The sequence below is a fragment of the Castor canadensis genome, chromosome 12, assembly GCF_047511655.1.
Source record: "Castor canadensis chromosome 12, mCasCan1.hap1v2, whole genome shotgun sequence".
Classification (NCBI taxonomy): Eukaryota; Metazoa; Chordata; class Mammalia; order Rodentia; family Castoridae; genus Castor; species Castor canadensis.
In genome coordinates this window covers 95819639-96291011 of record NC_133397.1, presented here as the reverse complement: position 1 = coordinate 96291011, position 471373 = coordinate 95819639, and the positions used below count along the sequence as shown (strand labels likewise).

The following is a 471373-nucleotide window of genomic DNA, read 5'->3' as shown; positions in this document are numbered from 1 at the left end:
AAGAATGGAAACTGACTCCCTCTTGGGTAGTGTACCTGAGAATTAACATAGGTGTATACAGGAGTCCACCCAGCTCCTCCCCCCTGGCTCAAAGGTCAAAGGGGCCAGGTAATGACATGCCCAGCTCCTCCTCCTGGCTCTAAGGTTATTGGAGACAAGTAATGACATGGCCTTACCTGGCTCAGGAACAGCGCATGCCCCTCCCCACTCATTGATTATTGGATAGGAATCTCCTTGTTCTCTCCTTTCCATAGGTTATCATAGATTTTAAAAGGGCCTGAGGGCAGAAACATGCTCTCTTGGCCAGCAAGCCTCCACCTGTGACCCACCATGCACCTGATTGTATTTTCCTTTCCTAACTTTTAATAAACTCCATGTTATACCCATGTGTCCTGCAATGGATTCTTCCCTTTTGGACACAAAGAATTTGGAAGTCTTCTGATCATAGACTGCACCAGTGCCATTAACAGTAGCTATTATTAACTTTGGAAAATTCTCAGTCATTATTGCTTCAAATGTTTCTTCTGTTTCTCTCTCTCTCTCTCTCTCTCTCTCTCCCCGCCCCCCTCTCTTATTGTTCTGGTATTTCCAAGATATGTACATTGTATCTTTTGTAATTGTCCCATGGTCCTTCTTTCCTTCCTTTGTTGTTCCTCACTTTGTTGTTCAAGCTAGCCTCAAACTTACAATCTTCTTGCCTTAGCCTCCTGAGTTCCTGGAATTGCAGATATGTACTGCCATGCCTTGCTTTGTTCTTTCTTTTTCAACCTTTTTTCAACTAGCATTTCAGTTTTTGTACTTTTGGTTGAGATCCTATTACCAGAAAGTCAACTAAAAGTGTTACCAGAAAGCCAGCACAGCTATTTACCTCAATCCTTGTGTCCAGTGAGAGAATTCAGGCAAGACACACAAATGTTGTAAAAGTGATAGTAAAGTTTATTAGGAAAGAAATATTCTTTCAATAGCCTGAAAGTGGGTTGTCTCTAGGATGAGAATAATAATGACAATAATTTTTATCCTTGCACCATTTTTTACTGATGTAGAAGGAGCTTGGAGTATTAAGTTCCTCCCTAGAACAAGCCCACATGCTGAAGTCACAAGGCCAGAATAGGTCTATAGGATTACAATGTACCAACTATTATTGAGTCCACCTCACCCCTAGGATATGGTTTACAGGCCTAGGTCTTGTTTTGTTAAGTAAAGATCTATTTTTCAGGAACTGATGTCCACCCACCTTATGGTGGGTGACTCAAAAGTGTCTGGTGATATCCCATGACCTTGGTGGGTTATTTTGATCTTAACAGAGGCTGTTATGAATTGGAAATGTTCTCTGTTTTTAGCAGTACTGGGATTTGAACTCGGGGCTTCACTCTTGCTAGGCAGGCACTGTACTACTTGGGCCACTTCACCAGCCCTGTTTTGTGTTGGGTATTTTCGAGATGGGGTCTTGGGAACTATTTCCCTGGGTTGGCTTCAAATTGTGATCTTCCTAATCTTTGCCTCTAGAGTAGCTAGGTTTACAAGCATGAGCCACTGGCACTAGGCATGAGTTGGGAATTTTAATTACAATGTTTTTCTCTCAAGAGACCTTGAAGAATCATGCATTTTAGGTTTCCTTTGCATATCCCCATCATTCATGGCTAACTGCTACCTAACAATTTCTTAAAGCTCACTGATTCTTTGTGTTCATTCTTCTTCTGGGCCCAACAATGGCACTCTTCATTTCTATTGTGGTATTTTTTATTTCTAGCATTTCATTTGATTCTTTCTTAGAATTTTCTTCTCTCTGCTTACATTATCCATCTGTTCTTGCATATTTTCCTCTTTTTTATTAGAGTCCTTAGCATAGAACAGTTCTTTTAGTTCTGATGTTTTCTCTGCCTCTTCAAGCTGTGGTATCTTTCAGTCTACCTTGTAATTTTTTTGTTTGAAGTTCATGATGTAGTGGGTAAAAGGACCTGAGGCAAATAGGTCTTTAGTATGTGGTTTTGGCTAGGGGTTAGGCTGTGTTTGCTATTTGCTGTAGCCATGGAGGTCACAAGCAGAATTTTCCTCTACTGTCTTTGTTTTTGTATTCTGTTTGCTTTGGGTTTCCTATGAGGCTTCTCCATAAACTGGCACAGAGTCTTACAATTCTTTCAGCTGTAATCACTTTTTATTATTCAGGAGTTTTATTGATGTGTTGATGAAGTGTAGGGGAACTCAGTCTTTTAGTGAGCCAGTGCCCTGGGACTGTGACCTTTACATATGCTTCTCAGTTCCCCTCCTTGTCCTTAGATGCTATAGGAAGACCTGAGGTGGCTAGGGGCTGAATATTTCCTTTCTTCCACACTTTTTAGGCTCTGAAAAAACAAATTCCATTGAGCTTATTAGAAGAACAGGATGTTCTGGAGTATTTCAAAATGGCAACATTTTGTAATGTACCCTGCCTGCAACATGAGGGCATTTTTCTTCAATCTTCATGGTGTGAGCCCCATCAGTCTGCTAAAGGTAAAACCTGAAAGTGTAGGCTTCCTGAACTGAGGGGTTTTAATTCTCAAGGTAGTTCACTCTGAGCTTCTGGCATGTTATCAACTACATGGGTCCTCTGGGTCCTAGCTCCTACAGCACACCCCTATGCCCTGCAAGCTGTGATCCTCTGTGTCTACTTCTCACTCAAGGCTTCTGGGCAGTGACTTGCTCTGTGACCTCAATTTTCTGAGCCATCTAAGAGTTCTTGATTTTCGTTTTGTTCAGCTTTTTTTTTTTCTTATTGTAAGACTGGGAATGATGACATATAAGCTCTTTTCATATTGGGTTGAAAACTAGAGGTCCAAAACACTAACATTTAAAACAATTTGCCTTGTAGTACAATAAAGACCACTAACTTGATACCAAATAAACACTATTCTATATTTGATGCTAATAATAACTTTTTCTTTTTCTTCTTCATGGTATCTCAGGCTGGGATTATTTTATTTATTTATTTATTTATTGGTAGTACTGGGGTTTGAGCTCATGCTTGCTAGGTGGGGGCTCTACCACTTGAGTCACTCCACCAGGCCTTTTTTTGGGATATTTTCAAGTTAGTGCCTTGCAAACTATTTGCCTGGGCTGGCCTTGAAACGTGATCCTCCTTATCTCTGCCCCCTGAGTCACTAGAATTATAGGTGTGAGTCACTGGCACCCAGCCCAGGCTGGCTATGAACTATCCTGAGTTTGAGCTATCCTCCTGCCTCAACATCATGAGTAGCTCAAATTACAGGTATGTGCCTCTGTACTTGGGTCTAGTGAAAACTTACCATCCATGGTTGCTCTGTCTTCATTGTCTGGCTTAAGGTCGTATGAAAGTCATATGTACAAATGATTCATTTACCTATGGGGCAGAAAAATTTACAAAATTGGTAATTCGATACCTCATGCTCTATTTCCTGTAGCAATCACTAGTACTTTATGCAAGGCATCTATTCAGAGTTCATCTCCTCCAGGAGAGGAGAGATTACAGTCCATAAGCCTTCCCTTTGAAATCATGGCATCTTCTCTGCCAGTTAAATATCATGTAGATCTTTTATCTTTTTATTTTCCAATCATTTTAGACCTACAGAACAATTGCAAAGAGAATGCCCACATACTCCTCATGCAGCTCCTCTACCATGTTAAAATTCCCTATCACTTTTATCAAATTATCAATTATCAACAATTGTTACAATTATCAAACTAAGAAATTAGTCTTTGAGCTGGACAGTGGTGGCTCACATCTGTAATCCTTATCTACTCAGTAGTCAGAGATTAGGAGGATAGTGGTTCAAGGCCAGCCTGGGCAAATAGTTTGCCCCAAGACCCTATCTCGGGGCAGGGGGAATATAAGGAAAGAGTGTAGGAAGGTGAATATGGTGGAAATATTATGTATTCATGCATGTAAATGGAAAAATGAGACCTTCTGAAACTATTCCAGGATTGGAGGATGGGAAATGATGGAGGAGGTAAATTCAACTACAATTATTGTAAGAACTTTGGTAAATGTCAGAATGTGCCCCAAGTACAATAATTAAAAAAAAAAAAAAGAATATACCCAACACAAAAAAAAGTGTCTCAAGTGGCAGAGCACCTGCCTAGCAATCCTGAGGCCCTGAGTTCAAACTGCAGTACTTCCACACACATCCAAAAATGAAGAAATTAGACTTGGTACAATCCAGTACCTAAACTGCAGACCTTAGGCCAGTTTCACCAGGCTTTCCTTCAGTGTTGTTCCTCTGTTTCAGAATTCCATCCCCGATCTTGACACACAGTTCTTTGTCAAGTGTCACTTGTTGGAGTTTGTCTGATGTTTTGCCAGGGTTAGATAGAAGCCATGGAGATGGGGAAGAACATTATAGGTAGATTGCCCTTGTGAGTATGTCATATCAGGGGCTGCACAGCATGGAAGTGTTCCATAACTGGTAATACTCACCTTGATCCCTGAGTTAAGGTGGCATCTGCCGGCTTCTCCAGTGTAGTTAGCAAATATTTTGGAGGAGACACAGCTTTGCAATCTCCTATTTCTCCTTGTGAGAAATACGCCTACCCGTCCAAACTCAAAGAATGGACTCAGAGACATGTGGAGTACAGTGAGAGTTTAATGATGACCGTGCAAGATGGGTACCTTGACAAGCAGAGACCCCAGAAGCTGTTACAATAAGCATTATATTGTCCAGTGCTTAAGTTCCTCCCCCGGTTCATCATTGGCTGAGTACTATGGGGTTTACATTCTTTTTCCTGATGTCACCTAATTCCTGTTGGGTTATTTAAAATATGCCTCTTGGGATCAATCAAATTTTAGAGGTGAGCTTTAGGTGGTTATCTGACTTGTGGAAGGAAGGTATCCATGTGATATATGGTTTCTGGCATGTAACCCATTCTCTCATTCCCTACTCAGTTTAAGTTCCTTATCAGTTGCCCCTCCCCCAACATCCACAAGCTGATATGAAAGTAAGTGGCTAGGGTTAAATGCTTTGAAAATGGACCAGCACTGACTTTATTTCTAACATCCTTAACCTTTTTTTCCCACTAATTTTAGCATCCATTTTTTGGTATTACCTACAGCAGTTATTAATTTTGTTATTTTAATAGTGATTTTTTAAATTTCCCTCACTCCTAACAAATATATTCATTGCAATTCTTCTCTATGAAAGAATTGTCCCTTCTCCCCAACTTTTTTAAATTCAGGAATAGGATTCATGGATATTTATTTTTTCTTTGGGCTATAATCCTATACTATTATTTATTTTGTTGCTCAAATCGATCCAGGTTTGGCTGCTGAGAGCTCTTCTAGGTTGGTCCCAAGTCCCTTTGACATGGCACATTCTCCAGTTTTTGGAGCATCTCCTTTCTTTCTAAGCACCACAAGATGCTCTAGGCTAATTTTGTCTTTCCCTGCCCCACAGCTGGCATCAGCTACTTTTCCAAGGAGCCCTGGTTCCTTTTATTGTGGAATTAAATGAAGAGCTAGATACTAGATATGTTCATCTCAACCTTTTCTGTTGACTGAGCTAAGAAATACAGCAGCTTCTTAATTTATAGTGGGGTTGTGTCCTGATAAACTCCTAATCAGTTGAAAGTATTATAAAGTGAAAATGTATTTAGTAAGCTTAACCTACCACACACCCTTGCTCAACAGCACAGCACTCTGAAGAGTGTCCCTTGTTTCTACTCCTGATTGCAGAGCTTGCTGCCTCTCCACAGCATTGCAACAAAGGACCAGACCTCATATTGCTAGCCCAGGAAAAGATCCAAATTCGAAATTCAACATATGGTTGATACTGAATGGATAGCATTCACACACCACTATAAAGTTGAGAAATCCTAAGTAGAACCATCATCAGTCAGGGCCATCTGTACATGTATATACTGATCCATGTATATAAATACATGTCTATAGTTCTATACCTGTCTTTCTGTATAGGTATATATGTGTATGTGTGTGTGTGTGTGTGTATATATATATATATATATATATATATAGAGAGAGAGAGAGAGAGAGAGAGAGACGTGAATCATAGACACATTTTTAATTATATAATATGAATTAAAATATACATTTATGTCTTATAAACATACATTTACTTGAAAAACATGACTTGTACCGTTATGTCCGGTCCTGTCTGGCGCCTCAGGATTCATCCTGGAATTCCCCCTTAGCACATTTATAATTTCTTTCTCTGACAGTGAGAAACCTGGCTTTCTTATGCAGAGTTTTCAAAGCCAGTTTAAAGTTTTGTTTTATAAAATGCAATGATTTTATAACCTATACTTATATCAAGGTTTATGAATTTTTTAACAACTCTAAGGGCTAGCATAAAACTTTCACATATTTCCTGATCTTTAAGAGAAAGGTTTTAATTCATTCTGCAGTATATGAGTCACATTGCAAGAGTGGTCTTGTGGCTCTCTGAGAACTAATTTTTCTTGGTGAGGTTTTAGGAAAACAGCAATTTAATCATCTGATGATGTAACTGGTACTGATGTAGGGATGATTCAGGCCTAATTTCTTCCATTTACAATTTAAAATATGTTCATAAGAACCCCTAAATAATATGTAATTGGTATAATGTAATTGGACTGTAAACATTTTTCAGAGGAGGAAATGTTTCTCATTCAAAAGTCAAAGTTCAAGAAAGCCTGTAGCTTCACACCTTGTACACTAAACTGTTTACTGTGTAACAAAAATATCATATAAACAAACCACAAGTATGATCACAAGTCACTCTTAAATTTTCTAGTAGCCATATTATAAAAAGTTAACAGAAACAAATGAAATTATATATGTTATTTAAACCAGTATATTCTCAATATTAAGATTTCAGCATGTAATTACTATAAAATATTGATTCATTTTATACTATTTATCATATGTCTTTGAAATCTGTTGTGTATTTTTTACCACAGTACATCTCAAATTGGAATAACCACATGTGACTAGTGGTACTGTGTTAGACAGTTCCAGAACAAAGGCATTCTTTTAAAAATATTTCAAAGCTATAATATATAAGATAATTTGACAGCTGGGCTGAAAAATTTGTCCTTTTCCAGGAAAGAAGCTTGAACAAAATTAAGTTAGCTGTGTATTTTATGGATCCCAGGAGAAATAAACATGATGTAAGAGAAAGATCTCAGCAGAAACTCAGAATGAATCATATCAATTAAATGCTGGACAATGTCCAGTGCTCAACATGAGTTTTTAGTTTTACAGTAAGATCATGTTAGGCCACCAAATATAGAGATTTTCCTAAATATGCTTAGTGTAGAAGGTATATTATTACAAAGTTCTATAGACAACCATAGCTCCATACTCTGGTAAAAATTATATTTCATTCTTTGGAAATTGTACCTTATTATAATCTAAATCATACTAAAATAAATAATATAAAGCACCCATGGAATTCTGCAGAGCAGGTCTGAATCCTATTTTTGGTTATAAGGTGAGGAACCAGCTAGACATCTGAAGCAATTGACATGAAACTTGCTGAATTAGCAAGCATGCTCTCACCAAAGGACAAGCTTTCTAGAGCCTGGCATACCATTTAATGCTAGTATGAGCATCAGATTAGTTCAGTCACCATTTTTCAAGCTTTCTTTAGTTTTATTGTTGTGGGAATCTCAAGCTGAGATATGGGACACTGAGGCAGTTTAGCAGGAAGCAGCATTTTATTATGCCAGCACAGACTCAGTGGACTTGTGTCCAAAGGCTGAGCCCCTAGAACAACGGGGTCTCACCTTATATATCCTTGCAAGCAGGTTATAGAAGCAAAAATCAGGGTCTAATCCATATATAGTTACATACAATTCTATAGGCTACTTCACTCTAGTGCTATGTGACTTCCCCCTCCCCAGTGCTACGTGACCCTCTCCACATTTAGATTCCTCAGGTTTTAGCTCTCTGCTATGCCATCACTACCTCCCCACTACTTTATCAGGACTCAGGCCTAGTCTGTTCTCTTCTGATCCTCCTCCATGCTACATTATTCCCCACTTTGATGCTCAGACCCACCTAGAGTCAAAGAGCATCATTTTGATCTAGGGGTTTGTATTTCCATAGAATAATTACATGTGCAGCCATTTTTCTTTCTGTAATGGCATCCATAATAGTCCTGGTAGACCACAATACCAGGGGAACCAGGCAGAGTAGTACTAAGCATGCTCTCATTGTCCCTATCAGTGTTTTGAATCTGCCCAAGGCAGAGACCCATCCTCCAAGCAGGTCATCAGGATCCCATCCTCTCCAAGTCTGGACAGGGACATGGGCAAGCTTTCTCATTCTGTCCGTGATTTCTTCTATGACCTTCCCTTCATCATCAATCTGTAAGCAGCAGTTGCTCAGGTTAAATTTTCTACAAACTCCTCCCTCAGAAGCCAGCTAATAGTCTAAAGCCAAGTGGTTTTGATAGATGGCATTGCACAATTTAGTGCTTTGTTTTGCCAGCAAACTGAGCTCTGGCAGTTTCATTATTTATAATTTCAACTGCAGCTTGCAGCCTGATGATGCAGTTTAGCATATGTATAGGGGTGTGGTAGCCCCAGGACCGGTCTTCTGCCCAAGTGCCAGGACCATAGTACTGGATGATTCGGGAGGCCATTTGTTAACCTTTCCAATTGCCAATTTGTAAGGCACCCCGTTTTTGTCTACTTAATCTTTCTTCATATATGGGGACTCCCAGTTTTTCACCTTGTCTGTGGGGAAGCAAGAAGAAGGTTGGTCTGATCGAGCCTGCTAGGTAGCTGCTAGGTAGCACCGTATAAGCTTGCTTCCCACAGATCCAATACAGCCCCCTGAGCACCCTATGTTTGCGGTATGATTGTTCGAAACTTTCCAGAGATAGAAAAGTTGGCCAGTGGGTGGGGCTGGAGTTCTGTGTGGTTTGGAGCTCCCCACCATTGGGTCTGTTGGGGAGTGTCATTGTAAAACTTGCCCTAAACATTATCCTAAACAAGTTAGATCCCACCAAGGTGAAGAATTGGCCTTCTGGATGAGAGATACAATAATTTCCAATGATGGAAGTTTTTAGGAGCCAGACACCTTTCCTGTGTTTTGGGAAAGCAATCTCATTAAAAGGCTCCTGTGGGTCCAGCTCCCTTGCTTCCCAAGGCCAACAGTCCTCCATGGTCCACCCACAAACATAGCATGAAGTGACATTCAGTGTCTGGGCTATAGGCTCAGCCACTGAGAGGAACAAGTTTTTGACCTTGGTAGAGATAGAAAATTCATCCTCATTTTCTCATAAAAGGAGTGAAAAACTTGGTATGAGGAACTCTCATGCCAAGTTACTAATTTGAGGTGCATCAGAGTCCCAGGGTCAAGGCACTTTCCATCTATCCTTATAATAATTATATGTCCCTGTTTCTACTTGGATGGCTCAAGCATAGTGAAATTTACAGGGTTACAGGTGCCAGGGATGCAGTCAAGGGCAACTATCCCATTGTGAAGGAGGACTGTGTGTTTTGCCCTTTACCATGTGGCCCATGAAACACAACCCCAATAAGGGCAATAATAAGAACCCACATCATCACGTGGCCAAGAGTTGTCTCCCCAGCACATATACTTATCATTTGACGTATAGGCTCTCTCCTAAGATAGGCCCCACAGCCATACCATATACCTCCACACCCACCTTTGTCTATGGCCACACATGCATCAAAGAGCATTGACATTGGTTTATCAGGGCTAATTACCTGGGTTCTGCTGATGAGGTTCCCAGGGTTGTGGATGCTCTGGATCTAACCATTGCTCCCCAGGGTGGTAAGTGGGGTTGAAGCAGATATGCTGATTACCATGGGAGCACACTAAATAGGTGGTATGGTTGTGAGTGCATGACCCAAAGACAGAGCCTGCACAGGAATAGTAAGAATGGAAAAGCAAAGTCTTGGTGACAACACTTCCTGCCTGAGTAGTAGGCATACATAGGTCACAGGATGAGGGTTCTGGGACCATGAAGGGAACCCAGATCAGTAACAATATACAGTAATTATGCACCCTGCCCAAAAGAGGTAGAAGAGAGCTAATAAAAACCTTTTGCCATAAGTTCAGTTGGTGGGGGTGGTTTCCACCAAACCTATGGTGAAGACTTGGGTGAGAACTACCGCAACAGATACAGACAAGGGATGACAATGCATTACACTAAAATAACTGGCATAGAAAACACTCCATTTACCCCACTGAATAGTTGACTCCTCAAGCTTCTGCTGTGTGTAGTCTAGTCAGCTTCCGGGATGACTACAGGAGGGATGTTGTCTCCATCATCTGTGGTCCCCTGTTGTTTCCTGGGCAGCAGAGTCCTGCTGAGGAAGGCTGCTAACATTGTGGAGGGTGATCTTACACAGCAAAGCTGAATCAGGGATGCACTCCTACTCGAGAGAAGCTGGCTTGACTTAACTGTGGTGGATCCAAGGAGCAATCTCAGTGAAAGCCGAGGTGTTTGACAGTGTTTTGGCAAATCTGGGCCTTTTTCCTAGAGACTTTGTATCCTGCTTCCCATAAAAGAGAGAGGAGAAGGCATGTCCCTTTCATGCCGTCCTCCAGAGTTGGTCCCACCAGCATTAGATCATCTATGTACTGGATTAGTGTGCAGCCATGCTGGTCAGCTGAGAAGACTTTTATTTTTTTTTTTTTATTTTTATTTTTTTGGTGGTGCTGGGGTTTGAACTCAGAGCCTCTAGCTTGCTAAGCAGGTGCTCTACCACTTGAGCCACGCCCCTGGCCCTGAGAAGACTTTTAGGTCAGATGCCAAGACAGTTCCAAAAATAGTTGGTGAATTTTTGAAAACTTGCGGCAACTGAGACCAGGTTAGTTGCCCCTTTTCCCCAGTGTTGGGATTTTCCCATTGGAAGGCAAAAGTAGGCTGGCTCTGTGGGGCCAGGAAAATGCGGAAGAATGTGTTCTTAAGACCTAGGCAGGTAAAAAACTTTGCCTCAGCCGGGACAAGGCCTAAAAGCATGTATGGATTTGAGACTATGGGGTGCAAAGTGACAGTTGCTGAATTTACTGCCTGGAAGTCCTGAACTGGCCTGAAATCCTCAGTCCCTGGTTTCTGGACTGGTAATAAGGGGGTGTTCCAGGATATCTGTCCATTGGTGCCTGGTGGGATCTTCTTTTGGTGTTTGGGAGATGCACCCTGGCCACAAGAGAGGTGAAAAAAATCACAGTCTCTGCAATCCCAGCAAACAAGCCCCAAGAAATGTTGCAGGAATCCCAAACTGAGATACGGGACACTGAGGCAGTTTAGTAGGAGGCAATGTTTTATTGTGCCAGCACAGACTTAGCAGATTCATGTCCAAAGGCTGAGCCCTGAGAACAAAGGGGTCTCACCTTATATATCCTTGCAAGCAGGTTATAGAAGCAAAAATCAGGGTCTAATCCATATATGGTTACATACAATTCTATAGGCTACTTCACTCTAGTGCTATGTGACTTCCCCCTCCCCAGTGCTACGTGACCCTCTCCACACTTAGATTCCTCAGGTTTTAGCTCTCTGTGATACCATCACTACCTCCCCACTACTTTATCAGGACTCAGGCCTAGTCTGTTCTCTTCTGATCCTCCTCCATGCAACATTATAAGCAGTTAAAAAAATCTCTTTCAGTGAAATACAATACTTGGTTGGACTTCAAGTTCTCTTCAATCTTTATTCTGTTAAGCTAACGTTACTGCTATAGCTATACAATGGGAAGCATTGACACTACGCTTAGACAAAGCAACCAGAAAAATACCTCACTGAGTAATATAGATATTAAATCAGGCAATTCAGACTTCACTCACATTCACTTCCTTAGGAAAGTTTGATGAAAGTAAAGACTGAAGTTGAAACAAAAGGACTTCTCAAGGGAGAGTGACCTTCTGGTAACCTATTAGATGAGAAAAAGAGCAAAAAGGGATAGCCAGTCCTCTGAAAATGCTCTATAAGGAAAGTATCCCCTGTACCTAGACAAATGACGTTAAGGAGCAGTGGGAAGCTGGGCTCAGTGGTAGGGCCTTATCTTGTGTGCTTGAAGTTCTGGTTCTATCCTTAACACTATAAAAAAAAAGTAAATTATGCCAGACATTGGTGGCTAACGCCTATAATCCTAGCAACTCAGGAGGCAGAGATCAGGAGGATCACGGCTCAAAACTAGCCAAGGAAAATAGTTCAAGAGACCCTATCTCAAAAACACCCATCACAAAAAAAGGGCTGGTAGAGTGGCTCAAGGTGTAGTCCCTATGTTCAAACCCCAGTACTATAAAATAAATAAATTATGAGAAGCAGTGAGTATAGCAACATTTAGAAAAGTGGATACAAAATGAACAGAGTCAGGCATGTTGTAATCCCAGACACTTGGAAGGTGGAGGTAAGAGGATCATGGTTCCATTCAAAACAGGTCTGGCAAAGTTAGTATGAAACCATATCTGAAAAACAAACTAAAAGCAAAAGGGCTGGGGGTGTGGCTCAAGTGGTAGAGCACTTGCTTTGAAGTCCTGATTTCAAAAGATAAGAAACCAAGCACTTACTTTCTCCTAGGGTACCAAGAATAAATAAATAAATAAATTCAAGTAGCACTACTAATAGAAATTGCAATATTCTGGAAAAACTACATTTTCAATTGCTTTTACCAATTAAGAAAGCAGTAACAGGATGATCTCAAATGTCATTTCTATTAGTTTAAAAATATTTACATTTCTATTTAGATTTTAGTACATCCTTTGGGAAAAAATTTTAGCAGTGCTGAGAATTGAACCCAGGACCTTTCACATGCTAGGCAAAAACTATACCACTGAGCTACTCTCATCCCCCACACCACAAGCAAATATTTGATTAAATAATATTAGAGTTCATCTTCTGGGTAGTGACAGCATGCTTTGAAATGAGTTTGCAATTACATATTTGAAGTGGACAATAAAATATCTAAAATTATGGTATGTATTCTAAGTACCAGGCACTGCACTGAGTCAGTACTTTACCTACACTATTTCATTTAATCCTATAAAGCTATTATTTTTTCTTGAAAATAGGTATCATTCAATGACATGTAACAGGAATTACACAAATTAGGGATTTTTTTTCTCATATAAGAATTCTGGAGGATTCCAAGATGGTGGCTGGAGGTAGGAAGCAGAAAGCAAGCCTCCTATAGTGAAATCTTGGAGAGACGCTGGAGACACACTTTGCAGGAATAATCAGTGAGAAAAGGCATAACTTTGACCCCTCCACACCTCCAGCTGGCACAGAGAATCTCCACTTCATGTTAAATGGAGAAACGAGGAGGGCCCCCGGGTCGCCAGTGGCTGGCACCCACTGGGAAGACGCAGACCAGGTGAGCTTCGTGGTACCGCGGTTCTCCCACAGACAAGCCTGGGCCAGAGCAGCATAGCCCCCTGGACAGACTGACCTCCACCCAGGGAAAAAAAGAGAAACTGAGTAATAAGCAATAAGAACAATTAAGACACGCTGGAAAGAGGGTGGGGCGCCCTGAGCGCTGAGGACTGGGGGAAGGGAATCCTTCCCAGGACTGTAAATAAACAAGCTGGGCAGGCCGGAGAGGCTCTGGCAGGAGCAGGGTGCGCGCCCAGCAACCAGGAGCGGGGAAGCTTGTGAGAGTGGTGGAGGGAGAAAAATTCCACAGGAGAGGAGGGAAGACCCACTTCCCACGTGAACTGTAAATAAACATGCAGGCCTGACAACGCAGGGGCAGTGTCACCTTTCCCAGTGCTTGGAAAGGGGAAAGCTTGTAGCAGAGGCTCCCGCACAGGAGAACTCTGAACAAACAAAGCCTGTGGGACCAAATGAGTGCTAAGTTCACCCCAGAGATCTGCATAAATAACACTGCCAGCTACAGAAGGCTGACAGCAGCAGGCAGGCAAGCCACAGTTGCAGATACCACTCTCAGAACGGTCTCCAGACTCTTTTTTTTTTCTTTTTCTCCCTACCTTTGATGAGAGAACAACCGAATTACACCTGCAAGCCGAAAAACTTACTGAAACTGTATTGCATTTGAACTTGGGACACTTGGTGGGGCTTTTGTGTGTGTGTGTGTGTGTGTGTGTGTGTGTGTGTGAGTGTGTAGTTTTGTTCTACTTTATGCATCCCCTTTGATGAGACAACTACAGAAAAACATCTGAGGTAACAACTCCAGGACTGCAGATTGAGACGGACACCCAAATTATTAAGACTGAAACTGCATTGCATATAAACTTGGAAGTTTTTTGTTCTTTGTTTTTTTTTTATTTTCTGTTTTCCATTTTATTTTAATTCATTTTTATATATAGATATTTTTCATTTACTTATTTTTTATTTTTTTATCTTTGATTTTCAATCCTCTCTCTGTCTCTCTAATGTCTGTTCAGCTTACTGTCAATTAGTACACTAACACTCCCTGTTTATACCTTTGAAACTCTCTTGTCTGATACCTTGTTCTGCTTTCTCCCTCTTGTCTGTATATTTGTTTTCCCCTTTTCTTTAACTTCTTGGTTTCCATCTCAGCTCACCCTTCCATTCTAAATATTACCATTGTTATTATTACAAGCTGGAAAATACTTAATTGCACACAGTACAGGGACAGTAACAACACCAAGGACAATGACGGGAAGACAGAAAAAACAGGGAAACCAGTTTCCCCACAGCAAAAAATGAGTACAGGAACCAGAGGGGAATGAAGAGAACAGAAACTCAGATCCAGACTCCAACAAAATGAAGATAAACTATGCCAAAGGACCCAATGAAGCCCACAAGAATAATTTAAAAGAAGACATACTACAAGTACTCAATGAGAATTTTATAGAGATGATACTGGATAGGGTCAACCAAAATGTACAGGAGACACTCAAGAAATTCCAAGACAACAAAAATAGAGAATTTGAGAAAGCAAAAGAAGAAATAAAGGAAACCATAGAAGCACTGTATAAACACCAAAGTGAAAGAGAGAACACAATGAATAAATGGATAAATGAACTCAGGACAAAAATAGACAACATTAAAGAGGAAAACTGCCAAGATATGGAAAACCTCAGAAAAAAGAACAAAACAGAACTGCAAAACAAAACGGAAGGCCAATCCAGCAGAATAGAACAAACAGAAGACAGAATCTCAGAACTTGAAGATGAAATGGTAATTAAAGGAAAAACCGAAGAACTATTAATTAAACAACTCAAGACCTGTGAAAAGAAAATGCAAGAACTCACTGACTCCATCAAAAGACCAAACTTGAGAATCATGGGCATCGAAGAAGAAGAGGTGCAAGCGAAGGGAATGCGTAATATATTCAACAAAATAATAACGGAAAATTTCCCAAATCTAGAGAAAGATATTCCCATACAGATGCAAGAGGCCTCCAGGACACCAAACAGACCAGATCAAAATAGAACTACTCCACGACATATCATCATTAAAACAACAAGTTCAGAAACTAAGGAAAGAATATTGAAGGCTGTAAGAGAGAAAAAACAAGTAACATACAAAGGTAAACCCATCAAAATCACAGCAGACTTCTCAACAGAAACATTAAAAGCAAGAAGAGCGTGGGGTGAGATCTTCCGGGCACTGAGTGAAAATAACTTCAACCCCAGGATACTCTACCCAGCAAAGCTATCATTCAAAATAGATGGAACAATAAAAGTCTTCCATGATAAGCAGAAACTAAAACAATATGTGACCACAAAGCCACCATTACAAAAGATTCTTCAAGGGATTCTGCACACAGAAAGAGACACCCAACTTAACCATGAAAAGGCAGGCAGCACCAAACCACAGGAAAAGAAAAAGCAAGACAGTAGAGAGTAACATCAAGTTAGGTACACACAATCAAACCTTCAAACAACTAAGACAACTAAATGGCAGGAATCACCACATACCTATCAGTACTAATGCTTAATGTTAATGGACTTAATTCACCCATCAAAAGACACCATTTGACAAAATGGATTAAAAAAGAAGATCCAACAATTTGTTGCTTACAGGAGACTCATCTCACAGACAGCAATAAGCATATGCTTAGGATGAAAGGCTGGAAGAAGATTTACCAAGCCAATGGCCCCCGAAAACAGGCAGGAGTAGCAACACTTATCTCTGACAAAGTAGACTTCAAACCTACATTGATCAAATGAGATAAAGAAGGACATTCCATACTAATAAAAGGGGAAATAGACCAAAATGAAATAATAATCATCAATCTGTATGCACCCAATGTCAACGCACCCAATTTCATCAAACATACCCTGAAAGACCTAAAAGCATATATAAACGCCAACACAGTGGTTGTGGGAGACTTTAACACCCCATTATCATCAATAGATAGGTCATCCAAACAAAAAATCAATAAAGAAATCCAAGATCTAAAATATGCAATAGATCAAATGGACCTAGTAGATGTCTACAAAACATTTCATCCAACCTCTACACAATATACATTCTTCTCAGCAGCCCATGGAACCTTCTCCAAAATAGATCATATCCTAGGGCACAAAGCAAGCCTCAGCAAATATAAGAAAATAGAAATAATGCCATGCATACTATCTGACCACAATGCAGTAAAAGTAGAACTCAACAACAAAAGTAAAGACAAAAAACATGCAAACAGCTGGAAACTAAATAACTCATTACTTAATGAACAATGGATCATCGATGAAATAAAAGAGGAAATTAAAAAGTTCCTGGAAGTCAATGAAAATGAAAACACAACCTACCGGAACCTATGGGACACAGCTAAGGCAGTCTTGAGAGGAAAGTTTATAGCCATGAGTGCATATATTAAAAAGACTGAAAGATCCCAAATCAATGACCTAATGATACATCTCAAACTCCTAGAAAAACAAGAACAAGCAAATCCCAGAACAAATAGAAGGAGAGAAATAATAAAAATAAGAGCTGAAATCAATGAAATAGAAACCAAAAAAACCATACAAAGAATTAATGAAACAAAAAGTTGGTTCTTTGAAAAAATAAACAAGATCGATAGACCCCTGGCAAACCTGACTAAAATGAGGAGAGAAAAAACCCAAATTAGTAGAATTAGGAATGCAAAAAGGGAGAAAACAACAAACACCATGGAAGTGCAGGAAATCATCAGAGACTACTTTGAGAACCTATATTCAAATAAATTTGAAAATCTAAAAGAAAAGGACAGATTTCCAGATACATATGATCATCAAAAACTGAACCAAGAGGAAATTAATCACCTGAATAGACCTATAACACAAAATGAAATTGAAGCAGCAATCAAGAGTCTCCCCAAAAAGAAAAGTCCAGGATCTGATGGATTCTCTGCTGAATTCTATCAGACCTTTAAAGAAGAACTGATACCAACCCTCCTTAAACTGTTCCACGAAATAGAAAGGGAAGGAAAACTGCCAAACACATTTTACGAAGCCAGTATTACACTTATCCCAAAACCATGCAAAGACACCTCCAAAAAGGAGAGCTTTAGGCCAATCTCCTTAATGAACATTGTCGTAAAAATCCTCAACAAAATAATGGCAAACCGAATTCAACAACACATCAAAAAGATTATTCACCACGACCAAGTAGGCTTAATCCCAGGGATGCAGGGGTGGTTCAACATACGAAAATCAATAAACATATTAAACCACATTAACAGAAGCAAAGACAAAAACCACTTGATCATCTCAATAGATGCAGAAAAAGCCTTTGATAAGATCCAACACCATTTCATGATAAAAGCTCTAAGAAAACTAGGAATACAAAGAAAGTTCCTCAACATTATAAAAGCTATATATGAGAAACCTGCAGCCAGCATTATACTTAACGGAGAAAAACTGAAACCATTCCCTCTAAAATCAGGAACCAGACAAGGATGCCCACTATCTCCACTCCTATTCAACATAGTACTGGAATTCCTAGCCAGAGCAATTAGGCAAGAAGAAGGAATAAAAGGAATACAAATAGGTAAAGAAACTGTCAAAATATCCCTATTTGCAGACGACATGATCCTATACCTTAAAGACCCAAAAAACTCTACTCAGAAGCCTCTAGACATCATCAATAGCTATAGCAAGGTAGCAGGATATAAAATCAACATAGAAAAATCATTAGCATTTCTATACACTAACAATGAGCAAACGGAAAAAGAATATATGAAAACAATTCCATTTACAATAGCCTCAAAAAAAATCAAATACCTAGGTGTAAACCTAACAAAAGATGTGAAAGACCTCTACAAGGAAAACTATGCACTTCTGAAGAAAGAGATTGAGGAAGACTATAGAAAGTGGAGAGATTGCCCATGTTCATGGAGTGGTAGAATCAACATAGTAAAAATGTCAATACTCCCAAAAGTAATCTACATGTTTAATGCAATTCCCATCAAAATTCCAATGACATTCATTAAAGAGATTGAAAAATCTACTGTTAAATTTATATGGAAACACAAGAGGCCACGAATAGCCCAGGCAATACTCAGTCAAAAGAACAATGCAGGAGGTATCACAATAGCTGACTTCAAACTATATTACAAAGCAATAACAATAAAAACAGCATGGTACTGGCACAAAAACAGACATGAAGACCAGTGGAACAGAATAGAGGACCTAGATATGAAGACACACAACTATAACCAACTTATCTTTGACAAAGGAGCTAAAAATATTCGATGGAGAAATAGCAGCCTCTTCAACAAAAACTGCTGGGAAAACTGGTTAGCAGTCTGCAAAAAACTGAAACTAGATCCATGTATATCACCCTACACCAAGATTAACTCAAAATGGATCAAGGATCTTAATATCAGACCCCAAACTCTTAAGTTGATACAGGAAAGAGTAGGAAATACTCTGGAATTAGTAGGTATAGGTAAGAACTTTCTCAATGAAACCCCAGCAGCACAGCAACTAAGAGATAGCATAGATAAATGGGACCTCATAAAGCTAAAAAGCTTCTGTTCATCAAAAGAAATGGTCTCTAAACTGAAGAGAACACCCACAGAGTGGGAGAAAATATTTGCCAATTATACATCGGACAAAGGACTGATAACCAGAATATATAGGGAACTTAAAAAACTAAATTCTCACAAAACTAATGAACCAATAAAGAAATGGGCAAGTGAGCTATACAGAACTTTCTCAAAAGAAGAAATTCAAATGGCCAGAAAACACATGAAAAAATGCTCACCATCTCTAGCAATAAAGGAAATGCAAATTAAAACTACGCTAAGATTCTACCTCACCCCTGTTAGAATAGCCATCATCAGCAACACCACCAACAGGTGTTGGCAAGGATGCGGGGAAAAAGGAACCCTCTTACACTGTTGGTGGGAATGTAGACTAGTACAACCACTCTGGAAAAAAATTTGGAGGCTACTTAAAAAGCTGGACGTCGATCTACCATTTGATCCAGCAATACCACTCTTGGGGATATACCCAAAAGACTGTTATTCCAGAGGCACCTGCACACCCATGTTTATTGCGGCACTATTCACAATAGCCAAGTTATGGAAACAGCCAAGATGCCCCTCTGCTGACGAATGGATCAAGAAAATGTGGTATCTATACACAATGGAATTTTATGCAGCCATGAAGAAGAACGAAATGTTATCATTCGTAAATGGATGGAACTGGAGAACATCATTCTGAGTGAGGTTAGCCTGGCCCAAAAGACCAAAAATCATATGTTCTCCCTCATATGTGGACATTAGATCAAGGGTAAACACAACAAGGGGATTGGACTATGAGCACATGATAAAAGCGAGAGCACACAAGGGAGCGGTGAGGATAGGTAAGACACCTAAAAAATTAGCTAGCATTTGTTGCCCTCAACGCAGAGAAACTAAAGCAGATACCTTAAAAGCAACTGAGGCCAATAAGAAAAGGGGAACAGGTACTAGAGAAAAGATTAGTTCAAGAAGAATTAACCTAGAAGGTAACTCCCACGCACAGGAAATCAATGTGAGCCAATGCCCTGTATAGCTATCCTTATCTCAACCAGCAAAAACCCTTGTTCCTTCCTATTATTGCTTATACTCTCTCCACAACAAAATAGAAATAAGGGCAAAATAGTTTCTGCTGGGTATTGAGTGGGGGGAGAGGGAGGGGGCGGACTGGGTGGTAAGGGAGGTGGTGGGGGCAGGGGGGAGAAATGAACCAAGCCTTGTATGCACACATGAATAATAAAAGAGAAAAAAAACCCCACAAAGATCTTATGGAAGGTGTGAAGTGATAGAGAAAAAAAAAATAAATGAAGAAACAGCAAAAAAAAAGAATTCTGAAATTGGTATGGATATCTCATTAACAAGAATTAACCCAAAGTCTACTTCCAAATCCATTGTCCTTAACATATATATTGCCTCATGGTGACAATATGGTTGTGGTAGATCCAGGAAGAACATTTACTTTCAAGGTAAGAAGAAGGAGGAAAAGTGCTAACAAGAAACTCTCTTCCTTTTCTTAACAATCAAAAGCCTGCCAGTCACCAGTGGCTCACATCTGTAATTCTTTGGAGGCAGAGATCAGCAAGATTGTGGTTCGAAGCCAGCCTGGGCAAATAGTGCAGGAGATCCTAACTTGAAAATACCCAACAGAAAACAGGGCAGGTAGAGTGTCTCAAGTTGTGGAGTAACTGCCTAGCAAGTGTGAGGCCCTGAGTTCAAACTTCAGTACTGCCAAAAAAAAAGTCAAAAGCTTTCTCAGGTACCTTCCTGCAGATTTCTTTATGCTCTATTAGCCAGACATAGGTTACCTGGCTACTTCTAGCTGTAGGGAGGTTGATGAAGTATCTGGCTTTCTGATAACTAAAGTGAGAAAAGCAAGCAAGAAAGAATACCTGATGGGTTGGCCAATTTATAGTGTTCCTCCAACCCCCACCCTTTGTAAGATGTGGAAACTGAGGCACAGCAAGACTAACTTACTGAGAATTGCTTGCAAGCAGGCAAGCAGTATGCAAACCCTTAAAAGCTGACACTTTGGCTCTAAACTCCGCTCTCTTATGGACCACACACATTGCCTTCTCAGGCACAAATGATAGCTGTAGAAATGTAAAGTTTGCATATAATAATGTTTTGATTACAGAACTTATTACCTTGAGTTAGTGAACCTTATTTTCACAAAATATGTTGTATTAGCATGGTTATAACCAACAGATACCAGTGAAATTAAGTTTAATGTTAGAAAAATGAATGTATTGAAAATCTATTTCTAGCTGGGAACCAGTGGTTCATGCCTGTAATTCTGGTTACTTGGGAGGCTGAAAATGGGCGGATTGAAGTTCAAGTCCAGCCCAGGCAAATAGTTTGTGAAACCCCATCTCCAAAATAACCATAGCAAAATGATGTGGCTCAAATTGTAGAGCACCTGCTTTGCAAGTGCAAAGTCCTGAGTTCAAACTCCAGTGCCATTAAATAAAAAAAAGAATGCTTCTAATGTGGAAGGAATAGTATGAATTAAAACACATGGTATAAACAGTAAGGCAGACTGGGAAAGGAAGAAAAACTGAGGAGAAATGTTAAATTACTTGCTTTCAGTTTATTCAGAATTGTCCACAAAATACAGGATTTGAAATTGACTTTCTTGACTGAACCTACAAGTTAGCAGGAATTTTCTTTTGCTTTTTCTTTCCCTTCTTTCTTTTTTTCCTTCCTTCCTTCCTCCTTTTTCTCTTTCTTCCTTTTCTTCCTTCCTTCCTTCTTTCCTTCTTTTCTTTGTTTCTTTCTTTGTTTCTTTCTTCTCTTCCTTCCTTCCTTCTTCCTTCCTTCCTTTTCTTTCTTTCTTTCTTTCTTTCTTTCTTTCTTTCTTTCTTTCTTTCTTTCTTTCTTTCTTTCTTTCTTTCTTTCTTTCTTTCTTTCTTTCTTTCTTTCTTTCTTTTCTTTCTTTCTCAGTACTGGGGATCAACCCCAGGGCATCATACAAGTTAGGGAAATGCTCTGCCACTAAGCTATAGCTCTAGCACTTACAGGAATGCTTTCACATACAGTTCCTGGGGTTACTAATTTTATATGTCAACTTGACCTCACAGGGTGCTGGGATATTTGGTTAAACATTATTCTGGATGAAGCTGCGATCTGTTTTTGAATGGGATTGATATTTGAATCAAATGGTCTTCTCCCCCTAAGTGAGTGGGTATCCTTGAATTCCTTAGAAACTTACACAGAACAAAAAGGAGAGCTCTCTCAGCCTGACTGCTTAAGGGGGACACTGGTCTCATGCACTTGAATTATAACTCACATCATTGGCTCTTCTAGTTCTCAGACTTTCAGACTTTGAACTGGAGCTATGCCAGCAATCTTCTGGGTCTCTAAAGGGCAGTTTGAGGGCCTGCTCAGTCCCTAGAATCATAACAGCCAATTCCTTATAATAACTCTCCCTTTCATCTATATATCTCTCTATAAAGATATCCTATATATCTCTCTCCATAGATGTATCAGATAGCATATATAATATATATATGTATGTGCATATATACACACACACATATGATCTATTAGGTATACGCATGTTGTATCCAGTATATCCTATTGATGCAGGTTCTCTAGAGAATGCTAATATTGTACTGTATACTAAATTAGGAAGAATGGGGGCTGGGCATGGTGGTACATATCTATAATCCCAACTACTTCCAAGGTAGAGGTAGGAGGATTGTGCTCCAAGTCTGGCCAGAGCAAAAGCCCAAGACCCTATCTAAAAAACAAACAAACAGGATTGGAGGTATGGCTCAAGTGGTAGAGCACCTGCTTTGCAAGTATGGAGCCCTGAGTTCAAACCCCAGTCCCACCAAAAAAATAAAAATAAAAAGAGTATAAAAAACAAACAAACAAAAACTAAAGCAAAAAGGTCTGGGGGCATGGCTCAAGTAGTAGAGTGCTTGCCTAGCTAGCATAAGGCTCTGACTTCAAACCCCAGTACTGCCAAAAAAAAAAAAAGGAATATGTTCATACAAATCTCTTTATTTACTATAATGAGTCTTAGTATGCCACTAAATATTAATGTTTTCTACTGATATTTGATACCTATATTTTTATCCAACATTGGTAGACTTGAAAAATACAACAAGAAGTAGAGAATTGCTATAATACAGATCCTAAAAATATAACTTTTACACATGTACTGCCAGACAGCTTGGGATGAATACTAGGCACTAGAAAATAAACAGAAATTTATTTCTCATAGTTTTGGAGACTTGAACAGCACATTCAAGGTTTCCATCATTTGGTGTCTGGTGAAGGCTCTTTCTTTGACTGACTGCCTTCTGTCTTCTTACCGAGTTCTCATGTGGGCTTTCCATCATGTGTGTGTGTGTGTGTAGAGAGAGAGTGAGAGAGAGAGAGAGAAAGAGAGAGAGGAGGGAGAGAAAGACAGACAAATGGAGATAAAGAGTGAATGCTCAAGCCCCTCCAATACTTTTGGATTAGAACCCCACTTTTATGAGCTCATATAATCTGAATTACTCCTTATAGGTCTGTTCCAGAATAACCTGGTATCAGGGTATGAGAATTGGCCCTAAGGTGCCTTGAGACTGAAGAGAGGCAAACAGATCCAGGATTTCCCAGAATGTCATTTATTGCAGTGACAGAAACGTGGTCCTGGGGAGTGGTAGGACCAGTTGGAATCCTGCAATTTGAGCCAGAAAAAGGGGTTTCTAAATTGGTTAGGACAAAAATGAGTCCATTCCAGCTGGAATGTTCCTGTTTCATCCTAAGTTAATATCAAAGCATCAGGCACATTCTGGGTTTATTGTAAAGCTCCACACACTATTCTCAGTTTTGCATCTGTATAGTTAGCTGGGAAACTGCAGGCTACTCTGGGTCAGTCAGGATGGTCAGGACTCAGGATGGCTGCAGTTATGTCAGGATGAAGCCATACATTCCAGCCCTGTAACCGACTCCTCCCTCTTCCATGTTGTGCCCTGAGCCTGTAAGGATTCAGCACTGTGTAGACAGCGTCGTGTAAAGCCATTTTTCCAGCCTGAAAGCAGAGTCACCAGCAGCAGTAGAGACACATGTTGGAAAAGAGAAGGAGAATAGTTACGCAAATGATAGCAGCAACCAATTTTTCCCACCAAGGAACCTCAGGAACTAAACCAACAACTTAGCATGTCTCCTATAGGCGGGTTGGAATCAGATAAGGCATCGATTTGGGCTTCATGTGAGGTATGAGGTATGTGACATCAGGAACACATATACAACATTTTATCTTGATAACAGCACACGCTCCAGGGAAAACCGCAAAAGACCACAGCTGTTAACAGAAAAACAAAAGTTTCCTAGGGACTTGTAAAATTAAATGGCACCAATCCTGGTGCCACCATCTCTTTTGGACTACACAGTGGCAATAGTTGGGGGCTGGTGTTCTGGAGTGGACTACACAAGTTGACCAACTAATCAAGTCCTATGGGTGATTCCTAAGAATCCATGGTGAAGTGCATGCCACACCAGGAGGCCAACTGTGCCCACTCAGAGCACAGGCTATTGATGCAAAGATGACACGTGCAGGAATTTTCAGGTTCTTGAGCCCACTCTGAGAATGAAAGCACAGGTGGACTCCAGCAGCAGAGGTCAGAAAGATTTTATTTGTAGAGAAGAGAAGAGAAAGACTGCAAGGTGTGGCATGCAGGGGGACCCAAAACAGGTGATCCCGTGGATCAGGGTGGTGATTGGATTTTATAACCTTTTTTTGTGTATTGCCTGATGGTGAAGATGGGTTTCAAAGGCAGACAGGTGTTTCCTGGAAAGGAGAAGTGTCTCCTTGACCTCCTATTGTCTGTCCTTCAAGTCCCCCACTCAGTGACCGCCCTGACTGCTGTTAGCAATAGGGGCAATGAAGTCTGTTCAGTAACAGCTTCCTGCTGACAGGGGGCAATGGAGGGGCCCACAGCATCAGGGCCCCTCAGGGTTATTGAGGAGACCACGATAGTAGGTCACTTTCATCTCCATCAGAGGCATCTGTAGTTTGATGGATTCTAGGCGAGAAGAAACAAACTTGACAAGTAAGTTTAAAATGCAAGGCCCAAACACAAGCAAGAGAATAATGGAAACTATAGGCCCCAGAAAGGGAAGGAACCAATCCTGGAGGGGAGCCAGGATTTTATTTGGTCTCAAATCTGTGTAGAAACCCGAGTTTCAAGAGATTGCTCCCGGAGCCACTTAGCCTGTTAGAGAATGTAGTCTGCATATTCCTCTACAATGCCTGAAGTCTTTATATATGTGCAACAGGACGTATTGGCCATGGCACATACCACTCCTTGGTTAGCCAAAAGAAAATCTAGGGCCAGGTGGTGGTCCATGACCATTCAGGCAAGGGATGACAAAGACCTTTGTATGTCTTTAATGGCAAGGCCTACCAAGTCTGAGGAGTCCTATACTACTTTGGTTAGGTTTTTTGTAGTTACATGATTGGCAATCACCCCATAGCTGATTCCAGCTAGGGCTGTAACTAATGCTGTTATCTCTAAAACTATTAAATGAACCTCTCTTATTTCTATGGGAAGCTGCTCCTATTGTAGGTGGCATTTCCCTTTTCTTCCAAATGGCTGCATGAGCATGCAGGATAAGGAAGGCATACTTAGAATCTGTAAACATGTTGACTCTCTGTTCTTTTGACAGTCTTAGGGCTTCTGTTAGGGCCACTAATTCTGCAAATTGAGCACTTGTATTAAAGGAAGAGGACATGATTTGAGGGTGCCAAATTTTGTCACAACTGCAAACCCTGCATGTCTGACACCATTCTTGACAAAAGAACTGTCATCAGTGTATAATTCTAGATCTGGGCTTTTAAAGGGCTGATCAGTTAAGTCAGGACGGGCAGCATAATTTTCCATAAGTACCTCCTCACATGAATGTTCAGGATTTCCCTCTGCCTCTGGTAGAAGGGATGCAGGATTTAGGCTCTGTCAGGTCCTTAAATTTATCTCTGTCCCTTCCAGAAGCTGGGCCTGGTATTTAAGAAGATGACTGTCAGATAGCCAAAGTTCTCCTTTTGAGTTTAAAATTTCCCCTAGGTTGTGTGGGGTATAAACTGATAGAGGGTGGTTTAGGATAAGTTTTTGAGCTTCAGGCACTAGAAGGCTTACTGCAGCCACTGCTCTAAGGCATCCTGACCATCCCTTGACTACCTGATCTAACTCTTTGCTTAAGTAACCTACTGGCTGGGGAGTGGTGCCCTGGAGCTCAGTCACCATGCCCAAGGCCAGTCCTCTCTTTTTGTAGACATATAATTGAAACTTGTCTTGTATGGGGAGACCCAGGGCGGGAGCTGTCATAAGGGATTTTTTTGACCAGTGGAATGCATTTTCTGACTTGTCATCCCATTCAATAAAGGGCTGGGGATCCTCTATGCTTCCTTAAGGATTTGCTATAAGGACCTGGCTGGGTCTGCATATCCCAGGATCCAAATTCTACAGTATCCTGTGACCCCTAAAAAGGCCCTCAATTGTTTTAGAGTTTTAGGTAAAGGAAACATCAGGATTGGATGGATTCTATCTTCCCTCATTTGTTTCTCTAGGACAAGACCTAAATATGTAACTCTAGACTGACATAATTGGGATTTTTCTTTAGAGATTTTATATCCTCTATCTGCTAAGAAGTTTAGTAAGAATTCAGTGGTTCATGAAATGACAGGCTTAGTCAGTCCATAGAGCAGGAGGTCATCTACATATTGTAGCAGAGTAGCTTGTAGATATTGCTGCTCTGCCAAGTCTTGAGTTAGAGTTAACCCAAAGAGGTGGGGGCTGTCTCTGAATCCCTGGGGGAGGACAGTCCATGTGACCTGTCCAGACTTCCTTGTGGGGTCCTCAAAGTCAAAGATAGGTTGACTTTCAGGATGAAAAGGAATGCAAAAGAAGGGATCCTTTAAGTACAGGACAGAGTAGTAAGCATTACCTGGAGGTATTTGGGCTAAAAGTGTATAGGGATTTGGAACTGCAGGGTGGAGAGGCATTACTGCTTCATTGATCAGGTAGAGATCCTGGACTAGCCTCCATTTGTTAGGTCCCTTCCTGACACTGAGAATAGGAGTAGTATATGTGCTGGAACATTCTGTTAGCAGTCCCTGTCTCTTTAAGTCTTTGATTATGGAAATTAGCCCCTTCTTAACTTCTGGCTTTAAAGGATATTGTTTTTGATGGGGAAACCAGGAGGTTCTTGAGATGAGTTAGGACTGAGCCTGCTGTTCATACATATTCCACAGTGTGTCCATCCATCCACACTGTGGGGTCTACTTGTTCCTCTATTAGGGGCAAGCAAAAGTATTCTCCTGGGGGTAAAAGGAGCTGGACCCCCAATTTAGATAGAAGGTCTCACCCTAGCAGAGGAGTAGGTGTTTCTGGGACAATTAAAAAGGAGTGACAGAAATGGAAATCTCCCCAAGAGCAGGCTAAAGGCTGAGTGAAATAACGTTCTAGAGGCTGGGCTGATATGTCCCGAACAGTAATTTTTTTGGAGGGCCTGGGTCTGGGAGAAAAAGGAATAGCTGAAATGTTGGCTCCAGTATTGATAAGGAGGCTTATGCTTTTTACCTCTGCCTTTATGGTGGTTACAGGAGCCTAGATGGGAGGCCCTGGGACCCATCATTGGGTGAGAGGCTCTGGCCTCGGTTCCCCTGGGAATGGAGGACAGTGTGCCTTCCAATGTTTTCCCCTACAAATGGGGCAGGGTCCTGGGGGTGGCTTCTTCTGGGGCACTCCCTCCTAAAATGGCCTGCCCGTCCACATTGAAAGCATGTCCTTGGGTTTGGACTTTGCCCCAGTGAAGCCTCTCTGAGTGCTGTGATCAGAATCTCCTGCCATTTATCTTTTCTCTTCTCCTTTTCCAGGTCCCTCTTTTCTTTTTCTAAGTCCCTATTACAGTATATGGATGTGGCTACATGGGCCAATTGGTCTAGATCTCTGCTCCCTTCAGCCACCAGTTTTTGACGCTTTTTACAGATATCTGGGGCTGTGTTAGAAATTTATATTTTAGGATGATTTCCTCTTTCTGTGACTCTGGTATAATGTTGGTATGCTTTTGTAAAGCATCCTTAAATCTCTGTAGGAAGGTTACTGGGGTTTCTAAGGGTCCTTGCAGTACAGCCATGACTTGGGAGTAATTAAGAGGTTTTACCTTGGCTCTCCTTAGACCCTCAAGAATGCAGTGGATGAAATGGTTACAGCTCCATTCATTCTTGTCACTTTCAGCATCTCACTTCAGGTCATACATAGATACTGCCTGATCTCCCATTGGAATTGGGAATCAAGGTTCCCCTCCCCATCCTCCTCCTGTGAGGGCCCAGCCTGAGATAGGCTTGTAGGGCCACATTTATCTAAGTGATAATCATCTCCAACTTTGGCTGCCTGAGCTAGTATCCACTGTTTCTCCAGAGCAGTAAGGGTCTGAGACAGCAATAGCATTACATCTCACCAGCTCAGTTCAAAGTTTTGGCTGACTTCTCTAAATGCCTGGATGTACCGATCTGGGTTTTCTGTGTAATTTCTTAAATCCTTTTTTATTTCTTTAAGTTCACTCATGCTAAAAGGAATGTGAGCCCTATCTCCTCCAAGAATTGACTGGAGGGGGTAGAGTCCTGTGGGATGCTGTCTGGTGTGTAAGGTAGCTGGGTAACTAGGAAGAGGGGAGCTGATGAAGCATCAGATGGGTTCTTTGGTTCCTCAGGGGAGTTTGGGGTTTTTTTTGCAAAGGGTTACCATGGTCTGGGTATCTGGCCTGCATTTGTTCAGCCATTCTGGGTGGTCTCTTAGGAAAAAGAACAGTTGAACATATGGAACTTTGGTCTGCTTTCCCTCCTTTTTAAAGAACATATCTAATTCAAGAATGGCATTATAATTAATGCTCCCTCCTTCTGGAAATCTTTCCTCATCTCCCAGAGGATACTGTGGCCAAGCCTAAATGCAGTAAAACTTGAGTCACTTTTGCTGAAGACTATCTGGATCAAGATTTTTCCAATGTTTTAATAAGCAAGCAAGGGGAGAGCCTTCCTGGATCCTTGAGGCTTGATTCCCCATCTAAAAAGGGAAATGAGAAAATTGGTCACCTTAACAGAGGTTTCTCCTCTTACCTAGACATCCCCAGATGAGGAGAAACTCTTATGTGTGAGAGAGCATCCCTCTCTCCCTTGCTCTCTTGCCACTGCCACCTGTGACTAAGGTCATGGAGGACTTTTAGGTTTTCTGTGTGCAGCTACCCCCCAAAAAATCCCTGACCAATTTCTTTTTTATTTATTTTGATTTGCCTGATTGCCCTGTGACCCAGGCACCTGGTTCTCCTCTACCAGCTGAAGGCTAGTAATTTCAAAATAATCCTATCAAAGTAACCAAGAGGGCTTGCATGGCCAGAGGGAGGACCCCTGCAGACTCCTGATGAAGTAGATTTTTGTCCTCCTACATATCCTGTGAGGCATATATGCTTTTTCTGAAAAGAGAGAGAGAGAGAGAGAGAGAGAGAGAGCATCTGATGGCTTTGTTGTGGTAAGGAGCAAAAAATGGAGAAAACGGTGAGGTTTCTGCCTTTTAATTTTTTTTTCTTTTCCTGAGGGCAAGCTGTAGAACCTGTTTAACTAGTTTATCCAAATGCTTGACAAAGACAGTTAAGCCTAAGTTAGAGACTAGCAATTTCTGGTGCCTGCAGGGATTTTTCCCAAACTCACCGAAGAAGGAAACCCACTGCTGTTTAGAGCAAAAGGAGGGGAGGGAGACACTCATCCTGAACTGACTGGGAAAGGGGAAGGAGAGGCTGAGGACTGGGGGAAAAAGAGTTTCCAGGCTCAATGCATGAGGGATTATTGGTCACACTGTTGTCCAGGTTGATCCTGCCCGAGGGCAGTACTGTAGCACTGGAAGCAAGGGGTGACCTCCGCTCTCGGGCCACGGAAACCATGAAGGAAGTGTGAGAGATCTGATTGTCTCTTTGCTTCAGACATGGCTGGAGGGGTCTGAGACTTAGCCACCTTTGGAACCTCAGGACAGGTCAGGAAGTTGCATCTCCAGCCTTTGGGTGACACCGGGGAGTGCCCTGGCCAGAGCACCCTTGTAGCTTGAAAACAAATTTTCCTTTCCACTGGCTGTTTTTGGTCCTCCTCCTAAGTGGGTCAGATCTTGAAAGAGAGAGGGTTTAAGGAGGGAGGGAGCTGAGAGTTGAGAGAAAAAAAATCCTTGGTGAACTGAAGTTTGGCTCTGCCCACGTAGAATTGGCAGTCTGGTATAAGCTCCCGGCCTGCCCCCAAGTTCTCTCGGGTTGCCTGCCTTACAGCTGTAATGGGCTTGGAGCTTTCCTTCAGATTCCTAAGAGAGAAACCCTCCTTAATGAGAGAGAGAGAGAGAGAGAGAGAAAGAGAGAGAGAGAGAGAAAGAGAGAGAGAGAGAGAGATCGGCCTGAGTGGTCCACCATAGCTAAGCCATAGTGGGCGGGGGGGATCTCCTGGAGAACAGACTCCATCAGAGTGCTGGACGGTCATGGTCACATTCCTAAGCAGTCTCTCCCAGTTTGGTACAACCTATACCAACCTCAGGTGAAGGCTTGTCCCTGCGTGGTTGCCAAATATGATGCACAGATTACACTCGCAGGAATTTTTGGATGCTCAGGGTTCTTGAGCCTGCTCTGAGAATGAAAGCACAGGTGGACTCCAGCAGCAGAGGTTGGAAAGATTTTATTTGTAGAGAAGAGAAGGGAAAGACTGCAAGGTGTGGCATGCAGGGGAACCCAGAAACCAGTGATCCATGAGTCAGGGTGGGGATTTGGTTTTACAGCCTTTTTGTGTGTATTGTCTGAGAGCAGAGATCTCTTTCAAATGCAGATGGGCATTTCCTGGGAAGGAGAAGTGTCTCCTTGATCTCCTGTGGTCTGTCCTTCACTATGACCACAGATGCAGAGTCCAACAGGATGAACAGGGACTGCGTTTGGAGAGCCTGAGGCCTCACACTGTAAGAAAGGGCCAATGCATCCAGCTGGAACAAGCTGATTAAGTTGCTTGGGCTGCACTGAAGTGTCCTCTCCCCTGGATTAAATGCTTGTGGTGTGAGAACACAGTGCCTCCATTCATGTGTCTGCTCTGGATGCACGTCTTGGACACACATGGTCTTTGGGGCAGGTGCTGGAGCCCTGGGTGCTCATAAGGACCAGGTGTGCCAGGTGTATGGGTACTTAAATTTACAACACTTCTCCAAGGACTTTGGTCAAGATGGCCAAGGTAGGCTTGCCTTTCAGAATCATCTGTTGCTTCCACAAACTCCTCTTTCTCTCAACCCGCCCTGCTGCCTGAGGGCTCCATGACAGATGAAAGTACCAGGGTACATCATGTGTATGGACATGATCCTGAACCACATGTCCTGTAGGAACACATATTCCATATTTAGCTTCTCAAAGCCTTGATAGTGATGGTTTGATTAGCTCTCTAGCTTTCTTGCTAGGGAGAGCTAGAAAAAGGCCAGTAGCTGTGCCTACAGAGATTAGGACACTTATGCCTCATTTATGCCCCTTACTGTTTGGCAAAGGGCCAATATAATCATGTGGGTTAGATAGCTCAGTGTACTTGTCCATGTATTTGGATCAAACAATGCAGCTGTAGGTAGGAGCATACTTGACACTGCATGTGGCCAGTCACTATGTTCTAAGGGCAGTCCTGTTCCTTTAGTAATATATCATCCCTGCTTTTGCACTTTCATGTCCATTCTTGCTCTGTGCCCACCATGTCAGTACCTGTTCCTTAGCTGAAGCATCTGCCTTCATCTTTTCAGGGTTAGAAGTCTTAGCATGGTATGTAACAAACATCAATTATACCCTGGGCTAATGTAGCTGGTCTCACATTTGTTGCCCCACTGTGGTTCCCCAAAGAGGCTTTTCTGGTCTAGCCACCATCCCACTTGCCATTGTGAGGTCTTGATAGTGCATAATGGTCAGTACAAATAACCAATTGCCCTAGCTGATGAGCTACTACCAGACACAGAGCCCACAACACTGCCCACTAGCGGCTCTGATTTTCCTGTCTCAAATCACATAGTACAGGTGGAGGGTTGTACTGTAACAGAAGCCCAGACACTCAGTCTCCCCCTGCTGGACCCATCTGTAGTATCCCCAGCATGCTCTGGTATGGTGTTCCCCCTCCCCAGTTGTGGTGCCCACATGGGGTGGCAAGGTGGTTTCATAAGTAACCAGGTCCAACACTGTCCACAGCTCAGGAGTCAATATGCTGCTAGAGAGGACTCTGCATTGTAAACACTCCTGCCACTTAGAGTGGGGTCTGTACGCAGCTCTTGAGGCTGGTGAAACTAGCCTCGCCTTTACAGATAGGCCAGCTGGCTCTGTGAACTGGGAAGTCATGGTCAGTGGCGCCACCTGTAGTAGCCATTGCATACTGCCAGAAACTGCTGTTCTCAATGGGCATATCTAGTTTCAACTTCTTTCCAGAGCTGTGACCAAAGTCCTGCAGGTACTTTTTTGCCCTTGTTTTTGCCAGAGATCCCAGCTCATACATATCTGCTGTCCAGGTGAATCTAACTGCATTAGCACACCTGGTAAAGGAGTGCCCAGAGCCTGTGCTTGGGCTATCAAAGTTTTTACTTTTTAAAATGCTTCTTTCTCGGGAATATCCTGGTCCCAGCCCAGGGGGCTCCCTTCTTAGTGAGTGCAGACAGTGGGTGTAGACCAGCCAATACCCAGGAGCCCTACAGAAGTGTGTATATATTTTACCATAACGGGGAGGGGCTGTCCTTTATCTTACAGCACTTGGAATCCAACAGGTCCTATTCACCCAGACCTCCCCAAGGGACTTCACAGATGGTCCAAGGCTCTGTGTCTTGGGGCTGATAGCTTGTCCCTTCATGTGTAGATAAGTGCATAGCTGTTCTGTGTCCTGTCACAGAGCGTAATCTTTACCAACTAGCATGACTATCATGGATTTGATGGAACCAGATAGTATCTGTAGGAAATGAAAATAGATTGAGGTCCGAAGCCACTGTGCAGTGACAGACAGTAGAACTGTGCAGACAACCCTGAGGCAGTACTTGGAATGTTAACTGCTGTCCCTCCCAAGTGAAGATGAACAGGTCTTACCAGTCTGGTAGCAAAGGAATGCTGAAAAAAAGCAGTAGCTGAGTCCAGGCCAGCATGCACAGAGCCCAGGGAAGATGCAATTTTCTTACCTGAGTAAGATTAGGAACTGAAGCACCGATATGAGGCATCACCATATTTAGCTCCCTATAGTGTACGGTCATTCTCCTAGTCCCATCTGGTTTGTTTATTGGCCAGAAGGAGCTATTGAAGCACTGCTGCTCATAAAATCCCAACCCACACTAATTCTTTTATGGTTTCTCTAATCTCAGTATGTCCAGTTGGCAACTTGTATTTTCTGGTATTTACTACCGACTTAGTGCAAGAAGGCAAATAGGGTCCCTCAGTGCCACCTTTACTTCTTGAACCTCAAGTCTGAATCTCCCACAGAAGTTTGCAATGTCTTTCCCAACAGAACATACATCCCCAGATCTTTCTCAGGGAATGGGCAGATTGCTACCAAATATGGAGTTGGGGGCAGGGAGAGGGACGCACTCCCAATTCCTAGGTACAGCAACACTTGTTTCACTAGAGCAAGTATTTACCCAATATTACTTGTTTTACCCAATATTCATCAATAACTGCCCAGGGATGTGGAAAACATTCTGGGTTGCCATGGACCAGTGTACATTCAGCAGTCATATCTACCAGAGATATGGCCCTTTCCTTGTTCTTGAAGGACCAGTAAATGGTTCCACATGAACTGGTTTCTCCCTGTACTCCTCCCTCTGGGGCGAACTTGGGTTCATTCTGCATAGCTGGTGAAGCCAGAATTTGGGAATTCTAGACCTTTTTTATGGGTGGGACAGAAGTAGAGACTAGAACTGTTGTTTGGGCTCTGGTTCCTTCCACAGGCCACCAGAATTGCATTAGGGTGTTTTTTTCTCTGGGCTGCCTGCATGAAGAAAGTCATTCCCCATCTGCTTTCTTCTTATCTTAGTTGGTTCCTATTTCATTTCTCTTCCATTCTTATTTGTCCCTTTTTCTTATCAGACTTTGTGATTGAAACTGGAGTTTTGGACCCAAAGCCCAAACTCCTGAGATTCCATATGCCAGGTCCGACCACCCACCCCTAAAGGCCAAATAAAGAGGCATGATGAAGGCAGAAAAAGGAGGTTTATTACACAGCTTCGGACATGCCATGGGAAGAGGCTGAGTACGCACTCTGTTCATTTTAGCCATCTTCAGGGTTAGACATGAGCTATAGGTTTAAATAATAAAAGAACCGTGGGCAAGGGTCAAAGGTATGCATAGTTAAACAGTCCCAGTCACAGGTGTGGTTTGGTTGGTCTCATGACTGGTGGGGCCGGCAATCTTGGTCAGGCAGATGGTCTTGTCCAGTTTTGGAAGTTGTCACCTGGAGGGAGTAATCTGGTTCCTGTTTGAGAGAATTCTTGGAATAATTTTCCTCTCTGGGAGGGTGGCAGCTCCAGGTGTTTCCAGTTCATTGTCATAAAGATATTATTAGTTTTGTCCTTTTTGGAATACAAAGTGATTGTAAAGCAAGTGTAAAGAGAATGACTTAGAGCAAAGACAGATACAAAATGGAAACAAAGATGCCAAGCTTTTCCTGTTTTTAGTTAATTTGTGGGCTCAAGTAAGGAGTCAGTGCTTTTCGGCAAAAGCAACATGAGTGCCTCTTACAATAGTACTACTCATTTTCTCAGCTTCATTTTTCACCAAGGAAACTCCATCCCCTCCTGGGTCCTAGAGCCTCATCATATAGGCAGTCAGATTCTCCAGGCAATTGTTTAAAAAGATTTGGCAATATTGTGCAATTCTGCACCAGTATAATCCTGAACAGTAACAAGTCCTTGAGTGGAAAGTCCTCATCCTGCATGCAACGCTTTTGCTTTGCATTGCAATAGTGGTAAAACAAAAGGCAAGGCTCACAGGTGGCTGGGGACGGTGTCTGTCTTCTATCACTTCAATCTCAGGTTCTTCTTTGCTCCCCTCTTCCCAGGGATTCCTACTCTTGGCTTCCCATTCTGATGGCAAGACAGTAGCTCTGACCTGTTTCTTCAAGTTCTTTTCCTCCGGCCGGCAAAGCAGCAAGCTACAGTTTCTACCTCAGCACTTGGACTTCCTCTTTCTCATCTAGGTCAGAGGCTTAAGAGGGAGGTAGGGAGACACATCTCATTCAAGTTGTAACTCTTCTTGGAATTTCTCTGCTCTCAGTGGTCAACTGAACTGCCCACAGCAACAAGACTTGGCCCCTCCTTATGCAGTGGGATGAGTGGCGTTTGCCAAGCAGATGCTACATACATGTCCCTGTAGTCATGCAGCAAGCATTAAAGACACAATCCAGCCTCCCCACATAGAGGAAGGTGATCAACCAGGGTTTTCCTCATAGATTCTTCCTTACCCTGACCCATTTCTTCAGTCTCCTGGCTGTCTCACCACAGGGTCTGGGACAATCTGGGTCTCTTGACCCAAGTTGCTATGAGGTCAAAAAAAGAGAGGCAGACAGATTCAGGGTTGCCCAGAATGTCATTTATTGGGGGACTTACTGACAGAAGTATGTTCCTGGGTAACAGCAAGACCAGTTGAATACCTGCAATTGGAGTCAGAAGTAGAGGCTTCTATATTGGTTAGGATAAAAGTGACTTCATCTGGTTGGCTGTACCTGGTTCATCCTAAGCTAATATCATAGTGTCAGGCACATTCTTGACACCTGGATTTGGTTGTAAAGCTCCACATACCATTCTCATGGCTTTGCATCTTTATAGTAACTATGGTTACTCTGGGGAAGTCATGGTGGCTACAACTCAGATGGCTGTAATCATGCCAAAATGAATCCATGTGAGATCCTATCTTCAAATACAGCCACATTGGGGGTTAGGGCTTCAATATATAAATTTGGGTGGGGAGGTAATTCAGATAATTCAAATGTCAATTTGTGTTAGAGCAGTGTCTTTAGGTTACTATTTATTATATAAGTGAATCATTTATTTTATTCTAAAAGATTGTCATAGAAAATCAATAATACCTTATTCTATTTCTTTGACCCTAGGTTTTCTCTACAGAAGCAACAATTTTCAACTCTTTTAGATTTTTCTTTGATATTTACCTTTACTTTTCTATATAACTTGCTCATACATTTGTTAAATCCATCTTATTTTTTTTGAATCTTTTCAATATAAAAAGAAACTTTCATATGAGGTGAGAACTTAGGTCCTATGCCTCATTCCTTCCTCTATAATTACATCCTAATATTTTGTTTTGACCTCATGGTCCTACCCAGTAAGCCACCTCTCTTTTCCTGCTCATCTTTTTGTTTTTCCTAATATTAACTCCCCAACTTTCTTAGGCTGCTGCTTATATTTCACTTTTTCTGTTCTTAATTTCATTTTTTAACAACCTTAATTATGGAGAATCTCAAACACATACCAAAGAAATGAGAATGGTATAATGAACTGACTAGTCTTCACTATTCAGCTTCAAATATCAATATAAAATTGACTGAACATCTAAAAAACTAATTAATGCAATAATATATACTATATTGATAGAATAAACAACAAAAACCTCGTGATCATCTTAACAGATGTAGAAAAGCATTTTATAGTAGAATAATTTTCATAGAAAATACTCAACAAACTAAAAGTAAACTTCTTCAACTTTATGAAGGGCATGTATCAGAATCCCATGGGTAACATCATCCTTAATGTTGAAAGGTTCAAAGCATCCCCCTAAGGTCAGAAACAAGACAAAGACATCCTCTCTCACTAGTTCTATTCAGGATCGTACTAGACTGTCTAGCCAGGGCAATGAGGCAAGAAAAATAAACAGAAGACATCAAGGTTGAAAGGAAGACTATATTTTGTACATAGAATATCTGACATGATCTTGTGTACACAAAATCTTATGGGGACTAGAGGTGTGGCTCAAATATAGAGCTCCTGCCTAGCAAGTTCAAAGTCCTGAGTTCAAACCCCAGTACCACAAGAAAGAAAAGAAAATCCTATGGAATTGAATCCACACATACAAATGACTATTAGTACTAATAAAGGGATCTACATGGTTGCAGTATACAAGATGAATATTTAGAAAATTAGTTTTATGGCCAGGTTTGGTGGCTAATCCCAGCTATCTGGGAGGCAGAGATTGGGAGGATTGCAGTTCAATGCCAGCCCAGGCAAAAAATTAGCAAAAACCCATCTCAACAAGCAAGGTGGGTGTGGTGGAGCAAGTCTGTGATTCCAGTTATGAAGGAGGTATAGGTAAGAGGATTGCCATCTAAAGTCAGCCCTGGACAAAAAAGCACAATATCTAATCTGAAAAAAGTAACCTTGCCGGGCACCAGTAGCTCACACCTGTAATCCTAGCTGTAATCACAGCTGTAATCAGGAGGCAGAAATCATGAGGATTGTGGTTTGAAGCCAGCCTGGGCAAATCGTTCATAAAACCCAATCTTGAAAAAACACTTTACAAAAATAGGGCTGGTGGAATGGCTCAGGGTGAAGGCCCTGAGCTTAAGCCCCAGTACCACACACACACACACACAAAAACAACCCCCCCCCCAAAAAAAATGCCAGAAGTGTGGGTCAAGTGGTAGAGCTTTTGCCTAGCACAAGGTCTCAAATCGCAGTGCCCTTAAAGAAATGGACATGAACAACGCTCAACAGGTTTAGTCATTAGGGAAAAACAAATCAAGTGCACAATGACCACCACTCTTTGGTAAGAATGTATCTGTTGGCAGGATTGCTAAATGGATCTATCATTTCAAGAGCAGTTTAGCCAGCCAAGTATGATGGAATATGCCTGTAATCCCAGCACTACAAGAGGCTGAAGTAGGAGAATCATGAGTTTGAGGTTAGCCTGGTCTAGAGTGAGTTCAATGCCAGCCTTTCCGAATCCTGGGTATTTATCTAAGAGATCTGAAAACATAAAAATGTGTATGCAAATTTTTGTAGCAAAATTTTCACAATAGCCACAAGTTAGAAACATACAAATGGCCATAAACTAATGAATAGATAAAATATGGCATTTTATTGGAAAAGAAAAAGAATGAAGTACTAAAACATGCTGACACACAGATGATCTTGAAATCATTATGCTAAGTGAAAGAAGACAGTCACAAAGGAGTTCTATTAGATGACTCCATTTGTATGAAAAGCCCAGAGTAAGCAAATCTACAGAGATTAGATTGGTGGTTGTCAATAAGTAGAGTATCTTTTTGGGATGATTAAAATTTCTGAACTTGGGTTGTGGGGATGATTTCTCAAAACTCTGAATATACTAAGACCAACGAATTTATATTAAACTGATGAATTTTGTTTTGTATTCTTGAGACAGGGTCTCACTATGTAACCTAGGTTGGTCTTGAATTTGTGATCTTCCTGTCTTAACCTCCCAAGTGCTGGGATTACAGACTTGTACCATCACATCCAGCTAAACCAGTGAACTTTAACGGGGTGTAAATTATATCTCAATAGATTTAAAAAACAAAACACAATGTATAAATTATGTAAAAAAAAAAAAAAAAGACTGGAGATGTAGCTCATTGGTAAAGTGCTTCCCTAGCATGATTGAGACCCTACCTGGTTTTGATGCATTGAAAAGAAAAAAAAAACAGATGCATATTGAAGGTGTTGAAGGTGGGAAAAGAATGCATAAAATGAAAATGTTTATGTCAGAGTAAAAAGCAAAATCAACTCCTTGTCATTGATACTCCCATCTACTTTTCCTTTACCACATTAATTTGGATCACATATAATTTCAGTGATAAATATTTCAGCATGTTCTCAAAAGAATTATTTCAAAACACAGACATAATAGTATCAAAACTGAAAATTAAAGCATTTCCCTAATGTCTAGTATTGTGACAATTTCATGTTTTCAGTTCCCTTTCTCCCTTCTGGGGAGTTACTTCCTCTCCAGCGGGCTCTGGCTGCTCTCCAGAGGTGCAGCTCAGCCCACGTTGCATCCTGGGACATTCCTCACCACTCTTCTGTATTGAATCTCTTTGTCTTTTATTAGCCTGAAAAAATTCTTTATTTTATTTTTTTGAGCAAATTCTCCTAATAAATTCTTTTTTAAAAAAGGTGCACAGGAAGTAATTTTTTTTCCAGCTTTTAGGGAGCTGAAAACACTTCTCTTCCCACCTTATTAAGAGTCTGTTTATAGTGTTGCAGGTTCCAAATGATTTTCCCTCAGATTTTTTTTTTTTTTTAGCAATACTGGGGTTTGAACTCAGGGCCTCATGCTTGCTAGGCAAGCACTCTGCCACTTGAGCCACTCCACCAGCCTCTCCCTCAGAATTTCTCCAATGTTTTCTGGTAAACAGTGTTGTTATTGAGAGATCTGATGCTTTTTTTCTTTTTGGAGACAGGGTCTCACAATGATGCCCATGCTGGTCTGCTGGGTTCAAGAGATCCTCCTGCCTCAGTCTCCCATGGAGCTGGGCCCATAGACTCCTGCCATCATGCTGGCTTGATGCAGTTTTTCTTTTCCTTCTATATGCTTTTGGCTCTTTGGAAACTTTTTGGGACCTCTTTTTGTCTAAAAACTTGTGTTGATCTGCTTTGAGTATGTCCTTTTACATTCCTTATACTAGTTCTTCTGTAAAACTTTTTCTTTTGAACTGATGTCATAGTTTTATTTCTCAAAAAGTATTTTCCTATTCTCTTTAATTTTAGGACCTCTTATTACATTCTGAGCATCCTAGATTGGAATATTTTTCTGTTACTATGTTTTTAATAGTCTACTTTTTGGCTACCTCTTCAAAATCTTCGTATTTATTTATTTGTTTATTGGCAGTAACCTAGAACCACTTAGTTTGAACTCAGGGTTTTGCATGTGAACCACACCTCTAGCCTTTTTGCAGTGGCTATTTTGGAGATAGTGTCTTGTTTTTTGCCTAGGCTGGCCTGGACCCCAGTCTTCCTATTTTGAATTTCCTGCCATTGCTGGGATGACAGGCATTTACTACTGTGCCCAGACATTGGTTGAGATGGGGTTGTGTGAGCTTTTTGTTCAGGCTGGTCTCTGAACCATGATCCCCCCAATCTCAGCTTCCCAAGTAGGTAGGATTACAGGAGTGAGCCAGTGGCACCCAGCTTTATCTTTTATTTTTAGTTTTTGCTAAAAATTTTTACAAGTTTATTTATTTATAAATAAGTAAATTGGCAGTATTGGAGTTTGAACATTGGGCCTGGCACTTGCTAGGCAGGCACTCTATGACTTGAGCCTTGCCCCCGGTCCTTTCTGCTCTGGTTTGTTTTCAAACAACAGTTCAAGGCCAGCCTAGGCATTATAGTGAGAGACCCTGCCTCAAAAAAAAGCAAAGAAAGAAAGAAAGAAAAATTGCATCAGATTTCTCAATAGCACCACTGTCTACCAGAAAACATTGGAGAAATTCCCAGGGAAAGTGATTTGCAACCTGCAGTTCTATAAACAACAATAAAGGGGGAGGAGAAAAGTGTTTCAGCTCTCTAAGAACTGAAAAAAAAATTACTCCCATTGCACTTTTTGTTAGGATCTTGTTAAGAGAATAAAAGGCAGTGTCTGGCCAGTCTGGACTGAACAGTAGCTGGGATTATTATTGTATTTTTTAATTGCTCATTTTCATTAGCAAGCTAATCTTGTTTTATGGATGAAGCATGCTCTAATCTGTCTGAGAATTTTTTTAAAGTTTTCTTTTGTATCTTGAGAGCTTCTGTGTTTTGAAGGCTTACCTTAAATATATGATTATCCTCAGCTATCCCTTCCTGTTTAAAGATTGGGCATTAGAGAAATGCGGATTTTGTGTTGGTCAGCAGGGTTTCTTGAGATGTGTTCTAATATAATAAGTATGCCTGCGAATATTGCCAATCATTGGTGTTTTCTCTAGGATGAAGTTTCTGAAGAATGACATCCTGTGGTCAGAGCAATAGGGCCAGTGGGGGGTTCTGGGAAGAACAGGAGTAGGGTGATGGGGGAAAGGTGGCTTGGAGATGGGGAGTGGATTCAGGGTGCACACCTCTTACTCTCCTTGTTTTGAAAAGTTTCTTCTCCCTCTCTGATGTAGCTGGCATTCTAATCAGGGTCAATGTTTAAAACAGTTACTCTGTCTCCTTGCCGGTAAGGATCATTGGTTTGTCTGTTCTGGGTGGGAGTAGATTCTCTTTATTCTCTTTATTTTAACCAGCTTTCCCACTACTTGCCCCCAACTCCCACAATACCTGATGCCTCCAGGCTGGGCCATCATCACCTACTGTGTTCCTAAGTGCTTTCTCTTGGTGATCTTTTATTTCCTAGTGCTGCCACATTAATTATTTGCCCCTCCCTTCAGACACCTTATTCTGAAGCTGTCTTATCTCTTATTCTTTTCTCCTTATGGGTTTATGGCTTTAAATTTTTCATTTTATCAGGCCTTTAGGAGGAAGTACATTAAATCCTCCATATCGAGACCTATTACACAGTTTATGTTAACCATGTTAGGTAAGTTATTTTCAAATTTATTTATTTAATTATTTTAATTCTGGGTTGATCCAGAGCTGGTGAATTTCAATACTACATGATCAAGGGGTGTAATTCTTACTACCTTTTACGGCAGTCCTAGTCAATTTAAAAATATCATATGAAAAATAAATAATGCGTTGGGTGCTGGTGGCTTGTGCCTGTAATCCCAGCTACTCAGGAGGATCGTGGTTCAAAGCCAGCCTAAGCAAATAGTTTGAGAGATCCTATCTTGAAAATACCCAACACAAAACAGGGCTCGGGAAGTGGCTCAAGTGGCAGAGAACCTATTTAGCAAGCTTGAGGCTCTGAGTTCAAACCCCAGTGCCACCAAAAAAAAAAAAGAAAAAGAAAAAAATAATGTTAATTAAGAATGTCTGTTAACCAAAAATTTAAAAAGATTGGAAAAATAAAGCAGAAATGGGAGAAATTATGTGCATGTCACCTAACAAGGGATTTCTGTTAGAATATATAAAGCAGCTCCATGAATCAATTAAGAAAACAACCAACCAAGCCAGGCATCAGTGGCTCATGCCTGTAATCCTAGCTGTTTGGGAGGCTAAGATCAGAAGAACTGAGGTCTAAGGCCAGCCCAGACAAATACTTTGTGAGACCCCCATCTTCAAAATAGCGAGAGCAGAATGGACTGGACATGTGGTTCAAGTGGTAGAGCACCTGCTTTGTAAGTATGAGACCCTGAGTTCAAAACAAAACAAAAACAACCAACCAATATAAAAATAGTCAGCAAGTATGAACAGGCACTTCACAGAATAAAAAAAATGAAAGCAGTTAACAACATAGGAAAAGGTGTTTAACTTCCTTAGTCGTTAAGAGGAATGTCATTTAAAACCCTAATAAAATTATAAAAACATAGTTACAATTCCACCCACCAGATTGGCAAAAATTAAGAATCTGATAAAGTCAATTCATGAGAATGTGGAGGAACAGGAACTCTCAAATACTCTTTTCTTTTTATTGTTGTATGGGTGGGAGTACACCGTGGCATTTACAAAAGTTCTTACAATATATCAAATGTATCATACTTGAATTCACCCCCTCCACCATTCTCCTTTATCACACCCTCCCCTCATTCCTGGAATAGCTTCAACAGGGTCTCATTTTTCTGTTTACATACAAATGTGCACAATATTTGCACCATATTCACTCTCCTACCGCCTTTCCCTATTCCCTCCTACTTCCCTTTCCCTGCCTCCTCCCCCCCTCCTGCTGGTTGCAACCATCCCCAGGCAGGACCTGTTTTGCCCTCCTGTTCTTTGATTTTGTAAAAGAAAAAAAAATGATATTTTTGCTTGTTTAAGATAGCTACACAAGGAGTTTCCTTGTGGCACTTCTCAAATACTCTAACTTAAACACTTAAAAAACGACATTGATATAGCCAATCCATTTGGCCTCATCTAGTGGAGTTCCACACTAGAGGACTCTATTATCCAGCATTTCCAGTCCTGTGGATCCTAAACTCTTATACACAAGTATTGTGAAATAGGTAGAATAAGTTCATGGCACTATCACTTCTAAGAATAAAAAAGAGGAAGCAACCCAAACAACCACTAATAAATGGAATAAATTGTGGACTATTCATAAAATGAAATACTATGTAGCAATGAAAACAAATGAGCTACATGCATAATGTGAATGAGTTAAATATTTTGCTAGAAAGCAAGTCAGAAGAAAGTTTAGAGAATTCAAATCTGATAAAGCTCAAAACCAAGGAAATTCAGCAACCCACAGGATTGCACAGGAAGATTAGTGTTAAATTCAAGAAGCTAGTTACATATGGCTTGTGGGAATTGGGCACATAGAGAGTTTCAAAGGTATTGGTATTTTTTATTTTTTTAGGGTGAGTTTATTACCATTCTTCTGTGGGTGTGCTATATTCACTCTTTTGTATGTATGATTGCTCACAACAAAAGATGAATGAAAAAGAATCACCACAATCACTGGGAGCAGTGGCTCACTTCTGTAATCCCAGATACTTGGGAGGCAGAGAATAGGTGGACCATAGTTTGAGGCCAGGTTGGGGAAAAAAAGCTCACAAGCCCCTCTCAGCTAATAAAAGCTGGATATTGGTTCCTGCACCTGTCACCCCAGCTAAGAGGGAGGCAGTCCAGAGGAGAACTTATCTCAAAAATGACAAAGCAAAAAGGACTTGGAGCGTGGCTCAAGTGGTACAGCACCTGCCTGCCAAGCGGTAGGCCCTGAGTTCAAATCCCACTTCTGCCACCACCAAAAAAGAAAGACTTGCCACAATGTCTTTTCCTGGCAAAAGTAACCTGTAGATGAATTCAGTTGGGGTAGCTGGGCTGTATGGTGGAGACACATAGCCAAATCCACAGTCTCTGCGCTTCCTGTCCAGCAAGGGGCGCTGCAACTCTCCTCCAAGCTGGGCTGCTTCTGACTGAAAGAGATGCTGTGAACGTCCATGTGAGAACCAGCGGTGCAAGCCGCTGCCTTGGGCAGAGCAGGACAATGGTCACTTAAACGTTCCTTTTAAAAAATGCGTTCTAATGATATAAATTTATTTTAGTCAGTAGTTTTTGGGAGTAAAAAAAAGGGGTGTGTGTGTGTGTTTTAATACTGGACAGAAATACCACTTTTTGAAATACCACTTTTTTTTTTTAGCTCCAAAGAATTCTGTTTTAAAAGATTACATTTAAAAAAAATTTAGGATACATTAATAGTACAAGGGGTTCATATGAAAATTCCATATATGCATACAGTGTGTTTTGAGCAAGTTCACCCTCTCTATTCTCTTAACTCCTCTGTCCTCCCTTCCTTTTAAAAACAGTAATTTGGTGAGTTTCTTCATGCTATCTCTATACCTGTATAACAACATATTTTGATCCTCTTCACCCTCATATCTTTTCATTCCCCTCCCCCTCCTGTTGAACCCCCTTTGCACTCAAGTCCCATTATTACAATGCTTTTACCACAGAAAAAAGTTATTTAATCACTCCTCTTCCTTCTCTCTGTCCTTTCCTTTTCTATTTTACTTTTAAAATTATGTTTATTACCATATATTAATTGTACAAAGTATGGGGTTTTATTGTGATATTTCTGCATCCACATATAATGTAGTTTGGTCACATTCACCCTGTCTATAATTCAGTAAGTCCCATTTAAAAAACTTTCTTACAAAACTTTAAATGGGTTTCATTATGTCCTTTCATACATGCATACAATGTACTTCAGGGGCACTGGGGTTTGAACTCAGGGCTTTGTGTTTGCTGGGCAGGTGCTCTGCTGTTGAACCAGCCTTCAGCAATGCAATGTACTTCTATCATATTCTTTTGCCACCCTCATTTCCTCTGCCCTCTCCAAATAGCAAATAATTTCCATTTTATTTGTTTTTTAAAATGTATTTATTTTACAATGTAGATTCTTCAGATATATGCCCAGGAGTGGTATAGTGGAATTATAAGATAGGTCTATTTTTTAGTTTTTTGAGAAACCTCCATACTGATTTCCATACTGGCTGGACTAGTTGAGTTCATTCCTGCCATTTAGATCCTCTCCAACATTTGTTGTTTGTTTTCTGAGTTTGTGGGGGTGGGTGAGATGGAATCTCAGTGTAGTTTTGATATTAAAGCTACTGATGTTGAACACTTTTTCATATAATTATTAGCCATTTGTACTTCTTTTGGAAACTGTCTCTTCAATTTATTTGCATATTTACTAATTGGATTGTTTGTTCTTTTGGTGTTTAATGTTTGAAGCTCTGTATATATTTTGGATAGTAATCTTTCACTGATGAATAGTCAGCAAAGATTTTTTGTGGGTTATCTCTTGATTCTGGAAACAATTTTCCTTTGCCATGCAGAAGCTTTTTAACTTTTTTTATGTGTGTGTGGAGGACTGGGGTTTGAACTCAGGGCTTCATGCTTGTAAAGCAGGCACTCTTCTGCTTGAGCCACACCTTCAGTTCACAGGAGCTTTTAATCTGATGCATCCCACTTGTCAATTCTTGTTTTTTGTTCCTGAGCAATTGGAGACCTATTCAGAAAGATGGTACCTAAGCCTATATCTTAAAGGATTTTCCCTAATGATCTTCTTCTGAATTTCACTGGTATTTCTTCTGATGTCCCCTTTCTCATCTCTAATTTTATTAACTTGGGTCGTTCTCCCTTTCTTCTAGTAAGGTTGATTAAGGATTTGTTAATACTGTTTATATCTTTAAAGAATCAACTTACTGTTTTATTGATTCTTTGAATTGTTCTTTTAGTCTCCATGTCATTAATTTCTGCCTTGATCTTTATTATTTCTTTCCGTCTACTGCTTTTGAATTTGGTTTGTCTTGTTTTTCAAAGAGATTGAGGTACATCATTAGGTTTTTCAGTGAAGGTATTTATGACTAGAACCTTTCCTCTTATCACTGCCATTGCTGTGTCCCAAAGGTTCTTGTAAGTTGCATTTTCATTTTTGTTTGATTCTAGGAATTTTTACTATTTCTCCATTTATTTCTGCAATGACCCACTGATTATTCAAGAGTGACTTTTTCAGTCTCTATGTGTTTGGATATTTTTTATAGTTCCTCTTGTTACTGACTACTAGTTTTGTTCCATTGTGGGCAGATAAAATACAGGGAATTATTTCAGTTTTCTTGTATTTGTTAAGACTTACTTTATGTTCTGAGATACGATCTATTTTGGAGAAATTTCCATGGACTGCTTAGAAGAATTAGTATTCTGAATTTCTTGCAGGCAAGAAATGGTTAAGTCTTGCTTTTTAATCCAATCTACAAGTCTGTGTCTTTTGATTAGAGATTTGTTATTGAAAGGAGTTGTTATTGAAAGGAGTATAATTATTACTGCCACTTAATTGGTTTTTAGTATTTGATTCTTACTTACTCCTCATTTGCTTGTCTACTCTTCTAGTGAAATTAATTTTTTCCTGTATTTTCAGGGTTGTGTTTATCTTACTTGGCTGTGTGTAGGATTCCTTTAAGTATCTTCTGCAGCGCTGGTTTAGTGGTCATGAGTTGCTTTAGTTTTTTTTTTTTTATGGAAGGTGTTTATTTCTCCTTCAATTATGAAGGATCGCTCTATTGAGTACAGTAATTTATGTTGGCAGTTGTTTCCTTTCAGGGCTCGAATTACTTCATTCCATGCCCTCCTTGCTTTTAAAGTTTCTGTTGAGATATCTTCTGTTACTCTGTTGGGTTTGTGTTTATAAGTGACTTAGTGCTTTTCTCTTGCAGCTTTTAAAATTCTTCCCTTGTTCTGTATGCCTAATGTTTTAACTATAATATGACATGGAGAGGTTCTTTTCTGGTCTTGTCTGTTTGGAATCCTAAAAGCCTCCTGCACGTGGAAGACCATTTCTTTCTCAAGACATAGGAAGTTTTCTGCTATTATTTTATTGAAAATATTTTCTATGTCTTTAGCTTGCTTCTCTACTCCTTCTTTTCTGTCCATGGTTCATAGGTTTGGTCTTTTAATGGTGTTGCAGAGGTCTTGCATGTTCCATTCATACTTTAGTTTTTTTCTCTATCTTCATTTGCATGTTCTAACACATCTCCCTTGTCTTCAAGCCCTGATATTCTGTTTTCAATTTGATCCAGTCTATTGCAGAGAGTTTCAATAGAGTGTTTTATTTGACTTAATGAACTTTTCACTTCCAGGGTTTTAATTTGATTTTTTTTCCAGAATTTGTATATATTTATTGAATTCCTCTTTTATGTCCTGCAAGGTCTTGTATATTTCATTTAGCTTTTTGAGAATTTTTTGTTTTGTTTTGTTTTTTAGAATTCATTCCTGTCTTCTTTAATTTCATTGATCATTCTTGTAATTATTTAAAAAAATTCTTTAGATTTCATCCACTTCACTATTATGTTTTTTACTGTGGAATCATTGGGTTTTGAATGAGTCATATAGCTTTGTGTTTTATATGTCTTGTGTTTCTGTGTTGAAATTTGCACATCTGAGGTCAAGTCATTGGTTAAAAGTTTTAATCACCTGTAGTCTTTCAATTCAAATACTCTCAACATTCAGGCAGGGTAGTATAATGACTGGGTTGAGGTGGTATTTGTCAACTGTACTCAGAGTATGGCTCAGTAGTTAAGCATTCACCTATGAACTCAGGGTACTGTGCGTGATCCAGCACTGCCCAGATCAAGAAAAACTAGTTGGAATCTCTTATAGAAGGATCAGTTTTCTGTTTATGGGCTGCTTTCACTATAGAAGCTTCCCTTCTTTGTGTAGTGGGAACTGTGCTGGCCTTAGGGAGCTTTACAGCTTGTAGGGTAGGCAGGGTCCTACTTGCTCCACAAGCCCCCCAGTTTGTATTCCCCGGGGGGCAGCAAGCATCCAAATCTAGGGGTAATCCCCAAATGTGTCACAGAGTTGGGGGAGTAGAGTATTGAGTTCTGCATCAGCTGGGGGAAGAACTGAGGGACCTTTGCTTGGTTGTCTCAATGCTTATAGACCCCATCCAGCAGTCACCTCCCTATGGAAAAGGCTATGGATGTCACATGATGCAGAGGGCCTGATCTTGGGTTCTCAGACCTGCCAGGCAGTAAACACACATCAGAAGGCAGTTCCTGGATGTGGGCCTCAGTGCCTTTGGAACCTGCCCAATGGTTCACCTTTCTGTGTGAGGGAGGGTGCTGTGGATATCATGCAATTTGGAGATCTAGGCTCAGGGCCTTCAGACCTACCTAACAGCCAACACATGTAGCCAGGAGGCAGGCCCTGGAGGCAAATACTATATCAGCCACAGGCAAGGTGCTTTGTCTCCTCCACGACTCTCAGGCTATGGGACTTCCTCTTTGCCAGGGATTGTGAGGTTTCAGACCACCATGCTCTTCTCTGCTGGAGTTTTCTGCTGCTTGAACTTATCTACGGAACCATGTCAGACCGTCTTCCACTTCACAACCATCTCTCTTGACTGTCTCCCACTCAGAGACTGTGGCAGGGTGTTGCAAGACTCCATGAGCCATAATTATTTTCAAGCCCTCAGACAATAGTCTTTCTCTCAGGATAGCATCTTGTTATAGCTCTCAGACATGATGGGAGTGACAGGTGTCTCTCTTTACCAGGCTAATAGTGTTTCACTGCCTCACGAAATTCCTGCACTGGATTTAAGACTTTTGGCAGGTATGGGATTCTCTTGAAGACAGTCTGTCACCAGGGGCACCTAGTTTATCTTGTGATTGTCTTCAGTTGTCCCTCCCATCCCAAGGAGCTAGCACTCTTTGCTCCTTTTCTACTGCCTGTTTCTCCATGCTTTTCTACTGTCCTGCTGTCTGTTTGGTGATTGCCCATGTTCTTCCTCTCTTTCTCTGTTGAGAATATAGTTTGTATAGTTTCTCTTGCTATTGATGTCCAATATAAGACACAAGAAACTATTTCAACTTTCTTATAGTCTTTCTTAAAGAGTCTTTACTTAAGACTTGTTTTAATGGTTTAAAATGTAATCTGTTCTGGAGAAAGTTCCATGAGCTGACGAGAAGCATGTGTATTCTGCAGCTGTTGGATGGGATATTCTGTAGATGTCTGCTAAATCCATTTGCTCTATGCCGCAGTTTAACTCTAAGGCATCTATTGATTTTTTGGTCTGTATCATCTATTTGTTAAGGAGAGTGGGTTATTAAAGTCACACACTATTGTTATATCAGGACCTATCTGTCTCTTTATTGTCCATTAATGTGTTTTATGAAATTGGGTGCACCAATATTTGGTGCATATAAATTTATAATCACTCTATCTTTTTGATGGATGTTTTCCATTTAATAATATATAGTGACCTTTATCTCTTTTGACTAATTGTAGCTTTCAGTGTACTTTGTTAGATATTAGAATAGATTCCTGCTTGCTTTTGGTTTCTACTTTTTTGGCATATCATTTTCCATCCTTCTACTTTCAGCTTGTGTATGTCATTGGCAGTGAAGTATGTTTCTCAAAGACAACAAATATTGGATCTTGTTTTGTTTTGTTTTTTTCAAAAGTCAATCTGCATCTTTTAAGTAGAGAGTTGATCATTTACATTTAGGGTTATTATTTAGAGGTGTTTGGTGATTCTTACAATTTTGTTGATTCTTTTCCTGGTTGATTCGTGCACTGTTTGGTCCTCTTGGGAGTTTTCTGCTTCACTGAGTATGATTGATTTATTTCTTATTTATTTATTCTCATCCTGAAACTTATTCTTTCCTGTTTCTCGTATTTGTGACTTTTTCTGTCTTGTATGTAGGATTCATTTAAGCATTTTTTTGCAATGCTGGCTCAGTGGTTATGAATTGCTTTAGTTTGTGCTTATCTGGAAGATCTTTATTTCTCTGATTTAAAAGGATAACTGCTGAATATGCTAATCTTGGTTGTTAGTTATATGCTTTCAGAACCTGTAATGTATCATTCCACACTTTCCTGGCTTTTAGGGTTGGTTTCTGGAGAGCAGTCCGATGTAATTTTGATTGATTTGCCTTTGTAAGTAATTTGGCATTTTTCTTTTACAACTTTCCACATTCTTGTTTTGTAGCCTTAGTATTTTTATTATAGTGTGACATGAAGAGGTTCTTTTCTGGTTATGTTTATTTGGGGCTCTATATGCTGCCTGTTTTTGGATATTCACATTTTTCCCTAGATTTGGGAAATTTTTCTGCTATAATTTCATTAAGTTTTCTATGCCTTTAGTTTGTATCTTAGGTCCTTCTTCTGTCCTGTGGATTCCTGTTTGTGTTCTTGATTATGTCCCAGCATTCTTGAAAGTTGTTGTCAAGCTTATTTATTTCTGTGGTACTGGGGTTTGAACTCAGGGCCTCATGCTTACTAAGTAGGTATTCTACCATGTGAGCCACTCTGACTTTATTGAGTATTTTCTAGATAGGGTCTCAAGAACTATTTGCCTGGGCTGGCTTCAAACCATGATCTTCCTGATCTCTGCCTCCAAGTAGCTAGGATAACAGGCATGAATCACTGGTGGCTGGCTATTTATTCTTCATTGTTGTTTAAATGTAATATTTCCTTGACTTTGTCTTTAATCCTTAATGTTCTTTTCCTGCTTGGTCTAAGCTTTCCAGTTTCCCTCCCCCCTCCCCAGTACTGGTGTTTGAACTCAGGGCCTACACCTTGACCACTCCACCAGCCCTTTTTTGTGATGGGTTTTCCTTTTTTTTTTTTGAGATAGGGTCTTGTGAACTATTTGCTTGGACTGGCTTCAAATCATGATCCTCCTGATCTCTGCCTCCTGTGTAGCTAGGATTACAGGCGTGAGTCACTGGTGCCTGGCAAGTTTTTAATTTTAAATATTTTCCCCTGTAGAATCTCACTATTCTTTCTGAACTATTCATATACATGTTGCTTACTTGTACAGGTTTTGAATTGACTTCCTTACTTTATTCAGCTGTTTGAATCCTCTTTGAGGTCTTTTTTTTTTTTGGTGAGACCATGGTTTGAACTCAGGGCTTCACACTCTACTGCTTCAGACATGCCTCCAGTCCATTTTTCTCTGGTTATTTTTAGAGATGGGCTCTTGAGGAATACTTTTCTTGGCTGGCCTGGAGTGGTGATCCTCCTATCTCAGCCTCCCAACTAGTGATGATTATACGTGTTATCCACTGGTGCCTGACTCTTCATTGTTCATTTTTAAAAGTATACTTTTAAATTCTTTGTTATTGCAGACATTTCAATATTTTGGATTTAGTTATTGAGGAATTATGAGCTTTTGAAGGCATCACATTGCTCGTCTTTTCATATTTCTTATTTCTAGGTTGCCATTTGCATTATCTATTGTGATAGATATCTCTTCCAATTTTATTCAGTTGGCTTCTTAGTGAGCAATCTCCTCTTGAGGACTCAATCCCCAGTACCACTTAGAGAGAAGAAAACAAAACACCATAACAGCAACAACTGTATTCACTTTAGAAGCTTCCTTTGTGTACTTGGAGTTGCTGCTGGCCTCAGGGATCTGAGCCTGTGGGCTGGGTAGGTTCCCATTTACTCCAGCCCTCCCCTCCTGTTTGTGTCCCCTGAGGCAAGTGTCCAAGCCTAAGGGTGTCCCCTGAATGTGCTGGAGAGTGGAGGAAGCAAAAAGAGCATTGACTTCTGCTCAATGCAGATGGAAAAATGGGAGACTCAGACACTCCTCCTGCCAATCTCAGTGCTTTCAGACCATGTCCAGCTGCTGACCACGTTGTGTTAAGGAGGCTGGGGAAATTGAGTAATCCTTAGGACTTGGGCTCAGAGCATTCTATTCTGCCTAGTAACAAACCCCATGCAAACAGGAGGTAGCTCCTGGAGGCTGAGCAACTCACTGGCCACAGGCTCAGAGCTCTTTTCCAGTGATCCTCAGGTGATGGGGGGAGGGGCACTGACTGCCACACCTTTCACTGTGAGCTCCACATTGTTTAAACTTCTCAGCAGGTTCACATCAGACCCTACCCCTGTCCATGCCCCTCTTGCATTGTCATCCCCTACCCAGACACAGTGGCCGAGTGTTCCCAGGCTTCCTGTGTTGTGCTTGCTCCTTGCTTTCAGGTTTCCAGAGTAGCTCAGTCTCAAACAATAGGTACCCTCTCAAGATGGCACCTGGCTATAGATACCCCAATATATGGGGAAAGACAAAATGTCTTTCTTCTCCAGTGCTAGCCTACTAGGAGGAGTCACTGTTACACCAAATTCCTCTACGGGGTGTAAGTCTTGTGAGAACTGGGAGCTTACCTTGTGGTTAGGTCTGCCAATATGATGTCAGGAGGTTTTTCTAGCATACCGTTTGGTTATGGTTTTAGCTTTCCCTGCCAACTGGGGAGATGGGGTTGGTGCTGTGGACTGTTGCCTACATTTCTGTATTGTCTAGTTCTCCATGCTTTTCAGCTGTCCTGTCACCTCTTTTGTGATTCCTGATTCTCCCTTTGGAATAGTCTACCCTTCATTACCCTGACTCTTCTCATTCATGGAGTCACATGAAGTAAGTGTTTAATCCACCATCTCGCCACTTCAATCCTATTGTTTTTTATCCTCATTTTTACTTTTAAAAAATTTATTCATTTGTGCATACATTGTTTGGGCCATTTCTCCCCCTGCCCCCTCCTTTTAATTTTTTTTAAGTGTTAGCCTCCCAGATTCTTAAGACTTTTTATTCTGGCAACCAGTTGCACATAGTGCAGTGAGTGGCAGCTGCCTCAGTTGTACCATGTATCTTGCTTCTTGTTATTAGGGCTTCTAAAATGTTTATAAAGACATTTCAATGTGAGCTTAAGATCCAGTACAGCATCAATTACAACCCTAGACTGAGTCTGATTCTAGTCCCAGGTCTGGGCAGGTAGAAAATTTTATTACTAACAGCACAGCGTACATAATCATTATATTAACTTACTGGTAAATCCAATGCCTCATTCATGAACTGTTTCTCCTGACTTCCAGGTCCACTCCTTCCCAGGGCCACCTTGTCTCTTTCTGGTGGTACCTATGCTTTTTTGATTTGTGCCTTTCCATTTCCTAGTTGAAATTCCCAATGGAGTTAGTGACTTCTGACCCACCCTGAGCAAATTCCTTCATTTGAGGGCACCTTAGACTGCAACCTTCACCAGGTACCTGTCTGCTTGAATCCATGCATACCTTGCTCAAAGAAAGGCTATCTGCTGCTTGCAGCTGAAGCTGGAAGGAGTGGCTCAGATCTAGCAGACACCATGGTCAACTTGGCACATGCCAGAGAAGGTATACTTTTTTTTTTTAACGAGCAGGTAAGGGTGGGTGGTCTTATTAGGCTGGCTTCAAACTCCCTGGGTTCAAGGATCCTCCTACCTCAGCCTTCCAGGTAGCTGGGACTATTGGCACATGCCAGTGCACGTGGCTCAGTCTACATTTATTTTTTGGGTGGGACTAGGGTTTGAACTCAGGGTTTTGTGCTGTGCAAAGCAAGTGCTTTACTGCTTGAGCTAACCCTCTAGTCCATTTTGCTTTGGTTACTTTGGAGACTGGGCTTGCAAACTATTTGCCCAGGCTGGCCTCAAATTACCATCCTCCCAATCAGCTAGGATAACACGTATGAGCCACTGAAGCCCAGCTGAGTCTACATTTCTTGAGCACCCAATAGGCCCCAACTATGAAAGGACAGTGGTAAAGGAGTTTGCAACTCCAATTCAGAAGCCAATTAAAAACTCAAGAGACAGTGTTTAACAGAAAAAGAGTAGCCAAAAATTTAATATACATATTTAATAGAGATACTAAAATAAATATTCCATTTCTTCATTGCTGAAGCCATGAAAGAATATGCCTTTTGTAATCCAAGTAATTTTTATCATGCAAAAAGGTATTATTGTTACTATATCCATAAGTACAGACTATATTTTTAAATAAGTGTGTATAGAATTCAAAAGACCTAGGTTCAAAGAGAAAGTATTTAAATATAATTACAACTGGATTGTATGCCACTGGCACACTCATATTCACAGTTTATAAAGTAAAAAAAACTAAACTTTTAAAGTGAGCTCTGAAATAGATGCATTTTCATTAACACATTCACTAGTTAGGTCTGTTCTTCTAAGTCCAGAAGACAGAAATAAAGGAATAGTTTTTAAAGAACAAACTCAACATGTCAGCAGCAAATTTCAGTTAAACCAAAATTGGAAACTAATGTTCCTAGTAACTGAAGTACAAAGTCAGGTATCCACTTGATACTGAAAATTAGAGTACAAATTAAGAACTTCCGAGAGCATACTGTGTGGTGATTAAATATTAAAAATAGAATTCTCAAATTTAAGAACACATTTTTTTTTTATCTAGTCAATAAAATACTCAGAGGTGTCAAAGGCAAGGAACACCACCAGCTAGCTAGGATTATTCACCAGAACTGTGAAAACAGAGCCCTGATCTATGACGTGTCTTTAAATTCCTTTAGAGGGCAAGCTGAGGGAATGACATCATCATCCAACACTGGAAGCACCGGTTTCACATGTAGATTCAATGCCAAGTAACACAGTCACTGTTCTGAGTTGTTTTTTTTTTAATCTGGAGAGATGGAGAGAATTCTCAAAACAGACTTATGATTTTTAAGTAGTGGCACCATAGTATGAGCCTGTAGAGACACCAGGAAACTACCTGCCGAAGTAGGTGGGTCACACCAGTCAGTACCAGGTTTTCTGACAACATAGTGAGTTTTGAGAAAATACACTTTAGAGAAAAAAAGAGCAGTTTATTTTAAAGCAAGTAACTAAATCGCAATTTAATTCAGCTTCATAATTAACTGCAGCACAGCATATTTACTTGAAAATCTAATAAACATAAGCCAACTTTACCAAGAAAGCATTTTCCTTCAGATGCTAATTACAAAATTTTCTCAGCAATTAATAATTATTACCTGCAAGTCTGATCTTGCACCAATAATCTTGAAACATTATTGGAAAGCTTAAATTCCAGTTGGTATGATACCAAATCTAATTTAACTTCAAAATTCACAGAAATGAGTAAGTCCTGAGGTTCTAGAGATGGGGAGTGAATTCTTTCCTTGCACTCTCACCTGAGATTATGTCTGGGAGATCACTCTGTGGTGTTTGTGGTGCTGAGTTAGAGGGTTGTGGACAGACTGGTACCAATACTTCAAGCTGTTGTACTTTTACTTCAAGCTGAGACTTTAAATACATCTGTCATACGTACGTACAGTAGAGGAGGATGTGAACAGATATACATACTTTTTAACAGAAGAACAACAGTAATATATGGGAACCATTTTTTTCAAATGGATTCTATTTGGTTAATAAGGATTTTCTTTCCATCAATCTATCGAAGTCCAGACCAACTATGCAGATAGGATGCCCATCCAGAAGTACGGGAAGCATTTTCTTCTTCACCTTTGGAAGATTAAAAAAAAAAGTATTAAATTTTCTCAAGGTGAAATCTATATTCTAGAATCACTTTACAATATTAGCAAGTAGTGCTAATATCTCATTGATTATATTCCATCTAAAAGACATTAATTACTATTCTAAATTTCTTTGTTAAGAATTCAGTATTAGATTTCCTTAGTTGAGGCAACTTAATGCTACTTTTATGTTTTATATTGGAACTTTAAAACAATGATATGCAAAACAAAGACAATTATGAAAAATGATTTGTTACAAATAAACAATATTACCAATCTGTAAGCGATGCCTCAGTTACTCTGAAATACCATCTTTTCATAATATACTTTGATATTACCAATCAATGTCTGCTCTTGAGTATTCAGTATTTGTCTTTATCAGAAAATCCCAAAATAGAGTTTGCAGCACAACTATGTATTTTTGACAAGGGATACCTTATGTACATTTTTTTTTTGCAGTTCGGGGACTTGAACTCAGGGCTTACACCTTGAGCCATTCCACCAGCCGTTTTTTTTGTGATGGGTTTTTTCAAGACAGGGTTTCTTGAACTATTTACATAGGCTGCCAGGCTGGCAGCGATCCTTCTGATCTATGCCTACTGAGTAACTAGGATTTATAGGCATGAGCCATTGGCACATGGCTGTACATTTTTTTAAATAGAAACCTTATGCAAATTAAATTGGAGTTTAAAACCAATAGTTATGGTAACCCTTAAAACTAAACCAAAACAAACCCCACACAGTGTTAGTAATTTAAACACCGATGTATTGAGGTACACTTTACTTACTTTGAAATTTGCCCTTCTTAGTATACAGTACCAAGTCCAGAGAAACACATGGAATTGTGTGCGGTCTTCAGCTATCACCTCAAGGTGTGTGGCAAGTTTCACCTCAAGGATCTCCTGGGCCTTCATAGTCAGTCCCACTCCCACTCCTTGGCAACCAATGGTCTGCTTTTTTGTACAAGTTTATTTATACAGAGTACACAAAGTATACATTGAACTAGGCAAAAAATGCCAAACTTTCCTAATGTGGTTGTGTCATTTTGCATTATATGAATGTTTCAGTGGCTCTTATAATTTTTATGTTGAACATAAATCCCAGCTTAAAGCTCAGAAAAATTCTGAGCGTCTAAGACAATTTCAGAACAGGTTTTTCTTATTTTTTTTAACATGATTTATATAGAAATATATACAATCTGACATTTTTATGACCTTAAAAGAAGTGACTCTTGGTTGAACAGTAAAACTGAGGCTCAAATTTTGCACAGGAGGTACTACAGTAGGGCTAACTTATTTGGGGGAACAAAGGTGCTTGCCAGAAGTTCTATCTCAAATACAAAAGCAACACTCAACTTCTGAACTGTGGTGAGATCTAACAGGCAGGACAGGGTGAGTTCACACTGGTGGTGCAAGGAGACTGGCAGCCTACACTTCTCAGCGGTGTGGACAAGACAATACTTGTACTCCTGCACTCTAAGTTGATTTACCTTACACAGAAATTTAACCTGCTGCCCTGAGCAGTCCATAACACCTTCTTGGGGTTAAGTTGGGCCCCAAAAAGGTGATTTTTTTTTCCCCCAACCCTAGTGATTGAACCTGGGACCTCATACATACGAGGTGAGTGCTCTACCACTGAACCACATGTCCAAGGCCCTTAACACGTGTTTATCATAGGGAGTTTGATGACGCTTTTCAGATAGTTGGGTAACCTACGTTCTCCCTAAGCTAAAGTTGTATAAACCTTTTAGACCCTAGTCCACAGTGAAAAAACTAAATTTTATATCAGGAGCTAATATAGTCATATAGACACCAACCCTCATGTGTATACTAAGTTTTAAGGAGCAATTCTTACCCTTACTAAAATCAATGTATCTTGATATTTATGTTATTTCTTTTATTTTAAAAAGATATTCCAGATATGACCCATCAAATTGATTTCACCATCCACTAATGGGTAACAACTTGAATGAAAAATAATGCTATAACTTTCCAGAAAATCAGATGCCATAAACACTGCTTCCAAGAAGATGAATGGAGGCAAAGGGGTACTTGTGATTTGGTCTGACGGTCCAGTGCCCTTTAGTGCCAGAAGAGTAGCTTTCCTAGCCCAAAAGACCAAAAATCTTATGTTCTCCCTCATATGTGGACATTAGATCAAGGGCAAACACAACAAGGGCATTGGACTTTGATCACATGGTAAAGCGAGAGCACACAAGGAAGGTATGAGGATAGGTAAGACACCTAAAAAACTAGATAGCATTTGTTGCCCTCAATGCAAAGAAACTAAAGCAGATACTTTAAAGCAACTGAGGCCAATAGGAGAAGGGGACCAGGAACTAGAGAAAAGGTCAGTTTGAGAAGAATTAACTTAGAAGGTAACACACATGCACAGGAAATCAATGCGAGTCAACTCCCTGTATAGCTATCCCTATCTCAACTAGCAAAAACCCTTGTTCCTTCCTATTATTGCTTATACTCTCTCTTCAACAAAATTAGAGATAAGGGCAGAATAGTTTCTGCCTGGTAGCGAGGGGGAAGGGGGGGTAAGGGAGGGACTGGGGGGGCTAAATGAGGGGGTGGGGGGAGAAATGACCCAAACATTGTATGCACATATGAATAAAATAAAAATTAAAAAAAATAATTTTTCACTATTAGCAATATATATTAAAAAAAAAAAGAAGAATAGCTTTCACTCTTTTTTGGCATCCCACACATGTGCCAAGTTGGTTACTACCTTCAGGTCCTTCATAATGAAATGCTGCTGTTGTGAGCAGTCAGGTTGAAGGCCCCAGTCTGTAATATGGTACCAAGTTTGCTCAGAATGTCCTTCCTTCTTGCACCTCAGACCGTCTACCTAGAAGTTTTCCTTTCACTTAAAGTACATAGTTAAGAATTTCCCATGGAGGAAAATTTCTGTTTTCAGAGAAGATCCTGAAGAATGTTTTACAAGGTCAGTAGCTGATTAATGTAATGCTGTGTTCAGTATTATATTAACGATGCTCAGAAGTCCATTGAGAGCTTCTCATTCTTAGGAGGTGGGGCAATTGTATCTGCTTTTGAAATTTATATTTTCTACTTTTTTTGGTGGGGGGGCAGTTTTACTTTTATGTGAATAGTGGTAGCCGTTTTAAAAACTTCTATTTTAATGAAATAATTAATTAATTATAGTAGTACTGGAGATTGAACCCAGCGTCTCGTGCATGCTAAGCAAGTGCTCTACTATTTAAGCCACACTCACAGCTCTTCACTGGGTTTTGTGATCCTTTGGCTTGGTATTCAGCTATACTCTTCACATATTATCTCTGTCCTATTCTCTCTCTCCTGTCCTTTTGGAACTTTATTATTATTGTTAAACAATGATGCTGGTAATTTAAAATGTTTACTGCAAGATACACACATACAAAGATAATTGTAGCACTCACCCAACCCAGGCATGTTGGACCAGTCACAGACTACTCTTCAATTCCCTTCACCCTAAGCTGCTTCTCTCAGATTCTCTTTCTTCATCTGAAAGACTGTCAGAAGCCTGCAGGGTCAGTGCAAAGCACATTTCCAGCACAGTTCACTCCATATCTTCTCTAGGAGTCCAAGATACCCTCCCTACAAACTAACTCCTTGTTCTAAAGGATTTTCACCATGAGGAAGTTCCTTTCATTTTATAATTCTAGCCAAAAAGAGTGGGAATGGAGGAAACACAGAAGGTTCCTTTCCTGCCCAGTCCAATGGCTTCATTCCACCATCCAATGGCTTCATTCTACCTTCTTTTACCCACATTTCTGTTTTCATTTTCTCTATATTCGAGTTTACTCCCTTTCTCTTAAGCCGTATCTATATCTGCTATTAAAGCATCAGTTTTTAATTTTTATGTTTTCTTTAATTCATATATAGAGGAGAAACAATTTTTGTTCTGGGGTCTAAGGAACTCCTACATATCTTCTCTATGAAGGAGAACTATTTACAAACAGCTATGCTATGGAGACTCTTGGGTTAGTCTCTTAGACCAGTGGACCCTAAATGGACTCTAAATTTATATACAGGAGCCCCTTGGGTGGGAAGGAGTTTGAACTCACATTGGTGGGAAAAATTGAAGAAGACTGTAAACACATATAACTTCTTTGCTGTTGTTGGTTTTTTTTGAGACAGTCTCACTATATACCCCAGGCTGGTCTGCAGTCACAATTCTCCTATCTTAGCCTTTTGAGTCTTGGGATTATAAGCATGAGCCACTATGGCTGGCTTTCACACAAAATTCTTAAGTACAAGGCCAATGGTAAATTTAAATTACAAAACAGAAGTGGTGGGAGTTCTTTTTCATACCTTGAGCAACTGTGGCAAGTTTTCCCTTTTCTTCAGGGCTAAGCTGCAACATTGTGTCTATAACAGGAAGGAGCCTTTCTCTTTCACTACCTGGTTTCAGGAAAATGAACTGTAGCAAGACATTCTTCAAGTATTCCAGGTTAGCTACAGACTTCTCCCGCTCTTGATTTCTTTCCAATCTTCTTATTTCATTTTTGAGAAGCTGGTGTTAGAGAAATTATTTAAAATGGGTTTTAGAACTTCTAGTTAAACATGGTAGACTGAACACATTGCACTTTTCTTTTTCTTCTCCTGAACATAAAGGAGGGGCTAAGAAAGAATAAATAAGAGGTATCAAGAAATCTCAAAAGAGATGGGAAGGAGATAATGAAGTGGTAGCATCCTGTGCAAATACTGAGAAATGCCTGCCTCAGAAGCACAGGGTATCATAGAAATGGGGGTTGAAAGCTGGGGACTGAGGGAAATTCTACTAAATGAACAACTGGGGCCATAAGCTGGTACCATGATGCTCCTTCCATCTTTTACTTTCTGTACAACATGTGCTGAGGGGGGGTGAGTGAGTCTGAAAGTAGGTGCTGGGGTAAATGTCCAGTCTCCATGAAACTCCTGCCCCTCCCATGCTTATAGAGCCCAAACAGTTCCCATGTTTGCCACGAACAGCTCTTTTCCAAAACAGAAGTAGAGTTCAGGACATAGTGAATGTTAAGGAGCATAAGGAAATATAAAATACTATCAGAAAAACGGGGGAAAAGATGGCATGAAAAAGGTAGTAGGAAGTTGAAATTGTTGGGGATGATTTCCAGTTTTAAACAAAATTAGTCAACTCTGTCCTAAAATTCATGATCATTTAAAATAGTGACACTGAGAAATCTTGTGATTATAAAATCTGTGGAAATATAACATTTAAATAAGTCACTTAGGTTTAAAGTACTTAGTGGTGGGATACCATCATATACATATATGTATGTGTGTGTATGAATAAATACATAAATATATATACACACACAAATCTACTTAGCGGTGGGGTGCCATTACATATGCATGTACGTATATACATCTATATGTATATACACTACCCATAGATACATACATAATTTACTATAAATAAGTAAGTAATTCAATCTAAAAAAATCTCAAAAGGATAATAGCTAGTGGTTCTGCATGAGACAGCACAGAGCAAAGTGCAGATACGGAAGCATGTGAATTTCAGACAGACATGAGTCTGAATTTTGCCCTACCATTTACCAGCTTCATATTTTCTCTCCTCCAGTGATTATAAGGATTAAATAATATTAATATATATGTAAAGTCAGGGACCTAAGTCATTAAAATTGCTCAGTAAGTTTTATTCTTAGGGGTAATTTATCACTGAGCCAGGATGGAAATAAAATATCTCACATGAGTAACTTTCAACTATTCTACACCATTCCTAGATGTTTCCCGTGTTGACTTTAAAAAGGAAAATCTTCCTAAGCCACTTCACCATCTCCACTTACAAATTCAGCTAAATAGGTCAGTGCCATAAACATCATCCCAGTGATCTGAATTAGAAGTACTCCACTGTTTATCTTTAGAATTTGAGAACCCATACGTAGGTGGAATAATAATACTTTCCTACACAATACTTGTAAACATCACTCCAGTTTCCTAATTTACTATGGCTTCTTAGAAAAAAATAGGAATTAAGACTGCATACAATAGATATAAAAGCAGTATTTCTTATCATGAGGAATTTAATATAAAGAATCAAGATATTATGAATACATCTGAAATGTGGATGTTAAAATTTGGGGATGCATGTGCAAAGGGTCAGAAAAACCAAACTGGCACAGGGTATTTTCATGGTGGCCACTCTGTTGATCTCACCTTAATTTGCTCCATAAGGATGGCATTGGTTGCTTCTGTTTCCCGAAGCAGGCTGTTTAAGTGATCTGCACTTTTTGTGGTAGAACTGAGCTTCTGAGCTAATTCTTCTTTGGTAAATTCAGCATGCCACAAAGGAGGTTCTGCAAGATGTTCTAAGATTTAATTTTCAAAATCAGAGATTATAGTTCTAAATAAGAGAAACACTGAATATCTTACATTGTAATACTATATTTTACTGATCACTCAATATAAGGGATTCTATCGACTGTCATAAAAATCTCTCATGAGGTAAGATAGGTATCATTATTCAAGTTTTTACAGAGCCAACAAGCAATTTTGGCAAAAATCACAGTCAAGTCTCATTGTGGAGTCTGCTGCCACTCTACCTTGATGTCCGGATGATCCTAAAACTTCAGAAAAATGAGATTTCCCCCTAAATTTATGAACAGTAATATTAATTGCAACTAAGAACAAAATATACCAAAACTTTACTATATTTATTATAGCAAATTTAGCATTACTTCATCTAAGGAATAAACTAAAATAGTTTCTTGGAAGAATGAGAGAATAGTTTATCTAGTTTCTAACACTACTACAGGACTTCCAATTATCCATTTCTGACTCAAGCCTAGGGTAGTGCTAGAATTTTATTTTAAAACAGATTTGTTTCACATTGAAGAAAAGTTTTCTATTTGAACAGGTGGTAGAATACTGAAAATGGTTAAAAAATAGTTATTAAAAATAATACTAATTACTCTATTAATTAGAGTAATATTAATTAAACAAGACAGCCAAATTAATTAAGAAAAACATTTACACATAGTAATGTACCAAGTTTGGTCTCCGGAGAATTAAGAAGCTGCTCTAAAGATTGAGTGTATGTGCCGGTGGAAGATACAGATTCTGTGTCAGTTGTCTCCATCCCTTCTCCCTCTTCCCGAGTTGCAGTGTGCACGTCTAAAAGGGGGAGGTCTGTGTTTCTCCTTTCTCGAAGGTTCTTCAGAGGTTGGTGGGACGAAGCTGGACCTATTCAACATTTTTTTAAAGAGTATATGTGAAGTTGTTCAAAATTGATGGATTCATCCTTAACAGAAATACTCAATGTAATTAAAATGAACCTGGGGATGTCAAATTATAAGGAAATTACATAACCAAGAGAAAAGTGAATGGTATAAGGAAGAATTGTTAAACAGCTCAAAACATTCAGTCACTGAAATTTTAACCACTCTAGATATTTCAATAGAAGTTATACATTAATTCTTACTAGCTAGTTAAAATAGATAGCTGGGTAACACAAAGCTAATAATTGTACCATTTAAAAAACTAAATCTATTGTAGAGGGCTATACTGTTACTAAGTACTGGTAGAAATTCTAAAGCTAGATTCTAGCTAATTCTGTGGAGTAGGTATTTCCTGCTGCTGCATACTTTCTGACACAATACAGGTGCTACAGTCTGCTTGGCAGACTGTCTTGATCACTGCCCTCATACCTTCCCCTCTGCTGGTTCCTAAAACTGCCCACAGACATCTACAGTGTTCAGGTAACAGAGTACTGAGTTCATTGCAGGGAACCAAATGATTACAGTTACTGGGCAAGACTTTCTTCTACTGATAATGAACACTTGAACAGAACTGTAAAATTTATAAGACACTTCCAAATATATTACTTTACTGATTCCACAAAATCTGAAGCTCAGAGAAACTTAATGACTCTGTCTAAGGTCTCATAGCTGAGTTAGGGACCAGAATTCTAATAGTTCTTTTAAACTTGAAATTTCATTTACTTTCCATCCCATAAGGTTGCCTCTACTTCTTCCTCAGTTAGCCTGCCCTTTCTGTACCATTTTCCTGGGTTTCAGATATTTTATGAACTGCTTACTCCACTGCTGATTCCTAGATTATAATGTCTTGTGCAACCTGCTTTTTCCTGGCTGGTTGCTTCCTTTTTTGACACTTGGTATATGTTAAATTCTCCTGAAGTTGCCTTCTGACTCTGACAGTGACTTGTAGCTGCCAATGTTCCACTGACAACATTTTACATGGGAAACCAAGCAGCATCAACTTAGGACTAAAATACAGCATCATTATAGCTGACACTTTCCCATCTCTTCCTGGAAGCAGAATGGAAGATATTGTTGTGTGGTTAAACTAAAACTTCAAATAGTTAGAATTTGAAAGGGTAGAAGGTATATAGACTAAGCAATTCTTCTAGTTTAGTGCTTCTTGAGTGTTTTTAAGCCTTTGCTCTGATGATTCTAATTAAAGAATAGTTGTATGTGAAGACCCATACCAAGTGTGAAATGGTAAATATCAGAATTAGGATACAAGTCAGAAGACTGACAAGAGTAGGTTTAAGACAGAGAAAAAGAAATACTCCTTTACTTGGAGGATGATAAATTCATGAAAATCAGTATTTTAAGAGGTTAAACAAGTTAAATGAGTACAAGTAAAATCAAGTATAATAATCAAGATAGGTTCAAAAAGGTTCACATATCTTCCCAATAAATACAAAATTCATTAATCACAGACCTGGCACTGGTTGCCACTTATAAACTATACTTTTTACAATTATAAATAAATAAATGCATAATTTGTAAATTCATAAACAAATTTATAAATAAATTATAAATCAAATATCTTCTCAGCAAACCCAGAACTTATTAGTTATAGAACTGACACTGGCTGCCACTTAATAAATGTACTCAAGGGAAAACACAACCAACCAATACTTCCACGGGTACATACATACTTCTTGTAGCTGGTTCACTCCTGAGCTGGAAGAGCTGAGCTTCCACCTTGGAGAGCTGCTGCTGTAAAGTCTCCATTGTCTTCCTGTGCTCTTCCTGCAGATGTCGCACTTGATCTCGGAAGCTGTTGCGGAGGACTTCATTCTGGGATGTTAGTTGACTCACTGTCTGGGCATGTTCTGACTTCATTATCATGTTCTCCGATTGTACCGAACACAACCTGAAGGTAAGCGGAGCTTAATTCATGTAAGAACTTCCAGCTTTATATGCTGACTCAGCTTTTCTCAACTGAGTTCTGCAATAGCAGCCCTAAACCTACTGAGCATAACAAAAAATCTCTCTTCTCTGCACCTGTGAATGTACTGGTGGTGTTACAATTTAGATGACCAGCTGTCATCTAGTTTGAACTGTTTTCTGTGTTCAGATGAGGAACCTGGATTGAGAGACTGTGCTGTATCGTTCAGACAAGGAACCATGGTTCATCAGAAAACAGAAAAGTATATTGAGAGCATAAAATAATTACATTTTAATTAGTACACTTCTTCTGGTCATCTTATGTGGGCTGCTCCCATAAATCTAAGATTAATTTGTCTTTTCTGTATTACCTTTTTTTTTTTTTTTCATTTTTCTTTTATGATTCATATGTGCATACAAGGCTTGGTTCATTTCTCCCCCCTGCCCCCACCCCCTCCCTTACCACCCACTCCACCCCCTCCCGCTCCCCCCCCAATACCCAGCAGAAACTATTTTGCCCTTATCTCTAATTTTGTTGTAGAGAGAGTATAAGCAATAATAGGAAGGAACAAGGGGTTTTGCTGGTTGAGATAAGGATAGCTATACAGGGCATTGACTCACATTGATTTCCTGTGCGTGGGTGTTACCTTCTAGGTTAATTCTTTTTGATCTAACCTTTTTTCTAGTTCCTGGTCCCCTTTTCCTATTGGCCTCAGTTGCTTTAAGGTATCTGCTTTAGTTTCTCTGCGTTAAGGGCAACAAATGCTAGCTAGTTTTTTAGGTGTCTTACCTATCCTCACCCCTCCCTTGTGTGCTCTCGCTTTTATCATGTGCTCATAGTCCAATCCCCTTGTTGTGTTTGCCCTTGATCTAATGTCCACATATGAGGGAGAACATACGATTTTTGGTCTTTTGAGCCAGGCTAACCTCACTCAGAATGATGTTCTCCAATTCCATCCATTTACCAGCGAATGATAACATTTCGTTCTTCTTCATGGCTGCATAAAATTCCATGTGTATAGATACCACATTTTCTTAATCCATTCGTCAGTGGTGGGGCATCTTGGCTGTTTCCATAACTTGGCTATTGTGAATAGTGCCGCAATAAACATGGATGTGCAGGTGCCTCTGGAGTAACAGTCTTTTGGGTATATCCCCAAGAGTGGTATTGCTGGATCAAATGGTAGATCGATGTCCAGCTTTTTAAGTAGCCTCCAAATTTTTTTCCAGAGTGGTTGTACTAGTCTACATTCCCACCAACAGTGTAAGAGGGTTCCTTTTTCCCCGCATCCTCGCCAACACCTGTTGTTGGTGGTGTTGCTGATGATGGCTATTCTAACAGGGGTGAGGTGGAATCTTAGTGTGGTTTTAATTTGCATTTCCTTTATTGCTAGAGATGGTGAGCATTTTTTCATGTGTTTTCTGGCCATTTGAATTTCTTCTTTTGAGAAAGTTCTGTTTAGTTCATGTGCCCATTTCTTTATTGGTTCATTAGTTTTGGGAGAATTTAGTTTTTTAAGTTCCCTGTATATTCTGGTTATCAGTCCTTTGTCTGATGTATAATTGGCAAATATTTTCTCCCACTCTGTGGGTGTTCTCTTCAGTTTAGAGACCATTTCTTTTGATGAACAGAAGCTTTTTAGTTTTATGAGGTCCCATTTATCTATGCTATCTCTTAGTTGCTGTGCTGCTGGGGTTTCATTGAGAAAGTTCTTACCTATACCTACTAACTCCAGAGTATTTCCTATTCTTTCTTGTATCAACTTAAGAGTTTGGGTTCTGATATTAAGATCCTTGATCCATTTTGAGTTAATCTTGGTATAGGGTGATATATATAAAAACATGAAATAGACCACTTTTCATAAAGAAAGTCTTCATTTTTGAGTAACTTATCATGAAACACTTCAACATCAAGACTAGTTTACTACATTTGCTTTTAAATCTCACTGTACATTAGAACTGCTAGAGTACCCTGTTAAAAACACAGACATCTAGTTTTCATACTACAGCCACTGAATCAGAATCTTCAGTAGTCCTACTTTTAGCAGCTTTCCATGTGATTTTTTTATAGTCAGCCTGACACTAGCTATAGATCTACAATGTGGGAAATGCTACTTTTAATGGTTTACTTGTACTTTTGATGTTTTATGTTTGGTTAAAAAAACTTCCTTTTGAAATGCAAATTAAAACCACGCTAAGATTCCACCTCACCCCTGTTAGAATAGCCATCATCAGCAACACCACCAACAACAGGTGTTGGCGAGGATGTGGGGAAAAAGGAACCCTCTTACACTGTTGGTGGGAATGTAAACTAGTACAACCACTCTGGAAAAAAATTTGGAGGCTACTTAAAAAGCTAGACATTGATCTATCATTTGATCCAGAATTACCACTCTTGGGGATATAACCAAAAGACTGTGACAAAGGTTACTCCAGAGGCACCTGCACACCCATGTTTATTGCGACACTATTCACAATGGCCAAGTTATGGAAACAGCCAAGATGCCCCACCACTGACGAATGGATTAAGAAAATGTGGTATCTATACACAATGGAATTTTATGCAGCCATGAAGAAGAACGAAATGTTATCATTCGCTGGTAAATGGATGGAACTGGAGAACATCATTCTGAGTGAGGTTAGCCTGGCCCAAAAGACCAAAAATCATATGTTCTCCCTCATATGTGGACATTAGATCAAGGGCAAACACAACAATGGCACTGGACTTTGAGCACATGATAAAAGCGAGAGCGCACTAGGGAGGGGTGAGGATAGGTAAGACACCTAAAAAACTAGCTAGCATTTGTTGCCCTTAATGCAGAGAAACTAAAGCAGATACCTTAAAAGCAACTGAGGGTAATAGGAAAAGGGGACCAGGAACTAGAGAAAAGGTTAGATCAAAAAGAATTAACCTCTAGGTTACCTTCTAAGGTAACACACACGCACAGGAAATTAATGTGAGTCAACTCCCTGTATAGCTATCCTTATCTCAACCAGCAAAACCCCTTGTTCCTTCCTATTATTGCTTATACTCTCTCAACAACAAAATTAGAAATAAGGACAAAATAGTTTCTGCTGGGTATTGAGGGGGTGGGGGGGAGAGGGAGGGGGCGGAGTGGGTTGTAAGGGAGGGGGTGGGGGCAGGGGGGAGAAATGACCCAAGCCTTGTATGCACATATGAATAATAAAAGAAAAAAAAATTTCCTTTTGACATGAGGGATCCACAATTATTCACTCCCACTATACATTATACATATGCACCTCACGTGAAGTTTATAACAAGATTTAGTGGTTGAAGAAAGAAAAGCAAAAACAGCATTTTTTAGAAAAGGTATCTTAATGGCCAAGTTCATATTGACTAATAAGTCTAGAGAATGCCAGTGTATGTAGTTTTCTACAAGCATTTTGTTCAAACAATATCTACCAAGAAAGTAAAAGAACTACTGTCAGACATAGTACTCTAAGGAGACTGAGGATGTAGCTCACTGGTAGAGAGCTTGCCTAGCATGTGCAAGGCCCTTGTGTTCCACCCCAACCATGGGGGGGAGGGGGGAAGAAAGAAAGTACATTCAAGAGTATAAAAGTGACATTTTAGAACTATTTCTTCATACTATGGCACAGACAGTAACAATACCACTAGTTTTTAGTACGTCACAAGAAGGAAGATCACTGAAGATATCTCAAAATGCTGTGAAAAGTTTTTAGAAGAGTGATCAATACATAGTAAAGTATTTACTGAACGACTGAATCACTTTAGAATCATCATTTGTATTTTCTGTTAGTAGTATAGTTTGCAATGTTTCTAGAAGATTGAGTTTCGGAAATTTCTGATGTAAACATCAAGTAAGTATCGTTATTTACAAACTAATTGTAAATCCTGGTGACAGGTAGGTAGAAAATTGGTAGATATTTCCTGAAACTATAGGTTTTCATGATTAACATACAAATTACAATATTAAAATAAAGTAAGTCCAAGAAACCTAGATGCATTTGCTTTTTAGGTTAACATAAAATTAGACATGCATCAGAAGCACATGTGAATGTAAAGTTTCTTAACACCCTTCAAAGAAGATGTTCAAAGAACAACTCTTTTTTGTCAGTATCCTATAATGATATCACCCAATTTCCTTATTATAGGAGTCCAAAGTATATTGTTTACAGTAATCTATTTTGCCAATATTCTTAATGTTTATTTATACTACTGTAAAGATTAGTGAGGTAAGATAAGTTGAACAGAGTCGCAAGATAAGTTGCAAATTCTTTTTCAGTTAGTATTTGAATGTTTTCCTTTGAAAATGAAGAAAAAAATATGTAATCTCACACCTGGACTGAATTTTTTTTTTTTTTTTTAGTTTCTGATCATGAAAGTTAGAGGAGAGGCAGAATTATGAATGAGCAGATAAAAATTGTTCTTAGAAATGTTAAATATAAAAGCTATCCAAAGAGGAACTTTAACATAGATAAAGTGAAGTTTAGAATTACTTTCAAATATGTACTTATCCCAAGAAGCAACATCTTAGAAGTGCAGGTACAAAAGGCATCAGTGCTGCTGGCAGCCTTACTTTTCCCGCAGCTCTGCCTCTTTTGTCACAGTTTCCTGCAGCATCCTGTTGTGCCTCTCTAGCAGAGTATCATGCTCAGACTGCAATGTGTGTAGTTCAGATATGCTGATCTGTAAGCTAGTTTGGCTATCTTGTAATTTGATTTTCAGTTGGTCAATCATCATTTCCAGCTGTTCCCTAAAACAGAAATGAACAGTTGTAATATACTCTTTAAAAAAGAGGTAAGCCTCGTTTTGTGCTTTCAAATATATTTCAATCATTTAATCTTTTAATGTCATACTCTGGTTATTATGGATAACTCTAAAGAAAATACAACAATTTTAAGAATTTAGAGACTAGGATTCAATATAAAAAGATGTTACAGTCAGATTTTTAAATCTCAGGCAGTATACATTTATAAAAGGTCTGAATTTAAAAATTTCATATTATAGTGAAATAGACCATTATATGGCAACGAAATAGTCTATTTTGTGTTATGGAACTCTGTCATTAGGGGAAAAAAACCTCACATACTGTTGTAAATTAATCAAAATGGGATTGGGATTTTAGGCCTAGCTATAGTGAAAGATAATCCCTGAAGAAAAGCAGTTAAGTCCTTTTAGACTCAGAATAAAAGGTAGAAACAATAAAAATTCACAATTCTATTGCAATTCATATAATACACTATTAGTTTCTTTCTTAAAAAAATGTACTTAATGTACAAGAAAGTAGAAGGAACTTAAATATTTACAATTTAAATACTTTGAACCCAAAATTCAGGCATGCTTAAAAATGTCTCTTGCAAATGACAACTTTATCTTTTGATTGATACAGTTTTCTAAGTGTACCAATATCTAACTTCAGCTTTATGATGAGCTGTTAGTAGAGAAAATACCTCATCATGCTATGGTATACAGTCCCATATTTAACAGACTCCTAAACAAAAGTATACACATAAACCTACAAACACCAGAAGATCAATAGTCCTGCTTAGAACTGTAAAAGCCAGATATAAAACAGATATAAAAAGCTTTGAATATTGAACCTGTTATAAAATGAAATACACATGCCATAGAATGCTCGGTCTCTTGTTCCCAGTATATTTCTGAGTAATTTACAAAAGGGATCTGGATGGCAGTTTTAAAGCAGCATTAAGCACTATTCAAATAGAATATGAGATGGTCATAAATTTAAGAAAAATTCATTTTAAACTTTTTGAAATAAGTAAGATATTTTAAAGCAACTTCTGTTTAACCTAATTGGTGGTAAATAAGTACCTTGAAAGAGCAATTTTTTTTTCCTAAATTTCAAAAGTGGAAAAATCATAATGAGATTTTAATGTCTACATTTCTACTATGAACAGATCATATTAAGACAAGATTGAGCTTTTAGTCTACATCTCAGAGACCACATTAAGGCTTCACTATTCACTTTACATCCTTCTGGGTTTGCAATAATGCCCTTGGTGTTAAAGTTTCCAGAGACAGTGAAGCCAAGAAACTCTGTGCTCACTATAATTACACCTAAAATTGCCCAGTCAAAAGAAATCAAAATAGGATTTTGAATCTACTTGGTGAATCTGCATTGCATGGGGAAAACCCTGTATATTTTTTTTTACTTAGACTTTACCTTTCTTGTTTAGCTCCCTCAGTTTCAGCCTGGGACACAGATTTATTTTTCTGTTGTTTCAGAACGTTATGAACTCGGACTTTGTAGCTCTCAAATTCAGAGGTTATAGCAGCTTGTTCTGCCTATAACATTTAAAAGAGAGAGAAACATTTTCTATTGTAACATCATCCTCCTATTTTCTTTTAGAGGTTAACAAACTGAGGTAAAAACTCTGTTTTTGAAAATGAAGAAAATAGCTGACATTCATTTTAGTCCCAACTTACTTCACTAAAAAGTACAATTCTGTTGGTCTTATACTTATTAAAAAATGACTTTGATATAATTTTGTCTGACAAAATGTTTCTACCATGCTTTCTTTCCTGGTAGACTAATTTACTACTCATTAAGTTTTTTTGTTGTTGGTACTGGAATTTGAACTCAGGGCTTCTCACTTCCTATGCAGGCATTCTACCACTTGAGCCACTCCACCAGCCCTTTTTTATGTTGGGTACTTCCGAGACAGGGTCTTGAGAACTATTTGCCTGGGCTGGCCTCGAACCACGATTCTCCTGATTTCTGCCTCCCAAGTGACTAGGATTACAAGCTTGAGTCACTGGCACCCAGTACTACTCAATAATTTTACAAAGGCACTATTGCTTCTGGAACTTTATGAAGATTTTTCACTTTCATATCCCCTCTTTTTCTAAATAGAAATGGAAACACATGTTCATGGTTTCCTTTCAGCAAAAAATGTTATTACTTTTGATGACAGGGTGGGCATGTGGCTAGGATTAGAGTAGAATGAGATAAACCAGGTGTTTATTTACAAGTGCCATTAACTGCAAAGCACTGCTAAGGGAGAGCACAACTCTGGAGAAAACCACCGACTGGCTTGTAATAAACCCCATGGAGAACAGCTTCATCTTGAAGGACATAATAAACCCCATGGAGAACAGCTTCATCTTGAAGGACACACCTTGGCAGCTCGGCTTTCTTCCTGCAGTGCTGTTACCTTCTGCTGGTACATGTTCAGTGTGCGCTGGTGCTGCTCTGCAGAGGTCTTCAGCTGCTCATGGATTTTGTGTTTCTCAGATGTTATTTCAGCCAGTTGAATCTGGGGGCAAAACTTTTCAGTTTAGCTCTAGATACCAGACCTTCACTGGCTAAAGAGATTTTTCTTAAAACCCAAACTTGAGGTTATGAGACCTAAGTATATATGTAAGTGGCAGAACTGAGTGGTGGAATATTTTTAGGTAAAATTATTATTAAAAAAGTACAGACAATATGAGTAGGACACTTGCTCACTATGAGATGCTTTTTTTTAAAGTAACATAAAAGAAAATTGATTGTAAAAAAATTCCAGATTACATATTTACTTGTTTTAACACCTCAAGACATTATATATATACAAAAATACATCAAATACATACAACTATTTTATAAACTGCCTCTTGTGACTATAATTTCACTCAGAGGATTTAGTTGAGGTTTTATTGTGTACTATTCTATAGCATATTATAGATCTTCAAATACATGAAAACAATTGAGCCTGAGCTAAAAGGTATACTCCAGTGATATGCTACACTTTGCTCCCACCTCCTCCAAATGTTGAGGAATTCTTATTATTTTTTTGCTTTAGTTACTTTTTGGATAGGGTCTTGTGTTTTTGCCAGGGACCAGCTTGGGACCACAATCCTTCTACTTACGGACTCCCACGTAGCTGGAATTATAGATGCATGCCACCATGCCTGGCTTATTTGTTGAGATGGAGGTCTTACCAACTTTTTGCCCAGGCTGGCCTTGAATTTCGATCTTTTAAAATAGACTTAGAGGGTAACTTCTTATAAGACAATTGGAAAAATTCCTTAGTTCTACATAGAAAAAACTTTTAAAAAAATCTTAAAAAGTATAAAGAACCTTACTTTATAGGCTTCTACTTGCTGCTGGCTTGCCTCCAGCTCACCCTTTAAAGATGCTTGTAGTATTAAGTGATCAGTTTCCTATAGAATGAGAATCTCGGTTAAATTAAAAAAAATGAAGTTGTTCATAAACTATGAATAAGTACAAAAATAGGAAACTGAGAAATTAACATACTGCTTGCTTTGAATCTGCCAGTTCCTTTTTGGTTTTCACAAGCAGCTGTTTGATTTTGGTGTTTTTTTCTTCATACTGCTGCACTGAAGACTGTAGTGAAGCTAGTACAAGAAGTAATTTCAACAGGAAGAGATGAGATAGTTTTTATGGGTGAATATAAATACACAAATGACATATCATTTCTTCCTATTAACTTACCTTTAAAATAAACCTGCTTTCTTTTTTTATTATGTAACATATTTGATATAGTGGCAAAAGTACAATAAACTCCATTGTACCCAGCCTGAACAATTACCAACACATAGCCAATCTTACTGCACCCAGACTAGGAGTCAGTGAAGGGCATCACAAAGGCTATTTTTACGAATTCAGTTTTAACAGAACACAATCAGGCTCATTCACTCACACTGGTCCATGGCAGCCACAATGGTGATCTGAGTAATCACAACAGAGACTATATGGCTCATAAAGCCAAAAAGATTTATTATCTGGCCCTTTACAGAAAATCTTTGTCAATATATATCACCTATGCTGAGCCCCAATCGATTATTTTAAAGTAAGTCCATTCATCTGTAGTATTTCAATATATACCTCTAACATAAAGATATGGCTGTATTTATGAAAGGCCTCTACTTTTAAAAAGTACCTCAAAAGGTGCTGTGTATTTGCAATTGTAGCATAAAAGCACAGTTAGAAGCACATACTTGGCTATTCCTTTTTGCAATAGTAACTCTGATGTAATAATTTTTTTGTGTGGGAACGATTATCAGTGAAAGAGAACTCATTAAGGAACAAATCAAAACATAATAAAATAAGGCCAAATATCCCTATTTGACCTCTGTCAAAAAATTTCTTTTTAACAGAGGTCAAATAGGGATAAATAGATTCATTGTGTAGAGTCCAGAGTCACCAGCAGCCAGCAGGCTAAATATGGCTGCAGCCTGTTGTGAAACAAACCAAGGATACATGACAGAGACTTTGTGGTCTCTGAGCCACAGAGGTCCACTATTTGGCCCTTCAATTAGTGTGTCTGACCCCTGATCTAGACCAGTTATGTGGAGACTGCAACTCTGCTGCTGAGAGATCTTATAAGCAATGATTAACTTTATGAAGTTAAATTCATACACATTATATTATTTGGTAAATAGGGACAGGAGTGTCTTAACTATGCATTTTATAGTAAGCCTAATTCAGTTAGTTCTTGGCAACTATTTGGACAGTTGTAAAGTTATTTCATAAAGCACAAATTAGATATAAAGCCTTGAAAAGTGTTCCAGAAGTTATGATAAGCAAGATATAATGAATTCCTGAGATCAAAGAACACAGAGTAAAATTAGGGTAACAATTCCCAATATAAAGTAATATTTAAATGTTAGAAAAGAAACACAAAAGGCTGGGTGTGGCTCAAGTGCACACTTCTTATGCAGCCATGAAGAAGAACGAAATGTTATCATTCGCTGGTAAATGGATGGAATTGGAGAACATCATTCTGAGTGAGGTTAGCCTGGCTCAAAAGACCAAAAATCGTATGTTCTCCCTCATATGTGGACATTAGATCAAGGGCAAACACAACAAGGGGATTGGACTATGAGCACATGATAAAAGCGAGAGCACACAAGGGAGGGGTGAGGATAGGTAAGACACCTAAAAAACTAGCTAGCATTTGTTGCCCTTAATGCAGAGAAACTAAAGCAGATACCTTAAAGCAACTGAGGCCAATAGGAAAAGGGGACCAGGAACTAGAGAAAAGGTTAGATCAAAAAGAATTAACCTAGAAGGTAACACCCACACACAGGAAATCAATGTGAGTCAATGCCCTGTATAGCTATCCTTATCTCAACCAGCAAAACCCCTTGTTCCTTCCTATTATTGCTTATACTCTCTCTACAACAAAATTAGAGATAAGGGCAAAATAGTTTCTGCTGGGTATTGAGGGGGGGAGCGGGAGGGGGTGGAGTGGGTGGTAAGGGAGGGGGTGGGGGCAGGGGGGAGAAATGAACCAAGCCTTGTATGCACATATGAATAATAAAAGAAAAATGAAAAAAAAAAATAAATAAATAAAAAAATAAAGTAATATTTAAATGTTAGAAAAGAAACACAAAAGGCTGGGTGTGGCTCAAGTGGTAGGGTGCCTGGCTAGCAAGTGTGAGGCTGAGATCAAACCCCAGTACTGCCAGAATATAAAAAGCTATATGGAGCTTTATGTCTATTGGTCATATATACTTTACAAGGAACAATGATGGAAATTTCACAGAACAGGAAACATTTAGGATTAAAAGGATTCAAAAGGTGAGTATAGGGGATGGAGGACAGGGGCACAAAAGGAAGAAACACAAGAGTTCATCTCCTGTATACACTTGTGGAAAGACATCACACCTCAAAAATAAATTTATAGCCCTGTTTACCTATGGGAGAGTTATGAAAAAGTCAACCACATGGAACACTGTTCTGAGATTTCCTTCTCTACCACAATTCCTTAGCCTTTAAAGGCCTTCACTGCCATGAGGCTGGTTATTTTCCAGATTCTACAACTTTCTAATTACTGAGACACCACACGGTAATCTTCTCCCATCTTTAAAAATGTATTCAGAACCTTTATGAACTGGATCAAAATATCTTTCTAGTTACACTTCATTTCTCCCAAACAAGGGAGAAGCCTTTCACTCCAATTAGTTAAGCCTTTCGCTCCAACTAGTCCAGACTTTTAAAATTACCTTACTTTTAGTTTTTGCTCATATCATGGCTACAGAAAGAACTGTCCTTTGCATATCTTTATCCCTCTCAACTTTACCTTAAAGACACAACTTAACCTCCAAGTTAGATTACTCCAGTCTATAAAAACCTCTCTTCTGAACTCAGCACTCACTGCTGGTACCACTAATTTATCACTTAGTGAGAAGTGAGAGATGTTCTGGAATAAGCATTTCTTTTCAGTTTTCCTAAGGAATTTAACCTACCTTTTGGCGTGACTGTCAAAAATAAATGGATTCACTAATTCACATACACAAAAAAATGTTTTCACTGTGGAAAAATAATCTTCAGCTTTGCTATACAATTTACACCAAGAACTTAATTGGAAGATGTGGTATACAGATAGGGAAATGTCTGGAAACTATACAATCTGTTACATTATCCAAATATTTAAAACTTTATCCCTGGATACAGGAGGAGTTCTGATTGGAACTCTGCACACTTAAGACTTTAATGCTTTGTTCACTCATGAAATTGCCTTTCTTGAGCTGTAATTTGGCCACTGGTTGATAATAAAGTGTGCATTACGAAACAGTCGTGAAAGATTTGCTACTTTATTAATTGTGAGACATTGCTGAGAATATCAGCCCAATTTATCAGGGCTCCTAAACCACCAGAAGCTTTTGAAAATGCAAATTCCAAATTGAGGCCCCACATTTTCAGGTTATGATTCATTATACCTATGACCAGTTTTTCTAAAAAGCCCTCCGGGTGCTGTGTGATGGAGAAATCAAGTCCGAGTCCCACATTACACAGTGCTCCCTTTATAAAAATGTCTGAAAAGTTCTCTCATGGATTTTAGTACCAGGAAAAGCTGTTTCTCAAAAACATCACACTTGCTCTATTACTGTGGATACTATAAACCCTGTAACTGATATTTCTGTCTTTGCTGATTTCTGGCAAGGTCAAAGCTAAATTTATAGGAGACCTCTGGCAAAAGCACACAGGATGTATACTTTATGTCTTGATGTCTTATCTGACTTTATTGCATAATTCTACCTCAATATTTCTTTTTATATTACTTCTTTCTCCTTGTTGTATCTTTATAGTTAGCTCAAATTATTTAATGGCAATTCTGCTTCTGACCATGAGGGAATAATAGGGTCTAGACTTACCTTCATAAACAAATAAGCAACTGAACATAATACATAAAACCTTTTCTTCCGACACTGGACAATAACCAGTGTAGGACTGTGATTCCTGAGAGACAATAAACAAACAAGATGAGCCCTTTTACTGTTCTGGCATTCTGGATGGAAGTAATTTCTAGACTGTGGCACAGGGAGAAGAATCTGAAACAGAGCTGTTGTTTTTCCTAACATGCAAAGAACAACTGCCACAGAAAGAACAATGAATAAAGAATTGTAATCTGAACAATTTCTGGAGCTCACATAGTGCTGTACATCATTCGAATTCCCACCAGCCAAAGTAAAGAGATCTTTTTAAGTATGCAGGCATTCAGAACTCTGAAGAGCATCATCTTAGTAGTAAGGCTGAACTAGATCTATAGTAAAGGCTACTCTAGTGTTGTCCAAGAAGGGATGAAAACAAACAACAATTCATGAAAGGACAAAACTGATCTACAACTAGGTTGACTGTCAAAGCTGAACTTTTTAAATGAATACAAAAAAAACCCTAGCATTCAACAAGAAGAACTCTGTATCTAATTAAAAATTATTTTTCCATACAAAGAAGAAGAATATGATGTATAACTAGGAGAAAAATAGCCATCAAGAGAAACAGATCCATACATTACAGAAATGATGCAATTAGCAATTGGTGTATCATAATAGCTATTAAATATGCTCAAGGATTTAAAGAAAATATGAACATAATGAAGAGATAAATGGAAAATTTAAAAGACCCAAATGGAACTTCTAGAAATGAAAAATGCAGTATCTAAAGTGAAAAATTCACTGGATGCGATTGGCATATCAGTTACCATAGACAGTGAATTTAAAAACACAGTAATAAAAACTATCAAAATTCAAAGACATGATAAAAATAGCACAAAGCACAAAAGGGGAGGGAGATAAAGTATACTATTACATTATTCTCATAGTATATATGAAGGGGTGTGACCTTAAAGGTAATCAATCAGGATAAATTCAAGATGTACACTAAAACACTAAATCAACTACTAAAAACTAATGAAGTATACCTAATACTCAAAGGAGACAGGAAAACAGGAAAAAGCAAAAGACAAGATAAACAGCAACCAGCAAGGTATAATTTTAAACCTAACTATATAAATGATTATGTTAAAAATAAATGATTTAAGCACTTCAATTAAACAGCAGAGACTCTTAGCTTGAAGAGAAAAAGCAAAACCTAAGTGTATGCTGCCTTAAAGAACATTTCCTAGAATTAGACAGGTTAAAAGCCAAATGTAAATAATAATCAAAAGAAAGCTGGAGTTGTTATTAAGTATCAACTAATATTAATATCAAAGAAGACTTCAGAAAAAGTTTTATAGTACCAGGGATAGAAAAGGGCATGTCACAGTAACAAGAGGGATCAAGTCATTAAGAGCACATAATAATTCTAACTATGCATGTAGCTAACACCAGACTTTCTAGACACATGAAACAAAGCATCCACAAAACTGAAGACTGAAAGTGACCCATAAAGGAGGTTTGAGATTTCCACATACCTGCTTCAGTAGTTGGTAGAAAAAGTACAAAGAAAATTGTTAAAGCTACAGAGGACTTAAACCTTCCTACTAGAAGACATAACTGACATGAGAGGAACATTCCAACAACAAATTGTAACACACTGTTTTCAAGTGCACAAAGAGCAGTCACCAAAAGAAAACATACGCTGGGCCATAAAACAAAGCTCCATAGATTTAAAAGAACTGAAGTCATAGACTATATACTCTAACTGCAAAGGATTTAAATTAGAAGTCATTAACAGAAAGATATCTGATAAATTCCTTTACATGTTTAGAAACCCATGGGTCAAAGAAGAAATCACAAAGGAAATGAAGAAATGTACTGAACTGAATTAAACTAAGAATAGCACATACTGATAGTGATATTCAGCTAATGGATAGCCTCCAGGGAAATTTATAGCTTTTAATGCTAACATTAGAAAATATTTTTTGGACAAAAGGAATAGAATCACCTTAAAAAGAAATGTTTCACTGCTATGTAAATTATCTCAATCTGCTGACAATCAGCAAATTGTGGACAATGACTAATTTTATCTTTGTATTGCTTATATAACAGGTACTTACATGTTCAAATGAAAGAGTGCATTAAGCACCAATGTGGACTATTAACATCTTAATGGCAAATGGTTTTATACCTTTTCTAGTCCTCAATGTTTGGCACTGTGTTAGAAACACCTGGCTATCAATAAGAGACTGGTGAATGAACAGCTAATGCAGCCCCCTCAACCTATTCTGATGAAATAATTAGAAGGTAAAGTGGATTTTGTTTTACTCACTCATTTCTTCTTGTAGGGTTTCTTGTTTTTGTTTTTGAATTTTTATTTCTTGCTCCAAATCTTCTATCTTGCTGTTTTTATTAGTTAACTTTTGATTTAGTTCTTTCATCAACCGTTCATAATCTGCTATTTCCATATTCATCAGTGTAGTTTGTTGGGCATCCTGCACATTTTATAAAGATTCACATATTATTAGGTCAGTGAATTTCACTGGTAAAGTTGCTAAAATGATGTTTCAGGAATAAACAAGGTTCTATTATGTTCTTCTATAACACAGAAGTAGTAAAATAGTAAATTTGACACATTCTACTTTTTAATTTCACAAAACAGTTCCTTTTCTAATAGTTCAACTCAACTTTCTTAGTTTCATTGTATTTGATAACTTTCATTAACCACATCTAGTAGTTCTAATCTTATTTATGAAATGTTAGTATTTTAAGCAGCTCTTAAGGCATATTTTTTTAGCCTAATCTTTGAAAAAGCAGAAAAGTATCAGTTAAAGTATAATATAAATTTTAAGCTTTGACATTACCTAAATCTTCATATGTCATACAACAATTATGTACAAAAAACGAACTATCAAGTCAAAGTTTTGATATGAGCCTAGATTCTTCTAAAAGAGGTACTTTAGAGAAGGAAGTTAAAATTTTAATTTATTAAGGTTAACAATTTAGTATCATAAATATTTTAAAATAGTCCTTTTTGATGCACAGAATAGCTTAATACTACGAATACTGCCATAAGTTTTGACGCTGGTCAAAACTTTTTTACTTATTTTACCTTTTTAACCAACTCTAATTCTTGCATAGTTTTCTGAAGGTGTTTCTTTTCCTTTTGAAATTGTAGCTGAAGTTCTTCAAGCTCATGTATGGTATTGGCATGTTCCTAAAATTAAAAATAAAAATCACCATCATGATACCAATTACGAACAACATTAAAAAAAGGTATGTTGGGGCTATAAAATAAATCTGACGCATGAAAATACACAGTTTTGGTAATATTACAATATTTAAAAAATATATACCCCAAAAGTCACAGCCTGGATTCTAAAATTTAGAGGAATAAATAAGGAATGAATGAACTCTGCTGTATTCATAAACGCTACTCCTTTAGTAAGTCTTTTCTTCATTTGAATAATATTTTGATAATATTATGTTGATAATATTTTTATGTGAATCAATCTCCCAGGATTATTTTTACCTTTATCTTCCGCTCCTTCTGAAGTTTTTCAGCTTCCAATTCTTTGTCTACCATTACCTTGGCTCTCTGGACTTCTAAAATCTGTACTTCTAATAACTTGGCATTAGACTGTAGTGTCTCAATACGAGCCAGGAGATCTTCATTGTCTGAACTGAATTTTTCACACTAGAATGAAAAATGATTCACTATTGTGAACATGCACAAAATACATGCAGGAGAAGAAATGTTTAATGAGAATACTATCATAGTGTGAAAAAAATGAAGATTTTTTTACAATCAATTCCACAGAGTGACGTTAAAACTACCACTATTGATAGCAGTATGGCAAACTTTACAAAAAACCAGATAGATGCTCCCCAGTAGAACAAAAGGCAGAAATGAAAATGTAAAAGTAAAAACACAATCCTGAAACCCCTTGCTTATTAGGTTTAATAAGCAAGACCTGACAGCTGTTAGTGTTTCTGTCAACTTCTAATGAGGAGAAAAAAAAGAAAAAAAAAACCTGTTTCTGACTATATTTTAATTTTCTTATGCCAAATATATTGAGATTAAACTATATTGAAATTTTCATATCTGAACTTACTCAATTTAAAATTACCTGGAAAACTGAATTTCTTAATTGCTTGGTAAGGTCTTCTATGTGATGCTCAAAATTATTAGCACGATCTTTTTCCACATCCAACTGCTCTGACTGCTTATCATATTCTAATAAAAGATTCTAATAGACAAAAAGACTTAAGATTAGGTTATGCATTCAAAAGGTCAGATTGTACAATTAAGTTACCTTGATGCCAGATTTATGAATCCATTTGAGATAAAATATTCAATATGAAAATGTAAATTTAAGTTCACACACGAAACTATTACAAAGTATTAGTATACTTTAATAGATAAAGTGGTCTTATGAATCCATTTAAAAAAAAAACTCCCTAATTTAAAATTTATATATGCACATCTTCCATGAGCCAGTTACATTAGGGCTTGTGTCTTTTTAAGGGACCCTGTAGCCTAATTTATTAATTTCTTACAGAGGTAGACCAAGTATATTAATTTTATAAGTTTAACCTATCAATCTTTTCCTTTGTAATTTTTAAATTGCAAAAAAAATCTTAAGTTCAGAAAAAATCTTTTGTATGCAGAAGCCAGTAAGGGAAGAAGAATTTTATTCTAGATTAAAAAAAAAAGTTTCTTCCAAAATTCTTTAATCCATACGGCATTTATTTTGGCGTATGCAGTGAAATAAAAATCTGACAACATTTTTCTCATATAATTTTTTAATTCTGTCCTCCTTCATTGATTTGTGTTTTCAAATTCTCCTGGATAGTATAGCTTGGTTGGTAAAAGAACAGGCCTCGTATACTTGGTAAAATCCTGGCTCTGTTAATGTCACTTGTTCTGTAATCTTGGGTGTCTATGCCTTGAATTCCTCACTTGTAAATTTTTGATGCCCATAATGCTTTCTGGTTGTTTGAGAATTATATGTATGAAGACACGTAAAGTACTTAGAAAACAGTCTGGCATAAGAGCTGCCTTTAAGTAGAAGTCTTTACTTTTTCTATCATATGTAATTGTCGGTTTGTTGTATAATTCTACCATGTTACTGTAGCTCTGTAATAAATTTTAGTGGTAGGGCAAGATGTTACTTTGCCATTTTCATTTCTAAAAATTTAGCTATTCTTGCTAGATTATTTTCTATTTAAAACTTAGAATAATTGTCAAGATCCCACCAAAAGAATTTATAAATTAATCTGAGAACTAATATTTCAAGTAATATTTAGTTATCCTATGCAGTGCCCAAACTGCTTATTAAAGTTCTTACCAAAATTTTACCTTTCGATTACTATGAGATTTCTTTTTTATCAAGTCCCATTTTGTTTACTGCTCCATCTCTTCTCCCTACTCACCCTACTTTGGTTTGTAGTGTCTATCTTGTCCTTTTCAGTGTTTGCCTGTTAATGCCACTGTAATTTAAGTCCTAAGAAGATAGGAACTTGAATTCCAAGATGGCAGCTAGAGGTAGGAAGCAGAAAGCGAGCCTCCTACAGTGAAATCTTGGAGAGACGCTGGAGACACACTTTGCAGGCATAATCACTGAGAAAAGGCATAACTTTGACCCCTCCACATCTCCAGCTGGTGCAGAGAATCTCCACTTCACATTAAACGGAGAAACGAGGAGGGCCCCCGGGGCCGCCAGTGGCCGGCGCCCATACGGCTTGGGAAGACGTGGACCAGGTGAGCTTCGCGGTACCGCGGTAGCCCCACAGACAAGCCTGGACCAGAGCAGCATAGCCCCCTGGACAGACTGACCTCCACCCAGGAAAAAAAGAGAAACTGAGTACTAAGCAATAAGAACAGTTAAGACACACTGGAAAGAGGGTGGGGCGCCCTGAGCGCTGAAGATTGGGGGAAGGGAATCCTTCCCGGGACTGTAAATAAACAAGCTGGGCGGGCCGGAAAGGCTCTGGCGGGAGCGGGGCGCGCCCAGCAACCAGGAGCAGGGAAAGCTTGTGAGAGGAGGGAAGACCCACCTCCCACGTGAACTGTAAATAAACACGCAGGCCTGACAACGCAGGGCAGTGTCACCTTTCCCAGTGCTTGGAAAGGGGAAAGCCTGTAGCAGAGGCTCCCGCACAGGAGAACTCTGAGCAAACAAAGCCTGTGGGACCAGGTGAGTGCTAAGCTCACCCCAGAGATCTGCATAAATAACGCCGCCAGCTACAGGCTGAGAGCAGCAGGCAGGCAAGCCACAGTTGCAGATACCACTCTCAGAACTGCCTCCAGACGCTTTTTTTTCATTTTCTCCCTACCTTTGATGAGAGAACAACCGAATTACACCTGCAAGCCGAAAAACTTACTGAAACTGTATTGCATTTGAACTGGGGACACTTGGTGGGGCTTTTTTTCTTTTTTTTTATCTTCTGTGTGTGTGTGAGTGTAGTTTTGTTCTACTTTATGCATCCCCTTTGATGAGACAACTACAGAACAACATCTGAGGCACCAACTCCAGGACTGGAGATTGAGACGGACATCCAAATTATTAAGACTGAAATTGCATTGCATATAAACTTGGAAGTTTTTTGGTTTTTTCTTTTTTTTAATTTTCTATTTTCCATTTTATTTTAATTCATTTTTATATAGAGATATTACTTTCATATACTTATTTTTTATTTTTTTTATCTTTGATTTTCAATCCTCTGTCTACTGTCTGTTCAGCTTACTGTCGATTAGCACACTAACACTCCCTGTTTATACCTTTGAAACTCTCTTGTCTGATACCTTGTTCTGCTTTCTCCCTCTTGTCTATATATTTGTTTTCCCCTTTTCTTTAACTTCTTGCTTTCCATCTCAGCTCACTCTTCCATTCTCAATATTACCATTGTTATTATTACAAGCTAGAAAATATTTAATTACACACAGTACAGGGACAGTAACAACACCAAGGACAATGACAGGAAGACAGAAAAAACAGGGAAACCAGTTTCCCCACAGCAAAAAATTAGTACAGGAACCAGAGGGGAATGAAGAGAACAGAAACTCAGATCCAGACTCCAACAAAATGAAGATAAACTATGCCAAAGGACCCAATGAAGCCCACAAGAATAATTTAAAAGAAGACATACTACAAGTACTCAATGAGAATTTTATAGAGATGATACTGGATAGGGTCAACCAAAATGTACAGGAGACACTCAAGAAATTCCAAGACAATAAAAATAGAGAATTTGAAAAAGCAAAAGAAGAAATAAAGGAAACCATAGAAGCACTGTATAAACACCAAAGTGAAAGAGAGAACACAATGAATAAATGGATAAATGAACTCAGGACAAAAATAGACAACAATAAAGAAGAAAACAGCCAGGATATGGAAAACCTCAGAAAAAAGAACGAAACAGAACTGCAAAACAAAACGGAAGGCCAATCCAGCAGAATAGAACAAACAGAAGACAGAATCTCAGAACTTGAAGATGAAATGGTAATTAAAGGAAAAACCGAAGAACTATTAATTAAACAACTCAAGACCTGTGAAAAGAAAATGCAAGAACTCACTGACTCCATCAAAAGACCAAACTTGAGAATTATGGGCATCGAAGAAGGAGAAGAGGTGCAAGCGAAGGGAATGTGTAATATATTCAACAAAATAATAACGGAAAATTTCCCAAATCTAGACAAAGATATTCCCATACAGATGCAAGGGGCCTCCAGGACACCAAACAGACCAGATCAAAATAGAACTACTCCACGACATATCATCATTAAAACAACAAGTTCAGAAACTAAGGAAAGAATATTGAAGGCTGTAAGAGAGAAAAAACAAGTAACATACAAAGGTAAACCCATCAAAATCACAGCAGACTTCTCAACAGAAACATTAAAAGCAAGAAGAGCGTGGGGTGAGATCTTCCGGACACTGAATGAAAATAACTTCAACCCCAGGATACTCTACCCAGCAAAGCTATCATTCAAAATAGATGGAGCAATAAAAGTCTTCCATGAGAAGCAGAAACTAAAACAATATGTGACCACAAAGCCACCATTACAAAAGATTCTGCAAGGGATCCTGCACACAGAAAGAGACACCCAACTTAACCATGAAAAGGCAGGCAGCACCAAACCACAGGATAAGAAAAAGCAAGACAGTAGAGAGTAACATCAAGTTAGGTATACACAATCAAACCTTCAAACAACTAAGATAACTAAATGGCAGGAATCACCACATACCTATCAGTACTAACACTTAATGTTAATGGACTTAATTCACCCATCAAAAGACACCGTTTGACAAAATGGATTAAAAAAGAAGATCCAACAATTTGTTGCTTACAGGAGACTCATCTCACCGACAGAAATAAGCATATGCTTAGGATGAAAGGCTGGAAGAAGATTTACCAAGCCGATGGCCCCCGACAACAAGCAGGAGTAGCAATACTTATCTCTGACAAAGTAGACTTCAAACCTACATTGATCAAACGAGATAAAGAAGGACATTCCATACTAATAAAAGGGGAAATAGACCAAAAGGAAATAATAATCATCAATCTGTATACACCCAATGTCAATGCACCCAATTTCATCAAACATACCCTGAAAGACCTAAAAGCATATATAAACGCCAACACAGTGGTTGTGGGAGACTTTAACACTCCATTATCATCAATAGATAGGTCATCCAAACAAAAACTCAATAAAGAAATCCAAGATCTAAAATATGCAATAGATCAAGTGGACCTAGTACATGTCTACAGAACATTTCATCCAACCTCTACACAATATACATTCTTCTCAGCAGCCCATGGAACCTTCTCCAAAATAGATCATATCCTAGGGCACAAAGCAAGCCTCAGCAAATATAAGAAAATAGAAATAATACCATGCATACTATCTGACCACAATGCAGTAAAAGTAGAACTCAACAACAAAAGTAAAGACAAAAAACATGCAAACAGCTGGAAACTAAATAACTCATTACTTAATGAAGAATGGATCATCGATGCAATAAAAGAGGAAATTAAAATGTTCCTGGAAGTCAATGAAAATGAAAACACAACCTACCGGAATTATGGGACACAGCTAAGGCAGTCTTGAGAGGAAAGTTTATAGACATGAGTGCATATATTAAAAAGATTGAAAGATCCCAAATCAATGACCTAATGATACATCTCAAACTCCTAGAAAAACAAGAACAAGCAAATCCCAAAACAAATAGGAGAGAAATAATAAAAATAAGAGCTGAAATCAACGAAATAGAAACCAAAAAAACCATACAAAGACTTAATGAAACAAAAAGTTGGTTCTTTGAAAAAATAAACAAGATCGATAGACCCCTGGCAAACCTGACTAAAATGAGGAGAGAAAAAACCCAAATTAGTAGAATTAGGAATGCAAAAGGGGAGATAACAACAAACACCATGGAAGTCCAGGAAATCATCAGAGATACTTTGAGAACCTATATTCAAATAAATTTGAAAATCTAAAAGAAATGGACAGATTTCTAGATACATATGATCATCCAAAACTGAACCAAGAGGAAATTAATCACCTGAATAGACCTATAACACAAAATGAAATTGAAGCAGCCATCAAGAGTCTCCCCAAAATGAAAAGTCCAGGACCTGATGGATTCTCTGCTGAATTCTATCAGACCTTTAAAGAAGAACTGATACCAACCCTCCTTTAAACTGTTGCATGAAATAGAAAGGGAAGGAAAACTGCCAAACACATTTTATGAAGCCAGTATTACACTTATCCCAAAACCAGGCAAAGACACCTCCAAAAAGGAGAACTATAGGCCAATCTCCTTAATGAACATTGATGCAAAAATCCTCAACAAAATAATGGCAAATCGAATTCAGCAACACATCAAAAAGATTATTCACCACGACCAGGTAGGCTTCATCCCAGGGATGCAGGGGTGGTTCAACATACGAAAATCAATAAACGTAATAAACCACATTAACAGAAGCAAAGACAAAAACCACTTGATCATCTCAATAGATGCAGAAAAAGCCTTTGATAAGATCCAACATCATTTCATGATAAAAGCTCTAAGAAAACTAGGAATAGAAGGAAAGTTCCTCAACATTATAAAAGCTATATATGACAAACCTACAGCCAGCATTATACTTAACGGAGAAAAATTAAAACCATTCCCTCTAAAATCAGGAACCAGACAAGGATGCCCACTATCTCCACTCCTATTCAACATAGTACTGGAATTCCTAGCCAGAGCAATTAGGCAAGAAGAAGGAATAAAAGGAATACAAATAGGTAAAGAAACTGTCAAAATATCCCTATTTGCAGACGACATGATCCTATACCTTAAAGACCAAAAAACTCCATTCAGAAGCTTCTAGACATCATCAATAGCTATAGCAAGGTAGCAGGATATAAAATCAACATAGAAAAATCATTAGCATTTCTATACACTAACAATGAGCAAACGGAAAAAGAATGTATGAAAACAATTCCATTTACAATAGCCTCAAAAAAAATCAAATACCTAGCAAAAGATGTGAAAGACCTCTACAAGGAAAACTATACACTTCTGAAGAAAGAGATTGAGGAAGACTATAGAAAGTGGAGAGATCTCCCATGCTCATGGATTGGTAGAATCAACATAGTAAAAATGTCGATACTCCCTAAAGTAATCTACATGTTTAATGCAATTCCCATCAAAATTCCAATGATATTCATTAAAGAGATTGAAAAATCTACTGTTAAATTTATATGGAAACACAAGAGGCCACGAATAGCCAAGGCAATACTCAGTCAAAAGAACAATGCAGGAGGTATCACAATACCTGACTTCAAACTATATTACAAAGCAATAACAATAAAAACAGCATGGTACTGGCACAAAAACAGATATGAAGACCAGTGGAACAGAATAGAGGATCCAGATATGAAGCCACACAACTATAAGCAACTTATCTTTGACAAAGGAGCTAAAAATATACGATGGAGAAATAGCAGCCTCTTCAACAAAAACTGCTGGGAAAACTGGTTAGCAGTCTGCAAAAAACTGAAACTAGATCCATGTATATCACCCTATACCAAGATTAACTCAAAATGGATCAAGGATCTTAATATCAGACCCCAAACTCTTAAGTTGATACAAGAAAGAATAGAAAATACTCTGGAGTTAGTAGGTATAGGTAAGAACTTTCTCAATGAAACCCCAGCAGCACAGCAACTAAGAGATAGCATAAATAAATGGGACCTCATAAAGCTAAAAAGCTTCTGTTCATCAAAAGAAATGGTCTCTAAACTGAAGAGAACACCCACAGAGTGGGAGAAAATATTTGCCAATTATACATCAGACAAAGGACTGATAACCAGAACATACAGGGAACTTAAAAAACTAAATTCTCCCAAAACTAATGAACCAATAAAGAAATGGGCATGTGAACTAAACAGAACTTTCTCAAAAGAAGAAATTCAAATGGCCAGAAAACATATGAAAAAATGCTCACCATCTTTAGCAATAAAGGAAATGCAAATTAAAACCACACTAAGATTCCACCTCACCCCTGTTAGAATAGCCATCATCAGCAACACCACCAACAACAGGTGTTGGCGAGGATGCGGGGAAAAAGGAACCCTCTTACACTGTTGGTGGGAATGTAGACTGGTACAACCACTCTGGAAAAAAATTTGGAGGCTACTTAAAAAGCTGGACATCGATCTACCATTTGATCCAGCAATACCACTCTTGGGGATATACCCAAAAGACTGTTACTCCAGAGGCACCTGCACATCCATGTTTATTGCGGCACTATTCACAATAGTCAAGTTATGGAAACAGCCAAGATGCAACAGCACTGACTAATGGATTAAGAAAATGTGGTATCTATACACAATGGAATTCTATGCAGCCATGAAGAAGAACGAAATGTTATCATTCGCTGGTAAATGGATGGAACTGGAGAACATCATTCTGAGTGAGGTTAGCCTGGCCCAAAAGACCAAAAATCGTATGTTCTCCCTCATATGTGGACATTAGATCAAGGGCAAACACAACAAGGGGATTGGACTATGAGCACATGATAAAAGCGAGAGCACACAAGGGAGGGGTGAGGATAGGTAAGACACCTAAAAAACTAGCTAGCATTTGTTGCCCTTAATGCAGAGAAACTAAAGCAGATACCTTAAAGCAACTGAGGCCAATAGGAAAAGGGGACCAGGAACTAGAGAAAAGGTTAGATCAAAAAGAATTAACCTAGAAGGTAACACCCACGCACAGGAAATCAATGTGAGTCAATGCCCTGTATAGCTATCCTTATCTCAACCAGCAAAACCCGTTGTTCCTTCCTATTATTGCTTATACTCTCTCTACAACAAAATTAGAGATAAGGGCAAAATAGTTTCTGCTGGGTATTGAGGGGGGGAGCGGGAGGGGATGGAGTGGGTGGTAAGGGAGGGGGTGGGGGCAGGGGGGAGAAATGAACCAAGCCTTGTATGCACATATGAATAATAAAAGAAAAATGAAAAAAAAACAAAAACAAATGCGAAAGGTAAACAGAAACAGAAACAGCTCACTTTTTATCCAACTCTGATGTTTTGCCTCCAAAAGCTTGGCATCATTTACAGGAGAAATGAATAGATTTTACTACCTTCCTTTTTTTTATTTATTTTTTTTTTATTATTCATATGTGCATACAATGCTTGGGCATTTCTCCCCCCTGCCCCCACCATCTCCCCAAAAAAAAAAAAAACACAGAAAAAAAAAAATAGAAGATAGGAACTTAAGACTATGTGGTTGGTGGTAGTCTGTTTGGCTGACCACCATTTGCCCCAGAACTCATAATTTACTCCAGTTGTGTAAAAATATGCTGAATAAATAAATACGTGGAGAAATGCAATGACATTTATCTTGCTTTTGGTGATTCTGTTGGGCTTTATTTTTAAATTTTTAGAATAAGAGACTTAAGTACCGGGCACTGGTGGCTCACACCTGTAATCCTAGCAACTCAGGAGGCAGAGATTATGAGGACTGTGGTTCGAGGCCAGCCCGGGCAAATAGTTTGTGAAACCCTATCTTGAAAACACCCATCACGAGAAAAAAAAAAGGGTTGGTGAGTGGCTCAGGGTATAGGCCCTGAGCTCAAGCCCCAGTACTGCGAAAAAAAGAAAAAAAAGTATTAAGCTACTAAAGTAGACAAGCACATGACATCCAGACAACAATGCTTCCACCTGCCTGTTAAACCTCTTTTACGCTTCAGATGTATTCACTCAGCCAGAAAAGTATTAAATAGTAACATTAATCATAGCCAATTTTTTTTGTTCCTGATTTTTATTAGGAAATCCTAAAATAGATTTTTACTTTGAAAAAGCAGTATTTTAAGGCACTATTTAAAGGCTAACCACTTTAAAATCTTGGTATTAGGACTTGACTATATTGTACCAAAAATCAGGGACAAAGAGATTTGCTAACAAAAACAAGGTGTAAAATAAAATAATGATTATTGTGTGATAGAAGTTACATTGGGGCAAGGATATATATAAATATAATGAAAATCACATGTGAATACATAATGAAAATCTAAAATTCCCTTTGAAGTTTGTAATAAAAAATGTAAAACTAGGGCTGGGATGTAGCTCGGTGGTACAGCGCTTGCCTAGCATGCGCGAGGCCCTGGGTTTGATCCCAGCACCAAAAAAGAAAAGACAAAAAAAAAAAAAATCTAAAACTAAAAACAAAAACAAGGTGACTGTTTTATGAATTGTTGTATTTATTAGTTATGAACATAACATTATTAAAGTAACCTTTACCTTATAGCTTTCTGCTCCATGAATGAGATCTCTCATAGAAGCAGACAGCTGATCCTTTTCTGACCGAACACATTCAAGTTCTTCCCTTAGTGTCTGGGCCTATTTTAAAAATGAGTAAAGTTAAGAGGTTTTCATGGATAGAAAAAGTCTTGACTTTCCAAAACATAAGATTCCTGATTCATGAGTTTCTAAGTCAGCTTACCTCTTTTCTACTGGAATCTAGTTCTTTCTTTGCTTTCACAGCAACTAGTTTTATCTTACTTATTTTCTCCTCCTTCTCTTTGGACTCTTTTTCCAGATTTCCTAAAAACAGAAAATGACAGAATTGCATATGATATCAAAGGGAAAAATATTCAAATTACTTATTTTAAACCTAAAAACTGAGTTTTTATTCTGGAGCACAAAATTTGCAGCTTGAAATTAAGTAACAAAAACATTAAGAGCTTCTTTCTTAAGTAAAAGTTTAACTATTCATTACCTAAGTGAGACAAATAATGTTCTTCAATTCTCTAAAACAGTCCACTTAAAAAATATCATTTCATAAATGTCTAAGAACTGGAGAAGTGGTAATACTTTTTTTTTTAATGCTGGTTCTCCTGGAAACTGAAGGTATGTTAGGATTGTAGGACCAAGGAGAAATGCCATTAGGACTTTACTTCTTAATACTTTTTTTTTTTTTTTTTGAGGAACTAGGGATTGAACCCAGGGCCTCATGCATGCTAGGCAGTGCCCTACCATTTACACCAACCCCCAAATCCTTAGTATCTTGAGTTATGATGTGAATTTCTGTCCTTGCTATTAGTGTGTGTGTGCACCGTTTTCCCTCTGCTGCCAAAGTGAACTGGCCATGGGTGTAGCAAAGGCCAACTGTCCAACTTCTTGGACTTCCTCGCATGCCTTCCCATCTACTTAAGCACCAGAGTAGCAATTTCCTCCTCTTTAGATTTTTTCCTCAACAGTTTATAAACATGCAACAAGAAAAATAGCATCAAGAAAGTAAAGTCAGGAACAAATAGTGGAAGCAGTTATACTGGGAAGGGGAGAGATTGCAATAGGATAGGCAGAACACCTCAAACATACTCTCAGTTTTCCTATAAAAAATAAATCACATCGCCCTTCTCTTAGACCAACATCTTTCAAAGAGTTGCCTGTACATGCTCTCAAATTTCTCTTCCCCCATTTTTTTCTAGAACCCACTACAAATTCAGGTGTGGCTCTAGTGCACCAGGGAAACTGTGCTCTATGATGCCGAACTTAACGGATAGCTCTCCATACTCATTTTACTTGACCCATCTGCACTTGCCCTGGCTAAACATTGCTCAACTTCTTACACTTGCACTTCATTTGTCTTAACTTTCAATACAGTTTATGTTCCAGGTTTTTGTATCTTGTTGGTTGCTCTTTATCTCCTTTGTTGTTTCCATCAATTAAAGATGGGGAACTGTCTCAGGCCCTCATTTTTTTCTATACTGCCTTGATTTCCACCTGATAGTTTTAGTGCCCACATTAACTACATTTTTACCTGTAGCCTAGTTATCTCCTGAATTCCAGATTTATTCAGCATTCTTTTTGACATCTCCACTTGAATTGGTATTTAGAATTAGTCTAAGTTGAAGAACTATGGGTACACTGCATACTTCTAAGTTCATTTCTTCATCTTTAAAGGGCAATAAAAGAGCTACCCCATAGTTACTACAAGGAATAAACATTTAAGTATAGTCTCAATTTTCTGCCTATCACACTAGTATGTTTATGATCTGCTGCCTCTTCAGGAACTTCCTTGTATGTACCTTGATGTTACAAATGCTAGTAAGAGGCATCCATTGTTCTTTCTTGCTTTAATATTTGTCTTCTTGTGTACTATTTCTCACTATCAAGACCCAACTGAAGATCCTGTTCTGTGATGTTTTTCTTTATTCAAAACAGGCAACTTCCTATGCTATTAGCACAGTACCTTGTTCATACCTCAAACTATTGCACTTATAGCCCCTCTTAGCAATGAGCTTCTATACCTTTCTTGTCTATTACCAGTGTCTAGAACAGTTGGGCACTCAAATAATGTCTGCTAAACAAATGAAAATCCAAAATAATCATGGAGTAATTTATAAATGGAATCACACCAGTGTTTTTATTGAATTAATTGAGAGAAAGTGACTCTTGAAAGCAAAGGCCAACAGATGACAGAAGGGCAGTGGGGTCAGAGGAAAAGCTATTTACTGTGTCTTTAACAATTCACTAATTGATTACTATAGTCCTCAATCTATTCTAACACTAACAAGAATTTGTCTGATTAATGGTGACGACACATGCAAAACCATAGTTACCTAGCTTTTCTTCCAGCTCTTTTACTAAAGAGAGTTGATCATTTTCTACAGCAGGTGATTGCTCTAAGGAATCCTAGATTTTACAGGAGGAAACAAAACAAAAACAAATATTTCATTCCCAAGAATGAACTGGCCACCATTTAAAGCATGAGACCAATCATTACCAAATCATAAAAATCATATAAAAAGCAGTTTATCTTTTACTTCTGTTGACAGACAAGGTAATACTAATCTTATCATGCATATGGCATTTATTATAAAAAAAACCAAATACAATCGTACCAAAGGGCAAGATGAAAAACTTGACATATATCAAATACAGGTGTTATATAAAATGATTAAATGATTATAGTTTCATAATTTTAAAGAACACCTTAGAATTGTAGCCAAAGTAAAATGCCACTAAAGCCCATTTTCTTGCTCAAGTGTATTTTAATAAAGGTACTGTGAGGCTGGGTACAGTGGTTCATGCTTATAATCTCCCAACTACTTGGGAGGCAGAGACTGGCAAGACTGTGATTTGAGGTCAGCCCAGACAAAAAGTCAAGTCAGACTCCCGTCTCAACAAATAATCCAGGCATAGTAGTACATGTCTGCAATTTCAGCTATGCATGAGGCATAGGTAGAAGGAATTTCAGTCTGAGGCTGCTCCTGGGCAAAAAAGCAAGACTCTATTCAAAAAATAACTTAAGCAAAAACAGGGTGTGTGTGTGTATGGGGTGTGGCTTAAGTGGCAGAATTTGTCTAGTAAGTACAAAGTCCTGATTTCAAACCCCAGTACTGATAGAAAAAAAAAAAAAAGATACAGAAGAATGAAACTCAAATTTTTCATTATAGTTTTTTTTACAGCTAATGATTAAACACCTTTTTTTCTTTGTTGTTATGACTTTTTTTTTTGTGTTCTGGGGTTTGAACTCAGGGCCACATGCTTCCTAGGCAGAAACTCTACCACTTGAGCCATTCTGCCAGCCCCGATTAAGTATTTTTGACCAAGACATTTAAGCCTCTAGTCATTTAATCTTAAAGATTTTAAAATAAACGATCTATACCTCCCAAAATAATGAATGTAGTAAACAGGATATATACATGGAAATGTTTATCATGTACTTTTCAGAAATTTGCCACTTAAGCTTAATGCTAAAAATTTATTTTTGATTTCAAAGTGTAAAAATGTTATAGTACCTTTAATAATATCAACTCTGCTCTCACACCTTGTAGTTCAGATTCTTTTTGTTCTAGTAATAGCCTTAGCTTTTCACATTCTGTTAAAAAAGATTTTTCATCAGGTATTTCACTTTTGCTATGTAATGTTTGAGATATTTCTTCAACTTGAATTAAAAGATTCTGATTTTCAAGTCTTGTTTTTTCATTAGCATTCTTCATTTCTAGATCAAGTTGCAGGGCCTCTTTTTCTGACAGGGTTTCTTCTAACTTTTTCCTTAAGAGAACTTTCTCTTGTTCATGATCTCTTAGTAAAGATCTAAGTTCTTCACACTGAATTACATTCTCTTCTTGTAGGCACTTAATCTTTTTTTCCAACTGTAATACCCTTTCATCATATTGAGAAACCAAGTTCTGTTTTTCTTCATTCCTTTTTGTTAAAGTTTCACCTACAACTTGTAGGATATTTCCAACATCATCTTCATTTTCTTCTGAAATCAATGACCCCATCTGTTGAAGAAACCTATATAACTGAGACTTGACAAATGACTTCTGAACTTGCTCACTTTCAAACAGCTTATTTAAATTATCTCGCTCTTCAACCATTAACTGAAGTGTCTTTTCCAATTCAGTAATATGTTCTTTAAGCACAGACTCGCTTTCATTTTGAGAAAGAGCTTCCAAATCCCTACTCAACTGGTTCTTTTCAGAATTTAGTCTACTATTTTCCTCATAAAGAGATTTTATTTTAGATGACAATGCTTCCTGGTCTTCAGAGACAGCTTTCATATGAACTGTAAGTTTCTCTAATTTCTGGTCATTTTGGCCCTTTTCTTTTAAAGTCTCATCTAGCCTTACTGTTAACTCATTTATCCTTTGTTCTAGTTCACTGTTGTACTGGGCAGTTTGCTCCACTTTCTTCCTAAGTTCCATAGCCAAACTTTGTTCTCTTTCACATTTTTTATACAGATTATCTATCTCTTCACGGGAATGTTTAATTTTACTTATGAAATCATCTTTTTCTTCATGAAGAGAATTTATCTTTGCTTCTAATTCTTGTAAGATGGTATCTCTTTGACTGAGACTAGTCAAGTATACTTCGTTCTTTTCTTGAAGGCTCTTTACGGTATTTTTGAGTTCTGGTACTAATTCTTGTTGAGATAATAACTTTTCATTTTCTCTCTGGAGATGATTCACAGTTTCAAGAAGAGCATCTTTTTCATTAAAAGCAGTTCTCAGCTTCTGCTGAAGCTCATGAACATCAGATGCTTGCTGCTGCTTCATTGTTTCAAACTCTTGACTTATTTTTCCAGCAGATTCTCCCAGTTCTGTTTGTAAAATTTCCATAATCTCTCGCAAACTCTCATAATTTAAGATTGCTTCTTGCTTTTCTTGTTGTAGGTTTTCACACTGTTCCTTAAGTCCCTGTATTTCAAACATTAATGTTAATTTTTCTTTTTCTGAACCAGACAAAAATGTTTCACTAAGTTCTGATATTTCTTTTTGATGGTGTTCCTTAAGACTCTGTACTTCTTTGTTATGTTGTTCTACAGCACAACAAAGCTGTTTATTTAAATCTTCTAATTCGTATTTTAATTTTTCTATTACACAGCTTTGCTCTTCTTTAGCTAATAACAGTTCATTAATTTTAAACTCCAAGTCTTCTCGCTCATGAAAAAACTCATCCTTTATATGTTGTGCATCCATTTCAAGTTTCAATTTAAGATTATTCATATAGGTCACCTCATCTTTTAAAATACTATGCTGAGATTCTAGTTCTTTTAAGGAATCTTCTAAGTGTTTGACTTTTTCATTTGCTACTTGTTCTACAAAAGCATCTTCTTTTAAGACCATAGAACAAATCTGATTTTCTTGGTTTGCATTTGAAATGTCTTTCCTTAAGTTTTCTAATTCATATTCATATTTCTCCTGAATGTTCTTACTTGCCTCACATTGTTTCACTAGGTTTTCTTTTAGCTGGTTTAGCTTATTTATCTCTGATTCATGCTCTTTAGCTGATGCTTCAAGTTGACACATCAATTCTTTCACTTCTTCTTGATGGGTAGCTTTCAATTGTAAAAGTTCATCTTGCAAGACACTAATATCTTCTTGGTAATGGTGAGAGTTTGCCTCAATGACTTTGTGGAGATGAGTAATCTCTTGCATCTTTTCATCAGTGGCAACTTCCAACTGCTTTTGGAGACATGCAATTTGATCCTCAAAGGCTGGCCTAAGTTTCTGAATCTCTTCTTGTAGTTTTTTAACATTCTCTTCAGAGTAACTCTGAAATTTAAGCTGTTCTGAAAGCTCTAACTGTTTATTCATTGCCTCTTCCAGTTCTTTTTGTAAGCTAGCTCTATCTTCACTATGTTTGGCATGTAATGTCATCAATTCATTTTTCAAATTTTCAATTTCTTTCACATAGTTTTTTTGTGATTGTTCAAACTGTCTGTGCACACCTTCCATCTTAGTTACAGAATCCTGTTACAAAAAGAGGCACAAATAAATTATTTAAGTAAGACAAAAGAAACCTCTGATCTCAAGAAAGATCAGAGAAAAGGAAATGGACAGAAATGCACCTAGAGAAATATGATACTGATATTGTGAGAATTTTGTTTAGGTTTTTTCCTACCTTAAGTAGAAATACAATATTAAGCCTGTTAAAGTTATAACTAACTAGAAAATTTCTGCATTTGATTTTCTCTATAAGGCAATAAATTATATAACTTATACATAATTATTATAGAATGATATAATATAAATTATAAAGGATCAACTTGTAACTCCTGAATAGATTAACAGACGTTCTGAAGAAAATTATCCCAGACCTAATAGATAAGAAAGAACTTAACTAACTTACCTTTTTGAAGAATATTACAGCTATAAGGAAGATTAAATAATGTAATAAGTTAATGTTAGCTCTATCATCTGTGTAACTGGGTAATTTCAGTTACTCTCCTTTTTAAATCTTAATCTTTGCTTTTTTTTTTTCATAAAATGATAAAACTAGAGTAGACTCTGTCTCCTTCTTCTTCTTACTATTTAAGATAGTGTCTTGCTTTGTAGTCTAGGCTGGCTCTGAACTCCTGACCCTCTTGCCTAAGCTTCCTAAGTGTTGGGATTACAGGTGTGCTCCACTGTGCCTTGCTGATACATACTTAGGTCTTACTTAGCTCTGAAATTTATAACTTCACTATGTAAATTAATAAAAAGAGAACATTAAATGTTGTCTTACCTCAACCTCTTGCTTCATTTTAATATTTTCCTTCTTTAGAGAAAGACATTGTTGCTCAGTCTCTGCTTTTTCCAGAAGAATAGCATCCAGACGTTCAGTCAATGCCTGTTTTGGAATAGGATGTGTTTGCCTAAGGTTAAAGAAAATGGTGGCTTGACCACATGCATAATTATCTCCTCACAGTTTTCAAATAAAATGAGACTAAAAAAAATGAAAAATTATAAACATAGGAACAAAGAGAAAAGGAGAAAAGATGTGAGGACTTTTGGAAAGGTGAAAATGAAGGAGATGAACTAAATAAGGAAGAAAAATAAAGGTATAAATAACATAAGGGCCTACAGAGGGAAGTACATATAAGCTGGCAAACATTCTTCTGATATGAGATGCTTGGGAATTGGAGATACCAGGGACTGGGGAGTAAAGCTCAACAGTAGAGTGCTTGCCTAGCATATGTGAGGTCCTGGTTTTGATTTCTAGCATTGAAAACCAAACAAAAACAAAACAAAACCCAACAAATCAGAGAGAACAGGTATTGTTTAGGGAGACGCAATGTGTGGGGATTGGTCAACAATCTGAATAGGCAGTAGCAGAAATAACCTATGTTTCCCTTCTCTCAGAGACAGGTTTATTCTCTGTACAAATCAAGTATAAGAGGAAGTTAAGAAAACAGAAAAAAGATCAAGTCAATTGTTTAAAAAAAAAAAAAAAGCTATCAAAATAGACACCCTCTAGCAAGGATGATCAAGAGTAGACAGAAGTGACAAACAATGTAACTGAAAAGAAGACATATCTATAAATAAATCAGAGCCTCAAAGGTTAAAGAGAATATTATGAACACTTATTTCTCAGTAATATTGAAAGTTCCAGTAGAATGGATAAACTTTCTTATGAAAAATATAGTTTACCTATTCAAGGAAAAAACATTAAAAAGTATAACAGAGTACTTACAAATCAAATGAGCAGTTAAAAATTATCTGGCAAAGGACTGGTGGAGTGGATTATGTGGTAGAGTGTCTGCCTAGCAAGCATGAGGCCCAGAGTTCAAGCCCCAGTACTGCCCCAAAGCAAAGAAGAACAACAACAATAATAAAAAGTATCTGCCAAAGAAAAAAAGAGGAAAAAATGGTTTTACAGATGACTTCTATGAAACCCTTCAAGGAATAGATCGATTACCTGAAGTTCACATGGACTTGTGCAGGCAAAATAAAAAGCAAAAATAATTTCGAAGATATTCTACAAAATCAATGTAAATTGAAACAAATATTCAAGTACCTTACAGAAAGGAAAAAAAATCAAAGACCCATTTACCACAAATCTAGAAGCAAAAACCTAAACAAAACTCGAGTTCTCTATTATCATATCTATTCATGATTATATCTGCTCAGAGGTTGAGGGAGGAGGATTGCTTGAGCCTAGAAATTCAAAGGTGGCCTGGGCAATGCAGTGAGAACCTCATTATAATGAAAAGAAAAAAAAAATTACATCAAAGATCCTCACAAGCTAAACAAAACTCATGAATGACATAAGGATTAAAAAACAAAACTGACCACTAATACAAAAACCTAGAAAAGTCTGTAAATAATTAAAAACTGCAGCTTTCACAAAAGCAGGTGAGATAAAAGATTAATCTACAAAGTTAGTGCCATTTTGGATACTAGTAGCAAGTGGGAGTATGCCAAGAGTTCAAATCCCAATATTGCCCAAACAAACAAACAAAAAACCCCAAAAAACACCCCAAAGCAAAACAAAGGGTATCATTTACAACGGTATCAAAAGTCTAGGAATAATTTTGCCAGAAGATGTACGAAGAATTGCCACTGGGAAAATTATAAAACTTTACAGATTCCATGCAATTCTAATTATTTAAAATAGAGTTTTTCATGAAGTCTAGCAATAAGATTCTAAAAGTATGTGGAAAAGTAAAAGACCAAGAAAGGTCAGGATACTCTGAAGAGAATAAAAAAAGGGCTTACTCTACTAGATATCAGAATTTACTATAAAGCTATATGAAAATAATGAAAATATTGGCAAAGGGGTAAACAAAATAACCAATGGAATAAAAAAAATAAGTCCAGAAAAAGACCCAAGAATGTTGATACTACTGTATCAGATCAGTAAAGACTATTCAATAATTAAGGTTAGAAAATAATAATTTTTCTTACATTTTTAAATTATTGTATTATTGTACTGGGGTTACATTACAACATTCACAATTAGGATAATAATAGTTCTTGATATTAAAGAAGACTTCACATCATAAGCAGCGCCATCTGAAGCTGATTGTTAAACATTAAAAACACAGCTTTAAAACCCTTAGAAAATGTCTTTCAAACATTAGTCTAGAGAAATGGATCATATATATATACACATACATATATATACATGCATATATATATACTTCATATCTTTTACAAATATTTCTTATATATATGTTTCATATATATGTAATATATGTTTCATATGTACATAAAAGCATATATATATGTTTAAAAGCACTTTTAAAAAAGAATGATATATCTGACTATATGAAAAGGACCATCTGTTCATTAAAACATCAGAAGTAAAAAGTTAAACTGGGAGAAGATATTCAACACACAAATAGCCAACTAAGAGCATCTCTATATAAAATATTTTTAGAAAAAAATCTGTAAATCATTAAGAAGAGGTCCACTGGTCCATTACGAAAATGGGTACTGGAGACAAAAGCAGTAACTTTAATGAAGACCACCATGACCTATCATTTTAAATTTACTCATAACTGGCAAAAATTAAAATGTATGACAATACTTAGTGCTAGAGAGGATATGTGTCTGCAGGATCCCTGGTATATTGCTGATGGAAATGTAAATAATTTCAAATACTTTATAAAGCAGTTTGGCATTATCTCCCAAAGCTGAACCTTCATCTAACTTTTGATGCAGCAATTCTACCCATCTGCCTATAAGAATCCTTTGTGTATTTATCAAGGAGATGCATACCATATAGTTTATAGCGCTGTATTCCACTGTATGAAACTAAGCATAATCTGATGCCCACCAACAGTGTAGTCTGCAAATGAATTCAGTTATAGTAATACAATGGAATATTTACAGCAGTCATGGTGATGTGTAATGATACAGATGAGCTTTAGGAAAACATTAAGTAAAAAACAGCCCTAATACATTACAAACAACATGACATTCTTTTAATGAAGTTAAAAACTAAAATGGACAAATAATATTGTAACTGTTGTAAATGATACTTACAGATGCACTAAAATTTCATATAAGAAAAGGAAAATGATGAACATGGGATTTATGATGATGTGCAAATCTATGGAGGGGTAGGGACTTCAAAAGGAAGATGCATATTGTTTTTCAAGACCCTAAGTTTTTCTCTTGGATTCACAAGTTATTACACTAAAAATTAAATTCGAAGTAAACAGAATGCAAAACAAGTAAACTTTAAGACAGCATGATTTCCTCAGAAAGGCAGGTGTTGAATCTTTAAGTAAGATATATGAAAAAGGATATTCAGATATCAAGAGTCTTTTGAAATTAAAGATAAACAAATTTTAATATAGTGGTAGAAAAAAAACCAAAGACATTTCTTTGACAAAATGGAAAACTGGAACAAAAACTGAATGTTAGAAGAGTACAAGGACTGTGGCATATTCTGTAGACTGTTTCCTTCAACATCTGCAATCAGCCAATTTTTTCCTCACCTGCTTCTTCTACACAAAAGAAACTATATCCTAAACCTTATCTTCCAAGTTGACAGAATAAGGATGCAGGAGCATAAAAATGAAGACAGTCATCTAGATAACATCCACTGGGAAACAAAAGCAGCCTGAGGACTGCCTACCTTTGAACTTATGTGAAATAATACTAATAGAAAAAACTCTGCCGTTTAAGAAAACACAAACAGAACAGTCTTGGCAAAATTTATAGTTCTATTTGGAGTTATAGCTATCAATAAAGTCATTAGAAAATATAAAACAAAAAAATTTATCTCCCATGCATTCATTCTCAGGAAGCTACAGAAGGATGTGCTCTACCAAAATGATTTAGTTAACCCAGAAAGTAAGTGGCAAGTGACTTAGCAAACAGGGGTCCAATACAGTGCAGAAGTTCACAGGATCATTGCCAAAGACCAGTTTCAGGAGGACTGTGGCAGATTTAAAGAACACTCAGACCAAATTAGTGCAGGAAAACAGAAGGCTTTAAAAGGCAGGAGAGTCATGCAAATGGGGGAAAAAAAAAAAAGGCACACTAGAGTGACATCCTGAAACAACAACAGATCTGTGGTGACTGATAAAGGCGGAGGATAAAGGAAATAGCAAAGAAAGCATCTCTAAAGTCAAAAGGTGGGATAAGCAGTGGGGCTGCTGACCCAACCAGAGGAGGAGATTTGGTCATGTTCAGTTTTAAATGACAAATGAAATGTGTGAAGACTCCCAGGCAGCTAGGGCTGTAACTATCAGATGTGGAGCAGTAGTCATGATCAGGGACATATATCTGCCTGCAGGCCACTTAAGTTCTAAGCTAGGTTTTCTAATGAGGACAGAAGAGATTGAGGTAATAACCATAATTAGAAAGTATGGGGGAAGAGGAGAGAATTCTTATGTATGTATGTATGCATGCATTTATTTAAACAGTGAACCAGAGAGGTACGAAGCTTAACCAAGGTCAGAGAAGGAAGTAGTAGAACAAGGATAGAACCCCAGATACCCTCTAGCAAGCTGATAACCCTCAAGGAAATTCTATTTATCATTAGACATTTTCTCTAAGTAAATAAATAAAAATTAAAGCAATATTCACAACTGTTTCGTCACCTTAATAATATCATCAGTTCCTCTGTCAGCAGGTTTTGATCTGAGTTCTTCAATTTCTTTGTCTAATTCTAAATAATCAAAAAAATTTCAGTTCAGAAATGAAATAATTACTAGTTAAATTGGTAAGTACATTCTATAAAAACCCCAAATCTATAAATTGGAATGTTTCAGAAGCAGATACTTTGAGAAATGTTAACTTCACCCACATATTATTACCTTTTCTTTTCTTTATTATGGAAGACTTCAAACAAAAGTATATAAAATAGTATGATTAATCTCTATGTACCCATCACCCTGATTAACAATTGTTACTGTACTCACTTCCTCCTCCTCTTTTTTGATCCAGCCACACACATATACATGTGTGTGTGCGTGTGTATATATATATATTAATATATATATATTAACTTTACAGGTTTTTTTTTTTTTTATTACTCCTCCTGACTTTAACTACTCAAACGTAACTACAGTACTGGTTGTGGTGGCGTCCATCTGCAATCCCATAACTCAAGGCCAGCTTGGGCTACATAGCAAGATTCTGTCACAAAACAAAACAAAGCAAAAAACAAAACCATATAAGAAACTTGAGCTGGGCACTGGTGTTTCATGCCTGTAATCCTAACTGCTCAGGAGGCAGAGATTAGATAGTGGTTTAAAGTAAACCCTGGGCAAACAGTTCACAAGACACTATCTTGAAAAAACCCATCACATAAAAGGGCTGGTAGAGTGGCTCAAGGTGTATTAGGCCCTGAATTCAAACCCCAGTAAGACACCCACACCCCCACCCACAAAGGAAACTCTGCAATTTATGTGTGTGAAATAATAAAAAAATCAGAGGCAGATGGTTAGAATGTTAAGCAGTGAAGATTTCACTACAATGACTAAGATGTATTTGGAATCAATGGAAAATAAAAGCAGACCAATATACTACTTAAAAAAAAAAACACTACAACTTTTTAATGAAGATGAATTACTTTCAGCCCAATACCTGTACACCTCGATTTAGCTTTCTGTAATAGCATCATTTGCTTCTTGGCAAACTTGATAAGATCTTCCTTGGGTAAGGTTTCCAGCTGAAAGATATAGTCACGTTACCAACTTGTTACAACTCACATTTCTAGTATACCACATGAAAAGAAACATGCCTGCCTAAAGTTCTACTAAATATTTAAGACAAGCAAGCACTATTATTTCATATTTAAAAAAATTAGCACATGTAATTTCATCTCCACAATTATTAGTTATCAGGCAAAACAAAACAACACATAACTTGTTACAGATACTGTTGATTTCTTTAACTGTACAATTAGTAATTGGAACTAATAATAAAATTCTTTGGAGCTGTAAAATTCTATTCCAAACTAAAAGCCATCTCTGATCCCATGAAAATTTAAGCATAAGTACAGGAACGAGATGAATAAGGTAATAACTGAGCTGTAAGTAAAAAAATTAGACTTTACTAATTTTGAAAATTACTAACCCTGTGGGCTCAGTTTTGCCATCTGTAAAATGAGAATGACAGCAGTACCTGTCTCATGATTAGCATGAAGCTTAATGAAGGAACCCAGTGCTTAGGCAAGAGCCTGAAACTTAGCATGCAAACAACAAACCATAACAGTAAGCCATCACCTTTCAGAGTCACTGGATGTTAAACATTGTACAGGGTCATAAAAATGACCTTGTTCACCTGTTTTTTTCACACTGGAGGACCTGGAGCCCACAGAATGGAGTCCTTCGATTCCTACCCTAAGTCACTTCTCTCTTCACTGCGCCACTAGTAAACCTTCATAAATTAAACTTGTTTAATGTTTGAAAAAGAGCAGAACCTCTAAGCCGTGCTAACAAGGAGCAGGAAGTTAAAAAAAAAAAAAAGTATTTCCCTAATCAGGAAATAAATAAAATAATAACAGAGACTAGATGGGTGATTCTAAGTTCAAATTAAAACCCCTTGAGACAGGTTATTTATTTTAAATGAGCCATCTCTGTCCCATGCCAGAGTTTTCCAGTCAGCACCCTTCTCCCTTCGGGGAGCCTGCTAGTCAAGCACTCCCCTCACCTTAGATTTCCCGGCTCCAGGTGTAGCTGGCGAAGGCACCCCATCTTGTACAGCGTCCTGCAAAACAAAATAATAATAAAAAACCCCTATTTTCCTAACTCTAGACACAACGCATGGACCTTTCACAGGTAAACACCGTTTAATGGGGAAAGGGCCCTTCAGGTAAGAAAGGAGCAAAAGGTGTGTGTGTGGGGGGAGGGGGCTGTCGCTGTGGTATAGACATCAAACGGGCTCCAAGGGGACAGGTAACCGCGAAAGACGGAGTTTGGGAACCTGCTCGGCGTGCCGGGGGTTGGTGGCTGTGCCCTCTCACGGGTCCCCCCACAAGTCCCCAGTCGCGGCGAGGAAGGCTTGTCGCCGAGGTGGTGGTCCGACTCCTGCCCAGCCGCCAGGGTCGCGTTACCTCCATCGCCCAGCTTCCGCCACCGACCCGCAGCCCACCGTCCAGCCGTCACCACCGCAGATCTTCCGTCTGCGGCCGCCTCTGACGTAGCCGCGAGTTCGGGTTAAAGGTCACGCTCTTTGGTTACGACTCCGCCCCCCACGTCTCCTTGGCTACGGCCCTGCGGCACTTCCGCTTCCGCCTCTGCATCCGTGAGGCGGTGCCTGGTGCGCGTCCTGCCTGGCTTGCCGCCAGCTCCTCAGACTACGGGGGAGGAGGAGGGCGGGGTAGATGTCCGTGTCCCACACCGTACTGCCCTGGGGCTGCGGGTTCGACTCCCGGTAGTTTTGAGTACTGCTGCTGCCGTGTCTTGGCCCTGGGAACGTGGGAGTGATTACGCCTCGAGGCGTCGGTTTGCCTATCTGAAACGGCGTGGGGATGAGAACGTTGTCTGTGTTCCGAAAAGTGTCTGCTAGATGCCAGTCGTGTTGCCACGTGAACTCGCCCCAACACAGCGTATAACTCAGGGATGGGATTTCCATGAAGAAGGCACTTCTCCCTCGAGAGAGTTCTGAGACTCACCTTCCCATCTGTGTTTTCTACACACTTCTATTAATTAAGGTAACCTGAATATATAACTTAGTTCCCTGTGGTTTGCAATGGCCCATGATGTGAAGGTTCAGAGAACAGTCTTACCAAGTAAACAGGAGCTGATATTACTAGGTAAAGGTAGTGTCTTCCCATGTAACTAATAAAGAACTACAACTGTAGGCAGTGTGTTGCCTTCCTTAACATCTACTCTTGTACTTCTACCATGTGTAGCACCCACAGTGTTTGGCTGGATTTGTTCAAGAATGATACCTGATCTGAGTTACACAGCCAGAGGTTTGGGGCTTCTGGTTAATATTTTGGGTTAGTGATCCAAAGCGTGTTTTCTCTTTGGATATGATTGAAGGAACAGATGCTGCTGGCAGACATTTGCTACTACAATAGAAGGTGGCCTCAGGATAAAATTGCTAAGAGGGAAATGGCACAGCTGGAACTCTGATTAAGCTATGATCAGTGAATCAATATATTCCTTTTATTAAGTTAGTTAGCATTGGGATTTGCTGTTACTTGCAACAGAGTATGAAATATTTGGGAAGAGTTTCCAACAACAACAAAAATTCTGTCTCAATAACAAGATGGCTTGAGAAGATGTTCATAAAGCTGGACATTGCTCAGTGTGTAAAATGAGTAACTTTCCTGTGGAACTAGAAAATAAGAGTCTTGAGTTGAATCACCCAACAATGGGAATATTAGGTTAGAGATTCACAAAGCCTACATGAATTAGTTTAGTTTTGAAAAGTGCAAGCTAAAAGATGCTTTTCAAAAGCATACACCTGGTAGCCATAAAGGGAGGCAATGAGTCTGAAATCCAACAGTCACTTCCAGGTGGAGGCTACTTTCCTTCACCAGAAGCTCTCATCAAGAAAATCATCTGGTGCTCACTTCTGCAGCACATATACTAAAATTGGAAGAATACAGAGAAGATTAGCATGGCCGCTGAGCAAGGGTGACACGAAAATTCGTGAAGCATTCCATATTTAAAAAAAAAAAAAGAAAATCATCTGTCCCAGAGACTGGGTTCAAAGTGGTAGTAAGGGGTGTGGAGCCTCCAAAGAACTAAGAATGCCACAGCCGGATAGCTTCCAGTGAAGTCTATTGGATTGTACTGCACTCAAATGCTACCAGTTTATGGAATAGCCACTATAAATGACCAAGTAGAATGCCCAAATGGTGCAGGTAGTGTTTGCAGTACAGCTGAAATAAATGATGTTAGCAATGGGGATGATAGAAATTGTGGGCCACAAACATTAGAAGTTCATCTGCAACTAGAAAAATTCTGTTGTATTTCCACTATGGGTTTTTTTTTTTTTTTGTGAGACTGGGGTTTGAATTTAGGACTTTGTGCTTGCAAAGCAGGTGCTGTACTGCTTGAACCACAACTCTAGTCACGCCACTATGTTATGTTTTTATTATGAAATAAATGTCTAGTGAAATAAAAATACGATTTTTCTTACTGTACTACACTTCTGAAAATGCTCCTATATTTGTCATTTCCCCTTTAGCTCATTAAGTGACCCACTCTTTCATTTTAGTGTTTGTAGTCTTACATGACTCCCTCAATATTTCAGTCTTTTAAGTGTGACTCCAAAAGTTCTGGTCTTGTTTATTTAGGGCCTCTCTTCTGCTGTGGCAATGTGACCAAGGATATAGCTACATCTTTCATTAATCCCTCTCTCTCTCTCTCTTGCTCTATTTCTTTCTCTCTCCATTTCTCTGTCAATCCCAAACATATGCATGCCCATGAATATTCATCATCTTCAAACATTGACAACTTGTGGCCAATCTTACTTCACCTCTGCTTATATTTACTATCCCCTCAATTTTCCGTATTATTTTGAAATGAGTCAAAGACATCATATAATTTCATTTATAAATATTTCTGGATCTCTAAAGGACAGAGACATGTTTTGAAAAGTAGAACACCATGATCATACAAATAAAGTGAAGTCTTAATATTAGCACATAGCCAATCAATGTTCACTCTTGCCAGATTTTCTTAATAAAATACTCTTAGAGTTTGGTGGTTTATTTAGACTTTAAGTAAGGCTTATACATCACAATTGGATTCACATGTCTCTAACAACTCTCTCTCTCTCTCTCTCTCTCTCTCTAGTTCCATTTTTTTCTTAAAATTATTACAGAAACTGTCACTTATTCTGAGGAGTTTCTTGGGATTGGGTTTTGCTGGTTATATCCCCATAGTCTCAATTATCCTCCTCTTCTGACTGTGTTTCCTGTAACTTACTAGTTAAATTTAGGTGCTTGATCAGACTCTGGTTTTGTTTGCATGAACATGTGTATGTGTGCATGTGAAGAATAGTTCATAGATGATACAATTCTATTAGGAGATTTGCAAAATCTGTCATCTTGTGATGTGAGCAGTAATTGAAGGTCATTGTTTGGATCCATCAGTTCATCAGGAGTTGCAAAATGGTTATATTCTGATTCTGTAATTCTTTATTAATTTATTAGCTGTGTTAATTCTCTAAGAGAAACCCCTTCATTTACAATTTTGTTCCTGAGGATCAATGTTTGACTCTCACTATGGCTAGTTTTCAAAGCAATCCTCCAAATGATTTTTTTCAAAATCATTTAACATTCTTGTATTTAAAAATATTTGATGAATTTCTATCCATTTTAGTTTTTATGCTTCCCAATATGAAATTTGTTCCACTCTTGGTTTCTGGAAGTGAGCCTTAAGTTGGCTTTGGAGTTGACGATATCCTTTTACATAGACTTTTAACTGTCAAGGTTGAATGGAAGTTTAGAGGTTGGCTGCTTTAATCTTCCTTCTTTTCTACTGAACTTTATTTCTGCTTACCATTCAAAGAGACCTCCTGAGACCCCCTAATTATCTATTTATAGCTAACTTCCTTGTTAATTGAGATGATCCATGCATATTGCCCCTAGTTTTGGAGGTTTTTTTCTTTTTTCTTTTTGCTTTAACCTGAGAATTCAAATATAACAATGAAATTACACATATACAGAATGGGCTGAACCAGAAAGTATTATCCCATTCCTTTTTAACTCTTTTAATCTCATAATTCAAAGTAAACAGCATCATCTCGAAGAATAAGTAAACAATCCAAAGTTGTTTTATTCTTCCTCCCCTGAACCAGTCTCCCTCGCATTGGGTTGACTGACACTGTCCATGAGTAGCAGAGGCAGGTGGAACAGCATCTTCCAGGAGTCCCCAGGAGATGGGGGTCCGTACACATCTCTGGTTGTCATTGTACAGGGATTTTATTCTGTGAGATAAAGGAGGCAAGCATAATATTCTTGACCATCTGATAGTCTCTGTTGTTTGTTCCTCTTAAGGAAAAAAAATATTGTTATTTCTTACCTCACTAGTTAAAGTGAATGCGAAATCTCTTAGATGTATTTATCATCTTTTATACTTTAAGTATACTAAAGAATATTTACGAATTGATTGTGACCACTTTCATTTCTTTTGACATTCTTAACCCTGTTGCAAAAACATTATTTAGATTAGTTTTTGTTTTTAAGACATATGTTAGCTTAGTGAGCCTAACTATGACTTGTTTAGTGAGTAAGTTTCCTTTTTAGTGTGAAAGTAACACAGGATCATTGAAGCATATCTGGAAAATACAGAAAAATATAAAAAAGAGAATAAAAATCACCCTGAACATGTTTTGGAGGAGGAAAATAGGGACAATGTGTTTATCAATAATATGTGCTGTGTTCCTGGATACTTTGTATAGCAGATGGTGACTGCTTTATGCTAACCAGCACTCCTCCCATAAAATAATTGAAGGATGTTGCCGGGCTCTGCCTAAGTAAAAAAAAAAAAAAAAAAAAAAAAAAAAAATATATATATATATATATATATATATATATATATTTACTAGCTTGGCATGATGCCACCATTCCATTACCTCCCCAAAAGTCTCATTAAAATTAAAAGTCTCAATAAAATTAAAATTAGGAAGGGTCTAGAGAGACACCTGATCTTTTCTTGTTTACACTGGTGAATTTTATGAAGAAAACTCATATTTGACTCTTTAGAACTTTAGTTGTAACTCAGTGTGAGCATGGGAAAAGTATATTTTACCTTGATATTTTCTCATCCATGGAAAAATAGATCAAGAGAAAGCATTCTTGTCTTTTTGTTCATGGTTACATCTCCAGTGTCTAGGACAGTGCTTGGTACAAAGTAGAACTCAGTAAGTATTTGTTGAATGACTTGAATAATAGGCTAGATTGGAAGGAAAATGTTCTAGGTGTCCAGTGAGTTTAGTAATATGATCATGTCCTTAAATGGGGAAGGGGATCAGGAATCTTGATAGAAGTGGAGCTGGGAACTGAGAGAAGCTGGCAATGGTGTTGCTACGTCAGGTAGTGTGGGGATTGGGCCGGGACATGGAATCTTCAGAGTGAATTAATTGTGTCTGTACAAGCTGACCCATCCTGTATGCTTCATGTGTGTTTCCCTTGGTTATTAATTTTAGAGATTTTCCCTTATCTTTCCTAGTCTTTTTAAAAGCAGAAGCTTTTGGCAGGCTGTTGAACCAGTGCAGTGAAGGGAAGGAGCACATCTTTGGGGGCACTGTACTTATGGCAGTGGGAAGCAGAGTTTTGGATCCTTATGGGAAAAGGGGGCTCAGGCAGAGGGAGTTGGGGCTCTTGGTCAGTTTCTTTTTTGAGTTTTGGAGATCCTTATCCTAGGACTAAAACCTGTGAAGTGACATTCATTTATATTATAACTATTTCTCGTGTGACATTTTCCTGAGCCTTCACCATTCAGGCCCTCTTGTAGTTTTAAAATGGGATATCCAGCTAAACACAGCACTCTAGATTTGGCCTGAGAAGCAAGGAAAACAGACATTTTTTTTGTTGTTGTTGTAGACTGCATTCACATGTACTTTAAGCAGATATATTTTGAGGTCCTACAGGGTGCCTGCTACTGTCTAACATGCTGGGACACAGCACAGATCTGGTCCTTCCTTTCCCAGAGTTTATTGTCCAGATCATTATTTTCAAGGAGTCTTTTCTGAGGTGTGTGTCTGTGTGTGTGTTTGTGTCTGTCTGTATATAGAGTATCATTTACAATTTTTTAATTCAATTTATAGTTAACTAATTATTGTTGGAAGATTCAAAGGTGAATAAAATACAATTTCTGCCTCCAGGGAATAAGAGGGAGCTAGGGTACATACTCAAATATTAGTAATTTTATAGGTTACTTCCTATACACCTTGGGCCACAGTTCTCCATGGTCTCTGATGGTTCACCCATCTTGCTTTTGTTCTGGACTGTTTTTTAAAACGATATATAATTAACAACTCTGAGAAAAGTAATGTCTCCTTCTGATGAAAATAGTAGGTGCACTTACTGCCCATTATAAAAAAAAAACATGAAGGCTTGTTAAACTCAGATTCCTCTTTTATTAATTAAGTAGTTTTTTTAGACAGGGTCTCACTATGTAGCCCATGCTGGCTTTGAACTCATGATTCTTCTGCCTTAGCCTCCCAATTACTGTGATAACAAGGTGTATGCCACTGTGTCTGACTCGGAGTCCTCTCTTACAATACAGCCCTCTGCCAAAGAATTGATCTTTGTATTGCCTGTGAGAATTAGATTTTAGGAAAATGGTGTAACTCTGGTTAATGCTATTGTTATGAGTGAAAAAGTCCGTTGTCTTCTGCCAACCCCCATGAAACCATGGCAGGCTTCATAACTTAGAAGTAGAGTGAAATCTCAAACTTCAGTTCTTTTTATTTTCTATTTTTATTACTGTACATTAATTGTACAGGGGAGATTCATTGTGACATTTCTGAGTAGCCTTACATTGAACACTGGTTAGGTTTGCCTCTGCCATCTCTCTTTCTCATCCCCCTCCCTGCCCCACCTAAAACAATTACGAAAGTTTCATTGTTTTATATATGTGTACAAAGCACATTGAACATATTTACCCTTCTTCATTTCCTCTATTCACCTCCCCACTACCACAAGCACCCTGATGTAGGACCTATTTTACAGACCTATCCTTCATTTTTAATTTCAGAGTCAGTATTCAAAGGGGTTTTTAGATGTATCTTAGCTGTGAATGTACTGTACTTTGGACAGTTCAGCCCCCTCTGTTACTCTCCCTTACTCTTCCCTCCTACCCACTATGATCCAACAGCTTTCATTACATATCGTTATATCATCTACCTGCACAGATGCAATGTATTTCAATATTGCTGACTATATCATTCTCTTTTTCCTTTCCCTTCTACCCTGACTTCCACGGAATAGTTCCACTGTTACAAACATGTTCTCTATATAAATGTGTATATAATCATGTTTGTTTTTAGTGTATATGCCAGACCCTTAATTCTTGAAATATGCCATTCAAATCCCATCTACCTCACCCTTACTCAGCTCCTCATGTTGCCACCAGTTTCTTTTTTCTTTTTAATTTTTATTTTATTCATATGTGCATACAATGTTTGGGTCATTTCTCCCCCATTCCCCCATCCCCTCCCTTACCCCCCTGCCCCCTCCCTCTCACCCATACCCTCTCGCTACCCAGCAGAAACTATTTTGCCCTTATCTCTAATTTTGTTGAAGAGAGAGTATAAGCAATAATAGGAAGGACCAAGGGTTTTTGCTAGTTGAGATAGGGATAGATATACAGGGAGATGACTCATATTGATTTCCTGTGCATATGTGTTACCTTCTAAGTTGATTCTTCTTGATCTAACCTTTTCTCTAGTTCCTGGTCGCCTTCTCCTATTGGCCTCAGTTGCTTTAAAGTATCTGCTTTAGTTTCTCTGTGTTGAGGGCAACAAATACTATGTAGTTTTTTAGGTGTCTTACCTATCCTTATACCTCCCTGTGTGCTCTTGCTTTATCATGTGATCAAAGTCCAATCCCCTTGTTGTGTTTGCCCTTGATCTAATGTCCACATATGAGGGAGAACATAGGATTTTTGGTCTTTTGGACCAGGCTAACCTCACTCAGAATGATGTTCTCCAATTCCATCCATTTACCAGCAAATGATAACATTTCGTTCTTCTTCATGGCTGCATAAAATTCCATTGTGTATAAATACCACATTTTCTTAATCCATTCATCAGTGGTGGGGCATCTTGGCTGTTTCCATAACTTGGCTATTGTGAATAGTGCTGCAATAAACATAGGTGTGCAGGTGCCTCTGGAGTAACCTGTGTCACATTCTTTTGGGTATATCCCCAAGAGTGGTATTGCTGGATCATATGGTAGATCAATGTTTAGCTTTTTAAGTAGCCTCCAAATTTTTTTCCAGAGTGGTTGTACTAGTTTACATTCCCACCAACAGTGTAAGAGGGTTCCTTCTTCCCCACATCCTCTCCAACACCTGTTAGTGGTGTTGCTAATGATGGCTATTCTGTTTTTTTTTAATGATGGCTATTCTAACACGGGTGAGGTAGAATGTTAGTGTGGTTTTAATTTGCATTACCTTTATTGCAAGGGATGGTGAGCATTTTTTCATATGTTCCTTGGCCATTTGAATTTCTTCTATTGAGAAAGTTCTGTTTAGTTCACTTGCGCATTTCTTTATTGGTTTTTTAATTTTGGAAGAATTTAGTTTTTTAAGTTCCCTATATATTCTGGTTATCAGTCCTTTCATGTGTAGTTGGCAAATATTTTCTCCCACTCTGCAGTTGGTCTCTTCAGTTTAGAGACCATTTCTTTTGCTGAGCAGAAGCTTTTTAGTTTTATGAAGTCCCATTTATCTGTGCTATCTCTTAGTTGCTCTGCTGCTGGGGTTCCATTGAGAAAGTTCTTGCCTATATCTATTAATTCCAGAGTATTTCCTACTCTTTCCTGTACCAACTTTAGAGTTTGGGGTCTGAGATTAAGATCCTTGATCCATTTTGAGTTAATATTAGTATAGAGTGATATACATGGATCTAGTTTCAGTTTTTGCAGACTGCTAACCAGTTTTCCCAGCAGTTTTTGTTGAAGAGGCTGTCTTTTCTCCATCGTATATTTTTAGCTCCTTTGTCAAAGACAAGTTGGTTATAGTTGTGTGGCTTCATATCTGGGTCCTCTATTCTGTTCCACTGGTCTTCATGTCTGTTTTGTGCCAGTACCATGCTGTTTTTATTGTTATTACTTTGTAATATAGTTTGAAGTCAGGTATTGTGATACCTCCTGCATTGTTCTTTTGACTGAGTATTGCCTTGGCTATTCGTGGCCTCTTGTGCTTCCATATAAATTTAACGGTAGATTTTTCAGTCTCTTTAATGAATGTCATTGGAATTTTGATGGGAATTGCATTAAACATGTAGATTACTTTTGGGAGTATTGACATTTTTATTATGTTGATTCTACCAATCCATGAGCATGGGAGATCTCTCCACTTTCTATAGTCTTCCTCAATCTCTTTCTTCAGAAGTTTATAGTTTTCCTTGTAGAGGTCGTTCACATCTTTTGTTAGGTTTACACCTAGGTATTTGATTTTTTTTGAGGCTATTGTTAATGGAATTGTTTTTATGTATTCTTTCTCAGTTGTTCATTATTAGTGTATAGAAATGCCAATGATTTTTCTATGTTGATTTTATATCCTGCTACCTTGCTATAGCTATTGATGGTATCTAGGAGCTTTTGAGTAGAGTTTTTTGGGTATTGAAGGTATAGGATCATATCGTCTGCAAATGGGGATATTTTGAAAGTTTCTTTACCTATTTGTATTCCTTTTATTCCTTCTTCTTGCCTAATTGCTCTGGCTAGGAATTCTAGTACTATGTTGAATAGGAGTGGAGATAGTGGACATCCTTGTCTAGTTCCTGATTTTAGAGGGAATGGTTTCAGTTTTTCTCCATTAAGTATAATGCTGGCTGTAGGTTTGTCATATATAGCTTTTATAATGTTGAGGTACTTTTCTTCTATTCCTAGTTTTCTTAGAGCTTTTATCATGAAATGGTTTTGCATCTTATCAAAGGCTTTTTCTGCATCTATTGAGATGATCAAGTGGTTTTTGTCTTTGCTTCTGTTAATGTGGTTTATTATGTTTATTGATTTTCATATGTTGAACCACTCCTGCATTCCTGGGATGAAGCCTACTTGGTCGTGATGAATGATCTTTTTGATATGTTGTTGAATTCGGTTTGCCATTTATTGAGGATTTTTGCATCAATGTTCATTAAGGAGATTGGCCTATTGTTCTCCTTTTTGGAGGTGTCTTTGCCTGGTTTTGGGATAAGTGTAATACTGGCTTCATAAAATGTGTTAGGCAGTTTTCCTTCCCTTATTATTTAGTGGAACAGTTTCAGGAGGGTTGGTATCAGTTCTTCTTTAAAGGTCTGATAGAATTCAGCAGAGAATCCATCAGGTCCTGGACTTTTCTTATTGGGGAGACTCTTGATTGCTGCTTCAATTTCATTTTGTGTTATAGATCTATTCAGGTGATTAATAATCCTCTTGGTTTAGTTTTGGGTGATCATATGTATGTAGAAATCTGTCCATTTCTTTAAGATTTTCAAATTTATTTGAATATAGGTTCTCGAAGTAGTCTCTGATGATTTCCTGGACTTTCATGGTGTTTGTTGTTATCTCCCCTTTTGCATTCCTGATTCTACTAATTTGGGTTTTTTCTCCCCTCATTTCAGTCAGTTTTGCCAGGGGTTGTTGATCTTGTTTATTTTTTCAAAGAACCAACTTTTTGTTTCATTTTTTTGTATGGTTTTTTTGGTTTCTATTTCATTAATTTCAGCTTGTATTTTTATTATTTCTCTCCTTCTATTTGTTTTGGGATTTGTTTTTTCTTGTTTTTCTAGGAGTTTGAGATGTATCATTAGGTCATTGATTTGGGATCTTTCAGTCTTTTTAATATATGCACTCATGTCTATAAACTTTCCTCTCAAGACTGCCTTAGCTGTGTCCCATAGGTTCCGGTAGTTTGTGTTTTCATTTTCATTGTTTCCAGGAACTTCTGAATTTCCTCTTTTGTTTCATCAATGACCCAGTGTTCATTAAGCAATGAATTATTCAGTTTCCAGCTGTTTACATGTGTTTTGTCTTTACTTTTTTGTTGAGTTCTAGTTTTATTGCATTGTGATCAGATAGAATGCTTGGTAGAATTTCTATTTTCTTATATTTGCTGAGGCTTGCTTTGTGCTCTAGGATATGATATAGTTTGGACAAGGTTCCATGTGCTGCTGAGAAGAATGTATATTGTGTAGAAGTTGGATGAAATGTTCTGTAGACATCAATTAGGTCCATTTGATCTATTGCATATTTTAGATCTAGGATTTCTTTATTGACTTTTTGTTGGATGACCTATCTATTGATGGTATGACTTTTTGTTGGATGACCTATCTATTGATGGTTTCATCAGGGTATGTTTGATGAAATTTGGGTGCGTTGACATTGGGTGCATATAGGTTGATAATTGTTATTTCCTGTTGGTCTATTTCCCCTTTTATTAGTATGGAATGTCCTTCTTTATCTCGTTTGATCAATGTAGGTTTGAAGTCTACTTTGTCAGAGATAAGTATTGCTACTCCTGCCTGTTTTTGGGGGCCATTGGCTTGGTAAATGTTCTTCCAGCCTTTTATCCTAAGCCTTTGCTTATTTCTGTTGGTGAGATGGGTCTCCTGTAAGCAACAAATTGTTGGATCTTCCTTTTTAATCCAGTTCGTCAAACAGTGCCTTTTGATGGGGGAGTTAAGTCCATTAACATTAAGTGTTAGTACTGATAGGTATGTGGTGATTCCTGTCATTTAGTTGTCTTAGTTGTTTGGAGATTTGATTGTGAGTACCTAAGTTGAGGTTACTCTCTACTTTCTTGCTTTTTCTCTTCCTGTCGTTTGGTGCTGCCTGACCTTTCATGGTTATGTTGGGTTTCACTTTCTGTGTGCAGAATCCCTTGAAGAATCTTTTGTAGTGGTAGCTTTGTGGTCACATATTGTTTTAGTTTCTGCTTCTCATGGAAGACTTTTATTGCTCCGTCTATTTTGAATGATAGTTTTGCTGAGTAGAGTATCCTAGAGGTGAAGTTATTTTCATTCAGTGCCCAGATCTCACCCCAAGCTCTTCTTGCTTTTAATGTTTCTGTTGAGAAGTCTGCTGTGATTTTGATGGGTTTACCTTGTATGTTATTTGTTTTTTCTCTCTTACAGCCTACAGTATTCTTTCTCGGGTCTCTGTATTTGTTGTTTTAATGGTAATATGCCATGGAGTAGATCTATTTTTGTCTGGTCTGCTTGGTGTCCAGCACCCAGACCACTTGGGAAGACACAGACCACAAGGTGAGCTAAGCGGTACGCAGTATTCCCACAGACAACCCTGGGCCAGATCAGCATAGCCCTCTGGACAGACTGACCCCCACCCAGGGAAAAAAAGTAAAAAAAACTGAATAATAAGCAGTAACAACAAAAAAGACACATAGCAAAGAGGGCGGGGCGCCCTGAGCACGGAAGAGGGGGGAGAGGCAATCCCTCACGGAACTGTAAGTAAATGAGCGAGCCTTAGAAGGCAGGAGCGGTGGCACGTGCCCAGCAACCAGGAGCAGGAAAGCTTGTAAAAGTGGTGGTTGGAGGAAAACTCCATGGGAGACGGGGGAAGGCCCACTTCCCATGTGAACTATAAATAAACATGCTGGCCTGAGAAAGCAGGTGCAGTGTCACCTCCCCCAGTGTGCTTGGAAATGGGAAAGCTTGTAGCAGTTGTGGTCCCACCCAGGAGAACTCTAAGTAAACAAAGCCTGAGGAGCGCTAAGCTCACTCCTGACATCTGCAATCAATAAAGCGTCCAGCAACAGCTGGCTGACAGTAGTGGGCAGGTGAGCTGCAGCCCCAGATAGCCATTCACAGAACTGTATCCAGACTCTTTTTTCTCTCTCTTCCTTTGATGAGACAACAACCAAACTACACCTGCAGCTGAAAAACCTACTGAAACTGTATTTTATTTGAATTTGGAACACTTTATGGTGTTTTTTTTTGGTTTGTTTTTCTTGGTTTATTTCCCCTTTGATAAGAAAATGACAGAACTACTTCTGAGACACCATCTCCAGGATTGGAGGCTGAGGGACAAACAACAAAATAATTAAGACTGAAACTTTATTGCATTTGAACTTGGAGATTTTTTTATTTTTTTATTTTTATTTTAATTTTTTTCTCAATCCTCTCTCTATCTCTCTAATGCCTGTTCAGCTTACTGTTGATTAGTACACTATCTCTTCCTGTTTATATCTTTGAAACTTTTGTTTGTTTGTTTTGCTTTTTTTTCCTTGTTTATTTCTTTAACCCTCTTTCTTTAACTTCTTTGCTTTCCCTCACCTCTCACCCTTCCATTCTAAATATCACCATTGTAATTATTACAAGCTAGAAAATACTTAATTGCATACAGTACAGGGACAGTAACAACACCAAGGGCAATGACGGAAAGACAGAAAAAACAGGGAAACCAGTTTTCCCACAGCAAAAAATTAGTACAGGAACCAGAAGGAAATGAAGAAAACAGATACTCGGATCCAGACTCCAACAAAATGAAGATACACTATGCCAAAGAACCCAATGAAGCCCACAAGAATAATCTAAAAGAAGAAATACTACAGGTACTCAATGAGAATTTTATAGAGATGATACTGGATATGGTCAATCAAAACGTACAGGAGACACTCAAATTCCAAGACAACAAAAATAGAGAATTTGAAAAAGCACAAGAAGAAATAAAGGAAACCATAGAAGCACTGTATAAACACCAAAGTGAAACAAAGAACACAATTAACAGATAAATGAACTCAAGACAAAAATAGACAATATTAAAGAGGAAAAGACTCAGGATATGGAAAACCTCAGAAGAACGAACGAAACAGAATTACAAAACAAAATGGAAGGCCAATCCAGCAGAATAGAACAAACAGAAGACAGAATCTCAGAACTCAAAGATGAAATGGTAATTAAAGGAAAAACTGAAGAACTATTAGTTAAACAACTCAAGACCTGTGAAAAGAAAATACAAGAACTCACTGACTCCATCAAAAGACCAAACCTGGGCATCGAAGAAGGAGAAGAGGTGCAAGCAAAGGGAATGCGTAATATATTCAAAAAAATAATAACAGAAAATTTCCCAAATCTGGCAGCGCAGGAGCCCTCCTGGTTTCTCCGTTTAACGTGGAGTGGGAATGGTATGCACAAGCTGGGGTGTGGAGGAGTCAAAGTTTTGCCTCTTCTCAGTGTTTTTCCTGTAATGTGTATCTCCAGCGTCTCTCCAAGATTTTACTTTAGGAAGCACACTTTTTGCTTTCTCCCTCTATCTGCCATCTTGGAATCTCTCCTAGCCACCAGTTTCATGTAGACTTCAACTTTTTACAGGGGGGCAACCTGACAACATGTTGTCAGCCTTCTGTTGCTATATTTCTCACTTTCTGCCCTTGGGCTTTTCCAAAACCCCCTCGTAGCAAGAACCTGCTCTGCATGTATGCACACTTAGCTGGGAAGTGTTGGAAAGTTAACACACATGCTGAAAGATGGTGTTTTCATCTATTGAACTAGTGAAAACTTGGGAAAGAATAGGACTTAGGGGGAAGAACAGGGATTTCACTTGATAGGTAGCTAATTATTGTGCTAGGTACTGAAGAGTCAAACATGAGTACAATATAAAAAGGAACAGAAGGGGAAATGGGACTAATCTAAAACTATTATTGATTATATATTTTATTTGTGCCCTCCAAATTCAAGTGTAGAGCCCCAAAAGGCAGTTGGATATGTGAGTCTCAAGTTTAGGGGATATCTAGACCCCTTCTGGAGAGTAGGTTGGGGATATTTGTAGTGCTTTGATTTCAATACAGCAGGAGTGAGATCATCTGTTTGAGTATGTTTGAGCCTTAAAGTGAATGAAAAATGTTTGAAACAATTGTGAAAAATGTTTGAAATAAATGTTTGAAAAATAGTTTGATGAAAAGTTAAGTAGGAATTGAAGGGGTTACAAAGAGGCAGCAAGTTTCCAAGTGCAGATAGATTGTAGAAAGTCATGGGCCCAATAGCACAATTTTTTTTTCTTTTATTATTCATATGTGCATACAAGGCTTGGTTCATTTCTCCCCCCTGCCCCCACCCCCTCTCTTACCACCCACTCCGCCCCCTCCCTCTCCCCTCCCTCAATACCCAGCAGAAACTATTTTGCCCTTATTTCTAATTTTGTTGTAGAGAGAGTATAAGCAATAATAGGAAGGAACAAGGGGTTTTGCTGGTTGAGATAAGGATAGCTATACAGGGCATTGACTCACATTGATTTCCTGTGTGTGGGTGTTACCTTCTAGGTTAATTCTTTTTGATCTAACCTTTTCTCTAGTACCTGTTCCCCTTTTCCTGTTGGCCTCAGTTTCTTTAAGGTATCTGCTTTAGTTTCTCTGCGTTAAGGGCAACAAATGCTAGCTAGTTTTTTAGGTGACTTACCTATCCTCACCCCTCCCTTGTGTGCTCTCGCTTTTATCATGTGCTCATAGTCCAATCCCATTGTTGTGTTTGCCCTTGATCTAATGTCCACATATGAGGGAGAACATACGATTTTTGGTCTTTTGGGCCAGGCTAACCTCACTCAGAATGATGTTCTCCAATTCCATCCATTTACCAGCGAATGATAACATTTCGTTCTTCTTCATGGCTGCATAAAATTCCATTATGTATAGATACCACATTTTCTTAATCCATTCATCAGTGGTGGGGCATCTTGGCTGTTTCCATAACTTGGCTCCAATAGCACAATTTTTAACAAGTCTTAATAACTCAAAGGCAGAAGGGACTGGGGCTGGTGGAGTGGCACAGGCAGTAGAATATCTGCCTCATAAGCACAAAGCCCTGAGTTCAATCTCCGGCACTGCTTTAAAAGAAAAAGAGGCAGACGGGGCTACTGTGCAGCTGCATAGCTTTACAAAGTGGACCCAGCAGACAGTAAAGGTATGAGATTCTGACATGGTGAGTAAGGCACCTTTGGAAGGACAAATCACAGAGCCCAGATTAGTTAAAAGAAACTAAATGGAGATGAGGGTAGAGAAGGAAGGAGGGATCAATAAAACAGACCATAAGAAGTCAAAGAGACAGTGTGGGAATAATACATATTGAAAACAGAACATTATGATCTCAGAAGAAAAAATTCAGGATTCCTGTGTGAGCTATTTCTTTCTTTTTTTTTTTTTTAGCTTGGCACAACATAAAACCATCACTTTATTTTTGATGGTATTTTTGCTACCATCAGTATTAAAAAAAACCACAACTAATGGCATTCATTCATATAACTTAGCTATGTCAGCTAACTTGAGATGATAAAGATGCATTTCTTGGTAGATAAATGATTGCCAACTGTGTGAGGTATTGCTGAGTGATTAGGAGTCTAGGGTTGCTGAATTTGAAGGCTGATGAAGGTCACTGCATTTTAGGAGGCTGCAGATTTGTGAAGTCAGGTGTGAGATGAGTCATTGGTGTTTGTCCTGGTAGCAATGGGTGCAGTACAGAGGAAAATGGTGAGCTGAAAGAAAAGCATGGACAGCTGCCACAGATTACAAGGCAGGCTGCAGTCTTTGTTAGCTGCCTGCTTGTCTTTCATTGGATGAATTTTTCTTGCTATAGAACTGTAACCTTGTTCAGGATTTGGGTGCCTACGTGCTCAGGTCTAAGCCTTAAAACTGAGATTGACTAGTTTTTCATGGTGAGATGGAACAAGAGGTTTTGGAGGAGGATTTTGTGGAAAATATTGTGCCTTCCTGTTTGTTATAGTTCAAATGGTGCCAAAGTTCACTGTTTTATAAATGGTGCTGAAGTTCACTGTTTTATCTGGAACTATGGCAGCTTACTCTCTCTCTGTTTCCCTCTGTCCCACCCTCCCTCTCTCTTTGGTGGTACTGGAGTTTGAATTCAGAGCCTCTCATTTACTTGGCAGGTGCTCTACCACTTGAGCCACTCTGCCAGTCCTTTTTGTATTAGGTATTTTCAAGACAGTCTCTCATGAACTGTTTGCCTGGGATGGCCTCAAACTTTGATCCTCCTGATTTCTTGTCTACCAAGTAGCTAGGATTACAGGCATAAGCATCTAACACCCAGCAGCAGCTATCTCTTGACCACAAGGGAAAGGCCAAGAAAAATATGGGGTCTATAGCTGTGGGTTCATATTGTTTCTCCTTCTAGTTAGGAAGAAAAATAATCTTTTTTTTTTTTAGCTATTGTTAGTCAGATGTCATTATTAGTTTTAGTCTGCTAGGGTTGCCATAACTAAGTATCACAGATTGGGTGGCTTAGACAAGTCTGAGATCAAGGTGCTAGCAGTGTTAGTTTCTTGAGGCTTCTCTCTTTGGTTTGTAGATCTTTATCTTCTCTCTGTATCTTCACATGGTCACTGTACATGTCTGTGTCCAGTTTTCCTCTTATGAGGATGCAGTCATATTGGATCAGGGCCCACCCTAATGATCTCATTTTAACTCAGTTACCTCTGTAAAAACCCTTTCTCCAAGTATAGTCACATTCTGAGGTGTACTGGATTAGGATTTCAGTGTATAAATTTTTAACTGATGCATGTCAGCTCATGACTGACAACTACTACTAACAGTTAGTGATTTAATTCATTGCTAGACAAATGCAACAAAGGACCTTTATGAGGTGATTGTTTTTGTCACTGTTTCTACTAATTCACAAAAGCAATCTACATGTTCAATGCACTCCCTATCAAAATTCTAATTACATTCCTCACAGAGATTGGAAAATCAACCCTAAGATTATATGGAAGCACAAAAGATCAGGAGTAGTCCAAGCAATACTGAGCAAAAAGAATAATGCTGCTGGTATCACAACACCAAGTTTCAAACTATATTACAGAGCTGTAGCAATAAAAACAGCATAGCACAACAACAGACACAAAGACCAGTGGAACAGAATAGAAGACCTAGACATAAATCTATACAGCTACAGCCATCTGATTTTTGACAAAGGCATCTAAAACATATGATAGAGAAAAGACAGTCTCTTTAACAAATATTGCTGGGAAAACTGGATATCTGCATGTAGAAGACTGAAATTAGACCCATGTCTTTCATCTTTTACAAATATCAATTCAAAGTGGATCAAAGACCTCAAGATAAGGCCTGAAACTTTGAAACTACTGCAGGAAAGAATAGGGAATACACTGAAACATATAAGCATAGACAATAACTTCCTAAATAGAACTTCAGTGGCTCAGCAATTAAAAGAAAGGGACTACATGAAACTAAAAAGCTTTTGCACAGCAAAGGAAACGGTCACCAGACTGAAGAGGCAGCCCACAGAATGGAAGAAAATCTTTGCCAGCTATACATCTGACAAGGAATTAATAACCAGAAAATACAGGGAGCTCAAAAAGTTAAACTCCCAAAGAATTAATGATCAAATGAAGAAATGGGCAAATGAACAGAAATTTTTTTGAAAGGAAGAAGTTCAAATGGCCAAAAAACACAATATCCATGGCCCAAAAGGAAATGTGAATTGAAACTATGGTAAGATCCCACCTCACTTAGCCTGGCCCAAAAGACCAAAAATTGTATGTTCTCCCTCATATGTGGACATTAGATCAAGGGCAAACACAACAATGGGATTGGACTTTGAGCACATGATAAAAGCGAGAGCACACAAGGGAGGGGTGAGGATAGGTAGGACACCTAAAAAACTAGCTAGCATTTGTTGCCCTTAATGCAGAGAAAGTAAAGCAGATACCTTAAAGCAACTGAGGCCAATAGGAAAAGGGGACCAGGAACTAGAGAAAAGGTGAGATCAAAAAGAATTAACCTAGAAGGTAACACACACGCACAGGAAATCAATGTGAGTCAATGCCCTGTATAGCTATCCTTATCTCAACCAGCAAAAACCCTTGTTCCTTCCTGTTATTGCTTTTACTTTCTCTACAATAAAATTAGAAATAAGGGCAAAATAGTTTCTGCTGGGTATTGAGAGGGTGGGGGGGAGAGGGAGGGGGCGGAGTGGGTGGTAAGGGAGGGGGTAGGGGCAGGGGGGAGAAATGACCCAAGCCTTGTATGTATATATGAATAATAAAATTAAAAAAAATACAATATATACCTAAATAAAAGAGCAAGAGCTACAAAACTCCTTAAAAAAAAAATCCCACCTCATTTTTATTAGAATGGCTTTCATCAAGAGCATGTGAAACAGCAAATATTGGTGAGAATGTGGTGGAACACTTATAGTATTGTGAAATTACTATAGTCACCACTTTGTAAACAGTATGGAGGCTCCTCAAAAAACTAAAAATAGAATTACCATATGATCCAGCAATACCACTCCTAGGCATGTATCTGAAGGAATGTAAGTCAAGATACAATAAAAACACTCGCACACCGATGTTCATTGCAGCATTATTAACAATAGCTAAGCTATGGAAACAGCCCAGATGCCCTACAATTAAGGAATGATTTAAGAAAATGTGTGTGTGTGTGTGTGTGTGTGTGTGTATGAATATTATTCAGTTACAAAGAAAAACGAAATTTTGTCATTCACAGATAAATGGATAGAACTGGAGAACATTATGTTAAGTAAACCAGGTTTCAAAAGGCAAAGTTCACATGTTTTCCCTCATATGTGGAAGATAGATCCAAATACAAATACAAACCTTATCATACACACACACACACACACACACATGCACATATGACATGTTTGCAAAAGTGGGATGGTTAGAGGAGATGAAGGAGAAAAAGAAGAAATGAATGATAAGAGAGTGAATAATATTGAAATATAGCACATCTGTGTAGGAACCAGACACAGTGAAACATACTGGAAATTATTGAACAATACAGGGTAAGTAGAAAAGGGTAAGGAAGAGGAATAGAGAGGTTAGATTGATAAAGCACAGTATATTTATAAGTAAAATACCAAGGTAAAAGCCCACCAAACAATGAACAGACTTAAGTACTGAAGGACAGGAATACAATACAGGTCAGGTGAAAGGGAAGGTAGTAGGGGAGAGTAAATAAAGAGGGTAAAGGAAGATGAATATGTTTGATGTGCTTTCGATACATGTATAATATAGAACACTGAAACCTGTTGAAGTCATTTTAAGAAGGGGAGTTAGAAAAGAGGAAGAATAATGGAGGGAATGAACCAAAATGGGGTATAATATATGTGTATATGGAAATGTTACAATGAACCCTCTGTATAACTATCAGATACTAATAAAAACATTTTAAAAATTTAATTTTTTGGATACAGGGTCTTGCCTATGTAGCCTAGGCTGGCCTTGAATTCTCAATTCTCTTGCCTCAGCCTCATAAGTACTGGAATTACAGGTGTGTACGACCATGCACAGCCCAAAGGTTGAAGCACACCTGTTCTTTTTTTTAATTCATATGTGCATATAGTGTTTGGGTCATTTCTTCCCCCTGCCCCCACCCCCTCCCTTTACCCCCTCCGTCCCCTCCCTCTCTCCCCTACCCTCTCGCTACCTGGCAGAAACTATTTTGCCCTTATCTCTAATTTTGTTGAAGAGAGAATATAAGCAATAATAGGAAGAACCAAGGGTTTTTGCTAGTTGACATAAGGATAGCTATACAGGGAGTTGACTTGCAATGATTTCCTGTGCATGTGTGTTACCTTCTAGGTTAATTATTCTTGATCTAACCTTTTCTGTAGTTCCTGGTCCCCTTCTCCTATTGGCCTCAGTTGCTTTTAAGGTATCTGCTTTAGTTTCTCTGTGTTGAGGGCAACAAATACCATCTAGTTTTTTAGGTGTCTTACCTATCCTCATACCTCCCTTGTGTGCTCTCACTTTATCATGTGATCAAAGTCCAAACCCCTTGTTGTGTTTGCCCTTGATCTAATGTCTGCATATGAGGGAGAACATAGGATTTTTGGTCTTTTGGGCCAGGCTAACCTCACTCAGAATGATGTTCTCCAATTCCATCCATTTACCAGCGAATGATAACATTTCGTTCTTCTTCATGGCTGCATAAAATTCCATTGTGTATAAATACCACATTTTCTTAATCCATTCGTCAGTAGTGGGGCATCTTGGCTGTTTCCATAACTTGGCTATTGTGAATAGTGCTGCAATAAACATGGGTGTGCAGGTGCCTCTGGAGTAACCTGTGTCACATTCTTTTGGGTATATCCCCAAGAGGCACACCTGCTCTTTTCCCAGAGGGAGATATTGTGATTATTTTATGGTTGGTAAGCAAAGCTACTTTTTACTCCAGAGGGAGATTCTTTTCCAATATTATTTTCTGTAAAATATCCTTGAAAGACTAATGAGAGAGACCAATTGAGAATCATCTCTCAACAGTAAACTGAGGCACAGAGAAGTTGAGTGACTTTTCTCAGGCCTTAGAACTGTAGTCATTGTCATCTTTTTTTTTTTTTTGGCAGTACTGGGGTTTGAACTCAGTCAGGGCCTCATGCTTGCTAGGCAGACCCTCTGCCACTTGAGCAACTCCAACAGCCATAGTCTTAACCAGGGATTGGCAAACTATGCTGTTTTGGTCAAATCTGGGCCTGTTTTTCCAAGGTCAGTGAACTAGGAGTCTTCCTGGATTCCTTTCTTTTTCACATTTGTAGAGGCTTATAAAAAAAAACAATATGTATTAGAAAGTGTACAAATTTTATAAACACTAAGATATTTACATTAAAAGTTTGCCAGCACATGCACCTGACTGTACTGCAGACTACTGAGTGGGGTATATGTGGGTTTTATCTAGTTTGAGAGAATGGTGGAAGGGAAAATGGTGGAAAGGAAAAAACTCATTCAAATGATGTCATTCTCCTGTTTCCATCCTTTGAGGCTTCTCAAAACATGTAAAATAAAATTCAAACTCCTTCTCTTGGGGTCTTCAGCTTCATTTCTTATCCTTTGTATCCTTGCTGGCTTTGGTCTCTCAAGTTCATCTCTTTGTAGATACTTTCTCTGATTAACTTCATTAAAATTATCCTCACCCTTGCAATTCTATAGCCCTGGACCTTGCCTTATTTTCTCCATGACATTTATTGCTTTTTAATTATTATTATTATTTTTTTAGGATTATAGGCATGAGCCTCCCATACCTGGCTCTAGGTGACTCTTTTTTTTTTAAATTTTATTCATATGTGCATACAATGTTTAAAATTTTTATTTATTTACTGGGTGTGGTGATGCATGCCAGTAATCCCTATACTTATGAGATGCATCCAGGAGGATTGCAAGTTCCAGGCCAGTTTAGGATATATAGCAAGATACTGGGTCAAAAAACTCAGCCAGCCAAACAAATAGAGTTCTATTTATTGGTTTAATTTTTTAAAACATCTTTCTAAAGCCCTCTCTAGAATGAAGGATTTCTGAAGCCAAAGACTTAGTCTTGGTTATCATTGTACTCCCTGTGCCTGGGGAAGGGTCTGCTACGTAATAGAGTGTTGAAACACATTTGTTGAAAGAATAAGTACGTTAATTTATGAGCCTCATGTGAAAGGAAACCGAGTGTTCCTTTGGTTGAATATCATCTTAGCAGTGAGATACAAGCTGATCCTATTGGTGACAGAAGTTGGCAAGAACTGCCTGGCTTTTCTGGTTTTAACACTAAGGTCCATGAAAGAACTAGAAATGGAGGAAGGGATGTGTAGCTGTATGGGCCAGGGGTATGGGTAACACTGATGGGCTCCAACCTTGTTTTCCTACATGACACTTGTAATTGTCATGCAGTATAGGTTGCTTTCAGTCCCAGCCACTATATAATTCCCTTTGATGGTCTGCTATCTGGTGGAATGGCCCTCACAGGACCTCTGGGAACCTGGTAACAGTAGCCAATTGGTTTTTGTAGCCAGATTTTGTATCAGTATTCCTAGGTCTCTAAATAACTACAAAAATAGCCAGCAGAGGGCTCCCAAGATGTAATGTTAATTAAGCTTAGATTTTAGATTAAGAAGTTGATATAGCCAAGAGATGGCCTAAGAATATGGACTATAGTAGACTTCTCAGTAGGACCTTGGGGTTATTATTGCTCAAGCATTTGGCATAAGATGTGTACCTGTGTCCATACTCTTAGTATGAGAGTAGGAATCCTTGGCCCAAGTTCATAAATTATTCCTTTTGTTCCAACTAAAACTAACCAATCTGCAGTATAATCAACAGTGCCAGTTTCTTTTGGTAGTCACTAAAAATTCTATTTTAGAATAAAGTATATTGGTTTATTCACATGTGAGGCAAATTACAGAATGTGTTTATGATCTGAGCAGCACAGAAGGGAATAGGGAATTGGGCATTAGCTCTGAGAAGGTAAAGGATAGTGGGTATGAGCATGGAACTCCTTCAAGGATGTTATGAAGTTCTAGGAACTGAAGGAATTGCATGTCTCCAGCTGAAGCATCTCTCTGGGGATGTCACCCTGGAAACATCTGCCTTCAAACTCTGCTTTTCTCTCTCCCCAGTCTGAGCATTAGGAATGTAATACTTTTCTGTTTTAGAAAGCTAAGCTGTATCTGTAAAGGGCTAGAAGGCAAATATTTTAGACTTTCTGGGCCATTAATCTTTGTTGTAGTGCAAAAGCAGCCAGAGACAATATGTAAAAGAATGAGCATGACTTGCTTCATTAAAACTATTTACGAAAAGGCCATTGAAGGTTGTGCTAAAAGTTAGGACTGCCAGTCTTTGTTCTAATCTACACTCCACTGGGAATGAGCTACCACCTATTTATTTAATTTGGTACATCGTTTAATAAACTCAAAGAAACAGCACGCAGGATGCTGAGGCAGAGTACTACAAGATCAAGGGCAGCATGGGCTCTGTAGTGAGACCCTATCTCAAAATAGGCAACAAAAGAAAACACGAGATTTTCCATTACCTACAGACAAAACTAATACACTGATAAACTCCTTCAATTACATACAATGGGAACTTTGGTTATTTTCTTTTACATTATTCCAAATTTAGAGCTTATATAAAAAGCATTATTATCTTAAAATGGGGTTAATAACTTCCCAAATGTAAAGTAACCCTTATAATGTACGAGCTTGTTTTAAGCTCGGGTCTCTCAGCTCTACACCTAAAATTTCTCAGAACATTAGAGTGTCTCTGATGAATAAAATGCCTAAGACAACAACATCAGTTAAGCCAATATTATATGCAAGGAACTTTACACACATTAATTTATTTAATGTCTACAACAATCCAGTGGGAAGTAAGGTAGCAACTTCTAGATGTTATGGATAGTCTGTGGGGAAAGGTAACTAGCTAAAGATACCCCCTAGTGGTCAAAGAGCAATGGACTCAAACCTGTACCTCTGCTGTTGGTGCCATTCAGTTTCTTCTGCCAGCCTCAGCCCAGCTACAGACCCACAAGATGACCTTGCTACTTCTCATTCTTTATTTCTGTCTGCTGAACCTTCTGCTGAGCCTGTCTAGAAGACAGGGAAGTTCTTGGTCCTGGGTTTTGCATTCTTTTTTTCCAAGGAGACACTCTGGTTTCTTTTTTTTTTTTTTTTTATTTATTTATTTATTTATTTATTTTTTCATTTTTCTTTTATTATTCATATGTGCATACAAGGCTTGGTTCATTTCTCCCCCCTGCCCCCACCCCCTCCCTTACCACCCACTCCACCCCCTCCCGCTCCCCCCCTCAATACCCAGCAGAAACTATTTTGCCCTTATCTCTAATTTTGTTGTAGAGAGAGTATAAGCAATAATAGGAAGGAACAAGGGGTTTTGCTGGTTGAGATAAGGATAGCTATACAGGGCATTGACTCACATTGATTTCCTGTGTGTGGGTGTTACCTTCTAGGTTAATTCTTTTTGATCTAACCTTTTCTCTAGTTCCTGGTCCCCTTTTCCTATTGGCCTCAGTTGCTTTAAGGTATCTGCTTTAGTTTCTCTGCGTTAAGGGCAACAAATGCTAGCTAGTTTTTTAGGTGTCTTACCTATCCTCACCCCTCCCTTGTGTGCTCTCGCTTTTATCATGTGCTCATAGTTCAATCCCCTTGTTGTGTTTGGTTTCTTTTTGATGTACAATAAATGGTATGAATGCTCTGATGTCTTGTATATTTTGCCTCAAGCAAATATCCTAAAATACAGTATTGCTAAGATTACTGATGCTATTCATTTCTTTTTTGCTTCTCTTGCCATGATTTTCTTTTCTCCCAAAACCAAAATATCACCAGATCCAAAGACTTAATTCTGACAAGTCTGACTTATTTGTGAGTTTCAGTGAGATCATTTGAGTGACTCAAATATTGTTGCTTCTTGGCCCTACCTTCCCTCTGTCTGTAGCACTACCTTCTACAGGGTTCTCTTAAAAGTCCAGCTGGGGGCTTGCTGTGATACCCTTCTGAGTATAAGATACCACAAGGTCTGTAGAATTACTCTGCTGCTCCTATGACAAAGGCAGTGACCAGATAATGTTTGTCCATATATGCATCAGTTTCTCATGCATATAAGCTTTTGGTGTCCTGTCCCATTAATTTACCTACTAATTCACCATTTATCCATCCACCCATAAATCCATACACTCACCTGCCCATTCATCCATTCATCCATCCATCCAGTGCATACTGAGCCCCTACTGCAACACCCCATCTTGATGATCTAACAAGTGTCATTAAATAATATTTTCTTTAATAAAACCAACCAACCAAACAGCCAGTTAGTCAGCCAGAGTGCAGTTTGTGAGTTGGGACTATATCTGACCCTGAAGTGAAATGTTTTTACCACCCACGTTTTCTGAATAAAAAAATCAGTTTCAGTATTGATCATAAAACAAATTAAAATAATTGCTAGTAAAGAAATGTAGACAGTGAAACTTTTATTCCATTTTGTGTACAGACTCATGCCAGTAAAAATCACAATGAGTTAGTTCTAACAAAATGTCTATAAAAAGTACAAATAAGATAATTAGTCATGTTAACAGCACTGGTGCAGTCTGTGATCAGAAAACTTCCAAATTCTTGATATCCCACTGGGAAGAATTCATGACAGGACACGTGGGTATAAAGGGAGTTTATTAAAAGTTAGGGAAGAGAAATACAAAGGCACACATGGAAGCCAGAAGCCGAGAGTGTTTCTGCTCTTCAGGTGCTTTTAAAATCTACGAAAACCTATGGGAAGGGGAGAACAAGGTGATTCCAGCCAATAATCAATGACTGGGGAGGGGCATGGGTGGTTCCCAGCCAGTTGAGGGTGGTTCCTGAGCCAAAGCATGGTTAATCTAAGATGTAATTTTTTTTCTATGAGTTCCAAGCTTTCCCTGCTTTAGCCTGCCTCAGTCATATTGCTATTATAATATTTGATTTTCTTGATCCATTCTTGAGTTTTAAAACAAATGATTAACAATTAGAAAAGATTAAAACTTCAGTTTTAATGCTGTTACTCAAAACTAGTATACTATTTCCTAAATGAACACAACTTTGCACTTACTAAACTAATATAACATGCCTTACAACTCACTCTTTCCAATTTGGCTATTTTAAATTTTGAATACAAATGAAAACTCTTTAAGTAGTCACAGAGAAGGACAGAACTAAAGAAACTCAGGGTTGTACTTTTGCCTTTATAATCACTGTGCTACCACTGTTTAATCCTGTATCTACTGTTAAATGCAGGGATATTCAAAGCTACATGGTTGGAGAGACAGCCTTGAAAGAAAGCAGATGTACCTTCCTCTGTCTGGATTGGAGTTAGAGGGATGGAACCCATGCCTGGAGAATCTTTAAATCATCTTTCATAAAAAGGTGAATAAGACACAGAACCAAACAACACAAATTTACAACCGAGTGGGGAGATAGACAACTGCTTTACATAATAAAAAGGTGTTAGTTTGAATGTACATATAGATGGTTAAACTCAGCAGCAGCTAAAGAACTGTTTAGAAGTTAGGTCAATAGAAGGATTTTTATTTCCCCCTTTTTTAAGGGATGAGTTTCTTATTTTGACCTTGTTTAGAAATTGCCAGTGCAAGGTGATTGTGTTAAGTCAGCTTTTAACCACATAACAAATAGCTGAGTACTGGGGGTGCGGCTCACGTGGTAGAGTGCCATCCTAGCAAGCATGAGGCCTGAGGTCAAACTCTAGTACTACAAACAACCCCAAAGCCCAAATACCTGAGATAACCATCCTATAAAGAGAAAAGTTTTATTTTGGCTAAGTTTTGGCTCTTTACTTCATGATCTGTGGACACATTGCTTTGAGACTTCTGGTGAGGGGCAGCACATTATGATTGTGGTGGAGCAAAATTGCTTACTTCTTGGCTGAGAAGAGGAAGGAAGAGGAAGGAGGGATCCTATTCCCCAAAGGACATGTGCCCAGTGGCCTAGTGACCTCCCACTAGTCCCACCTCCTAAAGTCTCCACCATCACCCTATATCACCATGGTAGGGACCAAGCCTTTACCACGTGGACTATTGGGAAACATGCTGTTAGAAATGAAAGAAAGCGCAGAATGGATAGGCGCCAGCACAGGATTTATCGTGGAGAAGTGTTCCTGTGGCGGGCGGGGGGGGGGGGGGGGTAGTCACCAGCAAGAAAGCTGGAGCCGCCAGCCGTTTACAGATTGGGGGAATTTATGAGGTGGGTGGAAAAGCCCTAGGAAGGTCACTGGGTGGGATAATCCTCAATGGCCCTCTGACCCTCATGACTTAAGGGTGGGTCATTCTCTCTAGGCCAGGTGGGGAGTTTCTAGTAAATGGCTAAAGGTGGATATCTATTTTCCTTTAGGGTCAGATGGAGAGTTTTCAATAGGTTACCTTCAAGGGAGAGGGGGTCCAGTTCTAACATGGCTTCCTTTTGTTCACCCTAACACATGCCAGGTCCAAACTGTATCAGTGATAAAAAGCAGTCAGAATTCTAGCTAGTGTAATGGACCCTCTGATTCCTGTCCTAGGGCAAACTACTTCTACTGCTCTCAGCTTCAGGATGGCACTATTTGGGGCTAAAGGAAAAGGGTCAAATTTGGGAATTTGTGCCCTGAAATGTGCCTGTCTTTCTGTATTCCATGCCTTCATTCACTTGTACAACAAGTTTTTAGTTCACATGCTGCCTGTAAGGCACTGCATCATGCACTGAGAATAAGATGGTGAATAAGATATGAACTGGACTCAAGGAACTTACAATTTAGAGGGGATATTAGTAAATTGCCAAGTACATACAGAGCAATAGGGCTACAAGTGGGAAAATATGGGAATTGTGAAAATGACACCAGGATTGATTAAGAGTCTCTCCCCAGAAGGCATGGCAGTAGATTCAAAGGCCTAGTTGCCTCCAAGCCAAGCATCACACTTGAGCTTGCAGGACACCAGTCCTGCATCCTGTTTTCTGCCATGATACAAATTGGGTTCCCAAAAGTCTCCCTTCATGCTTTCTGTTCCTGTATGACCAGCACCAGAATCCCTTAATTAGAGTTTGGACTTCTGATACTTCCTCTGTGCTCTTGCCTTTTATTCTCTGCCAGGGTTGCCCTCAAAGTATGTCTTCCTATAGTGACCAGACAGAACCTGGATCAAGTCAGCATTTCCTGAGTAGCTAGAATAGACATCATAAATTTCATGTTATTAATATACTTTAATATTAGTGTACTTGTACTCAAGGTATCATCTTACCGTAGACTAGTACATTAGTATACACTTTCTAGAAAAATGGAGATTAAAAATCCTTGAAGTGTCAAGTCATAGATTTTAGTTAGTTTGTCAAGCTGTCTTATTTCTTATATTGCAAATGATAATGGAGAGAACAGGTATTAGACATGACCCCTTTTTACAAAGCTGTGACATACCATTAATCACAGAGACAGTGTGTACCACAATCACATACATTTGCAATGTGTTTGCAGAAATTCTTTCTGCTAAACCTGAGGACTAAAGACAGCATCTGTGTTCTTGTCTTACAGTTCCACACAGAAGTTTATGGAGGTTCCTTCCATCTTTCTCCTATAAATTTCATCAAACCTCTGGTTCTGGGCAACAGTGAAGTAGTTTTTCCAATTACCCACTGTTCCTAGAAGATGAAAACCCCCACAGAAACATCATTTCCCTCCCTTCCCATCCCTTCCTTTTTCTTTCCTTTTTTTTTTTTGTCGTACTGGGGGTTGAACTCGGGGCCTTGTGCAGATATTCTATTTCACTTTATGCTCAGGCCAGCCTGGACCAGAACTGCAATCCTCCTGATCTCTACTGAATAGTTAGAATTATAGGTGTGAGCCATCTTACCAGGCCCAGGAACATCACTCTGTGATTGACAGGCCTGGAGGCACTAAGTAGTATGTGGAATATCTACACCCCCACTGACTTGTCAGTAGCCTTCCTTACCCAGCTCCCTTTCAACAGATCCAGCTCTCTTCTCTGAGAAGCAGCCTTAGAGGACTCTGTACAGGGGTGTACACTTCTAAGTAGGGAGCACAACTGACACAAGGGCGTTAATAACCTGCTATGACCTTGTCCCATCTTCAGTACATTCACACACTGTATACTCACAGAGTTAAAAACAAATGATCTGTGTGCATACAACCACATGGAAGAATTTTAAGATGATAACACTGACCAAAGACACTAGGCATAAGAAAATACCTACTGGGTGATCCCATGCATGTGATAACTAAGAACAAGCAAAACTGATCTGTGGTGAGAGATAAGAACAGTGATTGCCTGGGCAGGAAAAGATTGCCTAGAAGGGTGCACAAGAGGGAGTTTTCTGGGGTGCTAAAATGTTTGCTATATTGATTGGGGTTCTGGTTGTGTATGGCTACATATGTTTATTAACATTTGTTGAACTGTACACTTCAGATCTGTGCATTTTTTTAATGTATATTTATCTCAATAGAAAAAATTGGAAACAATTAGAATAATAAACTGTTTTTCACCAAGCAGTAATTAAAATAATTTTACATAGGAAAATACTATTTGTCCCATCAGTGCCTCTTCTGGGAAATTATAACATCATCAGCAGATAAGAACTTATGCACAAAATTTTCTTTGTAGCATTATATACACATAGACAAAAATTGAAAACAATAACAACTATAGTTTCTATAATTAAAGAAATACTTGGAAAAAAAAAAAGAAATACTTGGGTAAATCATGATGCATCCACACTTTGGTATAACATGGGCTCTGTAAAAACAGTCAGATGCATGGATCCACATGCCTTGCCCTGGAGGGGTGGCTCACATTCTGGTAAACAAAAGTGTATAATGTAACCCTCTTTTATGTTTTAGGGAGTAAGTTTCCATTGTGTTATATATATCTATATATGTATGTGTGCATGTTTATGTGTTTGTGTATCCTATGTTTGTATGAGCAAAGACAAAGAAACAGTGGTACAGAAAGGTAGGCATGTGTGGGCCCGAAGAAAGGCCAAGTCCTCACCATTGATTATTTGAAAAGAGGTAGAATTGTTTAATTTGTTTCAGGAAGGTGGGATGATGTTGTAGATTGGAAAGTGCAAAGAAATAAATCGTGCAAAAAAAAAAAAGGAAGAAAAGATATTACAAAGCAATATACAGCCCATAGTTCCACTGTTGTGAACATAAAGCACGTGTTTATGAAGCAGAAAGGGAGGACAGTCTATGCTGTTGGCAGTTACTTCTTTGGAGTAGAGTTTTGGTGGAGATTTTACTGGGTTTGAACGCAGGGCCTCACACTTGTTAGGCAGCCACTCTATCACTTGAGCCACTGTACCAGCCCTGTTTTGTCTTGCATTTTTTTTTTTTCCAAGATAAAGTCCTATGAACTATTTGTTCAGGCTGGCCTTGAACCACGGTCCTCCTGATCTCTGCCTCGTAAGCAGCTAGGATTACTGGTGTGAACCACCGGTGTCCAACTGGTGTAGATATATTTTAAACAGGGATTTGATTTAACTTTAACCGTTAATGTATTACTTTTTAAATAAAAATGTGAAGATTTTTTTCATTTCAGAAATATTAGTTGAGCCAATTAGAATTCCTCTTCTGGGAACTGGAACTAAGAGAAGAAGGTGGTTATCAGCAGTAGTTATTGTTGAGAATCTTGATATAGTGCAGGTTTGGGCCAAGATCAAGACCAAGTTAAGAGCAGGAACTGATGGCAGCAGAAGGTAGACAGTAGGAAAAAGTTACAACAGGAAGCTGGTCAATGGAGGAAGCCAGGGATAGATGTGGATATTTACTGGGGCTTGTAAGTGATTGAGCCTTAAAACAAAGAGCTGTAGTCTCCAGCTGTTGAGGCCCTAGATCCTTAGGTCCAAGGTTCCCAGTGAAGTCTGGACCAATAGTTTCTCTGTCTTTACTTCTCTACAATATCACATTTCCTTTGTTGTTTATAGTGCTCTCATCTACAACAGGATCAAGTCCCCAAACTTGTTAGAAATAGATATTATAAACAGTTGAGCTGTATTGTCTTAGAATTAATGAGACCAAACATTATCTTGACAAGCTGAATATTTGATAAAGAGGCCTCATGAACCTTTTTCCCATGAAGGGGGAAATGGACTGGTTCAGGGTAGGATTGGGAACTGTAGAACGGTTTGTCATGGATTTTCTTTCATTTTCTCAAAAGGTGTCTCCTAGACAATTTTATCCAGCACCATTTCATCCAAATTCTTTCCCATGAACTTAATCACCTTCAGAATTTCATGCTTTGGTGGGGATAACATTGGATTGGAATGGAAGAGAGTTTCAGGAAGACGTGATTCAATTCTTTTAGACCTCCTTCCCTCCAAGAAGTAAACCCTGCAATAGCCTCAGGTTTCTCTGCCTGAGTCTGACATGGTTTTTTACTCACCCTCTTTATGTCCTCATAGAAGAGAAAGAGAATCTGGTACCTGTCTCTCATCTCCCACCATCCTTTCACATGCCCCAACCAGGATCCCCAACCCACTGAAACAGACAGGAAAGAACAGTTTGCCTATATAGGGATTGCACAAAACCTGAGAGTTGGGGGTTTTATTGACCCCCAATAAAAGTGTGAAGTGAAGTGTGTTGGAGAGAGAAAAGGACAAATTCTGGGTTGGATATATCCTAAGGGTCCTGAGGTGTTAAATTTTGAGGGTCATATGGATTGGGATGACTTTGGAGTAATTTGCCTTAGCATACTATCTAAGTGACTTTGTTTTGATTATATGCAGTCACATACCTTCATATTGGGACAGGGATACCCTCTGGAATGAGGGCGGCTTGAAAGACAGATGATCGCCAGTCAAGGCTTTCAAATCAGGTGGGAGATGTTTGCTGAGGGTTGTGGGTCTCCACTATGAAAGCAGCCAATCTGTTGTACGTGGTCCCAGCCAGTTCATAACTGAGTGAAATATTAGGCAGTGGAGCCTGGATGGAAGGTCACTGCAGGCATGCCTTTGAAGGTATGCTCCTGTCCCTTCTCTCTGTTTTATGTCTGGCATGAGATTAGCAGCTCTGTTCCACCCCACTCCTAACCACCTGATGTTTTGCTTTACTGCAGGCTCCAAGCAATGGAGCTAGCCCACTATGGGCTGAAACTTCTGAAATCAAGAGCCAGAATAAATCCTTCCTCCTCTAAATTGTTTCTCTTAAGTATTTGTCACAGTGACAAAAAACTAACACATGAAACATTTTCTTTACCTTTTCCATTGATGTAGGTTTCAAAATACTCTTCCTAGGTACCAGGATCAGGGAGCTCTTGATTCATCCTTTGGAAATGGTAGTAGAAAACCATACAGTCTTTGGCATTTCAAGCTACATAAAGGAACTTTGGGATTAGAAGAGAGGTGGGTGAGGATGATATTAAAAGTGAATTTTCACAGAGCTCTCTAGGGTTAATCCTCCTGAGGGTAGCTGTAGCACTCACTCAGCTCACCTCTTCTGGTGATACCACTTGGCCTTCTGCTCACCAATTCTGCTCTGTTTCTAATCTCGTCTTATTAGTTTGTTAATCAGTTAGCTTGATTCCTGTTTTCCTCTTTGGTATCCAGAGCAAAATCTTTGCAACTATGGCCTGACTGAGAAACTGCCCCGTGAGTGTGAGTGAGACTTCTAGCAACCTTATTTTGGATTCCCTGAGAAGCAGGATAGCTTCATGGTTAAGAGTCTGGGTCATGGAACAAGAAAATAGCTGCTGTTTTTCTCCTGCCCTCCCCAACTCAGTTATTTCCATCTCTAGTCACTTCAGCTTTGCTCCAACAAAGCATTCCTTTATGTTTCACTTTGACCACAATTTCATGTCTCTCCTCTTTGCAACTTTTCATTTTAACCAAGTTTGACCTTTCATTTCATTGTGATGAAACAAGATAATTACTCAGTTTTCATTTACAGCATCAGTTCCAAAGTGGCTTTTTAAATAGCTATCCTGGATCTACCACCAACCATTTTAATGCTGTGCTGATCTTCACTTTACAACATTGCTTTTCTGTTAGGGATGATTTTTCCCACTAGGGGGTATTGGGTAATGTGTGGAGACTTTTGGCCTCCACACTAGAGATGGTGGTGCTCCTGGCATCTAATGAGTGGAAGGTCAGAGATGCTGTAGCATTCCACAATGCACAGATAAGCCCCCTGCTCACACCCACAAGAAAGAATTATCTGGCTTAAAATATCAGCTGTGCTATATAAATCATGTTTTTCATCTTTTTTATTCTTATACTTTGACATCTTGGGGCCTTGAGAATGCTAGTGGGTCTGCCCCTCCCAGGAGTAGCTCATTCTTAGAGACAGCAAAGATAAAAATGAACCAATCCAGAGCTCACAGCCCAATCACTTCCTTTTTTTTTTTCTGACTTAGACATTTATTTATTTATTTTATTTAACCATTTCCCAGTCATACTTCCTTTAACAGGCATACATAGAGTATTTCATCCTATGGTAGCAAATTACACATTTTTTTCCGCAGCCCACAGGACTTTTTCCAAAATAGAACACTTCAACAAATACAAAAAAATTGAAGTAATCCCCTATATCCTAACAGACCATAATGGAATAAAATTGCAAATCAATAGCAAGAAAACCACAAAAACCATTCAAACTCATGGAGACTGCATAATGCATTTTTTTTTTTTTTTTGGTGGTGATGGTACTGGGGCTTGATCTCAGGCCTATAGCTTGAGTCACTCCACTAGTCCTTTTTTGTAATGCGTTTTTTGACACAGGGTCTTGTGAATTATTTGCCCAAGCTGGCTTTGAACCATCATCCTTTTGAGCTCTGCCTCCTGAGTAGTTAGGATTACAGGTGTAGCCACCAGCACCCAGCAATTTTTTTTTTGGGAGGTTCTTTTTTTTTTTTTTAAATTTTATTCATATGTGCATACAATGATTGGGTTATTTCTCCTCCTGCGCCCTCCCTTACCCCCCCACCCCTTTAATTACCCCCCCAACCCCTCGCTACCAGGCAGAAACTATTTTGCCCTTATCTCTAACTTTGTTGAAGAGAGAGTATAAGCAATAATAGGAAGGACCAAGGGTTTTTGCTAGTTGACATAAGGATAGCTATACAGGGAGTTGACTCACATTGCTTTCCTGTACATGTGTGTTACCTTCTAAGTTAATTCTTCTTGAACTAATCTTTTCTCTAGTTCCTGGTCCCCTTCTCCTATTAGCCTCAGTCACTTTAAAGTATCTGCATTAGTTTCTCTGTGTTGAGGGCAACAAATGCTATCTAGTTTTTTGGGTGTCTTACCTATCCTCATACCTCCCTTGTGTGCTCTCGCTTTATCATGTGCTCAAAGTCCAATCTCCTTATTGTGTTTGCCCTTGATCTAATGTCCACATATGAGGGAGAACATAGGATTTTTGGTCTTTTGGGCCAGGCTAACCTCACTCTGAATAATGTTCTCCAGTTCCATCCATTTACCTGCGAATGATAACATTTCATTCTTCTTCATGGCTGCATAAAATTCCATTGTGTATAAATACTTCATTTTCTTTATCCATTTGTTGGTAGTGGGGCATCTTGGCTGTTTCCATAACTTGGCTATTGTGAATAGTGCTGCAATAAACATAGGTGTGCAGGTGCCTCTGGAGTAATGTGTGTCACATTCTTTTGGGTATAACCCCAAGAGTGGTATTGCTGGATCATATGGTAGATCAATGTTTAGCTTTTTAAGTAGCTTCCAAATTTTTTTCCAGAGTGGTTGTACTAGTTTACATTCTCACCAGCAGTGTAAGAGGGTTCCTTTTTCCCTGCATCCTCGCCAGCACCTGTTGTTAGTGGTGTTGCTAATGATGGCTATTCTAACAGGGGTGAGGTGGAATCTTAGTGTGGTTTTAATTTGCATTTCCTTTATTGCTAGAGATGGTGAGCATTTTTTCATGTGTTTTTTGGCCATTTGAATTTCTTCTTTTGAGAAAGTTCTGTTTAGTTCATTTGCCCATTTCTTTATTGGTTCATTAATTTTGGGAGAATTTAGTTTTTTGAGTTCTCTATATATTCTGGTTATCAGTCCTTTGTCTGATGTGTAGCTGGCAAATATTTTCTCCCACTTTGTTGGGTGTTCTCTTCAGTTTAGAGACCATTTCTTTTGTTGAGCAGATTTAGTTTATGAAGTTCCATTTATCTATGCTATCTCTTAGTTGCTGAGCTGCTGGGGTTCCATTGAGAAAGTTCTTGCCTATACCTATTAGTTCCAAAGTATTTCCTACTCTTTCCTGTACCGACTTTAGAGTTTGTGGTCTGATATTAAGATCCTTGATCCATTTTGAGTTAATATTTGTATAGGGTGATAAATATGGATCTAGTTTCAGTTTTTTGCAGACTGTTAACCAGTTTTCCCAGCAGTTTTTGTTGAAGAGGCTGTCTTTTCTCCATCGTATATTTTTAGTTCCTTTGTCAAAGATAAGTTGGTTATAGTTGTGTGGCTTCATATCCGGGTCCTCTATTCTGTTCCACTGGTCTTCATGTCCTTTTTTTGTGCCAGTACCATGCTGTTTTTATTGCTATTGCTTTGTAATATAATTTGAAGTCAGCATCCAGCACTTTTGATTGATCAGTGAATCATTGAAGAAACTAGGAAAGAAATTAAGAAATTCCTAGATTCAAATGAAAATGAGGACACAATTTACCAGAACCTGTGGGACACAACAGAGGCAGTCTTAGCAGGGAATTTATAGTCATAAGTTCCCATATCAGAAAATTAGATTTCAGATAAATAATCTGATGATACATATCAAGCTGTTAGAAAAACAAGAGCAAGGCAACCCCAAAATTAATAGATCGAAAGAGATTATAAAAATCAGTGTAGAAATCAATGAATTAGAGACAAAAAAACCAAAAACTCGATACAATAAATCAATGAAACAAAAAGTTGGTTCTTTGATAATATAAGCAAGATTGACAAACCTCTTGGCAAATTAACTAAAAGAAGACAGGAGAAGACCCGAATTAATAAAATCAGAGATGAAAAAGGGAATATTAGAACAGACACCAATGAAATTCAGATGGTCGTACAGGGATACTTTAAAAACCTATACTCCAGCAAACTGGAAAATGAGGAAGAGATAGATAAATTTCTTAACACATATGACTCACTAAAATTGGATCAAGAGGTTTGTTTAAAAACTTAAGCAGATTTATAAGAAGCAATGAGATTGAGAGTTATAAATAACTTCCGAATAAAGAAAAGCCCACATCACTGCTGAATAGTACTAGACCTTTAAAGAAGAACCAACATGAATGCTCCTCAACTTATTCCATAAAGTACAAAAGGAAGGAATACTACTAAACACGTTCTACGAAGCCAGTATTACCCTAACACCAAAGGTAAGTAAAAACTCATCAAAAAAAGAAAGTTAGCCAGGCACTAGTCGCTCATATCTGTAATCCTAGCTACTTAGGGGGCAGAGACCAGGAGGATCACAGTTCAAAGCCAGCCCAGGCAAATAGTTCATGAGACCCTATCTTGAAAGACCCTATCACAAAAAATTGGGCTGATGGAGTAGCACAAAATGAAGGCCCCAAATTCAAGCCCCAGTACTGCGAAGAAAAGAAAAAAAAAAGTTATAGGCCAAAATCCCTGATGAACATAGATGGAAAACTTCTCAGTAAAATTCTTGCTAACAGAATCCAACAACACATTATAAAGATCATATTCTATAAATGAGTATCATTCCAGGGTTGCAAGGATGGTACAACATATGCAAATCAATATACGTAATACAACACATAAACAGAATCAAAGGCAAAAATCACATCATATCAGTAGATGCAGAAAAAGCCTTTGACAAAATTTAAGTATCCTTTCATGATAAAAGCTCTGAAGAAACTAGGAATGGAAGGCATATTCCTCAACATCATAAAGGCTATATATGACATACCGATAGCCAATATCATACTAAATGGGGAAAAGCTGAAACCATTTCCTCTAAAATCGGGAAAGAGGCAGGGGTGTTCATTTTCCCTACTCTTTTTCAACACAGTGCTGGAATTCCTAGCCAGAGCAATAAGACAAAAGAAAGAAATACAAGGGGAAGGAAGAAGTCAGATTTGCAGATGCATTCTTAAACTTTTTAACCTCAGGTGGTCTTTCCCTTCATTGTTGCTTGACATTTTGAAAGTCTTTTCCTTGTTCATTCTGCAGCCACAAGACTCTCTTCTCAAACCTTCATCCCTTCGGCTTTCTAAATTCACCTTGATTCTCTATCCAGCTGTATCTTGTCTACATGTAGTCTATTCTTTACTTTTAATTTTCAATGACTATATATTTTCAGTTACAGAAATCCTATTAAAAGATCTGTTTCTAATAGTTATGTCCTTATTTTATTTTTGATTCAGTCTTTCATTTTTTACACAGATTTGACATTCTTCTCTTTTCACTGTATCTAATGAATTTGTTATTTGAATTTCTTGAGTTCTAATATTGTTTGTTCTTTCTTAAGACTCTCATAGTAGCATGTTCCTTTATGTATTTTGTAACATGGGATGGTGGCCTCAAGTGGGAATTCTGGGGGAGCCGGGGCTGAAGCTCTGTCCCTCCAGAGAGGATCTGTGTGTGTTTCCGCCAGGCATCCTGAGAACACTGCCATGGGGGCCATCTTATAGTGATTTGTCAGCTGTAGTTTCTTGGACAATGCAGGGAGTGCCAGTTTGAATCTCAAAACTTTGAGAGAATAGGCCTGTGGCTACACCTTCTCAGGGAACTGAGAACTAGCTCAGAGTCTGTTTGGGGTCTCCTTTGTCCCCTTCACCTTCCCATCAAGGATGTAGCCTTTTACCACCTCAGCTATTGCTCCCCACTCTTCTGGTTCCTTGTGCCCTAGACTCTGACCCTGTCCTTGTGCAGCCATCAAAACTCAAGTTACTGGATTACCCAGGTCATCCAATTTCCCCAGCACAGCTCCAGGCCCAATTTGATTCTCTTGAGTTTTACTCCCCTCATCATTTTTGGAACTTAGGGATTTTCCTTAATTTTGATCTCAGTTGTGCAATTACAAGAACATTGGTGCTATGTCTCAGTGTTGCATACAAAGTGGTTTCAGGATATCTGGTCTTCCATAATCCTGGAAATGGAAGTTCTCATCCCCTTAGCCAGCTTTATAAAAGGAAGTCCTTTGATTATGTGAGTCCCTGCAACTGCACTCCTGTCCTCCAGAAATGTATACTTCTTAGTCCTTTTTTTCCCCTTCATTCGTACCTCTGAGGAAACAGCAAGGCTGGCATTTCTCTCTGGGTCATTTGACTCTGTGCTCTGAAGGCTTCCCTTCCCTTGTACATTCAGCACCATGTTCCAGTGCCCTCTGTATGACAGGAAGTTACTAGGCAATGGGGTGCATGCTGAATAAAATCTCAGGATAAATAAAATGAGGAGCCCAGAGTTTGTAGTTAAGTACCTGCTCCAAAATGTGGCTCCATCTGGTCCACTATTTATCTTTAAACAATCTCTCTGCTCTAGCCATGAACCTTTCCATGGCTTGCTGCCTGTGAGCCCTCCCTGCTCCCTTTCATAGCCAGTCTCACTGAGGAGAAGGAATTCTCACCCCCTTCCCCCACCCCCCCACCCCAGCCCTGCCATTTATCTTGCTCTCTCCAAAAGCTCAGTCTGGCTTCTGCCTTCATTCTTGTTTAAAACTGGCTAAGTGAGCCCTCTGCTGAGTGTGGAACTTTGCATTTTCCCTTATTGCTGATAAGCTGCCAACACTCCAGAGGTGGTGGAGAGGTAAACATAAAGAGGGCATTCTGAGCTGGGGTTTGGAGACCTCACTCTTGGAGGGCTAACTCATTTAGGCCCCTAGGGGAGCTGCTGTTGTCCTACCTTGCAATTGTTTTCCCAGAAAGATGGTGACAGCAACTGAGTGGGAAGGTGAGTCCTAGTATCTGTGGAGCAAGCATTGCATTGGCTTTGTCCACACCTTTAAATAATTCAAGAGGAAACATCTGTGTGATACAAGCACTGATAAGGGAATTAAGCTCCAGGTTCTGTTTAGAATCTCCCACCACCTGCCTATCTTTCTTCTTGACTCTTGACTTTGTTTTGAGAATCCACAGTGAAATTATTGATACTGTTTTCCAGCTTGAGGGCTAGAAGGGAACTTCAAATTAATTTCAAAGATGAGGAGCTGGAAGTTGAGAACAAACAAGTGCTTCTTATTGAGGCACAACCAGGCAGGGCCAGAGAGCAGGACTCTCGCCGCACCCACATGTTTCATCTCTGAAAACATAGACATTTCCTAACACAGTTAAGATTTCTGCTCTCTCTTTAATACCATTATTGGGCACTTGCTCTGTGCAGTCATTGTTTTAATCTGAGGTTAGGGAAAAGAGAACACAGAGACCTCTCTAAGGATTTTCCAGTCTAGTGTAGGAATCAAGAGGTTTGTGCAAATAATGGAGGGAGCCAAGTGGAGTTACTGCTGAGAACTAAAATTGCTCCAAGGATTTGAAGTAAATTGATGCTGTTAGATGGCACACTTGAATTTGGGCCCTGACACCTAGCTGATAGGTAAGATCTTCCTGCATTCTCACGAGCCTGAGCACATGGAGGAGACACGTCTAAAAAGTGGAAATAACTGATAATAAAATAGCATTTTATTTTCAACATGCCACAGGAAGTTATGAAGTCACTTTCCACATGACCTTCTACCATGCTGGTGTGGTGTGAGGTCTGGTGGGTGACCAGGTCTTCTGTTCAAAGACAATAATCCAAGGACCCCTGAGCCAACTAAAGAGCCAGGCCCTCTCCTGTCAGTGACTGTTTTTCTAAGGATAGGGCAGTTCAAAAGGAACCTGTGGAGAAAATGCCTCTTTGCACCACGTTCATTCTGGATGCACCTGTAGCCATCTTTTGCCTTTTACAAAGTTTGATGCCAGGAATGTTACTCTGAGTGCAAATTCCCCTCCCTTGTTGTAAATTTGATTCTTGGCCAATCTTTTAGCATTGTGGGGTTGAATGTTCTCCCAGACCTAAGTAATAGGGAGTCTCTCTGCAGGTCCTAGGAGAGAGACTGAGGACCAATCCTTCAGCTGGGAGGGACAAGATCTGTAGGTGACACTCTTTTGACCAGTACCTTGAAGTCTGTGGCTCTTGTGCCTTCAAATCATGGCTACTTTTGAGCAATTCTGATTGAGAGACTCTTCTGCTTGGGAATTTTGGGTGGTCTTTAATACCCTTAGCTTTTCACCCTTGAGCTCCGAGCTTTGTATGTCTGTGTTATACATTATTATGATCATCTTGATTTTATTTATTTTATATGTTGGGAATCCCTAATAATTTTTAAAGAAGTTGTTTTAAAATACATATAACAATGTTTACCATCTTAATCTTTTTTTTGGTGCTGGGGATTGAACCCAGGGTCTTGAGCATGCTAAACACATGTTTTGTTACTGAGCTGCACCCTTAGCCCCATCTTAACCATTTTAAGTGTACAGTTGAGTTGCATTAAGTGTATTCTTGTTGTTTATCCATCACCACCATCCATCTCCAAACCTTTTTCTTCTTCCCATACTGAAACTCTGTGTTCATTAAACACTGACTACCCAAATACTTCTAGTCCTCAGCACCACCATTCTACTTCTGTCTCTATGCATTAGACTGCCTTACTTATTCGTATAAGTGGAATCATAATATTTATCCTTTCTGGCTTATTTTATTTAGTTTGTTATAGCATGTTCAGAATCTCCTTCCTTTTTAGGACTGAATAACATTCTAATGTGTGTATATATATATATATAATATATAATATTGTGTTTATTCATTCATCTGTTGATGGACACTCAGGTCACTTCTGTCTCTTGTCTCTTGTGGATAGTGTTGCTCTAAACATGGTCTCGTGGGAGCAATAAAGTTAGCTAGCATAAGGTTTTAGCCTTTAGGGGGCTTGTGGTCCAGCAGGAGAGAGAGGCAGACACTCAACAACAACAGTAACAGCTGATCATTCTGGGTATCCCCTCTAGCAGTGTTCTCTGGCCATGTGTCCCTCATTATGTAGTCTGCATTTGTCCCTTCATGTGACCATATTTATTGAGGGCCAGTGGAAGTACAAGGTCTTATAAGCGCCTGGGGCCCATAGTATTTTGAGGAAGCATGGTGACTAATTGCCCCGCTTGGCATGTGTACAGAGGCCAAGGCTGCTCTTTTTGAAATGAGGTTTTTGTGCCTCAGGCAGGTTTTGGGTCTTCTCAGGCACAGACAGATGGACACGATTATTTGTAATACATATATAAACATGGTAAAAATGTTTAAACATTGAATGGGTCATTCTGAAATGACTTATATGTAGTTCCCTCCCCAAAAGAACACACATTTTTCAAAGTCTTTCCAAATCTGTGCCTGCTGGGTCATAGACCCTATACCCTGGGGTGCAATGACTCTGTAGTAGAGTTGGATGGAAGTGGAAGGGAGCATGGGAGGTAGACTGTTAAGGTCATCCATCAAGCCTAGGGCCCACCCACTCAAGAGCCCTCTAAGGCTGGTTTTGAGCTTTGACTCACATACACAAATCTGTCAGAGTAGCTCCTCCTCTTAGAGGTCCTTGCCTCTCTAGCAGGGACTCTGTGCCTGCACAGCCAGTTTCTACTCAGCGTCTGTCTTCCTGCAGCTGGGAAGAACCCAAATCCTGAGACTGTTTGTTACTCTTTAGAAACAGTCACCTTGTTTCATAAAGAGCCACCAGGTGCCTCTGCGTGACATGCAAAGCAGGATAATCAGTCACCAATCTCTCGCAAAATTTTACAGCTGCTGGAGTTTGCCCTCAGGGAGGCTCTATGCAAGAACACCTCATTAGAAATCTTGCTTAGACCGCCATACTCCTCTCTTTGAGATAGGTCTAAACATGTAGCCTTTGCACCCTCTTTGTGTTCTATAGTTGCACTTGACTAGAGGGTGGGCTTAAGAAGAAATGAAGGCAGAATAGGACTCTTATACATATTTCTTAATTGGTGATTCACTTTGGTGGACGTGGGGAGTGAAAAGAGATGGAGAAACAGGAGAGATAGGAGGAAGACAGAGATAAGAGAGACAGATAGAAGGGAGACCACACAAGGGAGAGAGAGGTCCTTACCAGAGGGCTGAGGTGGCTGTGCCCACTCCATGAAAGGAAGGCAGTGTTGAATGATGGTTCACTGGCACTTCTCCATGTCCCCATTCTGTTCAATCATGTCCACAATTTCCTGAATCCATGTTGTACCTAAGGGTCAGAAGGGAAGGATGAGAAGCAAAAGTTTGTTAGATAATCTTCCCTGGAGTGTCCTGAGTAAACAAAGGGAATGGCGACTGGAAGCTTCACCATCCCCTCAGGTCAGGACAGATGTAGGAGTCTTTGGAGCTCTGCGTGGAGTAGAGCCACAGGGAAATCTTGCAGCTGTCCAAGAGCAGTGTGCGGCAGAGGACAGCAGATGTGGCCCCCAGCACTGCTATGTTGGTCCCTGGAAAACCCAGGGATACCAGGCATCTGAGCCTGGGACAGCAGGAGCAGGCTTCCCATCTGGCCATGGAGCCCAGGGAGCTCAGGGTGGGCTCAGCAAGGGGAGATCTGTGCTGTTGCCCTGCCCACAGTCACCTGATTTAGGGTAGGTACAGATGAGATCTGAAGCTTTGGCTTGGCCTCAAAGCTCTGGATCTGCCTTCAGTTGTCCACAGTTGCAAACAACAGGGTGATCCCTGCCACCTCTCTCAGGTGGGTCTCTGCTCAACTCTGGAGTTAGGGCCATAGTGTCTCAGGTGAAGTGTCCCTATGGTAAGAGAACAGACTGGTAAGATTCACATAATGTGAAATTGACTATTTTAATTATTTTTATGTGTACAAATCAGTGGTGTTAATTATATTTACATTGTTGTGTGCTCATTATTGCTTTTCATCTCCAGAATCTTTCCAACTTCCCAAATGTAAACTCTGTACCAATTAGCACTAACTCCCCATCCTGTCCCCTAGGCTGTTTAAACTACCATTCAACTTTTAGAATCTATGAACTCTAGATACTCTTACTTTTATATGAGTAAATCATACAATATTTGACCTTCTGTGCATAACTTGTTTTACTTTGCTTAATGTCTTCAAGGTTCATCCATGTTATAGGATTTCTTAATCTTCCCACCTCCCTTTTCTCACTTCTTCCTCCTCCTCTTTTACAGGGTCTCACTATGTAGCCAGGACTGGCCTTGAACTTGCAATCTCCTTGCATTAGCCTCCCAAGGCTTGCAATATAGGTGTGTATCACTATGCCCAGCTGTTTTCCTTCCTTTTTAAAGGTGAATAATATTCCATGCCCATATGTACTATATTTTGTTTATGCATTCATTCATCCATGTGTCCTTGGGTTGTCTCCAACTTTTGGTTATTGGTAATCATGATGCTGCTTTCTTCTTTGGAGAAATGTTTATTCAAATACTTCCCCTGTTTTTGCATCAGTTTTTTTAATTGAGACTTTTAAATGTGAAAAAGAGAAAGGGAGGAAGAATGGGCCATTATTGCTCAGGAATAATTGGCTGTTGTAATTCCAAAGAGATTTACTACTGCTGCTAATAATGAAATGGTAATAGTGACAAGCTGACATTTAGTGAACACTGTCATGTGCCAGACTGAGCATCTTCTGTAGGTTAACTCATTTTGACTTTTGCCTAATTTGAGTCACAGGATTTTAGAGCTGAAAGTCCTGAATGTAACACTGAATGATTGCTGGACATTGAAGAAGCTGCCCAGCCATTCCAAGGAATGGATGAGAGAACAGGGAGCCCAGCTCAGCCAGACCAGTTTTTTGTTCCTAGAGAGGGTAAACCACTTCACAATGAGACCTAGGTTTTCAAGAAATGAAAGACAAATTATTTCTGAAAAATTTCACATATAAGCAGCAGCTGTAATAGAATGTCAGAGTTTGGAGGATATTTGAGGCTATGGTGGAGCTGACTTCAGGAGAGGAGGCAGCACGCACATTTCATACAGGCCTCTGTGTCTGTTCTTTCACAAGCTTTCCCTGTAATCCACACCACAATTTTACCAGGAAGAAGTAATTATCACCCTTATGGATGTGACGAGGCTGAGAGTCACATGATCAATAAATTGTCCAGGATTTGTAGTTGGCATCTATCTACAAATTCCATGTTTTTTGCTTTATAAGTTGCCTCATTTTTGTGAGTATAAATGTGTGTATTGTATGAAAAGATGGAATAACCCAAATGTATAAAGAAAAATCAACCACACAGGAATTATTATTTTAATGTATTTCTGTGTTTTTCAAATGCATATTACGGTAGGCAGAGTAATGGTTCCTAAAGCTGTCATGTCCTAATTTCTAACTGTACAGTAAAGGGACTTTGCAGATGGAATTAAGGTTAAGAACCAACAGCAATGAGATGTTGATGATTGTCCAGGTGGACCTAAGGCAAGCATAAGATAGTTAGGAGTAGAGGAGGGAGAAGAAAAGCCAGTCAGCACTGGCAGAAGAGGCCAGAGAGATTCCAAGCATAAAAATGACTTACTTGCCACTGCTGGCTTGGAGATAAAGGAGAACAGGAACCAAGATGTGGCCTCTGGAAGTTGAGAAAGGGACCTCAGTCCTTCATCTGCACCACTTTAGCAGTGTGAATAAACTCATGTTGTTTTAAGTTGCTAAACTTGTGATAATTTGTTATGGCAGCCATACATATTATTAATACTATTCATACCTATATTACAAAAGCCTCATTAGACACTATGATGGACTGAACTGTGGGCTCCATATTCATTAGTTGAAGCTGTAATCCACAGCAACTCAGCATGTGACTGTATTTGGAGATGGGGCATAAAGAGGGGATCAAGTTAAAATAGGCCTTTAGGGTTGGCCATAACCCAATCATATTGGTGTGGTTATTAGAAGAGGAAACTAGATACACAGAGGATAAGGGATGCATATACACAGAGAAAAGACCACGTGAAGATGTAGTTGAAGACAGAGTCTGTAAGCCAAGGAGAGAGGCCTCAGGAGAAACCAAGCCTGCTGACAACTTGGTCTAAGATTGCCAGCCCAAAGAACCATGAGGAAAGAGGGTCTGTTGTTAAAGTTATCCAGTCTGTGGTACTTTGTTATTCTGGCCTGAGCTAATACAGAAACCTTGGTTGAAGCTCATAAACTGTTTATTTTGAAAATTGGCAAGTAAGGGGAAATAATTAATCCCTTTTCTTGGCTTTACTATATTACTTGTACTAATGCATAACCAAATAGTATAGGAAGAGACATTTCTTTCTATAAAATCATTCCAGCACATAAAAGAACAATGAATTATGGAGTCCTAATGGAATTGAAAAAATCTAGTCACTTAGCATTCATGGCTTCTAACATCATGAAAAGAAAGACATTGTATGCGTTTTGATGGAGAACACATTACCTATGAAGTGGTCCTGTCAAAAACATTGAGCTGGAATCTGGATCCAAATACCAAGTTAACAGGAAACAGAAAGAACAGGAGCACATTAAATTATACCGCTGCAAGGTATATAGCCTGTGGTAGTCTATAGGACAACAATGTAGTTCTTGAAAATAATTTGCAAGGGAATTAAAAAGAAAAAGATGGATGGGAGTTTATAGTTTGAAGAAAAATCCTAAAAGAGCATATTTAAAAACTCAGCCACAGGCCAATGTAAACTATTATGCTCAGGTATGTTCTAGGGGATTAAAATATAAAGAAAGTAAAGAGCGGGGAGTGTAGCTTAGTGGTAGAGTAGTTGCTTAGCATGCTCAAGGCCTTGGGTTCCAATGGGCTCCATCTCCAGCACTGGGGAAAGAAGAGGTAAGGACATGGCCATCCTAAATGTTAGGACAGTGGCTACTTCTAAAGAGAGTGAGGGGCAGGAACCACATCTGGAAGAAGTGAGCATGTGGGGTTCTTTTTAATTTGGTGAGTTTTTGCTATATCCTAGCCTAGGTATAGGCTACAAAGTGTTTGCCTTATGATCTCGTATTAAGGTGTGCATTTGCTTTGTGCTATATTTAGCAATAAAAGGTGAATTTAAAATATGAAATTTAGAGGATTTTGTGTGAATGTTTGGTACATTCACACATAGAGAAACGTGAGTTCTAAGACATCTGCCCTGTGTTACTGTTATGAATTACCAAAGACGAACTGCTTTATAAATAAAAGATGTTTATTTAACTCACAGTTTTGGAGGCTAGAAGTCCACAACATTATGCAGGCACTGGAAAGTCCTCCCTACCCCCACAGGCTATATCATACTACAATGGGAGTGTAAGTATGTCTTTTTTTCTGTATGGTCTCTCAACATCTCCTTATAAAGCCATTGGGGTTCAATCATTGGAGATCCACTCCAAGGACCCAATCCAAACACAACAGTGGGATTAAATTTCTACTCTTTTAATATCATTCACACAAGACTGTGGGGATCAAACTCCTGTCTCTGTGTGTGTGTGTGTGTGTGTGTGTGTGTGTGTGTGTGTGTGTGGTGGGGGAGCTGTCAAATCATATTCAAACCATATCCTGGGTCCAGCAGCACAAGGGAGCAAAGCGTATTCTTGTTAAATGGGTTTCTTACAGCTTTGAGCTGTAAGAGAGTGTGTGTGTAGAAATGGGCAAGGAGAAATCAGTAGGAAAGGGTTGTAAATGCAACAGCTTGAGACATCTAATATTACTTATTTGCAAGTTAGAAACATCTCTGTGGATACAGTGAGGATGGGTTGGGTGGCGTGCAATGGGAGAGTGTTGCAGTAACTCAGATGTGGGGTGGTAGCCATGTCTTTGGTTAGGGTTGTGGAAGTGGAGACCAGAGAAGACCCCTTGGTGGTAACATCTATAAACAGTGGGAGTTGGGGAGGTTAACATTTGTTAGGCTAGCTATAGAGATTTGGGGAATTGGTTAGGGTGGCACTAAAAGGGGAGGGGGGAAGTGGGTGAGTGAGTAGGGGAAGTGGTGTGGGGGCTGCTGGGTTTTGTGGCCCTTGTGTGTGTATTTCTGTTGTTGTAGGGTGTTTGTGTCAGGGATTGCAGGGTGTTGGGGTTGTGTAAGGATGTTATAGTAGGTTAGTCAGCAGGTGTTGAGTGTGTAGGAGGGAAGGGTAGTCTGGTAACTGGTTGGGGGAGAATGGGAGGGGAAGGTGAGGGCAGGGAGAGAGAGTGGATGAGAAGGGGCAGAAAGAATAGTTGGGAAGGAGAACAATGAATTTTATCATAGGAGAAGGAGGGAAAGTGAAGGGGGTGAGAATACGGATGAGAAAACAGTGATGGTAAAGTTGATAGTACAGAAAGAAAATAGGAATAAAAATAAAAAACCCACAATAATATAACAAAAAAAAAAACAAAAACAATTTTAAAAAACACCAGGTTCAAGAACAATAGAATTTCAGTCTTAGTTTAAGTTTTGGAGTTACTCCTCTAGCATCCAGTCCTGGTACTGGCATATAAGCAGAAGCTCTGACATCATCTCACCAGGTGGTTGGCTTGTGAGTAGTATTTTGTTCTTCTGTCTACCTGTTTAATTGAAATTGTGAGATGTAGTAGGTTTGCCAGATCATGCAGGGTGGTCGGAGTTATGGTTTTCCCCAGCTGATAGCTGTATTACCCTTCAGCCTCAGCTGTTTGGTCAGTTCCTCCCCCAGTGAGATAGGGCAGTTCAATCTTGAATGCTGCCCTCTGGTTCAGGAGATCAGTTCTGTGATCTACTACCTGCCCTGCTTTGGAGGTGGCTTATTGCTGTGTTTGTTTAGTTCTTTGCCCAACCCCCTTTCTCTAGTGCAGGTTCGGCATGCCACCCGCCCTCTCCGCTGTCTGTGCTAGATTACAGTTCACTGTTTTTCAGTTTTGGGGCAGTTCATCTCTCTGGCTCAGGAGATCATCTCTGTGATCGACTCCCTGCCCTGCTTTGGGGAGGGGTTTATCACATGCCTGCTGTCAGCCTTCTCTGCCTTTCCTGTGTTCATTTACTCAGAGTTGGGCATTAAGTTTAGCTCCTTGCTCTGCCCCCTTTCTCTGGTGCAGGTTCAGTGTTCCACCTGCCTCCTTCACTGTCCCTGTTTGATTACAGTTTGCTGATTATCTTCCAGTTTTGTTTGGGGGGTGGTCAGTCTGCCCAGGGGTTATGCTGGTTTATGTTCCTGGGAGTGGTTAGGGGATTCCTGCATGGTGCCTGGTGTTCATCTGTTTGTTATGTCAATTGATATGCAGGCAGATTTGGAGCTGGCAGTGGTGGAGAGAAATGGGAGCAAATTTTCTCAGTACAGTGTGGTTTGGGGAGGTTTTCCATGGGCTAGGGGTTCAGGATGTTGAAAATTTGATTCTGGTTGATGCTTTATTTTTGCTTAATGGAGGAAGGAGAAGAGAGCCAGAGAACAGTATCCAAAACTGAACTGCCCCGCAAAACTGAAAAATACACACAAGGGCCACAAAACCCAGCAGTCCACACACCACTTCTCCTACTCACCCTTCCCTCTTCCCACTTCCCCTTTTGATGCCACCCTAACCAATTCTCCAAATCTCTATAGCTAGCCTAACAAATGTTAACCTCCCCAACTTCCACTGTTTATAGATGTTACCACCAAGGGGTCTTCTATATAATATATAAACAACTGGTCAGGTTTTTTTTTCTTTTTTTTTAAGTACTCTCTCATGCTTTATTTTTTTTTTCATTTTTCTTTTATTATTCATATGTGCATACAAGGCTTGGTTCATTTCTCCCCCCTGCCCCCACCCCCTCCCTTACCACCCACTCCACCCCCTCCCGCTCCCCCCCCTCAATACCAGCAGAAACTATTTTGCCCTTATCTCTAATTTTGTTGTAGAGAGAGTATAAGCAATAATAGGAAGGAACAAGGGTTTTTGCTGGTTGAGATAAGGATAGCTATACAGGGCATTGACTCACATTGATTTCCTGTGCATGGGTGTTACCTTCTAGGTTAATTCTTTTTGATCTAACCTTTTCTGTAGTTCCTGGTCCCCTTCTCCTATTGGCCTCAGTTGCTTTAAGGTATCTGCTTTAGTTTCTCTGCATTAAGGGCAACAAATGCTAGCTAGTTTTTTAGGTGTCTTACCTATTCTCACCCCTCCCTTGTGTGCTCTCGCTTTTATCATGTGCTCATAGTCCAATCCCCTTGTTGTGTTTGCCCTTGATCTAATGTCCACATATGAGGGAGACCATACGATTTTTGGTCTTTTGGACCAGGCTAACCTCACTCAGAATGATGTTCTCCAGTTCCATCCATTTACCAGCGAATGATAACATTTCGTTCTTCTTCATGGCTTCATAGAATTCCATTGTGTATAGATACCACATTTTCTTAATCCATTCATCTGTGCTGGGGCATCTTGGCTGTTTCCATAACTTGGCTATTGTGAGTAGTGCCGCAATAAACATGGATGTGCAGGTGCCTCTGGAGTAACAGTCTTTTGGGTATATCCCCAAGAGTGGTATTGCTGGATCAAATGGTAGATCGATGTCCAGCTTTTTAAGTAGCCTCCAAATTTTTTTCCAGAGTGGTTGTACTAGTCTACATTCCCACCAACAGTGTAAGAGGGTTCGTTTTTCCCCGCATCCTCGCCAACACCTGTTGTTGGTGGTGTTGCTGATGATGGCTATTCTAACAGGGGTGAGGTGGAATCTTAGTGTGGTTTTAATTTGCATTTCCTTTATTGCTAGAGATGGTGAGCATTTTTTCATGTGTTTTCTGGCCATTTGAATTTCTTCTTTTGAGAAAGTTCTGTTTAGTTCACTTGCCCATTTCTTTATTGGTTCATTAGTTTTGGGAGAATTTAGTTTTTTACGTTCCCTGTATATTCTGGTTATCAGTCCTTTGTCTGATGTATAATTGGCAAATATTTTCTCCCACTCTGTGAGTTTTCTCTTCAGTTTAGAGACCATTTCTTTTGATGAACAGAAGCTTTTTAGTTTTATGAGGTCCCATTTATCTATGCTATCTCTTAGTTGCTGTGCTGCTGGGGTTTCATTGAGAAAGTTCTTACCTATACCTACTAACTCCAGAGTATTTCCTATTCTTTCTTGTATCAACTTAAGAGTTTGGGTTCTGATATTAAGATCCTTGATCCTTTTGAGTTAATCTTGGTATAGGGTGATATACATGGATCTAGTTTCAGTTTTTTGCAGACTGCTAACCAGTTTTCCCAGCAGTTTTTGTTGTAGAGGCTGCTATTTCTCCATCGTATATTTTTAGCTCCTTTGTCAAAGATAAGTTGCTCATAGTTGTGTGGCTTCATATCTGGATCCTCTGTTCTGTTCCACTGGTCTTCATGTCTGTTTTTGTGCCAGTACCATGCTGTTTTTATTGTTATTGCTTTGTAATATAGTTTGAAGTCAGGTATTGTGATTCCTCCTGCATTGTTCTTTTGACTGAGTATTGCCTTGGCTATTCGTGGCCTCTTGTGTTTCCATATAAATTTCACAGTAGATTTTTCAATCTCTTTAATGAATGTCATTGGAATTTTGATGGGAATTGCATTAAACATGTAGATTACTTTGGGGAGTATCGACATTTTTACTATGTTGATTCTACCAATCCATGAGCGTGGGAGATCTCTCCACTTTCTATAGTCTTCCTCAATCTCTTTCTTCAGAAGTGTATAATTTTCATTGTAGAGGTCTTTCACATCTTTTGTTAGGTTTACACCTAGGTATTTGATTTTGTTTGAGGCTATTGTAAATAGAATTGTTTTCATACATTCTTTTTCCGTTTGCTCATTGTTGGTGTATAGAAATGCTAATGATTTTTCTATGTTGATTTTATATCCTGCTACCTTGCTATAGCTATTGATGATGTCTAGAACCTTCTGAGTAGAGTTTTTTGGGTCTTTAAGTAATAGGATCATGTCGTCTGCAAATAGGGATATTTTGACAGTTTCTTTACCTATTTGTATTCCTTTTATTCCTTCTTCTTGCCTAATTGCTCTGGCTAGGAATTCCAGTACTATGTTGAATAGGAGTGGAGATAGTGGGCATCCTTGTCTGGTTCCTGATTTTAGAGGAAATGGTTTTAATTTTTCTCCGTTAAGTATAATGCTGGCTGTAGGTTTGTCATATATAGGTTTTATAATGTTGAGGAACTTTCCTTCTATTCCTAGTTTTCTTAGAGCTTTTATCATGAAATGATGTTGGATCTTATCAAAGGCTTTTTCTGCATCTATTGAGATATCAAGTGGTTTTTGTCTTTGCTTCTGTTAATGTGGTTTATTACGTTTATTGATTTTCATATGTTGAACCACCCCTGCATCCCTGGGATGAAGCCTACCTGGTCGTGGTGAATAATCTTTTTGATGTGTTGCTGAATTCGATTTGCCATTATTTTGTTGAGGATTTTTGCATCAATGTTCATTAAGGAGATTGGCCTATAGTTCTCCTTTTTGGAGGTGTCTTTGCCTGGTTTTGGGATAAGTGTAATACTGGCTTCATAAAATGTGTTTGGCAGTTTTCCTTCCCTTTCTATTTCGTGGAACAGTTTAAGGAGGGTTGGTATCAGTTCTTCTTTAAAGGTCCGATAGAATTCAGCAGAGAATCCATCAGGTCCTGGACTTTTCTTTTTGGGGAGACTCTTGATTGCTGCTTCAATTTCATTTTGTATTATAGGTCTATTCAGGTGATTAATTTCCTCTTGGTTCAGTTTTGGATGATCATATGTATCTAGAAATCTGTCCATTTCTTTTAGATTTTCAAATTTATTTGAATATAGGTTCTCAAAGTAGTCTCTGATGATTTCCTGGACTTCCATGGTGTTTGTTGTTATCTCCCCTTTTGCATTCCTAATTCTACTAATTTGGGTTTTTTCTCTCCTCATTTTAGTCAGGTTTGCCAGGGGTCTATCGATCTTGTTTATTTTGTTAAAGAACCAACTTTTTGTTTCATTAATTCTTTGTATGGTTTTTTTGGTTTCTATTTTGTTGATTTCAGCTCTTATTTTTATTATTTCTCTCCTTCTGTTTGTTTTGGGATTTGCTTGTTCTTGTTTTTCTAGGAGTTTGAGATGTATCATTAGGTCATTGATTTGGGATCTTTCAATCTTTTTAATATATGCACTCATGGCTATAAACTTTCCTGTCAAGACTGCCTTAGCTGTGTCCCATAGGTTCCAGTAGGTTGTGTTTTCATTTTCATTGACTTCCAGGAACATTTTAATTTCCTCTTTTATTGCATCGATGATCCATTCTTCATTAAGTAATGAGTTATTTAGTTTCCAGCTGTTTGCATGTGTTTTGTCTTTATTTTTGTTTTGAGTTCTACTTTTACTGCATTGTGGTCAGATAGTATGCACGGTATTATTTCTATTTTCTTATATTTGCTGAGGCTTGTTTTGTGCCCTAGGATATGATCTGTTTTGGAGAAGGTTCCATGGGCTGCTGAGAAGAATGTATATTGTGTAGAGGTTGTATGAAATGTTCTGTAGACATGTACTAGGTCCACTTGATCTATTGCATATTTTAGATCTTGGATTTCTTTATTGATTTTTTGTTTGGATGACCTATCTATTGATGATAATGGAGTGTTAAAGTCTCCCACAACCACTGTGTTGGCGTTTATATATGCTTTTAGGTCTTTCAGGGTATGTTTGATGAAATTGGGTGCGTTGACATTGGGGGCATACAGATTGATGATTATTATTTCCTTTTGGTCTATTTCCCCTTTTATTAGTATGGAATGTCCTTCTTTATCTCGTTTGATCAATGTAGGTTTGAAGTCTACTTTGTCAGTGATAAGTATTGCTACTCCTGCTTGTTTTCGGGGGCCATTGGCTTGGTAAATCTTCTTCCAGCCTTTCATCCTAAGCATATGCTTATTTCTGTTGGTGAGATGAGTCTCCTATAAGCAACAAATTGTTGGATCTTCTTTTTTGATCCATTTTGTCAAACGGTGTCTTTTGATGGGTGAATTAAGTCCATTAACATTAAGCATTAGTACTGATAGGTATGTGGTGATTCCTGCCATTTAGTTGTCTTAGTTGTTTGAAGGTTTGATTGTGTGTACCTAGCTTGATGTTACTCTCTACTGTCTTGCTTTTTCTTATCCTGTGGTTTGGTGCTGCCTGCCTTTTCATGGTTAAGTTGGGTGTCACTTTCTGTGTGCAGGATCCCTTGAAGAATCTTTTGTAATGGTGGCTTTGTGGTCACATATTGTTTTAGTTTCTGCTTATCATGGAAGACTTTTATTGTTCCATCTATTTTGAATGATAGCTTTTCTGGGTAGAATATCCTGGGGTTGAAGTTATTTTCATTCAGACCCGGAAGATCTCACCCCACGCTCTTCTTGCTTTTAATGTTTCTGTTGAGAAGTCTGCTGTGATTTTGATGGGTTTACCTTTGTATGTTACTTGTTTTTTCTCTCTTACAGCCTTCAATATTCTTTCCTTAGTTTCTGAACTTGTTGTTTTAATGATGATTTGTCATGGAGTAGTTCTATTTTGATCTGGTCTGTTTGGTGTCCTGGAGGCCTCTTGCATTTGTATGGGAATATCTTTCTCTGGATTTGGGAAATTTTCCGTTATTATTTTGTTGAATATATTACGCATTCCCTTCGCTTGCACCTCTTCTCCTTCTTCGATGCCCATGATTCTCAAGTTTGGTCTTTTGATGGAGTGAGTTCTTGCATTTTCTTTTCCCAGGTCTTGAGTTGTTTAATTAATAGTTCTTCGGTTTTTCCTGTAATTACCATTTCATCTTCAAGTTCTGAGATTCTGTCTTCTGTTTGTTCTATTCTGCTGGATTGGCCTTCCGTTTTGTTTTGCAGTTCTGTTTCGTTCTTTTTTCTGAGGTTTTCCATTTCCTGGCAGTTTTCTTCTTTATTGTTGTCTATTTTTGTCCTGAGTTCATTTATCCATTTATTCATTGTGTTCTCTGTTTCACTTTGGTGTTTATACAGTGCTTCTATGGTTTCCTTTATTTCTTCTTTTGCCTTTTCAAATTCTCTATTTTTATTGTCTTGGAATTTCTTGAGTGTCTCCTGTACATTTTGGTTGACCCTATCCAGTATCATCTCTATAAAATTCTCATTGAGTACTTGTAGTATGTCTTCTTTTAAATTATTCTTGTGGACTTCATTGGGTCCTTTGGCATAGTTTATCTTCCTTTTGTTGGAGTCTGGATCTGAGTTTCTGTTCTCTTCATTCCCCTCTGGTTCCTGTACTAATTTTTTGCTGTGGGGAAACTGGTTTCCCTGTTTTTTCTGTCTTCCCATCATTGTCCTTGGTGTTGTTACTGTCCCTGTACTGTGTGTAATTAAGTATTTTCTAGCTTGTAATAATAACAATGGTAATATTGAGAATGGAAGAGTGAGCTGAGATGGAAAGCAAGAAGTTAAAGAAAAGGGGAAAACAAATATACAGACAAGAGGGAGAAAGCAGAACAAGGTATCAGACAAGAGAGTTTCAAAGGTATAAACAGGGAGTGTTAGTGTACTAATCGACAGTAAGCTGAAAAGACAATAGAGAGACAGAGAGAGGATTGAAAATCAAAGATAAAAAAATAAAAAATAAGTGAATGAAAGTAATATCTATATATAAAAATGAATTAAAATAAAATGGAAAATAGAAAATTAAAAAAAAAAAAAACCCAAAAAACTTCCAAGTTTATATGCAATGCAGTTTCAGTCTTAATAATTTGGATGTCCGTCTCAAATCTCCAGTCCTGGAGTTGGTGCCTCAGATGTTGTTCTGGAGTTTTCTCATCAAAGTGGATGCATAAAGTAGAAAAAAACTACACACACACACACACACACACACACACACACAAAAGAAAAAAAAAAAAAAAGAAAAAAAGGCCCACCATGTGTCCCCAGTTCAAATGCAATACAGTTTCAGTAAGTTTTTCGGCTTGCAGGTGTAATTCAGTTGTTCTCTCATCAAAGGTAGGGAGAAAAAGAAAAAAAAGCGTCTGGAGGCAGTTCTGAGAGTGGTATCTGCAACTGTGGCTTGCCTGCCTGCTGCTCTCAGCCTGTAGCTGGTGGCGTTATTTATGCAGATCTCTGGGGTGAGCTAGCACTCACCTGGTCCCACAGGCTTTGTTTGCTCAGAGTTCTCCTGTGCAGCGGCCTCTGCCACAGGCTTTCCCCTTTCCAAGCACTGGGAAAGGTGACACGGCCCCCGCGTTGTCAGGCCTGCATGTTTATTTACAGTTCATGTGGGAGGTGGGTCTTCCCCCCTCTCCTCTGAAGTTTTCCTCCCACTGCCACTTTCACAAGCTATCCTGCTCCTGCTTACTGGGCAGTGCTGCTGCTCCTGCTGGCCGCCATGTTTGTTTACAGTTCACGTGGGAAGTGGGTCTTCCCTCCTCTCACAAGCTTCCCCGCTCCTGGTTGCTGGGCGCGCGCCCTGCTCCCACCAGAGGCTCTCCGGCCCGCCCGGCTTGTTTATTTACAGTCCCAGGAAGGATTCCCTTCCCCCAATCTTCAGCGCTCAGGGCGCCCCACCCTCTTTCCAGCGTGTCTTAACTGTTCTTACTGCTTATTACTCAGTTTCTCTTTTTATTTTTTTCCCGGGTGGAGGTCAGTCTGTCCAGGGGGCTATGCTGCTCTGGCCCAGGCTTGTCTGTGGGGCTACCGTGGTACCGCGAAGCTCACCTGGTCCGCGTCTTCCCACGCCGTATGGGCACCGGCCACTGGCGGCCCCGGGGGCCCTCCTCGTTTCTCCGTTTAACGTGAAGTGGAGATTCTCTGCACCAGCTGGAGATGTGGAGGGGTCAAAGTTATGCCTTTTCTCAGTGATTATGCCTGCAAAGTGTGTCTCCAGCGTCTCTCCAAGCTTTCACTATAGGAGGGTCGCTTTCTGCTTCCTACCTCTAGCCGCCATCTTTGAATGTGATTTTATTTCTTTTGTGTGTATGCTCAACAGAGGGATTGTTGGTAGTTGTAGTTTTAATCTTTTGAGGATCCTCCACACTATTTTCCATAACAATTATGCCAATTTACATTCCCCCCAAAGAGGGTAAGGATGTAAGGATTCCCTTCTCTCTACACCCTTACAAACATTTGTTATCACTCTCACTTTTTTTCCTTTTTGATACTAGCCATTCTTACAGGTAGGAGGTGATGTGTCATTGTGGTTTGGACTTTTTATTTTTGACACAGGGTCTTGCTCTTTAGCTAGGCTAGCCTTGAACTTACTACTTAGGCCAGACTGACCTTGAACTCATGATACTCCTGAATGCAGGGATTACAGGTGTGAACCACCACACCTAGCTATATTTTTATTTTTGATTGACACATAGTAGCTGTATATATCTATGAGGTACAGTGTGAAATTGTAACACATGCCTACAAGGTGTATCAAATACATTGTAACTGGCATTGTATCACCTTAGACATTACACTTATCATTTCTTTGTGTTGGGCATACTGAAAATCCTCTCTACAAACTATTTTGAAATACTCAATTTTCTCTTGTCAACTATAGTTATCCTACTGTGCAATAGAACATTAGAAGTTATTCTTTTTTTGTTTTATTGTTTTTACTTTTATTCACACGTGTATGCATCGTTTGGGCCACTTACCTCTTCTTTGCATTTTTTTTTTTTGGTCTCTATTTCATTAATTTTGGCCCTTATTTTTATTATTTATCCCCTTCTGCTTGATTTGGGTTTTGCTTGTTCTTGTTTTTCTATGAGTTTGAGATATAGCATTAGGTCATTTATTTGAGAACTTTGTCCTTTTACTATATGCACTCATGGCTATAAACTTTCCTCTTAGGACTGTCTTTGCTATGTCCCATAGGTTCCGGTAGGTCATGTTTTCATTTTCATTAATTTCCAGGAACCTTTTAATTTCCTCTTTTATTTCTCTATGACCCACTGATCATTGAGCAATGTGTTATTCAGCCTCCAATTGTTTGTGTGTTTTCTGCTGTTGTTTTTGTTGTTGATTTCTAGTTTTAATGCATTGTGATTGAATAGAGTGCAGGGGATTATTTCTGTTTTCTTATATGTGTTGAGGCTTACTTTGTGCCCTAAGATATGATCAATTTTGGAGAAAGTTCCATGGGCTGCTGAGAAGAATGTATATTGTGCAGATGTTGGATGAAATATTCTGTAGACATCAATTAGGTCCATTTGATCTATGGTGTGATTTCATTCTAGAATTTCTTTATTGATTTTTTGTTTGGATGACTTATCAGTTGGTGATGGGGGGTATTAAAGTCTCCCACTACTTCTGTGTTGGAATCTATATATGCTTTTAAGTCCTTTAGAGTATGTTGATGAAATTGGGTGCACTGACATTGGTGCATATAGGTTGACAATTGTTATTTTGTTTTGGTGTATTTTCCCTTTTATTAGTATGAAATGTCCTTCTTTATCTCATTTGATCGATGTAAGTTTGAAGTCTACTTTGACATAAGTATTGCTACTCCTGCCTGTTTTCAGGGGCTACTGGCTTTGTAAATATGCCTTAAGCCAGTGTTTGTTTCTGTCAAGGAGATGGGTCTCTTGTAAACACAGATTATGGGTCTTCCTTTTTAATCCAGTTTGGCAAATGGTGTCTTTTGATGGGGAATGAGTCTGTTGACATTCAGTGTTAATATTGATAGGTATGTGGTGATTCCTGCCATTTAGTTGTTTTTGTTGTTTAAGGGCTTGAATGTGTGCAGCTGAATCAATGTTACTCTCTGATTCCTTGTCTTTTCTTCTCCTGTGGTTTGATACTACCTGTCCTCTTGCAATTTTGTTTGCTTTCATCTTCTGTGTGCAGAATATCTTGGAGAATCTTTTTATAGTGTTGGCTTGGTGGTCATATATTGTTTTAGTTTCTGCTTATCATGGAAGATTTTTATCACTCCATCTATTTGATAGTTTTGCTCGGTAGAGTATCCAGGGGTTAAAGTTATTTTCATTCAGTGCCCAAAAAACCTCACGACATGCCCTTCTTGCTTTTAAGTTTTCTGTTGAAAAATCTGCTGTGATTTGATTGGTTTACCTTTATATATTATTTGTTTTTACTCTCTTATAGCCATCAGTATTCTTTCTCTATTCTCTGTGCTTGTTGTTTTAATGATAATATGCTATGGGTAGGTTCTATTTTGGTCAAGTCTGTTTGGTGTCCTGGAGGCTTCCTGTACCTGAATGGGTGAAACTTTCTTGAGTTTTGGGAAATTTTCTGTTATTATTTTATTGAATATTTTATATATCCCTTTGGCTTTCACCTCTTCTCCTTCTTCAATGTACATGATTTTCAGGTTTGATCTTTTGATGGAGTCACTGAGTTCTTGCATATTGCTTTCACAAGTCTTGAGTTGTTTGACTAACATTTCTTCTGTTTTTTGTTTAATTTCTGTTTTATCTTTGAGCTCTGAGATTCCGTGTTCCACTTGTTTGAGTCTGCTGGAGTGGACCTGTACAGTGTTTTTTGTTTGACTAAAGGGACTTTATTTCCAGGATTTCTGTTTGATTCTTTTTTCTGGCGTTTTCCATATCTTTGTTCAAGTCTTCTTTTATATTTTGTGTTGTCATCTTTAATTCATATTTCTCTCTTTTTATAGTGTCCTTTGTTTCACTTTGGTGTTTGTTGAAGTCCTCTCTGAATTCATTTATTTGTTTCTGTATCTTGTCATGTTCTTTATGTTTGGTTTCTTGAAATTTCTTGAGTACATCTTGTACATTCTGGTTAACTGTGTCTGGTATCTTCTCCATGAGTTTCTCAGTAATTTCTTCCAAGATTTCCTCTTTGAGGTCTTTGTGTGTGTGTGTGTGTGTGTGTGTGTGTGTGTGTGTGTGTGTGTCACTGGGCTCCTTAGTGACATTTATCGTTGTTTTGTTGAGGTTAGGAACTGGGTATCTGTTTTCTTCATTTTCCACTGAATCCTCTATTGAATTATTTTTTTGAGGAGTGTAGTTTCCATTCCTTCTTCCAGTTGCTCCACCTGGTGCTATGCATCTATGTTCTTGATAGGCTAGTTGGTGGTTTTAATTGCCTCTTTTCTTTCCCTTGATTTAATTTTTGTGGTGACTGACTTGGTTGTTAGCCAGGTTGATGTGCTCTTTCTGTCACTGGCCTGGAAGTGTAATTTAGGAATAACAAACTCACAGGTTGAATGCCAGACCAGTTGTTTACATAGTATATAGAAAACCCCTTGGTGATAATATCTATAAACAGTGGGATTTGTGGGGGGTAATGGTTATTAGGCTAGATATAGAAACTTGGGTAATTGGTATTGGTGGCACTAAAAGGGCAGGTGGAAAAGGGGTGGGTGGGGGAAGTGGTATGGGGGCTGCTGGGTTTTGTGGCCATTGATTGTGTTTGGGTGTATTTCTGTTGTAGTGGAGGGTGCTTGTGTCAGGGATTGCAGGGGCCTGGAGGTGTGTACAGTTGGTACAGTAGGCTAGTCAGTGGGTGGTGAGTGTGTAAGATGGAGAGGTAGGGTGGTGACAGGTTGGGGAAGGCTAGAAGTAGGAGGTGAAGACAGGGTAAGTTGCAATTGGGAGCTGAGGTAACTCTGCCAGTTCATGCAGGGTGGTCAGAGCTGTTGCCAATGTGGAGCAGTTCAGTTTTGGATACTGCCCTCTGTCCTATGAGAGCAGCTCCAGGATCCACCACCTGCCCCAGTTTGAGAGATTGGCTTGGTGCCCCACTCCTGCTCTCAGCCTTTGTCCCTCTCCTGGCCTGTGCTAGGTGGTGGCTTATTGCCCCACCTCTCAGCCTTTGTTGCTTTCCCCACATTTATTCACTGAGAGTTCAGCACAAAGAGTTTGGCTCCTTACTCCACCTTTGTTCTCCAGGGCAGGTTCAGTGTTCCACCCCCACCTCCACTGTCAGTGTTAGATTACAGTTTGCTGGGGTGCATTCAATTATGTTCCTGGGGGGTGGATAGGGGAGTTGTGTGTGGTGCTCACCTGTTTGTTTTGCAGATTCACACAGGCAGCTTTGGAACTGGCTGGTGGGGAGAAATGACATCACTTTTCTCAGAGCAGTGTAGTGTAGGGAGGCTTTCCATGGGTTAGGGGTCCAGGATATTGTAGAGTTTGATTCTGATTGATGCTTTGTCTTCTACTTGTTGGAAGAAAAAGAAAAAAGAAAAGAAAAAGAAATGGCCAGAGAGCTTTTTTCTCCAGGGTGAGATGTGCCTTGCTGGCTGCACCATGTGGGATTTTCATGGCTGTAAGGTGCAATTAAAAGCTGTTTTAAGGGTCAGTCCTTGAATTTTGTGTGTACCTTATGTGTTGGTGGGTTAGTATTTTAGCTAGAAGCAATCAGAATTGCTCAGGTGTAGCTCTGATGTCTCAAGGTGGTTTCTGGAGTCACAGAACTTAGGATTTCTGATTCCCTATCCTAACCACTGTCTTGGATCCTTTAGAAGTTCTTCTTCCTGTCCAACTGCCTCCCTGTACCTGTTAACAATCTTCTCACTACTCACCCTCCTCCAATCCTTCCCGTGGTCTGGTAACCACTATTCTCTATTTCTTTGGGGTCAATTTGTTAGCTTTCACATATGTGAAAACATGTGGCATTTTTCTTTCTGTGCCTGGCTTATTTCCTATAGTGATTTGTTAAAAAAAATTGTGATAAAAATCACATAATATACAATTTTCCATCTTAACCATTTTACGTATATTCACATTGTCCTGAAGTTGATCTCCAGAACTTTTTCATCTTGAAAAACTCAAACTCCTTATCCATTAAATAATAACTCCTCATTTTCCATCCTCTCACCTCTGGCAGCTATCATTCTACTTTCTGTTTTTGTGAACTTGACAACTTTGATTGTTATTATCTTTCAAAGGACTGGCTTTGAATTTTTTCTCTACTAATTTCTTGTTTTCAGTTTAATTGATTTCTTTTTTTAAATGTCTTTATTGTGATTTTTTTTTTGTGGTACTGGAGCTTGAACTCTGGGCCCCACACTTGCTAGGCAGGCACTCTACCACTTGAGCAACTCTGCCAGCTCTGCTATGATTTCTACTATTTCTTTTATTCTACTTATGTTGAAGTTAATATTTTCTCTTTTTCTAGTTCTTCAAGGAAAAAGCTTAGACTATTTTAAAAGTCTTAGTCTTCTTTTCTAAAAAATGCATTATATGCTTTGAACTTCCCTAAAAGCATAGCTTTTGATGCCCACAAATTTTGATACATTATATTTTCATTTTCACTTAGTTCAAAATATTTGTTTTTCTTCTTTGATATGTTATTTAGAAGTGTGTTGTTTAACCATCAAGTACTTTCACATTTCGCAGCTTTCTTTCTGTTATTGATTTATACTTAATTCCATTGGATCTGAGAGTATGTAATAAATTATTTGTGTTCTTTTAAATTTTTTAAGGTATGTTTTTATAACTCAGAATGTCCTCTGTCCTGGTGAATGCTCCATGTGAGTTTAAGAAGTTTCCCAACTTCCAGACCATGAACCAAATAAACTTCTTTTGCTTATAATTTATCTAGTATTCTATTATAGCCGCAGAAAATTGATTAAGATACAAAATTGTTATAACAAATACCTGAAAATGTAGAGTGGTTTTGGAATTGGTAATGGGTGGAGGCTAGATATATTTGGAAGAGATAGCTATAAAAATCCTGGATTGCTGGAACATTAAAGATGATTTTTCTGAAGGCTCAGAAGAGATTTAGGGAAAGTCTGAACCTTTTTAGAGATTACTTGAGTGGTTGTGATCAGAATGTTGATAGAATTATGGACAGGAAAGATCATTCTAAAGAGTTCTGAGATAGAGAACTGGAAGACGGCTACTACACATACTTCTTGTATAAAAATATGAATGCTAAAATGTTTTGAATGTTTTTTTAATAAATCGTGTAACCACATTTAAAGGGTTTAAAACCCATAGCATTGTAGTCATGGCAACCTAACTAAACTTTCTCATGCAACTAAAAATTACGGGGAAGGTGAGGGGGTTGGTCATACGTGTCCTATTGTAAAATAAGTGTTTTAAATATCCTGTACTGCTAATGAATGGCTCTATATGTCCAAGAGTTTTCCCGTGGAATAACTATGCACTACTTTACATTTCATGGGGATGCACAAAAAAGTATTACATTTTTAGTTGCTGTTTGTACCAACCTTGAATTACATATGTTTAACAACAACAAATCAAAAATCCGATTTCTACTGAGCTTTTAATACTGAGTAGCAATTCTGAAGTCTTAACTCCTTTTTTGTTATGATTTATTTGTGAGTTTACATTTTTAAATTGTTTAACTTTCTTAATTTAGTAATTAAAAAGAAAAAAAAAAAAAGAGTTCTGAGATAGAACTGAGGAAAAATGTACGGAAACTTGAGTAAAGACTGTCCCTATTATAGAATCACAAAGAACTTGGTAGAATTATGTCTGTATCCTATGACTTTATGGAATGCAAAGCTTTAAAGGGATTAACTAGGATATCTCGTGGAAGAAATGTCTAAGCAACAAAGCATTTTGGGTTTGTGTGGCTACTTTTCTTTTTTTTATTCATCTTTCACACGTGCATACATTGTTTGGGTCATTTCTCCCTCCTGACCCGCCCCCATCCTCTCCCCTCTTCCCCACTCCCTTCCAGGCAGAACCTGTTCTGCGCTTTTCTCCAGTCCCGTTGAAGAGTAGAAATAAGCAATAAGAAGAAAGACATAGCATTTTTGCTAGTTGAGATAAGGACAGTTATACAGAGAGATTCCTAGCATTGCTTTCATGTACAAGTGTGTTACAACCCAGGTTGATTCATCTCTAACTGATCTTTACACTGGTTCTTGATCCCCTTCTTGTGTTGACCTCTGTCACTTTAAGGTTTGTGTATTAATTCCTCTGGAGTGGGGACATCAAATGTTTCCATGTTTTGGGTTTTCTATTTAACCCTCTACCTCCCGTATATGTTCTCCCCTTGTCATGTAACCCAAGTCCTACAACATTGCTGTATTTGTCCTAGATCTAAAGTCTGCATATGAGGGAGAACATACTATTTTTGGTCTTCTGAGTCTGGCTAACCTCGCTCAGAATGATGGTCTCCAGTTCCATCCATTTACTTGCATTTTTCTTCATGGCTGAGTAAAATTCCATTGTGTATAAATACCACATTTTCTTGATGAATTCATCAATAGTGGGGCATTTTGGTTGTTTCTATAACTTGGCTATTGTGAGTAATGCTGCAATAAACATGGGTGGGCAGGTGCCTTTTGAGTAACCTGTGTCTCATTCCTTTGGATATATCCCCAGTAGTGGGATTGCTGGAACACATGGCAGATCTGTGTTTAGAATTTTAACAAGCGTCCAAATTTTTTTCCAGAGTGGTTGTACCAGCTTGCATTCCCATCATCAGTGTACAAGGGTTCCTTTTTCCCCGCATCCTTGTTGTGTGGCTACTTTTAACTGAATTCAGTAAGATGTGAGAGGAAAAATGACTTAAGGACAGAATTTATAGTTAAAAGAATGGAAAGATTTGGAAAATTCACAGCCTGGTCACATAAAGAAGGCATGTTTCAGAGAGCAAGTCCAGGGACAATGACCTTGAAGGCATGCCAGAGTAGTATGTTTTCTGGATTCAGGGTGCCCTCCATGCGCTCAGTGCCCAGAGCTGCCTTAGGTCTCTGGTCCTGCATTCCAGTATAGTGCTCATTGGCTACTCTTGCCCTGGTTCAAGCAGGCCCAGGTGCATCTTGTACTCCAGAAGGTACAAACCATAAACCTTGGCAGTGTCTATGTGGAGTTAATTCTGTAGGCTTGCAGAATGCAAGAGCTGTGTGGGGGATGACTAACCCAACCTAGATTTCAAAGGATGTCTTGAGCAGGCTGGGAGCCCAGGCAGAGACATAACATAGAAGCAAAATTACTGCAGAGGGTGTATACTAGAGCAATGCTGAGCAGAAATGCCCGATCAGAGCCACCACAGCCTCCATGAGGGCAATGCTTAGTAGAGCCATGGGAGCGGGTCCACTCCTGAGACCCTGCAATGAGCTACCAATGTGAACAGTAGCCTGAAGAGCTACAGGCACAAGATTCCAACCTGAGATAGCTGCTGGGTGGACTGAGCCCAGAAAAGATGTATGGTTTTGAGGGCCCAATCCCTTCTCCTGTGTGCCCAGGATATAGTACATGAGATCAAAGGAGATGATTCTCTGTTTTTAAGATTTAATGATATTTTTCCTGAATTTTAGATTTACTTAGGCCAGTTACCCCTCTTTTCTTTCCTACTCTTGCCTACTGCTCCTGTTTGGGAGGGGAATGTCTGTCTGTCCTATGCCTGTCCCATCTTTGTATTTGGAAATAGATAACTTGTTTTGATTTCACAGGCTCCTAGATGTCTCAACTTTGACTCAGAATAAGTCATGCTTCTGAGTCTTACCCATATGTCATTTGCATAAGTCTCTTTGGGCTTTTGAGTTGGTGTTAAACAAGTTAAGACCTTTGGGGGCTATTGGAATGTAATGAATGTATCTGCCATGTGAAGGACATGACTTGGGGTCCAGGGTTGGGATGCTATACTTTGGATGTTTGTTCCTCCAAAACTCAGTGTTGAGATTTCATTATCATTGTAGAAATCTAATACTCATACCAAATGATACTGAATTCAGGTTTTCAGTCTAGTGCTTTATGTTCATGCTTGTTCACTCTACTTAAAAGAAATAAGACATGCAATAGAGATAGCAGATGTTAGAGGCAAAGTGGAGAGTGAGAGCAGTGGGCAATGTAGAAGTGGGCAGTGAGGTTTACAATTTACTCATATTGTGGTATTCTAGGATAGCAGTAGAAAATGGACTAAGGTTACAATGCATTTGAAAATTAGCTTGTACCAAACAAAACCTAATATGAAAATTTTATTGTATTCTCATGTGAGGACTGAAATATTTAAATCTGGTAACAAGCACATGACCTGTGGAAAACTTACATATGATTATTAGCAATGAAATAAGGATCATAATTAGTAATTTATTGAACTTCTATCCTTATTTTTTATACCATCATCTACCATATTATGTATTCTTCTGGTTTATTTTGCTCATCACTGGAATATAATTTCCAGTGTTTTGTTCACTTCCCCAAATAGCACTAGAACAGTGCTGGATATATAGTCACCCCATAAAGTTTTTTTTAAATAGTGAAATTGATAGTAAAGTTTATTAGGAAAGGAATACACTTTCAATAAATCGAAAGTGTGTACTCTCTAGAGTGAGAATGAGAATGACATTATTTTTACCCTGGCACCAGTTTTCATTGCAGTGGAAGAGGCTTAGAGCATTAAGTCTCTCCCTACTAAGACCAGCCCATGATGCTGAAGTGGTAAGGTCATGAGTCTAGGGCAGGTCTACAGATTACAAAATACTAACCAGATCATTATGGTCTAGCTTATAGGCCTGGTTCTTTGTTTTATTAAATAAAGATCTATTGTTTCAGGCACTGATGTTGACTCACCTTAAGGTGGATGACTCAAAAATGTTTTGTGAATCCCATGAATTTTGATCTTAGTAGAGGCTGTTAAGAGGTAAAAATTTTAATTACAATGTTTTTCTCTCTGATACCTTGAAGAATCATGAATTTTAGGTTTCCTTTTATATCCCTCCCACTCATGGTTAACATTCCCCACTCAAGTATTAGAAACCCTGAAATCATTTAGAAAATGGGAAGTCAAAATCAGTCCAGCTACTTCCTGCTGGTATGGGGTATAGGCCTAGGTCAGGAGATTTTTGTCCTGGCAGTAATTATGTTCAAGGAGGAGAAATCCTGTTTAGAGTTTAGAAGAGTTAGCCCTTGAGCTATATTATTTGTAATTTTACAGCCCAGAGATGAGAGGAAATGAACTTGTTTAGAACATTAATATAAAGTTTAATAAGGAGCATCTGGATTTATCCTGGAGCTATTGAAATAGCAGAGGATAGAAAGGCAAGGGTGTAAGTTTTTCTCTATTTAGTTGAAAGGTATATAGACATGGGCACCAGATAATCACACTTATGGATCATTTCTTTTTAACCTCTCAGATTCAATTACTTTTGGATGGGTGGGGCACAAGTGACTTCATTTGGAATCTGACAATTTTCCTTCTTGCCTGAAAGTTTTCTTTTAAAGTGTCTCAGAAAGGTCCCTCATTGCCAGGTGATATCCTGATACATGTAATAAGATGTAGTTAGTCTGATGTGATCCCATATTGGAGGGGAGTGATAGGTAGGTCAGGTGGGAGTCAGTGCTAAGAAGACCCTTTTGGCCAGACTTAAGCAACAAAGAGGTTTAGAAGGAGTGGCTCCTAGGCTAGGCTTACATGGAATCCATTAAGTAAGTTTTCCTTGTTGCAATTAAGAATGCTTGGACACAAACCTGCAAAGAGCCTTATTACCAATTAAATTTTTTAATTTAGAGGACACCAGCCTGGTAAAATGTTTCCCTAAGCTTTGTACTTTAGAAGGCTTATATATGTGGGGAACAGAAATGTATTCAGCATACATGGGATCTAGCAACAATTAGCATCACAGCTATACAGATTACTTATACATGTATTAATTTAGCTTTTTCCTCTGGAATGTAAAATAAAAATCTGTCCTTGAAGCCAGTTTATTGAAAATGTTACTAAAAGCAGAACAGCATTCTTAAGATAGCCTCATTGCTATAGACAGAGAATTGGGTGTTAGTTCTACATCAGTGTATTAAATGGATTTTTTTTTTTTTTTGTGGTGCTGGGGCCTTGCAGATGCTAGGCAAGTGCATTACCACTGACCTACACACATCGCCCTTAAATCTTTTTCTATTAGCATATAATAGTTGTACAGGGGGGATAAATGTGATATTTACATGTGTCTTGATTTTAGAAAATCCTTACATAATTCTTAAATTATAGCCAACTTAATTATATACATACACCTTTTATCCAAACAACTGCATTTTAAGATCTTCTTTGCCACTTTGAGTTTTAAAATGGCCTCTTATTTCCTTTATAGTTTGCACCTGACAGTTAATTCCTGCGTACTTGCATTTTAGTTAGACCTGATCGAGATTACCAATCTTTTGGAGTTACAACAGTTTTACACATTAGTTTTATAATAGTAATTTAAGAACTATTCTACAGATGTTTATGCACACAGAAAAGTTTTAAATTAGGCAAGCAAAGACTGAAGTGCATATAAAAGTGAAAAAAAAAACCCCAAAACCAAAACACCCTTGGCAATCAGCTGAATTTGCCCGTTATTTTCTGGAATTCCAGTGCAAAAGAAGTTTTTGCCTATTGCTTGATAAACTAATGCACACATACAATTACATTATTTCAGAGCACTATTTTAGCTTTAGCCATAGGTTAATTACAATTCTCCCTGTATATGTGTGGGGTGTAACAAGATGGCACAGAACTTGGGTCTGCCACCCCAGCATCATCATGGCAGAGATGGTAGCTATGAAGTTGGATTATTGGAGGAGACACAACAACTCCATCATGGCAGCAGCATTTCCCACAACCAAAAGGTTTTTCCAAAACACTTTTAGGTGAAACATAAAGTCATGCTACATACAACATCTAAGCACAAAACAAACACCAAAGATAGAACAAATAAATGGGAAATTTTCCTTTTTCTTTTGTTTGGTTTCCCAGAGACCAAAACAGGTGGAACAAATTTAAAAGGCTCTCCCAAACTACAGGATAGCCTGGAGAGTGAGATAAGACAAAATAGGCTAGTGAATTAGCTTGGACTTTAGACAGTCACACAAAAAAAGTCTGAGGAGAGCAAAAAAGACGTTCTTTTGGGGCAGAGGGCAGGCCAGCAAAATCTTTCCAGGAGGTTAGGCAGTAAAGGCACAGAGTGGGAGGTTTAATTCTTCAAAAAACCTATCATAGAGTCAGGAGAGAATCCATTGGATCTTTGTGGAGTTTTAAACCTGGAGAAGGTCCCCACAGAAACAGATCATGAGTCACTTTTTTGACTAGTGACAGATGAACTAGTCCTATTAGGTGGATGGGAGAAATTATGTCACCTGGACAGTGCTAGAAGGAGGGGAAGAAAGACTAGGAGACTGTATAGGGTGGCAGAGTAGAACAGAAGAGAGCTAGGGATCGAGCATGTCTTAGAGAGGCCAGACTCTTCTGGCATCCTTCTTGAAGGTCCAGATCCTGTGAGAGGAACCTGAAGGCCCGGACATGGGGAACCTTGGGCCACTTAGAGGAATTAAGGCAGGAAGGACCAAGTCAAAGCACTGTCTTAAGGCCAGACTTTTATATCTGGCATTCTGTAAGTTGTGCATGCCACATTACAAAGAATGCAAACCAGGAGGGAGGCCTCAGGAATGGAAGACATGTTCCCCCTCTTTTTCCTCCCCCAACACTGGAAGAAGGAAGAGAGCCACTTGTCATTGTTCAGGTAGGGTTTCCCCTCTGGAGATTACAAAACCTTTAACCTAGGTCAAAGCCTTGAGTCTAGGTTGAAACCTTGAGCTTAGGTCAAGGGAGGAGTATCCTTCTGGCCCACCAACTAGGTCAACCTTGTCACTTTCATAGCACCCTTCTAGTGACCGGGAAATTAGTGTAGTGCTTTCTTTCTAATTTTCTCCCTCTGGTGCCTCTTCTTCCAGCTCTGTTTCCCTGTGATCTGTCTCAATAAACAGTCCTGCTTTACTTATAAGGGTGTCTTATGGCATGGAGAATTTTATCTAATTGAGTCTGAGATATCAAAAAGGGAAGCCCTTGGAAAGATTGAGCAGTAGTCCCACCATAAAGAAAATGTCTTAATAGTGAGGGAAGGCCATACTTGGAATAAGCTTTTCTCTGAGGTGCTGGTTTAAAAGGGAGAAACCCAGTTCCATCCAAAAGTTTGGAGCAATAGAGGCAGAGAGAGGAAAGGGACCATAATCGGAAAATAAAGTATTAAAATCAGGAAAAGCAGACTAGTGATGTGAATAAGCACCTGGTAAGAAAAGGAAGAAGCTGACACTTATTAATCTGGCAGGAATGGCAGGGGCAGCACCTGGAAGAAACCTTTAAGCTGCCGGAAGATAGCACTGGGTAAAGAAGAGAAAGCAGTCAGAATACAAACAGTAGAAAAGAAATTGCAGAGCTGAGCAAACAGGCATGTCCTCAACCCAGACAGAAGTGGAAAGGATCATTCTTACCTTGTGCAGAAAAAGTGATCTGAGTCAAGATGTATGAGATCTGAGATCTGAGTCATGGCACCAAAAATGTTACTGGGAAGTCAGCACTGGTATCTACCTAGGTCCTTGTGTCAGATGAGAAAATTCAGACAAGAAGTGAAAATATGGTAAAAGTGATAGTAAAGTTTATTAGGAAAGGAATACACTTTCAATAGACTGGAAGTGGTGGCCTCTAGAGTGAGAAGAATTTTTTGAATGGATGAATCTGATAGCATTAGAGCCTTCTGTAAAATGGTTCTTTATCCCATCTGATTTAATTCCATGTATTTTTATCTTATTAGGTAGAACTCTGGCAGGAAATTGGGGATAGTGGTTGGATTCAGACACTAAATTTCACTCTCCTGTAGTGGCTAAACATCATTTTCATCTCACCAGTGGTTTCCTAAATATTTCTTTTTCTCAGAATCGTTAATTAGAGATATTATTTTTCCTAACTATTGAAAAGAAAACTCCCCAAAAGCACTGTAATAGTTGTACAATCTTTTAAAGATTTTGACTAAAATAAAATATAAACACATTTTCTTATGATTGGAGAAGTGCAGTGAGTAGTTCATGATTTCAAGAGGAACTGACAATTAGTTTGCCATTGGATTCTCCTCCACAAAATCAATGAAGTGTGATGGGTAATTTTATCTAGAATTTTTCACCTTGTTTTTTTCTAGCAAATTCTCCCAACTTCTGAATTTCATGGTTTGTGCTCTGTGATCAGAGTGAAAAGAAAAGTGAAGATTTGATATAAAACAGCCTAAAAGAATATTGAAATGGATTAATGACAGTAACCAGTCATGAGTTAAAAAGAAACCCTAATTTTACAAGTGTTCAACTTTATGTAAGTGACTCATTTTTAACATGGTTTCCTATATTGTCTTCTTTTTGCTAGTTAGAAATTATTAAGCACTTTTTTCACTTAGTAAGTGAGCATCAACTGGGCAGGGTCAGTGGAACTTCACCAGATAATCATACCCATTGCCTGATGAATGTTTCACTTTGGGAATGTGTGAAGGGCTCCGTCCAGAAGACAAGGGGTCTTGGTCAGCTAGATGTCTCACAGGGATGTTCCATAGTCTAATGTTGCAGAGAATTTAAGACCTAACCCAGAGGAGGTTATATCCTGTTTTTGAGATTGACAGAATTGTTCCCTGACTATGGCAGAAAGTGGAAGGGCTTACCTAGACCACTGTGTGACTTCTGCTCGAAAAAACTTGGTGTTAAAAATACTAAATGGGCCCCTGGCGGAGGAAGTGATATCACAGACCCCATGTGAGCGGATTGCTACAAATGCAGCTGCCTGGAGAGAGGGAGCCGGTGTCCCACGTCAGAGCCGCCGCTGGGGAGGAGCAGCCGCTGCCGCCCAGGACTGGGCCCTTAGGGAGGAGGAGCCAAGAAGATGGCAGACGACCCCAGTGCTGCCGACAGGAACGTGGAAATCTGGAAGATCAAAAAGCTCATTAAGAGCTTGGGGGCGGCCCGCGGCAATGGCACCAGCATGATATCATTGATCATTCCTCCCAAAGACCAGATTTCACGAGTGGCAAAAATGTTAGCAGATGGATTTGGAACTGCATCGAACATTAAGTAATAGTAAACCGCCTTTCATTTCTGGCAGCCATTACATCTGTACAGCAGAGACTCAAACTTTATAACAAAGTATCTCCAAATGGTCTGGTTGTTTACTGTGGAACAATTGTAACAAGAAGGAAAGGAAAAGAAAGTCAACATTGACTTAGAACCTTTCAAACCAATTAATACGTCATTGTATTTGTGCGACAACAAATTCCATACAGAGGCTCTTACAGTAATACTTTCAGATGACAGCAAGTTCGGCTTCATTGTAATAGATGGCAGTGGTGCTCTTTTTGGCACAGTTCAAGGAAACACAAGAGAAGTCCTACACAGATTCACTGTGGATCTCCCAAAGAAACATGGTAGAGGAGGAGGTCAGTCAGCCTTGCGTTTTGCCCGTTTAAGAATGGAAAAGCGACATAACTATGTTCGGAAAGTAGCAGAGACTACTGTGCAGCTGTTTATTTCTGGGGACAAAGTGAATGTGGCTGGTCTCGTTTTAGCTGGATCTGCTGACTTTAAAACTGAACTAAGTCAATCTGATATGTTTGATTAGAGGTTACAATCAAAAGTTTTAAAATTAGTTGATATATCCTATGGTGGTGAAAATGGATTCAACCAAGCTATTGAGTTATCTACTGAAGTCCTTTCCAATGTGAAATTCATTCAAGAGAAGAAATTAATAGGACGATACTTTGATGAAATTAGCCAGGATACAGGCAAGTACTGTTTTGGAGTTGAAGATACACTAAAGGCATTGGAAATGGGAGCTGTAGAGATTCTAATAGTCTATGAAAATCTGGATATAATGAGATACGTTCTTCATTGCCAAGGCACAGAAGAGGAGAAAATTCTGTATTTAACTCCAGAACAAGAGAAGGATAAATCTCATTTCACAGACAAAGAGACAGGACAGGAACATGAGCTGATTGAGAGCATGCCCCTCTTGGAATGGTTTGCTAACAATTATAAAAAATTTGGAGCCACATTAGAAATTGTCACAGATAAGTCACAAGAAGGATCCCAATTTGTGAAAGGATTTGGTGGAATTGGAGGTATCTTATGGTACCGAGTACATTTCCAGGGAATGGAATACCAAGGAGGAGACGATGAATTTTTTGACCTTGATGACTACTAGGTAGTCGCGGCAAAACGTGCCTCACCCTCCAGCATCCAACCCAAGGAGCATACCCGTGGTGGAATCCAAACAGATCCCTGCCTTATAATTGGAACACTTCCAGAACGTAATCTATGAGTATTGGATACTGAAAAGAAAACCGAAACAAAACCAGACCCAACCCTACACTTTGGTTTGTCATGGTGTCAGCGCAGCAGCCTACAACTAAGTTCCTAAATGCCACTTTGGACTAATTTAAAAAAAGAATCCCAGTTTTTACTTTTACTCGATGGTGAAATTGGTTGCTCTTGTATTTTATGAAAAAAATGATTTTTTTAACCTTCATACATAGAAGCAAAAATACTTTAACTGCTGTAAACCTTCAAAAATTAATAGAAGTGAGATCATAAAAAAAATACTAAGTGTAACTGGCCTCACATAGACTAGGAAGCAGAAAGGGTGCTGAGAATTCTGATCTTTATGCAAACTCAAGTCCAGGAATGCTTCAGGATGTGATCACAGAAATATTTAGAGAGGTTTTAGGGACTCTGTTTTAATAAAGTTTTAGATAACTTGTTTTAATAAAGTTTCTTCTTGACATTCATAATATAGCAGGATCTACCACAACAAAAAGGCTCCATTGCCACGGTCATATCCTTTTGAGACAGTTCTGTCACATGTGCAGGTGAACATCTTCAGTTGGGAGTCCTCCCATTCCAGGTTTAATGGGCAGTCTTCTGTGACATCCTCAGTCTGTCACATTTACTCATAGAAGAGCAAGCTCTGCTAATAAAAAACAACTCAGCACCCAGTAGCCTTTTTTCTGGGATCTAAACTGTGATGTGCTCTCAAATCCCCTGGGAATCTTGTAAGACTGAAGATTCTGATACAGCAGGCTTGGAGTGGTCTCCGAGACTCCATGCAGCTAGTTTGTGAAGCAGCTGTTGAGTATTAAGGCTTTCATGATAAATCAAGAACAGATAAAATTCTTCATAGAGCTTTGTAGTTAGTGGAGTTACAGAAAGTAGCTGAGCAGATTATCATTTACAGAAATATCCATAAACATCTCATTTAGTCCTTATAACAGATCTTGGTTGGATAGATATTATTCTTTTTTGAGTTTTTATTTTTATTAAAGTACATTAATTGTACAAAGAGGTCTCATTGTGATACTTTAATACAATGTGGAATAATTAAATCAATTTAATTAATGTATCCATCCACTCAAATACTTATTTTTTAAAGAATATTAGAACTATATTTCCTTGATAGTTTTAAAGTATGCAATATATTGTTACTAACTGTAACATATTCACCATATTGTGCAGTATATCTCAAAACAAGACTAAAATTTTACACTCTTTTGTTTTTATTTTTTATTTTTGAAATTTTATACCCTTTGACGATCATCTTTCCTACTGCATATAGCCATCGTCATCTGGTAGCTAATTCCATATTCTGTTTCTATGAGTTTGTTTTAGATTCCAAATGTAACTGAGAACATGTTGCATTTTCCTGTCTGTTTCTTGCTTATTTCATGCAGCATAATGTTCTCCAATTCCACCTCTGGTGTCCAAAATGACAGAATTTCTTTCTTGTTTCTGAGGGTTTTAAATGCAGGATTTGAGCTTGCTAGGTGCCTGGTGCTCTACGATTTGAGCTACAATGACCCCAGCCCCTTTTGGCTTTTTAACTATTTTTCAGGTAGGATCTTGCATTTTTGACCAGGGCCAGCTTCAAACCATGTTCTTCCTACTTAGTTCTCTGTGTAGCTGGATTGCAAGCATGAGCCACCATGCTTAGGCCAAATGTTATTCCATTTTGTATATTTACCACTTTTAAAAAAAAATCCATCTGTTGATCTGAAATCATGGCTATTGTGAATAGTGCTACAATGAATATGGGAGTACAGACATCTCTTCAACATACTGATTTCAAATCATTTGGGTAAATACCCACATGTGGTATTGCTGTATCATATGGCCATTCTGTTTTTAGTTATTTTATTTCTTTTTTTCTACCAGAAAAATCTAATTTAATCTATTTGTTTTGTTACATTTGTTAGTAGGTTTCAAAATAACATTTTCATACAAGTGTGTAATATACATTGATTATATTCATTCTCCCCACTACCCTCTCTTGTTCGCTACTTCCTCCTCCCATGTAGTCCCTCTTCTTCTTTCATGACTTCCTTTTTTAAAATCTACACATGTGCAAACATGCAATGTTTGTCTTTCACAGTCTGACTTATTTCATTTAACATGATGATCTCTAGTTACATCTGTTTTCCTGTAAATGTATAATTTTGTTCTCCATTTTGGGTGAATAAAACTCTACTGTGTATATATGCCACATTTTTTTTACCCATTCATCTGTTGATAGGCACCTAGGCTGATTCCATAACTTGGCTATTATAATAATGCTGCAATAAATATAAGTGTACCTCTATTGTATGCTGACTAACATTTCTTTGGGTATAAAGCCAGGAGTGGTATAGCTGGATCATATGTAGTTCTATTTGTAGTTTTTTGAGTACCCTCCATATAGTTTTGTATAAAGACAATACTAATGTACATTCTCATTATCATATACAAGGTTCCCTTTGCCTACATATTTGCCAATATTTATCTTTCATCTTTTTGATAACAGTCATTCTAACAAATATGTTTCATTGTCATTTTAGTCTGCATTTCCCTAATCACTAGTTATTCTTAATTTGCATATCTTTTTGGTCCCTTGCCCAATTTTCCTCCTCCCCTCCCCTCCCTTCCCCTCTCCCCTTCCTTTTCCCTTCCCCTCCTCTTCTTTCCCCTTCCTCCCTCCTTCCTTCACTCCTTCCCTCCCTCTCTCCTTCCTTCCTTCCTTCCCTCCTTCCCTTCCTCCCTCCTTTATCTTTCATCTTTTTGATAATAGTCTTTCTAACAAATATGTTTTGTTGTCATTTTACTTTGCATTTCCCTAATCATACTGATTCTTAACTTGCATATCTTTTGCCTGTTTTTTTTTTTTTGAGAAATGTTCATTCAGGTCCCCTGCCCAATTTTCCTCTCCTCTCCTCTCCTTCTCCTCTCCCTCTTCTCTCCCCTCTCTTTCCCCTTTCCCCTCCTTCCTTCCCCTCCTTCCCTTCTTCCTTTCCTCCTTCCTCCCTTCTTCCTTCCTTCTTCCCTCCTTCCCCTCTTTCCCTCCTTCCTTCCCTCCCTCCCTCTTTCCTTCCTCCCTCCCCCCCTCCCTCCCTCCCCCCCTCCCTCCCTCCCAGTGTCTTGCTATGTACTTCAGGCTGGCTTTCAGTTTATGATACTTCTGCCTCAGACTCCTGAGTGCTGAGATCATAGATATGTGTCACCATACCCATTTTACAATCAGATTATTTGTTTTCTCTTATAGAGTTGTTTGAGTTTCTAACATATTTTGTATATTAGGTCCTTATCAGATTTATGGCTTGTAAATATTTTCTTTTACTTCATAAGTTATCTCTTTATTGTTTCTTGCTTAACTGTTTTTGTTTTTATTGTTTGTGAGTTTGGGATCAAATCTAAAAAAAACATTGTCCATATCAGTGTCATGTAGTTTTTCCTTCATTTTTTTCTAGTAGTTTTACAGTTTTTAGGACTTATGATCCATCTTTAATCCATCATGAGTTAATTTTTGTATATGGTATCAGATAAGGGTCTTGATTTTATTCTTCTGCACATGGATATCTGGTTTTCCCAACACCATTTATTGAAGAGACTTTCCTTTTCTTACTGTATATTCTTGGTATATTTGTTGAAAAAAATCAATTGTAGATGCATGGGCTTATTTTGGGGCTCTCCATTCTGTTCTATTGGTTGATGTATTTATGTATGGACTTATTATTTTATGCTAGCACTGTGCTGTTTTAATTACAGGTGCTTTGTACTATATTTGAAATTAGGTATTATGATGCCTCAATGTTTTTCTTCATGATTGCTGTGATAATTCGGGATCTTTTGTAGTTCCACAGATTTTAGGATTATGTCTCCTATTTATGTGAAGAATGCATTGATATTTTGACTGGGACGGCATTGAATCTGTAGATCTGTTTGAGTAGTATGGACATTTTAATAATATTCTTTCAGTCCATGAATATAGTATATATTTCTATTTATTTGTGATGTTTTCACTTTCATTAATGTTTTATAGTTTTCGGTGTGTAGGCCTTTTACCTCCTTGGTTAAATTTATTTCTAAGTATATTTTTTAGTATTGTAAATGGGATTGTTCCCTTGATATCTTTTTCTGAGGTTTCATTATTACTATATAGAAATGCAACTGAATTTTGTATTCTGCAAATTTACTATGTTTATTAGTTCTAACAGGTTTTTTTTTTGAGGATTCTCTCTATATCAGATCATGCTATTGACAGTGACAAGTTCATTTCTTCCTTTCCTATTTTGATGCCCTTTGTTCTTTCTCTGGCAAGGACTTCTAACACTGTGTTGAATGTTAATGGTTAAAGTGGACATCCTTGTCTTGTTCCAGATCTTAGAGGAAAGGATTTAAATATTTTACTGTTGAACATAAATGTTTGCTGTGGGATTATCATAAATGCCCTTATTGTATTGAGACACATTCTTTCTATGTCTAATTTGAGAATTTTTATCAAGAAAGGGTATTGAATTTTGTCTAGGGCATTTTCTGCATACAACGAGATGGTCATATGTTTTTTGTCCTTCATTCTATTGATGTGAAATATCATAACTATTGATTGAAATAATCTTTATCACTCCTAAGCATCCCATGAGCATTTTCCCATGCTGCCTGTGATGGCTGGATGACATAGCACATTATTTTCTTCAATAAATATAATAAATATTCAGCAAATATTTATTGAGTTCTTGTGTTTCAGGAGATGAGAATGCCGTGATGATTAAGAAGAGATATTCTCTGTTAAATAACTATGTGTGTGCATGAATGTGTGTGCATGTTTGTGATAAATAGTAACTTAGAAGAAGTAGGAACACTAAGAGAGCCCCCAGCCCAATTCTGAGAGGATGTGGATGGCTTTTCAGAAGGAAGATAGGTCTTGATGGAGTAGAAGTTAGCCAGATTTAGGGAAACAGGTGTGCAGAGAAAGGGTTAATAGGCTGCAAGGCAGAGGTAGCAATGCCTATAGAGGCAAGGGACATAATGACACAGAAGTAATCCACCAGTAGTGTGTGGGGGGGAGGGGGAGCAGAGGAGTAGACTGAAGAGTTAGGTGGGGCCATGAGGGGAGCTACTGAAGAGATTTAAGTTGGAAAGAGAAATTAGATTTGTGATTTAGATATTTTCCTATTGTGAGAAAAATAAATTAAAATGGGGAAGACTGAAAGTCAGAAAAACTTCTGCAGTGACTTGGGTTAGAGAAGATGGTGACAGTAACAAACCAGGTGGAGTAAAAAGATATTAAAGAGGTGGAGTCATCAGTTCTACACTACACTACACATCATGCCCTACACATAACAGATGAAAAATAAATGTTATTGTTAATAATAATGTTTAGGTGTGGAGTCATTTTGAATCTCCTAGAATCTGAAACTTTAGAGTTTCAAAGGACATTGAAGATTTGAAGTAGGATTAATTTTAATCCTACTTCCGAAGTGGTGTAAGAATCTCCTCTATCATATGCATCATAACTTCTGTTATACTTTTCCAGCTCTCAAGATTATCACTTAACAAGGCTGGCTGTTCCATTTTTATCAGCTCTGTTTTTAGCAGATTCTTCTATATTCTGATCTGAAATCCTTCTCATACAGCATCCATCCATGGCCCATGTCTTGTCTATTGCAGCTAGATGTGATAAACTCAATCTACTTTCTATGAAAACTTCTTAGAGAGTTGAAGAGAGCCAACATATTTTTCCCATGTCTACTTTGTCTCTAAGGTTCTCTAAATGTTTCTTATGTGATGGGTTTCAGGATCCTGTTACTTTACTTTCCTCTGTACATACTCTGGCAGGTCAAAACTTCTCTCATTGTGAGCTTCCAAGTGAGTCCTTACTTTTCACAGTCTCATGGGAATACTATTTCCATCAATTTTAGGCATCAGAAAGTAATTTTTTAGTAGCGAGAAAATCTATGAGGTAATTATTAACTAACTCCATAATGATTATAGCTCAGTTTTCTAAGCTTAGTTTACATAACTACTTGAGTTTAATTATTTAAATAATACTTCTATATTTTACATTGAAGTGGGATGATTTTCTTCTGCATATACCTGGAGTGGTAATGTCAGCTATGTATATAAACTAGAGAGATAATCTGGCATTCTCGGGTATGACTGGAAATGAACTGAAGAATAATTTAGCATCTTTAAACTATATACATATTTAGTTAGTTGGCTCAGTCAGAAATTTTCTTTAAGAACAAAGCAGATCAGCTCAGTACAGATCAAATTGTGTCTAATTAGGTACAATTAGGTCTTTTAATGCTATGTTTATTTTTATGATAATGTACATTTTTTCATATTCTCTCGTCTCCTACTTTGCAGTTTTGTTCCTGAATGGATGGCAGCATCAATTGTAATTAAAAATGTGTTTTCATGATTAACAAAGAGGTTATTGTATTGGCTTGTACTATACCTATAAAATAACTTTAATACTCAGCATTATTCAAGTAGCTCACGTATAATGTCTCTGTAAATCAGGGTTCTCCAGAGAAACATAGCCCAAAAATATCTATCTGTTATGGCTTGGCTCTTAAATGTTCTTTAAGGGCTATGTGTTGAAAGCTTGGTCTGTGGCAGGATAGATAGATGAGGTGACAGAGAAATTAAAAATAATAAATACTAAAAGGGCCAGATACAGAAATTAGAACCAAGAAGTAAGTTGAAAAACCAGAGTAAGATGCTTCCCTTCAGTCACCTCCATTTAGATGTTAAGTTATAAAAATAGGGAGACATAATGGGGCTATCTGCATCTACCTTCTTTGAGATGTTAAAAAGCTCCAAACTCTTTAAAATTAGACAGAAAATTGGAGGACATGTCTAGTATATGGAAATCCTGAAACTTATCTATTGTCCCTGTTTTGGGTAGGCCTACATCACATCTCCATACTTTAGAATAATAAACAAGCACCCATCTTGGCCACCCAAAATCATTATCTTTAGTGATTAGTGGTTGCTAGACATGACCACATGTATTCCCCCAAGTCAGAAAGTATAAACAGCCCAGAAAAGAACCACCATTTTGAGTCTTTGCTCCCATTTCCTACATGAGAAGTAGGAAAAGTTTCTCTCTTCTTTTTTCTATTTCTCTGTTGTTATACAAAAAATATATTCTTGCTAAAACATCCACCTTGTTTGAGTCTCCTTTTTGTGTAAAGATAACTTGAAAAACTTTTTGTGGCTCTTAAGTTCCTGTGATTTTTTTTTGTGTGAGGAAACTGGGAAGTTGAGGGAATCCTCTTGTCCCTCTTCTGGTAACAGGTCCCCAGCCAATGGCACTATTGGGAGGTAGTAGAACCTTTAAGAAGTAGGGCCTAGTAAAAACAAGGTAGGTCACTGGGGCATGCCAATATCAAGGGGAGGGGATATTGGGATCTTATATCCTCTTCCTCTCTCCCTTTGCTTCCTGGCCACTCCAAGGTATTCACCATGCATTCCCACCATGATGTTCTGCCTTACCACAGGCCCAAAGTGGTGGGCCAAGGGCACATCTGAAACCTCTGAAACCATGAGCCAAAATAAATCTTTCTCCTTCTAAGTTGATTCTTCCAGGTATTTTGTCACAATGATGGAAAGCTGACTAACTGTCTGTCTGTCTGTATATCTATCATCTGTCTTCTATTTATTATAAAGTATTGGGTCATGTGATTATGGAAGCTGAGGTGTTTCAAGATCTGCCATCTGCCAACTGGAGACCCAGGGAAGTCAGTGGTGTGGTTCAAAGCCCTGAAACCTGAAAGGCTTTTGCTATAGATTTCAGTGCAGAAATCTGAGAACCAGGACTGCCAAGGATAGGATAAGATTAATATCCCATTCCTAAAAGTTGGAATAGAGGGAGGGCAAATCCAGCTTTCTTCCACCTTTGTGTTTTCTTCCAACCCTTAGCAGTCTGGATGATGCCCAGCTACTGGGGAGAGCTATCTGCTTTCCTTAGTCTACCAATTCAAATACTTATCTTCCAAAAAATCCTCACAGACACACCCAGAACTAATGTTTAATCAGATTTGTAAACATTCAATATGCTCCTTTTCATCAGTGTTAGTTATTACAGATAAGAGTAAATTGGTTTGAGTTCAATCCCCAGTACTGCCAAAAAAAAAAAAAAAAAAAAAAAGTAAATTGGTGGCTATGAAAGCTGTTTAGAGGAAGCTGGCTTAGAGCAGCCCCAGAACATCTACATCTGGACTTAATGCCACAGACTAATGAATTTCTGTTGTTTAAACACTGGTCTTTAGTTGGGCATGGTGGTACATGCTTGTAATTATAGCACTCATGAGTCTGAGGTGAGAAGATTGCAAGTTTGAGGCCAGACTGCAGTATATAGTAACTGTCTCAAAACAAATAAACAACAAAAGAAAGCACAGGATTGTCATTAATTGCAGACAAACCTAATATACTGATGACCTCCTTCAATTATATAACATGGGGTTATTTTATATTATTCCAAATTTAGAGCCTATGTATCAAGTATTATTATCTTAAAACAGGGTAAATAACTTTCCAAATGAAAAATACCCCTTATAATATAAGAGCTTGTTTCTGGCCCAGGTCTGTCAGCTCTAAACCTAAATCTTCCCAGCATATTCAAGTGTCTGATAAATAAAATGCCTAAGACAATACCATCAGTTAAGCCTATATTTTGTGCCAGGAACTTCACATACATTAACTTATCTAATGCCTGTAACAACCCAGTGAGAAGGTAAGGTACCACCTTACTTCTCTCAGATGTCATGGCAGGACTATAGGGGAAGATAACTAGCCAGAGATATCCCTTAGTAGACAAAGAGCAGTGGACTCAAACCTAGACCTCAGCTGCTCTCAGCACCACACTCTGCTTCTTCTGCGAACCTCAGCCCAGCCACAGACTCAGAAGACCTTTACTGCTTCTCATTCTTTATTTCTGTCAGCTGAACCTTCCATTGAGCTGGTCTAGAAGACATGGCAGCTCTGTCTTGGATTTTGCATTCTTTCTTTCCAATGAGACATCTTTTCTGGTTCCTTTTTGGTGTACAATAGATGAAAAGTTGTGAATGCTCTGATTCCTTGTATATCTTGCCTCAAGCAAATATCCTAAAATATAATATCACTAAGATTTCTGATGCTACTCATATTTCTTTCTGCTTCTCATACCATCATTTTTTTTCTTATGAAACCAAAATATTACTAGGTCCAAAGACTTAATTCTGACAAATCTGACTTGTGGGTTTTAATGGATTATTTGACCCAAATATTGCTGCCCTGTGGCTGTAGCACTGATTTCTACAGGACTGTCTGATAAGTCCAGTTGGAGGCTTACTGTGTTACCCTTATGAGTATGAAATACTACACAGTCTGCAGAATTACTCTGCTGCTCCTATGACAAAGGCAGTTAGCAAATTATGCTTAAATTCATAGGGAAAGTGCTGTTAAGCATAAAATTTTGACAGTGAAGTTAACTGATACAGTTCTGGGGCTAAGGGGTTGTAAAATGCTCCTAACAATAGAGTTGTTGTGAGTGCATTTATTATGCTGATATTTGTATATTCTGCTATGAAAAATAGTGTGAGTGGTCCTGCAGCATATTCTACATTAAACCCAGATACTAGCTCAGATTCACCTTCATTTAGATGGAATGGAGCTCGATTAGTCTATGCTAGTGTTGAGATGAATCATATTATGGTTGGTGGTCATGTTGGTATGATTAGTCATATATGTTCTTGTGTTGTAATTAGTGCAGATACAGTTGCTTGTCCGGTAGATGCCTTGGTTTCTCACGCATATTGGCTTTTGGTGTCCTGTCCCACTAATTTCCCTATCTATCCACTCACCGATCAACCTAGATGCTAACCTGTCCTTCCATCTGCCTGACCATCCATTCAGTGCATGCTAAGCCCCCACTGTAACACCTCATCTCCATGAACTCTATGCCCATTGTGATGGTCCTGAATAAAATATGCTTTACCATGATTTAACAAATGCCATTAAGTAATATTTTCTTAAATAAAACCAACCAACCAACCAGCCAGCTAGCCAACTAGTCAGAATGTAGTGAGTTGGGGCCATATCTGACTTTAGAGTGAAGCATTTTTACCACGTACTTTTCCTATATGACAAAATTAGTATCAGTATTACTCATGAATATAAACATAAAAATAATCATTAGTAAAGAAATGTAGTCAAACTTTTATTCAATTTTGTATATGGAATCATGCCAGTAAAAAATCACAATGAGTCAATTCTAACAAAATTAAAATGTCTATAAAAAGTTCAAATAAGATAATCATATTGCTAATATAATATTTCATTTTCTTGATCCATTGAGTTTTAAAATAAATGATTAACAATTAGAAAAGATTAAACTTCAATTTTAAAGCTGTTACTCAAAACTAGTAAAACTATTTTCTAAATAAACACAACTTTGTACTTACTAAACTAATATAACATGCCTTGCAACTTACTCTTTCCAATTTCACCATTTTAAAATTTGAATACAAATGAAAACACCAAGTAGTCACAGAGAAGGACAGAACTAAAGAAACTCAAGGTTGCACCTTTGCCTTTATAATCACTGTGCTACCACTGTTTAATCCTGTATCTACTGTTAAATGCAGGGATATTCAAAACTACATGGTTGGAGAGACAACCTTGAAAGAAAGCAGATGTAGCTTCCTCTGCCTGGTTTGGAGTTAGAGGGATGGAACCCATGCCTGGAGAATCTTTGAATCATCTTTCATAAAAAGATGAATAAATCACAGAACCAAACAACACAAATTTACAATCCAGTGGGGAGATGGACAACTGCTTTTACAAATAAAAAGGTGTTAATTTGAATACACATACATATGGTAAAACTCAGCAGCAACCAAAGAATTGTTTAGAAGTTAGGCCAATAGAAGTTTTTTAATTTTTCCTTTTTTATTAGGGAGGAGTATCTTATTAATGACATTATTTAGAATTGCCAGTGCAAAGTGATTGTGTTAGTTAGCTTTCCAACCACATAATAAATAGCTGAGTACTGGGGGTGCAGCTCAAGTGGTAGAGTGCCATCCTAGCAAGCATGAGGCCTGAAGTCAAACTCTAGTACTACAAACAACCCCAAAGCCCAAATACCTGAGTTAACCATCCTATAAAGACAACCAAACTTATAAAGGTTTGGCTAACAATTTTGGCGCTTTACTTCATGATCTGTGGACACATTGCTTTGAGACTTCTGGTGAGAGGCAACACATTATGATTGTGGTGAAGCAAAATTGCTTACTTCTTGGCTAAGAAGAGGAAGGAAGAGGAAAGAGGGATCCTATTCCCCAAAGGACATGTGCCCAGTGGCCTGGATACCTCCCACTAGTCCCACCTCCTAAAGGCTCCACCATCTCCCTATATCACCATGGTGGGGACCAAGCCTTTACCACATGAACCATTGGAGGACATGCCAGGTCCAAACTGTAGCAGTGATGAAAAGCTGTCAGAATTCTAGCTAGTGTAATGGACCCTCTGATTCCTGTCCTAGAGCAAACTGCTCCTACTGCTCTCAGCTTTGGGATGGCACTATTTGGGACCAGAAGAAAAGGGTCAGAGTTGGGAATTTGTGCCCTGAAATGTGCCTGTTTTCCTGTATTATATGCCTTCATTCACTTGTACAAGTTCTTAGTTCACATGCCATTGCATCAGGCATTGAGAATAAGATATGGAACTGGACTCAAGGAACTTACAATTTAGAGGGGATATTGGTAAATTGTTAACTACATACAGAGCAACAGGGCTACAAGTGGGAAAATATGGGAATTGTGAAAATGACACCAGGATTGATTAGGAGTCTCTCCCCAGAAGGCATGGCAGTGGATGCAAAGGCCTAGTTGTCTCCAAGCCAAGCATCACACTTGAGGTGACATTGAGGACACCAGTCCTGCATCCTATTTTCTGTCAGGATACAAACTGGGCTCCCAAAAGTCTTCCTTCATGCTTTCTGTTCCTGTATGACCAGCATCAGACTTCCTTAATTAGGGTTTTGACTTCTCACACTTCTTCTGTGCCCTTGCCTTTCATTTCCTGCCAGGGTTGCCCTTAAAGTATGTCTTCCTGTAGTGACCAGACAGAATGTGGATCAAGTCTAGACCAACATTGCCTGAGTAACCAGGGTACACTGATATCAGACATTTCATGTTACTAATATAATTTAGTATTTGTGTACTTGCACTCAAGGTATTATTCTACTACAGACTAGGACATTAGTGTATACGTTCTAGAAAAATGGAGATCAAAAATCCTTAAAGTATTCAAGTCTTAAATTTTACTTAGTTTATTAAGCAGTCTTATGTCTTGAATTGCAAAGAATAGTGGAGAAAATAGGCATTGGATACAATCCTTTTTTACAAATTGTGACACACTATTAATCACAGAGATAGTGTTTATCACAATCACATATATTTGCAATGTGTTTGCAGAAACTCTTTTGGTTGAAGCTGAAGACTAAAGACAGCATCTGTGTTCTTGTGCTCAGAGTTCCATGCAGAAGTTTATGGAGGTTCCTTCCATCTTTCTCCTATAGATTTCATCAAACTTCTCATTCTGGGCAACAGTGAAGTAGTTTTTCCAATCACCCACTGTTCCTAGAAGATGAAAGTCCAGATAGAAGCATCATCCTCTCTCTCTCTCCTGCCTTCCTCCCTTGTACTGAGGGCGGGGGTTTAAACTCGGGGCTTTGTGCTTGCAAGGTAGGTGTGCTACTCAACCCATTCTGTGAGTCATTTTTGCTTTGAATATTTTTGGATAGATTCTTACTTTATGCTCAGGCCTGCCTGGACCACAATTCTCCTATTTATGCTTCCCCATGTAGCTGGGAATGACAGGCATATACCACTGTGCATGGCCATTTGTTGAAGTTAATTTTTTTTGGTAGTACTGGGTGTGAACTCAGGGCCTCACACCTGCTAGGCAGGTGCTCTACCACTTGAGCCCCTCCTCCAGCCCTGGCCATTGGTTGAAAGGCGGGGGTTGTCTCATTAACTTTTTCCACAGGCTGGCCTTGATTCACAATTTTCTTGATCCTCTTCTCTGAGTAGCTAGGATTACAGGTGTTAGCTACCTTACTAGGTCCAGGAACATCACTCTCTGATTGACAGGCCTGGAGGTCCTAAATAGAGTATGGAATAATCACACTGGGGCTAACTTGTCAATAGTCTGCCTCACCCAACCCCCTTTCAACAGATGTAGCTCTTAACTCTGAGAAGCAGCCTTAGGGGTGCTGAACAAGAGTATATACTTCTAAATGAGGAATACCACTGATAAAATGGCACTGGTAACTTGCCACAACCTTGCCCCATCTTCAGTACATTCACACGTTGGACACTCACAGAGGTAAAACAAATGTGCAAACAACCACATGGAGGAATCTTAAGATGATAACACTGATCGAAGACACCAGGCATAAGAAAATACCTACTAGGTGACCCCATGCACGTGATATCCAAGAACAAGCAAAACTGATCTGTGGTAAGAGATTAGAACAGTGGTTGTCTTGGCAGGAAGAGATTGCCTAGAAAGACACCTGAGAGGGAGTTTTTTGGGGTGCTAAAAATGTTTGCTATATTGATTGGGGTGATAGTTGTGTATGGCTGCATATGTTTATCAACATTTGTTGAACTGTATACCTAAGATCTGTGCACTTTTTGAATGTGGATTAATCTCAATGGAAAATATTGGAAACAATTAGAATAATATACTGTTTTTCGCCAAGCAGTAATTAAAATAATTTTACATAGGAAAATACTGTTTGTCCCAGCAGTGCCTCTTCTGGGAAATTATAACATCATCAGTAGATATGGACTTAACACACAAAATTTTCATTGTAGCATAATACATAGATGAAAAATGAAAACAAGAACAACTATAGTTTCTATGATTAGAGAAATATTTGGGTGAATCATGATGCATTCACACTTTGGCATAATATGGGACCTCTAAAAATAGACCCACATGCCTTTCCCTGGAGGGATGGCTCACATTCTGGTTAGCAAAGGCATATAATGTAACCCTGTTTTATGTGTTGGGAGCAAGTTTCCATCATGGTGTATATGTATATATCTTTGTGTTTATATAAGCAATGAGCAAACACAAAGAAAGAGTAGTATAGAAAGGTAGGTATATATTGTCCAGAAAAAAGGTTAAATCCTCACCACTGATTATTTGAAAAGAGGCAGAATGTGGGATGATATAGTTTGGAAAGTGCAATGAATTAAATCATGTGTCAAAAAAAGAGGAAGAAAAGATGCTACAAAGCAGTTTACAAACCATAGTTCCACTGTTGTGAAACAGAAAAGTACATTTTTATGAAACAGAGAGGGAGGATAGTCTATGCTGCTGGTAGTTACTTCTTTAGAGTAGACTTTTGGTAGAGATTTTTTTTTTTTTTTTGGCAGTACTGGGGTTTGAACTCAGGGGCTCACACTTACTAGGCAGCCGCTCTACTACTTGAGCCTCTGTGCCAGATCTGTTGGTGGTTACTTCTTTGGAGTGGAGTTTTGGTGGAGATCTTTTTTAAATAGACAATTCTGTATTGATTTAATGTTAACATTTTTAACTTGTTACTTTTTTTTTCTCCTTTTATATCATTTTTACATTTACTTACATGTGTATACATTGTTTGTGCCACTTCTCTCCCTACCTCCCTTAATATATTACTTTTTAAATAAAAATGGAAGGATTATTTCCCTTAAGAAACATAAGCTGGGACATTAAAATTCCTCTTTCGGGAATTAGAGCTAAGGAATATTAAGAGAAGGTGGTTCTCTGCAGCAGTTGTTGAGAATCTTGTAGAGCAGGTTTGGGCCAAGGTAAGGACCAAATTATCCGCCAGCAGAAGCTAGAGAGTAGGAAATAGTTACAACAGAAGGAGAGACAGGAAGCTGGCCAGTGAAGAAAGGCAGGCATATACTTTGGCAGTTGTAGAGAACAGATTATGAGATGCCTATGAGAACTTGACATGAGCACAGCCATGTCGAATAATCTGCAGGTTGGGATGGGCACGGCCCCTAGCTGCAGAAGGGAGCAAGAGCAAAATGCAGCACAGTTGCTTTGTGCAAGAATAAGGGTGTTTACACCATGACCTTCAGACAGGAACAGTATGTGCAGAAAGTAGCGATTGCAGGTTCCCCCTGTTCCCTATAACTACAAGGTCATGCTGCCCTGAGAACTGTTGCTCTGCTGACTTCACTATCCCACTTCCTTATTTGCCACTCTTGGAACAAAGAGCCATGGTCTACTGCTGTTGAAGCCTCAGATTCATAGGTCCAAGGTTCCCCCTGAGGTCTGGACTAATAGTTTCTCTGTCCTTACTTTCTACAAAATCACATTTGCTTTGTTGTTTATAGTACTCTCATCTACAACCGTATTGAGCCCTCCGACATTACCACAAAATAGATAAACAATTGAGATTTTTTGCTTGAAATTAATAAGATCCAACATCATCTTGACTAGCTGAGTATTTAATAAAGAGGCCACAGACCTTTTCTCATGAAGGGGGAAATGGACTGGTCCAGGATAGATTTGGGGACTGTAGAACGGTTTGTCATGGGATTTTCTTTCATTTTCTCAAAAGATGTCTCCTGGACAATTTTATCCAGCACCATTTCATCCAAATTCTTTCCCATGAACTTAATCACCTTCTGAATTTCATGCTTTGGGTCCTATGGTGGGGATAACATTGGATTGGGATGGAAGAGAGTTTTAGAAAGACGTGATTCAATTATTTCAGACCTCCCTCCCTCCAAGAAGTAAGCCCTGCAATAGCCTCAGGTTTCTCTGCCTGAGTCTGACATGGTTTTTTACTCACCCTCTTTATGTCCTCATAGAAGAGAAAGAGAATCTGGTACCTGTCTCTCATCTCCCACCATCCTTTCACATGCTCAAACCAGGATCCCCAACCCACTGTAACAGACAGGAAAGAACAGTTTGCTATACAGGGATTGCACAAAACCTTCTGGGACTTGGGGGTTTTACTGATGTGAAGTGCATTGGAGAGAGTAAAGGACAAATTCTGGGTCAGACATATCCTAAGGGTCCTGAGGTGTTGAATTTTGAGGGTCATATGGATTGGGATGACTTTGGAGTATTTGCCTTAGCATGCTATGTGACTTTGTGTTGATTACATGTAGTCACATACCTTCATATTGGGACAGGGATACCCTCTGGAATGAGTGTGGTTTGATAGGACAGGTGACCTACAAAAAAGACTTTTAATCAGGTGGGAAATGTTTTTTGAGGGTTGTGAGTCTGGTACTGAAAGCAGCTGACCTGCTTAACCTGGTCCCAGCCAGTAGTAGGATTTGCTTAAGCAGGCACATGACAAATCCAGGGAATCAAATGTCATGTATGATATCCTTGACACAGCCTCTCTGGAGTTAGAATTCAGGGGTGTTGTTGTGGTTTGGATATGATGTGTCTCCTGAATGCTTGTGTGTTACTGTTCTTGTTCCTCAGCTAGTAATGTGCTATTTTGGGAGGAACAGATCCTTTAGGATCAACAAGGACCTAAGATGTCAAAGTACCAGAATATAGAATATAAAAAACATGATTAATACAACATTGCTGACATTCTGAGCCAGATAATTCTTTCTTTGTGCTATTTCGAGGGATTGGATCATGAGGGCTCTAACTTCATCAATGGGTTAATCTACTTATGAGTTCATACTGAATGAATTATTAGGAGGTGGGGCCTGGTTTGAAGGTCACTGGGGGTGTGCCTTTGAAGGTATCTTGTTCATGGCCCCTTCTTCTCTCTTTGCTTCCCAGCTGTTATGAAATTAGCAGTTCTGTTCCACCACACTCCCACCACCATGATGTTTTGCCTCATTGCTGGCTCCAAGTAATGGAGCCAGCCCACTATGGACTGAAACTTCTGAAATCAAGAGCCAGAATAAATCTTTCCTCCTCTAAATTGTTTTTCTCAACTACTTGTCATAGTGACAAAAAATTAACACAAGTATGAAGCATTTTCTTTACCTTTTCCATTGATGAAGGTTTCAAAATATTCTTCCCAGGTACCAGGATCAGGGAGTACTTGATTCATCCTTTGGAAATGGTAGTAGGAAACCATACAGTCTTTGGCATTTCGAGCTACATAAAGGAACTTTGGGATTAGAAGAGAGGTGGGTGAGGATGATATTAGAAATGGATTTTCACAGAGTTCACTTGGATTAAGTCCTCCTGAGGGTAGCTGCAACACCCATTCAGCTCTCTTCTTCGGACTATACCACTTGGCATGTGCTCTGCCAATTTTGCTCTATTTCCCAGCTGTCCTTATTCATTTGTTAATCAGTTAGCCTGATTCCTGTTTTCCTCTTTGGTATCCAGAGCAAATTCTTTAGCAGCTATGGCCTGTCATCTGACTAAGAAGCTGCCACATGAGTGTGAGTGAGACTTCCAGCAACCTTATTTTGGATTCCCTTAGAAGCAGGATAGATTCATGGTCATAGAATAAGAAAATAGCTGCTGTTTTTCTCCTGGCCTCCCCAACTCTGTTATTTCCATCTCTAGTCACTTCAGCTTTGCCCCTACAAAGCATTCCTTTATGTTTCACTTTGACCACAATTTCATGTCTCCCCTCTTTGCAACTTTTCATTTTAACCAAGTTTGACCTTTCATCTCATTGTGACAAAACAAGATAGGCACTCAGTTGTCATTTACAGCATCAGTTCCAAAGTGGCTTTTTGACTAGCCATGCTGGACCCACCACCAGCCATTTCAATGCTGTGCTGATCTTCACTTTACAACATTGCTTTTCTGTTAGGGATGATTTTTCCCACTAGGGGGTATTGGGTAATGTGTGGAGACTTTTGGCCTCCACACTAGAGATGGTGGTGCTCCTGGCATCTAATGAGTGGAAGGTCAGAGATGCTGTAGCATTCCACAATGCACAGATAAGCCCCCTGCTCACACCCACAAGAAAGAATTAGCTGGCTTAAAATATCAGCTGTGCTATATAAATCATGTTTTTCATCTTTTTTATTCTTATACTTTGACATCTTGGGGACTTGAGAATGCTAGTGGGTCTGCCCCCTCCCAGGAGTAGATCATTCCTAGAGGCAGCAAAGATGCATATGTACCAAACCAGGGCCCATAGCCCAATTACTTCCTTTATGGAGCTCTCAGACTCTGTGCATTTAGTTGCCTGTGTACCAGGCAACGAGGCACAGCCTTATGCTCCAGAGCCTACTGAAATTAATTAAACCAGCCAACCCCGAGCCAGCTTACCATGCCTCTCCTGATCCTTCCTGAAAAAAACACAATGAAGACTTTTGCCCACATTGTCCTCTTACTCCTTCTGCCTCCTGATTGACCCTGGTACTTCTCCTCATACAGTATGCCCTGTATGGCATACTGCCCCTCCTGTTTCTAGGGATCTATCAACACAGACCTTTTCTTCTATGACAGTCATTTCCGTGTTTGTGTGTCTTACCATATCTGAATAAACAAAAATCTGGCCCTTTAAGCCAGTGCTGAGGTTGGGGACCTTGCTCTGGTGATGTTGTCACCACCTTCCATGACCTACCACCCATCATCTCCAATGTATCAAGGTGGTACCAAGCTACAGTGAAGGGTTTTTAAAAATGTTGATTTAAAAAATTTACCTGCACTCTTCAACTTTTTAACCTCAGGTTGTCTTTCCTTTCATTGTTGCTTGACATTTTGAAATCATTTCCTTGCTCCTTCTCCAGCCACAAGATTCTCCTCTGTTCTTGAACCTTCATCCCATCCCCTCTTCAAGCTCATGAATCTCTATCCAGCTGTATGTATTTTTCATGTAGCCTATTCTTAACTTTTAATTTTTAATGACTATATATTTTCAGTAATAGGAACCCCATTTAAAAACCTGCTTCTAATAGCTATCTTATTCACTTGCTTTATTTTTGATTTAACGTTTCATTTTCACACAGATTTCACATCATTCTCTTACCTCTTCTCTCGTCTGATAAATTTGTTATTTGAAGGTCTTGAGGTCTAATTGCTATTTGTTCTTCCTGAAGACTCTCACAGTGGCATGTTACTTTCTATATTTTGTAAAGTGGGATGGTGGCCTCAAGTGGGAATTCTGGGGAGAGCTGGGGCTGAAGCTTTCTCCCTCCAGAGAGGATCTGTGTTTCTGCCAGGTATTCTGGGGACACTGCAGTGGGGCCAACTTATACTGATTTGTCAGCTATAGTTTCTTTCTTTAAAATTTTATTGTTTTTACATTTACTTACATGTGTATACATTACTTGGGCCACCTTTCCCTCCTCCCACCCGCCCCCCCCTTCTCCCCCCCCCACCCCCCCCACCCACCCCCCCCCCCCCCGCCTCCGGGCAGAACCTGTTCTGCCGTCTTGTTCTCCAATTTTGTTGAAGAGAAAACATAAGAGATAATAAGAAAAACAGCGTTTTTGCTAGTTTGAGATAAGAATAACTATATAGAGAGATTTCTAGAATTCCTTCCATGCCCATGTGTATTACAACCCACATTGGTTCATCTCTACCAGACCTCTTCACTACTTCCTGGTCCCCTTCCCATAGTGGCCTCTGCCAATTTAAGATTACTATATTTGCTTCTATACAGTGAGCACATCAACCACGTTCAAGTGTTTGGTTTCCTTCTCTTTCCCTATTCCTTCTGTGCATGTTCCCCCCTTAGTGTATAACTCATGTCCAATAATATTACTGCATTTGTTTCAGGTCTATAATCCACATATGAGGGAGAATATGTGATTTTTGGCCTTCTGAGCCTGGCTAACTTCACTTAAAATGATGTTCTCCAGTTCCGTCCATTTACATGCGAATGACAAAATTTCATTCTTCTTTGTGGCTGCATAAAATTCCATTGTGTATAAATACCACATTTTCTTAAACCATTCATCAGTAGTGGATCATCTTGGCTGTTTCCATACTTGGCTATTGTGAATAGTGCTGCAATAAACACGGGTGTGCAGGTCCCTTTGTAATATCCTGAGTCGCATTCCTTCGGGTATATCCCTAGGAGTGGTATTCAGCTATAGTTTCTTGGACAATGCAGGGAGTGCCAGTTTGAGTCTCAAAACTTTGAGAGAAGAGGCCTGTGCTACACCTTCTCAGGGAACCGAGAACCAGCTCACAGGCTGCCTTGGGGTCTCCTTTGCCCCCTCCATCTTCTTATCAAGGATGTAGCTCTTCACGGTACTAGCTTCTGCTTCCCACTCTTCTGGTTCCTTGTACCTAGACTCTGATCCTGTGCTTATGCAGCCATAAAAACTCAATTCTCCCAGCACAGCTCCAGGCTCAGTTTGATTTCTCTGAGTTTTACTTCCCTCTTCATTTTTGGAACTTAGTGATTTTTCTTACTTAATTTTGATGTCAGTTGTGCAATTACAAGAACATTTGTGCTATGTCATGCAGCATTCCTCAGTGTTGCACACAAAGTGGTTTCAGGATATCTGGTCTTCCATAATCCTGGAAATGGAAGTTTTCATCCCCTTATCCAGCTTTACAAAAGAAGTCAACTCCTTTGATCATGTGAGTCTCTCCAACTGCACTCTTGTCCTTCAGAAATATATCCTCTTTTCCCTTTATTCCTACCTCTGAGAAAACAGTGGCCCTCCTAGCAAGGCTGACAGTTTCCTCTGGGCCTTTGGCTCTGCTCACTGCAGGGCTTCCCTTCCCCTGTACATTCAGCAGAACATTCCAGTGACCTCAGTATAACAGGAAGTTACTAGGTACTGAGGTGCATGCTCAGTAATACCCAGGATAAATAAAACGAGTAGCCCAGAGTCTGTGGCCAAATGTGTTCTCAAAAATGTGGCTCCGTCCATTCACCTTTTAAACAATCTCTGTGCTCTAGCCATGAGCTGTGTCCTGAATCCTGTTGGCACTGCCCTCCCTGATTCCTTCTATGGCCAGCCTCACTGAAGAGAAGGAACACTCCCTCTCCCCCTCCAAGGCATACACCTTGCTCTCTCCAAAAGCTTTGTTTGGTTTCTGCCCTGTGCTGGTGTGCAGCTTTGCATTTTCCCAGGGCATTCTGAGCTGGGGTTTGGAGACCTCACTCTTAATGGGCAAACTCCCTCCTGCTCTTAGGATGCTGCTGTTTTCCTACCTTGCAGTTGTTTTCCCAGAAAGATGGTGGCAGCAAATGAGTGGGAAGGTGAGTCCTTAGTATCCTTGGAGCAGGCATTGCATTGGCTTTGTCCACACCTTTAAAACAACTCAAGAGAAAATGTCTGTGTGGTATAAGCATTGATAGGGACTTAAGCTCTAGGTTCTGTTCAGAATACCCCAGTGAGGCAGTCTAGACATTAGGGAAAGTTTAGAACTTTAAAAACTGTACAGCCCGATTTAGAGCACCTCAGTCACCTCTTCCTTACCCATTCCCTCTGAGCCCAGAGAGTTCCAACTCAACTGTGAATCCTTTGTTAAGTTAGAGAGAGTGGAAATTTCCTCCTGCATGGAGTTCGGGTACTTGAGAATTAGCATAGGTGTATGCATGCATCTGTCCAGATCCTCCCTACCCTGGCCTCAAGGCCACTGGAGACAGGGAGTGACTTGGGTTTTCTCCTCACCTCTAAGTCGAGGATGATATAAAAATGACCCCAAATCATTCTTTCTCTTTTTCCTGCACAGGATGTCTCCATTCCACCTGGAAGAGACTGCACTGTAACCCCTTTCCCTCTTTTCTGTAATAAAACTCTGTTATTTCCTTTACTACACCCACATGTCCTGCTTGGATTGTTCCATATGGGACACAAAGAATTTGAGAATCTTTTGATCAGAGACTGCATGAACCTACAACACCATCACCTGCCTATCTTTCTGCTTGACTCTTGATGTTGTTTTGGTAATTCACAGTGAGATTATTGATACTGCTTTCCAGCCTGAGAGCTGGAAGGGAACTTGAAATTAATTTCAAGGATGAGGAGCTGGAAGTTGAGAACAGACAAATGCTTCTTGTTGAGGCACAGCCAGGCAGGACCAGAGAGCAGTGCTTTCTTGCCTCTCTGCCTGCTAGAGACAACTCACTTGTTTCATCTCTAAAAACACAGAAACTTGCTGGGTACATGAGTCATGATTTTACTCTCTCACTAAATACCCTTATTGGGCACTTGCTCTATGCAATCATTGTATAAACTCAGGTTAGGGGAAAGAGAACGCAGACTTCTCTCTATGGAGTTTCCACTCTAGTGTAGGAATCAGAGGCTTGTGCAAATAATGCCAGTGGGGAGCCAAGTGGAGTTAGTACCGAGAACTAAAATTTCTCCAAGGGATTGATACTGTTAGGTGGCACACTTGAATTTGGGCCCTGATATGTACCTGATGGGTACAAATCTTCCTGTGTAAAGGGTCAGGAGCTGCACATGGAGGAGGGTATTACTAAAAATTGGAATTAAGAACTGATAATAAAATAGCATTTTATTTTAAACGTGCTGCAGAAATAATGAAGTAACCTTCCATATGACCTCCCACCTCATTTGGTGTGGTGTGAGGTCTGGCAGGTGACCAGATCTCCAGTCCTAAACCATAATCCAAGGACCCTTGAGGCAACCAAATAGCCAGGCCCTCACCTTGTTTTCCAAGGATGGGTGGGTCAGAAAGGAACCTGTGGAGAAGATACCTCTCTGCACCCTATCATTTATTCTGTTTGCACCTGTAGCCCCTTTTGCCTTTTACAAAGCTGGTGCCAAGAATGTTATCTTGTATGCAAACTCCTCTCCTTTGCTGTAATTTGAGCCTTGGCTAATCTTTCCACATTGTAGGGTTGATTGTTCTCCCAACCCTAAGGAATAGGGAGTCTCTGTGCAGGTCCTAGGAGAAAGGATGAGGACCAAGCCCTTCAGCGTGGGAGCTGGCTCTCCCATGACTAGTACCTTGAAGTCTGTGGCCCTGGTGCTTTCAAATTGTGGCTGCTTTTGAGCAGCTCTGACTAAGGGACTCTTCGCTTGGGAGTCTTAGGTGTTCTCTAATAACCCCCAGGTTTTTATACTTGTTCTCCAAGCTGTATGTTGTATGTGTGTGTGTGTTGTGGTAAAAGCATAATAATAATAATTTTTTTGGTGCTGGGGATTGAATCCAGGTCTTGAGCATGCTAAACACATACTTTATTACTAAGTTGCACTCTTAGCCCCATCTTAACCAGTTGAGTTGCATTAAGTGTAATCTTGTTGTTTGACCATCAACCACCCTGTCCATCTCCAGAACTTTTTCATCTTCCCAAACTGAAACTCTGTGCCCATTAAACACCAACTCCTCCAAATTCTCCTCCCAGCCCCTGGAAACCACCATTCTACTTACATTAGACTACCTTAAGTATTCATAAAAGAAGAATCACGATATTTATCCTATTTTACCTGGCTTATTTCACTTAGCATGAGATACTCAATGTTCATCATGTTGTAACATGTTCAGAATAAACTTTTTAGGGCTGAATACCATTTCATTGTATGGATATAATACATTGTATTTATTCATGAGTTGATGAACACTCATGTGACTTCTGTCCCTTGGCTATTGTGAATAGTATTGCTGTGAACATGGGCTCCTGGGAGTAACAAAATTGCTAGCATGAGGTTTTTGCCTTCAGGGGGCTTGTGGTTTGGCAGGAGAGACAGGCAGACACTCAGCAATGAAAGTAACAGCTGATCATTCTGGATATCCCCTCTGTGAGTGTTCTCTGGCCATGTGTCCCTCATTGTGTACAGAGCACTCAATGCTTTTGTCTAATACACTCAGCACTTGTCATTACATGGTCTGTACTTGTCTCTTCATGAGACCGTAATTTATTGAGAACCAGTGGAGGTATGAGGTCTTACAAGCAATCTAAGGCCCATAGTATTTTGAGAAAGCGTGGTAACCAATTGCCCAGCTTGGCTTGTGATACAGAGGCCAAGGCTGCTCTTTTGAAATGAGGTGCCTATTTCTATGGACAGGTTTTGGGTCTTCTCAGCCACAGACAGACAGACATGATTATTTATACTACATATATAAACATAGTAAAAATGTTTATTACACTGAATGGGTCATTCCTAGATGACTTGTATGTAGTTCTTGCCCTCCGCCCCCACATGCAAAGAGAGGAGGGGGGGAAGGAGTGAGGGAGGGAGAGAGAGAGAGAGGAGAAAAAACACAAAGTCTTTCCAAACCTGTGCCTGCTAGGTCATAGACCCTACGCGCAATAATGACTCTTTGGCTAGAGTTGGGTGGAAGTGGAAGGGGGCATGGGAGACACACTGACAAGCTCATTCACTAAGCTAGGTCCCAGCACTCGAGTCCTTCGAGGGGATTTTGAGCCTCAGTTCACATGTATGAGTCTGTCAGAGCACCTTTTCCTCTCGGGGTCCTTGCCTCTGTGGCAGGGACTATCTACTTGCATAGCCAGTTTTGACCCACTGTCTGTCTGCCTGCAGCTGAGAAGAATCCAAATCTGAGACTGCTTATTACTCTTTAGACACAGGCACCTTGTTTCATAAAGAGCCTCCATGGTCACTGGATGACATGCCAAGCAGGGCAATTAGTCACCATGCTTTTGCAAAATTTTACAGCTGCTGCAGTTGACTTCAGGGAGGCTCTATGCAAGAACACCTCATTAGAAATCTTGCTTAGGCCCCCCCCCCTTCTTTGAGACAGGACCTCAACATGTAGCCTTTGTACTTTCTCTGGGTTCTACCAGTTGCACATGACTAGAGGGAGGACTTAAGAAGAAATAAATGTAGAACAGGACTCTCACACATCCTTCTTGGTGATTCACTTTTGGCATGGTGGGGAGTGAGAAAGGATATGGAGAAACAGAAGGGAAAGAGGGAGGACAGAGACAGAGAAAGAAGGAAGACCACACGGGGAAGGAAAGGTCCATACCAGAGGGCTGGGGTGGCCGTGCCCACTCAATGAAAGGATGGCGGTGTTGAATGATGGTTCGCCGGCACTTCTCCATGTCCCCATTCTGTTCAATCATGTCCACAATTTCCTGAATCCATGTTGTACCTGAGGGTCAGAAGGGAGGGATGAAAAGCAAAAATTTGTTAGATAATCTGCCTTGGAGTGTCCTGAGTAAACAAAGGGAGTGGACACTGGTAACTTCAACATCTTCTCAGGTCAGGACTGATGGAGGAGTCTGGAGCTCTGCATGGAGTAGAGCCACAGAAGGAAATATTGGCTCTGCCCAAGAGCAGTGTGTGGCAGAGGACAGCAGATGTGGCCTCCAGTACCACTGTGCTGGTCCCCCAAAAAGCCAGGGATACCTGGCATCTGAGCACCAGCTGTCCTGGGACACCAGGAGCTGGTTTTCCATCTGGCTGAGGATCCCAGCCTGGCTCAGCAAGGGGAGGTCTGTGCTGTTGCCCTGCCCACAGTCACCTGATTTAGGGTAGGTACAGATGAGGAGATCATCTGGCTTGGCCTCAAAGCTCTGGATCTGCCTCCAGTTGTCTACAGTTGCAACCTGCAGGGGGATCCCTGCCACCTCTTTCAGGTGGGTCTTTTTGCTTAACTCTGGGGTCAGAGCCATAGTGTCTTAGATGGAGGGTCCTGTGGGAAGAGAATAAACTGTGAAATACACAAATATGAAACTGATCATTTTTACTATTTTTAAGTGTACAGTTTGGTGGCATTAATTATATTTACATTTTTGTGTGCTCATTGCTGTTATCTATTTGCAGATCCTTTTCATCATCTTAACATGAAAACTCTATACCCATTAAACACTAACTCCCCATCCTGTACCATGGCCCATGGCAACCATCATTCACCTTTCAGTATCTGTGATCTCTAGTTGCTTTATATAAGTAAATCATACAATATTTGACCTTCTGTGAATGGCTTTATTTACTTAGCTTAGTGTTTTCAAGATTCTTCTATGTTGTGGTATGCTACAGGATTCCTTAATCCTTCTTTTTCCTTCTTCCTGCTCCACTTTTGTAGCCCAGACTGGCCTCAAACTCACCATCTCCCTGCCTTAGCCTCCCAGTGCTGGTATTATAGGTATATATCACTATGCCCAGATGGTTCTTGCCTTTTTTAAAGGTGTCTTATATTCCATGCCCACAGATACTATATTTTGTTTATCCATTCATTCATATGTGCATGCTTGGGTTGTCTCCAACATTTAGTTATTGGGAATCATGATGCTGTTATATAATATGCAAAAATGTCTTTGATTTCCTACTGTTCATACCCAGAACTGATATTTCTAGATATGTTTAATTTTTTTTGAGGAATTGTTATATCATTTTCCACAGTAGCTATATCATTATATATGCCATCAGCAGTGCACAAGTGTTCCAATTTCTCTGAATTATTATGGATACTTGTTATTTTCTTTTTTAAAAAATAGCCATCCTATACAATAGAGATACTTGCACACCTATATTTATTGCAGCACTGTTCATAATAGCCAAGCTATGGAAACAACCCAGGTGCCCTACAACTGATGACTGGATTAAGAAAATGTGATACACACACACACACACACACACACACACACACAATGAGGTTTTATTCAGTCATCAGGATGAATGAAAGGAACCATGTGGTTTGAAGATAAATGGATGTAATTGGAGGACATCATGTTTAGGGAGGTAAGCTAGGCTCAGAAAGACAAAGGCCACATGTTTTCTGTCATATGTGGGAGATAGACACAATACAAACACAAGGAATACTATGAAAACTAGGTTATGCTAGAGGGAGGTCACTAATGGGAAAGGGAGGATAAAAGAGGACGTTGAAAAGGTGAATATGGTTGATGTGCTTTTTATTCAAGAATGAATATAGAATTTTTAAACCTGTTGAAATCACCATAAGAAGGGAACTACGGTAGAAAGGAGAAAAATAGAGGGGATGAACCAATTTGGGATATAAAACAATATACATGGAAATGTCACAAGGAAACTCCTTGTATAGCTATCTTAAACAAAAATGCCTTTTAAAAAAAAACAGAACAGGAAGGCAACAAGTCCAGTCTGGGGTTGGTACCAGTGGAAGGTGGGAAGATATAAGGAAAGGGTGTAGGAAGGTGAATGTAGTGGAAGTATTATGTACTCATGTATGAAAATGGAAAAATGAGTCATGTTGAAACTATTCCAGGAATGGGGAAGATGGGGATAAAGAAGAAAAATGGAGGAGGTGAATTAAACTGATATACTGTAAGAACATTTGTAAATGTCACAATGTAACTCAGTACAGTAATAATATAATTAAAAAAGTAGTGGGTGTGAGGTGATATTTCTCTATGACTCATGATGTTGAGTATTTTCTCATGTGTTTATGGGCTATTTGTATATCTTCTTTGGAGAAATGTCTATTCAAGTCCTTTGCCCATTTTTGCATCAGTTTTCTTCTAATTGAGAGAAAAGTTTTAAATGTAAAAAAGAAGAGGAAGGGCCACTATTATTTAGGAATAATTGGCTATTTTAATTCAAAAATACATTTACTACTGCTGCTAATAATGAAATGGTAATAGTGACAAGCTGACATTTAGTGAACACTGTCATGTGCCAGACTGAGCATCTTCTGTAGGTTAACTCATTTTGACTTTTGCCTAATTTGAGTCAAGGATTTTAGAGCTGAAAGTCCTGAATGTAACACTGAATAATTGCTGGACACTGAAGAAGCTGCACTGCCATTCCAAGGAATGGATGAGAGAACAGGGAGCCCAGCTCAGCCAGGCCAGTTTTTTGTTCCTAGAGAGGGTAAACCACTTCACAATGAGACCTAGGTTTTCAAGAAATGAAAGACAAATTATTTCTGAAAAATTTCACATATAAGCAGCAGCTGTAATAGAATGTCAGAGTTTGGAGGATATTTGAGGCTATGGTGGAGCTGACTTCAGGAGAGGAGGCAGCACTCACATTTCATACAGGCCTCTATGTCAATTCTTTCACAAGTTTCCCTGTAATCCACACCACAATTTTACCAGGAAGAAGTAATTATCACCCTTATGGATGTGACGAGGCTGAGAGTCACATGATCAATAAATTGTCCAGGATTTGTAGTTGGCATCTATCTACAAATTCCATGTTTTTTGCTTTATAAGTTGCCTCATTTTTGTGAGTATAAATGTGTGTATTGCATGAAAAGATGGAATAACCCAAATGTATAAAGAAAAATCAACCACACAGGAATTATTATTTTAATGTATTTCTGTGTTTTTCAAATGCATATTACGGTAGGCAGAGTAATGGTTCCTAAAGCTGTCATGTCCTAATTTCTAACTGTACAGTAAAGGGACTTTGCAGATGGAATTAAGGTTAAGAACCAACAGCAATGAGATGTTGATGATTGTCCAGGTGGACCTAAGGCAAGCATAAGATAGTTAGGAGTGGAGGAGGGAGAAGAAAAGCCAGTCAGCACTGGCAGAAGAGGCCAGAGAGATTCCAAGCATAAGAATGACTTACTTGCCACTGCTGGCTTGGAGATAAAGGAGAACAGGAACCAAGATATGGCCTCTGGAAGTTGAGAAAGGGACCTCAGTCCTTCATCTGCACCACTTTAGCAGTGTGAATAAACTCATGTTGTTTTAAGTTGCTAAACTTGTGATAATTTGTTATGGCAGTCATACATATTATTAATACTATTCATACCTATATTACAAAAGCCTCATTAGACACTATGATGGACTGAACTGTGGGCTCCATATTCATTAGTTGAAGCTGTAATCCACAGCAACTCAGCATGTGACTGTATTTGGAGATGGGGCATAAAGAGGGGATCAAGTTAAAATAGGCCTTTAGGGTTGGCCATAACCCAATCATATTGGTGTGGTTATTAGAAGAGGAAACTAGATACACAGAGGATAAGGGATGCATATACACAGAGAAAAGACCACGTGAAGATGTAGTTGAAGACAGAGTCTGTAAGCCAAGGAGAGAGGCCTCAGGAGAAACCAAGCCTGCTGACAACTTGGTCTAAGATTGCCAGCCCAAAGAACCATGAGGAAAGAGGGTCTGTTGTTAAAGTTATCCAGTCTGTGGTACTTTGTTATTCTGGCCTGAGCTAATACAGAAACCTTGGTTGAAGCTCATAAACTGTTTATTTTGAAAATTGGCAAGTAAGGGGAAATAATTAATCCCTTTTCTTGGCTTTACTATATTACTTGTACTAATGCATAACCAAATAGTATAGGAAGAGACATTTCTTTCTATAAAATCATTCCAGCACATAAAAGAACAATGAATTATGGAGTCCTAATGGAATTGAAAAAATCTAGTCACTTAGCATTCATGGCTTCTAACATCATGAAAAGAAAGACATTGTATGCGTTTTGATGGAGAACACATTACCTATGAAGTGGTCCTGTCAAAAACATTGAGCTGGAATCTGGATCCAAATACCAAGTTAACAGGAAACAGAAAGAACAGGAGCACATTAAATTATACCGCTGCAAGGTATATAGCCTGTGGTAGTCTATAGGACAACAATGTAGTTCTTGAAAATAATTTGCAAGGGAATTAAAAAGAAAAAGATGGATGGGAGTTTATAGTTTGAAGAAAAATCCTAAAAGAGCATATTTAAAAACTCAGCCACAGGCCAATGTAAACTATTATGCTCAGGTATGTTCTAGGGGATTAAAATATAAAGAAAGTAAAGAGCGGGGAGTGTAGCTTAGTGGTAGAGTAGTTGCTTAGCATGCTCAAGGCCTTGGGTTCCAATGGGCTCCATCTCCAGCACTGGGGAAAGAAGAGGTAAGGACATGGCCATCCTAAATGTTAGGACAGTGGCTACTTCTAAAGAGAGTGAGGGGCAGGAACCACATCTGGAAGAAGTGAGCATGTGGGGTTCTTTTTAATTTGGTGAGTTTTTGCTATATCCTAGCCTAGGTATAGGCTACAAAGTGTTTGCCTTATGATCTCGTATTAAGGTGTGCATTTGCTTTGTGCTATATTTAGCAATAAAAGGTGAATTTAAAATATGAAATTTAGAGGATTTTGTGTGAATGTTTGGTACATTCACACATAGAGAAACGTGAGTTCTAAGACATCTGCCCTGTGTTACTGTTATGAATTACCAAAGACGAACTGCTTTATAAATAAAAGATGTTTATTTAACTCACAGTTTTGGAGGCTAGAAGTCCACAACATTATGCAGGCACTGGAAAGTCCTCCCTACCCCCACAGGCTATATCATACTACAATGGGAGTGTAAGTATGTCTTTTTTTCTGTATGGTCTCTCAACATCTCCTTATAAAGCCATTGGGGTTCAATCATTGGAGATCCACTCCAAGGACCCAATCCAAACACAACAGTGGGATTAAATTTCTACTCTTTTAATATCATTCACACAAGACTGTGGGGATCAAACTCCTGTCTCTCTGTGTGTGTGTGTGTGTGTGTGTGTGTGTGTGTGTGTGTGTGGTGGGGGAGCTGTCAAATCATATTCAAACCATATCCTGGGTCCAGCAGCACAAGGGAGCAAAGCGTATTCTTGTTAAATGGGTTTCTTACAGCTTTGAGCTGTAAGAGAGTGTGTGTGTAGAAATGGGCAAGGAGAAATCAGTAGGAAAGGGTTGTAAATGCAACAGCTTGAGACATCTAATATTACTTATTTGCAAGTTAGAAACATCTCTGTGGATACAGTGAGGATGGGTTGGGTGGCGTGCAATGGGAGAGTGTTGCAGTAACTCAGATGTGGGGTGGTAGCCATGTCTTTGGTTAGGGTTGTGGAAGTGGAGACCAGAGAAGACCCCTTGGTGGTAACATCTATAAACAGTGGGAGTTGGGGAGGTTAACATTTGTTAGGCTAGCTATAGAGATTTGGGGAATTGGTTAGGGTGGCACTAAAAGGGGAGGGGGGAAGTGGGTGAGTGAGTAGGGGAAGTGGTGTGGGGGCTGCTGGGTTTTGTGGCCCTTGTGTGTGTATTTCTGTTGTTGTAGGGTGTTTGTGTCAGGGATTGCAGGGTGTTGGGGTTGTGTAAGGATGTTATAGTAGGTTAGTCAGCAGGTGTTGAGTGTGTAGGAGGGAAGGGTAGTCTGGTAACTGGTTGGGGGAGAATGGGAGGGGAAGGTGAGGGCAGGGAGAGAGAGTGGATGAGAAGGGGCAGAAAGAATAGTTGGGAAGGAGAACAATGAATTTTATCATAGGAGAAGGAGGGAAAGTGAAGGGGGTGAGAATACGGATGAGAAAACAGTGATGGTAAAGTTGATAGTACAGAAAGAAAATAGGAATAAAAATAAAAAACCCACAATAATATAACAAAAAAAAAAACAAAAACAATTTTAAAAAACACCAGGTTCAAGAACAATAGAATTTCAGTCTTAGTTTAAGTTTTGGAGTTACTCCTCTAGCATCCAGTCCTGGTACTGGCATATAAGCAGAAGCTCTGACATCATCTCACCAGGTGGTTGGCTTGTGAGTAGTATTTTGTTCTTCTGTCTACCTGTTTAATTGAAATTGTGAGATGTAGTAGGTTTGCCAGATCATGCAGGGTGGTCGGAGTTATGGTTTTCCCCAGCTGATAGCTGTATTACCCTTCAGCCTCAGCTGTTTGGTCAGTTCCTCCCCCAGTGAGATAGGGCAGTTCAATCTTGAATGCTGCCCTCTGGTTCAGGAGATCAGTTCTGTGATCTACTACCTGCCCTGCTTTGGAGGTGGCTTATTGCTGTGTTTGTTTAGTTCTTTGCCCAACCCCCTTTCTCTAGTGCAGGTTCGGCATGCCACCCGCCCTCTCCGCTGTCTGTGCTAGATTACAGTTCACTGTTTTTCAGTTTTGGGGCAGTTCATCTCTCTGGCTCAGGAGATCATCTCTGTGATCGACTCCCTGCCCTGCTTTGGGGAGGGGTTTATCACATGCCTGCTGTCAGCCTTCTCTGCCTTTCCTGTGTTCATTTACTCAGAGTTGGGCATTAAGTTTAGCTCCTTGCTCTGCCCCCTTTCTCTGGTGCAGGTTCAGTGTTCCACCTGCCTCCTTCACTGTCCCTGTTTGATTACAGTTTGCTGATTATCTTCCAGTTTTGTTTGGGGGGTGGTCAGTCTGCCCAGGGGTTATGCTGGTTTATGTTCCTGGGAGTGGTTAGGGGATTCCTGCATGGTGCCTGGTGTTCATCTGTTTGTTATGTCAATTGATATGCAGGCAGATTTGGAGCTGGCAGTGGTGGAGAGAAATGGGAGCAAATTTTCTCAGTACAGTGTGGTTTGGGGAGGTTTTCCATGGGCTAGGGGTTCAGGATGTTGAAAATTTGATTCTGGTTGATGCTTTATTTTTGCTTAATGGAGGAAGGAGAAGAGAGCCAGAGAACAGTATCCAAAACTGAACTGCCCCGCAAAACTGAAAAATACACACAAGGGCCACAAAACCCAGCAGTCCACACACCACTTCTCCTACTCACCCTTCCCTCTTCCCACTTCCCCTTTTGATGCCACCCTAACCAATTCTCCAAATCTCTATAGCTAGCCTAACAAATGTTAACCTCCCCAACTTCCACTGTTTATAGATGTTACCACCAAGGGGTCTTCTATATAATATATAAACAACTGGTCAGGTTTTTTTTTCTTTTTTTTTAAGTACTCTCTCATGCTTTATTTTTTTTTTCATTTTTCTTTTATTATTCATATGTGCATACAAGGCTTGGTTCATTTCTCCCCCCTGCCCCCACCCCCTCCCTTACCACCCACTCCACCCCCTCCCGCTCCCCCCCCTCAATACCCAGCAGAAACTATTTTGCCCTTATCTCTAATTTTGTTGTAGAGAGAGTATAAGCAATAATAGGAAGGAACAAGGGTTTTTGCTGGTTGAGATAAGGATAGCTATACAGGGCATTGACTCACATTGATTTCCTGTGCATGGGTGTTACCTTCTAGGTTAATTCTTTTTGATCTAACCTTTTCTGTAGTTCCTGGTCCCCTTTTCCTATTGGCCTCAGTTGCTTTAAGGTATCTGCTTTAGTTTCTCTGCATTAAGGGCAACAAATGCTAGCTAGTTTTTTAGGTGTCTTACCTATTCTCACCCCTCCCTTGTGTGCTCTCGCTTTTATCATGTGCTCATAGTCCAATCCCCTTGTTGTGTTTGCCCTTGATCTAATGTCCACATATGAGGGAGAACATACGATTTTTGGTCTTTTGGACCAGGCTAACCTCACTCAGAATGATGTTCTCCAGTTCCATCCATTTACCAGCGAATGATAACATTTCGTTCTTCTTCATGGCTTCATAGAATTCCATTGTGTATAGATACCACATTTTCTTAATCCATTCATCTGTGCTGGGGCATCTTGGCTGTTTCCATAACTTGGCTATTGTGAGTAGTGCCGCAATAAACATGGATGTGCAGGTGCCTCTGGAGTAACAGTCTTTTGGGTATATCCCCAAGAGTGGTATTGCTGGATCAAATGGTAGATCGATGTCCAGCTTTTTAAGTAGCCTCCAAATTTTTTTCCAGAGTGGTTGTACTAGTCTACATTCCCACCAACAGTGTAAGAGGGTTCGTTTTTCCCCGCATCCTTGCCAACACCTGTTGGTGGTGGTGTTGCTGATGATGGCTATTCTAACAGGGGTGAGGTGGAATCTTAGCGTGGTTTTAATTTACATTTCCTTTATTGCTAGAGATGGTGAGCATTTTTTCATGTGTTTTCTGGCCATTTGAATTTCTTCTTTTGAGAAAGTTCTGTTTAGTTCACATGCCTATTTCTTTATTGGTTCATTAGTTTTGGGAGAATTTAGTTTTTTAAGTTCCCTGTATATTCTGGTTATCAGTCCTTTGTCTGATGTATAATTGGCAAATATTTTCTCCCACTCTGTGAGTTTTCTCTTCAGTTTAGAGACCATTTCTTTTGATGAACAGAAGCTTTTTAGTTTTATGAGGTCCCATTTATCTATGCTATCTCTTAGTTGCTGTGCTGCTGGGGTTTCATTGAGAAAGTTCTTACCTATACCTACTAGCTCCAGAGTATTTCCTATTCTTTCTTGTATCAACTTAAGAGTTTGGGGTCTGATATTAAGATCCTTGATCCATTTTGAGTTAATCTTGGTATAGGGTGATATACATGGATGTAGTTTCAACAACTGGTCAGGTTTTGAACCTGTGAATTAGTTATTGCAAAATTATACTTCCAGACTAGGGACAGAAATAGCACACCAACCTAGCTAACAACCAAGACAGCCACAACACAAAAATTAAATCAAGGGAAAGAAAACAGGGTACTAAAACCACCAACTAGCCTATCAAGAACATAATTGCACAGTACCAAGTGGAACAATGGGAAGAAGGAGGGATGGAAACCATTCTCCTCAAAAAAATAATTTAATACAGGATTCAGAGGGAAATGAAGAAAATGGATACCCACTTCCTGACCCAAACAAAACAATATGATAAGTGACACTTTGGAACCCATCAATGCCCATAAAAACACCCTCAGAGAAGAAATCTTGAAAGAAATCACTGAGAATTTAATGGAGAAGATGCTAGATGTGGTTAACCAAAATGTACAAGATGCACTCAAGAAATTTCAAGCCACCAAAAGAACATGAGAAGACACAGAAACAAATAAATGAACTCAGAGGCACCCTAAATAAACACCAAAGTGAAACTGAATACTATAAATAGAGAGATAAATGAATTAAAGATGAAAATAAAAAATATTAAAGGGGAAGTAACCCAAGATATGGAGAACCTAAGAAAAAGGAATCAAGCAGAAACACAAAACACAGTGGAAGGCCCCTCCAGCAGACTACAACAAGTGGAAGACAGAATCTCAGAGCTCAAAGATAAAATAGAAATTAAAGAAAAAACAGAAGAAATGTTAGTCAAACACCACAAGAGATGCAAAAGAAATATGCAAGAACTCAGCGACTCCATCAAAAGATCAAACCTGAAAATCATGTACATTGAAGAAGGAGAAGAGGTGAAAGCCAAAGGGATATGTAAAATATTCAATAAAATAATAACAGAAAATTTCCCAAATCTCGAGAAAGTTTCACCCATTCAGGTACAGGAAGCCTCCAGGACACCAAACAGACTTGACCAAAATAGAACCTACCCATAGCATATTATCATTAAAACAACAAGCACAGAGAATAGAGAAAGAATACTGACGGCTATAAGAGAGTAAAAACAAATAATATATAAAGGTAAACCAATCAAATCACAGCAGATTTTTCAACAGAAAACTTAAAAGCAAGAAGGGCATGTCGTGAGGTTTTTTGGGCCTGAATGAAAATAACTTCAACCCCAGAATACTCTATCCAGCAAAACTATCATTCAAAATAGATGGAGCAATAAAAATCTTCCATGATAAGCAGAAACTAAAACAATATATGACCACCAAGCCAACACTATAAAAAGATTCTCCAAGATATTCTGCACACAGAAGATGAAAGCAAACAAAATTGCAAGAGGACAGGTAGTATCAAACCACAGGAGAAGAAAAGACAAGGAATCAGAGAGTAACATTGATTCAGCTGCACACATTCAAGCCCTTAAACAACAAAAACAACTAAATGGCAGGAATCACCACATACCTATCAATATTAACACTGAATGTCAACAGACTCATTCCCCATCAAAAGACACCATTTGCCAAACTGGATTAAAAAGGAAGACCCATAATCTGTGTTTACAAGAGACCCATCTCCTTGACAGAAACAAACACTGGCTTATGGTAAAGGCATATTTACAAAGCCAGTAGCCCCTGAAAACAGGCAGTAGTAGCAATACTTATGTCAGACAAAGTAGACTTCAAACTTACATCGATCAAACAAGATAAAGAAAGATACTTCATATTAATAAAAGGGAAAATACACCAAAACAAAATAACAGTTATCAACCTATATGCACCAATGTCAGTGCACCCAATTTCATCAAACATACTCTAAAGGACTTAAAAGCACATATTGACTCCAACACAGTGCTAGTGGGGGACTTTAATACCCCCCATCACCAATAGATAAATCATCCAAACAAAAAATCAATAAATTCTAGAATGAAATCACACCATAGATCAAATGGACCTAACTGATGTCTACAGAATATTTCTCCAACATCTGCACAATATACATTCTTCTCAGCAGCCCATGGAACTTTCTCTAAAACTGATCATATCTTAGGGCACAAAGTAAACCTCAGCACATATAAGAAAATAGAAATAATCCCCTGCACTCTATCTGATCACAATGCATTAAAACTAGAACTCAACAACAAAAACAACAGCAGAAAATACACAAACAATTGGAGGCTGAATAACACATTGCACAATGATCAGTGGGTCATAGATGAAATAAAAGAGGAAATTAAAAGATTTCTGGAAGTAAAGGAAAATGAAAACACAATCTACCAGCACGTATGGGACACAGCAAAGGCAGTCCTAAAAGAAAAGTTTATAGCCATGAGTGCATATATTAAAAGGACAGAAAGATCTCAAATAAATGCCTTATCTCAAACTCATAGAAAAATAAGAACAAGCAAAACCCAAATCAAGCAGAAGAAGAGAAATAATAAAAATAAGGGCCGAAATTAATGAAATAGAAACAAACAAAAAAAAGCATACAAAGAATCAACAAAACAAAAAGCTGGTTCTTTGAAAAAATAAACAAGATTGACAACCTCCTAGCAAATCTCACTAAAATTAGGAGGAAAAAGACCCAAATCAGTAAAATCAGAAACATAAAAGGGGAGATAACAACAACACCAAGGAAATCCAGGGAATCATCAGAGAGTAACTTGAGAACCTATATTCCAATAAATTTGAAAATGTTGAAGAAAGGGACAAATTTCTGGATACTTACGACCATCCAAAACTGAACCAAGGGGATATTAACCACCTCTACAGATCTATAACATGAAATGAAATTGAAGCAGCCATAAAGAGTCTCCCAAAAAAGAAAAGTCTGGGACCTGCTGAATTCTCTGCTGAATTCTTTTTTTTTTTATTCATATGTGCATACAAGGCTTGGTTCATTTCTCCCCCCTGCCCCCACCCCCTCCCTTACCACCCCCTCAATACCCAGTCTCTGCTGAATTCTATCAGATCTTTAAGAAGTAATACCAATGCTTCTTAAACTGTTCCACAAAACAGAAAGGGAAGGAACACTGCCTAACTCATTCTATGAAGCCAGTATTACACTCATCCCAAAACCAGACAAAGAGACATGCAGAAAAGGAGAATGATAGGTCAATCTCCTTAATGAACATAGATTCAAAAATCCTCAATAAAATAATGGCAAACCAAATCCAAGAACATATCAGAAAGATCATTCACCATGACCAAGCTGGCTTCATCCCAGGGATGCAGGGGTGGTATGACATATGCAAATCAATACATTTAATACAGCACATCAATAGAAGCAAAGACAAAAACCACTTGATCATCTCAATAGATGCAGAAAAATCCTTTGATAAGATCCAACACCACTTCATGATAAAAGTTCTAAGAAAACTAGGAATAGAAAGAATGTACCTCAACATTATAAAGGCTGTATATGACAAACCTACAGCCAACATCATACTTAATGGAGAAAAACTGAAACCATTTCCCTTAAAATCAGGAACGAGACAAGGGAGCCCACTGTGCCCACTCCTATTCAACCGAGTCCCGGAATTCCTAGCCAGAGCAATAAGACAATAAGAAGTAATAAAATGAATACAAATAGGTAAAGAAACTGTCCAGGTATCCCTACTTATAGATGACATGATCCTATACCTCAAAGACCCAAAAAAAACCTCTATCCCAAACCTCCTAGAGACCATAAACAACTTCAGCAAAGTAGCAGGATACACAATCAACTTACAAAAATCAGTAGCCTTTCTATACACCAACAAGGAACAAATTGAGAAAGCATATAGGAAAACAATTCCATTTACAATAACCTCAAAAAAATCAAATACCTTGGAGTAAACTTAACAAAAGATGTGAATGACCTCTATAAGGAGAACTACAAGCCCCTGGGGAAAGAGATTGATGAATAATACAGAAGATGGAAAAATTTCCTGTGCTCATGGATTGGTAGAGTCAACACAGTAAAAATGGCTATACTACCAAAAACAATCTACATGTTCAACACAATTCCCATCAAAATCCTAATGATATTCCTCACAGAGATTGAAAAATCTACCCTAAAGTTCATTTGGAAACATAAGAGACTGTGAATAGCCAAAGCAATACTCAGGAAAAAGAGCAATTCTGGAGGTATCACAAAACCCAACTTCAAACTGTATTACAGAGCCATAGTAATAAAAACAGCATGGTACTGGCACAAAAACAGACATGAAGACCAGTGGAACGGAATAGAGGACCCAAATATGAATCCACACAGTTATGCCCACCTTATTTTTGACAAAGGAGCCAAAAACATACGATGGAGAATAGACAGCCTCTTCAACAAATGTTTTTGGGAAAAGTGGTTATCTGCCAGCAGAAAACTAAAACCAGATCCATGCTTATCACCCTGTACTAGTACCAACTCAAAGTGGATTAAGGACCTTAATATCAGACCTGAAACTGTGAAGGTAGTACAGGAAAGAGTAGGGAATACTCTGGAAGCAATAGGTATAGGCAAGGACTTCCTCAGTAGAACTCCAGCAGCTAAGAGAAAGGATGGACAAATGGGTCTACATGAAATTAAAAAGCTTCTGCTTTTAATTCTTTTAACAAAAGAAATGGTCTCTTAACTGAAGAGACCACCCACAGAGTGGGAGAAATTATTTGCTGGCTATACATCAGATAAGGGACTGATAACCAGAATATACAAGGAGCTCAAAAAACTAAACTCCCCCTAATCAATGAACCAATAAACAAGAAGGCAACTGAACTAAACAGAACTTTTTCAAAAGAAGAAATCCAAATGGCCAAAAAACACATGAAAAAATGCTCACCATTCCTGGCCATAAAGGAAATGCAAATCAAAACCACACTAAGATTCCACCTCACTCCTGTTAGAATAGCTATCATCAAAAATACCACCAACAAATGTTGGTGAGGATGTGGGGAAAAGGAACCCTCATATACTGCTGGTGGGAATGTAAGCTAGTACAGCTACTTGGGAAAACAATATGGAGGCACTGTAAAAAACTAAACATAGATCTGCCATATGATCCAACAATCCCACTCCTGGGGATATACCCAAAGGAATGTGACTCAGGTTACTCCAGAGGCACCTGCACACCTATGTTTATTGCAGCAGTACTCACAATAGCCAAGCTATGGAAACAGCCACGATACCCCACTACGACAAATGGGTTAAGAAAGTGTGTTATTTAACTTCATGATAAAAGTGCTAAGAAAACTAGGAATAAAAGGAAAGTACCTCAACATTGTAAAGTTATATGTGACAAACCTACAGCCAACATCATAATTAACGGTGAAAAACTGAAGCCATTTCCCCTAAAATCAGGAACGAGACAACGGTCCCCACTATCCCCACTCCTTTTCAACATAGTACTGGAATTCCTAGCCAGAGCAATTAGGCAAGAAGAAGAAATAAAAGGGATACAAATAGGTAAAGAAACTGTCAAAATATACCTATTTGCAGGTTATATGATCCAATACCTTAAAGACCAAAAAAACTCTACCCAAAAACTCTTAGACACCATAAACAGGTATAGCAAGGAGGTAGGATACAAAATCACCTTGCAAAAATCATTAGCTTTTCTATACACCAACAATGAACAAACTGAGAAGGAATACATGGAAACAATTCCATTTACAATAGCCTCAAAAAAAAAAATCAAATACCTAGGAGTAAACTTAACAGAAGATATGAATGACTTCTACAAGGAGAACTACAAACCCCTGAAGAAAGAGATTGAGGAAGACTACAGAAGATGGAAAGATCTCCTGTGCTCATGGATTGGAACAATCAACATAGTAAAAATGGCTATAGTACCAAAAGCAATCTACATGTTTAATGCATTTCCCATCAAAATCCCAATTTCTTGGAAACACAAGAGACCGCGAATAGCCACAGCAATACTCAGCAAAAAGAGCAATGCTGGAGGTATCACAATACCTGACTTCAAACTATATTACAAAGCAATAACAATAAAAACAGCATGGTACTGGCACAAAAACAGACATGAAGACCAGTGGAACAGAATAGAATACCCAGATACGAATCCACACAACTATACCCACCTTATTTTTGACAAAGGAGCCAAAAATATACGATGGAGAATAGATAGCCTCTTCAACAAGAAACTAAAACTAGATCCATGTCTATCACCCTGTACTAGTATCAACTCAAAATGGATCAAGGACCTTTTTTTTGTTTTGTTTTGTTTTGTTTTTAAATTTTATTTTTTTTATTCATATGTGCATACAATGCTTGGGTCATTTCTCCCCCCTGCCCCCACCCCCTCCCTTACCACCCACCCTGCCCCCTCCCTCTCCACCCCCACCCCCTCGCTACCTGGCAGAAACTATTTTGCCCTTATCTCTAATTTTGTTGAAGAGAGAGTATAAGCAATAATAGGAAGGAACAAGGGTTTTTGCTAGTTGAGATAAGGATAGCTATATAGGGAGTTGACTCACATTGATTTCCAGTGCATGTGTGTTACCTTCTAGGTTAATTCTTTTTGATCTAACCTTTTCTCTAGTTCCTGGTCCCCTTCTCCTATTGGTCTCAGTTGCTTTTAAGGTATCTGCTTTAGTTTCTCTGCATTGAGGGCAACAAATGCTAGCTAATTTTTTAAGTGTCTTACCTATCTTCATATCTCCCTTCTGTGCACTCGCTTTTATCTTGTAATCAAAGTTCAATCCCCTTGTTGTGTTAGCCCTTGATCTAATGTCCACATATGAGGGAGAACATACGATTTCTGGTCTTTTGGGCCAGGCTAACCTCACTCAGAATGATGTTCTCCAATTCCATCCATTTACCTGTGAATGATAACATTTCGTTCTTCTTCTTGGCTGCATAAAATTCCATTGTGTATAGATACCACATTTTCTTGATACATTCATCAGTAGTGGGGCATCTTGGCTGTTTCCATAACTTGGCTATTGTGAATAGTGCTGCAATAAACATGGGTGTGCAGGTGCCTCTGCAGTAACCTGTGTCACAGTTGGATCAAGGACCTTAATATCAGACTTGAAACTCTGAAGTTAGTACAGGAAGGAGCAGGAAACACTCTGGAACTAATAGGTATAGGCAAGGACTTCCTCAATGGACCCCAGCAGGCCAGCAACTAAGAGAAAGAATGGACAAATGGGACTTCATAAAATTAAAAAGCTTCTGCACCACAAAAGAAATGGTCTCTAAACTAAAGAGACTACCCACAGAGTGGGAGAAAATACTTGTTAGCTACACATCAGACAAAGGACTGATAACCAGAATATACAGGGAACTTAAGAAACTATAAACTCTCCCAAAATCAATGAACCAATTAAGAAATGGGCAACTGAACTAAATAGAACTTTCTCAAAAGGAGAAATTCAAATGGCCAAAAAACCCATGAAAAAATGCTCACCATCTCTAGCCATAAAGGAAATGCAAATCAAAACCACACTAAGATTCTACCTCACCTGTTAGAATAGCCATCATCAAAAACACCACCAACAACATGTGCTGGCGAGGATGTTGGGGGAAAGGAACCCTTGTACATTACTGGTGGGAATGCAAGCTGGTGCAACCACTCTGGAAAAAAATTTGGAAGCTTCTTAAAAATCTAAACATAGATCTGCCATATGATCCAGCAATCCCACCCCTGAGGGTATACCTGAAGGAATGCGACACAGGTTACTCAAAAGGCACCTGCCATGTTTACTGCAGTGCTGCTCACAATAGCCAAGTTATGGAAACAACCAAGATGCCCCACTACTGACGAATACATCAGAAAATGTGCTATTTATACACACTGGAATTCTACTCAGCCATGAAGAAGAATGAAATCTTATCATTCGCAAGTAAATGGATGGAACTGGAGAACATCATTCTGAGCAAGGTTAGCCAGACTCAGAAGACCAAAAATTGTATGTTCTCCCTCATTTGCAGACTTTAGATCTAGGACAAATACAGCAATGTTGTAGGACTTGGGTTACATGACAAGGGGAGAACATAAACGGGAGGTAGGGGGTTAGATAGAAAACCCAAAACATGAAAACATTTGATGTCCCCACTCTAGAGGAATTAATACAGAAACCTTAAAGTGACAGAGGTCAACACAAGAAGGGGATCAGGAACCAGTGTAAAGATCAGTTAGAGATGAATCAACCTGGGTTGTAACACACTTGTACATGAAAGCAATGCGAGGAATCTCTCTGTATAGCTGTCCTTATCTCAACTAGCAAAAATGCTGTCTTTCTTATTATTCTTATTTCTACTCTTCAACGGGACTGGAGAAAAACGCAGAACAGGTTCTGCCTGGAAGGGAGAGGGGAGGAGGGAAGAAGATGGGGGTGGGGGCAGGAGGGAGAAATGACCCAAACAATGTATGCACATGTGAATAAATGAATAATAATAAAAAAAGATGAGCATAATAAGTGTTATAATTACACTTGAGAGATATATACTGCTTCTACAAAAAAAAAAGAAATGTGTATTTAGATACAATGGAATTTTATTCAGCCATAAAGAGGAACGAAATTTTGTCATTCGCATGTAAATGGATGGAACTGGAGAACATCATCTTAAGTGAAGTTAGCTAGGCTAAAAAGGCCAAAATTCATATGTTCTTCCTCATATGTGGATTATAGACCTAAAACAATTGAAGTAATATTTGACATGCTAAGGGGAGAATGTATACAGGAAGAATAGGAAAGGTAAGGAAACCTAAAACTTGAAAGTGCTTGACGTGCCCACTGTAGAGGAGCTAATAAAGTAATCTTAAATTGACAGAGGCCACTACGGGAAGGTGACCGGGAAGTAGTGAACAGCTCTGGTAGAGATGAACCAATGTGGGTTGTAATACACATTTGCATGGAAGCAATGCTAGGAATCTCTGTATAGATATCTTTATCTCAAACTAGCAAAATGGTATGTCTTTTTTATTATCTCTTATGTTTTCTCTTCAACAAAATTGGAGAAGAGGGCAGAGCAGGTTCTGCTTAGAAGTGAGGGGGGTGAGGGAGGAGGGAGAGAGGGGCAGGGGGTAGAGATGGCCCAAACAATGTATACACATATGAATAAATGTGTAAACAATAAAAAAAGAAAAGACCTAACAGAGTAATAGAGCCTGGGTAAAGCTCCAGTAAGGAGGTACAGCAAGAGAGTGAGACATTAGGTAGTGCTGGGTAGCACAGGGACCTGCTGGTCCTCTAGAAGAAATTTCAAGTCTTCCCACCTTCCTCCAGACCCCTGCTTGCTGGGTTGAATCAGCACATAGTCCCTGCCCTTGGAGAGTTGGGCATATAGACACACAAACCTTTTTATCCTCCCAGGCCAGGTTACCTACCTGTGGCCTCCCTTGTGAAGACATTTTTGACTCTGGGCACAGAAAGAATTGTTCTTTCCCATGGAATACTACAAACTTTACAGGTGTTACTCCACCAATTGCTTGCTCATACAATGAGTCTCCTGGAGCAGGGGACCTGGGCGAGTTCCCTTTATAGCCCAGTGTGTGTTGTAGTCAAAGCCTGGGATGAAAGTAATGTCCTCACAGGCATAAGGCTGGAGAAACCCAGCTGGTCATGGGGTGAGTAGAAAAGCAGGCTTTTGGAGGAAAGATCAGGATAGACGATAGACGAGAGATGGTAGAGTGGGGGAGGCAGCTTTTGGAGGTTATTGTTGGATTTCTAAGTCTGACAGAGGCCAGAATCTTGGATTCACATGCCTTTTGTGTCATTTTCTAAGGCTCCTTGGGACCTTTCCTGGCGTGAGTTAGTTTACTTATGCAGTAACGCCTGCATGACTAAAGAGGAAAAAAAATACGCTAATAAGATAAAGCATTTCTTTTAAGCTGTATTCTTACCTTAAAGCTCCAGCTGAGAGTTAGCAGCCCAAGGCCTGGCCAAAGGTCAGTAAACAGGGCAGTCCTCCCTGGGTACGGCAATCTTAGCGGGTCAGATTATCATGGTGACCTTCAGCAGGCAGAAGGAACTTTGGGAGGCTCTTATGTCAGTGTGGTCAATTTGAGCCATTACTGGCAAAGTTGGTTCTGCATAGAAACAAGCCTTGTTTCCTGCCCTCATGGCACAGTGATGACTCAACTGTGGTCCAATCACTCTGCACGTTTGATACTCGAGTCATTTGGAGTAATGGATGAAGGAAAACACAATGCTCCTTCCTCTTTGTAACCACCTAGTTACCCACTGTGTACATGGGCTCGCTCATTTTTGTTTCCTCTCTCCTCGCTCTGGCAGAAAATCTAAGAGGCAGGGACTGAGAGTGTAGCTATGCTTATGGCTCAAAGAGAATTTGGCCCCGCAGGCTTGATGTTTCTTTGTTTTGCTAGAAAAAGACCTTGGCTGGCTGAACACACAGTTAATCATTTAAACAAGCAGCAACAGGTTGATTTACCCGACTCTCTCCTCCCCTTTTAAGGAAACTGATGATATCAAGCTGTGCCAATTGAACAGATGACCAGCCACCAGGTTTCATCAATAATTTCCAAATCTAAGCTACTCTCTTTCCACCTTGCCTGAAGGTAAAAGTAGCCTAAAGCTTGGGTTAAGGTGGTCTTTTGGGACAACTGTCCATTTCTCAGTTCTGCTGACTCACTCAATAAATCTTTTTCATTCTCCACCAGCTTGTCCTCAATTCACTGGGTCCCTTTTGAGTGGCAATTAAATGGACTTGGATTCAGTAATGGTGGAAAGTTGACTCAGGGCCAGATGCACACAGCTCTCAATGGGCTCCCATTCATTTGATGATCTTAGCTGTGATTTACTTTCTCCATCTATGAAATGTGAGTGATAGTACCTGTCTCCAGTTTATGCTTTAATATTAAAAACAACCAGGGAAATGGAAAACATCCTGCTTAGCACATAGTAAGTGCTGACATCTTTCCTTGTCCTTTAAGATGTATTCATCAACACTTTAATGCAGTGAAAATAGAAGGGAGACTAGCGTTCAAATGTATATTTATGTATACCATATCTTTCCCTACAAAAGATATACTTTGATGGAGGCAGATTATATTTCCTGGTGTCCTTGGCTACCTGAAAAATCAAACTGATTACATGTTAAGTAATCTCTGAACTGCTGCTCTTCTGCCAGCTCCCAATCTGTTCATCATCTAGTAGTTTTCTTTCCCAAATTCAAGTGTAATTCTGTACCCACCTGAGGTCCTGCCAAGAGTTGCCTTGCCTTCTTTGACCCTGTGCACTTCATTTTTGACACCTCTCATGCCTCTTCTTTTCCAAAGGGATTTTTCTGTTTTAGCTGCAAGCTATTTTTCTTCCATCTTATCTCTTCCCCATGCTCTTATTCTAGTGCTGTCAACCTTAAACCCATGGCTGCTACAAGTTCTCAGCACTAATTCATAATCTTTTTCTGTTGTTGAAGTCCTTCATGTCCAGCTGTCTGCTCAGGTGTCTACAACACCAGAACCACCCTGCATCACATGTTATCATCTTTCACACCTGAAGCATCAGCTTGAACTTCTCCCCCTACCCAACAATGTCGTTTAATTATTTCACATGTATTTCTTGGAGCAGCTGTAAACAGGGAGTAAGCGACCAGCTCTTACAACCTCAGCATTTGCAATAGGTACCATTGTTTATAGCTGCTTCCTTCACATTCACAGTGATCAACTGTGACATTGTGTAACCTTCCAGCAGCTTTGTTTCCCTTCTGGTTGCACACATGCAGCATAAAGTCTATACTCAGTTCAGATCAGCTAGCCTCTGGTTGTTTATGGTCCAAAGTCTGGATGTTTCCACCCAGAATCCAAGGCCTTCCTTAACATGACACCATCTATATCATGGGCCCTTGCCACCACCTGAACTGAACAACCTACTGTTCCCTGAATGTATCCCATAGTTCCCTCCCCACTTCACTCCTGTTATTCTCCCTGCCCCACATGTTCTTAATCCATTTCCATGGCGTCAGAGTCATCAGTTTCAAAGTCACTTTTTTCTTGAAGCCTTTCCTTAGGTTCCACTTAAAGTGATCTAGTCTGTGAACGACCAGTGCTTTTTTACAACAGTTTTATTGAGATCTAATTCACATACTATATACTTCACTCACTTAAACTTTTCAGTTCAGTGGCTGTTTAGTTGTGCAACCATTGCCACCATCAACTTTAGACAATCAACTTTAGACAATTTTTATCATATCATATAGAAACCGTAGGACTGGGGGCTTAGTTCTGTGGTAGAAGTGCTTGTCTAATGTGTGAGGCCCTGGGTTCAGTTCTGCAGTACTGCCAAAACAATCAAACAAAACCCCTTACCAATTAATAGTTGCTACTCATTCATCCTATCCCTCAGGTTTAGGTAGCCACTAAGCTATTTTGTGTCTCTGTAGACTTGCTTATTATGGATATTATGGATATTTTATATAATAAATATAAATTAAATCATGAAGTATGTCATGCACATGTGCTATGGTTTGAATATGTTCCCCAAAGTTAGAAACTTAATCTCCAATGGCAGTGTTGAGAGGTGAGACTTGAGATCATGGATCAATGTTGTTATCACAAGAGTACGTGTGTTACAAAGGCAAGTTGCTCTTGCTCTCTCTCAGCATGTGATGTCTTCTGCATTGTTATGATGCAACGAGAAGGCCCTCACCAGATGTGGGCCCTTGATCTTAGACTTCTAGCTCTGGAACTATAAGAAATAAATCTCTAGTCTTTACAAATTTCCTGCTCTCGGCTATTCTGTTATCATAGCACTGGGCAGGCTGAGGATGAAGGAGGAAGCAGCTCACCCATCCCTCCCATCGGGCTGACCTGGAGACAGCACACTCTTCTGCAAAAATATCTACCCCCACTTCCTTTCCACACTATTGCCTTTTTATTTTTGACCTGAATGACATTCCAAGAAGCAAGGAACAATTTGTTGATGATTTTCTTTTAAATCCTGGATATATGAATTCTATCTCACCTGTATTTTGATAGTTAATATGTATTATATTGGTTCTTAAAACAAAGCTGCTACAGTTTGGATCTTGATTGTCCCCCATAGGCCACTGTGCTAAAGTCTTGCTCCCTGCTCCCCAGCTTAGAGCTATTGAGAGGGGGTAGAACCCTTAAGAGGTGAGGCCTGATGGGAAGTTTTAGGTCATTGGAGGACATAACCTTGAAGGGGATTCTGGGATGCTGGTCTGTTGTTGGTTCTCTGTCTCTTTCTTGTTCTGGCCATGAGGTGAGCAGCTTTCTTAGCCACATGCTCCCACAGTGATGTGCTGCTTCATCACAGCCCCAAAACTGAGGGGCCAACTGACCATCTACTGAAACCTCCAAAACTGTGAGCCCAAATAAACCTTTCCTCTCCTTAAGTTGATTTATGTTAGGCATGTTACAGTAAATGCAAAGTTGACTAATAGTAACTGAGGCAAGAAGAATCCTATTTTAGCCATAAATTACATAATTAGCTTGCACATAAAGATGTACAAATATAAATGTATATTTTTTGATGAATTTTCATAAAAACCAAAGTGCATATGAGCACCCAGATTAAGATACAGGGGCCTTACCAACGACTCAGAAGTCCTTCCTGTGTTCTCTTAGTCACTTCCTCCCTTCAAGGAAGTCCTGACTGCTAATATTACTGATTGGTGTTGCCTGTATGTGAACATTATATTCTGTTGAACCAGATGAAATTGCTGATTTATTTTTATCCTTAAAATGGTAATTTTATTTGGTTCCATCTAGTATAGATAAGATAAAATGAAATTATACTGTGCTTGCATCTATCTTTTGTCCAACATTGTGCCTGTGAGTCAGTCAGGTTGTTACATGTAGTAATGTGGTTGTTTTTGCATTGTGTTTAGTTTTATTTTTCCATTGTATTGCAAAAGGGTGAAAAATGAGCTGGGGAGATAGGGTAGAGCACTGAATTTGTCTGCACCTTAGATATGCAGACAGTCAGCATGGTTGTATCAATCTACTCATCTACAGTATGTACCAACAACAATAGAGAATGAAACAGTTTTAAATCATTCCGCTTAGCACTGCAAGGCATCAAAAACCTAAGAATAAGTCTAATATAGGATGTGCAAGACTGCTAAATAAAAAACAATACAACATAATTAAAAATTAAAAATATCCAAATAAATGGATGGATTTACCATGTTAATACATCAAAGAATCAATAATGTAAGTATGTCAGATGTAATTCTTCAAATGTAATTCTTATCAAATCCCAGCTTAATTTTTCCAATAACAGAAGTGAGAAGTTGATTCTAAAATTTATATAAAGATGCAAAGTCAAGAATAGTCAAGTCGATGTTGAGAAAGGACGAAGCTAGAAAGCTTATGTTGACTTGACATCTAGACTTATAAAGTACATTAATTAAGGCAGTGTGGTATTTGAGAACTGATAGACAATGAAACAGAATGCACAGTACAGAAACAGATTCATGAGTAAAAGCTGTCTGATTTATGATGCTGGTTGCACTACAGTGGGGGTGGAGAGAGTCTTTCAATAAATAGTGCTGGAGAAACTAAGTCCTCACCCCATTGTATGCTGCCAACTTAAATAACAATGAGAGATTCTCCAAAGAACAGTGGTATTTATTTGGGAACAGCAGAGCATTGCAGTGGGATACACATGCCATAGTAAACTATGACCATACTCAAAAAGGTTTAAGCAAAGGGAAGTTTTTTTAAAAGAGCAAAAATGAGGATTATAGAAGATATTTTGAAACAATAATCCTTGGCAACGAGAGTTAATAATGAGGGTGGCACCAGTCTGATTCTGAACATACAGTTGCTGGATAGATGCTCTTGGAGAAGTATGTTTTGTGTAAGGCTGTGTGGCCTCTGTGCAAGGTTGGGGTTCTGGCAGTTTTTGGTGCTAGCTATAATTAGGCAATTCTACCTGAGAACCCTTTCTTCATAATCTCCCAGCCTTATTTACTTTTTGTTATGGTTGACACACCTACTCCATTTTAATTCTGACAACTCTTATAATGCTATCCATAAAAATAACTTATAGCTGAATTGTGTAGATCTAAGTTGAGAGCTGAAACAAGAAAGATTTTCAAAAAAAGTATTTTTATGACCTTTGAAGGCCAAAATTTATTAAACAGATTGAAACAGACACTACTAAGGAAAACAACAATAAAACTGAAATTAAAATGAACATATGTTAATAAAGAAACCAGTAAGACAGTAAAAATGCAAATGACAAAGTGGGAAAAAGATATTTATGAAATACAAGTTGTTAAAAAACTAATATCTAGATCATATAAAGTACAACTCCTACAAATCAGTGTAAAAAAGACTGACAACCCAATAAGAAGTTGGAAAAAAGATTTGAACAGGTACCTCACAAATGACCATTCAGATGCTAACAACTGCAATTACCTGAAAAGTACATTCAATCAATTAATTTAAATGCATTTAACTAAAAATCAAGTCACAGTTTTAATACTACTCATGACCACCAGCATGCCTAAAGTCAGGAAGGCAGGTGGTACCAAATTTTGGTGATGATGAGAAGCTGGGATCCAGTTGTAGTGGCTTTTCCTTTTCTTTTTACCTTTCTGTGTTTTCCGCATTGTATACTGAATTCATGTTTCTTCATAATCAGAATATAATGATATTTTTCTTCAGCTTAGCATCTTATTTTCTTAGTGCTTCTTTTTTTTTTGTGGTTCTAAGGCTTGAACTCAGGGCTACACACCTTTTTTTGTGATGGGTTTTTTCAAGACAGGGTCTCATGGACTATTTTTGCTTGGGCTGGCTTTAAACTGTGATCCTCCTGATCTCTGCCTCCTGAGTAGCTAGGATTACAGGCGTGAGTCACCAGTGCCCAGATGTTAGTGCTTCTTAACTCTTATCAAAAACCAAAGGACAGGCAGATAAACTAAAGGACAGGATGTATCAAGATGTACCTGGCAGGTTTTAGCCTGGTTCCTCAGAGGGCCTTGGCTAATTTCATGGGACTAGGTTGTGGAAGGCAATCTAAGGGGCAGAATTTCTAATTTTTTGAAGGGAGAAGTTCAGCGGGAACAGACTAGGATGGCTTATCTCAAAAGATTGAGTGTGAGTGACTTTGATATTGGGTGACTCATTGTCTTGCTGAATAGTTGATGGGGCCAATGACAGGCTCTTGGTGTCTGCTGCTACTTCTGCTGTAGCTATTCTAAGACCTTGTACAATGATATACTCTCTCCAGAAAGTGTTACTGTCTCTGCCCATTCCAAGTACACAGTGGGGTCTTCTAGTACAGTAGTTTTTCTCTGGGCACCTGTCTTCAAAATGAGTGTCTCAACCAGTGTAAGAGGGGTTTTTTGGACACTATAGTTACTGTTCCTCAAAGTTCTAGTCAATAAACTGCCTTAGTGTATTGTTTAGTACTTTCCTTTATTTAAATCAATATATTTTTTAATACAGTGATGACATAACCATATGTCTTATTATATAGGCAATAAGATACCTAGACCCTGTTCTAGGAATTTCAGTTTTTACTTTTTCATTTAGATCTCTAGCAACCATGTGAGGTGGCCACTATTGCTGTTCCTGCCATGAGAACTGAGGTACTTGAAGGGTACTTACTTGGCTTCAGATCACAGCAGCAGAGCTTGGATTTAAACACCAGAAGTTAGATTACTGGGGACATGTATTTTTTTTGGGGGGGGGGTGTCCTTCAAGGGTATTTTTGACCCCAGCTCCTTCATTTCTCTCTTTGCTCCTGGGCTCCCATGAAGTTAACAGCCTCGTCCACTGTGCATCCCACCACAATGTCACCACAGGCCCAGCAGAAATGGGGCCAGGTGACTGTGGACTGAAACTTCTGAAGCTGTGAACCAAAATGAACCTTTTCTTTTTTTAAGTTGATTTGTATTTTGATTTTGATTATATTTTGTTGCAGTAATGGAAAATTGACCTAGTGACAGTGGGTCACTTCCCTTGATGCTAGACCCCCCCAGGTTGTATTTCTGGAGACAAAAGGCCTCTGCTTCTTTCTTACAGCACAAGTTACCCTGGAAGCCCTCCCCCAGATGCCTGAGGGAGCTCTGGGTCACATCCTTAAAACAGTTTTAACTTGAAACTCTCATCTATAAAGGGGTAATTTGGTGGATTAGGATATGAAGCAATACCACTGTTTTTTTTTTTTTTCCCACTGGTAGGGATTGAACACAAGGCCTTGCACATGCTAGGCAAGTGCCCTACCACTGAGCTACATGTTCAGTCTTTGGTTTTGTTTAAGCTCAAGTTGGCCTTGAATTAGGTATGTAGCTTAGCATGCCCTCAAACTCAGGATCCTCCTGCCTCCATCCCCCAAAAGCTGTGATTATAGGTGTACACCACCATGCCATGGTATGAATTTTTTTTTATAGTGCTGGGGATCAAACCTAGGACTTTGTGCATGCTAGGAACCAGTACCACTTTTTTAAAATATAACTTTTTAAAAAGTTAACATCATCTGAAATTCATTTTTATCTAAGCAGCTCACAGTCCCACCCATCTTTCAAAGTTAATAGCATACTTTATGTTTAAATCCATTTCATTTAAAGGACTAACTAAAGGCAAAGCTACAAATACACTCTTTCTTTGATTACTTACAGTTGGTGTTTTAAGGCAAGCGTCCTGTCACTGGCAAAGCAGTTGGGGTCCAGATCCTGGCTTTTCTGAGAGGGCCTTTCACCAGGGCCCTCCTTCAGGTCATTTGAGTGCCCTGACTCAAGGTTACTGGCAGCATAGGAAGCCAATTACTATTGGTTCTGCCATGGAGGGGTGTGGCCACATCTTGGCAAAGTTGTATGCCATAGGTTGCAGTGGCTTTTCTTCTTCAAGAGCTCATTTTCCAGAATCACCCTATCAGGGCTCTGATTAATGAGTTTACTTTTGATAGCATTGACCACACAGGTATGTATGGAATCAGGGTTGGATTTCTGTCCTCTGGGGACAAGTGCACACATCATGCTGACTTCATTCTGTATGTGGGAGGAAGTGAGGAGGGAGCAGCCTTAATGAAAACTAGGTCACAGTGAGAGGACAGAGGGCTTTCTGTGCTTCCTGTGAAGTTTAGGGGCCCTCGGGACAGCTTTCTTCATAATATTCTCAGTCTTAACAATTTCAATTTCACATTCTCTTCAAGGTTCATCTATATTGTAGCGTGTATCGGTACTTCATCCTTTTTTATGGCTGAATAATGTTCCATTGTATAAATATTCTGTGTTTTCTTTATCCATTTATCAGTTGATGGAAATCAACTGATTTTGGTTGCTTCCTCCTTTTGGATATGAAGAGTAATGCTGCTATGCATATTTGCATACAAGTTTTCATATCTATCTATCTATCAATAAAAACACACACATATGGCTGGAGACAGAGGTAGTGCTGGAGGATTTTATTAAAGACACAGACATAGCAGATGGAAGAGGTATGGGGGACAAGGGTAAGAAGAGGTATTCAGCTACACAAAGTAGAATAGCATGAAGGGGGGAGGCTCACAAACACAGGTGTACTGCCCATAGCTGGTGACTAAGCATCATTTTCCATTAATCCTGTAGCAGAACTGATGCAGATGGGCATGGGTGTTACATCTTCTGTTCTAGGCATTGGTAGAGGTGGAGATGGTTCATGTGGTCTTAGACCTTTTACTCAGCCCTAGTCAGAGTCTCACTATCCTGACAGTATCAAGTAGAAATTGGGGATAATTCATCTGTAGGATCCACACACATCTGAGGTCTGTTTTCTGAGGGAGAGGCCTGTCATTAGCTTCAGTATGCTCAGGGAAGAGATTAGCATCCCCTGCTGCCTCTGTGGGACTCTCTCTGCCTGTCACGAGCTGCTCTTGGCACTTTTTCCTGGCTCATGAGGATGAGATCTTTATGCTCTCAATTCCTAGTTTCTTCTTCTTTTATATTTTGCAACATTCTTTATGTAGATCAAAAAATTGAAGAATTAGTATAAATTTGTCTATTTTTATTGAGTTGTAAGGCTTCTTTATGTATTCTAGACATAAGTCCTTTGTTATATGTATGATTTGCAAATATTTTCTCTGATCATGTTGGTGGTACTCTTCACTTTATTGATAGTGCCTTTGAAGCACAAAATTTTAAATTTGAATTTACCTATTTTTAAATTTTGCTGTTTTGTGCTTTTGCCAATGTTCTTGACACTCCTGGTCTTAGACACCTATCTTCAGCTTTTTGTGTGATCAGAATTTCTGTTCCTACTTTGCTTTAAGTTTTTACTTTAACTTTCAGGAAACATAAATCACTTCTCCATCTCCTGGTAAGTATCTATCTCTTCCCCAGAACTGTGGGCAGTGTACCTACTGCTGGGGGCTTTGGTAAGGTCTGGGTCACCAATGGGTAGAAGCATCAGATTCTGCCCTTCCATCCAGTTTTGGGTTCTGACAAGTCTTCATATGTCATCCCAAAGAGAGCGCTGATGTCATTCAATGAGGAGATTGGGTTGCTAGCAAATCATCTTAGGGAGCTCACTTTTTGAAGTTAGTATTGATTCATCCTTTGTGTGATTATGAAGAGAGAGAAAAAGAGGGGCAGAGAAGAAGGAAGGAAGGGAGGGAGGGAGGAAGAGAGAGAGAGAGAGAGTGAGAATGAGAATGAAGATATGTTGTGGTTTGCTAAGATTAGTAAGGGTGCACTTGCCCTGCTCTCAATATGCATTGTGGCAGATAGTTATTTTATCAGAGTTCCTTGACTATAAGCAACAGGAAGTGACCCTGGTTAAGTAGGGAACAAACATTCTTTATTGGGAGGATATGGGATGACTCACAAAACTGAGGAAAAAGAAAGAACCAGGATAGGAAGTAAAGCGGCTCTGGGAATCTAGAAAGCTCTAAGGACCACCTCTCTTTAGAGCACTTCTTTCGAGTTCAGTGGGCAGCATATTACTTTAGTCTGCTCATAATTAAAATTCTAGAGTACAGTATCTGAGCAATCTACTTTGAGTTATGTGTTTACCCTTTGGCCAAGGGAGGGTGGGGTTCCTTCATTGATAGTCCCATGAAGTTGTATACATTTGAAACAGATCAAATAAAGGCAAGAGATTAGAAGTTGTGAGACCAGTCTTATTTTACTTCAGCATTAAGCAACAGTTCCCAAAGTATGCTTTGGAAATACTGGTGGACACTGAGACCCTATCAGTAGGTCTACAAGGACAAAATGATTTTCCTAGCAGTAAGATGATATTTGCCATTTTAATACTTAGGAGTGTATTATTTATGACAATGCCATTATTTTGATGACAAATAAAATTAGTAGTGTGTAGTCCTGTGTTTAATAAAATTTTTCAGTTTTAATTTCTAATATGGAATATATTGAAAGGTGTAACCCACATAAACAAGATCTATTTGGAACCCTGGGATCCTGCAACTAGAAGGTTTGAGAACCATCGGTACAGAGCATAATAATGGGGGGCCTCTGCTAGTATCATGCAAAGGACCGTGTGTATAGTTTGATATTAGGGAGTTTTCAGCGGATTTGAGCAGGAGAATGACATATTTGGAGCTATATTTTAAGTATAATGTGGAAATAGAATGTAAAATGGGTAGAAGAAACAGTAGTGAAGAATAGGAGGGGAATTGCAAGGGTGCTATAAGAGCCCAGGTGAGCCAGGTGCTAGTGGCTCGTAGTTGTAATACTAGCTACTTGGAAGGCTGAGACTAGGAGGATTGTCGTTCAAGGCCAGCCAGGGCAAATAGCTCATAAGACCCCCCCATCTCCAAAATAACCAGAGCAAAATGGACTAGAGGTGTGGCTCAAGTGGAGAATGCCTGCTTTGCAAGTACAAAGTCTTGAGTTCAAACCCAGTCACACACACACACACACACACACACACACACACACACAAAACCTGAGGTGAGAGGGTACACACTATTGAACCAGGAATGAGTGTGGGAAAGAGAAGACCAGTAGTCAAAACATTATGAAACAGTATGGAGGTGGCCATTACTGAACCCACCAGATGTTGAACATGGAAGTTACTAGAGAGTGACATGTTAAGAATGACCAATGGAGATTTATCCTGTGTCTGTCTCACAGTGCATCCAGTCCCTAAGTGGGCTTAGGGACTTTCTCAGTTCTTGGATGCAGAGTTGTCATGAACATATATTAAGTAGCAATAGAATCCCCATGTTTTTGCCCTGACCTGGGGAATAAGGGTTACTATGGTGGTAAAGGCCAAGTAGCACCCACCAGGACTGCCACTCCCTAGGAAAACAGTAAACCAAAAGTAATACCACATTTCTGGGGCAACTGAAGAGATTAGTGCCATCATTGAGGACTTGAACAATGCAGGGACAGTGATTCCCACCACATCCCTATTCAACAATTCTGCTTATGAAGACAAGTGGATCTTGGAAAATTTGAGTGCATGATTCTAAGCTTAACTAGCTGGTGATTCCAACTGCAGCCCTATATCACATGTGATTTCATTGCTCAAAAAATGGACACATTGTATGTAGCTATTGACTGGTGAATTCATGTTTCTCTATTCCTATCAACAGGTGCACCAGAAGTTTTGCTTTCATCTGGCAAGGCCAGAAATACAACTTCACTGTCTTCCCCAGGGTGTATCAACTCTCCAGTCCTCAGGTATCATACTGTTGGAATCCTGATCTCTTTGCCTTCTACATGATGTTCTGCCGGGTCATTGCCTCCATGATCTGCTGATAGGATCTAGTGAAAAGATACTATGCCTACCAATGGAAGCAATTCTAACAATAATTCAGGAACCTTCTACCTTAGTGAAATTTCTAGAAGTCTGGTGGTGAGGGGCATCCCTTTTAAGGTGAAGGATATGTTGTTGCCTCTCTTTCAGCCAAGTAAGATGCACAATGCCAACTCGGCCTCTTTAGATTTTGGAGATATCTTCTTTTTCATTTGGGCATGTTACATCAACCCATTTGTTGAAAGAAATGAAAAACTGATATGTTTGAGTCAAGTACAGAACAGGAGAAGGTTCTACCATAAGTCTAGGCTGTTGTGCCAGTTGCTTTGCCACATAGTCCAGCAGATGGAGGGTGCTTCAAATCTCAGTGCATACAGGGATATACTTTGGAACCATAGGCTGGTCTCTATGGGTGAATCATAGTTCAGATCTTTTAATTTTGGAGCATGTCCCTGTCATCCTCTTCAGAGAACTACCCTCCTTTTGAGAGCTAGATCTTAGTCTGCTACTGAGTGTCCATAGTGACTGAATGTATAACTGTGAGTCACCAGGTTACTCTGTGACCAAGTTGCCCATCACAAACTAGTATATGACCCACCAGAGTTGGTGGGTCACAAAGTTGGGTGTACAGAGCAACATGCCATAATCAAATGGAAGAGGCTTATACACTATTGACCAAGTGGGCCCTGAAAGCACAAGTGAATTACATTATGTAGAGTCCTGAATGCCCATGGCCCCATACTCCATAGTGGAAGTAAGGAAGCGATGTCTAGACCCCAGAATATCCCTTGGGATATTCTGGAATATCTTTATATTGTTATGCCTTATGAGTGCGGTCAACTGAAAATTACCAGATATAGATCTGTCAAGGTGACTGCTGAAGGCAAAGGGAATATGGAATGAGAAGTGAAAGAAGATACAGTTGGCACTTTTGTGTTGTTTCTACATCCTCAGATCAACCAACTGTGGATTGAAAATCATAACAAAAATTGTGTCTGTACTGACCATGTACAGACTGTTTTTATTGTCATTATTTTCTAAATGATATAGTCTAAACTATTTATATTTCACCTGTACTCTATTAAGTGTTATAAGTCATTTAGAGATAATTTAAAGTATACAGCAGCATGTGTGTGGACTCTAGGGAATTACTACACCATTATACATAAGGGACTTGAGCATCTGTGGATTTAGGGTTGGTGTGTGTGTGTGTTGGGAGGTGTCCTGGAACCAAACTTACATAGATACTGTACAACTGAAGTTATAAATACCAGCTATGACCAGTTATACAAATGAGGACTGTGATTGTCATGAGTATTTGCTTCCTGTTTTATTGTGAATACATCTTTGTGTGCATCTCTCTTACACAAAGGTCTTTGTTTTTCTCCCTCTCTTCTTCTGTCATATAACCTAACGTAATGCCTTTATATCATAATATTTAGGCATTGTTGACTTTATCATAATATTTAAGTTACTGGACATCAGTAAGAAAAAGATCCAAGAAAACAGTGCTTTCTTGAATAACTTTTGGAATCAGGACTAGTAAATAGTTGAGGAGAAAGAGAAGCTTGTAATCTTCCATCCCTTTCTTTATCATGGGCTCTCATATTTCAGTCAGAAATATATTTAACTGTAACACCTGTGGATGAGTTGACAGAGGTGAAAGGGTGCTCTTCTTACTTTGTGAAAGAAGCATGTACCGGGTCCCTGGAAAATGAAAGACTTGCAGTTTTTGGAATTGTTGACAGTCACTCACAACATCATTCCAGAATTAAGGCTGAGACCCAAGGCCTTTTATCACAGACTTTGACAGGCATGCTGTCTGAGGCTTTGTATTCAGATTGTTTGATTTCTTCAGCTTTGATCAACTTTGACATATCTTTACACCATTTTGAGTGCCCAAAAGCTGTTTGCAAAGGATCATCCTTGGAAGAGAGGATCATCTCATGTATTAGATACACACATCTATGAAATCTTTGTGTGCAGTTGATGAGATAGATGGACACAGCTAGGTATACTTAAAATTGGTTTGAAATTCTCTATCTATCTATCTGTCTATCAGTCAATCAATTTACCTACCTACCTACCTGTATTTATCTACTGTATCAATTTATCTATTACCTATTATCTATCAACTCATCTATCCTATCCTATCTTTATCTTATCTTATCATCTCTCTTGCATCTCTCTATTGCAATGAGAGATTTCATTTTAAAATTACATGTCAAGTGGAAAGGTTAGTAAACTTTTCATATTTCCAGCTCTCTCTCAGACATTAAGTAAGGATCCATTTAATATAGTCTGAAAATAAACAGATGTTGTGTCCCTTTAGTTTTATATGAAGCAAGTGTCTCTATGAATTTTGCCATCCTCAAAGCTCAGGTTCAGGCTTTCCCCCAAGAAATACTTCCTACTTGCTACATTCCTCCTTCTTCTTCTTCCCCTCTCCTCCCCCTGCCCCTTTTCTCCTTCAGCTTTCTGTTTTAATCTGGTACATGCCCTGGGATCTTCCTGGACCATCTCTGACTGCCATATCTCAGACCCTTTCTCAGTGTCTGTGACTCTTGGCTCTTGGGTATGCTTTCTCAATTATGGGAGGACCTGAGCCCTGAGTAGGGGACAGCCTTTCCCATGACCCCTCCTGGTTGGGAGCCTTGCAATCTGCAACATGGAAGGGGACTAGGATGTTATATCCCAGGTTCCAGGTAATTCCCACCTGAGTGCCCACATATCACATGTTAGGGAAGCAGCATGTAGCTGGGTAAGGAGGGCTTCCACCTATGGCTGAAGGTCTTCACAGCTTGGAGGGCAAGGCAAGGAAAGAGCACATAATGCTGAACCGGCAGATCAACTTCGCATGAGCTGCTTCTGCTGTGCCTCACTTGCTCCAGCCCACACAGGTGCCCTGTATTCACCTGACTACCAGCCTCTGGCTCCAGAGGGAGGCTCTTCAGTCATGTGGAACTGAGGATGGTGCTCATATGGTGCTGGGCTGTCCATGTGGGACTCAGAGGTGGGTTCACCTTCCCTGAAGCTCCCTGGAGATGGAGCTGTGCTGCTGGTGCTATGCCAGATGTCTGTGGGCTCCACCCCTAGGCTCTGTTCTCCCCTCTTTGCTCCAGCTTAGCCCTTCCCTCTACAGGCCTGGATTGGCTTCCTTCAGGGAACTGCTCTTGATACTACATTGCTTTGCGCAGAGGTCCAAGAACACAGGTCCAGGAGCTAACAGGGCCTGGGCAACCCTCATGGAAATATGCTCCTTGGAGCTCCCTGGAGTCCCCTGAGGATGAGCCAAGGTCAGAGCTCCACTAAATTCACAACCTTACTTGACTTCCATCCTGCCTCCCTGCTTTCTGATCATGATTCTTTTCTGGGAGCATTTGCATGGGAAGCCATGCTGGGGTCTGCTTCTGGGCACCCAATCCAAGACAATCCGCAAGTGTCCTCAGTGCTGTGAGAAGAGAACCTCATGAGGTGGGCTGAGGCCAATTACAGTTTCCTGTAGGATTGAAGCAGGATTTTCCAGCTGATGTTCCACCAAATCCCACCTCCTTTCTCCCTGGGACCTGAAGGGCATGCTGGGAGAGGTTTTGTGCTGGTTTCCTGGGTTCATGGACATGTGAGTCACTGGGAAGGGCATCTGAGCTCATATGTGGCTATCATAGCATCCCCCTCCCCCCACCACACACACACACACATATATGAGCCTTGCCTCATGTGGGAAGCCTGCTTGGCCTGCTGTTCTCCATACCCACACTGTCCCTTACTTCCTAATGCTGATGCTGGTGGTGGTGAGGTATGTTCCCCATCCCTTCAACCATTAGGGGAGGCAGAGAGTAGCCTCATGATTAAAGTTGTGATAAACTCCATAGTTTTCAGTGTAGTAGTGGACTAAACTCTAGTCAGTTAAATTTTTTCTCCTAAGCTTTGGCTGTAGGTCTGACCCCTCTGAGTGGACACCAGCAAAGACTGCTTTTGGGGGGCTGGTTCCCACAACCCCTCAGTAAGCCAGTAGTTCACTGGGTGTAACCTAACACACAGGGAGCTATCTACTAGCCACTCACAACCCTTCTTGATCCTGACTTTCATCTGGTTGGAGCCCTCTTCCTGCTACAATCTGAAAATTGTACCCTGCATTTACTGTGGAATCCTTGCCAACATGGCCCACGTCCACCAGGGGTCTGTTTGGGCCCACATCAGTGCTCCTAGGACCCATACTTTCTATGCCAGTTCCCAAGAGATGCTTCCAGATGAGGCAGGTAGAGGAACAGCTCCCATCTCAGCAGCTCAAGTGCTCTGGGGACCTGGATCCTCTCTTTGCCTGGACATTTGTGTGTTCTCCCACAAATCTCAGACAGAGGTAGACCCATTTGGGGTTATAGACTCCAATTGTGGTAGGGTTCCTCAGTATTCTTTTGGAGGAAAATGTAGAATTTCTTGTAACATTTAGATTTCTTGAACTCCCATGTGATTCTCATCCAGTACCTTTGTCTTCACATATATGGATTTGCAGAAGATCCATGCACTCATTCACAGAAGATCCAGCTACAGCAGACCCAGAATCTCAACTTGAGCTAACTGAGGTGGGTTGTATTCTTCAGGAAGGGGAGAAGGAAGATTGGATATGCTTTTCATTTGTCTGAACTTGAACCATGCTGTGACTAGACTTTTCTCACTTTTGAAGGCACAGGTGGATCAAATCAGTAATGATCACCCAAGGCAGATGGAGATTTATGGAAAGCACTAAAATCTCAGACTTCTGCTTTATAAGGTTTTCGGTGTGTGTGTGTGGGGGGCACGGTTCTCCAAGAACCAGTTGCCAACATAAGACTTTGCCAGGACATGGCCAGGTGGTTGTGTCCCTGAGAATATATGGCAGCCCACTGTCCAGGAGGAAGTGGTCCCAGAGGGCTATCAAGACTCTGGAATGTAAGAGACCTTTTTGCTTTACTTATGGTGAAGATAAAACGTGATGATTGATGGTTCTTAGGAAGAGACTTCAGAATTAATGAAGTGGAAGCCAAGGGATGTTTCAGAGTAACTGAAATCCAGAGACTGATCAGCTTGTTAAAAAAGTTCTGGAATTTTTTCACAATCAGAAAGGATCCAAGGGATACTCAGGCTGTGGTAGCACTGTTCTAAGTGCTAAGAGGAATCAAAGAGGTGCAAAGTGTAGTCTCCAGCAGAGGTGTTTGTAATGTACATGATTCCAGTAATGTGTAGGAAATGGTGTTCTAGCCAGGGGCTGGGGATGCTGATTCAATTGGACCTTACATGACTGTCTGTGGGGAACATCACTCTATCCCTGATTCTTAGTTTTCTCATCCAAAATAGTATTGTTTAATATGTGATCTTCTAATTCTCATTCTAAAAATTTATGATTCTAACTTCCCACTGCTGATTTTAAAAACTCTCAGTCTAAGTGAGTGGTTATGAAGTAAATTTTCCATGAGTATTTATAATTTGATCTTTCATGACTGTGATGTATTTAAGAATGTGAGTGTGTATAAGCATGTAACGTGTAGTTAGGATAAAGGTTCTTTTGAATGTATACCTGACCAGTCACTATCATGCTTGTTTTACAAGGCTGGGACCACAGATACTTTAAAGTTGAATTAAACCATTAATTATCTCTTACAGTGCTTCAAATATTTTTGAAAGGACATAGCAGAGGTTTGTGAGAGAAAAGCCCAGAAATACTTTCACTGAAAATTTTAGAGACTTTAAGAATGGGATTCATTTTTACAATTAGATTAAAAATTGTAGGGATTCCAAGATGGTGGCTAGAGGGAGGAAGCAGAAAGCGAGCCTCCCTATAGTGAAATCTTGGAGAGACGCCGGAGACACACTTTGCAGGCATAATCACTGAGAAAAGTCATAACTTTGACCCCTCCACACCTCTAACCGGCGCAGAGAATCTCCACTTCACATTAAATGGAGAAACAAGGAGGGCCCCTGGGCCACCAGTCGCCAGCGCCCAGAGGGCTTGGGAAGATGCGGACCAGGTGAGCTTTGCGGTACCACGGTACTCCCACAGACAAGCCTGGGCCAGAGCAGCATAGCCCCCTGGACAGACTGACCGCCACCCGGGGAAAAAAGAGAAACTGAGTAATAAGCAATAAGAACAATGAAGACACGCTGGAAAGAGGGTGGGGCGCCCTGAGTGCTGAAGATTGGGGGAAGGGAATCGTTCCTGGGACTGTAAATAAATAAGCTGGGCAGGCCGGAGAGCCTCTGGTGGGAGCAGGGGCGCGCGCCCAGCAACCAGGAGCGGGAAAGCTTGTGAGAGTGGCGGAGGGAGGAAAACTCCACAGGAGAGGAGGGAAGACCCACTTTCCACGTGAGCTGTAAACAAACATGGCAGTTGGCAGGAGCAGCAGCACCGCCCAGTAATCAGGAGCAGGAAAGCCTGTGAAAGCAGAGGTGGGAGGAGAACTGCACAAGAGAGGGGGGAAGACCCACCTCCCACATGAACTGTAAATAAACACGCAGGCCTGAGAATGCGGGTGCAGTGTCACCTTTCCCAGTGCTTGGAAAGGGGAAAGCTTGTAGCAGAGGCTCACGCACAGGAGAAATCTGAGCAAACAAAGCCTGCAGGGCCAGGTGAGTGCTAAGCTCACCCCAGAGATCTGCATAAATAATGCCTCCAGCAACAGCAGGCTGACAGCAGCAGGTATGCAAGCCACAGTTGCAGATACCATTCTCAGAACTGTCTCCAGACTCTTTTTTTTTTTCTTTGTCTCCCTACCTTTGATGAGAGAACAACCAAATTACACCTGAAAGCTGAAAAACTTACTGATACTGTATTGCATTTGAACTTGGGACACTTGGTGGGTTTTTTTTTGTGTGTGTGTGTGTGTGTGTAGTTTTGTTCTTCTTTATGCGTCCCCTTTGATGAGACAACTACAGAACAACATCTAAGGCACCATCTCCAAGATTGGAGACTGAGACTTCACTGCATTTGAACTTGGAAGTTTTTTGGTTTTTTGTTTTTTTTAAATTTTCTATTTTTTCATTTTATTTTAATTCATTTTTATAAATAGATTTTTCTTTCATTTACTTATTTTTATTTTTATTGTTATCTTTATTTTTTTTATTTTTGATTTTCAATCCTCTGTCTCTCTAATGTCTGTTCAGCTTACTGTCGTTTAGTACACTAAAGCTCCCTGTTTATACCTTTGAAATCTTCTTGTCTGACACCTTGTTCTGTTTTCTCCCTCCAGTCTGTGTATTTGTTTTTCCCATTTCTTTAACTTCTTGCTTTCCATCTCAGCTCACCCTTCCATTCTAAATATTACCGTTGTTATTATTACAAGCCAGAAAATACTTAATTGCACACAGTACAGGGACAGTAACAACACCAAAGACAATGACGGGAAGACAGAAAAAACAGGGAAACCAGTTTCCCCACAGCAAAAAATTAGTACAGGAACCAGAGGGGAATGAAGAAAACAGGTACTCAGATCCGGACTCCAACAAAATGAAGATAAACTATGCCAAAGTACCCAATGAAGCCCACAAGAATAATTTAAAAGAAGACATACTACAAGTACTCAATGAGAATTTTATAGAGATGATACTGGATAGGGCCAACCAAAATGTACAGGAGACACTCAAGAAATTCCAAGACAACAAAAATAGAGAATTTGAAAAAACAAAAGAAGAAATAAAGGAAACGATAGTAGCACTGCATAAACACCAAAGTGAAAGAGAGAACATAACGAATAAACAGATAAATGAACTCAGGACAAAAATAGACAACATTAAAGAGGAAACCACTCAGGATATGGAAAAAAGAATGAAACAGAACTGCAAAACAAAACGGAAGGCCAATCCAGCAGAATAGAACAAACAGAAGACAGAATCTCAGAACTTGAAGATGAAATGGTAATTAAAGGAAAAACCGAAGAACTATTAATTAAACAACTCAAGACCTGTGAAAAGAAAATACAAGAACTCACCAACTCTATCAAAAGACCAAACTTGAGAATCATGGGCATCAAAGAAGGAGAAGAGGTGCAAGCGAAGGGAATGCGTAATATATTCAACAAAATAATAACGGAAAATTTCCCAAATCTAGAGAAAGATATACCCATACAGATGCAAGAGGCCTCCAGGACACCAAACAGACCAGATCAAAATAGAATTACCCCACGACATATCATCATTTAAACAACAAGTTCAGAAACTAAGGAAAGAATATTGAAGGCTGTAAGAGAGAAAAAACAAGTAACATACGAAGGTAAACCCATCAAAATCACAGCAGACTTCTCAACAGAAACATTAAAAGCAAGAAGAGCATGGGGTGAGATCTTCCGAGCACTGAATGAAAATAACTTCAACCCCAGGACACTCTACCCAGCAAAGCTATCATTCAAAATAGATGGAACAATAAAAGTCTTCCATGATAAGCAGAAACTAAAACAATATGTGACCACAAAGCCACCACTACAAAGGATTCTGCAAGGGATTCTGCACAAAGAAAGTGAAACCCAACTTACCCATGAAAAGGCAGGCAGCACCAAACCACAGGAAAAGAAAAAGCAAGACAGTAGAGAGTAACCTCAACTTAGGTACACACAATCAAACCTTCAAACAACTAAGACAACTAAATGACAGGAATCACCACATACCTATCAGTACTAACGCTTAATGTTAATGGACTTAATTCACCCATCAAAAGGCACCGCTTGATGAAATGGATTAAAAGGGAAGATCCAACAATCTGTTGCTTACAGGAGACCCATCTCATCAACAGAAATAAGCGTAGGCTAAGGATGAAAGGCTGGAAGAAGATTTACCAGGCCAATGGCCCCCAAAAACAGGCAGGAGTAGCAATACCTATCTCTGACAAAGTCGACTTCAAACCTACATTGATCAAATGAGATAAAGAAGGACATTCCATACTAATAAAACAGGAAATAGACCAAAAGGAAATAATAATCGTCAATCTGTATGCACCCAATGTCAACGCACCCAATTTCATCAAACATACCCTGAAAGACCTAAAAGCATATATAAACGCCAACACAGTGGTTGTGGGAGACTTTAACACCCCATTATCATCAATAGATAGGTCATCCAAACAAAAAATCAATAAAGAAATCCAAGATCTAAAATATGCAATAGATCAATGGACCTAGTTGATGTCTACAGAACATTTCATACAACTTCTACACAATATACATTCTCTCTGCAGTGCATGGAACCTTCTCCAAAATAGATTATATCCTAGTGTACAAAGCAAGTCTCAGCAAATATAAGAAAATAGAATTTATACCGTGCATACTATCTGATCACAATGCCGTAAAAGTAGAACTCAACAACAAAAGTAAAGACAAAAAATATGCAAACAACTGGAAACTAAATAACTCATTACTTAATGAACAATGGATCATCCATGAAATAAAAGAGGAAATTAAAAAGTTCCTGGAAGTCAATGAAAATGAAAACACAATCTACCGGAACCTATGGGACACAGCTAAGGCAGTCCTGAGAGGAAAGTTTATAGCCATGAGTGCATATATTAAAAAGATTGAAAGATCCCAAATCAATGACCTAATGATACATCTCAAACTCCTAGAAAAACAAGAACAAGCAAATCCCAAAACAAATAGAAGGAGAGAAATAATAAAAATAAGAGCTGAAATCAACGAAATAGAAACCAAAAAAACCATACAAAGAATTAATGAAACAAAAAGTTGGTTCTTTAACAAAATAAACAAGATCGATAGACCCCTGGCAAACCTGACTAAAATGAGGAGAGAAAAAACCCAAATTAGTAGAATCAGGAATGCAAAAGGGGAGATAACAACAAACACCATGGAAGTCTAGGAAATCATCAGAGACTACTTTGAGAACCTATATTCAAATAAATTTGAAAATCTAAAAGAAATGTACAGATTTCTAGATACATATGATCATCCAATACTGAACCAAGAGGAAATTAATCGCCTGAATAGATCTATAACACAAAATGAAATTGAAGCAGCAATCAAGAGTCTCCCCAAAAAGAAAAGTCCAGGACCTGATGGATTCTCTGCTGAATTCTATCAGACCTTTAAAGAAGAACTGATACCAACCCTCCTTAAACTGTTCCACGAAATAGAAAGGGAAGGAAAACTGCCAAACACATTTTATGAAGCCAGTATTATACTTATCCCAAAACCAGGCAAAGACACCTCCAAAAAGGAGAACTATAGGCCAATCTCCTTAATGAACACTGATGCAAAAATCCTCAACAAAATAATGGCAAACTGTATTCAACAACACATCAAAAAGATTATTCACCACGACCAAGTAGGCTTCATCCCAGGGATGCCGGGGTGGTTTAACATGTGAAAATCAATAAGCGTAATAAACCACATTAACAGAAGCAAAGACAAAAACTACTTGATCATCTCAATAGATGCAGAAAAAGCCTTTGATAAGATCCAACACCATTTCATGATAAAAGCTCTAAGAAAACTAGGAATAGAAGGAAAGTACCTCAACATTATAAAAGCTTATATATGACAAACCTACAGCCAGCGTTATACTTAACAGAGAAAAACTGAAACCAGTCCCTCTAAAATCAGGAACTATACAAGGATGCCCACTATCTCTACTCCTATTCAACATAGCACTGGAATTCCTAGCAGAGCAATTAGGGAAGAAGGAGGAATAAAAGGAATCCAAATAGGTAAAGAAATTGTCAAAATATCCCTATTTGCAGATGACATGATCCTATACCTTAAAGACCCAAAAAACTCTACTCAGAAGCTTCTAGACATCACCAATAGCTATAGGAAGGTAGCAGGATATAAAATCAACATAGAAAAATCATTAGCATTTCTATACACTAATAATGAGCAAACTGAAAAAGAATGTATGAAAACAATTCCATTTACAATAGCCTCAAACAAAATCAAATACCTAGGTGTAAACCTAACAAAAGATGTGAAAGACCTCTACAAGGAAAACTATACACTTCTGAAAAAAGAGATTGAGGATGACTATAGAAAGTGGAGAGATCTCCCATGCTCATGGATTGGTAGAATCAACATAGTAAAAATGTCAATACTCCCTAAAGTAATCTATATGTTTAATGCAATTCCCATCAAAATTCCAATGACATTCATTAAAGAGATCGAAAAATCTACCGTGAAATTTATATGGAAACACAGGAAGCCATGAATAGCCAAGGCAATACTCAGTCAAAAGAACAATGCAGGAGGTATCACAACACGTGACTTCAAACTATATTACAAAGTAGTACCAATAAAAACAGCATGGTACTGGCACAAAAACAGACATGAAGACCAGCAGAACAGAATAGAGGACCCAGATAGGAAGCCACAAAACTATAACCAACTTGTCTTTGACAAAGGAGCTAAAAATATACAATGGAGAAATAGCAGCCTCTTCAACAAAAACTGCTGGGAAAACTGGTTAGCAGTCTGCAAAAAACTGAAACTAGATCCATGTATATCACCCTATACCAAGATTAACTCAAAATGGATCAAGGATCTTAATATCAGACCACAAACTCTAAAGTTGATACAGGAAAGAGTAGGAAATGCTCTGGAATTAGTAGGTATAGGTAAGAACTTTCTCAATGAAACCCCAGCAGCACAGCAACTAAAAGATAGCATAGATAAATGCAACCTCATAAAACTGAAAAGCTTCTGTTCATCAAAAGAAATGGTCTCTAAACTGAAGAGAACACCCACAGAGTGGGAGAAAATATTTGCCAGCTATACATCAGACAAAGGACTGATAACCAGAATATATAGGGAACTTAAAAAACTAAATTCTCCCAAAACTAATGAACCAATAAAGAAATGGGCATGTGAACTAAACAGAACTTTCTCAATAGAAGAAATTCAAATGGCCAAGGAACATATGAAAAAAATGCTCACCATCTCTAGCAATAAAGGAAATGCAAATTAAAACCACGCTAAGATTCCACCTCACCCCTGTTAGAATAGCCATCATCAGCAACACCACCACCAACCGGTGTTGGCGAGGATACGGGGATTAAGGAACCCTTTTACACTGTTGGTGGGAATGTAGACTAGTACAACCACTCTGGAAAAAAATTTGGAGGCTACTTAAAAAGCTAGACATTGATCTACCATTTGATCCAGCAATACCACTCTTGGGGATATACCCAAGAGACTGTGACACAGGTTACTCCAGAGGCACCCGCACACCCCCATGTTTATTGCGGCACTATTCAGAATAGCCAAGTTATGGAAATAGCCAAGATTCACCACCACTGACGAATGGATTAAGAAAATGTGGTATCTATACACAATGGAATTTTACGCAGCCATGAAGAAGAACGAAATGTTATCATTTGCAGGTAAATGGATGGAATTGGAGGAAATCATTCTGAGTGAGGTTAGCCTGGCCCAAAAGAGCAAAAATTGTATGTTCTCCCTCATATGTGGACATTAGATCAAAGGCAAACACAACAATGGGATTGGACTTTGAGCACATGATAAAAGCGAGAGTACACAAGGGAGGGGTGAGGATAGGTAAGACACCTAAAAAACTAGCCAGCATTTGTTGCCCTTAATGCAGAGAAACTAAAGCTGGTACCTTAAAAGCAACTGAGGTCATTAGGAAAAGGGGACCAGGAACTAGAGAAAAGGTTAGATCAAAAAGAATTAACCTAGAAGGTAACACACACGCACAGGAAATCAATGTGAGTCAATGCCCTGTATAGCTATCCTTATCTCAACCAGCAAAAACCCCTGTTCCTTCCTATTATTGCTTATATTCTCTCTACAACAAAATTAGAAATAAGGGCAAAATAGTTTCTGCTGGGTATTGAGGGGGTGGGGGGAAAGGGAGGGGGCAGAGTGGGTGGTAAGGGAGGGGCTGGGGGCAGGGGGGAGAAATGACCCAAGCCTTGTATGCACATATGAATAATAAAAGAAAAAAAGATTAAAAATTGTAAACTTCACAATTTTAAAAGAAGAAAGGCAAATTTGGCCTCAATGAAAGTCCAGATGCAGTGCCTGTGTTCTCAACAATACCTCCTAAATTCTCAGTCTATATTATATTCAGGAAGGGAGCTGCTCTTGCTGACTAAATTTTTAGATAACTCCTAGGTTGTCATCTGAAGATATTTTGTGTGGGTGTTTACTGACAAAGGTTTGCTATTTAATCACACTGGTTTGGTTTACAGTCTTTCCTCTGTGCCAGTCAACACTGCATAAATAGTGTGCTACTGGATTATTTGTCATATGGTTGATGATCTGCATGGTTCCCTTAGAAAATGGAAAGATTAAAGAACGGAAGAAGGGCTTATTGTGTTACAGGGTTAGAGGCAATTTTCTGTACTGTATGATTTAGTGGCATAGGAAACCAACCCTCCCACATGTATTTTCCTGACATTCTTTTAAAATAATGCACTGATCTTTGCATAAGTTGTGTAAATGACAACAGACTTTCTTGAAACAGGTTTTAATAAAAGGAAGAAAAACCAACATGATTATATATATTGTTGACCAACTTGGCAGTGATGACAGTTTTGCTAGAAGCCCCGCTTTATAAAAAGAAGTAAGAAAATGATTTTTTTCCCCCAGAGATGTGAGGTTCAGGGTTTAAAAAAAAAAAAAAGAATAAGTACTGGATGTTCTACTTGTTTTCTTCCATAGGTTAATTTAGAGCTTCTTTTTCTCTCTTTTTCAGAAGTCTATCTGAAATATAAAAATCTTTCTCTGTTTTTTCAGCCTGTGCTGGTCATAGAAGGGGCTGAGTTTCTTATTTGTGCTTTGTTCCTCATTATTTGCTCCACTGCCAAGTCATGGTCTTTCATTTTTGTTTTGGGACATCTCAACTTGAGTCAGCTTGAGTTAGACCCATCTTACTGGATATTATCCACATTATCAGCTGCATCCCACAATCTAGTATCTAAGAGTTGGGCCATCCTCTGTCTCTCATTCTTGGCCATTGCTATTTTGTAAATGTGTCCTTTAAGGTTCACATGTTGGAAACTTAATCCCCAGTGCAACAGTGTTGGGAGGTCAAGTCTAATAGAAGGTGATTATATCACGAGAATTCTGCCTTCCCAAATAAATCAATGCCATTATCATATGAGTGGGTTCCTGATAAAGTGATGAATTTGGCCCCTATTCATATTCATATTCTCTCTCTCTCTCTCCTTTCTCTCTTTTCTTTTTCTCTCTCTCCCCTTCCATTATGGAGCATTGCAATAAGAAGGCCCTTGCCAATAAGGACTGTTTTACCTTGGACTTCCCAGCCTTCAGAATTGTAAAAAATAAATCTCTGTTCTTTATAAATTATCCAGGTATTTCATTAGAGCAGCACAAAACATATCAAGACAACTGTTAAGAATAAAAACTCACACTTTTCCTGGTCCTCACTTTCTTATTCTTCTTGCTTGTTCATGTTCTTTCTCTTCTGTTGAAATTTTATTAGCATTTATTTCTCTCTGTTCATGAATTTTGCCTCTGGGAGACTAGACAAGTGTAAACTAGTTTTGGAGTTAAGTTGTATTTGTTTTGCTTTAGCATGGGCAAGCACACTATCATGTGGTAGGTGTCTACATGAATGATCATATAACTTAATTGAAAGCTTTCTATACAGAGTTTGATTACATTTTGATAAAGTATTAACAGTGGCATGGGTCCTACAGATAGTGTGGGAAAAGCTCAGGATTGGAGGAAGGGGGTCTTTGTGTTAAATATCCTTGAACATGAGGTTCAAATGGATAAAATCTACTCAGAATGTCTGGGCAGAACTTCCCCAGTTTCTCTCAGATTTCTGTGCGGAAGGTCACAGTACTTCCTGCCATCTTCTTCTGGTAGTCCTTGTCAAACTCTTCATTTTGAGCCACAGTAAAATAGTTCTTCCAGTCCCCAGGAATCCCTGAAACAAGGCAATCTCTCAGGGAATGGTGCAGACATAGAGGGAGGAGTGAAGATGTACCCTAAGGACCTCTACAAGGTGGGCAGACACAGTAAGCTACCTCTCTAAACCTGTATAGTAGTGCTACTGGCAAGAGTCAGCAATGTATCATGGAAAATCAAAGTAGACTATGGGACCACCAAGTCTCATTTGGAACCCTAGGATGTAAATCTCACCTACCTTTCCTCATAAAAGGGGAGATGGAGTGATCCATGAGGCTGGCAGGTAAAGTGGTATAATTGGCCATTGGGTTTTGCTTCATTACATCAAAGGAGGTATGATAGATGATTTTATTCAGAACTTCCTCTGATACATCTTTCTCCAGGAACTTCAATATCTTCTCAATTTCCCTCTTTGGGTCCTGTATGTGGAACATTTACACAAAACAAATAATTTTGGGAGTTCCATTAGGGATGATGTTCTGTTTGGACAAACAGTGGGGAAGGCTGTGTTAAGGGATCGATTTAAACATCTCCAACAAATATTTATACTAGTGCAAGGCATTGTCTGTTACAGATGCTGTGCCAACAGGAAGGTCAGGACTGTTCTGCTATCACATGGGTTACCCTGAAGGAGGAGAAAATCAGATGTATAACAACCACAGCAATGGCAGTTCCCAGTCAAGAAAGTGCATGCTTCCTGTCTCTAGAGGGAGCATCAGGAGGCCTGGTGGAAGGAACCATGGCATGTCCTGTGGGGGATCAGTGAAGGTTGTGTAACACAGGGGCCATGTTAGTTAGTATGACTATAGTATCTGGGCTATTACAGATGGTCTGTGAGTTAACAGAAGGTCAATAAGAGGATGAATAAAAAGGTCTTAAGTTGATTTAGAAATGTGAATCCTTGCACCATACTTCTTTCACAAGAGATGCAAAAAGAGAAAGTGCTATAGCTTTTGATTAAATCGCATAGGATTTCTTAGCATTGGCATAGGAGGTAGTTTTGTAACTTGAGGACACTAATGCACAGGGTTGTGAGAGTGTATCTGTGGTTCACTCATCCCCATTGAAAGGGAGAAGTGAGTTCACCATTCCAATGTGTGGGACTAATTTTGTCATTATTTTTATGGACTAAAACTCAGTGATGGGAGTTTTGAGAGGGGGAAGGAGGCTAAATTTCTACAACACAACAATGTTCACTTTACAAATAGAATTGCATAAATCTTTCCAGTAATCTCATGAGATAGCTATGATACCATTTTGTAGGTGAAGAAACATGGCTCATAAGTTTCAGGATCCAATAAGTTGAATTGACTATAAAGTGTATGCTATTTCCTGAGAAAGAAAGGTCTGGAAACTGTGAGCTGGGCAAAAAGCACAATTAGAGCCCCAAACAAATGGTTAGAGGGTCTATGATGAAACTAATTTGGAATGAGAGTCATGGAGAGAAAGGGAGGATGTGCCTTGAAGTTTCTTCTGTGGGCAAGCGCACATGCCAGAATCCTCACTGAGATCTGTCACATCTGAGAATGTGGGAGATGGGATGGAAATCATGCTGCTTCTCACCTCCTTCATGTCCTCATAGAAGAGGTAGAGGATGCGGTGCTGGTCCTTCATGTCCCACCATCCCTTTACATGGTCATACCAAGAGCCCCAGAGCACTGAGGAGGAGAGCAATGGGACATCAATGTCAACTTAAAGCTCACCAAATGAACATGGTGTCCCAAATAAAAGAGGATGTTTAATAAATACTACCCAAACCAAAGATTCTGAGCAGAATTCTTATTTGCAGAAGGTGGGTTTTATTCAAAAGAATTTAGTGAGATGATAGATATTCTGAATTCTTTAGTTTATATTTCCATCCTTGAACCTACTCCTCAAGGAAGGACTGTCTTATGGCCAGGGAATCAAAATTTTTATTTTCCACATGGTGGAAATCAGTGTCATGCCACTGATATTGTTTCTTTTGAAAAGACTTTCACTTGGAAAAACTACAATTATCAGGTATTTGGGTACCTTTGCTCCCTCTGATGATAAATGGGAGGGAGAAAGGTGGCTGGGTATCTTTCATTGGCCCTGTCAACTCTACCCTGCCCAGTGTGACTGGTACAGACTGTGTCACTGGGCACTGTGTTCCCAGGTTTAGAGCTGGACTTAGCTGCAGAGGCATTGGAAGACTTTGAAGGCAGGAGGAGAGGGAGAAGGTTGCATTTATTTTTCTGATGCCCTCCCTATCAGCTCATTGCTGCTGCCACCCTCCCTGTTGACTGCTGCCTATATCAAAGCCCTCATCTTCTGTCAAGGGACTCTCTCCTAACTTGGGGGCTGGTGCTAGCCCAGGATACTGTACTAACCCTCACTGATTTCCCCAAAATCTTCCCAGTAGATAGTTCTTTCATCAAAGTCTTCCCAGGTAACCTAGTCTGAGTGTATCATCTATTTCTTTGTAGATCTTAATGAAAATAATTGTGCAATGAAAAATCTTTTCTGATAGTAGTAGATAAGTGAGTAAGGAAATAGGAACCCACAGTTATTTTTCACTCACCTTTTCCAGCTTTGAATGTTTCAATGTATTCTTCCCATGTACCAGGGTCAGGCACCATTTTATTCATCCTGGAGAAATGGTAGTAGGACACTAGACAGTCCTTAGCATTTCTAGCCACATAGATAATCTGGAATTAGCCAGCAAAGGGAGTGAGATGCAGAGAGAAAACGAGACAGAAAAGCATCATTATTTACTACAGAGGCCCATTTTCCTAGAAAGCCTCATATATAATCTTGGGCTACACCATTGGAGTAATTGGATGTGTATGTGTTCTCTACCATGAAGACGAACATCACTTCTAGTTTTCCCATAAACAATTCTGATTTATAGCTGTGGTCTTAGAATTATTATTAAAAGCAACCCTTTCCTGTCTTAGAACTATCCTGGTTTGCATGGTATGTCCTGTACTCACATTAACTTAATTTGGAGAATGAGGAGGCTACCCATGGTGTTCTAGTCCATTCAAGCTGCTCTAACAAAATGCCATAAACTGGGTGCCTTATAAGCAACAGAATTTACTTCTCACTGTTCTACAGGTGAGGTTGTCCAATGTGAAGGTGCTAGCAGTTTCACTATCTGCTGAGGGCCCTGCTTCCTCACAGATAACTGTATCTTATAAGAGTCCTAATCCCATTCATGAAGGCTTCACCCTCATGGCATGATCAACTGCCAACCTCCATGCCCCCAACCTTCTATTTCTACCAATTTAGGTGTTAGAATTTCAACATCTGAATTTTGAGGGGGAGGACATAATACGCAGTTCATGGGACATGGCATTTTCCAATATGTGAAAGAAGGTCCTCCCTGGCTTTATTTAATCAAGGAATCTAATTAGGTTATGAAATGGGAGGAGCTAAGGCAGTGAGCCATCTAGTCTCATTTCCGCAAGATGAATTCCAGTCTTACAGATGAATTATCACTCTTTTCATTTGCTGATAAGATTGAAGGACCTTTGGGGTAGTACTAAGTCCTGTTTTGGAGCTATTTGTTATAGTTTCTTTGCATAGGGAAGGCAGTGGTGTGGTCTGGCACTTGGCTTCTTGTCTTGCTGTCCTCCTCCTCCCTTTATTGCCCTGGCTCCGATTCCAGCTGTGTTGCTGTGTACATTCTCAGAAGGGTTGGGGAGGAAGGACACTGCTATGGTTTGATTTGGGTAGGGTTTCCCAAAGGTCCATATGTAAAGGTTTGATCCCCAGGGTGCTGCGTGGATCTTTAAGAGGTGGGGCCTAATGGAAATCCCTAGGTTACTGGGGGTTTGCCTTCCAACAGGATTGTAGAATCTTGATTTTTTCCTCTCCCCCTCTTTCTTTTTCCTGGTTTGAGATATGACCACTCACTCTGACATGCATTCCTGCCATGATATGCTGCTCTCATCAGAGGCTTAACCAAAGGACTTCCCAATTTTGGACTTGAACCTCCATAAGCTAAAATTAACTTATCTTTACTTCATAAGTAGTTTGTGTCAGGTATTTTATTGTAGTAATGCAAAGTTGACAAGCACATTAGTGAATTCTCAAGCATTTTTGTCCAGTGTCTCACTTATTCAACAGTACTTTTGTATCCACATAGCCAATCACCCCGTTGTGGTTTCCTTTTGGTGAATTATCTGAGCTTTTGCATTCCCAATTCCCAATTGCATGTCCTCCATTGCTGTCTCTGTCCTGCATGACTGTTTCTCTGTCCCCTTTCTTGCTTCTGTATTTCTGTGTAATATTCATGAAAGCCTTTAGGAAACCAAAAAGTATGAGGCAACTGAAAAGTGGGATTATTGTGTAAATACATTTTGTATAATATTTAAAAATTATTATGTTGGTTATTTTCTTCATGACCTGAGTAACTGGAAACAAGGGAAGTCTGGAGTTAGACAGGGAACTTACTAAAATGATGTGGAGTCCAATGTCAAGTACAATTTCGGAGTCTGATGATCTGTATTATTAGCTTGCAATTGCTACTGTAACAAATTATCACAAATGGAGTGACTAAAAGCACCATAGATTTATTCTCCTTCCATTCTGGAGGCCAGGTTTCACTGGGTTAAAGTCAAGGTGTCAGCAGGGCTGACTCCTGCTGATGATTCTAGGGGAGAATTTATTTCCTTATAAAGAATAAGCATCTGAGGCCACCTGCATTCCTTAGCTCTTGATTTTTTTCCCAGAATCATTCTATCTTCTTGTTTGGCTGTCACATCTCCCATTTCCTTCTTTGATCTGCTTGCTTCCCTTTTATGAAGACTCTCGTCTTGAATTCTAGAGACCAGATAATCCAGGATAATCACCTAGTCTCAACTCCTTAACTTAGTACAACCTGCAAGATCCACTCATAATAGTAGCATTCCCAGGTTCTGTTGAATAGGATGTAGATATCACTGAGCAACCACTGTTCAGCCTCCCATGCCATCATAAAATGGGAGGTTTGGATTAAGCTCTCGAAGATCATTCACTATGCAAATAATTCACAGGTGTACGTGGATAAAGGGAAGGGCTGCCGTTGAGATCTTTGTATCTGATTTTACAAAAAGAAGGTGTTAGTATGATGATTGACCAAGTTCCTGTGGGTATGTCTTCTGATACCAGGTCTACAAGATTTGGTAAAAATACTGATTTTTGAGCAGTAAAAGTAACATAATGAACAAGGTATCTATTTGCCAGAATAAACCAAAAAGTTTTCACAGGTCAAGGTAGACAGTGTATAACCCCAAGTCAGAAATGAGATAGTATTGGGATACATGGAATTCTATTTAGTTGTATTGTACTTTATTTGGACCTTGAGAGCTTGTTTGTTTGGAGGTTCTAGCAGGGGGGCGCAGCTACTCGTATACCCTTGACCGAAGAAAGGTCCTCCCCTGTTGGGGATGGTCATCCTCTTCAACCAAGTGCACAGCTTCGGGAGGGATGCACATGGAGCGGTGAGGGAGGAAGGGGACACCCACCTAGCCAGCCAGATCAGCCGAATCAACCCTGGCGATCAATGGGGTGACACATGTCACAGCCAGATCGCCCTCACATCCTGTACTTTATTTGGAAAGAAAAGATAAGCAGGGTAAAGAATTGGTGAATGATGGAAACCCAGAAAAAATAATCAAGAGTAGTTGCTTGCATTTTGCATTAGAGCACTGCACTGAGACAAGAATGTCTTGGCTAACCAGACTGGACTATTATGGTTTCCTTGGTAAATACAGTCCAGAAGGTAAAAGAGTCTGCAGCTGTTTCAACTGCAAAATACTTGAGAACATCAACTCACTCTCTCAGAAATCTTCAGATAACTGGGCTTCCAGAAAAACTTTCCCTCAAGAAGATGTGGTAGTCCAGCTGGTATAAGCGTTTGATTCTGCTGGACGGATGTACTTCTTATTGCAATCATTTAAGCTGAAATTTGGTTTGTATTCCATATTTTATTGATTTCAAGACTTGCTGGTAGCCAGCCCATGGAACCTTCTCCAAAATAGATCATATCCTAGTGTACAAAGCAAGCCTCAGCAAATATAAGAAAATAGAAATTATACCATGCATTCTATCTGATCACAATGCAATAAAACTAGAACTCAACAACAAAAGTAAACACAAAAATCATGCAAACAGCTGGAAACTGAATAACTCATTGCTTAATGAACAATGGGTCATTGATGACATAAAAGAGGAAATTAAAAAGATCCTGGAAGACAATGAAAATGAAAACACAACCTACCAGAACCTATGGGACACAGCAAAGGCAGTCCTGAGAGGAAAGTTTATAGCCATGAGTGCATATATTAAAAAGACTGAAAGATCCCAAATCAATGACCTAATGATACATCTCAAACTCCTAGAAAAACAAGAACAAGCAAATCCCAAAACAAATAGAAGGAGAGAAATAATAAAAATAAGAGCTGAAATCAATGAAATAGAAACCAAAAGAACCATACAAAGAATTAATGAAACAAAAAGTTGGTTCTTTGAAAAAAAACAAGATCTACAGACCTCTGGCAAACCTGACTAAAATGAGAGAAAAAACCCAAATTGGTAGAATAAGGAATGCAAAAGGGGAGATAACAACAAACACCATGGAAATCCAGGAAATCATCAGAGACAACGTTGAGAACCTATATTCAAATAAATTAGAAAATCTTAAAGAAATGGACAGATTTCTAGATACATATGATCATACAAAACTGAACCAAGGGGATATTAATAAACTGAACAGATCTATAACACAAAATGAAATTGAAGCAGCAATGAAGAGTCTCCCCAAAAAGAAAAGTCCAGGACTTGTTGGATTCTCTGCTGAATTCTGTCAGACCTTTAAAGAAGAACTGATACCAACCCTCCTTAAACTGCTCCACAAAATAGAAAGGGAAGGAAAACTGCCTAACACATTTTATGAAGCCAGTATTACACTTATCCCAAAACCAGGCAAAGACACCTCCAAAAAGGAGAATTATAGGCCAATCTCCTTAATGAACATTGATGCAAAAATCCTCAATAAAATAATTGCAAACCAAATTCAACAAACATCAAAAAGATCATTTATCATGACCAAGTAGGCTTCATCCCAGGAATTCAGGGGTGGTTCAACATATGAAAATCAATGAACATAATAAATCACATTAACAGAAGCAAAGACAAAAACCACTTGATCATCTCAATAGATGCAGAAAAAGCCTTTGATAAGATCCAAAACCATTTCATGATAAAAGCTCTAAGAAAACTAGGAATAGAAAAAAAGTACCTCAACATTATAAAAGCTATATATGACAAACCTACAGCCCAGCATTATACTTAATGGAGAAAAACTGAAACCAGTCCCTCTAAAATCAGGAACTAGACAAGGATGCCCACTATCTCCACTCCTATTCAACATAGTACTGGAATTCCTAGCCAGAGCAATTAGGCAAGAAGAAGGAATAAAAGGAATACAAATAGGTAAAGAAGCTGTCAAAATGTCCCTATTTGCAGATGATATGATCCTATACCTTCAATACCCAAAAAACTCTACTCAAAAGCTCTTAGACACCATCAATAGCTATAGCAAGGTAGCAGGATATAAAATCAACGTAGAAAAATCATTAGCATTTCTATACATTAATAATGAACAAACTGAGAAAGAATATATGAAATTAATTCCATTTACAATAGCCTCAAAAAAAAATCAATACCTAGGTGTAAACGTAACAAAGGATGTGAATGACCTCTCCAAGGAAAACTATAAACTTCTGAAGAAAGAGATTGAGGAAGACTATAGAAAGTGGAGAGATCTCCCATGTTCATGGATTGGTAGAATCAACATAATAAAAATGTCTATACTCCCTAAAGTAATCTACATGTTTAATGCATTTCCCATCAAAATTCCAATGACATTCATTAAGGAGATTGAAAAATCTACTATTAAATTTATATGGAAACACAAGAGGCCAGGAATAGCCAGGGCAATACTCAGTCAAAAGAACAATGCTGGAGGTATCACGATACCTAACTTCAAACTATATTACAAAGCAATAACAATAAAAGCAACATGGTACTGGCACAAAAACAGACATGAAGACCAGTGGAACAGAATAGAGGACCCAGATATGAAGCCACACAACTATAACCAACTTGTCTTTGACAAAGGCGCTAAAAATATATGATGGAGAAAAGACAGCCTCTTCAACAAAAACTGCTGGGAAAACTGGTTAGCAGTCTGCAAAAAACTGAAACTAGATCCATGTATATCACCCTATACCAATATGAACTCAAAATGGATCAAGGATCTTAATATCAGACCACAAACTCTAAAGTTGGTACAGGAAAGAGTAGGAAATACTCTGGAATTAATAGGTATAGCCAAGAACTTTCTCAATGGAACCCCAGCAGCACAGCAACTAAGAGAAAGGATATACAAATGGGACCTTATAAAAGTTAAAAGCTTCTGTTCATCAAAAGAAATGGATTCTAAACTGAAGAGACCACCCACAGAGTGGGAGAAAATATTTGCCAGTTGTACATCAGACAAAGGACTGATAACCAGAATATATAGGGAACTTAAAAAACTAAATTCTGCCAAAACTAATGAACCAATAAAGAAATGGGAAAGTGAACTAAACAGAACTTTCTCAAAAGAAGAAATTCAAATGGCCAAAAAACACATGAAAAAATGCTCACCATCTCTAGCAATAAAGGAAATGCAAATTAAAACCACACTAAGATTCCACCTCACCCCTGTTAAAATAGCCATCATTAGCAACACCACTAACAACAGGTGTTGGCAAGGATGCGGGGAAAAAGGAACCCTCTTTTACTGCTGGTGGGAATGTAAACTAGTACAACCACTCTGGAAAAAAATTTGGAGGCTCCTTAAAAAGCTAGACATTGATCTACCATTTGATCCAGCAATACCACTCTTGGGGATATACCCAAAAGTTGTGACACAGGTTACTCCAGAGGCACCTGCACACCCATGTTTATTGCGGCACTATTCACAATAGCCAAGTTATGGAAACAGCCAAGATGCCCCACTACTGACGAATGGATCAAGAAAATGTGGTATTTATACACAGTGGAATTTTATGCAGCCATGAAGAGAATGAAATGTTACCATTTGCTGGTAAATGGATGGAATTGGAGAACATCATTCTGAGTGAGGTTAGCCTGGCCCAAAAGACCAAAAATCCTATGTTCTCCCTCATATGCAGACATTAGATCAAGGGCAAACACAACAAGGGGTCTGGACTTTGATCATATGATAAAGCGAGAGCACCCAAGGGAGGTATGAGGATAGGTAAGACACCTAAAAAACTAGATAGCATTTGTTGCCCTCAACACAGAGAAACTAAAGCAGATACTTTAAAGCAACTGAGGCCAATAGGAGAAGGGGCCCAGGAACTAGAGAAAAGATTAGTTCAAGAAGAATTAACCTAGAAGGTAACACACGCACAGGAAATCAATGCGCGTCAACTCCCTGTATAGCTATCCTTATTTCAACTAGCAAAAACCCTTGGTCCTTCCTATTATTGCTTATACTCTCTTTTCAACAAAATTAGAGATAAGGGCAAAATAGTTTCTGCCAGGTATCGAGGGGGTAGGGAGGAAGAGGGATGGGGTGGGGGGGGTAAGGGAGGGGGTGGGGAAATGTGGGAGAAATGACCCAAACATTGTATGCACATATGACTAAAATAAAAATTAAAAAAAAAGAAAAAAAGAAAAGACTTGCTGGTGTAGCAAATATTAAGGGAAGCAACACTACTCTCCTCATGTGTTGTCTTTTTGTAGGGAAAGACAATATCGTATTTCTGGTTTGTGACTGTGTGGGAACATAAATATGCTTTGGGAGGCTCTAGTGAGAACTATCGCCCCGCTAGTACATTCAGTGTACACAGCTTTTACAGGATCTGAATTAGCAAGTGTCAAAATAAAAAAAATTAATGGAGTGAATCAAGGTACCTGGGAGCTTGCTTCATGAGATATGCTTTCTCTAAGGTGGATCAAGTTTCTACACATGGACAAAAGTCAGATTTCTCATCCTGAAAGTAACAGGATCAGACCAAGTTGATGATGTCTCATTGGAACAGCAGTAGGTACCATGAGCATGGGCTGTTTGGGTCTCTGGCTGTGGGGAGTGTGATTGACAGATGACCTCAGCTGCTGTCCTCTGAAAATACCTTCATGTCTAGGTGAGGTCAGAACTCCAAAGGCTTGCTCTTGGTTTGTGAGTGAGCCTAGCAGGGACACTGATGCAGGCAGGGCTCTCTGATGGCTGGCTTTGACTAGAGGATTATCACAGCCTGACTGAGCCTTGTCCATGACTGTACTGCAGCCTGAGTCTCCCCTGTGCCTTCCTTGCCTTTCCCTCACAGGGTCAGACCTGTGTCATGGTCTTAAGGCTCTCCATTCTCCTTGTCTTGTTCTACTTTCCTCTCACGGATCTCTTTCACATCTAGTTCCTCTTTTGCCCTTCCTTCTTGGAGGACCCAAATTAAGATCCCAGTCTTTCTCAGGAAATATTTGCTTTGTTTCATTGATCACACTCCTTTAGTGTGACTTCGTTGGTAAACAGTCAAAATAATTTTCCTGGAAACTTCCCAGTGTAAACCCAAGGATAATATTTTGATGGAAAGGTAAATTCAAAATGGAGTATGTGGTAATAGCACCATCTGTCCTGGAATTCTACCAGCTACTTCTGTATCAGCCACCTGGGCTTGAAGAACTGGCTTTTCTTACCTTTGCATTTTCTTTCCAGAAGGAAGGTGGCAGCATCTGAACAGGCAGATGAGTCTTCATAGTTCTAGGAGAAGGCATCTTGTTAGCCAGATCTAGACCTGGGAAATAAGGCCACACCATCAGCTACCTGGATCCAATGCTGTGTGGCAAACACTGAGACTCATCTGGACCAAATGATTGACTTTATGCCTAAAATAATGGTTTCTTCAGTGTGTCCTGGGTGATGGCAGCCTTCCTGTTTATTCTGGTAGAAGAACACATTAATAAGGTACTACGTGCCAATACTGCTCACTTATCTGTCGAGGTGCTGTTGTGTGCTTGTGTGGACAGGAAAGATGACTTGGAAGGTTTGCAGATGTAAGAACTATGGCTCCAACAAGCCATTGAGTGTTTTGAATTTTTTTTTCTCACAATGGGGAGTAGAAGACAAACAGATGGAGAAGTGCTGACATTTCTTTTAAGGGAAGGAGGTTATGGGGCAGCTCTATGGCCCTAGCAGCTTTTTTTTTTTTATGGTAACTGGGGTTTGAACTGAGGGCCTCTTGCTTCCTGGGCACATGCTCTACCACTTGAGCCACACCCCCACTCTTTTTTTTTTTTTTGCTTTAGGTGTTTTTCAGATAGGGTCTCATGCTTTTTGCCTGAAACTGACATTGGACCTACCATGATCCTCTTACCTATGCTTCAAAAGTAGCTGGGATTATTAGTGTGTACCATGACATATGTTTTATTGGTTGAGATAGTTCTCACTAACTTTTTGTCCCAGCTGCTTCCAACCTCCTGATTGCTGCCTCCTGAATAGCTGGGATTGTAGGCATGAGCCACTGTGCCCAATTCAGAATCTCTGTCTAAAGAACTTCAGTCTTTGTTTTGATTTTTTACTTGCAAGGCCAAGAATCACAATAGCTCCTGTCATGTGTCAGCAGTGCTCGCTTCTGGAATATATTTTTAACTGAAAAACTGAGTTTTACAGGGGTCCAGTCATTTTTCTACATTAGTAAATGTGACTTAGTGGATTGGAAATCAGTAAGTCTGTGGGCATGGGGAACCACAGAGGAGAAGCTCTGTAAAAGACAGTAGGGAGGCAAGGCAAGAAGACTTAGAAAAACAGACACAATAATTCCTGGAAATGGAAAATCTAGTGCTAAAACACTAGATACAGTGAGGGACTAGCCATGCACTACATTGATCTCAGGCAAGTGAGGCAGTAGCCACAGTGTTGAGAACATGACTTCTGATGAGAATTAGTATGTGGACAAGAGAGGTGCTCCTTGGAGACATGGAGGTGAGGGGAGAGAATGAAGTAAGAGGGAGAAAATGAAAGTAAAGATCCTGTAGAAATGAAAGAAAAGCAAAGTATGCCCATTCTTCCTTCTCGCATCACCAGTACCATCCACAGACAAACTATATAGAGGAAGGAAGGCAATGCTGACAGGAGAGGGTGCTATCAAAGTAGGGATGATGCCATTAAATGAATATAAATAGGTACCAAACTACTCTCAAAGTCAGAAAAGGCAAATCAAAGACTTAAACCTCCCCAAACCAACCACAAAGCTGAACAAAACATTTGGGAATTAAAAAGTCTTAAGACAGGAATATGAGATTAAGAACAAAAATGGGGGGAACAAAAGCTGGGTGCCAGTGGCTCATGCCTATAATTCTAGCTACTCAGAAGGAAGAGATCAGGAGGATTGAGGTCCAAAGCCAGGCCAGACAAATAGTTATAAGACCCTATCTTAAAAATAGTCAACACACAAAAAAGGGCTGATGGGATGGTTCAAATGCTAGAGCACCTGCCAGCAAGTATGAGGTCCCAAGTTCAAACCCCAGTACCACCAGAAAATAAAAAAAGGAAAAAAAGAAAAAAAGAGAAAAGATTTGGTTGATTTGATTGAATGCCATAAAGAAATAAAAGAAAGACGAGATAACAGAAGAATGAAAATTTAATAAAAAGTCATTGAAGGAAAGCAAGAAAATGACACTGAGATAAAGAAGTGAAAAGAAAGTGGCTGACATACAAGACAGGTAGAGAAGGTACAACATAGGAATAAACTGGTGGGATAGAGCTAATGTGTACGCTTATAATCTGTACAAATTTTTCATAAAGAAGACTTCAATTTACATCTTAACCATAGGTACCAGAGACTGTTCATTGATCATGATCAATTCTGAAACACAATGAAGCAATTATACTTTAATAAAAGGAAAAATTCTAGGGCTTCCAGGCAAAAGTTGAAATAATTCATAAAGGCAAGAGAATAAGACTGGCATCGGATGTCTCAAAAGATGGCATAAAAAGCAAGGAAACAGTGACAGAAAACACAGCACACACATGCCCTTCCCAATCTGCTAGAATTAGTTTCATTCATCCAAGAGATGGCCCACAAACTTTATCAAAAGCACTGATGGGTAATATTTCATGTTATTTAACATCAGAACTAGAAGTAATAAGGGAGAGATCATGGGCTGGAAAATAATGTGTAAGTCTTACAAATTCAAATGAAATACAAAGCATACAACTTACAACTTCGAATAAGAATATTGGCTGCTGTGTAAGTAATAGAGGGAGTCAAAGAATTACTTTGAAGCTAGCAGATCAGATTTAAAAGGTGAAGTAAGAGAAGCGGATTAGGCCTTGTAAAAGGTAATGACTAGGAAAAAAGATGGAAGTTTCCTAAATACTATTGCCCCAAAAACAAAAAACAAAACAAAACAAAATCAAGCATCCTACACACAAAAAAGAAAAATAAAAGCATATACTAAAGTAACACAGTAAATATTACTTTAGTACACATAATTTCAGCACATGAAATTGGTGACTATGGTGATAAACATCAGTCATACCAATTAATTGAATGGGCTTAAGTTATCTATTTAGATTTTCAAATTGGCTCATAAAAGAAAACAACAACAAAGACCTCCTGAACACAATGATTATTAAAGGCTAAAAGTACAGATGTATAGCATCAAATGGAAACTATATAAAACTTGGATTGTGATACTGTCAGATAAAGTAGGGTTCAACTCCCAAAGCATCATATGAGACAAAGAACTTTATAATGCTAAAGACCCCATTATATCACCAAGATATAATAACCATAAATAATCAGTAGTTACCAAATAAACAAGTAACCATTTATAAAAAATAGAAATCACAGGAGAGGAAGAAGAATGGAACCACCTTAATAATAGAATAATGTTCTAGAATTTGTGTGGAAATGCAAGGATACTAGAATAGGTAAATATTGAAAAGGAAGAAAAACTTGGGAAGACTTACCAAATTCACTTAAAAATTTATAAAACTACAAGATATTAAAGCTGATATTCTATTGTAGTGTCAGCATTCAGATAGATATGTAACTAAAAGAAGGATAATAGAAAATCCAGAAATACACCCATCCATAAACTGTTAATTCATGTTGGGAAAAGGATCAAGGCAATTTCAGTGGGAAAAAAGATAAACTTTCAACAACTGTTGCTAGAATAAACAGTCCCATCAATAATATGTTTTGAATACATATTAGGTCTTACTATTTTACAAATGAAGAAACATTAGGTTTTGAGAAACTTTATAACCTGTTCTTGATCACTCAGATATTCCACCTGGATGGTTTGATTTCTAATCTATACCTTCTTTCTACAGGGTTATCTTCTATTCCAAAAGCAACTGTTTACTTTATAAAATGTGTCCTTTACTCCTAACTTAATTATGAACTCTTCAAGGGTGCGTCTATGTCTTATTTTTCTTTGTATATTTAGTGTGATATTTTGGTTGATAATGTGACCATATATAATTTAGCTTGATTCTTTGGTAGACATGTTATAGATAAAATATATTTGAAGACTATCTCTCATGAGGTGGTAGCAGACTGACACAGGAGTGTGACATCTTTTTTTTTTTTGGCAGTACTGAAGTTTGAACTTAGGGCTTTCTAGGCCTTAAGCTGTTTCTATCCCTTGACCCATTTATTTAGTTATTTTACAGATAGGGTCTTCTGTTTTTGTCCAGGACTGGCCTTGGACTGTGATCCTCCTAAATGTGCCTCCCACATAACTTGGATTATAGGCACGTACTGCCATGCCTGGCTAGTATTACCACATCTTAATATTAAAATATGTTTTTATTTTTAATTAACATAATATTTGTACATATTTATAGGGCATGTTTATATTGTGTGTTTATTATATAGTGCATTCCATGTATAGTCATAAAGTTGGAGCAATTAGCATTTCTGTTTCCTTAAATATTTACCATTTCTTTGTGTTGTGAATGATTGAACACCTTTCTTTTAGTTTGTTATAAAATAATAATGAAATTGCTATATATATTATAATCACCCTACTGTGCTATAGAATACTAGAATTTATTCCTCCTTTCTAACTTCATGTTGCTACTTCTTAATCCAACCTTCCTCTAGCCTACCTTCCTAACCTCTAGTGACTGTAACCTCTATTCTACTCTGTACTTCTATAAAACCAATTTTTTAGCTTCTACATATAATCAAGAACACTCAGTATTTGTCTTTCTGTATCTGGCTTATCTCAAGTAACATAGTGTCCTTCAGTTTTATCCAGGTTGTTGCAAATGACAGAATTTACCTCATTTTGATGTCTGAATATAATTTCATTTGTTTATGTACCTCGAAATGTAGTTCTTGATCACCGGATGCTATTGGTTTTTTAGTCAGCTTTCTGTCCCTATATCAAATACCTGAGATAGTCAGTTAAAAAGAGGAAAGGTTTGTGTTGGCTCACAGTTTTGACAGTTCAAGTTCATAATCCATGGCTTTGTCACTTTGGGTCTAGGGTGAGGCAGTAGATCATAGTGGAATGTGTAATGGAGCAAAACCATTCACCTTGTGGCCAGAAAGTATGACAGAGAGATGACAGGGCTGGGGTCTCACTATTTTCTTCAAGGGTACATCACTAAATACTTCCTGCTTAGGCCCCATCTTGTAAAGGCTCACCACCTCTCACTAGCTCCTTCTGGGAGGAAGTCTTTACCATCCAGACTTTTGGAGACAATTAAGATCCAAACTATTAACACCTGCCCTCACTGAGTTATACATTCATGGTCACTCAAATGCTCAAACAGTAGCAAGGAATATGTACCTGATGCTGTCAAATCCTAGGAAAGAAATTTGGGAGTCTTTTCCCCAGTTGTTTTGACTTGGACCACTTTTACACTTCTGTCCTGTTCCATTTGGAAATGTTTTCTGGAAGGCAGATTGTAGAAATGATTTTGTTTTCAGATAAAACTGACCCTACACAAAGATTACAACCCCCTGGGTCCCAGTTGGGCAAACTTACCAGAGTTGAGGGGTGGAGGCAATGTCCACTCGATGAAAGGGTGCCGGTCAAAGGTGTTGGCCCGCTGGCACTTCTGTACATCCCCATCATTCTGGATCATGTCTACAATCTCCTGTGTCCAGGTGGTGCCTAGAAACATTTCTTATTGTCAAATCCACCCACTAGTGGCACCATTCAATACTATTTCCTCGGTCATGTGTGGATTCAGTTAAGTTCACACTTGCCCAGCATAGAGCAGAATCAGCCTACCTGTTAGCATGTGCCACCTAGGATGGGTGGGGTTAGCACTGGTGGCCCTCTGTGCTTACTGTCATCATGTGTTTATGGTCTGGGCTTCCTTGAGACACTTTCTTTTTTTTTCCCCTAGGACTCACCATAGGGTTTTGCATCTCATGTAAGTATCTTGACTGATAAATATTGAGCCAGATAAAGGTAGTGAAGATACAAAGTTGAATTAGCCCATGAACCTTCTCTACTCAGTTTAGGATCGTTTTGGAGGAGACATGACTGAGACTACCTCTTGTCTAGCTATCATCCATTCTTCTCTTTCAAATTTCGAGACTCTCATTTTATCAGGGCCTATAGCTTGTATCAAAGACTACATTTTCAGTCTTTCTTGTAGCTAGATGTCACCAGGCCACTCAATTCTGGGAAGCTGTGTTTTTGAAGGGTATACTTGGTCCCTGGTCTCCTCTCTGTTTTCTGACTGCTATAAGGCCCCAAATCAAATTAGCCTAACCTATTTTATTTTGTAAAAGACTCCATCTTGTCCAACAGGAAGGCTGTTTTACAGAAACTGCTTTTCTGAACAGAAGTCGAACCCCATTTGCATCTTGTTAACATGTTTGACCTCATGATGTCATAGAAAATGATGGTACAAGCTAATAAACAACCACTTGGAAAAACATTGAGAAACTGACCACCCCAGCCACTTCTTGGGATAGCTAGCTAAACCAAAAACCAAACCAAAACAAAACATCAGCAATATATTCCTTCTACATCTCAAATGCTTATAAACCCCAGCCCTAACCTCATTCTGGGCCAATATCTCTTAGTATCAGCTCCTTTCTTTTCTTTTCTTTTTCTTTTTTTTTTAAAAAAAAAATTTAAACAAATTTATTTATAAGAGAAAAACATCTGAACATCAGGTACAGTCAGTTCCATAATTATCCAACAGTATGCATAACTCATTCTAGGAGTACTCTTGTGCAGTTTGTAGAAGAAATTTCATGTGGAACATCAGCTGAACATTTATTAAAATTCATAAAGTCATGTAAGCTGAGTGTGATATAATATGTAATGACCACACAGCAATAAAAATATAGTATCAAATACTACCTACTTTGTGCGTTACAGACTACAAAATAAACAATTTAGGCTCCTTGTTAAAAAATAAAAAATTATTTTTATTATAGCCTCATTTGAAGCATTTTCAGTTCAACATAGCTTTATACATTTTCACTTTCAATAGACAGCCTGGAGTGCCTTCTTAAGTAACTGGAAGTAAAATATATTACTTTTTTCAAAATTTGCACTTTGACACATGTGAATTCAGGTAAGAGAATGAAATCATGCTATGACAAAATCCTGACTGATGATCAGGACTTGGAGAGTTTTCACATTTGGTTAAAGATTTTACATTAGGGAAAAAGAAGAAGTGAGGACATAAAGAACCAACATCATTCTTTTTCAATTAAGCAGATTAACTTTAGAGAATGGACTCTCCATTTTGATTTCAAAGTGTGTGTCCTGAAGTTGAATTCTTTCCAGTCCAGGGATCTGCCTGTGGCTGTGAGGCAGCACTTAATGATGAAGGAGCAGGAGGAAAGTGTGAGGTAAACTACAGAAATGGTCACGTTCCTAGATGGCCTGAGCCCACTCAGAGGTGAAGGGTGGCCAGAACTATCAATATAAAAGAAAAATATGCTCACTGAACTGCACACATGGAGCTTCTAGGATGGTTAACAGTTCTTGACATGCGTTTCTGGTTGTAGTTTACAGTATCTACCTTTACAACCCACTGTGACTCTTCTTTTTCTACTTTGTTCCAAGGATTTCTGCAGCAACTTTCTGAAAACACAGGAAGACAAAGTCTCCTGTTTTGGCTGACACAAAGTGGCTACTAAAACCATTTTTTTGGCAAAATCTTAAGTGTTTCTCAGGTTTTACTGTTCGCATATGCCCCAAATCAATTTTATTGCCCACCAAAGCAATCAGTGGCTATCAGCCTCTTTTCTTTCTTGAAAAGTGAGTAAAACCTTGCTTGTACTTTAATTTTTGTTTTTTGTGAAATCTTTTGCCCTGCCCACAAGCCCCATGGACTTAGACCTAACATTTCTGGTGGCCTGTATTGGGTGATACTCCCCCCGCCACTCAACTGATACCATCATAGGACAAACCTCCATTTCCTTTTGGCATTTAGAGGAAAAGGCATTTCTTGGGACATGATGGCAGTTTTCTGGGTTTTAAAACCCTGATATTGGGTCTGTCATTGTTCTTTAGGTGAGATATGTTCATGGTGGGGGTGCTCTCTTATCAGATCTCTTAACTCAGAATGCTGAAACTCGAGAAGTTCTTCTGGGTCTTTCAGAGTGGGGGATACCTCCTCTGAACTCTGGGCCAAAAGTGTCTTCTCTTTCAAAATTTCATCCCCTCTGCTTCCTTCTAGTTGTCATTATGGGCAACGCTCAATTGGCCTACTAAAGAACCTTCCCTTTGTACTGTCTCCTCAGAAACTGGAAGCACTTGGGCCTGACTGACTTAAAACAAAGGACCTTAATCTACTGTAATGTTGCCTGGCCACAATATAAGTTGCTTAACCAAGAGGTTTTACCTAAAAATGGCTCTTTTAATTTTAATACTAGTCTGCATGTTGAGCTATACTGTCACTGCCTAAACAAATGGTTGGAGGTTCCTTATTCCCAGGCTTTTCTGGCCCTTCTCTTAATACTCGGACCTCTGATGCACCTGTCACATGTTCTTTCTGACTCCCTTTTCTCTCCCTCCTACTTCTGAAGGGCACAAGATTTCCCTCTGGATGTTCCCCTGGCCTATTGACCTCCTATTAAAGTCTCTCAGAATTTCTTCTCCTGTCCTCATCCTCATCTTCCCCTTCCTCCCCTCTCTATCCTTCTCTTCAATCCTTTAGAGACCATGGGTCCCCTACTAATATTGGCTCTTCCTCTGGGACTCCCTCCTCTCAATGTCCTCTATCACCTAACTTTGAAGACAACTTTTTGTCATCTTCTCCTCCATCCTCTCCTGGGATCCTCCTCTCCTCTCATTCCTGTGAGATCTACCAGCTCTGGGAACCCCTTTAGACCTCATACACCTCCCTTCTCTCTACCCTCGTAGAAAAGTGGCAGAAGTGGAGGGAAGTTTCAGAGTTCATGTTCTTTTTTTCCATGTCTGATTTGTCAGAAATTAAAACCAAACTCTCCAAATTACAGACTTTCTGTAAGGACCCCTCTCGTTTTACTAAGGAATTTGAATATTTCATCCTTACTATTCATGCCCTTCTAACAACCTGCCTAAATCAAGAAAAAAATAATAGAATTCAAATAAAAGCTAGAAAATATGCAGACAACTTAAATCACTGCCAGGCCAATGAATACATTCTGGAATGCATACAGTGCCTGATAAAGACCCCAGTTGGGACCTCCAGATACTCCAATATGGCACTAATTCCCCTGACTGCTGATATCAAGATCACATGTTGATATGTTTCATAGAGGAAATGAAAAGAGCCACCATCAAACCTGATAATTTTAACAAAGCAATAGAGATTACCCAGGATGCAGATGAAAAGTCTGCGCTGTTCCTTTCCCAATTTTCTCACAACCTCTGTCATTTCACTAATTTAGACCTTGACTGGGTGGAAGGAAAATCTGTTCTGGCCATGAACTTCATCTCCCAGTCAGCCCCTGACATTTGGTGCAAACTGCAAAAATTTGACAAGGCACCAGGCATCCCCGTTTCAGAACTGGTTGATGTGGCTTTTAAAATTGTCAGTGATGGATATGGAGAACAAAGAAAGGCTAAAATAAAATGAATAAACTTGAAGGAGCAGTCCGAGTCTATCCAACTGATGGTGCTTGTCGGTAATGCCATTAGAGGGCAGACTTACTCCTGGCTAGTTGGACAAATCCAATGCCTCTGGCAAGGGCCCCAATGATGGGACTTCCTTCTTCTGTAAGCAGCCTGGCCACTAGAGCAAAGAATGCTCTCAAAGTGACTGCCTCCAGGACCTTGTCCCCAGTGTAAACAAGAAGGACCCTGAAAGAGGGATTGTCCCTTCCTTAAGAAAGGAGGAAATGACTCTCCTCAGGAATCAGGCAGCTTCTTAAGGGAAGCACCTCCAGTTGGCTCATCATGCCTGGGACTTCTGGACACAGGAAATTGATGGGCCCCAGCACTGGACCAGGCTCCAGATTTCACCATCAATATGGCTGAGCCTTTGGTAACTCTTTGTATAACAGGTAAGCCAATTAATCTTATCAGTACTGGAGCTGCTTACTCTGCTCACTCTGAATTTACAGAACCTCTCTCCCCATAATTTACCACCACAGTTGGAGTAGGAAGACAGCCTCTTATGGATCTCCAAACCTCTTTATTAACTTGTGCCCTGGAAGATCAACTGTTTACCCACTCATTCCTAGTTATCCCCAACTACCCAACCACTTCCCTGCATAGGGACATTATTATTAAATTTGGTACTCATGTATCACTGATCTCTAAATCTCCTAACTGACTTGCTTTTTTGGACCCCTCCATATCAGACACTTCTCTTCTCTGCCACCTTTCATTGTTAAGCAAGTTTCTCCTTAATGCCCAATACCTGCATCCAAAAAGCAAAACTGGTTGCCCTGACCTGAGCCTAGCAATTAGGACAGTCAGTTACTAAATATTTGTACTCACTCAAAATATGCATATCATGTCCTATATTCCCATGCTGTCATCTGGAAAGAAAGGGCCTCTTCACTTTTCAAGAATTCCCTCCATATAACATTCTTCCCTTATACTACAACTTATATGAGCTGCACAGTTATCAACCTAAGTGGAAGTTATCCATTGTAGGGGCTACTTACCAGGTCAGGACTGGCAACTAGGTTTTACATGCATGCCTCCACATAACTGTTATAAAAATGTCTTTTAACCATGATTGATACCTTTGCTGGATGGATGGAGACCTTTCCCACTGCATCTAATAGAGTTTCAAAAGTTACTAAGATCTTATTGCAATCTCTTGTTCCTAGATTTGGTCTTTCTGTTTAGGAGTGACAAGAGGCCAGCCTTTATTTGTTAAATTACTCAGCAGGTGGCACAAGCTTTGGGTGTACTTGTTAACTTCATTCTATTTGACAACCTTAGTATGCTTAAAAAAAAAAAAAAAAGGAAAAAAGTCCATTCTTCTCTCAAGAGAAAACTCACTAAACTTTCTTTGAAACTCTACCAAAGTTGGATCTCCTTTGACTTTTAATCACCCCTCCCCCCAAACTCATGTACAGATGCCCTTTATCTCCTTGTATCCTAACTTCCTCAGAACCCTCCTCCCTTAGGTTCTCATTTACTTGCCATTAAACTAACCCACTGGCTTCTCAAAAATATGCTGATCAAACTCTTCCTCAACCCATAGACTGTACTCTTAAAACACTCACTTTATAAGCTGGAGATTGAGTTCTTCTAAAAGACCTCCCTAGACAAACAAAACCTCTTCAGCCACCCTGGAAAGCCCCTTCTAGGTTATCTTAACCACCCCCGCAGCTGCAAGAGTTTTGGGTCTGCCTTCTTGGATTCATTAATCTAGGCATAAGATTGCTTCCCTCCCATCACTTGAGTACTTAGCCATCTGTGATCTCCAAGGATCCATACAATTAGATCTAATGGGGTAGTCTTCCAAAACAGAAGAGCTTTTGATCTCCTAACTGAAACATGGGAACGCACATGTGCCATGCTAAAAGGAAAATCCTACTTTTATGTAAACCAGTCTAAAATTGTACAAACTAACTCAGATGACCTATTAAAATGGGCCAATAACTAAAAAGAAAAGAAGCCTTCAATATGAATGAGATTGGTTTAATTTAAAAACTAAACATCTGGTCCTGGTTTCTTGGCTGTCTCCCTTTCTAGGACCTTTGGATGCCATTGTGTGTCTTCTGTATCATTTGTATCTTAATCACTTTTCTCCAAAACCATATGACCCAATTAATAGAGAGCCTACATACTCCTAATATCAACTCGGCCTTTAAAACTGTCCAATTCCAGCCCTTACCCCAGAGGGATTGCCTCATTTCTCAGGGATAATTCTATGATCCTACTCAAGAGGACAGGATCACGGCTCTTCCTCCCTCAACTCCTCTTAGAATAGGGGTCACTCTGGATAAACTCAGATCTGATGTCCCAAAGAATGGGTCTCCTAAGTCTGATGGGGGAATATGTAAAGTCCCAATTTAAACTGGCTTAACAAACTCCATTTTGTAAAGGACTCCATCTTGTCTGTCAGGAAATCTGTTTTACTTTGTTTTGCAGAAACTATTTTTTCTGAACTCAAGTTAACAACACTCATTCAGTCAGTGATCAGAAAACTTCCAGTTTTTTTGTCCTGCATGGAAGAATCCATGGCAGTACACATGGATGTAAATGGAGTTTACATCCATGTACTCCATTTACATCCATGTAAACAAGGAAATACAAAGGGGAGCCTGGTAGGCACAGGTTGAGTCTGCCAGCAGAGAGACTGAGCTTTTCTTTCTCAGGTACTTTTAAAACTTATGCTAATTTAGGGGAAGGACAGAACCAGGTGATTCCCATCCAATAATCAATGAGTGGGAAGGGGCATATGTGGTTCCCAGCCAGGTGAGGGTGGTACCTGAGCCAAAGCATGGTTAATCTAAGATGTAATATTTTTCTATGAGTCCCAAACTTGCCCTAATTCTAGCCTGCCTCGAAGTGGAACCCCGCTTGCATCTTTTTGACAACATATTTGCCCTCATGGTGTCATAGGAAAGATTGTACAAGTTAACAAACAACCACCTTGGCAAAACATTTAGCTTCCTGGAACAGCTAGCTAAATGAAAAAAATGTAATATTAACAATACATCCCTTCTACATCTCAAATGCTTATAAACCGTAGTCCTTATTCTGGGCAGATACCTCTAAGTATCAGCCCCTTTGCTCCCTTGGAAAGTGAGTAAAACTTTGCTTCTGCTTCAATTCTTATTTTTCTGGGAAATCTTTCATACCCCATGCACAGGCCTCATAGACTCAGCTCTCCTCCACAACACCTTTGTGACATGATGGACTGAAATTATGAGCCAAAATAAATCCATTCTCCCTTAAATTGTTTATGTCAGGCATTCTGTCATAATGATGAGAAAAGCTAACCAATACAGAGAAGTGGAGTTGTTAGGTAGTAGTCAAGAGGGATGGATGAGGCAGGATAGATAGCTGAGGAGACAGGGAAATTATATTATTTTAATAAATAGTAAAAGGTTCAGGCTCATACATTTAAACTAGAAAGTAAAAGTGTAAAAAGCCAGAGCAACTAGGCACATCCTCCCATCTCCTTTTAGATGCTAAATTACAAGAAGAGGGAGACTTTAAAGGCTATCTGCATCTTCCTTCCTCTTTGAGATGTTAACAAGCTACAAGGCTCATTGAATTGGTGGCGGGCAAAAAGAATGAAAGTCATGTCTTAGCAAAGGGAAGTCCTAAAGCATACCTATTGTTCCTGTGGTTTAAGTAAGCCTGAATGACACCTCCCTGTTTTAACACGAATCTTGTCCACCTAGATCTCTTACCTTAATGATCCCCAGCTCAGAAAATATAGAACAGTCACTTTGAGTCTTTACGCCCATTTCCTGCACAGGGAGCAAGAAATGTCCCCCTTGTCCCATCCCCCCCACCACCACTTTTATCCTGTATACTAAATTCCTTTCCTAATAAACTTTGCTATTACTTTCACTGCATTTTTGCATCATGCCTGAATTCTTCTCTTGCTGGATGAAAGAACCAGGATATACACCAGTGCTAAATTTTCCATTAACAGAGTCCTTGATGTGACTAAACCTGACCTTGTGGTTCCTCAAGCCTTTGGAACTGGTTTGTGGGAGGGATTTGAGAGTTTGGAGGTGTGGAGCTAGAGAAGCCCTACAATGCTGAAGCCTAACTTCGTGGGTGATTCTTGTGTGGGCTCAGAAGACCAGAATGCCAGCAGGAATGCTGACAGTGAAGACCAGGCTCCTGAGGTTTCAGATGGGAACAAGGACTCAGATTAGAGGCCATTCAGGTTACATTCTGGCAAAGAACTTGTCTACATTTTTTCAATATTGGGACTTTGTGTGAGGCTGAGTTTAAAGGTGATGGACTATTTAATTTGGTGGAGGAGATTTCAAGGCAGTCCAGCATTTAGGAACATGCTGTGGCATAGTTATTGTTAGCTGCTTTTAGCTAGGTTTACAGTGAGAAAAGGGAGCAACAAACAAGAGAAGAAAGAATTGAAAAACTTGCAGTTTGATCAGAAAAGTCGGTTTATAAAGTTGGAGCTAAGGAAGGTATAGTTTCTAAAGAGATTATCACCATTAGAAAAACAAACCAAGAACTTTGCATCAGGACAATAGAAGAGATGCCTTAAGGGCATCTCAGGAATTGGCTAGACTATCCATAAACAACCTCAAAAGTATGAGAGAGTAAACTCATTTGAAAGACTTTTCCTTGAAAAGAGAGCATCTCTGGGGCTCCCTGTACCAACAGCACCACCTAGGAAGTTGTTTCCCAAGGATTCATTTCACCAAGCTCAGCTGGTTTTTGTAGGTATGCAGAATGAAAGAGTTACAGGTCATAAGGGCTTCAATCCAGATTTCAAAGGAAAGCATGGGAGGTCAGGCTGTGTGAGAGGGTCAGAGTCACTGTAGGCTATTACTGAGAGGGTGATGCATAAAGCTGTAAGGATAAAGCCTAAGCTGCAAGAGGGAGACCCCAGAATGTTGAAGATGCCAGAAATGTGGAACATCTGCTGAAGAAGCAACAGGCAAGGAATGGAGCCAGCCTAAGAGAGAGGCCATGTAGATTGCAAATGGCAAGGCCATAGGGAAGGGATCTAGTTGGAGCTCACATCATTTCACTGTGTCCCAGATGCCAGACATGGAATTAGAGGATTTCAGTGTTTGCCCTGTTGAGCTTCAGTCTTGCTTTGATCCCATCCTTCCTTGCTATTCTCCTATTCCTTCCTTTCTCGGGCGGGGCCGGGGGGGGGTGGTTGTTTTATTTGCCATTGTATTTTGCAAGTATATAACTTTCTTTTTGATTTTATAGGGGCTTATATCTAAGAGTTTGCTTTAAATCTCAGAAAAGACTTTAAATTTGGACTTTTGAACAATTTTGGAAATATTAAGACTTTTAGGGTTTTGGAGATAGACTAAAAGCATTTTTGCATTATGAGATGATCATGAGCCTTTGGGGGCCTGGGGCAGAATCTCTCATTTCAATATGAAATGTCCTCCACCGGTTCATGTTTTGAGTGCTTGGTCACCAATGAGTGGCACTATTTTGGGAGGTTCTGCAAACTTTAGAATATAGGATCTACTTGCAGGAAGTGGTTTACTGGGGATATGCCTCTGAAGATTGTACTTGGTCCCCAGTCCCTTCCTCACTCTTTGCTTCCAGTCTGCCATGAGGTGGCAAACCTCTTTTGCTACATACTCCCACCACCATAATGTTTTGTGCTCAAATGCATGGGCCAAGCATCCATGGACTAAGCCCTCTGAAGCTGTGAGCTAAAGTAAGTCTTTCTTTCCTCAAGTTGTTTCTGTCAGGTATTTGGCCACAGTGACACAGAAGGAATTAATAAAGACCCTTTCCTGAAATCCTGGTTCTAGATAGCTAATGTTCCTCTTTCTGAGTCAAATGGCCACTGAGAGCCTTTTGCAAAGTAGTGATAGCTTGAAGTTATTTACCTTGCTTGGTCACACTGCATGGAATGATAAATACAGGTAACACAGGGGAATTTTAGTCATTTATCAGTCTTCCTGCTGGCATTGTTTCCTATTTTTTCTACCCGGCACAAGCCTGCAATACCCATTGCCTTTCCTGACCCTCCTTTCCCCTCAGGCCCCTCTTCATTTTATTTGGCTCTTTTAACATCACCTCCTCTTCCCAGATCCATTTACCATACATTTTTGACCCAGCTCTCTCAGCGCTATTTACCTTGGACCATAAGCACTTAGTTCCACTTCTGTCTCTGCCACTAAGAGCGGGTTTAGGGGCAGGTATGGCAGGCAATCCAGGAAAGCTTAACAAAGGAGAACAAGGAGTGCCTAGCTGGCAGGATTTACTGTAAGGACTTGCACACTATTTCTCAGACCTCATATTCTTATGCCACTTTGTAATTTACTCTATCTGTTGAGGGCTTGTGATTCTGTCCATCTCTTTCTCTACCAGGGCCCAAAATAAAAGGGAGGATCTTGGAGGAAGGGACATCAGAGCTCACAAGCATGTCTGGTTTTCATTTGTTCAGGGATCAGCCTTGGTGAAACTGCATTTTTTTAAATTAGGAGGTCCACATCTGCTAAAAATGGCATCAACAACCATCGCTTTATCACACCCACCTGCCTTTGCATAGGTTGCGATGAGGAGATCATCAGGCTTGGCTTGGAAGTTCCATATTTTGCCCCAGTTATCACTTATCATCTTGGTCATGAGGACCCCATTCACTTCTTTGGTTTCTGGTTGTAGGTATTTTTCCTCCAGATGGAGATCTTCTATTTTCTCCAAGGACATATTGGAATGTGAACTTGACAGGTGCTTAAAAGAAAGGCGAACTTGGATCATTAATAATACTTAAAAAATTATTCTCTAAGAGAGTTGGGTGAGATAAATGGTGGAAGTTCGTTACTATGTTTAGTGTTCATTTAAGCAAGGAAAGTAAAAAATGGTGGACACCCGGAGGTGTTTCAGAGTGTTGATGATAAACAAACAAATGCATCATGTTTACTGACTTGGTTTCCATTCCTTAAGACCAGTCATATGTAGGCAGCTACAGATGCTTGGAGCACACTGGATGCCCTGGGATCCTGGAAAGGCTGGGGAAAGGTGTTCCTGAAGGGATAGGTTCTGCCCTGCCCTCTTGTCCATTTTAACCTGAGCTGGTTTGTTTTTACCTGCCTTCTGTTTTGGGATTCTTAAGAAAGGACTCTGAAATTAAAAAAAAAAAATTAGTGTGGTATCTATCCTTTGAGATGGTCATCACACTCTTCTTACATGAGAACACTGTTCTCTTCTTACGTGATAGACAAGCAGTCCATGCTGACCATGTGTTAAACTTTACTAGGAATTCATGTCACCAAGGCAGAGGAGGTAACATATATGGGGATTGATGGGGGAGAAGGGACAGTTGGAGGTGAGCCCTGAAGCAGCTTAGGCACAAGAGAAATTTTTGAAAAAACTTTTGACCCCAAACTAAATGAGTTTCGAGTTATACTACAGAGCCATAGTAACAAAAACAGCATGGTATGGGCATACAAGCAGACATATATATCAGTGGAATAGAAGATTTAGTAATAATCAGCCATCTGATTTTTGGCAAAGGTGCCAAAAAACTATGTTGGAGAAAAGATAGTCTCTTCAACAAATGGTGTTGGGAAAACTGGATATCCACATGTAGAAGACTGAAACTAGACCCTGTACAAAAATGATTCAAAATGTATCAAAGATCTTAATTTAAGACCCAAAACTTTGAAACTTCTAGAGAAAACATAGAGAAGACCCTTGAAGATAGGAATGGCAACACTTTTCTAAATAGAACTCCAATTGCTCAGAAAACAAGAATAAGAATTGAAAAATAGGATTGCATCAAATTAAAAAGCTCTGTACAGCAAGGAAACAATTATCATAATCAAATGAAAGCCTACAGGATAGGAGAAGATCTTTGTTAGTTATTAACTGAATAAAGATTAATATCCAGAATCTATAGAGTTCCAAAAATTAAACATCAAATGAATGAATAATCCAATTAATAAATGGGCTGAGGAATTAAGAAGACTTCTTTTCTAAAGAAGTACAAATGACCAACATTCTTAGCCATAAAAGAAATACAAACCAAAACATTATTGAGATTCCATCTCACCCAAGTCAGAATGGCTATCATCAATAAAACAAACAACAAATGCTGGTAAGGATGCAGTAGGGGAAGGGGCGGGAAGGGAAAGGATCCTTACAAACTGTTCGTGGGAATGTAAATTAGTACTATGGAAGTAAGTAGGAAGTGTCCTTAAAAAAGCTAAAGATAGAACTACCATATGATCCTGCTATGTCACTCCTGGCTATATTATAGCCAAAGGAATGTAAGTCAACATAGAGTCCAGATATCTCCATACCCATGTTAATAGCAGCACTGTTCACAATACCCAGGCCATGGAATCAGCCTAGGTGCTCACAGCAGATGAATGGATAAAGAAAATGTGGTATATGTACACAATGGAGTATTATTCAGCGATAAAGAAGAATGGCATTATGTCATTTGCAGGAAAGTGAATGGAACTAAAGATCATCACATTAAGTGAAATAAACTAGATTGAGGCCAGAAGCCAGGGGCTTACACCTGTAATCCTAGCTACTCAGGAGGTAGAGGTCAGGAGGATCACAGTTCCAAGCCTATCTTGAAAAAAACCATCATACACACACAAAAAGGGCTGGTGGAGTGGTTCAAGGTGTAGGCCCTGAGTTCAAACCCCAATACTGCAAAAAACAAACAAAAACATAAAACTAGATTGAGACAAATATCACATGTTCTCTCATATACAGAATCCAGTCCTTAAAAACCAATAACAGGAATGTAAAACAGGTCTTATTTTGGTGTGGGTACCAGTGGGAAGAAGGAGGGCAAAAGGAGAAGGTAAAGGAGGTAAGGCGTGAATATGGTCAAAGTACTTTATACACATATATGAAAATATAGCAATGAAACTTGTTGAATTGTTTTAACAAGGGAGAGGGGATATGAGGGGGAGGGCCAGATGGGGTGAATTTGATTGGGTACATTGTATGCATGTATGGAAATGTCACAATGAAACCCCTTTGTATAACTAATGTATGCTAATAAAAAGGTTAAAGAAAAACAGACATATAGGAATCTAGAATGACCCTGACTAAGAGAAAGAAGCAGTTTGAAAAGGCTACACACTGTATGATTCCAGCTGTGTAACATTCTTGAGAGGGTGAAACTATGCCAACAGAAACAAGATCAGTGGTTGCCAGAGGTTGGGGGAGGGAGGATGAAAAGACAGAGCACAGAGGATTTTTAGGGCAGTGGAACTACCCTCTGTGATAGTACAATGGTGAGTCCCTGTCATTATCCATTTCTGTAAACCCTGTAGAATACACTTCATGAAGAGTGACTCCTGATGGCCTCTGGTGATAGGATGTGTCAGTTGCAGGCTCATCAGTTGTGACAAATGTACAGCTCTGGTGGGGAGGCTGTACCTGTGGAAGGGGTCAAGGAGACTAGGAAAGTCTGTACTTTCCGCTCAATTTTACTGTGAATCTAAAACTGCTCTAAAGATAAAGTATATTTTTAAAAAATCAAATGGATTTTCCATTATTTGTAATATATCTATTAATATTGCAGATAGAAATAATTTCCTTCCATCCAAAATGTGCAGGTAAAATCAATGCTTCAAAAATCTGCATTGTGGATTAGAGGTGCACAAGTAGAACACCTGCCTAGAAAACATGAAGCCCTGAATTCAAACCCCAGTACAAAGGAAAAAAAAAAAGAGTATAAAGAAATCCTCAGTGTGCTTCAAGCCCACTCAGGCCTATCACATCTATTTTCTGATGCATCTGTGATCTTGTTTAAAAAGAAAATTAATGGGCCACAGGATGGCTTTAATAGGGCCATGAAGATGTAGACCTTAAAGAAGTAGCCCAAAGATGGAAAGCTCATGCAGGATATGCAGCTGATTTTGGCAGGTCTTGTCTGTATGCCTATTGGTGCTACCTCTTGCTCCTGAATGGAAGGTATATTTGAAATATTAAAAAATGGCAATGTTTCCAAACAAGGCCAAGCTAGAATCTGGTCCCTGGTGGGCTTTCCAGTTCATCTACTATCAGCCATTCCTGTCCCATGTTCTGTTTTACCCATGTCAGATTTACTACTATGTCCTTAATAGCTTTTGGCCTTTCATGATTTGAATTTGCGTACTTGTGCCCTTGCCCCTGGGTAATCTATCTTCAACTCATTTCTGAAGGCACTCCAAAATATAACTTAATTGATCTTTGACTCTGTTTTTTAATGTACAGTTAATTATCCAACTATGTCTTTTTTTATATTCTAGACACCATGTTATTGAAAGGAAGAAATCAAAGCATTCATTTATCTCCTAAGATATCAAAATACACGATCTGTTTCAGGGCATGTAGATGTACAGATGGGATCTGTTTCAGAGATGCAGCACAGAGTTTATCCTATGAAGAGCTTATCCTATAAATTTGGAAAGTGTATACTTATTACCTGTCATTTCCTTTGATCCAATTCATAGTTCTTTTTGGTATTTTATGAATGGAACTAGGCAGGGTCCTTATGACCCTAAATGACAATAAATATGACTTCTAGGTCACTGCCCTCACTCCCCAGGAGACCACTGTAATTCCTGCAACCCAGACTTGACACCTCCAATGCCATTTTGGGAAATAGGCAGCTCAGGACTATTGTGGGCATCCACAACAAAATGGGCTCTGTCAGTTGGGGTAGGATGCAGCTTCTTATGGGAGCAGAGAAAAAGATAAGCCCAGGGGTCACAGAGAAACAGCAGCTGGGCCAGGACCATGCAGAACATTGGAGGACAGCAGAGTCCTAGATGGTGTTAGCTGATTAGCATTTAAAGCTGGCAGGCAACTGCCTTTCTAGTGAGTTTGAAACCACCAAAGCTCTGTTAAGGCTTTTTAATGACACACTGCCCTACCCACAAGGTGCAGCATCTGACTCCAGCTGACAGAGCCCCTTTTAGTCTTGCATATCCACCAGTGGGGTGTCATGTGCCTTGCTGTGGAAACATCCCTGTGCTTGGACAGTGCCAGTTGCCACCCTCCTAAGGTGTGGCTTATTTGTCTGTTGTTTTTCTGATGTTCTCACACCAGACCATGTCTGGTCCTGGGGTGTCAGATGAGGGATTGAGACTCTGAAGACTGAAGCAGAGACATGAAGAGAGGACAGATCTGAAGCCTCTAGAAGACCCCCAATGTAGAACAAATGGTCTTGGGGGGCTGGGATCCAGGAGGAGCTGGTGGAATAGGCCATAGGCCATACCTGCCTACCGGGGTCAGACCCTACATTTGGGAAGTGCTGACCCTTGTCCTGTGGCTTCTGCCTATAGCATGTTGTGCTTGTCACAGAGAGTAAACTCAGCAGTTCTCAGAAAAGGCTTTCATGGATTTCTGTAAATATTCTGTGAATATCTTCAGATGTGACTCCTTGTGCCAGGTGGCCTCTGCCAAGCAGAGGCAGCTAGATTCTGGTACCAGAGTGACCCAAAATTGACAGGTTGATTTCTTCCTCTGAGAGGAATCAAAATTGGTCTGAATGAAGCTAAACTGTCTTGAGTATGGAGAGAAAAAGCCTGTAGCCCTCTAGTAGTTTCTGTTCAGAAAAAGAAGTTCAGGTAAAGAACATTAATTGTATATTAACGTGAGGCTGGGTGGCAGGGTAAGGCTCTCACCCAGTGGAGACACCAGTGAACATTATCCTGAATTTGACTTGTATGTCTGCCTCCACTCATACTTTCCCCCACTACACCAACTAATGAATTTTTTGTTGGTTTATATTTTACATTTTTAATTATTAATCACTTGGGTTAAAATGCTTCACTGGGGATGTAGCTCAGTGGTAGAGCACTTGCTTAGAATGTGCAAGGTCTGAGGTTCAATGCTCAACACCAAAGAAAAGAGCAAAAGCAAAGGAAAAACACCATTAAAGTGTCTGATAAAACTTGATTTCTTCACTTAACATTATATCTTTTAAGATTTAGTAATGTGGTTAAAACCTGGATAATGTTTTCTGTGGTATTCTTGACAAAACTATTAATTTGAATCTAAACAAGAGGAAACAATCATATAAAATCAAAATGTGGGACATTCTACAACTGGCCTGACCTCTTTGAAAAGGTTAATACTGGAAAAACCAAAAAAGGTTGGGAAACTGTTCTGGATGTAAAGGGGATAAAGGGATAGCACAGATGCTTTGATTGAACCCCAGTTTTAAAAAAATCACGAAAGGTATTCTTGGATCAGTTGGCACTCTTTGATGGTAGAATGTATGGTGATGTGGTTATGTAGGAAGGCCCTTGTTTTTACTCAGGTCTCTTATCCTAATGATTGTGCTGTGATTCATTACACGATGAGTTCAGTTCATTTATTAGTTATCTACTGGTGTTTGTTATTTGTGCTGTTAAAATCTTCAATAGCTTCACTAAATTCTGTTACTTTGATTCATTATTTACTAGAAAATGTGCGTAGAAGAGCCAAAATGATTATAAAGTTTGTCAACCTGTAATTCTCTCTATTTTTGCTCTTTATAACTGAATCTGTTAATGACTATAGACTAGTTCAAGAAAGTCTTACCTTCTGGCTGAATTTTTTCTTTTATGATAATGAAATTCCATCTTTATTTCTAATATTGCATTTTCTTTAAGTTTAGTTTTTCTGACATGAGCACAGACACATATAGCCCTCAGTCAATATTTGACAGGCATAGCCTTTTATTTTCAATGTTGTTATCCCATTTTTTCCTAGCTCCTCTCTCTCTCTCTCTCCCTCTCTCTCTCTCTCTCCCTTTCTCTGCTATTGAGAAATCCACTCCCTCTCATATAGATCTGTTGTAGCTAATATGCCTTCTCTAGTTTTAATTTTTGTTTTTTTTCCTTAAATTTTTAAGGGATGATACAAGCAAATCTCAAAAACCATTGGGTAAGACATTGAAAGATAACAGGATATTCATATGGTTTCAAAGTATCTGCACAGATTACAAAGTGGAAAATATTCCTGCATACTGAAGCGCTCTGAGGGCCCAACCTTAACCAAGTATTCTACTTTAGCATCCTTGGTAGCAGGAGTGGCTGGCATTAGATTCTGCTGTGATGTTGTCATACATCAACACCTGAGTGGTATTCTAGTTACCAGTGTTTAACTTGAATATAATTATGAAGGTGAAGTGACTATATCCAGTGTATGGGGTGCATTACAAGACAACTGGTCTGGATTCTTCTAAAGAATCAACACTATATGTCAATATTCAACAAAAGAAAACAAAATGGTTTGGGCTGAAAGGACCCTTCTAGATTAGAAGGGACTAAAGAGACATAGACAAATGCAGTGCAAGAAACTTCACTGGATTCCGAAACGGTAAAAACAAACTTTAGAAGACATTTGAATATAGACTGTATGTTTAGTGGTGTTAGGACAGCTGAAAAGTATAGGGCTGTAGTGTTACAATGCCCTCAGGTACACTGGGGACTCAGTAAAGTAGAGCACATGTGGGTGTGTGCATATACACAAGTATACACAGGCATAAATATGAGGAGAGCAGAGGATGGTGTGGGGACATGCAGTGAAACATCATTTGGGGAATCGAGGACTGGGTTTATGGGTATTCTTTGCACTATTTTTTTCAAGGTTTAAAATTTTCTAAAGAAAAAGATATGAGAAAAACAGGTTTCATTTGTTTGTCAGATTGCTTATACAATTTGCAATGTGATTTCAGATTGGCAGGGACAATTTTCCTCCTCACTGTCAATATCCCTGCCAAGGCAGGGGGGCAACACAGCCTTGTGAGGGTGAGCTTTCACTGGATTCAGTCTTTATTCGCACTTCTCACTTCTGTGGTCCTGAGCTTCATCTTCTGGCCCCAGCCCCCACTGTCAGAATGAGACTCTCCCCACCCCCTGTATCAGGGACCTCACACTTATTTCTCATTTCTCTGGATTTCCTTTAGAGTTTACCAGTTCAGCAATGCATTGTAGGAGATATATTTTTAAAGTATTTTTTCTAGCTTTTAAAAAAGGTGTTCCTGCAGCTATAGCTTAACTCAGGACATCTACTCTTCTATGTTTTTAATTCTCTTTTTAGTTGTGTCTAATCTCTATTGTAAAATATGAATGGCAATATATATTTATACTCTTTTAGTAGGAGTTCTTAGTATTCTGTTTGATTTTTCTGCTCATTCTTTATGAATGGGGTTTGATTTCACATCTGAATATATTTTCTGGGGGAATATACTTCAGAATACTATCCAGTCTGGTTTAGAGTTTATATCTACAGAGAGGTTCTGGACATGACCCTGCCAGGTGGCCCAGGTCACAAACTTGTGATTTGCTTTTATGTTAATTATTACATGGGGGCCAAGTGAGCTCTATGATTTGATCTATTTCATAGGCTTATGCTGATCACTTTAAAGACAGACTTCCTTTTCCTGTACTGCCCAGGATGATACTGTCTTCTCTACATGGGAACCAGTTTTCTCCAGAGACGTTTGAAGAGCCCAAGTTTGCCTTCAGCTGTTTACTGCTGACTCCCTGCACTTCAAGGGTCCAGGCTTGCTTGTGCTGACTTTCATATGCACATCTGGGCACTTCACCCACCCCACCCAGCGTGGCAGCTGATTCCGCCATGCTATGTCCAGGGCTGCGCCCTTCTTTCTCTGCACTTTGGAATGTCCTTTTCTCTCTCTCTGCTCAGCTCTATGTGTGAAAGGATGTTTGTTGTATGTGTCTGGACTTGCTTAGTGTTTGTCTTGGGAGGGTTTCTCAAGTACTCTGTTGTTTTTTTCTTTTAAGAACTGGAAGTTCCTTAGTCTATTACTTTTGGCTTAAGTAATAAACTCCTCATTATGTAAACTGGCAGAAAGGACCACCCTGAATACACATTTAAAGCATTTTAAAGTTTTTACACCAAGTTAAAAAGTAAATAACATTTACTTAAAAAAAAGAAATTGTTAAATTAAAAGCCAACATGAACACATTAAGTTTAGAAAGATAATTTCAATACCACAGAAGAACAGTGATAAACAGACTTTGCTCTGGAAATCTGGAAATTGACCTAAGAACCAATTTCTGTGCAGCTCTGTGCTTCCACAACTGGTCTAATAGAGTGGGTGCCCAATTTCTGTTATTGTTAACTGACTTTGAACTTGCCTATCCACCCATCAGAGAGAAGACATCCTTTACTTCTTGAATTACAGCTTTCTTCCTGCTTAGCCCTCACCAGCTGCACATATAATTTCTGTAGACATAGCCCCAGACTGCTGATTTCCTCATCAGAAAATGAAGTTGGCACATGGCCAGCTCTCCTGGGTGCTGGAAAGTAAAGGGCTTCATCCTGGGCTCCCATGGGAGCTCCAGGCCCCTGGATCCAGCCTCTACCACAGTTGAGCCCATGAAGCTATGTGTGACACAGGACTCACTTAAGAATCCAGTGACAGCTTCCTTGAAGACAACCTGGTCCAGGTCACTGGCCCAGGGGGATATGCACATGTCTCATTGGGCAGGGATGTGTCTTGTTCCACAATCCATCTGTTTACTGTGTTTGCATGCACCTTGCTGGGTCCTGAGACAGATTCAAGGGCCACTATGGTGGCCCCAGTGGTGCCATCTTGAGGGTGCTCAAGGCCTGGTCCCTGCACACGGGCCACCTGTGGTGAGGTGCTCAGCTCTGAAGTTCTCATTCTTACAGAGCATAGAGGGTAGTAGGAAGTCACAAGAAAGTCCACTAACTGGATCATGCCAGTCAACAAGATTCTGTCTCCATGAGCCAACTTCCTCTCTAAGGGCTTCTAGCATTGGAGGGACTTCTGGTGCACCTCAGGCTGTCTTTGGGTTGAAGGGTGAAGCTTTTGGGGAACCTATGAGCAGCTGGGTTAATTTAAGATCTGGGGACTTCCAGATGAGCCTCTTTCTGCCTTTCATATGGCCTTGGAATGTTGTGATGACCAGGGTCAAGTCTCCAGGGTGTTGTATGGTCTGACCCCTTCTGAGGATGTAAGAAAGGAGGTGGAAGAAGACCTTTGGTCAGTACTTACTCCTCAGCTACTGGCCTGCAGACTGCTTTTCTAGGCTTCTGAATCCAAAGTTAGGTACACTCAGTTCTTGTCAAAATGACTTCCTATGAACAGGCAGCAAAGGCAGGCTCTGTGCTGAAATATTGGCCAGAGAACCCTGCTGGGTCTGTCTTTCTCTGTGTGGGCTCCACCGAGGAAACTCTGGTCCTATTTAGGGCAGACACTTTTAAACTGGGAGACTTCCTTCATGAATTTAAATTAACCCTTGAGGAAAAACTTAACCTTGAATCTAATAAGATTACATGGGACCAATGGACAGAGGTCTTGGGAAATTTAAGACTAGAGATGAAAAAAATATTTTTTATTCTTCATATCTTTGAAAAAATTATTTCTCTTCTGTGTTGGCAAAAGTGACAATCCCTTCCTCTCTTACTGATCTATCTATCTTAGGGGAAGCCAGTATTGAGGACAGTCAGTCAGTACTCACAAGATTCCAGATAAAGTAATTTTCAAGACCTTCACCTTTGCTTTCTGCTCGTTGACCTGCGATGACTTTGCTGTCTTTGGTCTCTTCCTTCAGGGTAGCTCACCAATTCTGAAGTCCTGGAGTATGCCACCTGTAGAAGTAGCCTGAGGGAAGTTTCTTGTATTAATCCTGTCCTTTCTTTCCCTAGATATAGGATCTGCTGAAGGCGGGCCTCAGATCAGGCTACATAACCACAGTGCTGAACAATCAGAGGAGAGGAAAGGAGCCAGTGAGGGCCCTGGTCATGACCTCCACCAGACTTTCTGACATCTCAGCCCACCTTGGATCCAAGCTCTTCTGATCCTTGGCTGCCTGTTACCTGGTACTGTCAAACATCTTTGGATCTATGAGTTTCAGATGACAAGAAGTAGAAATTATGTGATACATGCTTCATCATTTCAAACCTTCTGTATGTGTACATCAATAAATGATCAAGGGGCTCTTTCCAGTGAAAACTGAGGTGTGCTCAGAATCCTTCCTTATACAGTTTTCCAGAGAATCACTTCCAATTGATAAGAGTTAGGCAAAAGATAAAACCTGTTTGCCATCCCTAGTTTATAATATATGTAAAACTCTGAAAGAATAAAAGCCAAAGCTTAAAAGTGCACTGGAACTGTTTGCTTAGAATTCCATTTTCTATTTATGGATAATTGGAAACTAAGCATTTTATTTGTTTTTCTTGTTTAATTATCTAGTGCCTTACATAATTCTATTATTGTAAGATATTCTTGTGGACATACTGCACATTTGCTAAAACTGATATCTGTATTTATTTTATAAAGTGATAACAGCCTTTATCCTAATGTTAATCCTAATGTTACTTTGCATATAAAAATATGCAAAAAGTTCCACTTTTGGTTCATACTGCATCAAAAATTTTAAAAATTACATTTGTGAAGGCTTACATGTTGGTTTTGTTTATGGTAATTAACATGCAATGAACTTGTGAACTTGCCCAAATGAATTAAGACAAACAATAGCCCTCTAACGTTCATTAAAGGCTAATCTGCATTGAGCCTAATTTCAGAGAACTTTACCTGTCTTACTATAATTTAAAAATCTTTACTGCAGTACTTTCCAGCAAGGATTATAGTTTTTCCCATATTTCAAGTAAGGAATCTTAGTCCTACAGAGTTGTAGTAACATACTTGAAGTAAGATAGCTGGCTTAGGATTTGAACCAAGGCAGCTTAGGTTCAAAGGCTGTTGGCCACTACAAGTCCTGGACAGAGATCTCACCTGCAAAAGGTGACTAGGGAAGCTTGATGTTCACTTTGAAAATACTAAATCTGATCTACATGATCTTTTGGGTTCTCTAGATTTTGAAGCCATGATTTTAAAGATTAGATTAGCAAACACATGCTTGTCTAAATTATATATATGTATATATTATATATATATATAATATATACATATGTTATATATTATATATATATTTTAAGCCAAATGTCTCCTAAAGATGCTTGCTGTAAGTAGTAAGACTTTAAATTCTAAATACATGTGTTTGATTTCAATTTACTCCAAGTTTATGTTTGTCCTAGGGGGAAAGAGTAAAGTGAAAGAGATGGTATATTGTCTTTATTGAAGATTTCTGGGAACTTTGTGTTCTGAACTTTCAGTGATGCTATTAATATTCATCAACTCTTGAGGCCCACACCTAGAACTTAAATGATGGCTATTTTAAAAAACGTGTGCTTAGTTGTGAATCATCAATAAAACTTTTAATAATTGTATTGATTCTAATGTACATGTACAACTGTTTTAAGGCTTCTAACTGGACTAGCCAATGGCAGAAATGGTGAAATCTTCAGGACCATGACATATGAAAATAGTGATTTTGTGGGTACTGTGGAGTGAAATGAGAGGATAGGCACTTATTCAGGTAATTCAGAACTAGATAACTATTAAATGTCACAGTTGTATAGGTGGTCTTCATTCATTCATCCATCCATCCATCCACCCATTCATACAACGACTATATACGTAGGCACTGCTTGAGTGTTGTCATGGAGAGAAGCTTCCACTCCAGTATAAGGAGACTGATAATAATAAGACTGCAGCATGTGCTACGCTGTGAAGAAAATATGGAGGGATTGTGGTGGGAATAAGTGGTTGTGGTTGAGAAGTTGTGGAAATACTCTCTGAGGCAAGTGGGATTTAGACCTGAAGGAGCTGGCCTGGTGAAAGCTTTGGTAAGGGAATGCCAGGCACAGGGAGCCATGGTTTCTAAAACCTGAGGCTTGGCTTGCTCCTGGACTCACAGTAGGCTAGAGCCTGTGTGGTCTTGAGGGTCTGGTGGTACAGGGTGAGATCAGAAAGACAGGTAGCCATCAGGCCAAAGAGGTTCTGGGAGCGGGAAAGAGTTTGATTTTTATTTTAAACAACTGGAGCTCTGTGAAGGGCTTAGATCTATCTTAAAATCAGGGCCCTGATTTCCACTGGAGAAAGAGCACATGTGGTTTTGGAGAATTGTTGGCAAGGGAAAGGAATGCCAATGATGAGACCAGCTCAGAAACTCTTCTGCAATCAAATAATTGCTCACTGAAATTTAGTCAGCCTTAGAGTAATGCTTAAAAAGGTGTTCACTTTATAGACATGCCCTACATTTAATGTTTTGGCAATGGTTATGGGAACATGTATTCTGACTAATATAATTTAAAATTATTACAGATCTGTGTTGTCTGTGGGGGAAAGAACTAGTCACAGATCCCAGCTGCCTTAGTTGTTGGTCCCTTTTCTATGGGAACACCTGTTTGGGTGTATTGGTTTACCTCTGGGACACCTGTAAGGATTATGTTTCTCTCCACAATGGAAGTGCTTTTAGGGAAAACTAGACTTACTACTCAGTTACCTAGAGTCTTACACAATTTCATTATTGGTGGGGATAAGCTCAATCGTGTGCAATCACAAAAGGATTAAGGAGTTGTTTACATACTCATGAAGAGCCTATGAACAGATGTATGGGTAGTAGGGAGAGGGCTTGGGGGGCCTCCCACTGACTTCCTTCTTCCTTACTGAGTGAAGAGGAAAAATGCAGCTGAGTGAAATTTGCCTCTCAGAAAGGGACAGGACTATCATTTTAGGTAAGTCTGCATTGGGAAGCAAACAAACAATAAGAAACCATTTTAAAAAATTACCAAGGGGAGAAAAGTAAACTTTCTGAGGTGGAGTCCAATCCTCAGGTGGAGTCCAATCCCCAGATAATTTGATTCCCACTATTGATTTCCTTACTAGACTCTTCTATGAAGACCAAAGCTCCTGAGATGTGGGGCTGAGTCTTAGGTGTGCATCCTCAGTGTGTTTTACGATATTAGTTTGGAGTTGTGGTCACAGAGCAGAGCTCAGAGGGCCCAGAGTTGTTAGGGACCTGGGGTTAGGATTGGTTCATGTTCCCTCAAGGGGTACTCAAGATTCCCAAGCCAGGGAAGCTGGGCATATGTGTCCATATCTGGGACTCCAGAGGTGGACTGGAACCAATTGGCCTTGGCCAACTGGACACTTCTGATGGTGACATGGAGGCTTTCCTGAGAAACTCTTGTTAGGGCTCCCAGATAAGCACTGAGCTCTCCACCTGATCAGGCAGGAGAATGAGCACAACAGTTCTCCTTGGGGAGGTGGGATAGCATCTCAACCTCAAGTCTTAACCACACCAGGCATGCTGAGCAGGAAAGCAGTAAGTTCAAATTGTGCTGAGAAATAAACTCAGACATATTGTCAAAGGTAAGAGAAAGTACTGCATGAATTGTTGTCTTTAGCGGGACACTATTTTCCTTGTCTGTGCTATCTTCTACCTCTGTGTTTAGCTAAGGTTTTATGCTGGGCTGAATTGTGTCCCTCCCAGTCCTTTGTATGTTCACATTCTAACCCCTTGTACTTAGGGATGTAGCTGTGTTTAGATCAGAGTCTTTAAAAGATAAGTAAGCTAAAGTGAGTGAGGTCTTTAGGGTGAGTCCTGATCTGATATGGCCAGTCTCTTTGGAAGAGGATATTCAGACACAGTCTACACTGAGGGAAGATCTTGTGAAGACATTGGGAAAAGAGGGAATCTACCAGACAAGGAAAGGCTGCAGGAGAAACCAACCTTGTGATGCATACCTTGATCTTGGACTTCCAGCCTCCATCACTATGAAACAATAGATTTTTGTTGTTTAAGTGGCCCAGTCTGTGGAATTTTGTTATGGCAACTTGAGCAGGCAGACCTGTTCATTCTTTTAAGAACTAGCGAACACTTCCTTTCTTCAGTGCTGTCCTTGTCCTGTGTCCCCTGATCCAGGGTGTTTAGTGCTCCTTGTAGGGTTATTGGATCATTTATCAATGAGGGGAGTGAAAGAGGCTCCTTCTAATAATTATCTCAGGATAGGATGTCCCAATGATCAGGCAAGTAGTCACTCCCATGATACCTTGTGGTTTCCTTGATGATGTCACTTCCTGTGTTTGGTCAGTAAATCTCTCAAAAGTACATCTTCCCATCATTCCCCAATAAGGCCACAATTTTCTTCAGAGCTGGGTTGAACCTTATGGCCTTCATGTCCCTAGTCACTGGAGTGGTGATGGCATGTTCTAGACATTCAGCAGTTGTCTACTGGATGCATAAATACATATATGTACAAACTCAGAGATTTGATTACTACTGTGTTAACACATAATGTTTATTGTTTAAAACCCCAAAGTGTGGAGAGGAAACCAAAGTGTACAGCATTCCATGTTCTAATAAATACATTAGCATTAATTAAAAATTAAAAATAAAAAAGTTTGAAGCATAAAGCCATATAGGATGAAAGGTAAAGTTTTTCTCCCTTCCATTCCTACTTTCAGCTCTTTTAACCAAAGAGAAAATATTGTCAACAGTTTCTAGGGCATCTTTCCAAAAAGTTTTACATGTATCTGTCTATCTATCTAGCTATCTGCTTGCAGTCTGTCATCCAGCTGACTGGCTATCATTTATTTTATTTTATTTTGTTTACCCAAAAGGGATTATCCTAAGCACACTGCTTTATAATTCCCTTTAAAATCATATTATGAATGGTAGATATTTTCATATAAGTATTTACAGGTAATGCTTCTCCTCCATTTTTGAATGATCACCTTTTATTCAATTAATTTAAGCAGTCCCTGCTCTGTAAAGGATAGCCTTGTAAACTTGGGACCAGGTAGGGAATTCATGCTTAACACTTTAAAACTACAGCTGTTTTCCTCAAAGAAAGAGGTGTACTTCCATTACATGGGAAGAGGGTGCCCATTTTCCTGGCCTTTTCTTGCCTGGTATTCTCCAGCTTTGAGATCTTTATCCTTTTGCAGAGAGGAACACACCTTGTTTTGAAGAGTGCATTGACATTGAAGAAAGAGCAAGTATGCCTTCATAAATTTGTTAGCTTTCTTTTGCATTTTTTTCTTTTATCTGCTTATTCACATAGAGTACAACTTTTTCTATGGGGCTATTTGCCTTTTTTTATGTGGGATTTTTTAATTAATAAAGACAGTCATTTGTTATCACATATATTATAATATTGTTTCCCTACTTTGTCCCTTTTAAAAATGTTGCATATGGCATTTCTCTTCTGAGCTAAAAACGTAAATATTTGCAGGTTCAGAGTGCCTGTTTCCCTTTTCAGGCTCAGGCATGTCTCCCAGACTCCCTCTAGTGAGAGATTGCAGAAATTTATCTCAGGAGCCTGCCTGTTCTTGCTGGAGAGACTGCAGAGCTCCAATGCTTTTCAAGGAGAGACTGCAGGGCTAGGATCATTGCTGGAGCAAGCCTGGGTTTAAGGTTTAAAGAGTGTCCTGCCTCCTGATTTGACTTAAAGAGGTTCATTCTTTATTTGCTACAAAGGCTCCCAGACCATGGCTTGTAAATGGTCAGAACTATAGGGAGGGGTGAAAAGACGTGACCAATACTGTCTAGAGGTACGCTGGAAGATGGTCTGATTCTGGGGATTCCAGTTTCTGTAAGTGTGTGTGTGCAGTTAGAACTCCCTTTGCTCTTTGTGTTTGAGGGGAACCCTCTAATGCCATTCCTCTGGCAGGTAATTTAAGAGCAATGCCCTCTGGTAGAGATGATAAGGATTGGGCACTGCTCTGATTTATATGTGATTTGTCTCCCAAAGACCCATGACTGGAAGCTTGGTCCCTAGTGTGCTGATGAGGTAGTGGGGTCTTTAAGAGGTGGGTCCTAGTGGGAGGCTAAACAGTATTGACACTTCTGTATGGGAGCCTTTGCTCCCTCTCATGAGAGGTCCTGTGATGCACGTTGTTAAAGTGAGTCTGCCATCTCCTTGGACCCCGCTTTTGCACGTATTGCTGTTCTCTTCTGCTCATGCTTCTACCATTGTGATGCTGTCTTCCATGAGGTGGTCACCAGAGCTGAACAGATGCTTGTGCCATGATCTTCAATTTCCAGAACTGTAGGCTAAATGAACCTCTTTTCTTTATAAAGTACTTAGTCTCATGTATTTTGTAATTGTAACACAAAACAGACTAAGACAGGCACAATATAGATACTAAAAGATCTCTGTTCCTTAGAAAGAGCTGGGAGTTGGAGCTTGCTCTGTGAGTGTAATGCACTGCACTCAGGGTAGGGCTAGTGTGGTAGTGTGTCTGTGCTTTTCCTACCCCTTCTGATGTGAATATTTTCTCTGTTGTCTGGTGTCTAGGAGTCTTTTATTAACTTGATTCTGATGTAGGTCCAGGTGTTTACTTTGTGTGTCTGTGGGAGAAAGGACAGACAGAAGCCCCTAATATGACCATATTGCTGATGTTACTGCAAGTGATTTCATACACAAAGCTCCAGGCTAAGGCATGGCCCTTTCTCTTAATATTAGTGCTTATAATATCTATCTCTTTTATTTTTTGTGGAATCTGTGTTAGATTACACATGTGGATCATACAATTGTTCTTGATTTATCTATCACACAATAAAACACATCTGCATTTCAAAAAATCTGCATCAAAAGCAAAGAACAAAAAATCTGCATCACCCTAGATACTTCTCTCTAATCCTCTTGTTTTATTTACTATCGTAGCAATTTGACATTTTAAATCATATTTTAGTTTTATGCCAGAGTAGCTGAGCCCCTGGTGGAGAAATTCAAATAAGCTTCATATTGAGTCACTCCTCTTTGCTCAATAGTGTAGTAGGCAGGACACTTGGTATAGTCTCCATTTTTTCTTCTCAGATCTCTGGGCAGAAGTTCATTGTGGTCCCTGCCATCTTCTTCTTATAGTGTTCATCAAAGATCTCATTCATAGCCACAGTAAAATGGTTCTTTCAGTCTCCAAGCATTCTTGAAGGACAGAAAGAAGTTTTTGAACAGTCCTTCAGCTCTCTCCACATACTTTTCCACACTCCACCCAACTTTCCCACCATGGATGACTCCTTAACCCACTCCACCTGACTTCCCACCATGAATGGCTCATCAGTCTGTTCCACTTGACCTGCCCACCATGGATGGTCCTTCATACCTCTCCATCTGACCATGGAGCCCACTCCATATGTACCTTGCACCACAAAGCACATGGCACACACAAGATCCCCTTTTCAAATTCCACAGGCTCCATTGAGGTGCCCTCCCTGGGACCCACTAGAAGAGCTTCCTACTTACTTCCTGGTCACTAACTTATGTATCTTTTTCACTGTCTGTCTATCCTGCTAACCTGTTGAGGACAAGGACAATGGCTTACTCATTCATGCAGTCTTTACTCTCTCAGCTGGTATTATGCATCCCTATGAGGCATGAGCTTCAGTACTAGGTACTAGTGGAACAAAACTGAACATAATATTTTCTTCTGGACAGTGATACTGTCTGAACAAAATGGTGATGGGTCAAATGAGGCAAGTGTTCAAAGCTGATCAGAGAATGCAAGAGACATCAGGGAGGAGGTTATGATTGAGCTGGGTTTTATATTTGAAAAAGACAGTAGCCCTCAAAGTAGCCAACAGCAACAGCACCTGAGAACTTATTAAAAGAAAACTTCTTAGGCCTCCGCAAGACCTACTGAGTCAAATCTCTGGAAGTAGAGCTCAGCAATCACTGTGTTAGCAAGATCCCCAAGGATTTCTGATTACACATGCATCTACAACTGGCACTGACTTTACCAAGCAGGCAGGGCAAAGGGAGCACATTCTTCATTTGCCTGAACCATACCACTTCTTACTGAAAACTAAGCTTGACATTATTATCATTTTCAAGGTAGAATACATTTTAGAATGAAGTTAGATAGAAAAGATGTCTCCAACTTTTCCTCATGAACTTTGAGATGGTATGATTGTCAACGTAGGTAGGTACACCAGTTTTGTTGGCCATGGGATTTTCCTTTATAACATCAAAGGAAGTGTGGTGGATGGTCTTATTTATCACATCCTCTGGCAGAGTTTTCTCCAAGAACTCCAACACCTTGCAGATCTCACCTTTTGGATTCTGACCATAGAGGAAAATGGTATTAAGAGGGAAAGGTACAAAGTGTTTGACCAACTCAAGAGACACCATACTGTGCAGAATGTAATCTCCACAGTAATGTGGATCTGAGCAACAAATGCTCAACACTACTTACCTTTTTGACTTCTTCATGGAAGAGGTAAAGGATCCCATGCTTGTCTTTTGCAGCCCACCACCCTTTCATGTGTTCATACCAGGACCCCTAAGCCACTGGAAAAGGCAGTGAGTTAGTTCTGAGTACCAGGCCAAACCAAGGTGATGAGATAATTTAATATCTCTTTGAAATAAGCTTCTGTAATGTTTATACAGCTTACTTGGTGGAGGGAAAATAATATTCATGAATAAAAGATGTACAATTTTACAATTGGAAGCAGTGATTTATAATATAAAATTATTGCATGTGACTTTGCTGATATATTGGGACTCACCTTAAATAACTTAAGTGGTAGAACACTTCATCTGTTTCTGGTAAACAGTACTTAGTTTCAGATTCAACTACTGATGCAGGCAAGTTCTGGGGTCCTCCTGTGGCTCTCATCTCCTGTGCCACGAAGTTAGCAAGTGCAGCATCTGAAATGATGCAGCAGCCAAGGAAGAGAGATGCCCTCGAGAACTTTTTATTTTCACTATAGGGTTTTGTCTTCTTGGCAAACATAAGAGAAATGGTCTGTTCACCAGTTGTTGAGGAAATGATTGGGAACAAGAGTGAACCAGTATCCATTTTCTATTCGTTCTGGTGATGTCTCCCTGGTAGGTCAGCACTCACAGAACTTTGTGGGTTTGATTCAGGGCAGTCCTTATAACACAGTAGGAATCTCTACTGAGTGTTTGCTATGTTGCAAGTATTGTGTAAAGGAGGCATGAAGCCTTGTCTGAAGGATAATAAAATCATTGTCTAGAGGTGAAAAACCCACAGACCAAGTAGGCATGTAGATGAAATGGTTTCTTCTGAATCAGTAAGAACAGAGATGTATGTGTGCCGTTGACTTGAACCTGGTATGTATCATAGTTAGTGACTGATACACTTCTGAGAAGGTCTCTGAGAGAAACAGAACCAATAGCATAACCAGTAAGTGCATGTATTTGTGTTTGTGTGTATGTATGTATGTATGTATGTATGTGTGTATGTGTATGTGTTTTAAGCAATTGCTTCTTGAAGTTGTGGAAGCTGCCAAGTGAAATATTTAGGGCAGGCTGGAAACTTAGTCAGGATACAATGTTGTAGTCTTGAAGTAGAATTCCTTCTTTTCAGTTTCTTGTTCTTAAGACTTCTAATCGATTGGATGAGGCCCACCCATGTTATTGAGGGTAATCTCCTTTGCTTAAAGTCAACTACATACATTAATCACATCCATAAAAAGCTTCATGGAAACACAGGGCTGATGTTTAGTTAAATATCTGGGTAGTATAAACTAGCCCAGTCAACACATAAAGCTAAGTTCACAATGCAGGACTTGTAAGGAATTGAGTCCTTTTCTTTCCCATGCTTCTTCCTATCCTGATTACTCTGAAAAATTCCCTGCAAATATGTCATTAGGTGATTTCACAATTGTGCAAATATTATATAGTATATTTACACAAACTACAATGGTAGATAGGTGATATAATCTTATGAACCACCCATATGCAGTCTATTGCCAATTTTACTGTTGTTATGTGGTGCATGACTATACAGTAAATCCATTCACCTGGACTCCTATCCAGATTTATAATTTTTCTTATCATCATCTGACTCCCTCTTTCATCGCATCTCGTTTGTTCCTAGAGAAGTTGTAATAGTTATCGCTCTTGATACAGTTGAGTGACATGTTTGATGGAATTTATTTTTATTGACTTTTCCATAAATGTGTTTTGTCCATATCATGTTGAGATAATCATTTTGGTCTTTTGCTTTTCTAAAGAGAATGTGGATACTGTGGTCAGGTTTGGTTATACTGAATTCATGAAGGCAATGTAAAATACTTCTTTATTTGGAAATTTAAATTTTATTGAATGAATGGATTATCAGTAGAGACTCTGACTAACTGTTCTTCAGTCTTTTGGCAAAGTATTTTTGTCTCTGTCCTCTTTGTTTACTTTTGGACCAGGAAGAGCTGGTAATTGTCATTTGAACTACTTCCTGCTTGCCTGACCCTTTTGTCTAGCCCCCTGACAGATACTCGCCCAGGGAGATTGCCAAGGAGAGAGAATGTTTAACATCGCACACAGATTTTATCTATGGATGTTTTAAATTATTTAACAGATACTCATTTAATGACCCTGACACATTTTTATCCATTTGTCTTTTCTGTCCACTGTACCAACAATGAAATATTGTAATCGCTTTACAGTAAAGCTGTTACCAACAAGAGAAGATGGTTCTTGTATCTAAACCTATCCCCTTGCTGTCTAGTCTCTTGTTTTGTCTACACATTGCTGTTTCCTTGTAATATTTTTCTTCTGTGAAGATTCTGAGGTCCTTATTAGTCTGATTTGACACCTGATCAATTTAGCGTTTTTGAACGGTAAATGGTCCATTTTGGTCCTAGAGGTGTAATCTCTTTAGTGGGAAGATGGCAGCCTGTTAATTCAAATTAAACATTCTGATGGAGATTTTTTCCCCTCCCTCCCTCTCTCCCTTCCTTCTCTCCTTCCTTTCTTTTTTTACAGTATTGGGGCTTGAATTTGGAAGCTCATACTTGTTAGCCAGGCACTCTGTCACTTGAACCACTCCCTCAACCATTTTGCTTTTAGTATTTTTTTTTTCAGATAGGGTCTTGCACTTTTGCCTGGGCTTACCTTGTAGGATGTCTTAGACAGAAAGATGGGGCACCAAAGCTTTCAGGAAGCAAATTTATTAAGCAGGCTGGCAGTAACTTAGCAGACTTGAGTCCAAAGGCTGAGCCCTGAGAGCAAAGGAGGCTTTCCTTATATACCATTTAGAGCAAGTTACAGAAATGGGGGGGTATAGCTTGTTCCATACATGGTCACATATTACTTCATTGGCTATTTTAACCTCTGGGGCAAGGTGACCCTTCTGTGGTCTCGTCCCAGGTGTTACTTCACATTCCTCAAATCCATTTGTTTGTTTGTTTCACTGTTGCACTCATTATCTCCCTTATTGTCTCTCATTATCTCCCTTCCCCCTCCCTGCCCTCCTGCCACAACCTAGCACTATGATCCTCCTACCTTTACTTCCAAAGTAGATGGATTACATGTGTACACTACCACTCCTGGTTAATATAGGAGATTTCTAAGACTGCACATTCTGATCAATGAGAAAGTCACTTTCTGTGGTGTGCAGTGCATGGTTTTGTGACTGCACATGGAGGCCCTATAGTTCATAACACTATTAGATCAAACTATCAGGAAATCAGCTCATGAGCTTCCCACTGCTCCAAGTATGTGCATACAAAATGAATCTCCTCTTTGTTTTTGAAGTGGATTGTTTGGAACTATAATACATGACTTGAGGATTTTTACCTTTATCTTTACACACATACACTCAGACCAGCTCAACTTAACATTCATATTCAATTTTGGAGACAAGTCCCTTCTACCTGACTTCCCCAGTTCCATGTCTCCAAGATAGGATTTGGTCACTCAGATTTGCATTGCATCCCATTCTCTACAAGCTTCTAGATGTACTGATTGTATTGCCGGAAAGATAGACCCCACAAAATCTGTTTGCACTCACCTTTTCCTGCCATGAATTTCTCAAAGAATTCCTTCCGACCCTGAGGTTCAGGCAACAATAAGGTCATTCTTTGAAACTGGTATTAAGATACCAGGCAATCCTTGGCATTTATGGCCACATAGAGAACCTGAAATCAAGGGGAAGGATGGAAGCCAGAGAAAGAAAAATAAGGTTAAGGGGAAATACTGTAGGGGAGTGTTTTGATACAATAACTACATATTATAGGGAAGTAGTATTTTGTATATTATTGATTTATTAGATAAAAGATTAATCAAATAGCACCAGGAGTGTGGTGCATGTCTGTAATTCCAGCAGTCTAGAAGGAGGCAGGAAGATTGAGAGTTTAAGGCCAGCCTGGATATACAGTGAGCTAGAGGCCAGCCTGAACTACATAGCAAGACCTGTCTCAAAGAAGCAAAAATGATAGTGTAATAAACAGAGTCTTTTTCACCCTACAACTCTGATGGACATGGGAAGTCCAAAGACAAGTGTGAGTACTCATCCTTAGAGTGGTCAAAGTCATGCAACATTACCATGATGCTGTGGGTGGTGATTGAAGTCTGAAATAAGAGACTGAGTGGCCACAGAGTAAAAAGTCATATTCCTGGGCATTTGTAGCTGTAAACATGCTAAATCTCAATGGGCAAATAGGAATTTTCCAGTTTCACACTGGAGAAAAGTTGGGGCATGAGAAAGCATTTTTGTACATACCATCTTATTTAACTCATAATGTTAGCCAGGTAAGGAGAAAAGGAGCACCGTCCTTCTCTAGTTGATGTAGTCACTGAGATTTTGAGTTGGAGGGGCTTTCCATTGATACATAGCTAGGGCATGGGGTCAGGCCTAGAACAGGAAAGTTAGGGCATTGAGTCCAGAGCTGCCTGCATTGCATGCACAGAGAGGAGCCTCCTCCTGAGGAACATGCTGACAATTTTTGCAAAGATTAGAGTGGTTTTGCTGATGCATTGAGTTGCTCCTGGCTCCTTCCTGGGAATCAAGGCAAACTAGGGAGAGTGGCCTGCTAATGTGATAACTGGTGATTTAGAATCAGTCATTGAACAAAGTCATAGCAGACTAGCAAGCCCTACTGTGTGTTAGACCCTGCTTAGAAAAGGTGACAATACCAAGTCACCTTTTCCCCCCAAGGAGCTGACAGTCAAGAAGTGAGAAAACTACAATGCAATGTGATGAGTGTAACCATGGGACAGACACATGCACTTATTTCAACAAGTATATGTGAGATTTTTCCAGGTTTGGGGATCAGGACAAGCTTAGGCAGGTGGTATCTATACAAAGACCTGAAAAATGGTCTGAGATGATACACTGACCCTTCAAGCAGAATGCCCTGATTTGGTAGATCATTATTATGGCATGCTATAATTTAATAGGGCAAAGTTAAACTGTATTTTGCTCTCCCGATCACTGGATACTTGTCCAGTTTCTTCTGGATTTGTCTAGCTATGTCTTTCTTCCTTCTACAAAGCTGATCGTCAGGCTTTAGGGGCACCAAGGGTTTTTGTTCTCTCTTAAAAGTGCATTCATGGGCAAGCCCTCATTCAGTATCCATTTTACAGATGTGGAAGCTCAAATCTGGAAAGGATAAATAATCCACTTGCTTACAGTCATGAAGTGTGTGCTCAGGAAAATATGGGAAACTTTAATTCTTGGTCCAAGCTCTCAGCACTCTAAGAATCTGCCTCCTGTCCTTGCGCACTGCCTCCTGCCCCAAAGGCCACCTGGCATCCTTCATGGATGACAGAAAAAATTGGAATACTGGGACCTCCAACCACATGCATTTCTCCTGTCTGTTCCCACCCAGGCTGTGTGCACCATGCGGGGGCTTTGCTTGTTATTAGAAACCAGGACAGCTGGTAAATGTTACTAGTGGAGATGTGGTGTATCCTGTGAGCTGGGGACCTTTGTATAATCAGGGCTGTGGCCACCTCACCTTTGCCAAGTTATTGGACAAAGAGATCCATCAGCCTGAGCAAGCCAGCTTCTGTCCATAGTCCTGGCCCTAGTGATTATCAGGGTTTTTCTGAGTTAGGAGGTCCTTGAGATGCTGACTGAGGGAGAAGGAGGCCTCTCTTTTTTCCTGTACCTGCTGGAGCAACTGAGTCAGTTCTCCCACCTGAACTTGAACTAAGACATCATCTTTTTCTAAGGTGGGATAGAGAACTTGTTATAGTGGAAATTGTGTATTCATACGTGGTGAGCACTTTCAGTGAGATTTCTGTGAAAATAATCCAAAAATATCTTCCAAGTATAACTCTGGCTCAGTTTTGGTGAATTGTGGCTTTTTCTTTTATTAAATTCTGTATTTGGTGGTTCAGTGGAAACATACTCTTGAGGTATTTATGGACCCCCCCAGAAGTCTTGTGACTTCTAGGAATCATTCTTTTAATATTAAGGGAAGGTTAAAACATTTATTTGGGGGGTTGCTTATTTGTTTGTTTTCCTGTGAAATTCCTACCCACAAGCATATGTGAACCATGCAGAAAATATGTGCACCTCTGGGTCTTAACCAAGCAGAAGAGAACAGTTCATCTCTGAGATTATGGAACATTTCTCATTCTGGTTTATTAACTCTGAATGGGACAGACTGCACAATGCCACTCAGAATAGGAAACCCTGATTGGTTGAGTAAATGAAACCAGAGTAATAGCAGTTTTTCTTTGCCCTTGCATCATGAATGTGGCTACCTTTGTCCACTGTGTCTGATCTTTTGGGGACACTCTCCATATTTTTCATGATTGCTACCTTTCCCTAATCACTGCTTGTTACATGAGGGCCAAGTCCAGTGATTCTTGTTCTTTGTTATCACCATCCTCATCTTCAAGATTTTGTATAATCAAATTCAAAAATGCCCATTTAGACATTAGGCACTTCTACTTGCACTTTAGAAATGTAATGGCTTATCTTGCAACAGACACATAAATTATCTGTGTGTGAGTTCAGAAAAGTGTCATGTTTGTCCTTAAGAAATGGCCTGCCATGGTATTCTGACCTATGAAGCAAGTGGCCCCCAAATGAGGAATCTCCATAATGGCATGCTCTACATTTAATTTGGCAAATAAAAAAGACATCTTTTTTATCCAGATTTATATGTATTGGAGAATCCAGCTGCCCTCAGGCCTTTCTAGCTGTACCTCCCACTGTCACGTTGCTGGTCCCCGGGCTCAGTGGCTCCACCATCGCTCTCACATCAAACCAACTACCTTCTTACAAAGAGGAAAAATAGCCCCAACCCATGTCTCTCCATACATCTAGGGATTTCACTGGGTCTTTCATGCCTGCTTCTGTCATTTAAATGGGCATGTTACCTGTTAAGTATTCCAGTACCCAGGATTCCACTGCCAGATTCTACATCAGGTTCCTATAAGAAATGCTGTGAGTTACTTTGTCCTACTCTAAGAATGTTCACGAACACCTCTGATTTGAATGCTACAACTACCATACAGCACATATTTTAACCATGCCAAACATGAAGAAAAAGAGAAGTCTTGAAAAAATAAATCACCTCTTTCCCACATAAAATCTCTCTGAGGATACCTGGGTAGCCTCCATTCCTAGCCCAGGCTTCTTTTCAATCTAATGAGCTTCTGCTCCTTCCTGTGAGGATGGATGCTGCTTGCTGTCCAAAAGTCATGTTCTATCAGGGAGAATGGGCAGAATTGGAATACCCTGGCCTCTACCCAGTGCAGTTCTTCTATCTCCCACTTAGGCAGTCCTGCCTTGTCAGGGATCCAAATGAAATGTAGATAGGAGGAGAGCCAGTTGAACAAATATTTTTCTAGCAAGGTGTCATGAGCTGGGCACGGAGGAGCAGCTCAGTTGAGAGTGGGCCTGTGGCATCCTCACCTGGGTTGAGTCTGTGGGCAGGGCTCACTGCCAACTTGCACCCCTCAGCCAGTTGATCTCAGTGGCTCTGCCCCTGATTACTATTAAAGTTGTCCTGGGTGAAAACGTCATTGAGATGCTGATTGAGGAAGAAGGAGACTTCTCTCCATGTAACTCCAGGCCTCATCAAGTCAGCTCTTGTGCCTGATCATGAACTAGGGCACAGTATTTCCTGACAGGTACAAAGGAAACATCAGCGCAGAAATGGGGTAATGACAAGTGATAGGACTTTGAGATAGAGTTCTCAGAATCCATCCCAGAAGAGACCTTCGGACATAATGGTAGCACATTTCATGACCTGTGCATAATTTTTTGTGATTATATCAAAAGCAAGAAAATTCTTGAACTACTGTACATCTAGATCTAATGTCTTTGTGAATTTTTTCCTTTTCAAGTGACTTTCCTTGTTATGAAAAACCTACCACAGATCTAAGGTCCAAAAATGCAGAGATCAGATGTGCATCCCTCTATTATTTTGATCATTCAAGGGGGAACTGGTGATATATGTGTAACTATTGAAACCCAGGAGTATTTATAGCTCTCCTGAACTCTACAATTAATTTATGAAATTAATTAGAAGTGCTTTTCAATCCAGGAAAATCAAAGAAGGAAAAGAGCATATATTAAGTACATACTTTGTGGTCAACTAATTGCAGATCTGTTTTCTCCTGGGATCTTCAGTTGAGAAGTACATATCACCTTAGGTACCATTAATTGTTCTTGATCATCACTTACCTGGGGGTCTTTGCCTCTTGTCCTTTTTCAGCCTTGCAAACACTTTTGTTTTCTGAAAATACAATCAGATGGAGCAAATCACTTTACATCACTATTGCTTTGCCAGTTGCAAAACTGGCTGAGGGATCTTAGCCAGTTGCTCTAGGAGGCCCTGCCCTTGGTCATTGCCAGGGTCATTCTGGGTGAGGTCACTGAGTTGTTGAATGAGTGGAAATGACACTTTTCACCCCTGCTGTAACTTTTGTCTTACCTGGGACAGATTCTGGGACTGGTCTTGAATTAGGATATTGCATTCCCTGAGATAGAACACAGATAAAATTTAAGCCTACAAAGAGTTACATGATAGATTATATTGGCTTTAAAAGAGATGTCTGTGAAAATACCCCAAGGAGGCTTTTCAGCAGAATTCTGGCACATGTTTGGTAACTTGCTTGTGGCAAAAGAAAAAGGAAGTAGAATAAAGGCCTCCCCTGTGTTAGACAATGCTCCTCCTGTAAGTTTCCTTGTCATTGGCCTGGTCCACTCTCTGTGACCAAAGTCAGGTGTCCTCCTACATTTCTACCTATACATGCCACATAAGTTCCTTATTTGGATCTGGACCTTTTTTGGGGGGCCAAGGGGTTACTGAGATTTGAACTCAGAGCCTTGCTAGGTAGGCAAACTGTCACTTGAGCCACTCTGCCAGTCCTTTTTGTATTGGTTGTTTTTGAGATAAGGTCTCACTACATGCCTGGGTTGGCCTGGCCAGTGATCTCCAATTTGTGCATCCCCTTGTAGCTGGGGTTGATAGGAACCCACTACCATACCAACCATTCATGAGATGGGGGTCTCTTGAACATTTTGTCCTGGATTGCCTTGAAGCTTGATGATCCTCCTGATGTGTGCCTCCTTACTAGCTAGAATTATAAGTTTGAGTCACGGCACCCGGCTCACTGTGGACATTTCTATGATGAGGATAATGTCATTCAGGAATGTGTCCACATATAGTATAGCTGGGCTTCATTAGATAAATGAGAGAACAAGAGGTTAACATGCTCAAGAAGAGAACATTCTTGTTATATAAGGATGATAGCCAGACATCACTCAGTCAGGAAGTGATTGTGACTAAGAATGAATAAGGTAGTGATTGTACAATATTGTGACTATACAAAATGTCACTTTAATTTGCTTGATTAGATTATGTGAAATTTAGCTCAATATAAAAAAGTGCAAGTGAGGCTCTATTCAAAACAACTTCAGTCCATTATCTCTCATATTTTTCTTCCCTAATTGTTGTATAAATTTTTGTGAGATATGGGCCTGCCATGTGACTTTCTGTCTTCTTCTGGTACAGCCTAGTTCCTAGTTCCCCAGCTGAGATGTACTTCCAGAGAGCTGCACATCTCCCTACCTCCATGTGGGAAATGTCTAGAAGTCATTAGGTGGTGACAGTGTTTCTTACCATATGACAATTAACCCCATTTATGCATTGAATTTCTCTCACTTCACTTTCTGAGAAAGATCTTGACTTGTTGGAGATTCACTGCTCAACCACATATTATTGCAGGCTTAACCAGTCCATCTCTGTGTGGATTCTCCTGATTTTGCTACTATCTAAATAGGATCTATGACTGGAAAACAAGGAAGGGACCCATGCTAAATTTGGCCTGTAAAATTCAGAAGCAATTCAGTAAAGAAAGCATTGTCTTGTGAATAAATTCTATTGAAATAATTAGACATCCATGAGCCAGGAAAAACAAACCACTTAAACCTCAATACTTGCACAAAAGCCATCTAACAGTAGGACTAAACACAAAAATTCAACCTCAAGAACCAACAGTAGAAAAATATAAGAAAAAATTTTGTTACATGGATTTAGTTAAAATGTTCTTTGTTATGTACCATCACAAACTACTAAAGAAGAACCAACAACAATGCTTCTCAAAATATTACATAATATAGAATTGGAAGAAATGCTTTCAAACATTCTTTGAAGCCAGTATTATTCTGATACAAAACTCAGATAAAGACAGAATAAAAAAAGAAAACTGTAGGTCACATTCTATGAACACAGATATAGTTATCCTCAATAAAATCCTGCAAACTTAATTCAACAAGACATTAAAAAAGATCAAATGCCTTCATCAGGTTGGCTTCATACCACAAATAATATATAAGCTCAACATAAGAAATCAATACAAATAATACAGCATAAAGGATAAAAATTGCATGATAATTTCAATAGATGCAGAAAGTATCTTTGACAGAATTGAACATCTCTCCATGATAAATCCTGAAGCAATTAGGATTGTAAGGCTCATTCTTCAACTTAACTAAAGCTATATTTGACAAACCAATAGTTAACTTTATGCTGAATGGTGAAAAGCTGAATTTCCTCTAAAATTAAGAATGAGACAAATGTTGGAAATGATAACCCTCTGGTGCCGAAAACAGACACACAAGAGACAGAAAATCTTGACAAGGCAATTTTCTCTTAATCAAGAGGGTGCAAGCATGTGCTCACTCCCGCTAAGCAACACAACCCTCTGGTGCCGAAAACAGACACACAAGAGACAGAAAATCTTGACAAGGCAATTTTCTCTTAATCAAGAGGGTGCAAGCATGTGCTCACTCCCGCTAAGCAACACACAAGCACAAAATGGCTGACAGTGGCTCCTCCTTATATCCCTGATGCAGTTGTACCTGCCCCTCACCTGGGATTTGTCCAGGTCAAAGGTTCACAATCTTTCCTGATTGGCTAAAAGGCTTGGGGGATGGGTTAGGGCATGCAGTTTGGCAGGCAATGGAGTTGTACAGGAATCTAGAAGAAGAAGCAAGGATCCTTTAAACATGCAAGTCCCCTAAAATGGTGGCCTGAGGAATTTTTAAGTAATCTAAGAGGGTAACAAATACTTTGATAGAAAAGATCATTTTTCTTAGAATTTTCCCTGCTTTTAATTTAAATTCTTTTCTTCAAACTCATTTAGGAGCTGTTGATTCTCATGTTTCTGCATTTCTAATAGAAACAAGTTATTTTGGTAGAGCAGAGGTGATTCTTTATGAATGGGGTTTGATTTCACATCTGAATACATTTTCTGGGGGAATATACTTCAGAATACTATCCAGTCTGGTTTAGAGTTTATATCTACAGAGAGGTTCTGGACATGACCCTGTCAGGTGGCCCAGGTCACAAACTTGTGATTTGCTTTTATGTTAATTATTACGTGGGGGCCAAGTGAGCTCTATGATTTGATCTATTTCATAGGCTTATGCTGATCACTTTATTTTTTATTTTATTTTATTTTTTTATTATTCATATGTGCATACAAGGCTTGGGTCATTTCTCCCCCCTGCCCCCACCCCCTCCCTTACCACTCACTCTGCCCCCTCCCTCTCCCCCCACCCCCTCAATACCCAGCAGAAGCTATTTTGCTCTTATTTCTAATTTTGTTGTAGAGAAAGTATAAGCAATAATAGGAAGGAACAAGGGTTTTTGCTGGTTGAGATAAGGATAGCTATACAGGGAGTTGACTCACATTAATTTCCTGTGTGTGTGTGTGTTACCTTCTAGGTTAATTCTTTTTGATCTAACCTTTTCTCTAGTTCCTGGTCCCCTTTTCCTATTGGCCTCAGTTGCTTTTAAGGTATCTGCTTTAGTTTCTCTGCATTAAGGGCAACAAATGCTAACTAATTTTTTAGGTGTCTTACCTATCCTCACCCCTCCCTTGTGTGCTAAAGCTTTTATCATGACCCAAGGACCATCTATATTTCGTAGATATGGGTTGGGGCAGATGTCTCAGGGACAGACCTGTTAGGTGCCTTTAAGCTCCATCTAGCTTCCAGCTCTCCTAGGTGACACCCAGTTCTATCTCCACTCCAATGTTACCTCCATGTTTGTACAACAATTGAACTCAGATAGTTGTAGATGAAGTCAAAGACCTAAGACAAACTGTGGCTATTGAAATTGGGTACAGGGATATGAATCCTTGGATAAATGGATAAAATGCTGTCCACACATTAAATAAGAGTGATTGCTATGTTTGTACTACTGGATGGTCCTTGGACTCAGTTGGAATGTATTGCATGTTGGCTCTGTTTTAGGATGCCAAAGCTTGGGGCAACGAATCCTGCCAGACACTATCACTACTGTTTCCAGAGATCAGAGGTCCTATGGGTCAGCCCCCAAGGACTATTAGACCACCCACCCACCTTAGATGTCAATTATACCCCATGTCTCACCAGACGGGGGATGACTGACAAATGTGGGAAACCTGACAGGATCCAGTGAAAGCTGGTCCTTCAACAGCTTCATAAACCAGTCCACACTTGGTGGGCAGAGCTGATGTCTTGTAGTATTGTGGAGGACTTTTACTTGAGACTCTCCCAGGTAACTGGGCAGGCACCTGTGCTTTGGTGCAGTTGGCAATCCCTTTCATCCTAGCATTTAGATCCCCAGCCCATGCCGCAACATCTAGAAGAAGGGAGACATTTGCATACCAAATAATACAGCCCCCGATGGAACTATCACTAAGGCCCTACAGGGATTAACTTCCCTATCTAACAAGCTAGCTGAAAACTCAGATATGAATGATCCCTTCACTGACTTAATGGAAATTGGGTTGGGAGAAGGAAGGGCTGGATGATCTCAATCTTAACCTACTTGATCATAGTGGCTAGAGTTTTTATTTTAGCAGGATGCTGCATAATTCCTTGTGTCCAGGGACTAATACAGTGATTAATTGAGACAGCTCTCACCAAACAATCACCTCCGTTCTACCAAAATAACTTGTTTCTATTAGAAACGCAGAAACATGAGAATCAACAGCTCCTAAATGAGTTTGAAGAAAAGAATTTAAATTAAAAGCAGGGAAAATTCTAAGAAAAATGATCTTTTCTATCAAAGTATTTGTTACCCTCTTAGATTACTTAAAAATTCCTCAGGCCACCATTTTAGGGGACTTGCATGTTTAAAGGATCCTTGCTTCTTCTTCTAGATTCCTGTACAACTCCATTGCCTGCCAAACTGCATGCCCTAACCCATCCCCCAAGCCTTTTAGCCAATCAGGAAAGATTGTGAACCTTTGACCTGGACAAATCCCAGGTGAGGGGCAGGTACAACTGCATCAGGGATATAAGGAGGAGCCACTGTCAGCCATTTTGTGCTTGTGTGTTGCTTAGCGGGAGTGAGCACATGCTTGCACCCTCTTGATTAAGAGAAAATTGCCTTGTCAAGATTTTCTGTCTCTTGTGTGTCTGTTTTTGGCACCAGAGGGTTATTAATTCCAACAAGTTGTATAGAACTTCCAAATTCAAAATGAAAAGAAAGCTGTTCTGTATCAAACCGTCTAAGCAATAATTGTTCTATTTTTAAAAAAGTGGCAAAAAAGCTATATTGACATTCATTCTCACTTCAGTCAGAATTGATACCATCAAGCAAATAAAAACCAGCAAATGTTAGTGAGGATGAGGAAAAAGTAACCCTTTGTGGAATGCAAATCAGTCTAGCCTTTATGAAAATCAGTGTATGCGTTCCTCAAAAAATTAAAAATAGGATTTCCATATGATCCAGCTGTAGCAATTCTGGGTATATACCAAAGGGGCCCCAGTCAGCTTACAATTGAGATGCCTTTATTGACATGTTTATTACTGCAGTGTTCACAATAGCCAGGTTAAGGAATCAGCCTAGGTGCCTATCAACATGTGAATGGATACAATAAAGTTTGGCTCACACAGGAGGCAGGTAGGGAGTATCCCAGTTTGAGGCCAGCCCAGACAAAGAGACCCCATCTGAACAATACAAGCCAAGTGTAATCCAAGCTTTGGGGGATGATAGACAGGAGGTTAGTGGTCCAAGACTGGTCAGTACCAAGTCCTGAGAACCTATCCAGAAAAATAGGCTAAAGCCTAAAGGGGAGGAGCTGTGTCTCAAGGGGTAGAGCCCCTGGCTAGCAAGCTCCAGGCCATAAATTCAAACTACAGGATCTGCAAGAAAAGAAAAAAAGAAAATGTGTATTTACAAAATGGAGTTTTATTCAGCCATAACAAATAAGGATTTTATGTCCTTTGCAAGAAAATGGATGGAACTGGAGGTTTCTCTCATTTGTGCAATCTATGGAGAAAACTCAAGGGGGAGTATTATGGATGTTGATGGGGAAAAAGGGATGGGGGATGAGGAAGAGTAATAGAAGGGGCGAGTATGATCAAAGTAGATGATATGAATGCATGGAAATGTTACAGTGAAACCTCTTACACTCTTCAATTAAAAATTGTTTAGGGCTGAGAGCATGGGTCAAGGGGTAAAGTGCCTACTTAGCAAGCACAAAGTCCTGAGTTCCATCCATACTACTGCCAAATTTTTAAAAAAGAATTGTTGTAGTACATTTTTAATAATATTTACCAAAGCATCACCACTTATGAAAATACACACATGTAATTAAAAGTGACATTTGGGGCTTTCTAAATAATTTTTAAAAAGGTAAATTTGTAGGGATTATATTAAAACCATTCAACCACAAGGTGATAAACTGAACATGGCCAATGTGATTCTGTTGACTTTTGACTACCACTGAAATTCTGTGTTTGAAGAGACACATGATGGGTTGAACAGGAAGATTGTCTCAGGCAAGGCTGTAGGACATGAGAAATTGCTAGTTAAGCTATAAAGTGAGTTCAGGGTCGAGACAAAGGGCCCCATGCAGAGATAACTGCCCATTCCCACCTTCCTTTGTCTCCTTATGTAAACAAACTTTGCAAAACAGATCTCCCCTGCTGCTCTTATCTAAATAACCCTAGGTCTCTAACCCAGCACTGGCTCACCTATTAACAACTAACACATTCCTTGTAACCTGATGCCCTGCACTGCCCTTTAAGTATCCCATGAATTCATTGCTGGGTGCACAGGATTTTGAGTGTGAGCTCATCTGGGACTGCTGTCATAAAATAAAATCTGAGTTCTCCACTTCTCTTGAGTGTTGCTTGGTTTCTCGTCTGACAATATTTCCACAAATATTGAGTACAGGACCCCCTAGGATAATAACAAGTGAATCTCTCAACATCTAGTTTAAAGGCCTAGGGAATAATACAGATTCAAAAATTCCACTGTTAACTCTGCCCCCAAACAACCATGGACCAGACCAATAGCATAGACCTCAAATGATTTTGTTTAGCAAGGCCTGGGAGCCATGTAACAGAGAAGGAGCAGCATAGACTGTAATGCCATTTAACGGTGGAACCTGGTTGACCAAAAGCCATAAAAAGATGAGGGAACTACTGAGTCCTGCTCAATAGCCACTTTAATGAAGCATACTATTGCTTTTATAAACTCCTTTTACACAAAGAGCATTTGGTCAGAAAAAGCATGCCAAGTATTATGAGTCAAGGTTACATTAGTACAAAGAAGCACAGTTAAAATTAACTCTTTGTTATTTCTCCTTTAAAGCAGAAACAGAAGCAGGAGAAGCACACGGTCAACATAACTTTCTTATTTACATCTGAAGGACATGAAGCCATTTGGGAACCTTGAATATTGTTTTTCTGGATGTCTGGCTTTCTCACAAGGCCAGGTACCAACTCATACACTCACAGTCTGGTCTGAGACTTTTGCCCCAGTTCCTTGGAGCTTTCTCACAAGGCCAGGTATTGACTCACACACACACAGGCACAGTCTGGTCCTGAGGCTTTTGCCCCAGTTCCTTGGAGCTTTCTCACAAGGCCAGGTACCAACTCACACAGGCAGGGTCCCATTGCTGGCTCCAAGAATTCCCCCTGTTTTATTTTTTAAACATAGCAATCCCAATGTGACCGTGGCTTCAGAAGTTTTGTAAGAATTTAATTGTTATTGGAGACAGGAGTATCCTATACAAAAAATAAGACAAACTATAAAAGTAATGCTGGCTCCTAATAAACTATGCATAATGCTTTGAAGCCAAGACCTAGGATCCATACCTTGTAAAGCATCTGCAATACCTTTTGCCAAGCCTTCATAAGAAATGCCAGGCAATTTACTTCTGAATGTGTTTAAAATGTTCCCTTTTAATTCTTTCACATCTAAGGTGATATTATATCTAAGATCTTGTAAATGGTAATTTATTTGTTCCCAACTATATCAGGAAGCATTATATTTTGCTGGAGTAACACAATATGTAGTAACATTCCAATCACAAGAAAGCATTAGTTGATGTTGTATGCTAACTATCTGATCCCCTAGCCATGAAACAGCTTGTTGTAGGTCTCCTATTTTGCTTTCTATCTCTCCATTGATTTTAGATTGGGTAGTCCATAGCATGTATGATTGATTTTGCCATTGTGCAACAAACTCATGTGTTTGAATGGAAGTCTGTAACACTACTCTTGCCATGGCAGCTGTAGTAGCAATGGCAATCAGACCAACCGTAGCAAGAATAATCTATTCGATAAATCTTTTTGATCATGTCAATAATTTAGACACTACTTTAGTCATTAAACCTTCTAAGGGAGAGTGTTGCCATTCTCTTTTTAAGTTTACGGTAACCAAACATCTTTTCTTGCCCTTAATATAAACAATGTTTGAGAGGACCAATTAATAGACAAAGAATTGTTAACACAGGTGTATAATCTATAATCAAAGCAGTCAACACTTTTTAAAGTAAAATTAAAACTAAAAGTTCCAAGAGCTAAGACATATGGTAAGTTGACACATGCTTGCACATAAAAGGATGTATTATAATCAAAGACCTAGTCAGATCAGGAATATTTGCTTCCAGAAAAGTTTCCTTTCCAATAGGTCATCGGCACAGAGGCAGCAACCAATTTCCAGATCTCAGGTTGTTCTGGAGAAGTAATATTTTGTATTAGCAATTGGGGACTTGGGGATGACATTCCCCCATCATGCCATGCCATTAGTCCTTTCATATGATGTTCTGTATGTAATGGACTATTTTGCCAAACAATTTTGTTAATATAATCACAGACCATTCATTCCAATCTTCAGGACAATTGTGTACAAAGCATCCATGAGGGCCCCAATCAATAAAAGAGAAATTGTGAGTGGATACAAATAACTTTCCAGCACTGGCATGACAATTGCTCCAATGAGGAGGGAAATATTTCCAATGTTTATATGATATAGTCTTGTATGTAGCCTGTTCCATTTATTTATCTTTAGGAGTCTCCCTCTGAGGGGCGGTCATCACTTTGTTGGACATGTTTATTGGTTTTCCTGGGCCTGATGCTCCAAAGAGGAACTCATAGTGTTTCAGGGGATCCATGGACATCTGTAGAAACAGAAGCATAATGCTTGTCCTTTTTAAGTAAGAACCCAGGCAACCAAAAGTTAAAAGATTTACACCAAATCAGGATTTGTATGTCTGGCAAAGAGGGAGGATCACCAAAATATTTATCTGCTGCAGTCAAAATATCACCTTGAGGTAAATTTAAAAAATACAAAGTGAAAAGTGTTAATGTTAAGGTATCTCGGGGGGTTTCCCCCTTTTTAATTTTTTCAGCAGTTGTGTTTTTAAAGTTTTATGTGCCCTTTCAACATTAGCTTATCCTTGTGGATTATAATTAAAGAGGATATTAGATCAATATATGAAATTAACACTTTAGTTTCTTTTTGTTTTAAATATAACCATTCTAAAGGAGAATTCTCTTGGGCTAAAATTCCTGTGGAGAATGTGGAGAAGGAAATAGGTTTTAAAGGATCAAATCTTGTTAGAAAGGCAGTCTGTAACTGTGACTCAAAAAATTGTAATTCATTTTCAGCAGCAGCTGTTAAAGTCCAAGGGCTGTCTAGGGTGGTATCATCTTCTAAGATAGAAAACAAATCAGTAAGTTTATAATTTGGTATACCTAAAGAAGGACGAAGCCAATTAATATCTCCTAGTAACTTTTGAAAGTCATTTAGAGTTGTTAATGAATCTCTTCTTATGGCAGATTTTTGAGGACGAACGGTGAGTCGCTCAACTGCATGACCTAAATATTGAAAAGGAGTAGTAGTTTGTATTTTTTCAGGAGCTATTACTAATCCTCCTACTTGTAAAGCTTTTTGTGTGGTTTCAAAAACTTTTGTAATTGTTTAGAACATGCATGAGAAATTAAAATAGCATCCATATAGCGGATGATATATGCATCAAGAAATGTTACTCTAATAGGTTGTAATATTTTTCCTACAAAATACTGACACATAGTGGGGGGATTAGTCTAACCCTGTGGCAGCACTGTCCATTGATATCTTGTAAAGGTTCTTGCTGATTTAAGCTAGGAACAGAAAATACAAACCTTTCCCTATCTTTGGGATATATAGATATAGTATAAAAGCAATCTTGTAAATCTAAAACAATCAAAGGCCATTCCTTTTTTATTATTATTATTCATATGTGCATACAATATTTGGGTCATTTTTCCACTCTTCCCCCACCCCTTCTCTTACCTCCCCACCCCCTCCCTCTCCCCCCACCCCCTCGATACCCAGCAGAAACTATTTTGCCCTTATCTCTAATTTTGTTGTAGAGAGAGTATAAGCAATAATAGGAAGGAACAAGGGTTTTTGCTGGTTGAGATAAGGATAGCTATACAGGGCATTGACTCACATTAATTTCCTGTGCGTGGGTGTTACCTTCTAGGTTAATTCTTTTTGATCTAACCTTTTCTCTAGTTCCTGGTCCCCTTTTCCTATTGGCCTCAGTTGCTTTAAAGTATCTGCTTTATTTTCTCTGTGTTGAGGGCAACAAATGCTATCTAGTTTTTTTAGGTGTCTTACCTATCCTCATACCTCTCTTGTGCGCTCTCGCTTTATCATATGATCAAAGTCCAATCCTCTTATTGTGTTTGCCCTTGATCTAATGTCCGCATATGAGGAAGAACATACGATTTTTGGTCTTTTGGGCCAGGCTAACCTCATTCAGAATAATGTTCTCCAATTCCATCCATTTACCAGCGAATGATAACATTTCATTTTTCTTCATGGCTGCATAAAATTCCATTGTGTATAAATACCACATTTTCTTAATCCATTCGTCAGTGGTGGGGCATCTTGGCTGTTTCCATAACTTGGCTATTGTGAATAGTGCCGCAATAAACATGGGTGTGCAGGTGCCTCTGGAGTCACCTGTGTCACAGTCTTTTGGTTTTTCCCCAAGAGTGGTATTGCTGGGTCATATGGTAGATTAATGTTTAGCTTTTTAAGTAGCCTCCAAATTTTTTTCCAGAGTGGTTGTACTAGTTTACATTCCCACCAACAGTGTAAGAGGGTTCCTTTTTTCCCCCACATCCTTGCCAGCACCTGCTGTTAGTGGTGTTGCTAATGATGGCTACTCTAACAGGGGTGAGGTGGAATCTTAGTGTGGTTTTAATTTGCATTTCCTTTATTGCTAGAGATGGTGAGCATTTTTTCATGTGTTTTTTGTTCAAAGGCCATTCTTTAGGAATACATGCAGGAGTAGGCAATCCAGGTTGTAAAATTCCCATAGTTACCATAGATGTATTTACATTTCTTAAAAATCTTAAAGAAGTCTCCATTTTCCTGATTTTTTCTTAATAACAAACACTGGGGAATTCCAAGGAGAAAAGGAAGTTTCCATATATTTGTGCTCTAATTGTTTTTGGACTAATTGTTTTAAAGCCTGTAATTTTTCGTTATTTAGGGGCCACAATATGAAAGTCATAGGGAATCTATCCAGCATCATTGCTCCACCCTGACAAATATTCTCTACAAAAAGGAGAAGCAGGATCACAAGTTGCACAAGCCTTCTTCAAGTCTTTTATAAGATTCATATCCAATCCATATATATATTCATATATTCATATTAAACATAACAGGAAACACAAGTTGCAATTCATGTGGCTGTGGGGGGATGGGAATGTGAGCTGCTAATGAAGGGTCATTCTTTCTTCCCAAAGCCCTTGTTGGGGTGAATACGTAAATAATGTATTTCCTCTTCAATGTTTCCCATTTCAGGATGTTCATGCCAATCCTCCTCCTCTGGGGGAGGAGGAAAAAAATCAGCAGTTTCTCTTGGAGGAGCCATTGCAGTTGCCAGCACTGCAAGCAGCAGCAGTTTACTTTTGGTTTCCTCCAGCACAGTAAAGCCATGACTAAAGCACCTTTTACTTTCCTTAGTGATTTTTTCCATATCTCCTGAATCTAATTCATACTCATGAAGGGAGGCTACAGTATCTTTTTCTAAATTTTCTTCCCTTCTCTCTACCCCAAGTATAAGAATTACAGATTTAACCAGAGCCCATGTTATCCAAAAATGAACAGGTATCTTTTCTCCCTGTCTGTATGCCTTTTCAACACTTTTACGTGCTTGCTCCCAAACTTCTTCATCTAAAGTACCTTCCTCAGGAAACCAAGGATTATACTCACAAATTACTTCTAAGCAGTCCTTTAACTGCTGTTTGGAAACTCGAGCTCCTCCTCGTAATAAAAAATGATACACAAGTGAAAGAAAAAGCTGGACTCTGCACTGATTTTGCCCCATCTTGTCTCACTTACCTCCTTCTGTGAGGGTATCCATGTCACTTTCAAAATTCTCCTTCAGGTCCCTGTTTCAGGCAACAACTGTATGCTGTTCACCAGCAGGACCTGGGTAACCAGAGCCGTAAAAGAATGGGGGGACTACTGAGTCCTGCTCAATAGCCACTTTAATGAATCATAGTATTGCTTTTATAAACTCCTTTTACACAGAGAGCATTTGGTAAGAAAAAGCATGCCAAGTATTATGAGTCAAGGTTACATTAGTACAAAGAAGCACAGTTAAAATTAACTCTTAGTTGTGTCTCTTTTAAAACGGGAACAGAGAAGCAGGAGAAGCACATGGTCAGCATAATTTTCTTATTTACATCTGAAGGACACGAAGCCATCTGGGAACCTTGAATACTGTTTCTCTGGATGTCTGGCTTTCTCACAAGGCCAGATGCCAACTTACACAGGCAAGGTCTGGTCTGAGACTTTTGCCTCAGTTCCTTGGAGCTTTCTCACAAGGCCAGGTACCAACTCATACAGGCAAGGTCCAACAAAGACTATGCAAATAGACAGAGGGCAGCAGGAAAGGCCTCTTCATGACAGATCACTGTAAGACTCATCCCCAGAGGGAGAGTGTGGACACTTAGAACACTGCAGGGACCTTTTTGTTAGAACATTAGCCACTGGGGAATTGAGCAGAGGGCTCAACCTTGGGAATTCAGAATTGCTGAGGAAAAAAAAGACCCACGTTTATGAAGCATCCACTGCAGAGTGTGGTAAAAAGAAGGACTGAAGCAGCTTGTAGGAATTTAAGGTCCTAATAGAACAAAACTGAAAAGCAGAATCCAAATATATAACATGCTTATCTCAAAAAACCAGGCAATATATCTAAATACTCAAGCACCTTCTATCCTCTAAGCTACCTGCTTATCAAGGCAGTAGAAAAGGAGTTTTATGCAAGCAAAACCCAGAGCCTCCTAACTCCATCCTGAGAACTGTCAAACATGAATCCCACCCAACTGGTGAAAGATTACATTCAGTTTTGGTGAGCATTAGTAGATTCAATTTTTATCCAATTTAAATTCCAAGCGGTGGAAAAGAAAGTAGAAATAGTTTGGGTTGAAATAACACTATAAATGGCAGGCACAGTAGGTAGAAATGAAGAAAGTGAATAATGTCATTGACTGCCCCAATTGAAGTGGGATGGTTTCATGGAAAACTTATAAATCAAATATTAGATGTCTGTCAATTAAACGATGCTAAAGATGTAAAAAACATTCTTAGGGTAATGCTTCCTAAATGTCACACAATGTCACACAACACACACACACACACACACACACACACACACACACAACATGGAGAAAGAACTATCATAAATCTTATCTACTACCTCTGGTAAACATAGCCTTAATTAAATGGGAGAGTTCAGAATACAAACAGGAAAATAAGAATGTTTGTGGTAATTTATATCCTTGCCCCCAAAACTGACCACAGTAATAAAAGATTATAACAATGAACTTTAATAACATGAGAAGTCCACAGTGATTAACACAAATGTTTTAATCATTCTGGTTAATATTAACTTTGAATTAAAATTAAAATTCAGAGAAAATATCCTTTTTTTAAAACAAAATGCCAGCAAAAACAAGTATATGTGAAAAACTGAATTTTACAACTTAAAGAATACAAACACAGATCTTCAATTTTGATGTTAAAAATAAAACCAGGATGTGGACAAAGTGGAATGATGAATAGTAATTTTTTTAGAGGAAGATCATTGGAGAAAAGGATATTTATACATTCTCAGAGTATCATTCTCCAAGTTGCTTAACAATTTCAGGGAAAACAATGTACCATTTAAATGGACTCACAGAGTAGATGCCTCCTTCCCCAAGTAACAGTCCTAGATAGAGACATGAGTGATGGACAAACGGGAAGGTCTTGGCCTTCAGGTGGGAATGAGACAGGAAGCATATGGCATTAGTTGTACATGGGTTTGGCTGAAAGTTTAGGCTGAATTAAATCCTGAGGAAATTTTCAGACAACTGAAGAATGTGGGCCATGCTGCCAGCCAACTTACCTGTCCACTACAAACAGGTCAAAGTCATCACAGACTCTAACACCAAAATGTCTCTTCTCCTTTTTGTTATATCATTTCTGGTGACCTTGAGTGAAGAAGACAGATTACTTGTCTTGTTCACTAGTCTATATTCTTCATGTGTCTGATAATTTCCTGTGCTTGAATTCAGGATAAACATCTTTAGCAAAAACACTGCAATGCTAATACTGAAACAGGGTCAGTTTAATCTTTTGTCTTCTTCCAGCTGTTCCTATCCTTGGTTTTCTGCAGGTTGGGAACTGCTGGGATTAGGGCCTCTCTCAATAGTATCTATGGTCCTTGGCAGAGAACATAAGGATCATGATTCAAATCTAGTGAGGGTAAATAATTCTCAAGACCCTATCTTGAAAATACTAAACACAAAAAAGGGTTGGCACAGTGGCTCAAATGGTAGAGTGCTTGTGTAGCAATTGTGAGGCCCTGAATGCAAACCCCAGTATCACCAAAATACAAAGGAAGAAGAAAGTGGCAAGGAAGTGTAAATATAAAAACATTTCCTGAGTTTCAGTTTTGATGTATTATTATATTTTCTTCAAGGAAGGGAGACTGAAAAGTTTTATGTGGGTATTTTATTTCATGAAATTCCCTGTCTAAAAGTAAATCTTTCAAATTGGAGTGCTGATCTCATTAGAGGACCAGAAAGTTAACACGGTACAATGCAAACTGCCAGATTTACTGTAAAAATGAAAAAGAAAATACTAAACAGCATTATGTATAAATGGAGGAAGTATTTTTGATACATTGAATTTTGGTGTAGTTACTACTTCTTATTTCATCTCGTCACCACTTTGGGTGAGAGTGCTTCAAGTATGGAGACTGCAGGTCAAATCTATTCATCACCATGTTTTTCTGTGACATACAAAGGTTTTGTTGAGAGGAAATACAAATTCCATCAACAGTTACTGGTGCTCAGCCCTTTGTATGGAGTAAGCTACACATGTGGGAAAGTTCTGTGTTGAAAACATGAGATCATCATGAACCAGAGCTCCTTATTTTTTGTCACAGGTTAGAATCACCTGGGAGCTTCTAAAAAACACTGATGCCCAAATTTCATCCCAGACTATTTAAGTGAGACTCTCCTGTGTGTGTTCAAGGCATTCATCACCCCAGGTGCTTGTGTCAGTGCAGCATGATTGGCAGACAGTGAATGGACCACTGATACCCATCATTGTTAATTCATCTCCACATCTCTTTCATGATTGGCTCCTGACCTACTGGCTCTATGGATTTTCCTCTTCATTTTGACAGTTGAAGCAAATTGCTCTCTTGTCAATTGCAATTGGTATCAAGATTGTCTTGTATTCTCAATCAATCATATTGGGTGTTACTATACCTGGCCTTGGAATCACTTTCCATTAAGTTAGTCAAATAAAAAGCTCTCACATTCTCAGACCCCCAAATTCAATGTAGTTGAATTTTAGCATCCTGATTAGATAAGTTAAGTGGAAAAGGAAATAAGAAGTACAGCTGGACTACTTTAGGAATGACACCCCTTTACAGTACTGTTTAATATCCTCCAGGTAATGTCAGTGTCCATGAGGTACAGATACTGAGTTCTGATCAAACCATGCACATTGGAAAGGGCTGAAGACATGGGGCTGAACACAACACTAACTCCCAGACCTGTCTTTTCCTCACCAATAGCCTAGTTTGCAATTTAGTTTTTTGTAATCAGGTGCCTTCTCATTAATTTTAAACATTGTCATGTGCATGTCCAATTTAAGACCTAGAATTGACTTGATCTGGGTTCCCTTACACAAGCACAAGAGAACCTGAACACAAATGATTCATAAAGGGCATGGTCCCAGAAGAAAGAGGCAATGGAGCTGGGGATGCTGGAAAGACAGGCAAAAGTCTGGAACTTGCATGTACCAAGAACCAAAAATGATGCTCTTTATACAATGGGGATAACAATCAGTTGGTCTTACCTGTGGTAGTTAAAGTATTGGAAGAGTAGCAGTGCTTAGGAGCAGAGTTCAGAATGCAAATAGGCAATGAAATGCAGGAACTGACATTGTAGCAGCCCATGGAAATTCAAGGTAAGAAAACACAGAAGTTACATCAGTAGTTGGACAGAACCAACCTTGAAGACAAAGCACAGTAGGAGAATGAACTCAATACTACATAGAGAGTCCATCATAAGGAATAAGTAAGTACACCCAAGAGTAACATGTGTAATTACCTCTGCATGTTGATCCAGGGAATGTGCATTCATTTCTCCACTTGCTGAACTATAGTATTCTTTTGATAATCTTCTATTTCAAGATATTTGTGGCATCAATGAAGCTATGTTGAAGCTCATGTATGTTGTCAACTGAGCCTTCAGCAGTATCATACTCCAGCATTTCAGGCTTCTTCACTTTAATTGAAGCATCCAAATCTGACTCTGAAAATAAACCCAGAACCATTGTAATCAATGCCCTTATTGGAATATAAGACAGTCTTCAAGAAAAGAGAGTAGGATGAGACAAATAAGTGCAAGCGGGGAGGTGAATCCTATAGACATTCTGATATTTCCACTTTTGTTGATGTTTCTAACATATTCAGTAATAAGAAGATTACCAAAAAGCAATGGTACTTCCAATTTTTGTCATAGAAGTTGTCAAGCACAGTGTGAAGACTGAAAGGAGACACTGGCACAAGATCCAAGTCCAGTCCCACTTTTTCTAAAGAGGAGACAGTGATACCTTGGGGCTGAACTTTAAATGAAGCCACATGGACTATTAAAATTTAGAGCAGACCTATTTCATCAACATTGAGGAAGAGCAAGGAAGGCATCAATGGAGGCCACAGCAGGAACTGTGGATGTGAAGATGCTGTGAAAAGCAAGTAACCTGTTAGACATCAGGATGAAATCAGACCACAGAGTAGTAAGTGGAGGATTCACACACTCTGCTCCCCAAACCAGTCTTGAGCTGGCTTATTGCTCTGGCATCTGTAAAGGTGAGCAAGAGACAGAGTGACTGAGCCCACGTATTGTGTAATGCCTGGGCTTGTGGGAAGCTGATGGAAAGGAAAAGAGAGGCCAGATGGACAGGAAGACAGTTAAATACTATGTTATTCACATTGATAAGGGACTACGTGTCCCTGGAGGCTTCAGAGTACTTCCCATGGGATTCTCCCAGTGGGAGACTGTGGCCCCTTATCCCAGATGACCTTCACCTCCTGACATTACCACCATGCAGCATCAGAGGCTCCAGGAGTTGACATTGAGAGTGACACAGGGTAAAGATGAGCATGACCCAGATACAGTGGGATGGAAGGGTTGAGACCTCAGTCTTAAGAACATCTAGAGCAGGCCAGGGGTGGTGGCCCAATCCTGTTAAAACAGCTACTTGGGAGACAGAGACTGGAAGGATGGTGGTCTGAGGTGAGTTGGAACAAAACAGTAGTGAGAGCCCATCTCAACCAGTAACCAGGACTTGGTGGAGTGTGCCTGTCATCCCAATTAAGAGGGCCTATTGAATCATGTCAAATGATAGAGGACCTAGCAGATGTGATGCCCTGAGTTCAAATGTCAGTAGTGCCCCCTCCGCACCACCAAAAAGAAATGTTTGTTACAGATTTGTCAAGCACACTGTGGGAAGGATTGACAGGGGCCACTGGCACAAGATACAAGTCCAGTCGCACCATTTATGAAAGAGACAGTGATGCCTTGGGGCTAAAGCTTTAAATGAAGCCACATGACCTCTTGACAAACTTGGAGCAGACCCTTCCATAAACATTGATGAAAACCAAGGAGGCACCAATAGAGGCCACAGCAGGCATGCTGGATGTTGGGTCACTTTGCCTAGACAGGACTCAGAATATACAAGAAAGTTTCAGAGTATTTTTCCAAAGCAGATCAGGAAAGACCAGAAAAAGATTCACTCAAAGTAGAAAGAGTGATGAGAGAGCAGTGAGGACAACTACAGTTCAACTCTTTTATTCTAATTTCTTTTTTTTTTTTTCTTTTTTTTTTTTTTCATTTTTCTTTTATTATTCATATGTGCATACAAGGCTTGGTTCATTTCTCCCCCCTGCCTCCACCCCCTCCCTTACCACCCACTCCACCCCCTCCCGCTTCCCCCCTCAATACCCAGCAGAAACTATTTTGCCCTTATCTCTAATTTTGTTGTAGAGAGTATAAGCAATAATAGGAAGGAACAAGGGGTTTTGCTGGTTGAGATAAGGATAGCTATACAGGGCATTGACTCACATTGATTTCCTGTGCGTGGGTGTTACCTTCTAGGTTAATTCTTTTTGATCTAACCTTTTCTCTAGTTCCTGGTCCCCTTTTCCTATTGGCCTCAGTTGCTTTAAGGTATCTGCTTTAGTTTCTCTGCATTAAGGGCAACAAATGCTAGCTAGTTTTTTAGGTGTCTTACCTATCCTCACCCCTCCCTTGTGTGCTCTCGCTTTTATCATGTGCTCATAGTCCAATCCCCTTGTTGTGTTTGCCCTTGATCTAATGTCCACATATGAGGGAGAACATACGATTTTTGGTCTTTTGAGCCAGGCTAACCTCACTCAGAATGATGTTCTCCAATTCCATCCATTTACCAGCGAATGATAACATTTCGTTCTTCTTCATGGCTGCATAAAATTCCATTGTGTATAGATACCACATTTTCTTAATCCATTCGTCAGTGGTGGGGCATCTTGGCTGTTTCCATAACTTGGCTATTGTGAATAGTGCCGCAATAAACATGGATGTGTAGGTGCCTCTGGAGTAACAGTCTTTTGGGTATATCCCCAAGAGTGGTATTGCTGGATCAAATGGTAGATCGATGTCTAGCTTTTTAAGTAGCCTCCAAATTTTTTTCCAGAGTGGTTGTACTAGTCTACATTCCCACCAACAGTGTAAGAGGGTTCCTTTTTCCCCGCATCCTCGCCAACACCTGTTGTTGGTGGTGTTGCTGATGATGGCTATTCTAACAGGGGTGAGGTGGAATCTTAGTGTGGTTTTAATTTGCATTTCCTTTATTGCTAAAGATGGTGAGCATTTTTTCATGTGTTTTCTGGCCATTTGAATTTCTTCTTTTGAGAAAGTTCTGTTTAGTTCACATGCCCATTTCTTTATTGGTTCATTAGTTTTGGGAGAATTTAGTTTTTTAAGTTCCCTGTATATTCTGGTTATCAGTCCTTTGTCTGATGTATAGTTGGCAAATATTTTCTCCCACTCTGTGGGTGTTCTCTTCAGTTTAGAGACCATTTCTTTTGATGAACAGAAGCTTTTTAGTTTTATGAGGTCCCATTTATCTATGCTATCTCTTAGCTGCTGTGCTGCTGGGGTTTCATTGAGAAAGTTCTTACCTATACCTACTAACTCCAGAGTATTTCCTACTCTTTCTTGTATCAACTTAAGAGTTTGGGGTCTGATATTAAGATCCTTGATCCATTTTGAGTTAATCTTGGTATAGGGTGATATACATGGATCTAGTTTCAGTTTTTTGCAGACTGCTAACCAGTTTTCCCAGCAGTTTTTGTTGAAGAGGCTGCTATTTCTCCATCGTATATTTTTAGCTCCTTTGTCAAAGATAAGTTGCTCATAGTTGTGTGGCTTCATATCTGGATCCTCTATTCTGTTCCACTGGTCTTCATGTCTGTTTTTGTGCCAGTACCATGCTGTTTTTATTGTTCTTGCTTTGTAATATAGTTTGAAGTCAGGTATTGTGATACCTCCTGCATTGTTCTTTTGACTGAATATTGCCTTTATTCTAATTTCTTAAAAGCAATTCCACACCAGGTCACATCGCAAACCATTTCTAGGAATATTCTCAGTATCTAGACCCACAAAGGGATGGAACTGTCTTTTACTATACTTTCCACTCTCTGTATTTTTCTTTCTCTAAAGTGCTCCTTAAAAAAAATGCCATAGAAGTACAAATATACAACAATTTATTAAGTTCCACATTTGATCTATTATTTTTCCTTCGAGGGAAGGAGAAGGAAAAGTTATATTTGAGGATTTTATTGCAGGAAAGTCATTGAGCAAAAGAAAAAATTTTCAAATTGTGGTTGTGATCTCATTAGAGGATTGGGAAGCTACCATGGTGGAATGCAAACTACAAGTTTTATTTGAAAATGAAAAAGAAAATTCTAAATTACTCTGTGTAATTGGAGGAAGTATTTTTTGTACTTTTAGTTTCAGTATAGCTATTTTTCCTATTTAATCTTATATTCAAATCATTTTGCATACATGTGCTTTAATTATGGAGGCTACAGGCCTCATCCAACTATCTCTGTGCTTTGATGTGATATTCAAACACATCTGCCTCCTGTCCTTGAACACTGGATGGATACATCTCCTGCCCCAAACCTGCCATCCTTCATGGATGACAGAGAAAATTGGAATACTCTGATCTCCAAGCGAGTGCACTTCTCTACTTTGTTCTCACTGAAGCTGTATGGTCCCTGCTGTGACCTCACTTGTGCCTGGAAACCAGGACAGCTGGTAAGTGTTACCACTGGAGGTGTGGAATGTCCCATGAGCTGTGGTCAACTTACCTGCACTTATCTTGTAGACAAAGGGCTCCACCAGCCTGTATGACTTAACCAGATGCTCTCCATGGTCCTGGCCACTGGTTTTCAGGGTTTTTCTTGGTGTGGAGGTCCTTGAGATGCTGACTGAGGGAGAAGGAGGCCTCTCCTTTTTCCTGTAACTGCTGGAGCAATGGAGTCACCTCTCTCATCTGAACTTGAACCAGGCCATCATCTTTCCTAAGGTGGGATAGAGAAGTTGTGAGAGTTTGAAAGAGATTTCTGTGAGAATAATCCCAAAATACCATTCAGGTATAATTGTGGTGCATTCCTTGGTGAACTGTGGCTTTTTCTTTTATTATATTCTGAATTCAGTGGTTCAGTGGAACCATGCTTTTGATGTATTTATGGACCTCCATAAGTCTTATGACTTCTAGGTATCTTTCTCTTAATGTTAGGGCAGGATAAAAACTTTTGTTTTGTGAGGTCTTTTTGTTAGTTTCTTTTGCTGTGAAATGCCTGCTGACTAGTGAATGTGAACCATGCAGAAAATTGGTCCACCTCTGGATCTTAAGCAGGCAGAAGAGAACAGGTCTGAGTGCAGGATATTCCTCACCCTGGTTCATTCACTCTATGAATGAGAGAGACTCTATGAATGGGAGAGACTGCAAAGTGCCACTCAGAACAGACAGTGCTATTGGCTGAGTAAATGAAACCAGAGTAAGAGCACCTTTTCTTGACCTCTGCATTGTGAATGTGGCTACCTTTGGCTTCTTTATATGATCTTTTGGGGCCACTGTCCATAGTTTTCATGAATGTTACCTTCCCCTATCACTGGTTGTTACCTTGGATCCAGTTCTGGTGGTACTTGTTCTTCATTATCATCATCTTAGTCTTTGAGATTTTCTACAATCAAATTCAAACAAGCTCACATAGACATTAGGCAGTTCTATTCAGCCATTAGAAGTGGAGTGACTTATATTGGCACAGACTCATAAATTATCTGTGTGTGAATTCAGAAAGGTCTCATGTTTGTCCTTAAAGAAATGCCTGCCATGACATTCTAACACATGAAGTGAATGGCCCCAATCTGAGGGATCTCCATAATGGCATGCCCTACATTTAATTGGGCAAACAAAGAAAAACATTTTTTGTTATCCAGATCCATACATACTGGAGAACCCAGCTGCCCTCCGGCCTTTCCAGCTGTAACTCCCACTGTTGCAAAGCTGGTCCTCAGGCTCAGTGGCTCTACAATGGCTCTCACATCAAACCAACTATCTTCTCTATGAGGACGAAAAATAGCCCCATCCCATGTCTCTCCATACATCTACTGATTTCACTAGGTCCTTCATGGCTGCTTCTGTCATTTAATCAGACATGTTACCTGTTAATTATTCCAGTACCCCACTGCCAGATTCTACTACAGCAGGTCCCTACACCAACCCCTGTGAGTAACTTTATCCTAGTCTAAGTATGCTCATGAATATTAATTATTCAAATGCTACAACTATCATGCAGTGCATATTTTAATTATGCTCAATATGAAGAAAAAAACAGGAAGGATAAATCACCTCTTGCCCTCAATATTTCAGGGTGAGGATACCTGGGAGGCTTCCATTCCTAGTCCAGGGTCTTTTCAATCTAACCAGCTTTTGCCTGTCATATCCTCCTTTCTCTGGCATTCCTGATGGATGCTGTTTGCTGTACAAATGCCATGGTCCATCAGGCAGCACAGGTGGAGTTGGAATATGTTGGCCTCTACCAGTATATTTCTTCTCAAACTGAGACAGTACTGCTCTGTCAAGGCTCCAGATGAAAGGTAGATAGCAGGAGAGCCAGAAAAAGATCAGTAGTCTAGTGGAGTCTCCTGTGAGCTGAGCACTGCAGGCAGATAACTGGGAATCAGTTCTATGGCCTCCTCACCTGGGCAGAGCCTGTGGACTAGGCACTCCGCCAGCCTGCACCCCTCAGCCAGCTGCTCTCAGTGACCCTGACCATTATGGCTGGTAAAGTCATCCTGGGTAAAAAGGTCATCGACATGCTGACTGAGGAACAAGGAGGCCTCTTAACTGGGTCAACTCTTGTGCCTGAACTTGAATTAGAAAATTGAATTCCCTAAGGTCGATACAGAAAGGAAAATTAACAGTTAGAACTAAATGAATATCAGATTGTTAGGGCTGTGACAGAGATTTCTATGGGAATGTCCTCTTAAAGTTAGAATTCTAGTACATTTTAGGCAACTATATGTAAATTTTTGAATGTAAATACACTATCCAGGGCAGCTCCTGAAGACTTACAAACCCCCACAGGTCTTGTACTTTTCAGGTTTCTCTGAATATGTTTTTTTCTATGTACATATAAATATGTATATGTGTATGTACATTTATATGTATGGATTGTATATGTATTTATACATATGTATGTGTTTTTTATTTGTAAATTTTATTTTATCATTTTTACATTTACTTACATGTGTATACATTTTCCCCACCTGTGCGTATGTATTTATGTACAGACTTTATATATAGGTAGATGTATATAAACCCTACACACACATACATCTGATTTCCTTTCTTGCTGTGAACTGCCTGTCAGTGACCTAGATGCAATATGGGGAACCAGGCATGAATGTCACCCTGCCTTATTACCAAACACAAGACAAAGGGGTCTGAGAGGACAGGAAATTCCCTGAGCCTGATTCAAACAACTCTACAAGTAACGGAAGGAGAATACACATGGTTGGCTGAGTGAATGAAATTGGTTGAAATGAGCAGTGTGTGTTTAACCTGACATCATTATTCTTTTTCCTTTCAAGGACCCTCTCCATATTTTGCCTGTTCTGATTATTCATTTTTGACAGTGGCTCCTTTCTTTTTTCTTCTTCCTCATTTTCATGATTTTCTGCAAAGTCAGACATGAAGGAATTCTGTCTCCCTGGTCTTCCTGGCCATGATGACATAAATATTTATGTATGATTTTAAGATACACTGAGAGATTTGCTCTGAGTGGTCCCATATTTTATCTTTAAAGAAATTTTCTAGCTTACTTTTATGATCCTTCAGAAAAACCATCTGTGACCTGATGAATCGCTATCATGGCATTCTAAAAGTGGGGAAAAGTTTAAAATGCCTTTTGCTCCCTTGGTCACCAGATCCTTGTCCAGCTTCCTACTGGACTTCTCCAGCTGTATCCAACCTCCTGCCACAAAGTGGGTGCCTGGCACAGACTATTATCATAACTCTTACACAGAGTCAACTATTTCTGTAAATGTCACAGGCAAACCTGCCCCAAGTCCCTCATCCATCTCAGCACCACAGGGGACTGCCTCTGCTGTGTGACTCTGGAAAGTTCTCTGTGTGCAAATATTTCACTGTGAACCAACATTCCCACCACCAAGTTCCCCTGCATCAAGTTCCTTGCCCAGCCCCACTCTCAGTGGCTTTATCCTTTTTGAAGTGCATTAATAAATATTCCCCTGTTTATTGCTACAGCTACCTTACAAAACATTGTCATCACATTATACAAGAAGAAACAGAACTGGAGGAAGGATAAATCAATCACACATCTCTAAGAAAATCACGCTCCCTCCAGAGCTTCCTTCTCTATAGAACAGCGCCTCTCGGCCTTAAACATGTTCTCTACCCTGAGGTGTTTTTCCTTTGCCTTCCCATCCAGGTGGTCCTGAACTTCTGACAAGCCCAAGAGTGAAGTGAAAGGATAAAGTTCATAAAAAGGTCACTAGTGGAGATGTGGAGTGTCTTGTGAGCTGGAGACCTTGTAGCAGGCTTGGAGTAATCAGAACCTGTGGCCACCTCACCTGTACTGAGCTTGCAGACAAGGTGCTCCACCAGCCTGCACCCCTCATCCAGCTGCTCTCGACAGCCTTGTCCCTGGTAGAAGTCAGGGTCTTTCTGGGTGAGGAGGTCCTTGAGATGTTGGCTGAGAGAGAACGAGGCCTCTCTCCCTTCTGTAATTGCTGGCACAATTGGGTCAGTCTTGTGCCTGATCATGAATGAGGGCACAGTATTTCCTAAGGTAGGTAACAAGAAAACATAACAGTGGAAATGGGGTAATGAGCAGTGATAAGGTCTTTGAAATAGAGTTCTCAGAATCCATCCCAGAGTAGATTTACTGGAAGCATTGTGTCACATGTTTAGTGATCAGTGCAAAAATATTTTGAATATTTATACCAAAAAATAAGTTAATTCCCGAGCCATTGTACATCTAGATCTTATGTCTGTAAACTTTTTCCTTACCAAGTAACTTTCCTTGCTATGAAAAACCTATCAAAGAGGTAAGGTACAAAATGCAGAGAGCAGGTGTGCATCCCTCTCTTATTTTGATCATTCAGTAGGGAACTGGTCATTTATTTGTGACTGTTGAAAGCCAGGTGCATTTATTGCTCACCTGAACTCTATTTCAATTTAAGAAGTTAATAGAAATGGTTTTCTACCCAAGTAAATAAAAGAAGGGAAGCAAAATATTTTAAGGATCTATTTTGTCTAATTGCAGAGTTGTTTTCTCCTGGGATCTGCAGGTGATATGCATACATCACCTTAGGTACCATTAACAGTCCTTGGTAATCACTTACCTGGGAGCTGTTGTCTCGTTTCCTTCTTCAATTTTGGAACCATTTTTTGTTTTCTGAAAATATGATCAGATGGAACGAGTCATCTTACATTGCCACCACTTTACCCACTGCAAACATGGGAACATAAATATTCTCTGTTGAACTGGGTTACTCTGAGAGGACCACTTGGGTGGGATGTGTTCTAGGAGTAACTGGCTCTGTTTTCCCAAACCACTGCACAGACGGTCCTGTTCTGATAAGTCATCAACAGATGTCTACTGATTGAAAACAGTTAAGCATCCAGTTTCTCTACAGAGATTCTGGGGAAATTGTCTAGCTGCCTTCTGGAGCTCTTGCCCAACTTCTCCCATCACACATCTTTCTTTTTCTGGTTTACATGGTAATAGACACTGAGATTAGATTTCAGTGAAATATACAAACTGTCTCAAGATAAGGAGTACTTGTTGCTCTCCTGGGCACAGCATCCTTGCTATTTATCAAGGTTTGGGGTACCAGGATGCAGCCTGGCCTAAACATCTATGGAGGATTTCAAGATACAAAGAGAAAATTGTAGTATAAATCTCATATATTGTATTCTCATGAATGGTGTCCCTTGGTTTTATTACTCATCAGCTAACACTTCCCAGATTGATGTACCATGCACATTGTATACTGCTGAAAATGGACACACTATTAAAAGTATCTTTTGTCACCCAGTTCATCAGATTACCTAGCTGCCTGTGGATTCTATAGCTGCTATATTCATGGAAAAAGGAGTAGAGAACACAAGTAGGAAGGGATAAGAATAAGGAAAAATAGACCAAATACCCCCGTGATTATCTATAGAAAGTGATGTTCCATGTATATCGAGAAGTCTCAATGCTATCAAGATGTCAGTTCTTCCTAACTCAACTTATTGATGCAGTGCATTTCCAATTAAAACACTAACAAGTTATGCTGAAGATACTAAATACAGAATCTCAAGTGTACAGGGAAAGTCAAAAGACTCAGAAAAGACAACGAAGGAAATCAAAGTCTGACACTGCCAAAATTCAAGAGTTCTCACATAGCTTCAGTAAACTAGAAATGGTGGTACTCTGAGAGAATCCATTAATCACAGAGTTCAGAAAGAGATCCTCACAAATACACTTACCAAAGAAAAGACCATCCAGTGGTAAAAGGAGTCTTTTTTAACAAGTGATGCTGGAATAAATGGACATTAACAGGCCACAGAAATTGATTTAAATATAGTCCTTGTAACTTTCATAAAAATTAAATCACAATGGATAACAGACCTCAAGTATAAACCATAAACCTTCTTTTGCCCAGTGCTGGGAATGAAACATAGAGCCTTGCACAGGCTTGGCAAACCCTCTATCTCTGAGCTAAACCCCCAGCCTACAGACTTTTTATGGAACTCTCAAAGATGATGAACAAAATCTAATTGACCATAGGTTTGTGTTTAGACACATTGCCAAAAGCACAGTTCACAAAAGAAAGAACAGATAAGTCAGACTTTGTTAAAACTGACCTCTGTTCTGTGAAAAACACAGTTAAGATAACTAAAAGAGGAAGTACACACTGGGAGAAAAATCTTTGTAAACATGGCTGGTGATATATAAAGAGATGATTCTTGCTGGCTACCAGTGGCTCACAACTGTAATCCTAGCTACTCAGGAGGCAGAGATCAGGAGGAAGGCAGTTCTAGGCCAGCCTGAGCAAATAGTTCACAAGACCCTATCTCAAAAAACCAACCAACCAAACAAACAAACAAAAAAACCCATCACACACGCAAAAAGGCTAGTGGAGTGACTCAAGGTGAAGGCCCTGCGTTCAAACCCCTGTTCACAAAAAAAAAAAAAAAAAAAAAAAAAGATGATTCTTTGGAGTTCTGGGTAAGGGAGGTAGGAATGAATAGGTGGAGTAAGGTGGGCTTGTAGGGCCATAGAACTCTTCCTTGTCACTGCAGTGGAGGATATATATCATTATATGTCTTCTAAAACTACCTAATTTATGTTTTATAAATGCATTCAGGAATATTCCATTCCTGCCAATGATGGCTACTGCTAATCTGTGATCCATTTTCTATAGATCAGAAGACTGAATTTCAGGAAAGAGGAAATGATCAATTGTCCAGAGTTAGAAAGAAAGCAAACAGGCTGAGCCTGGGAAGCTTTCATTCTTTGTCTGGAACAACTTTAACTCTAACAAGCTGTCTCCTGTCATGTCCCCCTTCTGCTTTAACACTGGAGAGCTACTGCCCTCCTCATCAAAGGCCATGATCCATCAGAGAGAGGATAATAGAGGAGGTAGACACTGTGATCTCCACACTGTGCATTTATCTTTTGTGTTCCCATGCAGACAGTCCTACTCTTGCCATAGCCATAAAATTGACCTGGAAACCAAATCAGCTGGTAGAAAATCACTTTGTAAATGTCTGAGCTGGGGACCTCGTACAACCGGATGAAATCAGGGCCTGTGGTCACCTCACCTGGGCTCAGATTGAGGCATGGCACTTGGCCAGCCAGCACCACTCAGCTAGTTGTTCTTGGAGGCCTAGGGCCTGGTCACTGCCATTGTCATCCTGGGTGAGGAGGTCCTTGAGATGTTGACTGAGGAGAAATGACACATCTCTCCTCTGTTGAAATTTCTGCTCTAACTGGGACAGCTTCTGAGCCTGGTTTTGAATGAGGATACTGGATTCCTGGAGGTAGAACAGAGAGAAAATGGAAAGAATTACACCATAGATTATATGGATTTTGACAGAGATGCCTGTGTGAATATCCCTAATGAGCCCTTAGGAGAATTATAGCACGGGTTTGGTGACAAGTCTGTATCAAAACTAAAAGGCTTCCCCTGTGTCAAAAATGCTCCTGCTGTAAGATTCCTCCATAGGGTCCAGATCCACTCTGTGACCCAAACCAGTTGTGCTCCTAAATAGCCTTCATAAACATGCCCCTCCAGCTCCTATCTGGCCATGGACCTTTTTTTGTTTTGGACATTGACCTTTTTTTTTGAGGGGAGGGCAGTACTGAGGTGTGACTTTCTACCTTCTCCTGGCCCAGGCTAGCTCTTAGTTCCCCAAACCGAGATGTATTTAAAGAGCACACGCCTCCCATCCTCCTGCCCTGCACAGAGCCCACTTATCTCAGTTTTTTTTTGAGCATCAGTGTCTCTGTCAGCTCCCCCTCCTCAGGCTGCAGCTTCTCTCCCAGCACCAACTCAATGACTTTATAGTCTCCACACTCTGAGAAAAGACAGATGCACCCATCTCAGTGGACAGCTGGACATACTGCAGTGGGCACTGCCTTCAGTGGAGGAGGCAGAAAAGAAAAACATTGCCCCAGGGCCAGGGTCTGTCTAGAGATTTCCACATTTTAATTTCCCAGTGTCTTGACTAGATAACATTTAATTGTCCCATTGGAGAGATCAGGCTTAAATGAAAGGTATTTGACAAATGACTCAAATGGTAAATGGCAGAGTCAGAATTCACATCACTGAGGTCTGACTCTGATCTGGTGATCTGGGACCACTGTCACCACCAAGCCTTGCACCTCTAAGTCAAAACACTAAGCTGGGCCTGAAACAGTGATTTCCTTTATGCTCAGACACTAGGGACAACAGTTCCTTGTGTTGGAATTCCAGTCATACACAAGTTTCTCAGATTAAAAAAATCTTATCTGGAGAACCTGAAAGAAACATCACTTACACTAATAAACCTTGTGTTATATAAAAAGTAATAGAACAAGACGTTATCAGTACTTATTCTGTGTAAGGCACTTGTTATAAGAGTTTTACTAGTCATTTTCAATTTAAAAAAAGTCTGCAAGAAGTTTTGAAAAAGACGTTGTATATAAATGAGGATAAATGCAGCTGAGAGTTGGAATGATTCCTTCTAAACTTGCTAGCTATTGTGCATGGCCCCTGTTCACATGATTCCTTGAGTCACTACAGATCCTCTTACAAACAGGCTAGTGGATTCCTATTCCCAGCTGACTGTGGGAGGGGAGATCCTGCTCTCACCCTGGCTTGCATATTTCTCTGGCTGGTGGTCTCCTTTGCACACCCCCATTCTCACTTTGGCCTCATGTTTCATAGCTGAGATACTTGAAGTCCACCTGGACTTGCTGGCCGTTGGGTAACCATGAAGATTTACCAGCTTAGAGAGAGACAGGGCATACTACAGATTGTCTGGTATCTCAGAAGCACCTTCCACTGCACCACAGAGTATCAAATGACCCTCCTGGACCATAAGAAGTACCTGTCCTCCAGGGTGTCCTGGTGCGTCCCCTGATCATGGTTTCCTTAGTCTCAGCCACAGCTTCAGTTAGCAGCAGACTTCCCTGTGCCTAATTTGAAGCAGGTACTGTGCTCCATTGCCATGTCTCTAGCATGATCAGTACAGAGCTTGGCCAATTAGAATTCAATGGAAGTTCAAACTCAGGGGAAGCTGGTGAGGGCCAGGCCTCTGAGTTGGTCTCAACACCGATGTTATGTCTGCAGGATCTGACATGGCACAGACAGGATCCCAAGAAAAATGTTTTTACCAGTTCTTAAGAAAAGCAGGTAGTTCTCTCCCTTAATCAAAAATCACTAAGTAGGATTTTAACCCTCGTCCTGCCCTATACACTTTGTCACCATTTTTCTACCCTCAGCAAATTCAGGGAGAAATATCAACTTTATGTTTCTAGGAATATGGGAAGGATGACATTTATTTGATAAAGGGAAGTGAAGAATCAAGTTGGGGAGACATTTCATTTCTCATAGAGAAAACACGTGCTCATTCACCACTTGAGTGACTATCAACCTACAAAACTTACTGTATTTCCACAGCTGGTTGGCCAGGGAATACACAGTAGCTTCAGATATAAGAAACTGGAGCAGCAGTAACAGAATTAGAATGTGGAGGCTGTCATGGAATGTCTCCTGCCTCCCAACTGTCAGCCTAGTTTGAAACATTAAAGGTATCTGGGTTCAGAAACTAGTCATCTGCTAGTTTCATAGCTGTGCACTCCTGTGCCAGTACCACCACCTCTCTTTCCTAAGAAATTAAGCTTCATTGCTCATTCTTATGTATGGTCAAAATCATCAAAGAAGAAATGGCATACAAGTTACACTTTCTTCAAAGCTACCCAGAAGTTCATTTCTTTAATATTAGAGCATGTATTCAAAGGCTTTTTTGTCAAAAGAAAAGTATAAAACTTTGCTGATATTAAAGTGTCATGTGTTGTTTGAATATTCTCCCATTGTTTCTAAGTGGGCTAAAACATATAGAACACAGAGCTATGTATCATGCTAAGAGAATAAATTACAAGTGTTTAAAATTTTTTCTGTCCTCGATAAATATTATTCTTGCTGCACTCTCTATTTCATTTATTTATTTTTATTGTGCTGGGTGGGGTACATTCACAAAGGTTCTTACAGTGTATCAGATATATCATACTTGAATTCACCCCCTCCACTGATGCTCTCCTTCATCCCCCACTGGCTGATTCCTGAAACAGTTTCAACAGGTATTATCTTTGTGTTTACACACATGTATACATTATTTACTCCCTATTTATCCTCCTACTCCTTTCCCTGCTACCTCCCCTCTCCCACTAGTGCCACCCCTCCCCCCCACCCCCGGCAAAACCTGTTCTGCCCTTCTGTTCTCAGATTTTGTAGAAGAAAATACATAAAAGATAAAAAGAGAAGCATTGCATTTCTGCTAATTTGAGATACACATAGCTACACAGGGAGATTCCTTATGTTGTTTCCATGCATATGTGTATTACAACTCCAATTGATTCATCTTTACCAGTCTTCTTCACTCCTCCCCTTCTCATGGTGGCCCCGACCAGTTTAAGATACCTATACTCACTCCTGTACCATGAGCATATCATCATCTCCATACATGGCATTTCTATGTTGTTTTCTTTTCTCTCATTGGGGCATATGTTGGCTTTTCATTAAATCCAAGTCAATGTGCCATTGCAACCTCTTAAACTCCTACTTTATAATGGGTTGTTTTGGTTTTGTTTGCTTGGTTTTATTGTTCTGTTTTTGATCTCAGACTCTCAAGTAGCTAGGTTAGCAAGGCACAAACCATGAGCACCCAGCTGTTTTCTTGATTTTGACACAGGGTCTCCCTATGTAGTCCAGGCTGATCTCAAACTCATGATCCTACTGTCTCCACCTTCCATATGCAACCACAGAACAGCTATTTTTTTTTAATGTCACTAAATACCAGTTCATGTGTGTTACTTATGAATTACATTTTATCCCCATAAGAGCTCTTCCCAAGTTTGCAGGATGATTAAAATGGTTATGTGTAGAACCTTGAGTACATGCTGTGAGCATCTATTTTTGGGAAGACTTATAGATATGCTATTTTATTGGTCTCACATATTGGACCAAACAGGGTCTATCATTGCTCGATAGATCATGTGAGTGAATTAACTTAATGCTGTTGACAATGGGATTGGACTTTGAGCACATGATAAAAGTGAGAGCACACAAGGGAGGGGTGAGGATAGGTAAGACAACTAAGAAATTAGCTAGCATTTGTTGCCCTTAATGCAGAGAAACTAAAGCAGATACCTTAAAAGCAACTGAGGCCAATAGGAAAAGGGGACCAGGAACTAGAGAAAAGGTTAGATCAAAAAGAATTAACCTAGAAGGTAACACCCACGCACAGGAAATCAATGTGAGTCAATGCCCTGTATAGCTATCCTTATCTCAACCAGCAAAAACCCTTGTTCCTTCCTATTATTGCTTATATTCTCTCTACAACAAAATTAGAAATAAGGGCAAAATAGTTTCTGCTGGGTATTGAGGGGGTAAGGGGGAGAGGGAGGGGGTGGAGTGGGTGGTAAGGGAGGGGGTGGGGGCGGGGGGGGGAGAAATGACCCAAGCCTTGTATGCACATATGAATAATAAAATAATAAAAAAAAGGAAAAAAAACTTAATGCTGTTGACTTGTGGTTGAATTCCACTAACAGAGCATAGTATGATCAAGGGCATAAGTTAGGATGCAACAGGGTCTGGTGACACAGAAGTTGGGACAGGCAGACAGTGAGTGATGCCCTGAACCACCTCCTCACTTTCTCAGCATCCTCGTGATCCTATCACCTCTCAATGGAGGACCAAGCCTTTAGCACACAAACCTTTGAGAGAAGCATCCCTCATATGGAACCACAGCATCCACAGAACCTGTCTAGTGTAAAAGTCTAAGAGTAAGGGGAAAACCAAGTCTACTTACCACTCAGGAGTTAGGAGCATCTGAATACTTTGATGCTGGGTTTTGTGCAGGTAGGCTTGGGAGGCTTTCTGGTGCCAGGAAATTTTCAGACCAAATGAGTAGCTGCTGAAAGTTGAGGGTCTATGACTCAGTTTTTCTTCCACCTTCCAATCATCTCTGCCACCCATATTTGAGGCTACAGTATCCACATTCTGAATCCTAAGCTGCTTTCTCAACCACTTGTAGGCAGCAGAGAGGAGCATACCTGTTTCTTCCTGCAGACTTAATTTCATGGTGGTGAGTATTGCCTGTGTTCTTTCCATCTTCTGGTTGGTACCTCTGGCACCAACATCCCAGGGGGTATTGGACACCATGCCCATGTAGTCACAAGGGGGTTAGGCAGTGAACAATCACATTTTTCTCAATTGGGCTGTGGTTTAATATCTCCCTCCTTGTCAGGCAGTGGCAAGTCTTGTGGAACCAAGGGTCTTCAGAGTCACCCTCTAACAACAGGTGGTGCTTTTGCTGAAAAGCATTGACTCCTTACTTGGGCAGACGAATTACCTAAAAACAGGAGAAAAGATTGGCATCTTGGCCTTCATTTTCCATTCATGCAAAATGAGGATCCATGTGCCGCCCTCTTGGAAGATCAGACTGTGCACAAGTAGGACATTGTCAGTAAAGCCATGCACCAAGCCATCTGAGTCGGAGGTGAGGAATTGAGCTAGGGTCGCAGAGGGTGCCCTGCACAAGATCAGAACTTAGGATGGGCTGGTGGCTGGGACACGTCCTGCACACCTGTCTTCAACTGTGGCCCTGGAAGTCAGAGCCAGGGAAAGCAAGAACTCAGCCTCTTGGTCCTATTTTGAGGTGGCACAGGGAGAAGACTTGCCACCTAACACCTCCATCCTGGAAACCCCCTTTAGGGCCATTCAGGGTAAGGAGTCGGGACCCAGTCGAGGGCTCCAGGACCAAGTCGCGGGGTTGGGAACCTCGTCATGGCACGGGGACCCAGTCACATGGGCGGGGACAGAGTCGTGGGTGAGAGGACCTAGTTGCGGGAGCCTGGACCTTACCTGGGCATTGGGCAGGATGAAGATTGTGGAGTCGTCACTGCTCCCCACCGTGATGTGCTCCTCGCCCTGGGCATGGCCACCGTCGTGGGCAACATTGTTGCCATGGCTCTCCGGGGACACGCGCTCGCTGGTGGTTTTTCCCACGGCAGCAACTCGGCTCCGGGCCCACTGCCCAGAGCGCCTGCGCCCCGCTCACCTTCGCCAAGGCACTCCAACCTCCCAGGGACACTGGCGCGATGGCTGTTCAACCAACAAGGCCACAAGGCCCTCAACGCAGAGCCCATCCCCCATCAAGCCCTAGATGTCTCGCTCTGTGGCCGCCCCCTGACATGTCTCTTTAGCCCCTCGGGTGCGCGCCCCGAGGCCCCCCTCTCTAGCGGCACCGATGCGCGCCCCCGCGGCCCGCCTCTCTAGGGACTGCCGCTTCGCCTAGGTGGTGCGCACGTGTGCGACTCCCCAGCGGGACCCTGTGAAAGGTTGGATCATGAGGGCAGCCTGGCGCTCTTTCATCCCCCTGAGGGCCACGAGGGAGGGAAGGAGGGCGGGAGGGATCTCCGTGCTCGGCTGTCTGAAGCGTGGATTCCCTATATGACGTAGCCGCGTGGTCCCCGTCTGGTGTCTTCCGGCGCAGGTGGGCCCGGAGCAGAGTTGCTGCCAGGGGAAACATCACCAGCGAGCGCGTGTCCTGGGAGCACCATGGCGACAATGCTGCTCGCACAGGGGGCAACGGCGGCCATGCCTAGGGCTAGGAGCACAAGATCATGGTGGGGAGCAGCGATGACTCCAGCGTCTTCAGCCTGCCCGACGCCCGGGTAAGTTTCCCGGCCCGCGACAGGATCCCCACACTCGCGCTGGGTCCCCACAACCGCGTCCCTGGTCTGACCCGCGCTAAAAGGCGTTTAAGGGACCGAGGTGTCAGGTGGCAAGTCTCCTGGTGCCCATTTGTTTTTCCGGGCTCTGACTCCTTGTGGATCATAGTTGAGGACCAGTGCGGTAGATACCTCCCCACTGCAAGCCCATCTTGGATTCTGTTCGCATGCAAAGTGCCCTCTGCGACTCTGGCTCATTTCCTCACCTCTGCCACAGGTGGCTTGGTGCAACTCAGACATTGGTTAAAAACTAACGTTATTGGGAGGAGTTGGCAAATACCACCCAAGGTTATCCAAGGTGATCTAGAAAAGGAGAATGGATTTGTAGGTTATTTTTACAGGGATACAGTGGATTAGGAATATGGGCCGTCATTGGTATGATACTGTGGTTGCCAATTTTTGTTGTTGTTGTTGTTGTTACATTCTGTTTTCTGAAAGGAACTTGGCCCGTTTGACCTTCTGTTTTCTTCTGTAGCCATAATGACTTTGTTGCCATCCTGGACCTCTCTGAGGGAAATCACCAATGCAAGTTCTTTGTGGATGGACAGTGGGTTCATGATCCACCAGAGGTAAGGTCTTGATGTCCAGGGAGAGCCATTGGCTTAGCAGCTTCATTTTATCTGCTGTTACTGTCAGGATTGATCTGCAACAGCTCTCCTATGCTAGAGGACTTCTCTCAATAAAAGATGGAAGTGCTGAATAGGATCGTTTTTAACTTTGAGTAAAAGTAGAGGAGAGGTTGGTTGGAAGAGATGACTTGAAAAGGGGATTCAGTAATGTTTCTGTTCCCTGTTTCAAAGTGTGATTAGCAGCCAACTCAGGAGAGGTTTGGGGAGCACGGAGAGTGTGATTCCTCTGTTTATTGCTCCTTGCTTCTATTTCCTTCTGGGGTCAAACAGGCCATCTGCTTTTCATACCATCTTTCTCTCCATTTCAACTGAATGGAATAGTAATGATAACATACTATATAATGACTCATTTTTCTTATGTTTAGTCAGATAAATACTTGCATATATATTATATACTCACCACAAGAGCATAATGAAACATGTTTCTGGAACATAGGCATTATGTGCATGTGGTGGGTGTATTTTATTTAATGTGCATATAGGGTATATATCATATATTTATGCAATTTTTGTAAATTTCCCAGGATTAGTACATCCAGTTCTTTTCTCTCATAGGGCTTTCCTTCAAGTTTGCTTTGGCTTGATTTTTATAATCTCTTACATCCCAAAAGCACAGACTATATCCAGTGTTATTTCCTTGTCTTTCTCTTATATTCTTGGGAAATACTGGGTTTTTACTAATCCTGTTTTTCTGGAATATTTTAATAAATTGGAAGTACTTTTGCATCCATGCAATTTTATTATTACTGGATATATAAGAAATATCAACAAAAATTCAAGTATCAGAGTGTCTCCAGGCTTCATACCCCTCTTGATTTCTTGTTCCAGCCCACTTTCTTTACTTGGTTACCTTCTTTTATCCTAATAAGGTCATAGATAGCAATGTCTGTGCTTTCAATTTCAGAGGTGAATTCCTTTGAAGTGAAGAATCCTGCTACGCTGGAAGGTGATGCTACCCAAGAATCCATTGAAAATACACATGAGTTTCAACATGGCCTCACTGATGCCACAAATGTCCTTAAACAGAAAATTATCAAAAGAAAGCCACTGTTTAGCAAGTGGAGAATAACATGTGGATTCCCTGGCCCAGCGTGCAGAGGTAATCACACCTGTGGTTCTTGGATGCACTTAATCCTTATGACTCTCTATGTAGGATTGCACCTTGTTCTCCTACTGTGTTTTCTTTTCAACATTTGCCCTATCCAACAGCTGATGGAACCTCTGTCTGTTCTTACCTTGAATTTCCATGGGCTGCTACCCTGTCAGGCCCTTCTATCTTCATCACCTGTTTGCATTCTGAACTATTCCTATCCAGTGCCACTGTGATTATGCTTTAACTGCCACAGGGACACCCAGCAAGTAGTCATCCTATTGTATGAACAGCATCTTTTAGGCTGGTAATAAGTACTTGCAATTTCTCAGAAACCCCTCACTACCTTGCCTTTTTGCCTTCTCTTCCCAGCTTCCCCAGCTCCACCAACTCTTTCCTCTGGGAACACACCTTTCATAAATCACTTGTGCAGATTCTACTCTTGTGCCTGCTTTGGGGAACCAGACCAAGTCAATCCTTAATTCTTGAATTGGTCATGCAAATGAGAAGCATTCAAATTAATGAGAAGGAGCCCTGATGACAAAAACTAAATTATGATCTTAGCTGTAGGTGAGAGACACATACTGGCCTGGAGGCAGTGTTGTCTTCAGCTTCATGTGTGCAGTCCTGTGTCAATATGCATGGGTTTTCCCGGATGCAGGATGCAGTATTTGTACCTCACGGACTCTGGCTTTAACTAGAGGCTATTAGAAAGGTCTGTAAAGGGACATCAGTCCAAAAGGAGACCCAAGGGCAGTACTTCAAAGCTGCATAGATAACGAGCTACGTAGGCACTCTGTGTTCTCTACTTCTTATTTCCTTTTACACTTTAACGTGTCCAATTAAGAGTCTAAAGTACATCTCTGTTGAATGGAAAGTGAGTCCAGGGCCAGTTACATCAAGACCCAATATGATTGACTGAGAATACAAGATGAGCTTTGCATCAGGCAGTGCAATGGACAAGAGTGATTTGCCTGAGACTGTCAGGAGCCAGTCATCAGAGAGTTGGGGAGATGAAAAGACATTGATGGGAATTGGAGGTCCATTCCCTAACTCCAGATCATGCTGCCATGCAGCAAGCACCAGAGAGACTCACTTAAGTAGTCTGGGATGTGGTTTGGGCATAAGTGTTTATAAGAAGCTCCTAGGTGATTCTAACACATGGCATAAACTGAGGAGCATGGATTTATGATGTTCTCTGGTTGTCAAGAAGAAATTGTTCCAAATGCAAGGCTTATTCCATAGAAAAAGCTGAGCGTCTTTTAGCCATTGATGGAATTTGCATTTCCCTACATTTCTTCCTTTTTGAGACCATCTCATCATGTAGCCAGGGCTGACCCTGAGTTCATGACTCTTTTGTATCTGCCTGCCAAATGCTGGGTTCCAGGCATGTACAACCATGGGCTTTTTCAGTCTCAAGAAAGTTCTTCAGCGTCTTCAATTAATTCTGGAACATCCATAATATGTTCCCTCCTGCTTCTCTTCTCTCTTTTTTCTCCAGAAATCATCCCTATCTTTTTCTTAGTTCAAAACTAATTTCTGTCCCTTCCACTGCTTCAAACACAGGAAGTAGAAAGAAAAGGAGGAGGATGGGCTCCATCAATTCATTAGAAGGACAAGAAGTAGAAAGAATAACTTGTTGGGAAGCTGACTGAAGTTTGTCAGTCAGCTAAGAACATGAGGGGGCTTTGGCCCACACCTAAGGAATGACTTCTTGAGCCATGAGCAAGTTGACTGTAGGAAAGAAGTGAGCTAGTTGAGGCTACCAGTTGGGGAACTCCTGTCTGAGACACAGCACATGGCTTTGGTATCTTCTAGCCAAAGTTGTTTCAATCTTGCTGCACATTACTCACTGGATTTTGCTTTATGAAAAAATGCCAACTCAGTGAAGGGGTGTCTTTCTGTAGAAGGGGCTCATTTGCGTTTAGCCACATTACCATTGTTTTGAATTACGTCTAAAATTTCAGCTCATACCTGAAAACAATTAGAAGTGTTCCTTTCATTTTAAACAACTGGATTTTCAACCTAAATAGATGAACATTTTGAAGAAAGGCAGTGATGTGAGAGCACTGGAAATTAGATTAATGTTGAGGAAGCTGAAAGGAGAGCTTCTGGAGTACCACTCCTTTCCTTGGGTATGAGGTGATCACAAATTTTCTGTGATGGAACTTGGAGCACTTGTTCCAACTTTTGTTATAAAAAAGAGCCTTTAACACATAGAACACTTGGAAACATAAATGTTATGTTATAAAGAACACTCAGAAACTTCATGTCTTTTTTCTTTTGTTTTTTTGGTGATAATGGACTTTGAACTCAGGGCCCTGCACTTGCTAGGCATGCTCTCTACTACTCCAGTCATGCCTCCCAGATCTTTTTCCTTTAGTGATTTTTCAGAAAAAATTTTGCATTTGTGAATAGGCTGCCCTCAAACCATGATCCTCCTACCTATAGCCTCTCACATAGCTGGGATTGTAGAGATGCTCCAACATGCCAAGCTTATCTGTTGAGATGGGGGTCTTGCTAACTTTTTTACTGGGTTGGCCTAGAACTGTGATCCTCTCAATCTCTATCTCCCAAGTAGTTGGGATTGCAGGTGTGAGTCACTACACCCAGCAAAAAATTTCAAGTTTTTTTTTTTTTTGGCGGAACTGGGTTTGAACTCAGGGCCTTGTACTCTGCCATTGAGCCACACCCCCAACCCCTTCAAGGTTTTAAAAACATTTTTCTTTACTGACTTTATTGTTTGTCTGTCTAGCTATCTATCCATCCATCCATCATCTACCTATTATCTGTCTATCATCTATCTGTCTACCTACCAAATGTATCACCTTGATCCTCCCAATTTCAGCCTCCCAAGTAGCGAGGATTACAGGTGTGAGCCATTGGTACTTGGCTGTTAGGTAGATCTTGTGTAAAGAAGAACTGTCCCTCATAAACTATGGAAGAGTTATAATTCTTCTAAATTCTTTCCCTCAATTGCTTATTTTTAGAATAATAGATGAATGGTAGTTATCTTTAATGGGGCAAATAAGTTTTTCTTTCTTTTTTCTTTTACCATCACTGAGGACTCAGAGGCTTTTTGAAATCAGATTCATTGTGATAGAAATAATATAAAATAGAATGGGCCCATTTAAAAAGTACAGTGTGCTGAACTCAATGACTGAGTTCCTTGCCATGGCTTCCTGAGTTTCCTGTTACTATACCATGTTCAGAAAGTGTCTTTAAACTGGAAGCTAGGGGAAATATTGCCCAATGTTGACTAACAGTGGTTTCATATATTTTATCTAGTTTTCTAGTTGATCATGGCTGGAGTATAAACCCAACCTAGTCCCCATGATGGCTGGCCATGGCTGGGTAATGTATTACCCATCACTCAGCAATGTTATTATTTTAGATGATTAATGTAAACCTCTTCAAATTGGTTCTAATGTTTTTCTGACATCCCCTTATATTTTTGAGCATTTATTTGCTTTGCAGCAAACAAGGTGTCCTAGATTCACCCTGTACCCTCTCTCTAGAACTGGGATTACCCATTCCCCAAAGAGTCCTCATTCCTTTTGGTGAGGAACAGTGTTTGGTAACCAAGTTGTAGGTGTTAGGGATTCCCTTTGCCAGTGGAATGTATTTGTTTCTACGAATTTTCAGAGAATGATTGAAAGTTCAGGGCATTTTAATTCGAGGTCAAACCCTTGGGCTTCTCTGAATGAAATTTTACTAGGACAGAACAGAAAGGTCTTTGCTGACATTTCCCAGGAACCTTGAATAACTAGACAATCAGATTGATAGCTGGAGTATGTTATGTTTTAAGTAGAAGGCTTCACTGAGTGAGGGTTTATGGTAGAAGAAAACTATATCATCTTCAATTTACTGATGTTACCTTTTATGTAAGTTACAGGTCCTAGAGTGGGGCATTATCTGGCCCATTTAGAAATGTGTTTTGGTCTTTAGAAGAGAGTTTTATAGGAAATTGGTGCTTCGGTACCAGAGATGTTAAATGTCCTGCAATAAGGAAGATAGAACTGTTGAATAAAGAATTGTTCCTGTACAATGTCCAATTGTGTGTCATTAATCAATACAGATTATCCAAGAGTTTCATGTCTAAGTATGGAACATTTTTATGTTTTTCTACTCTTAACTAACTTTAGGAAAGTTGCCAGAATGAGTCATCAGGACTGGATTGGAAATTGCAGATTTTATCCCACATTTCTTTTGACAATATTGGCAAAGGTACTCCACCCACTTACAGAATGTTCAATAGGCTTGACTTCTTTTCCAGAGGATGAACAGTCCCCTTAACCTGGGCTATTGGGAATTTGAATTTGTGTTGTCAACCCTATTTAAGATAAAAATGTTGTGTTTTGTGACTCAGAGTAAGGGTTTCGGTCTCACTGTTCTTCATTAGAATTAACATTAAATTAATGAAGCCTAACATAAAAACATGCTAACAAATTATTCCATATATTGAATTTCTTTGATCCTTATAGGAATCACATGAAATAAGTAATATCACATCTGCTCTTCAGATGTAGTAGGGGTTGTTACAGGTTAAGTAATTTGGTAAACACAAAGCAACCAATAATTGTCAGAGATAAGAGTTACATTCAAATAGTTTGTTTCCTACTCCATATTTTAACAACCATGTTGCCTATTGGATTAATAGAAAGAATAAGAGTAATATTTCATGCATTATTTCATAATTTTCAAGATGGTGTTTTATAGAATTACAAATGAAATTATAATAGTGAAAAAAAATCAAAGCAATGATTTCCAGAGACTTTCTAGAGACAAATTTCTTATAGGTTTTATGGTAAAAAATATTCAAAAGGGAGGCATTTATATCATTTTCTTTATTTATTGAATCCTTTTTTTCAACCATGAGCTACAAGTTTACAGTAAAAAAAACTCTTATGAGTCCATACAAGTCTACTAAATCTGGGAAATTGGGGTTATGTTGGGGCATAATTGGGACGTTCAATACTGTGCTCACTGAGTTCCTTCTTCTACTTGGAAAGAGTCCTTTCAGGATCAGTCTTATGTTAGTGGGCAGAAAAAAACCTACGCACTGAGAAGAAGAATGGCAACATAAGTATTTAGGGTAAGGATATCATAAATGCAAGGCTATATGAACTTACAGTGTGCTTTCCCATAGCTGACATTGAATAAATGTTAGTTCCCCCTTTATTGTGAGAGAAAACATTAAATCTCTGGCAAAACATCTAGAGGAGTGTGTTTCTGCTCTGGGAGAAATGGCTTCCTTGGTGACAGCTCTGGAGTACCTCCCAGCAAATACACAGTGAAGCAGGTATCTTTAGTGCAGGAGCCTCAAAGTCTCATATTCAGGAGCAGGTATTTTAAGCCCCTAGGGGCAGACTCTATTTGCAGTCTTCCCAACCTGGAGCTCTTTTTGTAAATACAGTTTTTGCAGGATTTAGTTCTTTAAGGCTTCTGGTGAGAAATTCTGATCCTGTTCCAGAAAAGCAGTGGAGGACTCTCATGCCCCAACTCAGGGCTCTTAACATTTGCTCTTAAGTCAAATCTAGAGAAACGCTCAAGAAGTCATTTATTTTGGGCATCAGAACTAGTATAATGACCTTTTACTGGTTTCATTTCAAGGTGCAAAGTGCTTTTCCCTCCCATGAATGTGTAATCTGCAATGTGTAATCATTGGAAGCAGGACCAAATGTTGGTTATTCTTTAATACATGCCATCCTCATTAAAATATGTAAATTTAAACATATGTGTCAGTAAATTGTAGATATACTTGTTGATACTAAAATTATTCCATCTTTAGCAGTGTGAGCTTTTGACATGGTCTGAGTTATTAATGGCTTCCTTGCTTTGAATTATAACAAGAGGTTCCACTTCACTTTAGACTGTTCCCACTCAAGGCTTGGAAGCAGCCCTGTCTCTAAGGAGTCCTAATTTCTTCTTGTAGGGAATAGAATATAGAGTCTTGAGGGGTATAATAGGCATTCTTACTGCTAGTGGATTAGGCATTGGTTTCCAAATCTTTTCATTGATCATGGTTAAGAATTCATAGTTTCTCTCCAGGATTTCATTTAGTAACTTAGCTTTTTATTCATACTACCTTACTCTCATGCCCAAAGTCCTGGGTCTAGTCAACTTTATTAAAAAATCAGTACAATTTCACTTAACGAGCATAGGCATGGAAATCCTAGAGAAGGTATTTGTTACTTCAATCCAATAACATACTTACAATTTCTGACTCATGCGAATGGTTTAACATAAAAAAAATTTATCAAAGTAATTATGAACTAAATAATTCTATGGTGACAAAATTTAATATCTATATGATTAAGCAACAATAATAACAAACCTTTCAGAAACTGTGTTGAGAAAATTTCCTTAGATTGGTATAGACCACTTGTGAAACATCATAGAAAATCTCCATTAGAAGAAGCTCTAGAAGCATTTCTTAAAGATTTGTGATGAGACATGAATGCTGTTGGCTGCTACTGGCCAATGAACAATGAGATAGAGAAGATGAAATAAACATAAGAAGTAAAACAGGAAAGAGAATACTTTACTTTTACAAGATAAGAGTACATTAATTCTGACTCATAAATTAGAGGAACCACTGCAGCAAGTTATTTCTACAAAGTTACTGATCCATGATGAGCATGCCAAACAGTGCTCTTCTTCATAGAGGTGATAAACCAAAATGTAATACAGCTCAGATAGCAGACATAAAGGATGCACAGCTCTTTACAGAGAAAAACATAGACTTAAGGCTTAAGATAAAGTCCACCAATTTTAGGCAATTCCAATTAAAATTTGAAAAGAATTTTGTAGTGCATGTCAGAAACTAATTTAAAAATATATATGGAATAATTAAAGAATATGAACAGATAAGACAAATTTAGCCTCTGGTGTTTCTTAAATAATAAGCCAGCTGGGTGCTAGTGACTCCCACCTATAATCCTAGCAACTTGGGAAGCAGAGATCAGGAGGATCACAGTTCAAAGCCAGTCTGGGCGAATAGTTCAGGAGAACCTATCTTGAAAATACCCAACATAGAAAGGGCTGCTGGAATGACTCAAGTGGTAGAGTGCCTGCCTAGCAATAGCAAATGTGAGACCTGGAGTTCAAACCCCAGTAACCACTAAAAACACCAAAACAAAACAAAACAAAACACTTTGATGACTAAATCAGCCAATAAGAGGTGCATCACAATTTAAAGTTGTTTATTGTGACAATTTCATCAATCTGTTTAACTATAGACTCAAAGCTAAATAGGAGAATTGTGTCTAAAAGTAAAAATATTAGATACTTTATGATTTTTATTTTACATTATAAAACTGATAATTTAACCAATGGAAATGAACATGTTAAGAAACTACTCTACTGTTTAATGTTCGTTACAATCTTGTTTCTTTACCCAATATTTTAGATTAGATTTGCTCTTGGTGATGGTGATTTACTGTAAGTTGAGCAAATCCTTCAGTTTTGTTTCAATTGTTAATGAATATGTCCAGTTTGTGTTGTAGGTACAGTGTCATCTCATTTTGGTGAAATTCTGTTTTTCCCACTCTTCAAGTTTGGTTTATAATGTAATTTAACAATTTCTACTGATCAAGTCTTGACCATTGTCTTACTCAGACTGTCAGTAGACAGGGTGAGCTCAGCTTTCCATCTTTAGTTGAGCCCATCTTTAGTTTTTGGGCAACATTTCCTCTGGCTTTTATGCCAAACTCCCAATTTGTTACACCTTCTAATTTCTTTGCTGATTTGTCTTTCTCTTTCTGACCGTTAAATGTTTAGGTGTCTGAGCACTTGATACTAAATGTCTTCTGCCTTCTGAAATCTGTATTCATAGGTTTGATTCCCAGACTGGTCAATTCTATTAGGATGTACAGTAGGCAGCTCAAGTCTAACACAGCTGGAACTGAGCTTGTGATTCCATGTTCTGCTTCCCCCATCCCTTTTTGTGTTTCACATCCTGGTCATTATCAACTTTGTGCTTTTAGTTGTTCATGACAAAACCTTGGAGTCATCCTGACTCCTGCCCTTTGCTCACTGCTATATTCAGTTTGTATCTTAAGTGTCCTCCAAGGTCCATATGGCAAAGACTTGGTTCCCTGGATGGCACTTATTGGAAGGTGGTAGGACCTTTAAGGGGTGGGGCCTTGTGGGAGGCCTTCAGGTCACTGGGAGTGTGTGTTTGAAGGGGATAGTGAGACTCTGGCCCACTTCTTCTCTCTTTTGCTTCCCAGCCACGAACCGAGCAGCTTTGATCCTCCATACACTCCTGTTATGATGTGCTGTCTTGTCATAGGTTCAAAAGACAACTGACCTATTGCTACTTCTTAGCACATTTTTTTAATTTTTGGAACTGGAGTTTAAATTCAAGGATTTGCTCTTGTAAAGCAGGTGCTCTACTGCTTGAGCCATACCTCTTTTCCATTTTGGTGTGGCTTGTGTTTTTGGAGATAGAGTCTAGAGAACTATTTGCCCTCAGGCTTTGAACTGCTGTGCTCCCCATTTTAGCCTCCTGAGTAGCTAGGATTATAGCTGTGAGCCAGCAGCACCAGCTTACTAAGCACACTTTTTAGTTGGGAAAAAAATTGGTGGTACTGTAATTTGAAATCAGTACCTTCTAAAACTGTGAGTCCAAATTCATCTTTTTTCTTTATAAATTGATGTGTTTGTTAGTGTCAGAAAGCCGACTCACCTCTTATATCCATCTCATCAAATTCTGCCAACTAACCCTACCTATAATACTGCACAACAACCAAAAGGGTCTTAGGTCAGATTGAATCAAACTCACAGACACAACAGATTTCCCAAGCACCACATTTTCTTAGCTTTGAAAAATAAAGAGAGAAGATAGCAAAGCATGCACAGCAACAACGTGGCAAGTGTCTTGTCACTTCCGGGAAGCATCCAGTGATCCTGGTCCTTATGCGTGGGCGAGTGTGTGTCATGTGAAAGGAGCAAGCCCCTCCTCAGCTCTGTGAAGCCAGCAGCTCTTTCACACTGCTACCGATTTGTCTCCATTCTTCAGGGCAGGAACATTTCATGAATTCCAGTGCTTACTCCAAAAGCCAGGAAGAAGGTGCTCTGAGGTGATGCTCGGTGCACAGTGACTCCAGCCCAGCCCTCGGCCCTTGCCTGCCTGTGACCTTCAACACTTTGCATTCTTGCAATGAGGCTACATCCCAGATTCTCAGGTGTTTCTGGGGCTGAAGGCAAATCGGTGTGCACTTGCCCCATCTCTACTTCTGAAAGCATAGTCAGAATATTTCCACATGACCACTTGACTGTCTTCCTGCAGGCCCCAAGACTCACTGCCCTGTCTGCTCTTGGTTCCTGCTGTAGCTCCTCATATGAAAATCAGAATAATTGTGAAAATTTGTCAGTTTATATCCTTCCCTGTTAAAACCTCCTAGTGACCTGTGCTCTTTATCTTGTGGTGCTCTTGAGACTATGTGCCTGACAGATGCCACTCTGACCTGATGTTACTACCTCTCTTGGATTCTCCTCCTACACTGGCCTCCTTACTGCTCTCAGACACTTGCCATGTCCATCTGAAGGATTCTGCCCTTGAGGTCCTTGTGCCTGGATCAGTGTGCTCTCCAATAGCCTCACTACTTTTTTTCAGAGTCCTTCTCTGACCATGCTATCTAAATAATAATTCTTGCTACAGTCTGCTTTTTTGTTATCTCGTGATATTTATCACCACCTGATGTATCTCATTTGCCTGTTAATCTGTTACTGTTACTGTTAGAATCACTGTGCATGGAAGAAGGGTGGTTGCTCTCTTATCTGCTAGGTCTCTGGTGGCCAAACCAGTGCTCAACTCAGTGTGGAGGCTCCCTTAAAGTTGACTGAATAAAGGATTCATCTATTTATAGCTCCTGCCAGCTCTCTGGCATGCTTAGAGAAGTAGCTGGAATGATGGTCACCAAATGTTGATGATGCTAGATTGAGGGTGAATTTTACATTTCTTAAATTGTAATCTTACACATTAACTTTTTTTCAAATTAAGGCAAGGCACAGTGGTTTACTTCTGTAATCCCAATACTCAGGAGGCAAACATCAGGAGGATTGTGGTTCAAGGCCAGCATGGGCAACAAATTAGCAAGATCCCATATTAACCAATGAGCCAGGTATGGTGGCATGTGCCTATGGTCCCAGCTACTTGGGAGGCCATAGGTGGGAGGATCTCAGTCCAGGAAGATCCAAACAAAATCACAAGACCTCATCTGAAAAATAACTAAAGCAAAAAGGGCTGGGGGTGTGGGTCAAGTGGTTGAACATCTGTACAAGTGCAAGGCCCTAAGTTGAAATCACAGTACCTCCAAATTTTTTTTCCAAGTTACTTACAGGTTTGCTAAGTAACTGTAAGAAATAAACAAACAAAAACCACCTCTGACCTTCTCTTTTGTTCCTGTTTTTTCCAGGAGATCTTGGTACCCATGGACCACCCCATGCCTGCCTTCTCTCAGAAAAGAGAGAGCCATGTGTGGGTCACTATTGTGCTCTTTTACAAACTGAGGGGTTGAGTCTCATCTGTCCCCATTGCCTTCCATCCCTATCACTTCCCTGAAGCACAGCCTAAAGGAATGTTGACTTAGATTTCCTTGTAACAAGAAAGCTGCTTGAACACATGGCTCTAAAGTAGCTCAAAGTCCTCTGTCTCAGCCCTTTAGCTGCTGCTAGATGGAGCACCCTCATAATTAAATCTTTGAAAGTCACCAAGGCTCTTGATTTCAATGGTTATGGTTTTGTTTAAAGTCAGCCAGATGTGGATTCAAATAGCAGGTTGACTTCTTTTAATTGTCTAGCTGTAACTTTTAATTAACATTTCAGTCTTTCTTAGAGTTTCCATTTTTCTGTTTCCGCTGCCTATGTGACTTTGTTTGTTGTCTACCTTTCCCATAAAAGCCCTTAGCATATGATCCATAGTTATTTTAAATTCCTGGTCTGAGAACTCCAAAATCTCCACCACATTTGAGTCTCGTTCTATACTTGTTCTGTCCCTTCAGATTTTGTTTTTTGACTTTTGGTATGCCTTGTAATTGTTTCTTGAAATCTGGAATGGTGTGTAAAAGGAACTGAAGTAAATAGGCCTTTATTGTGAAGTTCTATGTTTAACTGGCTAGCAGATAGGCCGTGTTTATTTTTTTGCTGTGACGCTGAGTATCAGAGGCTAAAATTTCTATTTGTGTCCTGATTTTTGTCTCCCTAGGTGTCTTCGCATTTTCCTCTAGAGACTCCTTGACTAGGACTCCAGGCTTGCAGTTTTACCTGTAGTCCCATTATTACGCAGGAGTCCTGCTGATGTGGGGTAAGGTGAAGGGAGAGAAGGTGTCCTATAGGTTAGGTCTCAGCCATTTAGGAAGCTTGTGCTCCTTGGCAGTGACCTTCACCACTGCTTCTCGACTTTTCCCCTTCTCCAGTGGTGAGGCAGGAAGTCTACAGGGGGCTGGAGTTGGGTATCTGAGGCTATTGTGCTTTTCCATATTAGTTAGGCTCTGGTAAAATGATTTTTCTTGAGAGCAGGCTTTTGTTAAGAGAATGGAATATTCTCAGAATGATTTTCCCCTTTCTGCCAGAAGCAGGAGAGGATTTTCCTCCTGCCTTCACAGTGAGCACCTGAGGAGCTCCTAGAAGTAAAATTCATAAATTTGTCCAGTCCCCCCACCTCCCCTGCCAAACTCTGGGTCTTCAGAGTTTTAACTCTTGTTAATGCAAACAGAGCCTCCACACTTAATCTTAGCCAAGGCAGAGAATGGACATGAAGAGCCTCCCAATAATTCATGGTTACAATTTAAGTTTCTCTACCCTCACACCTGACCCAGCTGTTGGCTTCTGCCCTCTGAAGGCTATGATTTTCTGCATTTACCTGTCTGTAGTTTTGGGTTTCCACCATTTGCCCTTTCATCTCAACTTTCTGGAGAATCTGAGAAGAGTTGTAGATTTTCAGTTCACATTTTTTCTTGTTTTGGGAGAGGAATAAGCACTTTCCTTCTTGGAGTAGAACTTGGAAGTCCATATTAAATTTTTTCTAAGCTGAATTTTACTCTCCTACAATTGGGGCTAATGTTTATTGATGCTTATAGAATTGTTAAAGAGAGTGTATGAAAAAAATGAGGCAAGGAAGTTAGTGCAGTGTTGGCACAAAATGAATGTTAAATGTTGTCTTTTACTGAATATATGTTATGATTGTTGTTGTTATACTAACTTTAACCAGACATGTCTTCCTGGCAAAGAGTGTTGTAAGTAAAGATGCATTTTCATCAGCACAAAACCTGGGGCAACAGAAGAGACAAGCAGAATAATTCACAGATATTATATCAGTAGGATCGAAATCAAGGGAGGACTTTTAAGAAGTCTGCACCCAGGCATGGTCTTCATGCTGGAGTTCAATTCCCTCTTGGTTACTGGCAATTTGGGATCTCCATTTCCTTTTCGTGTTGAGCTTACGCATCACTTAAAGACCTATTTGTCATATATTTCCCAGGGGGTATTGCTGTGGGAGCTTGGGCAAGTATTCTAGATGGCCAAATACTAGTAACTAGAACTCTACATTTTCTTAAAGTTTATTTCCTCTCCATTTATCTGCTTACTTGCTGAGCATCTACATTTTGCCAGACACTGGGTTAAAGTCTGAGAATGCAACTAGTAAGGGATGTGGCTGTTATGTAAACAGGGCTTGTGAAGAAGAGAATTGTGATGAGAAACACAGATAAGAATCCCAAGATCTATTGTCACTGGGTGAAATTACCATTTCTCAGGGTAAAGAGATGGATCTAATAGATTGGGAATTGTTGTTAAATAAAAAAAGATATTCTGCCACCCAGATGTCTGTTTGGGAAAGAGCAAAGGCCTTCAGCACAGGCAGAGAGGGTATGGTGGGAAAGGTCTGCTTCTGGCTTTGCTTTCTGTACTATGCCTGGAAAAGAGTAGGGATCAGGATGTAGTATGACAACAATTTTGCCCTGACAAGTAGCACAAGGGGTTAGGACATGTCAAACACTGGTCTCCAGCTAGATAAAGGGATCAGAGAGCCTTGGATCAGAGGACAGTGGTAAAGAGCATGAGTTTGCAAGTTAGAGCCCAGCAGGTAAGGAAGCTCCTGCCATGGAAGGCTTTTAAAGGTAAGTGGAGGAGAGGGGTGGAAGTCAGCTTGTTTTAAAGCCTTGGGGTAGGTGGATCCCAGGGGGAGGACTTGGCATAGCTGGCCAGTTGCTGATCTTCCTTAGTTGCAAATCTGGCCCAGCACTGATGTCTATAGCAACCACCCAGTTGAGTGATAAAGGCCAGCCTTCTGCAAGCAGCCTGATTGGTTTGAATGAGAGTAGGCGATGTGGATGAATAAAAGCCCCAAACCCTTTCCTCATTAGTAAAATGTTCAGAGCTGACAGGTGTATTGAATAAGCTGCGTGTTTGAGTTTGGCACAGCCCCAAACTGCAGACGGGAGCAAGCATAGCTATGCCCAGTAATTGCATGCTTGGATTGGCACGGTCTCTGCTGCAGAAGTGGGCACGATGCAATACAGCTGTTTTTTCCTTTAATGTTTACGTTTGGAGAGAAGCTGTCACAGGTTCCTCCTGTTCCTAAGGATTACAATGTCACGCCCCCTTGCTCGAGAAATGCCTCTCCACCTTGTATTGTGACTGTATATAATAAACTCACTGCAGGTGGAGGGGGCTGGTGTGTCTCCATCTGAGTGCCCCGCCTACCTGGCCCCAGCTTTATGCATGTTTGGTCTTCTGTCTGTTGTCTTTCCTAGCATCTCCCCTCACCCTCAGTAAGGGTTCTAAGACAAGCTTGTGTGGGCTGTGAGAGTAAGCCCTCTGGAAGGGGCTGGGGCGGTGTCTCACACATTGTACCCAAGGACTTCTAAGTCCAGCTCCCAGGATAGAAGCTTACACAATTATTCCAGCCCACCTCCTCTGATGGCCGTGGAAGACATCCTATTCTTCCCCAACCTACTGTTAGAATTGTTTGAGGAGAAAGCCCATTTTAGGGAATCACAAATCTGTACTAAAACCATAAATTCCTCATTTCCCAATGTTAAGGTTTATGTTTAAGTGTGTGTGAGTCAATAGCCAAGTTATGGAAACAGCCAAGATGCCCCACTACTGACGAATGGATCAAGAAAGTGTGGTATCTATACACAATGGAATTTTATGCAGCCATGAAGAAGAACGAAATGTTATCATTCGCTGGTAAATGGATGGAATTGGAGAACATCATTCTGAGTGAGGTTAGCCTGACTCAAAAGACCAAAAATCATATGTTCTCCCTCATATGTGGACATTAGATCAAGGGCAAACACAACAAGGGGATTGGACTATGAGCACATGATAAAAGCGAGAGCACACAAGGGAGGGGTGAGGATAGGTAAGACAACTAAGAAATTAGCTAGCATTTGTTGCCCTTAATGCAGAGAAACTAAAGCAGATACCTTAAAAGCAACTGAGGCCAATAGGAAAAGGGGACCAGGAACTAGAGAAAAGTTTAGATCAAAAAGAATTAACCTAGAAGGGAACACACATGCACAGGAAATTAATGTGAGTCAACTCCCTGTATAGCTATCCTTATCTCAACCAGCAAAAACCCTTGTTCCTTCCTATTATTGCTTATACTCTCTCTTCAACAAAATTAGAGATAAGGGCAAAATAGTTTCTGCTGGGTATTGAGGGGGTGGGGGGGAGAGGGAGGGGGTGGAGTGGGTGGTAAGGGAGGGGGTGGGGGCAGGGGAGAAATGACCCAAGCATTGTATGCACATATGAATAATAAGAAAATAATTTAAAAAAATGTGTGTGAGTGTGTGCATGTGTGTGGTGTTTCCAGGGAAAGGATGTTGGAGTTAGTGGGACAGGAGACAAACTATACTTGTCTGTTGGGTGGGGGAGGGGAGAACACAGTCTCAGGGCTTCTTGCCTTGTGCCCCTCACCTGGTTCTTAAATTGCCATTTATTTAGCTTATCTAGTTACTGGTTTTATTCTTCTATTTATAGTATCTTAGATATAAGATATTCCTTATCTTAGATATAAGAATTGACCAGAATTCATCATAAGGTTTTATTTGATTGCACCAGTCAATCCTCTACTTTGCATACTCTCAGTTAACATTGCCAACACACAATTTTAGCTGTACTTTCAGGACAAAGTCATGGCTTCTTTAGCTCCTTCTAAAACTTCATTCCTCATTAAGAAGCAGCAGAAAATGCTCTCCAGAGCGTGACCTCTGAAGCCAAGCCAGTGGGTTCACAAACAGCTCTTCCCTCTTCTAGCTAAAACCTTGTGAGGTTTCTCCATCCTTATGGGCTTCAGCCTTCCCTTAAGTACAATGGTAATCATAATGACATGCTCCCTCCCCATTACTGGCTGTTGTCAGGCTTAAACTGTTCTCTGGCATGTTGGGTGTAAGCATTAAGGGATTTAATATAAACAAAGCACTTAGAACAGTGCCCAACGCTGGCAACATATGTGCTGGTTAATATTTGTTTGCTTTGAGTTGCTGAGCTATGATATTGCCTAAAAGCTAACTCAGGATGTTTGTGAAAAGTCCAGGGCAGGAGAAGGACCAAGATGTTCCCTTGGTAGTTGTACTTCTAGATTCTTCTCCTTTTTATTTATTTATTTATTTGTTGGCAGTACTGGGGTTTGAATTCAGGACCTCATGCTTGCTAGGCAGGTGGTCTACCGTACTTGCAGCCCTAGTTGTAATTCCATATACAAGATTTTGGACTGCTCTGGCTGTAAGAGGTGACCACTTCTCTTGGGAAGCCCTCCCTCCCCCCATTATAGGACAAACATGATAATGGGGAAATGTGAGTTTAAAAAAGAGGTGCTGGGCTGTCAGAGTGGCTCAAGTGGTGGAGGGCCTGCCTAGGAAGCATGAGGCCCTGAGTTAAAATCCCAGTACCACAAAAAAAAAAAAAAAAAAGAGTTGCTATTATTGCACCAGGTATAGAGGTATAGCACTAGTTGGGCTAGCAGAATAGTGTTGACCCATTGGGTCACATGGTCACTCTCATGACAGAAAGGCAGTCAAGGACAAGTCTGATAGTTGTTGTTTCTGGAGCGGGTCTCTGGCCTCTGATGGGATCTACAAGTGCCATAAAAACATTTCCACATTTAGCATTGCTTTGCCCTGTTTTGCTACATAAGGGAGGACCAGAGTAAGCAGGGCTCCAACATCAGTGTTGTCCACCTGCTTCTTTTTACTACTCAATTTGCTCCAGTGTTTGTGTACACTTTTGTGGTGATTTGGTCAATTTTATCATTTTCCCATTTTAACAGCTTCTCAGTACCTGAGATTCTCCACATTTCTTGCACTTCTAGTTTGTGGCATACTTATTATCTTTATGCCAGTGTAACTAAGAGTCTTTAGCACGTTGTCTTACCTTGAAAAATGATTATTTGCCCAACCCACCTAGACATGGGGAGCATTTCAAGCCTCTTTTTTGTCAAGCATCCTTCAAGGAGATGCTTGTACAATTTTCACATATGAGGCTTGCTATAAAATTATGGCTGAGATTTAATTAGATAAATTTACTCCAAATGAAAGCTGAAGAACTAAATGTAAAAAAGTAAAACTTTAAGTTCTTTAAGACATAATACAAAAATTATTTTTATTACCATGAAGCCTACAAGAATTTATTAAACAAAACATAAAATCCATATGTAATAAAGGAAAAGATTTGTGCATTGTATATTAACAAGTTCTCATACTCAAAAAGAATGTTTGCAACATATATAATTCAATCGTGATGTATAATTATTTTTCATAAACAAAAAGGAAGGAAAATCAGTAAAACATACAAATTTCAGAAAAGGAAAATCTGATATCCAACTAGCAGAAGGGAAAATATCCAAGTTCACTAATAATCAAAGAAATGGAAAATTTTAATATGTAGAACTAATTTACAATCTTTGAATAGGCAAAATGACAATGTTCATATGATTTCATGTGGTGATGAGGATTTGGGGAAACAGTTCCATAACTGATTATTAGACAAGGTTTTTTATTTGTTCTCAAGTTATTTCTTATAAGTTATATTTTCTTGGAATTTGCCCATTTTGTATACATTTTCAAATATACTGGCATGACTTTAGCTGCTCCCTGCCAGTTGTGTTCTAATGTTATTCCTGGTGATATTTTATCAACCTCTGTACTTTCTTTTAAAAACCTCCCTTTGTTTTCTTCCCTCAGCTACTGCAGAGGTGGTTTGTCCTTCCAAGGAAGCAAGACTATGGTGACATGAGGCTCTCATGTCACCATGCCTGGCAGGCCACACGGTGGCCTCAATTTCCCCACATGTCTGCATCTTGTCTGCTCGATGATGAGGTGACTGTCTTGTCTTGGTGGAGAACAATACCCTTATCAAAGCAGGTTGTGGAAATGGTGAGCCTTTTTGGCCTGGCTTGTTTGCAAAGCCCTGGCCATTGTGCACGAGAGCCTCCTTTGCAGCGCAGGGCCAGGGTACCCGCAGTCGCTGGTGGGCAGTCCTGTCCTTCCACCACTGAGTAGAAGAAAAGGAAGCAGGAGCTGAGCCTGATGGTGACACTGACTTTGGGCTTTTTCACTAAACCTCTTTTGTAACATGTTCAACAAAATGCTAACTCTGAAAACACACACACAAATTTAAACCTGTTAATTCTATTTGAATTGCCAGTGGAAGTGAATAAACTTTCATGCATAGGATCTTGTAGTTTTTGCCTTCTTTCCTACTTATTTCAGTTGAATCTGTCCAGGAGCCGCCTCTTATTTTTCCGTCAGCACTCCTTTGGCTTGGATGTGCTCACTATCAGCAAACCCTGTCCCCTCAGCTTGGTCTTGGGGAGCTGACCCTCCTTACACCTCCCTTGTCTTTATCTGGGGAGGCGTTAGTGTCACTACACTTGCTGTAGAATGTGTGTTGTAAAAATTGTGTTAGAACATTTTGTTATGCAGAACTACATTTAATATTACCAGTTGTAGCAAACTGCTCACTTCAAGTTGTAACATCTTCACATGTTGATTTCAGCGCCAGCCATGTGTGAGTAAGTTTCTATATGCTTACAGCTCTACTTCTAAATGGCTTAGAACTTTTCTAATTTATAGAAGGAAGCAAAGGGATTAACTTTCAGCCTCATTGCAAAATTTTACTTTAAAAATAAAAATAAAATGACTCCAGCAGATCATCCTTAAAACCCAAGAAGTATTGTTTTCAACATCTGATTTGGGTTTAGCTAATGATGTCCCAAAGGGACTAAGTTATGAAGGGCTTTTAAAGTAAAACTGAAACAGTCAAAGGGAATTGGATATTTTTCCTGAATACAATGGAAACAGTGCCTTAAAAACCTGACTACATCAATTAGCTTTTGAGAACTACAAATTTACTGCATCTCTAATACTTCTGTTTGGGAAACTTGCATGTCTCTCAGGGATGCCCTTAGCTTTAATCTTAATACTTACAAAATGTTTTGGAGGACAATATATTCTTCTCCCAATTTATTCTGTTCAACCAAATAAATTATATAGACAAAGTTAATTTTGTGAAGTTAACAAAAAGGTTCATTTTGTTAGGTCCTTTGTCAATGTATTTTACATTTGGAAACTTACATTACAATGTTAACTATGCAGATTATTCTAAATTGCAAAAATGTGCAAACAAATGCGAAAGACAGCATTTCAAACAGATTTTCATTTTAAGTCCAAGGGCATAACATCATATGCAAGATTGTCCTATTTAGGGTGTCATCTGTCTACATCATATGCAAAACTGTCCAGATTGAGGGTAGTGTCACTGATGCGTTTTTCTTTTTTATCAGAATATTATTGTTCAGGGGTTCATTGTGACATTTACAAAAGTGCTTATAATAGATCTCAGTTTGAGTCACCCCCTCCATCATACTCCTTTAATGATGCATTTTTCAGTCATTAGAAATTTACTGAAAGAGAACTGGGTTCAAACAAAATAGCTGCAAATATTTATTAATTGAACATAGAGATCCTAGGCTAACTTTTGGCCAAGTTATTTCATTTTTTTAGGAAAGCAATCAGATTGCTTTCTTAATATCTTTTGAAAGTTTTGAGTTTGTTATTGGTGTATAGAAAAACTACCTGTTTTTGTATGTTGATTTTTTTTCTGCTACTTTGCTGAAAGTGTGTATCAGATCTAAAGGTCTTTAAGTGGAGTATTTACGTTTTGTTTTTTTTTTTATACAAGATCGTATCATTTGCAAACATATCTTTTCCTATTTTTTATTTCTTTCTCTTGCCTTATTGCTCTGGTTAAGAATTTAAGAAGTATATTGAATAATAGTAGAGATTGGTACCCTTGTCTCATTATTGCCTTTAGAGGAAATGCTGTATGGTTTCCCCATTCAGTATAGTTTTGGCTATAGGTCCGTTATAATAGCCTTTGTTATGTTGAGGTTTGAACCTTCTATTTCTACTTTCTTCAGGGAATTTCTCACGAAGGGATGTTGGATTTTAGCAAAGGCTTTTTCTGCATCTATTGAGGTGATTATGTGATTTTTGTCCTTCTGTTTATAAGCTGTATTACATTTATTTGTTTGCACATGATAAACTATCCTTGCATTTCAACTTTATTGTGGTATATGATCTTTTATTGTGTTTATTATGTTGCTGAATTTGGTTTGCAAGTATTTTTTATTGATGATTTTTGCATCTGTATTCATCAAGGAAATTGGCCTGTAGTTTTCTTTTTTGTGATGCTACCTTCATGGAATGAGTTTGGAATTATTGCTTTCCTTTGTATTTTGTGGACTAGTTTGAGGATTGGTATTCTTCTTTAAAGTTCTGGTAGAATTCAGCAGTGAATTCATCTTGTCCCAACTTTTCTTGGTTGAGAGATTTTTATTTAATATTTCAATCTCATTGCTTGTTATTGACGCGTTTAAGTTACTTTTATCTTCTTGGTTCAATTTTGGTAGATCATACGTGTCTAGAAATTTGTTTCTTCCAGATTTTCTAATTTTTTGAGGTAGAAGTTTTCAAAACATTCCCTCTGGATATCAGTGTTAGCTCTTATAAAATGACCTTTTCCATCTCTAGTTTTATTAATTTGGGTTTTCTCCCTTTTTGGTTTCGGTTTGTTTGGTTAAGGGTTTGTCAATCTTGTTTCTTCTTTCAGAGAACCTACTCTTAGTTTCATTAATCTTCTACATTATTCTCTTAGTTTCCATTTCATTGAATTCAGCTCTGATATTTATTCTTTATTCTTAATTGTGGAGTTGGCTCATTCTTGTTTCTGTAAGACCTTGAGGTGTATCATGAGGTTATTTGAGATCTCTGGTTTTTTAATGTGGGCATTAATAGTTATTAACTTCCTTCTTAGAACCACTTTTGTTGCATTCCATAGGTTCTGATATGTTGTGTTTTCATTTTTATTTGTTTTTAGGAATTTTTTATTTTCCCTGTTATTTCTTCAGTGACCTACTGATCAGTCAAAAGTGTATCGTTCAGTATCCATCTGTTTGTATAGATTCTCTTGTTGATTTCTATTTTTATTCCATGTGATATGGTAAAATACAAGAAATTCTCTTAGTTTTCTTATGTTTATTAAGACTTTTTTATGTTCTAAAATATTATCAATTTTGGAAATTCCAAGGGCTGCTGAGAAGAATGTGTGTTCTGTGGCTTTTCTGTGGTACTTTTCAAGACCTTAAGCTTGCTGTGGGTTGGGGTTGTTGCTCTCAACAATGTTCCCGTCCATGTCTTCAGAACAGCCTCTTCACAAGCAGAATGGATCCTGGGCTTTGGGTGGGCACTGAAGACCACCAAAAATCCACCCAAATAGTTGCCTAGTAGCAGCTGTTCCACAAGGTACACTACTGTTGGAGGGAATTAACACCACCTCAGGCACATGGCACACAGCACTGAATTGGAGAATATGTCCTTTTCCCTTCTGATCAGGTTAAAAACATTATTTACATTTCTGTGAAAAACCAATATTTAGTGACAGTTTTGCCTCAGGATTATGTTGACTCTCCTTGCCTTTATCATATAATGGACCAAAGACAGCCTGCCCATCAGTGAATACTGCACGACACCTTGCTGGTCTTGAGACATCATGCTGATCTGGTAGGGTAAGGAACTCACCATGGTGTCTTGGGAAGACACATGCTTTCCAAGGCACCTGTGGCCACAACATCTGGAATTGAACGCTGTCGGTGAAGTTCATTGCATTTACAAAGTCCTCGGCATCTGTGTGTTAGTTGAAAATGGTACACTCAAAGTGAGAGCTGTACAAAATCCCTTGGATTATCCAATTAAAACAAAACTTGCCTCAGGTAAAAGGAAGCTGTACTCACTGCTAGCGAGTGATGACACTTGGGCTGAGTTTGGTAAGGAGGGCTCTGCCCTCCCTGGTGATTGCCATCAGATACAAGCTCTGCTTTCCTGGGCCTTTTCATGTGTCATCAGCAGCAGCAGGTGAAGAGAGGGACCCATGGTCCTGCCATGAGGGATGAGGTGCCTGTGTCAGATCTGGAGTGTTCCCTCAGGCTAGGTTGAAATTATTCATATACATTTATATTCAAGTTTATTTATTTATGCTTTTGGATTTTTATAGATATACTTATGATGTATAAGGTAGCTAGGTATATTTATTAATTTTTTTCATTTGTTTATGTATATAATTATATAAAAACTGCTTGGCTTTTCTTTTAATTAGTATGGTAAAGCACTCCAGGCTTTCAGATTCATAAATATATGAATAAACTTCTATATTTTGCATGCATACACATTTATATGGTTCTGTATATGTTTATGTATGTCCCATAAGCAGATATATTTACAAATGCATGTGTATGTGTTATGGTTTGGATATGAAGTGCCCCCCCTCGAAGGCTCATGTATTGAAGGATAATCCCCAATGCAAGCAGTGCTAGGAGGTGTCTTTTGGGAAGTGATTGGGTGAAGACTGATGAAGACTCTGCTTCATTGACAGATTAAATATCTGAATAGAGGACTGACAGGTGGTAGAACTGTGGAAGGTAGGACCTGGTTGAAGGAAGTAGGTCACTGGAGGGTATCTTTCAAGGGTGTGTCTTGTCCTGGCCTCTTTTCTTCTTGCTTTGCTTCCTGTCACCATGAGGTGAACAGCTTTCCTTCAGCATGACTCACCCTCCAGCCTCAGTCCAGGACCAAAGCAGCTGATCCAGCCAAACTTGCACTGCAACCTCTCAAACCATGAGTCAAAACAAACACCTCTTCCTTTTTAAATAGTTTTTTCTTGGGCATTTTGTTACAGTGACGAAAATCTGACTAGTGAACATGTAAATATTTATCAGGGTTTTTTTGGTTTTTGGTGTTTTGAGACAGGATCTCACTATGTGGCCCAGGCTGGCCTCAAGATCATAATTCTTCTGCTTCAATCTCCTGAGTGCTGGGATTACAGCTGTGCACTACCACACCTGGCCTTAATAAGGCTATTTTGATGAGAAAGCCTTAAAGGTTTAAATCTAGCATTAATGAATTTAGAGATGTCAGTAAGTTTTCCAAACTAGTGACCAAAAGTCCCTCAGCTAGTGAAGGAAACCAGTTTGACAGATAGGGACAGACACATATGCAACAAATGTTAATATTTTAGATATTTATGTGTTCACCAGGCTCACCACATGTTTAAGTATGTTCCATGAACAGATATGCTAATGTCTGTTTATAGATGTAATAATCAAACAAGCCTGTGTTTGCTGGGGATGCTCTGAAAGTACAAACTGTTCATTGAGGTTCTAGATGGTAACTGGTTGTACAATAGGGTTGATGACCCCTGGTCCTTGGTTCTTCCTTGGTTGGACCTCAGCCTCAGATTTCTGCCATGCATGTGCATTTCACATCCATCCTTTGGCCAAAATGGGCCACACTATACCTTTGGAGAATCACTTCTATCTATTTTTGTAAATTCTTATTCCATTTAGCTGTGGTGAAAAGTTTTGCATTCCCCTCTGAACTTGTCACACATGTTCCTTTGTTAGAAGGTGTCCTCAACCATCCTCAGCTCTGGAGTGAGCTTCCTAAAGGACAGGGCCTTCACACAACTGGCTCCCCAGCTGTGTCAAAGCAAGGTTCTAGGAAGCCTAGCCAACAATAAAGGTATCTAAATGCAGCTGGGTCAGTCAGAGCTGACTAGTTCAAGAATGGGCTACTGCCAGTTTCCAGCATCTCAGAAAGTGCCCTCCTTCACTTCTGGAGTCTTAGCAGCCATTGATCCGTGTGTTTGTCTGTTGTTTTGCCTGTGTGTGTTTGTGTTGTTTCATGTGGGGCATAAACCTGGTCTGTGTTACTCCATCTTCACACAGCACAAGGTCCCCATATGCACATGGAGCCTTAGGGTATGGTGGGCTGGTGTATTGCTCTCCTCACTTTATACACCAGTAGTCTACTACCCATTTCCTGTGTTTTGTAACAGACACATCACGTTGTTGGCTCAATTCATTTCTCTGAGTTTTCTGCATGAGAACCACGCCTCACCTCCTTGTATTGTGAGAGTAAGTTTTCATTAGCTGAATTTTAAAACTGCATTTTATTTATTTTTTGGTTGACAAGTAAGCATTTGTGTATGTTTATCTTGTATAACACGATGTTTTATTTATTTTTTATTTATTTATTTTTTTTTTCATTTTTCTTTTATTATTCATATGTGCATACAAGGCTTGGTTCATTTCTCCCCCCTGCCCCCACCCCCTCCCTTACTACCCACTCCACCCCCTCCCGCTCCCCCACTCAATACCCAGCAGAAACTATTTTGCCCTTATCTCTAATTTTGTTGTAGAGAGAGTATAAGCAATAATAGGAAGGAACAAGGGGTTTTGCTGGTTGAGATAAGGATAGCTATACAGGGCATTGACTCACATTGATTTCCTGTGCGTGGGTGTTACCTTCTAGGTTAATTCTTTTTGATCTAACCTTTTCTCTAGTTCCTGGTCCCCTTTTCCTATTGGCCTCAGTTGCTTTAAGGTATCTGCTTTAGTTTCTCTGCATTAAGGGCAACAAATGCTAGCTAGTTTTTTAGGTGTCTTACCTATCCTCACCCCTCCCTTGTGTGCTCTCGCTTTTATCATGTGCTCATAGTCCAATCCCCTTGTTGTGTTTGCCCTTGATCTAATGTCCACATATGAGGGAGAACATACGATTTTTGGTCTTTTGAGCCAGGCTAACCTCACTCAGAATGATGTTCTCCAATTCCATCCATTTACCAGCGAATGATAACATTTCGTTCTTCTTCATGGCTGCATAAAATTCCATTGTGTATAGATACCACATTTTCTTAATCCATTCGTCAGTGGTGGGGCATCTTGGCTGCTTCCATAACTTGGCTATTGTGAATAGTGCTGCAATAAACATGGATGTGCAGGTGCCTCTGGAGTAACAGTCTTTTGGGTATATCCCCAAGAGTAACATGATGTTTTAAAAGACGAATTGGAGAATGGTTAAATCAAACTACTTAACATGCATTATTTCATGTACTGTTTTTCGCAGTAAAACTTAAAATCTACTCAATGATTTTCAAGACTACAACACATATAGTTAACTATAGTCACCAAATGAAATGTTTTGACTTCCCACTTTCTGTTTCTTTTTAGAGTGGCTTATTCCAAATAAAGATCTCTTTTTTTAAAAAAAGTATTAGCATATAATAGTTGATACATTGTGATATTCACATATGTGCTTACAATGTGTCTTACTTAGATTTACCCTCTCCATTATTCTCCCTCATTCCTCTCCCCAACTTCTTAGAACAATTTCAACAAGTTTCATTCCTCTGTTTTCATATATGAATACAGTGTCTTCCCACATATGTGAAAGCTAGACTTATAAGTTAAATGTATATATAGATACATATATGATCATATATGTATGTATATATATATATATATTTATAGTGAGAAAGAGAACGAAATCTTATTAGTGAGTCTGAGGTGATGTCAGGAGGCAGGAGAGGGAAAGAAAATATTAAAGAATAAAAACTATTGAAACACCCCATTTATATATGAATGTAATATAATGTACTCTGTGGTACTGTGAGCTGTTGAATATTAGGGGAGCATAATGATAGAGAAAGAGTAAGTAACAAGGGGTTAATTTGATTAAAGCATGACATATACAGGCCTGAAACACCAAGGAAAACCCCCTTGGACCATTAATATACACTTGAAAAAAAATGAAGTGCAGGAGGGTAAAATAGGTCTTTTTTGGGGGGTGGACATCAATGGGAGGAGGTGGGCACAAGGAAAGGGGGAATGAGAGTGACTATGGCAGGTAAAGATTTCTTGTATTTTTGCATTTCCATGGACAGAGTGGTCAGTGTGGGACAAGATTTCTGGTTTAAAGGCACCTGACCTTCTGTCTGCAAACTATGGCTGCTTTATTGGATACATTTCAGGGGAGGGTGGGCTGGGGACAATGGGGAGAAATTTATCTGAGTTTTGATTTTTAAACATTTTTTCATCTTGCATGACCCTAAATATTCCCCTCTTCTGTTTTTTCACTCACTGGGCTTCTTTCAAATGGTGCCACCCCTTCCTTTTCATCTACTTTCCTCCAGAGCTGCCTTTCTGGACCAGTCCTCTCAGGTCCAAGGCACAATTTAAGTTCCTTCTCCAGGAAGGCTGTGATCTCCCAGGATCGTGTTTCTGCATTTGGTATCGAAATTCTGAATCTTCAGCTTTCTTATTTTCTTACTAAGTGACTTTATGTCAATCCTTGGGCCTGCCCCTCACTTCTGTCTCTCACGTGCAGCATTTTGCAGGCTATGGGAGGTAGCTCACTGAGATATGAAATTTATTTTTCTTATTGATAATTTGAAGTTCTCTGACTTCTAGCTATGTGAATGTATAGGTCTTGTGTAATTTTTGAAATTAATTTTTCTATTGTTAAAAATTTCTATATGTGCGCAACACGATGTTTTGATATCAGTATATAGTTTCAACTAAATTGAGCTAATTAGCATAATATGACTTTGCATAATCACCTTTTTGTGGTGAGAATGCTTAAAATTTACTTTTGGTGATTTTCAATATAATGAATTATATTAATATAATCATCAAGTAGTGTTCTCAAGTTTATTTCACTTATCTGAAACTTTGTATCCTTTGAACAACATCTCCCCAACCTTCTCACTACAAACTTCACAGAAACACAGTGTGTGGAAAAGACAGATGCTGAAGAGGCAGAGTTTTCAAAAACAAATGTAGAGTAAAATTGAAATGAAAAGATAAAAACATGGTAAGCAGGTGTCAAGAAGAGAGATACCCAGGGAAGGAGACACCCAAAATGTACGCGGACCATGATGATGTGTTAATATTCTACTTCCTTCACGGGTGGCTGGTATTCAGCTGTTCACTGTGAATGCATTGTTTATGTTCTATATATTTATGCTCTAGTAGTCAACAACCAGCTGTGTCAGCTTTCTTGAAAGACATGTTAAGCTGTTGGCTTAGTTTATTATTTCTTACTCTTTCAAATGTATAAAATATTTCATGATTAAATAATAAAAAAGTGAGCCAAGAATTTCACCTCAAAAAAGGATCTTCACATGGAAAGTAATTTGAACTTGAGAACCTGTTAGATATGTAGGGACTCAGGGCAAATAATGGCCATGAGCTTAGGAAAAACAATGAAAACCACCAACCCAAGGAGAATCCTTTGTAAGCCCAGCTAACAGTGAAGCTGGCCGTGAGCCTTGGGTTCATGTAACGAGTGACCTGATATTAATTCAGATTGGAACTACAAGGTAGAAGAATGCAGATGGGTTAAGGGTAGACATATATGAGCAATACTGTAGTGAGCTCTTACACTTTTATGTTGTTTGCTATTTACTTGGAATGGAAGTTTCACATTCTCACACCCAATGCAGCTTTGTCCCCCTTGACACCCAGTCTGATTCTACACCACACTCGAATGGTTCCAGCTGGCGGCTAAAGAGAACTCAGAGCCATCTCTCCATCCTCACAAGCTGGGTTCCATGCCTTCCTTCTACTTCCTTTTAAAGGATCCATTCATATATTTGTTTTTGAATTTAAAGTGATCTACCTCCATCTCTCATGTATACATGCTCTTCCTTCTGCTTGGCTCCATTTCTGCCTTGTGTGATCCGGGCACTAAGGACTGCACTCCTTCCCTTCCCAGGATCTGTAAGCATAACTCTATGAACTTGTTTCTTTTTGCATTGAATTTATGCCCCCCACCTGAAGAACTAGGGGCTACCTGAGGTCAGGTCTTTTTCCAGGACACCAGGGAAAACACAAAGCCAGGCTCGCAAAGCTCCAAGTGATGGTCAGGCAGATGTAAACTGGACATGGTGTTTGCCAGAGTAAATAAGCTGTTCAAGTGAGGGGCTCCCTGGCACAGGTCAGACAAACAGGCAATTGCTGTCTTCCAGTGAAAGAAGTATCCTGTGAAAGGCACATCCACTCCTGGGCCTAACCCGTTAGGGCAGGCTGCTGGCTACTTTGGTACTGTTTAGCTGGGGGCTCTCCAAATAGAACATAGAAGGGTAAGTAGGTAAATTAATGTTCTCATACTTCAGGAGAGGGAGTCATTATACTCATTAAATTTGAAATATGTCATGGAAAGACAAAACATTTTCACTTGGAAGTAGTGTGTATAGTATAATTCCAATTTGGGGGTGAAAGATAATCTCTGACCTTGAAGAGCTTTTTATGGTTTTTCTAAGATTAAATTTTTTTTTGGTGGTACTAGGGTTTGAACTCAGGGCCTTATGCTTGCTAGGCAAGCACTCTATCATTTGAGCCCCTCCACCAGTCCGCAAATTACCTTTCTTTTAAAAAATGCATTTGATAGGTAAAGAAACTGTCAAAATATCCCTATTTGCAGACGACATGATCCTATTACTTAAAGACCCAAAAAACTCTACTCAGAAGCTTCTAGACATCATCAATAGCTATAGCAAGGTAGTAGGATATAAAATCAACATAGAAAAATCATTAGCATTTCTATACACTAACAATGAGCAAATGGAAAAAGAATGTATGAAAACAATTCCATTTACAATAGCCTCAAAAAAAATCAAATACCTAGGTGTAAACCTAACAAAAGATGTGAAAGACCTCTACAAGGAAAACTATACACTTCTGAAGAAAGAGATTAAGGAAGACTATAGAAAGTGGAGAGATCTCCCATGCTCATGGATTGGTAGAATCAACATAGTAAAAATGTCGATACTCCCTAAAGTAATCTACATGTTTAATGCAATTCCCATCAAAATTCCAATGACATTCATTAAAGAGATTGAAAAATCTACTGTTAAATTTATATGGAAACACAAGAGGCCACGAATAGCCAAGGCAATACTCAGTCAAAAGAACAATGCAGGAGGTATCACGATACCTGACTTCAAACTATATTACAAAGCAATAACAATAAAAACAGCATGGTACTGGCACAAAAACAGACATGAAGACCAGTGGAACAGAATAGAGGACCCAGATATGAAGCCAAACAACTATAACCAACTTGTCTTTGACAAAGGAGCTAAAAATATACGATGGAGAAATAGCAGCCTCTTCAACAAAAACCGCTGGGAAAACTGGTTAGCAGTCTGCAAAAAACTGAAACTAGATCCATGTATATCACCCTATACCAAGATTAACTCAAAATGGATCAAGGATCTTAATATCAGACCCCAAACTCTAAAGTTGATACAAGAAAGAGTAGGAAATACTCTGGAGTTAGTAGGTATAGGTAAGAACTTTCTCAACATAACCCTAGCAGCACAGCAACAAAGAGATAGCATAGATAAATGGGACCTCATAAAACTAAAAAGCTTCTCGTCATCAAAAGAAATGGTCTCTAAACTGAAGAGAAAACCCACAGAGTGGGAGAAAATATTTGCCAGCTATACATCAGACAAAGGACTGATAACCAGAATATATAGGGAACTTAAAAAACTAAATTCTCCCAAAACTAATGAACCAATAAAGAAATGGGCAAGTGAAATAAACAGAACTTTCTCAAAAGAAGAAATTCAAATGGCCAAAAACCACATGAAAAAATGCTCACCATCTCTAGCAATAAAGGAAATGCAAATTAAAACCACACTAAGATTCCACCTCACCCCTGTTAGAATAGCCATCATCAGCAACACCACCAACAACAGGTGTTGGCGAGGATGCGGGGAAAAAGGAACCCTCTTACACTGTTGGTGGGAATGTAGACTAGTACAACCACTCTGGAAAAAAATTTGGAGGCTACTTAAAAAGCTAAACATCGATCTACCATTTGATCCAGCAATACCACTCTTGGGGATATACCCAAAATACTGTGACACAGGTAACTCCAGAGGCACCTGCACACCCATGTTTATTGCAGCACTATTCACAATAGCCAAGTTATGGAAACAGCCAAGATGCCCCACCACTGACGAATGGATTAAGAAAATGTGGTATCTATACACAATGGAATTTTATGCAGCCATGAAGAAGAACGAAATGTTATCATTTGCAGGTAAATGGATGGAATTGGAGAACATCATTCTGAGTGAGGTTAGCCTGGCCCAAAAGACCAAAAATCATATGTTCTCCCTCATATGTGGACATTAGATCAAGGGCAAACACAACAATGGGATTGGACTTTGAGCACATGATAAAAGCAAGAGCACGCAAGGTAGGGGTGAGGATAGGTAAGACACCTAAAAAACTAGCTAGCATTTGTTGCCCTTAATGCAGAGAAACTAAAGCAGATACCTTTAAAGCAACTGAGGCCAATAGGAAAAGGGGACCAGGAACTAGAGAAAAGGTTAGATCAAAAAGAATTAACCTAGAAGGTAACACACATGCACAGGAAATCAATGTGAGTCAACTCCCTGTATAGCTATCCTTATCTGAACCAGGAGCACTTGTTCCTTCCTATTATTGCTTATACTCTCTCTTCAACAAAATTAGAGATAAGGGCAAAGTAGTTTCTGCCAGGTATTGAGGGGGGTAGGGGGCAGAGGGAGGGGGCGGAGTGGGTGGTAAGGGAGGGGGTGGGGGCAAGGGGGGAGAAATGACCCAAGCCTTGAATGCACATATGAATAATAAAATAATAAAAAATAAATAAATAAATAAAAGGAAAAAAAATTAAAAGAAAGTGTATTCTTGGGATGCCATCCTAAGATTTCCCTTACAGTTTTCATAGGTGACTATGAAAAGTATAAAATATTTCCAGCACAGACACTACATGGAAATAAAATGCATTTTTTTGTTGTTGTTCATTTTCCTTTTTCTTTTATTATTCATTGGAATTTTGATGGGAATTGCATTAAACATGTAGATTACTTTTGGGAGTATAGACATTTTTACTATGTTGATTCAACCAATCCATGAGCATGGGAGATCTCTCCACTTTCTATAGTCTTCCTCAATCTCTTTCTTCAGAAATTTACAGTTTTCCTTAGAGAGGTCATTCACATCTTTTGTTAGGTTTACACCTAGGTATTTGATTTTTTTTATTGTAAATGGAATTGTTTTCATACATTCTTTTTCAGTTTGTTCCTTATAGGTGTATAGAAATGCTAATGATTTTTCTATGTTGATTTTATATCCTACTACCTTGCTATAGCTATTGATGATGTCTAGAAGCTTCTGAGTAGAGTTTTTTGGGTCTTTAAGGTATAGGATCATGTCGTCTGCAAATAGGGATATTTTGACAATTTCTTTACCTATTTGTATTCCTTTTATTCCTTCTTCTTGCCTAATCGCTCTGGCTAGGAATTCCAGTACTAATGTTGAATAGGAGTGGAGATAGTGGGCATCCTTGTCTGGTTCCTAATTTTAGAGGGAATGGTTTCAGTTTTTCTCCGTTAAGTATAATGCTGGCTGTAGGTTTGTCATATATAGCTTTTATAATGTTGAGGTACTTTCCTTCTATTCCTAGTTTGCTTAGAACTTTTATCATGAAATGATGTTGGATCTTATCAAAGGACTTTTCTGCATCTATTGGAATGATCAAGTGGTTTTTGTCTTTGCTTCTGTTAATGTGGTTTGTTACGTTTATTGATTTTCGTATGTTGAACCTCCCCTGCATCCCTGGGATAAAGCCTACTTGGTCATGGTGAATGATCTTTTTGATGTGTTGTTGAATTCAGTTTGTCATTATTTTGTTGAGGATTTTTGCATCAATGTTCATTAAGGAGATTGGCCTATAGCTCTCCTTTTTGGAGGTGTCTTTGCCTGGTTTTGGGATAAGTGTAATACTGGCTTCACAAAATGTGTTTGGCAGTTTTCCTTCCCTTTCTATTTTGTGGAGCAGTTTAAGGAGGGTTGGTATCAGTTCTTCTTTAAAGGTCTGATAGAATTCAGCAGAGAATCCATCAGGTCCTGGACTTTTCTTTTTGGGGAGACTCTTGATTGCTGCTTCAATTTCATTTTGTGTTATAGATCTATTCAGGTGATTAATATCCTCTTGGTTCAGTTTTGGATGATCATATGTATCTAGAAATCTGTCCATTTCTTTAAGATTTTCAAATTTATTTTAACATAGGTTCTCGAAGTAGTCTCTGATGATTTCCTGGACTTCTATGGTGTTTGTTGTTATCTCCCCTTTTGCATTCCTGATTCTACTAATTTGGGTTTTTTCTCTCCTCATTTTAGTCAGGTTTGCCAGGGGTCTATCAATCTTGTATCTTGTTTATTTAGTCAAAGAACCAACTTTTTGTTTCATTAATTATTTGTATGGCTTTTTGGTTTCTATTTTGTTGATTTCAGCTCTTATTTTTATTATTTCTCTCCTTCTATTTGTTTTGGGATTTGCTTGTTCTTGTTTTTCTAGGAGTTTGAGATGTATCATTAGGTCATTGATTTGGGATCTTTCAGTCTTTTTAATATATGCACTCATGGCTATAAACTTTCCTCTCAAGACTGCCTTAGCTGTGTCCCATAGGTTCCGGTAGGTTGTGTTTTCATTTTCATTGACTTCCAGGAACTTTTTAATTTCCTCTTTTATTTCATTGATGATCCATTGTTCATTAAGTAATGAGTTATTTAGTTTCTAGCTGTTTGCATGTTTTTTGTCTTTACTTTTGTTGTTGGGTTCTACTTTTACTACATGTGATCAGATAGTATTCACGGTATAATTTCTATTTTCTTATATTTGCTGAGACTTGATTTGTGCCCTAGGATATGATCTATTTTGGAGAAGGTTCCATGGGCTGCTGAGAAGAATGTATATTGTGTAGAAGTTGGATGAAATGTTCTGTAGACATCAACTAGGTCCATTTGATCTATTGCATATTTTATATCTTGGATTTCTTTATTGATTTTTTGTTTGGATGACCTATCTATTGATGATAGTGGGGTGTTAAAGTCTCCCACAACCACTGTGTTGGCGTTAATCTATGCTTTTAGGTCTTTCAGGGTATGTTTGATGAAATTTGGTGTGTTGACATTGGGTGCATACAGGTTGATGATTATTATTTCCTTTTCGTCTGTTTCCCATTTTATTAGTATGGCATTTCCTTCTTTATCTCATTTGATCAATGTAGGTCTGAAGTCTACTTTGTCAGAGATAAGTATTGCTACTCCTGCCTGTGTTCGGGGCCATTGGCTTGGTAAATCTTCTTCCAGCCTTTCATCCTAAGCCTATGCTTCTTTCTGTCAGTGAGATGGGTCTCCTGTAAGCAACAAATTGTTGGATCTTCTTTTTTAATCCATTTCATCAAGTGGTACCTTTTGATGGGTGAATTAAGTTCATTAACATTAAGCATTAGTACTGATAGGTATGTGGTGATTCCTGTCATTTAGTTGTCTTAGTTGTTTGAAGGTTTGATTGTGTGTACCTAAGTTGATGTTACTCTCTACTGTCTTGCTTTTTCTTTTCCTGTGGTTTGGTGCTGCCTGTTTTTCATGGTTAAGTTGGGTTTCACTTTCTGTGTGCAGAATCCCTTGAAGAATCTTTTGTAGTGGTGGCTTTGTGGTCACATATTGTTTTAGTTTCTGCTTATCATGGAAGACTTTTATTGCTCCATCTATTTTGAATGATAGTTTTGCTGGGTAGAGTGCCCTGGGGTTGAAGTTATTTTCATTCAGTGCCCAGATCTCACCCCAAGCTCTTCTTGCTTTTAATGTTTCTGTTGAGAAGTCTGCTGTGATTTTGATGGGTTTACCTTTGTATGTTACTTGTTTTTTCTCTCTTACAGCCTTCAATATTCTTTACCTGGTTTCTGAACTTGTTTTTTTAATGATGATATGTTGTGGGGTAGTTCTATTTTGATCTGGTCTGTTTGGTGTCCTGGAGGCCTCTTGCATCTGTATGGGAATATCTTTGTCTAGATTTGGGAAATTTTCCGTTATTATTTTGTTGAATATATTACGCATTCCCTTCGCTTGCACCTCTTCTCCTTCTTCGATGCCCATGATTCTCAAGTTTGGTCTTTTGATGGAGTGAGTTCTTGCATTTTCTTTTCACAGGTCTTGAGTTGTTTAATTAATAGTTCTTTGGTTTTTCCTTTAATTACCATTTCATCTTCAAGTTCTGAGATTCTGTCTTCTGTTTGTTCTATTCTGCTGGATTGGCCTTCCGTTTTGTTTTGCAGTTCTGTTTCGTTCTTTTTTCTGAGGTTTTCCATATCCTGGGTGGTTTCCTCTTTAATGTTGTCTATTTTTGTCCTGAGTTCATTCATCTCTTTATTAATTGTGTTCTTTGTTTCACTTTGGTGTTCATACAGTGCTTCTTTGGTTTCCTTTATTTCTTCTTTTGTTTTTTCAAATTCTCTATTTTTGTTGTCTTAGAATTTCTTGAGTGTCTCCTGTACATTTTGGTTGACCCTATCCAGTATCAATTCTATAAAATTCTGATTGAGTACATGTAGTATGTCTTCTTTTAAATTATTCTTGTGGGCTTCATTGGGTCCTTTGGCATAGTTTATCTTTATTTTTTTGGATGCTGGATCTGAGTATCTGTTTTCTTCATTCCCCTCTGGTTCCTGTACTAATTTTTTGCCGTGGGGAAACTGGTTTCCCTGTTTTTTCTGTCTTCCTGTCATTGTCTTTGGTGTTGTTACTGTCCCTGTACTGTGTGCAATTAAGTATTTTCCAGCTTGTAATAATAACAATGGTAATATTTAGAATGGAAGTGTGTGTGGAGATGGAAAGCAAGAAGTTAAAGAGAAGGGAAAAACAAATAACAGACAAGAAGGAGAAAGCAGAACAAGGTTTCAGACAAGAAAGTTTCAAAGGTATAAACAGGGAGCGTTAGTGTACTAATCGACAGTAAGCTGAACAGGCATTAGAGAGACAGAGAGAGGATTGAAAATAAAAAATAAATAAAAAGATAATAAAAATAAAAAATAAGTAAATGAAAGAAATATATATATATAAATAAAATAAAATGAAATGAAAAATAGAAAATTAAAAAAAAAAACCCCAAAAACCAAAAAACCTCCAAGTTCAAATTCAATGTAGTTTCAGTCTTAATAATTTGGGTGTCCATCTCAGTCTCCAATCCTGGAGATGGTGCCTCAGATGTTGTTCTGTAGTTGTCTCATCAAAGGGGACGCATAAAGTAGAAGAAAACTACACACACACACACACACACACACACACACACACATGCAAAAAAACCTCCACCAGGTGTCCCAAGTTCAAATGCAATACAGTTTCAGTAAGTTTTTCAGCATGCAGTTGTAATTCAGTTGTTCTCTCATCAAAGGTAGGGAGAAAAAGAGAAAAAAAAAAATCAGTCTGGAGACAGTTCTGAGAATGTTATCTGCAGGTATGGCTTGTCTGCCCGCTGCTGTCAGCCTGCTGTTTTTGGAGATGTTATTTATGCAGATCTCTCGGGTGAGAGCTTCGCACTCACCTGGCCCTGCATGCTTTGTTTACTCAGAGTTTTCCTGTGCATGAGCCTCTGCTACAAGCTTTCCCCTTTCCAAGCACACTGGAGAATGTGTCACTGCACTCACTTTCTCATGCCTGGGTGTTTATTTACAGTTCATGTGGGAAGTGGGTCTTCCCCCTCTCCTGTGCAGTTTTCCTCCCACTGCCACTTTTACAAGCTTTTCTGCTCCTGATTACTGGGCAGTGCTGCAGCTCCTGCCAGCCGCCATGTTTGTTTACAGCTCACGTGGGTGGTGGGTCTTCCCTCCTCTCCTGTGGAGTTTTCCTCCCTCCACCACTCTCACAAGCTTTCCCGTTCCTGGTTGCTGGTGCAACCAGGAACCCCCCACTCCCACCAGAGCCTCTCCTGCCTGCCTGGCTTGTTTATTTACAGTCCAGGGAAGGATTCCCTTCCCCCAATCTTTGGCGCTCTGTGTGCCCCACCCTCTTTCCTGTGTGTCTTCATTGTTCTTATTGCTTATTAGTCAGTTTCTCTTTTTTCCCCAGGTGGAGGTCAGTCTGTCCATGGGGCTATGCTGCTCTGGTCCAGGGCTGTCTGTGGGAGTACTGCAGTACCGCAAAGATCACCTGGTCCGCGTCTTCCCAAGCCATCTGGGCGTGGGCGACTGGTGGCCCAGGGGCCCTCTTTGTTTCTCCATTTAACGTGAAGTGCAGATGCTCTGCACTGGCTGGAGGTGTGGAGGTGTCAAAGTTTTGCCTTTTCTTGGTGATTTTGCCTGCAAGGTGTGTCTCCAGCGTCTCACCAAGATTTCACTATAGGAGGCTCGCTTTCTGCTTCCTCCCTCTAGCTGCCATCATGAATGCTTCAGAATACACTTTTTAATTCAAAGTTTGAAAGTCTGGCTATAAAGGTATGACTGCTGAGGTTAAATTTGTACACCCCCTGTCTAGGATGTTAGAGATCAATCACAGTGATTATTCTTAGATACTCACTCTCAAGCAACATATTCAGTTGATTATGGTGAAAAAAGTCTGATTTTTGACATCCCCTCTCCTAGGGAACACCTTCTGTAGGACATTTCCACGTGAGACCCAGCCATAACCTGGGTGTCCCAGATGAGCAAAGGCTGCCCAGTACAATTCTGAGATTGTGTCCCTTGGACACATGTGGGGAGACTCCAAGATTGCCTTTAATGCAAAGGGATAGGGATCTACTGGTTCTGAAATTGTCTGAAAGGGATCTGAGGGGATGTGGTGCAGGGTCCTGCAGCCATTTTATGGCTTTGCTCTTAGTCTTAGAGAGATGAAAAGTTGCTGCAGAGTTTTGATCAGAAGAGTGATGCGTTCTGCTGCTATGTGGTCCTCTTAGATGGATCATGTAGTAGCTGGGTTGAGAGCAACAGTAATGAGTGGTCAAAGGTGGAAGGAGGGGGAATAGTTAGAATGCTACTGCAATACTTCAGGCAAGAGGTGGCAGTGGCTCAGGATGGTGCTAACACCAATGTTGGTAAAAATGATCTTATTCTGCATATAAGTAGAAGGAAGAGCCAAATGGATTTCTTATGAGTTGGTTATGGTGTACCAGGGACACCATAAGGTAACTCAATGCTTTTGTCTGAGCAATGCAAAGAATGGAGTTGCCATTGAGAATGAGGGAGGTTCTGAGTGGATCAGGGTCAAATGTGAGATCAAATCTTCAATTCAGGTTTGAACTGTATATTTGCATAAAAACAGAGGTATGAAGTGAGCAGTTGGACTGACAATTCAGGAACATGGAGTTGAGATCTCAGGTGGAAATGTAAATTTGGGAGACAGAACCAAGTAGAAGAAATATAAATCCATGAGACAGGTTGATATAATCTGAAGAGTGGGCAAGAGAAGGCAGAAAGAAATAGAAAAAGAGATACAAATCCTGCAAAATTATTTATGCTTTTCCCTATGTTTGTAAGGTTTGTATGCTTGTAAGGTTTCTTTTATTTGGTCTATTTTTAAAATTTCCTTGTCACATTCTTCTCTTTATCCTCCATCTTTAAAACCAATTAGAGTTTTCCAGTATTCTTCATACTGTCAGTCTATCTCCCAACATTTTAAATGTTGGGAGACATTTAATGTTACAAGAAATGTTCCTTTAATATCTTTCTTTTTAAGATTAAAAAAAGCCAAAATACCGAGAGTCACTTGACAAGGAAGCAAATCTTCTATTTACATTTGGAGATAATGAAACAGGTTAGAACTAAACAGTCACAAAATAATCTGTGAACAGCATAGAATATTTTCTTGCAAATTTTAATTCTAAATCTTAATGGTGTTTAAGCATATAGTGACACTTCATATAAGCTTAAATTTCAAAATCAATTATTAATAATAGAAAATATGAGCAAATATATGTTGAAAATGAAAATGAAATATGACAAAATATAGCATTGGAAATGCTCACAGAGGATTTTGACATGGGTGTTATTCTGCTTCCAATCAAGGAGAGATAAATCACAATAATTTGAAAGGTAAAATTTAATATAAAGTATTATTAACTATAACAAGGGTTTAGCATAATGGGGATTAAGAAGTAAAGAAACTATAAAGAAATAGGAACAGAGATGTAAGAAGCAGCTACTACACCAGAGGCAGACACGCGGGATGCTGAGGAAACTGATGGATTCCCACCCTGCAGGGGAGGGACACTGTGGAGCCACATTTGCTGCAGGAGCCAGACCTGGAGGAGCTGCCCAGGGTGGACTGCAGCAGCCTGGCTGCAAACTTCCTGAGCAGTAAGCAAAGCACTGCCCTCCTCTCTGCCGTGTCTCCTGCGCCCTCTACTGACAGCCCTTAACGTGTCAGTTGGCAAAGGGAAAATATTGAAAGGGTCCAGGTTATTTCTGCAGAGCAGATAGACAGAGTGAATTGGGAGTTGAGGGAAAATCGATACCTGACACAACATGGATCTGTCTTTTATGAGTTCTTTTGGTTTTTACAATATTATCAGAGTCTACAGGAAACAAAATTTAAGAGGCGCACACAGTTAAATAACAGAGCATTTCGATCACTATCCAATATTTTCAATATATTTACATAATCCAACAAACATGCAATTACCAGATGTATGTCAAAGTATGCAATTATTACCACAGTAGTATTGACATCTGATATTTTTCAGGAGCAAACAAAAAACTCAAGCAAGCAAAGTATTATTTTTCTCAAAATATAAATTTGTATTCTGCTGTAGTGGTGTAACAACCACAAAGTTTACATATATTTTAAAAACTGTTGTAAAATAAATGTAATGTGTACTGAGTTAACCATTTTAAGTGTACAATTAAGGCATCAAATACATTCACAGTGTTGTCATTTCTACTCATTTCTAGAAATTTCATTATCCCAAGCAGAAACTCTGTACCTATTAAAAAGAACTCTCTGTTATCCCCATCCCATTGCCTGGTAATCTTTATTCTACTTTTGGTCTCTATAAATTTGAATATTTTATGTAACTCATAAAAGTGGATTTATATAATCCTTGTATCTTTATGTCTGGCTTATTTTGCATAGTATAATTAGTTTTCTAGGTTCATACATGCAGCATGTGTCAGAAGTTCCTCCCCTTTTATGGGTGTGCAGTATTCCATGACATGCATAGACTACATTTTATTGGTGTATAGGTAACTGTTTGAGTCCCTGGTTTCAGTTCTTTCGGGTGTACATCTGTAATTTCCAGATCATATGGCAGTGTTATGTTTACCTTCTTGGGAATCTCCTAAACTGTTTTCCAAGCAGCTGTGTCATTTTACATTCCTACCAAGCCAGAAATGCACAAGATTTAATTTCTTCACATTCTTGCCAACACTTACTGCTTTCCATTTTTTAAAGGACAGCCATTCTAATGCATGTACAATCTCACTGTGACTTTGACTTGCATTTCCCTAATAACTACTGATACTGTGTTACTGAATTTTCCAACGCTGTGGCAAATCACTGAAAAACAACTTAAAAGGAGGGAAGATTTATTTGGGCTCCCAATTTCAGAGGTTTAAGTCTGTGGTCCCTTGGCTTGGTCACTTTGAGTCTGGATTACCCAGTGCCATCCTAATGATAGGAGCATGTGGTGGAGACCGACTGTTCACCCCATGGCAGCTAGGAAGCAAAGCGGGAAAGGGAGGGGCTCATGTTCCAATAGCTCCTTCAAGGACACACCTCCAGTGACCTAACTTCCTCCCACTGGGGCTCACCTCTTAAAGGTTCTACCAATAGCACCCCAGGCTGGTGACCAGGCTTTTGGGGGACATTTAAGATCCAAATCATAGCATATATGAGGCATGTTTTTATGTCCTTATTGGCCATTTATATATCTTTTGGAGAAATTCAAGTCTATTGCCAGCTTTTTAATTGGTTGTTTTTGTTGTTGTTCAGTTTTATGGGTTCTTGTTATCTTTAGAGAAAACGAGAATTGAGATGAAATTTAGGAAAAATATGCATTAGCAGAGCTTTGTGGAAGAAGTGTGTTGGGGATGTGCCTGAGACAAGGAAGTCTTTTTGTGTCCCTTGACCAAAGAGCTCTCCTCCTATGGTATTGTATATCTCTATCTGGATTCTTGGATCTATACCCTCATGTCAGTTACTGTATTGTCTCCCGAGGTCCCAATACTTGCCAACACCACTGAAAATGATATTGTAAACATATCATTTTTTTCAAATTTGAGTGGGCCTTCTCATTCTTTTAGAGATCCTGACTAATATATATTCTCTTAGAAATAAATTACTATTACTTATTGCATTAAACAGTAAGGAATAAACTAATAAAAGAGCATAAGACTACTATTAACCTTCACAACACATTATTGAAAGAAATTAAAGGGGTTTAAACAAATGGAGGGATACCATGTTTACAAGCTGGAAGACAAAATATTGACAAGATACCTATTTCTAGAAACAAATTCAACACAATCTTAAATCAAAATCCCTGTGGACGTATGCATGTGTGTATGCATGTGTGCATGTGTTTGTGCGTGTGCCTGTGTGTGTGTTCTACAAGTGGGAGAGCTGCTTCTAAGACACATGTAAGTGGAAATGGTCAAGTAAAAGATGATTAGCTTCATTATTTGATAAGAAAATGCAAAGGTCAACCACAGTGATAACCAGTATACATCCAAAAGTATAGCAAAAACTAAAGAAGACAAAAAGTACAAAGCATTTGTAAGGATGTAATAAGTGGAACTTTCATACTTCTTGAATTTTCTTTGACACTTCTTGTCATAGTGTAAATTTCTGAATTCATTAGTTCAGAACACTGGAAGTATTTGTGAAAATTGAACATATGTGTAAGCTGGGTTTCACTTCTGGAAATATAAATATAAATAACCAGCAGAAAAGCACACACATGTTCGTAAAATGTAGTAGGTTTTTATCAGGACATTCATCATAGCACTGTTTGCATTCACCCTGAAGACAACCTAAATGTCCACCAAGAGTGAAATGCACAAAGTCTGGTGTATTTTTACAGTGGGGCAATGCACAGCAATGAGAATGAGTGAGCCACATAACAGTGTGTAAGAGCTGACATATATATATATACATATATATATATATATATATATATATATATATATATATGTATATAATGATATATGCATACATAATTAAGCATCATTATGTTGAAGCCAGACACAAAAGAGTATATTTTTTGTAGTTCTATGTGAAGGTGAAATGCAGAAAAATGAATATCAAGGGAGTGGAGAAGGATTGACTGTGAAAATGCAGGAAGGTTTGCCTTTGACATGCTAGAAATATCCTCTATCCTCACCTATGTGCTTGTTGATTGGGTGTAACCCTGCAGAAATTCACTGAGTTGTATACTTATGGTTTGTGATTTTCTTTATTGCTATCATTACAACAGTTGAGATGTAATATACATGTCAGAAAACTCACCATTTTAAAGTGTACAGTTCAGTAGTTTTTTCATTTATTCACAGAATTGTGTAACAATTACCAGTAATTCCAGGATGTTCTGTCTCTTCCAAAGAAATATGCCCATGAGCAGTCACTTCCATTCCTCCTCATCCTGGAGACCACACACTTACTCTCTCTCTCTATGGCTTTTGTATTTTGAAATTTTCATACAAATAGATCCATAGAACGGGTGGGTTTTGTTTCTGGCTGTTTTTACTTGGAATCGTGTTGACAGGTTCACTCATGCTGTAGCATGCATGAGGGCTTCATCTCTTTTAATAGCCAAAATATTGCACTGTGTGACACATTTTCTTCATCCATTTATCAGCTGGTGAATATTTGCATTGCTTTCACTTTTTGGTAATTATGAATGCATCTGTGAGCGTTTGTGTTCAAATGTTTTTGGATATGCATTTTTTAATCCTTGTGGATAGATAGCTTGCAGTGAAATTATTAGATCATATAAAGATGGCGTATTTTAATATTATGAGAAATGGCCAAACTGTTTTCCAAAGTGATGGCAATATTTCACATTCCCAGCAGGAATACACAGATTCAAATTCCTCTATATCCTCACCAACACTTGCTGTTTTCCATCTTTGCAATGACAGTCATCCTCCTGTGCATGATGTGCTATGTAATTGTGGTTTAGAATTGTATTTTCCTACTGATCAAAGACATTGAGAATCACAGTTTTCTATGTGCATGATATGAATTAAAAAAAATTAAAGATATTCCTCGCTTTTAAGTCAATTTTTAGTACACACAATCTATAATGATAGTTGGTAATTTCTTCTGCTTGGGTTTTAATATTTTCATTGGCACCTATCCTAATTAAGCATTTTTATATAGGATTTGTAGCATGTATCTTTAATTATGTATGTTGTGCAATGTGTACAATTTCAATAGGAATCTTTAATTTAGACCAATTTGTTCATAGGAAGAGGAGTAAAATGACTTCAAAGTTGTCTCAGAGTTTTATCAGTTAGAAATGACCTTCTGCTATATTTTCAAAAATATCTCTGCTGAATCCAAAGATAGGAATAATGGAATCTACAAAAGGAAATGCTCTGGAACAGAATCCTCTAAAGCTGCTCAGTACATTATCAAAGACTGCAAGCAAATGGTGCCACTTATTAAAATAAGGATAGGAAAGAGTTCATTGGTTGTACTCAAATTCATTCCAGTAAAAATTCAAAGAAATGTACTCATTTACTTATTTTTTACTGGAATTCTTCTCAAAGCTCTAATACATGAGCATATTTGAGAATAATTTCCTCCCTTTATCTTAAACCATTACAAGAGAGTTGGAGTATTTGCTGTGAAAGAGAAGAGAGATTGATATCCCTAAATTACATGTAGAAAATGGTAACTCAAAACTGACAGAGATGCATTTAGACAGTCACACTCAAAAATCTTTTAGAAAACAATTGAGCGATATGAGATGTGATTATATTCCTGGAAAGAAATCTTAATGCATTTCTGGGTAAAGGTTTATATACAAAGGAGTCACTGCATTTTAGATAAAATGGCAAAACTGAAAAATCACCTCATGGTTGGGCAGCATTAAATGAGTCACAGCACACATTTATGATGAAATGTTAATCAGCCACCAAAATCATACATGCAAACAATTACTAATAAAATGTCTGAGCCAATAAGCCAGTACTGAGCATATCTGAGTATGTTCTGGACACTGCATTCACATTTTGCATGGTGCTCTCCAACAAGCCTGTGAAGGAGTGGTATTGGTGCTAGTGTCACAAATATCTATAGCTCAGGAAACAGGTACAGTGCTTGTTAGTCATGTGGGATGGAGTTGGAATCAAGATTTAAACTCTGTTACTGTGATTGTGGTGCCTGGAATTAAAACCCTGTGCCACAACATTGCTTTTCTCTGATTCAGGTAGTATAGGTGTCATATCCAAAGTAATGATGCCAATGACAGGTAAAGCCAGGTGCCATGCTGCTGCTGAGTTGCTAATACTGCTTCAAAAGCTCAGATGAAGGGAAATCTTGTATTTCGTGGTGTGTGTGTGTGTGTGTGTGTGAGAGTGGAGATATATATATATATATATTATATATATATAATATATATATATTATATATATATATTATATATATATATATATATTGCTGTACTGAAGCTTGAACTCAGGAACCCTCTTACACTGCTGGTGGGAATGTAAACTAGTACAACCACTCTGGAAAAAAAGTTAAACATTGATCTACCATTTGATCCAGCAATACCACTGTTGGGGATGTACACAAAAACTGTGACACAGGTTACTCCAGAGGCACCTGCACACCCATGTTTATTGCAGCACTATTCACAATAGCCAAGTTATGGAAACAGCCAAGATGCCCCACCACTGACGAATGGATTAAGAAAATGTGGTATCTATACACAATGGAATTTTATGCAGCCATGAAGAAGAACGAAATGTTATCATTTGCTGGTAAATGGATGGAATTGGAGAACATCATTCTGAGTGAGGTTAGCCTGGCCCAAAAGACCAAAAATCGTATGTTCTCCCTCATATGTGGACGTTAGATCAAGGGCAAACACAACAATGGGATTGGACTTTGAGCACATGATAAAAGTGAGAGCACACAAGAGAGGGGTGAGGGTAGGTAAGACACCTAAAAAACTAGATAGCATTTGTTGCCCTCAACACAGAGAAACTAAAGCAGATACTTTAAAGCAACTGAGGCCAATAGGAGAAGGGGACCAGGAACAAGAGAAAAGGTTAGATCAAGAAGAATTAACCTAGAAGGGAACATACATGCACAGAAAATCAATGCGAGTAAATTCCCTGTATAGCTATCCTTATCTCAACTAGCAAAAACCTTTGGTCCTTCCTATTATTGCTTGTACTCTCTCTTCAACAAAAATAGAGATAAGGGCAAAATAGTTTCTGCTGGGTATTGAGGGGGTGGGGGGTAGAGGGAGGGGGCGGAGAGCTTAGGGAGGGGGTGGAGGAAGGGGGGAGAAATGACCCAAACATTGTATGCACATACGAATAAAAAAAATAAAGTACATAGCCCCCCCCTACAAAAAGATCCTTGATCCATTTTGAATTAATATTGATATAGAGTGATATACATGGATCTAGTTTCAGTTTTTTGCAGAGTGCTAACCAGTTTTCCCAGCAGTTTTTGTTGATGAGGCTGTCTTTTCTCCATCATATATTTTTAGTGCCTTTGTCAAAGACTAGTTGGTTATAGTTGTGTGGCTTCATATTTCGGTCCTCTATTGTGTTCCACTGGTCTTCATGTCTGTTTTTGTGCCACTACCATGCTGTTTTTATTGTTATTCGTGATACCTCCAGTGTTGTTGTTTTGACTGAGTATTGCCTTGGCTATTTGTGGCCTTTTGTGTTTCCATATAAATTTAACGATAGATTTTTCAATCTCTTTAATGAATGTCATTGGGATTTTGATGGGAATTGCATTGAGCATGTAGATTACTTTTGGGAGTATAGACATTTTTACTATGCTGATTCTACCAATCCATGAGCATGGGAGATCTCTCCACTTTCTATAGTCTTCCTCAATCTCTTTCTTCAGAAGATTGTAGTTTTCCTTGTAGAGGTCATTCACATCTTTTGTTAGGTTTACACCTAGGTATTCGATTTTTTTGAGGCTATTGTAAATGGAATTGTTTTCATATATTCTTTCTCAGTTTGTTCATTATTAGTGGAAAGAAATGCTAATGATTTTTCTATGTTCATTTTAAATCCTGCTACCTTGCTATAGCTATTGATGGTGTCTAGGAGCTTTTGAGTAGAGTTTTTTGGGTATTGAAGGTATAGAATCATGTCATCTGCAAACAGGGATAATTTGACAGTTTCTTTACCTCTTTGTATTCCTTTTATTCCTTCTTCTTGCCTAATTGCTCTGGCTAGGAATTCCAGTACTGTGTTGAATAGGAGTGTAGGTAGTGGGCATCCTTGTCTCATTCATGTATTAGAGGGAATGGTTTCAGTTTTTCTCCATTAAGTTTAATACTGGCTGTAGGTTTGTCATATATAGCTTTTATAATGTTGAGGTACTTTCCTTCTATTTCTACTTTTCTTAGAGCTTTTGTCATGAAATGGTCTTGGATCTTATCAAAGGCTTTTTCTGCATCTATTGAGATGATCAAGTGTTTTTTGTCTTTGCTTCTATTAATGTGGTTTATTATGTTTATTGATTTTCATATATTGAACCACCCCTACATTCTTGGGATGAAGCCTACTCGGTCGTGGTGAAAGATCTTGCTGATGTGTTGTTGAATTCGGATTGCTATTATTTTATTGAGGATTTTTACATCAGTGTTCATTAAGGATATTGGCCTATAGTTCTCCTTTTGGGAGGTGTCTTTGCCTAGTTTTGGGATAGGTGTAATACTGGCTTCCTAAAATGTGTTAGGCAGTTTTCCTTCCCTTTCTATTTCATGGAACAGTTTAAGGAGGGTTGGTATCAGTTCTTCTTTAAAGGTCTGATAGAATTCAGCAGAGAATCCATCGGGTCCTGGACTTTTCTTTTTGGGGAGACTCTTGATTGCTGCTTCAATTTCATTTTGTGTTATAGATCTATTCAAGTGATTAATATCCTCTTGGTTCAGTTTTGGATGATCATATGTATCTAGAAATCTGTCCATTTCTTTAAGATTTTCAAATTTATTTTAACATAGGTTCTCGAAGTAGTCTCTGATGATTTACTGGACTTCCATGGTATTTGTTGTTATCTCCCCTTTTGCATTCCTGATTCTACTAATTTGGGTTTTTTTTCTCTCCTCATTTTAGTCAGGTTTGCCAGGGGTCTGTCGATCTTGTTTATTTTTTCAAAGAACCAACTTTTTGTTTCATTAATTCTTTGTATGTTTTTTTTTTGGTTTCTATTTCATTGATTTCAGCTCTTATTTTTATTATTTCTCTCCTATTTGTTTTGGGATTTGCTTGTTCTCATTTTTCTAGGAGTTTGAGATATATCATTAGGTCATTGATTTGGGATCCTTCAGTCTTTTTAACATACACACTCATGGCTATAAACTTTCCTGTCAGGACTGCCTGTGTTGTATCCCATAGGTTCTGATAGGTTGTGTTTTCATTTTCATTGACTTCCAGGAACTTTTTAATTTCCTCTTTTATTTCATTAAGTAATGAGTTATTCATTTTCCAGCTGTTTGCATGTTTTTTGTGTTTATTTTTGTTGTTGAGTTCTAGTTTTACTGCCTTGTGATCAGATAGAATGCATGGTATAATTTTTATTTTCTTATAATTGCTGAGGCTTGCTTTGTGCCCTAGGATATGATCTATTTTGGAGAAGATTCCGTGGGCTGCTGAGAAGAATGTATATTGTGTAGAAGTTGGATGAAATGTTCTGAAGACATCTTTAGGTCCATTTGATCTCTGGTATATTTTAGATCTAGGATTTCTTTATTGAGGTTTTGTTTGGATGATCTATCTATTGATGATAACGGGTGTTAAAGTCTCCCATGACCACTGTGTTGGAGTTAATCTATGCTTTTAGGTCTTTCAGGGTATGTTTGATGAAATTGGGTATGTTGACGTTGTGTGCATATAGGTTGATAATTGTTATTTCCTTTGGTCAATTTCCCCTTTTATTAGTATGGAATGTCCTTCTTTATCTCATTTGATCAATGTAGGTTTGAAGTCTACTTTGCCAGAGATAAGTATTGCTACTCCTGCCTGTTTTCAGGGGCCATTGGCTTGGTAAATCTTCTTCCAGCCTTTCATCCTAAGCCTATGCTTATTTCTGTTGGTGAGATGGGTCTCCTGTAAGCAACAAATTGTTGGATCTTCCTTTTTAATCCAGTTCATTAATGGTGCCTTATGATGGGGAAATTAAGTCCATTAACATTAAATGTTAGTATGATAGGTATGTGGTGATTCCTGTCCTTTAGTTGCCTTAGTTGTTTGAAGGTTTGATTGTGTGTACCTAAATTGAGGTTACCCTCTACTTTCTTGCTTTTTCTTTTTCTGTAGTTTGGTGCTCCCTGCCCTTTCATGGTTATGTTGGGTTTCACTTTCTGTGTGCAGAATCCCTTGAAGAATCTTTTGTAGAGATTCCAAGATGGCGGCTAGAGGTAGGAGGCAGAAAGTGACCCTCCTATAGTGAAATCTTGGAGAGACGCTGGAGACACACTTTGCAGGCATAATCACCGAGAAAAGACATAACTTTGACCCCTCCACATCTCCAGCCGGTGCAGAGAATCTCCACTTCACGTTAAATGGAGAAACGAGGAGGGCCCCTTGGGCCGCCAGTGGCCGGCGCCCATACGGCTTGGGAAGACGTGGACCAGGTGAGCTTTGCGGTACCGTAGTAGCCCCACAGACAAGCCTGGGCCAGAGCAGCATAGCCCCCTGGACAGACTGACCTCCAGGGGAAAAAAAAAAAGAGAAACAGAGTAATAAGCAATAAGAACAGTTAAGACACGCTGGAAAGAGGGTGGGGCGCCCTGAGTGCTGAAGACTGGGGGAAGGGAAGCCTTCCCGGGACTAAATAAACAAGCTGGGTGGGCCGGAGAGCCTCTGGCAGGAGCGGGGCGCGTGCCCAGCAACCAGGAGCGGGGAAGCTTGTGAGAGGAGGAAAGACCCACTTCCCACGTGAACTGTAAACGAACATGGCGGCCGGCAGGAGCAGCAGCACCGCCCAGTAAGCAGGAGCAGGAAGGCTGCTGAAAGTGGCAGTGGGAGGAAAACTTCAGAGGAGAGGGGCTCCCACATGAACTGTAAATAAACACACAGGCCTGACAACGCAGGGCAGTGTCGCCTTTCCCAGTGCTTGGAAAGGGGAAAGCCTGTAGCAGAGGCTCAAGCACAGGAGAACTCTGAGCAAACAAAGCCTGTGGGATCAGGTGAGTGCTAGCTCACCCCAGAGATCTGCATAAATAATGCCGCCAGCTACAGGCTGAGAGCAGCAGGCAGGCAAGCCACAGTTGCAGATACCACTCTCAGAACTGTCTCCAGTTGCTTTTTTTTCTTTTTCTCCCTACCTTTGATGAGAGAACAACCGAATTACACCTGCAAGCAGAAAAACTTACTGAAACTGTATTGCATTTGAACTGGGGACACTTGGTGGGGCTTTTTTGTGTGTGTGTGTGTGTGTGTGTGTGTGTGAGTGTGTAGTTTTGTTCTACTTTATGCATACCCTTTGATGAGACAACTACAGAACAACATCTGAGGCACCAACTCCAGGACTGGAGATTGAGATGGACACCCAAATTATTAAGACTGAAACTGCATTGCATATAAACTTGGAAGTTTTTTGGTTTTTTTTTTTTTTAATTTTCTTTTTTCCATTTTATTTTAATTCATTTTTATATATAGATATTACTTTCATTTACTTATTTTTTATTTTTTTTATCTTTGATTTTCAATCCTCTCTCTGTCTCTCTAATGTCTGTTCAGCTTACTGTCGATTAGTACACTAACACTCCCTGTTTATACTTTTGAAACTCTCTTGTCTGATACCTTGTTCTGCTTTCTCCCTCTTGTCTGTATATTTGTTTTCCCCTTTTCTTTAACTTCTTGCTTTCCATCTCAGCTCACCCTTCCATTCTAAATATTACCATTGTTATTATTACAAGCTAGAAAATACTTAATTACACACAGTACAGGGACAGTAACAACACCAAGGACAATGACGGGAAGACAGAAAAAACAGGGAAACCAGTTTCCCCACAGCAAAAAATTAGTACAGGAACCAGAGGGGAATGAAGAGAACAGAAACTCAGATCCAGACTCCAACAAAATGAAGATAAACTATGCCAAAGGACCCAATGAAGCCCACAGAATAATTTAAAAGAAGACATACTACAAGTACTCAATGAGAATTTTATAGAGATGATACTGGATAGGGTCAACCAAAATGTACAGGAGACACTCAAGAAATTCCAAGACAATAAAAATAGAGAATTTGAAAAAGCAAAAGAAGAAACAAAGGAAACCATAGAAGCACTGTATAAACACCAAAGTGAAAGAGAGAACACAATGAATAAACGGATAAATGAACTCAGGACAAAAATAGATAACAATAAATAAGAAAACTGCCAGGATATGGAAAAACCTCAGAAAAAAGAATGAAACAGAACTGCAAAACAAAATGGAAGGCCAATCCAGCAGAATAGAACAAACAGAAGACAGAATCTCAGAACTTGAAGATGAAATGGTAATTAAAGGAAAAACTGAAGAACTACTAATTAAACAACTCAAGACCTGTGAAAAGAAAATGCAAGAACTCACTGACTCCATCAAAAGACCAAACTTGAGAATCATGGGCATCGAAGAAGGAGAAGAGGTGCAAGCGAAGGGAATGCGTAATATATTCAACAAAATAATAACAGAAAATTTCCCAAATCTAGAGAAAGATATTCCCATACAGATGCAAGAGGCCTCCAGGACACCAAACAGACCAGATCAAAATAGAACTACTCCACGACATATCATCATTAAAACAACAAGTTCAGAAACTAAGGAAAGAATATTGAAGGCTGTAAGAGAGAAAAAACAAGTAACATACAAAGGTAAACCCATCAAAATCACAGCAGACTTCTCAACAGAAACATTAAAAGCAAGAAGAGCGTGGGGTGAGATCTTCCGGGCACTGAATGAAAATAACTTCAACCCCAGGGCACTCTACCCAGCAAAACTATCATTCAAAATAGATGGAGCAATAAAAGTCTTCCATGATAAGCAGAAACTAAAACAATATGTGACCACAAAGCCACCATTACAAAAGATTCTTCAAGGGATTCTGCACACAGAAAGTGACACCCAACTTACCCATGAAAAGGCAGGCAGCACCAAACCACAGGATAAGAAAAAGCAAGACAGTAGAGAGTAACATCAAGTTAGGTACACACAATCAAACCTTCAAATAACTAAGACAACTAAATGGCAGGAATCACCACATACCTATCAGTACTAACACTTAATGTTAATGGACTTAATTCACCCATCAAAAGACACCGTTTGACAAAATGGATTAAAAAAGAAGATCCAACAATTTGTTGCTTACAGGAGACTCATCTCACCGACAGAAATAAGCATATGCTTAGGGTGAAAGGCTGGAAGAAGATTTACCAAGCCAATGGCCCCCGAAAACAAGCAGGAGTAGCAATACTTATCTCTGGCAAAGTAGACTTCAAACCTACATTGATCAAACAAGATAAAGGAGGACATTCCATACTAATAAAAGGGGAAATAGACCAAAAGGAAATAATAATCATCAATCTGTACGCACCCAATGTCAACGCACCCAATTTCATCAAACATACCCTGAAAGACCTAAAAGCATATATAAACTCCAACACAGTGGTTGTGGGAGACTTTAACACTTCATTATCATCAATAGATAGGTCATCCAAACAAAAACTCAATAAAGAAATCCAAGATCTAAAATATGCAATAGAGCAAGTGGACCTAGTAGATGTCTACAGAACATTTCATCCAACCTCTACACAATATACATTCTTCCCAGCAGCCCATGGAACCTTCTCCAAAATAGATCATATCCTAGGGCACAAAGCAAGTCTCAGCAAATATAAGAAAATAGAAATAATACCATGCATACTATCTGACCACAATGCAGTAAAAGTAGAACTCAACAACAAAAGTAAAGACAAAAAACATGCAAACAGCTGGAAACTAAATAACTCATTACTTAATGAACAATGGATCATCCCTGAAATAAAAGAGGAAATTAAAAAGTTCCTGGAAGTCAATGAAAATGAAAACACAACCTACCGGAACCTATGGGACACAGCTAAGGCAGTCTTGAGAGGAAAGTTTATAGCCATGAGTGCATATATCAAAAAGATTGAAAGATCCCAAATCAATGACCTAATGATACATCTCAAACTCCTAGAAAAACAAGAACAAGCAAATCCCAAAACAAATAGAAGGAGAGAAATAATAAAAATAAGAGCTGAAATCAACGAAATAGAAACCAAAAAAACCATACAAAGAATTAATGAAACAAAAAGTTGGTTCTTTGACTAAATAAACAAGATCGATAGACCCCTGGCAAATCTGACTAAAATGAGGAGAGAAAAAACCCAAATTAGTAGAATTAGGAATGCAAAAGGAGAGATAACAACAAACACCATGGAAGTGCAGGAAATCATCAGAGACTACTTTGAGAACCTATATTCAAATAAATTTGAAAATCTAAAAGAAATGGACAGATTTCTAGATACATAGGATCATCCAAAACTGAACCAAGAGGAAATTAATCACCCGAATAGACCTATAACACAAAATGAAATTGAAGCAGCAATCAAGAGTCTCCCCAAAAAGAAAAGTCCAGGACCTGATGGATTCTCTGCTGAATTCTATCAGACCTTTAAAGAAGAACTGATACCAACCCTCCTTAAACTGTTCCACGAAATAGAAAGGGAAGGAAAACTGCCAAACACATTTTATGAAGCCAGTATTACACTTATCCCAAAACCAGGCAAAGACACCTCCAAAAAGGAGAACTATAGGCCAATCTCCTTAATGAACATTGATGCAAAAATCCTCAACAAAATAATGGCAAACCAAATTCAGCAACACATCAAAAAGATTATTCACCACGACCAAGTAGGCTTCATCCCAGGGATGCAGGGGTGGTTCAACATACGAAAATCAATAAACATAATAAACCACATTAACAGAAGCAAAGACAAAAACCACTTGATCATCTCAATAGATGCAGAAAAAGCCTTTGATAAGATCCAACATCATTTCATGATAAAAGCTCTAAGAAAACTAGGAATAGAAGGAAAGTTCCTCAACATTATAAAAGCTATATATGACAAACCTACAGCCAGCATTATACTTAACGGAGAAAAATTAAAACCATTTCCTCTAAAATCAGGAACCAGACAAGGATGCCCACTATCCCCACTCCTATTCAACATAGTACTGGAATTCCTAGCCAGAGGAATTAGGCAAGAAGAAGGAATAAAAGGAATACAAATAGGTAAAGAAACTGTCAAAATATCCCTATTTGCAGATGACATGATCCTATACCTTAAAGACCCAAAAAACTCTACTCAGAAGCTTCTAGACATCATCAATACCTATAGCAAGGTAGCAGGATATAAAATGAACATAGAAAAATCATTAGCATTTCTATACACTAACAATGAGCAAACTGAAAAAGAATATATGAAAACAATTCCATTTACAATAGCCTCAAAAAAAATCAAATACCTAGGTGTAAACCTAACAAAAGATGTGAAAGACCTCTACAAGGAAAACTATACACTTCTGAAGAAAGAGATTGAGGAAGACTATAGAAAGTGGAGAGATTGCCCATGCTCATGGATTGGTAGAATCAACATAGTAAAAATGTCGATACTCCCAAAAGTAATCTACATGTTTAATGCAATTCCCATCAAAATTCCAATGACAATCATTAAAGAGATTGAAAAATCTACTGTTAAATTTATATGGAAACACAAGAGGCCACGAATAGCCAAGGCAATACTCAGTCAAAAGAACTATGCAGGAGGTATCACAATACCTGACTTCAAACTATATTACAAAGCAAGAACAATAAAAACAGCATGGTACTGGCACAAAAACAGACATGAAGACCAGTGGAACAGAATAGAAGATCCAGATATGAAGCCACACAACTATAAGCAACTTATCTTTGACAAAGGAGCTAAAAGTATACGATGGAGAAATAGCAGCCTCTTCAACAAAAACTGCTGGGAAAACTGGTTAGCAGTCTGCAAAAAACTGAAACTAGATCCATGTATATCACCCTATACCAAGATTAACTCAAAATGGATCAAGGATCTTAATATCAGACCCCAAACTCTTAAGTTGATACAAAAAAGAGTAGGAAATACTCTGGAGTTAGTAGGTATAGGTAAGAACTTTCTCAATGAAACCCCAGCAGCACAGCAGCTAAGAGATAGCATAGATAAATGGGACCTCATAAAACTAAAAAGCTTCTGTTCATCAAAAGAAATGGTCTCTAAACTGAAGAGAACACCCACAGAGTGGGAGAAAATATTTGCCAAGTATACATCAGACAAAGGACTGATAACCAGAATATACAGGGAACTTAAAAAACTAAATTCTCCCAAAACTAATGAACCAATAAAGAAATGGGCATGTGAACTAAACAGAACTTTCTCAAAAGAAGAAATTCAAATGGCCAGAAAACACATGAAAAAATGCTCACCATCTCTAGCAATAAAGGAAATGCAAATTAAAACCATGCTAAGATTCCACCTCACCCCTGTTAGAATAGCCATCATCAGCAACACCACCACCAACAGGTGTTGGCGAGGATGTGGGGAAAAAGGAACCCTCTTACACTGTTGGTGGGAATGTAGACTAGTACAACCACTCTGGAAAAAAATTTGGAGGCTACTTAAAAAGCTGGACATCGATCTACCATTTGATCCAGCAATACCACTCTTGGGGATATACCCAAAAGACTGTTACTCCAGAGGCACCTGCACATCCATGTTTATTGCGGCACTATTCACAATAGCCAAGTTATGGAAACAGCCAAGATGCCCCAGCACTGACGAATGGATTAAGAAAATGTGGTATCTATACACAATGGAATTTTATGCAGCCATGAAGAAGAACGAAATGTTATCATTTGCTGGTAAATGGATGGAATTGGAGAACATCATTCTGAGTGAGGTTAGCCTGGCTCAAAAAACCAAAAATCGTATGTTCTCCCTCATATGTGGACATTAGATCAAGGGCAAACACAACAATGGGATTGGACTTTGAGCACATGATAAAAGTGAGAGCACACAAGGGAGGGATGAGGATAGGTAAGACACCTAAAAAACTAGCTAGCATTTGTTGCCCTTAACGCAGAGAAACTAAAGCAGATACCTTAAAAGCAACTGAGGCCAATAGGAAAAGGGGAACAGGTACTAGAGAAAAGGTGAGATAAAAAAGAATTAACCTAGAAGGTAACACCCACGCACAGGAAATCAATGTGAGTCAATGCCCTGTATAGCTATCCTTATCTCAACCAGCAAAAACTCTTTTTCCTTCCTATTATTGCTTATACTCTCTCTACAACAAAATTAGAGATAAGGGCAAAATAGTTTCTGCTGGGTATTGGGGGGGGGAGAGGGAGGTGGTGGAGTGGGTGGTAAGGGAGGGGGTGGGGGCAGGGGGGAGAAATGAACCAAGCCTTGTATGCACATATGAATAATAAAAGAAAAATGAAAAAAAAAAGAATCTTTTGTAATGGTGGGTTTGTGGTTACATATTGTTTTAGTTTCTGCTTATCATGGAAGACTTTTATTGCTCCATCTATATTGAATGATAGTTTTGCTGGGTAGAGTATCCCAGGGTTGAAGTTATTTTCATTCAGTGCCCGGAAGATCTCACCTCAAGCTCTTCTTGCTTTTTACGTTTCTGTTGAGAAGTCTGCTGTGATTTTGATGGGTCTAACTTTTTTTTTTCTCTCTTACAACCTTCAATATTCTTTCTTGGTCTCTTTTTTTGTTGTTTTAATGATAATGTGCCATGGGGTAGTTCAATTTGGTCTGGTTTGTTCGGTATTCTGGAGGCCTCTTGCATCTGTATGGGAATATCTTTGTCTAGATTTGGGAAATTTTCTGTTATTATTTTGTTGAATGTATTATGCATTCACTTTGCTTGTACCTCTTCTTCTTCAATGCCTGTGATTCTCAGGTTGGTCTTTTGATGGAGTCAGCAAGTTCTTGCATTTTCTTTTCACAGGGCTAGAGTTGTTTAACTAATAGTTCTTCAGTTTTTCCTTTAATTAACATTTCATCTTTGAGTTCTGAGATTTTGTCTTCTGTTTGTTCTGTTCTGCTGGATTGGCCTTCCATTTTGTTTTGCAATTCTGTTTCATTCTTTTTTCTAAGGTTTTCCATATCCTGAGTCTCTTACTCTTTAATGTTGTCTATTTTTGTCCTGAGTTCATTTATCTCTTTATTAATTGTGTTCTTTGTTTCACTTTAGTGTTTATACAGTGCTTCTATGGTTTCTTTTATTTCTTCTTGTGCTTTCTCAAATTCTCTATTTTTGTTGTCTTGGAATTTCTTAAGTGTCTCCTGTACATTTTGGTTGACCATATCCAGTATCAACTCTATAAAATTCTCATTGATTACCTGTAGGATTTCTCCTTTTAGATTATTCTTGTGGACTTCATTGAGTACTTTGGCATATTTTATCTTCATTTTGTTGGAGTCTGGATCTGAGTATCTGTTTTCTTCTTTTCTCTCTGGTTCCTGTACTAATTTTTTGCTGTGGGGAAACTGTTTTCCCTGTTTTTTCTGTCTTCCCATCATTGCCCTTGGTATTGTGGTATCTGAGTATCTGTTTTCTTCTTTTCTCTCTGGTTCCTGTACTAATTTTTTGCTGTGGGGAAACTGTTTTCCCTGTTTTTTCTGTCTTCCCATCATTGCCCTTGGTATTGTTACTGTCCCTGTACTGTGTGCAATTAAGTATTTTCTAGCTTGTAATAGTAACAGTGATTATATTTACAATGGAAGGGTGAGAGGAGAGGGATGGCAAAGAAGGTAAAGAAAAAGGTACAAACAACAAACAGGATAACTCAGGAGAAAAAAAAAATGAGGTATCTTTTAGTAGTGGCAGGCATCCCTCCCAGGGGTCATTAAGTGCTCATCTCTCTGTCTCTGTCTCTCTCTCATACTGGGGTTTGTGCTCAGGGCCTTGTGCTTGCTAGGCAAGTGATCTACCACTTGAACCACACCTCCAGATCTATTTTTCAGATAGAATCTTATTTTTTGCCTGGGCAAAAAATCTCCTACCAAAAGCCTCCAACAGCCATCCTCCTCTCTGTGGCCTTTTTTTGTAGCTGGGATGGCAGGTATGTGCCACCATGCTATTGATTGAGATGGGGTGTCCATAACTTTTTGTCGGGACTCTCCAGGAACCATGATATTACTTACTTCTGCTTCCCAGGTTCCTAGGATTACACGTGTGAGCCTCATGCTCAGACAAATTCTAGTGTCTTTTATAGTCCATGTGCCAAGGTGGTTTTTATGTTTTTAATGTGTTGTTAAAGTAAAACAAAACAAAACAAAGGGAAATATGTAAATGAAATTCATGTGCTTTTCAGTACTCGAAACTTGTACCATCTATCCTCTGCAGAAAACATTTGTCAACTCCCACCTTTCAATAGACAATTTTATATCAGATAGCATCATTTTTTCTCTAGAAAATTAAACATTTACTTGTCCATTTGATATCCAATAATTGTAAGGTAGCAGTTTGAACACTAGGGGGAGACTTTACATTTTTGCTTTTCTGTTGATTTTCAGATGCTAGCAGAATGCTGCCACAAAAAGACTTCTGCTTTACTTAAATCAATTATAAACAGTTGTTATGTGCATTTGGAAACTTAAAGTATCATTGGCAAAAGTACCAGATGGGGCCAGGTGTGGTGGAACATGTCTATAATCTCAGCACTTGAGAAGCTACAGTAGGAGGAGTGTGTTGAAGACCAGAGGCTGGACTGCATTGCAATTCCAGGAAATCTGGGCTACATAGAGAAACCCTGTATCAAACACAAAAAACCAAAACAACACAACCAAAACCCAGGTGTGGATGTTATTGACTGTGGAGCTCCACTGGGTGGTTTTCCTTCAAGGATGCTCTCTGAGGTATGGCTTCCTATCATATAGTTCATTCTTCTTGGATAAGTTCCTTGTGTTCATGGTGGTTGGGGTAGAAAATGCAGGTGTGGCTTGAAGAGCAAGGGTGTGGTGCAGAGCAAAAATAAGAGGCATTTACTACTAGGACTGGAATTGTTCAGAATTCGGTCATGTGTTCCCACCTACATACAAGGAAGGGCTGCAAAATGTGGAGTGCTGAGGAGGAAAATGAGGTGATAGCATTGATCACACGTGGTGTATATGTATATAATATACATACATACAGCATATATAACATATATGTACGTATAGATGTGTACACATATGCCAGTGCGTGCAGAATTTTGAGCTCCCTTGGAATCTGAGCACTTGAAACCTTTTGTGACTGAACCACAATTTGTGTACTTATGTCTCATCTGTGGACATTTTGGTACTTGGCAGTCTTTCTGTCATGAGCCATGATGCTAGGAACATTTTTGTTCACATCTCCTGGTGCAAATATTTAAGTTTTCCTAGGGTACCAACTCAGGAGTAAAATTGCTGAGCTATAAATTAAGTGTGTCCTAAATTAGCTGATTCCAAGTTGATTCTGATGTAGGTGGTCTAAATACAAATTGGTATTAACTTGGGAACCCTGGTCCTAGGCTGGCCCCTCCTCCACACTGCCCCAACTGCCTCACTGTCCCAGTGAGAGCTCAGGCAGCAGAGGGGGAGTATAGCTCTGTTGGTCTCCAGGTCACAAGGGCAATACCAAGGAACCAGGCTGTGTGAACCTGAGTAAAAGATTCAAAGGCTGCACCAGTCTTCTTTATCATTTTGAAATACTCTCATGTGTCACAATGGGGAATGTTCTGAGAAATGTGGTATTAGGTGACTTTGTTCTTGTGCAAACATAATAGAGTGCATTTCAAATAAGATGACTCTGACACCACCAGTCCATACAATCTTAGGGACTGTCATTGTACATGTGGTCCATGGTTGAATGGAAGACCTTTGCAGCTCATGACTGCATGTAGATCCTGCATTGTCAAGGGAGTTGAGGTCCAGGCTGAGACACACCAGAACACTGTTATAGGTGGATGCCCAGCCCTTTTATGAACTCTGAGGTGCTGAGCCCTTTTTGATTCATTTCTCTCTGGCCTGCAGAATGGAACTTTGATGTGTGCTTGCCACATCATCCCAGAGCATGACTGGATCACTGGTGGGGAGCTGGAGGCCCCTGCTGTGCTGATGCTTCCTATGTCACCAGGTGCTTAGTCAACCACAGACACAGCTGTTTCTGTTTCTGATGGTTGAGTCTGTGTGGATACACACCACATGAATTCTGGAAACCACTTGGCGATATGAAACACTTTGGACTGCATGTTTAGTACCTTTCTCCAGTGCTATGTAATTCTTTTAATTAAGGAGACTAACTTCCCAAAGTTTAAATCAAGTCTTCATTATGAAGTCTTGTTCCATAACTTTGTCTAACTGGGGATGAGAAAAATCATTTAGTTGGTGTTTGTTTTGTAAGAAATCAATCTGATGTGGAAGCTATGCACACAAAGAAAGGAGGAGGGATAGGGAAGGCCAGCTGACATATACAATGTCCCAAAATCAAAGCCTGCCTCAGGAGCCAGGAGTGAACTGCAGGCAGAGCCAGGAAGACATCTGACAAAAATGGGAGTCATAGTGATCTGGTGACCACAGGCCACATCTAAGTGCCTTGAGATTCAGTGTTTGCAGACTGTCAGCTAACTCTTCATAGTGTAATTTACAACAGAAGAGTGTACAGCCCAAGGGATTTTCCAAGTGGGCACATCTGTGTAACTGATGAATAGACCAAGTAGTGGGAGATTACCAGCTTCCAGCAGCACCTCAGCCCCTCCAGTCATTCCCTCTTGCCCTCAATCTCAAAGCATAATTCCTGAGTTCTTCACCATAGGTAGTTTTTCCCCCATAATTTGAGTTAGAGGTAAATACATAGATGACGATATATTTCATATGTGGCTTCTTTAATCCAATTTAAATGTGGGAGGTTCAGCTGTGTTGTATTTAGCTGAAGCACGTTCATTCTTATTTTTGTACTATATTCCATAGTGTGAATATGCCCCAATATGACTGTTCTAATATTAAGTGTCCATGGGTACATGGTTCCAAGTTCTCCATTGGGGGAAAACCACACATGCTCAGGATGAATGGAGTTCAGCAACCAACTTCTGCTAAAGAAATGCCAACTTTCAACACATCTCAGATTTTCACACAATCACTTGATTAAGCAATTCACTTTACCTTGCTTTTCAAGCATCATTTGGTTTCTGGGAGATATACTGTATTTTCACAAAATTAAGGACAAAAAACATTGAGCAGATTTAAACACAACTGATGATAACACAGGACTAAATGAGAGCTTCTCTGCACCAACTGCAGAATGCACATGTAGGAACATAATTTTTTTGTTTTTGAAATTTCTTTGGACCACTTATTTATTTATAATCATATTTTGACTGTGCTTGTTCAAAATGCAATTGAAAATAAATTATTGAATAATGTGGGCTTACTCTGTAGGCTTTGGGGTTGTTTTCAGTTATTGCCTACTATAATAGTGCTCTGGCCCCTGAAAACAGGCAGGAGTAGCAATACTTATCTCAGACAAGGTAGACTGCAAACTTACGCTGATCAAACAAGATAAAGAAGGACACTCCATACTAATAAAAGGAGAAATACACCAAAAGGATATAACAATTATCAACCTATATGCACCTAATATCAATGCATCCATTTTCATCAAACATACTCTGAAGGACCTAAAAGCATATATAGACTCCAACACAGTGGTAGTGGGAGACTTTAATACTTCCCTACCACCAATAGATAGGTCATCCAAACAAAAAGTCAATAAAGAAGTTCTAGAACTAAATCACACCATAGATCAAATGGACCTAGCTGATGTCTACAGAATATTTCATCCAACAACAACACAATATACATTCTTCTCAGGAGCCCATGGAACTTTCTCCAAAATTGAACATATCCTAGGGCACAAAGCAAGCCTCAGCAAATATAAGAAAATAGAAATAATCCCATGCATTCTACCCAGTCACAATGCATTAAAACTAGAACTAAACAATAAAAACAACAACAGAAAACATGCAAACAATTGGAAGCTGAACAACACATTGCTTAATGATCAGTGGGTCATTGATGAAATAAAAGAGGAAATTAAAAGGCTCCTAGAAGTTAATGAAAATGAAAACACAACCTACCAGAACCTGTGGGTCCCAGCAAAGGCAGTCTTAAGAGGAAAGTTTATAGCCATGAATGCATATATTAAAAGGACAGAAAGATCTCAAATCAATGACCTCATGCTACATCTCAAACTCCTAGAAAAAGAAGAACAAACAAAACCCCAAAACAAGCAGAAGAAGAGAAATAATAAAAATAAGGGTTAAAATTAATGAAGTAGAAACAAACAAAAACCATACAAAGAATCAATGAAACAAAAAGCTGGTTCTCTGAAAAAATACACAAGATTGACAGACCCCTGGCAATTCTGACTAAAATGAGGAGGGAAAAAAACCCAAATCAGTAAAATCAGAAATGCAAAAGAGGAGTCAACAACAAACACCATGGAAATCCAGGGAATGATCAGAGACTACTCTGAGAACCTATATTCCAATAAATTTGAAAATCTTGAAGAAATGGACAAATTTCTAGTTACTGATGACCATCCAAAATTGAACCAAGAGGATATTAATCATCTGAATAGATCTATAACAGAAAATGAAATTGAAGCAGCAATAAAGAGTCTCCCAAAAAAGAAAAGTCCAGGACCTGATGGATTCTCTGCTGAATTCTATCAGACCTTTAAAGAAGAGCTAATACCAACTCTTCTTAAACCGTTCCACAAAATAGAAAGGGAAGGAAGACTGCCTAACTCATTTTATGAAGTCAGTATCACACTCATCCAAAAACCAGACAAAGGCACCTCCAAAAAGGAGAACTACAGACCAATTTCCCTAATGAACATCGATGCAAAAATTCTCAATAAAATAATGGCAAACCGAATTCAACAACACATCAGAAAGATCATTCACCACAACCAAGTTGGCTTCATCCCAGGGATGCAGGGGTGGTTCAACATATGAAAATCTATAAATGTAATACAGCATATCAATAGAAGCAAAGACAAAAACCACTTGATCATCTCAATAGATGCAGAAAAAAGCCTTTGATAAGATTCAACACCACTTCATGATAAAAGCTCTAAGAAAACTAGGAATAGAAGGAAAGTACCTCAACATTGTAAAGGCTATATATGACAAACCTACAGCCAACATCATACTTAACAGTGAAAAACTGAAACCATTACCCCTAAAATCAGGAACGAGACAAGGATGCCCACTATCCCCACTCCTATTCAACATAGTACTGGAATTTCTAGCCAGAGCAATTAGGCAAGAAGGAGAAATTAAAGGAATATAACTAGGTAAAAAAACAGTCAAAATATCCTTATTTGCAGATGATATGATCCTATACCTTAAAGACCCAAAAAACTCTACCCAAAAACTCTTAGACACCATAAACAGGTACACTAAGGTGGCAGGATACAAAATTAACCTACAAAAATCATTAGCTTTTCTGTACATCAACAATGAACAAACTGAGAAGGAACACATGGAAACAATTCCATTCACAATAGCCTAAAAAAAAAATCAAATACCTAGGGGTAAATTTAACGAAGGATGTGAATGACCTCTACAAGGAGAACTACAAATCCCTGAAGAAAGAGGTTGAGGAAGACTACAGAAGGTGGAAAGGTCCGTGCTCATGGATTGGTAGAATCAATATATATATTAAAATATATATATATTTTAATATATATATAAAAATGGCTATACTACCAAAAGCAATCAACGTGTTCAATGCAATTCCCATCAAAGTCCCAGTGACGTTCCTCACAGAGATTGAAAAATCTACCTTAAAGTTCATTTGGAAACACAAGAGACCACAAATAGGCAAGGCAATACTCAGCAAAAATAGCAATGTTGGAGGTATCACAATACCCGACTTCAAACTCTATTACAAAGCAATAGAAATAAAAACAGCATGGTACTGGCACAAAAACAGATATGAAGACCAGTGGAACAGAATAGAGGATCCAGATAGGAATCCACACAGCTATGCCCACCTTATTTTTGACAAAGGCTCCAAAGATATATGATGGAGAAAAGACAGTCTCTTCAACAAATGTTGCTGGGAAAAGTGGTTATCTGAAACTAGATCCATGTTTATTACCCTGTACTGGTATCAACTCAAAGTGGATCAAGGACCTTAACATCAGACCCAAAACTCTGAAGTTAGTACAGGAAAGAGCAGGGAATACTCTGGAAGCAATAGGTATAGGCAAGGACTTCCTCTATAGAACCCCAGCAGCTCGGCAACTAAGAGAAAGGATGGAAAAATGGGACTACATGAAATTAAAGAGCTTCTGCACAACAAAAGAAATGGTATCTAAACTGAATAGCTCACACACAGAGTGGAAGAAAATATTTGTCAGCTATACATCAAAGGACTGATAACCAGAATATATAGGGAGCTCAAAAAACTAAACTCTCCCAAATTCAATGAACCAATAAAGAAATGGGCACATGAACTAAACAGAACTTTCTCAAAAGAAGAAATTCAAATGGCCAGAAAACACATGAAAAAATGCTCACCATCTCTAGCAATAAAGGAAATGCAAATTAAAACCACGCTAAGATTCCACCTCACCCCTGTTAGAATAGCCATCATCAGCAACACCACCAACAACAGGTGTTGGCGAGGATGCGGGGAAAAAGGAACCCTCTTACACTGTTGGTGGGAATGTAGACTAGTACAACCACTCTGGAAAAAAATTTGGAGGCTACTTAAAAAGCTGGACATCGATCTACCATTTGATCCAGCAATACCACTCTTGGGGATATACCCAAAAGACTGTTACTCCAGAGGCACCTGCACATCCATGTTTATTGCGGCACTATTCACAATAGCCAAGTTATGGAAACAACCAAGATGCCCCACCACTGACGAATGGATTAAGAAAATGTGGTATCTATACACAATGGAATTTTATGCAGCCATGAAGAAGAACGAAATGTTATCATTCGCTGGTAAATGGATGGAACTGGAGAGTATCATCCTGAGCAAGGTTAGCCAGGTTCAGAAGACCAAAAATCATACGTTCTCCCTCATGTGCAGACTTTAGATCTAGGGCAAATGCAGCAATGTTGTTTTACATGGGTCACACGCTAGGGGGAGAACACATACAGGAGGAATGGTGATAGGTTGGAAACCCAAAACTTGAACGTGTTTGATGTCCCCACTGTAGAAGCTAATACAGTAACCTTAAAATAAAAGAGGTCACTATGGGAAGGTGACTGGGAAGTAGTGAAGAGGTCAGGTAGAGATGAATCAATTCGGGTTGTAATACATATGTGCATGGAAGCAATGCTAGGAATCTCTGTATAGCTAACCTTATCTCAACTAGCAAAAACGTTATGTCTTTCTTATTATTGCTTATGTCTTTTCTTCAACAAAATTGGAGAAAAGGGCAGACGGGTTCTGCCTGGAAGCAAAGGTGGTGGGGGTAGAGATAGGGGGCGGGAGGCAGGGGAGAGAATTGACTCAAACAATGTATGCACATATGAATAAATGAATAAGGAAAAAAAATAAAATGCACGTACTATTCAACCCCCCCAAAAAAAACAAAAAAAGAAATTTCTTTTGATCACTTATTTATTTATTATCATATTTTGACTGTGCTTGTTCAAAATTCAATTAAAAGTAAATTCCCAAATAATGTGGGCTTCCTGTGTAGGCTTTGGGGTTGTTTTCAGTTACTACCCACTATAATAGTGCTTTGGTGCTTTTATGAACACCCAGTGTACTGCAGGGCACATGTTACATGGTGTTATTCTTTCTGCAGTGCTGGGGCCTCAGGCATGGCACTGCTGTAACCATATCTCAGACTGGATAGTTTTTAAACAATAAAAGTTTATTCACCTGGGCAGTCTAAGATTGAGGGGCTGTATCTGGTGAAAGCCCTTTTGTTGCATCATAAGGAGAGTGAAGGCATCACTTGGTGAGAAAGTAAGAGACTGAACAGCCTCAAACTCCTTTATAATAGCGTTAATCCATTCATAAGTGTGGAACTGTATGGCCTGAACACCTTCCATTAGGCTCCACCTCCCAGCATGGTTGCCTTGGGGATTGTTTCCAACACCACACTTTGGGGGGACACACTAAAGCCACAGCAGGTGTGTACACAGATGTGAACCTGCTGGGTTTTGGTGGAGGTGTGTTTTCTTCTTTATGGCCAATTCTCCACAGTGGTGGTGGTGATACACACACCTGCAATGCTCCAGAGTTCTGGCTGTCACAGACTCTCTGGTTTTTGGTATTTTATATTGTTTTCATCTTGCTATTCTGATAGATTGTGATGGTATTTCATGTTGTTATTCTTTCTGCAGTGCTGGGCATGGAACACAGAGCCTCAAGTATATCAGGAAGCTATACCCTCAGCTCTTTCATGGTGTTTTAAAATTTGCATTTCCCTGGAGACTAATAAGGTTAAGCACTACTCCATATATATATTTGGATGTCCTCTATGGCTTCTCAAGCTTTTTGATTTATTTTTTTCTATTGAGAGTTCTATTTTTTCTTGTATTATATACACTTAAATATATATTTATATATTATGGATTTGATCCTTCTGTGTTTGAGACATGTATTGACCTTATCATTTCCCACTGTCTCTTGCTTCTTCTTCTTTTTTTTTTTTTGGCAGTAATAGGGTGTCTGCTTGCTAGGCAGACACTCTTACCACTTGAGCAACTCCACCAGTACTTTTTTGTGGTGGGTTTTTTTTTTTTTAGATAGGGTCTTGCAAACTATTTGCCCTGGTTGGCTTTGAACCTTGATCCTTCTGATCTCTGCCTCCTGAGTAGCTAGGATTAAAGGAGTGAGGCTTAAGTGCCTAGCTCAGAGTAGAGTTTTGCATGAGGTGTGAAGTACAGTTTGTAACTTATTCTCTCCTTCCTTTTAAGGTAATTTTTAGCCCAAACCTCTGTGAACACACTTGTGGGATTTGCTGCTGGTTGATAGTTGGCATTGTTGGGGATGCTACTTGATAAATTCCTGCCCACAAATCCTGTGCAGAGCGCCCTTGGTCTGATCAGATTGCATGATATGGGTAAACCTGTGCCTTGCGGTTGTGGACGCGGCTGTACTGGAGAGTGCGAGGCCTCTTGATGTGTGTTCACTGAGGTCCCAAAATTTGAGACCAGAACCTGAGCCCCTTCCCTGAGCTGATTTGTGCCACACAGAGAGTTTGTCGCTCCAAAACCAAACATCTCCCAGCACAGGAGAAAGTGAGTTCAGCATGCTGCTTCTGACGGTCTGGGGCCTCTCAGATGAGGAGCTGTGGTGGCCATAATTTCTTTGTTCTATCCTTTGTCCATTCTAAGTAGAGCTCAGCGTTGGGAAAGACTCATCATTTCTGTTGACTGTCTGATAATTCACAACCTTTATTCCATGGTAGGTGGAGTCAAGATGCACTGTTTTCCATATAGATACATGAATTTCAAATCGAGTCAGCCAATATGATGGAGGGATATTAGGAGACCCACGTGGCTTGAGCAGAGAGGCCAAGGGAACTCAGTAAAGACTGCACACAGTCTCAACCCACAATGCTTCAACTTGGGGTTGTTCAACCTTAGGGGATGAAAAACAGTATTCATTTGGTAAGAACTTTGAACTCTCAATTTGGATCTTTTCCCAGGATGGGCATGTGCAGAGTATAGGATAGACATGTGCCTACCGTTGTGCTATAGGCAGTGATGGAGTGAGCTATAGCTCTTGCCACATGACCAGGAGGGGAAACAACACTCTACAGTGTACCATGTTGCTAAGCTAGGGTGGTTGGCAGGTTAACTGTATTGAATGCATTTTGATTCTTGACATTTTTGGTTTAAAATCGGTTTATCAGGACACCGCTCCATTGTAAGTCGAGGAATTCCAGTATGTGATGGAAGTGGTTGTGTGGTGGAACAGATTCTACAGGTCACTGGGGACCTGGCAAGAAATTGGATTTTTCTCTGAGTTTATAGGTAACTGCAGGGTTCTGAGTCTAGGACTAGTTCACTCTTGCTGTTGTGCTGGAAACAAACTGAGGAGGCTTAAAGGGCAAAGGAGAGAGGCTAGTCAGAGTCCTCATGGTAACTTATACAAGGCATGTTGATGACTTGGCCAAGGTAGTGGCAGTGGAGGGTGATTATTTGGTTCACTCTGAATCTGTTTTGAATATAGAGGGGATCAAGGAGAAGCAGAAAGGAACCAAGGATGGAGGACTGGCTATTTATAATGGTGTTTCCATTCATACAGGGAATAAAGTGCAATAGAGTCACAATGGAGCCAGACTCCCTGAGTTCTGTTCCTGACACTGCTACTTACTTTGTGCAGTCTTGGGAAAATTGTTTCTCTTACTCATCTGTAAAATGGAATTAATATTTATACTCATTAATGGTATGCTGGTAATGACTTCAGGTAAATATTGTAAACATTACAAAAATGTTAAACTAATCATTCACTGAGATGGAGAGAAAACTGAACAGGCATTTCTTGGGAGAAAAATTATTGATTTAATTATACTTCCAATGTAGCTATTCATTTAAATGTCCACCAGCCTTCCATATCTGTGAGTCTCTGGGGAGGGCTTTCAGGTGACAGAATACCTGCTGGGAACGTAAGTCAGCTAAGAAACCAAGGCCATCCAGGGTTAACCCCTGGAGAAGGCTTTACATCCCTCTAGTGTTCTCAGTCCTTCAAATATGATGGGAAGAGCTTTCCTTTATCCAGCTCAGGCTCATTGTCTGGGCCCTGTGAATTAGATGGACAAAGACAGATTCACAAGAGAAAAACAGATTGTGTCCTGTACAGTGTGTCACTTTGGTGATGAGGAGCTCAAAGGAGTTTAGAACTTGGGCTTATATGACATCTTAGCGAAGGACAATAAATCTGTAGACAAGTGACTTAACAAAGGAAAAGGGTTTTAGGCTTTGAGGGCCGCAGACAGTAGAAGATAAACAGTTGGGGAAAGTGATGGAATAAGTGTTGTCCATCTCAGTGCTGACTCTCTGTCCTTTCCATGGAAAAAAACTTCTGCAGGAAAGGTCACTTTTATGAGATCTCATTTCTCAAAATTTCTGCTTTTAGTTATATGAGGGAAAGTTCTCTCTTTATCTGTTGAAACTCATTTGCCTCCAGGTCAATTGGTCCTCATGCCAAAGAGGCATATAATGTTAAAGTATTAAAAACTCTGTACTCTAAAGCACCCCAGATAAATGTGTGATTCTCCGAGAGAAGAGTAAGTGAATGTGTTTGGAAGAATCAATTAGCATCTTACTGAGTCAGAATGATCCTTCTCTTAAGATCCTAGAGTCGATATTGTTGAAGACTTTGGCAGCCAGTAGGACGAATCTGGTGGGTAATATGTTAGGGACCTTAAGGACTTATAGATTTCCAGTAGGTTATTTAGTGTCCTCTAAACTTAACAGTGTCCCATTTTATTCTATTTGTTACTGAAGTGAAAATGATTCTGATGTTAAGTAATTTAAGAGTTTAGCCAATTTTCTTTAGCACATTGAATGGGCATGACATGTGGAGAATTAGCATATCAGTGAACTACTGACCTCTCTCAGCATTCATTTTGTTACAGGTGTGGGATATGTGACAAGCTGGTGTCAGGCTCTGGGGGCAGAGGATGGCTTCTCTAGACAAAGTGGGTCTCTGTTTCAGCACTAGCAAGTCTCATTCCAAGAACTAACCTGGATCAGCAACTCCCTTAGATCTGGTTCTTTTTTTTGTCTTTCTGAGTCTGGTTTATTTTCACTTAACGTGATGACCTACAGTTCCATCCATTTTCTTGCAAATGACATAATTTTATCCTTTATGACTTAATGATAATCCATTGTGTATTTATACCAGATTTTCTTTATCCATTCATCAGTTGATGGGCACCTAGACTGATTCCATTGCATGGCTATTGTGAAAAGTGCTGCAAAAATAATGGATTTACAGGTATCTCTACTGTATACTTTCTTACATTCTTTTGATATGTGCCCAGGAGTGCTATAGCAGGATCATATGGTAGTTGCATTTTTAGTTTTTCTAGGAACCTTCATATTGTTTTTATAGTGGCTGCACTAGTTTGTCTTCCCACCAATGGTGTATGCAGATTCTCTTTTCCCCACATCCTTGCCAGTGTTAGCTATTGTTTCTTCCCTTGATAATAACCATTCTGACTGAATAACCATTGTGACACAGAATCACAATGTACTTTTGATTTGAAGGAAATGTAAACATATAGGAATGTTGAACACTTCATGTGTTTATTGGCCATTAGTACTTCTTCTTTTGAAAATTGCTGATTTAATTAATTTGCTCATTTTTAATTGGATTATTTGTTCTTTTAGTGTTGAAATTGTTTTGATTTCTTCTATAGTCTAGATATCAATCCCTTGTCAGATGAATAGCTGGCAAAGATTTCCTCCATTTCTTTTGGCTATGTATTCATTCTGGTGATTGTTTCCTTTGATGTGCCCTTTAATTTGACGTAATCCCATTTGTCAGTTCTTACTCTTATTCCCTAAACTATTGGAATCCTTTTCAGAAAGTCGTTGCCTGTTCCTCTGTTTTCAAGTGTTTTCCCATGTTGTCGTATAGTATCAAAGTTTCAGTTCTTACGTTATAGTCTTTGATCCATTTTGAATTGCTTTTTGTACAGGGGTAGAGGTAGAAGTCTAATTTCAGTCTTCTACATGTGGAAATCCAATTTCTTAACACCATTTATTGAAGAGCTACCTTTTCTCCAAGGTATGTATTTGAAACCTTTTTTGAAGATCAGATGGCTGTAGATGTGTGGGTTTATATTATGGGCTTCTAATAAATTCCATTAGTCTATGCTTTGTTTTTGTGCCAATACCCTGGTGTTTTTGTTACTATGGCTTTGTAGTATAATTTGAAATCAGGTATTGTGATACCTCTAGCATTGCTCCTCTTGCTCACAGTTTCTTTAGTTATTTGAGGTCTTTTTTGCTTCATATAAATTTTAGGATTGATTTTTCTTTTTATGTGACAAATATCATTGGAATATTGATGGAGATTGCATTGAATCTGCAGATTGCTTGCAGTAATTTTACAATATCATGCTGATTCATGAACATGGAAGGTTTTTCCATCTTATAGAGTTTTCTGTTTCTTTCTTCAATATTTTATAGGTTTCATTGTAGAGCTTTCATCTCCTTAGTTCAGTTTATTCTTAGGTATTTTTTGAGAACCTTGTGAATGGGATTGTTTTCCTGATTTCTTTTTCAGCATACTTGTTACTGGTAGATCAGTTCTGATTCTTACCTTTCCCAGTTGCCCATTAACTGTGTTGATTTGAGTCTGACCTGCACTCATGTCTTCTGAGTTCATGTATCTCTCAGTAACAATCCATGGCCATGAACCTCTGCCTGTCCCCTCATCCTTGACTTGATGCTGGGGTTTGATCCTGTCCTTCTGGGTCAGACCATTTACTACACCCAGTGTATTACTACCGTCTTCCCTCTCCCACCATCTCCCTTCACTTGATCCTTTATTAGAACCTCATGTTGAGGTACAACTACAATTTTAAGCTGTAAACTATACAATTGTGTGTGTGTTGCATAATTTCAACTCATAAAGTTGTTTGTATACATATATAACTGTATATTACATATATACACACATACAACACAATTTAAATTCTCACCATGGCCAAGTACTCCACATTTGGAATCAAACTAAATTAATTTTTCATATAAATTGTGAAAATTGCTCTCTGTGTGACTTCAGGTATTTGTCATAGAAACAGAAATCTGGCTAACATACCCACTGAGAAACTGATCCAGAGAAATCAAATACCCTGCTTGGGTCATATAACAGAGTCAAGGCCAGAACACTGGTTCTGTGACTCAAAGAACAGCTGGTGACCATCCTTTTATGTCACTGGTTCTCAAATTGTGATCCCTATACCAGAAGCATCAGCTTCATCAGTTTCCTCTGGAGACTATTAAGAAATGCAAAGTCCAAATTTAAAAATAAGGGCAAAATAGTTTCTGCTGGGTATTGAGGGGGTGGGGGGGATAGTGGGTGGTAAGGGAGGGGGTGGGGGCAGGGGGGAGAAATGACCCAAGCCTTGTATGCACATATGAATAATAAAAGAAAAAAAAAAGAAATGCAAAGTCCAGCCCAGACCTACTGACTCAGAAACCTTTGGAATCAGGCACAGGAGTCTGTCAAGCAAGTGCCAGGTGATTCCAATACACAGTCAAATTGGAGAGCCACTGCTTTTCATTACATTGGCTCTATCATTTTTATAAACCAATTAGTCTATATTTCTGGAAAAGCAAGGCAGGGATATAAGAAATACATAAATATAAGAAAACATTCAGGAGGAAGAGAAACACAAGAATCTTTTGATAGTGTTCAAGATATACACATGTATATCTTGAATACATTTTTCACTCAGAAGGCAAGTGTCTATTTATTTTACCAATGTTAGCTCCCATTACTGAGAGAGCTGCTTTCTTCTCCTGTGATTTATTGCTAAGATGCAAGTACATCCTTGCTTTCAGTATTATTGGTTGGGTGCAGTAATGGTTTGTTGGCTCTTCCAAGCATGTTAACATAAATGCACTAGAGAAGGCAGAAGGCGTGTGTGTATAAGAAATATTATTGTTGTTCCAACTATTTTGTTATTTTTCTCTAAAAAATATGACATGGAAAACAAAGTGCCAAGAAATTTGTTTCATAGCAAACCCAGCAGTTTCTGGAATGCTTAAATCATGCTGCATGGAGCTGTCACTTCCTTCTCCCTCAGTATCTGTGGGTGGTGCTTGAAAGCAATGGAGTGCAATATAGTAACGATTTTTTCATGGTCTTTCTGGGAAGATCTTTTCACCCATCACCAATCCCTCTAAAAGTGCCAGGTGATGTTTGAGTTTATGAAGTATTTTGATTATTTAGGTTACATCTTTATAGCCTATATATTTAGGTTATATCGGATAGATTTCAACAATCTCACAACAAAAGTAGAAAATAGAGGGATTGTTTTTGTAAAAGTTTGAGATGGGCTTGTTTAAGAAAGAATTGATGGACCTGGAAGAATGCTAATGAGTCAGATTATCTCTTTAGATTCTAACACTAGACTTCTATATGCATGTCTTTGTAGTAGGGACAATGGGCTGTGTTAGCTTAAATTGGACAATTAATCTTGAAGGGGGATTATGGACATGGATTGTTGATTATGGAAAGGATTGCACATTTTTGATGTACTTACTATGTTCTGGCTACTTCACACATGATGGTTATTATTTTTGATTTGTTTAGAATCATCATAATCACAGCTGATATTTACTGAATACTAAATAGTGCCACAAACTGTAATAGGAGTTTTCATGGGTCTACTCATGTAGCATTCTCTTAGCCATACGTTCACCTTAAAGGTAATACCATTGCCCATTTTATAGACAAAGCTGCTTTAACAAGAGGTTAAGTAGTCTGTCCAGGACCACATTACAAGTAAGAAATAGTCAGGATGGAAGTCCAGGAAGTTTATCTCCTTACCTTTCTATGATGCTGCCTTTCCATCTCATTTCACTCCGACACCAATGCTAAACCACACAGCATCATTCCCTCTCCCTACACATATGAGAAAAATGTGGCTCAGAAAGAATAAACTTGCTATAGTCACAAGGGCAGCAAGTGGCCAAGCTGGTTTTTCTGTGTTACCTGCACCCCACACACTGCCTTCCACAGAGCCTCACACCCTTTGGTGTCCTGTGACTCTCTGTGCCTTGCCTTTGGCTCCAGTGTGTGATGCTGTTTACGTTTGTCCAAGGACCCAACAGGCTTCTGATGTTCTGGCTTTGCAAGGGCCAAAATAGAGAATGCATTAGAATAACAAATCTCTGCTGAGAGAGGCAGTAAATACAAAGCAAGACTTATTCTGCAGAATGAGTGGATGTGCTCCAGAGGAAATAGAAGACTCAATCCCAATTTGAATCCAGGCTGTTTATTTCAGTGGGATGAAGTTTGGTCATCAAATCAATCTTGGCTTCGATTTAAATTGGTTGCCAACAGATACACTCTTGATATCACTTAAGTCAGCAAATAAGAAGAGTAAATGTTATCAACTACTAGGTATTCATAAATATGCATTGAATAACGTAATGACCTTGAATCATTCACTTCAACCCTTTTAGCCTCAGCTTCTAAATCTGTAGAAACTGAGAATGCAGGGGCTCAGTGAGGATTAGAGATGCTCCCCTAAGGCACCAAGCTCACGACTTGTCACAAAGGGCATCTGTCAAAGGCAATTGCTCTTTGCTATAAGGAACTGATTGCCCCAGTGTATGGGTCATTTGTGTCTCCATCTTTGAATACAATACAAAGAATGCATGTGGAAGAATGTTTATGAACATAAATAATTTAACTTTCTAATGTCTTATCCTATATATTCTCAAACCCAACTAACAATTCACATTCCTTCCCATGAGCTGGACAACCTTGAGGAAGTAGGATTGTGTTCCTTTGCTCCTCAAATGCAGCTGTGATACTCCATGGATTATTAGCAGAGTATTGTACTGCAGGTTTGCTTGGGCTGGATTTGTGTTACCAATGGAAGAAGCAGGGAAGGAAATCAGGACTTTTACTGTGTTCCCTAAACTCTGGGGAAAATTTTGGGTGTTTAATAAAGGGAATTTATCACCCAGTTTTTCCAGGGCTCCTGTGCCTTTCCCAGGAAATTTGGAAGTGGATCCCACTGCTGTTCAATTTTTGAAGTCTCTCATTATCTTCCTACAATGGAATATCCTTCATCAGTCTTCAAAGCTGGGCCTACATATGCCAAGGCATGTGAGATAATCAGCTGTGTTAGATGAAGACAATATTGGAATTTCTGTGTCCATTTTTTTGTTTGGGCAAAAATAAGTCAGCCACTACTAATCTTTCATGCTGGCATTCCCCTTCACAGCCATAAGTTTAAAGTCTTGTCACAACTGTTATCTCTGGGCAAATAGTGAATTATGGCAGTTTTCATAGCACCAAGAAAAAGGATCAGCCAGCTCAATTAATTACTTTTACTTAAACTCACACTCAAACAGTGGACAAAAGTTAAAAAAAATCCTATAAAAAACCATAGTGGAAGATAATACTGCCCCAATCCCTCTTAGTGTAAACTCTATGTCAGCTGAATTTATGTGGTAAAATTAAAGCCAGTTTGGTTAGTTCTGACAAGATGTCATTCCAAAAAGTTAGAAATGATCAAAAAGACTATTTGTCCTTTATTGCTGACACTCACTGCCCTAAGTGCATAAGTTCCACCTTGAGACATTAGCTAATGATAACAGCACACATATATAATTAGTCAAGAATAAGACAATTCCACAGCTGTACTATTACTTTCTTTTGTTGCCTCTGTCTAGTTGGTGGCTCTAGTCTTCCTAAACTTGTCTTTGAATCCTCCCTTGTAGCCACATTTATCGTTTACAAACATAAATGAAATCACACCAGTGCCCCCACCCCTACTCCCAGATTAAAAGCCTTCAATTGCACTTAGAATCAAATTCAAACTCTTGACTATGATCTGGCTGTACCCTAACTTTTCATCCTCTTCACATATTGACCTTCATTGGGTGGTCACCCTGGCTTTCTCTCTATTTGAAGAACAAGACAAGTTCTTTTCAGCTTCAAGATAGCTTCACAGGCTATTTTGTTTTTTGAGAACAACTGCCATTCATTCCCATAAGGTTTGAATATACACGTGTAGCATGCATATGTGAAATGTGTTTCGGAAAGTCAGTGCTAAATATGGTCTTCCCTTTAACTTTAGGTGGTATAACCTGCAGTACCAAGACCCCTGAGACCACAAAAACCAAAACAAAACCCCTCCTAAACCTCCAAATAGTACATAATAAATTAAGTATTTGGGGAAAGTATAGAAGTACATAAGGAAGCTAAAAAATCAACCAGAATCCCACTATTGGAACATTCACTATCAACATTTTTGTATATATTAATTCAGTGTTTTCTCAGTGTACTTATATGTACAGTTCTATCTATATCTACATTATTAAATCTATAAATCTAATCTACATTAATAACATATATTAGATATAATGTTGATATTAGACAATTTGGAAATGTTTTCATGAAATATATTATTCATATATTTTAGATTTTTTTTGTTTCTTTCTTTTTTATGTGTGGTACTGGGGATCAAACCCAGGACCTTGCACATGCTAGGCAAACGCTCTATTACTGAGCTATGCCCTATACATTTTACATAATTTTGCAAAATGTGATTTTTAATGATTTTGTTTTAATTAGTTCTCATTAACTAAGTAATTATATACCTTAAAACATTGTAATGCTGAGCACAGTGGTACACATGTGTAATCCCAACTACTCTGGAGGCAGTAGGAGGATCACAAGCTTGAGGCCAGCCTGGACAATGTTAGTGAGACTCTAATCTCAAAAAAAATTGTAAACATCATTGCAACAAGCCTGTGACTTAATAATATCTTTAGAGTAAATTTATGGAAGTGTCATTACTGAGCTGAAAGGGTCATAAGGATTATTTATTTTGAAAAAGTTTTCATTGTTTTAATTAGTCATGATTTACTAACCAATTGTCTATCCTAAGAAAACTGTAAGAAGAACTTTGTAAACCCCTCAATATACAATAAAATGCTATGTATTTGGAATAAATGCTGAGAACTGTAATTCCTTCGAAGTGTAATTGCTGAGGTGAGGGATCTAAAGTCCATTTGTTACAGTTGTTTGTCTGCATTCATCACAGACACTTTGTATGCACTGGTTATGAAAAGTGTCAGAAGAGTTGAAGCCTTGACTGATTATTCCGGGCAGAACATTTTCTTTTCTGACAGAATGCTCGCTCTCCAGCCCTGTCTGCTTCACTGAGCAGGAGCGCCCTTTCTGTCTGACTTCATCCATTTCCAAGTTTCAAATGGTCCCAACCTACAAGGCAGAGTGACAAAAGGCCATCCATCAACATAAATTGGAGCTCAGTCCACGGGTCTGGACCTGGGCTGGAGAGATTGTCACTGGCTATTTCTTGGGTTGCAGGTCTTCCATATAGAGGCTAGACTAGGGGGACATCAAGTCATGGAGACTGATGAGGATTCTAGCATTAGGTGTGTTTCAAAACCCAAAGCACACAAATGTAAATTGAATTTTTAGAGCACTCTGTTTTGCTCACTAGTTACAGGGTCAATATTGTCTTAAAAGTATTTTGAAAGTATTTCAACAGCTATAGAGGCATTTCCATGTGCCGGCTTGGTTGGGAGAAACGATGTGGAGCTCAGCTATACTTTCATGGTTGTTCTTGAAATTATTACTTTTGAGCATGTGAAGCAGGAGAGGCAGCATTAAAATCAACACAAAAAATGTTTCTGGCTGCATCTGAGGCTTGCCAATATTAGAATAATCTAAGCAGCTTTTGTCTTGAAGGAGTGTAAAGCAAAAAAAAAAAAAAAAGAGAGAGAAAAGAGAAGATCTTTACTGCGGGTCATGCTGCCATTCCTTTTGGGAAATGTCTTTAGTGTGTGTATAAAAGAGGGCTGCATGGTCAGCCAAGTGCATTAGAGACTTCCCCAAGATTTCCCTCCAAGCCATCTGAGGGAAAGGCCGTTATGACTGACTGGCTTCCTTTTCTGAAAGGAGTAGCCTTGAGATTCTCTCTCTCTCTCTTTCTCTCTCTCTGTCACCCTTTCCACCCTCACTCCCTTTTCCATCTCTCCTTTCTCTCCTTCTGTTTTCCTCTACTTCCTTCTCTCATTTTCTCTGCCTACTTTCTTCTTTTCTTTTTCTTCCATTACATTTTAATTCTTATTGCAAAAGTAATACATGTTAATTGTAGAAAAGTTAGAAAATATAAAAAACTATGAAGTCATAAATCATGAACATCCCCTGCAATCCCATTTTACAGAAGGAATGCTTCTGTGTGCAGTGGAAAGGAGGGCATGTGTGTGTGTGTGTGTGTGTGTGTGTGTGTGTGTGTGTGTGTGTGCAGCCATGCACACACCTGGAGGTATGCATGTGCAATTAACCATGGTGCCCAGCTTTGCCTTTTGGTTAGTAAGCACAATCAAGCAGGCTACTCTTCACAGCACTTGACTTTTAAGATACAGTCAGTGGAAAGTACTCCTGCTCCCATCTTTAAAAAAAATAAAGTCTGGCATAGAGAAACAGCTCATTTGTGGTTTGGAAGCTAAAAATGTTGATACCATATAAAAAGGAAGTAGAATAGTGATTATCAGATGCTGGGAAGGGGGAAGGGGAGAGAGGGAGGCCAGGTAACAGGTACCAGTTAGCTTGGAGGCACAAGTTCTAGTGTTCTGCAGCACCCAGGGTGACCCCAGCTCACAACAACTTATGTATTTTATAACAAACAACGAGAGAAGTTCAAAGGTTCCAAACATGCAGAAATAAGAAGTGCTTAGGGAGATGGAAATGCTAATCACCCTGATTTGATCATTATACATGGTACATAAGTTTTGAAATATCACACTGTACCCTATAAATGTGTACAATTAAAATGAGTTTAAAAAACTATGCAATTCCTGAAATGATGTCTCCATAGAGTGACATAGACCCTCTTCTATTTTGAATGTGGTCCAAAGAAGTAGTGAGTGGGTCCTCAATACTTCTTCATCACAGGAATGTTTTCTGCCTCTTTGGTCTCCCTCCTCCCTGTCCCTTGGTCCTACAATGGCAGGTGCTGCCAGGTGTAGCTATGGGAAAAACTGCAAAGAGTCATTGAGAAATCGAGGTTAAAGTTGAGCATGTTTAAAATGTGTTCCAAAGCAAGGAGTCACTTGGAAGCATTTGAAAATATCTTTAGCTATGGAGACAGGCTCTGAGCACTGCCCCACAGCAGGATGTGTGAGGATGGAGAATGTGCCACTTGTAACCATGGCCTCCTGTGAGAAATGCTGGCACCATGTCTCCACCTCTCCCCGGCACCCTGCTCACAGGGTCTGAGCTGGGGACTGGCCATGGTCTTTGCGCTATCCTGTGTTATTTAACATAAAGAGACAGGGAAAGAAGACAGTCATATGAATGCATGGAGCCATCAGAAGTTAAAACATGCAGCTCTTCCAATGATCATACTCAGAATTCACTGTGTTTCTGTTTGCTGAAATATGAGTAGGAAGGAGACTCCTGCAGTAGAGCTCAAATATGGTAATTACTTTCAAAGCTATTATTTTTTTCTCTCAGCAGATGGCACTGTTTTGAATGAATAGGATTTGGTTGAGTTACACTAGAAAAGTGGAACGGTATAAGCTTTCTTTGAGAAATTCTATTGTGATAAATTCCAAAGCTTTGTTACCAAAGACAGAAATGGTATAGTGGCAAGAGCCTGTTCTCTGGTTCCTAAGCCTGCACTGGCCGATAGACATATATTATGAGCCACAGCTGTATTTTTAAAGTTTCCTGTAGTCTCATTGAGAAAAACTTCAGCAAGTCAGGAGTGGTGCTGCACACCTGTAATCCTAGTACTTGAGAGGTGGAGGCAGGAGGATTGTGAGTCAGAGGCCAGCTTGGGCTACATAGTGAGACCCTGTATCAACCTCCCCACCAAAAAAAAAAACAAACATTGAATTAAGTAAAATAAAAAGTGAAATTAATCTTAACAAAACGAAATTTCATTTTACCCCAAATATCAAAATATTAAAATGTCTTGATGTAGTCACTGTCAACATTATCAATGAAATATGTTGTATTTGACCATGATTTTGGATCCTCAATAGCCAATACTTATTTGATACCATATTATACTTCCCTTCTCCCTTTTACTCCAGAAGAATTTTGCAGAACAATTGTCCTGAATTGGTACCATGATTTTTTTTGGGGAGGTGGTACTGTGTTGAACTCAGGACTTTCACACTTGTGAGACAGGCACTCTACCACTTGAGCTACTCTACCAGCTCTTTTTTGTGTTGAGTACTTTTGAGATAGGGTCTCTTGAATTATTTGTCCAGGCTGGTCTCCAACTGCACCAATCTTCCTGCTTCCCAAGCAGCTAGGGTTACAGGTGTGAACCACTGGCACCTGGCTGTGAACAAGGATCATGTTTTTACTTTATAAGGAGTATGTTGTGTTGAATTTGATCCTTCCCAAAGTAATATCCTTGCCCAGGTGAAAAGATTTACACACATATATACATTCACGATATACGTCACACCCACCCACCCACCATTTTTGGTCCTCCGTAGATGACTATAGTGCCAGTATCCAGGATAACTGTTAGAGAGTTTTTGTTATCCACAAAGCATTGAATCTCTCTTATGTGCCTGGCATTGTTCTAACGAATAAGAATCATCCTTGTCTTTCTAATCAAGATGAACATTAAATGAAAGGTTTGAAGATACTTCTTGTGACTTGCACCTTTCTCTACCCATTTCTCTCCATTCAGCCTAACATACATGGAGTTCTGTAACTTCCTCCAGAAGTTTGCCAGGCACTAAGGATGCTCAAAAGGTCCAGGTTTGTGGGGAGTGGGACAAGCTGACAGTTGCATAGGATGGCATGAGTATTATTAAAACACACTCAGGTTTATGAGTTAAGAAGAGGTATACACATGCACATGGGGGTGGTGTTCAACTTAAATATTAATAATGAAAACTAGGACTATAAAATAGGCACAATGAGTCTGTGTGTGGGAGTACTTGTGATGAAGGAAGGAGATTAACGTGACAGTATATGGTTGATGGACTTCATATAACTATATAAAGCAGAACTAAAAACCTCTTGCTTTGGGTGGGGAGGGAGCTGAGGGGAGAGACAATGGGGGAAATGTAAATAATATACAACATAAGTCTGATTGGAATTGTCATTTCGAATCCCCCCCTGTATAATGAATGTATCCTAGTAAAAAATTTTATAAAGCGAAAAATAGGTGTCTACACACAGATCGGGGTCTGATTTGAACTCAATTTTGAGAGTCTGCAGAGGGTTTGCATGTCAATACTGGACGTGGCATGGAGCTCAGGACAGCTGTGGATTGTAGATGCCCCTGGATGTAACTGGCACATGAATGAAGGCGCAGCAGCAGATGGTCCTGTCCAGTGTAGAGTGGGAGGATGGGTGTGGCATACCTGGGAAAGACCAGCATTCAGTGGTGGGAGGAAGAGAATTGTCTGACGGAGAGCAAGCAGGAAAGTTTCACCTGAGGAAAATAAGGCAGTGCTCTGGAAGCAACAGCAAGGGAACTCCTAGGACTGTTGTTGCTGTAGTTTTCAGGTTCATCATTATTTATGATGGATAACACACATGCTCCCATGGTCCCAAGAGGGCTGATGATTTAGTGTGCATCTCTTTCAGAGATGAGAGAGAGACTCCAGTTCACACTGACTTCCAAGGGAATGATGCCTGTTTATTTTGGAGATTGTTCTCTGTTTTATTTGTCATGAAGCAACATTCCAGATGAGGGATTGCTATTGTCCTCTTCCCTACCAATTCTTCTGAACTAGCAGTCTCTACATTCATGTATAGTTTGTGCCACTTGAACATGTAACCTTCTACTTCCTCCTCCTGGGTACCATTTACACACGTCAGGCCTGCTTCCTCATTCGGGAATGATGTCAGCATCTTCCCTGGGGCTATCAACATAAATGTCTGTACAGAATTGGATGACCTCTGTATTATTCCATACTGCTACTACTTCCTTCTCAGGAACCACACTTCCACTCTACGGATGGCTTGGGAACCTCTCTTTTGTGTAGCTGTGGTCCTTTAGATTTTTATTATATTCTGGAAAAGGCAGAAGTTGTTCAGACATATGGAGTTTAAGCATATTTTATTGATAGTCTGGTATCTGTATCTTGTAGTTTGTCTAGCTGGTCTCTAGAGCTGGCCATGTCCATGGCACCATCTTACTGTCTTCTCATTTCTATTTCGTACATCACCAAAACAAGATAAGAAACTCCTTCAGTCCGTAGAAAAAACTTGTGATTTCTCTGATGTCCTTATCTCTCATTGGGTTCTCTGTCACCAGCCCTATTCAGGTGTCCAGCAGACACTCTCGTGTTAAGTACACATAGGATCCAGGTAGGAAGTTAATAATGGTGGTGGGAAATGAGCTCAACTGGAGAGCTATGTTCTACTCAAAGTCATTCAAATGTGAACTTATTGAAAGACCATTTGTATTTGGCACTATCTAGTTTGTGACTCTTTCTTTTAGTCTTAGTATCACCAGCATGTGCAAATAAAATGTAAATGAGTTAAATTTCATTAAGCACTTGGTTTTTTGTCTTTGCTTCTGTTAATGTGGTTTATTACGTTTATTGATTTTCGTTATGTTGAACCACCCCTGCATCCCTGGGATGAAGCCTACTTGGTTGTGGTGAATAATCTTTTTGATGTGTTGCTGAATTCAGTTTGCCATTATTTTGTTGAGGATTTTTGCATCAATGTTCATTAAGGAGATTGGCCTATAGTTTTCCTTTTTGGAGGTATCTTTGCCTGGTTTTGGGATAAGTGTAATACTGGCTTCATAAAATGTGTTTGGCAGTTTTCCTTCCCTTTCTATTTCATGGAACAGTTTAAGGAGGGTTGGTATCAGTTCTTCTTTAAAAGTCTGATAGAATTCAGCAGAGAATCCATCAGGTCCTGGACTTTTCTTTTTGGGGAGACTCTTGATTGCTGCTTCAATTTCATTTTGTGTTATAGGTCTATTCAGGTGATTAATTTCCTCTTGGTTCAGTTTGGGATGATCCTATGTATCTAGAAATCTGTCCATTTTTTTTAGATTTTCAAATTTATTTGAATATAGTTTCTCAAAGTAGTCTCTGATGATTTCCTAGACTTCCATGGTGTTTGTTGTTATCTCCCCTTTTGCATTCCTGATTCTACTAATTTGGGTTTTTTCTCTCCTCATTTTAGTCAGGTTTGCCAGGGGTCTATCGATCTTGTTTATTTTTTCAAAGAACCAACTTTTTGTTTCATTAATTCTTTGTATGGTTTTTTTTTTTGGTTTCTATTTCGTTGATTTCAGCTCTTATTTTTATTATTTCTCTCCTTCTATTTGTTTTCGGATTTGCTTGTTCTTGTTTTTCTAGGAGTTTGAGATGTATCATTAGGTCATTGATTTGGGATCTTTCAATCTTTTTAATATATACACTCATGGCTATAAACTTTCCTCTCAAGACTGCCTTAGCTGTGTCCCATAGGTTCCGGTAGGTTGTGTTTTCATTTTCATTGACTTCCAGGAACTTTTTAATTTCCTCTTTTATTTCATGGATGATCCATTGTTCATTAAGTAATGAGTTATTTAGTTTCCAGCTGTTTGCATGTTTTTTGTGTTTATTTTTGTTGTTGAGTTCTACTTTTACTGCATTGTGGTCAGATAGTATGCACGGTATTATTTCTATTTTCTTATATTTGCTGAGACTTGCTTTGTGCCCTAGGATATGATCTATTTTGGAGAAGGTTCCATACACTGCAGAGAAGAATGTATATTGTGTAGAGGTTGGATGAAATGTTCTGTAGACATCTACTAGGTCCATTTGATTTATTGCATATTTTAGATCTTGGATTTCTTTACTGATTTTTTGTTTGGTTGACCTATCTATTGATGACAATGGGGTGTTAAAGTCTCCCACAACCACTGTGTTGGCGTTTATATATGCTTTTAGGTCTTTCAGGGTATGTTTGATGAAATTGGGTGCGTTGACATTGGGTGCGTACAGATTGATGATTATTATTTCCTTTTGGTCTATTTCCCCTTTTATTAGTATGGAATGTCCTTCTTTATCTCGTTTGATCAAAGTAGGTTTGAAGTCTACTTTGTCAGAGATAAGTATTGCTACTCCTGCCTGTTTTTGGGGGCCATTGGCTTGGTAAATCTTCCAGCCTTTCATCCTAAGCATATGCTTATTTCTGTCGGTGAGATGAGTCTCCTGTAAGCAACAAATTGTTGGATCTTCTTTTTTAATCCATTTTGTCAAACGGTGTCTTTTGATGGGTGAATTAAGTCCGTTAACATTAAACTGATAGGTATGTGGTGATTCCTGTCATTTAGTTGTCTTAGTTGTTTGAAGGTTTGATTGTGTATACCTAAGTTGATGTTACTCTCTACTGTCTTGCTTTTTCATTTCCTGTGGTTTGGTGCTGCCTGCCCTTTCATGGTTAAGTTGGGTGTCACTTTCTGTGTGCAGGGTCCCTTGCAGAATCTTTTGTAATGGTGGCTTTGTGGTCACATATTGATTTAGTTTCTGCTTATCATGGAAGACTTTTATTGCTCCATCTATTTTGAATGATAGCTTTTCTGGGTAGAGTATCCTGGGGTTGAAGTTATTTTCATTCAGTGCCCGGAAGATCTCACCCCACGCTCTTCTTGCTTTTAATGTTTCTGTTGAGAAGTCTGTTGTGATTTTGATGGGTTTACCTTTGTATGTTACTTGTTTTTTCTCTCTTACAGCCTTCAATATTCTTTCCTTAGTTTCTGAACTTGTTGTTTTAATGATGATATGTCATGGAGTAGTTCTATTTTGATCTGGTCTGTTTGGTGTCCTGGAGGCCCCTTGCATCTGTATGGGAATATCTTTGTCTAGATTTGGGAAATTTTCTGTTATTATTTTGTTGAATATATTACACATTCCCTTCGCTTGCACCTCTTCTCCTTCTTCGATGCCCATAATTCTCAAGTTTGGTCTTTTGATGGAGTCAGTGAGTTCTTGCATTTTCTTTTCACAGGTCTTGAGTTGTTTAATTAATAGTTCTTCGGTTTTTCCTTTAATTACCATTTCATCTTCAAGTTCTGAGATTCTGTCTTCTGTTTGTTCTATTCTGCTGGATTGGCCTTCCGTTTTGTTTTGCAGTTCTGTTTCGTTCTTTTTTCTGAGGTTTTCCATATCCTGGCAGTTTTCCTCTTTAATATTGTCTATTTTTGTCCTGAGTTCATTTATCCGTTTGTTCATTGTGTTCTCTCTTTCACTTTGGTGTTTATGCAGTGCTACTATCTTTTCCTTTATTTCTTCTTTTGCTTTTTCAAATTCTCTATTTTTGTTGTCTTGGAATTTCTTGAGTGTCTCCTGTACATTTTGGTTGACCCTATCCAGTATCATCTCTATAAAATTCTCATTGAGTACTTGTAGTATGTCTTCTTTTAAATTATTCTTGTGGGCTTCATTGGGTCTTTTGGCATAGTTTATTTTGTTGGAGTCTGGATCTGAGTTTCTGTTCTCTTCATTCCGCTCTGGTTCCTGTACTAATTTTTTGCTGTGGGGAAACTGGTTTCCCTGTTTTTTCTGTCTTCCCGTCATTGTCGTTGGTGTTGTTACTATCCCTGTACTATGTGCAATTAAGTATTTTCTGGTCCACGTCTTCCCAGTGGGCGCTGGCCACTGGTTGCCCAAGGTCCCTCCTCGTTTCTCTGTTTAACGTGAAGTGGAGATTCTCTGTGCCAGCTGGAGGTGTGGAGGGGTCAAAGTTATGCCTTTTCTCAGTGATTATGCCTGCAAAATGTGTCTCCAGCGTCTCTCCAAGATTTCACTATAGGAGGCTCGCTTTCTGCTTCCTACCTCTAGCCACCATCTTGAAAACCTCATTAAGCACTTGGAATTTTGGCTCATAGTAAGTACTGTGAAGGGGCTAGATGGACATAAATAATTTGCCATAAAGATTTTATTTAACATAATGAACAAATACGCTTTTGTCCCTATGGTCCTCTGGCTGTCTGATCAAAGGGACCAAAGTCATTCCAGAATGTCTCCAGGCATAGTAAGTAGGCTCATAGATCAACTTCTCCATGTTACAGAGGAGGAAACTGAAGTTCAGAGAAGGTCAAACAACTACCAATATTGAGCATAGGCTCACGACCACACATGCACAGAAGCCAGTATTGCAGTACCAATTTTGGCAAAAAGAGCTTTATTGTGGCTCAACCAACATGGAGACAGGAGGCACACTTAAATCTGTTTCCCCATGGGCTGGTAGTGAAAGAATTTAAGTGGTCTGGCCCAAAGCAAAAGAGAGGGTTGATTGGATGTAATCAGGAGTCTTAGCAGAACAGTCAGCACCCAGATGCTGGTTCAGATGGAAGTGTGGATGCTTTGGTTAGTCCTGCAGCTGTTGACTGTGTCCCTTGCTTCTAACAGGTGTGCAAGGCCCTGTTCTTATTCCTCAGGTCCTACCTGGTGGAGACTTTTGGTTTTGCCAGCTCTCCAAAGTTATTTTAGGTCAGGACCGTGGATTCTGCATTTGTGTCTTAGCACAGCTTCAAGAGTTTTTAGAAACAGGAAGTTGCTGTTTTGTGGCTGGGTTTCACTCTTGTCTTGGCCCCTCAAGAAGCAACTCACATTCCAGACAAAAGGGCTAATGTTGCTAATGTGGAGACAGCCATTCATTCAACATTTATTCAGTGAGAATACAATCACAGTGGGTCCTATAAACACCTGTCTGTGAGGAGTTGACACTTTTGGAGATGGTGTAGGACATGTGTGTGGCAAATGCACACGAAGAAGCTGGGGACAGAATTCCTGATTCCAGGGGGCATGACGCTGATGCCCTAGCAGCATAAGCAGGACTGATGCAGGGAGGCAATGAGCATTGCCAAACCTACCCAGTCACCAAGGGCTCTGCCCCAGTCACCAAGGGCTCTGCCCCAGAGCCAGCTGTGCTCCTGTCACTGAGAAAGTGGGGCACAATCAGCTAGCCCTCACTGGCTGTGGGTGGAAAAAACTTTTCGGTGAGTGTAGCCCTGGCACAGAAGGATGCTTTTGTAATTCTGGCCCTGGCACGGACACCCTTACTAAGAAGCAGTTCATATACAGGTGCCCAAAGCTGTTCCACTTCCAGCTGCAATGATCTTTCCAGTCCCAGCCACCAGAGGGTGGGGGAGAACATGAGCACTTATTGGCTTCAGGAAGAAATGTTTATTTTCCTGTTTTCATATTTGTATTTAATATTTATACTTAAGGGGTCTTTCCTGACCACGTTTTGATTTTCCTTCCACAGATCACTGTTCTTTAAAGATTTAAAAATAATTGTATTGTTTATATAAAATGGCTATTTCTATTTCTGGGTAGGAAGATAGAATTTTCTATACAGTTTTATCTTTGTGTCTGACTTTTAACAAAGCCAGTGCCCTCTTGAGAGATAAAACGACCTTCTCCATGTCTCTTAAATTCATTGTTTTCTTCACAGTCTCTTTAATCCTGGGCAGAGAGAAAAGGATTAAGACAGACATATCCCTGGTGCCCTTTTCAATGAAAAATAAATAAAATCACTTTCCTAAAACCCTAAAAGCCAGAAACCAGGTATAATTTTTCTTACTGGCATATGTTGCACATTCAATCAACCAGCGTGTTGAATTATTGATGCTCTGTTTCTTTTTCTTAATTTTGTAATACTTCCTGTAAATTTGACTTCACTGTGGGTTTCCTTCCTGATTTCAAGTTTTATTTTAGCCATGACAGCGATTAATAATTTAAAGCCTGCAGTTACATGTTATCAATTTCCTATGGAGACTCTTCAAGGCTACATTGATTGAAATGAAATTCCTGTGTTCCTGGATTGTGCTGTGGGAAGACACAGCTGTATGATTTGTCTAAGACAAAGGTATAGGCACACCGTATATGATTATGGTTACCCAATGTGCACATATGTTAAGGTACAGGTTAACATATGCTAACATATGATTCAGTGCAGGTTATATTTTTGCCCAAATATATATTTATATAGTTTAGAAAGGTTATTCCAATAAAGATGGCCAAAGGGACCTGGGAAAGGCCTGGTGCTTGGGAGACTTCCACTGCAAATCATACAGCTGGAGATAACACCCTCTGCAATCAAAACCACAATGGCATGAGAAAGAACTGTGTGCATGCTAACCTCAGGAGGTGGGGGTGGCTGACAGAAATAATCCAACATTTATCTTTTCTAAGGGTTCAAGAAGGTAATGGAAAGGGGGAGTTGAGAGTTTTGTTTTTCTTTACTTTAGTGAAGGGAAAATATTTTAATTTTTGAAAGGGAATTAAGTTTTCTAAATTCAATGTAGCTCAACCGGGCATCTGAAGGAAGAGCTTAAATTATTAAGATTTCCTGTGTTGAATTTATTGATGCCAAGGGTTGCCAATGATTCTTTTCTTTAGCATCTACTCAGCTAGCCTGTATGTAGTTCTGGAAGTAAATACTAGAGTCATAGGTGTGTGGTTCCACTCTAGTCCAAATGTGCCTACTGGAATCTTCCAGTGCCAGAAAACTAAGCTTACAGAGGTAGGAGGTTTCATCATGTGGGAAAGCCTGTCAGGACTACCCACCTGTGAATTCCACCCACTCAGAACCATCTACAGCACAATGGCAGCTTCACCCCTCTGCACCTACAGTAGCATCAAGAACATGGCTCAAAGCAGGGAAAAGAATGCCTTTCTAGTCCTTATTCTCATTAGTTGGTAATAATTCATGTGGCACTTGCATGCATTTCAGCCAGGAAAGGTATCTTGTGCTGAGGAGTAGAGGCTCTCACTGGGGAGACATGAGGGTAACCACCTGCATGTCTGTCACGATTATGGTCCTGAGCCGCTATACAATGCTGGGCATTGAATACATGGTATTGTTTGTTTGACACATAAGTAAATACAAGATAAACCATGTGATACCTTGCTCTAAGTTGATAGTCATCTCACTCTAGCTTCTTGCTTTGTACCAGAAGTATTTAGGCCCAATCTCTTAGATTCCAAAATGCCTGAAATTGCCTGTTCTTCTCACTGTGTCTTTTGCTCTGTCCTCTCCAACACCTTTCTTTTGAATCCATTGTATCAGCTCATGTCTTAGGTCCCCTTTGCCCTCCTCCTCCTCTTTCTTTTCTGCCTCCTTCTCCTCCATTTCAGTCTATTTCTTTCCTCTCTAAAATGGGGAAGCCCACCCCTTATCTGGTCCTGGAAAGTCCACCACCAGCTTTATACCTCCAAGTCTTGTTGGTCTTAGAGACATTGGCCCTTCAGATTTAGAACTTGGAGTCGTCTGCAAGATTCTCCTAGTAAATCTCTTCAGTATTCAGAAGAGGAAACTGAGGACAAAAGCTATTCAGGGCAGCTGGAAAGCAAAGAGAGAGAAAGAGGAAGGGGTGAGGGTCCCAGTATCCCCACAAAAGCATGCCCCATGACCTAACTTCTTTCCACTAGGCTCCACTTCCTAGAGGTATCATAGGCTGGTAACCAAACCTTCAACCCATGGCTTTTGGGGACATTCAAGACCCAAACTACGGCACTTCTTATTTTCAGTTTACAAAAAAAAAAAAAAGAAAAAAGAAAAGTTTAATATGGAGGTTTTGGATTCTACTGAGCCGGGATTGAGTGTTCCCAAATATATAAAAAAAGATTTGTGAAAACTGAAAAACATACTTTTCCCCCTTCATATTTGGAATCAACTAAATCTTTATAATTGTGCTCCTGAGTTTTTCTAGGCATTGAAAAATGTAGTAACAAAAATGAAGCACCTAAGAATTAGTGTACTTTTAAAAGTAGTACTATAACCAATGATTCTGCCCATTAAAAATTCCATCTGCCTGAAATTTCATATCCTGACAATTTTTCTTAACCAAAAGTACCTTTTTTTTAGTCTTCCATATTTTGGGTTTTTCCCCCTAATCTATGCATTCTCCATGCATTTAAATTTGCCCGTTTGTTAAGATCTTCCTTAGGATTTTAGTTTTGTTTTTATGAGAAGATATCTTACAAGTAGTTTGAATAAATTTAGATGAACTAAGTAATGCAGTATACATTTTAAGAACCCACTCAGGAGACCTGGGTTTCCATTCACTTACAGGTCTCATATGTTGGATGGTCTTCTCTTTCTACTATTGAGCACACATTGCATTCAGCTAAAAAATATGTGCATGTGCAGTAAGTATACTCTGGAGACCACAAAGTACTTTAACTGGATTTAAGAATCTGGCTCTCAGAGCACAGAAACAATATATATTGGTCCTGCTACAAATTTAAAACTTCATAGAATGAAAAGTGTTGGAATTCTTACTCACCAAGAGGATGTCGGACACACTTCTGAGTGAGTATGAGCAATCCCATGGTTCCTGATATCTGATGGTTTTTTTAATAGCAAAAGTCTGATCATTCTTCCTCATCTAAGCCCCACAGATGGCTTTAATCTTAACAATAAATAAACCTTCAGTTAATTCATGTCACACCGAATGGCACTGGATGTTTCTGTCTTCAGTTGAGAAAGTAAACACACATCTAAGGAACAATTCAGAGAAAGGAGATATCACTCTTGCTGCTTACCAGCAGTGCCATTTTGAACAAGTCAGAATTTTTTTTTTTTTTAGTTTGAGCTTGTTTAATGTTCTCCAGTATCCTTTTCTGAGCTGAAAATGGAGTTATTTGTCTGATGTAGGAATTGAAAGCCCTTTTGAAAGTAACCTACTTAAGTGATCTGAGTACCTCTTCTTCAATAGTGCCTGGGAGTTGTTTTAAGCTGCAAAACTTATCCTAAGTTGTTTTGTAGCAACGGAACTTAATACAGTATCCTTTTTTATTTTTATTTTTTGGCAGTACTGGGGTTTGAATTTAGGGCTTCATATTTGGTAGGCAGGCACTCTGCTATTTGAGCCATGCCTCCAGCCCTCTTTGCTCTGGTTATTTTGGAGATAGAATCTCACTTTTTCCCAGGTTGGCCTGGACTGTGATCCTCCTATTTTACCCATCCTGCTGTCACTGGGGTGACTGGCAGATACCACTATTCCCAGCTTTGTTGGAGTCTCACAAACTTTTTTGCTTGGATCCTTCTGATCTCAGCTTTCCAAGCAACTAGTACTGGCACCCAGTTTAGATAGCATGCTTGAGGATTAGGTCCTGAGCATTGGGTTAAAATATTATTGGCAGTAGGATGCACAGACTTAATTAGACTTTATTTTTTTGGAGTGATATGGAGGATGCAATTTTGCTTTGTAGCCAATGGCTCCAGAACTGTTTATTAAAAAATTAGGACTGTGGGTTAAGCACTGGAAGAAAATTAGGGAGTAGTATGGAAGGTTATAAAAAGCATGCTAGGAATGTTTTATTTCTTAGAACAATTTCAAGCGATCGATGAAGTTTTGTGTGTGTGTGCCTCTTGAAGACTAAGAGAAATCTAAAGTCAGTTCTGATTTTAACAGGCAACAACCATCAGAATTTGAGACTAGCTAGACGTAAAGAATATGCATAGGCCATGAATGGAAAAGAGAGTCTGGGATGTACAGTGTGGCTTTATCCACTACTGTTGAAATCACTAACTTGAGGTATGATGAACAAAACAAACTGAAAATATAGTGGTAGATGATATTGCATTTTGTTTTGTTCCAGGCTTTGTTATTTTATCTCATGCTGCTTATATTTCTTCTTGAAATTACTATCAACTGTATCTCCCATCTGCAAGAGTATCATCATGTTGATTATTCAAATGATGAATATTGAATTTATAGTGCAAGGCCTAAATATAAATTTTGCAATACAGGCAGGATGAATAATTTATACCTCAAAAATAAGGCACTGCTCTTTGGTAATTATAGTTTCTTTGGGTGGGGGGCATTGAGACTGGCCTCGCTATATAGTCCAGTAGGGCCGGGACCTCAGTGCGTAGCTCAGGCTGGCTTAGAACTCATGATCCTCCTGCTTCACATTCCTGAGTGCTGACTATAGGTAGGTGCCATCACACTTGGCTTAATTGCGTTTTTTAAATATTCAAGTCTGATAGAAATTTGCTTATGTATACATAAGCATAGATTACAATTTAATTTGGATATATTTTACAATACTAAAGCTGTAGCATTATAATTGGATCATAACAAATTCAATTTATGTGCTGTTAAAGTAGTGGATTTTAGAATTCTAGTTATGATTACTGCAGTTGTAATAACTCTTGAAAGACCCGGGAGTCACCAAATACAGCACAAAGAATTTGCAAATGCTAATTAGGAAACCTTTAGAAACTTGCCTTTACTTCACACTTGTAAATTCTATGATTTTTCTTATTTCTTTTTATCATCTGAGATGCTGATTGTTACTCCTTTTGAAAATGCTCCACTCAGTTCATCAGAGGTAAATTTGGCTGGGGTGCTGTGGTGTGTTAGCTTCTACCCTGACTCACCCCTGCTGTTTTTCTGCCCAGGAGCAGGTTGGTCAGGAAGCCCTGCCTCAGCCATGGCCTTTACATGTATCGGAGAGGCACCTGTGGAGTCAGAGGCAGTGATTTACTGAGTCACCAGCCGTGACCTGGAATCTCTAGAGAAGGTACATGAGACTTGATCAGAGGCAAAAAGGAAAATAATCTAAATGGAAAGGACAAGTTTTGATGCCTGTCAAGACTCTGGGAATCACATCAGGAAAAATTGCTTGCGCTGGAAGTTCCCAAGACATGGATCATTTCCAGATGAGAATTCACAGCAACTCATTGACTTGCTCAGCTCTTCTGACACTGTCAAACAATAGTCGAAGTACCTAGTGCCTATGTGGATACATAGACATCATGGAATTCCAGACATGCTAGTCTGAGAAGAGCATAACAAACCATATATTACTCATGATGAAAGTGTTTAGCATTCTTAAAAGCAGAGCTGAGGCTTTTCTGATGGAAAACAAATTCTTCCAGTGGATGGAAGCTTTTGCTTACATGGCGCTCCCTCCAGCCCTTCTTGATGGTCTGCCCTTTAGATATTGGATTTGCCACAATTCTGTAACCCAATTTCTTGTGATAATCCTTTTATGTATGTTTCCTATTGTTTTTGTCTCTCTGGTTGAATCCTAACAGTCCCAGACTTAAGTCTATATTTGTTTCTTATTTCTGCCATAATAAATTAACATAAACATAGTGGCTTAAAAGTATAAGTTTATTATTTAGATTTCTGGAGATCAGAAATCTAAATTGTGTTGACAAGGCTGCATTGTTTCCATGGGCTCCAGGAGAGACTCCATCTCCTCCTTTCACAGCGTGTAGATACTGTCTCCATTCCTTGGCTCATGGCTCTCCATAATCCCTAGCTGTACTTCCACTGTCAGCCTCCTTCTCTGACTCTTAACACTTACAACTTCTCTTATAACAACCTTTGTAATTACATTGGGCCCACCTAGGTAACCCAGGAGAATTCCCCATCTCAAGGCTCTTACTGTAATCACATTAGCAAAGTTCCTTTGCCATGTAAGTTAATGTACTCATAGGATTTGAGGAGTAGGAGGTGGTCATCTTTGAGGAAGGCCATCATTCTGTCATCATAGTCTACACTCTGACTCAAAATGATTCACATCTGTCCAAATATGTTCACTTCATTCCAAGGTCCTCCCAAAGTCTCAGTCTGTTACAGCATCAAATAAAAATCTGATTTAAATTTCATTATCTCAAAATTTCCAAATCTTATCATCTAAGTCATCTACATTTGTTATGGATGAAGCTGTAGGTATAATCTGTCTTGAAGCAAAAGTCCTCTTCATACTTGGACCTTTGAAACTGGAAAATATGAGTTATCTTCATTGGCTTAGTATATATAAACTATAGATATTTTTATTCAAAAGGAGAGAAAATGGAAAGGAATCAGGAATCCTTACACCATATTCCAATATCTAGCCAGGCAAACAATGCTAAGTTTCAGGGTCTGAGGACAAGTTTCTGTGATCCATGACTTTATTCTTTGCGCTTATGACTCTGCCCTTAGAGTCATCCTTTATTTATAAAGGGAAGTGTGTACTTGACACTGACTAGTTTTATCCATCTGTTTCCCATCTATAGATTAGTGGCAGTCTAACATTCTCCATTCATGTGGTATTCTTCCTGTCCCTTTCAGCCCAAGCTGGCAATGTTTGTATTAAAAATCACATGCTGAACAACATTGTGGATTTCCTGTGTCTGTCTCAAGGATTCACTCTAGTAGACAAGGGAATGATTCACAGATCTTTCTTGAGCATCTCATTTTTGCATTTAGCTTCTGCATAGGTGGCTGATGTGATGCATAAATAATACACCGTATTTTCAGAGTCCACTGTGTGAGTGAACAACCTTTTCATTCTTCTCAGGGACCAGGCTGTTCAAAGGTTTCTCTCTAGGGCATGCTTTCCTGAGAGCAAGTTTCCTCATTTTAATGTCTTTTGCAATCTAGAATGGCTGAGTTTACAAAATCATCAAGTCCTGGCTCCTTTTAGCTTAATAGTTTTCCCCTTTATTGAACTTTTTCTTCTAACATCTCAAATACAAAACAAAAGGAAATCAGGCTGTGCCTTCCACACTTTGCTTGGAGAAACTCAAGTTCAAAAATATATAGGTGATGCTCTCTACATAATTGTAGGACACAATTCTGCCAAGCTTTCTGTCTCTGTGTAACAAGGATGCCCTTTCCTTCAATTTCAAACAGTGACATACTTCACATTTAATTCTGAGACTTTGCCTGAAGCACATCTAACCTCCTCATTTTTACCCTCAATCTGTTTATGGCAATTTGTGTATTCTCTGAGACTGTGTAGGTTTTCTCTTCCATGATGCTCATGATTTGGAATCCTTACCAGTAGAGCTGACAACGATGCTTCTCTTAACACCCTTTTCATGATGGTTTAAAGTTTTTCTACCATGCTGCTTACAGTTTTTCCACCTTCTGCTTATTGATCAATGTCAAAGTTACTTCTACATTTTTTTGTAAGCTCCCCACTTCCAGTTACCAAAATCTCTATTATTTTCCTCCTGGTGTTTTAAAAATTATCACAAATTTGGTGGCTTAAGACAAGACAAATTTATTATCTTAACAGTTTAGAAGTCTAAAAATGTTAGGTAAGTCTGTGTTCCTTCTGTAATCTCTAGAGGAGAATTCCTTTCCAGTTTCCAGGACCACAGCCCCATATCTACAGCCGTCTGCTTCTTATTCTCCTTTCTCCTCTTCGCTTATCACTCCTGGTGATTATAGTGAACCCACATAGATAGGAAAGTTCCTATCTCACAATCTTTAACTCAACCATATCATTAAAATCCTGTCATGTTAGGTCACATCTTCACAACTTTTGAGGATTAACAAGTGGCTATCTTTTGGGGCCTACCATACCTGGGCAAATGGTATACCTTTACTGTGCAATTTTCTTTTATTTTTCTGATAAAACTTTTAATCAGCCTGGATAAATAAGTACATTTAAGTGCAATGTGAATTCCTGCATTGGATTCTGGACCAGATAAAGGATATTTGTGGGATATCTGATAAAATTCAAATAAAGCCCATCGTTTATACTGTAGTGTTGTACCTATGCCAATTTTTTTATATTTGAAAAGTATACTATGGTTATAGAAGATGTCAACATCACAGGAAAAGGATATGCCAGGATTGGGCAAACAATAGCTCATGATATTGTTTTTATAAATGAAGATTTATTGATATACCCAAAAAAATCAGTCTGGGAGGACACCATGTAAATCTCTCATTCCTCATCCAAATTTCTCCCCAGAATCATGAATGATTCTTGCTTGATCTTTGCCAGGTGGTTGTTACATGATAGTTTTCTAAATGGTCTGCTGTATCCAGATTTGCCATTTGGGCTGTGGCACTCTGCTGCCTTTCATGTACTCATTCATGTGTACATCCTATAGTTTTCTGTCTACTTTATAATTTATTATTGTATTTAGTTATTTCAAGGGACTGACAGAGTGGCTTAAGTGGTAGAGCACCTGCCTAGTAAGTGTGAGGTCCTGAGTTCAAACTCCAACATTGTCAAAAAAAATTATTTTGATTCTCAGTTGTCCCAGATTTGGCAAAGAGCAGCCCGCTTAACCTGACTTTGTGTGATATGCTTCTATCATTTTTTAAAAAAATAGCTCTTTCTTCTTTCTAGCATAGTACAATCAAGCCTTGGAATCTTTGAGGGATTTATTCCAGGACCTCTTGCAGATAAGAAAACCCATTAATGCTCAAGACCTGTATATAAATAGAGTATTACTTGCATATAACCTGTACTGATCTGCCCATATACTTTAAATCATTTCTAGATTACTTATAATACCTAACATAAATAAATTCTAGGCAAATAGACTTTATTTTTTTAGGGAAGGAAAATTATCTTTACATATTTAGTACAGGAGGAATTTAAAAATATTTTAGATTTGTAGCTGTTCAAATTCTCAAAGATGGAACTTGTAGATACAGATAGCTAACTGCATTATTATAGGCTCGTATTGTATCTACTCCGACAGTTACATTGTAGTCGTTTCTCTAGAGTCCGCCTTCCTTTTAGTGATCTATGTGTTAGAGACCAAGATAAAACTCTCCCTCTCGCTCCTCTCCACCCTTTTCTTTCCCCTTGCTCCTTCCCTCCTTTCCTTCCTACTTTTCTTTCTTTCTTCAGCTTTTAACAGAAATGGTTTTTTTTTAAATACCTTAAGTTGAATAACTTTCTAGAATACATGTTGATATATATCTTCCTCTAGGAAATTGTCTTGATTGATTTATAGTTTTAAATGTTAATTCTGGTCAATCCTTTTGCTTTGCTTTGCTAGATCACTTATTAATATCAGTTCAAATTCATTTGCTTATTTTCCATTTCTATTCATTTTCTTTCTGTTTTGTTTTTTATTCCTTTCTTGACTCATATCTCTTTCCTTGGTTGTTTTCTTACTTTTTAAAATGCCTTCTGTTAAGTTTTTATTTGAATGTATCCTCCATTGGGTACCTTATAATTTGATTTTAATTTTATATGATTTTGTTTTATCTTTTATTTCATTTTTGGAGTCAAACCACCTTCCATTTTATTTCTTCCTGCTTTTCTACATTTCTGTCCCTTGCCTCTGTATTTCTGATTCAAGGCATTTACAGTATCTTTAGATTCTTAATTGAGAATATTTAATTTGGTTCTCTTCAAATTCATGTATGGTTTTTCAGTCAAGTACTTTCAGCAGTAGACAAGGTAATGTACTTACTTATTTGCTGTATTTCTATACTTGTTTTATAGGAAGGCAATTTGCTCTTAATAGTCCCATTCTTTTTATTTATTTATACTTTTTCCCTTTATTGCTGTGGTGGGTGGAGTACATAGTGGAATTTACATAGGTTCTTATAATGTATCAAAAATATTGTATTTGAATTCACCTCCTCTGATGTTCTCCTTTATACCCCCCTTCCCAATTCCTGGAATAGTTTCAACAGGTGTCATTTTTGCATTTACATAAATGTGTACACATTTTTCCCTCCTACCCCCTTTCCCTGTCACCTCTCCCCTTCCATTTGTGCCATTCCCCTCTCCTGGGCAGGACATGTTTTGCCCTCTTGTTATCTGATTTTGTAGAAGAAAGAGAAAGGATAAAAAGAAAAACATGACATTTTAGCTTGCTTGAGATAAAGAAATTCCAATTCTTACTACTTTCTCTTGCTGTGCTGTTTAACTTATGGATGATGATGGAGAAGGGTGGTTATGGCTTTCATTTCTACAACACCCTTAATTTCTCCCTCTCATGGATGATCCTTCCCAAAGTTGTCACTTCATGTCCCTTTCCCTGATCTAAGACTGTGAACTACAAAGTCATGGCCTGGATTCCTTATTTTGGCACTCTAGCAATTTCTCTTTCTGAAGATGGCCTTCTGCTTTCTCACTTGGGGTCTTCTATGCCTTCCCTTCTGCATGCTCCACACTGGGAAAACTGCCATGATAGGAGTTTTGGTCTCCTTTTGTTTCTTTTCTAGTTATAGGTAATTTGAAGGCATCATTTTCTCATACTCCTGGGAATGCTGAATGCGTGAGCCCTGTGGTTTAGTTTGTCCTTTTGATGTCATATTTTTAGGAGAAGGGTGAGAAGAAGACTAAGAACCAAGCTTTTTTTCCAGGCCTGAAATCCCGCATGTCTTTCAGATTTTCAATGTTTCTTCTACCTCAACTCATGTTTTTAGGTACCTCTTGAATTCCAATAATATAAATATTAGCATGTCAATTTGTTCTTTTTTACTCATACAGTAATTAAATCTTTAATTTTTTTATTTTCAACTTCCTCTCAACTCAAAAATGTTTCTTCTCATTTGATTTTTTATTATATCATCTAGATTTGAAATTTCATTCTTAAATTCATCTAAAGTTGAAAGAATGTGTACATTTTATTCCAATCCTGGGGGGGTGTTTTCTTCTAGAATGAGTTTTTCCTAGTTTCTCACTTTTCATTTGCCTACCTCCCTCCATCTTGCCAACTTTCTTTTCTTCCTTTTTTATCTTTTTTTCCTTCATTATTTCACTTTCACTTGTTTGCCAAGTCATTTTGCTGTTATCATGTTGTTCATGCTGTAATTGCAGCTCTCTCCAGATTTCTACTTTTTGATAGCACAATACAGGTGAATACATTTTGGCAGCTGCCCCGTCTGAAGTGGCTTTGCTAGGAATGTGCTAGATATTATCTGTTCATACAGGTAGAGTATCCCTAATCTGAAAATCCAGAATCTGAAATGCTCCCAAATCTTGAATTTTTGAGCACTAAATGTTCCTAATTTTCAGATTTTTGAGCATTTTGAATTATGGATTTCAGGGTTGAGGATGATCAGCCAATAAAGTCTGTGAAAATATTCTAAAACTTAAAACAAAACCCAAAAACTACAAAACATGAGATAGCTCTGGTCCTACAAATTTCAGATAAGGATTCTGAACCTGTAATTTAGCACAGCCTCAAATCCTTTAAACTCTAATTTGTATCCCTGAGGCTAGAAGCATGAAAAGTATATTCTCCATATTCCTTTGAGGGTTTCTGCCCATGTTTCACCATTTAGAAGCACCTGAGTGCATTTGGGAGGTGGAAGAGAAAGGGAAGCCATTATTCTCCTTGTGGCAGTAGACAGATCCACAGGCAATGGTGGCTGTGAGGTTTGTGGTAACTTTCTGCAAAGTTCTTGAGAATTATGTTCCTTTGTTTGTAGGTGGCTCAAATAACTAGACTGGCTTTATTTTTAATTTTTAAAATTTCTTTTATTCATGTGTGCATACAATGTTTGGGTCATTTCTCCCCCCTTCCCCCACTCCCTTCCTTTCCCCCTACCCCCTTGCTACCAGGTAGAAACTATTTTGCCCTTATCTCTAATTTTGTTGAAGAGAGAGTATAAGCAATAATAGGAAGGACCAAGGGTTTTTGCTAGTTGAGATAAGGATAGCTATACAGGGAGATGACTTGCATTGCTTTCCTGTATATGTGTGTTACTTTCTAAATTAATTCTTCTCGAACTAACCTTTTCTCTAGTTCCTGTTCCCCTTCTCCTATTGGCCTTTGTCACTTTAAAGTTTCTGCATTAGTTCCTTTGCATTGAGGACATCAAATGCTATCTTGGTTTTTTTTGTTGTTACTGTTGTTTTGGGGTTCTTGCCTATCCTCATACCTCCCTTGTGTGCTCTTGCCTCATCATGCGATCAAAGTCCAATCCCCTTGTTGTGTTTGCCCTTGATCTAAAGTTCACATATGAGGGAGAACATACAATTTTTGGTCTTTTGGGCCTGGCTAACCTTGCTCAGGATGATGTTCTCCAGTTCCATCCATTTACCTGCAAATGATAAGATTTCATTCTTCTTTGTGGCTGAGTAGTATTCCATTGTGTATAAATACCACATTTTCTTAATCCATTCATCGATAGTGGGGCATCTTGGCTGTTTCCATAACTTGGCTATTATGAATAGTGCTGCAATAAACATGGGTGTGCAGGTGCCTCTGGAGTAACCTGTGTCACATTCTTTTGGGTATATCCCCAGGAGTGGTATTGCTGGATCTATGTTTAGATTTTTAAGCAGCCTCCAAATTTTTTTCCAGAGTGGTTGTACTAATTTGCATTACCATCAGCAGTGGATTAGGGTTCCTTTTTCCCCACATTCTTGCCAACACCTGTTGGTGGTGGTGTTGCTAATGATGGCTATTCTAACAGGGATGAGCTGGAATCTTAGTGTGGTTTTAATTTGCATTTCCTTTATTGCTAGAGATGGTGAGCATTTTTTCATGTGTTTTTTGGCCATTTGAATTTCTTCTTTTGAGAAAGTTCTGTTTAGTTCACTTGCCCATTTCTTTATTGGTTCATTAATTTTGGGTGAGTTTAGTTTTCTGAGTTCCCTATATATTCTGGTTATCAGTCCTTTGTCTGATGTGTAGCTGGACAGTAGTTTCTCCCACTCTGTGGGTGGTCTGTTCAGTTTAGAGACCATTTCTTTTGTTGAGCACAAGCTTTTAAGTTTTGTAAGGTCCCATTTGTCTATCCTTTCTCTTAGTTGCTGGGCTGCTGGGGTTCCATTGAGAAAATCCTTGCCTATACCTATTAGTTCCAAAGTATTTCCTACTCTTTCCTGTACCATCTTTAGAGTTTTGGGTCTGATATTAAGATCCTTGATCCATTTTGAGTTTTCAGTTTTTTGCAGACTGCTATCCAGTTTTCCTGGCAGTTTTTGTTGAAGAGGCTGTCTTTTCTCCACCATATATGTTTAGTGCCTTTGTTAAAGATAAGTTGGTTATAGTTGTGTGGCTTCATATCTGGGTCCTCTCATCTGTTCCGCTGGTCTTCATGTCTGTTTTTGTGCCAGTACCATGCTGTTTTTATTGCTATTGCTTTGTAATATAGTTTGAAGTCAGGTATTGTGATACCTCCAGTGTTTTTTGCTGAGTATTGCCTTGGCTATTCGTGGTCTCTTGTGTTTCCAAATAAATTTAACAGTAGATTTTTCAATCTCTTTAATGAATGTCATTGGGATTTTGATGGGAATTACATTGAACATGCAGATTGCTTTTGGGAGTATAGCCATTTTTACTATGTTGATTCTACCAATCCATGAGCATGGAAGATCTCTCCACTTTCTATAGTATTCCTCAATCCCTAGATTGGCTTTAATTTCTTGAAAACACACTGAGGGTTATTGAAGTTTTCTATTTGCTGTCATGATTCCCATAAGAGTAGAATAGCAATGTTAGACAATTTGAAATGCTATGTGCCGTTCATCTGGACTTGATCTCTTTGGAAAAGCAACTAAATATTCTAAGGTTATAATCACCACTCCCTTTAGCCAGAAGTGTGCACAATTCTTATGAATGTCAGTTTCACTAATTTTGCATAGTGTTTTACCTATAACAGAGTGAGTCTAGAATCTGTCACTTGCAAGTACCAATAACTTCAACTGATTTTGCTTCAGAATAAGATAAAGTCTGCTTGTAACAGAGGAGCTAGAGTTTTGCATTTTGTTTCTGGCCCTTCACCAAAAGAAGCAGTGAGAGAGAGAGAGAGAGAGAGAGAGAGAGAGAGAGAGAGAGAGAGACAGAGACAGAGAGAAAAAAAGAAAGAAAGGGAAAGGGAAGGGAAAGGAAAGGAAAGAAAAAACAAAAGAAACTGCCCACTTGTCTTTTTCATACACATGCCACTGATGAGTTGGTCAGAGCAATATTCTGGAGCATCTCTGTCCTGGTTCTTTGCTCCATGCCTAGTTGGGCCCTGCTGATCTCTCATTAGTGTTGATGAGCCCAGGGTAAAAAGGTACTTCTCTTTCTGTTCCCAAGGGAGTTCTTCTCTGCAGTCTCACACTTTCAATCACCACTAATAGCTACTTTGGCACAAATTCAGAGTAGGCTCAGTTAGAGGGCAGAAGAAATGTCTTACATTAACTGGATTTCTTCAAGTTTCTAGCTCTGCAATGTTGCTCCAGGACAAAATGGATGGCAACTGGAAAGGCAGTTTGCCTCACTAGGAACCTGCATGGACACGGCTCCTATGATGCTAAGCTATGCTGAACTGATTGGCATCACTGGATAGGGAGCTTCTCAGGCTTTTTCTTCAGTCACTGGAAATGGTGCCTTTGACTGGGATGCATTTGCTGTGTGCCTTGTGTAATGACTTATTGGTGATTGATCACAGTGGCTGGAAAGAGAAAAAAAGGAGAAAAGCCATTAAAGTATGTTTCAAGGATTCCTCTTAGCTGTAACACAGAAAACTTCAGTGCTGGGTCCCTGTATATTTCCAGCAAGACATTCACAAAATTGTCTAGTTAATGAAAAGACTGAGAATAAAGATATAACTTCATTGAAGGGCTCACCTCATCCAAGTGCCAGGAACATGACTTAAATGGATATATCTGGGATCAACAGGGATCTGGGGTCAGTGTGGTCATTGGTTTGAAGGCATCGAACATAATAGATCGTCTGAAATAATGCCAAGGACATGTCCTTTGCAGGGCAACGTAACAGTTAAAGGGATGGACTTTGGGGACCTGGTGTTAAGTGTTGGATCCACCGTTGTGAATATTTGGATGTGGCACTCAATGTTCTGAGGCTCGCCTCAGAGTATTAAAGGTGATTTTGTGTGTGTGTGTGTAAAGCAGCATACTGGTATGGATTGAATTGCTCAATGAGCAGCTGATACTATCTGTGAGATTCAGACACTCTCTAAAATGTCTCAGCTTCTTCCAGGGCTTCAGTTTCATAATAGTGGCATCTTTTTACCAGTAAAGTCCCAGATGAAAGCCTAGTTTTCCTAGAGAAGGACATTCTTGATGAAGGCCACAGGTCATTGCAGATTCACCAGGACCTTTGGCTGTGCTTGTACTATGTCCTTTCCGGTTTATTACTTGAGTCATTGTCTTCTGTGACTCACTTAGGCACGGAGGTAGTATTAGGACTTTGAAATCTTAATATAAAATGAATTGATTCCTTAGTTTCCTTAATCAAATCCTTTCTCAGAGGCATGGAGAAATGGGATATAAGAAAATAAATTCTGAAGAGATCAGACCTACTTCATAGGTTTGGGCTTGGAATATTAGATTGATAGAGACTGATGTTTCACTACCAATGCCTGGAAAAACCATACCTCCCACCAACTGGGTACTAGCTTCGTGTTAGACTCTGCATGCCAGATAGAGAGAACAGCTTTATGCACACAAAACTTCCCACCTTTCATCTGACTTTAAGTTCAAACATCTCACTTTTGTATCAGGCAATATTAGGCTTATGTAGTTGAATCTCCAAGATTAGCTGATGTTCAAGGCAGGCACATTGGGCAGCCCCTCTCCTTCCCATTCCTCTTGCCCTCTTGATATCACCTTCCTTGTGTTCAGCTTTTGGTACAGAGCAGTCAACTTGTCTCCACCTTTGATGTCTCTTATTTTGGCAACTGTATGTGCTCTCCCAAAGGCCTGAGCCTTCTTCATGCTTTGGTTTTGTTCAGCCATTTGGCTGCAGGTGTCTTTTGTCTTCATCAGGAATGCTCCATCCTAAGCCATCAAAACCTGCCTTGGACCAGTCTTAATATGGCAAAACCAGACAGATCCAGTCAATAGGCTGTAGCTAACAGTCAACATGGTACCTTTTTATGTAAATATGGGACACTGTCTTCTGTCCATGGGATTAAAAAAGATTAATGGCTAAAGAAAACCATTTGCTTTGTGAACAATTTCTTTGTTAATAAACTAAACAGCTATTAAAGTCTGATATGCTAAGTATTGATTTGTTTTTTTTGTTTTAGCAAAAACTTTGATATTCTCCCACTTGGAGTCCCTCCCACAGTCCCAGAATTCCTTTCCTCTGGACTTGGGACAAGTCTCTGTGCCTCAGTTTCCTCATTTGAGCATCAATGTTAACCCTATTAACAATAAACCTTAATAGGGTTTATTGTTAGAATGAAATGATATGGTATAGGAGGCTTGAAACAGTGCTTGGTATTTCATTATTTGTTTTTCTTAAAATTTTATTTCCTTAAATTGGAATTAAAATTCTCAGAAGCTCATTAGGAGCCTTCAGGTCTGTCTCCTGTGGTTCACTCTGCACAGGAGTGTGCAGTTCTGTGGCAATACATGTCTCATCAGTTTGAGTTCATGGAAGGAAGAGGATGAACAAAGACCAGTTTCAGTTTCGGTATTATGTAGAACTCATCCGTCAACTCTTATAACTCCAAAGAGCCCAGCAAAGGCAGACTTTAATTCCCCAATTTTATAAATAGGAAAACTGAAGTGAAGTAAGGATCTGATCACAAGGTCTTTTTGATCCCACAGTCCAATTTCTTTGTGCTGCCTGTAATTTTAGGAATTTTGCTAGCATTTGACTTATGGCCAAAGTAGAAAAATAAGCCTGAGTATGACTATTGGTTTGCATCATTTGTATTGTTCTCCTTTAAGTTAGTTAGGATTTCCTAACATCCAAATTACTGTTGTGTAGATTTCTAATTTAAGTAGTCTAAGTTAGTGACCCATCCCTTATTCAATCCAGGAGGAATGATTTATTTGAGTTTGATATTCTGGCACTTTTATAGATTCCTTGAACCCCTTTCCCTGTGGACATTCTTTCTCAAACCAGACCAAATCATCTTTAAGTATATCCCTGTAGGAGGTAAGAACATATTTAGGTGAGATGTACTAGTGCCATTCCCTGTGACAAACAACCACAGTTGCTGAAGGCAAATAATGAATTTAAAAAATTGAGACTGAATTAAACTCTCCTAATAATGAACTAATTTTAGTTCTGAAAGGTAATTTATATATATTGATGAAACAATATCTATAAGCCAAAAAAGCTGACATCCTTCAAAATCTGAAACTATAACTGGAGTCCTAGGCAAAAGCCACAGCTCTGGTTGTCCCAACATACTAGGCTTAGCCACCCATCCAATAGGCCAATTAAAGAAAAGAGAGGGGAGAAGGGCAGAAAAAGGAGATTTATCCAACAGTGCTCATGGCCACCGGAAGAAGGAAAATAAGCATGTCAACCCATCTTCAAGGAATTGATATGGGCTTTAGGTTTAAATATTGGAAGAAATGGGGCAGGGGGCAAGAGGTATGCATACCAAAGTATGCACATTTTGACAGTCCCAGTCAAAATGTGGTCTGGTTGATTACTATCTCAGTTCTGGTCCTCCAAGGTGGTTTGAAGAAGTCCTCATTGCTTAAGAGGACAATCTACTCCCATAAGATGGTTGCTCCTGCTTGCAGGGGGTGGGGATTTTATCATGAGTTTATCTGTCTGTAAGACTCTGCTGGTCCTGGATTAGGACAATGACTGGAGATTTTCAGGCCTCTGTTGGAGGAGGGATGGGACAGGGTGTGATAAAATCTCACAGTAAGATGCCACAGTTACTCTTTTATGTGTGCCTTCAGCCTTGAAAAAGGATGGGACATGTTAGGTATCACCAGTTTTTAGACAGTCACTCTTTGGTTAACATGCCTATGTGCAAAGCTAAGCAGGTGCATGACCCAAAGTTTCATGACAAAAAAGACAGATGCAAAATAGAAGCAGGGATGCCAGGATTTATCCTGCTTTTAGTTACTTATTGGCCTAAGTGAGGAGTTAGTGCTTTTAGCAAAAGCAGTTTCTGAGCACCTGTTATAAAACTTGCACTCTGGCAGCATCCCACAAATGGTAGGTTGAGGATATATGTTTAATTCAGGCCATTGTGGCTGCACATCTTCCATTCAGGTTTTATTGGTTAGAAACCTACTATTTTGATAATTTCTAACACTCGTATCTGTCAGTTGGTTCCAAGCCCAGGAGAATAAGGCATTACTAAGCCTTTTAAAATGCCACATATTTCAGTGGTTTTGGTTTATGATCCTTTAGTCAGTTAACAAAACTTGGAAGAATAGTGGACAAATGTCCTTTGCAGGATGATTTGAGAATTACTGAGACAGTTTCAGAAAATTTTTAGTTCATGATATAATATTTCATGGTCTGAATTTCACCATCAAAGTTTTTACTCTTTTAGAGATCTTCTAAAGAAATCCAAGTATCATGAGAAGAGATTAAAAAGATAGTAACAGTTTCTTGAGTGTCATAAATGCCTCTCTTTCCCAATTGGAAGAGCATGGGAACAGGAAGACTCAGTGCTCCTAGAAGGCAGAGGCACAGATTGAAGAATAGAGAGGAATTTGGAGGCTAAGTATAGCCTAAATGTATAATATTGATCCTGGTCAGTGTAATGAACAGGTCTACTGTCCCCAGAAGAAAATTGTGCACAGTGACTGTTGGTGGGATGAATGAATGAACATTCCCATACATCTGCTCAGTGGAACTACAAATACCTGCCATTCCATTATTAAACCAGGAGCAGCCATTGACCTGAGAGGGTGTCTGCATTTTACTTGTCTTATTACCTGTGAAAGAGAAGGAGGCCCAGGCACACGATGTGCTGCTGAGCATTCTTTACTTGGCTTTATAACACCTGTGAATAAGATGAAAAGTTTGAATTAAATGGTCCTTAAGGTGACTATACATTTGCAATAATGCAATAAAAAAGTACCTCATTCTAGTTCAAATATTTATTTACAATGGTAAAATAAAGAACATCCTACAGAAGACCCTAAAATCATGGAATAAAGAGTTTGCTCAATATCATTCTTATATTTCTATAAATTTAATATTAAAAATGAACTTACTGATGTGACAACCAATAACTGTACACAGTTAATGAGCTCACGAGCTTTGGTTCATCAATGAAAACCACATTTAATGCATGTGTACCATTTTCGGTGATACCTGGATGTCAACTGGTCCAGTGTGGCTAAATTGCTGTGAGTTCCAAATCACTGAAGCAAAGATCTTTTAACAAGAGGACTTGTCATCCTGTCAGTTTCTGTTTTGACAGTTAATGGACAATGATAACATCAAGCGTAGAATTGAAATGTTCCACTTTGATCCCCAAATGAATTCTCATATTTGTTATCCATGAAAACAAGATGAATAAAAAGTCAGCACTTCAATCAAAAAATTCAAATTGTGCAGCACACTAGGCCTGCTGAGAGGGTGGGTACATGGTCAGGAAGTGTACATGGTGATTAACTTAGGGGCTGTGCAATGAGCCCAACTGAAAAAAAGTGGTTTTTAATTTGTTTTTTAAGGGATCAATGGCTAGAATAATAAATGCCTCACACTTTTTTCCTTTTATAATTTTAAGTTGTATTTCATGCTGCAGAAACTACTCCAACTGATTCTGATTTGATAACTTTCTTTGAGAAAACTTGGTCATTATGACTAAAATATGTGAACCCTGCCACATTCAGTAGGTAAATATTTTTAAATATCTAAATGGATTTGCTGGCAATAAATACTTTTTGGCTTAACTCAGCCTATGCATTGATTTAATTAAGGTCAATTTATCACAAAAGTATTCTCTGGGAACAGACCAAAGGCTTCAGGGAAATTAAATTTGGTAGGTCACAAACTTCCAGATCAGCCAGTAACATTCCCAGAATTCCAGACCTGGATAAAGAGCTTTTGGCAAGAGGCTCTGCATGGCTTCCTTTAGTATATAAAAGGCATACATTATTCGCTATTGTGTTTGTTATAAAAATGTTGTTGTGAAGTTCCATGTAAGAAACTCATTTTAAAATGTTGACTTCCTTGAAAAACTTGTTTGTTTTCCACTTGTTATTAAGGAGAGATGAGCTTCTGTTTGGGCTCAAGCTAACAGAAATCACACAACAACGTTAAATATTGTTGACTTATTTAAATTATTTTCTAGCAATTTTCATATTTTAATATTTTGGTAGTACTGGGACTTGAACTCAGGGCCTACATCTTAAGCCTCTCCACCAGCCCTTTTTTTGTGATGAGTTTTTTCTGAGTTAGGGTCTCATGAACTATCTGCCTGGACTGGCTTTACACTGTGACCCTCCTAATCTCTGTCTCCTGAGTAGCTAGGATTTACCAGCATGAGCCACCGGTGCCCGGCTAATGCTTTCATCATATAATGCTATTTCAGTTGGTGTTTTAGAAGACTATATTTGTAGTTTCTAATACGTTTAGCTTTGACTCTTCAGTACTGTATATACACAAACATGTTTTTATTGTGAATTACCTCTGAAATGTTGGGAAATACGTGAGATACAAATATAAATATACAAACTAAAAGAAAATCTAATGTAGGAAATGACCACTGCCAAGCAGGTCAAGTCCATTTGCAGGACATAGAACAAGAGAAAAAGTAGAGGCCCATATACTATGTATCTAAGCATTTACAAGTTACGAATCAAACTGATAAACATGTATGTGTGTACATGCATATATAAACACGCATGACTATTTACCCTTACAGATAGACTTTCATAATGACAAAACGTGGACCTATAGTTGAAAGACCACAAAGCATCAAAGAGAACTGAATTTAATTCTTACTAATTGCTTAATGGTGACCTCTGGAAGGTCTCCAGAATGCAAGAGAGGACAGTTAAGGAGAACTTGCACTTTGACTGTTAATTTGAATGTTTTCATGAACTATTTAGGCAGCTTAAATAATCTGAAATAAAATGGATATAGATTTCTCCCAACAGCTAAGGGAGTCCATGGCAGCAGGATTGATGGAGGCTCCTGACCCACAGGCAGTGTCCTCTCCATCACCAGTCATTCTTCTTTCTTTCTCCTTTCTCTTCCTATCTCAGATGCAGGGCTTCTCCCCACCAGTGTAGTTGGTTTCTCTGTCTTCAGGAAAATCATTCTCTGCACAGCCCTGCTTTGCCTGCTGTTGCTCACAAGACTGGAGGTGGTGGGATTCTTCTCATGATTGTAAACTCAGCAAATCTCAGCATCCCAGGCTCTGGGTTGTCCTAGGTGCTTTGTACATAGTCTACAGACTACGCATAGCTAAAACTCTCTCAAAGGATTTCACTATACATGACTCTGGGTAAGTGGAAATAAAGCCCAATATCCATAAAACAGCACAGGACCTAGGAATACAGGTTTCAGTAAACAGAATAAGCAAATGGTGGGAAACCACAACAGATGTATAAAATTGGAGGAAAGAGATTTTCTTGTGGACAAAGCTCATTAACTAAAACTCCTTTCTTTCAGGCTTTGATTAATGTGGGAAGTGTCTGGTTGTTCAAGGCCTAACAACATTTCTTTCTATCAGACAAACATCGTGTGGAGCAAGCTGTCTGCCAGATCCATCACTGTCCTCCAGAGAAACAGCTGCTTCCTATGAATGGCTCCTTTCCACATGACGTCGACATCAGCGCACCATGTGGGCAGCTGTTGCCCCACACAGTCATTTTCTGCAGCAGCCTGGGCCAGATAAGGCCATATTCCACACGTTTTAATTACTCTGGTCATGTTATTAGTATTTCATTCATTAAAGATGTATTTGCAAGCTAAAAACTAACAATCTTGATGCCATGAGGCCAACATGCCTTCTGTGTGAGGACAAACCCGTACTCTCAATTCCCTGCAGACGGAGCTTGAGATGCATAATTTGGATCCATCTCCCTTCAGTCCCATAATGTAATTAACATTTCAGGTCTCATGGCTCTTTTTAAGATAATTAGAAGCCATTAGTCATTTGGGCATCATTGGAGCAAGCGCTCCTAAAGTAAAACGACTCAATCTCAGAGATTGCTATCTGGCAGCATTCCGAGATATTGAGACCTGAAAGGCAGCACTTAATCTGATTTAGGACCTCTTAAAATATTCTCCAAACTTGACTACACATTGTTCTGGTAAAAAGGATTGAGACTTATTTTAGGAACCAACTGTGCTCTGAACTGTCTTAGTTTTGTTATTGATTCCTTTTAAGTAATTGCATTTAATTTGGAAACCTTTGGACAAAGAAGCTAAGGAAGACAAATGACTATGTCAAGTAAAATAAGATGGAGTGTGTGGAACAAACATAATATCAAAATAGAAATCTTTATTCAATAGATATGCTGATGTCCTGCTTCAGGGTTCCTAATGTCGAGATTTAGTCTATTAGTTTATGAAAGGACATTTTCATGGTGGCTTCAGTAATACTGAAAATAAAAACTTAACAAGTGTCATGTGTTCTGAGGGTTTATTAAAGTTAGTCCATCAACATGTAAACTGCCAGGGTGGAAAGTGGGTGGAAGGTGCAAGGTATTGCTTTTAACACTTAATGCATTTCCTGTGTGGTGCTGTGTCTTGTTGAACATCACCCCCTTTTACTTTTTCCCAAGTGGAAGAAACACAACGTGGCAGAAGGATGGCTCAAAATTGGTTCTGGTAAACGGCATTGGGTAAAATTTCTAAAACAGGGATGAAAATGAACAAAATGGCCAGTCCCCCAGGTTTCATTAGGAAATGGTCATGGTGCCACAGATTTCTCCACCAGCACTAACACTTCCTCTCACTGCTCATTAATATTCTTAGTAGGGCAAGGTATGTTAGCTCAGGCCTACATCCAGCTACCAGGGTGGGATGCGGGGGGAGGAATGGAATCAGAAGGACTGCTTTTTAAGGTTAGCTAGTGAGAACTTATCTTAAAGAACAAGTAGATATGGCTATTGTATATAGGTAGGAGGATGGCAGACTGAAGCTTGTCAGAGCAAAAATGCAAGACCCTGCCTGAAAAACATCTAAATCAAAAAGGGCTGGAGGCAATGGCTCAAGTAGTAAAGTACTTGCCTAGAAAACACAAGGTCCTAAGTTCAAAATTCAGCACTTCCCTAAAAAAATTGATTGTTAACCTGATTTGTTAATTTGTTAAATAGGTACTGAGCTTTATTCTACTGATATGTGTTGTCTTGAGCCATTGTAAGGATCCCTTGAGTGTAGCAAAACAGATGTTCAGGACAGCACTGTCCTTGGTGCTGAAAAAGGTTTTGCATGGGTGTACTATCTCCTCTCATGCCCCACTGTGGCCCCTTCACTTCAAAGTAAAAGCCTAGAACCCAGAGAGGAGAAGACACAACCTGACATCTAGCTGGAGCTGGAATAAGGAAAAAATGAAGTGCCAGCCCCTAGTTACCAGGTACTTGACAACACTCACTAAGAGTTGGCAGTGCTGGTTCTACATAAGGAAAGGAGGCAGGGCATGAAAAATGATCTTCTTGTTTTTGGTTCAATTTCAGTAGCACAAGTCTCTGAGAGGACCCATGACCCAGAGAAGGCGTGCTGGCCACAGTATAGTCAGGCTGTGCATTTCTTTGCAGAATCTTTGAAAAGATATTGTGGGTTTGGGGATGGAAGCAATGCCAATTAAGAGTTCACAGTTATGAAACTAGAGCAGCAAATCCATGCCATGGAGACTTCCTCTCCATCCTCACTGCCTTCCTTTTTCCCTCCTTCTCTCTCTTCTTGTCAGCCCCTCCCAGCATGATTTAAGATGCTCTCAGACGGATTCTGTTCCCTTTAGTGGTAAGGACTTTGCTCAGAATCATGTGTATTTTACATTCAGGGCCAGCACATAACACTGTGGCCTTGGCCCTCATCAGAACCAGACAGATGTAAAAGCCAGACTGTCAAGCACCACTCTGATGTCAGCATGGTGGGATCACATCATGAGGAAGGCATAACGAAACTGTCAGAATGAGCTCCACTCAGGTCTACTGGGGGCCTATGTTCCTTCTGGGGATCATTGCAACAGTCCCCACCTAAAAAAGATCTCAAATAAAAGGTGATTTTCCACCTGGTGGGGAATAATAAAATTTGATTGCCCACCTGTTGTTCCTGTGCTTGGCAACTATTAGCGGCTGCCTCATCTCCTGGTAACAGATGTTTTTCTGAGTAATTTGAAACAGACTAAATGTTGCTTTTTCTTCCATAAATATAATTCTCACTGGGGCGTCAGGATGTGTTGTGGCTATAAGATGATACCCAAAGGGAAGGTGGTGCCGCCACAAGGGCAAAGTGGTGTACTGAGGATTTGGGAATTTATTTCCAAATCCAGAGGCTTTGAAGAGAGGAAACAGAAAGACTAGGTGGCAACTGAGACCTATTTGTAACAGTAATGTTCCAAATGTTTATTTGGCAATTAGTTGATTTTTAATCTATTATTGCTTCTAATAGAAGCTGTTGGTCTCTGAGGGCAAAAAAACCAGTGAACCTTATGAAAGCAGGAGATATTTTAACAGGAATGCTTTAACAAAGTAGTTCAGGGTCTGACAGAGGGATCAGGGCTGGGGCAAATGAGCTGGACTTTCCAAAGCAGAGGGCAGAGTGTGTAATGAGCAGGTTTTTGAGTCGCTTGCATGTGGACTAAATCTTTTGATTTAGAATAACCATGGGGATGGGGCAGCATTTTGGCTCAGTCTGCTTATGGCAAGTCTTCTCACCACTGATTCCCCAGTGAGCATTTATTCAGTCCAGGCTTATTTCCACCACAGGTCTAGACGTCTTTGCGGGAGAGAAGTGGAAGGTTTTCTGACTTTCCTTTGGGAATAAAAGAGCTTTCTAGAATAAACAGACCCAAGATAGCTAGGAAATTATCCTGCAGCACCAAACAGGCAAGTCTGAGGGAAGGAATGGATTGAATGTAGCATAAAAATCAAACTTAAGTGAGGGAATGGTTATTGTGATTCAGGAAAGGTTGCCTAGAAAAATGACTTTGCTCACTTTCAATATATTAAATATTGAAAAGATTAATAATCCCAAGTAAAGTAGGATTTAGTTAAGATGGTATGAATAACTTCTAATAGCCAGAGCCTGCCATTGGGATAAGCTAAGAGTAGGTGATAGTTAACAACGTCTCGAATTTGGTATAGACATTGACTTTTGCCTTTAGATTGCCATCCTTTTTCTCAAGTTCTCCTTTCTTTCTTCTCACACTGTCCTCCTCTTCTTCCTAGTTTAGTAGTCACTAAATATTTGCTGGATTGAACTAAGTTAAACTAAAACTATGTGGATTTTTTCCTCTTAAAGAGATGAAGCAAAGACACTGCAGGTAAGAAAGCTTTATTCTTTTCTTTGATGCTTATCATTGGAACCATGATGGCATTGCTCTAGGATGGCTTCCCTTTACTTGGGAACTCTACATCTAGCCAAGAAATAGTAATTTCTCATTTTCACTAACACTGAGTGGTTTGTTTGAGGATGTCATGCATAAATTCAATTTATGACAGATCAAACAAACGAGCAAATTCTGCCTTATTAACAAAAGTAGCATGAGCAGAAATATTTTATACAGATACATATACTTGTATTTATAACCTACTTATAATGAATAACAACTTTTATTTATTGGATTTATGGTCTCTGTGTCATCTACTACTATTAGACGTCTTCATTGAGAATTGTCAGAGCAATCATTGAAGTGATATAGTTTAGATCTGGAATGTCCCCTAAAGGCCCATGTGTTAAAGGCTTGGCTCCCAGCTTGGCACTACTGGGAGGTGGTGGGACCTTTAAGAGGTGGGGCCCAGTGGCAGGTCTTAGGTCACTGGGATGTATCCTGAAAGGGAATTGTGGAACCCCAGGCTCTTCTTTTTTCTCTCTTTTGCATACTGACCTGGAGGTAAGCAGTTTTGCCATGGTTGCTACCATTATAAGGGACCTTGTCGTAGGCCTGAAAGCAAGGGTCAACTGATCACAGACTGAAACCTCCAAAACTATGAGCCAAAATAAACTTTTCCTCTTTTTAAGTTGGTTATCTCAGGTATTTTGTACACTAATGGAAAGCCGATGAACACATGCAGTTTAAGAATTAGGGAATCTTTTAAAAGCTGTGATAAAGTAGGGCTGGGGATGTAATTCATTGACAGAGCACTTGCCTAACCATGCACAAGGCCCTGGGTTCAGTCCTCAGCACTGGAAAAAAAAAGTAGCAAAGAGCTAGTCACCTTCTATAGCACAGGTGTCATGAATGAGGTGATGGTGGCACCACCTATGAGTATTTGAAAATGCAAGTAGTTTGTCAGTAGTCTTTAGTCAACCTAATAAAAGAAGTCTCTTACCACCTACTTATTCATTTCATTTTATTCATAGCACTAATACAATTTTGCTTCCTTGTTCATTTGTATGTGTCTTTCCCCATTAGACTAAAGGTTCTATGAGAGAAGAGACCTTGACAATCTTTTGCGTTCAGTATCGTTAGTCCATCATTTGGGTACTACCAGCATTTCCAACAAATGCTTCAGGCATCTATTCTCATGGATCTGTGGACCAGCCAGTGTGCTGCCTCTTCAGACTGTGGCATTGGGATTGCCTTCTTCACAGAGCAATTTTGCATGTGCAGATCTTGCTCCACATTTTTCTCCTTCTCTTTCTGGCATTCTGTTTTTCTATGACAACGGCAAAATGTATGAGGGCAAGCAGAATATACAATGCCTCCTAAAGTCTAGGTGCAGAGATAGAGTCCAAGACTGTCAACTCTTGGACTTCCACTTCCACTCCTTCCTTACCTAAATCAAGTCACATGGCCAAGTATAAAGTCAGAGAGGGACATGACTGTGCCCTTGATGAGGCCACCAAAGGGTGTAGAAGAAAGGCCCAGAGATGGACTGGGACCAGTTTTTTCAAGTATCACTGGGGATTGACATACATTTCCTCAGTTCTATACTTCTACCCCTATTGTGCCCTTTGCTGTGTGAGAGAGATGAACAGATATGTAAACACACAGCATTTTGCATGTGACATCCATGAAGTCATAGCCCACGTGGGCCTGTCAATGGATTCCGGTGAATTCTCATGACCTGGATTGAGCTGCCATCTGGATGGCTTCAATTTTGTAAGAATTGAACATCCAATCTGGAATCAATACATTTTGCCTTTTGGATGATTCTAGATTATTTTTATAATTAAACACACTGTTGAAAACTTCCCTCTGTTCATTGTTCCCCTGCCAGTGGTGTTAAATCTGCCCCTACCTAACATCTCAGAATTTGTTTTTCCAGTGTCCCTGTGACAAATAGTGTGAATTTTCACTGGTTCCTTTATGTCTTATGGCCTTCCTAAGACACAAGAAGTCCCTGGCCATGAAAAAGAAGACACAGAATGAGATCTTTGAAACACACATCTGTAACCACAGAGCAAGACAATTTTCAGGAAAAGTCCAGATCATGTTCTCAAGTTATTGGCTAGTTGTTCACATTTGCTCTGCATTCAAATATATAAAAATATTTATAAGTTCAAAACATTAACAGATGCATGAGTAGAGCTTTTCATCTGCAGGATCTTATTATCTTCCTTTTCCCTTCTCCTTCCTTATTTTCCAGAAGAAATAATTTTTACCTGAAGTTTTTTTAATTTTATTCATATGTACATACAAAGTTTGGGTCATTTCTCCCCCCTTCCCCCTGCCCCCTTCCTTAACCACCCCACCCCCTCCTTCTCCCCCCCCACCCCCTCGCTTCCAGGCAGAAACTATTTTGCCCTTATGTCTAATTTTTATCCGAAGTTTTGAAGTCATTGTCTTATTTGTATAATAATCTTTAATTTGAGAAATTTCTTCCTTTTCCAGTGAAATCACAATAGGGAATTTTTGAGCCTGATAATGTCAATGTACATTAGAATAAATACATTTTAGTTTTATTTATTTGTTTGTTTATTTATTTTTCTTGATATTGGAGATGGACAGGGCCTTGTGCATGCTTGGCAAGTGATCTGCTACAGAGCCACATCCCCAGCCCTTTAGTTTTATTTGAGTGCATAATTATACAGTAAGAAGCCTAGTGCATAAGTCTTCAACTGAAGCATTTTGTCAGCAGGGAAACCTAAACTTCTTGGTTGTCTCTTTGCCTTTTTTTTTTTTTTTTTTGTGGTACTGGGGTTTGAACACAGAGCTTTGCACTTGCTAGGCGTGTGCTTTTCCATGTGAGCCATGACTCAGCCCTTTTGCCTCTGGCTGTTCTGGAGATAGGGCCTCACTTTTTGCTAGGCTGGCCTGGACTACAAACCTATTTTATGCTTCCACTGTTACTAGGATGACAGGTGTGTACCACTGTGTCCAGCTCTTCAATTGAGATGGAGTCTCACAAACTTTTTTGCACAGGCTGGCCTGGAACCTCCATCTTCCAGCTCTCAGCCCCACCAAGTAGCTAGGATTATAGTGTGAATTACTGGTGCTGCAACCTTTGCTTTTTAAATTCCACTGGTTAGAAGCATTTTCCAAAGATGTCTGTAGATCTTCAGTATCTTGGGTTTTATTTTTAACCCTGTACATTTTTAATAGGCAGGATATATTTTGATTCATATTTTTCAGAATTTAATTTTTATTGTTATTCTATTATACAAACATCATGTTTAGATTGAGTAAATTATTTGTGTTTCTTTTCAAAAGATTGATACATTGATACACTCTGCTTTGACCTATTGGATATTGTGAAAATAAATATTTAGTGACTATAATGAAAAGATTATTACAATGCCAAACTAGGGTTCATGGCTAACATTAATTTTTCATATAAGAGAACAGTTTTCTAGGCTGGGTGCAGTGGCTCATGCCTGTAATCCTAGGTAGTAGGGAAGCAGAGATTTGATTTGAGCCCTAGCCAAAAATTAGGGAGACTCCCTCTCAACAAATAAGCCAGGCATGGTGCTTCATGTCTGTGTTCTGAGCTGGGTGGGAGGTGTGCAATTATCACAATCTGAGGCTGGCCCAGGCAAAAATGCAAGATCTTAACCAAAAAATGACCAAAATCAAAAAGAGCTAGAGGTGAGGTACAAGTGGTAGAATACTTGTTTAGTAAACACAAGGCCTGAGTTCAAATCCCAGCATCACCAAAAAAAGAAAAAACTTTCTAAAATAATTTTCTTCATAGAATTTTGGCTTTCCTTAAATGTTGTTTTTTTTCTTGACCTACAAAAAATAGCACCCTCCTACTTAATTACTTTTGCATAGCCCTATCTTCCTATGAATATTGGATGCTGTGTTTTAAAATGCAAATTATATGTATGGTGTGTATGATGGTTAATTGTAGTTGTCAACTTGATTGGATTGAGAAATGCCCAATAAATTAGTAAAGAACATCTTAGGCCATCCCCAGAGATGATCCCATCATGAGGGCTCTGATCTAATCAATGGTTTGATCCACTGATGGATTCAAAATTTGAATAGAGGTGGTGGAAAATGGAAGGTGGGAACTTGTTGGACGAAGTAGTTAGCTGGATGCTGTCCTGTGTTTGCTCTCTGCTTCCTGTCCAATGTGAAGTGAAGAAACTCCTCTGCCATATGCTCCTGCCACCATGATGTTCTGTCTAAACTAATAGAGCCAACCAACCATGGACTGATTCCTCTGAAACTGTGAGCCGAGACAAATCTTTCCTTTTTTAAGTTGTTCTGTTAAGCATTTTGGTCACAGTGACAAGAAAGTTAACTGATACAGAGGTATGAGTGGTGACAGAAGAAACAGCTCTAAAGAATTGTTGAACTTTTCCCTTGTAAAATGTTGAATGAGTTTAAGTCAACTATGCTTCATGCATTAAAACTAATAAGAAATGGTGAAGCACCAAGAGAACAAAGAGAAGTTAATCAGGAGCCTCTCAGGGAAGGTGAGCTTAAAAAGTCACATAAACTGTCTAGGAGGGCAAGACAGCAACTTGTAGCAAGTATAACACCACTCTGTGGTGGAACTTATAAATTTCCCTGTACATGACTTCCTCCTACCTCCATCTGGCAGTTAAGTAGCTGTGTGGCTAGAGTGCCCTTTGTTGCTTCTAAGTCTCCATTAAAAAATTCTGTAAAATTCTAAGCAAGGTGGTAAGTTATTATATTAATCTTAAGTTTCTTATCAACTCCAAACATTCTATGAAATTCTTTCTCATCTGGGCCAGTCATGTATCAGGCTTATAAGCCCAGAGTGGTACACACACCTGCAATCCCTTCTCTCAGGAGGCTGAGGATCCGGAGTTTGAGGCTAACCTAGGTTACATAGTGAGACTGTCTCAAAAAACAAAAACAAACATGTATCAGGTTTATCTCTGGCATTAAAATTACCAAAGAGTGAATTATTACTTCCCCAAAGGCAATGGAACAAGCTCTGTCATCTGTTCCCCAGGGAAAGAAACATAATAAGTTATATATATACACATACATATATACATCTGGGAAACGTATATATATATACATCTATGCATGTATGTACATTTATATATATATATATATATACATATATATATGTATATATATATGTATATATATACCCAACCACTTAAATCTCTGGAAATTGTCCCAAGAGCATATAGGAAATTAAGAAACTTTTATTTAAGAAAATGTACTACAACATGTGAAGAACAATCAGTCTGCAGATTTGCAAATGACCCTCTTCCTCCCTCCTTCCTTTCCTTTCACCTAGGAAGGTGTGGCCAAGGACACAGGTGTCTCCCTCTCTCAGCTTTCAGTGGAGCCCAGACTCTTTCCTTGAAAGACAACCAGAATTTCTCACCTCTATGTACCTATGTGTTGTAGAGGCTAAATTCTAGATGAGGGCTATGAGAACTGGGGCTTTCATCCTCCATCATTCCTGCTTATGGAACAGACTCTGCTTCAGGCATGGCTTACAGAGAACTCCAGGGTGCCCTCATGTAGCTTCCTTGTAGAGAGGTGATTTTATGCCAGGAGAGCCAAACTGGCTGAGGGGAATTTTAAATTTATTCTTTTCCTTCTGAAGCATTGATAATTTTAACCTATGAAATAAATGGTATTTCTGTGTTTTTGAACATTAGTTTGATATAGTCAGTTTGGAGTTTCACATTCACAAGTGCATATGCTTCTGGTTGTAGCAAATCCGTTAACTTTGGTATCCTTACCTGAAAAGTGGAGATAACAACAATTGTGCTGAAACTGGAAGACACAGGGAGGGACTTATTGGGCAGGTTAGGGAAAAGGGACTGGATGGAATGTACTATTGGCCCAGAGGCAGGATAAACAGGACGTGGAGAATCTTGAAAACACTCCAGGCACCTTAAAACCTCTGCAGCCTGCAGATCATTGGTGATTAAACTCCAGGACCAATCAGAAATGGACAGAAAAACAAACATGACAGGCGATTTAAACAAGCCAGTGGCATTGGGACATGGTAGGTTTCCCTTCATTTGGAAAAGAAGAATCTTCATAAAACCCCTAGCCAAAGGAGCCACAGGTGGCTTAGCCTTTCTGAGACGCCCCCCATGGGAACTTTTCTTTCTTTCCTTTCTACTTAATAAACCTCTGCTCTTTTGCTCACCTCATTGTCCGTGACTTTCATACTTTGATTTCTATTTTCTATCTCAATAAATTCTTCTGCTTTACTTGCTCCTGTTGTCTGTGAAGTTCATTCTTCCACTTCATGAGACAAGAACATGGAACTCCGACGCGCCCTCTGACTAAACACCTAAGCCACCAAGGTTGAGTGGAGGCTCCAGGTCTTACACAAATCTCAGTTTCAATTCTAACTCTGCAATACTTTATTGGGTTATGTTATGACTGAATGAGATCTGAATGAAGGGATTGCTTTGCATGGTGCTGTGTGACTACGGGCTGCTACTTCATGCTCTCATGTTCCCAGAGTGTGTGTGTGTGTGTGGGGGGTAGTCCAGTCAGCCTGCTGTTAGTGCCCTTGCTTTTGTGCCATGCTGCATTTTGTCCAGCTTGACCAGTACTGTGTGGTACGTTATGCCTCACTTGAATGCAGGTACAGCTTTACTAACAAAATGAATTTTTTTACTCTATTCTTATTTAGAAAATGAGAACACATTTTGAAAAAATAATTTTTACAAGGATAAATGTATAGAGATTTCCTGCCAACATTTTTTTTTCTTCTGGAGGTTTGTGCTAAAAGATGGAAAACTCTTTTAAGACATATTTTTAGGAAGAGCATTCTGTCTTGGCGTCTTTCATTTTTCTGGTTTCTAGTACTTCTGCCACTGACAGAATGAAGTATTTTATGGCATGTTTTTCCAGAATGCACATCTTGATCTCTTTAATGTTCTTTCTCCTTTTCAAGAGTTAATCAAGGAGAGAAACAGCAGACTCTTTGGCTCCAGCTATAAATCTGATCTTGCCAGCTGATAGGGTTAAACATCCTGGGTGGCTCAAGTTATTTTTTTGACCATTGCCATTTTGGGAAGCACATGCTTTCCCCCTTCTTCCCTCACAGAGCTGCTCCTGTGCTGACATGGAGCTAGCTGGAGTCATTGTAAGACCCTCTTCGTAATCAATCAGTTCCTGGTCTACTACTTAGATGCAGTGTTTATGTCCAAAAGCAGGTCCTACTAAGCCTAGCAGCCAGAGTTGTTTACTGACATCCCAGTTGCAGTGGCTTGGAGCTCAGACCAACTTCCCTGGAAAAGGTCTAATGCTCACCTGCAAATCCCCAGGCTAAGAAACTGAGTCATTTGAGATACATCATGTTTTGTTGGTTGCGCCATGTCTGTTCTCTTAGGCTAGATAAAAATATATGTTCTTTCATTATAGAATTAACAGGTGTTCACTACAGAAAAATCAGAAAGCAAGTAAGATAAGTATATGCAAATATGATAGATGATAAGATACCCTATCATTCAGAAGTAATCAGCTATCAGCTTGGTACGCATGCAGACATGTATACACTCACACACTGCAAAAAGGCACCAAAGCTGGATTATTGCTTTGGAATGTACTTTTTAAATCCAAAAGGCATAATTAACATCTTTCCGTTAAATAAGTATTTTTGAAATGGTTTTCCCCACAGTACTGGGTTTGAACTCAGTATCTTGCACTCTGTAGGCAGTTGCTTTACCACTTAAACCACACTGACAGCAAACTCTTCATTTTCTAATGAAAAAAAAAAAAGCAGGCCCAGGGGATACTGAAAGACAAGGTCACCTAACCTAACTGGAACTAATTTAGCCTAAGTGAGAATTAGGGTCTTTGTTTTCTGATTTCAAGTCCAGCCCTTACCCCTGAAAATCCAGATATGTATTGATACCACAGTGAAAGGTGTTTATATCTTTCAGTTGCCATAAAGTCCAGGGAAGCTTCAGGAGAAAGTGACCAAGAGGATCTTGGGAGTAGTGCACCTAGTAGATATGAACAGGGACTCCAAAGCCAATAAAAGTTTAAAATCCCAGTTCCACCACTGGGTAGTTAGTTGTAAGAACTTGGTAACCAAAATAGTCTCAATGCCTCTGTTTTCTCTGCTCAGTAAAATGAAATGATAACAGTAAAGATAATGATAGAAGTAGCATTTATCTCACAGGATTCTGAGGATTAACTAACATTAAGCATTTGGAAGGTGGCCAATGTCTGTGTCACTCATCGCTGCTGGTGATTCTTTACAAAGAAGGTAAAGGTTAAGTGAACTCTGAACTCATGTGGCATGGGTTATTAACCCCACTCCTCACTTACTAGCTGTGTGACATAGTTAGGTTACAATGCCTTTAAGTATCAAGTTTCTCCCTCTATAAAACCAACACAAGGATATATGTCATCATATGAGGATTAAATGATACAATCCATGTAAGGCATTTCCTGAAGCAGCTGGCAAATAGCAAACTCTCACTAACTGCGGCTTTAATATTGTTCCACCATCCATAGTAAACCAATCTTTTGCCAACCAGGACTTTGAGCACTGACAGTTGTTTTTAGCCTTAAATTACACACTATAGTTATTCACAAGGTGACAGTTGAAGGCCATTTAAGTTGCCATAAGAAAACAAGCAGAAAACAGCCATCTGGTAGGTAAATTATGTTGGATTTCTCTACTGAGCACCATGCCCAGGGCTCGGCAAGAACCAACAGTGCAGAGCTGTTTTCTTTCTTTCTTTCTCATGGCTTGTGATGCTTCATGTTCATGTCCTTGCCTCTACCCTTAGAGAAAACATTACAATGGGGGAGTGTGAGGGGCAACAAGGTTGTTCTGTCAGACAAATTCTGTAGCAATAGAACAATGACAATCTGCTTATTGCTAACTGAATGGGGCCAAAGGCATCAATCTTTCTAAATTTGGCTTAGTTCCTATGCATGTGACTTTTGGAATCTAAGGGTCACTTAGCTCAGAATTTGAAGGACAGAGCTGTAAGTTCTCATGTTTCATCCTCTAATTGTCATGCTGCCCACCAGGCCTTGCTGGGGAATGGATGGTTTATTTGTCCCCCCTCCTACCTAATTTGAAATGATCAAACATCAAGGGGTGAACATGACGCTTTAAATATTTCTGGTCACAAAGAACTGTCTGCTTAAAGCCCACTGTTGAGAGTTTTAACACCAGAATAATTAATGTTTTAGCTGGGATACTCATTCCATGTTGCTTCTGGCTGTGAATTTTGATTAGCTGCTAAGAGAAGAGGATTTCATTAGCAGCTCACCAGAGACATTGTTATTCAATTGTTACAAAACCAAGTAAGGTACTTTGTGAATGTATGTGATTGCCCTGAGATTGTCCCCCCACCCCATTTTGACCTACATGGTTGGATGCTAGTATAATAAAAATGATAATATTTGAGCTCCTTTTGTAGCAGACCTAATTAAGCCACGGGGGTTATAAAGTTTACGTCATCAGATTCTCTTCTTGCCACTGCCTCTGACCCTGGAATTACTAATCACATTACAGGAAAAGACTCTTCCCTTGATTTATCATTGCATAATGGCTTCATTACTTAGTTCCAAAAGGAATTACCCATCACAGATTGTTCCTCTTTAGTTTCCATCAGGAGGTCAAATGAGGGTCCCAAGAAAGGCTTAGTAAAACTGAATTCTTTATCATTCTCCAAATTTTAGCCTATTTCATTAACACAGTATCATTTCTCTTTACTTTTCCATATTAAACTTTTGTTCAAATCATTACCTCAGCAGCACATGTAGAAATCCTTTGGGAGTAAAATTAGTTATTATGTAGTGAAACCCCACAAAGGATAAGCTCTGTAAAGAGGCAGAGAAACTAACTTCAGAGAAAGATGGATTGGTGGGTGGTAGGTTCATATTCATGGATAGTTTATTTGTGTAACATTTTATTCCTTGTTTAATTTTTACTTACGAACATGACATTGTTTTTAGGTTTTACAACCTAAAAGTGTTTTTGAATATTTTTATTATTTCTTCAGCATCACGAAGCTTCTGATTCATAAGAATCACATTTCGAGTTCATTTTTTTTTTTGAAGGAACTTAGCAGCCAAAAACTGTGACAAGGAGGATGATGTTTGACTTTTGTTATGCGTTTCCTGCTAAAGAAAGGCAGACCAACTCTTTTACTCTGTCATGGTAATTATTCAGCTATTGTATACAGCCATCTCTAACATTCTGTGTTCCTCTTTGGTACAGACAAGGGTGTGAAGAGCCTATCTGCTAAGATTCAGGAAAAGCCTCAACTGATCCAGTAGGGAGACATTTTTATCAGTTTAAACAAGGGAAACTAACACTGAGAGAAATGAATGGAATTTAACAGAGGAGAAAGTTGTAATTAAGTAACGTTAATAGGCAGGATTTGTTACATGTTTACTGTGGGCCACATACCAGCATTTTATCATCTGATCTAACAGAATACCTTCAGGAAAGTTAAATATAAATTTTCTTACATAAATACAACTTGCCATACTGTGGAAATGACTGGCTTGCTCTATTCTAATCAATGAACATGGTACACCCCTCTGCTTATTCAGGTCTTTAGTATCTGTCAGCAATGTTCTTCCAGACAGAACTCAGAAGTACTCCATACAGAACAAGTTACTTCTTTATAAGTTTATTTTTAATAATTACTTTATGTTTTCATTACACAACAAGTGAATTGTTACTCTAAATTCAGTATCTAATTGTTTATTTCTGGTATATAAAACAAAATTGATTTTTCTATATTAATCTTGTATCTAGTGATCTTGCTAAACTCATTAGATATTTTCATGTAAATTCCTAAGGATTTTTAAAATGTAAATAAACGTTATATACCAAATGGAGACAGTTCTACTTCTTACCTTCAGATTATAATTCATTTTGTTTTCTTGTATTATTGCAGTTGTTAACAGTAGGTGATTTTGCTCCCTGAGGGACATCGGCAGAGTCTCATATTTTTTTGTAACAACTTAGTGGTTGCTATTTGTATGTGGTGGATTTATCATCATCTAGCACACAGAACAGCTCTTTAGAACATAAAATTATCCAGCCCCAAATGCAAATAGTGCCAATGCTGAGAAGCCTGTCGTGAACGTTTATTGCTGTATTCAATACAATGTTGAATAGAAGTAGTGAGAACATACATTCTTACCTTTTTTTCATTCTCAGGGAAGAAAGGGTTCAAGTACTTAAAATTTTAGCTTTAAGTGCAGCATGTTGTGGGCATTTTATAGAGATCCTTTACTGAATATAGAAAGATTTTTATTCTAGTTTCAGGAGAGATTTTAAGAAACATTTTATAAATGTATATTAATTACACAAAATAATGGGTTTCACTGTAACATTTTTATACATGCATGTGTACTTTGATCATATTCACTCCATCTTATCTTCTTTTAGACTGCCTTCCTCCCTTCTCTGGTTCCATTCCTCTTTCCTAACTGTCCCTCTTCTGCTTGCATGAATTTATTTTCTAGATTCCACATGAAATGCTTGTCTTTCTGAGTCTGGCTTATTTTTCTTGACATAGTTATCCTAGTTGCATCCAATTTTCCTGCAAATGACATAAATTATTCTTTCTTTCTTTTTTTATTCATATGTGCATACAATGTTTGGGTCATTTCTCCCCCCCTTCCCCCCTTCACCTCTCTTACACTCCCCGCCTTCCTCCCTTACCCACCCTAACCCCTCACTACCTGGCAGAAACTATTTTGCCCTTATCTCTAGTTTTGTTGAACAGAGAGTATAAGCAATAATAGGAAGGACCAACAGTTTTTGCTAGTTGAGATAAGGATAGCTATACAGGGAGTTGACTCCCATTGCTTTCCTGTACATGTGTGTTACCTTCTAAGTTAATTCTTCTCGAACTAACACTTTCTCGAGTTCCTGGTCCCCTTCTCCTATTGGCCTCAGTTGCTTTAAATTATCTGCTTTAGTTTCTCTGTGGGGCAACAATGCTATCTAGTTTTTTGGGTGTCTTGCCTATCTTCATACCTTCCTTGTGTGTTCTCGCTTTATCATGTGATCAAAGTCCAGTCCCATTGTTGTGTTTGCCCTTTATCTAATGTCTGCATATGAGGGAGAACATACAATGTTTGGTCTTTTGGGCCAGGCTAACCTCACTCAGAATTATGTTCTCCAATTCCATCCATTTACCTGCAAATGATAACATTTCATTCTTCTTCATGGCTGCATAAAATTCCATTGTGTATAATAAACACCACATTTTCTTAATCCATTTGTCAGTGGTGGGGCATCTTGGCTGTTTCCATAACTTGGCTATTGTGAATAGTGCTGCAGTAAATATGGGTGTGCAGGTGCCTCTGGAGTAACCTGTGTCACAGTCTTTTGGGTATATCCCCAAGAGTGGTATTGCTGGATCAAATGGTAGATCAATGTCTAGCTTTTTAAGTAGCCTCCAAATTTTTTTCCAGAGTGGTTGTACTAGTTTACATTCCCACCAACAGTGTAAGAGGGTTCCTTTTTCCCCGCATCCTCGCCAACACCTGTTGTTCGTGCAATGTCCTCATTTTTAGTTGATGAATGTCATTGGGATTTTGATGGAAAATGCATTAAATGTGTAGATTGCTTTTGGGAGTATAGACATTTTTATTATGTTGATTCTACCAATCCATGAGCATGGGAGATCTCTCTACTTTCTATAGTCTTCCTCAATCTCTTTCTTCAGAAGTTTATAGTTTTCCTTGTGGAGGTCGTTCACATCCTTTGTTTACACCTAGGTATTTGATTCTTTTGAGGCTATTGTAAATGGAATTGTTTTCATGTATTCTTTCTCAGTTTGTTCATTATTAGTGTATAGAAATGCTAATGATTTTTCTACGCTGATTTTATATCCTGCTACCTTGCTCTAGCTATTGATGGTGCCTAGGAGCTTTTGAGTAGAGTTTTTTGGGTCTTTAATGTATAGTATCATATCGTCTGCAAATAGGGATATTTTGACAGTTTCTTTACCTATTTGTATTCCTTTTATTCCTTCTTCTTGCCTAATTGCTCTGGCTAGGAATTCCAGTACTGTGTTGAATAGGAGTGGAGATAGTGGGCATCCTTTTCTCATTCATGATTTTAGAGGGAATGGTTTCAGTTTTTCTCCATTAAGTATAATGCTGGCTGTAGGTTTGTCATATATAGCTTTTATAATGTTCAGGTACTTTCCTTCTATTCCTAGTTTTCTTAGAGCTTTTGTCATGAAATGGTTCATATGTTGAACCACCCCTGCATTCCTGGGATGAAGCTACTTGGTCGTGGTGAATAATCTTTTTGATGTGTCATTGAATTTGGTTTGCCATTATGTTGTTGAGGATTTTTGCATCAATGTTCATTAAGGAGATTGGCCTATAGTTCTCCTTTTGGAGGTGTCTTTGCCTGGTTTTGGGATAAGTGTAATACTGGCTTCATAAAATGTGTTAGGCAGTTTTCCTTCCCTTTCTATTTCGTGGAACAGTTTAAGGAGGGTTGGTGTCAGTTCTTCTTTAAAGGTCTGATAGAATTCAGCTGAGAATCCATCAGGTTCTGGACTTTTCTTTTTGGGGAGACTCTTGATTCCTGCTTCAATTTCATTTTGTGTTATAGATCTATTCAAGTGATTAATATCCTCTTGGTTCAGTTTTGGATGATCATATGTTGTAGAAATCTGTCCATTTCTTTAAGATTTTCTAATTTATTTGAATATAGTTTCTCAAAGTAGTCTCTGATGATTTCCTGGACTTCCATGGTGTTTGTTGTTATCTCCCCTTTTGCATTCTTGATTTTACTAATTTGGGTTTTTTGTTTCCTCATTTTAGTCAGGTTTGCCAGGGGTCTATCAATCTTGTATCTTGTTCATTTAGTCAAAGAACCAACTTTTTATTTCATTAATTCTTTGTATGGTTTTTTTGGTTTCTATTTCCTTAATTTCAGCTCTTATTTTTATTATTTCTCTCCTTCTATTTGTTTTAGGATTTGCTTGTTCTTGTTTTTCTAGAGTTTGAGATGTATCATTAGGTCCTTGATTTGAGATCTTTCAGTCTTTTTAATATATGCACTCATGGCTATAAACTTTCCTCTCAGAACTGCCTTTGCTGTGTCCCATAGGTTCCGGTAGGTTGTGTTTTCATTCTCATTGACTTCCAGGAACTTTTTAATTTCCTCTTTTATTTCATCAGTGACCCATTGTTCATTAAGCAATGAGTTATTCAGTTTCCAGCTGTTTGCATGTTTTTTTTGTGTTTATTTTTGTTGTTGAGTTCTAGTTTTATTGCTTTGTGATCAGATAGAATGCATGGTATAATTTCTATTTTCTTATATTCACTGAGGCTTGCTTTTTGACCTAGGATATGATCTATTTTGGAGAAGGTTCTGTGGTCTGCTGAGAAGAATGTATATTGTGTAGAAGTTGGATGAAATGTTCAGTAGACATCAACTAGGTCCATTTGATTTATGATATATCTTAGATCTAGGATTTCTTTATTGATTTTTTTGTTTGGATGACCTATCTATTGATGATAATGGCATGTTAAAGTCTCCCATGACCACTGTGTTGGAGTTAATATATACTTTTAGGTCTTTCAGGGTATGTTTGATGAAATTGGGTGCATTGACATTAGGTGCATATAGGTTGATAATTGTTATTTCCTTTTGGTCTATTTCCCCTTTTACTAGTATGAAGTGTTCTTCTTTATCTCGTTTGATCAGTGTAGGTTTGAAGTCTACTTTGTCAGAGATAAGTATTGCTACTCCTGTTTGTTTTCAGGGACATTGGCTTGGTAAATCTTCTTCCAGCCTTTCATCCTAAGCCTATGCTTATTTCTGTTGGTGGAATGGGTCTCTTGTAAGCAACACATTGTTGGATCTTCCTTTTTAATCCAGTTTGTCAAATGGTGCCTTTTGATGGGGGAATTAAGTCCATTAACATTAAGTGTTAGTACTGATAGGTGTGTGGTGATTCCTGTCATTTAGTTATCTTATTTGTTTGAAGGTTTGATTATGTGTACCTAAATCAATGTTACTCTTTACTTTCTTGCTTTTTCTGTTCTTTTCTAAGGCCAGTCTGGACTGAGATCCTCCTATTTATGCCTCCTGCATAGCTGGGATGACAGGCACATTAAAGCTTTCCCAGCTTTTGGTTGAGATGGAATATTGCTAACACTTTGCCTAGGCTGGTTTTGAGCTGAGCTCCTCCCAATCTCTGCTTCCCAAGTAGCTGGGGTTACAGAAGTGAGCCACTGCACCTGGCTACACCACATTTTCTTTATCTGTTCATTTGTTGATTGGCACTTGGTTGATTCCATTACTTGACTATATTGTAAATATCACTATAATAAATATGGGTATGCAGATATATCTCTTGTTTGGTGGTTTTGATTACTTTGGGCATACACTCAGGAATGGTATAGGAGGACCATATGATAGTTCAATTTTTAGTTTTTTGAGGAACCTCCAAACTGCTTTCCATAATGGCTGCACTAATTTACATCTTCTCCAATATTGGATAGGGCTTCTTCCCTGCCCCCATCTTCACCAACAGTTGTTATTTGTTTTCTTGGTATTAGCCATTCTGACTGAGGTAAGATGGAATCTCAATAGTGTTTGGATTTGCATTTTGTTGATAAGTAAAATAATGAACTTTTTTCATATATTTAATTGACCATTTGCACTTTGAAAAAGTTTCTTTTCAGTTCATTTACCTATTTATTGGTTGTATTTATTTGTTATTATGTATTTAGCTTTTTGAGTTCATTCTTTTGGACTCCAACTCATTAATTTCTGCCCTGATTTTGCAGTCTCTTTCTGTCTATTCCTTTTTAGATTGGCTTGTTCTTGTTTTTCTGAATTTGAGGTACATAATTAGATTATTTGAGATCTCTCTAATTTTCCGATATGGGTATTCATGGCTCCAAAGTCCCTATTGAGACTGCTTTTGCTGTATCCCACAGGTTCTGATAAGTTGTTTCCTCTTTTTCATTTGAATTTAGGAATTTCTTCAATAACCCATTGATTGTTCAAAAGTGTGTTGATCATGATGTATTATCTTTTCAATGAGTTGTTGCATATGGTTTGTAGTATTTTATTGAGAAAATTTGCATCTATGTTTATCAGGGAAATTGGTTTTTTCTTGCTATTGATTACTAATTTTATTACATTATGTTCTGTTAGGATACAGATGATTATTTCATTTTTTTTTATATTTGGTGAGGTTTGCTTTCTGACTAGGGATGTGATCTATTTTGGAGAACATTTCATGGGCTGCTGAGAAAAATGCTTAATCTGCTTCTGTAGGATGAAATTCTCTATAAATATCTGTTAAGTCCTTTTCATCAATGGTATTGTTTAATTCTAGGAAATCTTTGTTGATTTTTTTTTTCTGTATGCTCTGCCTATTGAAAAAAGTGGGGTGTTGAGATCTCTTGCTGTGATTATATCTGGTCCTATCTGTTCCTTTAAGCTCAGAAATGTTGGTATTATGGAGTTGGAGGCACCAATGTTCAGTGCACATGTATTTAGCATTGTTATATCTTCTTGCTGGATTATTTCCTTTATTAGCATGTCATGAGATTCTTTATCTCTCATGACTGATTTTTGCATGAAACCTGGCTTGTCTGACATGAGAATAGCTATTCCTGCTTGCTATTGATTTCTTCATGCCTGGTATAACTTTTTTCAACATTTTACTTTTAGTTTATGTGTGTCTTTGGTTGTGAGGTGTGTTTCTTGTAGACAGCAGATTGTTGAAACTTGCTTTTTGATTCAATTTACAATTTATGCCTTTTGATTGGAGAGTTATGTCTGTGTACATTTAGGGTTATGATTAAGAGGTATTTACTACCTGTGTTTCTACAAATTTTCCCACATTCAGTCTGGTATTGATTGTCTTTACTTTTGGCATTGTTTATCTTCAGGGTTTTCAGGTTTACTGAGTTGATCATGCTTGCTACTTTTCTAGCTCTCATGTGTTCATCAATTTGCCTTTTTAGTTTTATTTTTTTTGACCTCTCACATTTCTGATTGTTTTTTTGCTCTTCTGTGTGAATTATTCCCTTGAGAATCCTTTGTAACTTAGGCTTGGTGGACATGAACTGCTTTAGTTTGTCATTGTTTTAGAAAGTCCTAGCTCTTGGCTCTCTGCTCTCTCCCTCTTCCACCCAGCAATAAAGAATCTCTTGAGATCACTGCTCTCAACGTGGTCACTTTTGGGGCCTGTATTTCCTTACATTTGGTGCCATGACTCGGGGCAGGTTTCCCCACTAATCCTGGTGGGACCCCAATTCTGACTCACCCCACGACCACTCTGAGGACATGACTGGCCAGGATTCATCCTCCTGATCGCCCTCACTTGCATCCAACACCGGACATCTTGGTGAGTCCACACATCCCTATTGGGCTGCCATTGTGGTCTCTCCCTTTGGTGTCTCTGGGGTTTCAACATTTCCCCTTTCTGATCATCCCTGGGACTCAGATGGTGGGATAAGATCTCCCTATCTGCCATGGGCTTGGGTCTATTCTTGTCCTCCTCAGCCCTCGCAGGCCGCCCTCCAAGAAAAGCCTGGCGCCAGATGACTCATAGCCTTCACAGGCCTTTTTGGCCTGCAAACCACCTGAACTCAGCAACGGCTGATTCTCATGTGCTTTGCATTCTCTTGGATATTTGTGCTGCGCGAAGATGCTCCACAGTACATAATATCCTCCTCTCCCATTCCGGGACCAGGTTCCTCATAATGGGTGCCTCTACATCTTCTCTGCCATCTGACTCCTCACTGAGATGCCTCCTCAATAATTTAGACACCCTGGGTTTGACCCCAGATATAAAACCAAAAATTTAATCTGCTTTTGCACTCAAATCTGGCCCACTTATCCTTTAGACAACCAAAATCACTGGCCCCTTTTTGGGTCTTTAAATCCTAACCTTTTATGGGACATATAACTACTGTGAGCAATTGGGATAATGGGGAGAGATTCCATTATGTCCAAGCCTTTTCATACCTCCATCTAAATCCTGCTCTCTGACTTCAAATCCTCCCTCTGTACTTTCTGTTCCCCTGCGCAGATTCTATCAGCCTGTAAACCAGTTTCTAAATCAGCCAATTCCTTTCCAAACCTCCTCCTTCCCCATGTAAACAGACTTCTTGCACTGCCTACCATACCTATCTCCTCCTATCTTCCTGAAAAACATTCCCTGTCATGGAGTTAAGCAAGCCACTCCTTGCCAATTCTGACCTCAAGGCGATTCCAGCTCTGAGAGAGCTCATGCTTTATTCGGTGACTGGAGAGTGGAGGTTTCATTTTGCTGAAAGCCTGCCAGTACCAATGAAAGGGAGCAACCTAGAGACACAGGTGATGGCTAATCCCTTAAGCATGTGTCATGCCTCCAGGCTCTGCCTTCCCCTCCCTTACCTAAGATGTCAGGTCACCTTTTCTGCCTCCTCCATGGTCTCACCACATGTCCTCTGTCTCTGTCTGCTTTCCCTTCCCTGGGCTTACTGGGACCCTGCCTCCCATGAAAAACTTGTAGCATGGTACCTTATGACTTAAGTTATTCCAACTAGTTTGCCAGGCCTCTCAGTCTAAAGTAACTTTAAATCAGCTGCTTTACAAAAGCACTTACAAAAACCTGCAGCTGCCACGCTCACGCTGCAACTCTGCTCCCACAAGGGGAGGAGGGAAAGCAAACAGGCACACCTGTGCACAGGATGCTGGCTCCTGGACACAGCAAAAATGCCTGCCATAGTTAAGAAAATCCATAGAGAGGACCCAGTACATCCTGGGCTGCCAGCGATGTATTGAATTGAATTGTATGAATTGATGGCGATGGCTGTGGCCCACCGCCACTTCCCCTAGAATAAATGTGCGCAGAGTACACAGGAAGGGGGGTGGGGTGACAGGCTGCAGGATCAGGCCTAGGCAGTCAGGGTTATTTGTTCCAGGTGTGTGTGGAGGGAGTGGTGCCTTGCAGAAGTCCTGCTCCTAGCCCCACCTCACACCTCAGGGCATCAGAGCCTTGTAAGTCAATTGTTAGCTCAAGGTTATAATTCCAGAAATAACTAAATAGACATTACTGTGGTCTCTAAATTTCTCATTTAGAATTTTCTGTACCTTTGGCCTCAGCATAAATTTTTCCCTCCAAATATTAACACTAGTTGTCCCGTATGGCACTCTTATTGGCCTGAAATGCCCTCTGAATGCCCTTCTCTAACTTTACAGATGATTTCTTTGTTAAAAAGGTAGACTTTATTAAAGAGGTTGCCTGCTGTTAGCTAAAAGACAGGATCCTAACGTTTTGTTCTTTCTAGATGGGACCTGCATCTTCCAGTCTTCTGGCTGGTAGATGTTGGAAGCTTTGTATTGAGGTTGGCCTCAGTATGCCTTGGGTGACCAAGAGAAGTGGCCTTCACAGGGTTCCTTAAATTACAATACCATACTCCAATTAGACCTTTTCTACAAAAGTAAAAAAAAAAAAAAAAGTAAACTGAAGTCCCCTATACAAATTTCTCTCATTAGAAAAGCAATGGGTTCTGGCCCAGGCCACTCAGGTTGGAAATGATTATATGGCTCAAGCAGTAGAGTGCCACTTTACAGGCAGAAAGTCCTGAGTTCAAGCCCAGTACAGCCAAAGTAAGAAATAATAATAATAATATTTGGGGCTGTGGAAGTATCTCAATGGGAGAATGTCTGCCCAGCATGTGCAAAACCCTGGGTTCAATTCCCCAACATTACTAAAAAAAAGAATTAAAAATGGTAAAGAAGATAAGTGGCATTGATGTCACTTCAGCCATCTCATAGTAGAGAAGTGTAGTTTAACCTAGACCAGATCCCTCATTCTTCAAGCGAGGAAACTTAGGCTCAGAACAGTTCAGAGATTTGCTCTCTAGAGTGTCAGGTGTCAATGTAAAATAACAACTTTACTTTACAGCAACAACCTATCAGAAAGCATACCACAGTGGACTCAGAGTCACAGGTGAGAGAGGTTCTCCTCAAAGATAAATTTCTAACAGTCAGCCCCAGATATTTGTAAAAAATTCAGACTGTGGCTGAAGGGAAAAGTCACTGAACCAAGTAATACAGCTAGCCATGTCTGTATTTATGGCTATGTCTGTATGTCCAGGACCTTACTAACAGGAGAGAAAAAGATAAGAGACACCATGGCCTCATGCTGCTCTCAGAGTGGGCCCCACCTGACTGGGGCCTGTATCTTGAACTTGCTACCATGGTGGGCAGGAGGGGCACTTCTGCAGAGAATGCTTAAAGGGGGACAGCCCGGGAGACAGCCCTGCTCCCAACCGGGACCCTGCCCTCTGCAAGGGTAACCACTGGAGGTCTAAGTGCTCCCGTCACCAGATGGAAGGCGAGGTGCCTCCTCCTATGGATTGATGGGTCCAAGCCTCCTGGCCACAATCCACTTCTTGGCATCAATGTTTGAGGAGCCATAATGGCAGAAAAACAAAAGGTAATTTTCCTCCTAGACAGTGGAACCTGCTTCTCTGTTTTACCTTTTTCTCCTGGTCCCTGGTCCAATGACAAAAGTTATTGTTCAGGGCAAATCTGGCAAGCCCCTAGAGCGCTAGTTTACCTGGCCTCTGGCCTGCTCATGGGGAGACCTCCTCTTCTGTCACTCTTTCCTCATAGTACCTGAAACTCCAGTGTCCCTGCTGGGACAGGATTTACTATCTCAATTAAAAGCTCAAATTCTCCTCCCCCCAGGCAGCTATCTCTGCTGCCACCTCCTTCAGGAACAAAGAGATTCCACAGTGTGGACTGATGAGATGAGTGTAGGGTGAGCCAGGATGGCCCTCCCTATTCAAATAAAACTCAAAAATCCCTCACAGTTTCCACACCCAAAACAATATCCCCTCAAGCCTGAGGGACAATGAGGCCTTATGCCTATCATAAATTCCTAAAAACAACAAGGGCTACTAATTAGTTGCTCCAGCCCCTATAATAAATTTAAAATTCTTATAAAGTTAATTTTAAAACATGAGTTACAAAGTAAACTACTGGAAAGGATATAGATAGGTAATAAATGTATTTTTCAAAAAGTCAAAAGAAAAATAAATGTTTTTGGATGAGAAAGGATTTTGTAAAAAAGGATTTATCCTAAAGATTGTTTCAAATAGGAGGGATAAAAACAAGCCATCAAAGGGTTTAGTATGTTATATAAAAGTCTAAGTAAGTTTTAAAAGTGCATAATAAAAAACTTCGCTGTGTGATAAAGTTAAAGTTGAATATAATCTAAGAGTTGCCTAAAAGATTTTTAGGGTCATGTCAAACTAAAATCAAATCCTCTATGTCTATGAAATAACAAGGTTATCTTAATATTGTTCTGCTCTGAGTAACATCTACAAAAAACCATAACAGAGGAAGATTTTATCAAAGAAATTATTCATGTTTTCTGCTGATCTTGTCATGCTTTTAAGTACTACTAAATCAGAGTTCATTTACATATTTGCTTATGTGTCTTAAATGACCACCTTGTAACAGTGTTATGTTATACTTTATCTAAATATGGTACAAACATTTAAAAGGTTCAAAGTGTCAATTTATATAAAATAATGAGCTAAAGCTCTCTTTTATCCAAGAGTGTTACATTTAAATCCTGACAGTCCCTGCCTTCCACAGGTCAGTTACCTAGGTGTGGCCTTAAAGGGACAGACTCACTCCCTGAGTCATAAATGCATCAACCCAATCTTCTGTTTCCCAACCCCCATACCATAAGACAGCTTACAGCTTTCCTGGCAGTTATAGGATTTTGCAGAATTTAGATTCCTAGGTATGTAGTCCCTGACCAGACACCTTTTTATGCTCCTTCTAATATTCCTATTTGGGTCTTAGATAATGTTTGGCTACCCATTTCTCTCAGAAAAACTTGCCTCCAACATACTCTGGTCCTCTGGCTGACTACCTGCCTTCTCAGGGAACTTCTCAGAGAGCATGCAAACCAGATCCTACCCCACCCTATAACAATTTCTGTTAAACCAGGGCATCTTATTCTCCAAAAAGGTATTCTACCCTCTCCATTGGGACTTTGATGGACCAGCCCTCATCTGGTCATTCTCATGACACCCACTACTGTCAAGCTCAATGGGTTCCCCCAATGGTGGCACCTCTCAAGAAACAATTAGAAAATGGAGAAGGGAATTGGAGGATTCTTGAAATTGTCTAGGGGACAACATTTCACAGTGGTTCTCCTGGCCAATGCCCATCCTAATGCCTATGTTCTCGCTCTCCTATTCTTAAGCTTCCTCCCTTGTGTCATACTACATGTCAGCTATTGCTAATCAAAAATTTAATCAGTTGTACCTCCAGGGATACTATCCTCTCCAAAACACGAGGATAGTTGGCTGATACCCACCATGCAGAGGTCGGAGGATTGGCTCGAGACTCTTTATGACCTGTGGCTGCAAGGGACCTTCATTAACTTCAGGGAAGAGAAAATATTCATTTTCTGAGCCTGGATGTACACCATCATGAGGCTCACCACCCCAACACTGTTTGCCAGCTAACCCTCCCTTCCCCTATGCCGCACCTTGCCAGCTTGAAGAAGACAGAGTGAACACAATGCCCCCCTTCCTTAACAAACAAAAAAGGTAGGAATGTTGGCAATAATGGCGCCGATAGGTTTCAGTTCTTACTGCACCCTTAAGCTTCCGTTTCCCAGGGTAACAGTCCAGCCTCAAGTCTAGCCTGAACCCTCCTTCTGCCCCAACCTCCAATCAACATGAACCATAAGATCCTAACCAATCAGATCATGCCGAGTCTCACTGAGGGGTATTTAAGCCCCTGCCCCTCTCTCCCTCTCTCTCTTGGCTCTCTGCTCTCTCCCTCTCCCACCTGGCAATAAAGAATCTCTTGGCCAGAAAAAAAAAAAAAAAAAAGAAAGTCCTTATTTCTCCATTGAAGCTAAGGGACAGTTTTGCTGGATATTGTATTCTTGGTTGGCAGTTATTCTCTCTCAGAGCTTGAATAATACTGCTCCATACTTCTTGGATTTTAGGGGTCTTGCTGATAGGTCTGAGGTGATTCTTATGGGCTTACCTTTTATGTAAGCTGGCATTTTTCTCCTGCAGTTTTCAATATCCTTTGTTCTCTGATCTTTGCATTTTAATTAATATATGAAGTGGGTTGTTCTTTTCTACTCATGTTTATTTGCATTTGAAATGCCTCTTGTATATGATTTGCTACATAGATTTGGGAAATTTTCTGCTATGATTTCATTGAGTAGGTTTCCTAGGCCTTTAGTTTGTATTTCAGGTCCTTCCTCCATTCCATGAATTCTTAAGTTTGGTCTTTTGGTTGTGTCCGAGAGTTCTTGTATATTGTGCTCATTTTTCTCTTTGTGATTGTTTGTGTGTAATAACTCCTCCATCTTGTCCTCCATCTCTGGCAGTCTTTCTTCTGTTTGATGTTGTCTGCTGATTGTATTATCCACTGTGGTTTTATTTGATTTTTGGAGGTTTTCATTTCTAACATTTCTACTTGGTCATTTTTCATAATTTCTATTTTCCTGTTGAAATCTCTTCCATGCAGCTGACTTTCTTGTCTGGGTCTTGGATTGATTTCTGAACTTCATTTATCTGTTTATTTGAATCTTCTTTGAAGTCACTAATCATTTTTAACAGTGGGCCTCTGAATTCTGAGACATTCCAGCCAATTCATTAACTTTGGGCTCAGATGTTGAATTATTGTGGTGTGAATTTGGATGTGAGATATTGCCTTGGTTTTTCATATTTAAATTTTATGGTGTGATTTGCAAATCTGTTGGTCTAAGTTTCTTTTTACTTCCTCAGGTAAGCAGAGAACATACTAGAGTAACAAGATTAACAGTTCATCAATAAGCCCAGTATTTGAATGAGTGAGAAACAGTTGGAACTTTTGTCTGTCTCCCCACACAATTTGTATGTGAGCAGAACTCTGGTTTGTAGGGGAATTATCTGGGAGCTTAACATTGTTTGAAAGGTAAAAGGACTGGAAATTAGGTTTTATGGTTGTTGATTGGGGAAGGGAGAGGAGTGGGACAATGGGAAGAAAGGGAGGACGGTGAAGGAGATCATAGTATGACAGAGCTCTATATATCTATAAGAGAGAAATAGAGAATGGTTTGGGAGGTAGGGAGAAAAAAGAAAAAGAGGGGAAAATATTCCAATAATTAGAAACCAAATTGAAAAATGGAAGAAAATAAAATGAATAAAAAATAAATAGAAGCAAAAAATAATGAGAGAGATGGCCAAATGAAAACAAGTTAGATGAAAGGAAACAGAGAAAGAAAGAAACAAAGCAAAACAAAGCAAAAAACCAAAGAATATTTACATTTCCTTCCAACAAAGAAATTTGTATCTCCTTGTGTTTGTCCAAGTTAATCCTTCTTGCCCTGATTATTATGGGAATAGCTTTAGAAGGGCAAAATTGTACCTCTAGCTTAGGGTGTGGCAGAGCCTCAGGGGAGAGCAACTGGGGCAGTGGTGACCCTCTCTATACCAATTCTGTTAAATAGCTTTGCCCTTTGAGTTGTAGTTTGAAAGGGCAGGGCCACTGACCTCTGAACCTTTTGCTGCTTTTCAAATTGCCCCAGTCAAAACCTTACTCATTTTACCTCCACCTCTGATGGAAGCCTCCCATGAAGACACTGTGGAACTCCCCAGGCTACAGCCTTTTAAATCTCCAGAGTTGCTCAGTTTTGAGTTCTTAGTCAGTGGGGGCTTGGTGTTTTGATTTTTTAATTGACCTTATTCAATGGAGCTGGTGTGGCATGATTGGGTGGGGCCACCAACCTCTGGGTGTTTTTGCTGTTTTCCTGGCTTCTGTCAGTAACCTTCAGATTGCCCTGTCAGACCCTTTCCCTCACTAAGTTGGCCTCTGGTGGGATTCCCACATGAACACCATGACTAGGAATTCCAGAAATCTCTGGGCTGTGATTTTTCAAATTCCTTGAATTTCTCAGTCTCAAAGCTGCCTGAAACATGGAGCTTCAGAAAACGCTGTTCTCTGCCAGTGATGGCTAGGTACTTTGTTTTAGAAGTTTTCCTCAGGCAATTAGTTGGAGTCACCTAAAGCTGCCTTTAACTTCTCAGCTCATTGCAAGTCAACAGCTCTCTGAAGCCTGTTGTCTCAAGATACCCAAGTTGTGATTGC

At 39.3% G+C, this 471373-nt stretch overlaps 3 protein-coding genes, 1 long non-coding RNA gene, 1 other non-coding gene and 2 pseudogenes across 15 annotated transcripts; 3 read left to right on the top strand and 4 right to left on the bottom strand.

The window, feature by feature from the left end:
* Nucleotides 1-53537: 53537 nt before the first annotated feature.
* On the bottom strand, nt 53538-104407 carry Gcc2 (GRIP and coiled-coil domain containing 2). Of its 3 annotated transcripts, none has more exons than XM_074050527.1 (23): nt 104269-104407; nt 103866-103922; nt 102798-102882; nt 101810-101877; nt 96997-97101; nt 93783-96242; nt 92601-92673; nt 90479-90579; nt 90277-90375; nt 80606-80725; nt 80008-80172; nt 79588-79692; nt 78808-78970; nt 72607-72707; nt 72435-72512; nt 71489-71626; nt 70534-70655; nt 68926-69102; nt 64132-64349; nt 62214-62408; nt 61383-61534; nt 59517-59718; nt 53538-55186 (listed from the first exon to the last, which is right to left on the bottom strand). In XM_074050527.1, exons 1-23 carry the CDS (start codon nt 104272-104274, stop codon nt 55116-55118), a joined length of 5061 nt encoding a protein of 1686 aa, XP_073906628.1. In that variant the 5' UTR covers nt 104275-104407; the 3' UTR covers nt 53538-55115. The 3 variants fall into 3 exon arrangements, with proteins under 3 accessions (XP_073906628.1, XP_073906629.1, XP_073906630.1); XM_074050528.1 differs by having other exon boundaries at nt 61383-61522; XM_074050529.1 differs by lacking the exon at nt 80606-80725.
* LOC109678892 (uncharacterized) lies at nt 104375-348172 on the top strand. 5 transcript variants are annotated; one of them, XR_012439861.1, is made up of 10 exons: nt 104375-104868; nt 130374-130502; nt 147258-147332; nt 231378-231465; nt 283141-283314; nt 324421-324780; nt 332784-332834; nt 334958-335051; nt 336016-336210; nt 347414-348172. It is a non-coding gene; the product is annotated as an uncharacterized lncRNA (long non-coding RNA). The 5 variants fall into 5 exon arrangements; XR_012439860.1 differs by lacking the exon at nt 147258-147332 and having other exon boundaries at nt 104377-104868; nt 347414-348171; XR_012439863.1 differs by lacking the exons at nt 130374-130502; nt 147258-147332 and having other exon boundaries at nt 104376-104868.
* Nucleotides 105731-105837, top strand: LOC141415166 (U6 spliceosomal RNA). The gene has a single exon (XR_012440180.1). It is a non-coding gene; the product is annotated as a U6 spliceosomal RNA (small nuclear RNA).
* Nucleotides 174420-176126, top strand: LOC109677555 (eukaryotic peptide chain release factor subunit 1 pseudogene; annotated as a pseudogene).
* On the bottom strand, nt 186724-220187 carry Sult1c2 (sulfotransferase family 1C member 2). Its single transcript, XM_020153472.2, has 8 exons — nt 219752-220187; nt 201285-201455; nt 200787-200912; nt 197038-197135; nt 192939-193065; nt 191770-191864; nt 191443-191623; nt 186724-188548 (listed from the first exon to the last, which is right to left on the bottom strand). The coding sequence occupies exons 2-8, from the start codon at nt 201433-201435 to the stop codon at nt 188436-188438; spliced, it is 891 nt and encodes a 296-aa protein (XP_020009061.1). The 5' UTR covers nt 201436-201455; nt 219752-220187; the 3' UTR covers nt 186724-188435.
* On the bottom strand, nt 244996-312689 carry LOC109677554 (sulfotransferase 1C1). 5 transcript variants are annotated; one of them, XM_074050534.1, is made up of 11 exons: nt 312189-312689; nt 299985-300030; nt 299735-299786; nt 295100-295226; nt 273033-273228; nt 262429-262557; nt 257119-257216; nt 248948-249074; nt 247969-248063; nt 246644-246824; nt 244996-246424 (listed from the first exon to the last, which is right to left on the bottom strand). In XM_074050534.1, exons 5-11 carry the CDS (start codon nt 273202-273204, stop codon nt 246312-246314), a joined length of 915 nt encoding a protein of 304 aa, XP_073906635.1. In that variant the 5' UTR covers nt 273205-273228; nt 295100-295226; nt 299735-299786; nt 299985-300030; nt 312189-312689; the 3' UTR covers nt 244996-246311. The 5 variants fall into 5 exon arrangements, with proteins under 5 accessions (XP_073906635.1, XP_073906633.1, XP_073906634.1 ...); XM_074050532.1 differs by having other exon boundaries at nt 295100-299171; nt 312189-312688; XM_074050533.1 differs by lacking the exon at nt 299985-300030 and having other exon boundaries at nt 295100-299171; nt 312189-312687.
* Nucleotides 289972-298294, bottom strand: LOC109677556 (sulfotransferase 1C3-like; annotated as a pseudogene).
* Nucleotides 348173-471373: the final 123201 nt, after the last annotated feature.

Bases quoted from the DNA above. Each gene is read 5' to 3' on its own strand.
- Gcc2 (XM_074050527.1), bottom strand. The intron at 90,376-90,478 runs GTAAGCTGACTT...TTTTTAAAATAG, and splicing joins TAGATTCCAGTAGAAAAGAG to GCCCAGACACTAAGGGAAGA. The intron at 70,656-71,488 runs GTGTGTCCTTCA...TAAATGTTATAG, and splicing joins AAGAAAGCCGAGCTGCCAAG to GCAGAACAAGCTGCTATAAC.
- Sult1c2 (XM_020153472.2), bottom strand. From the start codon at position 201,435: ATGGCTCTGACCCCAGAGTTAAGCAAAAAGACCCACCTGAAAGAGGTG. The intron at 193,066-197,037 runs GTAGGAAAACAG...CTAATCCCAAAG, and splicing joins TCTGGGAAAACAACTGCAAG to TTCCTTTATGTAGCTCGAAA. The intron at 188,549-191,442 runs GTCTGTGGCCTC...TTCATCTTCTAG, and splicing joins TTCCCCCTTCATGAGAAAAG to GAACAGTGGGTGATTGGAAA.
- LOC109677554 (XM_074050534.1), bottom strand. From the start codon at position 273,204: ATGTCCTTGGAGAAAATAGAAGATCTCCATCTGGAGGAAAAATACCTA. The intron at 249,075-257,118 runs GTAAGAAAAGCC...GGCTAATTCCAG, and splicing joins TCTGGAAAGAAAATGCAAAG to ATTATCTATGTGGCTAGAAA. The intron at 246,425-246,643 runs GTAGGTGAGATT...GCCTTGTTTCAG, and splicing joins CTCCCCTTTTATGAGGAAAG to GGATTCCTGGGGACTGGAAG.